The sequence below is a fragment of the Chrysemys picta genome, chromosome 6 (assembly GCF_011386835.1).
Source record: "Chrysemys picta bellii isolate R12L10 chromosome 6, ASM1138683v2, whole genome shotgun sequence".
In the NCBI taxonomy this organism is placed as follows: domain Eukaryota; kingdom Metazoa; phylum Chordata; order Testudines; family Emydidae; genus Chrysemys; species Chrysemys picta.
Window position 1 is genome coordinate 66375752 of NC_088796.1, and position 562006 is coordinate 66937757.

General features: G+C 40.7%; 1 protein-coding gene across 3 annotated transcripts; it reads right to left on the bottom strand.

The window, feature by feature from the left end:
- Window positions 1–217461: 217461 nt before the first annotated feature.
- EFNA5 (ephrin A5) lies at window positions 217462–486471 on the bottom strand. Of its 3 annotated transcripts, none has more exons than XM_005281645.5 (5): window positions 484778–486471; window positions 261950–262242; window positions 226096–226161; window positions 225609–225689; window positions 217462–219494 (listed from the first exon to the last, which is right to left on the bottom strand). In XM_005281645.5, the coding sequence occupies exons 1-5, from the start codon at window positions 484900–484902 to the stop codon at window positions 219373–219375; spliced, it is 687 nt and encodes a 228-aa protein (XP_005281702.1). In that variant the 5' UTR covers window positions 484903–486471; the 3' UTR covers window positions 217462–219372. The 3 variants fall into 3 exon arrangements, with proteins under 3 accessions (XP_005281702.1, XP_065455316.1, XP_065455317.1); XM_065599244.1 differs by lacking the exon at window positions 484778–486471 and adding an exon at window positions 406102–406181; XM_065599245.1 differs by lacking the exon at window positions 225609–225689 and having other exon boundaries at window positions 484778–485040.
- Window positions 486472–562006: the final 75535 nt, after the last annotated feature.

Consider the following 562006-nt stretch of genomic DNA (forward strand, 5'->3'; position numbering starts at 1 on the left):
GTTGTTACATATAATATAGTCAGTGGAAGGAAGTGGGGTCAGATGAGAGAGAGAGAGTATGTGCCTTTTGGATCTGGAAACCTGTTTCATTCTTCCCCCTACAAATTCCTTCATTTACTTCAATTAAGCTCTCTATGTTCACAAGCTCGAAGAACTTTGAAAAAAAGAGCCTTATTTGGATAGAATTATGCTTGGAGCATTCTTTTGAGTCTCTACAGTCCAAGTAGATTGTCAGCCATTTAAAAACAATATAAATAATAATCATGATAAGTTAAAAAGAAAAGTGGGGAGAAAATGCTGAGCAGGTAGGTTTTTCTATGTCCCCAAATTCAGAGATCTAGGATGGGGTCATTTTACAAGCTGATGTTGGAGTTGTTAATAAAATTGACACACAAAAGAGATGAGGGTGTTTGGAAATCTACCTAGTTTTAGCTCTTTAGCAAAGAGACTGGAGGTGAAGTCAGTGGCTAAACTCCCATTGACTTCAATGGAGCCAGAATTTCACCCTGTTTCCTCGTGTGTTTGATACAGCACCTAGCACAATGGGGTCTCAGTCCTGATTATGTGCTCTGTGCACTACCATAAATAATAAATTAGTAATACTAATAATATGGTGGACTGCCTCATTCAGGGCTCAGTTTTGACAGAGCCACCATAGTTGGGGCAGGGGTAAAGGGAAATGGTAGGGGGCACAGAACTGCACTGCCCCAGCCGGAACTCCAGGCCTGAAGCCATCACAGTACCCCACAGAGTTCTAGAGAGCCAATAAAGAGAATAGATGTTCTACCATCATTGGAAAAATATCCCAGCAGCAGCGCTTGCCCTATGTAGTCCATGTTCTTAGCTGATGAATGGGGGAAAGGAGAAGTAGACATGCTTAGATGGAAATCCTGTCCCTATTTAAGAAAATGACAAAATTCCCATTAACTTCAACAGAACTAGGATTTTCAGCCCTTGTGTCTTCTCCCTGCCTCAGACATTCATGTAGGTGATGGGCACATCCTGGATTAATGTTCTTACTGTCAAATACTTACAATTCAGTATTTAGTTCTTTAGTATTAAAAGCAAGGAGGAGCTCTGCATTCTGCTATGCTGTTGAACAATATGGCCTAGAAAAATGGAGGAGAGGGTAATAGATAGGTAATAGAAACTACTGGAACCAACCAAAAAGTTAGGAGAGAAAAAACAGAGATCCTTTTGAGACAAGAGAGTTAGCAGCAGGAAAAAGCAAATAAGGGAAACCTGGAGGTTTAGTAGTTAAGGATTATGGAAAATGGTAATCAGGGATTAAGGAATACAATTTAAAAATCAAGAGCATTAAAGAAAGAATGACATATTTAATGGGTCCACTCAGCTCTTCAGAATGCCTTGTAGTTCACTACTCCTTCACTAAACTAACCTGTCAAATACTAATGCAGCCCTGAACAGAGGATTTTATGAGCTTGCTTACTTCTTCCATTTTCACTTCAGGGTGAAATAGTATATTAACCAGACACATGATGCATACTTTTGACAGTAACACGGGGCCTTATGTGAAAGTTACACATTCAGTCACAGTATCCTTTAAATCACCCTACTTACAAATGATAATCACAATGTAAAAGCTCAGGAGGTTAGTTAAATATGCCTATTATTTTTATTTTAGTTTCAGTGATATTTAGTTCGAGATCACTATCAACCATTTTCGGTTACATCTGATAAAGAAGTGTACCACAGACACCAGACTAGACTATCTCAGTACAACTCCTTAGAATCAAAATGCAGACTGTGCTCAGAATAGAATTTTTAATCAGTAATGCACATTTTTATATGACCTCTGACACAACAGATACAGAAACAAAAGGATTCTAGGCAACGGTTAATTAGCTACATGTCTCATTAATTATAACAAGAATTCAGTTTGCAATAGATTCCTTGGAGGAAGACTTTTATATTTAACTAAAGATTTCTGAAAGCCTGCTGTTTCTTTTTAAAGATATTTTTGCTGAATTTACCTGGATTTTATTAAGAATGTGGTGGCTAGTTTTCTCTCAATTTCAAAATTAAATTTAGATTTTAGTTAAGAGCTGGTCTTACTGACACATATTTTGTTTTACTTGGAGTTGCAGATTTTTCACTGAGTTTACTTCTTCAGTTCCAGAACTGATTTTGCACAGTTGCACAAAACATCAGCATGCTATAATGTATCATTTATCAATTTGTTTCCTTTTTATAAAAATAAGAAATAACACAAACCATGTACATTAATATTTTAGTAAACACTCGACTGCTAATGTTCATTTGACTGCACTCAGTCTTCAAGACTGCAGAATAAATCTCTGTGAAAAAATAAAATACAGTAGAACATCAAAGATACAAACACCAGAGTTACGGATTTACCGATCAACCGCACACCATATGGAACTGGAAGTAATCAATCAGGCAGCAGTGGAGACCAAAAAAGAGCAACAGCAAATACTGTACTGCCTCAAGGCTTTAGCCCTGAGGCTCAGGGCTTCAGCCACAGGGGGTTGGAGGTGCAGCCACAGGGAGGGGTAGGGAGGGGGCTCAGGGCTTCTGACCCTCAAGAGCGCCAAGGCTCAGGGCTTTAGACCTGAGGGGAGGGCCTTCAGGGCTCAGGGCTTCTGCCCTGTGGGAGCACCAGGACTCAGGGCTTTAGACCTGGTGTGTGCACTGGGGCTTGGGGCTTCAGCCCCGTGGCTCCATCCACACCTTCAGCCCCGCATGGGGCACTGGGGCTTGGCGCTTCAGCCCTGTGGCTCCATTCCCAACTTCAGCCCCCCAGGGGTGCCAGGGCTTGGGTCTTTATCTACAAGGGGCACACCAGTTTCAACCCCACTGCTCCCCACCCCCCCCTCCATAGCTAAAGCCCCAAGCTTCAGTGCTCCCCATGAGGCTGAAACCAGGAGAGGAACTGCAGAGCTAAAGCCCAAGTCTCAGCACTCCCCCCAAGTCTAAAGCCCTGAGCCCCGAGGGTCAGAAGTCCTCTCCCCCGCCCCATCCAGAGCTGTGACTGCTTCCCTACCCTGCAGCTCCAGGCCCCCCATGGCTGAAGACCATACTGTCTTGTTCAAAGTTATGCAACCTCCATTCCCGAGGTGTCCGTAACTCTGAGGTTCTACTGTATCATTCACATGAAGGCACATAGAGCCTGATCCTCATTTTGCAATGGTGTAATTCAGGAGAAACTCTGTTGAAAACAGTGCAGTAACACCAGCCTAAAGCCAGTGTTCCATAAGGGATATAAGGCCCACTGTGAAGAAAACCTGAAGCCAAACCAGGGCTGCTTGCTCAGCTGCATCTCCAACAGTTACCTGGCATGGTTTACCACCTACTCCATACCTGCCCCTTTTGCAGCGAGAGGGAGACCCTGGTGCACATCTACATCAAATGTGTCAGGTTGCAGCCCCTCTTCCAGCTCCTCCAAATCCTTCTCATTAAGTTATGGCTGCACTTTTCCCCACAGCTCCTGATCTATGCACACGCCATCCGTGGCCCCACAAAGTTATGAGAGCTTTGCCTCTGTCTCCTGACCCGCTCGGATTCTGACGACCCAGCTTCAACCTTTGGCCTGTATCTTGTCTCTGACTATGGCACTGATTTGGCTTGTCCCTGGACTCTGACCACCCAGCTTTTACCTCCAGCTTGCACCTGGCCTCCAGCTACAGTACTGACTTTGACTTGTCTACAAACTCTGGCCTTGGTTTTAACTCTGGCCTGCCCCCAGATCTTGGTTCCAGAGCTACCCTCAGCCCAGTCCTGACCCTACATCTGGCTTTGACCTCCGCTACAACCACTATCACGGGGTAATGAGTGACAGCCACTACTCTTCCCAACTCTGTTACATAATTATAAATAGTCATATAATAAACGTCATAGGCAATATTAAGTTTTCCTCTCACCAACCTCATTCACAAAATTTCAATGTTATGTTCACATACATTCATAGTCTTTAAGGCCGGATGGGACCATTAGGGGCACCTAATCTGATCTACTACATAACACAGGCCATAGAACTTCCTCAAAATAATTCCTAGAACATATCTTTTAGAAAAATGTCCTATCTTGATTTTAAAATTGTCAGTGATGGAGAATTCACCACAACCGTTGCTAAATTGTTCCAATGGTTAATTATTCTCACTGTAAAAAATGTACATCTTATTTCTAGTCTGAGTTTGTCTAACTTCAACTTCCAACCACTGAATCATGTTATACCTTTCTCTCCTACATTGAATAGCCCATTATTAAATATTTATTCCCCATTATTTATTTGGCATATGCAATCTGGTCAAACCAAGCTAACAGCATTCTCATCAACAATGTTCAAGGCACGAAGACCTCCATAAAGTTGAGTCATTTTTCAGTCCTCAATAATGTGTGCCATAGTTTGTGATTGCCCACACTGACATAGTGACTGTCTCTAAAATGCCACCAAAATTCTACTGCAGCACAAATTCCAGGTTCAGTATGACACTGGTTGAGAAGTCTCCATTGCCTTTGCGGTAAATCAAAACCAAGCTGATGCTGAGTGGGGTACAAGATAAGATAATTATTTGTCACTTTTTCTGTGAATCATGAAGCTCTACTCTAAATCCTCACCTGGTAAACTTATCCACAATGGGTGCTGTGAGGGCAGATGACCATATGGTGTATTAAACAAGTATTTAATTAATGGTAGATATGGCATATAACACAAGTTTGTCATGAGCTTTGCTACACTTTTCTCTCTGTGAACATTGCAGAGACCTGGTAATCATGGTAGAGGAGTAGATTTAAGTATGCATGAAATAATACGCATGGTGGAATTAAGTTGTAAATCAATCATCCTTGCATAGGTGCCAACTTTCCATTTGCCCAGTGGGTGCTCAACACACCCCCCCCCCAGCCCCTGTCCCGCCTCTTCCCACCCCTGCACCACCCTCGTCCCACCTCCATTCCACCCCTTCCCCCAAGTCCCCACCTCTTCTCCACCTCCTCCCCTGACATGCCATGTCCCCGCGCCTCTCCCACCCTCCCAGAAAGTCCTAAGCACCGCCAAACAGCTGTTAAGCAGGGGGGGCGGGAAGCGCTGGGAGGAAGGTGGAGGAGCGGGGACGCGACACGCTGGGGAGGGATAAGGAGGTGAGGAGGGGGGAGCTTGGCTGCCGGTGGGTGCGGAGCACCTCCTAATTTTTCTCCATGGGTGCTCCAGCCCCGGAGCACTCACAGAATCGGCGCCTATGCATCCTTGTGTGAGATGAACGAGTCCATACTGAACCACAGTACTCCGCTACTGAGTAACGAAGTGCCAAGGCTGAAGTGCATAACATTTGGGCATTAGCACCCCATGTCATTCCGGCCAGTTTTCCAAGAAGGTTGTTGCGTGTTTTAATCTTAGTCGCTGTCTTTGTAAGATGGTCACAATACATGAACGTTCTATCCAACGTGACACCTAAATAGATCGGTCTGAATCATGCTTTACTCGCTGACCATTGAGAACTATATTCAACTCTCTGCCCGCTTGTGCATGATGTCAGTGGAAGACACTTGACACAGTCTTATTTCCATTTGGTATCAGGCACCACCGACGACAATAATCAGCTATAGCTGCATTCAAAACACTCTCAAGTATGTCAAAAGAGTGTGACTGAGTGCCAGGGCATACATCATCTACATAAACAAACTTGAGAGATCCGATATATGGTATATCATTCAAATATAAATTGAACAACATTGGAGATAATACTGATCCTTGCAGGCTGCTGTTCTCTCTGATGACTCCAAACACTTGTTCTGTCAGCAATATGCACACAGAAATGGCAATTTCCCCAAAACAGAGCCATTGCACATACAAACCAACTTAGCATAGTTCTAGACAATTTCACCAAAAGGCCCGTATCCCAAACCGTATCGTATGCCACAGGTCAGGTCACAAACAACTGAACCAATTTTCAGCTTATCTTGGAATCCATTTTTGAAAGTGCCAGCACTTGATCACATGTACTACATGCTCTGGTGCCAGCATGCCTTCCAACGATGATGAATTTCTTTGTGAAATCAGACGTTCAAGCTCCTTAAAGCAGATGCTTAGAAGAGAAATTGGTCTGTAGCTTGAAGGTAAGTTTGGATTTTTCCCAGATTTCAGCAAGGCAATGACGTTCACTTGGCACCAGATTCTAGGCAGTCTGGATTCCCACAGAACTCTGCTGAAAAACCAAACAAGACATTCCCGAGCACGAGGACCCAGTTGGTTCATGAATTCAGGTGCAAGTCTATCCGATCCGGGAGCTGTACCATTTTAAAATCATTCAGCACTTTATCCATTTCCAGACTAATGCATGGCTCCATCATACTGTCAGCTGAATTACTCCTTAGGAAACACTGCCACTCATGTACCTGTCATTTGACAACTCTGACAAAAGAAGCTTTGGCGACCTTCAACAGATGACTGACCATCTGATTTAGGTAGTGATATACTCTTAACCTTCTCTTTACTAAGCTAAATAGATTGTGCTCCTCGAATCTAGCACTGTAAGGCATGTGTTCTTATCTTTTAATCATTGTCATGGCTCTTCTCTGAACCCTGTCCAATTTATCAACATCCTTTCTGAATTGTGGGCACCAGAACTGGACACAGTATTACAACAGCAGCCACACCAGTGTCAAATACAGTGATAAAATAACCTCTTTACTCCTATTCTAGATTCCCCTGTGTAGGCAACCCAGGATTATATTAGCTCTGTTGGCCACAGCATCACACTGGGAGTCCATGGTTAGCTGATTATCCACCATGACCCCCAAATATTTTTCAGAGTCACTACTTCTCAGAATAGAGTCCCCCGTCAAGTAAGCATGACCTACATTCTTTGTTCCTAGAGGTATACATTTACATTTAGCCATATTAAAAACACACATTGTTTGTTAGCATCCAGTTTACCAAGCAATCCAGATTTTGCTTCATTATTTATATAATATACAAACTTTATCAGTGATGATTTTATGTTTTCTTCCAGGTCATTGATAAACATTTTAAATAGCATGGGACCAAGAACCCCTTCCTGTGGGACACCAGTGGAAACAAACCCACTTAATGACAATTCCCAGTTTACAGTTACATTTTGAGAACTATCAGGTAGCCACTTTTTAATCCATTTAATGTGTGCCATGTAATTTTATATAATTCTAGCTTTTTAATCAAAATTTCATGCGGTACCAAGTCAAATGCCTTAGAAAAATCTACGTATATTACATCAACGCTCTTACCTTTATCAATGAAACCTATAATCTCATTAAAAAAAAAGATATCATGTTAGTTTGACAGGACCTATTTTCCTGTGAGACTTCCATGTGTGTGCGTAACAAAATAAAGGGTTTACAATAAAGCCCAAAAGAAAATGTCTCCTCACAAAGCTGTATCAGCATCTCCTTAGTGTGGATAATGAAGGAAAAGCTCACTCAAATCAAGGATTTAAATTGAGTGATTGCAATACAATAAATGTCGGCTTGTTGCACAACCATTCTACATGACCTAGGACCAGTATTTCTTAATCCTCTCTAAATTGTAAATTCTCTGGGAAGATTAGGTTAAAAAACAAGTCATATTTAAAGCCAAAAGGAAAAATTGTGCCTTGCGTTGTACCCATGAAAATCCTTGAATTCTATGTGCCATTACAAACTTCTAGATTATTATCTATTTTATGTGCTGCAACAAGATAGAAAACCCCTTAAGTGAAATCCTGGCACCGATGGAAGTTTTGCCATGGACTTCTTTGGAGCTCGGATTACAGTGTGTACTTTCAGGGCTACAGCTAAATGTTATATACTTCTCCAGTGTGCTAGCAGAAAATGTATAAAGATATACAGTTCATTTTTATAAACCATTGCTTTTACATGCCTTTTACAGGTATCTTCAGGCTGTAGGCTGGGCATTACAACAGCCCCAAATTTTCCTTTTCCCCCATAAAAAGGTGTTGTTTAGCCCACTTCTAAAATTGTAAAATATTTATATTATGTATGAAAGTCATGAACAAGGTATTCATTTATTATTATTCATGATAAACAAATTAATCCCACCTGATTCAAAGATCCAAGCACTGTTATTCTTCTTGTGTTCCCTATTTTGTGCCTTTGTCCCTTATTTTGTCCTGCTAGAGTAATTAGATATGTATCTGCCACAAAATCTTTCTACCCATAAGAAAAGTTTAAGTTCTGCTCAAGACTTTTCCGTCACATAATGTCTCTGCAGATTCAGAACCAGATGCACATGTATGTCTGACTGTATTTTTCACTTCAAATACTTTGAAGACAGCAGAACCAGTAAAGAAAATATAATGTGAAGGCGGGACAGATACACAAAACATATCCCCTGAAATGTATTTAGGTTTTTACAAAACATTTCCAGATTTTTTCAGGCCAAGTTCTAGGTTGTTAGTCATACTTAGCTACATGAATTATTCATTAAAATGAGAGCTGTCCAAATGAATTGCTTTAAAATTTTATTCTTATAAAACACAACAAAAACACGTACAATCTCATTTAGGCTTAAGCAGTGCTATTTATTCTTTCTGTTAGAGATTAGTAATGAAGATACCCATACGTGTTCTTCCAAAACCATTGTTTTTTGGCAAGATTGATTCCTGTTTATATAGCTTCACCTAAAGAAGACCTTCTATATTTCATGCTACAAATAACACACCTGGGTTTCATCATTTTTATTTTACTGCATAATTGCTTGAGATATAAAATTTATATCTGATAGTTAACTTTGCAGGTTGTCTTTGATCAATGCAAGATCTTTTAAGCTGTAAATATGGAGTATCACTAAACATCAGATTAAAAAAAACCTGTATCTTTATTTCTATCTGTATTTCAACATTTACATCAATTCAGAATGATATTGTCTTCAGAGCTAAACAGATATAGTTTTCCTAAATGTTGGCATCTTAGAAATATTTCAGTATATACAATAAAAAGATGTGGCTTTGTGTCCTCTTCAAATTGTTTGCTATGATATATCTATTTCTATATAAAAAAGTAAGAATTAATCTCCTATCTTCTATTTGTCATATTGCAGTGGGTTTGTCCATAAAATGCACTTTATGCATGTAGGCAGGATGTACCATCTCAGTGGTATTGCAAACGCAATCCTGGACAGACCTCCACACACCGTATACTGAAAGAAACAGTGCTGAAAATTCAGTAAGGAGCATACTTCCCTTTGTGTCAATACTGACACATGGTTTGGGTGGTAACCAAGCTGCTGGATTTTTAGATGAGCTATAAAACCAAGACCCTAACCACTTGCAATAATTCAGCATGCTATGACACTTTTCACAGCCCTAGTGGCCTGGCCTAATTTCCAATTTTGGTATTTACATAACAGCTAACTAAATCCCATTTTCATTATCAATTCGATTCACCAGTTGAGATTTGCAAAGCAATGCAGGGGATTTACTGTTAATTAATGGAAGTTGTGTAGCTAAATCCCCTGCACTGATTCAAAAATCTCAATTGGTCAATTGACTTCCTGTCCAAAACTATTTTGTTTTGTCATCATGCACTACCTGCCTCCTTCCAGTCTAATAGGTCTTTGTTCCAAATATTCATTGGTAGAGGAATCATGTGTATTGTAATTGTGTGTATATAGGAAATGTTAGGTTCCCAACAGGTCTCCCCAGATATGTACATAAAATGACATTTTGTTTTAATTGGTGAAAGATATACATATCGTGTAGCATCTGTAAAAGGTTAAAAATATTGCAATAATGTAACAAAGTATAAAATAATGTAAATTCAATTGGTGTGTGTATAATTTTTTGATCAACTTTTTACTTTATCAAGGATTGGATTATTCACCACCTCCCGCTTTTTACTTTTTTCTTTACATTTGCAGCTAAATGTTGTGCTCATCACAGTGAGGAACTAACAACACTGGTTGGAGTCAAGCAGAGTGTAGACTGGTACAGTAGTAGGCTATCTTCTTCATTTAGCTCTGGCAAGGTACCCTAATTCTATCTTCCATCATACTTGTAAGGACCTTATCCAATGCCCTTTGAAGTCAATGGAAGTCCTTCAAATGATGTCAATGGGGTTTGGAATAAACCCATAGTCCCTGGTCTGTCTTGAGCAGAAACAACCAATCATGTTAAAATGTACCAAAGTGTAAAGCAGTTTTAGGAGGGAGACAAATAGTGACCAAAATGTGATTATCAGAATTATTTTCATTTATGACTCAAATCTGTGAGGAGCTCCTCTCAGTTAACCTCCTTATAGGGCCTCTCATAAATGGTATTTCCAGAGGGGAAAGGATTTGTGACAGTATTTCATTCACCAACTTTCCTTAGGTTAGTACTTGCCACCTGAGGTAGGCTTTGAACCCAGTTCTCCAGAGGTGATAGGTTTCAACACTATTTTAATTTACTGGCTAGTCTCCCTATTTTCAAGCATTTATTATCACATTTTCTTCATTAATATTTTATTTGTTTTGCATCTAATTTAGCTCCAAGGACTTCACCTCTTCCTTTTCTAGTCACATTATAGATTATCTATTATAGATAGATACAGCTGTTTTATTTTGGCATTATCGGAATATTGTATTTATTATGGATGAATATTATTATTGTATTATTGTATTTATACACAACTCTGAGCAATTCCTCTCCTGCTTCTTTGTTGATCCTGGATGGTAGTAATTTACTGCTGGCTTATATCAGTAGCAAATTACTTACCCCTCCACACATTAGCTATGCAAATTGGGTCAGTGAATAGGATGAGGCAGAGGCAAAGTTCTGTTTTCATATCAAAAGAAACAAACACATATTTAAAAAGACAACAGAAAGAGATAAGTATTTAGCCTGGCATTCAATGGGCCTCTCTTTTCTCACCTGTAAATTGTACAGGCAAATATATCGTATTTGTGGGTACAAAATTTAAACCTGAAATTTTGGCCCACAATACAAGTTTTTCACTCCTCCAGTGATGGTGAGGGACTGTGGATGGGATTCTGAATGGTTTTTCACACTAAAAGCAATACAGGTTGTTTCTTGTTTTGTAACTATTGAATTCTAATGTATTGCCTATTATCACAGCACACATGCAGTCCTAATCATTTGCCATAAAATGAGGGATGGTTGAGAGAGAGGAGTTATTTGGGATACAAAACAAGGCCTATTATACTTGACATATTTAATTACTATATTTCCATGACAGTTTGATCTTTTCACACTAAGCACCCCAGAACTTTTCCTGAAAATTGTTATTTTTTGGAACACTGTCATTATGGAGAAGGCCACATGGCTCAGAGTAAAATTTGAAAGACCGGTTGTCTACAAAAGATTTCAGCACTTGTTAAATGCCTGGGATCAGAAAGGCCATTGACTCCTGAATGTAGAAAGGACAACAGTGTTTTGCTCCTGTATATTTCAAATGACCCCATCAGCTGAAAAAGATAAACTAAGTCTGTACAAATATTTGTTTTAAAAGACCCCTCTAAGGATCTTGCTGTTCCCCTATATAATTTTAATTTCCCCATTTTTCCAAAGGGCTAACATTGAATAAATTTTGGAAAAATAATATTAATAGCAGCAGCACACAGGAAATCAATTTGCAGTCCCATAATGAACTGTGATATCGTAAACACAATCTGAGGATGAGGAAAGAAACATGATATAAGATTAAAAGGTTCAGATTCTCTCTCATGCAGACTTTTTGCATTAAAAAAAAAAAGATTCCTCTGTAAGGGAGCATTAGCTAACAAACAAAAATGTCTTAAGCTGTAGTACTTTGTACCCTATACTTATAGAAACTGGAGATGCAATTTTTAATATAGATCCTATCCTTATTTCAGCTTTCCTTTCACTAAAATGTGAAAATTGGGAAAGAGTGGCCTTTATAAAAAAAAGAAGCTTCTTAACCCCCTTATTTATTCTGCCAATTATTTTTTGTGTATTCTTGTAATTAAAGCCATTCTGGGCCTCCATGTCAACCCTGATTCTCATTGATCAATACCATAGTTTAACAAAAAAGAAGGAGAAGATCTCTGTCGTTAGATTTTGCCCGTACTTGTACAAATAAGATTAGAAGCAGCATGTATAGTGAGTTGTGAGTACATGACATTTTCCCAATAAGTGTTTTTCATTATTCTGAAGTGTGCATAAAACTCCTGCCACATTGAATCTTCCAACTTGGCACCATTTGTCATTTAGGATTTGAGTTCTACGAGTACCCGAATTATCAGAAAAGAAATGTAGCCGTTATTAGAAATTATCATTGTATCTGCATACTGACATGTTTTATTAGGCAAAATAGCAATGTTTTCAATGCATCATTCAGGGCCAAATTCTCTAGATGTACTCAGACAAAACACCCAATGACATGCAGTCATTGCCTTAGGAGTTTTGCCTAAGTCTTGAGTAAGGATCAGAGGATTTGGTCCTTAGACACTTCCCCATAACTCTTTGCCTTCCTTCCATCAACTAACAGTCAAACCATTTAAATATAGTGGACCAAATTTAGCTCCAAGCCTTGTATAGTTGGACTAAAAAGGTAAAATCCTGGCCCAGTTTACATCAACAGGAATCTTGATGCTGACTTCAACAGAGCCAGAATTTCACTCATGGTAATTAAGAGCTTGTCTAGACAGGGAAATTTACCAATCTAATTATACTGCTATAGTTTTACTGATATAACTATCCATGTGGATACTCTTATTCCATGGAGCTATACTATTATGACTTTAGCAATATAGACATATATTGGTATAATTAGGCTGGTATATTTTCCCACATAGATAAGCTCAGAGGCACCCAACCTTACAAACAAAGGGAGTGAGAAAACAAATCTCAATATTTTAAAACAATTCTCTACATATTTCTAAAATATTTCTTTCTGTGTCATATACAGCATACATAATGAGGTACCCTCAGTAGTCTGGGATGGCTCCATTTTTAAGAAATGGCACTCACTTGCACAACGTAACACTGAGGTCAGAAAAGATTCAGAAAAGGATTAGAAGTGTCTATGAAAAATGAAAAAAAAATCTATATTTACATTAGCTAGGATAAAAAAATAAAATGAATGAAAGATATACGTCTGCAGGCCTTAAGCTAACCAACATTCAGACACAAAAGAAATACATCCTGTAGAAATATTTGACCTATTGGTACCTAATTTAAAACAAGTAGCTTCTGTAATTTGTCAAATTATCTATCCACTTGGTTTTAATTGCAGACACCAGTCAATCCTTTTCATGGGGAAAGTTACCAATATATTCTGAATTTTATAACATAATTCTACAATATCTGTGAGACACAAATGTAACAAAAAATGCAGCTATTCTGCAGTTGTTATTCAGAGGATGATTGTGCTGTACCTTAAACTCACTCAGTAGTTTTCCAGGATGAAGCAACATGCTTTGCTCATATGAAGAAATGAAAAACAACTTCAAAACTATTTAGTTTGCTTTTTCTGTAAAATGGGAACTTAAAAACCCCTTCTGTTTTGCTTCATTCTCTCTTAAACTGGCAGAAGAATATAATATCACAACTTCATTTTGCAATGGACCCAGCAGTTCCTTTTTTAATAGACCTTCTTAGACTTTTGGTATCGTTATAATGACTGCAAGACATGAATGCCTTTAAAGTGGCTTCACTGTACATCATAACACACTGTTATAAGCAAGTGACAGTTCCTATACACAAGAAACTCGTGGATCACCACACTTACCATCACAGGTTCAGTAACCACCTCAAAAACACCAAGAAATCTGTTACCTATAGCCGCACACTGAGATACCACAAAATATGCTCTGAGAAGAAAATCTGGGATATACACCCTAACACACCTAAACCCACCATCACCAAACAAGGACACTCCATCAGAGAAGTAGATTGCATCATGGAACGGGTCACCCAAATACCTAAAGAGAACCTGCTTCAATACAGAAAAAAAACCACTCTCCAACCGCACACCTCTCATTGTCACCTACCAACCAACACTTGAACCCATATGGGGTATCATCAAACAGTTACAGCCCATACTAAATGGGACCGTTTACTGAAAAAGCTTTCTCAAAACACCCTCCTCTGGCTTTCAAACAATCCCCCAATCTCACCAAGCTCATTACACAGAAGCAAACTCCCTAAAGACCAGGACCAACCAATTCAAAGTGGTACCATATCCTGACATAACCACTGATGCTAAACTTGCAGACATATCTCCACTTCTGCACTAGTCCTCACAACATACCACTCAAGATCCATGGGTTCCACACATGCCTATCACAACATTTGGTGTACCTCATCCATTACATTAAATGCCCCAATAACAATTATATGGGTGAAACTAGACAATCAAGCTCTCAAATAAATTCACACAGAAAAATGATAAAAGATAAAAACACTTAATTTTAGTAAGAATAGGAAAGGAAAAACAATATCATATTATATAATCTCTGCTACATGTGTTTAGCTACAGTGGAATCTGATTTAAGAGAACCTGAGGGGAGTGAGGAGGCTCAGTCAAGTCAAGCATAAGTACTTGACCAGTAGCTATGTCTGCTAATAACACTGGTCTACAATTTTTGAGAAGTCGTCTGCTTCAGAGATAAAATGTGCTATTTATTATGTATTTTGATGTGCTGAATTCAAATATGACAATTAAAACAACTGATTGGCTACTGTTTCTAAGATATTTAAGTTTTTACATGTTATGTCTATGTATATTGTGTAGATAGTAGAGTTTTAATCGTAAATTGTAAATCTAGGTCTTTTCATGTGTTTATGGTTGCTTTATATGATAATATTTCACCTGTCCTGTTTATGTAACACTTTAAAAATCAGCAAAAGGGTTATATAAATAAAATTTATTATGAAACAAAAGGCAAAAAACTATTATGTACATAGTTTAGTCCTATTCAGTGTCTACTCGGCGCTTCTTGGCTTGTCTCTTGTATTCATTAAATGGAGCATCTCTTGTCACTGTCCAGCAATAGTCTGCAAGCATTGATGGGCTCCATTTGCCCTGATAGCGTTTCTCCATTGTTGCAATGTCCTGGTAAAATTGCTCGCCATGCTCGTCGCTCACTGCTCCGCAGTTTGGTGGAAAAAAATCTAGATGAGAGTGCAAAAAATGTATCTTTAGTGACATGTTGCAATCAAGGCTTTTGTATGACTTGAGGAGGTTTTCCACCAACAACCTGTAGTTGTCTGCCTTGTTGTTTCCGAGAAAATGTATTGCCACTAAATGGAAGGCTTTCCATGCCGTCTTTTCCTTGCCAAGCAGTGCTTGGTCAAATGCATCATCTCGAAGAAGTTCACAAATCTGAGGACCAACAAAGACACCTTCATTTATCTTAGCTTCACTTAACCTTGGAAATTTTCCATGGAGGTACTTGAAAGCTGCTTGTGTTTTGTCAATGGCCTTGACAAAGTTCTTCATCAGACCCAGCTTGATGTGTAAGGGTGGTAACAAAATCTTCCTTGATTCAACAAGTGGTGGATGCTGAACACTTTTCCTCCCAGGCTCCAATGACTGCCGGAGTGGCCAATCTTTCTTGATGTAGTGGGAATCTCTTGCACGACTATCCCATTCGCAGAGAAAACAGCAGCACTTTGTGTATCCAGTCTGCAGACCAAGCAAGAGAGCAACAACCTTCAAATCGCCACAAAGCTGCCACTGATGTTGGTCATAGTTTATGCACCTCAAAAGTTGTTTCATGTTGTCATAGGTTTCCTTCATATGGACTGCATGACCAACTGGAATTGATGGCAAAACATTGTCATTATGCAGTAAACCAGCTTTAAGACTCGTCTTCAATGAATCAATGAACAGTCTCCACTCATCTGGATCATGAACGATGTTGAGGTCTGCCATCACACCATCGATGTTGTTGCAGGCTACAAGATCACCTTCCATGAAGAAGAATGGGACAAGATCCTTTTGACGGTCACGGAACATGGAAACCCTAACATCACCTGCCAGGAGATTCCACTGCTGTAGTCTGGAGCCCAACAGCTCTGCCTTACTCTTGGGTAGTTCCAAATCCCTGACAAGGTCATTCAGTTCACCTTGTGTTATGAGGTGTGGTTCAGAGGAGGAGGATGGGAGAAAATGTGGGTCCTGTGACATTGATGGTTCAGGACCAGAAGTTTCATCCTCTTCCTCGTCTGACTCAAGTGAGAATGATTCTGGTGCATCAGGAACTGGCAGTCCTTCTCCGTGGGGTACTGGGCGTATAGCTGATGGAATGTTTGGATAATGCACAGTCCACTTTTTCTTCTTTGACACACCTTTCCCAACTGGAGGCACCATGCAGAAGTAACAATTGCTGGTATGATCTGTTGGCTCTCTCCAAATCATTGGCACTGCAAAAGGCATAGATTTCCTTTTCCTGTTCAACCACTGGTGAAGATTTGTTGCACAAGTGTTGCAGCATATGTGTGGGGCCCACCTCTTGTCCTGATCTCCAATTTTGCAGCCAAAATAAAGGTGATAGGCTTTCTTAACCATAGTGGTTATACTGCGCTTTTGTGATGCAAAAGTCACTTCACCACAAACATAGCAGAAGTTATCTGCACTGTTCACACAAGTATGAGGCATCTCTGCTCACTTTAGCTAAACAGAAATGTGTCCCTTTGCAAAATCAAACACTGACAAATAAGAGAGCATGACACTGTATGATTTCTAGAGCTGATATAGGGCAATTTGTTCAGCAGAGTGATGTAAGCTTTGTTATGATTGCATCATCCATGACTTCTAGGAATAACATGATGCAATTCATATCATGTATGATGCAATACCAGCTTCAGATTGCATCATTTATTGTTTTGCCTAAAAAGCAAATACTGTACAAACCCAGTCATAGATTTATTCATAGATCCAGTCAAAGATGTATTTTAGTCATTTCTGGTTTAAATTGAGATCCCTTCCCTTTATAACTCACTTATCCTCTGCCATTCCCAAGTCAAGTGTCATATATACTGACCCTATAGCATATCTTGAAAACTAGAGCCAATCAACAATTTTAAGCATCATTTTCGTTCTCAGTGACCCAGAATTAGTAAAGTTTGACTACATTTATTTCAGAATCATTTTGGCTGTAGAGCAGTGTAACCTTGTGAGCCAATCAGAACTCAAGGGTACTGTTCAGTAACCAGCTCACAACTGAACATTTATATCTCAACTATATAATTTCCTGCATGTTGGTTGGTTAATAATGGCCCACCACCAATCAGAACATGATGATTACTCATACCATTAATTACTACACAGTAATTATATAAATCTCTCTATGCTAAATTCTAAAATTCTTCCATTCTGACTGACTACTGCCCTCTGAACAACTTTTCCATATGTGTACAATAAACATGGCTTCCTCAATTCCTGAAACCTCAAACAATCTGTTAACCCAAATAATTATAATTTAGTTTTTAAAGGAATTAGTATTAAGGGGGCGGGAACTAATTTTTCCTAAAATGGTGACAGAGATATTGAAGAGACTCACTTAAAAAGGGATGATATGATAGAGACAGTGTCAAAAATTGAGGTAGCCATATTTTTTGTGAGCACCTTGTTAGATTGGTTTGATAGCTGAGGACAGTCACCATTCAGAGGAGAGGGCTGTACATTAGCCAAAGTAGAAGGATGTAAAAATACAGAACACAAGTACTCCCATTGACTGGAATGAAGTATAATAGAGGGATAAGCAATATTTAAAACTGCTAGAACATTTCCATCCGTACGCCTTCTTTCATACAGGCATAGTTGGTTCATACAGCATGTTTCCATCCAATTATTCACAGCTTAGGATTCATCACCAGCTACCAGTGTATTAAGCAACCCCAGGTTGCTCTATTCTATGCTGGAGCTTGCCCCAGTGTCAGTGAGTCACAGCTGGCTATATTTTGGTTCCCTTTCTCAAATGCACTCATCAGAAGTTGCAATGGTACTCTCTGGGGCCATACCTTTCAGCCTTAAAATGTCTATCTCCTCCTCCCCCTCCCCCCCGCTGCCCATGACCAACTCTTCTATTAAACATTCTTCATGAGATAATACTGTTTTTAAGGTGGTCGTTAAGATCTCTTTGAACAAGTGTAAACAGATTTCATTGGAAGTTTGGCACTGCAATAGACTTTCCAGTTTGAATCCTGCCCGAAGAACTAAGGCCCAACAGACTTCCTGTGAAACATTAACTTTAGCACCAAAGAACATATTAAGCCTTTTTGGGCTTTTGGCTTGAATCAAGTGTGGTATTCATTTAATTCCAGATTCAGCCTCTTGTCTATGAGCTAGTAGAAAAGGAACACAAATCCCTAAAGGAAACTATTGCTCGGTTTCTTATATTATAGTTCTTAACTTTTTGTATGTTTAGGGTGTGAAAGTAGAAACTCCAACTGGTTAGCTATGGCCCTGAGAACTTTTGCTTTTTACTCTGTAAATGTGTTTCTGTGAACAAGCTCCTGAGTATTTTATTGAATAATTTTACTTGTGTATCAATCACAGCATGATGGAGACATTCTGAGAAACAACTTCAAAGTAAGTTCCTCTTGAGCTAATGAGAAGCCACAGTTTCACCTTTTCAGAGAAAAATCAGTGTGAAGATGATGAGAAAAAATAATAATTGAACTGACACCGGAAAGCATGAATGAAGACATTTTGCTAATTTGTTCAGATAATGAATATTTAATGTTAAATGTTTTGCCTTGCCAATGCACAAAATGTTACCTTACCTAGATTGCTATGATTAAATGGCAGCAGATAGCATTTGAACTGGTTTCTGAAAAGCTTCATTTCCATTTTTCAGACCATTGCAGAAAGTATTAGATATGTTCTCTGACCTTTTAGATAATATATTGTAGTCCATAATGAAAATACTGCACAAGAAGCAATAACTTGCTTTTGTATTATTATATGAGCTGTTTCACATTTATTTTTCTGTTTCTGCTTTTCTCTTGACAGTTTCTTACAAGAATGAAGATGCTGAAAACAGAGTGCAGTGTAAAGAACATCCTTCTAATACAGTCCAAAATGATTCTGTCAGATATCAGTGCTCTCATATGTTCAGTATGTTGTAGTTGTGTGCTATTACTGGTGACTCAGGTGAACACAAGGAACCTACTAAATGATGGAGATACTGATTTCTGTCATAAGCTGTTTTCACAAAGTGTCTTACAGTGCGGGGTCGGGAAGGAGGTGATTTGTCAGTACAGAGTTACGGTGATTGCATATGATATTGGATCCCTGAAGCTACACAAGGAAAATTATTATATTTGTAGCTGGTACCATTTAGAGCAGGGCCGGCTCCAGGCACCAACTTGGCAAGCAGGTGCTTGGGGCGGCCATTCCGGAGAGGGGCGGCAGGTCCAGCGATTCGGCAGCAATTCGGCGGACAATCCTTCGCCACCGAATTGCCGCCGCAGATCGCGATCGCGGCTTTTTTTTTTTTTTTTTTTTGGCTGCTTGGGGCGGCCAAAACTCTGGAGCCGGCCCTGATTTAGAGACAGGAAATCAGCAAATGATCTTCCATATTAGTAGCTACCACCGGTGGGAAAAAAAAAAAAAAATATATATATATATATATGTATATATACACGCCTGTTGAAGTCAATTTTTATTTATGAAAGCAAGAGAGAACAGAGAGCACACAGGGAGACCTGTTGGCCTTGGAATGCATTTTACACATACTTCATTCACTGGAATAAACTGTTAATACAAAACAAACTTTATTGTTTGCAAATATTTTTCGTTCGCAGACTGCTGCAGTCAAATGATACCAAATGATTAGTGAACCCAAAGGCTGTGATTCAAAGCTTTGTGAGAATGTTGGCCACTAGAGCACTTAATGGCTGGCAGATGCTCAAGACTAATTATACACTCCCCGCTACAATTAAATTCTTAAAATCCTCAAAACTAAAAACGGGCACAAATTATCTTCTAATGGGTGCCAAGCACAAAAATAACTCAAATAGGTTGACAGATGCAAAATGGTTTGTATGTTCATGGTTTATAAATTTAAAACACTGTAGTCCTATTGGACTTGAGGTTGAGATTTGCATTTCTTTATTTGTTCAATCAAAATGGTTTTCATATCATCTTCCACCTGGATAGTTCTTCAATGCAGAATGTGTAAAGAATTCTCTTTTCAAAAACAAAATACAAAATCATATCAAAAAGAATGTGCGTGTGTCCAAATCATAAACAAAGATAACAACCTTTATAACCTTTTAAAAATCATTTTAAAGAGACACTTTGCACTTCTCTGCTATCACAACCAGCACAACCCATAACATGTGGTCAGGGTTGGGTTAGGAGGCCACACCACAAGGGTGACAATGCAGTATCCACTAACCAATGGCAGCGCTCCCTGGTAGAAAGGCTGGTTTTGGTCAGTCCCACTGCCTGTAAGAGGTTCCGAGATTGCACAGCAGGTGGCAAGTGTTGTCCCTAAGAAGACATATAGGGCAGAGGTAAGAAATGTCCTACTCCACCCCGTCAGGGAAAATATCCTACTTTCCATGATATTATCATGCTCAAGGGTTGTTTTTGTATATGGGGTTTTCTGTTGTGCAGCAAATGATCGTGGTGTTTTTATACAGTTTGTAAGTCTGCAGGCTTCAAAGTGCTTGTGCGGGTTGCACTGTGTGAGTGTGAACTTCTTGGCATGAGTGCAAATGTCACAGTTAAATTAATTACAGTTGGTTTCTTTCATGGGATTACAACGTTGGGCAGTGGTTGGGTTAGAATTTTCGAGTGCTGGCAGCTCTTCCAATCCTGCAGAGGTTGGGAAATAGTGAAATACCTTTTTCTGGGAAATAAGAAACAACTCATCTTCTTTGCCAAAGGTGGGTTGGGCCTACACAGTTATAAGGAGGCCTGAGCTATTATGAAAGAGTGTGGGAATTCCTCAAGCACAAGGTCACAGAGCATGACTAAACCTTGGGATTTTGTGAAGCTGTTGGTGCCTAGTGGGAACGCGGAATGCTCTTAGACAGTTAGGTTGCTTTGGACTGGAATATTGCAAGGAGGGGAAGAGTTCAAGGTGTCTGATGCCTTCCTTTTTCTAGTACTACCTGAAAAGGTTGACACTGGCGGATATTTTGTTCTATTACGTTTTAATTAATAGTTTTAGCTACTCAGCTGAATATAAATTATGGCTGTCCAGATTGGACCCTGCCAATCACAAAAATACATTACTATCTAAAATGGATTTACCTTGATCATGATGTCGCTTAGAGGTGATTTCATTTGTCCATTATATTAACGTGCTATGTAAGATAAATTCTTAATTTTGCATGTTAAAGATATTAGGGACCTGTGTCCAATTTTGAGTTTGAACATCCTACATGCACATGCTGTGCGCTACCAACCAAGGTCATTAGTTTTATGATTATTCCAAATCCCATCTCCTCCATTTTTCAGAGAGTAGTCAGAAATTCATATGACAGATTTTACATTTGAAAATCAGATGGCTATAGCAACATCTTTAATATAATTTGCTTATTCTGACCCTTTGAATCTCAATACATTCTAGATCAAGGGCGGGCAAACTTTTTGGCCTGAAGGCCGCATCAGGTTTCTGAAATTGTATGGAGGGCCGGCTAGGCGAGGCTGTGCCTCCCCAAACAGCCAGGCATGGCATGGCCCCCACCCCCTATCCGACTCCCCCTGCTTCTCGCCATCTGACAGCCCCTCCCCCACCCCCCGGGACTCCTGCCCCATCCAACATTCCCTGTTCCCTGATGGCCCCTCTGGGATTCCTGCCCCATCCAACCATCCCTTCTCCCTGTCCCCTGATCGCCCCCAGAACCCCTACCCCTGACTGCCCCCCATCACCCCATCCAACCCCCCCTCCTTCCTGGCTGCCCCCCAGAACCGCAACCCCCATTCAACTCCCCTGTTCCCCACCCACTGATCACCCCGACCCCTATTCACAACCCTGACCCCTGACCACCACCATCCCAAACTCCCCTGCCCCCTTACCACGCTGCCTGGAGCACAGCCGCGCCACCCAGAGCAGCAGGATAGGCAGCCATGCTGCCCAGCAGGAGCCAGCCATGCCACCGTGCAGCACAGAGCACCGAGTCAGACCGGGCTCTGCAGCTGCACTGCCCCAAGAACTCTCAGCCCCGCCGCCCAGAGCATTGCGCTGGCAGCGCAGTGAGCTGAGGCTGCGGGGGATGGGCCGGGGGCTAGCCTCCTGGGTCAGGAACTCAGGGGCCAGCAGGAGGGTCCTGTGGGCTGGATGTGGCCCGCGGGCCATAGTTTGCCCACCTCTGTTCTAGATTACTAAGAACTGACCTTTTTTAATGGTTAGTGGAAAGGTATTTCACCCTGCTCTGCACTCAGCTATCTGATTTAATCTATTTCTTCTCAGATCAGACCTCTGATCTCAGACAGATACAAACTTCCAAAAAGTTATTAGCTGTGCTAGATGTCACATGAAAAAAATCATGCCATGTGTCATTGGGGAGCTAATTTGTCATAGATTTGCAATAGGATCAAAGATTTCATGTGTGACCTCAATACCTAGAAAACTTGGATATTATTAATATACCCATTCCTTGAATCTGTCATAATATATAAAGTGTGATTTACTTATATATATTTTTCCTATTTTGTACAGAAACATCTATAAGAAATCCAAGTAAGAAGCATATCCACATATGTCATGTTGTTTCTATAGTAAAGAAAATGTATATCTAGAAGCAATTAAATCATGGGGCTAATGCTCATTTTTCACACATTTACCACTTTACAAAAATAGACTGCATTATGTTTCTGTGGAAACAGGATCTTTGTTTTTTTTTTTGTTTTTTTTTTTAAGAATTGAAAATCTACAATAGTGTCATAGGAGTTGTGAATGAAGCTATATACCTTAACACTAATTAAGTATATCAAAGCACAATGCTATGAAAGCAAAGAAATGTATATGTAGAAAAACCTTCCATCACTCAAACAATTGAAGGACTCAAACAATTGTCATCTGTCCAACCAAATGCAATGAATAAATGCTATATAAAATGCAAGTAGTCCAGGGTTTTTTTTGTACTATTTATAAAGAATCCTTCTGTGTCCTCTGTGATGGTACCTCCCATAAGGCTTTATGGAAATATGCTTAGAATGTGTTTTATGCTACATATGCCATGTAACATATCTCAAAGGTTATGGTCTACTGAATGTATTAATCCCATTTGTATGCATGTATCATTTTTGTATTCGAAGTTATGAATGTTATGAATGTTGGCTGTGTACTGGCTTGATTTCTAAATAACCTTAGTAGAGCATTTGGTCAGTTCCTGGAGAAAGGAATGTTGAAATTAAGTACCTAATCAAGAAACACTTAAAGGACAATGGATCTTGGAATGTTCCAATCCACATAGGAAGTCTACTTCAGGATGTTCAAGGTAGCATGTAAACAATGGATTCTACCTGTAAAAAGTGTGAGTCATGCATGGACATATGACTTGCCCAGGTGACTCCTAAACTCCATCTTGGAGCTGGACTTTGCATAGGAGTGAGGAGGGGGTCTCCACCCACAAGAGAAAGTCTATTTAAACCCCTGGGAGAGCCCTCCATTTTGTCTTCAGCTGGCTAAAGAGAGAGCCTCTCCACCCCCCAGGATACTTGAAAGAAACTGGAACAAAGGACAGTGTGCAAGGGGTGTGAGTGATTGCTGGACCCAGGCTAAAAGGAGATTAGTCTATAAAAGGGAGCATTCTGGAACTGGTGAAGATCTTATCTGTATTCAGTTTGATTAGACATAGATTTGCGCATTCTATTTTATTTTGCTTGGTGACTTACTTTGTTCTGTCTGTTACTACTTGGAACCACTTAAATCCTATTTTCTGTATGTAATAAAATCACTTTTTACTTATTAATTAACTCAGAGTATGTATTAATACCTGGGGGAGCAAGCAACTGTGCATATTTCTCTATCAGTGTTATAGAGGGCAAAAATTTATGAGTTTACCCTACATAAGCTTTATGCAGGGTAAAACAGATTTATTTGGGTTTAGACCGCATTGGGAGTTGGGTATCTGAGTGTTAAAGACAGGAACACTTCTGTTAGCTGCTTTCAGGTAAACCTGCAGCTTTGGGGCAAGTAATTCAGACCCTGGGTCTTTGTTGGAGCAGATGGGAGTGTCTGGCTCAGCAAGACAGGGTGCTGGAGACCTGAGCTGGCAGGGAAAGCAGGTGTAGAAGTAGTCTGGGCACATCAGGTGGCAGCTCCCAGGGGTTTCTGTGATCCAACCCATCACAGTCCTCAACTTTGTACAAACACACACACACACACAGAGCCCTTGTGCAGTCATATGGGACTGGTGGGGGGATGAAGACCCACAAAGAGATTCCCCCTTCCCTTGCACAGTCCAACTAAGTGTCAATTACAATAGCACATTCTGTGAATAGGTACTACTCATCCCTTGTTCCTGCTGGGGAAAAATCATCAGGAAAGTGGAGAGGAGGAGGAAGGCCCTACACAGGCCCACAGAGCAGGACCTGGATGCCAGAGAGAGCATTGTGACATCCTAATGGATAGGTTAGAGTGCATACAAGTCCATCTTTATACTGGGCTGATCAAGTAAAGATGCCTCGTTATAGTCAATCTCTCCTGGTGCTACCACAGGATGGTGTGACTCTGTGCCACTTCCTACACAGAAATGCATGAAAATTGCACAGTGCAAGATGTGCATATTACAGATGGGACAAAAAACTATTTACTGTGTACACATCACAAATGCAGCACAAATTTTGTTGTGACAAATGCAATGGATTATAATCTAAGTAACCTACAGCATATCCATTTATTTACTAAACTACATATTACACTGGATGTGTAGTGCCATCTAAATACTGTTATTTTGAAAAACACCAAAAGAAAACATGTTATTAAAGAGTATGATTAACATTAATGTGAGTGTCAAGACTTTTCTGAGAAAGCATATATAAAGTATAAACTGAAGGCTCCCAGGAATCTTATTGGATTCACATTTAAAATAATGTTCGCCAAGGCAGAACATTGTGAATTTGAATTAGTCAGGTTATTTGAATCACAGCAGTAACAGTGTGAGATCATTAAAGCACTCCAATATGGTTTGTTGAAATTCATATTTCAATAAGCCACATTAATTGAAAATATTTTTGACAGCACCATTCTGAATATGGCCTGGCCTCTTAAAACATTAACAATAAGTAAGTATTTTAAATTCTAAAATGCATGTTAGAATTTATTCAGAATATCTATGCCAAGAGAGTTGAGAACATACATTGATAAAATGAGATTTTGGATTAAACAATTTCATTACGATTTGAAATGAGAATACCTATGAATTCTGTTAAACAAAAAAAGTGCAAATGTTTGTAAAAAGCAACACCTTTTCCTTGGAGCGTGTATAAATGTAATGATTTTTTCACCCCATTAAGAGTTTTCTCCCAAGTGCTCCTTTTTCTGTTAGTGTAAATAGGCATATGAAGACAACACACACACACACCCTTTTCTTGTGTTTTTGATTTTGACAGGCTCATTTCCTATTCATCCATGAAACAAAACAGGGGGGAGCTGGCAAATAGCATTACTCTGGCCACAGGCAAAAGGTTTGTGAAACTTCAAATGTGAGCTGTTTCAAGCATTGATGCAGACTTCTAAGGACAGTCATAGATTAGCCTATGGTTTATGTGCAAATAGCAATTTGCACGTATTATTATAGCATTTAGGCCCAAGTCACAAGAGTTTCCTTTAAGAAATCAGAGCTCTGATATCAGTCTCTGTTATATAAATCCAGAAAGGCAAAGGAACACCATTTTAGTGGGAGACCCAGTGTCCTGGGGCAAGACCCACAAAGTGATTTAGGTGCCAAGGTGCCTCTTTAGGGTCCTATGTCCAAAACGTAGATCCTCAAAACCACTGTTCAGCTGCTGTCTAAACCTGCAAATGTCCAAGCTTCTGCCAATAAAATCCTGTAAGTGCCTAAAAATCTTCCAGTGGATAGGTGCACATCCACTTACATTCTGACACCTCAATACCTAACTTACTCCTAAGCCCCATAGGCTCCAACTTCTGCTGGCGCCGATGGGTGCTTGACCCCCCACTCTGCCCCCGGCCCCACCCCAATTCCACCCCTGTCCCACCCCCATTCCAACCCCTTCCCCAAAGTCCCTGCCCGAACTCCGCCCCCTCCCTGTCCCTATTGGACTCCTTCCCCAAATCCCTGCCCCAGCCCTGCCTCTTCCCCGCCTCCTCCCCTGAGCGCACTGTGTTCCCGCTCCTCCCACTCCCTCCCAGAGCTTGTTATGCTGTGAAACAACTGTTTCACGGCAGCAAGCACTGGGAGTGAGGGGAGAAGCTCAGGGGAGGAGGCAGAGGTGAGGTGAGGCGGGGGGGGAAGGGAGGGGGAGCTTGGCTGCCAGTGGGTGCAGCACCCACTAATTTTTCCCTGTGGGTGCTCCAGCCCCGGAGCACCCACAGAGTCGGCGCCTATGCTAAGCCCCAGGGGGATCCTCAAACCAGGCATTCTCCAGCTATCTCGCCTGTGAGGCTCGATCCGCATTTGGCGGGATCCAGGCTTGTGGACTCATTCACACTGCATTGTAACCCTGGGTTTATAATTCCTAGACACAGGTCTCATAGCCATGCTAACATGTCCATACTGCACTACACAGACCTTCTGACTCGGGTCTGTGGCTTGACCTACATCCACACTGCAAAATGACAGGGCTTGGACCTACCCCCTGACCCACCTCCCTAGCAGGGTCCGAGGACCTGGGTGCTGAATGCTTGCTGCCCTGAGTCACACTGATTTGTATGTGGACAGAAGGGGGGTTTCAGCTCAAACTTGATTCAGAACCCAGGTTTTGTGTGCAGCATAGACATATCCTCAGAGACCACCAGAGAGGGTAAATAGATATGCACTAGCTCTGCTTGAGCTAGTGTGCTAAAAATAGCAATGTGGCCACAGGAGGCATAGGCAGCAGCTGGGACTAGCCGCCCAAGTACATACTCAGGGGGGATGGGCAGGATTGTACTCAAACAGCTAACCCAAACTGCTGCCCATGCTGCTACATCCTCACTATCTGTCTACCCATCCTGGAAAGCACCCTCCCAGCTGCTGTGTAGATGTGCTGTAGAGTACATCAGCCAGATCAGGTCCCAAACAAAAACACAGCAACCTTAATGTTTTTTTAATTTAGTTTTCTATGTGTAATATATATTTGTCAAGTTATTAATTAAATTAGCAGCAACTGTAGAAATACATCTCAGCCTGCCTGCATCTTTTACCTACATATACCTTGTATCATATACCCTGAAAGCTCTGAGTTTCAAATAGGTACTACAAACCAGTTCTCATGAATGGATGTGATAATAATAATATGGCCATTTGTATTCAAACTCCAGCTACCTCACCTTTAGGGACCCTTTGTCTCCGAGATTTGATTCATTATTAGTCTAGCTAACAAGATTCCAGTTTCTGAATATCAGTCTACTATTTAGTTCTAATTTGTAATATCACAACCTTGCTTAACCTCAGTTGCAGAGAAGTCTTCCTGACTCTCTTCTAGACAGCAGAGTTACATTAATTCTTCAATGCTGATTTAGATAAAGAGAAGCTTGATGTTAAAAAGTCTTTTTTATCCCAGAAATTTGATAAGTTCTTAGTAGCACCATCTCAGTATCTTCCAGGGTAAGAAAAATCTTGGCTGTTCATCCAGGTAAAAGGAGGCTCATTTCTCAAGGAATTAATAGGCAGATCTATGTAATGTACCTGGGTCACCCTGATGTCTCTATCAGAAGTAAATAGATAGCTGGTCTAACTTCTTAGAAGTTATTTCAAGGCATAATGGCAGTTCATAGTCAGGGAGGTTCATACCATACAACTTGGACTATGATTTTGATAAAAAACAATATCAAAACAAAATACACCTTTCACACTAAGTCATTATGCCACAAAATCCTTAAGCTAATTATAGCCAATACAATTATTTAGTCAAAGCAAATTATGAAGGGCTATAAACTTGAGATGATACATTATTTGTAGCAGTCATTCAAGGAGGTAATATAAATACTGAGTTATTCCACTACTAGTTAAATGTCTCTAAAAAACCAGGGTAGTGCGAGGATTCCTTGCGTGCCATAAAAATCAGACAGGAGTATTGTGTAGGAGTGTTTTAGATTTGGCAGACTAGAATAGCCTAACTATATTTATGTTGCAAATGGAGAACTCTTCCAAATAATAATGTATTTTCTTAATGTTTTTCATTCTTACATTTCACATAGTGAAATTCTATATACATGCTCTATTCACAGCCACTGCAAACTGGTGGGCATAAACTGGACTGAGTGCTTTGTGAATTTGTAATCTCGGTAACAGAACACAGTGGACTGGCTCCTCTACTGGTGTAAATTAGCATAAGCTAATAACGAACTATGTAATTCATATTTGGTGAAATCCACTACATCCACATAACGTCCAAGTATTCAGGATCCTGGCTGGTAGAGTGAGGAGTGGTTGGGGAGGTAAAATCCATCCTCCAACCTAGAACCTGGGGCCAGGGCAGCTGTGCAGCTTCCTGGCACTCACCATACCAGCCTAAAGGGTGCAATAGAGGATGCAGCCTCTACACAACAGTTGTGTGGGATGCTGAGACCACTGAATAAAGGTCTAACACAGCTCTCCTGCTCTGCATCGGGCCCAGTCCCAACATAACCCTTCATGTTGACCTATAGCGCAGTGGTGTGGGGAATTTTTGCACAGCGTGTAGGGATGTACAAATTCCCTCTGTCTGGAAAATTAAGCAGTAAACTCCCAGTGCAAGTCTTATCCTGGGTATTAGTTGAGTGGTAGGCTTTGCAACTGCTCACCACACTCAGGGCAATTTCATTCATAGGCACTCAAATTCTTGACCATAGACTTCATTTTTTCATGCAGCTAGCAAATAGCACAACTATTTATACAAAGATAAACATTAGCATGATTAGTATTGAAATATATTGCAACAAATATCAATATTGTTAAAATGCCAGGAAAAACATCCACCGAAATATTGTTATGGCAAGTATCACCAGATGGCACTGTTATACATAGTCTTCCAACTTCTTTTTCATAGTGTACAAGCAACTCTTCAGACTTAGGAAGAAGTGCTGTTAGGTTTTGGCATGCAAATTTCTGTCTCAGTCTGTGATTGGAGTCAATTCTTGAGAAAGAGTTGTTGCCTGGGAACCAGGGTATTGGACTAAGGTTCCTGAAAGAAACAATTACTCTGCATGCTGTTTGACTACCTTTGTTCCTGAATATTATGAATGTGAGTGTGTGTGTGAGAGAGAGAAAATGAAACAATTTATATTTAAAATTTACACAGACTCCTATACTGGGTAGCAGACCTGCTAGGCCCCAGATATTTACTGTACTACCTTTTGACACAGGGACAGCAATATCATCCTAACCTGGCTGACTGCAGAGCAATTATCCCTTCATAAAATGCCTACGATCCACATAAGAATAATATAGCTTCCCCAAAATGATTCAGCTCCACTTTCCGCTACTGATTTAGCATACCCTTTTCTAGGGAACTTTCCAATTAGGCTACTCCAAAAAGAGGTTACAGTTGCTGAGAATTTACTGAAAAGTGAAATGGCAGTGGAGTAGCACCCACACTTCTCTTCTGCTCTTAATACGTGTAGCAACTCAGATCCAATGCAAATGTGGCTTTAAGAATGGTACCATTCTGCTGAAAGCAAAGTTAGTGTCTTTCAGTATAAAAGCATTATTTTTAGTGATAACTGTAGCTAAAGAATATTAGGTTCAGGTTGGATAAGCACCCAAAAGTGAGGATGCCGAACTCATTAAAAGTACTCAAACCTCTTGAATTTGCAAAATTGGAATGATCATCTTATTTCATTATATTTCTGGTACTTCCTGTAGTATGGAAATACAATTAAGGTAATATTTCTTCCATTATTTGGAACTTCTGGTCATGGCCGACCAGGGAAATGCAGACAGAGATAAAATTGAAGAAGGGAAAAAAGCCCTCAAAAGCTTTGTTTCAAATTTGGTAAAGTCTTGGGTGAAGATTCAAGGTTTTTATTTTATCTAAACTCTTCATCCATCCCAAATCTTTATATCATCTATCAGTACCACTGGATCTACTATAACAGTAAAAAAAAGTATCAACCACTTCTTCAATGCCTTAGGACGTCTATCTTTTTCTAATGATATGCAATTTATTTGCATCATCCATCAGACTGGAAAAAAGACATACATTTTTTAACAGTGAGAGTAATTATCCTTTGGAGTTGTGGTGGATTCTCTATCACAATTTTTAAATCAAGACTGGATGTTTTTCTAAAAGATCTGCCCTAGTTTAAACAGGAATTATTTTGGGTAAGTTCTATGGCCAGTGTTATGCAGGAGGTCAGACTGGATCATCACAATGGTTGCTTCTGGCCTTAAAATCTATGAAAACTACGCATTGTTATATACCAGATTATCTTACTTTTGTGCAAAAATCCATCTTTATTATTTCATATAATGATCACTTCATTATTTTACTGTCCATGACTTTTTGTTTAACTATTAAGGGCATATTTCTATTTTTATCAAATTTCCAGACAATTCTGTGCCACTGCTTAAAGTATGTGTCTGGGACTTACTATAGTCCATTCTAACTGATCACACTGAGTTGCAAATTATTTTTCCAGCATCTTTCTGCCTATCATTGAACCCCTGCATGAAACTCTATTTCCTATTATTTCACACTGACATGAGGTGTAAGGAAGGCAGAGAAAGATACACCTCTAACTTTTCAAAACATTGCACATGGTTAGGCATACAAATCCCATTCGGGTGAAATGGAAGGAACACAACTAAAGCCCTCAGCAATTGTGTGTGATTGTAGATGTCATTTTCCTCTTACTGAAATGAAACCCTTCTGTGTCCAGGTTTTCAAAATCCTGCCTTTGCACTATGGATATTTTCATATTTTCCAGCTTGCCTACCATGAAAGGTTAGCTTTCACCCACATCAGACTCATCAATATGTACTAATTGTTTCTATTTATTTGCCCCGTATGCCTAGGTACCTAACTGATTTGCATGGAATGTCCCAGAGTTGGATGTGAAATAAGACAATAGAATAGGTGCTGCAACCTGAACTTTCTACCTTATTAAAAGCCTACAATCCAAATTGTTCTTCCTTTGAATTTTGTGTGTAATCTGTACCTTTGCTCTATCTGTGGGAGTAACTTTCATTTACATATATCAAAGTCACATTGTTAGCAATACTCTACCACTGCCAAATCATGGCAGTAACTCTGTGTTTCTTAATATTTTTCTAGTCATAACAGGTAGTAAGGCAATACTTTGGGGCAAAAGATAGCAGGGTAGGTGCATGAATTTTCTTTAATACTGTCAATCGGAAAAAAATCTCTAGCTATTTAAATAAGCAATACTTTTATCTCCTCACAGCATTCTGGTTTTCCCATCAAGGTAACAGAACTCAGTGGTTCCCTAGATGTTTTCAAAATACCTGTGTAATGTTCTTCAAAAGAATTATAGAAAAGGGTCCTTTAATTAAAAAATAATAAGCATTTACATAATTTTCTTTTTAAACACTCCTGTTATTATAAACTGAGATATTCCAGTGAGTTCCAAGGGAACACATGCTGAAAGTTTCAATTAAAATGGTTTCATTACACATGTTCAGCCCATTAAGTTGTTCAATTTTGCATTAAAGTCATTAGTATCTTAAATGTAGCAAGGAAGATACTTGGCAAGTGGTGATGGGTGTAGATTTACATCCAGAGTAAAAATAGATACATTTTTCTTTACTTAAAATACTGATATTCTTGACTATGAGCATATATGTACATGTGTGTGTAATCGGTGTATCTTCTAGCCTTATTGTTGGTGTCACTAGGCATCACCCTAGGTAACTTTGGGGGTGGTGGAAGACCACGAAAGTCGATGAAGCCCCCCCGCTCTAGGCCAAAGTGAATCAAAGCCCCTGCATGTTAAGCTTTACTAACCTCACAGGCCAGCAGCTGGGAAGCAGTAGTGATAAGGGAAACCTACATGCTTCTAGCTGAGGGACAAGATTACTTGCAGAAAGAAACAGTGAGAACAAGCTGCACAGCCAAGGTTGTGTAATATAGCCAGAGGGAGAAAGGGGGAGAGGTAGGAAGGTGGTGGGGAGAAAGGGCGGGGGAAGAAGGGAAAGGCTTAGCTGCAAAATGTATAAAAGATAAAGGCCGCTTATGTTGGTGTGCTTGATTTGAGACGTGCCAGTCTCCTTTCACCGCTTTGGGATCCCAAATAAACTTTGATTGCTTCTCCACCCTGGTGTGTTTATTGGCGTGTTGCATACCGGGCAACAGACCCCGCTGTTGCTGTCCTCGGGCACTCTGTGCCGGCAACGTTATCTTTCTTCTTTTTTCCCCTCTTAACTTGGACAAAAATTCCATAAAGGTTTAAAGGGGTTTTTCTTAAGTATAGTCATACGAGAAAATTGTTTTATCCAATAGTTACCTATGGTTAGTTATATATAGTTAGTATGCTGTAGTACAATAAGCTTGAGCTTTGTCCCAATCGTTATGGGTTTGATTTCCAGATTAATTAAAAATTAATTATGCAAAAGACACTTAAATGGAGCATTTTATAACACTATTTTAATTTGTTTCTACCAGTCTTAATCATTGGATACAAATAGATCTAAACATGAATTACTTGAGGGTTCCCTGACATGTTAATATTATTTGTATTGCAGTACCACCTAGTCATGCAACAGGGTCTCATTGTGATACATGCAAACACAGAAACAAAAACATAGTGCCTACCCCAAAGAGCTTACTTTGTTATTAATCTTTTCAGTATATTTGAGCATCTTAAGAATATATCTTATCATAGGTGCCGACTCCATGGGACTCTTGAGGCTGGAGCAGCCACCAAAAAAAAAAAATAGTGGGTGCTCAGCACCCACAAGCAGCCCCCTGGATCAGCTGTTCCCCCTCATCCACCCCCGCACCTCCAACCCACCGCAATCAGCTGTTCAGCAGCATGCAGGAAATGCTGAGAGGGAGAGGGAGGAGCGGGGGCAGGAAGAGCCAGGGGGAAGGGGCAGAATGGGGTGGGGCGAGGGCGGGGCATGGGGCGGAGTGAGAGTCCAGCACCCCTGCAGAATTCACAAAGTCAGCACCTTTGTACCTTATACAAATAGGTGGGATTTTTTTTTCATTTGTAAAAGATTTAGAAGTATCATCAAAAAGTAAAGAAAAGAATAATCTTTATTATATATACCCAATAATAACATGCATATAATGTATATAACTGAAATACTTCATACTACTATAAAAACATCCAAAATGTGATAACTGAAATTCCATCTTACTGAAAGTTTTTGTAATAATATAGTTCATGAATCATTCTCCTGTGAACTTCCTGAACTCATTGACCAGTCAAACAACAAACAATTAAGTAGCAAGCAATTGATTTTTACATTAATTTTGTAAATCAAGACCTATACCGAATTACCAAGAAAACATTATGCGCCAGATTCTCCACTCCCTGACACCTGTTCCATGGTCTTCAGTAGAGTTATGACAAACCTAAAACTGATGTAACTGAGTAGACAATCAGGCCATAGGCACATTTTTAAGCTAATGTTGGCTGTATTATGAAAAAAATTATTTATATTATATTCCTTTAGAAATGAATGTAGAGCTTATTTCTTCAAGTAATTATTTACGCAGTCCTTCAATGCTATTTCTGCCCTCAGATATGAATACACAACTTTGACACTGGGCCCAATGCTGCACTCTTTGCTCACACAAGACTGCTCCTGTGATCAGTGGATTTTAGTCAAAGTAAGGAGTTGAGATTGGGGTCTTCAGTAGGATTTACTTTGCATGACAGCAGCATTTAGTCCTATGAGTATATGCAGGTGTGGATACAGAGTACACATTAACTCAAAATTAAAGGGACATATTTTGCAATCTTTACACAGTGCAAAACTACCACTGAAGTTGCATGAGATATTTGCCTAACTGAGGTCTGCATGATTTGATCAAAAACGTTTAACCATGGCATTAATACTGACTTTGAAATCAGTGGGGCTCTGTGAAAATGCAGGAGTGCATCCATGTGCAGAAGCAGAGCCTAACTTTGTGGACACAGCAGGCATATTTGGGGGGCAGGGGGGAACTCACCAAATTCTCTCCCACAAAGGAAAATATCCATGATTCATTAGAAAAGGTGCTATATTCCACACAGTACATCCTTCTTATCTTAAATTGTGTTTCTCAACATTCTGCTCTCTGAGCAGTAATCTAGGTAGCCCTTATTCAGAGTATTCTCCTTCTGGACTCTACCTCATTTGGGTGTACTGGAGTTTTTACTCTGTGTCTGGGTACTAGGTTGACCAAGGTTTTATCTGCAATTCAGAAGCTAAAATTATGTGTTAATTGAATTAACACCTACTTAACTGAATGTTATTTACTTCGATCTATTATCAACCAGGGACCAAATCCAAAGCTCATTGGGGTGCCTCAGGCCCTGAGCAATCTGCTCCTCTCCATGCCAGACTCCAACACAGTCCAAAGTCCCAAGTGCTAAGTCTTTCATTATCCTCTTCCACCTCTGTCATCAGTGGCCTCTCTCCACTCAAGAAATGTACGGTATGTTGGACAAGGTGCCAAAGTCTTAATTAATCTGCACAAAGAGAAGGATTCTCCCCCCCCCCACTATAGCCTACATATGCTGCTACATATATCAGCACATATGTTGTGGCTTTTAAAATGCAAGAGGAGTTGTGAGGGACAGTGCTCAGGGGGATACAAACACAGGGTGACTCACCCCTCCCACTGCTTATGCCATCCTGGCTACAATCTATTCAGGGTTAGCACAAGTGTGTCTTCTCAAGAAGGACATTATAGCCAAGCTTGAAGTGTAGACTACCGTAAGTGAACATTAAAATATTGAAGGCATGCTAGTTGAAAAAACTAGAACTTTTCCACATCAATTTTGTATTAAAAAAAAAATAACAAGAAAGCTCCCAGGTGGTAATTGGTTGGCAAGTTTGCGGTTTGGGTTTTCTGTCTGTCTGTTTTCCTTTGTTTTAAGAATCATGTATCTTAGAAGCAAGTTTAGTTTTGAGTCTTACATCACTTGCTGTAGTGTCTTTATGGCTAGCAAACCAGTGTCAAGATAAACCTGTTATGAACAGAAGCTATATACAGGAATGTGGTAATAAACTTCCTAATACTTTGTGTAGCTGCAGGGTTTCTTTGTTTCTGCTCCACAGAAGGAAGTGTGTCACAGAAAATCAGAGACTGTACAAAGAGTATACAGAAAGTGTGGCACCTCTACACTTCCTGGAGGACTTTATAGCACACTTGCCATGATAACTAAATAGTCACACACAAACTCAGAACCCATACACAAACAATGACCATAAGTTCTATATTTTGGAAGTACGTTATAAACAGGGGGCAGAATAGATATACAATATGACACTAGGCAGGCAACTAGCCAAATGACTTAGTTTTCTGCCAGTTCACTACTATACTGGCACCAGTACCTCTTTAAAACTTTTTTTAAAGATATGGTTACAAAATTGCCTTATAGTGCAAGTCTTCTGGAAAGAAATCTTCAAGCATGTCTCTAGAATAGCTAAATACTTTTCAGTTACACTATTTCCCTTGTTGAGAACAACACACCTTCCTGCAGTTTCATCGCCACTAAAGAAACAATCACATTGCTTATTTTTCACTGTCAGAAAGATTAGTTTGCAGAACTGAAAAACCAATTCTCCTATTGAGATCACTGTGATATAAAAATGCCTCTGACTTGAGTAACATTATAAATAAGAGTCATTTTGTAACAAAATGTCACCTAAGAGAGCAGAGGATAGATTGAATGGTTTTAATAGTTCTAAATTTGACTGATTTATGTTGGTTTGTATTACAGTCTGCAAGGCAGGTGCTGACGCATCCAAGGTACTCTTACACATTTACCTGCTTGAATTTTGTAAACTGTTGGCTAATTTAAAATATAGCTACTTTGTTGCTTTTATAATGAGATAGAGACATATCTCTCTGCAGTTGGGGAGGTTTAGGTTGGACATTAGGAAAAACTTTTTCACTAGGAGGGGGGTGAAGCACTGGAATGGGTTACCTAGGGAAGTGGTGGAATTTCCTTCCTTAGAGGTTTTTAAGGTCAGGCTTGACAAAGCCCTGGCTGGGATAATTTAGTTGGGAATTGGTCATGCTTTGAGCAGGGGGTTGGACTAGATGACCTCCTGAGGTCCCTTCCAACCCTGATATTCTATGATTCTATATGTAGCATTGGTGCTTCTCATATGAAATGTGTTCTAATTCTTTTCTTAGTTTTTTTTTCCAACAAATAAAGTACAGATCTTCCACTGGCTTATGCTTATGATACTTTACATGTATATGCTGCACTATGACACTTCATCTCAGAGCACTTTACAGGCTCTACATACAAGAATCATTTCAGCCAATTTACACTGCAGCCTCTGGGGTGGAATACAGTAAATGCTTTTCCCTGGCAAAACCAGACAATAGTTTTTAGAAGAAGGGTTAGTGGAGAAGAACTTACCCTGTAGAAACTACAGGTGCAATTTATATGCAAAAAGAATGTAATCACATAAACTGGAATATGGCCGGAATACCTGGATTAATATGCCATGGTGCCATGGAAACTCAGTCAGATCTTCAAGAGTGGTTCTACTCTGAAAAGCGACTATATCAAATGAGTAGCTTTTTGCACAACAAATCTGCTCCTGGTGCATATTCAGAGTCATATTTGGTTACTTTACTGAATAAAACAAGCTTTTACTACTCTTTATTCATTTAGCCCTACAAAGCCAATACAGCTGAGAGAGACTATTCTTTATGTGCATCAAGCTGAATTATTTGATCGGTTCAATCATTTCCTCCCCATCCAATCCTTATTGAGCATAGTTAAATTGTACACATGTAACTCAGGATATAATTTGGCCTGCAGAACTTTTATTTTGCATGATGTGTAAGAAGAAAAGAACTCAGCATGAGTTTCAGATCCCAGGTTGAGTTTGCTGGCTGTTAAAATTATATCTTTTTAGTGGAAATATGAGAACATTTGATATGACGATAATTGAAACAGTACATATAGAATCAGATCCTCGCTTGGTGTAAATGGATTATATTAACTTTAAGAGAGCTATGCTGATTTATGCCAACTGAGAATCTAGTTCATTATGACATATGACTCTGGTTCATGATTCCCATTATGACATTTTTACATAATCACTTATTAAAGTGGAACAATACTTTAAATTTTGCATTCAGTTCAAAAGAGGACAGCTCCAGTATCACATTGCTCTTTCTATGGAGTGCCACCAAGACCACCTGCCAATTTATCTGGGTTTTCCTACGTGGTGTTTTATCCTTAGCAACCCTTAAGTTGGTCCTTAGCTTAAAGGCTGTAGCCCAAGGGCATGACTCCAGAGGATAGTGCAGAACCATAAGGAGATAATGCCATAAAATGAAATTTGATCTTGCTCCCACCACCAAAACTGAGGAGGTAGGGCAACTAAAAGAATTGGTGAAGTCTATACTCATGTCTTTCGACCATGAAGGCTTAATATTTTGAAGTGCCCCAACATTTTCATTGTCATGGTTTCCATCATTCCAAGTATCTCTAATTATTTCCAGATTAATTTGTGGAGGTTTTAACCACAATCAGGGTAGTTTTTTAAGCCTTTTTATCTCACTGTATCATTCTTATGTCTCTCTTGTCCTAGGGGTACGAAGTGTGCACTATTATTAGCTCATTAGTCCTTCTAGCTTCTGGCTCAGGGAAGACTGATTCACTATATTTCTCAGCAGTTGACAGTTTCAATTCCTTAACCTCTAAATTTCACTTGATATATGTCTTACTCTTCTTATTTTATTTTAGCCTTCCAGAATATCCTATGGCCCCACATTCTGAAATCAGCCCCCTCAAATCAGCAATACCAAGTAGGCTATAATTTTCCTCTGTCAGACAAGCTTTAATTCCAACAATTTGTTGCTAATTTATTATAATTATACTAACAATTAATTTTATTTAATATTTCCATATCCATTATTTTAGATCTTCTCTTTCTCCACTTGACTGTGAGTTTATTCTTTCCACTCCTTTTTTAATCTTGTTTAAAAAAACAAACATCCTAATAGAATGCTAACTTTCCTACAAAGGGGAAATCTCCTCTTCTAAGTGCTTTAAGTTTCACGAAACAGAGATTGTCCTTTCTCTGCAAGCCAATTATCAACTTTGAAAATTATACCCAACCTCTGTCTATTGTAACATAGAAAGCCCTGATCCAATACGCACTGAAATCAACAGAACTCAATGGAAAAGCTCTCATTGATTATAGTGTACTTTGGATCAGGCCCCAATTCATCTTATATTTTTGCAACTGACAATATGCTTTCACAGAATTATTTAATTTTTATTCCTTTGGATGGCCTAGGCTTGAGCAATTTTGTGTGTGACCATTTGGATAGTTTGGGCCCATTGGCTTTACCCATCAAAATATATTTCTACACATTGAGACCAATTCACACAAGCCTGTTTTTGCCCATACAAATCATTATTTGCATATGCATATCAGTTAACTGCATATACAATTTGTATTTATTTGCAGACAATCATTGTCTGCTCATTTATTGAAGTACAGACAGTCCTGGTGCCCACATTTGAAAACCTAGTTCATAAAGTCTGGCTACCCTACTGAAAAAAAATCATACCGATCTTTAAAAGGCATGGAGATGCCTATGGTGGTGCAGAGGTATAATCTCAAGCAACACATTTGACAATTAAGGCCAACACTTTCTAACTGTGGTGCCTAAAGCCAGGCTTCTAAATCCAAATGGAGGCAACTAAGTAAAAGTGTTTTTAGGAGCTGAGCATTCACAACTCCCAGTGTGTTCAACGGGTGCTTTGCATGCTTAGCTATTTAAAACATCTTTATTTAGCTGCCTACATTTTGACCTAGGTGCTCAGCTTTGGTACGTCAGGTTGACAATGTTGGCCTAATTCTCTAACCATCATTTTATGCTGTGTGATTTTTATTAGAATCACCCTCTTATGGATGGTCACAGTGGCCTCTTCATTACTGTGCTTGTTTTTCTGTTTACTCAGTCTGTAATATTGTCCCAATTTGACACTTCGGGGAACTTTTACTAAATACAGTTTACCACTTTAACTAAATAATGTCATGGAAGAAAGTTTACAGGGGAGGATTTTAGACACTCTTGAGGACCTTTTAACTTAGAAAAATGTTAACTGAAATCTAGGACGCTAATAATTAAAGCAATTAAAGAAGCACTTAAGTTGCCGTGTATCCAAACAAAGTGATGTTACAGAGGGGTTGGAAAGCTTTTGATTCCAGTTAAGAGTTTTTGCTTAATCCTTTTCTGCTTCCTAATGGAAAGAATTAGGTGTTTAGGATTTGTGGAGCGCGCACGCACACAAGATCTCTCCTTGGAGGAGATTTAATGATTCTCAGCCACTCTTGAAACTTTAATTGAAAATTTACAGAAGGAAATTGTTAGTTTAGTCAAACTCTGATTTTGGAGTGGAAATGAGATAGGATCAGAAGTTAAAATAGGGAAAGTACAAGTTAAAAATTACTTAGACAAGTTATATGTCTTCAAGTCACCAGGGCTTGATGAAATACATCCTAGAATACGCAAGGAGCTGACTGAGGAGATATCTGAGCCATTAGCGATTATCTTTGAAAAGTCACGGAAGATAGGAGTGATTCCAGAGGACTTCAAAAGGGCAAATATAGTACCCAAACTACAAAAAGGGAAATAAGGATAACCCGGGGAATTACAGACCAATCAGTTTAACTTCTGTACCTGGAAAGATAATGGAGCAAATCATTAAGTAGTTTGCAAACCCCTAGATGATAATAAGGTGACAAGTAATAGCATGGATTTATCAAGAACAAATTGTGTCAAACCAACCCAATAAGCTTTCTTTGAAAGGGTAACAAACTTTGTGGATGGGAGGGGGAAGTGGTAGATGTGGTATATCTTGACTTTAGTAAGGCTTTTGATATTGTCTTGTATTACCTTCTCATAAACAACTAGGGAAATACAACCTAGATGGAGCTAGTAGGCGGGTGCCTAACAAGTTGAAAAATTATTCCCAGAGAGTAGTTATCAGTGGTTCACGGTCAAGCTGGAAGGGCATATCAAGTGGATCCCACAGGGATCAGTTCCTTGTCCGGTTCTGTTCAATATCTTCATCAATGAGTTAGTTAATGGCATAGCAAGTTTTCTGGCAGGGGTTGCAAGTGCAAAATTTAAAATGATCTGGACAACAGGGAGAAATGGTCTGAAGTAAACAGGATGAAATTCAGTAAGGACAAATGCAAAATACTCCACTTGGGAAGGAAAAATCAGTTGCACAAATATAAAATGGGAAATGTCTGCCTAGGAAGGAGTACTACATAAGGGATCTGGGGGTCAGAGTAGATCACAAGCTAAATATAAGTCAACAGTGTAAAAATGTTGCCAAAAAAAGCAAACATCACTCTGGGATGTATTAGCAGGTGTGTTGTAAGCAAGACATGAGAAGTAATTTTTCCACTGTACTCTGTACTGATACGGCCTCAGCTGGAGTATTGTGCCTAGTTTTGAGCACCACGTTTCAGGAAAGATGTGGACAAACTGGAGAAAGTCCAGAGAACAGAAACAAAATGATTAAAGGTCTAAAAAAACGTGACCTATGAGGGGAGATTGAAAATATTGGGTTTGTTTCGTTTGGAGAAGAGGAGACTGAGAGGGAACAGGATAACAGTTTTCAAGTACATAAAAGTTTGTTATAAGGAGGTGGGAGAAAAATTGTTCACCTTAACCTCTGAGTATAGGACAAGAAGCAATGGGCTTAAATTGCAGCATGGAAAGTTTAGGTTGTACATTAGGAAATGCTTCCTAACTGTCAGGGTGATTAAGCATTGGAATGAATTGCCTAGGGAGGTTGTGGAATTTGCATCATTGGATATTTTTAAGAGCAGGTTAGAAAAACAACTGTCAGGCTGTTTCCCCTCTAAGCTGCGCAGTTGTGCGGCCGCCCACGAGCGAATCAAGGGCCATACACTTCATTAGCAGAACCGCACACATCCGGCAGCATGCGTTCAGGTACCCCTCCCCATGTCGCTTTGTTCCTGCCCTCTGCCTTGAAGCCCTGTCCAGCTGCTCTCAGGACCCTCCTGCTTGCTGGGCAGATTGGAGGGGAGAGAAGGCACTGATGTCAGGGTGCCTCCCTCCCCCTGCCTAACTCCCTGTCCATGTACCCCATCTCCACAGGGGGGGGCAAGGCTCACGAGTAGGAGAGCTGCTGTGGTATGAGGTCTGAACAAGCCTTCTGGTGGTAATGAGTGCCTTAAAGAGACAGACTTCCCCATAGACTTCCCCAGCAGCCAGCACACACACAGTCTCTGTGTCACACAACACACATACACACACACACAGTCTTTCACACTCACCTCCCAGCACATACTTGTATTACTGTTGCTGTTGTTACTTCTTGGTACTTCCTGAAATGCACATATATTCTCTGTAATTTTATTCTTTCAAAGTGCTGTTATTTTGTTTTTTTGACTGATCTATGCATAATTTTTATTTCTCTCTTATGCTTAAATTTAAATGTTTGAGTAGTTTCAGAGTAGCAGCCGTGTTAGTCTGTATCCGCAAAAAGAAGAACAGGAGTACTTGTGGCACCTTAGAGACTAACAAATTTATTAGAGCATAAGCTTTCGTGGACTACAGCCCACTTCTTCGGATGCATATAGAATGGAACATATATTGAGGAGATATATATACACACATACAGAGAGCATAAACAGGTGGGAGTTGTCTTACCAACTCTGAGAGGCCAATTAATTAAGAGAAAAAAAAAAAGAAAAAAAAACTTTTGAAGTGATAATCAAGATAGCCCAGTACAGACAGTTTGATAAGAAGTGTGAGCATACTTACAAGGGGAGATAGAATCAATGTTTGTAATGGCTCAGCCATTCCCAGTCCTTATTCAAACCAGAGTTGATTGTGTCTAGTTTGCATATCAATTCTAGCTCAGCAGTCTCTCGTTGGAGTCTGTTTTTGAAGTTTTTCTGTTGTAATATAGCCACCCGCAGGTCTGTCACTGAATGACCAGACAGGTTAAAGTGTTCTCCCACTGGTTTTTGAGTATTTTGATTCCTGATGTCAGATTTGTGTACATTAATTCTTTTGCGTAGAGACTGTCCGGTTTGGCCAATGTACATGGCAGAGGGGCATTGCTGGCACATGATGGCATATATCACATTGGTAGATGTGCAGGTGAACGAGCCCCTGATGGTATGGCTGATGTGATTAGGTCCTATGATGATATCACTTGAATAGATATGTGGACAGAGTTGGCATCGGGGTTTGTTACAAGGATAGGTTCCTGGGTTAGTGGTTTTGTTCAGTGATGTGTGGTTGCTGGTGAGTATTTGCTTTAGGTTCGGGGGTTGTCTGTAAGCGAGGACAGGTCTGTCTCCCAAGATCTGTGAGAGTAAAGGATCATCTTTCAGGATAGGTTGTAGATCTCTGATGATGCGCTGGAGAGGTTTTAGTTGGGGGCTGAAGGTGACAGCTAGTGGTGTTCTGTTATTTTCTTTGTTGGGCCTGTCTTGTAGGAGGTGACTTCTGGGTACTCGTCTGGCTCTGTCAATCTGTTTTTTCACTTCAGCAGGTGGGTATTGTAGTTTTAAGAATGCTTGATAGAGATCTTGTAGGTGCTTGTCTCTATCCGAGGGATTGGAGCAAATGCGGTTATATCTTAGAGCTTGGCTGTAGACAATGGATCGTGTGGTGTGTCTTGGATGGAAGCTGGAGGCATGTAGGTAAGTGTAGCGGTCAGTAGGTTTCCGGTATAGGGTGGTATTTATGTGACCATCGCTTATTAGCACAGTAGTGTCCAGGAAATGGACCGCTTGTGTGGATTGATCTAGGCTGAGGTTGATGGTGGGATGGAAATTATTGAAATCATGGTGAAATTCCTCAAGGGCTTCTTTTCCATGGGTCCAGATGATGAAGATGTCATCAATGTAGCGCAAGTAGAGTAGGGGCATTAGGGGACGAGAGCTAAGGAAGCGTTGTTCTAAGTCAGCCATAAAAATGTTGGCATATTGTGGGGCCATGCGGGTACCCATAGCAGTGCCGCTGACTTGAAGGTATATATTGTCCCCAAATGTGAAATAGTTGTGGGTGAGGACAAAATCACAAAGTTCAGCCACCAGGTTAGCTGTGACATTATCAGGGATACTGTTCCTGATAGCTTGTTGTCCATCTTTGTGTGGAATATTGGTGTAGAGGGCTTCTACGTCCATAGTGGCCAAGATGGTGTTTTCTGGAAGATCACCGATGGATTGTAGTTTCCTCAGGAAGTCAGTGGTGTCTCGAAGATAGCTGGGAGTGCTGGTAGCGTAGGGTCTGAGGAGAGAGTCTACATAACCAGACAAGCCTGATGTTAGGGTGCCAATGCCTGAGATGATGGGGCATCCAGGATATCCAGGTTTATGGATCTTGGGTAGCAAATAGAATACCCCTGGTCGGGGTTCTAGGCATGTGTCTGTACAGATTTGTTCCTGTGCTTTGTCAGGGAGTTTTTTTAGCAGATGGTGTAGTTTCTTTAGGTAATCCTCAGTGGGATCAGAGGATAATGGCCTGTAGAATGTGGTGTTAGAGAGCTGTCTAGCAGCCTCTTGGTCATATTCCAATTTATTCATGATGACGACAGCACCTCCTTTGTCAGCCTTTTTGATTATGATGTCAGGGTTGTTTCTGAGGCTGTAGATGGCATTGTGTTCAGCATTGCTGAGGTTATGTGGCAAGTGATGTTGCTTTTCCACAATTTCAGCCTTTGCACGGTGACGGAAGCAATCTATGTAGAAATCTAGTCTGTTGTTTCGACCATCCGGAGGAGTTTGAGTAGTGAGTTCTAAAATACCTAACCTGTCCTGGCTGGAGTAATTACCTCTATGGTAACTTTTTAAAAAGATATATTATATCTAAGTTTTTTTGTTTCTACGGGTAGTGTATATCTGCACATTACCTCGATATTGTGCAGAATTAATTTTGTTATGTGCACCATGGATGGAAAAGAATAGAGGGAATATCGCTGTCAGGGATGGTCTTGATCAGTCATTCTCAATCAGGGGTACACATGCTCCTAGGGGTACGCAGACGTCTTCCCTGGGGGTACATCAACTCATCTAGATATTTGCCTAGTTTTACAACAGGCTACATAAAAAGCGCTAGCAAAGTCAGTACAAACTAAAATTTTTCATAGAGAGTGACTTGTTTATACTGTTCTATAGATTATATCAGCAGTTTTCAAACTGTGAGTTCATTTTAATGGGGTTGCCAGGGCCAATGTTAGATTCGCTGGGACCCAGGGCAGAAAGTCAAAGCCAAAGCCACACCCCACCACATGGGGCTGAAGCCAAAGCCTGAGTTTTTAATTGAGGTGAACCTTGTGGTATGCAAGACAAATCAGACTCTTGAAAGGGTACAGTAGTGTGGAAAGGTTGAAAGCCACTGGTCTAGATAATACTTAGTCCTGCCTTGAGTGCAGGGATAGCCTCTTGAGGTCCCTAAATTGTATATATATCTTTTTCCATTTAGATATGCAGGCTCATAACTTTTAAGCCAAACACAGATCATAGAACTTCAGCCAGCAATTTCTGCATCAGGGCCTTAACTTCTGGTTGTGCAACAACATATCTTACAGTTAGTTTACAGCATTAAGGCTTAACATTAAGAAAAGTAAGATTGTTTTAGCTTGTTGCATCTTGCAGCCAATGTTCAGTGCAGATAAGGATAAAAAGGAACTGCTCCCGGAGGTAAATGAGACCTAGCATGAGGATGCTGCTCCTTTTCCGTATGGGAAAAGGGGAGACATGAAGTTTTTGTGGCATGAGGGCCTCCTTAGGGAACCTCTGCCCCATCCATGCAGGAGAGGTGGAAAGGATTCAGAAGCAAGTTGAGTACTAGGGTGGACCCAGCCATACAGCCAAGCTATTGGTTATAAGGTGGGCATCTGAACACCACACTGGATGCAGTTAAATTCATGCAGTGAGAAAGGAAGGTGCATAATGTCCCTCCCTGTGTTAAATAAAGTTGCAGCTTGCCACTTGGATCCATCCCATGTGTGTCCAGATCATTGTGCCTAGGCATTTTTACCTTCCTTTTTTAGTTCATTTAAACTAGTTCTAAAACTAAATATAAAGAAGCAATTCAGTTAGTTCTGGTCACCCCTTGTCAAAAAAGATATATTAAAATTGGAAAAAGTATAGAGACGGGCAACAAAAATGTATAGGCGTATGGAACCACTTTCCTATGAGGAAAGATTAAAAAGACTGGGATTGTTCATCTTTAAAAAAAAAGAGTTGCATAAGGGGGGATATGTTAGAAGTCTATGAAATCATGAAGGGTATGGAGAAATTGAATAAGGAAGTATTATTTACCCCTTCACATAACACAGGAACCTGGGGTCACCCAATTAAATTAAAAGGCAGCAGGTTTAAAACAAACAAAAGGAGGTGTTTCACACAATACACAGTCAACCTGTGGAACTCATTGCCAGGGGATGTTGTGAAGACTAAAAGTATACCAGGGTTCAAAAAAGAATTAGGTAAGTTCCTGAAGGATAGGTCCACCAATGGCTATTAGCCAAGATGGTCAGGGATGCAACCCTATGCTCTGGGTGTCCCTAAACCTCCAACTGCCAAAAGCTGGGACTGGACGATAGGGGATGTATCACTTGATAATAAGCCTCTCCTGTTCATTCCCTCTGAAGCATGTGGTATTGGCCACTGTCAGAAGACAGGATGTTGGTCTGATCCACTATGGCTATTCTTATGACATTCTATTTTATGACTAAGTTTCAGTTTCTGGTTGCAGCACTATAAAGTGAATTTTATATGTCCAAAAACACACAGGAGACCTGTAATGGTTATATACGTAGTACATTCTGTATATTATAGTGACAACATATATCAGGATATAGTGATCTAGATATCAAAGGGAGGAGTTGAACCATTCCAACTGAGAAAAACCCAGTTCCTTGTAACACCCAGTGCAGCAAAATTGAGCATACAATTCTGATTTTTCTGTAAATTGTATAGACATGAGAAAGAGAGAGAATGTCCTCATTCTTTACTAAAACACTATGGAGTCTTTCCCAAAACAAAGATCTTTCAATATGAATATATTAGGATAGACAGACTGAAGTAAGTAACTGAAAAGATTGTGTACTGGAAAAAGTACAAAAACAATAAAGCAGGGATCAATAATTCCCCCACTCCATACAAGTCTGAATTATCTGGTGACAATGCCACACAGTATTTCAACAGATAATCTCGACATGTGAAGTCCTTGCTTTTTATTTTTAAGTACTGGGGAAGGGAGGTAAAGGAGGGTTGTTGTTTTTTTTTTTAACTTTTAGTTTTTATGCACCTTAGAGAATGGTGCTGCCAATCTCCCTGAAAGACATTGAATAACTTTTGCTGTGGCAGCTTAATAGCAAGACCAGAGTGGGTATAAAGGGAGGAGCTAGCATTCAAGCCCACTAAACAAAGAAAAGCCCAGGAAAAAAGCTTTCCTAAAACCATAGTATTGCCTTAGAGTTAGTGCTTACAGAATTGAAATGCAAGAGAATATTATCACAAAATTTTGTGAACACAGATGAACCAAGGAGGCTTTTAGCCCATTTCCTGAGTCATAAACAAAAAGCTTCATACACAGCTACTGCAGGAAATGTAAAGGGCACGGTACTATATGATCCTTATTGGATTATTCAGCAGCTTTAGCAAAGCTCCCATCAGAAGCTATATAAATCAAAGATAACTGCTTCCATAGAAAAGCAATCAACTTTTTAAAGGGAATATCTTTGTTCCTCAAAGTTGCCAAGTAAGATTTAGACGCTTCTATTAGGACTTGCTGTAGAGCATACTTAAGCAATTATTAAAATCCAGGTCATAAAATCACCTGGATAGATTCCCAGAGGAAGTGATCCAATCCTTTTTACTTTAAGTGTTTGAGACCATGTGTCATTAAGTTTATTTCCCACTCATGCTGTCTGTATCTCATTGATAATTAAAGTCTCAGAAGTCCAGCCTAGTATTTATCATACACTCTAAAGGCTGCCCAGCCTCCTTACTGCTTCAAAACACAAGCTAAAATGCTTGCAGTCAAAATACAGCTTTCCATTACATACTGTACCTTGGCTAATTAGAGCTAGCTGTTTAAGTTTGTCCTTGGGAGCCAAGAGCTCGGTTATAAAAAGATGTCTCCAAAGGAGGAATGTATTGTAGTCTTAAGAATCAACTAGAATTCAGGTCTCTTGTAGTATATGTCAATATATTTTTATATATTTGTACTCAAGTTATTTCAAAGCACTTCACAAAATATACTGTAGCAAAATGACTATACACAAATGGATAAGCCATTATGTAACCAATAATAGCCTTGAACATTAGAACCTTTTTAGTTGAGAAAGGAAATATGGGAGCATAACATCAAGGTTCTCTTATATACTTTTCAGGTGGCTGTCCCGATGGAAGATAAACATTCCTACTGTACATCATCAACTTAGGGATATTGTGAAGCTTAATTGATGCTTGCAAAGTACTTAGAGATCCTCAAATGACAAGTGCTAATAGAAGTGCAAGTGAGATTTCCATTTACACCTTATATGAAAGGCAGGAACTTTAACAATACAGCTCTACCTAGAACTATATCATCAGCCTTGGATAGGAGCCTAAATTCTGCTATAGGACTTAATCCTACAGCTTTTGAACCAGCAGGGAAATGCTACCAGCTGAATGCAAGTGTAATTATTGCTGCTGCTCAGTGCCAAACCCCTTAGATACCAGTAGCGTGTCAGGCAACACAGGGTATGTCTATACTGCAATTAAAACCTGCTGCTGGCCCATGTCTGCTGACTTTGGCTCACAGAGCTCGGGCTATGAGGCTGTTTAAATGTGTGGGGTCCTAGAGCCTGGGCTCCAGAAGGTCTATGCAGCAAACAAACAGCCCCGTAGACCTAGCTCCGCAAGCCCTAGTCAGCTGACACAGACCAGGCACGGATATTTAATTGCAGTGTAGACAACCTCAGCGGCAAGCACTATAGATGCTTCAGCAACTAGGACTTGTAGTTGCTAGCCCTGGTCCCAACAGCTGCTTCTATATATGGCTCAGTGAAAGGGTATTTTATTAGGGCTGGCAGAAAGAAGAAAGATTATAGATACTTAGGGCCCTTAATTTTCAATTTTTATTTTATTTAATTTTTCTTAAGAATTTATCAGTGTTTATTACCACAACAACAAAAACAGGTGAAAATCAGTGCAAAGAACTATTAATTTTTCTGGGTAAATATCGTGGTTTATTTATTTATTTATCATTTATTTATCGCGGGAAACGACGCGGGCCGAGGGATGTGCTGGCCGCTGCTTCCCGCAGTCCCCATTGGCCTGGGGCAGCAAACCGTGGCCAGTGGGAGCCACAATCAGCAGAACCTGCGGACACAGCAAGTAAACAAACCGGCTTACCCTGGTGGGCCGCGGGCCAAAGGTTGCCGATCCCTGGACTAATGTATTATCATAGTACATATATCTCATGCAATGTATTGTATTTTCCTAATTAAACAAGATATTTTAATATATTTGAATGATACAAAAGTAGGGTGAAAATCAGAAAAAACTGAATAATACTTTTCTTAAAACTCAGGGATTTTTCAGTAAAAAAAATCGGTTTAAACTGAAAACGAAGGGGCTTATGGATACCTTAGGTACACAGGATACCTTAGGTACACAGGCTTAAACAGTTACAGTTCATAGTGAGAAACAGTGGTTCCTGTTTGGATCTCTGGGGCAGTACAATCAAGAGTCAGGGCTCTTCAGGCCTCATGCCTGGCATGCCCTTTCCAGACTAGTCTCTGGTGAAGCAAATAGGAACTTGTGGGTTTCCAGGCCAGGCCCAGTTACTGTCTCTCATTGAGACTCCTCTGCACTGGCTTCCTGCCCAGCTGCTGCTGCTCCCCCATAAGTCTTGTACTGATCTACACCTGGCTGTAACATCTGGCAATCACAGCCTGTTCCACGTGTGGCTCTGTATACAGGTCCTGTGGGTTACTCCAGCTTCTCTGCAGCTCCTGGCTCACCCTGCAGCTGCTGCTTCCTACCCGTGCCTGGTCATTTCCTCCCAACTTGCCAGGACAAAGGGAAATGCAGTGGGGAGGGCGCTGATGGAAACAGTGTCCCTACTGAGCAAGGAGGAAAGGGAAGTGCAGGAAGTAGAAGGCCGATTGGAGCTGCAAACCCCTGCTTACCAGATTCACCACACTCCTGAATGTAACTTTGGCTTGGTCTACACTAAACCCCCAAATCGAACTAAGGTACGCAACTTCAGCTACGTGAATAACGTAGCTGAAGTTCGAAGTACCTTAGTTCGAACTTACCTCGGTCCACACGCGGCAGGCAGGCTCCCCCGTCGACTCCGCGGTACTCCTCTCGCCGAGCTGGAGTACCGCAGTCGACGGCGAGCACTTCCGGGTTCGACTTATCGCGTCCAGACAAGATGCGATAAGTCGAACCCAGAAGTTCGATTGCCAGCCGCCGAACTAGCGGCTGGGTATAGACGTACCCTTTGTAACAAACCTCTCTGAAAGCTGCTTAATAACAAGGTCTTAAAATACTAGTAAAATAAGTTTGCTATTTAAATGCTGAGAAAAAGCATTTATGGGAGAATGAAATGATGATGGCATATCTATCTCCAGCACTGGAAGAGGATTAAATAAGGAATTTAGTTGTGAATGGTTGGTTTCACATGGCAAGGAAGTTTTTGGGTTATCCCAACAACAGAAACCAGACATACTGCACCTTTGCACTGGCAAAGGATAAGGCTGATACACCCTTTATCAATCTTTTTGTTAAGTACTGAGATATTAAGGCCCCAATGCAGCACAGGACTTAAGTGCATGCTTAAAGTTAAGTTCATGCTTAAGAGCTTTCCTGAAATCAGGGTGTAAGCATATAGGCACACACCTGCATGAGTGTAGGATGCAAAGCTGCACCACACCAAAGGAGCTCCAGAGTGTTTTGTGCTGTTAGTCCTCCCAGTTGCAAAGCATGAGCACTTACACTGTTAGATCCCCTAGGGGTTGCAGTAACTATTCCCCTTCATGGCTGGCTAAATCCTCTGACTTGTCTGGGGCTTTGGCATCACCTACCTGTCCTTTTGAGGTGGCTAGCACTGTCTAGCTTGCATTCAAGGGAGCACAAAGACTAACTAGCCAGCCCCTATTTGGGAGCACAAGACAGGCTATGGCTCCTTATGTCCTCTCCCCTCCTTGCACATTTGTGCACAGGCCAGCAACAATTTTGCCCTCAAAGAGCACAAATAGAATACCTAAAGATGTCCTGCAAATGCATAAAAATATAGCATCACTTCATAGTGATGATTATTTTTTGCTTTTCATTATGAATTCATGCTATCCTTTCCTTTATTGCTTCAAGTCATATGGCATTTAGAGGAGATTTTGGCAATAGGAAAATATACACATTCAAAGTCATTACATATTTAATATTTTTAATATGTAATGACTTTGAGTGTGTATATTTTCCTATTGCCAAAATCTCCTCTAAATGTAAAAAGTCAAACAACCCCAGAATGAAGATGTGTGTGAAAGCTAAATCATTCAAATTGCAACTCCTTTCCCCTTTCCTTAATCTAGTTGTTGTCCAAATGATTTCTCCATCATAAAGCCTTACTTATATTGACTTAAATGAAAGTGCTCATGTTAGTAAAATTGCAGGAGAGAGCATTCAGATTCTAAGCTCCACGGGGCAGGGAATACGTCTTTTAAGTCTGTATATCATACAAGCCTATGGCATTATATTAAAAAAATAGTAACTTCATACAAAGACTGGGACCAAATGGAAGAGCTGGTTGTTGATAGGACAAGAAATTAAGTCTGTTATTTAAAGACCTTACTTCATCCAAGTGACCTGGAGCTTTCAGCAAGCACAGAAAGCTCTGGGTCTGGCATTTGTTCCTGAGAGAGCAGGATGATCAGCTGGACCACTGATTTATTTTTATTTGAATTAATGGACAGAAAATTGGAAATACTTTTCTGGCAGCACTCTTTAGCACCCCTACCTGGGACAAAATGAATTTTGGAAAGCTGGCTCTATGTCCCCACAGCAACCGCCAATTACATATAGAAATAGCCAGTTACATTCCAACCCTCACCTGATTAGACACCACTTGGGTTTTGTTTAAAATTGACATTTCTCAGGGACTTTCTTCAAGGTAAGCTGGTACATGCATACATCTTTTGCAGATGCACAAACAATATTTTACATCTCCAAAATGCAGTAAAACATTAAATGACAACACCCTGTAAAGTACAAATCCCTTTAATTATATTTAGTGTTTTATAGCATTTTACCTCTTCAAAGCACAACATAATCAGCGCATACAACACCCTGTGAAGTACTATACATACAATTATCCCCATTCTACCAACTGGGAAACAGAGATAAAAGCAAAGATTTCCAGAACTGCACACACATTACCATGCCTGGTTTGTGTTCATAGTTACCACAAATGAATAACAAATGTCAGCAAATACCTGCAAAAACAAGTTCAAGTTCAGCCCAGTTTTGAGAACAGTTACCATAATGGCATGAACATGTGCTGTGGTCATGCATGGTCATTTTGCTTGTGCATGCTGATGGCCTATAAGACAACTACCTACCTCTTGAAAAACTCCTATTGACTTCAAAGTGAACAGGATTACGCCCATAGCAATACCCTGTATATATATTGATTCTTAAGTACAGCTGCTATGCAAAGGGATGGATCTCATCTTCAGTGTAATTTATTTTAGGAATTGATGCTGTTATTAAATTTTTAAAAAATTAAATATTGTTTCAGAGTCTGTTACAGAAGTTTTCATCTTCATTTCATTCAGCCAGAGCAGTATGAAACTGAATAAATGGCCTGAAAACAACCAACGGGGCATTTGTTAGGAGTGTTGTTCCTTTTGCTGTCTAATTTGCAGAACTGGCATCAATGTGACAGAATGCTGTACTGATGATTTCCAAAAACCCATAAAATAACTGGAGCTGCAGCACACCCATTAGCAGAACCACAGTTTCTACAGAACAAGTCATTCAAGTATTGTTATAAAAATCCTAGCTTTATTCCTCCATTCATCCATCAAACCTGCAATTGCACTCATGGGATTATGGGAGTTATTGGAAGCCATTTCCTCCTATATACCACATCTAATGCGGTTCTTCCGATGGGTACAGCAGCAAGTGAGCTCAACAAGGTAAAGCATAAGATAGTGCCCTTCTCACTGAAAAGTGTGGCAAAATTAGGAGGCGCTCTGAAGTTCAAGAAAAAACAGCAAGGGGTCTCAAGGAACAGCTGTGGGCAGGAGACTGAAGTCAGGTAAGTATGAGGGTTAGAGGAAAATGCATAGGTTAGGGGAATGAAAGTGCTGCCACTGCAGGAAGCCAGCACTTAATGCTCAGCAGGATATCTGTGAAGACTGCTCCAAGTTGCAAAGACAGAGAAATAACTTGGTCCTGTGAGGAGACTTATAAACTTTGTGAGCTTACTAAGCTTTTTAAGGAGCAGAAAAGAAAAGACAAAGAAAAATGATCCCCTGCTGCATACATTTTCCCAAAGCACCCACATTTTTGCTCCTAACACTTCACTGAGTTTCTTTGTGGCTGAGTTTATAGAGGACTAAGAACTGGAAATGGCAAAGGGGCACACAGTCCCAATATATAATTCTCAAAATAGAAAACAGACAATACTTATTTCATTTTTCATACCCATTTGAACAGAATATTGTAAAATATCCCATGACATATGTGATAAATGAATGGGGGGAGATAGCTCCCTTTGATGGACACTCAGCCAGCCAGTTAGCTATAAAATCCCTCTTGGTAGCTGTTCTCTGCTTGCTTTACCTGTAAAGGGTTAAAAATTCCCCCGGTAAAGAAAAGGAAGTGGGCACCTGACCAAAAGAGCCAATTGGAAGGTAGAACTTTTTAAAATTGGGAAAGAAACTTTCCCTTTGTCTGTTGTCTCTCTGGGTTGCAGGCACACAGAGCAGCAATGCTGTAACCAGCTTTAAGCCAGGTATTATTATAGATTATCAATTCATACCTCGAACCTACTTATCTGGAGCCTCAGATATTTAAGTAAAAAAAGGGAATGTCTAAAAAGACACAATTAGGTTTATTTCTGTTTATTTTTTAAGGCTTGTGGACTCCTCTGTGCTAACTCCAGATGCTTCTGATTTCTTGGGGGTTAGCTTAAAGGTTACAAGCAAGCTATTTGTGGGTGCTTAATTTTTGGAATTGCTCTTTTAAAATCTAGCAAAAGCTTAAATTCAAGGTGTATTTTCTTCCTTTTTGTTTTTAATACAATTTACCTTTTTAAGAAGAGGATTGGATTTTTGGTGTCCTAAGAGGTTTGTGCATGTTGTTTGATTTGCTGGTAGCAACAGCTAATTTCCTTTGTTTTCTTTTTGAGCTCTTCCCTGGAGGGGAGGGTGGGTGAAAGGACTTGAGGGTACTCCACAGGGAGAAATTCCCAAGTGCTCCTTCCTGGGTCCAAGGGATTTTTTGGCATTTGGGTGGTGGCAGCATTTACCAAGCCAAGGTCAGAGAAAAGCTGTAACCTTGGGAGTTTAATACAAGCCTGGAGTGGCAAGTATTAATTTTTAAAATCCTTGCGGGCCCCCACGTTCTGTACTCAAAGTGACAGAGTGGGGATTCAGCCTTGACATGGTGGCAGAGCGGTGGGATAGTTTTGATCCAGAAGCACAGACCTCAGGATTTTAAAAGAACACATTTTTCCTTTTGGCTGCTTGAAAGCCAGGGAGTCCACAAGGCTTAAAAAATAAACAGAAATAAACCTAATTGTATCTTTTTAGACATTCCTTAATTTTACTTACATATCTGAGCCTTCAGATAAATAGGTTCAAGGTATGAACTGGTAATCTGTAATCATACCTGTCTTAAAGCTGCTTACAGCATTACTGCTCCAGAGAGAACAACAGACAAAGGGAAAGTTTCTTTCCCAATTTTAAAAAGTTCTACCTTCCCATTGGCTCTTTTGGTCAGGTGCCCACTTCCTTTTCTTTACCTGGGGAAAGCAGGTAAAGCAAGCAGAGAACAACTACCAAGAAGGATTTTACAGCTAAGTGGCTGGCTGGGTGTCCATCAAAGGGAACTCCCTCCCCCTCTGCCCCCCCCCCCCACACACACTTCATTCATCACAACATAGAACCAAATATCACTTGGAATTACTGATGGTCTAAAGCAGTGATGCATAGAAAAAGAGTTCAGAGATCCCGTCAATCCTTGACGGTTGGCCCACTATAAAGATGGGAGCCACTGGCAAAGTAGAGATCTAGAACCAGATCAGATTTTCAACTTCTCAATATTCATGGAATTTGAGGTTTAGGTTCAAGCATATTTCTATTTGAGCAGGCTTGTTTGTGGATAGAATGAGTGGCTTCTTTAAAAAAAAACTCAGTCTGGATTAAGGAAGAATGGTCCAGTTGAATAAATAATTGTCCTATATAGTGTGGTCAATGAAGAAATCCACCCACCATATGATTGCTTTGCAGAGCTATTTCTTTGAGCTGAAGATAAAGCTTTAAAAGGAATCATTAACAGCTCCCACACCTACAGTTGCTCTGGAGAGGAGGGTAGAAACAAATGACACACATACGGGATAGTCATGCTCACAATGGGGTGAATGGCAACCACCAACTCGCTGGATTTGGCATACCCAAAGAGATTAGAAATTACACATTTTTGCATCTGCTCTGAGTGTCCATGTTCATTTGTTCAAGTTTCCCAGTCCATCATATTCTTTTTCATATTTAGTTTTTATTGAAGATTTATTAATCTGTAGTCCAATGCAAACTGCTGTATATGGCATTCATGTTGTACCTGACCTAACTCTGGGTTCTGAATGACCTACTAATACTGTTCTGGCTGACTATTAATAAAACATATTTAAAGCACCACCAGACAGCCAACCTGTCAATTTGTAACAAATGCATTCTTTAGATATTAGGCTTTTAAAAATATTCTCAGGTCTTGTGAAAGTATCTGACATTTCTTTACAAATAATGTTTTTTTTTTTGAGAGAGAGAGAGAGAGAGAGAGAGGTGAAAGGGGGTTAAAAATAACCCTTTCATGTTTTTAATAAATAACAATCCAAAAGACTTTTTCAAAGGAATTTATACATAAAATTCTGTCTTATTGTAATATGAAGCCCTGGAGACTCAATGCAATAGCTGGAGAGGCACAAGTTTCTTTTTATTATGAAAGATGTTTATGTGAAGAACAAAATAGACAAGAGAAAGTATTGCTACAGAGTACTTGATGGGCACTTTAATCTTCTATTAATATGCAAATTTTGTTCTTTAGAACCCTGGTAAGAGACTTTTTTCCCAATCAGGCTATTTGAAAATGATCCTATTCTCCCAAAGGTCCATCTTGCATGATTCTAAGTGAAACACTGTTTTTATGCTAATTCCCAAGACACTCTTGTATGCATCATTTTCCTTTGAAATTATTTGGAGTTTATTGAACCACATTTGTAAAACATTCCACAGTTGATTTCATTCTAAAGATCTCCTTTAATAGAGCTGATTCCCCTGTTGATCTGTGTCATGTGAGAATGTTAAAGAAAATCATCTTCAACAAGAAAAGAAATGAGAAAGCATATAAGGAAGTTTGCATATGAACTTGTGACAAAAAACAGGATGATTTTATCTTCATAATCAATTTCAGTTAGATATAATTCTTACTTCTGACAAATACGCAGAAAATATTCCAACTATATTTCTTGTCATAAATGCCAAACCCAAGAGTAAAGGCAGCTATACCAAAGTATAATGTGTTTATTGGCATCCATTCAAAAAGGTATTTCCTTTCAGCAATAAACTTGTCCATAAGTACCACCCCCAGCGTAAAAAATAAAGTCAGCAGAAATTCACTTGCTGCTGTGTAAAGTGAAAATAAGAATTATTTTGTGGTTTGTTGAATATTACTAATCTTGGGAAAGCCACTCCTCTCACCCTGTTCAGCAAAGAATGCGTCAGTTATTTTCTTCTCATTAGTTCTCTGTCCATATTAAATTTACAAAGCAAAACTATGGGCCAAAGCCAGTTTGCTTATATGAGTTGTCTCCTGGGCTTCTATGGGACAACTCTTATTAAGACAGAAAGCGGGATTTGGCTCTAAGAAGCTTTTTTGCAGCTCTTGCCAACATTAATATCTAGTTTGCTGCCTTTCCCCTTTCTCTCCTTCATTTTACAGGGCATAATGATCCAATTTTTTTTCTTTGTGAGTCCTATTTGAAACTCATTCAACACACACTCCTCAAGGAATGTAATCACTGGGCATGATTCTCTTTGTACTCTGGTATAAATCAGGAATAACTGCATTAGTGTCTGTGGAGTTACACTAGTAAAAAGTGGTCAGAGGAGACAAGCCCTGGGATTCTATCAAAATTCCTCCATTATCAATATGTACAATATTATCCATTATCTTCAGTGCACAATCCTGGAAACCTAAACAGGGTTCTAGTAATATGACTTGACACTGCAAAGGAAAACAGTTTGCCCCATGACTTCAGAATATGCTCAGAGTGTGAGAGATTCACTTGTCATACCTTTTGTGTGATTTTAAAGGGGAATTGTCACATACTTTAAACTCAAAATATGATATAGATTAGAACTGTTATAATCCATATTCTGAACAGCTAGTGTGTACATTTATTAAAAATCCAGTTTGCTACCAAGTAATTATAGAATAGACAGTTTTCTAATCCGTGTCCCTCCAACATCTGTTCTTTGCTACTGCAGCAGAGGGTACACAAATAAACCATATTCCCTTAGTTGTTCTGGCATCATTGATGTCATTATTAAATATGACAGCAAACAAGGATTTAAAATAAAAAACCCACATTGGCTTTTTTCTCTGTATGAAGAGTGCCTGTTTCTACCAAATAAGATTAGTGATAATCAGGTTTTCAAGATTCTACAAATGTAGGGTAAACAAGTAAAGCAAGAATGCCAGTATAAAAGTATTAGAGGAAATTATGCATTATTTCCATGAAAACTCCACTAGTGCAGCATGGGATGTCTAAGGCCAGGGGAGAGCAACTTTCAACAGCTGCCAAAGCTCCATAGAATCCCCTCTGGCTGCCTAGTGATGTACTTGACACAGAGTGATAATATAGAAAAAGAAGGGGCAGACTTAGAGCAAAGGGTCAGAACGCAGGAAGGGTTAGTGCAGGAGTGACTGAGCTGGAAACCAGAGGAGGACTGTGACAGTAATTGTTTGGACTTGTTTTGTCTAAAGGTATGCCTGACCAATGAAATTAAAACATGGTCACAAACAAACAGTTTAGTTGGCATTAATATTATGAATCAATCTCACATGATCAGACATTAGTAAAGTCACAGTGATTGTCACTGCTTTTAGGGCAAGGCTTACATATACAGAAGAGAAGGAAATAAAGTGTGACACACTGAACCACCACAACCAGCAGGGGCTCAGTCCACCAATTTTCCATAGCCACTCACTTTTGAGCCACCATTAGTCAACACCAACACTTCTGAAGATGGCAAAGTTTTGGGTGTCTTACATCTTGTTTTCTCACTTTGGGCAGACTTTCCACCACTGGGGGCTCTGCAGCTCCATTTCTGCTGGCAAAAGCCAGGAGTAAAACTAGCCCAACATGTGTTTTTAAGACAGTTGCATAGACACTAGGGGTGAGATTCTGTGATGAGCCTTGAAGGGTTTGTCTACACAGCCCATGGCAGCAAGTCTCTCAGCCTGGGTTGGCAGACTTGGGCTAGCAGAGCTTGAACTAGCACTCTAAAAATAGATGCATAGGCAGTGTTTTTGAAATTGCAGCTCAGGGTGGAGCTCAGGTTCTGAAGCCCAGGATTCTTCAACTTCAAAGCACTGTAAACACAGCTATTTTTAAAGTGCTGATGCAAATTTTGCTAGCTCAGGTCTGTTGACCAAGGCTGGGAGGCTCACTTCCATGGGCTGTGTAGATGTACCCAAAGAGGCTTGAACTCACAGCCCATGAAGAGAGGACCTAAGATGGCTTTAAAACACCTTTGCACCTTCCAGATCTGTCCCCAGCCTACAAACAGCCCCTCAAGGTTGTCCAAGTAACAGCAGTCTGTCCGTTGTCTACCAAGATGGGCAACATGCCTCCCAGAAGCTCTGTAGTGCTGCATTCTACAGACCCAACCCTGATATACCCCTTGCACCTGCAGTCTCCCCTCCAGCCTACCCTCTATACCAGGGCTTCCTTGGAAGGTAGCCTGAGGCTGTCCTCTACAATTCTTGCACAAAAGGAAGCCTTCCCTGGACAAAATTAGAGTTTTTAGAGACTCTTTATGGAGACAGAGCAGGGATGAGGATCTCACCTCAAGGTGGTTCTGCTGTTTACAGTCTCACATTGCAATGTGGGGAGATATCAGTATGATTCTTTATCTCTACTTCCCTAAATATACCTAATCCAAATAATAGCTGAATAGCAATTGGGCAGGGCTTGTGATGAGTAGGGATATTCCAAATCTCCATAGGATGGCACAAGCGACCAGGGAGCTTTGCGAACAGGGGCTGCTAACAGGGAGTTTCACAAGGGAGTTCTCCAGGTGAAGGAGGAGCAATACAGCACCCTTTTGGGGTAAGTGACTGTCTGTAGTGTGTGTTTGTTTGTGTTTGAGGGTTACTTGCTGTGTGCTGAGCTTGTGTTTGTCAGTCTGTTTGTTTGTTTTGGTTGTTTGAAGGACCGTGTGCTGTGGCTGGCAGTTGGAAGGTTTGAAAGCTAGAAGCCTCTGGTAAGTGGCTGAGCCTTCATCAGTGGGCGGGGCATTCATACAGGCCAGGGCTTTATAAAGCAGCGCACAAGCGACCAGGGGCTGCTAACAGGGAGTTTCACAAGGGAGTTTGGAAGGGGAGCAGGAAGGGGGCGAGGGTCCCTTGCCAGTTCCATCTGTTTTCTCTTGATTCTCCTTAATACCTATAAAGCAACCACATTCATAACTTTTTGCTTAAACAACCCTTTCAGCTGACAGGGGGCTGCAGACGGGAGTTTGACAGAGGGAGGCTTACGATGGTTAGGAAGACCCGCAACACCTGTGCCAGCACTGCTACTGTCTCCTCCACCTGTGCCTGTAGCCAGACAGAGTGCCTAAGCATGGATGCCTCTACCCAGATCCTGGTGTGGTTTTGCAAAGACTGTAACTTGCCATTTCCACTTACTGATATCCAGGCTGGGGGGACCATCCAATGTGAGAGGTGCCTGCTGGTGGAATCTCTCAGGCAGCAGGTGGGAGAGCTACAGGAGGAGGTGGCTAGGTTGAGGAGCATCCGTATCCACGAGCAATTCCTCGACAGTGTCCATGTGGAAACAGCTGAGGTAGCTGTCCCAGTACACAGGACTGCTGATACACCACTGGTGGAGGAGGAGATGGCTCAGGGTGGACACTGGCAGCTGGTTACTTCTGGCAGCAGGCAGTGCTCCACCCTTGCTCCGAACCCTCCTGCCGTGGTTATAGGTAACCATTATGCTCTTCTTGATACAGGAAAGAAGGAATCACTCCCTACAGTAAAGGAGGAGAAGCCTCGTACCCCTAAGGCTGGAAAGTCTGCTGCCACCACTGCGAATAGGAAACGTAGGGTAGTGGTGGTCGGAGACTCTCTGCTGAGGGGGACGGAGGCGCCCATCTGTCGCCCTGACATTTCATCTCGGGAGGTATGCTGCCTGCCGGGGGCCCGTATCCGAGACGTTACAGAGGCATTGTCGGGGATTATCCAGCCCTCTGACTACTACCCCATGCTACTCATCCATGTGGGCACAAATGATACTGCGCGGTGTGACACTGAGCGGATCAAGAGTGACTACAGGGCTCTGGGAGTACGGGTGAAGGAGTTTGGAGCGCAGGTGGTATTCTCTTCAATTCTTCCTGTCAAAGGTAGGGGCCCGGGCAGAGACAGATGCATCATGGAGGTGAATGCCTGGCTGCGAAGATGGTGTCGCCAGGAGGGCTTTGGCTTCCTAGACCACAGGATGCTATTTGAGGAAGGACTGCTAGGCAGAGATGGCGTTCACCTTTCGAGGAGAGGAAAGACCCTATTCGGACACAGACTGGCTAACCTAGTGAGGAGGGCTTTAAACTAGGTTCGACGGGGACAGGTGAGCAAAGCCCACAGGTAAGTGGGGAACATGGAGACCGGGGAGATGGGTCGGAAACGAGAGGGAGTGTGGGCTATATTGGCAGAGAGAAAGGAGAGTCAGGACAAAACTGGGAGGAAAGATCAAACCAGTATCTTCGATGCCTATATACAAATGCGAGAAGTATGGGGAATAAGCAGGAAGAACTGGAAGTGCTAATAAATAAATACAACTATGACATTGTTGGCATCACTGAAACTTGGTGGGATAATACACATGATTGGAATGTTGGTGTGGATGGGTACAGCTTGCTCAGGAAGGATAGACAGGGGGAAAAGGGAGGAGGTGTTGCCTTATATATTAAAAATGTACACACTTGGACTGAGGTAGAGATGGACATAGGAGACGGAAGTGTTGAGAGTCTCTGGGTTAGGCTTAAAGGGGCAAAAAACAAGGGAGATGTCATGCTAGGAGTCTACTACAGGCCACCTAACCAGGTGGAAGAGGTGGATGAGGCTTTTTTCAAGCAACTAACAAAATCATCCAAAGCCCAAGATTTGGTGGTGATGGGAGACTTCAACTATCCGGATATATGTTGGGAAAATAACACAGCGGGGCACAGACTATCCAACAAATTCTTGGACTGCATTGGAGACAACTTTTTATTTCAGAAGGTTGAAAAAGCTACTAGGGGGGAAGCTGTTCTAGACTTGATTTTAACAAATAGGGAGGAACTCGTTGAGAATGTGAAAGTAGAAGACAGCCTGGGTGAAAGTGATCATGAAATCATAGAGTTTGCAATTCTAACGAAGGGTAGAAGGGAGAACAGCAAAATAGAGACAATGGATTTCAGGAAGGCAGATTTTGGGAAGCTCAGAGAGCTGATAGGTAAGGTCCCATGGGAATCAAGACTGAGGGGAAAAACAACTGAGGAGAGTTGGCAGTTTTTCAAAGGGACACTATTAAGGGCCCAAAAGCAAGCTATTCCGCTGGTTAGGAAAGATAGAAAATGTGGCAAAAGACCACCTTGGCTTAACCACGAGATCTTGCACGATCTAAAAAATAAAAAGGAGTCATATAAAAAATGGAAACTAGGACAGATTACAAAGGATGAATATAGGCAAACAACACAGGAATGCAGGGGCAAGATTAGAAAGGCAAAGGCACAAAATGAGCTCAAACTAGCTACGGGAATAAAAGGAAACAAGAAGACTTTTTATCAATACATTAGAAGCAAGAGGAAGACCAAAGACAGGGTAGGCCCACTGCTTAGTGAAGAGGGAGAAACAGTAACAGGAAACTTGGAAATGGCAGAGATGCTTAATGACTTCTTTGTTTCGGTCTTCACCGAGAAGTCTGAAGCAATGCCTAACATAGTGAATGCTAATGGGAAGGGGGTAGGTTTAGCGGATAAAATAAAAAAAGAACAAATTAAAAATCACTTAGAAAAGTTAGATGCCTGCAAGTCACCCGGGCCTGATGAAATGCATCCTAGAATACTCAAGGAGCTAATAGAGGAGGTATCTGAGCCTCTAGTTATTATCTTTGGAAAGTCATGGGAGACGGGAGGGATTCCAGAAGACTGGAAAAGGGCAAATATAGTGCCCATCTATAAAAAGGGAAATAAAAACAACCCAGGTAACTACAGACCAGTTAGTTTAACTTCTGTGCCAGGGAAGATAATGGAGCAAGTAATTAAGGAAATCATCTGCAAACACTTGGAAGGTGGTAAGGTGATAGGGAACAGCCAGCATGGATTTGTGAAGAACAAATCATGTCAAACCAATCTGATAGCTTTCTTTGATAGAATAACGAGCCTTGTGGATAAGGGTGAAGCGGTGGATGTGGTATACCTAGACTTTAGTAAGGCATTTGATACGGTCTCGCATGATATTCTTATCGATAAACTAGGCAAATACAAATTAGATGGGGCTACTATAAGGTGGGTGCATAACTGGCTGGATAACCGTACTCAGAGAGTTGTTATTAATGGTTCCCAATCCTGCTGGAAAGGCGTAACGAGTGGGGTTCCGCAGGGGTCTGTTTTGGGACCGGCTCTATTCAATATCTTCATCAACGACTTAGATATTGGCATAGAAAGTACGCTTATTAAGTTTGCGGATGATACCAAACTGGGAGGGATTGCAACTACTTTGGAGGACAGGGTCATAATTCAAAATGATCTGGACAAATTGGAGAAATGGGCTGAGTTAAACAGGATGAAGTTTAACAAAGACAAATGCAAAGTGCTCCACTTAGGAAGGAAAAATCAATTTCACACATACAGAATGGGAAAAGACTGTCTAGGAAGGAGTACGGCAGAAAGGGATCTAGGGGTTATAGTGGACCACAAGCTAAATATGAGTCAACAGTGTGATGCTGTTGCAAAAAAAGCAAACATGATTCTGGGATGCATTAACAGGTGTGTTGTGAGCAAGACACGAGAAGTCATTCTTCCACTCTACTCTGCTCTGGTTAGGCCTCAGCTGGAGTATTGTGTCCAGTTCTGGGCACCGCATTTTAAAAAAGATGTGGAGAAATTGGAAAGGGTCCAAAGAAGAGCAACAAGAATGATTAAAGGTCTTGAGAACATGACCTATGAAGGAAGGCTGAAAGAACTGGGTTTGTTTAGTTTGGAGAAGAGAAGACTGAGAGGGGACATGATAGCAGTTTTCAGGTATCTAAAAGGGTGTCATAAGGAGGAGGGAGAGAACTTGTTCACCTTAGCCTCTAAGGATAGAACCAGAAACAATGGGTTTAAACTGCAGCAAGGGAGGTCTAGGTTGGACATTAGGAAAAAGTTCCTAACTGTCAGGGTGGTTAAACACTGGAACAAATTGCCTAGGGAGGTTGTGGAATCTCCGTCTCTGGAGATATTTAAGAGTAGGTTAGATAAATGTCTATCAGGGATGGTCTAGACAGTATTTGGTCCTGCCATGCGGGCAGGGGACTGGACTCGATGACCTCTCGAGGTCCCTTCCAGTCCTATAATCTATGAATCTATGAATAGGGTAGGGTAATTTTTATTTTATGCTGAGAAGAAGGGGAAAATTGAGATTGCCTTTTTTAGCAGAAAGAGTAAGTCTGATCATGCTTAAAATATATTAATTTGATACAGATCAGCTAAACAGATAAAAATCTAAAGAGCTTTTTTCCAAGCAGCCCTCTTTGCCTAGAAACCTTTCCTGACCCAGTCTTCCATAAAAAACATTATTTTCCATGAAGTCTAGAAACATTGTCCTCTCTTCAAAGAAAAGTTGGTAAAGTCTTCATTAGGGTCATACTCAGGCAAACATTTAGGTATGTGAAAAGAACGAGGAGTACTTGTGGCACCTTAGAGATTAACAAATTTATTTGAGCATAAGCTTTTGTGGGTGCCACAAGTACTCCTCGTTCTTTTTGCTGATTCAGACTAACACAGCTACCACTCTGAAACCATTTAGGCATGTGTCTAACTTTAAGTATGTGTAGTAATACCATTCACTTCAATGGAGCAGGGCAGCCGAGAGAGGGTTCGGGCCCCGGTGAAAAAAAAATTTCGGGCCCCCCCACCAAGGGCGGACCACTTAAACAGGGCCGACAAGAGGGGTGGGAAGCCGGGCCCCGGGCCCCCTTCCGGACCGCCGGGCCCTGGTAATTTGTACCAGCTTCCCCCTCTCCCCCCCCAGTCAGCCCTGAATGGGAGTAGTCACACAATGAAAGTTAAGCATATGCTTAAATGTTTGCAGGATCAAGGCCTTATTGAGCATTTCACTTAGACAGCGGACTCAATGCAACAGCATACCAGAGGGGAAGGCTATCTAGCCCTACAGGTTAGAAAGAATTTTTGGAGCCGACAGTTCTCTACTCCATAGCACCAGGTCTTTGCCATTGTAACGCCATACTGATGAAACATTAATCAGGCCCTTTAAGTTTTAGAAATAAGAGCTTAAAAGCTGAAGAAATCAGTAAGATGTCAAGGACGACCCTAAATTTGTGTTTTGTCAGCACAAATCTGAATTACCCCTCACATTGAGTTTTATGGCACTATTACATGCGGAGGTTCTATGCAGTAGCTAAAGCAATGATGTGCAAGACAGTGTGTGTGTTTTTAAATGAAAAACAAAATGCATTATCTTTAAGGCGTAAACTGAGCTGTGGCAAAGACTGAATGACCTTCAAATTCACAAAAAGTCAGTCTTATTAAGTCAGTACCTTAAAAGCAACAAAAAATATTATACAATAAACAGTTGGCAGACACAATTAACAAGAATTTTTGAATCAGAGGTACTTGTTACAACCACCCCTTCCCCCTTTCCTGAAAAAGTTAATAGAAATCACTAACTTGATTTATACCGAATTGAAAATAATTCTGACTCCATTCCTTTCTCTCTCTGCCCCCAAGTCTGTGCGGCTAGACCAAGTAGGGAATAAACTATGAAGCAATACACTTATAATCTTCTTAACCTTTATACTTTAATAAGGACATTTCTACGAGACTTTAAAACTAGTATTTCACACACACGTGCTCTAACCAATGCAAGTAAAAATGTAAGCGCTGAGCAACAAAATAATGGAATATTTTCTCAGTTCTAAAGAGAGGACAGTAATATAATTGAAAACAGAGGTATAAACAGAAAACAAATTGCTGAAAGAGGAAGAGTCCCTTCATATTAGAGGGCATGGGCCAAATTTAGGTTTACATGGGTAAAACTCAATGGAGGGGAAAATGTGTCCCCTTTTTTATATACCTCAAAAGTGTGCTAGGTGCCTCCCCATAAAAATATGAAGATATTGTCCTTGCCTCACAGAAGTTACAATGCAATTTCAGAGATGACTCACAAAAGGAGGTAACCAAATAATAGGAAGATGCAGAGGGGAGTAAGCAATGAAATTACATAATTGTAATGATTTTACAAATGCTTATGCATGTACTTAACTTTAAGCAGGTGAGTAGTTCCATTAAATCAGTGGGATTACTATTCTGGTTATAACACACATTGGCCAATATGTATTCCACTTCCCTTCTGCTCCTAATACACGGATGATGCCAGCCTATCATATCCCCAGGTACAGAGCCTGAGGCTTCAGCTCAAGCTATAGAGACTCATACTTTTGAGTCTGGGGGGCTTCCATTTTAATCTCCTTGTGATCCCAAAATGGCTGTCATCACACTAAAATAGGCACAAGTGTCTGCAGGATCAAGCCTTGCTTTATTTTCTTTTGTTCTAGCAAATAAATATATTTAATTAATTTGTTGTGTCACAGCAAAAATAAGTCTTGAGGAGGGAAGTGTTGGAGGAGAGGGTATTGTTGGATTAGCATATTACCTCAGGCAGTATGTGCTATACATTGGGTACAGAAAGAAAAAAAAGCAAAGAACAGAGAATTGGGGCACAAAGAGTCATATCCCAGTTCCCCATTGTTCCTGGCAAACATAATATATGACATAATTGCAAGGTATTTCAGTTAGCCATTTAAAATTTAAAATATTTAAAAATATTAATATTAAAAATATTTAAAATTTAAAAATATTGCCTAAGGGGCTGATTCTTCATTCCCAAAGTAAGCAAAACTCCCATTTAATATCCAGGGAGTTTTGCATACTGAAGAGTTGTATGAGCAGGCCCTTATTTCACAATGTGGTATCATGTCCCACACAATGCAACATCAAAGGAAATACCTTTGTAACACCTTATAATGATAGTGTATTGTGATGGCAAATGATACTTCCACTTTAAAAAGTTCAGCTGCTTTACTATTGGTGGGGATGCTTTACGTCAAGTCATCTAATTCCTCCCTGCATGTTAAGGATGGATTCGGTTGCTGGTGTTTGTTTCACTTCCCTCCCTCCATTAATGCATGACTTTGGGGAGAGGGCTTGCCCTTCCCTCTGCTGGGGCCAGTGCTGCTAAGTTCTAATCAAGACCTGCTGAATTTGTATTACAGAAGAAGGATCCAACAGCACTTAAATCCCTCCTACCCACGCCAGTTCCTCTCTCCCAAAAAATTAAGTGACCCAGTTTGAGGACATAACTTACCCATAACTTTACTTTTCAAACATTTTAATCAAAATTATCAGACTAGAAGGAAATTTGTCTTTTCAAAATTCACATCCGATTTCTTCCCCCCACTCCACTCCCCAATACTTTTATCTTCATTGATTTGTGTGTGGATGGGGATAGATGAAAACACACATAAGGTCTGATTTACCCAGGTTTTGTACTTATATAAATATTCTGGTTAGGAATGTTATTTTTTAACTGATAGTTGTACTAGTACAAATACCAATGTAGCTTCTCCTCCCCTTCTTTTATAGGAATAAGCCATAGAGGTATAAGCATACTTATATGAGTATAACTGCATCCACATTACAGGTTGTGCCACATTAACTATGCTGATCTGATTCCAAATTTAGTTCTGCTTGGAAGTATTGACACCCAGCTCCAAGTTGAGATAAAAATTTTAGAAATGCCCCATATTCACCAAAATGAATTCACCAAATGGGCCATTTCTACTCTGTTATTTATACCCATCCATTTCAGTGACAGTTGCACCAGTGTAAATGAAAGCTGAATTTGGCCTAAGTATCTTTTAAAAAAATACTATTGTTAATACAGCAAGAACACACATATACTTAATGCTTTCCTTTTGTTTTTCATAACATATCTAAATCTAAATGAGGGTAGCACTATATACAGAATTCTAAGTGGATACAAAATCATATAGTAAGTTTAAGTCTAAGATATTTATTTTAAAGTAAATTTGATTTCCAGTCCCTGTTCCTCCTTTCCTTTCAATATGATTTAAGTTCTTCACTATGTGTGCTGAGCCTTGCTCTATAATGTTTTCTCTGATCAGGTGGAACCCTTTGTGGTCCTGCTGGGTTCAGCCACACCATCGGGAGTGCTTTTATAGCCAGTGTTAACAATAGTAACAGAGCACTTACATACATTTTTGGAATTTTAACATTTCAGTAATACCTAGGCCACATGTCCTTCTCTGTATTTGTTACTTCTGTATAAAAAAGTTTGAGTTAGTTGATAATTTATTATTTTATTTATATTGTACTATATACTACAGCATAATATATAAATATTTAATTTCTTATTTCTTTACCTCTCTGAGGCCTGCACAATTGCATCTGATTATTTCCATGCTTCAGACACAAAAACTTTTTAAAAAAATCTGTTAAATCATCCCTAATAAACTATTTTTGTGGCTCAGAAGCCTGGTGCGAAACTAGCAAAAAGTTACAGTAATAACCAGCTATGCAGAATATATATGTTTATACAACAACATTCACATGCCATTTCTACTCCTTAAATTAAATGACCAAGCTTTCAATTTTGATGTTAATGTAACCCTCAAAACAAAATGCAATGGATATTATATGCTAATATTCTTTAATTGTAAATGCAAGCTTTTATCTGAGAAGCTGGAGAGAGCGCCAGAATATATACTAGGCCAGATTCTCTGAAATCTGGCCCCTTGCAGTGCTCAGGTGGAATACGAGTCAAGAAAGCAGGATATTCCCCGCTGGGGATTCCCCCAGTATTTTCTTCTCAGTTTTCCTCACATATATCCCTCTACCCCAATACAACGCGACCTGATATAACATGAATTCGGATATAACGCGGTAAAGCAGTGCTCCAGGGGGGCGGGGCTGCGCACTCCGGTGGATCAAAGCAAGTTCGATATAACACGGTTTCACCTATAACGCAGTAAGATTTTTTGGCTCCCGAGGACAGCATTATATCAGGGTAGAGGTGTACTAATAAAATGTGCCTCTATAGACAATGTCCCAGCATGACTGCAAAAATTACTTGTATAGTCACATACAGAGTAGGATTTTCAGAAGTGCTCAGTGTTGGCCTAAATCCAATGGATGTAGATTTAGGCCTATGCTGAGCATTTCTGAAATTCTTACCCATAGTTTATGTTTGTGTGGCTGAGTGAGTGTTGTTGTCCTCTAGTGCCTGGCCCATGGAAAGGAAAAGAGATTTTCTGAAATGATCTATCGGAGTTCTTTAGTTTAAATGGCAGAGAGGCCCATGTTTTGTCTTCGAATGATCAAGGTTCTAGTGTGGCAAATCTCTCTGTGGCCTGCAGCACATGGATTTGTTACACAGATACTAAACAATAATGGCACCAGTCCTAAAAGTATTAGGAAATAACGTCTATGCCTGTGGATCAAAACAAAGTAAATGTGAAGCATCCCCTGGAAAGTAGAGGTTGTACTAACCTCAGAATGTTCCATTCTTTTTCCTATTTACTTTTTAAGAGGATGTTTTTATTTTAATGGTTCAAATTTAATAAAACCAGAAAGAAAAGAGTAGACCACAGAAATGCAGACTGAATTTTTTTGGATTCATACTGTACATTTATTTTTTCTGTATTATTATTCAAAGCTGTGTGCCCAATTCATCCCCTCTGTACTATTCGACAGTTTCTATTGCTCTTATCAAAACTGATGAAGTGACTATCAGACTACAGTGTTAAGAATGGCTCTAGACATAGCAGAGCATGGAGGGAAGTCAGCAGATACAGAAGCCAGAATAATAGAGTGTTGCATTGAGTGGAGCTGAAATGTCTTTCTTTTGACTCCACTGTGCTGCCATCGTGAAATTCCACGATGTTGGTGCTCCAGTGATCATCACCCAACTATTTGCTGCCTCAAAGTTCAGAGAAGAATGATACGCTACACTGATTATCTAAATTGTGACATTCTAAGTTTCAGTACAAACACTGTTGTGGCAGGGGAGGAAGATGAAATGTAGGTCTCCTGCACAAACTGAGTAAAAGGATTTTGAACAGGGAAAGTCACTGGTGTTCCTGATGAAACATAGTCTCCCCGCTTCTGCTCTTCTTCTTCCCTCCCTCCCCCATTCACACCACCCAATTCAGAGGTAAGGTATGAAACCCATGGACTATACTAATGAGGCACAGCACGTCACTGCCTTTGACCACAGTAGTAATCCTATGGATTCACATAGTTGGCAGCCCCACTGCTATATACACAACACCCTTTCCTGCTCTGCTTCTGCTTAGAAGACCACGACTGGAGTCCCCTTGTATAACCTATCAGCGTCAGAGTCCCTACATACACCTATACATGCAGCATAGTTTTTCCACTGCATTTTTGGCTTTCCCTGCACAGCACCTCAACTCACTGACATGGCTCTCCAATAACTTGCCTTAAGGCCTATACACCAATCCACAACAGAGCTATTCAACTACCCTTCTCCCATTTTATCTAAATATGACCACCATCTTTACAATGGTACAATGGGGTTTTTTCCTCTCAAAATGAAACTAAGTTTCAAATAAATGTGAGATCTCTTTTTGAAATCTGTCAAAAACAAGGTATTTCAAATTAAATAGATTGTTTTTCCTTTTGAATTTTTTTTTTTTTTTTTTTTTTTTTTTTTTTTGCAAAATATACTTCCCTTTCTTCAATCCCCTCTCATTACTACTGAATACTAACAAGCTGACAGGAGATGTCAAGTCTAAGGTGTATATTATTCATCAAATGTGAGGGGATTCACATGTGTAACTTCAGTTAGTGTTGATGGGAGTTACAATGAATGCCTCTCTGAATCATAGTATAAATTCATCCCTTGAAGACATAGGCCCCAAATCAAGTTCTCACTTAGGTCACAATCTTGCAATCACTTACATGTGGAACTTTACTTCCATGAATAGTCTCATTGACTGGGATGATCAATATGACTAGACTTTTGTGATGTTCAGAACGTGCATATCGCGGCCTTAGTCAAGATTCTGATTAATTTCAATGGGAGTTTTGCCTGAGTTATCACTGCAGGACTGGACCCTTAAGCAGCAGCACAAAAGCTAGACTTTTGATTTTAAGTACAACTTATTGTAAAAAGTTATGGGTCGGGATGTTTTAAATATACTGATTTTTTTTACTACTCTAATTACTAAATACTAAACATGTGGATGGAGTAGTTATTATGAGTACCCTATCACCAGTGGCAGCTCTATGTATTTTGCCGCCCCAAGCACGGCAGTCAGGCGGCTTTCAGCAGCGCACCTGTGGGAAGTCCACCGGTAACGCGGATTCAGCGGCATGCCTGCGGGAGGTCCGCCGGTCCCGCAGCTTCGGCATACCCGCTGCCGAATTGCCGCCAAAGCCCGTGGGACCGGCGGACCTCCCGCAGGCATGCCGCTGAAGGCAGTCTGACTGCCGCCCCCACAGAGACCGGCACGCCGCCGCCCCCGCGGCTTGCCACCCCAGGCACATGCTTGGTGCGCTGATGCCTGGAGCCACCCCTGTCTATCACTGGCACCTAGTACAGTACTAGAGGTGTTTAAGATAAACACACATTTCAGTGATATATTAGCTTGGGAATTTTACATCCCATGCGTCACTCTGTGACTTGAGGCAATGGCTGATAGGTGAGTTAGCAGACATTTGAACAGCAACAGGAAGAGTCCCTGAGATTCTGCCTGTGAACAAAAAAACTAGTTCCTTTCCCCCACCTCCAGCTCCTTCTTAGGGACCCAGCTTTGTGGGAGGACAGGAGAACTAGTCTCACTGCAGTTTAGAGGATGGTGACACTGAATGGTTGGAGTTGCTTAATAGCGACAGCTGGTGATGCCTGTTTCTACAGAGTCATCTAGGGAAGTGCTTTCTCGCTCACTATCAAGGAAAGCCTTGCTTCCCTGCTGGCACAATTCTCAGAAATTCAAACTCCGCCATTTCTTTTCCTTGCAGTAGCTACAGGTCCCTTTGGTTTCCTCCTTTCCCTGATCTCAATTATGGTAGGAAAGAATGATTAACTAAGGCCAGGAATACTGTAAATATCTGGGAAGGGCTGAGAAACATCCTTTAAGGACAATTTGTATGTGATTATCTTGCTCTAGCCAGGAGGCAGAGCATTTACCTGACTGGCAGTTACCCAGCCATGAGAGAATATGGATTTGCAAGAACTTTTAGGAAATGATAGTTCATCCTGTCTACACTTCCCTCCCTCCCTACCATGTAATCACGAGGAGTCCTAGAATATGACAGCATGATGGAGCCATGAATTCACCTACGGCAAGGTACACCTGTACCAGCTGGCAAAAATTTGAAATTTCCAACGAAAAATGAGCATCTAGCTTTATACATAAAGATCAAATGGCAGAACCAGACAAGTATGTTAAACAAGACATCCAGAGAGTGAAATATTCAATAATTTATGTTAATTTAGAGAATGACACTGTTCCCAGGACATGCCCAGACTAACGCAATAAATTCATTTCATAAAAGGAGAAGGGATTGCCATGGAGGCAGCATGCTCAGCCCCGAGGGAAGGGAATATCTTGTATCACTCAAGGGCAAATTAAATGTCTCAATAATGATTAGTTTGGAATTAGAGATGCTACCTATTCAGTGCCTACTAAACAAAGCCTTAGTGTGGGATGTTGCATGGGGACAGAAGGGTGTTTCAGAGAGACCAAATCAACCCCTGGGGGAAATAAGAAAACCTAAGAAATATATTTCAAATAATACAGTTACAATTTTCACTCTGGGTGTGTAAATCACTAGGAAATACATTTAAAAATCAGTAAGGTTAGCATAATATAGTCCTCCACCCACTCCTGTTCCTCCCTCCTCCCCCCCCCCCACATTTTTTTCTCCTTAAATTGACTGATTATACCTGAATAGCAATATGCAGAAATCTGTCAGTGCTATTAGCTGTGACAACTACACCACAAACCCTGAAGGTAAGTTCTATTGGTCAATGGCTCTGAACCTTTCCAGACTACTGTACCTCTTTCAGGAGACTGATTTGTCTTGCATACCCCCAAGTTTCATCTCACTTAAAAATAACTTGCTTCTAAAATCAGACATAACAATACCAAAGTGTCACATCACACTATTACTGAAAAATTGCTTACTTTCTCATTTTTACCGTATAATTATAAAATAAATCAATTTGAATATAAATATTGTACTTACATTTCAGTCTACAGTATATAGAGCAGTATAAACAAGTCATAGTCTGTATGAAATTTTAGTTTGTACTGACTTCGGTAGTGCTTTTTATGTAGCCCGTTGTAAAACTAGGCAAATATCTAGATGAGTTGATATACCCTCTGGAAGACCTCTGCATACCCCCAAGGATACGTGTACCCCAGTTGAGAACCACTGCTATAAGTCCTTCACCCAATACAGCCAGGTGGGTATCAGTATATGGTGAGTTCCCCAAGAATGTCACATATGCAAGGGACATATAATAAAAAGGAAGCTCTCTCACTCTGGCAGAGAGAAAGTAATACCAGATTAGAAGCACTGTAGGGTTGTTCAATTAAAGAAGTTACCCTAAACAGAAACAGCAAACATTATGGTACAACACAATAACTAGCTGCTCACATTTGCCCTTTTTGTCTAGTCAAGTTCTAATCTCTGTGGCCCCATACAATTTTCCAGAGAGTTCCGCCCTCTGATTATAAATCCTTCTCACATAGGGAGCCAGATACTGGGATATTCCCTTTGATTTAGGGCTCGTCTATGCTTAAAATGCTACAGCTGCACTGCTGTGCCGGTGCAGCTTCACCGCTGTAGGGCTTTGGTGTAGACACTACCTACATCAACAGGAGGGATTCTCCCATCAGTTTACGTAATCCACATCCCCGGGAGGCAGTAGCTAGGGCCACAGAAGAATTCTTCCATCAACCAAGTGCTGTCTATACAGGAACTTAGGTCACCTTAACTATGCTGCTCAGGGAGGTAGATTTTTTTTCCCCCACAGAATTATGCCAATTTACATCAGTTGGGGTTCAAGTCCAGGGATTCTAAAATCCTTACGGTTTATCTATGGTGGGCAATTGTCTCTCCAGTTTCATCTTTGCCCTTCTGGGCTTGACCTTCTGGGCAATTCAAGTTGTCCTGAAGGCTGGAATTCCAGGTCAGTGTCTGTTGCAGTCCCTGAGCTGAAGCTTTCCTCACTGGATCCATCAAGACTTCCTAAGTACTAACCTGGCTTCCTGTCTGCCTCTGGCCCTTTACTGAATTCCTCAGATTTCATTTCAGGCTGCTTATTCTGGGCACTTTCTAACCAAACCTCCTCTTTAAGTTGAGGACCATCTTGGATTCTTGCCTTACCCAAATAGGGAATAAGACACTCAGTTGTCCATCAAAACCCTTTATGCCCAGAAGTTGTAAAGAGACAGTTATGGCATTAAATGTTTATTCTTTAGTCATCTAAAACTCTAGAATAAGCTTCTCACCCTTCATAAAACAACCCACTTTACACAAGTTAAACCAGTGCATTGGTAAGTAAGAGAAGTTATCGCACTCCCTACTTTGCCTAGCCATTCGACCAGCATAATACATTTGAGATGAATTAGGTTAGTAGTGCTTCATCTACAGTAAAGCTTCTGCTCTAGTAATCATCCTTGAACTGGAAATCAGTTTTCATACTAAAGAGCAGATTTGAGTGTGTGTGTGTGTGTGTGTGTGTGTGTGTGTTTAAATTTAACAATAAGGAAATTATTCTCTAATCAGCCTGAGCTCTCTTCTTTAGAAAGCCTTGCCGCAGAGGTAGAATTAATTAGGATAAAGTTACATATCCCAGGAAACACCTCAAGGAGGTCACTGTCAAGTACACTTGAGAAATGATTGAAAACCCATCTCTGCACAGAGAATAAGCTATGTAAATCTTCCAAACAGGAAGCAGCCTCAAGGTTAGTCTTCTGAGTGTTAAAACCTACAGAATCATTATAATGTTTTGTAGGTGGCAAGAAGCTAACATCTCTTTCCTTTACTTTATTGGCCTTTTCCCAAGTAATAAGAATGACTTTTCCCAGAGATTTATATAGTAATTTCCATTTTAACAACTGAACTTTGTATGTTTGTACTACTGCCATGTGGCATAATATTCAAAGCCGCCTCCATTAAAAATTTTTGCAAACAGGATGTTTATTTAACTACAGGACAGACAACATGTTACAAATTTAAACTATAAAAAAAGGAGGGGAGGAATCAACCCCAAAGAGAGCAGGAAAGAATTTAATACTACTACTTTAAGGACTATTCAAAGCAGTTATGCAGTGTGATGGACATGAGAATCAGCCAAATTCTACTGGTCAGGCAGACTGAAATGGCAAGGTTAAACTAGCTTTTTTCCTAGCTTTCTTCTCCCTTTTCCAATCAATTCTAGCATAGCTTAACTGATTTACCCAAACTCCTTTGGGTCTGAGTGTCATCATATAGCAACATGTACCAGGAGAGCAAAAGTGTGAGCTAGAGGTGCTTCAAATGTTAGGCCTACATTGTTCCTACAATTGGTGGGTTCCACATACACACACCACATAATATTAAAGATCTTTACTGGGGCTGGCAAGAAGGGAAGGATTCAAAACAGGGATGGACAAAATTGCTGCCAGGTAACATTTTCAAGAGTGCTTAAGACTTATTAAAGGACAGTGGGATCTGGGGGAAAAACAGGGTTGGAGTGTTCTCACTAATTTTTAAGAAAAAGAAATGAGGTAAAATTTTCAGAAGTGCCAAACTGACTTAAAAGCCTAAATCTTATTGAAAGTCAGTGGGACTTAAGGGCTACATCCACCAAGAGATTTAGGCACTTAATGACACTTTAGAAGTCCAAGGCTAAAATTTACATCCTCAACCACAACCAGCTGTGGTTAAGCCTGGGGGCTTAATATTATGTGGTGTGTGTACGTGGAACCCACCAGTTGTAGGAACAATGTAGACCTACATTTCTAGCAGTGTACATGCTCGAAGCTCCTAAGTCCTGACACTGCTAAGCTGCTCAGCATCTATCTCGTGCTTAAGCACCAGTGCAATCCTCAAACTAGGTGCTAACCCAACTATCTTGCCTGTGAGGCCTGATCCAGGAGGGATACTCTGAGCATTCCTACCTCACACAAGAGGAGAAGGTAACCCCTTTGTGCCGAGTGGTTCGAGTAGAGTACGCACCCAGACTGAGAGACAAGTTCAAATCCCCACTCTGCCCAGTCCAGAGCAGGAACTGGAACCCAGGTCTTCCACTTTCCATGTGAGTGCCCTAACCACTGGGCTATAGGATATTCTGGGGTGGGCCTCTCAATCTCTCTTGTTGCAGCTCTTCCACTTTGTATACAATATTTTAATATTCATTGAAGCAGGGACTGGAATGTGGGTCTCCCAGGTGAGTGCACTAACTAGACCATAGCGTCACTCAGGAGTTATGGGCTTCAGCCTGTACTCATTTCTGTTGGGAATGACCGCTAGGGCTCCACTTCTTCCTCTTCAAAATTTTATGTCCCACGATTGCTGCCCAAGCTCACAAAAGTTTTGAAAATTCAAAAGCTGCCTGATCCCATCTAAGAACTTTTCACAACAAATATTTGGTCCAGATAAAATGCAAGTGTTTTAGGCATTGTAGCAGCAGGGACTCATCTGGTCTGGCTCCATTCCTGCCGCTGCTGGGGTGACTTCTGGCCAAGTGACAAGTTCAACCCCTTCCAGAATGGAAAGTCCACAAAGTCCAAACAAACCAAAAAAGTTTTCTGCCCCCATCCTAGGTTGGGCACTGCCCATCCTTCTCAAGGGTCTCTCCTGTTCATCAACAAACTCTTCTACCCTGCTGCTTGTTTCTGCTCTAGACTTCCTAGGATCTCATCAATGACTCACCTCTGTTTAATATCAGAGGTCACTTCTTCACCTCACTAGGTAGAGGTATAGGGGAAACCCATGTCCACCCTCTTCTATAGGTTGCCAGCCCCAGGACCCTAAAAAGTTGGGCGGTCTCCCACACACACACACTTCTCTTCCCCAAAGGCCTCTTCCTATGCAGTCAACCTCCCGCTCTTTATAGAGTGCCAACTCCCACAACCCTCCCCCTGCTGGGCTCCTGGGTCTTCCTACCTGAAGTCTCTCCCTCTCTAGAATCAGTTCTACCTTCCTATGCCCTAGCAGGCTGGTTCTTAATCACCTGACCCCTTGTCAAATGTCTTCATTCATTGCCTCCACCTGGGGAGGTGAGCTGGTTCTGTCAAAGATGCTGCTGAGCTCCAAACATCCTAAAGGGCCAGCTCACAGGCAAAAAATATTGCCGGTGTCAGGGAGAAATAAAAAAAGAATTATCTTCCCGAGCTGGTCCACAAGGCCAATACTCTCTCTCCATTCACTCCTTCGGGCCCTCACCTGCAGCAATGTATACACAAAACTGGCCAACTAACACATATTTACTCTGAACTCTTTTTTAAAAAAATATAAACTTATTTAACCTCTTATGCTTGTACCATAGATCTTAATCACATTATCGTATGGACCTTACCCCCATAGCATTCTTTCTACTGTCTAATTTAAATTGTAAGCTCCTTAGGGTTAGGATTATGTCTTTTTGTTTTGGCAGGGGCCTGGCACATCTATGTGCACTGTTAGAAATAAAAATGCTACTAAGACCTAAGGTGGCCCTTCCTTTTATTTGTATCCTTCCTTCAGGCTGGTTCTAACCGTTAAGTATGTCAAGGTTGTCTCCTTCAGGTTCATTTGTTTTGTTATCCTTACCAGCAGCGCTTATGATGCCACAGATTCATGCTAAAGTGCTTATACCTGTAGGCCAATAATTATGTTTCTCCCTTTTACTTTAAGGGCCTGTGGCCCAAACCAGGGGCCAGATACTTTCTCTGAACTCCCCATTTTATAAAGTAGAGCCCAAAACCAAGGCCAAGTTTAAACCTCCAACCTATTCTTATTGCCCAGCTGCCAGCCCCTTTTACTGTAGACATTTGCTTTTCACAGTGCTGTTTTAGATGCTGCTATCACCACATTTTGTGGTCATCTGGACTCCTTATGGGCTTCCTGCCTGCCTGATTTCTCACTCATTCTCAAGACTCTAATAACCTTGAAGGTTGCTGTGACACTCCAGCCCATATTCTTCATAGTTGTAGGACTATGATGTAATTATGACATAATTATGATGCATTTTGTACAAGATGGGTCATGTAAGGCGTCATTAGAAAAGTTATGATTTGCTGAATATAATTATCCTATTTGTATGCATGTATCATTTTTGTATCTGAAGTTATGACACTCCTGAAAACGCTGGTGGAATAAAGACTGATCCAGGGAAAGTGCTGGTCCCAGGCTAAAAGGATTTCTATCCCGTTTATGGAAACCTGTTGGACTGCTTGTATCATCAGCCAGGATGAGAAATTGCTAATTCATAGCCAATCTATCTTGTATCTTAGGCTTTGTTTGCATTTTTGCTTATTTACTGGGTAATCTGCATTGATCTGTTTGCTATCTCTTATAATCACTTAAAATCCATCGTTCTATAGTTAATAAACTTGTTTTTTGCTTTATCTAAACCAGTGTGCCTTTAAGCGAAGTGTCTGGGGAAGAATTTCAGCTTGGTTAACACAGGCTTGTTGCATATGCAACACCAACAGACCCCGGTCGTCGGGATTGAAACTGGAACCTCTGGAGCTTAGTGCATGAACCTGTACTGCATGAGATAAAAGCCATATGACTATTAGCTAAGGCTGTAAAGCAGACTCATTAATATCTCTCTCTCTCCTCTAAGTGGTCTCGGTGCCACTAGATGGGACAGAACACCACACCCAGGAGGTGTGTGGGTTACACATGGTCCTCTCCACATCGAGGGAGGGACGAAATTCATACTGGTCGGCAGTGTTCCCTCTAATTTTTCCCACTTATGTGCAGAATGAATTTTGTTAGGTGCACCAATATAGAGGTGATGTGTGACACATCACCTCCATATTGTTGCACCTAACAAAATTCATGTGGAGGGGGTGGGGCCAAGGGGTTCGGAGTGTGGGAGGGGGCTCAGGGCTGGGCATGGGGTGCAAGGGGATGAGGGCTCTGGCTGGGGGTGCGGGCTGGGGTGGGGCTGGGGATGAGGGCCTCAGGGCTGGGGCAGGAGGTTGGGGTGGCGAGGGCTCCAGCTGGGGGTGTGGACTCTGGGATGGGGATGAGGGGTTTGGGGTGCAGGCAGCCCCAAGGCTGTGATGGGGAGAAAGAACTACCCTCAGCTCTCTCTCCCTGCAGCAGCACCTGGGACAGTAAGGAGGGGCGCCGCTCCCCACCGTGGCAACTCCGGGGCTGGGACTGCAGGATAGGTGTCTCTCCCACAGCCAGGGCAGGTCTGGGCTGGGGCTGGGTTGGGGCCGGGGAAAGGACAGCTATCCCCCGGCTGCAGAAGGTCCATGCACGGGCTGGGTTGGGCCTGGGGGAGTGGCATCTCTCTCACAGCTGCGGCTAGTCCAGGCCAGGCTGGGTTGTGGCTGGGGGAAGGGGCGCGTCTCCCCCACCCATGGCAGGTCCGTGTCTGGGCTGTGTTGGGGCCGAGGCTGGGGGAGAGGAGAGGAGAGGAATCTCTCCCCACTGCACCCCTGAGCGCCTACATGGCGCTTCATAGGCTGCTGCACAGCCGTGCAGCTTAGAGGGAACTTTGCTGGTTGGGGTTTTGACCAGGGCAGAATGGTACAGCTCTGGGTCTTAGGCTGGGGATTATCTTGGCTGTAGCCTCTCTATTGTTGGTTCGTGCAGTGGTTGGTCAGACCTTGCATGTAACTGCAACTGGATGTGTCCCTACCTGTGTGAATGATGGTGGGAGTATAGGACCAGGAGCAATTTACAGCTTGTCACAGCAGCACAGTGTGAGAGGGAGTCCAGGTTGGTGAGTCAGAGGGCTCAGTAGTAACCCCCACCCCCTTCCAGTTCCAGGTAGCACACCGGGGTGACAACCTGCTGCCGTTGCTACTTATCTGCTTCTGGAAGGGATTTAGATGGAGAAAGATTCCCTATTTTATTCATTCTGCTCCCCTAGAAATCTCACCATACCTCAGACCACCCATATCTCCAGGCAGGCTCTCAGCTTTGCAGCCACTGAGCTGCTATTCCGAATCATGTCATTTTGACTTGCTTCTCCCACAAGCCTTACCCTCCATTCTACACACACTCTGCTCTCTTGGCCTGCTGCAGCTTGCCACCACCAGTTTCTGCAGCCTTAGTGGAGATTTCAGACCTTGGATAAGCTTTCTGGTATGTTAGGAGGGAAGGGGTTATCTTGCTTGTTCCCTGTCTGAGTTTCCATAGAAAGTTTTCCTCATGGGCCAGCCCTTTTAAAGGGTCTTGGCAGGAGCCCACCCAGTCACTGACCAAATTCAGGGCCTCGTTTATTCACCTCTCCTTCTCCTCGGCTTACATAATGAACCAGGTCTGCAGCTGGTGTAAATCATTATAACTCTACTGACTCTAATTGAGTTACACTGATTTACAGCAGCTGAGGATCTACCCTACATTTTTCTCAAGTTATCAGGATGGGGCAATTAATCAGATTCACTATAACAGAAATAGAAATTCCTCAGACTTGTCATTATTTTATGTGCCTCATCTCCCCCCCCCCCTCCAATGAGAATCAACAGGAGTACTATACATACTTTTTTCCCAGATTGCCAGCTCAGTATCTGCATCTACCAACACTTCAGACATACTTCAAATTTCTATCATAACTACCCAACCAATATCCACAAGCTCTAAATAAGAATATTTGTGGAGGACAGCAGGACACACTTTTTAAAATCCCAGTGACCCTGAAGAATAATGTTTGCCACAGCTAGAATTTCAGAGATTCTGCTGTGCATGGCAGTAATCATAATTCTGATTACACTGCCATTTTTCTATTTGTATTAAGCTTGCATGGTCTCCTCCAGACCCCATCAAAAACCTATCTGGCTAAATCAAAGTGTTCACAAAGAGTCACTGTAACGTTACAGATTCTCAAACTTGTAAAACAGAAAATTAGACTAAAAATGTAAGAGGTATGAAACATGTTGTATAGTCTAGAGTCACATAAAATGAAAGATATGTATTGTTGGAAAATATCATGACTGCTTGTAAGTAGAAGGGATCCTGAGAGCAGCATGGCAGATGGAAAGTGTAAACAAGATCTTAATGGCTGGAGGGGGAAGGAGACAGCTATTTTGACAGCAAGAAAGGAAAGCAGACAGGATCCAGAGAAGGTGTGAAGAGGGTAACAACAAGGTCAGAGGAAGATAATATTCTACTATACTGAGGAAAAATTAACAAGGATTTTGCATCATTTAAATTGTTGCTGTGGATCTATGATTTAGCAAAGTGTGAGAGATCGGGGGGGAGGGAGTTAAAAAGGAGTGATGCCTTGTTCTTTCTATCATACTTTTTCAACCCATGACTTCATTTCCTGGTGAGATTATTATGTCACTTTAAGAAAAAAATAACACTGGATAACAGTCCTAACAAGTTTATCTGTAGTTAAAGTGCACTTAGCAGCTAAGTGCTTACTAAATCCAAGAGATTGTGCAGGAACCATACCAACTAATAAAGAACAGAATTTCTTGCTGATAGTTACAAAAACAAAATATTTTCCTTGAAGAGTGAAGTGAACAGAGAGGAGAAGAAAAGGGAGTGTCAGATTGAAAGAATAGAAAATGTTTTTGTAGAGGAGAAAGAGAGTGTCTTTATGGGGGCGCTACTTTATAATTTTGAGCCCAATAGTTAGAGCACTCACCTGGGACAGGGGTGACCCAGGTTCAGTTCTCCCCTCACACAGAGGGGGAGAAAGACACCAGTGCAAATCCTACCTCTCAGGAAAGTGCTCTAACCACTGAGCTCTGGATATTTTGATGTGGAGTTCCCTCAATCTCTCCTTTTGAAGCTGTTCCAATTTGGATAATGGCATTGGACCAGAGAGAGAGTGAGAGAATGATTTTACAGGCTGATGGTCAGGGCACCCACTTCAGAGATCCAGGGCACAGCTTCAAGAGAAGAGATTGAGGAAGCCCAATATCAGCCTATCCCATAGTTCAGTGGTTAAGAGCACTCTTGTGAGAGGTGGGAGACTCCTGTTCTAATCTTTTCTCCCCTTCAGACAGACAGGGGAGTTGAAACTGAGTCTCTCCCATCCCAGGTGAGTGCTTAATCACTAGGCATCACCTCCTCTTCCAGACAGATTCTGGATAGGACCTGATTCAATAGGTGGCCTCCAAGCATATCAATCTACCATATCAGGCCCGATAGGTGGAGGTGTGCCTATCTTCCTCTAGTTTGTGGATTGCTCGGAGGCGTAGGTGGGAGATAAGCATTGAGATGCCTACACTGAGCAGCACTGCACTCGGCCAGAAGCAGAAACTTAGGTGCCTAGGGAACTTTTGATGTAAAAATGTAGGTGACAAGAGTGAGTTTAGGCTCATACAGAATTAGGAGGCTGCTGAGTACGAGTTTTGTAGATAGTAGTCGTGCCTAAAACTTAGGTGCCTATGGGCTTGTGTGTATGAACAGTTAGTGCGTGGCACACTGAGGGCACTAGCCTGTTAGGCACTAACTGTCCATATGGATCCTGCTGCCAAGCGTTAGAACTTCCCTACTGCACTCTGATCTACTTCTGTGTCAAAGTGGGGTAGATCAAAGCACACTAAGGATCTTCTACTGCATGGCTGCAGGATCACATGAAAAGTTTGTGTGTGACAAGCTAGTGCGAGGTATATTTACACTCTGGTTTACCACACAGTAACAGATCATATAGACAAGCTCTAAATCTGGGGTTTAGGTGCTAAAATACCTTTAGATTGGCCCAGATGCACAATCTTCAGTAAAAATAACTGGCATGAAGCATCAAATAAGGGGTCAAATCCTGCTTTCTTCACCCAATTCTAATTAAGTTCAATTAAAATCAATGGGATCACTCAGGTGGGTAAGGCAAGCAGGATTTGGCCTGAAATAAGGGACCTTACAGCAAAAGATGGCATGGAAACAGGATTAGGATGAAATACTTCCAGGGAAATTTATTTGCTGGTACAGTTCCAAGATTCAAAAAAGTCTTCTTCAGAGCCATCATCATACAATTTAAGTTACTTTGCTGAAAATATTGTCGGAACTTCAGCAGTAGCACTTTTAAAGTACAGACTGCAACAGGAAAATACAGTTGTCACCTCAGTTTTTTCTTGTGGCTGCCCTAATTGTTGTAACTGCTGATTGGCATAGCACTCAACCATCCAAAATGGAAAATATAAACTAATACAGTCTAGGAAGTGAGAAAATATCACTCAGGTCAGACACTCACAATAGTTTCCTCATGTTTGTTGCCTCTCTTCAACAACCATACGTTACTGGTACTGGGTGTAATTTAACAATCTTACTGAATGGGTGCGCAGCCTCTTCTCCACCTGTTGATACTGATCATAGCAACAGATTGCAGACTCAGTATGCTCCAGCAACAAACAAGTGGTTCTCAAAAGCAAGGGACTATATCAATATAGTCAAACTGGCTATGTGGACCCCCTTTATGTTCTCGTCACACACCCCATCAGTACCCGGCTGAAGCCGGGGACGCTAATAATTCAACCTATGGTCCAAATTCAGTGATGAATTCTGGTCACATGCTGCCTGAGGCACAGTGTGCATATGCTAAGAAGGAGTTATTTAAATTCATATATGAAATTATGAAGAAAGAATACTATTTAGTATAAGTCATTTTTTACACAACCTTGTCCCTTATTTAAAGCTCTTGTGTTTGTATCTGTAACTCTTATTTTATTCCCCACATGTAACACTGGACTTTAAAATCTGTACAATTGTTATTATTTTCTGCACTCTATCTACTTTAACAAAACTAAACACTACACACACAACTGGTGTTAATATCCATATGAGAAACTGTACAGCCAAATGATACATTTCAGAGCATGCACCTTTGACCACCTTAGCTGCCCTCTGTCCACTAATCCATTTCCCCCAGGACTTATTCTAGCATTCCAAACCTCTGAGTAGCTTAAAGCAACTGCTGTTATATGTATCATCTAATATAATCTGTCTATGGTACAGAGCTGGGGAGAGCCACAAAAGCAACTAGGGGGCCTGCTGGGGTCAGGAACCAAATGGTGGTTATAAACCTAAAAAAAGATTTAGGTTTGAACTTACCTTTTTAAAATTAATTTAGCAAATTCACAAGCAGAAAGGGGAAAAAATTGTTTACTCTGCACAATATGATAGATTTCATTCACAGTACTAGAGAAGTTCATATCATCGGATTTGACATAAGTATATATTCTATGCAACGCACGTGCTTACTACATCTCTCTCTCTCTCACACACACACACACACACCAAGTAGACACCATCCCATCCCGCTCTAAAAATGATTGGACATTATTAATTATATTCCTGGAAAATCAAATCATCTGAATCAAATACAAGCAATGAGTCTCACCCTCTTCTAGGCAAGTGCTCTGAAGCTATGCTAAAAATTAACAGCTCTGCTAGCACCAACCTGCACAGATTATGTTTTATTTGAGTCCCAGCTTATTTTGATACAAATTATGTAGTGCTAAGTTACCACTTCAAAGAAACATGAAACTAATAATAGTGTAAAATTAGTAGTTACCATAGGTACTGGCTATTTTGACATTATTCACAAGTAAAAATAATTATGTCAAGGGGCATCTCTCACTCATAAATGTATGCCTGCAAGTACTACATGTAGTTAAATAATTCCACAAAAAAGACAAATAGATCTGTATGCCGTATGTCCAGCAGCACGAATTATTCATCTGAGTTCATTTGAAGTTTTGTAATTGCAGAGAGGAATTGATATGGCTGCCCATGAATTTTGAAATGGAAGTTATATTTTACAATAAGTAAATTCAGCATACTTACTATGTCCATAAACTTACTCAGCTCTCACTATCAGGAATCCACAAGGTTAAAAAAAGGAACCTAGTATTATGTTAAAGTACTTCATTTCTTTCCCAAATTAGTTCTCCTTCTAGAAGATAATGCTGGATAGTTATGCATGTAATACTTTCATTATAACAGAATGGAGAATAACTACATTAGGCTCAAAAGAGATATGAACTGTAAAGGTCACTTTCGTGATAATAGAATTCATCCAGGAAACTGAATAGATACTGGGCAAGATTAATAAAGAACGTCTTTTTTTCCCCTCCACTTCAACAATTTTTGGGGCTAGAGAAGAAAGTCAGATTCAAAAGGGTTTTCAAATGGCAACGTGATTTTAGTCCATCACTGTACCAGGTGAATGGGCTTTTTGTATGTCTGAACAACAGAGGGTCATCAAGGCCTGAATGATAAAAAAAATCAGCAAAGAAAACTTTCCAACTCTTTTGGTCTGTATTAATATATATTCAACTGATTATTTTTACAAAACAAATGAGTTCCCCTCTTCTTCATATGAGTTCACTTTCAATTTAAACCAGGGTTATACTAATTTTTCATAATTTCATTTATTAAGCACTTTTCATCTGAGAATGTGAGGGTGCTTTAAAAAGGTGAGCATTATTTGCATTTGACACATGGCGAAATTCCTAGACAGGTTAAAAGCCAAATTCTGGAGCTCTGTAAGAGCCAAAGATCTAGATTGTTTAATTTGTACACTGACCCACTACGACGCTCATTCAGACAAGAACTATCCCCAAAGAAGCTTGCAGAGCAAGTTACAATATTTTCTTTGAACCATGATCTCTCCCAAATTGTCCTTGGTACAGGCCAATATAGTGGGAGTAATCTTAGCCCTGCCTACTTGATTTGAGGCAATGTGTACCCTAGAGGGTGAATGGAGGGAATAGTCCATGCCCTCTTCCAAACGCAGGAATTACCATCTTAATTAGCCCTTGCTCAGGATATGCAGAGGTGGTCCTTGTGCTCTCTTTCCTCCCCACTCTCCTGTAAGTATGTGCAAGGGCCAGTCAGAATCTGATTCCAAATAAACATTCACAGGCATGTATAGGAACTTATGTAAAAAATGAGAGCAGATTCCAAGGGCTGTATTTCCCTCACATAGAGAATTTCACTAGTTGATCCATGTAGGTTTGGACCCACTGGCCATGGCCTCAGATCTCCTTTAGTTGGCCCTGCTCCCAGACCCCCATCCTGTACTATGACAGAACCTGCACTCTGCAGTATGCAAGTTTACATAATCACATTGCATGGACCTCCTGTGTCATGCCCCTTCCCCATGCCACAGAACCTTGACAGGTCTCGTGCCCAAGAAAAGTGTTTATCATTTCTTAAATGACTTGCCCAAGGACACATAGCTAGTCAGTGTCATAGTTGGGGAGTAAAGCTAGCTCGCCTCACTTACTTGCACAGTGTCACAAATAAAACACAGTAACTTCTTGAAATATTTATGTTGGGGGAGAGGCCAATCTTCCAGGAAAATAAGGATGTTTCCCCATATCAGACTCTTACCTACACACACATCAATTCCAGATACTTTTATTCCAAATGGAAGCAAATGTTATAACATTTTGGTCCAAATATTCAATTAATCTTGCATGTGTGAGAGCAACAGAGCTTGTCAATGAACATAATTCTGCCATGTAGGTGTGTAAAGCAGTGTCCATTTTCAGATGTGTGGGTTTCAGCAGGCTGAAAATTAGACCAGAACTGTTCAGAGGACTGAACTGTTAACATCAGAGGCCAGCACACAGATTTTGGCTGCAGGCATAGCACTAAGATTTTGAAAAGGGGCTTCAGTGTGCCATGCAACTTATACTGCACACTTCTCTAAGCTGCACCCCAGAGTGGCATGCATCTTTTCACGAGCATTACTCGGTATGTTTGACGGAGGTGCTGGCAGTTACCAGCTGGGTACATGTGGAAAAACAGGGGGATAGATATTAGACACTTCTGATCAACCGTATACTCCAGCACTGGGAAATGTAGCAAGTACTGGAATGTGCAAGAGCTAAATAAGATGGCAGGATCTTCCTTTTAAAAATGCATATTCCCCCTCCCTGGATATTCCTCCTCCTTTCTCAAATACAGAAGAGCTTGACAGAGCCGTACCACAGGACAGGATCATCCAAATATAATAGATATTCTGTTTATCTGGCTGGCTGAATGCCACCATGCAAATCAGGTACTATTGCGTATCTACAAGTTTGAGCGCTGAGTAAGTTTAGGGGCATATGCCACCAAAAAAACCCTCCTCAGCTGGACACATTTGCCAGATTTCCAGCTGCTTTCAACCACCACAAGTGAATGGACTAAGGGCCGGGCCCATTGTGTTTATTACTGCAGTTACTGCACCCTAATGTACCATAACAAATACCTCCCAGTGCTGCTTATTTATGCTCATCCACTACTCCATTAATGCTTCCCTAATCACTGGATCTTTCAACTTCCACTACACCTACTTATACTGCAGCAAATGCTCAGCAGTCACCTTGAATTTGATCCAAAGATTCTACCTACAGAGTTATTTTGGTTTTATAGTATTTTTAAAGTCAGATATTCAAAAACCTACACACAACCTATTCAAAGGCCTACACACAATACCATGCTGCTGACTAGCTGACAACGGTTTTGCAGCTAAGTATTTCTAGTTAGCATTAACAAAGTTAAACTCTTGTAACATCCCAGTCAGAATAAAACTATTTTATTGTTATGCTTGATTACAATACAGTATTGGCACAGGATTTTCACTAATTCTTTCTTTTATTGGTACTGGGCTTGGAGGACTCACTCCAGATTAATTTCCATCTAGGTATTATTTAATACAATATTTTAATGCTTAGGTGTGTTCAGAATAGTCTTGTTACTGACATAAATCCATTTGGATTCTTCTTGAAATGGATAGTCAACTTAGTGGATTAACGGATAAGGTGATGAAAATCTTATGAATCAGGAGACTATCTAATGAATCAGAAAAGGCTTTTTGATCCATCTCTAACTCATTAAAGCTGCTGTAAATCCCACTGAATTATTCTACAGTACTCTATGTAAAGCTTTTGTGAATTAAAGAAGTTTAACAAAAGGTTCCTAGGAAGAGATATGTATCAAATGTTAATGTATAATAGTTTTTTTCCTCCCTTGAATCTCTTGTCATTTCTGTAAAAAGAGGAAACTATCTTAGTTGGACATTGCAGTGAGTCTAAATATGCCCAGTTAACATGAAAATTAATTCTTGAAAAGTCAGTATCTAAGCTTTGATTAACATATAACCCCAATACAAAAACACCTGTATTATTTGTATACAGGGAGCCTACCCCATACTTCATTAGGCCTGATCCAAGGGCCATTGAAACCAAATAAAAGACTCCCACTGAGTTCAATGGCCATTAGATCAGACCACAAACAAACAAAATTCCGACTGAAAGCAATGGGAGTTTTGCCTACATAAGGAGCCCTAGTATGTTGTGATCTTTTTTCCTCTTTCCTTTTTGTATAAATATTTTTAAACAAAACATACTCAATTTAAAACTCATTGCACACCTTTCCAGACCTGAAGAAGAGCTCTGTGTAGCAAAAGCTTGTCTCTCTCATCAATAGAAGTTGGTCCAATAAAAGATATTATCTCACCCACCTTGTCTGTCTAATATCCTGGGACCGACACAGCTACACTGAAAACAATTTATGCAACACTATCATTAGGATATACTGGTCTTAATGGCGTTTTCTTGTACCTATCTCCATGTGGCTTCAAGAGCACTGTGTAGATGGAATCTCTTTTGGGAAGCAAATGTAGCAGTTTATCTTGATACTGTCACATTATGGAAGGTATGGTGGACTAGAAATAGCTGCTAAATTTTGAAGTGTAACCAGTGTGGTAAAAGGTCAAACTTAGAAGTAAAATAAAAATGTACTGACAGGAGAAAGTAATCTTTTTTACAACATTTACAGAAATGGAATACTTTCCCTTGTTTCTATGCCACAAAAACATAAGACACTAAGCACACTATTTAGTAGAGGGGTTTTTTTTTAATTTAATTTTATTTTATTTTTGTGAATGCATTGGGAGATTTTGTTAAGTGTCATGTGTAGTCTGTCTCAGAATCAAAATGGTTAACTGGCTATATTAATTCTCAAGCCTAGCACTGCAGCCTTCCCACATCCTCTGTGCAATTAACAGCACATAAAAATAAACTGAAAAACAAAATATTTGTAACACTGAATGCAATTCTACAATCACAGGCAACTAAAATAATTGTTAACTGTATACATAAGAGAAGTCTGTTTTTTTTAAACTCTATTGCATAAGCATATGCAAGTAATTATAAAGAGAACTATAAAACTTTGCAAAGATACATTTATTAGAAGATACACCTGGATACATTTGTTCTTTACCTTAGCAGATAGCAAATGAAAAACAAAATCTAAATATTAATCTATGCTTAGCAAATTGTCATTAGCTCCTAAATTACATGGATGGGAAATATTGAGAAGTTAGTAAGAATCTTCAAAACTATGCCATTTGGAGACAGAATTCTGTGAATGGTTTGAGAATGACTTTAGGTTTCATCATAGTCCATTTGAAATAAGGGTCAGTGCCTTATACTGTAGCTTTTGGGCTATTAGGAAAAGTGTCAGAAAGGTTAATCCAATTCTGCACTACAGTATTCCCCCAGGACTCCAAAAGTAAAACTTAAAATGTATAATCTGATCTCCTGTGTCAGTTAATCCTTTGCACCACTGATTAGTTCCTGTTTAGGTTAGCAAATAAAAAAAGATTTAATGTAGGTTAAAAGTTCTCTAAGCTTGTTTCCTTTTAAAAAATAAAAAATAAAAAAAATCAATATACCAGGGAAACTTAAGAAGGCTTTTAGAGCAGCAATGGGACATCTCCTTCTCATAATGAAGAAATGTTGTGTTCCTTGGTTACATAAAATGCATTAGGCACAGTCTCAAATAAAATCAAAGTGAGCAGGTTACAAGGGTCAAACAAATTAAGCTTTTCTTTAGATTTGCATCAGCATCTGAGCCCAATAACATGCTTCTTAATTGAATATTAAGCACTGTCAGTCAACCCCAGCCAAAACAACTCTGGTTATGTAATGGCTTTCAATTGTGATTATTTCAGTCTAGCATATGGAATATTTCACATCACACTTTGCTAGTTTTGCTACTGCTGACGTCTTAATCTGAAATAGAAGCTGTATAAAGTCCTATCATCTCTCAAGTGTTCTAAAATATGAGCTATTTAAATATGTATTTACCAGCAATTAATGCCTATCAGTAACAATGACCAAATGTTCCATATACAGTCTAATTTTAAAAGCATTTCTTACTGAAGAGGTGCAAAAGGAACTGCTAATCTGTATTTCTTTCTCTTCCCTTACTTCCACTTGCAATGCTATAAATCAAGTGTAAATGAACAGCTTTTGCATTAAACACGTATTTGTTTTAAACATGTGAAGATACAGGCTAGGTCATAGAAAAAATATTAATGAAATTCAAGTTAGTCAAAACATTTTACTGAAAGGTATGGGATCCACTGAGGTAAGTGGGTAACTCTATTGCAGTCAATGGTCTCTATCAATTATGCCAGTCCCAATACACCATTTCTCTGCTTCTACAACATCTCCATGTTTTCTGTGATGCCATTCCCATGTATAGAGTGTCCTTCCTGAGCTGGTCCATAAGGCCACTATCTTCTCCAAATTCAAATGCCTCATGAGGGCCCAACACTACTGAGACACCTACAAGTAAGTATAATGGCATGCATGAAGGAAGTTTGGAACTGTCTATATGTCCCAGTCTTGGTAGATATACAAATAAAGCTATATACCTACACAGATGTATTTACATACAGATCTGGATTTAAAATGATGAGACAATTAAAATAGTGTATTAGGAGGTAGCCAATCACAGCCTTGCCCCTTTAATTGTTGGTTACTCCCCTTTCCCTCCACACCATCTATTGTTCTGTCTGTTCTGTCCTTTATTGTAAAAAAGTATGTCAGGGAACAGGAATTGTGCCTTTTTATGTTTGTACAGCACCTACAACATTGTGGGCAATACCAGAAACAAATAATATATCATGATGTGTGACAGACCAAGACCAGTGGGGTACAGGAGTCTGGTAGAGGGCAAATATACTGGTCACTGGATGAGTAGTTTTCTGTTTCCTGAGTGACCAGAGAAGTGGCTGCACTATAGTAATCAGGAACCTGCTAGAACCAGTTAAGGCAGGCAGGCTAATTAGGACACCCAGAGCCAATTAAGAAGAAGCTGCTAGAATCAATTAAGGCAGGCTAATCAGGGCACCTGGGTTTTAAAAGGAGCTCACTTTAGTTTGTGGTGTGGGTGTGTTGCTGGAGGACTGAGAAGCACAAGTGTTATCAGACACCAGGAGGAAGGTCCTGTGGTGAGAATAAGGAAGGTGTTTGGAGGAGGCCATGGAGAAGTAGCCCAGGGAGTTGCAGCTGTTACAGGAGGCACTATAGACCGCTGCAGTCCACAGGGCCCTGGGTTGGAACCCAGAGTAGAGGGTGGGCCCGGGTTCCTCCCAAACCTCCTAATTGACCTGGACTGTGGGTTCTTCCAGAGGGGAAGGTCTCTGGCCTGTTCCCCAACCAACATGGTGAATCTCTGAGGCAAGAAATTCCACCAATGAGTGCAGGACCCACCAAGATAGAGGAGGAACTTTGTCACAGATGATAGGGTTTATATAATTGACTAGAAAAGAAAACAGCAAGCCAGCAGTGTATCAGATTCTTCCCCTTGCTGGGCAGTCTAGTGTAAGAATAATTAAATACTCAAGAAAGAGAAAAGACTGCTGCCATGAGGCAAAGTCTTTTTAAATTGGTACTCTGCTATCATTTGACAAGCATCTGGAATGCTGCTGGAAACCATGCATGAAGTGGGAATTCTAAAAATGCATTTTTAATTATAAAAAAAATACATAGAGCAAAGCATTTCCCCCCTCAATAAATGATTGCTGACTAGATATTAAACAATAGCATATTTCTTTCTTAGCTTTATTGATCGACTGAAAACCCTCCTGCACTTTTTCCATGTGTTTTTGGCATATTACTGTTTTGTGACTTCCCCACCATTACACTTTCTGTCAAGGAAGCCTGCTCCCTTTGGGGTGTCTCAGGAACATGAGGTGTTCCAGTACACCTGCCTGGGTGACCATTTTTATGGTGGGGGTGCTGAAAGCCATTGAACAAAACTGTATGCATCTGTTACTATTACCACCTTTGGGCCTGGGAGGGGGCAGGTGCTTCTGCACTGCTAGTTCCAGTGCCCTGCTTGCAGGGAACAGATGAGGCCATGGGGGCTCCATGAGAATGGTACTAGTACCTTTGTATCATCTAGGGCCTGAGGTTGGACCTACAGTTAGTTCCACAGAGGAAAACAAGAATCTTCACTGATATTTCTTTCCTGGTAACTCCTCTTGTGGGTTTTCCTAAGGAAGGGGTTGTCTGTAATGGCATCAGAATCATGGACTGGACAAAAGAGAGAGATCCTACTCCTATTGAATTACACGGGCAGTATGCGAGCAATTTTAGTGGGAGCAATATTTGAGACAGATTGTGGGATGTTAATCTAGCTAAAATACTGTGGGAAAAGTGCTGTGTCCACAAGGGATAAAATCCCTCTAATCCTACTCTGGTTAAGAGGAAATAAAAGTAGTACACTACAATAATCCCAATTTGAAAGCAAAATTGTTTGCTGTACATTGTTGAAAATGCATACAAGAGCAAGGTAAGACCAAGGATTTAAAATCCACTGCTATTTTTATTTGAAGACTTTCTGCTTCAGCTATGCATAAAACATCTTTTCCTTGCTTAAACTACTAATGAAAAATAAAATGTCTTAACTGCTATCAAACACTAATGTGCAACATAACTGAGTTCTTCTTGATCTCCTGCTTGCTGAATGTGCCCAGCCTCATAATTTCTTGTTTAACACAGCGACTGTGGTACGCACGCATACAGAGTAACAGTGCAGTTAAACAAACACATTTAACTAAAACTTCTGATTAACCAAAAATCCATTATATCTCCTGGGGTTGAAAACTGAGTAGGAATACAGCTGCAGTTCTTCCATCCGTCTACCTTCAGGTGCTCCTCAGGAATCATGCTTCAGCTTCAATGAAATTTAGGCTTTTCTAGAGGGTTTTTTGTGTCCTGAGATCTTAGTAGAAGTAGGTTTCTACCATGAACCTGTGCATTTGTATGCCCATATCGATAATTTGCCAGCTTTGCAAAGTTTTTCTTGCTGTTACTTCAGCAAGTTTTCTATGATGAGTGAGTAAAATATCAGGTGGGGTTTTTGTTTTTGCATTGTTTATCACTCATAATGGACAACAAGGAGATTTTGTTCCAGGGTTAGTAAATTTAAATTATTTTGCAGGATTGGTGTTTGTTTTTCTCCTGCCACGTGCCCCCTCTCTCTCCTCTCCTCCCCCACAAAATGTATATAGGATCCTTTGGCCTGATCAAAAGTAATTCTGCAATTGCACTCATCTATCTTTTTGATATTATTTAGTTTCTTTCAGTTTAGAACAATAAAAAAGCACCTCTATACACAAACCCTGCCAATTATTTAAAATTACATGGAAATCTCAGTCAGTTCACCGCTCCTACCAACCAACAGTTCTAAAAGCAAACAGCGCAGCACATTGACTTTCAATCTCCATTGATTCTCTTCAAAGGCTCGGTGCAACAAATGGACCCGGAAGTCAACAACTTAAACTGTTTCAGACCAAGGAGGGGCTGGGCATTCTGGGACTTGGGGCAGTTATGGAGCCCTGCCAGAAAACCCATTAATTTTATTGAGTGGATCTAGCATCAGTACCTCTGGTCACTGCAACTGTTGCACCGTATAATGAGAGAGGCAATGAAAGGCAACACCTTAAAATCCAGCACGGGGAACCAACGCAAAGCCAGAGCACAGATGATAGGTGTTCTTTAAAGAATTCCCTACTTACCAAGTGGACTGCTGCCTTTTATACCACTTCCAACTTCCAAATCAATTTTTAAGATGTATCCCTGCATAGAGCTCTCAGTGCAAGCTGGCAACTACTGATTGTGTTGGGATTTCAGGAGATAAGCTAATATCTACTGGACATAAGAAATGAAGTTTGGGGTTGTTCTGGAAGGCACTTAAAGTAAGTCTCAGTACCTGAAAGTATTGCTATAATACTTATAGGTATTGCTAATAAACTTTCCTTTCTTGCAACTACACTTAGCTCCCTGTGCCTCTTGGTCCAGACTATTCAAACTATCACATATATTTTCATTTTTGGCCTAAGAAAACATTTGTACCCAGGTCTCCAGGGTGAATAAGATTTCTATACTACCTTTGGCAGTGTAAAAATAATATTATATTTTTAAAAGATCAGAGAATACCCTCCAGAGCTTTCACTTTTTCTTAAATCGCCCATTTTGTAGACATGAAGTTAACTGACAGCCTCCCACTGTTTACATAAGTTCTTATGTTATATTGTAACACCAATAAATATCTTCAAAGCCATGCGGCAGAGGGGAGCTCACATTAACAAATCCTATTCTCTGATCTGTGGGGAATACTGTGGTGTTCAATCAAAGAGGGTGACAGTTCACAACATTCACAAAACAGATGGTAGTCGACTAAGGTTTCCTTATTGCAGTGTGGCTCTACAAACCTCTCTACTGCACTCAGTCTAGAACACAGCTGGTTGAAGTCTTTTGAATTAATTTTTCACTGAAAAATTACCTTTTCTCAATCTTTTTTTTTTTTAATTGTCTGTGTTTTCACCCAAATAGGAAAGAAACTGGAAAAAAAAAACTACTTTTTCTCCATTTTTTTCTCCCCTTTCTCCTCTCCTTTATTTAATTTCCCCCATTTTTAGCAGCAAAGTAGGAAAGAAAGAACAAAAAGGAGAAAGGGAGAAGAGGATGACCATCAAAAAAAAATTCTCAGTGCAAATTTCATGGGAAAAAAAAATCTAAAACTTCTTCCCAAACTTAAATAACAAATTATTTTGAAATTTTTGAAAACATCTTTCCATTTTTCAACCAGCTCTATTCTGTAGCTTTCCTGACCTATCTGCCAGTTATACACCACCTAATGCCCTAGCAGAGAATTTCATGCATCAGTTTATTAACAATACCTATATTAGACCCAACAACATACATTGGCAGTGATAAAGCTATAGGAAAAAGGAAATCAGAAAAATTGAACAGGGGTGGATTTAATGTCTGCCAAATAGAAAATAAACATATTTATTAATGACCTGGATGGAGGTATAGGGAGCATACTGATCAAGTCTACAGATGACACAAAGCAAAGGGGGGCTGGGGCTTGCCAATTCTTTGGAGGATAGAGCTAAAATTCAGAAGGATCTTGATAAATTGGGGAACTGGGCTATAGACAACAAAATGAAATTCAACAAAGACCAATGTAAGGTGCTACCCTTAGAGAAGAAAAAACAAATGCACAAATACAGAATGAGGGAAAATTGGTTTGGCAGCAGCACTGCTGAGAAGGATCTGGTGGATCACAACCTCAACATGGCAGCAATGCGATGCAGTTGCAAAAAAAAGCACATGCAATGAGGTTGCATTAACAGAGGCAAAGCATGCAAGTCATGGGATGTGAGAGTACCACTCTACTCTGTGCTGGTTAGGCCTCATCTGGAGTACTGTGTCCAATTTTGGTCACCAATGTATAGAAAGGCTGTAGAGAAACTGAAAGAGTCTAGAGGCAAGCAACAAAGATGATGAACGGAATGGAATGCAATCTATATGAGCACAGGCTAACGGAACGGGATATGTTTATTTTGGAAAAGAGGAGATTAATGAGGGGCTTATGATAGTGGACTTCAAATACTTGAAAGGTTGTCACAAAAAAGATGGAGAAAAGTTGTTCTATTTTGCCTCAGAGGGCAGGACAAGAGGCAATGGGCTCAAACTACAGCATAGCAGATTTCAATTAAACCTCAGCAAAAACTTCCTAACTCTAAGAACAATGGAACTCACTGCCTAGGGAGGTTGTGGAAGCTTCTTCACTGGAGGTTTTCAAAAGGAGTCTGGATAGCCATCTGTCTTGGATGGTTTAGACCCAACAAATACTGCATCTTAGCAGGGAGTTAGACTAGATGACCCTTGTGGTCCCTTCTAACCCTATGATTCTATGGGTTATTTTTAAACTTCTGAGAGTGTATTAGAAATAAAAGTATAAACAATTTTTTTAATACCTACATTAAGTTCCTGAGCGTATCCTTTTAAGGGAGTATAATTTTCAGCAGTCAATGGTGGACTACCCAAAGCTATCAAAAAAGACACTATGTCAACAATTGTGCTGGAAAGCAAGTTTTATATAAAACTAGAGAGAAGGAGAAGTTACCCATGTCCTTTACTGCAAAGCAAATTAAGCCCTGCACTTTTACTTGTATAGAATTTTGATTACAGGCAAATGAGTGGATTTGATTAGTGTTTGATGTGCTTATCCTATCAAGCTCATTACCTATTGAACATCTTGATTGGAAGATTGTTTGCAATGTTGTAGCTGGGTTGGTCCCAGGATATTAGAGTGACAAGGTGGGTGAGGTAATCTCTTTTATTGGACCAAATTCTGTTGGTAAAAGAGCAAGCTTTTGAGCTACACAGAGCTCTTCAGGTCTGGCAAAGGGACACAGAGTATCATAGCTAAATACAAGGTGGAACAGATAACACATATTGTAAGAGGCCATTTAAGGTGAAGTGGCCCATTAACACCTCTTCAGTCATAGGACAAAAAGAGGGTTATTGGGTTAAAGATTGTTGTAATCAGCCATAAATCCAATATCTTTATTTTATCTTCACAGATCGGAGGGGAGACACACCAACTCAAAGCAGTACCAGATCACGCCATAACAACAGATGCAAAACCTGCAGATGTGTCTCCACTGCTATGATGATCAATATCCCTCACAACACACCTTTAAAGATCCATGGGTCCTACACATGTCTATCACAACATTTGGTATACCTCATCCAGTACAGAATCACTACATTTTTCAATGACCTAACAGAAAAATAAGACAAAAACACGATATCACCCAGGGATGAAACTTTTCACAAAACGATCAATCCATATTTGTCCTCTCAGTCCTCATCCTCAGAGGAAACCTGCACAACACCTTGAAAAGACGAGGCAGGGGAGTGTCCCAGAGACCAGGCTCCAACCCAAGTGTTTAAACAGCAATTTTTAGCCTTCCAAGCCCAAGTTACCTGACCTGGGACAACCACAGCCATGCCACAGATCTTTTATTCCAGTGTAGATGTAACCTCTGATTACCTTTCCCAGACCTAAGAAAGAGCTGTGTATAGCTTGAAAGCTTGTCTCTTTCACCAACAGAAGTTGGTCCAATAAAAGATAGTACCTCATCCACTTTGCATCTCTTGATAGAAATATTACATCTAAAATTAGGAAGAACAGGTGGGTGCAGAATTTACACATTTCATTCTTTCATTCATAAAAGAAAATAAGGTTTGTGTAATTCATAATTTTGTCATTCGCTGTCTCATAGAACTTTTCCCCTATATCCATGTCCTAGACACCTGAATAGATTTTTATCTTTCTATTCATGTTAATATGGTTCCTCTACATTTAGTTTGGTTTAGAACAGCAGGTCCCTTATGTTACAGAGGATGCCCATTATTTAAGAAAAAAATCCCTGACCATGTCTTAGTCCATTTTTTTGCAGTAATTAAAAGTATTGTTATCAGAAGTGCAGAATTGTAAAAATAAGTTTATGGGCATCTTTAATGTAACAAATCTATGGCCAACTAAGGCCTCATGGTTGTCATGATGCACCATTGTCACAATGGCCACTCAGAATTTCATGGCATTGGTGGAGATAAAACTCATCCTCCTATTCTAAAAAGCACATGCAATTATCACTGAAGTTAATGGATAATCTCCATTAGCTGTGTGCCGGTTGAATTTGACATACAGTGGAGCAACTCTGAATCCATCCAGTAGAAGGCAGTGGTGCACATACATGTGCACACAAAAGTTTTAATTACAATACTAAGAAATTACTTTCCCAATATTTTAAGATTTCTCTTTTGGGGAGGAGAGTAGAGGGTGGTGTTTTTGTCATACATTTTGAAGTTATATATCTGTGTCCCATGTCTCTCACACTATCAAAGTTAATGAGTTCATTCACTACACAATGGTATTACACAACGTGAACATCAAACTACAAGCCTCTGACAGGCACTGCACTTACACAGCCATACACAGGCAGGGACACACCTAGCTGAGTTACATGAATGATCTCCCAGCCATCGATAGAGAGAGACTAGCCAATTCCCCCCAGCTCTCCAGCCTTGCACCCCAGAAATATACCATCTTGCACTGCTCAAGGTTCCCTTGGACAGTGCAAACTCGTTAATAAATGTGGCACTTCTTCATAGAAAAGTGGACATGCACCAGCCTTTGTAATCTGAGCTGAGATTCCCCAAGCACTTCAACTAGATACACACTATTTTAGGTAAAATATAAAACAGATTTATTAACTACAGAAATATAGATTTTAAGTGATTATAAGATCCAGGCATAGAGATCAGAGTTGGTTACCTAAGAAATAAAAATAAATTTGCCGTCTAAATTCTAACTTAAACAGACTAAGCAAGATTTTAATCAAACAGTCTCTCACCCTAACAGATGGTATAGGCAACTTACAGTTCCTCAATATACAGACTAGACCCCCTTCTAGTCTGTAACTAATCTTCCTAAAGCTTTGTCTTCCAGACAATATTCCAGGTGTTGAGGGAAGGAGGAGAGAAAGGCCACGTGATGATGTCACTTGTCTTCTTCCATCTGCTAAAAAGATCTTTGCTGTGACGTGGGTTAATCCACCCCGATGGCATATGTGCCTTCTCAAAGAAGTCTCTGGGATAGTGGATTCTTTTTTTGATAGGCCATCAACACCTGTCTGGACCTCCTTTGTTGCACTTGAAAGGCTGGCTGTGGGCATTTCCCAACCTCACAGCATATTTCAGTAGCACATAGAGCAATACTTCATAATTTCACATACAGCTATTGTACATACAATCCAACAGGATACTAAAGTTCAGCAGATCAAGACTTTTAAAAGGATACCTCATAAGGCATGCATTGTACAACACATCATAATCAGATGAGAGGGGTAAATATGGAGGTTCCAGGGTGCTACTTGTGGGTACAGAGTGTCACACACATCATAATTTGTTATTCATTGTATTTTAAGAAAACCTTTTTGGAAGACACACAAGAGTTGAAAAGCAGCATGTCATTATGAAAACACAATATACTAACCATCCCTCATTACTTTCAAAGCTTTTGCACTAACCATATAATCTTTCACCGATTAATATAGGTTGAAACAATCCAGCAGTACAAGAGAAGGCTGCAGAGATATCTGGGAGGCATAGGCAGTGAGTTGTATGGGCCCGTGGTCCCTGTGCTCCACCGATATTTAGGAATGTGGCCCAGCTCCACCAATGTTTGGGCTTACTGCACTTTAGGGAGCCCCGCTCTTCAGGGGGATGTGGGGTCCAGGGCGGCCTGCGAGGTTAGTGACCCGTCTGCGGGGTTAGCGACCCACCCCCAGCCCACCCTGCATCGCTTGGGGGAGAAGGCAGAAGCCAGAAAGAGGTGGGACAGGGGCAGAGGTTTGGGGTGGAATGGGGGTGGGGAAGGGGCACAGCAGAGGCAGGCAGGGGAAGGGGCACAGCAGGGGCAGGCTGGGGCTGGGTGGCTCGCAGTTGCAGACGCCCTCCAAAGTGCAGGGCCCAGGGCGGTTGCCCCAGTCTGTCCTATGGATGGGACAGCTCTGGGTCCGGAGTGGCCCGGAGTTGCCCCCATTTAACCCCTTCCCCCAAGCCCCTGCCCAGCTTCCCCCACCTCCCCCAAGCGATACTGGGACCCAGCGGGGCAGAGCGAGTGGGCCAGGTTGCTTGCTGCTGCTGGCGCCAGGCCCCCTGCTAAAACTGCCAGGCCACCCTGGACCCCGTATCCCCCTGAAGCGCAGGGCCCCCCAAAGCACGGGGCCTGGGGCAGTTGCCCCAGTCTGTCCTATGGATGGGACAGCTCTGCCTGGACCCCATGTCCCCCTGAAGCGCAGGACCCCCAAAGCACGGGGCCTGGGGTGGTTGCCCCAGTCCATCCTATAAAGGAGATGCCTCTGCTTAGAGCTGTTCTGGGTACCACCAAAAATTATACAAACCTGGCACCCAATACAAAGGCAGATCTTTATATTTTTTGCCAGACAAATTGCAAATGTTGTTTGATGTACAGATTTGTAGTTTGTCAGTTTAGGGTTCCCTGCACCTTACTCTGAAGTACTGGTACTGGTCACTGTTGGAGACAGGATAATAGACTAGATGGATCACACGTGTGAGCTGAAAATTCCTGTGTTAAATGTGCACTCTTAAGAAGCACATGTGTTAGTATGGAGAAAGGATTCAATTCACCCCCCACAAAATGAAGAGATGTGAATTGTACCACCCCTTATCTATGCCAGTAGTGGTCACTACACCCAGTGGGGGGGCTAGCAAAGAGTGCCTCCCTCATGCCTGGGTTCAGTTGTGGAGGGCACCTTTATCATCCACAGTAACCCTAGCTAATATAAAAAATATTCAAGCAGTATCAGTCCATCATGCTTCAGGATATAAACAAACCACTAACTGCCTGGTTTTAGTAAGAAGCTTCCTCGATAGGTATGCTATTCCATAATTATCCATTACAAGAGTTTTATAGCTTCCTCTGAAGCATGTGGTACTGTGAACAACCACATACCAGACTAGATGGAACACTGGTCTGATGCAGCATGGCAAGTAGCATCTTCCTAGCTTCCTATACTACTTAATTCAGTATGGCTGTAAACTCAAAGATTTTATTCACAGATTTATATATTATGCAAATCCAGGATTTAATAGTACTGCCAACAATTATCAGCAAGTTGAAGGATTTCCCAGGTTCCAGAGTGAAAGGGTCTCCTTGCATTTTCCATGTATCATAAGATGATTAAAATGCTCCAACACAGAGAGGAAAAAGAATCAGCATACAGATAAAAATCAATTAACTCTACCCACATTCTCCTTTTGACACTACATTGTCGTATATTTATTAAAATGATGTCTTGTCAGAAATTACTACAGTCATGTATTTTATACAGTTGGGTGTGTGCATGTACATTGCTTTTGCATTTTCCCTGGGTGAGAAAAGAAGATAATGACAGCATGACAGAGATAGCCTGAAGCAATGGGTAGTTGAAACTATCAAAATAATCAGGCAAAATATTTAAAAATGTGTTTCATTCAGAGGTTCTGATATTTAATTTCTGTTGCCTCTGGCACCCAGTGGGTGTTTAAAGTAAGCAATAGTATCCCACCCATACGCACTGTCTAGTAACAATACCTAGTATACCCTAGCAAGCATGCTTTTAAAAGCATTTTAAAAATAATCTCAATATACAATTATTTTTATTGTTTTTCCCCCTGCCACAACGGTTGTTTCCTGTAAAAGCCCCTGGAGCCTGAATTAAAGGTCCTATACACCACAAAAACTTTACCAAAAATATGTATGAAAAAAATAAATGAAGCTTAAAATAAAGAAAGAATGGCTCTCTCACTGGATTTCATTTTGAAATCCACTCCATAAAGAGAATCAGCACAAGGTCTATGCACTATTTAAGTCCTTTAAATAGTCATGAAGATCACAGGGGTATCAGTAGCTGTGGTTAAGAACAGATTTGTCATTGCTTTTTTAAAAAAATACATTTGTGTTTAGTCCACAGGAGAAAAAACCAAGCATCCTTTACAACAATAGGGGATGTATGCCGTTTTCCACGTTGTGATGAAAATGAAACCTATGATATTTTGGTCAAGTATTGTACCTCTTAAATAGTGGTTTCTTTTGGGATATTACCATCTGGACATTGATTGATTTATGGAGAGTAGACCAATGGAGAGGAATCTGTATACTATGAAGAAAGCGGATATGTATGGTAACTCCTATCATTTTATTTATCACAACTACGTAGAAAAGTAGTTTCATCCTTCTTGCTATACTAGAGGCCGTAAAGACATTCATCACTTAAAGCACTCAATTGTCAGTCTTATTACACTGAAAGAAACTATAAAGATTTTGCTTAAAATACTGTTGCTCCTCTGCTGAGTGGTAATAGATGTCAGAGGCTTATAGGACAGCTTCCCAATGGAAGAGAAATCAGTGTTATGGGCTCAGGGTAGAATTTTAATGCAACTTCGATAATTATGCTATACACACACACACACACACACACACACACAAACACACACCTTTTTTTTACACATCAGTCCTTGTAAAGAGGGGGTCATACACCATGCAGGCAATCCTTCTTCGGACTCCAGTGCACAGTTCCCACAAAGCAACTCTGCCTCAGTAATTGACTCTAATTAGAGAGAGAGAGATTAAGACTTAGAATAAACTCACTTATTGCTTGTCATGCCCCACAAAAAGGAACTGAATCACAAACAAACAAAAACACTAACAGTAATGACATTTCTGCCAAGACAGAACTGTGTTCACATGCTAAGAAAAATAACGTTTAAGACACAGTATATAGTATAACTGGGGACTCCCACAAATAACAAATTTCTCCAGTCATTACTGAAGAAGGTGTATAGCAGAATTTTGAATCTTTCATTTTATTCAGTTAGAGCAGAGGTGGGCAAACGATGGCCCACGGGCCACATCCGGCCCGCGGGACCCTCCTGCTCGGCCCCTGAGCTCCTGGCCCAGGAGGCTCACCCTTGGCCCCTGCCCTGCTGCCCCCCTCCCCCGCAGCCTCAGCTTGCCCCGCCACCGGCACAATGATCTGGGTGGCAGGCTGCGAGATCCTGGGGCTCTGTGCTGCGTGGTAGCGGCGGCGTGGCTGGCTCCGACTGGGCGGCATGGCTGTAGCGCCGCCACCAACTGATACTCCAGGCAGCGCAGTAAGGGAGCAGAGAGCAGAGGGGGTTAGATAGAGGGCAGGGGAGGTGGGGGTGGTGGTCGGGGGTGTGGATAGGGGTTGGGGCGGTCAGAGGGCAGGGAACGGGGAGGTTGAATGGGGGCAGAGGTCCTGGGGGGGGCAGTCAGAAAGGAGGGGGGGTTGGATGGGGCAGCTGGGGGCAGGGGTTCTGGGGGCAGTCAGGGCAAAGGGGTGGTTGGATGGAGCAGGGGTCCTGGGGGGGCAGTCAGGAATGAGAGGAGGGGTTGGATGGGGCAGCGGTGGGTAGACAGGGATGGGGATTCCGGGGGTGGTCAGGGGACAGGGAGCAGGGAGGTGGATGGGGCAGGGGTCCCAGGGGGGCCATCAGGGAACAGGGGGTGTTGGATGGGGCAGGAGTCCCGGGGGAGGGGAGAGACACATCAGGGGGCGAGAAGCAGGGAGGGGTGGAGGGGGCAGGGGCCGGCCACAGCCTCCCCTAACCAGCCCTCCATATAATTTCTGAAACCCGATGCGGCCCTCAGGCCAAAAAGTTTGCCCGCCCCTGAGTTAGAGACTGAGCCCAAGGTACAAAATTCAAATCTACAGGAGATATGAACTTTCTTCAAATATGAGTTTGTTTCTATTTGAAGTTCTAGTCTGTTCCCATTGTGGGGATAGGCCCAAACCTGATTTTCAGATTCCACCTCAGAGGATTACAGGGTGGGGGTTCAGAATTACTTCTTGCCCTAATATAGCAGCAGGGAAGAAGATATCATAATTTCAGCTCCAATTCTAGATTGTCACAAAGACATACACATTTGACTTGCTTAAAATTAGAGCCACTCAGACATTTTCTGACAAAACAGTATTCTGCTGGAAAGTGCATATTTGACAGAATCAAAACATTGTGCAGGAAAATGTTGATTCTATCAAGACTTTCAACAGAAACCGGACAGACAAACCAACTTGACCTGACTGCCTGGTTCCTGCCAGCCCACCAACCAGCTATCGGGCAGACTGGCAGGCTGCAAACCAGGGGGGCTGGCTGGCCAGCTGGCTGGTTTGTCTACTACCCAAGCTCCCCAGCTAGCTCCCCAGCTGGCAGGAGGGCAGGTTGCCCAGCCAGCTCCTCCCTGGCAGCTCAATTCTTTGGTTGCTCAGCCAGCTTGCCACCTTGCTGGATTCCTGGGTGCCCAGCTGCCTTGCCAGCAGGAGGGTGCCAAAACAGGTTGGTCCATTTTCCTGGAAATTCCAAAATGTCATTGTGATGAGGAATTAAACAAAATGTCGACAACTCAGAATATCCCACAAAATGGAAATTCCCTTTTCTGCCAGCTCTATTTAAAATCTCTATTAATGCTTCAGAGGGAAAAGTGAGAGGGGCCAAGTTTCTTTCATTGCATTAGTAATATATCCCAAGATATCTTGCACCTTAAAGACAGATAAAATGAAGAATTATGAAATGAACATGTTAAAATATTGTTTATTTTGAAACCATGTCATACAAACTCTGAAAAGAAAATTTAAGGCCTCATTTTGATTGTCTTATCCACAGCACCAAAAGAACACTAATGCAAGAAAGAGATGATAATGGCCCCTTGCAGAGGAACTGAGGGGTTAAGTAAAACAATGATACTGAAATTAAAGGTCTTTACAGCTAAGGCCATGTACACAGTATGACAATTCTGCCCTAAATATTATTCCAGCTGTGGTTTTGGACAAGACTATTGAAAATCTTTATCTGGATTACTAAAGGCTGTACAAGTAGAACTTCTTTGCTTAATATACAGGGTAATTTTTTTTAGAATTTGTACCTATTCTTACTGGAATTATATATTGGTGAACACTACAGCCTATCATATTTACAGAAAGCAGTTGACAGTATAATCGTGAGAAAAATGTCTCCCTTCAGGCTTCCACAAATGCAGATAGAAAATCAATTTCTATATTCATGGGAGAGGATTCCACAGGACTCCCAGAGAGCAACTCTGCTGCGATGGTTTTGCATTGTACCTGTCAACCATTGTGAATGTTAAATGGATAAATTTGCTCTACAACTTTGCTCTATTTCAGTTCCTGAACCAGGCTGTTCAATAAAAGTGACAGGAACTGGACAACTAGACCCTGATCTTCATATAACTGAAAGACAATGTTTCTAGCTAATTAGGTGAGACACTGATGGTTCTGAAGGAACTCCCATCTGGTCTTCCTTGGCTGGAAGGATAGTGGCTGCAAAAATGAGGGAGGGCAAAAAAATACTAATTACTTGCATTAATAGTAAATATATATTGGTCTGTCTGTAATGGGCCAATTCTTGGTCTAATTTGTGACACCCAAGCAGCAATGCAAATTGGAGTTAAACTGTTGGGAAATGACCAATGGAGAACTCCCCCTAGGTAGGGGAGCTCTCTGCCAGTAGAAAGCTGGTGAAAGCAAATGAGCCAGTTCCTTCACCTGCTGCCTCCCCTTACCCTCACTTTAAGGAAGAGAGGGTGCATGCTGAGGGAGTGCCAGGAGCAGGGGACCACCACACCCAATTTAAGGTTACTCATTGAAGTCATTGTTTATACTAGGGCTGGATCAAGGAATTACAACCAGCTCCTCGCAGCCCTGTCTACTGCACCTGAGCTCTGCTCAGATGAGATGGAGAACTGGTCCCAATGCTTTAAAAAAAAAAAAAAAAAAGAGTCAGCTACTTATTGTTTCTCTCATTCATCAGATTACTAAACTGCACCAATTGCCCCACAAGTGTTTCACTATGGGCCAACCCAGCTTGGTAAGTGTTAAATCCTTCCAAGTTCAGCAGATCAACAAAATGCTTATACACCACTCTGGTGCCATTTTAAGGACTTAAGTAGTGAATAGGCATTTTGCTAGACTTCTGCACCAGAGCTGGGTGAAATTTTTCAGCCAAAACTTTTTCACTAAAACAAAAACAAACAAACAAACACCACCACATTCCGGTGAACGAAAACATTTTGAAAATTCATGTTTATTTCACCAAACTGTTTCAATCAGGAAAGAAACCTAAAAATGTTAAATGTTTCATTACAATGTGTTCAAAATGAAAGATTGATTTTTTGAATTTCTTTTTATTTAAAAGAATTAAACATTTTTAGAAGCTCAAAAACAAAATGAAACATTTCATTTTTAGGTTGAACTAAACACTTTATTCAACCCCTAATTATTTTTTTTCCACAACAGCCAGCAAACCAAGAACTGTTATTCACACTGTTCTAATCTGCACAGAGGTGAGGTTTTTCTCTCACTCCTTAAAAGGAAAATTAAAAAGTAGAATGATGTAATTTATACAATTTCAAAAATGCATTCTTCTTATTATTACATGCATCTATGAAGTACCAATCATCGTAAGTTCTGGATACTCTCCAGAATTTCTGGGTGATCAGTGGTTAAACATAAGTATAGTCTATTAAATATTTTGCTCTATTCTCTGGTTGTCATATTTCAAACCCAAATAATAATTTGAATTACCACATTTGCAAGCATATATCCTCAGATTCAGATAATTCTTCATTCTTGTGTAATTTACTGCAGTTTGCCTTTTCCTCTAAATATAGACTGGGTTTAATGGCAGTATTATGTAAAACACTGCCTTACAGGAATTCCTTTCTGGCTTTAGAAGGGCAGCATACTAATGTTCCACCAGATTTATCTGGACAACAAACTCATTTTGTAAGATTCCAAAAGTTCTTTCAATAACTGAAATGTTGAGCCTAACTAGAATTTATTTCTGCAGGAGACTGAAGACTTATCAGGGGAATGCAGACCAAATTTTTAGAAGGAAGACCACTGTCAACTAGAAATGTGATTTTTTTCTCCCTTTATATTAGAAAAAGTAAACAATACTAGTAGAGATAGATCCGAACTAGAGATTTCATTTCTGGATCCCGGGTCAAACTTTGCCCAAGTTCTTCAGACTTGAGGTTTTGTTTTGATCCATCTATGCACAGTATGAGAGAATATTTGGAGCACTCACCCAAAAGTCAAATATGCCCAGTTTTCAAAAGCTATGCATTGCTATAGCAGATTGTCTTAAAATGAATGAATCATGACATGATCCCGGATACTTAGCTACGACATCTGTTATGTAGTAAATTGCATTGCATGCTACATGCATAATAAAGGGGAAAGAGACTTTTTCGTTCCTAAAGCACACTTCATTATGTGATGCTACACGAATGCAGTCAGTGACATCCAGGACAGATGGGAAAAGACTGCAATGCCATAAAATGTACAAATAATGTTTTGTTGGTATCTCACAGAAAATGAATACATTGATTAGTTGTCCTGTGAAAAAACCTCTGTATAGTGTTCAATGCATTCATGTGTTGCAGACAAGAGAGACTAAGGTCTCTCTCTAAAGTTGCTTGGAGGAAATCTATTAGAAATAGCTTGACCATTCCTCATAAGGAATACTTAGAGTTGAAGAAAACTCCTATTTCAATGGCTTGCATTAAACACACACACACACACACACACACACACGATCATAATATACAAATAATTAAAACCTCAATGCAAGCCCAGGATAGTTTAAAATATGAGGCATGTTCTTCAGACGTGCAAATACTTTTCTAATATTATTCAGTCAACTAGATGAATTACCAGAGGGGTAGCCGTGTTAGTCTGAATCTGTAAAAAGCAACAGAGGGTCCTGTGGCAAATACTTGCATCTGAAGAAGTGAGGTTCTTACCCACGAAAGCTTATGCTCCCAATACTTCTGTTAGTCTTAAAGGTGCCACAGGACCCTCTGTTGCTTTTTATAGATTAATTACATACAGATTAAATCACATGTAGACATATTTTCTGGTGAAAAATATACTGATGGAATGCAAAGTATGACCTTAGAACCGTTCAGAATGCATTGTATAGCCCAATTAAATATTATACCAGTGTTATCTTCTGAATGACCTGCCAGCTAGGTTACATGAAATTAATAGTGCAATATTTTGGAAGTTCAAACTAAAATTTAGGTGCCTATGTCCACGTTTATCATTTAAATTAGCTTATTCAGGGACCTGAACATGGACCTAGATGCTTAACGTCAGGCTCCCAACTTTGAAAACTCCAACCTAAGTCATGTAATTTAAAAAAAAAAAAAAAAAAAAAAAAAAAAGTTAAAATGGTTTTCAACCAGTACCTAAGTGATCAAGTGGGAGAGCCTGCTAAGGAAATATTTTGATAAGGTTAGGAATGTTTAACTAAGCTTATTTTTATTGCTGAGCTATCAGTTTTGATCCAATAGGGCTAGGATATTTATGGTATTCCAAGAATGGAAACAAGTAAAAGGAAATTCTTAATTTAACATAGCCTGGAAAATGAAATATTGCTAGAGTTAAGCAGAAAACATAAGCCAGATTTAGGGAAGTGATTAAAACACAGCCTAATATAGACCATAATAAAAATTTGAATTATTCTCAATTCTTGTAATAAATCATTGATGTCGTGATTATTGAGAATGGAAATTTAAGGCATTTTTTTAATTTGTAATGAGAATTCCTTCTCCTTTATCCAAGCAAATGATTCCTGTATTGACAGGCATAATCTGTTAATCTTACAAAACTGTCTTCCTCCAGGACAAGGAAGAGGATTTCCCACAGTAACAGGGTTTTGTTTTTTCTTATTTTTTGGGGGGAGGGAAAGGTGGGTTTTTTGGGTGTTTTTTTTTTAAACTATGCCACTGGAAACATTTTAGAAAAATACTAATTTCCAGATCTGAAAAATGCAAACATGCTGCTAGAGCCAACTTCATTGCCCTCTTTCCTTGCTCAGTGTGATGCGTGAATGTTGTCAGTAAAGCTTCTATGAAGGAATGGAATTAAAAATTAATTACCAGGTGAATTCTATTTTGTGTACTTTGTATACTCAAGAAAAGATAGAAGGGGGATTGAAGTGGTCCTCAGCCAAACGGTCCAGTTTTCTGCCTAAGTATTACATTGGTAGGCATTTACTGCTGCTAAGTTAACTGTATTCATAAACCATTGTTTAAAACTACACAAACAAGACTTGATTCTCCCCTTACTTATGCTATGGTGAATCACTAGCATTAAAAGAGGATAGAGTCAGGTATACAGAAAGGATAACAACTGGAAGTCATCCCCAATGAAACTCAGCAGAGGGAGGGAGATTATGAGGACATAGCAGGGGAAAGATGGCATAAAGAGAGCTATGCATCTACTATTCCTGCCAGATTGGCTTCTTATGGATGTGGACAAGTAAGAGTCCCTCAGTTATAAGAGAGTAATGAAACTTGGTGGCAGCACTTAGTTTAGTGAGACCCAGAGCAAGAAAGAGACAGTGATTTACATGAAATAAGGCAGCACCTGGAAATAGAGCAAAAAGGGACCTGGGGTGGGACTCAGACAACCAGGAAAGAAAACCTTGAACAACTATGGAAGCAAATAAATAAATAAATAAAACCTCTGTATACAGGGCTGTCCATGGAGGATAAAGATGAGAAAATTAAAGTAAAGCTTTACTAGCTCATTACGGGAAAAGAACAGGAAGAATGACTAAACACTGGAACAGCTGATAAAGGTGTTTGATGGATACTGTGATCCCAGACAGAATTAGCAGTTAGAGACAGAATCATTTGAGAACATATGATTCCAGCCTACAGGACACACTGTTGAGAGGAACCTCTGACTGCCAGAAGCTGAGACTAGATGACAGGGAATAGATCAATTGCTCTGTTTTGTTCATTCCCTTGGAATCATCTGGAAGCCACTCTTGGAAGACAGGATTCTGGGCTAGATGGACCATTGTTTTGAGCCAGTAAGCTATTCTTATGTTCTTAAATAGAGCTAACCCTAGAGAAATGTCTCCAAATAGCAAGGGAAGCTTAACTGTCCAGCAAATGGATCAAAACAATGACAGCCACTAGTGCAGAACAAGTACACAGTGTCAGACTAAAAGAACCAGGAAGCAGGACAGAGACCAATCAATTTAAAAGGCAGGCATCTTGTATATATACTGTGGAAAGCAACACAAAAGGTGGAAAGAAGACGCCTACTCTATGGGCGCAAGGGATATATGAAACAGAACCACTTTATGTCCCAATGCCATAGTACCTCAAAGAAAAAAAAGCAGTAGTACATGCAGCAACTGAGGATATAGTCTGTTTTTTAGAGTTTTATTTGCTTTTCTCCTTTATTTAAAATAAAGGAAATCTAAAAAGTACATGTTTTCTTCTAGGTGTATGGAAAACAATGAGGAGCACAGATAGTGGCTTAGAAATCAAAAAGAACAATAAAGATCTAAGGAACAGCGGTAGGAGGAATGAAAATGAAACTGTCCTCACTGCCATTGATTCTGCAAGAAGACAGAGAGAATGAAGAAAAGAAACTATTAAACAATAGTTCACTCTCATGAAAATATGAGTCCAGCAATAATGCCAAAGGCAGTCTCTACAATCTGTCACATAAGCACCATGCACCAGTTAGGAATGTACAGCTGCCCAGAAGCAGCTTTAAGTTGCTCACTTGAATTTTGTTGTGGGGGAGGTGGGGAGAAGGAAGTTTTCATTCACAGATCAACATGCTTGACTTTTTTGGTGCCATAATTTTTTTCTTTCTGTCTGCTTCCCCATGCACCTTTTCATCTCATGTTCTAGAAAAAGCATCCAGCAAAGAAATAAAAGTTAGGCAACTGAAATTAAATTGAATCTGAATCCTCTAGTTTTAATGACTTAGACCATGAACTAAGATGCTTAAAGTAAATTTATAACAGCTCTGATTACCATGATCTTCAGGGTTTCAAAAAATTATGCACTGAGCAGGTGTGAAAGAATAATTTCTATCTACACCGTGTGTACACAAAGCATAAGAAAGACTTATGACAATTTTAAAAATCATACAGAATCTAGCTACCATATGTCATAATGTGGTAGCTAATAGTAAGTCATTTCAGTAAATCACCAGATGTAGTTTTGCATAAAATATCACTATATATCAAAAATCATTATATATCAAAACTGGTAAGAGTCTGATGTGATAACATATCCCTCTCTATCCAATTAAAATGAGATAAACTCTTGTACAGCAAATCAATTCTGATATACTGCATCGTGATCACTTGCTCAGTACAATAATCCAATTTAAACCAATTGATCCAAGCTGACCAGATCAGATTCAGTGTCAAGGGATCTTAATTCAGGTTTAGAACCAAAAATATTTACTGAAGTTTAGTCAGCGTTCAATACTAACCTGCTAATAACACATTTCTTCAAAGAAGAAACCATCTGCTGTAAACACTGAATTATCCAGCAGAAATCAAAGGCTTTCAGATGGTAGTCTTATAAGCAGAAAGATAAAATTGTTAATCTTAAACACTAAGAATATAGAGTGCTATCTAGGGGCATGTGACTCAGCTCAGATTCAAAATCAGCCTTGGATGAAGTTTAATCTGTGTTGATTAACTAGATTTTGATTAACTCATTTTGTCCAAACTTTTAAACCTTATTTTGATACCTGCAAATATTTGAGGCGGTTGCTGGTAGACTTTGAGGTTGAGCTATATTCACTAGGAGAGGCCACATGGGACAATGAACATGGTATTTTTTCAATGTAGCCCCTTGTCATTCACCCCCACTCTGAACTTTAGGGTACAGATGTGGGGACCTGCATGAGAACCCCTAAGCTTAATTACCAGCTTGGATCAGTATGCTGCCACCACCCAAATCGTTTAAAACAGCTGTTTATGAGTCATTTGGGAAACTGTCTTCCTTCCCAAAATCTCTCCCTCCCAAGTACTGTAACCCTTCCCTGGGTAACCTTGAGAGACTTCTCCACCAATTTCCTGGTGAACAACGATCCAAACCCCTTGGATCTTAAAACAAGGAAAAAAATTAATCAGGTTCTTAAAAAGAAGGCTTTTAATTAAAGAAAAGGGGTAAAAGAAGTACCTCTGTGAGATTAGCATACAAGCTACTCTCACAGACAACAGATTTAAAACACAGAGGATGTTCCCCTGGGCAAAAGCTTAGTTACACAAAAGAAAACTCAATTTGATTATCCCTCTAATGCACAAGACAAGTCACAAAAGAAAATAAACAAACTAATGTATTCCTTCCCTAATACTCACTACCCTGTTTGATTCCTGGGTCTTTTCACTCCAGCACAAAACTGAAACTAAATGAACACTCAGACAAAGGAAAACTTCCCTCCTTCCTCTTGAAACATCTTGTCCCCCCATTGGTTCCTCTGGTCAGGTGTCAGCTAGGCTAGGTGAACTTTTTAACCCTTTACAGGTAAAAGAGGCATTAACCCTTAACTGTCTGTTTATGACACCACTGTTTCCATATCTGGTGAAAAGTTAATTAACAGACATTTGAACACCTATGACTCCACCAAATCTGAACCTTGATGGTGGGTTCCAATAGATTCAAATTTGAAAAAACTGGGTTCATTTGAATCTGCATCTCTTTTTAACTTCAGTGGATGTGAATTAATTCTGGCACACAGAAATACAAAATGCATTTTGAGATAACTTTGGAAAGGGTTCACACTAGAGATGGGCCAGAATCAGAATTCCACACAGGGGTGCTGGAGCAATTTGTATAGTAGGGGTGCTGAGAGCCATTGAACCAAACTGTAAACCCTGTATATGATGGGAACCACTTCAAGCCAGGGGATGCAGCAGCACCCCCCAGCATCCCTAGTTCCAGCACCTATGACTCCGCATTGGATTGGGATGCGTACTTTATTTCTTTACTAGGCATAACCAAAAGCTAAATACTCTTAAACGTGGATACAGATTTTCAGACATTTTAATTTTCCAAAGTTTTGCACATTTAGATTCAGCTTATATGAGGCTGGAATTCTGAATTTGGGTACAAACTCAAATCCAGCTCCAGAGTCCAGATCTAGAATTTTTCTTATGAAACTATGACAGAACATAGCCCATCAGATTTCACATAAATATTAGATCAAACCATTGGCCTGCCAATATTGGTATCCTGCCTCCAGCAATGGCCAGAAACTGATGATTTATGAGAAGGGCAAAGCATAACAAACTAGGTTATCAGCTTTCCCCCTGAAACATGAAACTTCATTACCCTCATCGTTATCTTAATTTACACCGGTATAAATGTTATTAGTAGTCCCGAAATTATCCACCCGTTTTTGAAATCCAGCCAAAGTACCGTATTTGTTTTGATGACCTCCTGTAAAAAAAAAAGAATGCCAGTTTGAGTGCATAATGCATGTAATGCCTTTTATCAGTTCCAGCACTAAGTGAGAGCAATATACCTCAGAGCTGCAGGACTGTGGGATTTCTGTATTAACTTGTATCCTACCCTTAAACTGATGACACTTAGATGAACTTTCACACAGGGTAGAAAAGTTAATTGAAATCATGGTGAGGAGGGGAAAGCTTGGCTTAAAGGTGGTGCTCTGCTCTTTCTTGCAGTTCCTTTCAGGTGACCTGGGTTTCCTTTATAAATGGTGGCCTTGAGCGTTTGGTCTGACCAGGATGGGCTCAATGCAGGATCCAAATGGCTTCAAAGGGAAGGTGGTTTTACATCAGATTTGCAGTCCGCCAGTCCCTGAGGTTGTCATGACTGGTTTAGCCCACAGCATGAATTAGAGCAGCCTCAGAGTCAAAGGTCTATTAGCCAGCCTGGGATCACTGAAGCACAACAATGGCCCTGCTACACTTTCTCCCCTGACTAGCCCTCCAGCATTCCGACAGAGCGATACACAGCCTATATGCTAGCATCAAACCTGTGCAAATTCTTATTGGCCCAGATAAGGCAGCTTCCTCAGTTCCTTTGTCCTGCAAAGAAATGAGGCCTAGAACTGGACGTTCATATTTTAGTCCCCATGTCATCAGGGGTTATGAATACTGTAGAGGAAATATGCAACTCTTGGGCAAGAGACAGTGACTTGCATAATATGACACTATTATTTCTTATTCATATTACCATAGCACCTAGGGTCCCAAGCCATTGACCAGGATCCCATTGTTCTAGGCACGGTCCTAGACAGAACAAAACACAGAACAAAAACAAAGTCCCTGCCCCTGGAAGGTTACAACCTAAGTATAAGACAAGGAAACAACATTGATCAGCATGATAGCCTCTGCTCTCAGTTTACCAGCAGCCTGATCACAGTTACATTTTTTTGTAGTTATCACAGCAAAGGAGTCTTAAGAAGGGTTTTGGAGGAGGATAATGAGGAAGCCTTAGGGGTGTTTACAGAGAGCTCCTCCGAAGCATGATGGGCAGTGTAGAAGAAAGCATGAAGGTGTCTGTTTGAAAGTTTAACAAGTGGACAATGGAGGTTGGCATCATTTAGGGTTACCATATCTATTAAATAAAAAAAGAGGACCCTCCACGGGCCCTGGCCCCATCCTTTCCCCCCCAGCCCCGCCCCAACTCCGTCCCTTCCCCGCCCAACTCTGCCCCTTCCCCGCCCTAACTCCACCCCCTCCTCCCTCCCACTCCCAGCCACGGGGAAAGGGCTGCCCGAGCGCTACCATGAAAATGCATAAGTGTAATCTCATATTAAACTGGAAATATAAAAACAGGTAAATTTGTAACAGGGATCTGGAAAAGAAATGATTGGAAATACCAAGAAAAAAATTTCTTGTGGCTCTCCTTCCTTGTTAGCACATAAGGCACAAATAAGCTCCGAGCTTCATTACTATTCAGTATGTGTATGTAAATGCTAATTCATGGTCAGCTTTCAGACATAATTATATTAATTGCTTTAAACACTATACAATATAAATTCTTCATATGCTGTTTAGCTCATCTGTAAAACTAGCCCAATTTGGAACATTGCAATTTACAATGCAATTCAGGCAAACAAGTGTAATAATATATTTTACATATATTAAAACCAGGAGGTCATTTTTACTTCAGGTGAAATCTTTGTTTTAAAAAGGGGCAGATAATCTAATTCAACCTCACTAAAAAAAAGCTTGAACATTATGGAACCCCCACAGAGTCAATAGATGATTAGTTAATAATAGAAAAGCTACCAGCCACTGAGATGAATGATAATTAGAATTACAGTGAAGTACTATAATGGAATTCAAGTAAGTGGCACATTCTTGGCTAAAATGATAGACAGATCTCAAAAGGTTTGGAGATTTAGTTCAAATAAGAATTTTTTAAAAACTGAAGAGGTCTATCCTCCTTACCAAAATAACATGCCCTGCCAGCCATAGTCCCCACAGAACCTCTTCCTCCCTCAAAAAGGTACCACCTGCTATGGTTCCTTTGACCTCTTGTGTTGAGTTCCTGGGGATGAGGGCAGGAGGACCATCTGCGTGCTACTGTACTCCTGTTTAACATCTGGTCTCCTGCTAAGAGGGAAGCAACAAAGCCCATTTTACCTTGTCCAATACAGAATTGACTTCTGAAGGTGACCCATTTCTCTACTATCTTTGCTATAGCACAGCAGGAACCAGTAACTTTTCTGCTGCATAAAAACTCGAGTATCTATTGGAAGAAAAGTGGGCCTGCAAAAGTGTTTTGGGGGCTCCCAAGCTGTAGAACTTAAGGCACTCCCCCAAAATAGCATTTGCAGGAGCATTTTGAGTTTACCCACTATGCAAGTTCTTTTTGGGGGGTGGGGGTTTCAACAGTTTACTCTGGGTTTTAGCAGTCCCAGCTTAGTTATTCCTCTCAGTGTTTACAGAGGATAGGTGCTTCAGGCCAGACTGTCTAACCCTCCCTCCATGACTTCCCTAAGAGCAACCCCTCATATCTTTTGAGGGAATGCAGCAGCCCAGGTGCAGAAGCCATGCTCCACACAGATTCTCTCAGACCGTTTACCTGCAAAAACAAAAACCCACACATTTTGGGAAAAAAATGTAAAATATAGATAGGATGACTGTTCATGCACAGGGATTTCAAAATATACACACAGTGTATAGACAGTACCTCTTTAAACAAAATTGGAATATTTTTAGTTGGAAGTCATGCATTTAAACACTGCATGTACTGGACACTTAATATTTCAGAGGCTAATATAATGATGTTGTAAGACCATCTGGAAGAATGACAAATGTTACATCAAGCTTGAATTATAATCTTTAAGCCTTAACTCTGAATAACAGGTTCAAGCAAGTCTTTAATTCTCATTAATTTTCATTGATCTAAGAAGATTCTTTGTCTCGTCAGCACAGGCTGTCCATACAGAAAGTGGTTCATTGCCTTCCCTCCAAGAGGCCCCCATGTACTCAGACTTTAATGGCCTAGAACCCAATCTTAAACGCACAGCATGTGTGCAGTGTCATATTCCATCAGGAGCCAGTGTGCAAATAACATATTTCCATTTGAAAGATGTCACAAAGCTTTTGGCATTTACATGACTCAGACAATCACACTTACACCCTCTAATTCTCTCTGCAGCTAATTTCTTATGTTCAATATATATCCACAGCAGGAAATCAGCAATAACTATTAAAGAAAAAGCTAAAGTTCTGCAGCATAGCCATTAGTGTGTGCCAGCTACAGAAAGGGAGTATTTAAAATGACACTATTATGTAGCAAAAAATTTGAAAGTAAAAATGGAGTGCATTTAAACAGCAAACAATCTTTAGTGCCTGATCTGGAAAAAGTCAGGTATACAATTAATGCAACCTCTTATATAAATCAAGGATTTGCACCTATTTCTTTATAGAAAAATAAGAAAAGTTAAAGTATTTGGGATAGGGAAGGGAGAAACCTTAATATGATAAGAACATAGGGTAATGTTTGAAAGCCCCTTATTCCTCTTCCAGATTTTATCTAACTATCCAAATTCAGAAGAGGTATGATACAAATAGACTTTTTATATCCTCTTATAGGAAAGAAATTAGTGAAATGTGTTCAGATACCACAGTGAGTTATGCCAGGTAGTAGAGAGACTGACAGACAGACAATGCACATACCATTGCCATGCCTTGCATTCTCAAAATCAGAGTCTAGTATCCAACTACCAAGCCTCTAAAAAGGGGATGCAGAATGAGACCCTAACAGCATGAAGCCTGTCCAAGGCAAAAAGAAAGAGGGAGAATGAGCCATCACTAGTTGAAGGGAGATCTTTACCTGCATGAAAGGGATCAATTTGTGTGCTCTAATAAGAGCAAAACCTGGACTGAAACTGGTCAGTCATACTGTTTTGTTCTGAGAAAGGCAGAGAAAAGGGAAATCAAATGCTTTGCTAAGAAATGGGAAGTTGCAAATAGGGAGGAAGTTAGAGTATAGGAGAGTAAGGAAAAAATTTAACAGGATGGACTGTAGAAGGACAAGTACAGCACAGTAGCAGTTTTGCCGGCTTTTTTCACACAATGCGCCTCATCCAAAGGCAGGAGGCACAGTGCTAGAGTTCAAAGAAAGCATAGTTCAGTTTCCATTGTCATTCAGTCCTGGACTTCTTTGGTTAAATGTCCTGTATAGGTGTTAATGAATGCCTACTGTGGTGGTGTTTTCTTGTGGGTAACTGTCCAATTGGAACAGTAGGAGATGGCAAAATTCATGTTCACTTTTGGCCTAATGCATTTGAATGAATTAAGTTTGGCAGAAGAGAAAATGCTAGGTCATTAACCCACCACGCCATTTACTGCAGCTTACTAGTACTGTACCATACTCATAAATCATAATCAGCCATATCAAGTACATGTTCATTTCTATGAGCCCACACATTGGGAACCTTGACCCATATAGTGTCAAAAAAATTGTGCCATTTGAGAGATAATAGTGTTTGATTTTTCTGCTGTGGTTGCCCAAAATCTTTCTTCGGTCATATTTTTCTTGAGAAAAATAGTGTAAGATTTATAAATTATGAGACTGTTAAATGTTCTCAATGTTATGTGAGAAATTAATGAGGTTGTTTTCCCTTTAAGAGAGAAGTGGGACTGGAGAGTTTTGAGATGTTAGAGTTCAGGCTGGTTGTCTGTGAAGTCAGAGAAACTGCTAGTCTCTGTAATGGCACTGTTCAGATTGTTTGCTGTGAACAACTCTGCCTGAATTTATACAAAAGGGCCATTATTCAGGTATGCAAGAGATACAAGACAACAATTAGTACATATGCATAACTTAACTGTACAGAAGTTGACATATGTGGAGAGCAATAGAAACATCAGAACAGACTAACTTCCATTTATAAAGCTGATTTCATTTTTTAAAAAAATGTCTTTGCCAAATATGGCAGCTATACTATTTAGGCAAAGGTGAATATTCCTAAATACAAATTGGGGGGGGGGGGGGAACTTGGCTGCTGGGTATTTCTGAGAATGCCTACCACCACCACCACCACCAAAATAGAGTTAAGAGGAAGTATTTGGATATTTGATAGAAAATTCCAAGTATAAAAAAGAGCACTTGAGCCAGTAACTACTGCATTTAGATTCTTAATCATTGATTTTGTGGCAGCCATTTTGTTGTCATTCAGATGTTTTACTTTAGTCCTGGAAGTACTGTGTTATTTCATTCTCAGTCCTTTCTGAAGGGGCCCAAAAGAGAAAAAACCCTTTCCAAAATTTGATAGATTAGATAGATGAAATTTGGAACAAGAATAAGAATGTGGTGAAGGTGGTATGTTCTTGCATATTAAAGACCACTTCCTTTCTACCGACAACATTCTAACTCATTATTTTCAATAGAAAGGGGGATAGGGAGGAGTACCAGGAGAAGAGGAGGGAGGAACAGGCAGGGACACAAACTCCCTAATAGTACACATTATTTATTCATTATACGATGTAGTAAGTGTACACAGCACTTCACAAGCACAGAAGACAGATGTAAGATTTAAGGTTCAGAGTCTTTGCATTGCAGTCAATATAAGTCCTACTTCTCTTTTCTGACAGCCAGCTCAAAAAACACATTTGCTAAGAACACACTGGTCTTTGTATTACATGTATCTAATTTTTAAATGAAAGGCAATAAAAGGACTTATTTTATTTTGGCCCAGAGAGACTTACATTTTTAATTTTCATTTTACATTTTGAAAAGTTAGGTTGTATACACAAAGCACTCCAGCATGGCAACAGACAGCTAAGTCTATCAAGGTTACTGTGTGTGTGCTCTTTTGAGAGACATCTCAGCTGCTACAGCTATAGACTAAAGAGACTATCTCCAGCACCATGACATCAGGTACAGTGCAGAGACAGATCTCTCTGGATGTCTAAGAAGAGCATTATTAACAACACTGTCCCTTATACAGAGCTCACTCAAGGTCACCTTCCTCTTTGCCATCTCTCATGCAAATTAAAGTTGACTACCATACCATTTTAAAAAGAAAAAAAATTAAAACCCAGACTATACAACAGCAGATATCAGAACCTCGGTAAATAATAATGGGCTCCAGAACACTGACTTACGCTTAGAGAAAAGTACCAGCTGGACATTCACCAAAAATTAAGCCAAGGTCCCTTCGTTCAATGTTGAATCCAAATAACAGCAGGTAAAATTTTCATTGAAAGTGACCCCTCCACCGCCCAAAAAATAATATCCCTTCCCTAAATTACTTCTGAAAATAGATAATAGGGGAATTGAAAATTTTACCTAGCATCTCTAACAGTGCACTTACCCCAGTATTACAGTGTTCAGATTAGATATGCAACCAAATCATGGACTGGAACTTGAAGTAATGACTTTCTGGCCTGGGAATCTACCATCTGAAGCATACTTGCTGACATACTTGGTAGCATGGAAATGTATGAGACAGGAGGGAATAAGACATAAGAGGGAGAATGAAAATGAGAAGTGTTGTATTAAAAACTGATGCTTGTAAATTTGTGATTTCTGGTCTGTCAGGGTAGGTATTAATAAAAATAGTTTAGGTTCAAAGAGGGCATAAAATCACAGATTAAGGCAATTCAAGAAAAACAATTGTAAGGATGCTCAGGAGTGTTCACAGGACACCACAAAAAAGAGAAAAGAAAGTCTATATATAGAAGGATCCAGGTACAGTACTAGTGAAAAGTGTGTGTTTGTGAGGGAGAGGTTATATGCATTAAGAAAGTAACAACCTTCTTTCTTTACTGTATGGCATCTGTTACAGATGCTTCTACTGCACTTTTTTATTGCTAGAGCTTTGGCAGAAGTAAATTCAGAACACGCACTAGGATAAAAAGATATATAAACATTAAGTTAGTTGTGACGAGCATCAATTAAATGAATTAAACCTCGCATGCAAGTGAATGTTCTGCCAGTGAGAACAAAAGCTGAGCTGAGATTAAGTCAGACACAAAAATGAAATACTTTATCGCCAGTGACAAATGCTGGGAACTGTTTTGTTCATGTGGAATAGGAATAAGAATTTACTTATAAGTAAACTGTTACTCAAGATGCAGGATCCTGAAAGCACAGCTTCAGGACATGAAACTCTAAACTGATCAATCGCACAAAATTATTTCTAGCAAAGCCTGGTAGAGACTTAGAGTGAAATCAGTGAAATGGACCCACAATTTATAAAAGTTAAAAATCCCAGAGGTTTTCACAAGAGCGAGAACTCAAACGGCTGAATGAACAGTTACAACATCTGAATCTTTCCTATCTGCAGCTCTGACCTATGAACACTTGGGCATGTGCTTAATTTTTTGCATTTGAGTATCTGAATGCTGTAAAATGAAGCTACATGTCAAAAGCAGTGTAAAGTGAACTCCAGACTACGTAGGTCAAGAGGCAGCAGAACCTTAGGGGGCAGCCTGCCATGGAGGTTTGTGCCCATCAGAGGTTAGGTGGGACCAGCCTGAGAGATTATAGTATCTAGATGTTGCAACCCACATTACCTCAACGTTTAAATCCTCTCAGATTCCAATCCAAATTATTCAGATTCTTTACTCCAGACTGAGCTTGCTAAACTAAATAGATTCTGATCATCAATATGAGGGGACTAATACTGAGGTACCAATGATAAGGTCAAGGCCAGGGAAAAATGAATCATGAGAAAGGAAATCCACTGAGCCCTGACATGTTTGTTTGTTTTAATAGAGAACTGGGTTATACGACAGTCATGATTGACTTCAACTTTTAAGATATCCCTCAAAAACAAAAACCACCCAACCCAAAATGTATTATGTTTCTGACATTTTATATGTGGAGGGTGAGGTAATTAGCTGCACAAAATTTTTACCTAGCTCAGGTTACCAATTTCAGTTGTTGTGTGTCTCTCTCAGTTGGTCTTCCCTTTCCACATTTAGTGAGTGACAGTTTAAATTAATAGCAACTTTATATTATTATACGTAAAAGAGGGGGAAAAAAACAGACCAGGGTACTGCTAGCTAAGGAGTTTGACCACATTGTCATTCAAGAGAGAAATGCATAACCTGCATGCCCAAAGGGCCTCAAGAAATATGCCATTTCTCACTTCAAGACTGAGCAGTTATAACTCACAGCTTAAGGCAAGACACTCATAGGCTTTCACACATGATCTTTGGCACAACATCCTAACATATTGGTTTTGTCTATTTTTACCATCAACTTGCTGAAATTCTTCCTAGAGCACAAAATTTAAAGCGTGGCATTATATTTTTTGCTGTAGGTGTGACAGCTTCGGCCTCTGACAGTTGCTTTAATTTATTGTAACTACTGCAAGGGGCTACATTTTAGCATCAAGTGCTGCAAGTCAGCTCCAGACTCACAAGGCTGCCAACTCTAATTCATTGGGAAGGAGGTGAGATTTTTTTCATTTTTTGTCCCTGTGTGAAGATTCACTCTCCTTTAAAGAGAAATAACTCAAATGAAATTTTAAGAATCTGTTCTGAAGTTCAACAAAATTTGGTTGACAAGTATTCATTTAGAAGTGCATGGATAAGGGCCAGAATGAAGTAGCGCTGCTTCAGTGCCTTGAGAGCACTCCATTTTTTCCAGCAACAAGGATCAAGTCCACAAATCTAGACAGACACAGCGTGCTGTAATCAGTGTGGTAAAGGAAATTTATACTAGTGGGCCAAGAAATGGAAAGAAAATTAAATGAGGAATGCAAGTAAACAAAGTGAAATTACTTTGAACTCCATACCATGTACTTGGGCCACTGGGCAAAGACATCACTGTGTATGTCTAATTTGGGGCTAAAGTCCTGGAAAGCCCATAATATTTTTCTCTATTCATCAGGGCAACACAATGGGATGGAGAAGCTTCAGAAAAATCCATGATGCAGTTGAAGGAGACACCTTGGCTACTAGAATATTGTAAAGGGTTTGATTCTCACTCTCTCTCATTCCCTGTGCTGGCAGCCATGTTCAGCCCAGAAGGGAGGAAGAATACTTCACATCACTTAACAGTGATTTAAAAAGGACATTGCTGGGTTCTAGAGGAATTTCATTCAGTCTTTCATGGTAAGAAGGGTGTTGCCTCTAGATGAGGCCTTGGCTACACTGGCGCTGTACAACGCTGCAACTTGCTGCACTCAGGGGTGTGAAAACGCGCCCCCCCCGAGCGCAGTAAGTACAGCGCTGTAAAGCGCCAGTGTAATCAGAGCCTGCAGCGTTGCACTCTCGCTCGCAGCACTGCAAGCTATTCCCCTTGGAGAGGTGGAGTACTTACAGTGCTGCAAGAGAGCTCTCGCAGCGCTGATGGTGCGACTACACTCGCGCTTCACAGCGCTGCCGCGGCAACGCTGGGAAGTCCTGAGTGTAGCCAAGGCCTGAGGGTACAAAAGGATACTGCAAAAGCTGTTATCAGCCAAGGTAATCAATCTGGCAGTCTTCTGGTTTAAACAAGAGAAGGTAACTATCAGCATGTTCTCAGTCAGTATATTTTGACTCTGAAATGCATTTCCTTCCTTGGTCTGCTAGACCTCAGATTTTATGACAGCCAGGACATTCTGTGAGTTCTATGTTTCTTCCAAGCATTTTCTGGGAAGATCGTGGATGCTCAGTAGGGTTTATTGTGAATGTTGGGCAAAGTCGTCTTAGCTTTGCGATTTTCAGAATCTTTCTGTACTGACCTAGTCCCTAACAGTAAGGTCTCCTTTGCCATTATTACTTTGTTGTTTTACCAGTGGCTCTCTCTCAAATGTGCAATAAAATGAACAATATCAATGGGATTTCTAAAGGGGATTGACCCAGAGATCTTCAGCACTAAAACACAGGCCTCTACCACTTCAGTGAAAGAAGCAACACCATTAGCTGAGCATATTAGTAGGATTGTATCCTCTGTGGATGGACTGTCCAGTTGAGGAGAATACAACCTACTCAGCCAATAACATCCTTTTATGTTTGTTTCCATGAAAATTCTGATGAATGAGCTTATCGGTAACAATGTTCATGAAATACCTCATTTTTCAAAAGCAAATATTGGAATATATTAATAAAAAACTAAATTCAAACTTAGACATGAATATTCACACCAGCAACTTGTTTCTAAAAGTTACACTGGCCGTACAGTCTCCATCCTGGCGCAAGCATGCTTTAACATGCCCCTTAAGCCAAGGATGGGGAGGTTGGCCCATAAGTCATCTCAGCTACCTCTCCCCTTCATGGGATGGAGTCTCAAATGTGCATGTGCAGACTAGTTCTGGCCCCTTTGTGCTTCTCAGGTGGGGCAAAGGCCCAGAATCCAGACAAAGAACCTTGCCCCAAGCATTATTTGTCAACAAAATCATTCTGCAGATCAAATTATGAATAAATCTGAAAAATATAAGATGTTTGGACAATTTGCAAACAGAAAAGGCTAAATTTGTCAAAATTATTCATATAAAATATTTTCTCAGCCCTGTTTGACAGTGTGATCTGTTCTTGTAAGATTCTCCCCTCCCCCATTTTCAGACCAAATGAGTTCATATAAACTGATGTCTGGACCACACCACAGTTGAGTCTTTCAGACTTGCCCATCCTTAAATGTACATTGTATGATTCATCCAATTGCCAAATTCTTTCTTCCAGATTTTTAGAATGTCTGGATCCTGACAAATCCATATCAGACAGTACATGGAATAAATTGTGACCTCTTCTTCCTCTCATCCCCCCCCCGCCCCTTCCCATCATTTCTTAAAAAGCAAGATCTGGTGCACTTATCCTGTGTTTTCTAGACACCACAAGTTCCCCGCTGTGAATTGTGTGAATCAATGCTTAACAAAGCTGTCGTCTTAACAGGCAAAAATAATGATACATGTCTGTTCCAGTTTCAGGTGAGCAGAACCTCTGGCATCAAGACTGAAGTATTTAATTAGCAACAGGGCAACCACCTTAGGCTTTTGTCAAGGGTTCTTGTTGCGATCATAAAATTGGGTGGGAACGTTTATTTCATTTTGCCTGGCAGTTTAACAAACAGTATCTCACTCCTAAGTTTGTCCATCACAGTTTATACCTGTTATTACTACTATCCTCACTTGTAATTATTGCCCAGACTTTTGTAAATGACTCCTACTCAAAGCACATCCAGTTTATGAATCCACTTGTAATGTTTTACAAAACTGCTTTGTTGGCAGTTGACATAAAGCACTTGTGACAACCTTTTAGAAAATGAAATTTACCCAACTTCAAATAGAAGAGTGTATCAAAAGACCCATCACCAATGGAAATTCAAACCAACTTGTCATAGTCCCTCCTGTTTGATAAGTTGAAAATGTCAAAGTTTATGGACCAGATCCTTGGTTACATCTAGGAGCACACCGTGCAATTTGGATGCAGGGAATGATGCAGAGGTGAAGTACTGTAAATCTTGCCATTGCACTTCCTTGAGCTTGGGTTGCCTATTGATCAAGGGCCCCAAAGGGCTGAAATGTCAGACAGGGATCAGTAAGACATAGGAAAGGACTCATCTGGCCTGCTTTCCTGGCAGAAGAGAGAGGGCATGGCATAGGATCCTCTATGCCAGGCCTAAGCAATGGGACTGTTCCCCCGTGCTTAGGCAATCATGCTATAACTGCTGTGCCAGCTTTGGGCTAGAGTAAGACTTGACATACATGCAGGGGGAGTGTACAGGTGGACTTATAATTTTACACTTCCCTTCCACCCCTCAATTCTCAGGGTCAAACTGGCCCCCAGTGTAATCTAGAGCAGCCCTGAGGATGTTCTAGCTTGTCCCACTGCAGTGCTGCAAAGGGGACTTAGATGACTATATCCTTGTCCTCTTAAGACCAAACTATCAGGTGGCGCACTCAGAAGTGGCACTAGGGTTTTTGCTGCCCTAGTCAGCAGCGCTCCTCCTCTGAGCATTCGGTGGTGGGGGTCCTTCTGCTCCATGTCTTTGGGGCACTTCAGCGGCAGGTCCCAGAGTGAGTGAAGGACCCACTGCCGAATTTCCACTGAAGACCTGGAGCGGAAAGACCCCCGCTGCCAAATTTCCGCCGAGGGCAGCAAAATGCCACCCCCAAATCCTGCCGCCCTAGGCGACCGCCTAGGGTCGCCTAGTGGAAGCACCGGCCCTGGGAGCGCTATATAAGAGTGCTCTCTCTCCAAGAGCACAAATGCATGAACCACTGACAATGACCTACAAATGTTCAGAGGTGCTGAGCACTGAGGTCAGGAGGGGTTGTGAGTACTCATCACCTCTCAGCAAGTAGTCTATAGTTTGTTTCTATTTTTAAGACCATATTTTGAGGAAAATATGAGCTTTTATGTTCATTTATCTATTCCCCAAAAGCCTTTTCCAACCAGAATTAATGGAAAGACTCCCACTGAATTGAACTAGTATTAGATCAGTCCCCATCATGCCTTAGTCCCATTTGTGATCAGCATTTAAAGGAAACTGAAGGGTATTATGAAAAATTTAATTTAAAATGTAGTTTTCATAAGACAGAATATACAGAACTGTTTTGTAAATAAGGAATGTAAACAAATGTTGTGATTCTAATGACATGGCAACTGACACTAGCTTCACTTTCATGTTTACTTTGATATCATACAAAAAGCCATTTGATGTGTTTATTTCCCCTTAGATACCTATATAATATTCTGTGTATTATAGTGGTCTATAACTACAAAGATTTTAATATTACACAAATCTGCCCTGGCAGCACCATGAAGGCTAGTGGAAAAAACTATAGACTACTTCTATGGTGTTACATCAATACAGATATAATAATGTCATATTAATAAAAGATAGATGTTTCTGAAACCACTCAGATTACAGCATACACATGAACAAAAATAAATTGTATTTCTGATTGAACTCTGATGTCACTATCCTACTAATCACATATGCTACTCTACAACTGTCTTGAAATCAAAGTATAAAAAAGTGTTTTGATCACATCATAAAACCATCATTCACTTCGGCCTATTTGGAAGTCTCTGTTCAAGACAGGCATACACACTGAATAGCAGATGTTTCAAAGCAGGATTGAAATGCATTGCAAAGGTGAGTATAGTGCCTGTCTTGTACTATGTCTAAATCAAACCAGTTCTATTAGTCCCTCTCTTTCATGAGCATTAAATTTGTTCACAAATATAAAAAAAGGACAAATTTTTAGATTTAAAACTGTTACCACTACTGAAATGGAAGATTAAAACCAGCAGCAGCACTTTCAACACCAGACAGAAAGCAAGATATGTTTATTATACATGAAAGACAAGAGTGTATTCAAATATTGTCTGATCCAGGAAATACATAAAACAGCACAGAAAAACTGTACAATCCAGTGAGACAAAATAAAAAAAAGATTATGCAATGAATACCTGACCTCATCATGTATCACCGCTGAGTAATTTGAGCATCTACATTAGATATAATTAAACCTTGACTGATTTTTATTTTACCCATGTTGTATATAAATTGTCCAGGGATGGTGTTATCACTTAAAACATGTACATACACTGTCCCCCACCTGCCATATCACTCTATTCTTCATTTTGCAGACTTGACATTACACACAGTTTGATCATAGACCCACCAGGCAGGCAGAGGATACAGCAATGTGTTATTAAAAATAATATCTGATGAATAAAAATAACCAACCTAGTCACCAAATGAAATGATGCCCCAAGTTAGTTAAGTTGTATGGCATGATGTGACTTACATGTGTATACCTGCCCACTGCCAGGAAACAGTAACATTTTTCAGGGGCTGTTTTTTCCAAAGGTCAAATTCTAATATATAATGTATGGTTTTTCCAAGAGATGTGATCATGCAAAGGACAGCACATCTGATTATAAAATGTGTCCTATAGTGTTTGCTTACTAGAGTGATTCACATTGCCTCCATGTTAAATGTATTATCTAAACACCAGTAAGATACATACTTTGACTTCCTAGATAAGGAGTGCAAGTACTGTAAAGTATTATCCCATGGCTGTATTTAGCTTCAGTAGTAAAATGCACCCAGAATTTAAGACTTCCTGAATGGTACTTCTAGAAACAAGAAAACCCTATGAAAATTATGCACTGCTATGACTCCTATTATACTTATGCATGTGTAACCACTGAAGATCAGCATAGTGCTTCCAAAATTCAGATGAATCAGAAATGTGGTATTTGTTTAGTGTTTTGAAAACTGAGGAACAGTGACTAGTGTTGCAAAATATATTGAAATATGAAATGGTAAAAAATAAAAGCATAGTAATAATAAAGAAGCCCACCAGGGGAAATTAAGCTGTAAAAACTGCCATTAGTGTTTTGATTGGCTCTGTATGAATACTACTTCAAGTGAGTAAAACAAAAAACCCTGCAAAGCTATGTAGCTAACATAATGAAAACAGTTTAGGGCTTTTCACCCTTTTCATGCAACTAATCAGTATAAAAGGAGACCAAAGTAAGATGATTGTTATCTCAAGAGTGACAACAAAGACCATTTTTAGCATTATGTGAAAAACATGAATTAATGACTTCAAGTCCCGACTGTAAATTGCTGAATGTCATATTTCTTGTGTCTATCAGTTAAAAAGGGTTTATATAGTCATGGATATGTTAATGGGAAAAGATCTAGGAGAGGCATTTGCAGGGTGGGATCTGGGTGGACTCTTCCACATTAGAAATATCAACTGAAGTGTAGATCCCTGGATTCAGAAGTAGGACACGTTAGAAAGTCAGTTGTCTTACCACAAAAGCCTCCAACAAAGATATTCACAGATTTGGAGGCAGCTTTCCGGGTCATCCCTGACATATCACCACCACAAATGAGATCTCATCACATTAGTGATGAGAATAGTAGGCAATTTAGTTGTTTTTAAACCAGCAACATCAAGTAGGACTAAATGAATTTTTAAAAAAAAAAGCTGTACGTAGAAATTGATCAATGGTTTTCTAGAACTTGTTTTGCTGGGGAAGAGCTAGCTAATACTGGAGTCACTGTACTGAGATTAACATTAAAATATTAAGATTTTAATTTCCAGAGAGTAAACAAGAAAATCTCCTTCCTTTTCTTCAGGACCATAATCAGCTGCTGATTTTCTGTAAGTAACATAGACAGTAATGCATGTGCCACTTAGCTTAATCAATTCTGCTGCAGGGTGAAACCTCACAGAGATGATTTTTCTGACATGCACTGGTCACCTATCACTTAGTCATGCAGAGAATGCCTTTCCATCTCAGGAGATTCATAATATACACTGCTTAGGCTGGATAAAAGGTATGGATTAAGACATTAGGGCAGAGTGAGCTCTGGGATAGTTTCATTTGCATCTAGCTCATTGAATCACCAGGAAATCATCACTGCCATCCCAATGATAATGTAGTACATGGAGGTGGGGAGGAGCTGATGCTGCTGGGTGCAAAGAAGGGATTTCACACAAATAAAAGGGGGGAATTGGGCCAGAATATAATTGATAGCTGTTGGTATGTTTTAAATACCCAGGATAGCATTTAAATGCTTTGTTCATCAAGTCCTTAAGGGCCTACTAAATAAAGTACAACTGGGAACACAGCAAAAGTAATTTGTGAAGTTTTAATTATGTATTCAGTGCTCTCGGGAACACCGAGAGGTAAGAAAGGGGATTTTTTTCCCTATTTCTTTAAAAATTACTTAAGACCCCTAGAATCTGTACTGCTTGGTGAAAAGAGACGGTGCAGAACCTCTCCAGTTCAACTCTTCAGGACTTTCAAGACTATTTGGCAGACTCAGGCCTTAAGGAGTCTCTAAAAAAATGGAATAGGTCCAATGGGAGAACTTTAGTCACTGACTATTCAGCTCTATCTAAAGTCAATCTAGGTCAAATTCTCTCTCGTGCAGAGGGCCACCACAAGTCCCATCTACTCATTAAAGGGCTGAAATACAACTCAGACCAGCCCTCAACACCAGAGAGAATTGAACTCTGTATGAAAGTCGGAGGGAAACTGGAATGGAATTAAATAGCTGGTCTAAATAAACTGTAAAAAATACTTACTCCATTATTGTCCAAAAAAACTCCTCCTATGTTTTGAACTACTGTGAACATCAATAACAGCCCTTATTTATGAAAAATTCCTACAGTTGTGCCACTGACTGACCAGTTTCACAATATAACTGTGCGGCATGTAAATTATATTAACTTTGTTTTGCTAGCAGAGCAGTTGAAACAGACAGGTTAAGTGTCTTGTCATAGATCAAATATACCTTCTTCCTTCAATATTAAAAAGGACCCGCCATCTTTAAAATAAAATATTTTTTAAAAAAGCATATCTCTCTAAAGAAACATTATCTATTTTGTTACAAATAATACCTGTTAATATTGGAATTGAAAGAGATTAGAGGAAAAAAATACTTTGTTTGTTACTTTGTGCGTTTGAGCATTTTGTGTAAAGTCATTGTCACTGTCTCCCCCTAAGTAGGCAGTTTCCCCTTCCTGTGTCTCACAGCAAGTGGAGAAAGAAAAAAAAAACCATACTATTAAAAGTATATTTGTAAAACCACAAACATTCTGTGGGAGACTCAAGGGCAAGTATACTGCCTGAAACTTCTTTAACTCTCTTTTTAAAATTGACTAAATGCCAAGTTGACAGTGGTACTTCCTGGGAATTACTTAAAAGGAACATCTCTGGAAGGCACTAATTTTGGGAATTTTTTAACAAAATGAATCATTAATGAAAGATCTCTAATGCTGTGATGCCTGGGAATACCACTTTCACAACAGTACTTCTGGGAATAACAATCAGCAGAATGACATATTACCAAGCCTAAGTGTTCAAAGATCAGGAGTCATGCTCCCCTCCCAAAATCATAAGATTTACTTAAAAGTTGTGACATGTTTGTTTTTATTTGCCTATTGGTTTCTGAGCCTTTAGAGTATACTTAGATCACGTTTTCAAGCTTTTTTCCACTTAAATGAAAGTGGAGATTCTCATGAAATGGCAGGATTCCAGGAGCTAGGGTTTTAAGAAAAAATAAATATTGTGAGATTCATGATAAAATTGCAATATTTGGCAACACTAAGAATGGAAACACACTTGTTCAGAAAGCTCAGATACAGAAATACCCACAGTATCTATAGACATCTGAACATTTCCCTTGCACAGTAATCAACTTCAAGCTAAATCTATAATATATAATGTTTATTTAAAACAAAAATATAATCCAAGCAACAAATGGAGAAAAAAAAATGCAAAAAATTGTATTATAGAAAGTAAATGCATCATGTTAACTGTATCTAATCAACCACAATCTGATTGTTCCTAATCCTGGCACAACTAATAGTAGTTCTTTTTAATGCTGCATATTTAATAAAATATCCCAGATATTAAATATAAATATACTTTAACATCCCTTCTTTTTCTGATGCAATATTTTAATATATGTGATCATAGATCCAAACTTCGAAGGGCAGGATCTGGGGTTTTGGTCTGAATAGTATTTAGATGGGTCCCAACCCTTTATTATTGGATCCTAAAATTTCCCAAAATTCTGACTTGTTCAGAACTAGGATTTTTGTTTGACCTATTATAGCGATAGGTTCCAGCTTCAAAATTCAGATAAACTTTTAGGTCTGTTCAGTTTTGGGCTTTGGTCTGGATCACTCTCTACTTGGGAAAACATCTTATATTAAAGCAACCTATCTCTGCATTCATTTGCTTTTAGATAATTTCTTGATGTATTATGACAAACCACTAGTTATACACTAGAGTATTTGCAAGGTCTAGGAATTTAGCTTGCTCTATAAAATACACTTGAATTTGAATGCTTAATACAGCATATTTGAACTAAAATACTAATATAGCACTGTATGAATGTTAAAATAAATCCAGTAGTTCTTTTTACTGTAATATGTGCAACTAAGGCTACGTCTACACTACCCGCCTGAATCAGCGGGTAGAAATCGATCTCTTGGGGATCAAATTATCGCGTCTCGTCAGGACGCGACATTCAATCCCCGAATCGGCGCTTGTACTCCACCAGGGCAGGTAGGAGTAAGTGCCGTTGACGGGGGACCCGCGGAGGTCGATTCGCCGCCGTCCTCACAGCGGGGTAAATCGGCTCCAATACGTCGAATTCAGCTACGCTATTCGCATAGTTGAATTTGCATATCTTAAATCGACCCCCACCCCCACCCCCTGAAGTGAGGACGTAGCCTTAGTGCATGACATTTGCCTAGTACTATAGTAACATGCAAAACGGACTAACAGGATATCTTCACAGGACTGGATACAGACTTTCCATACTTCATTTACCATTACCAATATAAAATACATAAAGATTATTTAAAAAAGTGTTTGTACTTATATGCTGCTTAAAATATGCAAATATATGTCAAAAGTTTAAAACTATTCTATTAATACAGACTAATACTAAAGGATTCTTACAGATTTACAATATAATATAATCCTATTGGATTAAATCATAATAACCTAACAGGAAGTGTACTAGAAATGTCAAGTTTATTTTATAGGCAAGTTCTAGTAAGCTGCATTGCCAGTGAGAACCACTGTCACACTAGTTTTCTTTCCCTCATTGCCCACTTTTGTTTCTTACACCCACCTGTAGCAATGTGTCCTCTTAAACTATGTCTTCCTGTATGCTTATACAGTACAGTACCTAGGAGAATAGCATCCAGTCCTAATCTGGATTTCTTGGCATTCATGTAACAGTAAGAAAAAGACCCCAGATTTGGACATGGTAAAATTTGCTGTTCTGATCATTCTTCCCATCAGGTTTGAATAAGAAGTTCAGCTTTACAGAAATTTAGAACCAACTTCATTTAATCAATAAACATCTTATTCACTTTCTACAAGATACAAGTAAAACTGCTGGATTGTGACATTCTTTTGCTAAAACACAAGTACCTTGCTACTTGCTCAATAATTTTTTTTTCCATGGGGGGGGGGGGGGGGGAATACCTCCTTGTGTGTTCTCTCCTGTTTCTGTCACTCCTAAACTCCTACCCTTTGGCCTGGTCCACACTAACCCCCCACTTCGGGCTAAGGTACGAAAATTCAGCTACGTTAATAACGTAGCTGAATTCGATGTACCTTAGTCCGAACTTACCGCAGGTCCAGACGCGGCAGGCAGGCTCCCCCGTCGATGCCGCGTACTCCTCTCGCCGAGCTGGAGTACCGGCGTCGACGGCGAGCACTTCCGGGATCGATCCAGGATCGATTTATCGTGTCTAGACATTTATCGTGTCAATCTAAATTGATGCCAGAAGATAGATTGCCTGCCGCCGAACCAGGAAGTAAGTGTAGACCTACCCTTTCAGTTGCCTGGGGATTTAATTCCTCTTGGAGAATTCCTTCAGGGTAATATCATGATCGTTAAAGAAAACCACCACCACCACCACCACCTGTTCTCACAAACCTTAATGGACTGAAAGGGTAACAAATTTTACTATTTTAGCAAGATGGCTGCCATCAAGAATGCCCCTCTCCCTTCCCACCTTTGGCCCATTGATCCCCAGTCCCATATAGGAGCTACCACTGAGTCAAGTGAAAGTGGGCAAACAATACTGCCATGGTGGCTCATCCTATTTTCACACCCCCTAGGTGGGGAGCCAGCAAATGTTCCAAATGTTTTCTCAAACTGTGGAGATGTGCGTTTTTTCCCCCCTCAAAACTTCAAACAGCTGGACTGAGCAAAATAGGTCATTTACAAAACCACAGAAAGTACAGTATTCATACAATAAACCAACCTAAAGCCTATAAAACTCTTAATTCAAATCACTTTTTTAATACTAAGAATATGGCCATAAAATACGTCAATATATAGGGCCCAATACTTCTGTTACACTAGTGTAAATCAGGGCTAACTACATTGAAGTCAATGGAGTTACACCAGTGTAAAAATGGAGTCAAGAAGCAAACCAGCAGGATTTTTAAGCTTTTCATTAGTCTATGTAGCATTCTGCAGAATGCTTGGAATTAGATCTAGGAGTTCTTTACCACATAGCTAGGTGAACATGAAATGGCAAGGCTTTTTGGTCAAAAAGAAAATTCAGGGGATTTTGAGTTCCCATCCACCCCACAATTGCTCCAGCAGTCATAATCTTTTATTTAGCTTAGACATTAACTCACCTTTAAATAAATTTCTTGTTTTAGAGTCATATTGCTTTACATGGTGACATACCAGAGGGTGTGCATTTATTAATGACTGAGTTCACAGTCTCATTGTAATATTACAAGTCCGCAGAGACTTGCCACAGATTAGCTATCCAGCACTTGTTCACCATAGCTCTTCTGGTGCCTCGTCCATTCAGCAATGGTGGATAATAGGTTTCAGACATGATGCGTCCTCGCTGCACTTTGCAGGATTATACATGAGTGACAAATAGAGTTCTTTTAGGTTTAAAGAGAAGTAAAGTTAACACATGGCTACAGTCTAGGCTGCATAAGAGATTCTAGAAGCCAGAATAATGTACTTTAGGAATCTCACTCTACTGGTGAAAAGTGGTAATTGTAATAATGTATGTTTGCTAAAATCTTGCCCCTCTGTCACCAAGTGATTGGATGCCATCTTCTTTGCATCTGAATACAATATATACCAACTGATAGAAGTTAGGAAGAAAGTTCCATTATGGGCAGGCCATTTCCTAATTGTGTACCATAGTGATTCTTGCATCTGCCTCTCAAGTCGCTGGTGCCGGCTACTGCCAGAGACAGGATACTGGTATAGATGGATCACTAGTTTGGCAATTCTTATGTTCTTGTTTACTTCAGTAAAAGATTGAAATCCTTTAATTCATTACTTGCTCATTAAGTATATACAGTATCTTTCCTAAGAGCCTGATCGTGAAGCTTCTTACATAATCCTGATGACCTCAAAGTAGGACTACTTAGGAGTGTAAGGGCTGCAAGATGGTTTCCTTTTTTAATTTTTCTCTCTCTAACATTCCCCAAAATTGCATTAGGTTTGCAGTCTGATTTTCCTTGTTTTGAACCTCTTAGGCTCCGTCTTGGTGGTTCTTCACTGCAAGTTTAAACATATCAAGCCTCACCTTAATTCTATACCACCTTTCTTTTCATCACATTTAACTCAGCAATTTTCTTTCACAGCCTTGAATTCCTTACTTTGTATTTTCTCTTTGATGTTTAAATATTTTCATTGCTTGTTTATTGTTTTAGAGTTGGATATGGTTACTTTTAATAAAGCTGAGCTTGTGTGACCAGCATGGGAGATAACAATTAAGTGGAAGACATACTTCAATTAATTGAACACTGACAAGCTCCTTCTCCCCTTCTATCGCATGTTTTGTTCATATGATCTGAATATTCTCTGCTTTACTACAGTATTTCACAGTAAATTTACTTCAAGCTATTTGGGTCAGTAGGCTTTTATACTGAAAAGTCTTAAAGTCAAATTTGCATTTTTAAAGTTAATTTGTAAACTCCAGCAAACAAATGTTCTGCTATGGTTGTATTAGTGAAATAGTTTTTTTGACAGGAAGGATTCAGATTCTTAAAAATTAATACCTTGCCCTTCATATTGTAAATCCAACGAGTTAGAATATCAATACTACTAATGCCCTCTCTCGAAAATATTTTACTTCTTTAAAGCCCAGAACTTAAATCAGTAGAAATGAGATTAGGGAGATAAACAAAATTCTAATATGCTAGTGACTAAACCTTCAGTCTATAGCTGTCTTTCATTTGCCAGCTAGTGACATAACACTATCCTCTAGACCCCTGTTCTATTGACTCCTATTAGTCTAACCTTTTTATAATATGTTAATTGCTTGGCTGTCAAGGACATCCACTGAGAGAGGATAATCTGAAATGTACTATAGGTAGGGTATGAGATTTTACTAGGAGAGAAAAGGACAGCTTTGAGCCTTGCTTGTATCATATTGTGACTCAGAAGCATAATAAGCAGAATGTTATTTTCATTTCTGTGCATCACATAGGAAACTGCAAAAATGGTTAGATAGGCCAACTCTCTTAAATTTCTTCCATCTAGTGCTCATATTGCTGCTCACTACAATTTAAGTTGCTTAGAGCCAAAGATCATACTTGTGTAGTTTCTAAAAAAAAAAAAAAAAAAATCACAAAAACACATCACTCGTATTAAAATACAAGCAACTATGACATGTTACACAAGCTGATTTGATCTTTCGGAAATGGTTTTGTATATTAAACTCTATGCCATATATGAAGAAATAGTGCCAGCAGGATACTGAAAACCACAGAGAACTCTATAGGAAATATTAGGAACGAACAGGACAACTAAAATGAACACCCTGGGAAAATAGATACTATAAAATTGGATCCCTGCTGCATCAACCTTCTTGGATGATATTGTTGATTTTGGAAACCAGTGGATGTCAGGGATATTAGTAGCCGGGAATCATATGGAATTTTTCGAAAGTCTATTTTTGCATTGGAAACAACAGCACTTAAGTACAATAGAAATTACTGAATCTTTCTAAAAATCAGACAAAATAGTTATCTAAAATTGGATTATCCATTCAGAGACAGTAAAATAGTTTTAAAGTAAAACAGTATGTCAAGCAGTGCAGAAGCCATTTGTCAGCGAAGACAGCAGAATTAATTAGTATGCATAATTTTATTGTATTTTGCACTTAACTTGTGATAAAATACTGTAACTGCTATACTTATTTCTCTACAGAAGGAATGTAATAGGGGCGACTACACACAAAACTAAGTTAGACACTAGTAATATGGGGAAAAATAAATAGTGATTTGAGTGCTTCTATTTCTGTGTGCCTTAATGTACCCTAAAGGGGCCCAATTTTTAGAAAATCCCATCCTTTGACAATCAATTCCCTTTAGACATCTTAAACTGGGCTCCCAAAATTAGAGGCACCCAAAATCACTAGTCACTTCTGAAAACCCAAGCTTATTAGTCTTTCTGAAGAAAGTCTATGGCAAATGGACTTCTGCAAATGACAGCTCAAGCACATTTTTTACTTGGGGACGGGGGCGAAATTGCTTTCTGGCCATAAATATTTTAGCCTGTTGAGTTGCTATAGCAAGCAAAAATGAAAATTATGTATAAATACCAGCTTGCAAGGTGCACAACCTCATATACAACTCTGCTTTAAAAGTACATGATTCTTATTTGGATGTAATATTCTATTGTAAAAACCGTGTACATTGTAATCTTAATATGGTCTCTTTCTGCAGAAAACACTTAATTTTATTATGACACGTCACTCTATTGAATAGAAGGTGCCAACTAGAAATTCCTCTTGAGCACATATCCTCAATCCAAAAATGTCTAGTTGCACCTCTGTTTCTCTACAGGGACCTGAGGCCTGGCCTGGGAAGCCAATGCATCTTGGAGGATGTTGATTTCAGAATTCAGCTATACAGTGTTGATGGATTAGCACTTAAACTGAAACGTGCTGAAAAGTCATAAATCTCTGACTTTGCTGAGGCATAGATGGGACTGATCACAAGAATGTGTATCCAAGACACAAGACAGCCCTGAACCCCAACATGCACATTAAAAGAGGCATCATTTACCCAAAATGTAAACAGCTGAAACACACATACAAGACACAGAAAACTTGGGCACTAATCAACTTGGATTAATGATACACAAATGATGAATTGCCCGTAAATCAACTATGTTGTCAAAACATTGTTCCTTTAATCCCTGATAAAAGATGAGGTTTATAAAAAGCAGATTTTTGTGGATCACTGAAGATTGCTTTTCATGTAGCTTTAAACAATTTAAGTGCAAATCCACTGCCATTTAAGTAAACTACACTATCGGTCATCAGTCTTTGCTACATGAAGTTGCCTAATCATTTCATAAATCCACAGCTAGTTGGAACTAGTCTTTGTTGGAATCCAGGTTTGTATTATGTTTATAAATTTTACACTACAGTACACCATATGTAAACTCAGTCTCAGGGTCCTTCCAGTGTATCCTCTCAGCACACATTTGGTTCTAAAATAATAAAAATGATTTGCAGTTTTCTAATACTGCCCAATTCCCCTCATCCCTTTCTGAACACTGGAAGATACAAACAGCCTGTAGTGTACCCATTCCTGTATTAGGTGCTTTGTAAATGAGATTTTATTTTTATTGAAAGCTGAGTCTTACATCTGCTTTGCTTTACCAACAAAAAAATTGCAAAGATGCTGATGGTTCCAGTCCAAAATCTATTTGCAGGCTAGAAGTAAATACAGAAACTTCAGTTAATTGCTAAAGGAAAATCCATATGTGCTCGTTGCTTTTCTGGTTCTGCTGCTATTTAATTGTAAAACTTTATCAATGCTAATAGTAATTCTGTGCTAAGATGCTTTGCAAGTACCATAAATGTAATATTGGAGTATGTTTTTACATAAATATTACCATATGGCATCTCCAGGTTAGATTGACTCTTCTCTCTCTCTTCCCCCCCCTTCCCATGAATATTCCCCTCAGAAATTGAACAAAATTATTCATTACAGGCCAGACTGACACGTGTACTCAAGTTTGCCCACAAATGATCCCATTGAAGTCAATGAGATGACTTGTGGAGTAAGGCAGTACTCATTGTTAGTAAGAGTATAATAATATGGATTGTATTGAGTAAATCCTTACTTTCAGTCCTCTGAGCAAGAAAATACAATCGATCAGGGAATGGGTGTGTTTCTGCTGCACAGAGGGAACAGGATGTTTTGAAATGCTCAGGGGATCCACATAGCAGGACTGTTTCATACTGTGTTGTATAACTAGAGAAATAGTAGCTGAGAAACTGTATGCTGCCATTTCCGGACAGTTCTGTGGCAAGGACTCCCAGAAAAACATTGCCGCTCTTCCCTAAATTGTCAGCCGCCCCCACCAGTGTGAGGGAAAGTCAAGAGAAGAGAACATAGAGCGTGCAATTAGAGAAGACCACAAATCCCATAAACAACAGCTATAGCATGATGAAAGTAATGGAGTGTTAAGAAATGAAACAATTCAGTTGGGCAGCTATAGGCAGTAGCAATTTTAGATGCGAGTATAGTTTGTAACATGCAGCATCAGGGATTTTGGTCAGCCAACACCCAATGGAAAGCATTATTTGCTTCAGTAATGCTACTTAACATCTTTTCTCCTCCTGCCAATGGATCTCTGCCAATGCTGATGCGTATACATGGACAAATTAACTTTCTAAAACTTCACCAAAAATCATTATTCTTGCTGCAGTTCTGAAATGAAGAGGCTGACCTTAAAAAGTAAAGTCTTCTGGTCTTGGTTCTTTTCCCTGTCAGCACCATGGACTGCCAGCTGCTGTGCTCAGACTTCCACTGATGCTTCCATGGACAGATCAGCATCATATAATTCTATTATCGGCCAACAAATGAAAAGGAATTTATGTGAAGAGAACTACTTGCCAGCTAGTGAGAGGCTATGGTACTAGTGTGGGTAATTTGAGAATGGCAGCTGGTTGTCTCGTGCCTTTTTTTCCAGATAAAGAGAACAAGAAAAGGAAGGGGTTGTTTATTTTGTTTTGTTTTTTTTAGAATGCAGGCTTTGTCCGGTGATTTGACCAAAAGTTTTCCAGATACAGCTGCTTTGGAATCAGTTACAATAAAGCATGGGATAGGAAACACAACAATTCAAAAAGGTTCCAAGCATAAACCAGTATTCACAAGTGTCAAAGGAGTGAGCATGGCCCTTTAAAGGTTTCTACCTTTGAAAATCCCAAAATTGTTTCACTCTGATTACCCACATCTACCCTTAATTGACTAAAAGTGAAGTAACTTTCATGTGTAATTTTTTTTAAAAATATGGAAACGTAATAAAATAAATAGTTGCTTATATTTCAGACTACAGCTGCTACATATTCCCTCTGGAAAGAAAAGTTACTTTGATTCATTGATTCTGGAATCAGATAAAATATTTGGTTTCAATCATAATTTTCTATATTTTTTTCTAACTCAGGTGTAATAAATTTTTCATCTGTGTCCTTAACATCAGTATATTGACAGAGAAAAAGTGACTACACCTGTCAAAATACACATGCTTAATGGAACTGTCTAAATAGGTTTACTCTACACTTCAGCCATTAATCTTTTTAGGTCTCTCTTGCCTGTGTGAAAATGTGCATACATCTGTTTCCATATTCAAACAGTCATTTGCATGTGCAAATCTGACAATTAGATCTGCAGTTACCAGATCTGAGTATCAAGGGGTAGCTGTGTTAATCTGTATCCACAAAAACAAGGAGTCCAGTGGCACCTTAAAGACTAATAGATTTATTTTGGGCATAAGCTTTCATAAAAAAACCTCACTTCTTCAGATCTGAGTGAATACCTCAGAAAAATATCTGCACACATTAACCCAAATGAAAATAAATTAAGTCTCTGAGTTTGCACTGCCTTTGTGTTACTTACTTTCCATGACTATTCCAGCTAATGCACTTACTACCATAGATGCTTAGAAAAACAAATTTTAGAGAGAGAGTATTCAGGAATGACAGAGGAGGCAGCATCAGGTATCTGCCCCCCACCCTCCCTCCCTCGGGGCTTGGTAGTTTTACGGGTATAAATTATTTTGGTTAGGGGTGTGCTTTTTAACAAAATAGCTATAGCAGTAAAAGCCCTATTGTGGATGCAACTATATTTGTATAGTATAGTTATTCCCCTTCCTGTACACATATAGCTATGCCAGTATAAGACACCTTTAAACTGGTATAATTGTGCCTACAGTAGGACACTTGTTGTACTGCTTTAACAATACTGGTATACTTAAAGCAGTACCATTTTCTAGCATAGACAGAGTGAGTCCTACTTAAACTTCCCACTAGAAACCTAATGCTCAGATTTAGGCTGATTCTACACTATAAAAATCTTACCAGTAAAATTTCTGTTGGCATACTCCTGCCAACATTGCTATCATTTTGATGCCTTTGCCAGTACAGCATGTCCTCACAGCAACAGATGTCAGCAAAAGACATGCAGTATTATGGGTAGACATCTCAGAGTCACCTGTACCATCTTCTGGGAATATTTTACCATGCATTATGGGATACCAGTGCTCCTCTCAGGGGATTGTGAGAGTTTGGGGTCATATTTCCACCATTCCCTCAGTTTCATGCCACAATCTGCTCTGTATTGTGCCACTTCTCAATATCTCTGCCATCTTGCTTGCAGAAGCATGGTTGCTGAACAGATCAGCAGAGCTATTTCATCCATTTTAGAGACAAGATTGATTCTTCTGAACTTGAGGAATTTCAACTACCACCACAGTGCAGCAGTGAAAATGAGAAACTGAGGAGCAGTGGATGATACAAGACAGTGAATGAAAGTTGCCAGCCCCTCAGATATTCATTGACCAGCTTTCCATGAGGAGAACAGTGGTTCTGAGCCCATGAAATGAGCACTGAGTGATGGGATCAGATCATGGAGCAAATCTGGGACTATCAGCAGTGTCTGTAGAACTTTTGGATGCAGATCACCACATGCCTGGTTGTGTGTGCGCAAAGTCTGCCCCAGCACTCCAACTCAGACACTAAAATGAGAGATGCTGTGACAGTGAAGAAATGGTGGTGATCATGCTCTGAAAGCTTGCAACCCTGTGTAGTTATTGGTCAGTAGTCAATTTGGAGTTGGAAAAAAATCTATGGTGTGGGAGGTCATCATCCAGGTGTGCAAGACCAGCTACACAGGACTGTGACTCTGGGCAATGTGCAGGAAGTAAAAAAGGGCTTCAATGAAACGGTCTTCCCTAACTGAGGTGAGGTGATAGAAAGGACACATCCCAGTTCTAGCCTCTACCCCACCCCCATACCTTGCTTCCAAGGACTTTTCCATGGTTATGCAATCATTGGTAGATCATTGGGGACATTTCACTGAAATTAACATTGGGTGGGGTTGGCAGGTGCATGATGCTTACATTTTTCAGGAACACAGAACTGTTTGAAAAACTGTATGCAGGGACATTTTTCCTAGATTGGCACATTCATATTGGTGGGAACCAAAATGCCAGTTGTGATTCTCAGGGGGACAGCCTACTGTTTATAAGCCAGGGAAGCAAAGTCATACACTGGGCACCTAGACAGCAGCAAAGAAAGATTTAACTATCACCTGACCAGGAGCAGGATGACCATGGACTGTGCATTTGGCAGATTAAAGGGACAGTGGAGATGTTTTATGATTAGACTGGATCTTAGTGAGCCAAATATTCCTATGGTTATTGCTGCATTTTGTGTATCACATAATATTTCTGAGGTTGAGGGGGAAAATCTTACCAGCAACGAGAGGGAGGGGAAGCAGAAAGACTGTTGGCTGCTTTGAGCTTTGCAGCAAGTCAGACCTGTTGCAGTCAATGCCTTGGTTGTGCCTTAATACTTTGGAACATCTGTGTGCGTTGTCTGAGAAGGTGCATGATGTCTTCTTGTATCTTCTGGATGTTCCTCCTGCCTTTCCTCCACCATGCACTCCCTCCATTCCTCGGTCTCACAGGCTCTGCATTCCAGACTCTGGAACAGCTTCAAGGACATGTCCTCCCTCATCCATTCCTTTTTTCTCACCTTACCCTGGTCAGTCTTTCAGCAGATGTAGAAGTGCCTCAAAGATACCCCAGCCGAGGTCACCAATAAACAACCAGCCAGTTAGAATCAAAAGGCTAACAGACATCAAAAGGTCAACTCCCTAACATTTTTCCCATATAGATCTGCATAAAAATATGGACAGGGTCACTCTCCATCACTTGTTTTAGGGCTGTGCAACAGCACACACTATGGTGAACATATGGCACTATTTTTTACACCTTCTAGCCATGAAGGGTTGATGGGGTCTTGGATAAGTGAAGGAATGGTCTAGTACACACTGCTAAACTTACTGCCAGCAGTGCTGATCCTGGTGAATATATAGCTCATGAAGGTGTCAAAGGCCCAGAGGAAGCAGCTGCTCAAGACAGCTTGAGGTTGCCCAGGACTATATGCTGCCAGCCTCTTCAGAGTGTTGGTACCCCTCAGAGCTCATTGGGCAATGGCATAGGAAGGTGTCCTACCACAGTGGGGGAAACAAGGCAACCATTCCTAGAAATATGTGGGCAAAGATCAAACAATACTTGCTTGAAAATTTCAGCACAGTTGTACCAGAGGATGAAAAGGATGTCTGGGCCAAGAAAAAGGAGAGGCTCTGAAAGCAGAGTACAGTTGTGGTCACCGGCTATTACTATGAGCCAGCAACAGTTTCTACTTCTTTACTGACTAAGCACAGCATGCAAGTAATTTGTTTTGTACATGGATTTGAAAACCAAAATATTGTGTTTCTGACTAGAAAACCGCATCCAATAAGTTTATAACTAGGTCTGCAAAATCATGTTATCTGAATGCCAGGCATTCTTTTATATTTTTGATGTATTTCGTTTGAACGCTCAGGTATCGGTTAGTATGTATTGCCTTTTTGGTTCTTAATGCATTTACTTATATTGGCACGGTTTTTATTTTGCAGGCATAAAATAAGGAAGAGTTTAAAGTATGTATGTCAGAATGCTTTTTGGTTGCTTAAGGTATTTAATTATTTGTTGCCTATTAGTATCAGTGCATGCTCTTAAAATAAACTGGCTGCTTTAAAAGAGAAGTCCTTTGTTCTCTGACCATGCACAATCAGCCACCATTTTGAAAGGGAGAGACACTGTTTGCAACTGCCTGCATGAGCGTGGGCTAGGGGAGGAGGGAAGAGTGTCAGAGGCCATGAAGAATTTGTTCCCAAAAGATGAGCATTAATAGCAAGTTACATCTACTTGAGTCCACTTCCCCTCTCTCTGTGGGTTTTCTCTCTGGATTAGGTTGAGTTTCAAAGAGCTCTTGGCTGTTCATGGGCTCTGCATTCTCCACATCCCTCTCCAAAATAAACTCTTTATCCCTGTACAGCCCAATGATGCCTTCTTCCAGAGATCACAAGGTGTCCATTGTCACTCACTGATCCCCACACAGTACAACATCTATCTCCACAGAGTAGTGGCACCTTTTGGGGCAGAACATGGGCCTCACCAGATGTTTTATTGGCCTCCTTTGTCCTCTGGCAGGACTGCCACAGTTCCTTCTTTGCCTGGCGTTGGAACTCATCCCAGCTTCTTCATCATCTTCTTGCAATGTCTAAGTAAACATTTTTATTCCTAAAGAAATTCTGCAGCTGTGCTTGCACTGCCTCATCTCCCCACACTGAGGAAATCTTTCCTGGACCAGGCAGCAGCACAAGATTTAGTTGTAACTTTATGTGGGGCCATACCTAAATGCTAAGATAGCAAAGATGGACTTGCTAAGGTGGGCTACTAGGAAGAGAGATTTCCAAAACACACCAGAGATTTTAAAGGCAGGAGTACAGGCCAACGTGTGACCCCTGGGAAGCAGCATTCAAAAATTTGACCTTAACGATCACTGCTATGGGGACAAATTCATTTTGGGATTGTTGCTGGGAATATACTGGTACAGATAACGTAGCAACCATGCAGGCATTGTGTAGTGTAGAATTTTATGTTTGTATTAATATAATTTAGAATGAAGGATAAAGAATAATAACATAGCATGTATTAAATGTATTGGTGTATGATTTGATCATATCCTGCTAGCCACCCTTTTTGAACAACAGAAAGGAATGGCCTAACAGGCCATTGGTAGAGATACATCAGCCAGAATCTCTGTCTGGACTGATTTCAAGGCAGTGACAGACCTTTGAGGGTCACCAATTTGTTGTAGGTTTAGCATTTTAAAATAAGTAAAAGAATGCAATGATTGTTTTTCTTTTGCATTGCAATCTGATGTTCCTGTTCAAAATGTTGTGTAGATTAATTCTGTTTTGTGTGTAAATGAGGAATGTACATGTTAAGAGATAAGTATGAAGGCCATCACTGAACCAGATGTATGAGGGGGGAACCAGAGACCGACACAAGGAGACTGCAACAGGCCCCTATTGAAATGTCAGAGGAGGGCAGATTGACGACTCTAAAGATGAGACAGGCACCTATCAATGGGGATGAGATAGCTGTGATAAAGAATGAGAAGGACAATTTAAGAAAACAAGCACTCAAACAATTGATTACAGCATGACGGAGCAAAACTCATTGGTCCCAATGAAGAAAAATCACTATATAAACAGACTGCCTTGCCATGAAACTTTGGGTTTGTCCTGCCAAGACTTCCCTGGAGTATCGTGTCATGACTGACGGAACCCGGCTCCTACCTACCGGTGATAAACCTAGCTGGCCGCTAGGTTGATCCAGACAGGTAACTATAATATCAACTGGCGGGACAGAGAGAGAGACTGAAAAGCATATGCTAATTGTTGTATCTTAAATAAATGTGGCATGTTGCCTTCTCCCCTATAAAAGAATCGTGTGCTTTGTATAAGCATTACATTTTTGTTGGAGAATTGCAAAAGGGGGAAGAATACGTGCTGTAATTGTTGACAATACTGCTAAGAAGGTATACCATATACTTAAAGGTGATCGATTATAACCGGTTATAGAGATACCGGACAGTAAAGAGGGAACCAGTTGTGATTAATATTTATTCGCTGTTGGTATTTTATGAATTGAGAATTTTGATGGTTAAAAAGGTACACACCCTCGGTCGTAGCAGGGCTGAGAAATAGGAGAAAGGTTTAGCATTCCTCTCCACCCCGGACTGCTGAAGGAAAAAATAATTGAAAGTGGGTATATCCCCACTTGTAGAAGTGCCGGGCCATAAGGGGGAGGGTTAGTGTCCTCGCTCCTACCCGTCTGTCAGGGAAAAATCTCAGTCATAGCAGGATCGAGCCCAAAAGGTAGGGGGCTTAGCGTTTCCCCCTCCTGCTCTGTCAGGCAGAGTTCTTTTTAGTGAGTATAGACTTTTGTGTTTTGGGGCATGGGAGAGTTATAAAGGTAAAAGAGATTCATAAAGAAATATGTTCAGGCAGTATTTTCTATGTGAGACCCAACTCTGAAGGATATAGGAGTGTGGGCAAATAGGGGTAGCACCTGTGCAAGAAATGTTTAAAAGGAAGCAATCCAAAGATGATACTTTGTTCAAGAGATTACTCCTTTTAAACAGATCTTGCTCTATTAAACCAAACTCTGAAGGATATAGGAGTTGGTCAGTGTAGTATTTTTTGTAAGTGATATTGTGGTGATTTCACAATTCTGAAAGAAATGTTTAAGGAAAGGGCCCAGGAGGGGTGGAGGCTAGTTGAGGAGCCCACCCTCCTTGCTAAATTGGTAGTGGAACAAAGCCTGTGTCCATGAAAAGGGATGGTTCAGTGAGGAAAGCAGGATCGGGCCCAGACAAGCAGGCAGGCAACAGATAAAAAAAAATTGGAAAACAGGTTGGAAGCCCTGAGGGCATAGTAGCAGGAGTAAGGGAAGCAGTAAGTACAGGCACGGGGAATTCAGATCCCTGGAACAATAATTAGAATGGTGAAATCTGAGTTGATTAAGGTGTCATGTTGGGAGATAAGCAAGTGATTTAAGGAAAAAGAGTGAAAAGTTAACTCTGCAGAGGTTGGAGGGAAGTAAGCAGTTAAACTTTGTGAAAATGTTGAAAAGGAAAAGTGTTACAGAAAAAGAATTCTTGGTTTCTTTGCAGCTATTCTGAAGGAAAAATGGGCCCTTTTCCAAAGGAATTGTAAATAAGCCAGGCAAAAAGAGACAATTGATTTAAATAATTTGACTATGGACAATGTAGTCAAATTTGCTAAAAGAACATAAGGGGTTTCTATTGGAACTTAACTGCCCCAAATGTAATCTATGTACAGCTGTGTAAAAATTAAAGCAGTGTAAGGGGTGTTAAGAAAAAAGAATGTGTGTGTATAAATATATTGTGTAAATATGTGGAGTGTTTAGGACCTAAAGCAACACTCCTGGTTTGTAAAACTCTTGTTTTGTAGGTTTAAGATGAATTGGTTTTGTTTTTAAATAATACCACTAAAATCCATTTGAATCTCTCATTCAAAGTTGCAAAACCGAGAAATGTTTTTTTGCCAGACATGGGTAACTAGAATGTTGTTTGGCTTTGGTATTTAGCATTTAATCCTTCAGGTATCTTAATGCTTTATAAGTTCAATATCTTTTAAAAAGGCCAAAGTCATGGCTGCAGCAGGGCAGTCAAAACCAGGAGAATGGGAAAAGATTCTGGATTTATTTTTTGGTAACAAAACAGCAAATAAGAGCTATAAGAAAAGAGAAAGACAGTGCCCCACACTGAGCCTTAACGTGGCTCTGTGTAATCAAACTGTCACTTTGATAAGGGTACATAAAAACTCTTAGCACAAAAGAAACAGTTACACCTTATGTAAAAATTGATATGGCTAATGTTATAGAAATTAAACTATGAAAGGAATGTGCATTTTCCCCAGAACATGTAGTGTATATTGTAGAAGGGGTAAAAAATGCGAGAACATACCATACTACTTAATTAAAATCCTATTAGGGCTCCAAAGAGCCACAATAGGTTGTGTTGTCTTTTTCAGATCGCTGTGTTTTGGAAGCAGGAGTTAAAAGTGGAAAGTAATCAAAACTCTGGTGGAAGTCGATTTTAAGACAGAGTCTGAGCTGCTGATGGCTTTGGATCCAAAAGCAAGTGAGAAAGCATCTGTGTTAATGCAAACTACCTAACTGATAAAGGAAGAAAAGAACTGCCCATAAATGGCAGCACAAAGGAGTCAAACCAAAGGACAAGAAGGTAGACAGGTAGATCAGGGGAAGGTAAGGGCACTAGTAGAAATGCCAGCCCCTACCGACGCCCACTTTTTAAGAGTACTGGTAGGAGGATTCAATTTTCTTAGACCACACATTTATAAATATGCTGAAATAACTCACCCATTGTGGAAATTGCCAAAGAAAAAGACAAAATGGGAATGGGGAAAAGAGCAGGACTCAACTTTAACCCTGCTAAAACAAAAGTCTCTCACAGCCCCAGCCCTGCATTTCCCTGATGAATCACAGCCTTTTGTTATTCATTTGGCGGCTAATAACATGGCCTTGGCTGCCACATTACAAAATATTGAAAAAGGGAACCGACATGAATGTCCAGAGGTCACTCTGGAATAAAGAATTGCCTTGGTAGAGGCACCCCCACTGGAAGAATTAGATACCATGGGTCAAGAAAAGCACGTCTGCTTTACTGATGGGAGTGTATGAAAGATTTTGTTAAAACATGGGTGCGAAATTGTGTGCGGTGCACTCAGGACAAGGCTCGTCCTCCGCACTGGCAACCCATGATGCACCAACGAAGGCTTGGGCCGTGGCATAGGGTTCAAATTGATTTTATTGATAAATTGCCAAGGAGTAAGGAAGGATTCCAGTATTTATTGGTGATAATTGATTCCTTTTCAGGATGGGTGAAGGCATTTCCTACTAAAGATAATAGCACCAGGGTAGTGGCCAAAAAGTTTTTTAACAAGGTAGTACGTAGATATGACACCCCCGAAATAATAGATTCTGATATGGGGAGCCTTTGTAGAAGAAATCTTAACAACAATGATACAAGCCTTGGGAATTAAACAAAAGCTCCATATACCATACCGGCCTCAGTCCTCAGGCCAAGTAGAGTGGATGAATTGCACTATTAAGGAAGTGCTCTGGAAGGTAGTAAATCACACAGGGAAAGACTGGCCAGATAAACTGCCTCTGAGGTGCGCTACTAGGAAGAGAGGCATTCCAACACACACCAAAGATTTTAAAAACAGGAGTGCAGCCAAGGTGTGACCCCTGGGAAGCAGCATTCAAAAATTTTACCTTAACGGTCACTGCTATGGGGACAGAAATTCATTTTGGGATTGTTGCTGGGGACCATTCTGGTACAGGTAGCATAGCAACCATTCAGGCAATGTACTGGTGGAAGAGTGTCAGTAGAGGACTTATATTGTGCAGTGAGCTGATTAACTTGATCAGCTGAGGTTCAAGGGTTTGTCATCAAGACACAACATTGAGTGTTGACGCATCTGAGGTTGTTCAGAACGCAAGTTTTACCAGTAAAACTTCGTAGTGTAAACCAGGCCTTACACTCATCTAACCCGAGAGCAGAAACAATATTATGCTAAGTGTCCAATTAACACTAACCAGCCTATGTCCAGTTCACTCAACTCTAGTAATTACCCAATTTGCACTCATAAATCTTTAAAAAAAAAAAAACAGAAGTGTAGGACTGGAAGGACCTCAATAAGTCATCTAATCAAGTCCCTTTTATTGAGGCAGGACTAAGTATTATCTAGATCTTTCTTGACAGGCATTTGTTTAACCTGTTCTTAAAAATCTCTGAAGGTAGAGATTCCACAACCTCCCCAGTAATGCAGTTTGTGAAAATGTATTCAGGCAAATTTTGTGCATACAAAAATGGTGGCCCTTTAAGTATTTGGTACTACATACTTTAACCTCAAATATAGTCACTTGCCATCTTTTTGCCTTTTTCACCTTCCCTCGCTTGCCAAAAGACACATCTCCTTTCTCTTTTCACAGCCTGAGTCAGGAAGGGCAGCTTTTGAGGGGACAAATTAGCACAGCACTTTTCTGGCAAAGTCAGCAGCAGCATCTCCAGTGATTTAAATTCACTTTTTAAAATAAGTCATATTTCAAGCCGCTAACATAACCAGAAGGTCAAATCCTTTGATTTAAAAATGCACTATCCTATTCTGTGGGTCAAAGCTTAAGTGATCATAAACATGCATGACTAAAATGCAGAAGGGAGTTTGGAATTCTGCAGGCAGGTTCACTTCACTTGTTTTTGTAACCTATGGGAGAGGTATCTACAGCCTCACATAGTCAGCCCTTCTGTTTTATGCATAAAACAAATAGAATAGGCAATTCCTAATTCCTCCTATAGTGTTAATATATACATTTCACAATGATATCAATCACCGGTGTGTCATTAGCTTTCAAAAGAGATGTCACTCTATACCCTTTTTGTTTATTTTTACAGTAATACTGTATACAATCATTTGATTCAGGTGCTTGACACTTGAGGTTCAGCTGCTTCCCCCTCTCCCTCCCCCCCCCCCCATCTTTATAAGCCAGTAAACCTTTGAAATGGATTCTTTTGAAAAATAAAACACAGATCTGTCTTCTCTCTCCTGCTGGTTGTAGACACCATGCCTTCTACACTTGTTAGGGTGAGGCTTGCCTCCAAGCCTTGTTAGCTTGATGGGTCTGTTTACTGCTTATATGTAAATCGAGGTAAACACACATTCTTTTGTTTAGGAGAGACCTGTTTAACAACTTCCCCGTCATACCTCAGTTACACAGACACACTTTAGTCATAATTCCAGACTATATTCATAACTCAAGACCATCATGCAATGATACTAATGATTGGTGAGTTGTTAGTTTTCAAATGATAACTCTCAAGGCTTATTTTGTACAAAGATTATTGTAATAATGTGTAGGGTGTGAACACAGGGGTGCTTAGTGTCACAGAAATTCAGTCAAAAAAAGTCAGAGTTTCACCAGATTTCAGTTAGAGAAGGACCCAAACATCAGTGGACCCCAGTACTCCAACTTTGGAAGGGCTCTGAACTAAGCTCCAGCTCTGAAATTTGTTGTGGATCCCTGACTGTACAAAATGACAAACCAAAACCCTGGATTTGAACACACCTGAACTTTAGAAAGTTTAGTACAGTATCTAGATTTGCTTGCAGCTCAGGACTATCTCTAATTGCAATGCAAAACTGCAAATTAGTCAAGATTTGCTCTATCAGGTTGCATACCTTAGTGAGCCTTTGTAAGGAGCTGGCCCAAATTTGTAACAAAACTGCAACCTGGATGCGTTTCATATGATTTCTGGGCATTATGATGAACATTTCACATAGCTCTAGTTAACTTTAAGCGGTTTGTATAGAACCCATGTAGAAGAGTTTACATTTATCTAACCTGGCCTCTGGTGTGGGGCTTTGTCTTCATAAGCAGCCCTGTCCCATACTCCAGACTGATAAAAGCCTTACTGAACTGCAGTGAATTTTAAATGTTTAGTAATAAAAATAAACTCTCTCAGGAAAAGGATTGGGGCATCTTTTGGCAGTACTCAAAAATAAGCAAGCATGCATTCCCATAGCATTATCATTTTGTTTGCATTACCATCATGTCTACCAGTTCTAGTCTAAATAAAGAGCTAAGATTTCACTTTTGTTTTTTGTTTCTGCTAATTCATTGAAGGAAAGAAAAAAACAAATAAATGTAAAGGAACAATATAGATGGAGCAAACAATGTCAGAGTCAAGTTACTTAAAAAAAAAAAACACAACATGTTTACATTTTTAAATAGAGATGGACCCAAACCAAAACATTAGATTGGAACAACGCCAAGCATTTGGGTGCTTGAAATCATATCCAAATGCTGCATGGCTCAGTTCCATCTCTGAGCCAGATGCTCAGCTGCTGTAAATTACCATACCGCCATTGGAATTAACAGAGCTATGCTAGTTTACACCAGCTAAGGATCTGACCCTCTGGGTTTAAAGGAATCCAACATTTATCCTCGCAGCAAAAACTATGAAAGCAGCATTTTTGACACAAGATCTTGAGATATAAAGCCCTGCATGGTTAGTTTGCCCTTGAACCTCACAGAATCATTTAAAAAAGTTTTCCTCCTGAGTGGATGAAATTACATTACAATAATTAGAAAGGGGCTATATACAGTTCTGAAAATTACAGTGAGTTTACAGACAGTTTAATTCGTTTTTATTTTAAAGTTGAAAAGACGCATCAAGGACACTTATTTTCTTTCTTTCAAATTAAAAAAAAATTTTTTGCATTGAAAAACTCCACAAGTTGACCATTTACATAGGAGTTCCACTAGATGAGCAAACTGATAACATTTGATGCATTTCTAAATGAAGAGGAATCTTTAAATCTATGCTACAAGTGTCTAGGCAACAGCAGGACTCAAGTCTGTAATATAGTCTTGATCTCAGCACATGTTGTAAATGTGTCCAAATTCAGTCCCTTCAAAGCCTCAAGTATCCTCTGAATAAAGAGGATAATATTTATTACAACAGTCAGAAAAACGGCTGTGTAATACCTAGTCCTGTTTCTGCTCTCACTTATGCTGGTGAAAGTCAGGAGTAAAACCAGTCACTAACATTTTAAGGGCTGAATTGTGTATTTTCAGTCAGGATTCCAGAACTGTGCACAAACCCAGTAGTTCAGTGCACAATGACACACATTAGGTGCCCTTTCCTATATATTGTACATATGTATAAAGAAAGGACACTCAATTAGGTAAGATATTATAGGTATAAGCAGATATTCCTGATGCATAAAGTTCAACTTGTACATCAAGCTAATAAAAGGTCTTATGCAGCATTGCCAGCTCTCACTGTTAGTTCTATTAATATGTTAACTAATGCTAAAAAGGTAACTTTGAGAGTGCCCTCTGTATTTGATCATTTGCACACACATTTTGTGCCTGTGCATATGCATTCACAGTAACTGTGCATAAAAGTTAGGGAAACAATTTTGTGTTTGCTTACACACCTTGAAAAAAATCTAGTCCACAATCTGAATTTTGCTTTAGCAGCAACAAGATTGTCTATGTGGGAACCTCAGGATTGGATACTTAGGGGAACATTTTATTTTAATGTCCATTTAAAGTTAGGATTTGACTCTAACTAATAGTGCTTGAAGTCCACAATGTGACATCATAGAATCATAGGACTGGAAGGGACCTTGAGAGGTCATCTAGTCCAGTCCCCTGCACTCATGGCAGGACTAAGTATTATCTAGTATTATCCTCCGATTCTGTAGCCAAGGACAGCTACCAGTAAGATTCCTGGCAGGACATCTGCCCGCTAGAGACAGTTTGTGTTAAAAGCTTTATAACCATTTCACCAACCACTCACCCAGGCACAAATACTTGACTGCATGCCTCAGACTACCATATATGGCAGTAATAGTGCTGAGGACGACATCTGAGAAAGCAGTGGCTTCCTAACGCAAGGAAAAGGCAAGTTCCTCCATGGATTGACTGACTTGTTAGAGAGACTAAATAAATCACCATTTGCTCCCTAAGAGAAAAAAAGTGATGTGGTGTGTAAATCACATTTACTGTTGCAGTCTGACAATTTTCATATCTACATTTGTATTAATAAAGGGCATGTGTTAGCTATGGTAGTTTCATTCTAATGTCTGGATATGATGTCAGGGTTCCCTCCCCACTCTGAACTCTGGGGTACAGATGTCCAGACCTGCATGAAAGACCCCCTAAGCTTATTTCTACCAGCTTAGGTTAAAAACTTCCAAGGAAAAAATCCTTCCTCGTCCTTGGATGGATACTGCTACCACCACCAAGCGAGTTAGACAAAGATTCAGGAAAAGGACCACTTGGGGGAATATTTTAGGGAAACAGGAACTCCAAGCCCCTTTACCCCCCTTCCTGGGGAGGCTTGAGCACAGACCAGACCCTTGGGTTTTTAGGACACTAAAAACCAATCAGATTCTTAAAAACAGAACTTTATAATAAAGAAAAAAGTAAAAGAAGCACCTCTGTAAAATCAGGATGGAAAGTAATTTTACAGGGTAATAAGATTCAAAACACAAAGGATTCCCCTCTAGGCAAATCTTTAAAGTTACAAAAAAACAGGAATAAACCTCCCTCTTAGCATAGGGACAATTCACAAGCTAAAACAAAAGATAATCTAACACATTTCCTTCCTATTACTTACAATTTGTAATTTTAGGTGCTTAGTTCAGGTATGACTTTGGAAGATGCATTTTCCCTGCCTTGATTCCTTGCTGACCTGGAGAGAAAACACACACACACACACACACACACACACAAAGACAAAACAAAAACCTTCCCCCACAGATTTGTATCTTCTCCTCTTATTGGTCCTTTTGGTCAGGTGCCAACCAGGTTATTTGAGCTTCTTATTTGAGCTTCTTAACCTTTACAAGTAAAGGAGGGATTTTATGCTACCCTTAGTTGTATGTTCATGACATATGATGTGATGTTTTTGTGGTGGATTTTACTGTATGCACTTGTATGTAAACAAAGAAATAGAAGGAAAGACTAAATGCCTGCCAAATTGAAAAGGAAATAAACACTCAGGAAATTAAATGGCTTTCAGACTTCTAAGAAATTATTAGAAGTAAGGCAAGGCCTACACTATAAACTTACATCGGTATAGCTACGTCGCTTGGGGGCGGGGTGTGTGAAAAATCCACACCCGAGCGACGCAGTTATACTGACCTAAGCCACGGTGTAGACAGAGCTGTGTCCCATCAATGGAGGTAGATTAATGACACTGATGGGAGAAGCTCTCCCATTCGCATAGTAGCATCTTCACAGAAGCACTATGGTGGCACTACATTTTGGGGTTTAAGGGAAGGTCTATGCTCATGTTTTGAGCATAGACCTTCCCTTAAACCCCAAAACATGAAAGCATTCAACAATGTCTAAGGCTCCTTGGGACATGATCACATTAGACAATCTGTTCAGGTGTACCCAACTTTTGTGAATTATGGTTAATCCATAGGTATTTTAAGGTCAAAAAAGATCATGACTATCTAGTATGGCCTTCCAGATAACACAGGCTATAGAACCTCACCCAATTATTTCTATATCAAGCCATAAGATCTGGCTGAGCTGGAGCACATTTCTTAGTCTTGATTTACAGACTTCAAGTGATGGAAAGTCCATCACATTCCTAGATAAGCTGTCACAATGGACACCTGCTAATGCATATTTACACCCAACACCACATCTTGCACATAATGGGTTAAATTCACTCCTGTGCAGAAGGCTGAAACAGGACTTGTGTCTAAAGTAGGACTTCAGTGGTGAACAGGTTTTGGTTTTGGTCAAGCTCTCTTGAGCAGGTGAACTTTACCCTGTGTGAGTGTTTGTTCACAATGCAGGGGCATGATGTAGAGCCACCTAGGGAAGTCAGTGACTTTCAGTGGGTTTGGAAGGGGACCTAAATGTATACCCTGGCAAGAAGGGCAATATTGTCCATCGAGGGGGGGGTTAGTCACATCTGCTATTCTGTGGACCAGATACTCCATCCAGTCCTTATTCAGCATCCCTCTTTTTCACATTCAGGAGATTTGAGCAGCTAGTTAACTTTCTCCCTGCTGGTGCTGAACTGTGCTGCAATGTGTATGCTATACATATGCATATGATTAAATCATAAGTATATAAAAAAAATCCTTATGAGAAGTAGTGATGGGCAAACCTCAGACTTGGAATTTGACTTCGTTTGGATAAACAATAAGCCTCAACATTTCAGTTCTTTATTTGAACACTAGAACCCTTCTTGCTGGGCATTAGAACTTCTTTAACCTGCCCTAATGCTGTCAACCATTGCAGATTAACAATTTAGCAAGTATGAGGAAAAACCCAATTAAAACCAAAGCCAGATGTATTAGGATGCACGATAAAAAGCTCAGATTGTGCAATAACTCAGGGCAAGCTCAGGCCTGGTTGATATCATTGTGGACTACTGAATGGACTGGAATAGAAATTTAGTTAATGGACTGGGATATCAGCTGAGCCCAGAATGCCACACAACTGATATATAGAGGCAGCAACTGCTATTGCAGCCTATAGGATTGAATAGCATCTGTGGGGGCTACACAGCACCCCTCATCCAGGCTTTGGTTTGATGGTAAGACTTCTACCTTTCCCAGACACTCCACCCACATAGATCCTAATGGCTCTCTTTGTGGAATGGGTTTCACCTGGCAGGAATGACCCTTCTATGACTTGTCTTTCTACACAATATTATAATCCCATTTTCTCTCTCAACTGAGGACAGATATTATATTTGCCCATTGTGTTTCGAAGCAGAATGACAGAGAAAAAAAGAATCAAAGAGTGACAAGAAGCCACAATGATTTTCAGCTAAATTGTGAAGGTTATTCCATCATCTTTGCAAATAGGCTACATTTTTTGCTAGCCTACTGTTCAGCGCTCAGTATTCTGCATGTATCACACCAGGATTTTAAATACCCAGTACTATGTTTTTGAAATGTTTTGAATTATATGAACACTTTCACTGGAAAGCTTGTCTACGAACTGAATTGCTACTATTCTAACCTTGAAGCTCAGCATGGAAAGACTTCAAAAGGCTTTTTTTTTTTCTTTTTTAAGAAATAACACACACCCACCAAATCCAGGCCCCTAAATGACTTTGTTAGAGAGGTTTTTTTATGGGTTTTTTTTTGTTTTATTTTTTTCTTTTCCTTCAGTGTTTAGAAGTTTCTTCCGATATTTTCTAGAAAACACTTATTTTAATTTCTCAGCCATAAAAGCTTATCGGGAATGCACCAAATTCAGTGTAATAGAGGCTAAGAATATGAAATAAAAATCCTTTCCCCTACTCACTCTCCCCTCCCCCCCCCCAAAATAATTTTTTGCTATAAAACTAAAGCAACTTTTTCCTATTAAAAATATCAAGGGGTTTAAATAATGCTTGCCTTACCTTGCTGGGGCATGATGAGAATTAAAGCATGTGCATAAGGTGCTTTGAGATCTTTGGATGAAAGGTGTTACTGGATATGAGTGCAAAATATTTTTATGCTTTATTGAAGTAAATTGGAGGCAGAGCACATAGTAAAATTTTCCTTGTGGGTAAAGTAAGAGCTTGGTAGCTTGTACCTAAGGTATAACCTTTAAAGCACCAACATCATAGAGGTCTCTTACAATGCAGTGCTAAAGTTCCCATGCACCTCACAACTATTATAAATATACCTCTGTTTTGAGAGGCAAATCCCAGTTGTCCAGGGGGTTTAATAGAACAAATAAAGGGCTTTTATTCCCCCCTTTTTTTTTATAATGAATGGGGACAAATCACAATTAAGTACCAAAATTAGCACTTATTTTTAGTCTCTTTTTAAAAGGCCTACTATTGCACAGCAACATCTCAGCAGCTCCAGTGGGAGCCTCCTAATTTTAAGGCCCTTGTTTCCAAAGGCCTTTTTAAATATGCTGAGTATCTGTGCCTGCAGAAATCTTGCTATGGCCTGAAAGTTTTTGGCACTGAAGGGGGGTGGTTTAGAGTTGGTCTGGGTTTGTCTTTGTTATCATCGTCTTAGGGTACATCTACATAGCCGTGGCAGGGAGCCTCTGAGCCCAGGTTGACAGACTCTGGCTCGCAGGGCTCACACCACCACATTAAATAATGATGTAGATGTTGCAGCTCGGGCTGGAGCTCAGGTTCTAAAGCCTAGGGAGAGGGGTGGGCTTCAGAGTCTGAGCTTCAGCCTGAGCCACAACTTCAAAGTGCAGCTGAGCCAGGCACGAAAACTCACTGATGTTGACCACCACTGCCCATATAGACAGTGCTTTACTGTGCTGGTTAAGGCCCTAGAGACAGACATCCTTCATTTATTCTCCAAACAAATGCAGCATGAGCAAAATCAGAGCATACTACCCGCAGTGCTTTGCCAAACTGTCAGTAGAGTCTTCCTGCAAGGGGGCTAAGAGAAGAATTCAATTAATGATATTGCCCTTTCTGAAGTCAGTGTATCCTTTTGTATATACAGATGAAAACAGTAAAATATGTATTAACCTATAATATTAGTATAAGACACATAGCACAATGGACCCCAACCTCCCTACTGGCATTTAGGTGCGATACAATATAAATAAATTCTGCTTAGAGAGACCAACCAAGACTGAGACAAGGAGAGACTACAGCCCATTAGAGAAAATCAAAGCAGGCTAAGAACCAAAAGGAAAATAGAACATACACATAAGCTATGAAGTTTTACATTTTCAGTTTTGACAGAGTAGGTCTACACTGCATCTGGGACTGTGCTTCCCAGCACATCTAGACAGACACATGTGGTCTCTGCTCAAGCTAGTGCACTAAAAATAGCAGTGTGGCAGGGAGAAGTAGGGTGGCTAGCCACCCAAGTACATAAGCAGGGGGTCAGGCAGAATTGTACTCCGGTGACTAGCTTTAGCCACTGCCAAGCTACCCCCAGACACGTTGCTATATTTAGCAGGCCAACTGGAGTAGTACTAGCATGTGTCTGTCTACCCACATTGGGAAACACAGTCTCAGCTGCAGTGTATATATACCCTCTTGTCATAAGTGGAGAGAGAGAGAGAGAGGGATGTTTAATATTTCAATAACTTTATACATTAATGTAAAAGCTTTTAAAATGTATGTGAAGAGCACTATAAAAGTGCATTTTGTATTATTCGCTTAAGGGTTATTTAGGAAAGTACATCATCTTAGACAAAATTGTGTATTCTCCAGTGAACACCTGTGAACTGTTGAGTTTAATTGGGCAACAGCTGGTCCGATTGTGGGTTTTCTTGCTGTATCTCGTTACTATTTTCCCTGGTCTTTCCTGATTTGGTGTTGCTAGTGTGTATGGTTCAAAAGGCCCTAACAAAAGATTGGCAAGAATAATTATTGAAGTCATTTCTGTATATACCTGTGTACTGCTGAGTTTACTCAGACTACAGCTGATTGGAGTGTAATTGTGAGGTGGCAGTGGTCCATGAGTATTAGCCATTGACTGCTGTCTTTCACTGGCATTCTTGGTTTAGATTTCAAGTATTTTTGTAGAGGTTATGATCAACTGCGGATTGCAGCTGTTTAGGGACGGAAATACAAAGAAATCTGGTCATTTCTGGGTTGTGCTAGATGTTTCCTGTGTTGAAAATATATGGAGAAATATTTGGGTATGTACTACCCAAGGTAGCTGTGCTACCTTGCTAAGCATTCTCAGAGCAAGACTGCTGATACAAAGAGTCAAATTACCATCCTTAACAACATTCAGGAGAATTAAGAGAAGATATTTTGAGTGCTGACCTTGCCAAGGGAAGAAGAGCTTGGTGTTCATAGTGTAAGAGAATAAATGGTATATGAAAACTGAGTTATTGTAGAGAAGGGGAAGGGGAAGGAAGGAAAGGTCATGCAGTGAAATTATCAAATAGATGCTTACTATCAAATAATGCTGAGAAAGTCTGCATATGATAAAGGAAGCATAGCAATAAAGAGGTGTTTGATAATGAAGAGGAAAGGAGAATGCTGCATTGGGAAAGGTAATTACTGTTGATTTCAGTTAGGCCAACACTGTGCACTTTGAAAAATCCAACCCCTAGTACAGCATGCTAGAGTGACCATACTTCTCATTTGCTTTAGAGTTTCTATCACAAGTAAGAAAACTCCAATGACAATAAAGAAGCGCTTGTAGTCTGCATGGGAGATGCATGAAGGCCTGTCTACACTAGGATAAAAGATGCATTCTTAGAACATGTAAAACGATTTTCTAACATATCAGTTAGAACACTGTCTAGCGTAGATAATCAGTTTAGCACATGTTAAAGCAGAGTAAGGCCTAAGAGGGAGCCTAGGCTTTAACTCGACCAACCTAACATGCGTTCAACCCTACACTGCCTTGTCTACACTAGTATTTTTAGTTAGAACATTTTTAGCTAACACATTCTAACTTTCCCCTTTTAGTCTTATTGTAGACAAGACCAAAATAAGCAGAGAACTAAACTGATTTTATTTGTATTTAAGGCTAAAACCTGACTGAGCAAACAGGTGAGCAGAGAAGTAACTATTTCAATAGAATGAAAAGTAGAGAGGTCGAAGTTAATGATCAAAATAAAGTAAAATGTATATGCCCTAAATATCACAAAACTGAGTAAAGCGACCCATGGTAAAGGTCTATAATACTTAAAACAAAAACCAACCAAACAAAAAAAAAAATCCTTGTGAATGGTGTTTAACAGTTGTAACCCTCCCCTTTCACCCTCCCCCACAGGTTTGAATATATATCAGTTACATTTATTAATTTGATTTTCACAAACAGGAGGACTTAAGTGGTGGAGCAAGGTATTATTCTTATTGGTTTGGATATAGAGGTAATGTACATATATCTCCAATATCATCACAGGAACCAATTAGATATTTTGTTTTTCTAACACCATTTTGTTTGGCAGTCTCTTCATGGTTTAACTTTTACCTGTTTAATAAGAAAATCCTACAAAATAGGAAACATGAGAAATGTAGGTACCAGATAAACTCACATTAATACTGTGTGCAGCAAGTAAAAAAGTTAACACAGTAATGACACAGAAATAATCTCTCAACTACAAGGCACAAATACTTTGGAGTATATTCTCCAATTCATCAGCAATGGGAGTGACATGACTTAATCCTTACACATTGAGTAGATTTAATATCCCCCTTTGTGACATACATATAATAGGATTTATTCTAAACTTACACATATTTTATATTTAAGTGTGTTCTGAAAGTATTTATAAATATGAGAATGGAAGGCAATCATGAACATTTATAAACCTGAATTGCAAAGAGTTGGCGTTGCATTAATTTGCATTATTGTTGATAGAGTTGTGCTTTGGATTTACTTATTAGTGTTCTTATAAATCTCATTAATAGATGTAATAGAGGTCCCCTTAGCAATGTGCCCTTACTAATTCTACAACCATAGCAATAGAAAGAATTAAAGTGTCTTAAGACAATTTTCATTTCGCTGTCGGTGACTACCAAGATATATTAATTGCAACATTTTATTTTTTGTCTTTATCTTTATTAGTGCAGTATTAGCAATGGTATTGGCCTCAGAAGGGAATTACTATGCCCAGAGAATGCCTAAATAGTGAAGAAAATAAGAACATGTAAATAAATTCTAAGGTAAGAAGCATATTTGTAATGACTTGACAGAATAAACATAAATCATGATCTTGAGTTGAATTAGGTAAACATTAATGTCAAGATTACAGTGTCATGTTTCTGCTGACTCCAGAATTTGTACCTAATTTAGATGAAAATATTCTGTTATTAGAATTTAAATAGTCTATTTGGCCATTTGAATTTTAATCACAGCATGAAGTGGCACTTAGACTCTGTGTGAAGAAAGCAAGAATTCTGAGAAATTCAGAAGAACACGAATCCAAGAAAACCCACGTAGATATCAGTTTTATCTCTGCCAGAGGCACCCACTCAAAGTCAGACAATGACAGATCTAGAAGAACTTCTTTTTGGTCTATGCCAGGTTTTGCCAACTGGATTTCTAAACAGAAAATATAAAAGAGGTATAGTGAATGGTATGTCTGATTCACCAAGAGAATCAAAAGGTCACTGGGGTTAGAGTGGAGGTGGAAAGAACAGTCAATTGTCAGAAATGTTTTTTTTTGTTTTTTGATTTTTTTTTTAAAGGAGTAGGTGTGCAATTTCAGGAGCACATAGCAAGAAAAGAGGTATCCAGATATTGCACCTTTTGAATTTCAAACACAATGAAATTAGTATATTTTTGTTCTTGGTTAGGACTAAAAAAAAAAAAAAAAACCACACACAAGACTAAAAAACAGAAAAAACCCACCCTCTTCCAAATAGAGGATAGCAATGCTAAACAAAATCAGGTTATGGCAAGAATACTCAAGTTTCATCGTATATTACTGTGACATAAATTAGAACTTCCATATTTCAGAAGGTTATAGATATTTACATCAAAGCCTGGGTTTTGGCAGAAACTAACCATTTAAAGGAATAATGCCACAAACACAGAAACACTCTTTAATCTTCTCCAGAGAAACAAAAGTGACAGCTGAAATTGCAAAAATCTTGACAAACTCCGCCATTCCATAAGATTTCTAATAGTCAGCCTTGTTTGCATGTTTCTGGCATGATGTTTCTAGCCATGATGTGAAATGTTTTCTTCAGATCTTTGACATGTTACAGCCATCAGAAAATTCAATCTTACACTGTTCATGTAGACCTAGGCCAAGCAAGGACTATGGGCCAAATTCCAATGTTGAACATGTTAATTCAACGGGAGCCCTTTGCATGCATCTGCAATCAAAATTTGATCCTAATTTTAGTGAAAACTGTAACAGGCAGGTTAACTCAGAAATGTGACATCTTTTTATTTTCAAGAAGGGATAAGAGAATAGTACAGAGGCACAAGCCAAGATTGAGAAGTTACTCTTAGACCTAATTAGTTGCTCTTGTGATTGCACATAGAGATGGTCCACAGGGATAGGTTATAATAGGTGAAGAAAGAAGAGTTGTGTTAATTAAGCAAGAGCAGAGTTCAGACTGGGCAGCGAGTCTGCACAGGGACTCCAAATGCAGAGATGGGAAAATGGGATACCAAGAAAGAAGACTAACAGGAGAATAAGTTTGTATGGGTGTTTGCATGATTGTAAGAGGGGTCTATGCTGGAAGGCAAGCAAGTAGTGAAAGGTGAAAAAAATGAAAGTGATAACACAGTTAAGGTAGGTGGGTAGATTTATGTGAAGATGCTTTAATGTATGAGTGTATGCTGCGTATGCAGTACTGTAGGTTACCAGTTCAACAAACTTGACTGAAAGACAGATAGTTGAGCCATAGGTCTTCATGGGAGACCAGTAGAAAGTTAGGGTTTTGGCAATAATATTATATGGTATAAGGAGGCAGAGCAACACACACACACGCACACACACACACTCCCCCGCCCCTTCTTTTTGGCTGTTTTTGACGGTACCTATTGAAAAGTTAAGTTGAAGTAGTAAGTTGTAGGCTTTGTTCTGAAAGCAGCAAAATTTGTGGTCATTCTTATCTCCTCTAGTAATAAGTTCCAAAGCCTTTGCCTTGTTGTCAAGCAAGCCCTATCTCCTGCTTTCATCAGCTTCACCCTTGAGGTTGACAAGCTCTCAATTTCTGAGGAACATGGCTGTCAATGGAGGTCATCATCACAAAGACAGAGGCACTCTGAGCAATTTTGGGCCATTTCCTCAGGGTCTTGAAAATTAAGATGGGGACCTTGAATTTGATCCAGTATATTTATAAGTGGAAACTTGTAAATGGGAGATGTACAGTTAAAGAAGAAAAATAACCAAAGTCTGGGGTGGCCAAGCATAGAAAATGCCGATTCCAGAGCTGGTGATTAATGTGTGCCTTCTCTTAAACCAGGACATATCTTTGCCAACATCTTTCTTTTTAACTGATGGCATCACCATAAAGAAAGATGTAAAAATCTCTGGACATATCTGTCAAATGTCACAAAGCAGAATGGAAACAAGCACAGAAAAGCAGTGCTTTTCATACCTATGCGGAGAGAAGTTCCATTTTTGAGCTCAGAAATAGCAGATCATTTAGTCTCTACAAAAATCATGTTCTTTTCCCTCAGACAAGGTTTTATATAGCTCAACTACTTTGAGTGCTCCAGCCTCCAACATCTGTAGGAGTTTCCATTCCTTAAAAAATTGCCAACATCTGCTTTAAACATTGATATCTTGACAATCACATGGAGATTTAGCTTAATCTTTCTATCATTTTAAAGCCCAGATTCTGAACTTTCAGCTGCTGTACCAAGCAGATGTAGAAATCTTGCACTGGCATTTAAACAGCTGTCATTTTCATCAATTTCTATTGTGGCAGACATCTTGGATTTTCAACCCGCTGTTAGATTAGAATCTTTCTAAAGAACAGTTTTATCAACAAATCAAAAAAAAGGGGGGGATAGAAAATAAGACTGAGAATATATTATTGCCCTAATATAAATCGATGGTATGCCCTCATCTCAAATACTGCATACAGATGTGGTCTCCTCATCTCAAAAAAGATATACTGGCACGAGAGAAGGTTCAGAAAAGGGCAACTAAAATGATTAAGGGTTTGGAACGGGTCCCATATGAGGAGAGATTAAAGAGGCTAGGACTCTTCAGCTTGGAAAAGAGGAGACTAAGGGGGGATAGGATAGAGGTATATAAAATCATGAGTGATGTGGAGAAAGTGGATAAGGAAAAGTTATGTACTTATTCCCATAATACAAGAACTAGGGGTCATCAAATGAAATTAATAGGCAGCAGGTTTAAAACAAATAAAAGAAAGTTCTTCTTCATGCAGCGCACAGTCAACTTGTGGAACTCCTTACCTGAGGAGGTTGTGAAAGCTAGAACTATAACAGAGTTTAAAAGAGAACTGGATAAATTCATGGTGGTTAAGTCCATTAATGGCTATTAGCCAGGATGGGTAAGGAATGTTGTCCCTAGCCTCTGTCTGTCAGAGGGTGGAGATGGATGGCAGGAGAGAGATCACTTGATCATTGCCTGTTAGGTTCACTCCCTCTGGGGCACCTGGCATTGGCCACTGTCGGTAGACAGGATACTGGGCTAGATGGACCTTTGGTCTGACCCGGTACGGCCTTCTTATGTTATGTATATAAATTTGATTCATTATTTTAGTTTTGTTTATGACAAATCAAACAGGAATGTTCACTCAGTTTAGTCCTTTGATTGATGAAACTAACATTTTCCACTGGAAAAGAGAAGGCTACACATTATTAAGTGATATGATAAAAGATTTTGTTCCATCATTTTCTTATAAGGTAGGGGTGGGGATGTCACATTAAAAGGGGTTGGAGATTTTTTTTCCCCTTTTTCCAATTTATGCTTTTATTATTCTGCTGCACTGTCATCTCTCAGCTGTATGGCCAACATAGCACCCTCCCCTTCAAACTAACATATAAAGTCATTTTTAAATGCCTTTCATCTCCTAATCTTTGGAACCCTCCTCACATAAGGGGCCTGATCTAAGTCACATGAAAGTTAACAGAAAAGCTCCCGTTGTCTTCAGTGGCTGTTGGGTACAGGATGGTTTGGTTACCAGAAAACATATTCAGGGCTTCTCCGAGAGCTAGCAATGGTGTAGATTAGTGTAGTGGCAGTCTTTACTCCCTGTCTAAAAAACATTGGCAGGCATTCCAAGATCTAGCAGAAGGCAAGATGACAGACTGTGTGGGTGTTACTTACACGCTTGCTGGTGTCAGTCTCAGGATTTCTTTTAACTCACCCATTTCCTTCCTGCGAAGCTGTCGACATTGTGATTTCTTTGCTATTTGGCAGCTTTTATGTTTTTAGTCTTATGAAGCCAACAAGTTAATGACTCCAAAAAGTAAAACGTCACCTGATGATCGAGTTGGTACAGGCTTTTGTTGAGGTATCAACTCTTACTATTAGGCTGCCTGGCAATGCCGCAAGGACAGATTCAGAACTGATGTATAAAGTAGTATTGGTGACTCTAGGGGAGTCTAAGCTGGTGAAAAACAAGCAATTTCTCTAGCCTCTCCAAGCTACATCATGCCCCACAATCCATGTGTGGGGGATGCCCTCTATAGCTGAACTTCTCCCCCATAGAAGGGATGACACCCCTTCCCCACCTCCATTCCCCCAAACCTTTTAAAGGCACTCGCAATCCAGGAATCTGAGTGGAGGTTGGAGGAGGCAGTGGAGACTGAGAGAGCAGTTGGCACTTCACTAGGTGGCAGTGGGGCCAGGTGGATGCGCCTTATCCCCTTGCCCTACAGTGATTTGAGAAAGCTAATATAATACAGCACCTGAATGTCTTTTCTATAGAGCCCTGTCAGACAAAAACAGAGTTCTCACTCACTGGTTGGCTGCAGCAAAGTCAGATACTTTATTCTTAAGCAATTGCATAGAGGGAGAGAGTGCACTAGGACACAGGGTTTCCCCCTCCTAGGCAGGTCTCTCCCCAGGTAAACAATTACAGCAGGCATTTATACCTTTTGTTACATACAATAATGAGCAATAGCTGCATTTTGTTTATATATAGGTCATCCTGATATCTTATTTTTCACATCTATTTAGACTCTAGTCTACATTCCATACTTATCTACACAAGTCGCAACAACTTCTCACAGTTCTTTCCCATTCGCTTCACACAATCCTCGCTTCTACAAATCTCATGTTATTAGGCTAACAGCTAGCCTGACTCTTGCTCACAGAAGAGACTGTTTGCATTGAAATCCCCTTCAAATCCCTGTCAGTTCTTGCTCTACTTCCACAGCCCATATACAGGACAAAACCACATTTAAGGGAGGGTTTGGGGACAAAGAAAATCACTGGGAATTCCACTGAAGCTTCTGTCAAGGACCCAGAAATCCAGAGCCTAACATGGACTGATTCTGCAGGAATACAGACTCCCTTCTCCAACAGAATGATCAGTGAAAAACCCTTACAAAAGGTTTCCAGGTAGAGATTTCTTTTCTGTTAACCCCCAAATGTAGGTTTTACTGAAGGAAGGGGTTATCAGCCTTCAGTAAGTTACAACCAAGTAGACTTTCTAAAGTCATTTACTGACATACAGCTACACCCTTACACGTTAGCTCTTAATCTGAGCCACAGGCTCGGTGCTCCTCCTAGAACAAATAGCTCAGCCATCAATCTCATGCTCATTGTTTATCACCAATATTGTACTTAGAAAGATCTAATGGACCTGGGAGTTCATCTAATGTAAGTGAAGGGGCAGCTCACCTGCCAATTTTATGTAAATCAGCACTGAAGATGGAGAAAACATTCTTAAAAAATAGACAGATTAAAGGATTTATTTGATAAAATGGCCCCTGAGGTTGAATTTATAGAAAAATCAATAACTGGACATGGGGAGATTGTTGAATCTCCTATTATAGGAAGTAAATATTGACAAGCAGTTGCACACACAACTAAGAACATCCCCAAGCAGGAAAAAATTTAGGCTATGTCTACACTGCAGTCTATGTCGGCATAACTTATGTTGCTCAGGGTGTGAATAAATCACTCCCCCAAGTGACATAAGTGCTCATGTTCACAGCGCTATGTCAGCAGGAGAGCGTCTCCTATCAACATAGCTTCTGCCATTTGTGGAGGTGGTTTTATTACACTGATGGGAGAGCTCTCCCGTCAGCATACAGCATCTTCACCAGAAGAACTGCAGCTACATCAGTACAGCTGCACCGCTACACAGTGGTACGTGTAGACATGCCCCTTAGACAAGGTTTTAAAATACATATGCTTATAAAAAACTCTCTATGTGTCAGGTGAACAGTCTCAGGACATCTTCGGTAAACAATTGGAAGCAATACTGGGAATCACTGATAGTAATATGTTCCTCCTCTAGAAAAGGTTTATTTTCTACCCTTTAACCAATATATGGATTTTGATATACAGACATGGGAGTCAAATATAATTAGGGTTCCTGACTTGGAGGAGATCTTCCGCTGCTGTCCTCTGAGGAATCCTATTGTTTACTTGTTGCCCCTAACACACTTCCAGGGTTTCAGGCTACATGTGTGGAAAACCAGGACTATCCTTCAATAGAAGCGGTGATTATTGCAAAACATATTTCAGGTACTGAAGCTTGTGAGATTAACAGAAACAAGGTAAGTTAAGCTTTAGCAGGAAATTGATGCCCACACCTATGAAAACCAGAGTGAGGGGGCACACTACTCACTGCTAGACATCACCTCCTCCTGGCAGTTCTGGAGATTAGTTCTGTGAGACCAGCACCCCTTCCTGCTGTTACACTCTGGCTCTCTCTCTCTCTCTGCTGCAGCCCCTCTCTTGCTCCAAGAACTGCTGCTGCCTCTTCATGACTTAGCCCTCTGACCAGGTCGCTCAGTGGTTTTCTCTTCCACAGTGGTCTTTCAAAGTCTCTCTCCACAAGCAGCATCAGGCAGTCCTCACAGTGCCCTGACTAGGTCACTCTCACAATGATTTCAGCAGACTTCATATCAATGGCCCTTAGCCCTACCACTCTGCAGGCCCACCCTCTACTCTGGGTTCCAGCCTAGGGCCCTGTAGTAGATGCAGACCATGACTGTTCACACCACTACCTGACTCCTTCCTACTCTGTCTCTTCTCTCCTTCCTTCACCTCAGAGACAAGAACTGCAGACTTCCTCCCTGCACTATTTCTAGCCTCCTGGCTTTATAAAAGCCCTACCTGTTCCCTCATAGGCAAGCGTCTTTCTAATCAAAACTCTCCACACAATCTAAATCTCCCCCATTTGCAGCCTAATTGGCTGATTGGGCCCACCTGGCCTAATTCAGCTCTGGCAGAGCCAGTGCAGGGCTTATACCCCATCACAACCAACAACAGGTTCTGTATATTATTTCCATTTCCCTCCTTAATTATTCCCAATAAGCAAACAAAAAGATTCTTTGTAAAGCCAAGAATGAGTTATTAATGTGATGGCCTCTCATTGTTGTCTGAAATCAGATCTGGGAGACATGCAGGCAAACAAGATACTGTAAGAGTTAGCTGTAGGCATACATCCCTTTGGCAGGGGTATATGATGAAGATGAGCCTAGGCTGGGCTGCATGGGACCAGCACAAATTACATATTTAACAAGCATCACAGTGGTATACCTGTGGCACTATTCAGCTTCTGATTGGCAAGGTCAGAAGAATTCATTAATTTATAGAAATTGCTGAACACTACAGAGAAGAAGCCACAAAAAGCAGAGATTTTGAGTTTTCATCTGATTTTTTAAGAGAAGAGCTTATTAATAATCCTTTCATATCGCCACATTGGTCCACAACATAAGACGAGAATGTTAAAACAATATTTTGTAGGTAGGTTAGGACATGTCTACACTACAGAGACTATATGGCATAGCTATATTATCATAGCTATGCTGGCATAACCCCATAGACAGCCTACACTGACAGCAGGGGTTTTTCTGTAGGTGTAAGAACACCCTCCCCAAACAAAGGGCCTGTCTACACTTGAAATGCTACAGTGGCACAGCTGCAGCTCTAGTGCTTCAGTGTAGACAGTACAGTACCTACGCTGACAGGAAGAGTTCTCCCATTGGTGTAGGTAATTCACCTCCCCGAGAGGCAGTAGCTAGGGCAACAAAATTCTTCTGTTGACCGAGTGCTGTCTGCCTTGGGGATTAGATTAGTTTAACTGTGCTGCTCAGAGATGTGGATTTTTCACACCCCTGACATAGCTGTGTCAACCTAACTTTTTAGTGTAGGCCAGGCCCAAGTTAGCTATATGGACTTGAAGCACTCTTCCATTAACATAATCCCCAGTGTAGACACAACTATACTGACATAGCTACATCAGTCAGGGGTGATTTTTTTCATGTAGCTATGCCAACATAAGGTAAACAGGCCTTAGCTGGAAAGGATGTGTCCCCCTTTCATAAAAGGGATATAGCCCAGACTCAGGCCATGTCCATATTACAGCAGCACAGCTATGGCTCTGCAGCTATGGCATTGTAGCAGAGACACTTCCTACGTTGACCAAAAAGGTTTTTCTGTTGATGTAGGTAATCCAGCTGTTCTTCCAGTTCTTCCAACAGCATCTACAGTGGGGGCTAAATTGACCTAAGTACATTACACTGGTGTGAAATTTTTCACAGCTCTGAGCGATGTAGCTAGGTTAATTTTTAGGTGTAGACCAGGCCTCCACCATTAGGAACAAGCGGCAAGGTATATTCACCTGGTAAGACGGAGATGACACTGGAGCCCTCAGGCAAGTCTCACATATCCTCGGAAAGGTTATAAGACTGACATATGTCAGAATTGAGATACATTAGGACTGGCCACACACCTAACTGTACTGGGCTTTTTCATAAGCACTACAGTCACCTTCAATTTAAAAAATTATGATTTCTATTCCAATAAGACAATTTGGAATCTATAACACATTTTTTCTCCAAAGTTCACAAAGTTCATTTAGAATGATAGAAGGAGGATGGAAAACCAGGACAAAAAGGTTAAACAATTTACCTAACATCATGCAGGAAGTGAGGGCTGGAAAAAGAACAAAAGTCTGATTGTTATTGGTGCTATTGCTAGACAAGTAATCAAGGGTCAGAGCCCCACGGTGTATAAACATTTAGCAAAACGATGGGCCTTGCCCTAAAGAGTTTACAGTTTGAATATTGGATAAGAGGCAACTCACAGATGCAACAACCAGATGGAGATAACAGTTATGAGGTGTATTAAGCAACAGTCATAGCACACCTGCCACCTTGTGATACACTATTCCAACCTCTACCTACTGCCTGCTTTCCCTGACACTTTAATAGTGATATATCCAGTATGATTTTCTCCAAATTCACAAGGACAGTATTACAGCCCTAGCTATATCTGTACATATAGCTTCTCCAGAAATGTAATATAATATTTGAGTGAATGAAAATATTCTGTGGAACTAAAAAGACTTTTTAAAGCTTTTTAAAGCCATTGGGGGGAGTCTGTTAAAATGAGACTTGCAATTAAAGGGCACATGAGAATGGTTTGGAAGGAAATTTAATTTTGCAAGTTGCTGTCTTGTAGTAGTAATCAAAATGACACCACTGCTGAGATTTCTTTATTTCATGCAGACTGGTTAATTTGTCACTATAGTAGCAATATACTTTTTAAACCCTCAATAAAGCAGTAGTTATGGTTTTTTTCTCCTTGAATCTGCTAAATTAACATGGCAGGGATTTCCCCTCCCCTTAAAACACCCCCACAAATCTTCATTCTCTAACCAACTGCCCTATGCAATTAAATTTCAGTGACTCAAGCTGAGTGTGTGTGTTATAGCCATTGATTAATAGTGTTCACATTTAAATGGTCACAGCTAGGCTTTGAAGTCATTAACACCCCATTAAGATGAATAGAATAACTTCACACCTTTTATTTCAGTCTGCTTGGCAGTAGAACCAACAAAGCCAGAGTATTGATTTACAGAGTGAAAAAATTAAGAGAGAGATCTCCTAGAACTGGAAGGGACCTCTTGAAAGGTCATTGAGTCCAGCCCCCCTGCTGTCACTAGCAGGACCAAGTACTGATTTTGCCCCAGACCCCTAAATTACACCCTCAAGGATTGAACTCACAACCCTAGGTTTAGCGGGCCTGTGCTCAAACCACTGAGCTATCCCTCCCCTAGCTTTGCAACCAATCCAGAAAAATATGGAAGCTTAAACAGGGAGGCCACTGCAAAATTTGTTGAACAACCTGACTAATCCACGTCCTGAAGTTTCAGCAACTGAAGATTACCTTATTACTCAGGTAACAATGAATTACATTTACAGCACTAATCAGTCTAGAATGTCCACTCTGATGCAGCTAATTGTCAATGTGAAATTTTCCATTTAACAGCTTTTTAGAGCAAATAGGTAAGTAATGTGATGGGACACACCCCATCCCACTGGTGGAAAGGCTAATGAGCATTACTGCACTTAGGCAGTGCCAATTAGGTGCACCTGTAGAACATGTGTCAACTGAAGAAGTGGAGCTTAAAGGGGGAGGGGAGGAGAGGAGAGATTGTTTACCAGTATCAGGGAAGCTATCAGGAGACTGCTAGTGAGCATTGGTAGCAAGGAGCGCTCAGTGAGAAGCACTTGCTAACCTTTTTCTTCAATCCTCTGTTTGGAGCAGATTGACACTACAAGCTTGATATGACAGGGCCACCTCTAACCCATGACCTGTGGTAGTTAATGGGAAGGGCTGCCAGGGACTAGAGATAAGGGGGCTGTACTGAAGAGAACCTGGGAAAAAGCTTAACTCTTGCCAGGAACAGTAAGATTTGCCACTGGGTCCCCTACTTCTGGGCAGATACTACAGATGAGCTCAAGCCAAGGGTCAGTCAACAACAATATATGCAGCATTTAACTTCTCCTTAAGGAAAACATCTGCTATCTGTTTATTCTTTTAAATAAAATAATCTAATCCCTATCTCCATCTCCTTCTTCAGAGTGCAGTCATGACAGGAAATTCTAATTTCAATTAAATGTTTTCTTCATGAGTATTATAAATGAAAATATATTGGGTGGGATCCATGAAGGGAATTAAGCATTGCAATCCTGAGTAACAGTGCTGAACTTTTAGGTACCTATCTCTGTTTAGTGAGATTATATCTCTGTTTAATGACCCTCAACGGGAACCAGCCACTTGGAGTCAGGTGACTTGTGTGCCTAACTCATTCCTGCAAGAAATGCCTTGAGTGCTAGCCTTACTCCATACAAAGGGTATGTGCACACTTGGAACTGAGGAGGGTGATTTCCAGGTTGCATAGACATATTTGTGTTTGTTCTTTTTGAGTAAGTGCACGAAGAATAGTGGTGTAGCTGGGGTGATATGAGCTAGCCAGGCTGAGTACATCTGCACAGAGCTTAGATGGGTTTGTACTCAGCACAGCTACACTATTTTTAGCATGCTAGCTCAATGAAAGCTAGTGCAAATAGGTCTAGGCAAGCAAGGAATCCTAGCCCTAGCTTGAAGTATGGACAAAGTCAAAATGGCTAAGGTGGAGGAGTGGTGGGCACCTGCCTTGCTCCACACTAAGTGGCTGGATGAGATTGTGGGTGCCTTTCTCACTCTAGGGGGAGGGAAGGTGATGGTGCCACCATCCACCTTAAGTTTTCACTCCCAGGAGGAGGGAGGCAGGATTTGAATGGGGCATCTCTCACCTCCTAGGACAGTGCTCTAAGCACAGAGATATGAGATATTCAAATGTGGGGTTCCCTCAATCTCTCCTATTGAAGGTGTTCCACTATGGACAAATAGTGAAAAAGAGTGATAGGAACAGGGGGACTGAACCCTGGGTCTCCCCCATCCCAGGTGAGTGCTCTAACCACTGCTAAATGGGCTAAAAAAAAAAAGTGGTGGTGCTCCCACTCACCTTATATCTCCTCCTTTGGCCAGATCCAAAGGGGACCTATCAGGGCTGTATCCCCACTTTGAACTTTAGGGTACAAATGTAGGGGCCTGCATGAAAACTTCTAAGCTTAACTACCAGCTTAGCTCTGGTCCGCTGCCACCATCCCAGTGGATTCCCTCCCTGGGAAGCCTTGAGAGACCTTCACCAATTCCCTGGTGAATACAGATCCAAACCCCTTGGATCTTAAAACAAGGAAAAATCAATCAGGTTCTTAAAAAGAAGGTTTTTAATTAAAGAAAAAGGTAAAAATCATCTCTGTAAAATCAGTATGGAAAATAACTTTACAGGGTAATCAAACTTAAAGAGCTCAGATGACTCCCTTCTAGTCTTAGGTTCAAAGTACAGCAAACAAAGATAAACACTCTAGTAAAAGGTACATTTACAAGTTGAGAAAACAAAGTAAAACTAAGACGCCTTGCCTGGCTTTTTACTTACAAGTTTGAAATATGAGAGACTTGTTTAGAAAGATGGGGAGAACCTGGATTGATGTCTGGTCCCTCTCAGTCCCAAGAGCGAACGAACTCCCAAACAAAAAGCACAAACAAAAGCCTGCCTCCCCTCCCCCAAGATTTGAAAGTATCTTGTCCCCTTATTGGTCCTTTGGTCAGATGCCAGCCAGGTTACTTGAGCTTCTTAACCCTTTACAGGGAAAAGGATTTTGGAGTCTCTGGCCAGGAGGGATTTTATAGTACTGTACACAGGATAGCTGTTACTCTTCCCTTTATAGTTATGACAGGACCCTATCCAGCACATGTGTTCAGAGGCCACCTACTGGATCAGGCCCTGCACATGACTAAGGACCTAACATGTATCTTCTGCCTAAGCACATCAGAAACTGGGAGGAGATAGGCATCCAGATGTCTAGAGTAAGGCAGCAGTGTGCATGCCCAAAGGTAAAAACATAAGTTCCTAGAGAACTTATGCTCTGAAAACTGGGTTTGGCAGGAATTTTGTGCATCTCTGGAGCAAAAACTGAAACTTGGGTGCCTAAACGGATGTGCCAGCACTGGCACGCAACCACAGTGCCAGTGCTGGCAGAGAGCTTTATACACAAAGGGCGGAATCAACAAATTCTCAATTCTCAAGCTCTTACAGCGCTCCTGGTAATCCACCTCCACAAGCACTCGGAGCCCGTCTACACTAGCACTTTAAAGCGCTCAGACTTGCTGCGCTCAGGGGGGGTGATTTTTCTGCGCTATAAAATGTAAGTGTAGATAAGTCCTTAATGTGGCTTGTGTAGTCGTGGCAGAGCACTGGGAGAGAACTCTGAGTGCTCTTAAAAAAACCACCTCCACGAGGGCAGGGTGTAGCTACCACCGCTGAGAGTGCAGCTCCCAGCACTGGTGCACTGTCTACACTGGTGCTTTACCGCTCTGAAACTTGCTGTGCTCGGGGTTTTTCTTCCACACCCCTGAGCGAGAAAGTTGTAGCACTGTAAAGTGCCAGTGTAGACAAGCCCTCAGTCTGGAGAGGCCATAAAGATAGGAAACACCTACCTCCAAAAAGATGGAGTTACTTCTCTCCACATATCCACAGGGCTGCAAACCTGCCCTCCTTGAAAGGGTGCTCTAAAGGAATGTCATAGGGTTGTCTTGTTTTCTGTCCCCCTCCCATGGTGTTCTCACAGAAGGAAACATTCTTGCCCTATAATGCAAACACCTTTCCTGCATTCTCAAATAAATTTATAATATCCCAGGCAAAAGAAGTCATGTAAGCTCTGTCACGGTGTCTGGAGTGACTCACAACTGTGAGCACCTACCTCAGGGCAGACTGTCAAACAGGGCAGATACCCCAAGCTGGTGATGGTGCTATAATTAGATTTCACCCTGCCAGTAACAAATGTGAACTCCTAGATCACTATGCTAATCTTATCATGGAGTCACAGACAGTGCCTTTAGATGCTCCAATCTTGTCTTGCCATCCAGACAAACCAAACTTTGTAAGTTTGGAGGTAGGTGAAGAGAGTTATTGAGAGGTTAAAGCAGGTAATATATATGTACAGGTGAGTCACAGTTTGTAACTACAAATAGTGGCAGTCATGTAATAAACTGACCATTTCCCAAAATGGTTTTAGGGTACCCAGATTGTCTCTGGGGATCTCTGCTTTGCATTTCGTACACTTTCCTGCAAGAGTCCGAACAGTTTAGAGATGAAGGATCTTTGGCTCCATTCTTATATCTTCTTCTCACAGAAGACAAGCTTACAGTCTCTCTGCCCACATGATGAGTGAGAAACACACATAGTATTTTGACCTCTGACCATCATACATAATGGCCACTTGCTTTGAAATTAGCATTTTCCTTAAGCCCTTCATTAGCATTTCACAAGATTTCTTTGATGGGTTATTTAGTTACAGGGGTATATACAATGTAACTGTTTGCTATTACATTATAACAGGATCAGATAAGTGAAAACAATGCAAATAACCTCCCATTAGTTTTCATGGAATTTAAACATCCAATACACTTTGATCTATACTAATACACAAGTGAATTGACCTGAATACACTCTAGCATGACCTGGTCCGCCCACATCACCACCTCTTCCTCCAACTCTGCATGATGCACTCAGATACAACTCTCCTATAAACTACTATAATGCATTACTCCAGCATTGTAGTATGTATTGAAGTAGAGTAATGGTTTGGGACCATTAGTATTGTAAGAAATACTCAGTTTGAGTGAAGATAGAAGATTAAGACACTACTTAACCAATCTTTTCAACTTCGCAGTGTTAAGCAGGTAGGTATTATCTCCATTTTAGAGACAGGGAAATGGAAGCAGAAGGTGAGGATACACAAGACTATGTATGCAGCAAGTCAGTGGCAAAACTGGAATTAGAACTGAAGACTTCCTGATTCCCCGTCCTTAAAACCACACTGCCTCATGCAAACTTTTTCTTTAATTAGTTTGTTCCATATATTGGTCTTGCTCCCAGTCCCTCTTGTGTTGAGTGTTTTCTCTCAGCTGCAAAAACCCAGATCACATTTATCAGAGAATGAGGAATTTAAAATGCAATGGAATTAAGGGTAGTTACCTGGTTAAAGAGAACCTCAATTTTACTTTTAATAAGAATGATTTCACTTCTTCTACAATATTGACAACAGAACAGCTGCTCTGATTTTCTCAGTATTAAGCGAGTTCCCTTGCTTAAATGAACTGTTCTGCTATAGACTGGTAGTTAATCCATTTGGGAATTGGATTATTCCCTTGTAAAGCAGAGGATTCCTCCTATTATCCCTTAAATACCATAACAGTATTTCACTGTAAATCAGTAAATAAACCCTCCCCTCCCAATGCCACACACCACACTCTGTGGTGAAAGGATCATCACAGAGAATTTATAATTATTAATGAAATGTTCTGAAAATGTCATTCAGAGAAAGATGTCTGTCTGAACTGGTTTGGAGTTTGCTGCACTGGGGTTTTGTTCTTCTGGCCAGTATTAATTTATTATAGCTGGTTTCAGACAAATGTTTTTATTGTTCTTTTTAATTTTTTTTATTTAAGCTACTAGTCATACAGAGGGGAGAAATACCATCAGATGTCAATTTCAGGAGAGCAAGGATTTTAATGTATTTACCTACTATTGATTTTATATTTAAATGGAAATGATGCTAAACCAAGACTCCCCTTTTCTTCCAATTTTTTAACTTTTCTTTCTATAGAAAAGCATCTGGGGAATCAATATTTCACAGCAAGGCTATATGCAAAATGCAAAAGGTTAGCAGGCATGTGAATTATCGTTACATATGGTCTGGGATTTTGGCATTATTTAGACTTAGAAATTTGTAGTTTTTCATCTTGATTATAAAACCCCAAGGAATGCTCCGGGTGTCTCACCACATGGTAGAAAAGACGGGAGAAACTGGCAAAAGTTCTCTTTTCCTACCCAGTTTAACTGATTCAGACAGGGCAATTTTGTTGGAAGAGTCTGCTGGCAATCAATATGTCTCAGCTTGCTCCTATATGCCTTGCTGAGAGAGAAAGGGCTGTTGGAAAAGAATCAAGACATGAAACTTTTTCTACTCTAGTTTAAAGCTTATGAAAGCAAATGATCTCCAGGGCACTAATCCTTTCACCTTGGTAAACATGCAACAAATCTAAATGAGACACACATGGAAGGGCTTCTCCTACAGCAGCACAGATACCTACAGGCTTTAGACAGATACATGTCTGATGAGTCTCTGTTAGAGGTGTCCTATAAAACTCAAAGGCGAGTTTACAAAAGGAGAGAGATGAATTTCCCATAAAGAAAGCTGAACTCTGTTTTCAGAAGAAACTCATTGGTTCTTTCCCCCCCTGCAACAGAAGTACAGCCTAACAAGGATGGATCAGGTCTGCCAGACACCTTGTTACGTTTACTGAAACAGGGCACATGCTTTACTACTGCTGCCCATTTTTACTAGCACCAACTCTAGGACTATGTACAACAAATTGACTTTGAAAAGCAAACCACAGTACATTCCAGTCATTTCTGAAGAGCTATTTAGCATTGTTAAATTATTGACTGAATATTATTTGCACATATTAAAAGTAAACCCTGTTAATTGAGGCTCATAAGGTATTACACAGTCATATTTTTGCTTGAGTCAGGCACTTATTTAATAATGTTATTAACTGTCAGTAAATTTAGTGAAAGTCAGCTACTCAGATGAAAGCTTTCATCTCTGGAAATCTACTATCAGGTCAAACAAGAAAAAAATTAATTCCCTTAAGCAACAAGTGGTAGCAAAAAAAAAAAGTATTTGATGTATAGTCTAAGGTTAAAAGTGATGCAAACTAGCAATGAATTTTACAAAAGCTCCAACTAAACATGTTATACCTGGACTTAATCCACAATATTGTACCTTCCTCCACCAGGGGCGGATCAGTTAGTGAACTGTCCCAGCATGTTTAGGAAACACTTTTCCAAGGAACAGGGCACTGGCAGCTCACTCTGCCCTGCCCATCTAACCCAGGCTGATTGCTTTTGGAAACGGAATTCAGCATGGGTCTAGCCAACTAGAGGGGGTAGATTTAAGGGCTAGTGTTAATCAGCATAGCTCCACTAAAGTCAATGGAGACATGCTGATTTACAGTAGCTGAGGATGAGGCCCAAAAATCAGTGTATCCTATTTTGTCATGAGTGGAGAATGAAGGGTAAGAAGTGAGATTTTGATTGAAAGGAGAGAACGAGTTATTGTCCTACACTCTATGTGGAAACTGAACTTTAAAGTCTTCCTATTTTGTCTTCTAGTGTTGGTCAGTGCTATGCCGCTGATCCTTGTGGTTTAGGATGAATCTGTTTGGTCGAGCCTTATCTCTCCCATATTCCCTAAAGAATTGCAGAGGGTTTCTCATTAGGAGTGGTTATTCAGTGAGGAAAAGAGTGGAAAAACCTGCTGTATGGGACAGTGATTACTTATCACTGTCTGACTTATGGGACATGGTGTTTCTTTCAATTTGTTTGCTTTGTCAGTTTCTCTGGCAGCTGCTCTATATTGAACAGTGTGCATGGTGAAACTGATACAGAGGGCCAGCTTCAGCAAAACTGGCACAGGGTATCGGAAATTATGTAGTCCTGCACAATATTCACCCCCACAGGACAGAGTCCTTCTTGGGGTAGCTTCATTTCCCATAATTCAGTGGAAGCCTTTGTTGGGAGATGCTGAATTAGGGCACACTCCAGCTGCCCTGTCCATGTCCTCTTTCCATTTATCAATGTCTGATTGAATTTCCATAGTACCCACCACCATAGTATTTTGGGCATTAACACAAAGAATAAAATAGATTTTTTTTTTTGGGCCAGAGCCACTGACTCTTTGGGCTGTGCCAATCCCTCATAGCTTCCCCCCTAATTCAAAAGATAAATTTGAATGCATTGCACTACCACAACATGATCTCTCAGTGGAGTTTCCACCACTGGCAATTTCCTCAAAAGTTTGAATCTGCACAAGAAATCTAGTCTGAGTGAATTATGCTGTGTATAGCTACTCAGAGTGAAATTCACTTGATGTGAAGAGTTGGTAGAAAGTCCTCCATACCACTTAAGACATGCAATGGAGAAAAAAGGTCATAGGGAAAGTGACAATAAAATGGGGTTTCTACCCTTGCCTGCTTGGTTCTGAATAGGCCAACATGGAAGGGAATTTGCATATGAGCTAGGAGGCAGGGCTTTTGGATCCAAAACAATGCAGATTCAGTGGCTAAGAATCCCCATTTAGAGGCCACTAAATAGTTGGAGGTCCTATTGCAGGTCCATGGACTGCTCCCCTCTTCATCTCCCCTAAGACCCATGCAGCAAAGCCATGTAAAACACTCTATTCTGAAATTATTCCCTCATCGTTGTTACCTATAACAAACATGCTCAAGAAAACAAACTCAATAGCTTGAGCTGGTAAAGTATGTTTGTGGGTGAAACAATAAAAACAAGCCATACACCCTTTTTCAACAGATGTCAAACATTTTCTTTGCAATTCAGAGGCATGAAACCATAACAAAAGTACTTATGTAACCCCATTCCACCTGTACACACACATACACAAGTCTGAAACAGTCCCCGTAGCCTGCAGTTTTGGAATCATGCTTGATATATCTTACATGCTGCAATACCAAGGCATGATGAGGCAAGTGAAGAATGCCAATTAGGAATGGCAAAATTTCCTTGCTTTCTTGAGTTGTCAAACACTTCATACAAATTTAACACTAACCTTTGTTCAATTGCAAAATAGGTAAACAAGAAAGCAAATCTGACATGGGCTTGCTATAGAAAAGCTGACTAGTTCCACAAGCCACTCGTACATGCCACTTATCTAATCTACTTTCTTTACTATATACTCAAAGAATCAAATCTGAAAAAACACAGAGAAATTTGGCTATATTTTCATCATATGACTGGTAGAGCTTTCATCTTTGTTACTATTCTTAATTATTTGCATTACACTAGCACTTAGACAAGAGAGATCAGGGCTGCATTGAACTAGTCCCTGGACAAAGACAGAGACAGTGCTTACAGTCTAATGGTAATTTGTTTTAACTATTTATTGGAAAATGGGTTTTATGTAACAGTATTTTTCCACATCTTTGTATTAAGAATGACAAAGATGATTTGGGAGGGGGTAGGGGGGTTGAGAAAAAATGCTGTTCAAAGAAGTGTATGAAAAAAGTTGATAAACAAATGCTTCTTTTGTGGAGATTATGGTTTACCATATAATCCAATTTTAGCTACAAAAGCTACAGTCGGATTGTTCAGTGTTTAGACAATCCAGTTTTCACCCAGTTTGCAAAAGGAAAATAGGATTTACCAGGCTGGATCAGCTCTTTGATCCAGCTAGTCCCATATCTTGTCTCTGAAAGTGGCCAGCATCAGATGCTGGATACCCTGAATTAGGCACATGTAGGATTATCTTCCCCCCATGAAAGCCGCATCCTAATCCCTAATATCAGATTTAAAATATTTCTTAGCAATAACTATCTCTGGATATTTTTGATATCCATATAAAATGTCCCACCTCTCTTTGAATCTTGCTAAATTCTGGGCCTCAATGTCTTCCTGTGGCAATGAGTTCCACAGTCTAACCACACATTTGGAAAATTCATCACATAAAAGGAAACACTTTTCATACACTTTCTATTTCACTGAATAACCCCTCATTCTTGTGTTTTCACTAGATCTGTCAAGATCTCTTGATTGATTGGGGAGCCAGGAATTTACCCAGGAATAATTGCTGTACACAGCTATATATCACTGCCACCTACTGGGCAGGAACAAAAACCACAATAAATAAGAGGGATCGTTGTGGGACTCCTAAAGGAAGTCACACATATAAACTCAGTAATAATACAGTGTCCCTAATACTTGAACAACAGAATAATCCTAATTTCCCTGACAAGCAGCACAAATTGCCATCCAGTCTCAGTCTTAGGCCTTGGCTACACTCGAGACTTCACAGCACTGCTGCGGCAGTGCTGTGAATCGCAAGTGTAGTCTCGCAGCGCTGTATGTACTCCACCTCTCCGAGGGGAATAGTGTGCAGCGCTGCGAGCGAGCGTTCATGCAGTGCTGCAGGCTCTGATTACACTAGTGCTTAACAGCGCTGTACTCGCTGCGCTCAGGAGGGTGTTTTTTCACACCCCTGAGTGCAGCAAGTTGCAGCGCTGTACACCGCCAGTGTAGCCAAGGCCTTAGCATCTCAACAGGGCACCTCCTGCCTCTGGTAGTGATCACCAATGCTTGGGTGCAGTATGAGCTCAGTATGCGGAGTCCTAGTCCTCAGTGTCCCTGGATGTTTCTTCCTGCATTCACCTTGCCAGTCCAAGCTTCCTCTGCTGAGTCTTCAGCTTGGCTGCAGCTTTGCACCTGGACTCAGCCCTGGGTTCATATGTTCTCTGCCCAAGACATGCACTTTCTCCCAGCACTGTTTCTCTTGCAACTAATTAGCCCAGGAGGCCTGCAAACAGTCCAGGCCCCACTTGGGCAGGTTAAACTCCCACTCGAACAGCATTCACCTCCTCTAATGGGCAGTAGGCTGGTGGGGACAGGAAGTCAGCAGTGGGATTTCCTCTCTCTCCTCTAACCTGTCAGGGCCCTCCCCTCTATTCAGAGCACATAGGGATCAGTGGTGGCTCTTTCCTTTTGCTGACATGTGGTATAGGAGTTCTACAAGAAATAAGATTTTCATAAATGGGTGATCAAAATTAGGCATCAAACTGGGATTTTCAGTGGGACTTGTGCTCCTAAATTACTTTAGGCTAGATTTTTTTTTAAGTTGTTTAGGCGCCTAAAGATGCAGATGCCATCCAGTGAAATTCACAGCCCTGAGTGGGGTGCCCAGGTTCCCTGTACAGTGAATGGGGAAAAATCAAACACCTAAGAAATGGGATTCACAAAAGCCAGCATGCAGAGCAGGGAGCTGCCTAAGCTAGCCAATAGGAAATGCTGAGGAGTGTGACCTAAATGCCATCCATCAGAGTAAGTTAGGTGTTTAAATGCAGCCCAGAGGGAGGCACCTAATGGCAAATGAAACAGGGGGAATAGAAGCTGGGTCTCCAACCTCTCAGGTGACTACTCTAACCAGCATCTTACAAAGTCATTCTCCCCCTACAGTCAAAATGCATAGTTAAATCATTTAAACACAGTGGAACAGCTTCAAAAGCTGAGACTGAGACACACCCATCCCAGAATATCTGATAGCCCAATGGTTAGGACACTCTCCTGGAAGCTGTGAGACCTAAAGTTAAATCCCTCCTCCACATCAGGCAAAGGGGAAGAGTGAAGCTAGGTCTTGTAGCTCCTGGGTCAGTCTCCTAACCATTGAGCTAAAGTTTATAAGGCTGTGCCTCTTCTAGATGTGTGTAGGGTTGCCAACTTTCTAATCTCAGAAAACCGAACACCCTTGCCCTGCCCCATCCCTTCCCCAGGGCCATGCCCCTGCCCTGCCCCTTCTCCGGGGCCTCACCCCCACTCACTCCATTCCCCTCCCTCCATCGCTCCCACTCACTTATTTTCACCAGGCAGCGGGTTGTGGTGTAAGAGGGGGTGAGGGCTCCAGCTGGGGATGATGGGTTTGGGGTGCAGGAGGGGGCTCCAGGCTGGGGTCAAGGGGTTTGTAATGTGGGGGGTGAGGGCTCCGACTGGGGATGTGGGCTCTGGGGATGAAGGATTTGGGATGCAGGTGAGGGTTCTGGGCTGGGGCAGGGAGTTGGGGTGCAGGAGGGGGTGAGGGCTCTGGCTGGGGGTAAAAGAGGGGCTCTGGGCTGGGACCAAGGGGTTCAGAGTGGGGGAGCTGAGGGCTCCAGCTGGGGGTGCAGGCTCTGGGGTTGGTCCAGGGATGAGGGATTTGGGGTGTAGGAGGGGGTGAGGCTGAGGGGTTTGGAGTGTGGGAGGGGACTCCATGTTGAGGCAAGGGGTTGGGGTACAGGAGGGGGATGAGTACTCCAGCTGGGGGTGCAGGCTCTGGGTTGGGCCCAGGGATGAGGGATTTGGGGTACAGGAGCGGGCTCCAGGCTGGGGCAGAGGGTTAGAGTGCAGGAGGGAGTGTGGGGTGAAGGCTCTGAGCAGCTCTTACCTCAGGTGGCTCCTGGGAAGTGACCAACATGTCACTCTGGCTTCTAGGTGTAGGGGCAGCCAAGAGGCTCTGCATGCTGCCCCTGCCCACAGGCCCAGCCCCCACAGCTCCTGTTAGCCACAGCTCCCTGGGGAAGTCCTCCAGCCACCTCTATGCCTAGGAGCAGCCGGCATGTCCCTCCAGCTCCTGGGAACCACGTGGAGCCGGGTAGGGAGCCTGTCAGCCCTGTGCCAACTGGACTTTTAACAATCCAGGCAGGGTCCCTTTTTGACTGGACACCCGGCAACCCTGGCAACGTGCTCTGACCATGCCTACCAGATCAGGCCCCAAAGGCAAGATAGGCAGGGGAATGCCTAGTTTATTAATCCCACTGGGTTTTAAACATTAATTAGGCACCAAGCTGGCAGGCAGTGTCAGACTGAGGTGGTTATGCACATGTACAGGCACAGTTGCCAATATTTAGGCACATTGAAAACTTTAACTGCAGAAACATAGGCACATAGGATGCTTAAGTGCCTTCAGGATTCGGTGGCAGCTGAGGGGGAAGGGGGTTCTGAATGCCAATGGTACTTTAATGTTAGACTTAGGCACCTAAGGTCCTTTCACCCATGTACGAGTGAAATCCTAGCCTTATTGAATCAATGACAAAGATCTCATTGACTCCAGTAGGGCCAGGATTCTACCTTAAGTCCATTCTTAGGCGCTGAAATAAAAAAAAAAAAAAAAAATCAAGCTTCTTAATACTAATGAGCACCTAGCATCTCCCATTCACTTCGGGTCACTTATATAAGTGTCAAAATATAAACATAGAAGTCTAACTTTAGGTAACCATTTTGGAGACTCTTGACTTCAGTGTACACATACAGAAAATATTCTACTGCTATCTTAGCCATTTAAAAAGAGTGTCTAAGAGAGATGTGCAAAACTGCATATATTTTATACATACATACCCACCTATTAATTTGGATATTTCAAGCATAAAGGTGAGTAAGGGATACAGTGAAACTATTTCTAAAGATGTTTTTGCATCTCATTTTAGGGCCTCGAGTGAAAATGAGCTGGGTGTACAGTGTATTGGGAAGAAAAATCACAGGACTGCTTGTGTGTGTGTGTGTGTGTGTGTGTGTATATATATATATATATAAATATAAATATATAAAAATAAAGAGACCCATAATTGGAATGGCCAAGGTGTTGCAAGTCAGACTTACAGTGCATTGACAGTCTTGTCTATGGAAACTTGGACAACACTTGTCTTTCCTTTTCCTGGCTCTTGTTCCCCACTTCTACAGGATCTTAATATACTCCCAAAATTTAAATGAATAAAAGAAAACATTTAAAACAGTTCAACCTCACTATTAAATGGTTGACTTTTTTCAGTGGTTGAATTTTTTTAAAATAATTAGTTTTAAAAAGTGCTCTTGGACTGAGGCCTTTGTACATGTTTCTATCCAAATCAATTTTTACTGCTGAAATGGCCCCTGAAATACAGAGTGTATAAGGGGAACACTGACAGACCCTAAACAGTCAGGTTAGAAGGCAGCACAATAAAATAAAAAAAACCACCCTAGGATTACAGCATTTTTCTTTGCTTGTCCCCAGTAGTGTGTTTGTGTGGGTGTATGTACACACATGCCCCTAAAAATAAATGTAACCCAGTTGCTCTCTTCCTGCAGAGCATTAGTAAGTTTTAGAAATGAAATTGTTTTATTAATTTGATTAAGTCAAAGAAAAATCCATGGATCCCATGAATAATTCTGATTCCCATCATATCCTCGAAAGTCATATGTAAAACATTGTTATACCTCAAAGGTCCCTTACAGTCTAACGTACATTTAATTTTCAATAATGTTGATTTATAGTTTTATAAAGCAAAATAATATAATAAATTGCCCCTATATTTCCTGATCTCAGTCACAATAAAATAACTGCTGTAGTTTTATATTTCCAGTGTGAAATATTAAATGCATAAATCACAACAAGATTATTTTTCATCTTAGATGGAGACTGGTTCCTGAGACTGACAAATTCGTTTTAGTTAAAATGAATGTTTTAAGAAAGATCTCTACTGAGTCCCTACCAGCTTTAAGAAAAATAGGATTTTTGCATTCCAATATCCTGCCTTTGTTGGCTTCTCTATGACAGGTATTTTGTGTTTCACATGAACAGTTTAAAGGAATCCCAAAACTTAACGGGAGTGAAAGTACATGTTTCTACATTTTCCTATTCCATTTTTCTTGTTCTTTACTTTTAATTTTCTTGTTCTTTCTTTTAATCTTCATCACCCACCCAAAGATAGCTTTTGCTACAATATACAGCTGCAGTCCCACCAGGCTGGCATTCTTATTACTTGAATTCATTGTAGTTGTGGGGTTTGGGTATTTTTACATCCATAAAAATAATTGTACACTGAGAAGAACATTATGGAATAATAAGAACAATTCAAGAGAGATGCAGAGTTTCTAATGGGCACAAGCAGATTCATTTATTGTTACATATCCTCTGTCTCAGCCAGAAGCTTCATTGGGAGCAAGAAACACTATTTTGCATACTTGATTAAAAAGAGTAAATCTAATTATAAGGATTCATTACACCATTTAAATACCTTTCGGCTCTCAAAGTGCTTAAACATTCAACCACAAGCAGCTTTCAGAAAGAGTGATGATGGCTGAATACTAAAGAATTTCAGGACATGAAGGAATGGATAGTACCACACTAATGACCTGGAAAGAAAAATAGAATCCACTGAAGTTCGTGATATTGGAAATCTGAACCAAATCATCAGTTAAGGGCTCTCTCCATGGTTTTGCTTAAAACCTGGGAAAGATTAAATTTTGGCAGCTTTTTTTGCATGGAATTTTGTACATGGCTCTATGCACATAGCTTTTGATTTTTAAACATTCACATTTTAGTACAGTCATGTGGTCACATATAGCAGACTTTGCTAATGCAACTGCGGACCAGTGTGTGAAAGCAGCCAGTCTATCAATTAACGTGAAGGCTTCAGCCTGCTTAGCATTCAAAAAACAAAGTGGCAGATGCTGAATCTCCATCCGATTTTGGAAAGGTTGAGGACGTCTCTTCTTCCCCCCGAGTCATTTAAAAAAAATTAAAAAAAAAAAAAGGGACAGAAAAACGTTAAAGCGATCGACAAACTGCTGTGATCACCCTTGCCCCTCCCACATGGTGAGATCAGCAGTGACTATAACACCAACCGGCCAATTACTGACTGATTTTAAAGGTTGGCAAATTGATGCTTTACCCAGAGATGCAAAGAGGTGCCTCCCAATTGGCAGGCACGTGACCCTATAAATAACAGGGCAGCAGCTCAAGGGCCCATTTTGCTGTCTCACATTACTCTGGCTAAGAATTTTTTACACACTAATCCATGTGTTGGAGTGAAGGAATTGTGGGGAAATAAGAGAATTTGTTATGAAGATTGTTAGTTTTGAAGCATCTATGTATGCACTGGTATGGTCACTTGCACCAAACTTTTTATGTTTTCTTTCTTTGCAGTGACATTGGTTTTGTTATTGTTATGTACTTCCTTAGTTGTTGCTTTGCAGTGACATTTTAATGGTTTTACTCCTGACTATATTCAGATTCTCAGTTCTGTGTTCCTTTTTGCAATTGTGAACACATCTTACTGAGAACTGAATTTATATATACAGCCTTTTGGTGATGGGGAGGTGATTAATCTCCAGTCTGAGTCTGTGGGAGAGATCTGAAATGAGATTCCTTAATGGTAACTGTGACATTCCCCTCTGGTGTTATCCGGACTGGTGATCTGCTAGGCCACTCCAATCTTTGACTCTGGGAGCCAACCTTATCCTGCACTGCTGTGAGAACCCCCACTCCTGGGTTGTTCACGCACAGCCTCTGGCATGTAAGCTGCTCCCAGCTACTTGCAAGCGAATGACACTAGCAAATATCTCTGGTCCCCGGCACAATCCTAGGAACCTCTGTCTTACAGTGTCCAGTTATGCCTGCTGGATGCTGCAAGCTTATATGAATTAGTCAATTTAACAAAGAAATTGATATGTACCAGGCTTGCCATTCCAAGGGGAGTCTCTGACAGGCTTCAAAACAAACACACTGCTTCAGGTAGAACAAACAAACAGATTTATTAGCTATAGAGAGAGATTTTAAGTGATTATAAGTCAAAGCATAACAAGTCAGATTTGGTCAAATAAAATAAAAGCAAAATGCATTCTAAGCTGACCTTAACACTTTCACTGTCCTTACAAGCTTAGATGCTTCTAACCACAGGCTGGCTGCTCTTCAGCCAGGCTCTTCCCTTCAGTCGCTTAGTGGTGGTGCAAAAAGCAACAAATAGTCCTGTGGCACCTTATAGGCTAACAGATGTATTGGAGCATAAGCTTTTGTGTGTGAATACCCACTTCGTCTGACACATGTGGTGGCGGTGGTGTCTGTAGATGTAGGTGGAAGAGAGAGCATGGCAAAATGTGTCTTTTTATCATGTCCTCTTTCCTCTTGGCTTTGCTCCCCACCCACTTTGGAGTCAGGTTAGCATTACCTCATCCCAGTTCCAAACTGACCAAAGGAAGGGGGTGACTCCCTCGTGGGTCTAACAGATTCTTTTGTTACTGCCTAAGCCAGTGTGCATTGTTCCTGTGAGGCTGGGCTTGTCCCATCCATGCCCTGGCAAGGTGTGAACTGCCACTGTTCTTAGAGAGTTTTTGCTTGTTTTAAGCCATGAGGGTACATTTTCAGCCTCAACTATATACACATGAGATTATAACCTACAGCCTTACTATAACATTACTGTAACAAGTACTATAACAACCATGCTCAGTGCATTATGAGCCTTCTGAAGACACCCAACATGACATATCACACAATCATTTTATAAAGATGAACACGGGGGTATTCCCCCGAGGTACAGAGTGTCACAGTAACTAACTCTCTTTGCTGACTCAGAGTCAAATCTTTATTTGGTCCTTATTAAGGCAAAACTCCACTAATGTTAATAGGCCTTGTTCAGGCAAAATTCCTAAGGAAGAGATTCAGGATCTGTCTCACTGTGGTCCCAGTTAGATTGCCTATCCAGACTACCCAGGTCTGGATAGGCAATGAAGTCTTGAGATCTTTGGAGTCTACCCAATTTAGTTTGATTGAACCCAAAAGGTGGCCTAAAATCTGGCCTAGAATGCAGACATGCATGTTTATTCTGGTTTCTGTTAAGTCTTTGTTCATTTTAAATTTTTTTGTCCTTCTTGACAGCCAAGTTCACCGAAGAGATGAACAGTGTGTTTTTAGGAAATATTAAATGTGTAAATGAAAAAAAATTGCCAAAAATGGATGCTAGCCATTGAGTCTGGAAAACCCATCTTAAATTAACGATACTAGAAGCAGCCATTAACTTCCATTATTGCAGTCTTAGAATCCTGTCAGCTACCTCAAGGGAACCAATAGCATCACAATGAATGAGTCAGTCAAGGGTCGTTCCTGGTTGTGAAATGTAGGCAAAGACACAGCATGTAGATGCCAAAGAGCTACCATATTTGGACCTACTTTCCCCAGAAATCTTTGTTCTTCCTATATCCAGCAGGCAAAGTTCCCTGCTAATCCCACACCACTGACCCCAACTTGCAGAGGAAACAGACAGCCAGACTTAATGAGAACAGAACCCAGGGGCTATTCAGAGAAAGTCGTTTATGTATAAAAAGAGACTTCATCCTAGATTCCTAGATTCCTAGATTATAGGACTGGAAGGGACCTCGAGAGGTCATCGAGTCCAGTCCCCTGCCTGCATGGCAGGACCAAATACTGTCTAGACCATCCCTGATAGACATTTATCTAACCTACTCTTAAATATCTCCAGAGACGGAGATTCCACAACCTCTCTAGGCAATTTGTTCCAGTGTTTAACCACCCTGACAGTTAGGAACTTTTTCCTAATGTCCAACCTAGACCTCCCTTGCTGCAGTTTAAACCCATTGTTTCTGGTTCTATCCTTAGAGGCTAAGGTGAACAAGTTTTCTCCTTCCTCCTTATGACACCCTTTTAGATACCTGAAAACTGCTATCATGTCCCCTCTCAGTCTTCTCTTTTCCAAACTAAACAAACCCAATTCTTTCAGCCTTCCTTCATAGGTCATGTTCTCAAGACCTTTAATCATTCTTGTTGCTCTTCTTTGGACCCTTTCCAATTTCTCCACATCTTTTTTAAAATGCGGTGCCCAGAACTGGACACAATACTCCAGCTGAGGCCTAACCAGAGCAGAGTAGAGTGGAAGAATGACTTCTCGTGTCTTGCTCACAACACACCTGTTAATACATCCCAGAATCATGTTTGCTTTTTTTGCAACAGCATCACACTGTTGACTCATATTTAGCTTGTGGTCCACTATAACCCCTAGATCCCTTTCTGCCGTACTCCTTCCTAGACAGTCTTTTCCCATTCTGTATGTGTGAAATTGATTTTTCCTTCCTAAGTGGAGCACTTTGCATTTGTCTTTGTTAAACTTCATCCTGTTTAACTCAGACCATTTCTCCAATTTGTCCAGATCATTTTGAATTATGACCCTGTCCTCCAAAGTAGTTGCAACCCCTCCCAGTTTGGTATCATCCGCAAACTTAATAAGCGTACTTTCTATGCCAATATCTAAGTCGTTGATGAAGATATTGAACAGAGCTGGTCCCAAAACAGACCCCTGCGGTACCCCACTCGTTACGCCTTTCCAGCAGGATTGGGAACCATTAACAACAACTCTCTGAGTACGGTTATCCAGCCAGTTATGCACCCACCTTATAGTAGCCCCATCTAAATTGTATTTGCCTAGTTTATCGATAAGCATATCATGCGAGACCATATCAAATGCCTTACTAAAGTCTAGGTATACCACATCCACCGCTTCACCCTTATCCACAAGGCTCGTTATCCTATCAAAGAAAGCTATCAGATTGGTTTGACATGATTTGTTCTTCACAAATCCATGCTGGTTGTTCCCTATCACCTTACCACCTTCCAAGTGTTTGCAGATGATTTCCTTAATTACTTGCTCCATTATCTTCCCTGGCACAGAAGTTAAACTAACTGGTCTGTAGTTTCCTGGGTTGTTTTTATTTCCCTTTTTATAGATGGGCACTATATTTGCCCTTTTCCAGTCTTCTGGAATCTCTCCCGTCTCCCATGACTTTCCAAAGATAATAGCTAGAGGCTCAGATACCTCCTCTATTAGAAGAGATGAGCAGTGTGTTTTTAGGAAATATTAAATGTGTAAATGAAAAAAAATTGCCAAAAATGGATGCTAACCATTGACTCTGGAAAACCCATCTTAAATTAACGATACTAGAAGCAGCCATTAACTGCTTCACCATTGGTGTGTCTCTCTCTCTCTCTCTCTCACACACACACACACACCATTTATTCACAAATAGACAGATTTGTAATAGCTTTAGCATCCCAAAACAAGTTATGTGGCACTTTAGCTGGTAACTTTCACTGGAACTTTAATCCCATGCATCCTTTTAAATATTTCCTAAATTAACATTTTTACTTTTACTATAAAGAGTGCAACAAACAAAATAATTGATATATATTGCTGAGAAATAGCTATAAAATGTTGACCTCAGACCAATTACTGTTTAATATTTTATGATTGTGTAATGAATACTGTATCTGTTTGTAAATATATGCATATATTACATATAGGTACAGAAGCTGATAGTAAGCAGACATAAGAAATATACAACTGCAACATCTGTTCCCTCATCCAGCATTCTGAGTAGCCCTAAGTAGTTCTCCATCTCCTTTTAATTTATTTATTTATTTAGCTTTCAACTAATATCTTCTGCTGACTCTAACAGAAAGAAATAAGAGCAGAAAACTGAAAGCAGATTCTTTTCTATATATCTACTTACCAGCTGTTTAGGCATTAGCCCAGCCATACATGTTTATTTTTATCACTTATGTTTGAATTGCTTTTCTTTTACATAAGACTATTATACTGTACTTCAAAGCATTTTCCCACAAATTATTATTCTTTTCCCCCTCTTTACAACTGCTGCTTCATAGATTTAAAGGCATTGGGTTTCCAGCAAGACACACAATTAATATTTGAGATTTAATGTCCTCCTGTCATTTAGGAAAAGTACATTAAAAGTAGAAGGAAACTGTAATAGAAAAAAACTCAAAGAAAAATATTAACTGTGATGTGAACAGGGAATCTTTTTTGATGTTATACAAATCAAAGTCGGATTCAGTCTCTCAAGCACAGGGAACTCAAAATGCTGTTAGAATGTGGTCTACAAAAAGGAGAGGGAAACTAGAAGAAATTTAGAAAGCCTGGAAAAGTTAGCCAGATTCATATGCTGAAATGTTGGGAATGCAGTAGGGCTACAATATTTTCTCTACTACTGTGTGTCTGTACTCAAGTACTCATGGTGAGGAAGAGGGTAATGCATTGTACTGAAGAGAACAGTTATGATAAATTAAATGTGGGGGATGGAATGAAGATGAGAACAATGGGCTCGGAGTATTACATTAGAAATGATAATTAAATGCTGATCTTTTATCTGGACAAATAGAAGTGAAAACTTGAACGGACTCCACAGAATAGTTCCACTGGGGGGGGGGGGGGGGGAGGGGAGGAGGAGAAAACCAGATGGAACAACTCCAGAAGATGTAAAGCTGTCCAGATGGGATGACTGCCAAAGTAGGCCATTTTGCAGCCTTAACCCTTCCAACCACAGCATTCAGAGCCTCTCGTGTTTCTTCAACAATCATATTGTATAAATAGTAATGTTAGTCACAAAGCGAATCCCCTCTTCTAAACTGGCAGGGATCAAATATAACTGACATACATAACCACTTTACACCAGAAGAAAAACTTCCCAGAAGTCTCATTTGTGCATTTAAGGTAATGCAAGTTACTCTTCAGTAACATAGTTAACCTTATAGTAAATCTTTGTGGGGATTCTGTCCATATGCATGGCTCAGCTAGTGAATAACCTGCTCTAATCACAAATCCACAATTCCATCCTTGTAATTTTGACACCACCACAACAGGTTCTGCTAGATCATTCAGTGGCAGGATATGCTCTGTACACAGACTCCCATCATTCAAGTATACCCATTTTTATTTCAAGAATTACTGGCTATGCAATGCACTTTGTGCACTCTGGAAGCATCACAAAGTATTCTTAGAATGAAGTAAAGAAAGCAAAGTGATCATAACTAAACCATAAAGTGAGTTTATAAGTAAGGGCCCAACCCTGAACCCCTAAATCATTTGTCAGAATCCAAGGGGAGTTTTGACTGTACAAAGGCTCCAGGAAATTACTCTAAATAGTCAACTTTACTCATCCAATCTGGGAGATGTAGCCTCCATGAGCCTAATGGAAACACATCAAATTAGCTTTTAAGGATTGAGAAAAACAGTAACATTCTGTGTCAAGGCAGAGAAATAAAACATAAAAGTCAGTAAAGGAGGAGTCAGTCCCAACAGAAAACCAAATATACTCAAAATCAATGAAATAAGCAGAACTAAAAGTGAAAAATAAATAAATACACACAAAAATTACTGCATCTGCATCCCAGTTTGAATTAGAGTTAAAATGGATTTAGAGTATTTACCAGTGCATCATCTGATCCAAGACATGTCTTTGCAGTCCAGGTCAATACAATTTGATCATGACAAATATTCTATTATATTTTGGTTCTTATACCATGCCCAGCAGATAAGATCTTTTTGATAGACTGAACAACTACCATAATAGTAAACAGGTCATAGACGCACAGGTGTTAGCAATTAGAAGAACATAGTAGAATGGTCATCCAATCTATTTCCACCAATCAGCCCTGGGAGAACCATGAAAGAAAGCCTACAGGACTAGATGACTATAAAGCAGAGTGAGTCATTTCCCTTGTAGAATATGTGTAACATCTTTTTCTAATCTTCCTGGCACAGCAAGAACCATTTTGTTCACCCAGGGTGACTGAACCACCACAGTGGTGCTCACAACTACAGTGAGAGGCCCAGATCCTTAATGAATTGGAGCACTTCGGGCTCTAAAAGAGGTGGTTCTAAAAGGCTGTGAAGATTTTAAAATAGTAAGTGAGACTCATACTGGTCTAAGCCACATAATGAGTCATAGTGAATCACATGGAGAAGGCTGCAACTAAACTTCAAAGATAAAATAGAGTCACTAGTGTTTTGGAAACTTGGGTGGAGGTAACTATAAAAGGATAAACATCAGCTGTTGTATATAAGAAACTCATTAAAAGTCTCACCATGAGACTACACCCAAGATCTCACAATTCAAATCTACAGGCTCTTCCTATAGCAAATAGGGTTTTTTCTACCACATTACCGTTTTTCCATGCCTGCCTCACTTTAACTTCAAAGGTAAAGATTTTATGGCATTAGGCAAGAGATTATCTCTCTACAATTCCCACCTTTTCCTTCCCTATTCACCTCATTCTCTGAGGTCTCTCAGCAGCTTTCTGAAACTTTCTGTTTCTCCAGCATCCTGCAGCAGGTATTTTCACAAGGGGTTCATTGAAGTACAGACTCTCAAATCACATTACTGGCCTTCTCTGGAGTCTGCCTCTCCCACCACTCTTGATCAATGCTCACTGCACTCCAATGTCTGGAATTCTGTGATCCTTCCAGCAGCAGTCAAAACACCAGGGGCCTAAGTCTTTTCTCAGTCACACATGTATAAATTGTAAGTAATTGAACTGAAGTCAATGGAGTCACTGTAATACCCAGGAATCAGGCAGGTCACAGGGCAGACAGTGGTCAGAGTTCACACAAAGGGTCCAATCACCAGGAGATCCAATCCCAGGGGAAGGTTCAAGGCAGCTGGTGGGGTCAGGTAGGGCAGGAAAAGGGGGGGGGGGGGGGGGAGAAGGGATAAAAGGCAGGGTCAGGTTGCTGTAATGACATGTTGCCCTAACAAGACCAGAATGGAAGCAGGAAGTTTATATATAGTCATCAGCCAATCAGAGTCAAGATCATATGGCCAATCAGGAAGTGGGACACAGAACCCTGGAAGTTGGCCCACCCGAGTCTGTGAATTTGCTAATAATCTTGTGTGTTCACAATCAAGGCTGCCTCATGAAAGGTCTGTGTTGGAGACCAGAGTCCTAAGAGTTACTTAGCATAGAATTGGTATGAGTGAGTAACTTCCTGTAAAATGCCCTAGAACATGAATCCCTCCTTCTCCTGCAATCCTACTTTTTGTATTTAATAAAATCACTTTTAACTTATTAATTAACTCGGGGGGGGACAGCTGTGCACTGACACTCTATCAGTGTTATAAAGGGTGAACAATTTAGAGTTTACCCTGTATACGCTTTATACAGGGTAAAACGGATGTATTTGGGGTTTGGACCCCATTGGGAGCTGGGTATCTGAGTGTTGGAGACAGGAACACTTCTTAAGCCTGCAGCTTTTGGGGGACATAGTTCAGATCTGGGTCTGTGTTTGTAGCAGGCTAGCATGTCTGGCTCAAACAAGGCAGGGTTCTGGAGTCCCAAACTGGTAGGAAAAATGAGCTCAGAGGTAATCTCAGCACATCAGGTGGCAGTTCCGAAGGGGGGTTCTGTGATCCAACCCATCACACCCTGCTCCAACACCAAGCTAGAAAACTGTAAAGCCACCCAGGATGTATGTACATAATAGTTTTTTGCCTTTTGTTTCATAATAAATTTTATTTATATAACCCTTTTGCTGATTTTTAAAGTGTTACATAAACAGGACAGGTGAAATATTATCATGTAAAGCAACCATAAACATATGAAAAGACCTAGGTTTACAATTTATGATTAAAACTCTACTATCTACACAATATATATAGACATAAAATGTAAAAACTTAAATATCTTAGAAACAGTAGCCAATCAGTTGTTTTAATTGTCATATTTGAATTCAGCACATCAAAATACATAATAAATAGCACATTTTATCTCTGAAGCAGACGACTTCTCAAAAATTGTAGACCAGTGATATCAAAGAAACCCAGATTCTTATTCATGCTCCCGTTTTCCCCAGCATGCTGGCAGTGCAAAAGAGTCATAAAGTGAATGTAAATGACAGGTACAATCACTTTGCAATGCCAAAGTGATGTAAAGCAGTGGTTTTCAAAGCCGGTCCGCCGCTTGTTCAGGGAAAGCCCCTGGCAGGCCGAGCCAGTTTGTTTACGTGCCGCGTCTGCAGGTTCAGCCAATCACGGCTCCCACTGGCCACGGTTCGCCACTCCAGGCCAATGGGGGCTGCGGGAAGGGCAGCCAGCACATCCCTCAGCCCGCGCCGCTTCCCGCAGCCCCCATTGGCCTGAATCGGTGAACCGTGGCCAGTGGGAGCCGCGATCAGCCGAACCTGCAGACGCGGCAGGTAAACAAACTGGCCCGGCCTGCCAGGGGCTTTCCCTGCACAAGCGGCAGACCAGCTTTGAAAACTACTGATGTAAAGGAGCCTCACTGTAATTAGGAATCAGGCCCACGATGTCTCAATCTTGTACAACTCAGCTAAACACATAGCTGCAAAAAGTAAGATTCAATTAAAAGTGAAACTGGACTAAGAAGAAGATAGCTAACCTCTTAAAACCAGTTTAACAAATGGAGCCTACAATAAATCAATTTGCCCACAAGTTGCCCAAAAGGCTGAGGGCTGCACAGCCCACAAAGGAGAAACAGCCAAACTACTGCCATCCTCCCTCCAGGGAATAAAGGGGGACATCTGTGAGGAATCCTCCCCTCCATTTCTACCGCCCTTAAAAAAGACATTAATTACAGTCTGTTCTTTGTACCTGAAAAAAATCAGTATATGAAGGATAAATATAACTGAGAAAAACACCTACCTTTGGGATCTGATTTCATGCTTAAGAGAGAGGAAAGCTTTTTTTATTTCTTGATAAATATAACCATCCTTTTGCCATAAAAGAGCTTCTAAATCCCTAAATGTATGTAAGTGGGAAACAAGCTGTAGATCTATATTCCACATGGTAGTGAGAAATAAATCAGAGAGACCCCCATTATCCTTTCCTATCTCTTGATACCCCACGGATATGAAGAACACACACAAACTCCTCACAGCCTCAATGTATTCTCTAGCTATCACTTCCCCCACCACAGAAATTTATAGCTCCCATGGTCAGCCCTTCTGTCCTGGCCAAATTCTAAGCTGGGTTATTATATCTCACATATGTTGAGAGCCTTGTGTTGTAGTTTCAATTGACAATGATTTATACTCTTCACTTCCTGTCTCAAACAATTTTGTTGTGTTGGTGTGCACAGTTAAGCAGCTGACACCTCAAGGTAGCTGAACTTCAAGTGATGGGTGAAGTGATTCATATAAATTGTGTGTATAAAAACACTTTGGGTTTCTACAGGATGAAAGACACATTTATAAATGCAAGTCATCATTATAATCAATAAACTAGATGTTGGACACACAATAACTGAATTCAGAGGCATGAATATTTTTGTGTTTCATTTCTATCTAAAAGTATGGGAGAGCTATGCCACAGAACTCATGAAATTCTTTTAACTGATTTTAATAACAGCCATTATGTTAAAAAATTAAACCTCTCCTGGTGACAAAGATGAACTGGGAAGAAACAAAGGAAAAGAGGTAACTAGTGCAGCACCCCTGTGCCCTTCCAGAATTGCAGCTCATCATTCTTTCTTTCAGCTGTTAGCTTGCTCCTTTTGTGCAAAAGGTACCACCGTCTAATGAAACAATTAAGGCTTGACAGTTTAAATATGCTATTCTGTTCTTTTCAGGCATAAGTGCCAGCCATCAAGACAAACTATACCCACTGCTTCACTATCAGCAGAGTCATTGTTATCCCAGATAGAGTGCCCTAAAAATAAAAGCCATTCAGTATGTGCAGCTTCATCAAGTCAGGTCATGTCAGCCCCGCTGGGCAGATTGAACTGTACTAATTTTATTATGCTATTTTTAAACATGGCCTCCTTAGATCCTTAGTGTGTCCTACATAACAATACAGAATCGACAGTCTGTCCTCAAGATTTTAATCCTAACCACCCCCAACTCCTAAATATCCCAACCAGTCTGGAAGTCCTATCCACAGTAAGAACATAAGAACAGCCATACTGGGTCAGATCAATGGGGCATCTAGCCCAGGATCCTGTTTCTGACAGTGGCCAATGCTAGGTGTTTCAGCGGGAATGAACAGAACAGGGCAATTTCAAGTGATCTATCCCTGGTCATTCAGTCACAGCTTTCTGTCAGTTGGAGGTGTAGGGACACCCAGAGCGTGGGAATGTATCCCCGACCACTTTGGCTAATAGCCATTGATGGACCTATCCAACATGAATGTATCTATTTCTTTTTTGAACCCATTTATAATTTTGGCCTTCACAACATACCATGGCAACAACTTCTATAGGTTGACTATACATTGTGTGAAGAAGTACTTCCTTTTGTTTGTTTTAAACCAGCTACCTATTAATTTATTTGGGTGACCTCTTGTGTTATGTGAAGGGGTAAATAACACTTCCCTGTCCTTTTTTTAAATACCACTCATGATTTTGTAGATTTCTATCATATCCCCCCTTAGTCAACTCTTTTCTAAACTGAACAGTCCCAGTCTTTCTAATTTCTCCTCATATGGAAGCTGTTCCATATGCCTAATCATTTTTGTAGGCCTTCTCTATATCTTTTCCAATTCTAATATATTTTTATGAGATGGAGTACCAGAACTGCATGCAATACTCAAGGTGTGGGCATACCATGGATTAATATAGTGGCATTATGATATTTTCTGCCTTTTTATCTATCCTGTTGCTAACATTCTGTTAGCTTTTTTGACTTCTGCTGCACATTGAGCATAGCCTTATGTAAAATTGTCATTACATTAGCTACCCTCCAGTCATCCTCTACAGAGGCTGATTTAAGTGCTGGGTTAGTAGTTCTGCAATTTCATATTTGATTTCCTTCTGAACACTTAGTGAATACCATCTGGTACTGGTGACTTATTACTGTTTAATTTATCAATTTGTTCTGAAACCTCCTCTATTGATGCCTCAATCTGAGACAGTTACTCCACATTTGTCACCTAAAAAGAATGGCTAAGTCGTGGAGTTCTCCCCCATATTCTCTGCAGTGAAGACAGATGCAAAATATTCATTTAGCTTCTCCACGATGGCCCTCTCTTCCTTGAGTGCTCCTTTATCACCTCTCATGGTGACAGGTTTCAGAGTGGTAGCCATGTTAGTCTGTATCAGCAAAAAGAACGAGGAGTACTTGTGGCACCTTAGATACTAACAAATTTATTTAAGCATAAGCTTTCGTGGGCTAAAACCCACTTCATTGGATGCATGCAGTGGAAAATACAGTAGGAAGATATATATACACACACAGAGAACATGAAAAAATGGGTGTTGCCATACCAACTATAACAAGAGTAATCAGTTAAGGTGGACTATTGTCAGCAGGAGAAAAAAAGCTTTTGTAGTGATAATCAGGATGGCCCCTTTCCAACAATTGTCAAGAAGGTGTGAGTAACAGAAGGGAAATAGTTCTACTTTGTGTAATGACCCATCCACATGCTGGCCATCATGTGCCAGCAATGCCCCTCTGCCATGTACATTGGACAAACCAGATAGTCTCTACGCAAAAGAATAAATGGACACAAATCAGACATCAAGAATTATAACATTCAAAAACCAGTCAGAGAACACTTCAATCTCCCTGGTCACTCAATTACAGACCTAAAAGTGGCAATAATACAACAAAAAGACTTCAAAAAAAGACTCCAACAAGAAATTTGGGGGAGGGATAGCTCAGTGGTTTGAGCATTGGCCTACTAAACCTAGGGTTGTGAGTTCAATCCTTGAGGGGGCCACTTAGGGATCTGGGGCAAAATCAGTACTTGGTCCTGCTAGTGAAGGCAGGGGGCTGGACTCAATGACCTTTCAAGGTCCATTCCAGTTCTAGGAGATAGGACTATCTCCATTAAAAAAACAAAACAAAAAAAAACCCTGCTGAATTGGCATTAATTTGCAAACTAGACACCATTAAATTAGGCTTGAATAAAGACTGGGAGTGGATGGGTCATTACACAAAGTAGAACTATTTCCCCTACTGTTACTCACACCTTCTTGACAATTGTTGGAAAGGGGCCATCCTGATTATCACTACAAAAGCTTTTTTTCTCTTGCTGACAATAGTCCACCTTAACTGATTACTCTTGTTATAGTTGGTATGGCAACACCCATTTTTTCATGTTCTCTGTGTGTATATATATATCTTCCTACTGTATTTTCCACTGCACGCATCCGATGAATTGGGTTTTAGCCCACGAAAGCTTATGCTTAAATAAATGTGTTAGTCCCTATGGTGCCACAAGTACTCCTCGTTCTTTTATCACCTCGATCGTCCAGTGACCCCACTGACTGGCAGATTTCCTGCTTTTGATATACCTTAAAAAAATGCTGTTATTTTTGTGTCCTTAGCTAGTTGCTTTTCAAATTATGTCTGGGCCTGCCTTATTTTACTTTCACACTTGTCTGGCTAGAGTTTATTCTATTTTCTATTTTCCTCGGTAGGATTTGACTTCCAATTTTTAAAGGATGCCTTTTGCCTCTAACCGCTTCTTTTACTCTGCTGTTTAGCCATCATGGCATATTTTGGTCCTCTTAACGTTTGTTTTTATTTTTTATTTGGGGTATACATTTAGTTTGAGCCTGTATGATAGTGTTTTTAAATAGTGTCCATGCAGTTTATAGGCATTTCACCCCATGACTGTTTCTTTTAATTTCTATTTAACTAGTTTCCTTATTTTTGTGTAGTTCCTCTTTTTGACATTAAATGCTACTGTAGTGGGTTTTTGGCATTTTCTTTGGCATTTTCCCCCTACTAGAGTGTTAAATTTAATTACATTATTGTTGCTATTACTGAGCAATTCAACTATATTCACGTCTTGGACCAGATCCTGTGCTCCACTTAGGACTAAATCAAGAATTGCCTCTCCCCTTGTGGGTTCCAGGACAAGATGCTCCAAGAAGCAGTCATTTATGGTGTCTGGAAATTTTATTCTATATCCCTTCCTACCTAATCAATATGAGGATAGTTGAAATCAACCCTTATTATTGCCCAGTTTTCTACCTTTGTAGCCTCTCCAAGCTCTTGAGCATTTCACAATCACCATCACCATCCTGGTCACATGGTCAGTAATATATTCCTACTGTTTGCTCTTCAAGCATAAAATTTCCATCCACAGGATTCTATGGTGATTTTTACTATATTTAACTCTATGCTTTCTTTCACATATAGTGCTAAGTGTAATCATAGAATCATAGAATATCAGGGCTGGAAGGGACCTCAGGAGGTCATCTAGTCCAACCCCCTGCTCAAAGCAGGACCAATTCCCAACTAAATCATCCCAGCCAGGGCTTTGTCAAGCCTGACCTTAAAAACCTCTAAGGAAGGAGATTCCACCACCTCCCTAGGTAATCCATTCCAGTGCTTCACCACCCTCCTAGTGAAAAAGTTTTTCCTAATTTTGGCAGGGCTCAGGTAAAACCCCTTGAATGCCCTGCCAAAATGCTGGCCAAGCCCTGCGTTCTGGTAGGGAAGCCACATGCAGGGGCCTAGGTAGCCAGCAAAGAGCTCAGCTGCAGGCTCTAATGAGGGCCGGCTCATAGCAATGACTTGAGCTAAGTAGCAACAGCTGGGCTGAGGACAGGCGGGGCTATAAAAGACTGAGGAAAGCTCAGTCAGGAGGCTAGCCTGGGAGGGGATAAGAGGATTACATGTCTATCTCCTCACCAAAGGTAGGGAGCCTCATGGTGGTTAGACCCTGGGAAGGGTCTGAATGGGGAGAGCTTTTGGGGGAATAAGGGAGACTACACGGTTGCACTGTAAATAAAGACACAATGGTGAAGCACCAAGAAGGCATGGAGACTCTTTATTTAACCAGCCAACACGGCACAGGCTCAAGAGGGCGGAGACCTGTATGGACCCTGTGACACTAATATCCAACCTAAACCTCCCCCACTGCACCTTGAGATGGAGTGGTCACACCTGGCTTGATGTCACCGCTTGTGCATTGCTTAAGGATCACAAGATCAAATCAGAATTAGTATCTATAAGATCAGTGTTAACATTTTTATAACTTTAGGCAATATTTCACTGATAGAAAGCCACCTCCAAAAACTGAATTGAGCTAGTTTTACAAGCTCTTGAACAGAGTGTCAGTGGGAGGATTTTCATTCAGAATTACTTCAGTTGCACTAATGGCTAGGAGTCACTGTAGCTGGTCTCTCAGCTAGGAGACGTAAATCCTCATATCATCTTGGTATCTTTGAGGAATTTTGACTCTAAGCATTAGATCACTGCATTCCAATTGTGAATCACATTTTACAAGAGGTCATCAAAGTTGCTCAGATAAAATTAAAATGCTAGGCAGGAAGTACACCATATATGTGAGCTGAGTCATTCATATTCTCCTCCATTGGTGTAAATCAGTGTAGCTCCAGTGGCTTCAGCTGAGGTACAGAGATTTACACCAGCAAATGTCTTTTAGTTTGTATGCTAATATGTGAATCTGTTCTGACCAGCAAAAAGAACAGGAGTACTTGTGGCACCTTAGAGACTAACAAATTTATTTGAGCATAAGCTTTCGTGCATCCGATGAAGTGGGCTGGAATCCACGAAAGTTTATGCTCAAATAAATTTGTTAGTCTCTAAGATGCCACAAGTTCTTTTTGCTGATACAGACTAAGGCTGGGTCTACACTACCCGCCTGAATCGGCGGGTAGAAATCGACCTCTCGGGGATCGATTTATCGCATCCCGTCGAGACGCGACAATCGATCCCCGAATTGACACTCTTACTCCACCAGCGGAGGTGGGAGTAAGCGCCGTCGACGGGAAGCCGCAGAGGTCGATTTTGCCGCTGTCCTCACAGCGGGGTAAGTCGGCTGCGATACATCGAATTCAGCTACGCTATTCACGTAGCTGAATTTGCGTATCTTAAATCGACTCCCCCCTGTAGTGTAGATGTAACCTAACATTGCTGCTACTCTGAAACCTGTTCTGACCAGGTCTTACCTTCAATTCTTTGGGTAGCTACTAAATGTAGAAGTTCCTAAAGGATATAACATCCAAAATGCTGCTACTTGGATCCATTCTTGACAAGAGATTTGAACTTCAATCCAGATGAAAGATGCAGTGATTGGTGCCATGGATCTTGTAAATGCTTCTGCATATGAGACACAGTTATTAAAGAAATAAGAAATGGTCAGTACTTGGCATGGACTTGTGAAGAAATTACAGATCTCTGCATGGTGTGCCATAGACAATTAAAGGGGATTAGGGTTGTTTTTATTATTATTTATTATTATTGTTTTTATTGGATGAAAACGTTTCTTGGATTTTAATTCTTTATGTTTAAATTTATGTTTTCATTTCTTCATATGATTACTACAGCCATATGGATTGACATGGTGAGTTTCTTGAGCACTTTGGCCTGAAATCTCAGGGTGCTCAGCAGCTTTCATGGGGTGTTCAACATCTTGCAGCAACAGACCCTAAGACGGTCATACTTTCCCCATGTCATCCTACATGCTAAGATTAAAATCTTCTGAGCAGGTTTTGCAGGGGATGGTGATGTCACGTGGATACTGGCCTCTAGAGGGGATCTGGAGATTGTTTTGTTATAGTCTTATTATATTTTGTTAGACTATCCTCAGCTAGACTTTTTCTAGAATGGAAGATCAGTAATAAGACCTGTTCACTGTCCTTGATGATTAGTATGTGCACTGATACTCGTAACTTTTTGTTGTTTTACTTGCCTGAGTTCTGGCCTCTATTGTGATGTTGTTCCACTATTTTTATTGTAAATTACTAATTCTAGTTATTACTTAATCTAACCTTTCCCCACACACCCCACAGAATTGGGACCTAGACACCTACCTCAGATGTAGGACATCATCTCTGTCCCTGGTTGATCATATATGTTTTAATTAAAAACACAATACCATACCTGTCTGTCTACACATGATGATGATGATCCCCAAGTGGGGAGATACAATAGGTTTCCTAGTGGTAAGAGTCACTCAAAGATTTTCTGCTGCCATAAAACCAATAGGGCAGTTCCAGATATTATACAATCAAGGCTGTCAACTAAAGAGGAAAACAAAATATCAGTGTTAATAAGTCAAATAGATCCTGAAATACTGTTCTGCTCAGAAGCCATGGAAACTCATAGTTGCCAAAAACTCTCTATTCCAATTTTCTATCACCAACTTTTTTTTCCTGTTTCCATTCTATCCATTTACAAATCAAGGTGATGATGAATGAGAGATCACTAGAAAGACCAGGCTTTGCTATGAGATATAGTCCAAAGACTTTTCTTTTTACTAAATAATACTACTACCTATGTAGGAAGAAACCCCAGTGCATGCTATATGTGACATGTTGGATCAATCTGCTACTTTAACAGATATATTATTAAAAAATTCTCCTCCAAACTCCACTTTTCCAGAGTACATGTATACAATAAGTGGGACACCATGAACTTTTTAGAAGTGCGAGTACCATCTCTCCTTAAAGACATCATCCAAATAGCCAGAGCAGCAATGCAGAAGAACAACATGTCACTGACGTGGTAGTAATTCATTGATGTGAAACATATATAAAAATCTATGTTAGTGATGAGCACACAGGATCAGTGAATGTTTGGCACCAGCTGATCCAGTTAAAAGTTGTTTAAACCTCACTCACCAGGAGGGATAGTAGGAATGCATGCTTCTGTGTAATGCAGTGATAAGATGAGACAGCTCCATGGGATTGTTTATGCAATATGAAGCCTCCACAACCTCTGAGAATTTTGTTCAGGCAATCTCCAATCCAGCACAGTCTCAGCTGATATAAGATTCAAACCTGTTGCTAAGTAGCAATTCCACTGTAAGGCAAAGACGTATCTGGGCCATTAGAGCTTAAAGCACTGAAAAATACAATGTGCAATAAAATGACCTTTTATCTAGTTTGCTCCATTGGTGCAGTCTCCTAATGCGGTGATTTTCAGACCTGGTGACTGACTGTTTTTGCAGGATATTAGCATTTGGTTTCTAGTTCGTTTTGATGAACATGGAAACGTCAAAGAGTATTGTGTTGTTTTAACTGATCTGTAGGTGGTCTTAATTCAAAGATGTGATGTGTGCATATTTTGTTCCTATCAATCATTGCAAAAGGTTTTACTTTGTTTAGTTAAGTGGCGAAAACAAGAGCATTGGTAAGTGAAGCAACTTCTAATTCAAGAAGGCTGGAATTATATCATACGGTGTTTTAAACACATGACATTACAATGTCTCTTCATCTAGCGTGCTCTTCTGGAACAAAAAATATATGACTTAGCCACAGTTTTCATACAAATCACATACCACAGTGAAAAACAAGCTTAATTGTTATGAAATGACTATAAATCCAGGCAGTGAATTATAACAGTAAAATATGTTATGTAAATTATAGCTAATTTTAAAATAGCCCAAGCTGACTGCTTGCAGTGCAGGGGAAGTAGCATCGTTCAAATGTTCTGCTTATTTTTCCCTCCATCAAATGAGTCTCATTTCTTGTGACTTTTTAGGTTTAGCAAGCACTGAAAAAAGATTTACATTATCACATTCAAAAAATGGGCAGCTCTGTGAAGCATTGTGTGTTAGAGAATTTATCTAATTAACATTTCTTATTTGCCCTAGCTGGCTAGGTAACGAATGCCTCTCTTCATACACAGAGAGTTTCTGGTTAGTTTACCATATTAGAAGGAAAAATTTACAAAGATGCAGTTTGGCAGAATATTTTAAAGAGATTTGTTTTAAGATGAGTGTTTCTTGAGTGCGAGGCATCACAAGTGGTTTTCGCCTCCCAGCTGTGTTCCACAGTAGATGGAATTGGCAATGGCTACATGTGATGTGACAGCACAGAATTAAGTTTGAAACAACACTTAAAGAAAAGGTTTGAAGAAGAAAATAAGGTCACTATCCATCTGATAGAAATCACATTGGATAAATATTTTTAGTGAGAGGTCAATGAATTCTACTTAAAAAAAAACCCCAAACCCAAACATTTGGACTGGCAAGAGAAAGTGCCTGGAAGCCATTTAAAGAGAATATTCTACTTTCCGCTGTCCTTTTCTTGCTGAGTCTGTCCTCCACACTGTGCAACATGTTCTTATAAGGAGAGTTGTCAGAGCTGGGGGAATAATCCGTCTGCCAGAAAAAAAGGTTCATTTCCTCCTACCCCCACAACTCCTCCCTCCTTTAGAAAAAAAAAAGGTAGCCAAGTTTGAGAGCCAAGAGAGTGTTAAATTATAATAAATGGTGTGTTTTAAAGAAGACGATGATGGGGTGGGAGGTGGGGGAAGAAGAACAAAGACATTGAAATTGTATATTAAAACCCCTTTGAAAAACAGCTAGAAGTTACTCCAATCTCTGATCTGAAAGCTGGTATCCATTAGTCAGAGGGATCTTATTGGCCCTTTGTTTCTCTTAGGGGAGGGATGTCAGATAAGGTGCATCTGGGAAGGGATGGGGCATCGAAAGAAAAAAGTGCCAGCTCAGCAGTTCTCACCACCACACACACACTAAAACTGGGAGGTCAGGGCTCTTTTTTTTAATTTATGGGTAGGGTTGCGGTTGGGATGGCCTAGGGTAGTAGAGTAATATTCACTTATGCTCCACACCTATATCTCCCGCAGAGAGAGAGAGAGAGAGAGAGGGTTTATGTTGATTCAGGATGATTGATGAATGCAAGATCCATCCAGCCAAGGGATAGCAGGGTCAGAGTGGCATCATTGCCTTCGTGGGACTGGACCTTCTTCTGCCTGTGGATATGAAGTGGTCTGGGGGGTTGAAAGTCTGCAGTCCCTGCCTCTCCCACTTCTGAGCAGACCTCTCCTCCCCCTTGGGAGAAGACTAGTCAGAAACTTCCAATAAACATAATGGAATTTTCTGGGCCCTCTGACCCTGTCCTACAAGCATTTTCATGGGAGAGTACAATATGACCTTTGAGATTAGGTGTGAATGCACCCTTCATTTAAAATAACCGTAAGAAACACTTAAGGCCTACTAAAACGGGGCCTAATAGGATATATCTACACAGCAAAGAAAAACCCACGGCTGGTCCATGCCAGCTGATTCGGGCTCAGGCTGTGCGGCTGTTTCACGGCTATGTAATCTTCTGGGCTCAAGCTGGAGCCCAAGCTCTGGGACCCTCCCACCCTGCAGGGTCCTAAAGCTCAGGCTCCAGCCTAAGCCTGGAAGTCTACACAGCAATGAAACAGTCCTGCAGCCTGAGCCCTCCAAGCCCTAGTCAGCTGGCACAGGCCAGCTGCAGTTTTTTCTTTCCTGTGTAGACGTACCCATGGAGTATGCCCAGAAATTAGCAACTTAGGACAGAGACAGGCAAAAAGTAAGAAAGGCAAGCAGCAACCTGTGAGCATGGTGTCTAACACTGAAAAAGCTAGAGAGAGAGCTTTCAGGTTTGGTGTTGGCTAAAGAAGCTTAGGAATCTAAGCTAAGAAACAACTCCATTTGTTCTTGGTTCCTCCTGCGTTCGGAGAAGGTGGACTTTGTACATTCTTTGTAAATAAACAAGTCTGCATCAAAGAAATACCAGACTTCATCAATTTCTACTTTCAACTGGAGCATCTCCAGGGCCCAAAAGTTTTGATTAGCCACTCGGGTCTAAAAGGGGCAATAGTATTGAGGCAAGTTACTGGAGGGCCATGTTTGTTATTGAACTCAGTGAAGTATAATTATCTATTTAGAACATTCTTAGTCACTAGAGACCTGGCCCACGTTAAATCTTTTAACTGTGAATTTGTAACTGAGGAGCGTCATGGTCACCTGAGCCTGTTACATATAACATGGTGATGGTTCAATTTGTGTCTACTCAGCAGTTTTTCTGCCACCACAGGAGTTTTTGTGCATCCACCTAGCAAGCTGCCTAAACATTTTTGTACCAGTGCATGCACTCTAAGCACCCACCCCATAGTATTAAAGTACACTAGTGGCACTGATGGAGGATCTCCTCCTGTCAATGGATAGACATTACTCTCATTCTCCTGGACATCTCTGCAGCATTCAACACTGTTTACCATGAGATACTGTTGTCTCACCTGAAAGAGTGGCAGGGATCCATGGTAATGCACGAAAATGGTTTGAGTCCTTCCTGGAGAGATGCACCCAAAAAATAGTGATAGGAAACTCTACCACTACCCCCCTCACTTGTCCCACAAGGAGCAGTTCTCTCTCCCGTCCTTTTCAACAGCTACATGCACCACTTTTTGAATAGGTCAGATGAAATGGATTCAAGTGCCAGCTTTATGCAGATGATTCACAGTTCTGCCTATCCTTCACTACATACAACCACACCACTACCACCAAGCTGGCCCAGTGCTTAGATGAGATCAGTTCATGGCTGAAGAACTAGCTCAAGTTGAATCCACTCAAGACAGAAGTGATGCTGGTAGGTGGAAGAAAGCCTTTTGAAGAGTTCACAGCCATGCTGCAGCCTTTTTTGGTTGAAGATGCATATCCACAACTGCTCAATTCAGTCCATAGTCTAGGAGAACTCTTGCATTCCTCGCTGATGCTAAGTACTCATATAGCAGCAGTCACGAGTAATGCTTTCTAGCATCTGTGTTTAGCTAGAAGATTCTGTTCCAGCCAGGCAGATGGTGACCTGGCCTCACTTATACACAGTTTCATCACCTGTCATCTGGACTACAGCAATGTGATATGCCTTGGCATTAAGCCTTCAGCAGTTAGGAAACATCACCTAGTCCAGAACACTGCAGAGTATCTCTTCAGCAACACAGGCTGCCTTGAGCACATCAAACCGGTCATCCATCTCCACAGTGGCTTCCCATATCCAGTTCAAGCCCTCATCTTTAGAGCACTCCATGACCTAAGCCCAGGGTATCTAAAAGACCCAGGGTATCTAGAACTCCAGGATGAAAATCACCGTTGTCAATTCTTCTCTTTAGGCACAATGAAACTCATTATAATAAAGTTCATCTGGGCCAGAGACAGATCCTTCTCAGGCAGCAGGCTGAGACAGTGGAATGAACCATCACAAGCCTCATATCTTTCCACACCAAGTGCAAGGCATGTTTCTTTGATCTTGCCTACACAAATACATAGCAACACATATATTAAACAAACAACCCCTGCCCAAAAACCCCCAGAAATAATAATTAAAAAACCCTCCCCAAACAACACACTCCACTGCACATACTTCTCACCCTGGGGAGATGATGAAAGAATAAACAACACCAGACAGTTATTTGTCACATTGCTTAATGCATGACTGGAAGGTGATCAGAAACGATGGTGATGGTAAATAGAAATGTTTTAAAGTCTAATTCTTTGAAAATGACTAACTAAGGTCTCAGACAAAGCACATTCAACACCACTGCAGGAAGCAGAATGGAGTGAGGAAACAGGACCCAAGAAGTAGCAATAAAAGAGGAGTAAGAGGAATCAAAATATTTTTCTTAATTGTACTATAGATTTGCTCATGACTTCTACTTCAAATCCACCGAACATAGTTAGCCTATAACTAATCTATCTGCCTAGGATTTTATGCCACACTCATCATGCTAGTATTTGAACAGCTGTTTGAAAATAACCAAGAGGTGGACAAATTTTACAGCTATTTATAGATAGATTGGCTATATGGCACAGTGGCATTTGACTATGTTTGTTAGTAATGCAGCCAGTTGAAGCTGGACTAAAAGCATAGCTCATATCATAAAAAAAGATGTTGTTTAATTCATAACAGAATTGCAATGCACTTTAGGGTTTCTTTCTAGGCCTGGGCCACTAGTATTATCATCATAGGAGTTCTCAAACTGGGGGTCATGACCCCTCAGGGAGTCATGAGGTTATTACATGGGGCTGATCATTGGCAGGCAGGAGGTGCTGGGGTGGGGGTGGGGGTGAGGGGAAGGTGCTGGATCGGCAGGGCTGCCAGTGGGTGCTGAGCATCCACTATTTTTTTTTCCATGGGTGCTCCAGCCCCAGAGCACCCACGAGGCAGCACCTATGACACAGGAGGGTCATGAGCTGTCAGCCTCCACCTCCAAACCCAGCTTCACCTCTATCATTTATACTAGTGATAAATATAAAAAAGGTGTTTTTAATTTATAGGGGGGGGTTGCACTCAAAGACTTGATGTATAAAAGGGGTCACCAATACAAAAGTTTGAGAACCACTGATTTATCACTTGTCTTTTCAGATTGACTGGGAGGTGGGGATATATTTTGCATGTATTTATTGGTCACCATGGTTTCCAGGCTTCCCATAGCTCACTAGATACATGCCACAAATAGCCTTGGCTAGAGCTATTCTGTTGATATGCACAACGCCCAAGTGTTGCATGTTAATGGCTTTCTGGTTATTTTTTCCATCAGGTGGAAGCTTCCCATCCACTTGGGTGACAATATCATTAACCTGTTTTTGCTCTCTCCTTCAGATGATTTCTTTTGATTGCTATCACTCCCTTCTGGTCTTAAATGTGCATAGCTTTGTTTTCATCAGGAGCACTTTTCTCTTCTTTTCCCTTTTATTTGTTTTTACTTCTTTGCAAGATCAAGTATATATCATTTCTTCTCCTCTGCTGCTAGCATCAGTTTTGCCTTAATCTCAGATTTAGCATTTGGGGTATAAATTCTGTGGCCAAAATCTGAGCCGCATCTGTCTCTGTTGTTGCAGTGTGTTTCACATGGCTGTCGTATATGCTTTAGTTCTTATCTCCTCAGCAGCAACTCTTAGGCCTTCACATTTTATTCAGTAGAGAAAGAGGAAAGGGTAGTATCGTTTCATACTATAACTAGTTTTCTATAGCAAAGACAGTGGGCTGTAAGTATTACCCTTCACAAAAATGCTTTGCTATTCTTCAGTGTTCTTAAACTAGTCAGCTTTCCCAATAACACTTAGACATTTCCATGCCTTGCTAACTTAGCTCTCCTGGTGGCTGTACAGTCTGGGAGAGCAGGACCTAGGCCAGTGGTATGTCTATTAATTAACTCATTATGTCTGAGCTTGAGACCATGTAGCCTTTAACAGTGGGTTGAGGAGTCAACTTTGCTCCAAAAGACAGAAAAAGAAAATGTGAGCAAAATGACAGCGACAAGGTTGTCTTGAGCATTTGTGATGGAGTTAAAGGGCATCCCTGCATAAGGCACATATATAACAGAGACAGAGCTTGCTATATTGTATGGGTAGCGTATGCTTTGTGAGAAAACATAGCTGCAGCAGCTCATTACCAGCCACATTTGTTTTATGCACCCAGTTTGCTACATGTTAAATCATTGGCATTTAAGCACTCCAAGCTTTTTTGCTCCCCCTTAACTGGTGTCAGGTATAATACAAAATAAACCATGTGGAGGATGGGGAAAGCAGTGACTTAAGCTCTGTGTTTCTTTATTTTAGTCCTGGGCTCCAAATCAAAAGTCTCTCTTTTTTTATTGCCCTGACTGGCCACCTGTATAAATTAAAAATCTCTTTTTTAAGAATGCACCCTGCTGTGTCCTTTTTCAATTCACTTCACGTTCACCCTTTTGTTTTACATTTTCTTCCCTGTTTTTTGGGGAGGAGGCGGGAAATGGTCTCACAGTATACCAACCTCTCCCTCAATCTTTTTGCCTTACCTGCATTGTGTCCACATGCCCCTCTGCTCTGTTATACAAAGTTCTTAACCCCAGTAATCTCATTCTAACACTACCTACAGCTCTTCTAGCACTTGCTTTGGTAGAGAGGCTGCTCTCAGCGTCAGGGGCACAATTTCAGGCCCACTCTTCATCACACGTCTAATGAGCTATGTCAGGCAGACTCATAATGAAGAGCAGAACTGAATGTCAGCTTTGAGGGAGATTTGACCAAAGGTGAAAATTCAGGCAAACAGTTTGTCATATTTCCAAGTAGAAGATTTGTGAACTGGATTGTCAACGACTAATAAATTGAGAAATAATGGTCCCAGGTCATCCCTAGTGTACCTCCACTGTCTACAAGAGAATTAACCAGGGATGAATTTGGCCTACCATAGCTCAGTAAGCTTACGAATCGTTTAAATACACTTTAAAAAGTGAGTATTTTTGGTGTTTTACTTAATGTAAAATCCATGTTGCCAACCTGCTTCCACATAATCAGGTCAGCATGACAGGCAGGATTGATACACAATCCTGATTCTAAAATGTGTCCTGAAAATAAAACGTTCCGTTTTTCCCCACAGCATATCATTAATGTGTCCTTGTGATTCTAGAGAACTCAGTCTTTTGGCAGCTGAGGCTACAGATAGTTACAGTGAGTGTTGAAGTCTTCAGGAGTATGTCTACACTGCATCCGGAAGCGAGCCTCACAGCCTGGGTTGGCTGACTTGTACTAGCGAAACTTGAGCTAGTGCATTAAAAATAGCAGTGTAGACATTGCTTTTGACATTGTGGCTTGGACTGGCTCTCAGGCTCTGATGTTGGGAGGGCTTGAGAGCCCAGGCTCCAGTCCAAGCTGCAATGTCTATACAGTTATTTTTGTGTACTAGTTTGAGCCCCACTAGTACAAGTCTGTCGACCCAGGCTCATTCCCAGCTGCAGCGTAGACATACCCTACCGTTTTCCTCATAATAAACTACAAGGCGATTTTACACAAGATTGCTTTTTTACGAGTTGTTGAACTAAGAAGGGGAACACGACCCCACCGCAGAGAAAAAGTCTAACAATCCTCTACCTATGTGCTCCTCCTTTAACATGATTTGTTTGAGAGCAGCCTTCCCCTCTGTCACCATATGACAATTGTTCTGCCTTGACTTCAGTTATGTACTACAGTACCCTTCACCCTCAGCCTCTTTTCAGTAAACACTTTTCAGTTAGTTGCTCCTAGAAAGACTGCAAAAGCAGCAGCCTCAGCCTGTACTCAAGATGTAAATGTCACCCTGAGAATATCTAGGATAAATGTGTTCAAAAGTTGAAGGTTACTTTATTGTTGAAAACCTTGAACTTCCTCAAATGAAGCATGCAGGAGCTGATGACTATGGTATAAAGAACAGATAAAGCGCCTGCTTTCTATGAAGCTATTTAAAAATCTGTGTCCCCCTTCTTAGTATTTTTTGGTTTGGGTTGGAGAGGAAGGGGGAGTGCCGAGAAGCTGAATAGCCCCTGCTGCTCTCAGTGGGGTCTCCACACGAAGAGGTTCTTGTGTTAACCACTTCACTGTTTTGTACTGATCTTATCTGTTCTTGTTAAAAATCTTTATTATTCATGGATGCAAAAATCACATCATTAAACCATCATAAATATTCATAACACTTTGCCACTGTGTGCATTTCATTTAGCCACTTGGCAAAACTTCTTTAGAGCACAAGAGTTTGGCGGAAAGCTGGCTAATGAGATCAGAGCACAGGAAATGGGTTCAGGTTTTCCTTTTTACCTGAAAACAAATGTTTTGTTTTTTTACATAATTAACCAAAAAAAACCCACCAGAGACCACATTCACTGGTGATGAAGATTCATGCCCTCGCTCGCTTACTTTTTTCTGCGTGTTATAGAGAAGCGATAACACAAAACACTTTGCACTACAAGGGTATTACGGGGACAAGGAAGCTACAAGACTAGGGACTTAACTCCAGTGCTACAAAGCCAGCTCGACATCACTACATCGGTTTACAGGAGACTGCTTCTCATTTGATGTATAATTATTGACATGATTCAAGATCAGAAAACCCCATTTTAAAGTAGAGCAGCCATCCTGTTCTTTGTAGTGTTCTTGGATGGAACTTTAGCAGTTGCCTGACTCCTTTAAGCCAGTTTATCTATGCTCTGCATTCCTGCCTCAGCACTAGGGTCTTTTATTAAACCTACTACAAAGTTTGCATTCCCTCACCCCTCATAAGGCTCTGATCCTGCAAAGATACTGAGTACACACCCAATGCCCTCAGCTCCAGGTACAGCCCAAAAGAGGTGCTCAGCTCCTTGCAGCTATTGAGAGTTAACAGCTGAGTGGTTCAGATTTTGCAGAAGGTGATCTTTTAAGCATGATGCATAGCTAGAATATATAATTCTATACTGTACCTTCCTCCACACAAATCCCTGATAAAACCTAGTGCACCAATATAATTCACAAGAAATGAATTGTCCTTTTTTAAAAAGGGGTGGAGTGAATGAAATAGCATATCGTTGAGTAACCAGTGCTTATGGTATTCCTGGCCTCTCTTTACCCCATGGCTTATTGTTTGCAACTCGCTCCCTGTGCATTGTTTCACACTAGGCTGTTAGCTCCAGTGGTAAGTCATGACTCTTCATTTGAGCTCTAAAGCACCTGGCATATTTTGGGCTCTTGTATGACTAATTAATAACTCACATTTCTAAATGCATTGAGTGGGATTTTTCAAAATTGCTCAGGGTTGGCCTAAGTCTGTTCTCAGTGACACAAATGAGAAAACATCTTTTGACTTCATAGGAATAGAGTTAGGCCAATGATGAGCAATTTCAGAAATCCCTGCCTCATGTCTTTCTGGCTTACTACTTAGATTGTTATGCATCCTCGCAATTAGAGGAGGACTTTTTTGCAGGGATAAACTTGAAAGAGAATGTTTTTACCAACAGTAATTTCCTTTGTTTGGAGTCTATCCCACCTTGCTCTTACTGAAGACATTCCTGATTGAATGAAATCTGGCTCATAATAGCCCCTCATAATCAGGGCCAGCTCCAGGCACCAGCTTCTCAAGCAGGTGCTTGGGGCGGCCGCTCCGGAGAGGGGCGGCAGGTCCAGGTATTCGGCAGCAATTCGGCGGACGGTCCCTCACTCCGTCTGGGAGTGAAGGACCTCCCGTCCGAATTGCCGCCGCAGATCGCGATCCCGGCTTTTTTGTTTGTTTGTTTGTTTGTTTGTTTGTTTTGGCTGCTTGGGGCGGCCAAAACCCTGGAGCCGGCCCTGCTCATAATAGTGGAAAAGTGGAAGATTAGGATACACGTAATGGCCCATGATGCACATCAATCCAAATTTCCCTTAGGCTTTCACACCAGGCCCAGGGCCTGATCCTGCTGACCGTTCTCAGACAAAGGATAGCAGCCAACAGTTACCGCTACTTTTATTTCCAGTCACTGTTAACATGAATGGGAACAGCTCGACAATTTCACTTCTGGCTTGCTAATCAGGGTAAAATATATTTTAATCACATATTCTTGATTTTTGGTCATTTTTCTACTGAGCCTTTTCTTTCCCATGGATGACGTGAAAGAGCAGAGATAAAGAAGCTCTTCTTTAACTGTTTGGACTAGGAGGCGGGTTATTAGCTGATCCTTCTGTGGAACCTTTAGTTAAGGTACTGCAAGTTTCAGTACATGAGACCAAAGACACTACTGGTTCTTAGCAGTAGGAGTAACAAAGGGATGCTTATATCTACAGTATGCTATTGATTTCTTTGACCTTTCCTTTTACAGATACTGTACAGACAAAAACTGAAGTTTTGCCCACAGTACTTTTATCTCTGGGGGAAGAAATGTGTTTCAATGTTAAAATCAGAACAAGTAAAGACAAATACAAGTCACTGAGGGGGCATGTGCGCTCCACAAGACAGAACTTAGAGCAGATAGAGTAAACTTTGAACATGAGAATTGAAAGGCAGAAAGAATGCTCTTAAGATTAGATTCCTTTAGTAAATTATAAAACGTATGAGTTTGTAGGAACTACTCTGGCTACCTTATCTTAAATACTATGTACAGTCCAGCCATTCCTAGCAAAACATGGAAGCATTCCATTTCTTTCCCCCAGTGTATGTATCTAGTTTGTTTCTTGTTCTTCTTTAGTTTTCTTGTCAGGATTGACAAGCATCCTTGTGTAACCAAGTGACACCAGCACTTCCTGGAAAATCCAGATATTTCGAAGTCCGTTATTGACTGTAAAAATCACCCCCTAGTCTGAATTCTTCTCAATTAACCAGGACTGACAGTGTCAGTGAGACTAGTGTTTTACCTGAAAAAAATCCATCTCTGCCTTTTATATTTCTGCAAAACTGCTGTGCTTTGGCTCACTTAACAGGGCTATATTAAACCATTTGAATTGGATTTTAAGTACCATACTGGCATTCTTTCATCTAGGAGACACTTTGTATGATTTTTGTAGGTCCCCTTGCTAGTCTAGAATAGTATTTTAATCATAGTATTACTACAGCGTGGCTTTATTCACTCTGGAAGGCCAAAATCATTTAAAAAACAAACCTACATGATGAGCTCTCTAGAACAGGAACAGTGTTCTTTTTACATGGTTGTAAACACCTAGTGTAACAGGAGCCTTATTCCAGATTGTGGCTGCTAAGTGCCACTGTAATATAATGTTTATTAGGAACTATGTTTAAACCAAGTTTCCTAACTAAAGCAAAACATAATGAAAATGGGACTAAAAAAAACGGGGCAATTTACATTATACAAAATCTGCACAAAAAAACCCTACCACCCTATTTGGTTGGCGTGTATCTACATGAAACAAAATAACCCATGTTTTGTGTAATGTACAGCAAACTGCACCACCAGTTTGCTGTATCAGAGTGATGTGAGGAGTATCAGAATACTATCAGTAATGCCCACACTGGTATTCTGGGAATAAAATTATTCTTGGGGAAAATAATGCGGAGACATCCCTTGTAAAGCAGGGCCTAGAAATGAAATCAAAGGCCATTCTCAGCAAATGCAGAGTGACTTCTGAGCCAAGACTATTAGCTGTGTCAGACATGGCTATTATGTTAAGACATACTGAACATGTGTCACTTATAATCCTGCCCTGGTTGTAAGATCACACTTCCACGGGCAAACGTCCAGTCTTTGGACTAAGCACTTGCATACACCGCTCCTCTTCCCACGAAGCTGTCATTCCTCATTTGTAAAAGAGGTTACAGTATGTTACAAATTAGTACTTGCTGCCCTGTCAACTAATTGCATGTAATAAAAAGCTTTCAATGAGTTTCATGCTAACATGGTGTAATTAAAGCTGAGTTTTGAAATGCATAGTGTGTATATTAGAGGTTTCAGTATGTATCCCCCACTTCCCACATGACCTAATTTCTCAGGTTAAGATGCTGTACCTATCATGTGGTCCCAGAATAGGTACCATGAAATCAGTTTCAGAGCTGAGTACAAATCTTAGCCAATCCAGTCTTACATATTTTTAGAGGCACTGCAAGAATGGCTGGGGGAAAGAAGCAACTCATCATTTCACTTCCCCTGCATCCTATGAGGAGGCACCACTGCTCAAACTCTCCCCACATCCCAGGAGGCTCCGACAGCTCTGACTCCTTTTTTTTTTAAATAACATTTATTTTAAAGTCGTCAATAATCCCCCCACCATCTCTTTGTAAGTCAGAGGGGCATCATGGGTAAAGGGGCGCCATGTGCAACTGCCGTTTGTACGTCCTTTGCACCTGCTCTGATCCTCTGTAAGCAGAATACTTGGCTCAGAACTTGTGACCATCTTAGCAAGGCCATAAAGAAGGCTATTAAAAAGGTCCAGCATGGGGCAAAAGCAAAAATATAAATAGGGCCCTACCAAATTCATGTCCGTGAAAAACATCTCACAGATTGTGAAATCTGGTCTTTTGTATACTATACAGATTTCACGGGGAAGACCAGCGTTTCTTGAAATGCGAGTCCTGACTCAAAAGAGGGTTCTGGGGGGTTGCAAGGTTATTGTATGGGGGTCATGATATTGCCACCTTTACATCTGTGCTGTTTTCAGAGCTGGGTGGCCAGAAAGCAGCGGCTGCTGGCCAGGCACCCAGCTCTGAAGGCAGCATCCCACCGGCAGCAGCGCAGAAGTAAGGGTGGCAATACCATACCATGCCACCCTTATTTCTGCACTGCTGCCTTCAGAGGTGGGTCAGGATCCCTATAGATACAACACTGTGAAATTTCATATTTAAATAGCTGAAATCATGAAATTTATGATTTTTAAAATCCTATGACTGTGAAATTGACCACAATGGACCATGAATTTGGTAGGGCCCTAAATATAAAGCAGGTAAGAATATTCCAGCACTTGGAGGACACAATTCGTTACTCTCCCAAGTACTCTGAACGGCTATAAACACACATTGGGGTGAAAAACCTCATGGCTGCCAGAGTTTAGTACACCAGCCAGGATGTTGGGGGGTACAGTTCCAGGCAGTTTGTCATTGCACACATGGCTTTCCTCACATTCCATAGCCTTTCCCTATTATACTCCTTGCTGCCTTCCTTTGCCCACAAATATGTAAGACGAAAGCCCCTGAAATAAAGGCATCATTCAGTGAACAAAAATGTAGCCTAAGAGAACCAATTAAAATGATGAAAATCTTTAATTTTTATTTAGGTATAATTGTACGGACACGTGTATATACAAATACAGATCTTATGGGTTTTTTTTTTAACATTTTCTTTTAAGTTCATATAATGTAAGCATTTCAAAAACAGCACTCAATGAATAAGTGCAAAGAAACTGCAAAGCAGGGCAGTACAAGCACAGGACCACACTGAGCTGGACTTTCATACCCAGATGCACACACAATGAGTGGCTTCAATGGGGTGTCAAGAGTAAGCATGGAAAGCGGATTTTGCAGACTCATGGGTAACCTCCAACATGCCAGCATCTATTAAACTGTACAGACAATGGCAGCAAGCCTATTGTAAGGAGATTTGTCTCACATCCGAGAAGCTCAGGGGCGAATGCATGGGAAAAACTCAGTGATGCCAAACCAGAAACAGATCTGCCCATTCACTGCTCCAAATTAAAAGGAGGGGGAGGGGAGTAAAGTGAGGAGTTGTAAAGTAAAACTGGTGAGCACAAATCTGAGTGGATGGATGAATGGAGGGGAAAAGTTAAATTATTTTCTGATTTTCTGAAACTGAAAGAACACTTGCTCTCTTGAGGCAATAGATAAAGTTCAGTTTCTAGGAAAAATCAACAGGTACAAATACAATCCCTTTCCTTCCATAAATATACAGGAAAGGAAATAATCCACGTTTGACCCTCCGAAGTCTGTTGCTTGTTGTTTTGGAATCAAGTCCATGCACATGTCACACATGATACTGGCAAGATCCCTCTGGGGGAAAAAAAACTATCCATGAAGGGAGAGGAAGGAAAACAGAAAACAACAAAGATAAAGAAAACAAAGGAATAGAAGAGTTGTTCAATCCCCAAAGCCTTTTAGAAACCAACATGTTAAAAAACCCAAAACAAAACAAAAAAACGAACACAAAAAACCACACGCTGTAACATCAGACCTTTAAACACTGAGGACAAAACATTGATCATCAAAAGTCATGTTGTTCCAGGTCTTGACATTGTGAAGTCTTGAGATCAGGTGAACAGTTTTCACAGATGAGTCCTGTATGATGCAGTGTCATGGCCCTTTATAACTCAGTTCTCAGCCATGATTACAGTTGATGCTTCAAAGCTCTGTCTTATAATCAATGCATGTTTTTAATATCCTGAAAGTCTATTGTTCTCACTTACAAAAGACATAAGAATCAAATTAATACTTTATTATCAAACACTATATACAACAGAGGTTGCTAAATACAGAATTTAAAGAACATAGCATTTTTTAAAGTTTTACTTGTCTTTCCTTTGCCATCCAAGAAAGTACAGTACAAAACAATATTCTAAACTAACACGAAATGTTACCTTGTCTATTAAAGGATACATAGTATCCACTAAACAGACTGATCCTTATTTCCCTGCTTCACGTTGCAAAGCCCTTGGCAACCAGGAGTGCAGGTCACAGGGGTGAACTATCTGGGCTGAGAGATGTCTGTTGCAGAATTAGTTAGTCCCTCAGACTTCACAGGGTGTTTGTGTGTGTGTGTGTGTGGGGGGGGGGGCTGCTTAAACTTGCACCAACATCCTTCAAAGCTTCCAGAGTTTTGTAACTCAGCACAACAAACACCAAAGATTCAATGGTTTGCAGCTCTTGCTTACTTGATATGACTGGGATTGCCTGATGCCATCAAGTATCCAAGCTGATGTCCGGTAAGATTGCAATTCACAGTTATATTATTCTATGTAGTGTAGTAGTCTGTCCATTAGCGGTGATAGTCTTGCTATTATTAATTTAGTTAGCGCTGGCAAAGTGGTAAAATAAAGGATTGAATTTCACTGTGGAAAACACTAGTGAAAAAAAAGTTTGTTGATAAGTGTGGGTTTTTGAGCATGGGCAATATTTGGAGGAGATGGGGGGCACTGCCCCCCCCCAAACTGCAAGCCTTGGGCAGGCATGGAATTTGTCCCTCTCCTCCCCCCATTGTCCTTACTGGCGCTGCCCCTTCCCAATATAGAAGTCAAACTACACCTATGGTTGTGAGAGCCCATTGCCATTGATAGACAAATGATAGAACACAATGAAATTCACCACTTCTAAAATAAAATTAGCACTATCAATATAAGTATGACTAAGTGCAACCAATTTGAATCCTTTTAAATATGCTTACCTAGCGATATTATCTTTTCTCTGTCTATTATAAGGTGTTTTTTATCCTTAAGCCCACCTCCCCCAAAGTTCTGTAATTCTTAGCTGAAGGAAACATCAGCATGTGCACCAACTATCCATACTGGAGAAAGAGAAATTTACCGACTATATTGTAATTAAATGGTGATTTTTTTTTTCAGTGTCTAGACTGTGGGTTTTTTTTTTAAATGGAGATATCTCCTAGAACTGGAAGGGACCCCCAAAAGTCATTGAGTCCAGCCCCCCTGCCTTCACTAGCAGGACCAACTATTGATTTTTGCCCCAGATCCCTAAGTGGCCCCCCTCAAGGATTGAGCTCACAACCCTTGGTTTAGCAGTGCTCAAACCACTGAGCTATCCCTCCCCCCATTCAGAGTGTGTGTGTGTGTGTGTGTGTGTGTGTGTGTGTGTGTGTGTGTGTGTGTGTGTGTGTTTTCCATATTAGTAGAAATTTCCTTGATTCTATCTCAAGGGCAGCTTCTGCATCAATATCCATACTGTATAGTATCAGGCAACCCCAGATTTTATTTTAACATGTGTACAACTTCCTTTCGCTTTTTTGGATCATGGACTGTTCAAAATTCTAGGAAGCAGCTCTTTTTAATTTAATTAAATTTATTATCATATTCACAAAATGCAGCCCATTACCTACCCCTATTCATTTTTAACTATCTTTTTTCTGTAAAACTAATACATAAAATTCCTTTTTTTTTTTTGTTGGAATGGGTTCCATTTTTTTCACATTCAACATAATCATAATCATCAGTTTTTGTTTGAAAGACTTTGTTTTGATATTGGCTTGACACATTTCCCTGACTATATTTCAGATTTCAAAGATCATGGCAGCCTCGCCAATAGAAACCCCAAGGCTTGCATTTCCTGGTCAATGACTTCTCAAGTCCTTTCTTGGCCATGCTCAGATTCCTTAAACAGGGTCACCCCCCAATTCCATCAAACAAAACAGTTCCCATATTCCTAATTGCATCAAGGGTTACCACTTTTCTCACGTTTAAATAAGACAAGCATATATACTCACTCTCAGCATAAAGTATATCTAAATAATGTATTTTCTATTCTAGTGGATTTTTAAAAAAATATTTTGTTAAAGTCTTTGGGAGCCCATCTGGTTTATCTCCTGCTGATAAACATGTTTCCTCTACTGTTCAAACTGTGTTGGAACGGGAAAAGATATAAAATCAACACTTCAATTTGTATTCCTTACTTTCAAACACTTTTCTTATCCCCACTTACCCCCACCAAACAATGCTGATTGGCTGTCCTGGCTTCTTCTGGCTTTTTTTATTCCCATGATGGTAGAACTTGCCGGGGAGACAAATCAAGAACACATTGGATATCCCGTGTCCAAAACATGTTTCCTCTGGCCATTGAAGTCCTCTCCTTAGAACATATTGTCACCCAGAGCTGCATACAAGGCTACCAGCTACTAAGTCAGCCCTGGGGAAGGTCACTTTAGTCACAAAAAAATGCCTCTTTGCATTTCAAGAAAAAAAAAATTGTAGCACCATGGTGATCTGTTTTGAAAGAAAATAATCTGGTGTGCACTACCCACTTAAATGGAAATAACAGAGGCACTCGCACCCCCACCTAAGTTTCCTAAATCTGACCTTGCTTGCTGTGTGCTAAATTCCTAAATATTAATATTTTTTTTTCTAAAGACAGAGCTTCTATTATGGAGCACAGGTTTTTACTGTCAATGATGTTACAAGACAGTCTTATAAGAAACAGTGTCTCTTCCTTTTAGAAGCCTGTTCATTTAGAAACTCCTAGAGAAAATAGTGTTATATCTGTTCTTAATATTTCCCCTCAAGTCCTGACATGGTGACATGATGCCTTGCATGATCATCTTACAGTACTGAACGAGAAGGCATAAATATTGTATTGGAGAGTAAAACCCTCCTGGACTTCCACTCAGGTTCCTTATCCTTCACTGACTGCATCTGCCACTATTCTTCCGTATCCATATACAGATGACACAGAGAGCTAGTGGAGGTGACTTCTTAAAGGAGAATGAAGAGGAAAGTAAGAATCACTAGTATCACTGTTATAATTTGGCATTTTCACTTTGAGTCCTTTGATTTTTGGAGGGGTCAAGGAAAGTCATGGGGAAGGTTGGGAACTGAAACTAGTTATTCCCCTCAAATTCTTGCTCATAGTTCAGGCTGAAAGAAAAACAAACCAACAAACAAACAACCCCCCCGCCCCCCCAAAAATTAACATCTGCAAAACCAATATAAAGTCCCTTTTTGGGAGGAGCAGTTAGGTGGATCTTTGATGTTCCAAGATCCTGATGTTTTCTGTGACAGGTTACTGGAATATAGTGTGCTATAATGTCAAAAGCATCGCCAGGAGGAACAGTAGGGTTGCCAAAAGCCGGCTGGATATCCTCGGTGTCTGTGCTGCATTCTCACCGCGGGATGGCTCGGCTGACTCATGTACGGTATCATCTGTTCAAACAGAAAGCATACATTCCGATGAGGTTTTGCATCCTTAATAAGCTTCCTTTCAGCAGTCTGCTGCAAGTAGATTTCAGTACCCTCTGTGAAGAAGGGCAGTGAACCTTGTACTAGCATTGACTTCCATGAGCGTGTCATAACTCATTATGTAACAAACTTGGGACCAAATCCTGCATTCCTTGCTTATTCCTTTTTCTGGCAAGACTCCCACTCAAGCCAATGGGAGCAAAAATGAGGGCCTTGGTGGTTTGCCAGGGTAAGGAATGCAGTGTTGCCCCTAAAATAAAACAGTATGGTTCACATTTGCAAGAGGTCTGACTAGATCAAGGGTGGGCAAAGTACGGCCCACTGGCCGAATCTGGCCCGCCAGCCTGTTTTAAGCTGGCCCTCAAGCTCCTGCTGGGGAGCAGGGTCTGGAGCTTACCCCACTCCGGTGCTCTGGCTCCAACCAGGGCACAGGGTCGGGGGCTGCTCCACACAGCTCCTGGAAGCAGTGGCATGGCCCCCCTCTGGCTATACGTGTAGGGGAAACCAGGGAGCTCCACTCTGCATGCTTCCCCCGCCCCAAGCACTGCCCCTGCAGGTCCCATTGGCTAGGAACCGCAGCCAATGGGAGATGTAGGGGCAGTGTCCACGGACGGGGCAGCATGCAGAGCCGCCTGGCCGCGGCTCCATGTAGGAGCTGGAGAAGAGACATGCCGCTGCTTCCAGGAGCTGCTTGAGGTAAGCGCTGCCTGGAGCATGCACCCCTGAACCTCTCCCCACACTCCAACCCCCTGCCACAGCCCTGATCCCCCTCCTGCACCCCAAACCCCTCATCTCCAGCCCCACCCCAGAGCCTGCACCCCTAGCTGGAGTCCTCACTCCCCTGCACCTCACTCCCCCGCCCCAGCCTGGCGTCCCCTCCCACACCCTGAACTCCTCATTTCTGGCCCCATCCTGGAGCCCGCACCCCCAACCAGAGCCTCCACCCTCTTCCACACCCAAACCCCAATTTTGTGAGCCTTCATGGCCCGCCATGCAATTTCTATTCCCAGATGTAGCCCTCAAGCTAAAAAGTTTGCCCACCCCTGGACTAGATGATCACAATGGTTCCTCCTGGTCTTAGAATCTGTGAAAACTTGGGTATCTAATGTTAGTCACCTAAATCCATATTTACACAGCTAAATAAGAGTGCCTGATTTTCAAAGATTCTTCAGTGGGAGTTGCAGGTGCTTAGCCATTTGAAGATCAGATCCCTTACTTAGCTACCTAAGCATAGATTTAGGAGTCTACCTTTAGACTTCTAAGTTTGGAATGTTGGCCTATGCGTCCACTCCATGTGCAAAACTTCCAGTACAGTCAACTGGAATTTGGGGTGCGCAAGGAATGTGGCAAGAGGCTCTGTAATTCCCCCTCCCCCCCCCCCCCGAAGTATGAATACAAGAAAAAATGCTAACAGGTTACAATCACTGATCTGAAAGAGAAAACATGCAAAACTTGATAACTCTTCATAAATAGTTATTTACTATCTATTGTGTATAACAGATTACTCATATCCTCTGCTAAATCTAAAACTAATGTAAATCAGCCAGCATCACTGGAAAAAAATATTGCAAAGTGCATGTATGTTAGTAGTAGAACATAATGGGCAGAACAGTTTTTCTCTGTTTATAAGCTTTTAAATTTCTGACAAAATTTCTTATTAACACAATAAGACATTTTAAAGAAACTGTACACAGATCACATTAAACTATCTTTAATATACCTGTAGTTGTGCGTCATTTTACCAATTCCATCACACAAGTATGTATCTCAGAGGTTAAGTTATTGAACTTGGATATTTTAATTTTCATCTCTCTTAAGCTGGGGATAAAAGCGGTCTAAAAATGTACTTATAACTTGAGACATTTCTTCTGATCCACCCTAACTAAAAGAATTTCACAGCAAAATTCACAGCCACTTACAACTTAGTGTAATAAACAACTGCTGCATTTTGTGCAAGATGTTTCTGCATTTCCATGGTGAGTCAAGTAATTCCTACGTATACAAATTACATTGCCAGGATTGTGTACGATGTGAGCTGCACAACTCTCCTTAGTGACACTGGTGGGGGAAGTAGTGCTAAAAATGCCACACTGTTTTGAAAGTGTACCCCTTAATGTTAGTTTAAAAGCAGTTTTAAAGAAACCCCTATTTGCATTGTAATGGCACCCAACATGCAATATTAAAATATAAAGGAAGTACAATTTTGGGTCCATAGGCTCTTCAGACGCAATCTGAAATCACTGGAATCTGTATAGTAACTTTGACTAGCAATCTATCAAAGGTTTGACTCCAGGACAAATTGCCAATGGAACAGTCTCAAGTTTATCATGACGTGTTTTCAATTTTGTTTCAAGGGATAACTATGAAAAGCAGGTACCAAGCATGCAGATTAACTGATATTCAAAGAAAAATATTCTATTATATTATTTATGTTACATTATAATGGGACAAACACAGTCTTTCATTCAAATGAAAGTCCCACTAAAGTCAATGGTAGGCATGTCAGAGTAATGACTTCAGGAGTGGACTAAACTTTCCCGTTTACACACGGGAAAAGCTCTCATTGACTTAAATGGGTTCTGAATCAGGCCCATAGTATCTTTCATCCAGTGTCTTTCATTTCAAAGCACTTTACAAATTACAGTATGTAACTGCAACAGATAGTTAAAGAACTTCACTAGTTCCAGATAACTGGGTCAGAAGGGCATATGGCCCAAAAGCAATGTCACAATTTTTACTTCTGATTTACACACTTACGTGTTTCATGCTGTTACTTTATGAATGGAAGATTTCTTAAAGGAGTCTTTCATTGAAAAAATATTCTGAAAAATTTCTGTGTAAGAATAGCATCTTCCTAATCATCATATCTGCTCCCAGTGTATATTCAGAGTCCCGATCTGCTCAATTTAGAGGAAAAGTTTACTCACTACTGTCAAACCAAAACCCCTGAGGGAATGAAATCGATTCTCTTCTATCTCACGTATCATCAATAAAATTGCAAACTAAGTTCAATTTCCTGGGCCACCTATAATTCCCTGTACAACCCTCACTCATGAAATTCTGGCCTCAGTCATACCCCTGAAACAGCACTAAAGGCAACAGGGCTGCCTTGGTGTAAATAAAGGCAGAATTTGTGAGTGGTGATTATACAAATGGCAGCTTGAGTTACAGATCCCATGGTGACTGCAGCACTGGCAATTTGGTTAAAACAAAACAAAACAAAAACCAAATCCTTTTTACTTGTAAATGAACAAATCTGGTTTGGAAATCACTGAGACCTAATAGTTGAAGGACCCTATGATGCCATTTTTGTAAAGCCGCTTTTCAAAGTAGAACTGCTTTTTTCATGTAACATTAAGGGGTATAAATTAAGGGTTTCAAAGTTGAATCTGGGCTTTTTGGCAAGGTGATCCCAAGGTCTCTTTGCACTTTTACAGTAGAGCACACTTTTTATCTTTGGTTCCTATATTGCTTTATAAATATTATTATTAATTGCATTTGTGCAGTTAAAACCTTGAACAATCTTAAATACTTAGGGGAAAGGGTTTGGCTTATTTTAACAAAAAGCAAAGTTAAACTAGGACCTCTCTAGTAAAAACTAGAATGTCACTACCATCGTAGAAGATAGGAAATGAAAATAGACCACACTTTAGTACATCTGTCTTAAATATTAATTTTCTAGATACCATCACTTTAAATTATACCCTGGGGGCCTAATTCTGGCCTGAAATGCACAGCCACAATTTCATTTGAGGGAAGAATTTATTTTAACTTTGCCTTTTTGAATTTGATACATTTCATGGCTTCTGAAGTTTTTATGGGGTTTTATGGCTACAAACCCAAATTCTGTAATTAAGAAGTAACTTTTCACTTGTCAGTTTCCTGCCATTTCCTGATTATGAACAAACACTGTTTGAAAGCAGGAAGGTCATCACATAAGTGCCCAATTTTTACAAGAATGATTTCTAGATAGAATGATTGGCAATTGTACAACGTGCCCCTGACCTGCCCCAACCCTGGTGTCCTTTGTTGACAGAATATGGTGGCGGACAATGTGAGAAGACAGAAAACAGACAAATGCATTCCAAGGACAGGTAAATTAGTACATAGTGCAGACAGCATGCCACAAGATCCACTGTCTTACATCCTAATAATAAAGAAGCACGTCAGCAATGCAGATCCAGGAATGGTTAATTATCAAATGGAGATTAGCTCAAATAATTTTGTGAATATGCAATGCTCTTGGGCGTGGGAGTTTTTTGGCAACTGATGTGTTCTAAATATAAACTTCTTATTAAGCCCATCTTTCTTCCTCGTGGCACCACTCCACTTCATCTCTGTCTGCAGGATGCCCACCATGTGGTTTAGTCTCCCCATTGCCTGATGTCTTCTAATGATTTGCTTCTGTTACTGTGCTAAGTAGGCGCTACAGAGTCAATGGGAGCTGCAGGTGCTCAGCACTTTTGAAAATGTGACCCGCTATCTTTACTGAAAGCACTTCTTTGTTATTGGTCTCACCCAGACTGAAGTCTTTGCTGCAAACCATTAACAAAGGGTGTATGCATTAATTAGCCAGTATTTACTACATTTCATATCAGAAGAAAACACATAGGGCTTCCAGATTCTTAGGTTATGAACAATTAGGGAGATATTGCCCTTATGGTCTCTTCTAGGAGTATACTAAAATAATAAAACTACTACATTTATTGTGACAAAAATACATTGCTTGGAGTCAGCATGCATTTAAATTCTCATTTGTTTAGAGAATCTAGTCAGTCCCCAAAATCAACACATTTTAGAGAGTCCTGAACATCCTCTTGAGTAAAAAATAATGAAAGACAGTGTATGTCCACAGGCATATCATTCAGACTGGTAAATTTCTTAAAGTCTTATTTATTTTGCTGCATAATAACCTAGTTCAGCTGAAAGTATCAGCAAACATATCCAGTACAAAACGGAGGAAGGAAAAATTAATTTGTTGCTTCATATCAAAGGGAAGTTCCTTTTCCAAGTAACCTAAAAAAGAAGGTTTTTGTAGTGTGCTCCCTGAATTATGCATTAAAAATTGTGTCTGTGTAATTTTTTGTATAGTGTGTTTAATTACCCATTTGCAATTAGTAGTGCATTACTATGTGTGCATGTCTCTATACAATACACATCTAGGCCCTGATTCTCCAGAGCCTTACACACATGCTTAATTTTAATCATGTGTAGTCCCATTGAAGTCAAGTGGGGTTAGTCATTTTCTTAAAGTTAAGCATGTGTCTAAATCTGTGCATGATTTGAACCATATATAAACACACATACACACACACACACACACACACACTTTCATGGCAGACATTAATTTGACTTATTGCTGACTCTGCACTTGGGTGGGAGGAGAGAAGGAGAATGCTTATATCACCAAATATTTCCTTTCTTTCTGTTTCTAAGGCTATAACACTTGGATACAAAGAGAGGCCACAAGATTTTAGAATATATTTGCTCTTGTATGTGGACCACAAGATGACATGATTACAACTCTCTTGTAAAAACTAGATGGGGGAAAATTTATAACAACACTTTCCCTAACTAAGTGTACAAATGAATTATTTAGGAAAACACTAACTTTTATCAGTTACATGCCTGTGTCATGCATTAGTATTAAATAAGCAGTACCCAATTCCTTTTAAATGTGAATACAAACGACATGAAACTAGAGTATTTACAGTTCAGACATTTGCTATCTTTCTTAAACTCTGGACCCATTTAGTAGATAGAGTGGTTTGTCAACATGCTGGGGGTGTGAGATGGAACAGAAAGTGACTTCTGGACACTTCACTGGATATTTTAAATTTGGGAACTGCATTTTATTAACCCATATGCCACAAAAAAGCAACATTTTGTCTCCCATGCACTACATAAGGATACTGGAGGTATGAGGTATACCATAAGCAATATTAGCACTGCTAGAAACGAGCTAAAGCAGAGCAATTATACCATGCAAAGCATGCAGAGAGAAAGAGAGGAAAAAAAGTACTGAAGCACCAGAGGGATAGACGCATTTGTTAAAAGAGATTCTCTAAGCATACTAACCTGCTGGTTCTAATGAATTTTCTACTTTGTCGTTAACATCGAAAACACGATCATGAACACCTATAGTTTTCATACAGCTGTCTATAACAAAAATAGAGATAACAGCCAAATATGTTAGTGAGACACCCTTAAACTCCCCTTTCCTTTTTTTTTCTATCTTTTCTCTCTATTTTTTTAAAAATATATATCTATATATATTTATATTTTAAAGTCTGCGGCTTTTGTCCAAATGCCAGTATAGTCGTCCATTTGTACAACAATTTAAGAAACAACAAGTTAGCAACTGCTAGGTAATAAAACAAAAAGCTTTATGAAGAATGATAAGAAAATATGATGAAAACTGAAACACAAATGTTGCTATACAGAACAAATACCACACAAGATTTAACAGTAAAAAAAAACAAAAAGGTTTATTGCTGTTTACCAGACCACACAGTAAAGCATGCGCTATAAAGCCACCCTCTAAAGCTTGATCTAAAAAACTTACTTGCCGGCCGCACAAAGACTTTAAGCTTTAGACAGGACCTCCTTCCATTATCTGGGATTGCAGAAGCTGTAAAAGAAGAGAAAGAGAGAAAAAATACAGTTATTCTTTATCTTAAAGGCAAATATCCCAGCTCTTCTGAGGAGAATATAGCTATTCCAAGCTCTGCCATACAAAGAAAGGAACAAAAAAGTCAAGTACCCGGGTATCCTGGCTATGCAAGTGCATGAAGAGAATTGCAGGCCAGACTATGTTAAACAAACACCTGTCAGGAATGGTCTATTTATTATTTAGTCCTGCCTTGAGTGCATGGGACTAGACTTGACGACTTACTGAGATCCTTCCTGTCCTACACTTCTATGATTCTATGTCCCTATTTAAAAAAAATGGGAGAAACAAAGCACAGGATATTTTTGAAAGTTTCAATCTCCCCAATCCTTGTTCTCAACAGCCTGTTTAACATTATTTGTACTCCAGATGCTTACCTTGGAAAATGACACACTACAATATTTTTCCCAAACTCACAATTAAATGGATCCTCCTGAGTTTACAAAAGGAAAAGCTAGTCTTGATATTGGTCGGTTTTAGGATTAGTGCCACAAAATGGGGACCAGACCAGCACAAAATGAAATGGTAGGGGATGACTTTTAAAAAATAGTTATCAGAAGAAAATTAACATAACCTGACTTTACTAAGGTAACAAGTTCCTAAACTTGTTTGCTAGTGATACACAGGATCTACTCAAAACTTCACCCCCCATCCTATACAACTAAACTAAAATAGCCACCTCCTACTTGCCATTCAAATTATGTCATTATACAGGTAATACCCAAAGAGAAAAAAATTAAATTAATAACAGGGCCATAATACTAAATTTCATACTGTGCAAAAGATAATTTGGGGAAGACAATGGTTAGTGTCTACTTGTTTCCCCATGACAAATGCAGCTCCACACATTTCTGTCATTTAAGGGACTAGTGTGTCCTTAAAATGCATGGTGAGTACTGTAAATTACACATCCACAAGAGGAGAATATAGATCCCTTGAGATAAATTTTCTACTAGTTTCAAATGATCTTTGGCACCTGCATAAATGTTTGCAACTACAAAATTGTAAGCACATCTGTATCTGTGCATGTAAACTGAGAGTCAAGTCACCTGCATTCAGCATGGAAATCCCCACTCATACAGGACATTCTTCGTGTGCAAACACTTTGGGCACTTTTTATGGCCACAAATATCAGAGGTTGTAGCTGAAAGCATAGCCCATAGAGTTGCAAAGAATTTTTATTTCAATACACAGAATCCACAGTGATTTAAAGAGCTATGTATTGGCTCATAGCAAGTGGTTCTGTGTTCCAGAAAATGACAACAATTGGGAGCTGTCTTGGTTTACAAGAAGATTTTTTTGGGAAAAAGTGATTTTGTTCTCTGTCTCTCACTCCTGTCTCGTCTGTTTTTATTAACTGTGTCCTCCTCTGTGTGACAGATAACTAAAATGATTTACCCACACAGACACAAACTCACACACTCTCTGTGAGGTAACAGTGTACTTGAAACACTCTGAACTAACTTAAAATAACCAGTCCTCACTCCTAGATTCCTTGCTTCCTGGGCTGGCATCAGTGCGAAGAACCAGCAAATTCACCATGCAAACAAAAGAAAGAAATTAAGCAGAACTGGTGCTCTGATTCTGTGCCCATTGGCAAGTGCAAGAGAGATTGTCTCCTTCTCTTAATCACAAGACAAAAATATAGAGAAATGATGCTTTCCCCCTCTTGTGCACAATGACAAGCCATTAAGAAGTGCTAACAGCTGGCTTTGCTGTAGGCTCTCACTAAATCAAACTCAGAAAAACTCCCTCTGCTGACATTTACAGTAACTGGTGTGTTATTTAGGGCACAATATTTGCACTCTGTGGTTACATCCAGGAAATTATGTCCTTCCCCATGACTGTATACATGCAACCAGTTAATACTTTGCTTAGACTACATACGTAGTCATGGATTATTTATAGAAAAAAAGCAATATCTATTCCTACATTACTAATATAGATATGGTGATACCATTCTACATATAACCATTTCCACTGCTAGCCTAAGCAAAGACCAACACATACTTGATTCACCACTTAACAGTTCTACCTTGTGTAAAAAATGATTTTAGAAATGATCCAGCAAGGTACATATACGTATTCAAAGGCAGAATGTAGCCCTTACATTTTAAGTCTGAAAACTGTTATTCAGTTTCATAAACAAGATTGCATGGATTATTGCTATTTATTAGAGCAGTTTTCTAACTGTGATGAAAGTAGTCCTGTGATAAATAGGATTAATATTTTATCTGGAAAAATAGAAAAGTGATGCTTTGAACACACCTCCAGTATTGACTATAACCTGCAATGCCACAGCTAGAAGCAAAAACCTACAGAGACAATTATTATTTGATGGTCTGTGTTCTTTGGAAGAAAAAAAAGGGGTATCCTATTTAGCCCTCCTTCCTCAGAAAAGCCTCAAAAATTGTAATATAGGTGTGGTAAACAATTTTCTATACCACCAGCTGATTGATATTTCCAAAGTACGACTACAATGTAACAGTTACATTAAATTCCCCCTCCTAGGAACAGATGCACGCTTTGATGATAGACATGAAGTAAGAGCTTCCCTCCTCTCCCCCCCAAGGAAGTCATTTATTTTGTATGCTTACAGTAAAATAAATGCATAATACTCCTCATTCCCCATACTGTTTTATTACCTCAGGAGGAAAAACATTCAGTTGAGTTATTGTCCTGCTCTCACATCTGCCTGAACTACCAAGAGTAAGGTGATTAAGGGACACAGTGTAATCTTTCTGGACTTCCTGAGAAATTAAGAATTGCCTGCCAAACTGGGCTACTGCAATCAATTTTTATTTCTTCCCTTCCTTCTCTCTTTTCATCTTAAAGAAAACAAAACCAAAAAAAACCCCCAAAACCCAATGACCAGTTAGTGTACACTTTAGATCCAGATGTATTACTCACAGGAGGGACTTAAGGTGACTCCTATTATCTGTCCTCTTTACACATACTGCGGCAGGCCTGCCAGTATCATTGCATCTTCCAAGACCTGCTTCCTTCTTCTTACTCTGAAATAGTTTGCCTGCTCATCTCATGAAACTCAATCCCAAAGATTTTCGGTATCTATCTTAATCCTTTCATTAGGGCACAGAGTCTGGGCTGAGATGGTAACATGATTGGCTGCCTCTGGATCCTCTCTTTCTGAATGGTGAATATTAGGCACAACACAGACTTTGTCTTGACTAGGAAAAACTGTCAGAGTTTTTAGGTTGAGTTTAGTTAACACTTGCTATCTATATCTGATCTAAACGTAACCTGTTTCTGAATGCAAATGCATGGTACCACCCTGAAGTTCAATGTAACTAGTTGAGTTGTTGCATAGGCTCCCATCCTGCTGTTTAAAAGTAACTTTATTGAGAGTTTTTAGCTTCACATAACCCTCAGGGCTTGGCTACACTGCAGCTGTACAGCGCTGTGAGGTAAACCTGTCTTTGTACAGCTGAGTAGGGAAAGTGCTGCAGTCTGTCCACACTGACAGCTGCCAGCGCAGTGGCGTGGCCACACTTGCAACACTGGCAGCTGTGTTGGGAGCGGTGCATTATGGGCAGCTATCCCAGCATTCATGTGACTGCAACGTGCTTTTCAAAACAGGGGTGGGGTGGGGTGGGGTGGAGTGTGACAGGGAGTGTGGGGGGAGAGAGAGTGCTTTCTGGAGCATATCAGCACTCTATTTTGCAAGTTCCGAACTCCCGGCCCCCTGCTCATTCATTCACTCACTCAAAGCAAACAGCAAACTGTTTGCTTTTTCTCTGTGGTACGAGCTTTGAAATCGGCACTTCCGCATTCCTGCAGCCGGTCACAACAATGGAGGGGACTGGCCACTTGACAAGGTGATCAGTACAGCGCTGCAGGTTGATTCCTGGTACACACTCACAGGGGAGAGTCGTAGCCACTCTGCTGTATCTCTTATGCTTCTCGGGGAGGTGGAGTACCTGCAGCGGTGTACCCAGGGAGATACAGCGCTGTACGTGCCCTGCCAGGGTAGCCGGTCAGTGAGTTACAGCGCTGTGGGCGGCTTTACAGCGCTGTAACTCGCAAGTGTAGCCAAGGCCTCAGTCCTCAGGGTGACTTAGAAGTAGGCATTGCGAATCACAGCTACAAAGAAACACTGCCAATGTGACCAAAGTCTACAGCCGAAGAGGAGAAGATGCACCACACATACTGCTGAGATTAAAGTCTAAATATGTGCTTTGTAATTCCTTACAAAGAAAACTGATAATCAGATTTTATGATAACTTTCATGGGCAAGGCAGGAGGAATAATATTTCAGCTAGGACCCCAATGAATTTAAAATTTCAGAACGCCTCAATACACCCAAGAAGTTAATCTCTGAAGCTCCAGATGGGAAGCTTTAGGCACTGGTGATCAGGATTAACCCTGTTGCACCAGGATTACTATATTTGGAAAGAGCTATTGTTTGACTTCCACACCTAACTGAGGAGAATAGGACAGCCATAGCCCTCAAAGTGCTACTGGAATGACCACTGCCTGGTCTTTGTATATTTTCCTGGCCATTTTTCCTTTCCAAGGGAAGGTGGAAAAACAGGAGGTAGACCAGGGCAAACTTCAAGGAGACTCTTGTGCTTACTCCTGGATGATCATGAAATAAGCAGAATCTGTGAACTCTGCAAAAGGAGAGAGTGAACTAGCCCCTTTATAGGAGAAACCTATTTCAGTTGGAATCTATAGCATATCTTCAGGAAAAGATGCCATTTGCCTGTTGCTAGAATCTATTGAAATTAGATACTGTATGTTGCTACAAAAAGTCTTGTGTCTGGACAGTACCTGGGGAAATACCATTCTCTTTGGCTGCAGAGAATCTAGGTCGTCTCTCAGGCCTTGCTATAGGTCTTTTCTATTTGTACTATCAGAGATGTACAAATAGAGGCCAGTCCCAAGAGCAAGAAGCCTCTGATGCGAATGGAATCTGTCCTAAGCAATGCCCCCTATTCCACCTGGCAATTCCTAGGGGGGAAAATGAAGAAAACTGTATTGCACAAGGAAAAGAATCCCTTGGGAAAGGATCTCTGACAAAGAGCAGAAGAAGTTGTATCTGCTCCTCTCCATGTAGGGTGAGAAAATGGGGAGAGTTTGGTCACTTCAGTAAATGTCAGCAAGAAGAGTTCTGATAGAAAAAATAAAATAAAAAGAAGGCACTCTTCATTGTTACCGCCTCTTGTGATTTTATTGCAAATCACACAATATTTGGTGTTTTTCTCTCAAGCGGATGCATGATAATCTGATTTCACTGAAAAAAATAATGTTTTACCTGTCATGGTTGCAGAGAAAAGCTTGAAAACAAGAAGCAAGTGTATCCTAAAGACCCCAAAGTCAGAAGGCACATAAAAAGAGCCAAAAGGTTAGTTCATTTGTTTTCTTAATTTCTGAATTTTTAAAATAATCTCATGATTGGGGCGGGGGGGACTGACTCTTGAATGCTTGAGGCTGACAGTACTAACTTTACCTCCTTTCAGCTACACTAGACAGAAATATCCATGGCAGTAGATCCAACATGGGACATGAAATTACAGCCCAGAATGACAGAATGGGTGGGAAAACCTCTCTTGTGTGTATCATTTTGGATGTCATTTTTTATGGTTTATAAGTAAAATTAAGGGAATGAGAAAAGATTCCACACTCTCAGCATCTAGAATCAAGCCACAATATACAGCACACATTTCCTGTTTGCTAGCCATACCTTCTTTTTCACGCCCAAAACAATGAAATGTTAGTCTGTTAGTTCCTTTGGCAATGACTGAAATCATTGTCTCTGAAGAAAACAGTTAAAACTACCTATGTGTGTATCTATATACGTAAATACACATGTACACCCCCCCACACACACACTCCTACACCTTTGTGTTCATACAGCCGTAAGTAGAAAAAAAAACTTCCATTCCCCAACTGAGAAATTCAATCAGATCATATTACACAATGGATACAATTTAGTGGATACAATCATGTAACAGATATAATACGACAGCTTACATCTTAGTTGGCCAAGGTAATCTTATCAGAGTTATTTTAGACCTGCAGTAAAGTCACAAAACGACAACAAATAGAACAGGCACCAAAATATTTCTTCTAATAGATTTGTGGTTGAATCAGTGCATTAAACTCCCCAAATCCCCTATGTGAGTTGCAGCAAGTCAGAGAATGGTCTTAATTAAAAGCAAAGGGAAAAGTTTTAAGAAAACAGGATTTTGAAACTTTAAAAATAACTCATAGTTACTGCCATAAGCTAAACGTATAGCAAGAGCTGGGGCTAAGCTAACTCCTTTCTTTAGACAAGTAGCAGCACTTTAGCTCCTACCTATTTGAGTTTCTGTTTCTAATTGAGCTGTACACTATTTACAACCATTTAGAAGTTTCTCTACAATTCTACCATTCAAAAGTATCTACGGACATTCATGTGTAATCAACAGTATCTGCTGTTTCCCTCACAGTTCATCACTGGCTGTCTAATTATAACATTGCAACTTTTAGAAAAATGCAAGTCAGGGAAAACCCTGATGTCAAAAAAATTCATGACTGCAGTTTAAATCTGTATTTTGCATTACAAATATATTTAATATTCAATGCACAATCCACCATGGGCCCTATTAGGCAGGCAGAGCAAAAGGATACTGAAACTGTTCAGTACACAAGCAGAGTCTCATATTTCAGTCACCTTCTTTTCAGAACAGGAGGGCAGTGACACAGAAATATTCCTTATTTAAATAGAACGACACTCCTCCAAACAGTCTTCACGACTCTGTCATACCATGCTGAGGAGGCACTAGGAACAACAAGATCTCTTACTACTCTATAAGCTTCTATTACAAATCCACTTAGAATATTCCTTGAAGGTAGATAATTATAAGCTGCTGTCTATGAAACATTGCTGGAGACAAGTCTATTTGTTCTCACTACATTTTTTAAAAACTGTTATTTCATCTCTTTTCCCCTGTATCTGAACACTTGTGTTTTGATAATATGGTCTACCTGGGCTATCTTGTTGTAGTGCGAACTTCTGTATAGTTCAATTTAGAATTCCACAGCCCAGTTCATTACGGACATCAAAAGAATAACTGCATATATGTGAAGTAAACCACAGAAACTGAACAGTGCGTCTGACCCATGAATACCTAACGGAAATATATCCTTGCTGAGAGACAGAAATCTAAACCTTGAAATATCTTGTAATTTTAAATAGAAAAGCTGTCCACAAGGCAGATGTAGCCACCCAGACATCACTAAGCCCAGTCAAATGGGTTGTTACCAGCATCTTCTGTAATCACCTTTAAAAGTACCAAGAGAGAACATGCAGCAATTATGCAGAACATGGTAAATATGAAACTCAAGGTTAGGCAATCTTTCTGCTCTCTTAGTACTGTAACTTATAGATAATCTCTTTGGGGGAAAGTATGTGTAGCTATGATTTTCCTTTAGCTCTATCAGGCACAATACCACTCCCATTAGTCAAAACCGATATCCACATAACCCTATATAACCCGCAAATCTTAATTCCCGCAGCTAGGAGCATTTAGTTTCCAATACCCTGTATCACTCCGAGAGCTTTGGCAAGTTTTATTTTTTAGGAATAGTCATCTGCTTTCTTCTTTGTAAAGAAATGAGTATGTGTGGGAGCATTAAAAATGCAGTTTTCCATTATGTTTGCCACAGGCTATATTTCTCAATTTGTGCAAGTCTAAAGAAAAGATAGCCTATTAGTTGTCAGCAGAGCTGAGCCTTTCCCCTGTAGGTTTTCATGTGATTTACCATACAACACAAATATATGTAAATTAGCCAGGTAAATGCAGAATTAGACATTAATATTCCTCTCACAATGCACACTGAAAAAAGTTTCAAATTTGCATAAACACTACTACTGAAATAGTCTGCTGAAATTTAATGAATCAGTAAAACACCGCTTTGTGTGTGTGTGTGCATGCAGAGTGGGGGCTATGTTGTAAAAAGAAGTGAGTTTTATAAATTTATTAACTAAAATAAGAGACTTCTTAAAAGAATTTACAGATTTCTCTTTTCAGGATAAACTTTACAAGCTGTAAGAAAAAATAGCTATGTTCTCTTCCTAGGGAAATCTCAGCCTCTACCAATCTCTGAGTTGATTCCTTTAAAAATATTTATGCAGATATGCTCTTTGACTCCATTTTCAATGCAAAAGTTAAATGCCAAGTTCTGCGATGATTATAAAAATCTGATTGCTCTGCTCATGGAAACTTAAAAGTTTTGTCCATTTATTGCTTGCTCATTTTTGGTACCTGATTTATCAAGCATGCATCCTGAGTAAATTGTTTTGCTACATAGCCATACGTGGTGACTAAACTTACTAGCACATTTGATCTCACTTAGCCTACTCTATCTCCATGTTAATCATTGGTAGGATCAGGTCACATACAAAAAAGTATAGCACAAGCTGACGACTCTGAAGTTTCAAAGCATCAGACAGGAGGATTCCATTTTCTTTTTCTTTAACTTTGCTGGGGGGAAGTCAAAAACCATGTCATGATGTCTTTGTGTCTTAGGAGGACCAGTGAGAAGGGAAAAAAAAAAAAAGATAAAAGAACCTCTCATATAGCCTATAGATTAGTATGAGACGAGGTACTGTGGGTACTAACTATTGTTTTCTGTTTTAAACTATTGTTTAAAAGGGTTCTTTTAATACAAAATATCAGAGGGTACCAAATTTAAACAGTGGATCAGATTCTCCATTGCATCACACCCTAGGTAGCCATTTATACCTGTGCAAAGTGCAAAATGCAACTAAAAGCGTAATTCTCCACTCACTTAAATGGGTGGTAGCAATTTGCACTCGCTTTTCACAAATATAAGTGACTACACACAGTACAAAGCAATGGAGAGAAAGGCTCATTAATCTACATGTGCAAAATGGCACAGTGGATGTAAAATGCTACTATTTGGATTTTTATACCCAGTTTGCACTCACTTTGCATTAGTGTAAGAGAGTGAATTATCAGGCTGTACATTATAAATGGCTATTTCCCCCTTATGTACTAAAAATAGTCTAGTAAATGGAAATGGCTTGCCAAACGTATGCAAAAATGAATTCTATTTTAGAGAGAGTTCTTGGAAGAAAGTAAAGGCATTTACTGTTTGTGCATTAGCACTTATTGGTGAACCAACTGTCCTATTTCCACTGCTTGGTCAGCAAGGGTATAATTTATCTTGCAGGCTCTAATCCACTGCAGCCTACAGATCTGGTTGAAAGCTGCATGGATTGAAATTAGGTTTCATATAAAAAGTTAAAGTCAAACTATCTATTGTAAGGGAGGTAAACTGTGGCTTTCCACTGTAATTAGATCATTAGCCCAATATTTTCTCTATTAGGAATTTAGTGTGGTCTAGTCCTAGATTTCACGCAAGAAGGCCTCTTATCTACAGGGTGATTTAATACCAACACTTCTCTATTGTTAGATAACTGCCCTGCCAGTGCACTTCAGTCAGAGTTGTTTTTTTGTTTTATTTTACTGCAGGACAACTTAAAAGCACACAAGAGCCCAATCCTTCAAGTTGCAGAGCACCTCCTGTCAGTGGGAGCTGAGGGCTTTCAGAAGGCACTCAGCATCAAACAGGATTGGATTATATTGCAACCTCCCCATTTCCTGCCCCAAGATACAGAGTTCACTTGAGCAGGGAAGATCCGAAATCATCCCAATGCACCAGTCTGTTGCCGTCAGACCTTCTTCGGGAGAACAATAAACTGCAAACACATATCATCTATGAAGATAACCCTATTTGAACTGTTCTCCCAGACCCAACCTTGGCTACAACAGCCCAGTTCAGCTGTGCTTTACAAGGTCTTCTTCACAAACGCAAGAGCTCTTTTTGTCTGTTTGCAGACTATGGTGAGGTCTTATTGCAGACAATGGATGCAAGTCACTAGTGTGTTCTCACTGCTTTACTTTGCCAGAGAAGCACATGCTAACCTGAATTTACCAGTGAATCTACCTTGTCTGGACAGTACTTCCCCTCATTAAAAATAAAACCCAGTCAGGATTTAAACATACCACATTCTGGACATGCTTACAACTGTAGATAGGCTCCTGTAAAAGATACCAAGGCCTGGTATAGAAGACGAAGGGGCCATCTGGATGTTTCTATAAGAAATATACACAGGCAATTCACACAAACATTGGGTTCCCCCTTCATAAACAGACATAAGCTACATGATGTGTCACAAAACAAGGACCAGCATTTCAACACTGGCACACTTTTTTATTGCATGATACAAGCATTAGTGTCAACTAGAATGAAATGAAAGCCACAAATCTCATTACTGTTTCTGACAGTATTAACAGAAACAAAGTTATTGTACAACATTTAGACTGTATTACAGTAAATTGCTAATAAAACAAGTTAATACTTTCAAACAGCACTTAGAGAAAATATATCCCCCTTCTCCTTTTCATAAGCACTTCCATATTTTGCTTTTCCCTTGGTATCACTAGAAGTAACTTGTTTTTCTCCAAGCGGGCTATCCATTTGGCTAATTTCCATTTCTAAGAAGTAGGCATAAGTACATTCTTTGAAGAGATGTTATAGTCTTGTTACTAATAACCATCTCTTTTTAATCTTTGCAGAGGTATGTTCACCAGCATGGAATGTGTGGGTACTGTATCATATTATTGTACCTCATATACATTAATGGCCTTCACATTACCCATGTCTAGCATTACCAATACTGACACTATAATTGAGCTGAGAAGGGCATGTTCATGGCTCATAACTAGCTTTAAAATATTTCAGAAAAAAATTTCTAGCAAACTATGCCGTGCTTGTAAATTTTGCTAGTTTATAAAAATAAACATTATACATTTTGTACCGAGTGTGTGACAAGTGCTTTGATTCTGGATAAAGATACAGTATTATTTCTACTGATTCATGCAACCAGATAGTGTTATTAGGTACAAAATCCAACATTTAAGTCCCTATCTAGGGGAGAAAAGAACCAGTCAGGGACAGAGGATCCTGCAGGGAGAAGCCATAGGAAAAAGGGAAACTCAGGAGAAAACTTAGGCTAAGGTTTGTATTCTGTTGTTACTTAAGTTAAGAATTAAGGCAGACCCTGGGAATGGGGTGAGTTTTTAACTCTAATGTGTGTGCGCAAATGCAGTGTGCTGAGAGAATAGCATTGCTCACAAAGTATTGGTAAATGATTTCCATAAGTGAAAGTCTAAGAATAGTTCAGTATATTTCATCCAAAATAATGCTTTTTTGCATAAAGATTATTTAACCACACTCAAACAAGAGGTTCCAAGGGTTTGCAGGATCAAGCCCTAAAATTAGGTTGAAACACAAAAGATAAACATATACCTGTCTAAAATCATGTGATAGGTTCTCTCTTATCCCCAATCTCTGTCACTGAAAACAAGGGACAGAGACTGTCTGTTTGTTCTATGTTTCTACAGTACCTAGTACAATGGGGTTGTGGTCTATGACTGGTGCTCCTATGTGTTACTGCAATATAAATAATCAATTAAGTAAATCAATAATACCCCCCAGCAGCCAAATTCCCAGTTTGCTATTCACTCCTGGGGAGGGGCCAGCTGAGCCTTTAATCTAAATTTAATCTGTATTGAGCCCTTCATTCTATTCGCCAGATGAGCCAGGGACTTTGCTTCCATTCCGTGTCAAGGATTCTCCCCCACTCCCAACTCCTTTAGCCAACTTGTCTTCCCTTTCTTGAAAACTATCTAACTACACATCTAAGGGCTAGTCTACACTGGCAACGTTAAAGCACTGCCGCGGCAGCACTTTTATGTGGCTTGTGTAGTCGCAGCAGAGCTCTCCCAGCACTCTAAAAAACCCACCTCCATGAGGGGCATAGCTGGGAGCATGGCTCCCAGTGCTGGTGCACTGTTTACACTGGCACTTTACAGAGCTGAAACTTGCTGCGCTCTGGGGGGTGTTTTTTCACCCTCCTCCCCCGAGTGAGAAAGTTGCAGCGCTGTAAAGTGCCAGTGTAGACAAATCCTAACTCCTAACTAATTCCTTTGAAATTCAGCAAGTGTAACATTCTTTGGCACCTTCTTTCTGGCAGCATTCTAGGCTACCTACAAGTCATGCTGTATATTTAAGAAAAAAGCTAATCTGCATGGGTGTTAATTATACTATTGCAGTCTCTTCAAGAATTGCTGCACCACAGTAGTCTCATTCATACAGTTTAATCCAAAAAGAGACTGTGGATTGTCACAACTACAATTGTGAGAGAGTTTGGAATGCCTCCACTATAGCAAGGCTTTCTCATGTGAAACAAATAATTTCCCTCAGTGCTAAGTTTTTAGTAACATGCACCCTGGGATATTCATCCCTCTTCAAAATGATTGGTCTTAGCATAACTCAAAGTTAGATGCATTTGTGTGCACACCACTCAAAAGCATGGGTGACTTTGCCAATCATTTCTTAAAGGCAATGAAAAACACTGATCACACTCTTGAGAGATACAAGTTATTCTGGCAAGATAAGGGCTGCAATGCTACCATAATGGCTCAGAAAACAGTAATATTTCTTCATTATCTCCCCAGAAAAGTCCTTCTTTGATACTTTGTTGTGGAAGTGGCCCAAACTCTAACAACCTCCCTTTTTAGCAGACTCTGATTCTATTATCCCACTCCCCAAACTCCAACCTCAGTAAAGGAATCCCCCAATGCCTAGATAGCACTTTTTGGCCCTACCTGTTATATCTGTTGTAGTAGCCTTGTAATTAGAGTTTTTATACAGTCCAGGTAGTCCTCCCATGTCTGGTTGATGATTGTTATATTAACTATACAGGAGACTATAAAAATCACTTAGCCTTGACAATACTTTTTTGACCATTCTTTAAAATTTGACTGATGCATTTTTCATTTCAAAGGAGAGCACAAAAAAAATCTGTCCATGGAATTAATCTTTATCTATGTATCTTATACAGCACCCATCACTGTTATATCTGAATGCCTCTGACTTGATGTGTGGTCTTTTTAAGCTCCCTTGGATAAAAGATCAAAGTCTGATCAGGAGACTTCCATTCAGATTCAGGATCCCTACCTTCATATTAAATGGTAATGAAAATCCTCTAGAGGGACCAATTTTAATATCTGGCAACAGTAGATGTTATAGAAGTTGACCTATATAAATTGTATGCCCAATAATATGGTTCTATTGGCTGCAGGGTGAGGCATTCCAGGTAAATATGAGAGTTTTTCCTTCATTTCCCAGGCAAATTCCGAGCAGATTTAGGGTTCTGTGCTTCCCATATAAGTGAGTGGATCAACCTCCAACTATGTTAGTCATGCAGGGAGAGCTGTATGAAATGGTTGTGCTTTCATCAGCTGTTGCAGCACATACTTAGAATGCCAAACTCTCGAGCTGGCAAATGGATTTTAAAATATTTTGTTTTAAAAATCAATTGATGTGTAATTTTAAAATACTGTATGATTTGGGTTCTTAAACATTTTATTTAATTTTTAAAACTTTGCATACTTAAAGTTCACCTTCAAGGGTCACTGTATAATCTGTGCTCTGGCCAAGAAGGAGCATTTGCTGTACACTCCCACATTTTTGGAAAGTTTTTCTCTGTTTTTCCCTTTGCAAAATGTCCTGAGAAGCCAAAAATATTTTGTCTTGGGCCAAGCTGAATATTTTTTTCTGTACGGCCATAAGGTGTGTAGTCAAAGTTGGCTTTGGATCATCTTAATTATAAGACCCAGCAAGGAACTTATGAACAAATTTTGCATACCTCAGATTTGCAGTTCACAAAGTCAGGATATTTAACATCTTTAAAAAGCTCAAAAATGGGATCTAAAGCGGTAATATTTATACCAGTTTTCATTTCTGTCTTTAGTATTGAGATCATATGAAAGAGGAAGCCCCCTCCCCAGTCTGTGACTCCCCCTTTTGTTTCGGAAATAACAACATCCTGAACTTCCCCGCAGCAAGATTGCTACATAGAGAATACAGGGGGTTTATTCTAAATATGTCAGAAAAGGGTTTGTGCTAAAACTGAGCTGGAGGAAAAATAGCAGGTCTGAAGTGCTATCAGTGCTCACTGCTTTCTGCAGAGTTGAAGTGACCGCGTTCAGATCCTTTCATTCTGTGGTGAAAAGATCATTACCATGCTACTCCAGGGAAGTCAGCCCTCCTGTAAGTGAGCTCCTTTGTTATGAATATGGAACAGATGGAGCCAAATCTATCTGCTCTGTAGGAACAAAAACACTTACAACCTAGCTCTCTCTATTAAAGACTGTACTTAGCTCCTTTATACCACTGGCTTTCTGTGCACTGCTGGGAGGTTTTGACTTTATAGAAAAAGGCACTTCATAAAAGCAATAGTTCTTACTCTTAAACCAAAGTGGCCTAAGAACTACAGAAGATGAATGCAGAGTTCAACCCGCATGGCTCCTTGGAGATATGCAAATATTCAATTACTATTTTTTTCAAAGCTAGAAAAAGGATTTTTTTAAAGGACGAGAAATATCCATAAGTTGTATAGACTTTGTACCAACAGTAGTAAAACATGTGGGTGATAACATGCTACTCAAATTAATAAAGACTGAATCTGACTATGTTCTTGCAAGAAGGAACAGGCATTTCATTTGTGTATATGTCTGTGTGTATCAAGATGACAGTCCTGCACAGAAATCTATGTCAGACTCAAAAAAATATATAGAAGAGAAAAATGTAATTAGATACCTATCATGAAAACAAAGACCTAATGTACTGATTCATTTCCAAGTACTGCAATTTGCAGTGCCTATCTGTAGAAATTACACTCAGTATTGCACCAATTAATGTTACAAATTGAAAATATGCATATACTGTAGCTGAAACCAATAGATGTGCTTATTGACTGTTCATCTACTGTGCTCATTTACAGTGGAGTGAGTACATGCAGCATATCTATCAAAGTATTTTAAAATGTGCATTTCTATATGTACACATTTATAACTACACAGACACACATTGTACATGTCTATTTCTCACAAACGCCCAAACAACAAAAACCAGTGGCCTCCTTTACTCACTACATTTATTAGGTTGATACATTTACCGTCTGGCTGCCTTTTCAGAGGTAATGGAAAAAGGATTTCTGTGGCAGGATGCTTTGATTCTGACTAAATCAAGTCTTCAGGCAAATTTCCCCCTGCCAGCGAAGGCACAGCTTGCCTGAAGTCGTAACCTTTGCTGGCGGAAGGGAACTGGCCTTGAAACAGATCATGAAGCAGATGTTTTATGCCAAATCAGAGTCTAGGGATACAAGGGCTACCGCAAATAAAACTCTTGTCCTATCTGTTCAATCATTTCAATTCCCTGCAGTGTGAAATATGAACTCGCCAACAAATGGCCAGTGTGCTATGCAGCACAGCAGGGAGAGTGAGTGCCACCGCTGTGCCAAGGACCAGAAAACATCAGAAATTCCCAACATTTTTATTAGGTCTCCTTTACAGTCTGGACTCGAGCAATGACACACTGCAGTAGCCATCTCTATGGATAGTGATGGGGTTTATAAAGCAAGCTTCATTCATCTGATTGGTAGTAAACATTTAGAAAAAAGTATGGACCTGTATCCATCCACTCTATGATTACATTCATTAGTAGCCAATGAGAGGTACTACAAATACAAAGACAAAAAATAACTTTGCCCATCCTCTAAAGAGGCTGAAAATAACATATCTACCTATTAAATTGCAAAGAATCACACTAGCTTAGTTTCATGGATATGTAATGACATATGAAAACACCACCAAGAAAATAAAGAAAAAGTACATATTATTAGTGCAGTGCAGCTGTGGTAGACTGGCTTGACAGACAGAATGGGGCACAATGCCTGCTTTTATCACCTGACAAGAAACATGGAATAATACTTGCAGTGATAGAACAACAGGACAATCTGATGCTCCCACTCCTCCCACCATTAGTTTTTGCCATCTACTAGATTGTTTTTTCTCTCATTGAAGCATTAACTAACTGGAGCCACAAATCTGCTTTTTAAGAGAACTGTTCAAAACACCATTTAAATGTAGGTAAAACTCGTATTTTGAAGTCAATTTCAGTTCACTGAGCTGAAATGGCACACTGGGCTAGATTAAAAAAACCACAGGCATGTCATTTTAGCAGATCTGCATAACACATCCGTAGAATTTCTATTACATCAATGATATACTAACCCTTTTATATATTTCTGAACTTCCTGTTGAACCTATGTACAACAAGGAAAACAAATACAGTGATCAAGTATCAGGGGGTAGCCGTGTTAGTCTGTGTCTACAAAAACAACAAGGAATCTGGTGGCACCTTAAAGACTAACAGATTTATTTGGGCATAAGCTTTCGTGGGTAAAAACCTCACTTCTTCGGATGCATCTGAAGAAGTGAGGTTTTTACCCACCTAAGCTTATGCCCAAATAAATAGAATGATGCTATCATTATGCACAGCATCTCTGGACTAAACTTAGCTCTTACACTGTGGCAGGGTTTGGTCTAGAGACGCTAAGCTAAAGGTAACTATTGTATTTGCTCTTCTTTTTACAAGTATGTTCAACAGCAAGTCAGCTATGATATTTGCAAGAGACAGAGCCACAATTTCAAAACAACTCCAGGACAAACTTTAGCACAATTTGGGCCTAATTTTCAGAAGACCGCCACACTCAATGTGAATTTTGGATATCTGTAGTTCTTTGGATGCCTAAATTAGAGCTGCATACTTCTGAAAATCGGGCTTTAATTGTGGGTACTGAGCACTTTTGAAAATCTGGCCCATAATGAAAGACCCATCTACATTACCAAGCATTTTAGAAGGGAAAGTGGGGAAGCTTGAAGAAGCACTCACATGGGTCTGAGATGGGATTATTTTGATAGGTGAATAGATTAATAGAATGTAATAGTCAATTTTTTGTTTTAGTCTTCTTTGTTTTCTAAGAAAAAATGAATATGCTCTACAGGCTTGATCCAATGCTCACTGAAGTCAATGTGAGTTGCACCTACTTATACCAGGGCTGAATTTAGCCATCTTTGTTAATACTAGTTTTAGTAAACCAGTCACTAAAAAGGTTTCAAATCACATCATGTTCATAATTAAATACACATACAAGGTTTCTGTACATTCATCTTCCCAAATCTTCATACAGAAGCCCAAACTGGACTTTCTTGTATGGTTATATAAAATACCCTGTTCCTCTGTGAAGAATGGAAAACAATTACATATATCTAATTATGTTTGCTCTCACAGGATATTGCCTTCTGTTCCTTTTAAGAGTCCTCCTTCTACTTCACACTACTGGAGTCACTTTACAAGCTAAAACAAGTTTAAAAGCATTTCAATTGTAATATATTCATTTTATGAAAGCTTTCATTGCTGAGTTTTACGTTTGAACTTACATAAAAATATCTGTTGCTTCACACATTTTTAATGGAGGGGGGCGCATTTCCAGAAATTGTGCAGGTGTGCATCTGGTTTGGAAATATCATATCCTACACTTGGACAATTTATGGTTGGGAATGGCACACAACTTTGTGGAAATCTGTGCCCCTGTATTAAAATGCAATTTAACTCCAAGTTTTAAAAATATTCATCCTGTTGTTTATAGTCCATATAGTTCAGAATACTTTCTCTTCTTTTTTTCCTGAATTCTTAAGTACAACAGTATGTTCCAGCGAACATTTCTTTTTGGCTTACATTATTTGTGACTCAGGATAATTTTAATAATCCTGGCTAGCATCTTTTTGGGACAGCATAGAGTGTTCGGAAAGTTTCCCTCCAGTCATTAGTTTATGTGGACCTCATTGACCTCAGTACAGTTACTCTGAATTTACACCAGTGTAACCAAGTCTGGGCCCCCTCAACTCCCATTTTACAGGAAGTGCTCAGCACCTCACAGGACTGGGTCCTAAATCAACTGAAAAGCTGCTCTAAGAGGTAATTTTATATATTACGTATTAGAGATGGTTAGAAAAAATGTATTTTTCTCCCATGAATAATTTTTCACTAAAAACAAAAAAATTGCATTCATGAGAAAAATTAAAATCTGAACTACTTTGGTGGAAAAACTGAAATATTTCAATTATGCCTTACGGAAGTTAAAGCTCAAGTGTCACACTTGGTCAGACTCCCTGATGAGACTATATCTCCCACAATGTACCATGGTGTCCCCTCTCAGTGAGGGGAGGTAATACATGATGGTATTTGCATAGCTGGGATGGAGAAGAAGCCCAACTGGGGAGCCCAGCCCAGCCCAGCCCAAAGAGAAGAATGGGCACCTGAACTACATCTCCCATGAGGCACCAAGGTGGCATTTCAGAATCAAAGTAATTCAATTTTCAACTGAAAAACTAAAATATATATATATATATATATATATATTGTTTGCGGGGGAAGGTTGGGTTTTCACTTTTTCAATAAAAAATGAAATTTCACAGAAAGCAGACTCTTTTCACACCAAAAAAAAAATGTTTTGTCAAAAACTAATTTTCTGTCAAACACAGTTTTGACTGAACATTTACACACACATTTATAGACACAATTTGATGGAATGATATATACAAAGTCCTCAAAATTAAAGGTTACAAATATTTTGTAGTTTCTAAAAATGATACCATAGCTTTTAAATTAAAATCTTTCACTTAACATCCATCTTGAGACGTCACGTTTAAAAATAAATCCCTCAATGAAGATTTCACTTATATTTATGTTAGTCGGTCCAACAGATCTGCTCAAACTGTCACACCTCACCATCACTAAATTCATCAACTGTCCAATACCAATCAAGAGAGGTTGCTAAACCTCTTACCACTAGAGTTTCAATTCTCTATGAAACAGAAGCCTTTCTACTCAGGCGTCTAAATTTTTTGCTGAATAGGAGCCTCCTCTTTTACAGTTCTAATATCAGACATAGTAGGTTTCTCTAGGGAATAACACCACCACTGCTGATTTTATCATGCCCTTTTCTTGTGAAATATTTCACTGAAAATAATTGGAACTTAATGATGCTTCAGAGGAGTTCCTAACCGAGAAAAAGAAATAATAGGAAGGAATGTTATGTTTGAGACTATACTTTCATATTGCAGGGTCCTTAGATGTCCGATGGGAACTGTCAGAGCCACCAATCAATTAATTTTCTAATCTCTTTATAATGAGCTTCTTTCCCCCTCACAGTTGTTTGTCTCTTTTGTAGCAAGCAGTTGATTTTGTGTGTGTTTGTTTTGGTTTCCTTCCTTTTCTACTGTCTTAAAACACAAGAGCATGGGGGAAAAGGGAAGTTAACCCTAACAGAATAAGATACTGTATGTCTGTTCTTTAATTTGTTGGAACATGATAAGCCTCAAAAAGTAGTATGCTAGGAAATTGATTTTGCCTGTACAAGATACATAAAGTGTGAAGGTCATATTGACAGTCTGCCCCGCACTGCTCTTAGACTGTGCAGGATTCGTTCTACCCTCTTTCTTATCATTCTGGTCAGATCCACATATTCTGTACCATTATTCATGGATAGTTCCTACAGTATTCTACAGAATTACTTGCAAATGTTTGGAATATTAAATAGCCTCAGATGTTTTTTTCCTGGAGCCATAAATTTGGTATCTGAAGCATTCGTGAGAAAAGAAGCCGGAGGGGAAGGGGGAAGAGGAGGGAAGAAAACGCATAAGCATGAAGAGGAAATGATCCAGCAATTGCTAAAACAGCAGCTAGATAGACATCTTGCTTCTCTTATCTGAATACTAGACTTGCCAAAAATTAAGAAATGTGGGTCTGGTTTGATTTTAGCTTTAGACTGCTTTATTGATTAACCTGTTTCTGTTCTTAAAATGAATTACACCATCTTGTCTCTCCACTGTATAATTTTATCAAAGAACCGTCAAATAATGCCAGCAGTGATGCCCTGCACTGAAGGGGAATGTATAGTAAAACACGGTTTTCCACAAATGAATTGCTGAAACCGTTAATCTTTATCTAAGAGACCATAATAACTGGTTTGTTCTCAGTGGCAGGGGGAAAAATGTCTTCCAGAAAGCACTTTGGCAGCCAATCTGCTTGTTAATAAAACTTGGAGAAACATTTGTGATTAATATAAATTGCTAATTCCACTTTTAATGCCTAAATGTGACAGAGACTAATTTATACAGTTTTGCTTGAGCTACCACTGAGTATTTCAAAGTGGGACCGTGCACAATGTGCTATCATATTGCTGCATGTTTCTGAGGAACAGTGCTATGTAATACAGGTACAGTGCTATTTATGAGGAATCTTATCAAGGGCAATACTTTCAAACCACATCTTCAATGGTTTATCACTCTGCTTTGGCAGGAGCAGAAGGTCGACATCCAAAACCACCTACTAACTTCTCACTGATAACACGTTGGCATACGTTGCACATGCACAGGAGTCATTTAAAAGTACACCCGGGGTCAGCGAGGGTGCTGCTGATGCTTCCTCTGCAGCATCTTTTTAATTCTGTGACTGTCATATCAATCGAGACATCCATAGGCAACAGTTAAAACAAGGAGAAAATGGGGTGTTCTCCAAGTCAAGCGGGGGACACACATCACTGTTGGAAAAAGACAGGTGATAGTTGTTTAAAATTTGGGAGTGGAATGGAATGTGTACATTCCACAGGATGATACCATATAGTTGACAAATAGTTGCTTAACTTGCCAATTAAAGTTAGAATACAAAGGCGATCTAGTTTATTCCATTAGTCCCTAGCACTGGGTAAAAAGTGGATATCACCAGGGCTCAAATAACACTGGTCTACAATTTTTGAGAAGTCGTCTGCTTCAGAGATAAAATGTGCTATTTATTATGTATTTTGATGTGCTGAATTCAAATATGACAATTAAAATAACTGATTGGCTACTGTTTCTAAGATATTTAAGTTCTTACATTTTATGTCTATGTATATTGTGTAGATAGTAGAGTTTTAATCATAAATTGTAAACCTAGGTCTTTTCATGTGTTTATGGTTGCTTTACATGATAATATTTCACCTGTCCTGTTTATGTAACACTTTAAAAATCAGCAAAAGGGTTATATAAATAAAATTTATTATGAAACAAAAGGCAAAAAACTATTCTGTACATAGTTTAGTCCTATTCAGTGTCTACTCGGCACTTCTTGGCTTGTCTTCTGTATTCATTAAATGGAGCATCTCTTGTCACTGTCCAGCAATAGTCTGCAAGCATTGATGGGCTCCATTTGCCCTGATAGCGTTTCTCCATTGTTGCAATGTCCTGGTGAAATCGCTCACCATGCTCGTCGCTCACTGCTCCGCAGTTGGGTGGAAAAAATCTAGATGAGAGTGCAAAAAATGTATCTTTAGTGACATGTTGCAACCAAGGCTTTTGTATGCCTTGAGGAGGTTTTCCACCAACAACCTGTAGTTGTCTGCCTTGTTGTTTCCGAGAAAATTTATTGCCACTAACTGGAAGGCTTTCCATGCCGTCTTTTCCTTGCCACACAGTGCATGGTCAAATGCATCATCTCGAAGAAGTTCATGAATCTGAGGACCAACAAAGACACCTTCCTTTATCTTAGTTTGACTTAACCTTTTCCATGGAGGTACTTGAAAGCTGCTTGTGTTTTGTCAATGGTCTTGACAAAGTTCTTCATCAGACCCAGCTTGATGTGTAAGGGTGGTAACAAAATCTTCCTTGAGTCAACAAGTGGTGGATGCTGAACACTTTTCCTCCCAGGCTCCAATGACTGTCAGAGTGACCAATCTTTCTTGATGTAGTGGGAATCTCTTGCACAACTATCCCATTCGCAGAGAAAACAGCAGTACTTTGTGTATCCAGTCTGCAGATCAAGCAAGAGAGCAACAACCTTCAAATCACCATAAAGCTGCCACTGATGTTGGTCATAGTTTATGCACCTCAAAAGTTGTTTCATGTTGTCATAGGTTTCCTTCATATGGACTGCATGACCAACTGGAATTGATGGCAAAACATTGCCATTATGCAGTAAAACAGCTTTAAGACTCGTCTTCGATGAATCAATGAACAGTCTCCACTCATCTGGATCGTGAACGATGTTGAGGGCTGCCATCACACCATCGTTGTTGTTGCAGGCTACAAGATCACCTTCCATGAAGAAGAATGGGACAAGATCCTTTTGACGGTCAAGGAACATGGAAACCCTAACATCACCTGCCAGGAGATTCCACTGCTGTAGTCTGGAGCCCAACAGCTCTGCCTTACTCTTGGGTAGTTCCAAATCCCTGACAAGATCATTCAGTTCACCTTGTGTTATGAGGTGTGGTTCAGAGGAGGAGGATGGGAGAAAATGTGGGTCCTGTGACATTGATGGTTGAAGACCAGAAGTTTCATCCTCTTCCTCTTCCTTGTCTGACTCAAGTGAGAATGATTCTGGTGCATCAGAAACCAGCAGTCCTTCTCCGTGGGGTACTGGGCGTATAGCTGATGGAATGTTTGGATAATGCACAGTCCACTTTTTCTTCTTTGACACACCTTTCCCAACTGGAGGCACCATGCAGAAGTAACAATTGCTGGTATGATCTGTTGGCTCTCTTCAAATCATTGGCACTGCAAAAGGCATAGATTTCCTTTTCCTGTTCAATCACTGGCAAAGATTTGTTGCACAAGTGTTGCAGCATATGTGTGGGGCCCACCTCTTGTCCTGATCTCCAATTTTGCAGCCAAAAGAAAGGTGATAGGCTTTCTTAACCATAGTGGTTATACTGCGCTTTTGGGATGCAAAAGTCACTTCACCACAAACATAGCAGAAGTTATCTGCACTGTTCACACAAGTACGAGGCATCTCTGCTCACTTTGGCTAAACAGAAATATGTCCCTTTGCAAAATCAAATACTGACAAATAAGGGAGCACGACACTGTATGATTTCTAGAGGTGATATAGGGCAATTTGTTCAGCAGAGTGATGTAAGCTTCATTATGATTGCATAATCCATGACTTCTAGGAATAACATGATGCAATTCATATCATGTATGACGCAATACCAGCTTCAGATTGCATCATTCATTGTTTTGCCTAAAAAGCAAGTACTGTCCAAACCCAGTCATAGATTTATTCAGAGATCCAGTCAAAAATGTATTTTAGTCATTTCTGGTTTAAATTGAGATCCCTTCCCTTTATAACTCACTTATCCTCCACCATTCCCATGTCAAGGGTCGTATATACTGACCCAATAGCATATCTTGAAAACTAGAGCCAATCAACAATTTTAAGCATCGTTTTCGTTCTCAGTGACGCAGAATTAGTAAAGTTTGACTACATTTATTTCAGAAGCATTTTGGCTGTAGAGCAGTGTAATAAATAATAATTAATATCCATGTCTCCAGAGATCAATGCAGACATCAAAGTTCAATACCTAATTGTTGCTCTACCATAAATGAACTTTAAAAGTATTCTTAAATAAACATGATTGATCTTAAGTTTTAACAGAATTATTTTTTCACGTACGTATTTTCCAATACGGTCCACTGTTAAAAGAAAGCAAGCAAGGAAGAACTGACAATTTTTATACCTTTTATGACTTTTCATAACTAAGAGATTTATTGCATCAACATCCACCTATGTCAGGTCTTCACGCCTCAGCCACAATTTACTGTCATCTTCCTCCTTAGAAGTTAGTTTCATTTCTCTCTAAATATACTTTTCTGTTTGCATTTTTACTTTCTCAAGTCTTAAGGAAACTGACCTGTCAGTCTGCTGCCATTTTTCTGCCTGGAATATGCTCCTATGGACTTTTGGCTAAGGCATTCCTTCCTTTTATTTTGTTATATTATCAGAGGAGCCTAACAAAGTTAAGCCCCCAACTCCCAGTGACTTTCAATAGGAATTGGGCACCCACCTCCTTCAGAAAACTGCAGCCCCTGTCCCAGGGGCGGTTCTATGTATTTTGCAATCCCAAGCACGGCAGTCAGGCAGCTTTTGGCGGCATGCCTGCGGGAGGTCCGCCGGTCCCCCACCTTCGGCGTACCCGCCGCTGAATTGCTGCCAAAACTGCAGGACCGGCAGACCTCCCGCAGGCATGCCGCCGAAGGCAGCCTGACTGCCGCCCTCACGGCGACCGGCAGGTCACCCCCTGTGGCTTGCCGCCCCAGGCACATGCTTGGTGCGCTGGTGCCTGGAGCCGCCCCTGCCCTGTCCATATACATTATTTTTTGCCTACTCTGTGTACAGGAGATCAGGCTGGGCCCAGCCAACGCATATGCATGCAAGGGAAGGATAGTGCAGAGGAAGCTTTTCTTCCCATTGCTCCCATGTGCAGGGGCCAGGCACCCTGTGCTCAAGGAATGCAAAGAACTCCAGAGGGCTACCATTGCTAGGCGCCCCAAGAGAGATGTGGGAGAAGGACAGGGAGCCACGTCATGGTTTTACTCTCTTGTGTACTTAACTGCAACACTGGCCAGTTGCAGAGAGAAGTAAATATGCAGCCTTTCCAAGGATGCAGCAGTGGTCACATTCCTTCCATGCTCTCCAGGAGGCATTCTGTCTTGAGACACAGTATCTCCTCTAGCTCTTATTGGGGCAGTTCACCTCAATAGTACTGCCAAAATGGGGCTGTGGTTATATGCCATAATCCAGCCTGCTCTTTAGTAGTCCCTTTCACTATCTACTTGCCAGTGTAAATAAAATGTTTCATAGAAAGAAAGCATATGCACCATTTTAATTCCACCCAGTGGTGGATTAGCCACTAGGTCAACCGTGCCCATGCCCAGGGGTCCCGGACAATTGGGGGGCCCTGAGCCACATAAATGAGTGCTCCTGAGCCCCGACCTGCTCTGCCCGGCACTCCTTCTGGGGAGAGGGGTCGGGCCCCAGGGGCTTGCCCCACTCCGCCCGGCACTCCTGCTGGGAGCAGGGGGAGACCCCACGCCCTGACCCCATTTCCTCAGCAGGAGCACAGGGGATGGGAGTGGTGAAGGATAGGGAGGTCTGCAGGCAGAAGAGGTGGGGAGGGTCCCCCACTTACTCTGGCCCAGGGCCCCACAAAAACTTAATCCATCTCTGATTCCACCAAACCTGTAGGGAGAGTCATCTTAAGTCATCAGGTTAAACAAGGAGGAGGAGGGGTGGGAGCTACCACAAATGAAACAGACAAATAAAAAAAAATATGTAAAAATACTATATGTTGACTTCCACAGGATGTGCCCCTATAAATCTGTCCAAAGTGTTGCAAGGTAAGCAGTTTCCCAACCTTTCCCCAAATAGATTGATGGAAATATCACAATCCTGGATCGTGTATATAGGCCAGGGTAATACTTATGCTAAGATAACTGAGATTGGCCTAGTCTTTGCTTGATATGAGTGTTGTCGTGTGGACTTGCTTAAATAATGCTTATAGCTATGTAGGATAAAAGTAATGTTTTGTACTGTATTGAAGGACAGACTTGTCTATCATGAGGATCTTACAATGTGCTTTAAAGAATGAGAATGGTATTCCAAGCATTTTTCCCCACTGATGCATAGATCCACATAGAATGACCATGTAACTCTTGTGTGAGTATTGTAGCCAGGTTGGTCCCAGAGAGACTAGGTGGGTGAGGAAATATTTTTAATTGGACCAGCTTCTGTTGGTGAGAGAGAGAGACAAGCTTTCAAGCCACACACAGCTCTTCTTCAGGTCTGGAAAAGGTACTCCTAGTGTCACAACACTTTCAAAAGACGAGCCTGGGAGCTTAAATTTGTAGCTCTGCAAGACATTAAAAATCAGGGACTGAACAGACACACTGGATTTATGGCTTATTACAGTGGTTCTCAACCTATTTACCATAGTGGGCCACATCCAATGCCACCTATATCGCCCTGAGGATGTCACATGGGCCACAGCTGTGTGCTGACTGTGCCACAGGTTGAGAAGCTTGTCCAGTAAAAGATATTACCTCACACCTAGTCTATCTGGGACTAACCTTGCCACAATACTCACACAAGAGTTACATGGTCATTCTATGCAGTTCTATGCATTAATGGGAAAAAATGGCTGGAATACCATTCTCATTCTTTAATATCACATTGTAATATCATCATGATAGACAAGTTTGGCTCAGTTTAAACCACTTATATCTCCAAATCAAAGAAATCTATATGTTCATATTTTTTAAAAAGTCCAGCAGCTAATTGTTCAGAACACAGAAATATCTGTTTATTGTTTGGAGGTTATTTTGTTTTGGTCCTTCAATTGTAGTCATGCATATATTATGTCTAACATGACACACCAACAATATCAACCTAAAATAAGCTGCCTCAATAAGTTAGTCTGAGGAACTAGGAGACTAACATGCTGATGACATGGAGGTAATGGAATATAAACACTGTTATTCCAAACATCACTGGTGTGTTATTTCCATTTCTCCTGGCATCTTTTCTGTGTTACAAAATACAAACATGCAATACAGAAGCTCATTAAACTGACTTCAGTTAGCTTAGAAATCAAATTACTACAGCGATACAGGTTTATAAATCACAGCTTCTTTGAGGTAATAATAAATAATACTCTCCGCTTTTACGATTCCTTTCATCCAAGGACTGTAAGTGTTTTACATACTTCATTAATCTCCTTACATCTCTGAGAAGTAAGTAACAGACAAAATATCACTACAAAATAACTTTACCCATGACTGAAATGCAGCCACCTCTGAAGTGAAAAGAGGTAGCTGTTTAAGACCACACAGCAGCACCAAAACCTTTTTATGCCAGGAAGTGATCAAATCAAAATAAAACTGCAGGAAGAATTTAGGTAGACCATATAATCACTCAAGTGTTGAACTGGTCAGGACACCAATGTGACACTACACCCCCATATTATTATGATTGTAATATAACTAAGATTTATTTTATGCAAGATGGGTCATGTGAAGTATCATTGGAAAGGTTATGATTTACTGAATGTGATTATCCTATTTGTAGACATGTATCATTTTTGTATCTAAATGTAGGAATATTGACTATACAGCTGTACTACAAAAGTGTTTGCACCTGGAGAACACCCACCAGACAGAATGCAATCAGTCTGGCTGGCTAGCTGGGAACACATCAATGGACCTTAGGGAGAACAATAAGTTTTTGAAAATGCTAATCTCCCACCTTCCTAAGAAGCTTTCCTGGGATGCTACAAACCATCTCTGACTCCGAGCTGCTTTGACACTGCAGGGTCATGTGTTCAAGTCAACTGATACAGGACTCCATGACAGAACTCCCCTCTATTCGGCACTGGTGAGGCCACATCTGGAGTACTGTGTCCAGATTTGGGCCCCCACTACAGAAAGGATGTGGACAAATTGGAGAGAGTCCAGTGGAGGGCAACGAAAATGATCAGGGGACTGGGGCACATGACTTACGAGGCGGGCAGAGGGAACTGGGCTGGTTTAGTTTGCAGAAGAGAAGAGTGAGGGGGGATTTGATAGCAGCCTTTAACTACCTGAAGGGGGGTTCCAAAGAGGATGGAGCTCGGCTGTTCTCAGTGGTGGCAGATGACCGAAAAGAAGCAATGGTCTCAAGTTGCAGTGGGGGAAGTCTAGGTTGGATATTAGGAAATACTGTTTCACTAAGAGGGTGGTGAAGCACTGGAATGGATTACGTAGGGAGGTGGTGGAATCTCCATCCTTAGAGGTTTTTAAGACCCGGCTTGACAAAGCCCTGGCTGGGATGATTTAGTGTGTGTTGGTCCTGCTTTGAGCAGGGGGTTGGACTAGATGACCTCCTGAGGTCTCTTCCAACCCTAATCTTCTATTATTCTATTCTTCCACTGGGGGAGGGGGAAGCCACTGTGGAAACCCAAAGGATTCCCGCCATATGTAAAACCTAATTAAGGCAGGGGAGTGACATAATCAGTGTTGGTTCTTCACTGAATCCCTGCCCAGGATGACTGCTGTGAACATCTGAAACAAAGAAACAAAGACAAAAGGGGTTGGGGTGGAGGAAGGACTGAGCCCAGGCTGGGAAGGTATCTGGCCTGTGAAAGAAATACCTGGAATTTTAAGCTGCAAGCAAGAGCAGCTTGCCTTCAAGAACCTCTGCAACCTGCCTAAAACAACATTTAGGGTGAGAAATTACTACTTGTAACCAGTTTATTTAGTATCTTAAGCTTATATTGTGTTTTTGCTTTATTTGCTGGGTAATCTGTTTTGATCAGTGTGATATCCTTTATAAGCACTTAAAATATATCTTTTGTAGTTAATAAACTTGTTTTTGTTTTCTCTAAAACCAGTCTGTGGAATTCATAACTGGGAGGAAGGGCAAAAAGCTGTGCATATCTTCCTCCACATTGGGGGAGGGAGGTTGAATTTCAATCGGCTTACACTGTACAGATCTCTGTGCAGCGCAAGATGGTACTATTACACTCCAAAGGGGGTATGTACTTGAGTGCTGGGCAATTCTCTGACTGAAGCCTTCCCATGCAGTACAGATTTCAGTGTCTATGTCTTTCTGCAGCTGGGTGTGTCCCTACCTGTGTGTGTGCTGGAGGAGGCTTGAGGGCTTGGCTCAGCAGGACAGTGTAAGGGAGCCCAGGCTGGTGGAACAGGCAGGCTCAGTGGTATCCCAGTATATCCGATGGGATCTTTAATTACCATAAATACTAAGAACCCCAGTTTTACATATCTAAATGACATTACCCTTCAGAGCTATAGTGTTCCCTAACTCTATGTTGAGACATTGGCTCAGTATTTTCATTCAGGCAAGAATGTCACCTACTGAATCACCAAGCACCTAAATGCTCCTCGGAGGTCTTTTATCCAAGTACTAATCAGTCCATCCCTTGTTAAGTTATGGGATTTGATGGAATCACAGATATAACAAAATTCAACATGTGCTTTTTTCCCCTTGTGAGACAGGTTGGCTTTCTTCCAACATTAGATGAAAAGAAAGAAAAAAGCTCCCCCTATGCTCTCTTTTAATGTCCAATATCAATGAAGCATATAACAGTGGAACGCAACATAATTCATTCATCCTCCTAGAGGGGTCAAGACCTTCTACAACATGCTCATGAAATGTTTTCAAAGTTGCAGATGTGTTGTGTATCCTCCCCCTCTTAAGTGTCTTAATAGCACTTGAATTTTTGAAGCATATGAATGCACATCATCTTCTTTCAACTTATCTGAAACACATTCTCTTTGAAAAACTCAAACAATAGGGACCAATACATCTGTGGGTTCTCTCTTAATTTTCTTATATGGATTTCTTCTGAGTACCAAATTATTCAACAGTTTCTAACACTCCCTTTGAGGATTTTAAGAACACTACCAACATCAAAATCTGTTAGTCTCTGGTGACTGTTCCAGCTTGGTTTTGGTTTTTTAAACAGACTCAGCACTTAATTCTTCTGATGCTTTCTAATAGCCACTAGTCTTTTAATCTACACACCAAGCTAAGCATGAATTCCCTTTTAAAGGTCACCTTGCTCGTCTGTCTAATATTATCAGACCAAAATAAAAAAATAATGTATTTTTTTAACGTACACATTTATCAAACCCTTCCAATTGCTTTGATTTCACACAGAACATCTCAAGCAATTTGGGTGAACCAGCTATCAAAGAAAAGACTCCTACTCGTGTGGCATGTCTGAGCCCACTGCTGTCAAAGTAGCATCAGTGTTTATGCTGATCAGATCTTGATTGAAAGGTTAATAGGGCACCTAGTAATAAACAAATGTTTCCTCAAAAGAAAAGTACTATTAACACATTTAAAATGTTTTAAATTCCCTTGGTATCCCTTCCTAATGTTCTTTAGTTAACCTTAATTTCTTAGCTTTTGGAATACATTCATAATTCTCTAAAAGATGCCTGGGGAGAAATCTTCTGACCTGACAGCTTTAAAAAGAAATTTAAAAACTCAAACAAGTGTAGTCTTCCTGACTTAACTGTAGAACCTTTAAAATGAAGGAAATGAAGCCAACACCTTTTATTATAAAACTCCCATTGAACCACCAGACTAGTCTTCATTTTCAAAGTGAAGTAACTGTTTTTTCAGGCTATAAATTTTCAACCTGAATTTTACCAGATTTTAATGACTAATGAGCTCAGAAAAGAAATTACAGAAAAAAGTCCTTTTAGATCTGTACAATACACAGAATGTACTGGTATTCGTACAGAAAGGTTAATAGTTTTTGTATAATACCCTCTCATGACAGTTGTATTTTCTCGTCAGTGGAGAAAGAAAGACAGTCCATCCTCATGTATGGACGCTGTTGGAGGCATAAATATGAATGTGATTCACTAGGGAGTACTGATGTGAAACATTACAAACTAACATCTCAAGAAAGAATGAGCACCTACAGAGGTCACAATGAAACTAAACAGCCTTTCAATTAATTTCTTACACATCACACTTCAAGACAAGGGAAACAATAGGTACTGAAAAAAAAATTTAATTAACCAAAATTATCAGTGTCTTGCTGGATTTTGCGAGTGCCTGTGTTTTCCAAGGTTTCGGTGCTGCTACTTCAGACAGGTGGGTTCTGAATATCAAGACTTAGAAAGAGAAAGACAATCATCAAAATGTGAATATCCCCCACACGGGTATGCACAGATCTCCACGGGTAGACTTTCACTTTGCCATATTTTATCCTTCTTTCTGCTGCGTAAGCACCACTCTTCACAAGTGGAAAAGCCAGCCCTGATGGAGTGAATCCAGATTCCATTGGGAGTAACAGCCCCTTAAATCTTCCGCCTGCTCTGACATAAGACTTTAGTCATTTGGCAAGGATGACAAGGCCATAAACTTAATGCTTCTTCGAGGGGACTTCAAAAGGAAAGCCACTAGTGTGGAAGATTTGTTACTTAACAAAATAAAAAGGAATGGCTCTGTCGACATTAAGATAATGTTAAAAAGTCTTTATAATATGGAAGAATTATAACAAACACTGGTGAAATTAATTTACCACCTAATGCTGTATTTGGACTCTAATTTGAGAAGTAGTGCCAGAAAACTGCAAAGTACCAGTTTTCCTCATGAAAAGCCACACAGAAATTGTTGAACGATAGAGTAGCCAATTTTTAACAAGGTGATAGCTCCAGGACAGTTTAATGGAGAAATAGAGCCCAGTCATTCAAATGGAGGTTTATATTTTTTCTCAACAATGTTAAGGCTTCAGAGAAGAATTAATCAGTATCTTACCTGATTTCTAACGTTGGTCGAATCTGTGAACATCAAGGGCCCAATTCTCATTTACACTTAAGCTATTTTACACCATTCTGGAAGTGCAAAAGGGCCTTAAAGTGGATGCAAATTTAATTTATACCCACTACTAGGCCCTTTGCATTGCCAGAGTGATGTAAAATGGCCTTAGTGTAAATGAGAATTGGGTCCCAAGAGACCTAACTTTATAGGAATGAGAGATTATAGAGAAACCACGTTTTCTAAGGGCACTAAATATAAAAAAAATGTACTCCACCGATATTATTAGTTAGCTATTGCTGTGCCACTACTGCAAGAATTTGAGAATATCTATCCACTGATTTCCTAAAAAGGCCTCATTATCTCTGCATTATGAAAAGATAGTGACTAATCTACAGGAAGCCTGGGTTGACTTCCAATATTCTCCAAGGTGCAACAGAGTAGTCACACTAGCTTCTCTTTAGTATCTCACTTTCCAACAGGAACTTGCTCATACAATTCAAGCTGGGAGCTAGAGCAATTCTGGGCTGATATTGCCACACAGTGCTTCACAGACAGCAGATTTACATGTAGTGGTATCAATAGTTGTCCTGGTGACTTTCAAACTAGCTCTGGAATCCTGGGATGTATCAGGGCAAAAATGATAACTCTGATTTGACCTGTCTTGATTGTTTTTACTAACTTGATTTCCCGGATTGAAAGGACAGTGTGTTCTCATGGAGTGCCACATCTTTTAGTTTTAAATATTCTCCAAATAATCTCTGAAAGGACAAGATTGCAGTCCCTAATCCTCCCTTCTTGTCCCCTCATCACACAAATCCAACCCTGTTGCAGAGCAAGAGGAGGTCCCCATTACAATAAAATAATCCTATTTCATTAAATCCTGTGCCTCATTATACAGAACATTTGCTCAGATACACTTTTAGTCTGTGCAGTGCATCTGTGAAAGTAGGGAGCTCTATGATCCTTCTAATATAGCTCTTAAAATTAATATACAATAGAATAGACTCAGAGGCCCAACTAATATGCTGTAGGTTATGTGGTTTCCCATCCAGTAAATTTCTCTAGCATAGCTTTACAGGCCAATATACCACCTTGCCTCTCCACCCCTTCTAAAGGATCAAAAAACTCCTGCAATAGCTAAAACAATCCTAAGGGAAAATGGCCATGCTGGCAATTTGTGAAGCTTTGCCAGGTTTTTAGTCATGGAAAATTAGTTTGCTCTTTGTGACTTAACTTTCCATGAGAACAGGGCAATGCCCTTCTTGTTCTATTTGTTGGTCTGTGTTTGGACATACCGAGCTCTGGTAACAAGCAGATCAGACTGTTAGACTCTCCTGGACATTTCTAATGCCAACCTCATTCAGAGATTTGAGGATGCTTCTCGCCATGAAGGATAAATCTTTTCCGATTTTGTATTTGTGACACTTAGGGACTGAATTCTTGGCATGGTAGCTTCAAGGTCTAATTCCGTATTTGCATACTCTACAGCCTTCACTGGAGTTACACCCACTTACACTAGGACTGAATTTGGGAATCTATCTTCCTGTTACATCTTTCACAACAATAATACCTTGAATATCACTATCACATAATGCTGTTTTTGGTCTATCCTGCATCCCAGAGAAAACATATTAATTGCTAACATTTCCTAAAAAGTCTAATTGATTTAGGAGCCTAGGTACCATTTTCAAGTCACTTGGGAACCCTAATCCCACTAACTTTCAATGAGACTTTAGACTTCTAAGTGCCTAAGTAATTTTTGACAATGAGTCTAAGGAGTTTTTGAAAATTTTGCCCTACAAACCTAACTTCACAGAGACATGGTTGTATTAATCTCTTTTACCTTAGGACAGAAAATAGACTGGCAATCCAAAGAGGTATGTACAAGCCAGTGGGAATCAAGCTATTAATATCATGCTAGGTAACTGACTATTTTTACCTAAGTTGGAATACCCATCAGTACAAACTAGCACACCTTTATCCCGATATTATGCGACCTGATATAACATGAATTTGGATATAACACGGTAAAGCAGCGCTCCGGCAATAGCTCAATTTCCCCTTTCTTTCCAGCCTATCTAGTCACTGGACAATTTGGATCCAGTTTCACAGAATACACCAAGCTGAAAAAGATACTAGCTTTCTGTCCTTGGACAGCATGTTTATAAAGGTCAAAATTTTTGGATCTGAGGAATAGATGAAATATCCCCCTGCACAGCAATGAGCATATTAACCATTCAGATAGTAAGGTAGCAATGCTTGTTTCTGTGGCCTGCACTGGAGTGCATGCTGATAACTTCACGAAAGGAACAAGAAACTGTTTTACCACCTTGTTCATTCAGCACACATTTGAAGAAAAAAATGTCATGATGGAAAACCGTTCCTTGAGAATCTTCATGTTTAATTGTTACCACAGTATATGATGCTTCTCTAGGATCACTGTATTAGCTACTCTGTGCTACTGCCCACAATGATGAAAGAATGAAGAGGAAGAAATATTTCAACTATAGCAAAGGAGAGAGAATGCTTTTGTGTCTCTGAAACATGGCTGAACATCTAATTTCACTGAATACCAGGCCAATATACTACTGGTAAATGGACATCTCTTAGCTGCTAATTTTGTGCTATTTTACCTTTCATTAAAAAAAAGTAATTCCAGCTAAACTTAGTTGAACAGCATAAAACTCTTGATATTTTAAAGCTCTTTGAAACAATTACTTTGATGGGAACCCTTGACAGTTAAATGACTTCATTAAATGAATGTTATAGAAGATACATAATGATTTTTAGTGAAATATTGAATTTAACCACAAATGAGGAAAACCAGTCATAAGCACCGTGGGTGCATTTGAATAATAATGTCTTGCTTATAAAGCACAATGGATTTTGTATTTTCTGATAATCAGGCTATTAGCTATTTAGACCAAGTTGAGATTTCTCGACATTCTTGTTTGGTTTTCACTTTTATTACTGTTTTTTAATCTAGAAAGCAAATAAGGAGGTTTGAACAATTTGTGTGGTATGGTACTTGTACAGCATTTTATTGCAAAGCAATCACATGATGCAAATTAGAATTCATTCCTCATCTTATATATCCCTACTTGTTTTCTCAACGGGATTTTTAAGAAGGAAAAAATTCACCCAAAAGACAAACCTGATGCTTACACGGGGCCTGATTTTGTAATCTTTAGTGACAGAAAACTCCTTCAGAAGTTAATGGGCGGTTTTCATGAGTAAAGTGACTCAAACAATGTGTATTATTTATTCTACAACATTCTCCACATAGCTATGATTCCCTTTTTTATTCACTTACAAGATGTGAAATGGCATCAGGCTTTACATGTTTTCTCATGACTATCTCAGGGAATCAGTACTGAAATGATAAAACTGTTAGTTCTTTTTTTTTATTGCACTACAGCAAGAGAGAGAGAACAAGGCAGTATTCTTGTGATGCTAAAATCCCTCTTATTATAAAACTTTATTTGATGGGGAGGAAAGGAAGCTGAAAACAATTCACTACGAGTACACTTCCCTGTAGGTTTAAAAAGGAAAATGCTGAAGAAATGAGGCTGAAAAATAGGAATGCTATGTATTCAGTTTCTCTGGTGAAATGAGGTGGAATGACTATTTCACAGTAGAAAGGCCATCTACAGACATGAAGGCAATATTTATTGAGAACTACAGCCCTGTTTAAAGCTTTTAATTCCCTTGTCTGACACTGAAAGCATGGGAAAATATTGCAGTTGTAATACTGGAAGCTTGTTAGGAAACGGGAGACTTCAGGTACATAACCAATTGATGAAATGAGATCTTTGTTGGAGTATTAGCCAAACAAGCTAGCTGAAGGAGTGTCAGCTCTCCAGACTGGTTTATGAGATCATGAAATCCCAGTTAGCTCAACTTTCCAGTTTTAGCCTCCTGATATTTTTATTCCTTTATCCCCAGCAGTTATCCTGCCTCTCCTCTAGGTTTCCCCCCTTCCTCATCTCTCTCATGCCTAAAGCAGTATTGGTGCAGTCTCCTTGGAACACAGATTGCAGCACACAGCATTCGCCATCACTTTTTACTGATGCAGGTGTTTATTCATGCTAATTTTCTTGGAACCTGCTTCCACTGCATTCAATATCCCCCACAATTAAAGAAACAGCTGCTCTGAATAAAATTCTCTTTGGCTTGGTGCAAGAAGTATTCACCCTGAGACATTATTACTTTACAATGTTGGCATGTGCAGCTATAGCATATTCAGGGTATACAGCATTTCCCCTCTGATGATGACGATGATGATGGCAGGGGTATTTCAATCACACAAATAAGAACAGTTAGGGACTTATGCATACAAAGTTAATTATTTTCCCCTGACAATTTTTAGAATGTTTGAAAAACTATACTAGTATCTCTAGATTTAAATGTCAGCAAAGATTCATTGAACAGGCTGACATGCTATTTCATGTGGGGAAAAGAAACTGCTTTTAATCTCATTTTTACTCTAGATTCCCAGCTAATGAATCTGTGGATCCTGAAGTCTGCATTTACTAAGAGACATCTGCCGCACCTATAGGCTGTCCTTTGCAGCTCCATAAAACATAGGTGAAAAAGTTAGCCTGGTGTCTTACATCTGTTGTGCAACAATGACAAATCTCCATATACTCACAGATGTAGAAATATTCCCGGCCTGGCCTGAACTCAAATCCTAGTGAGAAGGGAGTGAAGAGCTGGAATTTTTCTGAGAACTTCAATGGTCCATTCGGGGAATGAGGCCGATTGCATTCCCACCTCTTGAATCCTTTGGAGGTGTGATCGCAGGAGCTATAGCCATCGAAGTTCACCATGTAAAGAATGTAGCGTTCAGTCTTATCTTCTGGCACTGAATCTTCATAGTGAGGGCAGAACACATCCAAATAATCATTGATGCAGACATCAATGTGGTAGTCACCCCTTTGGAATCTAAAATTAAATGAAACATGAAGACAAAAGACAGAGTTAACTCAGGATACTTAGTTACAGATTTCTCTTTCTAGGATGATAATGTCATTACTTCCACTTCATTTCAGTTCAGCCACATCATTCACTTTTCAAAATAATCATGGCCAAATTCACTCCTGGTGTAAATGGATGCTACTCTGTTGACATCAGCAGAGTAGCACCTGTTTATGCAGTACCATGATCATTTACACGTTTATTCCTTCAGCCTGTAGAATTATCTTCTTGCTAATGTACACTAAGTTAAAGTATATTTTCACCTGTGGTCTTCTGAAGGTTTTTTTTATTTATTTAAAATTAAGCAAAAAGAGGAAAAGAAAGAGAAAATGCACTAGGTTCACCAAATCAGTCTCACTATACATATCAACACAGACACAGACGCACACAAAATCACCAATCCTCACCAAATCCAGCAGTAATCACTTCTGTGCTACAAGATGATTTGGCTAAAAGTACTTAAATTGACTACAGCAGCACAACTACGTTTACTTTTTCTTCATTACTGGCAACACTTTGTCAAGATGGAAGAAAAGCCTGGATTGCTTTTTAAAGGTATTTGAAAAGCAGTGTAACTCCTCTGCCAAAGTACACAGAGGAGATATTGCTATGTTCAGATAAAAGGATTCTGGGATATGAATTATCAGCACTCAGCCTAACCTGACAGTTCTGAATGAGAGCCAGATGAGAAATGTAGTGCAAGGCAGTGGCCCAGATGCACTCCTTTATATGATTATTACTAAAGATTCTTTAGACATTCAAAGGAGGAGGTTTAGCACGTGTCACTTACTTTGCCTTTCTAATGCCTGGCATGATTTGTGGAAGAAACTATGAGAAGAAATTCAACACCTCCACGTGAGCCCACCCTAATACATTTAAAGATTCCACAAACCAACATCTGTAAGTCTGTCAATGGATGTGAACTTCCCCTAGGGCAACTAGTACAACCAAACACTGACCCATTCCACTTCAGGCTGACCGCTCATCACTACTTGTGGCGTCTTTCTTTGACTGCTACAGTTGTCAAGTGCACCACAGAATGATAAAGGGATAATGAAAGGTTTAACTATAATGCTTCTTTTCAGCTGAAGGGCATATTTTAAATACCTGACGAGCTTGAAATCTGCCACCTGGGTCCTTCTATCTAATTTCAGAGAGAAGCAATGATCTGCTGGTCCTCCAAGGAAATATTCAGAGCAAACTATACTTTTTCATATCCCTACAATAATTTTGCTTCAATACCATAGATTTTTAAAGGAAAAAGCCTGAAATGGCTGTATAATTCTAGTTAAAACACAGCCTCATGGTTTCCTCCTGTAATACGGAAAAGTCTTTTTGAACTACAGTCAATTCAAACAAAATCTCATTTATCTAAATCATTAGTTGTATCCTAGAGGTTACGAACAGCGATATCTTGTGAGTTATGTATACAGAAGCCCAATTTTCCCAACAATCTCCTTATTTATTTTTTTCTACAATTCTTTTTTTTAATGAAAAAAGAAGAGTAAGAATGTGCCCTACCTGGCTTTAACCATTGTGCATGTGTAACGCTAATGTCAGCGGGTGGGATTGAACCAGGGACTTCTGGAACTTAGTGCTTGAGCCGCTACAGCATGCGCTGAAAGCCAACTGGCTATGAGCTAAGCCTGTAGAGCAGACTCATTTAACTCTCTCTCTAAGTGGTCTCGGTGCCACTACATTGGACAGAACACCATACCCAGAAGGTATGTGGGTTACATACTTCCCCTAGCTGAGGAAGCACATCCCGTGCTTCAGTGTCTTCCCAGTTGAAATCCCAGACGAGCCCCGCCCCGTAACACCGGCAGACCCTGGTCGTCAGTGGGCGGGATCGAACTGTGGACCTCTGGATCTTAGTGCATGAGCCTCTACCACATGAGCTAAAAGCTGTTAGCTAAGGCTGTAGAGCAGACTCATTTTATCTCTCTCTAAGTGGTCTCAGTGCCACTAGATGGGACAGAACACCATACCCAGGTGGTGTGTGGGTTACACATGTAGACACTGCAAACATGCAGTCACTGCAAGCTTTCCTGCACTGTTATTCACCAGGTTCCTTGGTACTAGACCTCTCCCAAATAGAGAGGGACAATTATGGTTTAAGGATGGGAGCTTAAGAACCAAGGCTATGGTAAATGGGTATGATATAAATAAGAGATAGATTAATAAAAAAATCTGTGATCTAAACTTCATCTCTACTAGGAATGAAAGAGCTGCTCCACCTAATATTTTAAATGTTGAAATTGTCTAATCCCTTTCTACTGGTGTCCTTCCATTTTATTCCTTTAAACAAAAAACCCCCATGACCTAACTTTTCCCCTCGACCATTACTTTTTAACAGAGATGACATCAGTGCTTAATTTGTAATGAAAGAGGTGCTGGGGCTCAAGCTGGGTGGCCGAAGAGCGGTGTCCAGCTCAGAAGGTAGCGCAGCCACCAGCAGCAGTGCAGAAGGGTGGCATGGTATGGTGTATTGCCACCCTTACTTTTGTGCTGCCTTCAGAGCTGGGTGGCTGGAGAGCAGCGGTTGCTGGCCGGGAGCCCAGAGGTGCCAGGACCATGAACTGCCAAGCCTGAAGGAGTCCAGGCTCAGCCCCGGCACAAATTAAGCACTGGCTGAACTTCCTTCTGTCTCTACAAGTCATGGACCATATGGTCTTCTTCAAGCTCTTCAGTTTACTCCCATGTCACTAATATGGACAGCTGGAAATGGAAAACCTTGAAGGAAACACTAACTGCAAAGCAGATTTGCAGCTGAAGTGCACAGCTAAGTCATTTTTTTCTCTTGGTATTTTTTTCATAACTTTTCCCTACAGTGTCTGTACTTTCATTCCATAATCGTTTGCTATCGCCAAAAAGCATTCACATTTAAATGTCTGAAAAAGGAAGAAGATGGCACATATTTAAAGTGGTGTAAATTGGTCTTTAGCTGATATTGCTGGCACAGCAGTGAACCTGCTTCAGGGAAAACATATACCAGATATTTTATCAAGCAACTGAGTGAAGTCTCTTCCCTCCATAAATATAGTAACAGCAATACTGAAAGGAGACAGAATGGATACTAGAGAGGAAGGAAGCAGACAGGACATTTATTCCCTCTCCTGTAATGTTCTGTGGGATTCAGTAACCAAGGTAATGTGAGTCCAAGCTAAGTGGAACAGAGGCTCACTGGATTTTCAAAACTTATTTTATTTTACCAATGAGGTTAATTTCCAACGAGGCTATCAGAGTATATTAAGACCACATTCTTCCTTCAATTGCCATATTATGCTCAGAAAGGGAAAACAAAGAAAGAAAGGACACTTCTTGTATTAAAAAGTTAAATATGCTGATTAGTAACTGGCTAATCTATCATCTCAGAAGCCTCAAAACTAGAAGATAAAACAGCCTATCAAGAACCCTAAACTGAATCCAAAGGGAATATATTTGACATTTACCAGCTACAAACCTAATATTATTAGTGTGAAACCAAATATTAGAGTGAGACAAAGCTTTGGCTTTAAATAAAAGCATATATCAGCTCCTGTTAGCCAACTGCATGTAGAACGCGGCAACACAGAGAGGGGAGGTGGAATTAGTTTACAAATATGTTTTGAGAAATGATGAGAAAACAGCAGTCTGTGTTTATGTCATAACAAGCATCTTCCTCTTCCCCCCACTTCTGTTGTTCCTTTCAGCTCAGAATGTGAACCTTATGCTCTCCCCTACTGTCTCTCCCAAAGCCAGAGATGTTCCTTTACTTTTCCTCACGTCAGCCCTGATCCTGCATTGGGATCCACTCACGTGGACCCCATACCCAATTAGAGCCATAGGGGAGGGGTGCATGTTCACAGACCCAAACCAGGATCAGGAGCTAGATTAAGGAGAAAGCAGCCATGGCTACTTTGTCTCAAAATTGAATATGGGAGTGGGGGGTAGGGGCGGCAGGAGACAACCCTGCAGCCAGGAGGGTTCTGCAAATATTCCTTTTGTCAATAATGTCAATTTTCTTTTTATGCTTTCTACACACAGCAAAACATGTCCATCCTTCAAACAATTAACCTTTATTTTCTATCACGTGACATTCATTCAGTGCCATGGAAACTTACATACTACTGAGCTAGCTAATAGGCTGTAAGGTGGTAAGAGGCATTAGAAACACAAAAACAGATAGCTAAGTACCTTCTAACCCAAAATTTTTCCACAGCCTACACATACATGTTCATTACACAAAACTTACACTGATACCACTATAGAATAGTTGGGAAAAACAACAGACATAAGGATATTTAATTTCTCAGATGCCTCCTGTGTTTTTTTTTTAATCCTCGGCACCAGAAATTCAGGACATGGTGAAAAAGCTGCATGACAATTTAAATGACAGAAACATGATGCTGACAAAAATGTTTTGAACCTAATTCTGGTGCTCTGCTTATCCATTAAGACAAATTCAAGCACACAGTCTGTGCACATGCATTTTTTCACAATTATAAATTCTGAAGCATATGCAAGCCTCATTTTGAATTTAATAACTTTGTTGGCTACTGAAATAAGAAATTATTTAACTAGATATTTAGACTGAAATAGTATTTTGCATGCTGCTCTATGTCACTTTCTTTCCTTCTTTAAATAAACAATACAAAAACCTGGTTTAAAAAATAGCACAACTGACATTAATTGCCTATTATCATATAGATGGATAAAAAACTGCATTAGCTTCTGCTTGTTGCTTCTCCCATACAAATCATATTAGTTATATCCTTTCTTAAGTACATATTTTACTAGCAGCTCCTCTATTTCAAACTGAGTGCCCAGGAAACACTTCCTTCTGTACCGTCATCCCTTCCCTCGCTCAGAGTTTGTTCTCTCAAATGGATGAAAGGTCTTTAATTTTAACAGGAATTTAGTTCAAGTAAGTGTTGTAACTATGAATGCTGAAATTCTAGTCTTGATTATAGCTCCAGGAGTAGTCAACTGCAGATGGTGGCCCTGATTCTCTGTTGCCTTGCATCTTGCATAGCTGTTAATAGCTATGCAAAGTGGATGCTACCAAATCAGAACATTAAACACCCATTTGTCCTAATGTTACTGACTACACAAAGTGCAGGGCAACAGTGAATCAGTGATCCAACAAATTCTCAACATAAATTTAACAGGAGAGTGGGAAAGAAAGAACAAACGAATGAACTAGCTGGGCTTCGGCAGAAACAGCACAGTAGAAGGTTTTTGTTTTGAGGGTTGAATGTATTTGGGTATTTGTGCATGAAATGTTTTCACCCCAGAGCTCAAAGAGCCGTAATACAGTACAATCTTATACAAAATTAAATCCTTCTTGGAGAGATATTGATGTTATTATGACAACATTTTGATGTCCCTTCAGATGTATTTGATGTATGTATCTACCCAAAGCAGCACTGATCCCTTTTATAGGTGTGCTGTGTTACTTATAATGACATAATCAACACATTACACTGGTCTACAATTTTTGAGAAGTCATCTGCTTCAGAGATAAAATGTGCTATTTATTATGTATTTTGATGTGCTGAATTCAAATATGACAATTAAAACAACTGATTGGCTACTGTTTCTAAGATATTTAAGTTCTTACATTTTATGTCTATGTATATTGTGTAGATAGTAGAGTTTTAATCATAAATTGTAAACCTAGGTCTTTTCATGTGTTTATGGTTGCTTTACATGATAATATTTCACCTGTCCTGTTTATGTAACACTTTAAAAATCAGCAAAAGGGTTATATAAATAAAATTTATTATGAAACAAAAGGCAAAAAACTATTCTGTACATAGTTTAGTCCTATTAAGTGTCTACTCTGCGCTTCTTGGCTTGTCTTCTGTATTCATTAAATGGAGCATCTCTTGTCACTGTCCAGCAATAGTCTGCAAGCATTGATGGGCTCCATTTGCCCTGATAGCGTTTCTCCATTGTTGCAATGTCCTGGTGAAATCGCTCGCCGTGCTCGTCGCTCACTGCTCCGCAGTTCGGTGGAAAAAAATCTAGATGAGAGTGCAAAAAATGTATCTTTAGTGACATGTTGCAACCAAGGCTTTTGTATGCCTTGAGGAGGTTTTCCACCAACAACCTGTAGTTGTCTGCCTTGTTGTTTCCGAGAAAATTTATTGCCACTAACTGGAAGGCTTTCCATGCCGTCTTTTCCTTGCCACACAGTGCATGGTCAAATGCATCATCTCGAAGAAGTTCACGAATCTGATGACCAACAAAGACACCTTCCTTTATTTTAGCTTCACTTAATCTTGGAAATTTTCCACGGAGGTACTTGAAAACTGCTTGTGTTTTGTCAATGGCCTTGACAAAGTTCTTCATCAGACCCAGCTTGATGTGTAAGGGTGATAACAAAATCTTCCTTGCTTCAACAAGTGGTGGATGCTGAACACTTTTCCTCCCAGGCTCCAATGACTGTCAGAGTGGCCAATCTTTCTTGATGTAGTGGGAATCTCTTGCACAACTATCCCATTAGCAGAGAAAACAGCAGTACTTTGTGTATCCACTCTGCAGACCAAGCAAGAGAGCAACAACCTTCAAATCGCCACAAAGCTGCCACTGATGTTGGTCATAGTTTATGCACCTCAAAAGTTGTTTCATGTTGTCATAGGTTTCCTTCATATGGACTGCATGACCAACTAGAACTGATGGCAAAGCATTGCCATTATGCAGTAAAACAGCTTTAAGACTCGTCTTCGATGAATCAATGAACAGTCTCCACTCATCTGGATCGTGAACGATGTTGAGGGCTGCCATCACACCATCGATGTTGTTGCAGGCTGGATCACCTTCCATGAAGAAGAATGGGACAAGATCCTTTTGACGGTCAAGGAACATGGAAACCGTAACATCACCTGCAAGGAGATTCCACTGCTGTAGCCTGGAGCCCAACAGCTCCGCCTTACTCTTGGGTAGTTCCAAATCCCTGACAAGGTCATTCAGTTCACCTTGTGTTATGAGGTGTGGTTCAGAGGAGGAGGATGGGAGAAAATGTGGGTCCTGTGACATTGATGGTTCAGGACCAGAAGTTTCATCCTCTTCCTCTTCCTTGTCTGACTCAAGTGAGAATGATTCTGGTGCATCAGAAACCGGCAGTCCTTCTCCGTGGGGTACTGGGCGTATAGCTGATGGAATGTTTGGATAATACACAGTCCACTTTTTCTTCTTTGACACACCTTTCCCAACTGGAGGCACCATGCAGAAGTAACAATTGCTGGTATGATCTGTTGGCTCTCTCCAAATCATTGGCACTGCAAAAGGCAGAGATTTCCTTTTCCTGTTCAACCACTGGCCAAGATTTGTTGCACAAGTGTTGCAGCATATGTGTGGGGCCCACCTCTTGTCCTGATCTCCAGTTTTGCAGCCAAAATAAAGGTGATAGGCTTTCTTAACCATAGTGGTTATACTGCGCTTTTGTGATGCAAAAGTCACTTCACCACAAAGTTATCTGCACTGTTCACACAAGTACGAGACATCTCTGCTCACTTTGGCTAAACAGAAATGTGTCCCTTTGCCAAATCAAACACTGACAAATAAGAGAGCACGACACTGCATGATTTCTAGAGGTGATATAGGGCAATTTGTTCAGCAGAGTGATGTAAGCTTTGTTATGATTGCATCATCCATGACTTCTAGGAATAACATGATGCAATTCATATCATGTGTGACGCACTACCAGCTTCACACTCTCTCCTGCACTCTAACCCTCTGCCCCAGCCTGGAGCCTGCTCCTGTACCCCAAATCCCTCATCCCTGGGCTCAACCCAGAGCCCACACCCCCAGCTGGAGTACTCATCCCCCTCTGTACCCCAACCCCTTGCCCCAACATGGAGCCCCCTCCCACACTCCAAACCCCTCAGCCTCACCCCCTCCTGCACCCCAAATCCCTCATCCCTGGACCAACCTCAGAGCCTGCACCCCCAGCTGGAGCCCTCAGCTCCCCCACTCTGCACCCCTTGGTCCCAGCCCAGAGCCCCTCTTTCACTCCCAGCCAGAGCCCTCATCCCCTCCTGCACCCCAACTCCCTGCCCCAGCCCAGAACCCTCACCTGCATCCCAAATCCTTCATCCCCGGCCCTACCCCAGAGCCCACATTCCCAGTCGGAGCCCTCACCCCCCACATTACAAACCCCTTGACCCCAGCCTGGAGCCCCCTCCTGCACCCCAAACCCATCATCCCCAGCTGGAGCCCTCACCTCCTCTTACACCACAACCCCCTGCCTGGTGAAAATAAGTGAGTGGGAGAGAGTGAGCGATGGAGGGAGGGGAATGGAGTGAGTGGGGGTGGGGCCCCGGAGAAGGGGCAGGGCCTCGGGGAAGGGATGGGGAAGGGCAAGGGTGTTCGGTTTTCTGAGATTAGAAAGTTGGCAACCCTACACACAACATCTAGAAGAGGCGCAGCCTTATAAACTTTAGCTCAATGGTTAGGAGACTGACCCAGGAGCTACAAGACCTAGATTCAGTCTTCCCCTTTGCCTGATGTGGAGAAGGGATTTAACTTTAGGTCTCTCAGCTTCCAGGAAAGTGTCCTAACCACTGGGCTATCAGATATTCTGGGATGGGTGTGTCTCAGTCTCAGCTTTTGAAGCTGTTCCACTGTGTTTAAATAATTTAACTATGCATTTTGCCTGTGAGAGAGAATGACTTTGTAACATGCTGGTTAGAGTAGTCACCTGAGAGGTTGGAGACACAGCTTCTATTCCCCCTGCTCCATGTGGCGTTAGGTGCCTCCCTCTGGGCTGCATTTAAACACCTAACTTACTCTGATGGATGGCATTTAGGTCACACTCCTCCTCAGCATTTCCTATTGGCTAGCTTAGGCAGCTCCCTGCTCTGCATGCTGGCTTTTGTGAATCCCATTTTTTAGGTGTCTTAGAGCCAATCAACAATTTTAAGCATCATTTTCATTCTCAGTGACCCAGAATTAGTAAAGTTTGACTATATTTATTTCAGAAGCATTTTGGCTGTAGAGCAGTGTTATCGGTGGCTTAATCAACTCCTAAGAAACAGATTTATTCAAAACCTTTCAACATCCAAAGTTAAACTCATACTTCCATTGAATCCTGATGGAAGCATGGTAGCTCATAACAGGAAAACCTATGTCTATTTATTCTTTTTTCTTTTAAACAGTCCCCCCAGGACTCATATTTGATCTACCTTAAAATTTCTATAATGTGATGGGGACAGTTTCATGCTTACTAATTACCTCGGGGGCTGTGGGGTTAAGTACATAATTTTATTGCTGTTAATTTATTTTCCGGCTGTTATTTTTGTGGCACCCATTAATGCTTTTCTGCTCCCTTTACTGGCTTTGTCACAACATTTAATAAACTTTGTTCATATAGCTGTGCTGACATCATCACTAATTCTGATGCACAAACAATGAAGTAATCAAAGAGCTATTTTAATTTCAGCTCCATTCAAATCAGAAGAATATTCAGCATTTTCCAGATGCCAAGAAAATCATATAATGAAATAAATGACATTTTAAGGCACCTAAAAATGTATTACCAACCTCAGAAAGCAAGCAAACAAAAATGAAAGTAATAAAGAAGATTTGACCATGACCTTTTGGGTGATAAAGTAAGAGAGTGATATGTTACAATTTCACAAGTTAGGAGAAATTCAAATATTATAAGAAAACAATATTAGGAGACAAAATAATGACTGATAGAACAAATAGGGAAAATGATAATCAAGACTGTTCTTCAAGCAATGCCGCAAAATCATGCCTAGGCAAAGAGGCAACTTAAGTACATGAAGCAGAGTGAAAGTTATTCTCTTGTCACTAAGTCTTCTATTAAATTATCATTTATCGGGGGTAATTAAACACTGGGAAAGGATGCCAGACTAATTGTTAGATTATGATAATTACATGTCTTTGCTATGATACAGCTGATCAAAATAAGACATGGTCACATACATTCAGCTAAAGCTGCTCTGCAATTGTCAGGCTTCCATGAGAGGACAGGCACCCAAAAGATTTGTGCCCAAGCCTGTGCTCTGATTGGCCCACTTCCATCACAGTTACACAGCTGAGCAGAATCCAGTCCCTGAATTTGAGAGTTCATCAGACTTCAAATTACTGTTTTACAACAGACTGCAACAACCTATCGTCCTGGGATCCCTGCAACGAGCGTGTGCTGCGGACCTGTGGGATCGGTCGACGCTATGCACAGCTCATGCGGCGCCTCATGGTCTCAGATGCCATCCTATGGTCCAGGGACATCTACATCGAGCACATCACCGGTCATCGACAGTACCAGGAGGCGTGAGCCAGAGTGACATCGTTCTCCCACTACGAGAAAGGGACCAAGTGACCTTCTCCGTTGGATTATATGAACTGGAACCAGAAACTCCCTGAACATTAAATCTCACCAAATGAGGGTCAATCCATCCTCATCATCATATCCACTCATTATACTCCGCACCCGAACATAGCCACTCTATGAACTTCATACCTTCATATCGCAATGCCTGTACTTTGACCCATCAACCTTTTACCCCCAATCGGGGATATTGCAGATTATGTATTCCTTATGCCACCTGATTTTAAACCAAACTTTGCACCCTCGATAATCTGTACATTATTCCCTGATAACCAGAAACTTCTATGCTCAAACTCTGTTCACTTTTTTTTTAAACATCATCTTAATAAAATTTTTAAAGCTGAGATGGTCTTCCTGCCTTTTCACTTTGTACAAATGTGCCAGGGACCTAACTTCACCTCTTATTCCTGCTGCCTTCCCGCACTGGCAACAAAATATGGCATACTCCTTGGAATGAAGAGGGAATCAAAAACAAGACAGCACAGTGGCATGGTACAGAACGGAATGGCATTACGCTGGGCTTCAAGAGCACAGGGCCAGTTTATATAGTTTGCCTTCCCTTTGGAATTCATCCTTTTCCCCCCTGGTTATCAATCGTTCTGTTCATTGTAGACATTTTATTTTTTGTTAAACAACAAGTTTACCCTTCTGATAAACTGCCAACATATATGGCACATCATGCTACATGCTAAAACCGACAGACAACTTATTTAAAGAGAGGGGGAGTGGGAAGAAAGAGGCGAGCAAAGCTAACTTGACCTTTGGTTTTTAATCAAAGGAACACATTTAGAACTGAGCAGTCCTGAGGGTTGAAACTGACCCTCCACACTGAGAAAACTATAGTCAGCAGGGCGAGGTTTATTTTGGTGGCATTACATCAGAGACTCCACCAAATAAAAGAGAAAGGGGTGGATTTGAGCAGAAAAATAATATAGCCTATTTTGTTTTCTCTTGTGTATAAGTCTAATGTCTTCAGATAGCACATTCTATGCAAATTCCATTAAAAGCACTAGGCCCTCAAAAAACTTTCCCAGTCTCAGTGCTGCATATGAAACTATGGCTACATTAAAGCAACTACCAATGGCACCAGATTTAAAAATATGGAGGGCTTCTTTTTAAAAGCTGTTTATTAACAATGCAAAAATGTGTCTGTTCTATTTACTATTAATATAGCCTCCTCACACTCATAACGACGTTTATTTGTACAGCTGGGTCCTATATTGTCTTTTTATAGCCAGCACTCCAGAAAGATATATATGCAATGATAATGCATCATAAAAATAGAAACTAATTGCTCTTTCCTGAGAAAACATAAGAAGGAGGGGGAAACAAAGAAATCAACGTTTATTTCCCACCTATAAATCTGAGTGCTCTAGGGATGCTCAAGTACTGCAACACCTTTACCCACTTAATTTCACAGCCTTTCCATACTGCCTATTGATGATGTGGACATTTTTCATTCCTTTTAATAACACCGTCCTTTCTCAAAATCTGCATTTGAAAAAGAACTTCGGTTCAAAGTAAACACACATGCCCCTCCTCTTCATCTCGAAGAATCTTTGTTCTGTTACAGCCTGTGAAGTGAAGCACTTGTCTGGTCTGTGGGCCTCAGTGGCACAGTCATGCCAAGACACGAGGACGATAAAGTAAGAGAGTGATAAGGGACACCCTCACGCTGTGCGGCATGTTAAAATGGATCCCAAAGAGGTAAGACTCCCATCCTCAGCTTCTCCCAGCTCTGATAGCTTTAATCCTTGCAACTGCAGCCTCTACCTGTTTATTGATTTTTTCATTGCTGCGGGCATTTAACTTACTGAGGCAGATGGAGTGGGAAGGAGGAAGGGAGGGTAGAGGAGTAGTTATTATTCTGTCAAAGGCATTACTTAGACTTACACACTAAACTTCAGTACTGATGACCTGAGTCACACAAACTGCAGGGCACCACACCCAAGCAGACACTCAAGTCAGTCTGGGTTTCCACACAGACTCTTTACCCAGATTGTGGAATCATAATGCCTGAGACAATGCCAGCCTCTTTGCTACATTGATTTTGGACATGTGCTCATGTGGATTTCCCAATTACTTTTGTTTATATTAGTTCTATCCAGTAGCGGTACTCATGGCCTGGCTCTCAAAATTTATTCCAGTTATCTGATGTGGAATGTGAATCTGATCATTAACATTGACATATTTCTATACACTGCCATCAAAATACGTACCACTCACAATATCCCCACAGTCACACTCACTCCCCTGCAGATATTCACAGAAACTCTCAAGATATTCTTTTTATATTATGTGTAATACAAACTTACTTGTAAACACAAAATCCACATCAATATTCATGCCCCAGCCTAGGACATCTCAACAAACTTATTTATTAACTGGCAGATATTTTTTTTTAAATGAACAGCATGGTCTGCTTTTCAGATTTCAGGCACACTAGCACGCATGCTTTAGGATCAGCAGAGATTAGGGGGCAGAATTCCCCCATTCAAAGTTAAAACTGAGGTTTTTAAAAATTAAACTGGGCAAATACAGGGCACTAAATAATTATAAGTTAGTGCTAAACAGTCCAGATTTGCACTGCATAACAACATATGTTGACCATGTGTCTAACCTAGAAGCCGCAGTCTATCAGGCTTGATGGAATGTGATTCCATGATTGGTATTTATTAATCCTGCCTGAGGCATGCACTGACATCTATTAATGGATACGGAGAACAATGCCCCATTTGCTGAAAGGTCTTGTTTTTCACACTCAAAGCCAAAGAAAGAACACTTGCACGACAGGCGTGTTGACCTACAGTGTGATTGATATAGATAAAGTGGAGTCAATTTCCACCTTGAGGAGTACAGAATAAATAGTTCACTGACACTAATGCAGGTCATCTTTGCAAACAAATTTTTCCACTAATATATTAAAGTCAGACTAAAGAATTAGAGCCAGCTGGTGTAAATCGGCATAGCTCCACTGACTTCAATACTCTATGGGAAAACAGCTATGTCCATTTATACCAGCTGAAGACTTGGACAGTAAATGACAGTGAATTTATATTTAAGCAAATATAGTTACCAGGTGTATAATATGTTCCAACTGTTTATACACCTGCTTATAATTAATCTCTGAAGTGATTAATCAACTTTTATTTTAAGTGTTTAGTGATCAATTTAGAATTAAAAAAACAGCTACTGGGATTGCTAAAAGTTAGCTGGATTACATTAATCCAGATAATTTCATTATCGGCGAACACAAAAATTATACATTGTTCACAAAAAAAATTCCCTTATTTTCATGTTTAACAAACTTCATATGTACTGCCATAATTTCACAACTTTTCACCTAAATGTCGTCAGTGCCACATCCTATAACACAGTGCAGTAAGATGAAAAACCACTTTTTAATAGCAACATCTAACACCACAAATGATCCAACCTGGTTCCATTCAAGCAACGTGAACACCCAAAAAGCAATGTATAATATAAGCTCTCTTCCTTAGTCTATCATTTAGAGTCTATGGGAGGGTGCTGCAAAAATACAGAATACTTATGTCACCTTTTCTAGGAAAGTTAAGTATATTGTTAATTTCCAACTCAGTTATGAAGTATCAGAGGGGTAGCCATGTTAGTCTGTATCCACAAATACAACGAGGAGTCCGGTGGCACCATAAAGACTAACAGATTTATTTGGGCATAAGCTTTCGTGGATAAAACCCCCACTTCTTCAGATGCATTACCCACGAAAGCTTATGCCCAAATAAATCTTTTAGTCTTTAAGGTGCCACCGGGCAACTCAGTTATGGACAGTTTCCTTGTATTTTGTTAATCTTGGGTACACTACTTTCACTTCTGTGATTAAACAGTTTTTGTAACATACTGAAAATATTGTTACTGTGCAGAAAAAACAGTTATTTCAAGAACTATGTATCTTAAAATACAATATGGGTAGCTCTCTCACAATTATTTGCAAAATATTCTGTAGGATCTCAGCAACTGAATAGTAGCATGACCCTTCTTTAAAGTAGTTTTCAATGGGCTTTATTTAACAAGTGCTTAAAGTTCATGCAAATGATGAAGTGCTGTCCTGAACACAGATGGTTTTGTGAGTCAGGATCTATAAAAGTAAGAGGATCAAATCAGAGAATGTAAGCTATACAATGCGACAGGGAACTAACTACTAAATCAAGGAAATCCTAATATCTAATACTCAAAGAGGTACTTGCTATGAACAGGTCATGAATAATCCATAAGTTCAAATACATTTGTCAAATCTATTTGAACCATTAAGAATAATTAACAAATGCGTAAAAAGTTATTATCTATTCACAGACTATTTGATATCAGAAAAATGGGCCACAATCAATGAATAAATTGTTTGTAACAAATAGTTCACCATGTTTAGTTATGAGATCATGAGGGGGAAAAAAATTGACCTTAATGACATCTAACAAACAATTTTAGAGAGGGTTCCAGAGGAACATTTAATAATTGAAACTTCTCTCTTTTTAACTTTCTATATTCCACTCCGCTTTTTAAAAAGACACTCTTGCATTCCAGGCACACTGAAATTTAAAGAAAAAAAATACAGTTCTGTATTAGAGATTACAGCAGCAGCAAGTAAAGCTATTATTGTTAGAAATATTATTCTAATACTGTTATTTTTTTATAAAGACTTACAGTACAACTAGTCTATTAAATTTGCCATCAGACTGAATGTTGGTACACATAGTCTCAGAACAAATGCACTTAAAACATTTTTTCCAGAGAAATGTGCCTCTGTAAATTATCCAATTCAAACAAAATAGAAAGATACTGATTCAAGGGAGGGTTTTATGCTTACAAATATGATTCAAATAGCTCTGCTTTGCTTTTTAAAATGGCAATTAGTCTGTAATACAATCTGTGTTTTGGTATCTGGCATAAGAGAACGTGCTGACAGGGCCGGCTCTAGGAACCAGCACTCCAAACATGTGCTTGGGGCAGCATTTAACAAGGGGCAGCACTCCATCTCCTTTTTATTTTTTTCCTTGGAGCGCAAAAAGCCGGGAGCAGGCCCTGAGCGGAGATGAGCTGCAGCTGCGGGATGTGCAGGGAGGGCCGCAGGAAGTAACCCTGGCGGTGGGGGGCAGAGGAACCGCTCCCCCCCAGCTCACCTCCGCTCCATTGCCGCATGCTCCCCTGAGCGCGCCGCCGCCGCTCCGCTTCTCCCCCCTCCCTCCCAGGCTTGCCGCACGAATCAGCTGTTTTGTGGCAAGCCTGGGAGGGAGGGGGGAGAAGCGGAGCAGTGGCAGTGCGCTCAGGGGAGCAGGCAGAGCGGAGGTGAGCTGCGGCGGTGGGGGGCATGTGGAGGGCCACAGGAAGTAACCCTAGGGGGGCCAGAGGAACCACTCCCCCCCCCGCTCCACTGCCACCTGCTTCCCTGAGTCCGCCGCCATTCCGCTTCTCCCCCCTCCCTCCCTCCCTCCCTCCCAGGCTTGCCTGGGATGGGAGGGAGGGGTAGGAGGGGAAATGTGGCGTGCCGAGGGGAGGAGGTGGGGCCAGGGATTTGAGGAAGGGGTTGGAATGGGGCGGGGAAAGGGCGAGTTGCGGCGGGGAGGTGTGGGACAATTTTTTTTGCTTGGGGTGGCAAAAAACTTGGAGCTGGCCCTGCGTGCTGAGATATTGTATGCAGTGTTGTAGCCATGTTGGTCCCAGGATATTAGAGAGATATGGTTGGTGAGCTAATATTTTTATTGGACCAAGCTTTCGAGCTTACACAGAACTCTTCTTCAGGTCTCGGAAACATACTCAGAGTGTCACAGTTAAATACAAGGTGGAAGAGTGTTTATCATAAGTAGTTAACACATATTTCAAGCCTTATAAAGCAGATTGTAATCTTTGTAATATTTTGTCTGTTGGACAATTACAATTTTTTTTAACTAAATGAGGTTTAGTAAATGATATATGGTAATTCTATACAGTGGGCACACACAGAACTTTTATCATTTTGAAAATTTTTACTGTTTCTAATTATATTCCCATTATGGGGTTTACTTGATTCTGCATCTCTTATTCGCATTAAATAGCACTTAACCCTCAAATGTATCCTTTCTATATGTATGACTTCCACTCAACACGAGTAAGGGATGCAACATGAGTAAGAATCTGACCATTATATTTTGAGAGAAAAAAAGAGACACTTTGAAAGCATAACTTTCAAAATGCACCCTCAATCTCTTCACAGTACCTTTCATCCCAAAGGGCTTCAGCAAAGTATGTACATTCTCATCTTCAGCCTGTACAGAAATCACTTCTCCCACAGCTGAATCATGGCCACCTTTTTGGTAGGACACCACAACTGTTTTAAGAGCAGCGAATGCTACACTACAGTTTATGATAAGAAGTAGAGAATACTATAGACAAATTAAATTCAGGGGTTTGCTTGCTTTCCTTATCTCTACTGTCAGTGTAACAGCAATAAGGCTCTCCCAATCATGCACCCATAAGGCCGTATTTTCTATAAATACATTACCTATTTATTATAGGCTGCAATGATTGTTTACACTATTTTATAGATATTTATACATGAACAGTTTCTCCTTTTAAAAAGAATGATTACTAAACTAATACTTAAAAAGACAAACAAACAAGGAAACATAAAAATTATATTAAGGAGTGAAGCAGTTTGATAAAATAAGTACTGGCCTTATTGAAACACTTCTTCAGGTACAGAAAATCCTATTCCATTGTCACCCGACCCCCGCTGCTCCAGTTTCTCTCCTGGCTTTTCTGATCTGAAATGAAACCCAAACCAAAACCCAACTCTTCACTCCTTGTTCCATCTATTTCTTCTGGTTTTCTTACACACTGTAATCTCTTGTTCTTCAACCCCCCACCAGATCCAATATTAATCCAATGCCCTTCCTGTTACCATGGGAAATATGGTAGGCTCTCTCTTCTTGCCCTTAGTCTGCTAATCATTTAAAAGATCCTGTTACTCTGAGCCTTCTCCCAGACTGTACCTCATAAGAAGTCTCTCTGAAATCCTAGATCAGAAGAATGAAATTTGTTGAGCTTGTATACATACTCTGGGATTACAACGATGCCACAAATATCCTAGGACTCAACCCTAGGAGAATCCCAAAAGTACCAGGATGTTTGAAATGTCCAGCAACAATAGCTAGATACATTATTGCTATATGGGTTTTCAAAGCTAAGAATAGAGGAAAGAACCTGTAACTTTTGTTGAGACAGTTATAGGAAAGGAAAGATTTGGGGGTGTGATGGGGAATCACAAGGAAGGGAGATAACACCTGCTTGGAATACAGGTCAGGTCACTAGATGTCTCCACTCAAGTGTTGTGCTGGGTCAAAAGGTTTGATGAACACCTGAATGGAACCTCCGAACCTCCCAAGGTTTCCCCATCACTAATTAAAACCTACCCAGAGTTAAGGATAAAACTTGATCTCTAATCAGTCCCAGGATAATGTGATTTTGCAGCACACCTGGTATGTAAAATTATTTACTGTCGGGAGGAATATACATTAGATTTAGATTTGAGTTGCTGTATTATCTCTGAATTTCCCAGTTTGTGACATTTTAAGCCAGATACTTCATAATTTAAATGAGTTTAGAACACTGGGTCCAATGAAAGTCACTGGTTTTCAAAGGATGTTTTCATATTTTCATAAAATGAGCTGAGGCAAATGGGGGATTCCAGGTTTTCCTTATTTTTGACCAAATTCTCTAATCCAAACTCATTCAAACTCCCACTGGCTACAATGGGAGTTTGGCCAAAGCAAGGACTGAGTAAAAACAGAGTGAGTACTTTAGTTTACCTTTATTTGTAAGAAGTTAATGCACTTCATGGATAATGGAGATTATTATTCTATTATTCTCTTTATATAATGCCCATACATGTGCATACCTTACAATCAATCAGACAAACATGTTGGATTAATAGCATAATCCTCTTATGCTCAATTCTGCAGATTCTCTCAATTTCTAAGGTTCTTGGGAGGTTATCTATGCCCCATAACACCTGTTGTGGGAATTTTTATGGTGCAGCAAACATAATCAAACCTGTTTTACACCTGCTCCCCACTACAAAACAATGACAGCAAGAAACGTCTGTAGAGCACTCCTTTGAATGATAAATCTCCTCCTATTCCAAAGGCTTTAGGAAGGAAATTATGCCATCCAGGCTCCCAAAAGCAAATGGTAATTTAAGGCTTTGGCCCTCACCAAATATGCAGACAATATGCTGAACAGATGGAGGTCATTTTCTTTATTTCCCTAACTTTTCATTTCTTCTGTAAAGGGAAATATACTGAAAACCTCTTTGTTATTATGCACACTAGATGTCCCAGCAGTGAGGCAAACAATTTACTTTAAATGATTAATTATTTCACCAGTAAATTTGGGTTTATTATGATGAAAATTTAAGAAGAATTTTATATATGACTTAGTTTTTATGTCAAGGGCACAACATTGGTTACAATTAAAAAAAAATCTGTTCCATTTTGATTCCATCATTCTATACTACTCCTGGGCATCTAGATTTTCTGATCCATTCCAGAGCAGAAAAACAGCTTCTTCTAAATCCTAAAAAAACAATTCACAGAAACACAGACAAATCTGCCAAATGGAAAATTGTTGCCATTAGTTAGAGCAGGGATCAGCAGCCTTTGGTATGTGGCTCACCAGGGTAAGCCCCCTGGCGGGCCGGGCCAGTTTGTTTACCTGCTGCGTCCGCAGGTTCGGCCGAACGAGGCTCCCACTGGCCGCGGTTCGCCACTCCAGGCCAATGGGGCCGTCGGGAAGCAGCACGGGCTGAGGGATGTGCTGGCCACCGCTTCCCACCGCCTCCATTGACCTGGAGTGGCGAACTGCAGCCAGTGGGAGCCACGATCGGCCGAACCTGCGGACGCGGCAGGTAAACAAACCGGCCCGGCCCACCAGGGTGCTTACCCTGGCGAGCCGCGTGCCAAAGGTTGCCGATCCCTGAGTTAGAGCAATGTATTGTTTTCACTGAGCTATGGGAACTGAGTTGTTCCAACACCATACCACAGGCTATTTTGTTTCTGTTTCCAAACTATTTATTCATTTATTAATAAACACCTTTTGCTCTTTAGTTTTGGTATTTTCACACTTATTCACATCTTAACATGTTCCAATACATGTTCTGATGTACTTTGAAGCAATTTATAGGACATTGTTACTAGACAGAAGAATGATCTTGCTAACCCTGGAATGAAATAGATTTCTATTTAAATTATAATTAGAACTAATAAAGCCTGACACATTGGTTCTAAGCTGTGGAGGCTACAACTAACCACAGTTTTTAAAGAGGGCTAAACGTTAAAGCTATATATCTATTTAGCTATTAAGGCCCCAATTCTGGAAAGTAGCCCTATGCAGGACTGCCCTTATGCTTGGGACTTAAGTAAATGGGACTTAAGTACATGTTTAAAGAGACAGGGAGTGAGGGGGAGGGAAGGTAATATGTTTTATTCTTTTAAGCTTACAGCAGCTCTTCTTCAGGTCTGGGAAAGGTACTCAGAGTGTCACAGGTAAATACAAGGGTGGAACAGATAAGGAGTTAACACATGTTGCAAGGGACTATTCAAGGTGAAGTGGGCAGTTAACATCTCTACAGCTGTAGAACAAAGGCGGGTTAGTGTCTTAAAGACTGTTGTAACGACCCCTAAAGCCAATGTCTTTATTAAGTCCATGATTTTTGGTGTCTAGCAGAGTTAGACCTTCTGAAGCTGTTGTGCAGGTTTCCTTTGAGGACAAGTCCAGAGAGTTCAGACATAGAATAATAACTTTGTGAAAAGTGTTCTCCCATGAATGATATTGTGTTTTTGTCTTTATCATTTCCCTGCGTGAGTTCATTCGAGAGCATAGTGATTATCTCGTTTCACAAACATAGCTGTTATTGAGGCAGTTAGTGCACTTTGGGCTTATCTACCCTCAAAATGCTGCAATTGCACAGCTGTGATGCTGCAGCACTTCAATAAAGACACTACCTATGTCAACGGTAGGGCTTCTCCCATCAGTTTAAATGCTCCAACTCCCTGAGAGGCAGTAGTTAGGTCAACAGGAGAATTCTCCCATCGCCCTAGTGCTATCTACGCTGGGGGTTAGGTCGATTTAACTGCATTGATGAGGGGTGTGGATTGTTCACAACCTTGAGTGATGTAGTTATACTGACCTAATTTGCTAATGTAGACCGGGACCGAATGATGTACATGCCATGTTGTGATAGGCATGTGTAGGACCCATGGATCTTGAAATGCATGTTATGGGGGGTATTGATCATTGTAGCAGGGGATATGGCTGCAAGTTTTGCATCTGTTATGGCAGGGACTGGGTTGGGCTTTGTTTAACAGCCAGAAAAGGGGGGTTGGGAAAGATTTATTTCAGGATGTGATCCCCATCAAATATGGATTGTAATGGTTTACTGACACCCCATATGGGTTCCAGAGTGGGACAATAGGTAACAATTAGGGGTGTGCAGTCAGAGGCTCTCCGCTCCCCATATTGAAGCAAGTTCTCTAGGGATATTTGCGTGGCCTCTTCCACAATGCAATCTACTTCTCTGGTGTCTTGTCCTGGTTTGGTGAAGGCAGTTGTAAGTGTGTCAAGGTGATATCCTGGACCTTCACTGTGGAGCATATTCTGTGGTATCTGAGTGCCTCGGTTTAGATAACAGATTTCTTGGTGTATTTGGGGTGGTTACTAGATCTCTTAAGGTAAATGTGGTGATTTATGGGTTTCTTGTATATACATATACAAGATTATATACCTCACCCACCTTGTCTCTCTAATATCCTGGGACCAATATGGTTACAACACCACTAAATGTTTAAATGTTTTCCTGAATTGGGACCTAACCGTCCAGGTAACAGTTCAACAAATTATCCCTCTATTTCCACAGGTACCAAATATTGAATTGCTTATTTTTCAGCCTGTATGCAATGTTGACATCAGACGAAAACCACACAAGTGAGTGAATACAGCATTTTATGAGATGTAACATCATAACAAATAACTTTATAGTAAGAATCATCAATATTCTGATGTAATTTGTCTTATGACTTTTTTTTTTAATTTTTCCATCTCAAGGAAACTAAGCTATGGAGGTCATAGCATTCAAGACTTGACTCTTAGTCCCCAAAGGGGGAGGGTTAAAAGCTTTTACTTTAATGAGCAGACACTTACTCTGCAGCACAAGGTAAAAGAGATAAAAGTTCTTGCCAGGATTAACATTTTAAATATGGTTATTTGGCCCATTAAAATAGGGCTACCATATGTCCGGATTTCCCCGGACATGTCTGGCTTTTCGGTCTATAAATAGCCATCTGGGGGGGATTTCTAAAAATCTAAAAATGTCCGGGATTTCCCCCCAGTCGGCTATTTATAGACAGAAAAGCGGCGGCCAAGCGCCGCTCAGCAGCCAAAGCCCCTTCCCGGCTCCCCACATCCCCTGCAGTCTTACCACGCCGTCCAGCCCTGCAGCTGTCTTCCTCCTCCTTCCCTCCCCTGAACGCTCCGCCCCCTACTCCTCCCCCTCCCCTGCTTCCCGCGAATCAGATCTTCGCAGAAAGTCTGAAAAGAAGTGGGGCAGGCGGGTGGCAGCAGCAGGTAAGCTGGGGAGGGGGGGGGGAGGAGAGCTCCGGGGAGGCGCAGCCCTGGCTGAGCGGCTCCCTCCTGGCCCGGGCCGAGTGGCGCCCGGCGGCCCCAGTGGCTCGGGCCCTGGGGCACTGGCCCCAGTTCCGACCAAGCGCGCCAGCCCAGCCCCAGCGGCTCCGGCCCGGCTCGGGCCCCGGGGCGGCGGCCCCAGTTCCGGACAAGCGTGCCAGCCCGGCCCCAGACGAGCGGTGCCGGCCGAGGATCCCCAGCCCCAGCCGCTCCGGCCCGTCTCGGGCCCCAAGGCGGTGGCCCCAGTTCCGGCCGAGCGCACCAGACCGGCCCCGGACGAGCACCCCCGGCCCCAGCTGCTCGGGTGCGGCCCAGCCCGGGCTCCAGGGCGGCGGCCCCGGTTCCGGCCGAGCGTGCCAGCCCAAGCCCGGCTGAGCACCTCCGGCCTGGCCTCAAGCCGCGGCCAGAGCTCCGGCTGGAGCGCAGCCCAATTCCTGGGCTCTTTAAAGCCGGCCCTGGTCAGGGGACAGGGAGCGGGGGGGTTGGGGGTTCTGAGGGGGGCAGTCAGGGGGTGGGAAGTGGGAGGGAGTGGATGGGGGTGGGGCAGGGGTGGGGCTAGAGCGGGGCTCCTCCCCCCCCCCCAAGTGTCCTCTTTTTTGCTTGTGGAACTATGGTAACCATAATTAAAAGTTCACAACATCATCACCACCAATCCTCACACTGGGCAAGATAAAACAAAAAAGACCCCAAAGCTTCATCAATGTAACTCCACTGATCTCTACAGGAATCTGAATGTAGACAGTTGCGCACAATACCTATGAGTATCAAAGATTCATTTACCTCACCCATGTAATTTGCTCACTTTTTCTTGTTGAGACAATACTCTTAGTTCAATTATCCATACAGCAAGAGACTAAATCAACTTTACTGGCTAATATCAAATTTTGTGTCTGTGTGTTGCATGAAAACACACAATCTGTTCAAGTTTGTACACTCATAATGCATAGGTTCTGGAACCACTTATTTCCTTTAATCCATTGCAGATGGCTAGACTTACATTTAGGCTAATTGAAACTTGCTCTTCCTTTCATGAAAAATCAATTATTTTAAACTTCTCAACCTGAAACTTGCAGATCACATATACATACAATCATCATAACATACAAGACAAGTTCTTGCTATTTTGGGCCTTATTGACCAATATTGTTTCACTCATTTTTATATTTTTAAAATTAGATTTTTTTCTCTATTGAACTGAAGATACGGACATTGTTATTTTTAAGTTAAAAAGTAACTAAACCCTTCATCCTGACATTGTTACTTAGCATTATAAAATGATACAGACCCAGATCCTGTTCCCAAGACTTCCATTGATTTTAACACATGCAGGATCAGGACTACTTTAGCTAAAAAGTTGTGGAAGCAGAGAAAGAATGGACAGGAAGGGGATTGCAATGCATGACAGTTTGTTAGCAAGAGTTAGGCTAACTGTAACCCATATAATGCGAGATTTGTAGAAGCGATGATTGTGTGAGGTGAGTGGGAAAGAACTGTGTGAGAAGTTGTTGCGACCTTGTGTAGATAATGTGTAGATAATATGGAATATAGACTAGCGTCTAAATAAGTGAGAAAAATAAGATATCAGGATGACCTATGTATAAACAAAATGCAGCTGTCGCTTATTATTGTCTGTAATAAAAAGTATAAATGCTTGCTGTAATTGTTTACCTGGAGAGAGACCTGCCTAGGAGGGGGAGACCCTGTGTCCTAGTGCACTCTCTCCCTCTACGCAATTGCTTGAGAAAATAAAGTATCTGGACTTTGCTGCACCCAACCAAAAGAGTGAGAACTCTGTTTTTCTCCAACAAAGTCCACCATCCTGACTAGCTTAGTCAATTCACCTACTAGTGAGAAAAAGGGAACATACTGACAGAGTGAATTGTTTCATCTAAATACTGGATAATCTGAAAGTTTGGCAAATACATTGTATTTAATGTGAAGGCAATTCCAACATACAGTATTAATTGGACCAGTTTCTACTATTGAACAAGTTCAAAACATATTCAAACTTTAGTGCAAATGTTAATGTTGGAGACATACAATGGAGTTTACACTGATAATACCAAAAAACCCCAAAACATTGCAGCCTCTAAAAAAAAAAAATATGTTACAGATCTTATTACTTGGTGCAATTGTCTGCCACTTCCTGCTTTTTCTTTCAAATACCTTAGCTACAGGGCTAATGCCCATTTTTTAAAATCTATATGTGGTTCATCTGTTTTCTCTTGTAACTGGTGGCTTTATTAAGGGATTTACTGAATTAAACTTAGAGCTGGTTGAATAGTTTAAAGCCGGTTTACAAACAGTTTGACATATCAGAATGGATTTCTGTTTATCCTTCTTTTATTATTCACCATTTGCAAATATTAAAAGTTTGTTTACATGAATATTTGCAGAATTCTGGGCCCATGTAAGAGTTTGCTTAATCAGGAAGTGAAATTGCTTTCATGTCAAAATAAAATTCATTTCAGACAGAAAAAGTTTATAAAGCTTAGGTTATTCACTAAGCAAAGAGAATACTGTGTGACTTAAGTGACCAGTCAAACAGCTCCAGTAGCAAATTCCAGATACTGGATACCTGACTGGATAGTTGCGTGAACAATTCACTCACAATTTGTAGCCCAAATACATTTATTGAAAAACATTAAATAATGGAAAAATCCGTAAAATCCATATTGTATTCACAATTTGTGAATATGAGAGCTAAATTTATTGAATAGATTGTTTTCATCGAGTAGCTCAACCAGATACTCTTAAGTAGCAGTTGTCACACAAAACTATATATTGCAAAAATCTCCAGTATACTTTATACCTAAACTTTTGTGCACTATAAAAAGGTAAGCTCGTGCAAGTGAGTGAAGACAGAAATATCACTGAGTCATCAAGGGTTTTGATGTAGCTCATCTCAAACGTACTGGCAGAGAAGACTATCCCAACAGATACTGGACCAAATTCTGGGGTCCGTTATACCAGTGTAATTCTGGAGTAGCGCTCACATTTCAGTGCAGTTACTCCATATTTACACTGGTGTAACTGAGAGCAGAATCACTCCCATTATCTAATATTTGATTCATTCAGATATCAAGAAGGTCACTGGGGATGACAAATCCTACTAAGCAGAACAGAATCTGCTGTATGAAAAAATACTAATGGAAAACCAGAACCCCTGATAGAAGGCAAATGCTGGGAGAAGGAGCATGTTGTAATGCAAAAATCACTTACTAAAACACACAGGTTCACTGCATGTATGACGCATCCATGCTGTTTATTTGATTACATATTTGTCTATTCTAAATATATATTTACTTTATGAACTAAAATGTATCTGTTATGGCAGAAATTCAGGGTTAGACACAAATACACACACTATCTCAATATCATGTAGTACAGTTTTATGCTACAGACTAGATACTTAAACTCTCCATTTGCTGGCAAGTTTTCTCCTTTGAAAGATGGCAATACCTTGCAGCCTTGATTTACTATAAATAAGTATGCCCAAAATCCAGCACTTCAAGGGATGAAAAGAGGGTCCTAATGACAGCAGGTGGAGCAGAACAGGTATTACAGAAATACTTGTTGATATGATTCAAGAATGTTCAAAGCCAGCTGATGCTAAGGGCCACAGAGAAATCAGCAGAGACATAACCTACCTAATTGTCTCCCCTGATTATGATGGTTCTGATTAGAAGAATAATCAGCTCTCAGCAGCCTGTAGGCAAAAATGCCAACCGAGGGCTTTTTTTATGGAGGAGGAGGAGGAGGATGATGATGATGATGATGATGCACTGCAGAATGAATGCCAGATCACATCATTTACCCACTCATCGAACATAAAGGGGTTCCTCCTATATGAACAAAGCCAATAATTCCCTTCATAATTAGTTTGGACATGTTCCTTCTGTGACTTTGACATTGCTGTCATATAGACTAAAGCAAACGCTGATCTCCAGCCTTTCTTGCCAGTGGGGATCGAATCATACTGCGACACTGAAAAACAAGAGCTACAAAATCCCTGAACCTCTGCTGAATGATATATGTCATTAAGAATTAACTGCATAAAACAGAAATTACTTTCAAGATTTTTTAAGTAGACAGTATTTTTCTCGAGTTTTATCTAAATGAAAACCCTACAAAACAGAATTATATATTTTTATTTTTTACACTTGACACAATGCTCATTTCTCCAGAGCTTCTTGTACAACTGTGTTTCACCGAAAACATGGAATTAATATTATTTATCATTAGGAAAACCTGCAATATTTAAAATAAACAGATTTTGTGTCATGCCGTCTCTACTGCTATGCTATATTCTACCATTTTTACTTTCTGACTACAGTATAATGAATACATCTTTCCATTAGTAGTTGTCTTCTGGAGAAAATGATGAGTATTTCTTTGAATGAGCAGTAATATGCAATGACAAATTCTATTTCTATGCTGATAATTTCAAAAAGCACATCGTGTCAAGCAGTGTGGTAGAATTCGTTTATTTAATATCTTCAAAAACTGTGACGTTGATCATACAAAAAACTGAGAAGTAAAAGGACTGAGGAGCTAAAAACAGACCTTTTCTTTCATAATCCATATTTCATACATGTAGAGAAGGTTCTTTAAATGCAACTTTTGGTGCTTTAGTTACATGAAATGTGTAAAGAAGGTCTGTATTTCCTTTCACCTGGCTGACTGAACATGACATGTTTTTGATTAATGCCTTTTAAATAAGTTATCAAAAGGGTAATGCCAATAATCCCACACTGTAGCAGGCCTTCGAGCCAATATCCCCGGTTGTATATGTTATTATCAGGTTAGAGAAATTAAACACTTTGCACTGCCAAATACTTCAATCTACATGTCCAAATTGCAACGGAAATCAAAGGGATTTCCACCAAGTTTGCTTGTTGCTTGCAAATAGCTGCATTAATTAGATAAAATATTGGTTCCTAAGACTGAAGACATTCCCCCTTCCTCTGCTTTTGAGCATATTTATTTTGCAGACAATTCATTGAAAGAATGTGTCAAACTGTCTTTTAGAAGGACAATCAAAATACGCATTAAACACATCCATATTTTAGCCTCTGACCCGCTAAAGCTGGCACATTTTTTAAATTCTTCTTTTCAGGATAAGTAAAAGCCAGCTAACCATGTTTGTCTGTGCCCAGATCCTTTCATGATCCTAATTGGCGTGTCCAGAAGGAGATCGGGGAACCCCCTGGCATTCAAAGGTTTCAAGTGTGTTGCCAGAAACCTTTTAACTAAGAAAGAATGAGTAAATGTGTGGGTGAGAAAGATTATTTAGCAGACCTGCTACATAGGCCTGTACCTGTCAGGAGACACACATGCCTTTGCCAAATGAGGATTTTAAAAGAAGGATTGCCCTCTTGCTTCAAAAATCTGTTTAGGTATTCGAATGGGGAAAAGCCTGCTCTTTGCTATCCACCCACTCCACACAGTCATCTATGGATTTAAGAAAATGAGTGGTGCCTCTCCATCTATGCAGTCAGAACTCATAGCAATTTGGCAATGGAGAATTTTCTTCACTTGACTCAATACAAATTTCTCTTTTTCACAAGACTCTCAATGAACTGTAAAACCAACACTTTGGTCCAGTTACTATCAGCATCCATTCAGAAGCCCTAGAATAGATAACCATGCTGATTTAGTGAAGCAGAACCTCCAATCCAGAAAGTTTTCAGCATACAAATTTCATCTACTAACAGAAAATAATGATTGAGTATCTGTATGTATATTGCACGCTACTATTTGATTTTATGTATACTCATTTATACACATTGATGCACATGTATATATTCCTTATGTAGGTATATTTATATTGCAAGAGTTTATTCTTTCAACATGAAATGTAATACTGCACCCATAGCACAGTAACTAGAATCAGGATCCAATTCAAACAGATTCTGATCATACTGGCTCACATTTCACTTGTTAATTTTGTTGATGCATGTTGGTTTGCACTTGTATGATTGCTAGGGGTAGCCAAGGAGACTCTCCTGTAAAAGATGCTTATAAATGGAGTCTGAATCAGCTCAACATCTGCTGATTAGTTTTTGTTTCTATTCTGGGGATGCTCACTGTGATAGATACGTTGGTGGGATCCTCACAGAGAAACCACCTGTAGCCCTTTCCTGACATACTAAAGTTTCCTTCTGGGCTAAAGTATTTTAAAAAAATGTATTGACTGTTTGGGTAACATCAGGAACCAGCTGTTCACACACTGTAATCTAGCCAAGCAGGGCTTGTTTGAACATGCAAAGCAGGAGGATACAGTGTTTTGAGCATAGGTAAAGGTAAAGGTTGTATCATGCAATGCCTGCTTCAGTCAGCAAACATATTCCAAATCCTTCACATTTGTTAAACCTCCAGAGAGCTCACACATCCCTTTTGGAGAATGAATATTGCAAATCAAAATGCAAACCAAGCAAAGCAGTGTTGTGCCCATGTTTTGTGTTTATCTGGATGTCATCAATGGTTTGTTGAGCAGGCTCATACCAGGTCAGTAAATGGGAGCTGCCCTCATCACTGATTTACTGTAACCAAAAGAACATTTTGATCTACGCCACTGATTTGGGTTGTTCAGCACCACATGTAGTGTTTTTGTTTGGCGTGTGCGTTGCGGGGGTGTGTGTGGCTTCCGTCATTTACAAAATTTTCATTAGATTTTGAGTCCATTCTAAGTATACTCTAGGTCAGCTCAAAGCACTGCAATGGGCACTCCTATTTCATGTTCCTTTTGCAGGCAGGGGGCTGTTCAAATGCTAACGCCTAATGCTGTAATGGAAACATAACTTTCACACATTTCTCTGTTTTGATCTTAAGCTTTGACATCAGAAGCTTTCTGTCCTGATTGCATCCTCCAGAGCACAGCTCATTTGGTTCAGAATACAAGCTCTGTGTGTTGGGAGAAAAGAACGATGGGATACAGATTTAAAGACCCAACTCCTTGAACCAACTGACAAAATCTAAGGACATGCCAACAGCCCCCCCTTCCCCCGCACGTGAATTACAGATCTCTTATCAAGGTACTGAATGCATTAAGGAATGCAACTCCCAGCTACTTATCATCTGATTAAGCAACATTACTCTGAGTTCCATCTGCTGATGAACTGTGGGAATGTCACAGCATAATTACTAAGAGGAAAAAACGTAAGATTGTGTCATAAGATTTCTTTGTTACTCTGCTTTTGTACTTACAAAGAAGAGATTTGCTGCACAATATAATCATGGTGAAAGTATAGTATAAAAAAGCTTTGAGATACTGGGATAGTAGGATACAGTTAGAGGCCTAATATGAATCTCTTCATTGTTCCAGTTTATCGCCCTTATATTACTCGGTTTTTCTTTCTGTCATGTATACTATTTCCACAATAGTATAAAGTACAATAGGGTAGAAAGATGGTCTAGGGCACAGAACAGTGGACAGAGACACACGAGTTCTGGTTCAATTCCCAGCTCAGTGACAGATTTCCTATATGACCTTAAGCACACAGACCTGTTTCTCAGTTCCCCATCTGAAAAAAATGGGGATAGTATTTCCCCACTCTCTTGGTGTTGTGAGGAAATAAGCCATTAATAACTGTGAGGCACTTGGATACTACAGTAATGAGGGACATGTATGTACCTAGAGAGATGTATGTCAAGGAAGATCAATTCAGAGAACTTTGTCCTGCCATTTAAGACCCAGCTTTTCTTTCTTTGGGTGTATTCTGATCAGTTATCCAAAACTGAGTTCTACATACACCCATGTTAGCTACAGATGAGGCCAGTCCATATAGAAGCCCAAGGAGATAAAAATTCATGCTGAGAAACAATTACTGCATGTTTTCCATCTTCATCTAGTTCTTTATGTGTATCAGGGGAAAGGGAGGATTTCATAGGACTATAGCTCTGCTGTTGCAGGAAAGAAAAGTAGGGAAATTCAGTCTAGATGAAATTAATATAAACTGGTTGGTAGACTATACACTCAGAGTAGTTATCAGTGGTTTGCTGTCAAACTGGGAGAGCATATGACATTCAATAAAGACAAGTGCAAAGCACAGGCACCGACTCCCAGGGTGCTCCAGGGCTGGAGCACCCTGGGAGTGCTTCACCCACTGGCAGCCAAGCTCCCCGTAGCACTTCCCCCCCAGCTCATCTCTGCCTCCTCCCCTGAGTGCACCGCATCCCCACTTCTCCTCCCAGTGCCTGCCGCCGCGAAACAGCGTAAAACTGGGGGGGGGGGAAGGAGCGGGAATGCGGCGTGCTCGGGGGAGGAGGTGTGGAAGAGGTGGGGCCGGGGCAGGGATTTGGGGAAGGAGACCAATGGGACAGGGAGGGAGTGGAGTTGGGGCTGGGACTTTGGGGAAAGGGTTGGAATGGGGGCAGAGCAGGGGTGGGAGGGGGCGGGGCAGGGGTGGAGTCGGGGTGGGGCCGCGGGGGATGCGAGCACCCACCGGCACCAGGAGAAGTTGGTGCCTATGGTGCAAAGTACTTCACTTAGGAAGGAAAAATCGAATGCACAACTACAAAATGGGGAACACTGGCTAGGTGTTAGAACTGCTGAAAAGGACCTGGAGGTTACAGTAGATAACAAAGTTAATGTAAGTCAACAGTGTGAAGCCATTGTGAAAAAGGCTAATATCATTCTGAGGTGTATTAACAGAATTATGTATGTAAGACACAGGAGATAACTATCCCACTCTACTCAGCATTGGTGAGGCCTCAGTTGGTGTGCTGTGTCCAATTCTGGGTGCCACACTTCAGGAAAGAGGTGACTAAATTGGAGACTCTCCAGACAAGAGCAACAAAAATGATAAAAGATTTTAAAAAGCTGGGCATGTTTAGTCTTGAGAAAATAAGACTTGGGGGGGGGGGGGGGGGAACGACTGATAACAGTCTTCAGATATGTTAAATACTGTTAGATCACTTGTTCTCCATGTCCACTGAAGGTAGGAGAAGAAGTAATGGGTTTAATCTGCAGCAAGGGAGATTTAGCCTAGATATTAGGAAAAACTTTTTAACTATAAAGGTATAAAGGAATCCCCACCATTGGAGGTTTTTAAGAACAGGCTGGACAAACACCTGTCGGGGTGGTCTAGGTTTACTTGGTCATGCCTCAGCACAGGCAATTAACAGGACTTGATGACTTCTTGAAGTTCCTTCCAGGCCTACATCTCTATGATTCTATGAATCAGTCGGCAGGAGGTGTTTGGACAACAAGGAGTGGGTAAACATGCAAACAACTTATTTACCCTCCTTTCCCCATCAAGTCCAAACAGCCAAGAGTAAGACAATCTACTTTTGTTCTCAAACCTGGATCTCCCAGATCACACCATGCTGTTTCCATGCCATCTTGTGGGCCAGCACAGTTTTGAAAGCACCTATCTCTTGATTTTACTCTTGCACTAGAAAGAGATTCCCTCCCACTCACCCAGTTGAAAGGGAAGATGGAGCTCAGCATGAAGTTGTCTTTTATGGGCATGAGAAGTCTTGGAATTCCCTCTTGAAATGGGAAGGGTTTCCCTCACACAGAGAGGAGAGAAAGAATTTAGTCCATTATAGGAATGGAGATGTTCAGGCCAGTAGAGAATAAGAGGAGTCAGTGGAAGCTGAGAGGTGCAAGTTAGCAGGGGGTTAGGAGGCAATAGGGACTCAGTTGAGCCAGGGCTAGAGATAAGGGATTTGTTGGGAGGATAGGCAATTGGGCAGACAGAAGAGATGGTGAAGAGTCTGGAGCAATACTGGGTCCTCACCTTATGATCACTACTAGCTGCTCCCCACTGCCATCACCTCCTCCTTTTGTATTTCCTCTGCACCTGCTGCACAGCCTCCTCACCCTCCCCGGCAATACCAGTGCCATCTTCTCCCCAGTACTCTCCCTGATTGTTACCTATGCCTCTTCCACCCCACCGCTCTGTGTGTCTGCTCAACTCCCTCCTCTCCTCTCCCCAGCTGATACTTCTCCATTATGGTGGCTGGGATCCAGCAGAAAGAATGGAGCCACCTAAGAGTGGAAGCTGAAAGACAGGAGGGTTATCTTCTCCATAAGAACCTCTGTGGTCCCTGATAGGAAGGATGAATCCTTGCAAGGGTAATTCCTGCTGTCTCCCTGCAGATCTGGATACATGACAACCCATCAGGGCTATGCAATGGGGCTGCCAAATGCGTGTCATAAGAGATGCATGACACATGGCAGTGGTGCTGTGCATTCTAGCTATGCACCCCTTTAAAGCTGCTTTTCATTGTATTTTGACTGACTGATTTTTTTTTAATACTAACATTCTGGTTTTTTTAGACGCTTTACAGCCCTGTTGAGGAAAAGTGGGGCTCAAGTGTGCACAATGATGAAATGCCCCAGGGAGCTAGTTTGTGGAGCCTGAGGACATGTGAGATTTATAATTTTAATTCCCAGTACACTTAGCACGATTGAGAATTAAAGATACCATCAAAGCAAGCTTCAGGGAGTGAGTTTCGTCAGGCAGTGAAATGATGGTGGAGAAGAAGAGGAAGGAAAGACTTTTTGTCATTTTTCTAGTGACAGAGAGAGTGGAGCCTACTCCTGTGGAGGAATGCACCACCTGCAAGATGACATATCAACATGCTGGATGACATATCAAGGTACTGGACGACTCTACTAGAATTCACTTCCAGTAGTTACATTTATGTCATCACCTGCCAAAAACCAGTAGGCACTACTGTTATATACTAAAGCAAAAGCACACTAGGAATAAAATGGCGAGGGATTATAATTGGAACATTTTGAATTCCTATTGTTGTTTTCAAGTCTGTCATCTTCGATTTCACATACTGTCCTGTTTGTCATCTCTATTTCATTTTATTAAGCAGCATTTCTCAGATAGGCAAAGGAACAAGGCTAGATAAGAAGAATGTGGCTGGATAGGAGAAACATGATAATATGTAAGATCACAGTGTATATTATTCTTAAACACTAACATAGATGTTGATATATATGATATATTCTTCTCCAGAAAATAATTGTCTTTTTACTTATTTATCAAGTGAAATTTGTAAGAACAGATAGTTCATACCTGCTGTGCACAGTACTACAGCAACAAAAATGACGCTCTCAGCTAGCCTTTTGGTTTATACCAGCCTAAGCACTGGCAAGACTGGTGTGCCAGTGTCTTTTAACAGAATTACATCGAATAAGCAATTACATGCAGGCATGGCCCTCTTCTGTCAATCAGACAATACGGAGACCTTTCTCTACCCTCATTTAACTCTCTGCCTGTTACAATGTAAAAGGATTGATTTGTAAAGAGCTAGAGTGTATCTGCTTTTTGACTTAGCTGCTGCTTTGTACATATTGATGAGGCAAGAAAAAAAAAGACACTGAAAGTGGATGAAAGAAAGACCTAGTGCCACAGAGCAAAGGATTGTGGGCTCCATCCATTTCTGCTCCATGTCTCCCATTATTGCCTGCTGACTATTTCTGATCATAAGGGAGCGTGAACTATCCATGAGTACAAAATGGATACAGCACAAATTGATTCAGTAACATCACACAGACATGTATGAATAATGAGGTTCAGTAGCAGCCTGTCACATTGCAAGCATATCAGTGCAACTGATTTATTGAAAACTTGACTGAGTAAAATCTAATTCATCAAAGAGAAAATATATAAAAAAAAAATCTGCTCTTGATATCTCTTTTCCCTTACAATTTTAAACTTGTTTGCTGGAAGAAAAATAATTTAAAGGAAAATGTAGGCCCCATTTCATTTACAAATAACTCTGGCAACTTCAGAAAAGGAAAGCTGAGATAATCTTGCCCATTTCCTCTGCTAAATACTTCTCCTCCCATCCTATATTCCCAGATCCCACTAAATAGCATGACCACCCATTTATGGTACAGATTGGTTTCAGACACTTTTGGGAAAGTAGCAGCTCCCTAAAAGTCATCATCTCCATTGGAAGACACCCTGCCAGCGATTCCAGACATCTAGATTTGCCACATTTTTTTTTTAAAGTTCCATCTGGACAACCAGTGATCATAGGATGGGTCATAATGTGGTGAAAGGAAAAAGACAAATGCAGATTCCTTCTCCACTTTCCCCACTCCTGACCAATAAAAGACCATCAGCCGTGGAGAGCATTTTACTCTTAGTCACCTCAGCCCAGATCCTCAAAAGGGTTCCTAACTCCCACTTCAATTGTTCAAGTCAGAACTACAGGCACCAGTGAGATCCTCAAAACCCCTAAACTTGGAGTTGGCCTAAAAATCTCTCACTGCCTAAATTTTCATAATAAAAGGCCCTGAGCTCATAAGAGCCTTGCTGGGGGCACCCGCACTACTGTCTCAGTCCTGTCAGCCTGCACGTATCTCATGTCTAAGGCCCAACAGGATCCATGAACCAAGTGATCCTCAAATCATGTGAAATCCGTACCCTAACCAATGGGCTATAGGATATTCTGATACAAGTGACTCTCAGTCTCTCCTATTGAAGCTGTTCCACAATATAAATAATTAAATAGGCATTGGGCCAGCAAGAGAGTGAGAATGACTCTACTGACCAATAGTTAGGACGCTGACTTGAGAGGTGGGAACCCTTGTTAAAATTGCTTCTCTGGGTCAAGCACAGGGAGGAACTGAAAAAGGCTTTCTCACAACCTGAATAAGTCCCCTAATCACTGGGCTAATGGTTATAGCGGAAGCCTTCTCCTCTCCCACCATATTCTGTGTGGAGTTTCTTGAAAGAAACTTCTTAGATGCCTGACTCCAGGAGAACAGGTCTTGGCTAGGGATCCCAAGCAACAATAGGTATCTCCCTCCGACCCGGACTTAGGCACCAAACTCCCGAGATGGGTGGGACTTGGCACACACCTCTCTCCTGGGGATTTGTTCTTGGCTAGCTTACATGGCACCCTGAGCAGCATGCTGGCTTTTGTAGATCCCATTCTCAGGCACGTATCTCTCCCAATGCACTATACAGGGAACCTGGGCATCTAACTCAGGGTTTGTGGATGCCACTTTGTGGCTATGCACCTCAAAGATGCGATGCTTAAGTCTCTTTATGGATTTGGACCCTCTAGCATTCAAACATATAGTTATTTGTTTTTAAAAGTAGGCTGATTTCAAATGTAGACCAGATACAGAGCTAAAGCCAAAAGCACCACTTGCATGATCAAAGTAATGGAACTACTCAGGTGATTATAGAAGAGTCAAAGAGTCACTTTAAATACAGGAATAATAGTCTCACTGACTGCAGTGGGGCTATGTGAGTGAGTAAGAGATGTGGGATTTGATGTAACGCTGATACAATTTTGAGGGGAAAAAGAAAATATTTTAACAACAACAAAGGAATGTTGAAATTGTGCATCTCCTACTATACCTGCCTTCCTGCTTGGAGTTCTCACATTAAGCAATTGCTTTGTGTAAGAAGGTAAATGTAAAAGAAAAGAAGACTGGTATAAGATTTAAGTAAGGTTTAAAGATTTGAACAAATGGGATCAAGAACATTTGATAATAAGATCCAACTTCACAGTTATCACTTTAACTGATCTGTGAGTGCAGTACCATTCCAGTAGAGGCAGATAGAAGCAGGATTGCCTCCTTAAACAGTAAACCAAAATTAGAAATGCACGAAATAAGTTAAGCAAATGCAGCAATAAGTTGATTAACCTATTTAATCATGTTAGTTTGCAAATTGCAATTATTTAATATAGGCAATACCTAAATTAGATGGGGGGAAATGCATCTGTAATTTATTCACTGGCCCCTGGGATATCTTCAGAATCAAAGGCAGCTTAACAGAGTTCTGAAGTTCTCACCAAATACTTGTAGATGTTTTCAAAAAGGAACCTCCTACTGCAGGGTACATATTAACTATATTCCAATGTGCTCTATATGCAGTAACCTTTTGATCAATTATTTCCTGCAACTTCTCAAAAAAAAATTAGATTTGCCTGAATAGGTCTTGTGATGTACAAAAATTGTACTTCATCATACTGAAAACCTTACTGCATGCAATTATCTTTTGACAGAGGGAGCGACACAGTTATATTTTACATGCACATAGTTAGCTGTGGCCTAAATACCAGGCTTTGTATTGAAAAATGTAGCAAACAAACAGAAAATTAAACATCTGCTTCACTGTAGACGTGGTGTTAGTATTTTTCAATTCAATGGCAAACTTTGTTCCAAGCAAACCACCCACACTGCTGAATAACTTAATGATAAGACTCCAAGCACAATGTGCTTGTTGGCCAGAAATAAGAAGTCAGCACCTGTGTGGCTGGAATTCTCATTCATGTTTCTTATGTGCCTTTGAGAGCTCTCTTTCTTGTATGCTGAAACTCAAGAGTGGCCTCTAGTCCTACTCGGTTAAATGGAAAAAAAAAAAAACCAAAACCTGTTTCCACTTAACTGACTTTAAACAACTTATTCAAAACGTTTGAATGTTGTGTTACATTTTGCTTCCAAAACACACCATTTTTTCAACAGATATGAGGAAATGCATACGCTGAACATGTTCCCCTGAGAAATGTTCTTCTCTTTCTATATTTATGGAGATCGATTGTTGCTTTTAATTATACTATCACAGCCTTCTTCTGAACAGTCAGAGTAGCCTTCTCCTAGCCAAAACCAAGAGTAACATATTAAATGGTTATTCGATCATCATGTAGCAAGAAAATAAGTTAAGCAAAAACACACACAAAAACAACCTACTTTTCCTGGAAAAGACCTAATCGTTGAATACTACAGCTAGATTTGTTTCCCTGCACAAAGTGTAAATATATGCAGAGAGAGAGAGAGAGAGATCCCACATGTTATCTTCTCTTTCTTCTTCTTGAGAGCAGAAAAGGACTCTTCCATCCTACATAGCCCTGGTTTTACATGACTCATGATCAGCTTTAAAGATAGAAGGATGCAATTACTGAGCCATATATCTGGGACTGAAATGCCTAGCTGGCAGACCTCCCCTAAGCACAGCAGTAATTTTCTTGCACAGTGTCCACTTTCAGAAAGTCTGGAAACAGAATAGGTTTTAAGTGTGGAGGAAAGTTATTCAAAGCAACAGATAAAATTTAAAAGAGCATTTAAGAACCTTAAATATCAAACGCTTTTAAGATACAGTAGAAGTAATTACTTGCTGATACAGCATCAGTGGGAAATTTATTGCACACAATTTCACTAAAATATAAATACCAGGCACTCTTCCTCTGGATCCAGTTACCACAGAGTATTCTGGCCCCAGAACTCTCATTCTATATGGCACACAGTTCCATCTCCTGACTGAGACAATTTCAATGAGCTATCATAACTCAGCTCCCTGCAACACTGACAGCTTTATTGAACCCACAGAGAAAGATTCAGCAAATATCATCCCTTACCATAAATGGAGTCACTCATAGGCTGAAACTCTGTACCCAGCCCCAAGTCCCCAACCTTCAACTTAGTACAGTGAGAACTTTGAATAAAATATTGCACGATAGAAATTAATCACACACACAAGGTGGGGGGAGCAGGGTTTTCAGGTAATCAGAGGGAAAATAAACACCCGGAAAATGGTTTACTGCTTCCAGTTCCAAGCCCCATAGTGTAATAGAGATGACAATATTTTATAGCATCATTTTAGAAACAGCTTTTTAATTGTGCCACTATTGCAAATGCCTCAAGAAAAACCTCTCTCTGAAACATACCCTTCAACATTACCATCCTATACCTACTTCACATCACCACTTTAATCTAACCCCTCTTTTTCTCCAGGTAGTTAATGGATCCTCCTTCACCCTCAGAGTTTAAGCCAACTAGGGTGACCATATGTCCCTGAAATCTAAGAATGTCCTTGTCAGAGTGACTGTTGATTTTGCTAAAAATGTGATTTCTGCTGTTGTTTTTAACCCTTTACGGATCCCACAGTCAAATCTACAGAGTTCCTGGTTGGCTGAAAAAAGATAAAAGGCAGAAATGAGCATCTTTTTCCTCTCTCTCAACTCCCTCCTCCGTCATGGTAAAAACCCTCTTGTGCATCATTTCATCCTTCTGCACCATACACTTTACAAAGAGTCTAAGGATTTATTACATTCTATTGAAGAATCTCTGGCCTGGCCATTAAAAGGTTTAGAACAGGGGTCGGCAACGTTTGGCACGCGGCTCGCCAGGGTAAGCACCGTGGCGAGAAGCCACGCTCAGCACATCGCTCGCCCGCGCCGCTTCCCACCGCCCCCATTGGCCCGGGACGGCAAACCGCAGCCAGTGGGGGCCGCGATCGGCCGAACCTGCTGCATCAGCAGGTAAATAAAACTGGCCCGGCCCACCAGGGTGCTTACCCTGGCGAGCCGCGTGCCGAACGTTGCCGACCCCTGGTTTAGAATAAAGGGGCTCTGGAAAAGGAAAACTTCCTCTTCAAGGCAGATCAAGAAAATTACATTTATCAATGTGTTCTGCATCATAAATGTGGCTCATCTGGATTGCTAAGCATCCTGTCATTGCAATTTAGCATATGAAAAGTTTAGTCCAGCTTAACTGAAAGCCAAGGAAACAGGTAGCCAAAATAATTACTAGGCATTATTTCTAACCATATCCACCACAGGAGCCACAAGAAACACGTCCTACAAATTTACAAATATCCAGTTTCTCCTCCCATCCCACCTCTATTTTTCTAACAAAATGAGTTTGTCCAAGAGGGTCAGACTAATGGTTTTGGGATAGTAAATTATGGTGGAAACAAAAACAGGTAGAGGTCGAGAAGGTCATGGGGAAATGGAAGGGAATGCATAGCATTGTTCTCTGAACTCCTTACCTCCTCTCCACCAGACACTTACAGAAAATTCACAGTCTTGAGGAGACTTCATTACATGTCTCTTGGCTATAAGGCTTGTGCCCATGATGAAGTTGTGACTAAAGCATGGGGTCTGTTTGTTAATAATAATAATACAGGAAACTGGGCAGCTCAAATAGAAGAGTAGATGGGAGAGTTTATGTCTTAAGTGCAACACTCTCTCTCTCTCTCTCTCTCTCTCTCTCTCTCTCTCACACACACACACACACACACACACACACACACACACACACACACACACACACACAATCCCATGGCACATATCATAGGTAGGCATAGCAAAAGGAAGATAGACATAGCAAGAGCAAATCCCAACATCCAATTTGGATCCAGTGATACAAATATATGAAGTCAAAAATGTGATTTGAGTTTGGGAAGGAAGGGTATTTTTTTTGTTTGGAGTAAGAAGGGGGGTTGGTATTTTTGGACATATCCCCCCCACCCCCCAAAAAATTGTTTCATGAAGGTGGAGTGACTGGCTGTGATAATAATCTGCACAATTATGAACTTCCTATAAAGCATAATAACACAGTGTTCTGACTGTCGGCATCATACTGCACAAAACAAAGAAAATTAGAGGAAGGGAAATAAACTTTTGCAGTGGTTCTTCCCTGAAATCAGCTTTAGAATTCTTCAAACTGCATCCAAATGACTAGAATAGGTTAGAGTGCTCAAGCATTTGAACTTGAAAGCCTAGGGGGTCTCTTACAATGCATGTGACTAACGTGGCATATCTCACACAGATAGTATCTACTATTTTATTTTGTTTCTTTTGTCAGTGTTTTGGGAGGATTTATTGTGTTTGTTTGTTTTTGGCCTCTGTAGAACTCCAGTACCATGTCTTGCTTGAAATAGGAAGGCAGTATGCAGGTCAGGTGCACAGCTAGTATGCCTTGGATGTAACAAGCATATCTACATAAAATCTGTCTTGAATTATATGGAAAGCAGTGGTAAATCACAGATGCTTTTATTTTTTTTTAAATCTAAAACAGAGAACTATTGAAAGTCTTATGTTTTCCCAGAGCTTGGAAGGCTGAAAACAAGTTTATCACCAAATAAAAAGGAATTATACCACAGCTTTAAACAGGCAGGACTCATATCTTCAAAAATGAACATACATGGTTTGGAATAGTCTCCTAAGGCAGAAAAGACAAAATTGCTTCTAATGACAGAATTTTTTAGCTTCCACTTAGAAGGCAGAAGGAGGAGGGAGAGGAAGGCATTTATGAGAAATAAAACTAATGAGTCACAGAGCAGAAGAAAATGAATCTTGTAGTTCCTCACCTGTCAGCACACAACTTGATAAGAAATCAACTCTCACGAGGAGCAATCCTTCTACAGCCATTCCTGAACCATAATTGTGCCAGTTGGCCTTATTTAGAGGAGGGGGCCTCACTTTTTAGAGGTGTTTTTGAAATATTCCAGTATTAAGCTATCACACTCCTACAAAATAAGGAGCTCCCCAGGGTATTCCAATGGTACATTAAAACCTCTCTCACACACACACACTTTTTAAAAAAAAAACAGCCCACTTTTGAATCAGCAGCCCTGACAGTTCTTTTGTGATAAAAGTCTATGTTAAAATAAGTATGACTAAGAAGATTAACCATTTGAATGCCAGCAAAAGGGAACATCGCTGCAGTTAATCTAGCTGGTCAATTAAAGTTGATCTAAAGGGAACCTGTTGAGATGTAACTGCAGGCTACTCTAACTGTTTGTATATGTATAAGAGGTATATATGTACAACCAGCTGGAGAGCTGTATATGTACAACCAGCAGTCACAAAGTTTTTTGATTAAATGAAACATCACTCTGTGATACCTAACACATCTCCACTTGACAATGGCGGAAAACTAATCCACAAATGGCAGCAAGTGGTGGTGAAAATAATGGGTAGCACAATTTTTATTCCTTTGTGCTCTCCCTTCACCTTCCCCTGTCTTTGAGGAGTGCCGCTTTACTTGTGCTCCTCCCCATCATTCTTGGCTTGTTAGGTGAGAACTCACCAGCAGGAAGAATTTAAAGAACGAGCAGGAGGAGGAGGTGTCTGGCTGAGGAGTTTCTGTGGCTCTGATCCTTTCCCACCACTTGGTGGAGAAGCAGATTCACCTGGTGGGGAAAGAGGAAGAGTTCCAGCCAAGAATCTCCTATTCACCTACTTCCCTCTCACACTGGAGTGGGGAAGAGCGAGAATCATCCCACTGCATCTCCTCTTCATTCCACATCACCGCCAGTTCCCCGTGCTGCCTCTGACTTTCTTCGGAGGGAATGATGGATAACAGATCCTTTATACAATTTCTTTGAAATGTCTTAACAGTTGGTAAAATGTAAGAAATTTGGGAGGGATTCCCCCATTTTTATTTGTTTTTGATCATTACAGATTCTCCAATCTGGTAAACTCTAAATGAACTGGCCCAGGAGCCTCAGGAATGTGCTCCGCCACACCCGCAAGCCCTTGTACACACACACACTTTCCCATTGCGGATAAGGGACCTGTTTCGGATAGTGTATTCCCTTTGGATACATTTAATCAATTGTTCCCATTCTTTTCTTTTTGCAGTGTCCCATCACCACAAGATCGACACAAAACTGCATCACCACAAATGTCAAGACTCGTGACGACAGCCACCAAAACTGGTGAGCTCCCCCTATTATACCGAACTGCTTTAATCACTGGAGGTATCAAGCCACTAATGCCTTAACAAGGTTAAATATTTGCTCATTATGATAAATCGAGGCAATGCAATGACCATTTCCTATGTTTCACCTAGAAATTTTACTGTACAAGTATCTGACAGTGCTGCTAAGTGGACAGTCTAGTCAGGGCCAGTGCAACCACTAGGCGAACTAGGCGGTCGCCTAGGGCGTCAAGTGGTTGGGGGCACCAAAAAGCTCCCTCCGTATTTCCCTTTTCGTCTTTAAATAGCTGTCCAGGAGGAATTGGTAGAAAGGTCTGGGATTTTTCCCCCTCCCACCCATGCAGAGTGCGGCACAGCTGATTGGGCACCTGGGCCTGACTGAGCCGCTCCCATTGGCCTCCAGCAGCCTGAGTCCCTCTCCCGCTCCCACTGCCTCAGCGCCGCAATGCCAGCACTCTATGGGGGAGGGGCTGTGCGCTCGGCAGCCTGTTTGGTTTGGCTCCACGTGGAGCTGGCAGCTCGAGTGGCATGGTGGTAAGGGGAGTCCCGGGGGGGCAGTCGGGGAGGGGGGGTTGGATGGATCGGGAGTTCTGGGTGGGCTGTCAGGGGGCAGGGATGTGGAGAGGGATCGGAGCAGTCAGGGGACAGGGAACGGGGGGTTGGATGGGTCGGGAGTTCTGGGGGAGCTGTCAGGGGGCAGGGGGAGGATTGGATGGGTTGGGAGTTCTGGGGGGGCTGTTGGGGGTGGGGAGTGGATAAGGGTTCAGGCAGCCAGGGGATAGGTAGGGGGTAGGGTTCTAGGGGTGCAGTTAGGGGCAGGGGTCTCAGGAGGGGGCAGTCAGAGGACAAGGAGCAGGGGAGGGTTGGAGGTTTTGAGGGGGGCAGTCGGGGGCGGGAAGTGGGAGAGAGTGGATGGGGGCAGGGCTCGGGCGGGCTCTCCCCACGTCCTCTTTTTTGATTGTTGAAATATGGTAACCCTAAAAAAGCTGTGCCCTGGCTTGGCAGGGAAGAGCCGCCTTCTGGAGGCACCGGAGAGCCAGAGCATCCCGCTTGCAGGGGTGGTGAGCCCCAGCCATGGAGGAGCCGGTGCAGCACAGGGGGGCAGTAGCCCTGCAAAGGCGGTGGCGCCGCTAGCGGGGAGCAGCTGTGCCCCTCCAGCCCTCCTGCCCTGGGCCCCGCTGCCCTTCCTGGAGCAGGCTCAGGGCCCCGTGCCCTGGCAGGCTGGCACCCGCATGCATCCACTGCAGCCTGCAGGAGCCCCCGGGGGGGCGCTGGGCCGCAGCCTGGGCAGGAGGGGCGGGGGGCACGGCTGCTCCCCACTAGCGGCGCCGCCGCCTTTGCAGGGCTGCTGCCCCTCTGTGCCGCCGCCGCCACCACAAGCAGGACGCTCTGGCTCTCCGGTGCCTCCAGAAGGCGGCTCCTCCCTGCCGAGCTGCTGCAGCAGCCCAAGCCCAGCAAAGCCAGTGAGTGGACTCGAGGCAGGGGCCACCGGGGTGGGGTGGGGAGGGCTTGCAGGGGAGTACAGGGGGCGGGGGAGTTCAGGGGGCGGGGCGGGAAGGGGGGAACCTAGTCTGGGGAGGCTGCCCCCAGGGGTCTATAAAGGCTCGTTGGGATTTGCCCTCAATGAACCGATGTGTGTGTGTGGGGGGAGGGGGGCAAGGTGGAAGTTTCACCCAGGGCGCAAAATATCCTTGCACCGGCCCTGAGTCTAATCCATGACTAATGGCTGTTTCCATAAAGAACTTCATTCAGGTGTAAAGGAATGAGTTACAGTCATCTGGATGTGGAAACTTGTAGACCACTATCGTCTGGCTGACCTTGCCACAGTGGCGTCTTTCTGTTCTTGCTAATGTATCTTTCAGCACTTGAACAGGATGTCAGCCATGAGAAAGTTACTGCCCTTTTCCTACAATGAACACAAGCATAGTTTTCATGCCACACAGGAATCCCTGTTTCTCTCTGATGAATGATTGCTCAGTCTAGTTTAACCTCTGAGAGGAAGCAGATGTAGAGTACCTTAAAGGACACGAGAAACATCTCTCAGGAAAATAGAGATATATATCTGAATTCTGTCTCCCAAGCCAATGATATATCAGCTGCACTTTCCCCCTTATTCAGTGGATTCAAATTCTCTTCTTTCAATTCACAGCCTTTTCTGGCAAGGAAATATGAAGAAGTGATGATTTCCTCCAAATTAGGAGGACATTAACAATTAAGTGTTAATGTGAACACTGTTACAGTAATGCAATTATAATTATATTCCACAAAGGGCAATAGGAAATAATTACTCTGATTCTCAAGTGATAGCTCTAAGAGAATGAGATTCTCAATCTTAAATTCATTAAGTGGGTTCTGGAACTCTGACTGCAAGCCTAACTCTGTAACTGGTCGTTCGTTGTGGGAATTGTATCTCCAGCCCCCTGACATTGAAGTGTGTGTCTCTTTCCTCACTTGGTCTGGTAATGGCTGATGGCCAGCCCAGATAAAATATGAGGATATTCCCTCCTTTCTGGGGACTGCCATGATACCCTCGCTCTCACACACACTTTTCCCAGACACCCCAAAATGCAAAGTTCATTCAGGACAAAGCCAGGCACTGTGGACACCCCTAAAGCTCAGGACATTCTTCTGTAGTGCAAGTACTCTCCATAACAAGCTATCCTACTTAGGTGGATGAAAAGCATCAACATTGTGCAGTACAATCAGTTTAATATCGTGACATAGAACTTTGACCCGCTACCACACACACTCCTGTGCTGCGCCACCAATGACGTTTCAAGTAATGTTTAGCCTACAATAAAGTGAACACCAGAGCATAGCCCTTCAAGTAGATTAATGGAGTTTAAATAAATTAGTAGATACATCTCATTTAAAGAGACAAGGTGGGTGAGGTAATATCTTTTATTGGATCAACTTCTGTTGGTGAAAGAGAAGATTTCAAGCTACACGGATGTTTGAGAATGAACTGAAGAAGAGCACTGTGTAGCTTGAAAGCTTATCTCTTTCACCAACAGAAGTTGGTCCAATAAAAGGTAGCTTCTCTTGTCTCTCTAATATCCTGGGGTCAACATGGATATAGCAACACTGCAAACATCTCATGTAAGACCTTAAGAATAAAATGAACCTAAACACTGGTTTTTGGTGTAATATACGAACAGAACTCTGTCAGATCTGAAAGTAGACCTGGTGGCATCTTTTATATCTATAACCAAAAGTAGTTACTGGAATTTTTTTCAAGCCCTGCATTCTTTGCTGACCCTTAAAACTATCACTCCACACTCCCCATATTAAACACACAGGTACTTGATGGGTGAAATCACTAAGAAAGCTTGCCAAAAGGATGTTAGCATGAGGAAAGCATCAAGTGACAGGGTAGTGCCTCCAAAGACACTGGCACCTGTCAACCTCTGTAACTGTATACTGTTGGCCTGTCACAGTAAAGTTAATTAGAGACATCTGTAGCATAGAGCTAAGGGGGTGGGGGGAAGTGGCAGCTTATTTGCACTAGAAAGGTACAACTCATGTAGGAGGTAAAGGAGGTAGATACAAAAACAAACAGATACAGATCAGTACATGAGGCTGATCAGTTATCTAAACCATACTCACTTCTGAAATAAAGCTATTTGATAAAGTAAAGCAAATGTAAAGCTGATGAAAATAGTGAAATATAATGTTAGAAAACTCATTGATATTCTGAAATCTTAACACTGTTAGAGTCTTGAACCATCTGCCAATGCTCTTTTATCTACCTAAAAGTTGTTATCTAGGCTGCTCTACGCCTTTCTAAGAACTGAAACATGTTCTCCTTCCTACTAAATATTTTACTAAGCGTCTTGAACCACCTAAATATGCTAAACTTGCTTAATCATATCTTATTAAAATGTACACATCTCTTACTACAGCCATTTATAGTGGAGAGAATGTCTATCAAATTGATGTAAAAACAAGAAGCTGATATTTTGAGATTGCTTCCTATTAAGAGTAATAATTATATGTTGCATTAAAACTGTAAGGCTTATGGTTAAGGAGTGTACAGTTATTGTAATCACCTTTACCGAATCCATGTGCTGCAAAAACCATATACAGTTACTCGAAAAATCTCCAATACATTAGTAGACCTGGAACTGGAATTTTTATTTCTCCAGTTCCATTACCAAAGGCTTCTTCCACTAGAGCTAATGGAGCTCTTTCCTAATTGGTCACGGTAGTAGTACAGTGGCTCCCTTATCCTACCAGATATCTGTGCGCCAGCCACATGAATGTGATATCACAAACACAGAAACATTAAGTCATATGCACATATATGATTCAGCCATCCATTAACGGCTGATGACTATGAATGCAAGCTAACTCACGGATGCCATCTGGAATAATAGGCCTGGGTCCTATTAAAGTTCACAGGGCATCATCACCTCTATCTCTTGGGTCCTGGATTGGCAGTTGATAAACACCTACCAAGATCTTCGTTTAAAGCAGTGCCTTCCAGCCTGTCCAGTAACAGAGTTCCACTTTTTGGGTAAGCCACATGATTTAATACTATATAATAAATAGAATTATACTCAAATTTAACAACGTTTAAGGAAAAAGAAATCACAGAAAGGGGACAGATGTGGATAAAAACAAACCAACAATATTTAAAGATTTCTACATTCATACCATACAACTGTTTTTCAATCATCCTATTACATCCCTATTAGAATTTAAGGATCACCAGTGAATTAGCATGACGCAGCTGTTACAACTAAGCTAATGCTTCTTTTTGTTCAAACAATACAGAATGTCTGCAAGCATGGGCCTTCCAAGCACTAATCTATCTCCAGGGGAAAAGGAGGTAATGAACAATTATATGTCTTGCAGAAGAGACACAATAATGCAAAAGATACAAAATTAATTGTTCTTGACATGATCATGAAGAGTTCCATTTGTGCAAAATACATGTCCCTAACTAACTTGTTGCAGAGACATCCTCTGGAATATTCATTCTCTTTAATTGTAATTGGGTATAATACAGCCATTTCTCCAACAGGATTTCATGCAGAACTCACTCTTAGTATTTTTCATCGCTTGGGTCAGGGGTCCACCACATCCAAGCTTCTGCACCAAGGCTCAATGCAACTGCAATTCTTGTTCTCCTCATTTTATACGCCTGAGGGCATTCTGCGCCAAAAAATTCTTTGCCAAAAAATAAAAATTATGCACACAATATTTTAAAATTCTGCAAATTTTATTTGTCAAATAAATGTGGAGGCTCAAGCATGGCATTGGGAAATGATTGGGCAGTTTTGCCTCCTCCCCTCCCCAGGACACGGACTCAGCAGTTAGGCTGCACCCAACCCTGACACAGCGCAATGATCGGGGCTGCCCAGAAACACCCCAGGGTCCTGCCCCGCCATGCCAGGTCCACCAGATGTGGCCAGGCAGGTTCAACAAAGGCAGGATCCAACTGTGGAGGGGCTTAGTTTGGGGGATCCAGATGTGAGTTGAGGGGGTTTTGGGTGGGGCAATCTGGGTACAGGCAGCTCAGGGAGGGATCCAGGTGCACAGGGGCTTGTTGGGGGGTTCTGGGTGCAACAGTAATGGAACTCTGCAGGGGAGTCCAGGTGAAGGTGGTTGGGGCTCAGCAGGGGGGGGGGGGCTGGGCCTGAGGGGGACAGAGCTCAGCAGGGGGGTCTGGGTATGGGGAGCTCATTGGGGGGTCCAGAGCTGGAAAAGTGGGGCTCTGTGGGGTGGGGATTCAGGTGCAGCTGGTTGGGGCTCGGTGGTGTGGGGATCCGGGTGCAGGTGGCTCGTTGGGATGTTCCAGGTGCAGGGAGAGTTGGGCTCATCGGGGCGGGGGAGGTTCTGAGTGCAGGGGGGCGGGGTAAGGCTCAACAGGAGGGTGTCCGTATGAGGAAGTCTGGATGCCTGGGATTGGGTAAATGGTTTAGGAGCTCCCTTTACCGGGATCCCTCCCCCTGCAGCTGAGGAGCGATGGGTGCAGGAAGTGGGTGGGAGTGGTGTTTGCAGAGCTTCTTGCAGCTGGGGGTGGGTCTGATCCAGCCCTGGATGCCATGCAGGGGAAGAGGAAGTCCCGTTCTCCTCAGCCCAGCTGGGAGCAGCTGAGCCCGGCACAGGGTAAGAGCCACCAGCTGGGTCTTCCCCAGTCCTACAGGACTGGGGAAGACCCAGCTGGTGATTTACCTCTCTGCCAGCTGCCCTGGGCACCTGAAACATACTGTTGGGGAGGGCTGAATGACCACTCTTGTGGATTCTCTTTGCTTCCCTGTCAGAAAGTCATTTTTCTGTGTGGAAGCATAGAAATCTGCAGGGGACATAAATTCTGCGCAAGGACAGTGGCACAGAATTCCCCCAGAAGTATTCTATTTATCAGATAACGTCCTTTCAATCAACTGACCTCTTCCATTGTCAGAAGAAAGCATGAGTTATTCATCCATCTTGATCCAACTATGTCCTATCTCTGTAATTCTATCACTCAGAAATATAACCAGGATTATATTACCAGATTAATAGGAAGTACTCAGATATTTTAAAGATATAATTTTTAAAAAAATTATCTTAACTGAAAGAACAACTCTTAACAGAATAAAGAGAGAAGTAGATGAAATAAGAAGTGAAGGTGGCTTCATTAGTTATTGAGTAGTGAATTAGTGACAAAGAACAGAGGTCTGCATACTCTTGGTACTGAAAACTACTTTAAAACTGTGAATTAGCATCTCACTCTTAAATACTGAATTCATTTTCTAGTTTAGTATAGAGAGAAGTGGCCAAAGTGGCCCGTTGACCAATTGTGGCTCACAGAATTTTACAATATGGCCTGCAGCAACACTCATCTTTAACATGGAGGGCAGCCTGCTAAGATCCTGGCATTCAGTGCTCCATTTTGATCCAAGCAATTACATTTGTAGCCTGCACAGATAAAAGTGGATGAAATCTGGTCAGTTTTATGGCAAATTATGAGGCGTGGCCCTCAAATTCCTGGCTGTCAGTCAGTGCGGACGTTAGCATTTGGGCACTGTTGGTATAATACATGATATCCACTATATACTCGGAACACATCAAATAACTTTGTGCTGAAATGAAAAAAAAGCTTATTTTCACAAATCTGGAATGTCTACATAAAATTCCAGTGCCGAGCACAGAAACCAGCAACTGTATCAGTATGTTACATAATAAGGTACCCATAACAGAGCCTAATAGGGAGATAGACTACTGACAACAATGCTATGTGAGAGCAGGGACAGACTTACAGATCTTTTGCTCTCTTTAGGACTAGATTACAGTCCCCCGTATGGGACCAACGTGTTTTGTTTCAAATGCTTCCAAGGCCAAGTGCCTGCATCAACGTGTAAGACAATTTGTTAGTCAGTCTATTTTTTTCATATGAGGCATTAAAATTATGCATGTATGCAGGGGATTTTAAAAACACATGGGATACAGGATATGTTCTTGACTGAAAGAGGAAAGAAAAAAGCCTCCGCGTCTTCAATTACACAGATTTCTACTTATGAGAAGATTAGCTAGATATAGCCTTATTGCCTAACCCTTGCAAATCAATACTCCTTGTGTCAAGTTATGGCTGTGTCTGCACGCTGTAAGTTGAGTTCCCCATAGTTTCCTAACTCAGTTTAACAAGCCATCAATCAAAGACAGATATTTAGAGGAAGCAAAACTGATTGGTTGCAGTGGGATTTCTGGACATTTTAACTGATACCCGCTGAAAATAGACAAGTAGGATTTCAACCTCTGAAAAAATTGCCTGACAAAAGCTCTGACAGATATATAATGCCATGATAGAAACACTACTCATTATGTCATATCTAATAACCCACTTGTGCCACATTACACAGCTCTTTTTGTTACAGAGTGGTGCCAAATACAGTTCTCTTTCTCTAAATTAACGAAGAGCAAAATTACACAAGCAGCACTGTGGACCAGGTCTATGCAGGACACAAGTCTTGACCAAAAGTCACAACAGTAGGGGAAGTAAATCTCCTTAAAATTACACGGGAATTTTTAGTCACTTGCCCAAACTCATTAAGAAACGGCCTGATTCCCACAGGTTTACCCTAAGTAATTAGCAGCAACAAACACTGGTAGAGATTTCAATGGGCAGCTCAGCCTATGGGATTACTTACAAAGGTTTTGTAAATTTCAGAAGATATCTACACAGATGTCTGGAAAAAAATATAGGCCATATAACGGATGCAGCCAGAACCATTAAGTAGTTTAGGATTTGAGAGACTCAGCCAGCCAATAAATTTTATGGGAAAAGTCATAAAAGTCAGATGGAAAAAAATATATAGCATAAAAGTTGCAAACTTCTAGACAGCTTGTAAAAAAAAAATAGTAATGCAGGAGGGAAATGGTAAACACACTAACAAGAGTTCATCAGTCTTAATAAATAGGACAGGGTCACTGGGGCTTACTTCTGGAACCTATAAAGGTCCCTTAGTATCTAATTATTTTTGAAAAAAAGGACTGAGGTTTTTTCCTCCATTTACTTTTGTCAGTAGATTGGCTCATTTTTCATTAGTCAGCATTTTAAAATGAAGTTCACCCATTAAGAAGGCTAAAGGTTTCTTCTTATTGACATGATACAATAGTATATACACCATATGTCCTTCCAGGGGTATATAACTAAGTGATATTAAGCATTACATTTTAATGTAACTAATGCAAATCTGTCAATCAGATGGAGTATTTAACAAAGTTAGTAATGGCAATGGGCCACACATTTCCATCAGATTTTAAACAGAACAACCACTGAAATCAATAGCTGCCGTGCCTACATTTCTACTTTAATATGAGCTGCAAAGGTGTATTTTGTCATTATTATTATTTTTTAAAGGGAGCGGAGAAGCGACAATTACCGTTTACCAGGAGGCAATCATCCTACCCAATAGGCACTGATTTTTGTAGTTCATTGGGATCTGACGTAAAATTGACAAGTGCTGCTGTTCATGTCTTTGTGAATAGTGACTTAAAAAGTATTGCTCACGTTGGTACCTCTCAAATCAGAAGTAAAAAGCGCTACCTTTGTGGCCAACAAAAATAATGAATAAAACCTCTGTAACCTCAGGGTACATATGTAAGCAAATACATTATAATGGATAATAAAAATAGCACTAGTAGTTCTGATTGTGGTGCTAATTAGAATCTGATTTGCCTATTTAAAAGTAATAATTGAGTAGTGCCCAGGATACAATGATTTCCAGGCTGGATTCACTTTTTCGGCACAAATGCACTGACCTCAATAAAAATAAAAATCCAGGTGGGGAAAAAAGTTAAAAAAAAAAAACTTTAAAATGTACAGCTGCACTCAGTTACTTAGGCCAAAATATGATTTGTGGTCATTAAAGAGCTTTGATGTCAAGGATGCTACTGTAGAATGTTGGGTAGTTACTGTTGCTGATGAAACGGGACATTACTGGAGTGCTCTAGGATACAGGAAGTGACAATTTAATTCGCTCTGAAAGATAATGTCTTCTTTTCTCCTCGCCCCATTCCCCCCCTCCCCTTTCAACAACTGGTTTGTTTCTTTGAACTACAATACTCTACTGTATACCAGCATATTTCAATAACGCAAACACAGGCACAGATTACCTCTTAAAATATAAAGTTTGTAAAAGATTATATATTTATTTAATATATATTAATATATATATTCACTAATAATGATACAACTAGTAACTTGCAGATTCTGTACATGGTACATAAAATATAGTGTTGCGTGTCTCAACATAAGGCAAAAAATTATTAGAAAACCTAGAGGGAAAATCTTAACTCTTTTTTTCCTCCGCACAGAGCAACTAAATGTATACCATGTCCTTTCTACTATTTCTCATTTGTATTTTCAGTGCCCGCAGATATTACTTGAAAACCTATGGGCTGTTATTTAAATTGAAAATGTTCACTATATTAATATTTCAACACTATTAAGCAATGCACCCTAAAGTCAAAATTGGATTTTCCCTCCTCATTTCTTTCAAACCAAAACTATTATTGTACTTGTGCACACACTCTTCCCACTCCGCCACATTGTGTATACATGTCTCGATATAAGCTATTATATTGTATACACATTTACAAAGAAACGTGCAGAGAGAGAAGGGGAAAGAATATAATTATAAGGTTTTTGTTTGTTTGTTTTTAAGTTTATTGATGCAATCCTGCCTCCATTGACGTCAACAGGAGCTTTGTCATTTACTTCTCTGGGACCCTACAAATATGACAACCCCATAATCATCTGATAAAACAGGGATCGGCAGCCTTTCAGAAGTAGTGTGCCGAGTCTTCATTTATTCACTCTAATTTAAGGTTTCACGTGCCAGTTTTTAGAAAGTCTCTTTCTATAAGTCTGTAATATATAACTAAACTATTGTTGTATGTAAAGTAAATAAGGTTTTTAAAATGTTTAAGAAACTTCACTTAAAATTAAATTAAAATGCAGAGCCCCCCCGGACCGGTGGCCAGTGTGAGTGCCACGGCACACGCGTCATAGGTTGCCTACCCCTGTGATAAAAGTTCGGAGATCTGACAGCAGATGCAAACCCAAATCTGGAAAGTGCCTTGAATCTGTGCATTGGTTGGCATGTTATCTGATAAATGTGTCAACGTAGGGGAAGGAAAAAAATAAACAAAACAAAAAAAAGATGCCAAACACCTGTCCCCACTCCATTGCCATTGCCCTTCTGACTCTCCTCCTCCTCTAGAACATCCTGATACTAGGCAAACTTACTAATGATGTGTCAGCTCACTTGTGCTTAGCTTAGCTTGGAGCTGCCAAAGTGGCTCTGAGCAACAAGAGGAATTCCTTTGGGCCTTGTCATGACATCATTTGTGCAATGTAGCCTGTGATGGTAGAAAATGAAGCTGGTATTTATACAAGGATATCAGAAAAAGGCTCTCCTGCATCAGGCTTAAGATGACAAAATGTCAGCTTCAATCATCTGACAGGCATTGGTCTCCCTCCGTAACCTCTTTCTTTTTGGCTGCTCTTTTTTTTAATATACATATGACACTAACAGAAAAATAAATTGAAAAGAGCACTGAGGCAGAGTGTATTTCACGCACTGGTGCCAATGTTTCATATCTCATGAACCTCGGGAAAACAATTCGTCGAACTAATTAGTTTACAGTGTTTAAGCAGCTTGTTTCCCGTCTTTAATCTTCTTTATGTAATACTGTGAACAAAGCCATATTATCTTCAGATTTTTTTATACAGTTTAACAAATATAATTCTCTTCTTTCTGGAGATTACTTCATATAGACATCAAACTGCACCCCTCCCTTTTTTTCCTCTTTCTCTGGGAGGGGGATATAAACAGGTTGGCATCAACTCACATGTGTTTTAATGGCCTCCCATATCAACCAATCCCTAATCTCTTATTGTTAAAGAATGCACCTCGTTAAATTTAATTTACATTTCCAGTTTTCAACCAGCCTATTAGCATACAACGATATATACCTTCCTAGGGAAACATGAACAAGAAGAGTATTTTTCCCTCTGACAATCCGAGTAATCTCAGAGCATTCCTCCCTTCACAAATTTTTTAAAGAAACCTTCTTTTAAGTTGAAGCTACTTGGAAAACCAAATAGCCGGCTAATATAAACTGAACACAAACAAACAAAAAAACCCAAGGTGCACCTGTAATTACTAAGTTGAATTAGGAAACCTTGTTTTTTGGGGAACCAGGGTTCCCTTTTTAATGAGTATCTTCTCACAATGTAAAATCCTCCCTAGCACTCATTTCTCCCCTCCTCCCAGGTCATTTGTAACTTTACCCTTCTTGTGCTGCTCTTAACCACTAATCAGGAATTATCATTGGCTCTCATGATGTTTACTACAGTCATTCTCAGAAGAGATTGTTAGGACCAATACTTTACTGAAGCCTTGTGAAGCGCAGACTAGACAAATCTATATGGTTGCAAGAATTTTTGACAGTGTCTCTACCTGATACAAGCTTCAGTTCTGCAATGGTGACTTAGTACAGTTTAGACATTTATTAATGCACTGCAATTTACATCATTAAAAAAAGTCCATGCTGTCAGCAGTATTTTCTTTGCCGGCTCTTTACTTGCTTTAGAACTGTTTACTGTCCCACAGTGCCTATCTATATTAAAGTTCATTCTGTCCTTAATTGTCAAACAGATTCATAGTAACTCTTAATTAGCAAAGAACAGGTAACACAACTGTGACTTTGTGACCCCAAAACACCTACAGGAGCCATATCCTGCTGTGCTCAAGGGACTACTCCATTCTTCCACAAGGCTAATGTCTATAACTCCTGTGAGAGCTAGCGAGCAGCAGGCTACTTAAATGAAGATACCCAAAATCACACAGCTACTAAGGGATTTAGTAGATTGCAGACAGCTTGCATAGTTCTGAACGCATGAAAGGTTACAGGAACAATTTTGTAAGTGAGTGAAAAGCGTGAAAAATATGGCTACAGTATTAACTTTCATTAACCTTCAATGTACATGTTAAACTGTTAGCTTTAAAATTCTGTATAGTACATAGATTGAAGTTATGCTTAAAAACAGGTCCATTGTTCAAGAATACTTCATATATACTTTAACCAGTCCCAAAGTTGCCTAACAGTGAACACACACATTTTTCTGATCAACAAACACTGTTAATAGTTTATAATTTGGGGGGAAAGGTTAAAGAAAATAACTTGTTTTTTTTAAACAGAAGATTCATTAATTATATTCCTACGGAAAGTACAGTTCATTTTAACTGAAATCAGAAAACGACAAAACAGAACTATATTAACATTTCTTTAATCCGTTATCCACACGAGTATTTGACTACTTTGCATGCCTTTACCTACCTTCCTGTCATCACTTCATAGTCCAGGATTTGGGGGAGTCCTTCACTCCCCTCTCCCACCCTCTCTCCTCTCCATCATGAAGGACAGAAAGTACTAATAAATTTGTTTAAATAGCCACATACATTTTCCAAATACAGTGTACCAGATGTAGCTTCTTGAACACAATCCCTTGAGGTATGTCCACATATTACACAATGTTTCAACTTTCTTAGATGACAGATAAACAGAAAAATCCATTTAAAAGCATTTAAATTTGTAGTGCACAAAATGTTCGTAATGGGATCAGTACTCAAGAAAAAGTAGACAAGATAGATAACATGCTATCTTTTACTGGACCTCTTTGCTAGTCCAGTAAAAGGTATCACAGTGTCTACTTTTCTATCTTTGGAATGTCACAATTCTCAGAGTTACAGTTATTCATTATTCCCTCTCCATGCAATGGCAGGATGGCCAGCATCCTTTGTTGCTTATCTAAGATCAGCCTTAAGAACACAAGAATCAGTGGTCAAACAGGAGTTGATGAAATGTGTATGGTTTGGGGATCTGCAGTGCATTTTCAGATAATGAATTTGGGTTTAGATCAGTCTGTTTCTTTTCCTGATCACACGAAGAATTCATTTTACAGTGCTGAAGAAAGGAAACTCTGCACATGCTTATATTCAGAGTTGAATTTTAAATGGGTTTGTTTTTCACTAAACTTCACTAGTCTTTTTTTTTTTTTTTTAAGGGAGACTGACCTAAGATTGGGAAAATGTCACATTTAATAAAATCTAAAATATTTCTGAGTAGCACTGGTCAAATAATATTAATTAAGGGTCAGTTTCCATCACCTTTACTCAAGCTGAGTAGCACTTTAGTCTGCAAATAGTCCCTATCATGTCAATGGGACTATTTGTGGGGTAAGATACTACTGGGAAATTTGATTTAATAGGACTACTTGCAAAATAATGGTGCTACTCAGTACTCAGTGTGAATAATAAATATGTGACCCCAACTAACTGAATCATTTTGTAATATGTTGAAATAAAATACTACTCTTTTAAACATTATTTGTTCATCTTAGCTGGGACTATAAGAGTATTCACAAATATATAAAAATTAAATACTCTGAATAAAATATTTGTATTCCTCTGCTCTGTTTTTTTTACCCATTTATATTCCTGATCAGTGTCCTGTTAAAGGTAAAAGAGCTGCGTAATTTATATTAGGCAGGAAACATATATGAGGAATATATGGATGAAATATAGTTTGCCAAAGAGATTTCCCACAGAAAACAAATTCCACTGAAGATCCAAATTAAATTTCACTTTGTTGGTGCAAAATGGCTTTCAAGTTAAATTACATATAAATCCTGAAATCCTTAATGATACATAAACCTGTATGAGAAAACATTCTCTCTCTTCTCTTCACACAGACCACTTCTAGTCCAACAACTAGACTTCTGACTAAACTGTCACATGAGGGAACCCATTGAACCTGTGCTCCAGCTAAATGCAAATATGTAACTCTTAATCTACCTACTTCATTTGCATCCTAAAACCTCCGTCAATATCTGGCTTACTTCCATGCTTTTTTCACACCAGCCAAAGCCTGGCTAGATTGTTTGTGTATGTGTGATTTCTCTGTCTTCTCTTGTTTTTGACACTGTCTGTTTTTTCGAAGCACAAATTTTACAACCAGTGACAGTTTGCGACAGGCTGCATCCATGCACCACAAATGGAGTTCTCCCAGGTCAGCATACATTTTACAAGACCAATGGTCAATCGTGACTCACACTTCCCTTCCTGATGGACAGTGGTCTGCTCAAGCTTCTAGATTTCAATTAGCATTACTGACTGGAGAATTTATGCAACCCAAACCCATAAATTACCCTTTAAAGACAAAGGTTCCTATAGGAGAAGAATCCACTCCCATCTCATTTTATTTACTACTATTATCCATGTCAATAACTATCTGTGATAGTGGGGAACATAACATAATTCAGCCCTGAGATACACTTGCAAAAGTCAGCACATCCCTCGGGCAGCCTTCACACAGAGCCCCAGAAAGTGTGTAAAGTTGCCCTTCCCCAGTGGAATCCATATACACACAAGGAGGGAGATGGTGGTACAAACATTGCTTGCCCTGCCCTAGAGAACGCCCCTTTCCCCAAGGCACAGCAGGATCATTCCATCCTGGTCACATAAATACCACCCTATACCGGAAACCTACTGACCGCTACACTTACCTACATGCCTCCAGCTTCCATCCAGGACACACCACATGATCCATTGTCTACAGCCAAGCTCTAAGATATAACCGCATTTGCTCCAATCCCTCGGATAGAGACAAGCACCTACAAGATCTCTATCAAGCATTCTTAAAACTACAATACCCACCTGCTGAAGTGAAAAAACAGATTGACAGAGCCAGACGAGTACCCAGAAGTCACCTCCTACAAGACAGGCCCAACAAAGAAAATAACAGAACACCACTAGCTGTCACCTTCAGCCCCCAACTAAAACCTCTCCAGCGCATCATCAGAGATCTACAACCTATCCTGAAAGATGATCCCTTACTCTCACAGATCTTGGGAGACAGACCTGTCCTCGCTTACAGACAACCCCCCAACCTAAAGCAAATACTCACCAGCAACCACACATCACTGAACAAAACCACTAACCCAGGAACCTATCCTTGTAACAAACCCCGATGTCAACTCTGTCCACATATCTATTCCAGTGACATCATCATAGGACCTAATCACATCAGCCATACCATCAGGGGCTCGTTCACCTGCACATCTACCAATGTGATATATGCCATCATGTGCCAGCAATGCCCCTCTGCCATGTACATTGGCCAAACCGGACAGTCTCTACGCAAAAGAATTAATGGACACAAATCTGACATCAGGAATCAAAATACTCAAAAACCAGTGGGAGAACACTTTAACCTGTCTGGTCATTCAGTGACAGACCTGCGGGTGGCTATATTACAACAGAAAAACTTCAAAAACAGACTCCAACGAGAAACTGCTGAGCTAGAATTGATATGCAAACTAGACACAATCAACTCCGGTTTGAATAAGGACTGGGAATGGCTGAGCCATTACAGACATTGAATCTGTCTCCCCTTGTTAGTATTCTCACACTTGTTATCTAACTGTCTGTCTGTACTAGGCTAGCTTGATTATCACTTCAAAAGTTTTTTTTCTCTTAATTAATTGGCCTCTCAGAGGTGGTAAGACAACTCCCACCTGTTTATGCTCTCTGTATGTGTGTATATATATCTCCTCAATATATGTTCCATTCTATATGCATCCGAAGAAGTGGGCTGTAGTCCACGAAAGCTTATGCTCTAATAAATTTGTTAGTCTCTAAGGTGCCACAAGTCCTCCTGTTCTTCTTTCAGCAGGAGACACTAAGGCTTCACACTTTTGTTTTGAATAGTTCCTTTTTAAACTGAGGTTATATACACATGTCAAATAGTCTCCCAGTCATGCAGATAACTTAACCTGACAGACCCTCAGGTAAGCTGTAAAGTAAGTTAATTATGAGAGATTGCAAGGAGCTGTAACATGTGCTCTCCTGCTGAAGCTTTATCTCAAAGCAATGCCACTGGGTTTTGCATTCTTCATATTTATTGGCATCAAAACGTTAATTACTAATCAAGTTGGTTCACAACACAGATGAGAGTTCAACCAACACCTTCGACTAAAAAGAAACTCAAGTCTATTGCAGCTTTACCCAAAGGAAAAAACAAATATGCACAGCACACAATTTTCACCAAGTATTAAGGAGAAGGAAAAAACGTTGCAAGAACTTTCAAATTAAAAAGAAATGTAAACTTTAACTTTGTCTCCGCTGTTGTTTTCTTCCACCAGCACAGTCTTAATTCAGCTTTTTCTTATTTTATGACTGAAAACTATTGGTTCTGTATTAGCAGAAGTATGACATTTCCACATTAAGGCAGCTCTCTTCTCAAGTATATTTTGATCTTTAAAAACACTTTAAAACCAATCCCACCGACACTTCTAATAAAATATTTCGTTCTCTTTGCCACAGAGACCCATAAGCTTTAAAATCATCATCATTATCGTGAAAAAAATGCAAGATTTTATACATGAGGATTTTTTTTAAAATGCTCAGAGCCCACAAGCTAATGAATTAGGCTTATTATATTAGGACAAATCATTGTTCTGGCTAAAATGATACTGTTAAATTTAGCTAGTCCACCTTATAAGAAATGGCTGGTCTTCCTCATGTCTCCGTAGGTGGAAGGACTGTGAATTCACCTTGTCTATTAATATAGGGCTAATGTGTGTACCTGATCAGTAGCTATTACTGTAGCTGGGAAGATGCTGTATATTCCTTTTGTTCATGAGATCTAATCTAAAGTGAGTAAAGAGGCATAATGAAGGATTAAAAAAAAAATCTAAAGCAGGTTTCCTCAGATGTTTACTTACATGAATAAGAGCATGCCCTGAAAATCTTTAATCTCAGTGTGAAGAAAACAATAAGAGTAAATTATGGTTTTCTTTACTTAAAAGCACTAAAATATGTAAGGCGACCAATCAGTAACCATATGTTACTGGAAAAAATGTTGCTATAATCCCTTATTTTTTTTGTAAACAAATCACATGGACATCCGTATGCCTGCCTGCTAACTGTATCAATTCATATATTAGATGTGGCTTTGGTAAAAAATACCCCTGATCTGGCAAGGACATCTAAAAAAATCCATTAACTATGAGTCAAAACTCATATTGATGCAGTAAATGCTTATAAACAGATCAACCTTTTGAATTTTGTTTTAAATAATCTCTCCCTCCACCATCAAATACTCATGAGTAAATAAATTCAATAAATTGGGCAGGCAAGGACATTATGAACAGACACGTATGAGCAGACCTACCAGGTGAAAATGACGGAGTTGCCAATTCAGTGTAAAAATATTTGAGTAGAAAAACTGTTGGCTAATAATTTCAGGAAATTAAGATTTGATGAAGGTCTGTAATTCAAAATGGTAAACTCTTTAATTATTTCCTTGTTATCTTGAGCACAACTGGAAAAAGAATAACTATCTTGCGGTATGCAAGGGTTTCTACTTATTCTGCATTAAGTAGCTCCCTGGTTTTGTGGGATTTAGTGGGTACTATGTTTCCATTTTGAAACTAATTTTCCCTCTTCTTTATGTCATAAAGTGAATTGTGGTGTGATGTAGTTCTGCTCCAATATGCTGTTTTTCCTCTAGGATGCTGTGAAAATCAATATGAGCCATATCTTATCTATATGAATGGAAAGGTGAAAGAATTTTCTTTAAAACAAACAAATGTTCTACTTGGACAGGTTCACTTCAAAATTGCACTTCCAATTGCCTAGAGCAGTTCCCTCAAAGAAATGCTAAAGACATAAACTTAAAATTCCTTTTTTAGGTCGGGGAAGTGTGCTTTAAAAAGTGACTGTAAAAATGATCTTATGAAGTTCTAAGATTTAGTGCATTTCAATGACTTCTACAGCAAATCTGCATAGTTTATATGCAAAAAGGGTGGCTTTTCTAACTGCTAGCCCTGCAACTCAATCTGGAACTTGGAACTCAAGATATGTTCTTTCCAACTAAGGCATCATCACCAGTAATAAAAGACTCTATAAATGAAATTTTGTCCACAGTTACACCTGTGCCAACTCATTGTCATTAGTGGCATTGCACAGGTGCGAATGGCAGCAGAATTTGACTCAGAAATTTAATGAACAATTCTGTCAATGATGAGTGAATCAGAGTTCAGCTCTCTCTATTCTTGGGTTGCGTATGCAGAATTGGGGAGAGGTAAAAACTTCAATTACTTTAGTAAGCTAAAATGGCCCAGAGTACACATAGGGAACAAATCTGTTGAGTAAAAGTGTATTCATTACACTTTTCCATAGTGTATTTTTTAAAACTACAACTGCACTTTAAACTTCCTGAAAAGCAGAACTTATTACTATGGCATGACTTTCAAAGGGAAGAGGTGGCAGTCCATCATTTGGTGGGACAAAAAACTAGAACACAACATACAAAAGAAACCTTCACATGTAAGAAGTTGGACTATGTGGCCAAACAGGTCTCCTTGCTGCTAAAAATCTGTAAGGTCTTTGTAAAATGTACTGTGGTAAATTAATAAATTACCTAACTGCATGTTAATTACATCCTTCCACCACTCATCATCCCAAGTACCCCGATACTTTTATAAGTATCATCTCATGGTGCGAAAAAGGAAGATTACATGATCACTATAATCATTATTTTCTAACAACAGCAGAAAAAAAAACTTGGTAAGTACTCTTATTTGAAGCTATCAACGTGCAGAGAATTGTAATTAATGTACATGTAGCACTGCAGGTTTTCCTTATCTATGATAAAGATCATCATAACCTCAGGTCCAAAACAGGAACCTCTTGGCTTCATTTAATGACTCTCTCATATGCTCCTCTCCCAAGACAAGACTTCAGTCTCAGAGGAAAGACATGAACAAAATGAAATGAATACAAATTAGAATGAAAGCAGGTCACGTCCCCCTGACTTGCTGTGAAAGGAAAAAGGGGGTTAACTGTAATTAGCATGTTCAGTGGACATACTGAAAATGAAGACAATCATGGAGACAAGAAGAAAAAAAATTGGAGGCTCCCAGGGATCAGGAAAAGGCAAATATATTCTAGTCATTATTTGTCCTGGCTTATAATTGTTACTTTTATTCATTTACTTTTTGTTACAGATAGAATAATATTGTTTTAATCTTTTACAACCAAACCCCTCTTTAGTAAACGGATAAAGGCCAATAAAACCTCTGTTTTCTCCCTTTTCCTTGAAGGCCTACTTTATCTACAGGGTTGTTATCTGAAGTGAATTACTGATAAGAAAAATTAAAGAGCTGAACAGCAGAACATGTGAGGTAATTGGAGCCCAGATTCCCACACCTCCTTCTTTGTTCCTACGGAACCAACCCACTGTGAATATCAATCGTACTCCAGACCAGCATCCACAGTTTTACAGAACAAGGTTGCAGGAGTATGATTTCTACAGCTCTCAAGCATAAAGTCCTTCACTAGCAACTTTAATAAAACTTAATGAAACACAATAATCCCCTGCAAAGCTCAGGTTATACTTGTCATATTGTATATACTATTTTGGATCGACTCAAGTGTGAGTGTTTGAGAATAACCTCTACAGTGGAGATCACAGAGCCATGACAGAACTTGGTATCTTTATCCAGGGTGGTTATTACACTAAGGAAATTAAGTGGCAAAAGTATGCCAATCTAATTATGCCACAGCAGTTCTACTGGCATAACTACCCATGTGGACACACTAATTCCAGAATAAAAGGCCTTTTCCAATACAGTTTAAACTGTTTCCAAAGCAATATAAGCTAAACCAGAAAAATTACTCTTATTCTGGAACAAGAGTGCCCACCCAGGGAGTTACACCAGTAGAACTACAGCAGCATAAACTCACACTGACCTTATGCCAGAATAACTTTCCATGTAGACAAGCCCTAAATGTACTGATCAGGAATAACAGAACGTTTTTTCTAATTCACAATCGCCATACTGATACGCGTTGTGAATAGGTTATGCCTCTGTCCAAACTGACCACTATTATGAACTCTGAACCCTTCAACCCTTATGAACACTCCAAAACAGACCAAAAATGTTAAGGGGAGGGGGGTTAATTGTATTGCCTCTTAAAGAATCTATTGATATGGAAAAGCAAGAAATAAAAAATGGTTCCAAATTAGGACAGTTAATATTTTAAGATTTACACCTGATAGACTGCACATTTTCTTAATAACTAAAATTAGTTTCAATAATGTTGAACATTTCTGTATGTGCCTCTAATTAGAGACTTCCAACCCCTTTGAAAATCTTAATACAATTGTTTGAGAGAGAATGCTCCTGGATCCTTTTGCTTCTGGTTAGTGCCACCGCCTTTGTCCACCGCATATTGTTAAATGGAAAGGGGTTTGGGAACCACTAGTTTGGTGCTCACAACCAGCATTAATTCAAATGCTTATGCTTGGAACCTGTGAGTTCTCATACTTGGATCAATGGATCAATACTTATAAAGTGTCTGTCCTGGACAAAGAATCCCGCACTCACATTTATGGATTCATAGATTTCTAGGCCAAAAGGGGCCATTGTGATGATCTAGTCTGACCTCCTGGCCTTAGAACCATAGAACTTCCCCAAAATAATTCCTAGAACATATTTTTTTAGAAAAACATCCAATCATGATTTTAAAATCATCTATGATAGAGAATCTACCACAACCCTTGGTAAATTGTTGCAATGATTAACTACCCTCATTGTTAAAAATGTACACCTTATTTCCAATCTGAATTTGTCTAGCTTCAACTTCCAGCCATTGGATAGTGTCATATCTTTCTCTGCTACATTGAAGAGACCATTATTAAATATTTGTTCCCCATGTAGATACTTACAGACTGTGATCAAGTCACCTCTTAATCTTTTCTTTGTTAAGCTAAATAGATTGAACTCTTGAGTTTATCTCTATAAAGTAAATTTTCTAATCCTTTAATCATTCTTCTTGCTCTTTTCTGAACCCTCTCCAATTATCAACATCCTTCCCTAATTGTGGGCACCAGAACTGAACATAGCATTACAGCAGAAGTCGCACCAGTACCAAATATAAACATAAAATAACCTCTCTACTCCTACTCAACATTCACCCATTTATGCCTTGCAGGAGCACATGAGCTGTTTTGGCCACAGCATCACATTGACGGCTCATATTCAGCCGTTTATCCATCACGACTCCCAAAACATTTTCAGAGTCACTGCTTCCCAGAATAGGAGTTCCCCATCTGGTAAGTGCAGCCAACATTCTTTGTTCCTCAATGTATACATTTACATTTAGTTGTACTGAAATGCATATTATTTACAAGCAATCCAGATCACTGTGAATCAGTGACATGTCATCTTCACTATTTGCCACTCCCCTAATGTGTGTGTCATCTGCAAACTTTATTCAGGATGATTTTATGTTTTCTTCTAGATCATTGATAAATATTAAGTAGCTTAGGGCCAAGAACTGATCCCTGTGAGATTCCCTGGAAATACACCCACTCAATGACAATTCCCCATTTCAATTACATTTGGAGACCTAACAGTTAGCCAGTTTTTAATCAATTTAATGTGTGCCATGTTAATTTTATACTGTTCTAGTTTTTTAATTAAAATGTTATATTTTTATCAAAATATCTTCCTATTTGCATAGATAAACCAAGCAGCTACTTCTATCTACCTAGGGCTTGTCTACATGAGGAAGTTATTCCATAATAAGGGAGGATGTGAACTTAAAGAACAACAGATGATCCAGAATAAGTGTCCACATGCAGAGCAACTCCAGAATACCTACTGCAGACCAGTTTAGTCCACAATAGCCATTCTGGGCAATTTTCCTGTGTAGACAAGTCCTCAGTTGAAGATGTGTGGGTGCTAAAATGTTCGTCACTGAAGGTTCGTCACTCACCAGCATGCCTAGAATAATGAACTGTTATATCTGAAAGTATCAATTCCAGTGGATACTTCCAGATGTGCACCAACCAAGCAGGGACAGACACCAAAATGTAGTTTCCCAGTGCTCAGTTTATGATCACATGATAGATTTAGAAATACTGTCCATACACACCAAGAAACATGACATTGATCTACTAGGCTAATTGTTGGGAGCAAATTCTTTCAGTAATACCCTCTTGTTAACAAGTAGCTTAGTGTTTTGTCTAGAGTTTTTACAGGTGTGTTGTACCTATACTTCTACTAGAAAAGGTCAGATCTAAGACTCAGTCTTCTCAGTTTCTCCACAGAAAATATCATGACTACTATGACCCTAAGAGCCACTCAATACCAACTCAGTACAGAAACTCCTATCAGCCTGACCAACTCACTAAATCTAACACATTACTTTCATAGTCTTTAGCCATGTAAAATCTTTAATGAAAACCAGGATCATGCTGGTCATCAATATCATTGTGTAATGTATGGACTGGTGATATTTTAAAATTTATCTCCATAGACTGGAAATAAGTCTTTATAGTTTGTATTAAAGTGTTACTCCTCAGGAGAGGTGAAAACCTTGTTTCCAGCCAGACCAGACACTGTGAGCCTAAGAGCCCCTCAATGCCAACTGGCAAAGGGTTTATCCATCTATCTGATGAAATGTAAATTGAGTATTGTCTCATCACAATCATCAGTCTGTGCTAAATGCAGATGAAGGATTGTAAGATTTAATAGGAAGAGAAGAAGCGCAGGGGGGAAAGAGCTTTGTTGGCAGGGGCACCTCAAAGATGTATTGGACTATAACTGGGGGACTGGGACAGCAACCAGTCATCCATCCCTGAGGGTACAAAAAGGACACTGCTTTTTGCATCCATGAACAATGGATCCCACCATGTGGGTTGGTGACAATGGGAGATTGCTTTATGTGAGAAACTACCTTAGAAAAAAGAACAGGAGTACTTGTGGCACCTTAGAGACTAACAAATTTATTAGAGCATAAGCTTTCGTAGTCCACGAAAGCTTATGCTCTAATAAATTTGTTAGTCTCTAAGATGCCACAAGTACTCCTGCTCTTTTTGCGGATACAGACTAACACGGCTGCTACTCTGAAACCTACCTTAGAAAAGGATTTTTGCCTGCTAAGGTTAAGTTTAGACTCTAGAAAGCATGTTTTACTTTTGTTTTATAATAGCCATTTCTGTTCCCACTGTTATTGTTATTCACTATCTCTCAAATCTTAGCCTTTGATAAAAAAAACCCTTATGAATGTTTCACTATAAATATAGCTCCAGGTTGTGATGTTATGAAGGGACCTGATCCTGAGTTGTACCAGTCAAACTGTGTACATACTGTTACACTGGGAACAGCAAACCAGATAATTACTGCGAGTGTCCAGTGGCAGGGGCTGGATACCAGAGGGAATGCTTTCAGTTGGGATTGGGGTGCACCTTGTGTTAACCTGCAAAAGCAAAAGAAGGGCAGGCAAAGCTCTGAGGAGATTGTTTAGTTGGCTAACCGACAGGTGGTGTCAGGGAGCTGACACCCATATAAGCAAGAGCATGTCTCTCGCTTTCCCTGGAAGCAGAGGGGGTAGCAGGGTGATTCTCAGTCCTGGGCACCCAGAGATAGCATCACAGACACCACCTCCAGCTGTTTAACCTTTTACCCAGCACGTTCTTCAGCCTATGGATCCTTCAATAACAATCTGAAGATCAAATTCAATAATAAATAAATAAATAAATAAATTTACAGGTTATACGTAAGAGTCTTTGCTGAACTGAAGTAGCACACAAACAGCCATTACTCTAGATCCCATAGCAAATCACTTGGGGAACTAAAGAGCTGGGTTCTTCACCCATCAACTGCCATTTACTTGCAGGGTTGATGAAGCTGTCCAGTTGAACTTGTTAAAAAACAAACAAACAAAACATTTCATACCTCTTTAGCCAACAGCTGGAATTTGGCAAGCATATTTAAGCCACCGTAATTACTTAATATCTATCAGTTCTCATTCGTACTTCTCTTATTCAGAATCATTTTCTCCACATGTGCACAACACCCTTGCTTTTGCCACTTGTGACACACAAATCTGAATATATTTTCAACCTAAGCTGTGATAGCTTTTTTTTAAATTCACAGATAGTGAATGAAAAATCATAAAAAAATCATAAACCCCAACACTGATGCCAAGGCTGGACTAGATTTATTCTGGCAAAAGCCTTAGCCCAGATCAGTGGTTCCCAAACTTGATCCACCGCTTGTGCAGGAAAAGCCCCTGGTGGGCCAGGCTGGGTTGTTTACCTGCCGCGTCCGCAGGTTCGGCCGATCGCGGCTCCCAGTGGCTGTGGTTCGCTGCTCCAGGACAATGGGAGCTGCTGGAAGCGGCGCGGGCCGAGGGACGTACTGGGTGCCGCTTCCAGCAGCTCCCATTGGCCTGGAGCAGCGAACCGCAACCACATGAACCTGCGAACGCGGCAGGTAAACAACCCGGCCTGGCCCGCCAGGGGCTTTCCCTGCACAAGCGGCGGAACAAGTTTGGGAACCATTGGCCCAGATGTATAATGAAGATCCAGGTATCAACTAATGACTAAACAGGAATAAAACATTTTTGTTGTTTTTCATTAAAGCTGCCATAACTGGGAGTTTTATTTCTTCCATACTCTTTTCCTTCCAGTAAAAGCCTTTTTTATTGTAATGCTTTATTGCAACAGCGAGAAAACAAGATCTGAATGCCTTATGGTGGAAATATTACCCACATAGATGCATCAATCTTCCACGCAGAGAATGACAAACACATCACAAAGCAGGTAAACCAAACAGAATATTTGGGGGGAGGTTAAATAAACAAAACACGGTCAGTGTCTCAATTCTGTTGTGCTTTGCAGTTATCCTGGTAGGAATAATTTGCCTGGTGAAATCACACTGGTCAATAGCTTGAAGGCAGCTGTGACTTGGCACTCTGACAGTCTCTTGACTAAAGCCTCATTTTTTATCCAAATGCCATACTTTTGCAGCCTGACCCCTGCTGAAGGGCCCCATCAGCAGATGCTGATTACTTCCTTCCTATTGTATCAGCTCATCACAAACAAGTATTCTGCTATTTAAGCTCTATTTTGGTTTGGGATCTTTGAAAAATGGCCACATAGTGGGAAAGAAATAAAAAGAGAGGCAGAAAGAAAAAGAGATTCTCATTTACAACATGTAGAGAAAGGATGTTGATGCCTGTATAATCTTTTCCATTGTGATAAAAAAAAACCCAGTATTTATTATTAGTTTGCATTTTCTTGCTGGACCAAGTGCCCCACGATCCTGTCTTTGCATTATAATGTGCAACATCAGAAAAGCCTAAAAACAACCTTTTAAAAATGTTTTTTCTTTTCTATTTTTGTATCATTTAAAAGGGACACTGTCAGTTGTAAAGCCTAAAGCCAATACACTTCACCTACACCTGTGCCTGAGGTCACAGACAGGAAACAGTAACACAAGAACTGTTTGTTTACAATAGGTTGAACAGTTAAGCACTTTAAGAGAACTTCTGCATGGCAACTATGATCTTTGAATATGTCAAGATAAGGTGCTTTGTTGTGCTCTACAACCTTGACATTAGAATATCAAAAATAAGACTGAAAACGGTTCCTCATGCATCACCAAACCAGATACACAGGAATGCAGTCCTTGTGAAGCTCCCCTATAAACAGCCAGCAGTCATGACCTGGAAAGACCAATTTCTTCAGATGCTGTTCAAGCACTATCTCCTGTACAAAGTTATTCAGATGGTTTTATCATGTAGATTATTGTCTACTAAAGTCTGCGTAAATATTGCCCAGCATCATTCCATGAGGATCATTACCTTAGTTTGAACTTAAACCTGAGAATTAAACACACAATGGGCACAATCCTGCTCCTCCTGAACTGGGTGTGATTTTTTTTTTTTAACAGTGTGACAATTGGGCCCAGCACATATGGGAGGGAACCAGACCATCACTCTCACATACCCAGTTTTTGTTTTGTGATTAGTTGGTAGCAGTCCAATGAAAATCTAGTGCATTCAGTGAATAAAGGAAAAGCTATATCCCTGGGATTTGGATTACATGCTTGTTTTTCCAAGGGGCAGTCTGGCAGGCAAACAGCATGATCCAGGCCGCTAGACTGGGAGTCAGGAGATGCTGATTCTAGTCCTAGCTCAGCCACAGACATGCTGTGTGGCCTTGGGCAAACCACTTCACCTCCTGTATCTCTGTTTTCTCTCTCATCTTTTGCCTGTCTTGTTTATTCAAATTAGAAACACTTCATGGCAAGCACTGTTTCTTACTATGTGGTTTGTACAGTGATGGCCACAGTGCAACCTCAATCCTGCTTTGGGCCTTCTGTTACTGTTATACAAATAATACAAAATAATCCTATTGAAGACCAGAGTTTATTTTCTAAATCACTGGCTACCAGACGCTAACAAATGACCAGCTCTAATCCATAAAGTAAACCCCCTTCCCAGCATCACCTGCAGTATGCCCCTACATATACGGTTTTGTATGGAATTATAGTTTTCCCTGATCAGCTACTATGCTGCACTATCAGAGCTCACATACAATACATTTACTGCATTGATAGGTTAGTGCAAATATTATGGCAGATTAAATCAACCTCATATTCATTAAAATGCTTTGCAATAAAAATCAGACTGCCCTGGGTTGGTCAGAAATTTCCAGTATTTTTGTTTTCCTTTTTCTTAAAGAATTAACACAGCTCAGTAATCTTAATTCCATTGCCACATTCTAGCACTTTGTATCTAATATGCAATCATTATATTTTGTTATAAAACTAAATTGAATACACGATTAACCTAATCATGTGCTGAAATTACTACATCAAGATTCTCATAATCTCATAGCAGCACAAACTGTCACTTTTGTGATTTATTACCTTATGTTTCTCTGAACCAGGATACATGGACCTTTGGATAAATTTAAGTGGTGGGTGCGCAACGTGAAATTTTGATGGACACACAATTTTCTGCCTATCTATCTTCCACACCTTTCCTGGCTCATTGAAGATGAGAACTAATGAAAGTGCCTATGCAAATTGTATGGTTGCCCAACCGAAACCATAGTTCCAGTGAGGACTCCACAACAAACCCGTAATCTGAGTAGATTGACACTATCTGCATGGGTAAATTCTGTTTCCATACTAGCAGAGTGAGGAGCAAACCTTAAGTGAGGCCTGTAACTGTACCATCTGGCATGCTGCTCGTTGTGTCAAGTGGGCTATTGTATACCATAAAAAATAACCAGTCATTTTACTTCACTGATCTTATTCAGTTTTTAGGTTCACAGAGTTAAACGGACAACTCGTTACCCAATCCATCACGTTATCTGTCCTTCTCTCTCTTCCATTTGTTTCAAAACACAGGATGAAGCTGTTCATGCTATTTCACAAATGCTGTCTTCTGAGTCTGCCTGAAACAGGAAGCTGCTGCCTATGGTGAACTGAAAATATAGTACCAACCTAGTCATGATTTAATAGCTATAATATAAAAAGCAATCAGTTAGATATTCTCCAACATGCCAAGGTCAGACTCAAAAATGCTCCCCTAAGATAGTGTACTGGCCTAGCATCTTTTGATTTGATTTGATAAACTGGCAGTAGTGGTAACAAAATTAAAAATAATCCAGTCCTGGCACTTTGGGATTTACTCACTACATTACAAAAAGCAGCTGTATCCTGTTGTTTCTAATACCAAATCTTTTAACAGTTAACTGTTGAAAAACATGCATATGTGTTCATGTATAAGACAGGGAAGAGCAAATTAAAATCAGACCATGTTTTCTGTTCATGTATTAAACTATGCATTCATAATTCCTGTCCATCAAACACCAGTAGAAATACTTGATGAATGGGCCCTAAGAGAGTACTTCTCATTGCCTTAGGACAGAATAGCTTGTAGGCATACAACACTCCATCAATACAAGGACCTGGCAGATTGAAAGGTGGGAAGGATGCTCTATGATCGCATGCATCTGCTTACTAATAGCATTGGTGCTCCAATACTTTTCCCATTCATTGCCTGTAGAAACTACTTCACGGAGAGATGCACGGTCAACAGATGGTCCCCAGCTAAGGTGTAATCAGGAACAGCTTGATAAATTTTCCCAAAACAAATAGAATTACTGGCTTTTGCCTGAATCTAAACTGAATTGGGAACCTGGGTAGTAGATAAGAGGTGCTAACTCAAAGTGCACCACAGGATGGCTGTTCATAAGGTTGTCATGTAAAATCGTATCTGCATTGAAGTTTCTTATTTATACTTATGTTGCTTATTGCCTAAGTGTTCAAGATACATACTTCTATTAAGTGAATTTTAAGCCACATGCCAATTAAGGCTCTTACCTCCTACTGGTGTTTTTCCCTCTCAGGAAATACCCTGCATAATATATGATATGCGCTTTTTAATCATCTTTACCTCAAGACTGTTTCAGAGTGCCAGTATTCTACACCACTGAGAATATAAAAAATCCCATTAAAATTGAATAGACCTTTACAAGCATAGTAACACATATTTACAGTAGTGGATTGGAGGCTCTATAGGTCTTGAAAGCATCATTACCTTGAAGTTATGTCTGTTTTGTTGAAAGCAACATTTAAGTTTGGAATTGTGCCCTGCTACCATTTGCTAATAGCAATGTTAAGCAGAAGGCAGTAGAAGCAAAGAAGCAAAAACAGTCAAGTTTCCAGGCAAAACAAGCTTTTCCCTAGTCAAGCCATATCCTTAATATTAATAGAACTTGGGTAAAAATGGCACCTTCTTGGCTGTCGTATCTGTTTTCTGTGTGCATTCAGTCATATCTGTGGACTTTAGTGACAAAAATTAGCTTTTACTGCTTTTTACTCCTGTTAGCCCTGCAGAGCCAAAACAGATGAGAAAAGCAATGAAAAGAAGATTCCATTTAATCATTTGCATCCATAGGAGTGTTTAGTAAATTGTACCTGGTTAGAAGGGCAGGTGTGGAGTGAGCTGAGGTGGACTTGCACAGATATACTAGGCATAATAAGAAGGCAATTGGATTCCAAGAGTGTTAACTGTGGGCCTAATTTGGCCTGCAGAACCTTTATTGCTACAAAGAATGACTCCATTAATCCTTTAATCCCTGTTCGATTCTCAGTGGATCAAGCAGAGTTTGCAAGGAAAATAGTTACCAAACCAAACCAACCCAACACAACCATGTTTTTTGACTTGTAAACTGAACATATTTGATGTGGAAGTCACTGAGAGATAATAAAGATGGAACCCCACCAAAGCCATTGTTACAGTCACTTCTCAAGGTAGAGCTGCATGGTACTACTGCAAAGTGACACTAAATTAGGCATTATTATTAGGTATTATTACCACACCTGTGCAATCCTACAACCTTCAGATTATGCTATTAGTGACACCTTTGAAAGCCCACTGAAAGCTAATTCTTTTAGACTGTCTTAACAAAAACCCTGTGTGATATGTATCTAGTTCCATTTATCATATAAAGTACTTTATTTCACTGGATGCCAATGGGTCCTCAAGACATCTCAGGAAGTGCTCAGTACCTTTCAGGATTGGGTCCAAAGTGATTAAAGACATTATTTCCTTTGGAGTTAGCATGCTCATTTGAGAAATCCCTTATTTAAGCACGAGTGCTTGCCTTCCACAATTCCTTCAGGCTGGTTATTGTTTCGGTCATGTAAATATTTAGGTCAAAGATTACTGCCCTGATGGACCGTGAATGCTCCTTTGGAGTAATTACAATCTATTAAGTCAGTTTGGTACCCATGCATGTGCACTAAGCCTGCCTAATGCAAATAACTGAAGCTTTGGATTTAAAAATAAATAAATGTACACACAGATGGTTTTAAACTCTTTGAATCACTGCTGGGTTTTTCTGTTTGTTTTTTCTTGTTATATACCAAACGTGATAACACATTAGTTCTGAGCAAAACATTTGTCAACATATACATTCCCCCTTTTAACTGCTTCACTACTCTTTCTGTTTTCAATTCTGATGGTGGTTCTGCCCCGTAAACTGCCCTGTTCATCTAGCACTGTCGTGGGTAACCTGCAGCCCGCATGTGGCCCATCAGAGTAATCTGATTGAGGGCCGCAAGACATTTTGCTGACATTGACCGTCTGCAGGCACGCCCCGCCCCCCAGCTCCCAGGACGTCCCTGCTGTAATATTGTATGTATGTATATATACAATATATATATATTACAGTATTATCCTATGGTCAAGAAGCAGCTGCATTATATAGAACAGACATCAGAAGGCTGGAGGAAGTAGAGATGAGATTTCTTTGAAAGATGGCAGGTTTAAATGTTAAGACAAAGAAGGAGAGTAGGATGTGAAATCAGGGTATGGGATTGTCTAGTCCAGGGATCGGCAACCTTTCAGAAGTGCTGTGCCAAGTCTTCACTTATTCACTCTAATTTAAGGTTTCACGTGCCAGTAAAACATTTTAATGTTTTTAGAAGGTCTCTTTCTATAAGTCTATAATATATAACTAAACTATTGTTGTATGTAAAGTAAATAAGGTTTTTAAAAAGGTGTTTAAAAAAGATTTAAGGTGTTTAAGAAGCTTCATTTAAAATTAAATTAAAATGCAGAGCCCCCCCGGACTGGTGGCCAAGACCCGGGGAGTGTGAGTGGCACTTAAAATCAGCTTGCATGCCGCCTTCGGCACGCATGCCATAGGTTGCCTACCCCTGGTCTAGTCAAAAAGAGTACAATGCCAGGGACACTGCAGAAAACAAACAGATGACAGGATATCAAAGAAAATAATACAAACACAACCAAGGTCAGTCTGACCTAGAGGCCAACCACCAACAGATGGTGCGAGTTCGTACATGGGGACATGACCAAGCTGGGCTTAATGGAGGAACAAGCAGGAATAAATGGTGACGCTGTATTGCTCCCCATGCCAGTAAAAACAATTTGGAATGAAAAGAAGAAAAAGAATATAGATTTTTAAATAAAAGAAAAAAGAAAAAACCCAAACGTACAATACTTTCCCCCCTCCATTTTAAACAAAATGTCAGGAGTAAAAAAAAAACTAAAAAAACCTAAAAAATCCAGCCACATCTTTTTTTTAATCATAATAAAAGAAACTGCTCTTATTACCAAGAACAAGTTTTTATGATAGAGTTAACAGAAGGAAGTAAAAATGAGAGACCAAGATGGAAGTCCTATTATTTTCATAAAACAACAAAAAAAGTGTTAAAATATTTAAGTCGAGTTTCAAGATATGTATATTCCAAATCCCAAGATATATTGTGCCTAAATTGCAAATCATATGAAAAATTTATTTAGAAATGTTAATATTGTTAGGAAAACCCCAAACCTATCTATCCATCCAAGTGATCACAGTATCTAGATGGTAAAGTTATTTTCAACTTAAATCCTAGAGTATTCCATAACATGCTGTTTTACCAGTCCCTAAGTCAAAAAGGGACCCGAAATGTACCTTTCAACATTCACCAAGTTTTGCTTTGAGTAATCTCACCTGCCTTCTATCTTTATAAATCTGCAAGGTTAGCAAGCTTATGTCACCTACATGGAAGCCAAAAAGATGAAACCAGATAACCCAAAAGCCTTCTATTCTCCTGTTCAGGGCTTAGCCATCCTAGATACAGATCACCAACCTGAAATTTCTCAATTATGTTCTTGCAAATAAGACACAAAGTCTATTAATCTGAAGTTTCTTATTAGGAGAATACCAATGAAATGTAATCATATTTATGACATGTGGATCTACCAACAAGGCTATTAGGGCCTCTGGCTATTCAGAAGGATCCCCAGTATGGGCCTACTGGTTTTTCCTCTGCCAAACTAAGTCTCAGATAACTAGGTATTTAAAGGGGACACATCCTTTTTCTTGAGGAGACTGAAATCTCCTTTTCCTTAGCTGTGGAATCAGTCAGACATTTCTTAGTGCTGTAGATCTCTCCCTACTTTGTTCAGTAGAGAATCCTTATTGTAACTGGACCCATAGTAAAGTGTGTTGGAAGAGGCAGAGTTTGCTCCTGGGAGGAGGAGTGGGAGGAGCAGGGTGGAGACAGTGGTTTTGCTTGGTGGTGTGGGCTCTGCCTAAGAGTCAAAGGCACTATTTGTCCTGCCCCATCCCCTGTTTAAAGATAGAGCTGATTAGGCTCCACTGAGAGTTTTTTGTTTTGTTAAGTGACCACTACAGCTGAAATCTCTGATAGTCAGGTCTAAGTGCTTAGATCTGCTGTGCGACAGCTTTTCTGTGCAAGACCCTGCCCAGCCTGCACTAGCAGTGAGGTTCCACCACTGAGAACTGAAATCACTGAGAGCTGGGTTGAACCTCAAGAGACCGACTCACAGAGGTCACAGTGGCAGGTGGCAGCAGAATGTGACGGCACTGGGCCATCAGTGATGGAGTGGTGGAGTAAATGGTGACATGACAAACAGCAACCAGAGCGAGCCGCCGGAACAAGTGGTGAGTGGCTGGACGAACGAGCAAAGTGCCTCCTCCTCCCCCCAGGGTGGGAGGTGAACTCACTCAAAAGCACCTCTGAACTCTGGGTCTCCACTGACCAAGGACAACAACTATGAGTGGGGTGCAATATAAAGTTTTTGACATGGGGCGACCAGAACTGCACGCAGTAGTCAAGATGTGGGCATGCCATGGATTTATATAGTAAAAACTGGAGCAGCTTGGTTTGCCAGACTGATCAGCAAAGCCAATACTGACAAACTACATGAAAAGGCTGCACCAAGCCTCTGGACTGCATCGACATACAGAAAGCCTTATAAGCCAGTCACTATAAAAGCCAATATTAGAAGTTCTCAGTGAGGCTGTTAAGAATGCTGGGGACACAACATAATTTATGCGAACAAACATGGCTGTCGTATCACACTTTCTATTTAAGCAAGAGATACCACAGACTACAAACTGGAGGCCAATGTTAAATGTATTGTGACTTGTTAATCCTGAAGTTGGATACTGGTTCCAACCAATATTGGCAAACGCTTACTATATTTCTGCAAGAAAGTTAACTGACTGGTTAGAAGCACGCGGTGCAACAGTGAAAGACTCAGCAGTTGAAAAAAAGTGAAGAATTCTCTCACCACATTCAGAAAATGTGCATATATGGCCGATAATACTTGACCCCCATTTGCATCGTTGTATCTAAGTCATTGCATATGTTATCTTGATGTCAGTGATAGTACAATAGATGCATTACTAGATGTTCAGGTTATAGAAGACACACTGACTACATCTGTGATAATCCACAGAGAGAAATGCTTGTAAATTGAACCTCAGAGATGGCTGTTTGTGCATTTGATGGAGTTGCAAACTTCTCTGGAAAACATAGTGGAGTACAAGCTTTGCTCAGAGAAAAGTATAACCCTAATCTCTTCTATACACACTGCAGAGGCCATCTAGTCCAACTAGCACTAGTATGAGCTTCAGAATCTTCAAAAGACATTAAAAAAGCCATACATTTAATGTCTTTGTAATACTCTTTTTTTCAGCAAGAGTCCAAAAGGACTGAACATCTTGCAAAAAATAGAAGATACACTGGGACTGAAGTTCAAATGAATCCAACCTAGGAAAACATGCTGGGTTTCTCGTGAGCAATCCTTGGCTGTTGTCTTAAAATTACTGCAACCGTTATTACTGGCTTTGGAAAGTATCTACCACGATGGGACAGATCTATATACTGAGGCTGGTGGATTACTTTTGCTACTAAGTTCAGAGAAGACTATTGCTATTCTCTCTCTTGTAAGCAGGGCCGGCTCCACGCACCAGCTTAACAAGCAGGTGCTTGGGGCGGCCAAGGGAGAGGGGCGGCACCTGCGGCAATTCGGGGGCAGCAGGTCCCTCACTACCTCTAGGAGCAAAGGACCTGCCACTGAACTGCCGCCGCCGATCGCGGCTTTTTTTTTTTTTTTTTTCCAATTGCCACGGCAGAAATGCTGGAGCCAGCCCTGCTTGTAAGTCTACTGTTGAAACCACTTGGGTCATTAAACAATGCCATCCAGGCATCTGCTACAACAGTAGTAGATTTCTGTCCAGCAATACAAGTTACACTTGGATCAATCAGAGAAATATCCATTGAAAACATAGTGGAAGAAGCAAAGACTTCAGTTCAGAAGTTGACTAATTAAGGCACTTATATTGACTCTTTAAGTGAAGAGGACAAGAAGTGTTCGTTAAGTCAGCTGAAAAAGTACACAGATGTGATTCTTACAAATCTACAACAGCAACTTCTGGATTCTACTCAACCTCTATGTAGTTTTTACAGTCTGTCTGTCTTATAACACATTGACAGTTGAGTGGAGTGAGGCACTACCAGCAATGAGGCTGCTATATTATCCGGACAGAATAGAGAATTTGAAACCAGAGTGGAATATCATACAATAAATGAATGAAGATTTGACTTTAACTTCTTCTTTATCATCACTAGTGGTTCAACCCAATCTTTGTGCTATGGTTTCCTGGTATGAAAGAAGTAGGAATTCATCTCTTGCTACTCCCAGTCAGAACAGCTACTGTTGAGCGTTTTTTTCCCTCATTGAATAGAATTTTGTGTTCTGAAAGCAGTCGCCTTCTGCCTAATTATGAACATATCATGAAGGACTGGATGTACCAGACAAATGAGAAGACACCAAAGATGAACACAATGCATTCAATAAATTCATTAACAGAGTTGTGCAAAATTACAAGAAGAAACCAAGAAGGTTGTAGATGTAGCGCTTCATAGTAGGCTTAAATAGGCAACTTTAATTTGTGTGATGATTTTAAAACACAAGTTAAATCTAATAAAATGGTTGTGAAACATTTTTAAGTTTTTACTACTGTGCCTTACAGCCCACTTTCGCCCTCTTGGTGTCACCCCTCATCAGCTGACACCCTCCCTGTATATTTGAATACCCCCCGACCCCTACACACACACACACACACACAGTTCCTGACTCTTTTGTTGTGCAGCCTGACAGCAATTCCTTTGTAAGGGGAGAAAGGAGCTACTGCCCAGTAGGAGGAGTAAGAGTGGGGCCTAGAAGAAGGAGATGTGCCCTATGCCAGAGTGTGTGATAGCTTCTGTAGCGGAAAAGGAGTGGATAACAGCCTGCTGCTGCTGCCATTAACATTCCCAGCTACACAGAACTATGCAGCAGCCGTTTGTTCTCACACCTGCTTGTAGCCTGGCACAAAGCAAGTCACATATACAGCATACTAAGTCTTCAAGTCTTTACTTTTGTTATTTCGTGGTTTCTGTCCTGACTAATTTAAAATATAGGTAATTTAGATTAAGCATATGTTTTGATCTGTATATATGAATAAACACAAGAAGAAAGAAGCAGCAGTGTGGCTTTGGGAAGAAACAATGGCACTGTGACAGAGGACGGCCATTCTATAGGCTGCCTAACATGGTCTTGTTAGCTAGAAGCACTGGCACCTCTAAGACCCCAGGCGCAAGGTGCCTAGAGAAAGAATGGGAAGCTCTTTAGCAATCACTTTCTACCTGGGCCCCATTGGATCTTTGTAAAAGGTGGTTAATCTTACAATTTCCCCCTCCAGCCGCTCAGTATTCTACCCACTCCCTGGTGGAGATGGGGGGAAGAATCTACTATGGGGATCTTCTATGTGAAAGACAGGCACTTGCTGGCTCTGAGAATTCAGGTCTTGAAGATTATAGGAACCTCACTTGGGTGCTGCGGAGGCAACTGCACATTAGTGCGTGACCAGAAATACTAGTAGGCCTCTGAGGTCTATTCATTTTCTTCTTTGTTCTTGCCTCTCCCCTAAATTCACAAATGCACTGATGTGTTATCTGGTGGCAACAGAAACAAATGAATGTTGGGAGCCAGCAAGCAGGAGATGACATTACCCAAGAAGAGTCTCAATGTACTGTTCCTTCTCCATCTTCTGGCAGGTGGAGAACTATATCCTAAGCATCTGGACTGGCTCAGAGAATCAAAGAGAGAATGATAATAATCTCCCCTGTGATTAAAATATGTATGACAAGTTTCAGCCTGAAGCAAAATTTTTATATCCAAGTTATAAATCCCTCAAACAGGGTTTCATAATGAAAATGTGAACACTATTTTAATAGATGGCACCTTAACCTGATAAAAATCTGGTCTCTGTTGCTCTTCCAGAACAGCCCGGAGACACAGAAATAAGTGTTCACCCTCTCACTTGTTGGAAGGGAGTGCCTGACGAACAGTTAAAAGGAGAGAGGGAAGAGGAATAAACTGCAAATTGAGCTGTGCAACAGAATAAAAGCAGGATGTGGCAAGGTAGACCTGGGTCAGTGTTGCACAGGTGCAGGGTTTGGAATTAGTTTCCTGAACATCTGCAGTAAACATAAAAACAACAGCTAATACCAAAGGGGGGGGGATACAAATCTCTCATTACATAAACCAAGCCAAATAAAAAAATAAAACAAAAGTCAAAAGAGTTATTTCTGTGACTGTCACACTCACTGGCTGTTCTGTTCCCAATTTCCTGGTTTTAGCTGTGTGTTTTGCCACATCATTAAAAACCACAATAATTCATCTTCCTTCTTTTTCTGGCACTGAGTTTGGAAACATCCCCCTGTTGAGGCCTAAACTGAGCTGGTTCTCTAGACCTAAATAAAACAGTGCCAAAGTACATGGCTCCTGTCAGGAGATTTTTTTCCCCCTCAAGTACTTTAGACTAAATACAGATTGTGAATTCCCAGGTGGAAATCCCAAAGATCCATCTTAACGGAATGTCTAAATACACGATAGGAAAGGAATCAGTTGTGTGTTTTTCTTTGCCTATGAGAATGTGTGGAAGAAAAGGTTACTGTTTTGTCTGTAATTATTTCTCCTCCTTCTTTCACCTTTCCTATCCCCATGGGACGCAGACAAAATATCACACCACCGCCCCATATTGTACTCATTTACAGAGCTCTATTTTTTCACTTACCTGTGTACAATACAAAAGTCGTGTTGAATGTCCAATCACTTGTGAAGAATTAGATTTGTCTGCCTGAGTAGGTGGACACTTCCAGTGTGGTCCTTGCAAAAACAGCTCACATAATGGAGATTTGTTTACCTTCACTTATGTGGCAAAAATAAGTTGTATAGGGGAAAAAACCCAAAACCTGCACATGCTAAAAACTCTGAAAAGCGATTAAGGAACTTGATGTTTTCCAAGTACTTTATTGCTCTTTAATTATCAGAGTTTGTTTGAACTATTTGGGTTTAAAACCCAATTATTTTTCTATCATGTAAGTGCTATTGCCTTCCTCAGGAGTCTGTGGTGAATGCGATATTTCACCTCAACAGGAAACATTGAATGTGGCTGGGGACCTTGTATCTCCTCCCAGCTCCTGACCTGCAAGACTCCAATGAACTATGCTGACAAGGACATCCATTTTTAAAGGGGATCTAAGAGAGAGTAAGGGGTTTGTGGGGCATGCACACAAAAGTTAAAGAAACCTGCTACATTAATTTTCAGTAGATATCTCGCAGGGCTTAGCAGTGTGCATTTTCCCAGCAGTGCCCCATATCACCCAGGCCCTTCTGCTTCTAATGCGTGGATCTCTGGACCTGCAGAAGGCTTTCTGTGGTGCCAAGGAGATACTGACACCTGACATGTGGCACAGATTCTGGGAGAACAATCACCCCCTGCATGACTGATTACACAAAATTTTAGTGTTTCCTAAAGTGTATGAAATGTTCTTTTAGTGGACACTGAGAATGTCGCCCTGCCAGAGGAGAGGAGGTCGGGAGGGGCACACAACCTATTACCACCTGTGATGTGTTTATCTGTCTACACGAAGGGCAAAGTCATAGATGGCATGATGTTATCTAACATGATGTCAACCTCAACACCTTTACTCAATCTACACCAGGCCAGAGAATGTTTTCTCTCTCTCTCTCTCTCTCCACCCAACTGAAAAGTGGAAAAAGGGAAACACAACTATGGCATGTGCACTCTCAGGGAAGCAGCTAAGGGTATGGCTAGTGGCACAGACGCAAACATCAGCTAACAACACAAGCACCGGCAGACTTGCATAGCCCATGCCTACCACGTCTTCAAGCCTATTTTTAGCTGTGCTAGCGAGATGAAAGCTACCTATACTACAACACCTCCGACTTCAGCATAGACATAGCTTAAGGGCCAGGGCTTGCAATGTATGTGGATTTTCTGGGAGATAGGCCTGATTTGTGACATCTCCTTCTCACTCTGCTGCAACTGACGCAGCCTGCTTGGGCTGCAGCATGAGAACATGCCCTAGTCAGTGGAGCCAGGTATTGATGGGAAAGACAAAAGAAAATAGGAAAGAAGGCTTTTGAGTCTGTGAAGGCTGCATTCCTTCTATACATTTAAGCCTCAACTCAATCCTGTTTCTTATTCCTCATATATTTCTTAGTCTCCTTCCCTTGATTTCTTTTAGTTTCCTTCCTCTCTGCTGATGATCTTCCATTGGTAGAACAACAACAATGCAGGAGAAGGCTCTGTTAATTTGGTTGTTCCAGCAGAGAGGCAGCACACAGATTGTTGGAACTGGGTGGAGATTATCTTTACACAAGTTTGGATGACTAAGAAATCTTCTGTCTCCTGCATCTTGGCAGGTGAAGCCAGGACAGTATTGTACCAAATACAAGCATGGCAAGAGTTATCTACAGTGCAGTTTTGTCTTCTCTTTAGGTTTTTTGTCTTGTTATAGTTTAGAAGGACAGGACATATAAGGGTGTTTTTAATAAAATGTAAATAGCTGGAATGCCGAAAATATGTACAACACAGATAAAGGGCTTTTTAATGAAGGCCCTGTAGAACGACATTTTTCTTCTGCTTTAGAATACTGCAAATAGCAAATTAGCATAGCTCAGAGACTGGAATTTCTGCTACAGGAATGATGAAAGGTTAACTGTCTAAAGAGTGAAGAATATGTTTGACGTCTATTTAAAAGAGAAAGAGTTTCCTAATAAAAGCAGAGGCCCCACTTGATGCTCCTAATGCTCCTTCAGTGTTTGCATACACTTCCAAATAATTAGAGAACCCCACTCCAAAAAACCTGATTGAAAAATAAAAAGCCATTTCAAACCTCAGTGCCTTGTTTGCTGGGCTTGTTAGAGGCCCTTGGAGGTCACGGTGATTGACAAGCCTTTGGTTCCTGTATAAGGGTTGATAATGCATACACATCTCTGGAGAGGCAAGCTCTGAGTACTGACCATGCTTAATAGGGGAAGGGCAGTCAGTAGGCTGAACAATGAAGCAGGCAAAGCCTGGAGAGCTAGGGGGTGTCTCAAACATTGCAAATTATATTCTTAGTCAATTAGTACAACTAGAAGGCAGGAGGGTTCATCCTGCAAACAAAACAAACAAAATCCCTCCACTCTGAGATTGTCTTTCATAAGAGTACCTTTGTAACCACTTTTTAGCATGCACCTTTCTGCTGTGTACTTATGCCTGGGCTCCCATGAGAAAATGCATCATACGTGTTACTATAGCAGTAAAGTTGTTTAGAAAACTCATTTTAGCCAGGGTGCACAGGCTTCAGTTTCTATAACCTACAATAACCTAAATTTTAGGATTGGGATTTCATGAAGTGTGACAGAGACAGGAAACCACAGCCTCAAATCAGATGAAGACCTACTCAACAGAAACTCCATGCTGAGTGCTCACTACAGCCCTAGTGTGAAGTCTTTTCAGTACATCACAGAACTGCAAGAAATTCTTAACATTTTTGCTACTTGGATTCTGGTCTTTGTTTCTGCAGTTGAGATAACCTTAACTAGAAGGTACACCATCTATACATCAGAGTAGCATGAGATTTCCCTTTCTTTCATCTTTACAAACCAGTTTTCTTTGTTGGTTAATGTAGAGCAAATTGCTTTCATTGGCATGTTAATAGACTGGTTTACGATGTAACTGCACATGGGTAACTTTTCTTTCTTCCATGTACTATCCATCTATTTTGGCTGTTACTTCCAGTCTTCTCCAGCTACTGCTCTGAAGACCTACTTGTGAAATCGTATCTCAAGTAGTATCTATCTCCAACTAGTGTTTTAGAAAACAATCACGTCTTTATATCAAGGGGAAAAAGCAACTCTATTCAGTGTTTAAATGTATATCTTCAGTGAACAGAATTATTGACAAATTATTGATTACACTTTTCATGCTTTACTGTATTTCTTCACATAGGCTACAGGAGTAACATTTGATTCTATAAGTTGTGATTAAAATTTCAACAACGAGTGGTTATTAAAACTCTATTCTTTTGGTCTTACTGAAGCCATATTGTGCACCATCCTGTTAATAAATAATACCACCACCTAGCAATGATGATACATATTGCTTTTCATTGTTTCATCGCTTTACAAAGGAGGTCACTATCATGAGACCCATTTTACAGATAAACCGTTAATGTATAAGAAGCCGATGCTAATTTCTTTGCTCATGCATCTCTTGCAAGTATGATGGTAAATATGTAAACATTTCCCCATCTGATACAAGCCATTCTGTCTTGGCATGAGAACTCCAAATATTTTCATGGAGCTCCTCCTGCTCCCATTGAAAAAGTCCCACTAACGTCAATGAGAGCAGGCCCTTATATTGGTCTGTGCGGAAAACATTTGAGGCATAATCCAGTTTGTACTGTAGCCATTGGGAATTTTGCTGGTTGTTTTCCATGGGAACAGAATTAAGGCCTTGATCTATTTAATTCACCCTATTGTTCTGACAGCCTGACACAGAATTCTAGTATGATATGGAAACAATAAGAAAAATATAGCAGCAAAATTCTGAGGAAAAACAATATGCTCTAAAATACAAGAAAATTGATGTCGAAGAGCACCTTCAAAGTCTAGTCTTTCAAAATAAAATATCTTCTGAAAGTTTGTCTGGATGACTATTTTTGGCAAAGCAGACATTCCTTAAAAATCTTGCAACACACAGAAGCATAAAATATTGGTATATTTCTTAAGAGTGAAAATAAAATCTTAAACAAGTGCTATAGTTATTTCGCAAACTTCCATACAGCATTCAGGGTGAAAGAAAAAACAGTACCACTTAAAACAGCTTCATTTAGGTATTTTCTTAAAATAAAATAAAAAATAAGGACACACTTTGGAAATATTTTAAGTTCGAAAGCCCTGGAACTGAGACAAAATGATACCAGAGCAGGACCTGGTTTTTCCCTTTGAACTGAGAGTACTGTTCAGCTTATGTCAGGTGTGATAAAGTGAGTGTAACTGTGACAAAGCACAGTGACTCACTTTCCCATTCTTTCCTGATTCCTCATTCATTAGCTTTGTTTCCCCTGTGTAGAAAGAAAAAAGGGGCCCTCCATTCATTTTCAGCAGGGCCACAGAACTATTTCAGGAGCCTAGAGGGACACTGTGTCACCAGGACAACAGAAGTAAGCACAAAAGACAGATGTAAAGAACAGATTTCTTCAAAGGAAACCTGGTTTGACACTTCATAAATCATGGTGTCACTCTGGTATAACAATAACTGTTCTCCTGTACTGTACTCTACGTTATCCCTCTTTATACAGGCGAGTTGATATAGTTAGCAAATAACACAGCTGGCTTGTCACTAAATTCTATAAATGGAGTAAACCACTATAAGCTGGAAGAAAAGCATTCTTCAGTTCTAGATATGCCATTATGTTGCATTACAAGGAACCACCTTCCCCCCCCACACACAGTTATATTAAAATCCCAGCCTGTCAGCTTCAAGATACAAGCCCAAACCACCAGTGTATCACTAGCTTCATAGCTTTGTCTCCACAAGATTCTCTTTCCAACACCATGTCAACCATCAGAGAAGTAGTCAATTGAGCTACAATTATTAGCACACTAACAACAGTATGTATATGTTTGTGCATTTTCCAATAGTTTTACTAGACGATTTACTTCTACCTAATCTGGCCTAGATTGATAGTGATGTCTGATGGGCAGGATATTTTTGCTATTTCTTGCTATAAATTAACTTTTATTGCAATACCATAGAGTGATTAGAGTAGTCAACGATTATCAACACTGAGCTATTTATGCAGTCAAACAATGTATCATGTAAAACAATGAATCCCTCCCTCTTCCCTGACCTTCCAAGTTTCTAGTCTCAAAGCAACACTTGTACATAAAAACATACGGCCAATCCAGTGAGCAAACTGCAGTCCACAGGGAAATTTCAGCTATCCATATATTGAGAAGGCAAAAGGAATCTTCTCCAAAATACCTGCCATACAATAACATGAGGCAATATAGCCATTTGAGGATGTGTGGATCTATTATTGCTATTAATTATTTGTATTCTGATAATGCCTATGTGTCCTTGTCACGGACCAGGACCCTTCTGTGAAGGAAATCCACTTATCTGTGGAAATCTCACTTCAACCACATGTCCAACAAGTCTGTTTTGGCTGTTCAGCACTCCCCCCACACACACACGTGGTGGTCATGTCCACATGATAAATTGTATTTGTCATGCCCTTTTGACCAGCTCTCTTTAGGCCTGCCCATTAATCCCTCTCCCCTAGGACTTCCCCCTACTTTCAAAATTTCTGAACAGCTTTAAACCACCAATATATACATTTTTCAACCTCCTCCTCCTCATTCCCAAATTACTCTGGTGTGGAGCCCAGCATTCAGATAATATCCCATCCTGGACAAGTGACAGATTTAAAGGTCTGATTTCTTGTAACCCTTCACAACTAGAAGCAGAAGTTCTATAGCATGAGAATTTCTCAGGTTTCTAATATGATAAACAGCCCTTATTTCTATGCTTAGGAATTCCAGACAAACTGAACTTGAAAACTGTGCCTTTAGTAACAATGATTCCAACTGTATAGAACTTAGAAGGAGACATAAAAACTTCTAAAAATGATTTATTTTCGATATCTAAAAGTCATGACTTTAAACTCAATTACCCCCATCCAGGGCTAGAATTCTCTTTAGTCCAACTGGGAACCATCTCCACTTTCCAGTAGGATAGAGTTCCACTTCCTAGACTTGCAGGGGCATGATTTTAAATTCATGACTTATGTTTGGAAGAAATTTTACTGGCTAAGAACTAAATCTTGACATCTAGGGCTTCCAGCAAGGTACCAGAGATTATAAACATTTTTCTGGGAGATTGATTTTTTTAAATAGTAGCAGTTTGAAATTTTAAAATAAGTCACAGGAAGATGCATTAGAGGGCAGGTGAGGCAATCAAACAGATGATAAATGAATGTTTCACATTCCCCTACAATTATGAAAAGGCTATCATCCTCAATATATGGTATACTCAAATACAGTTAAATTCATATTATATATACACACTCTATTTTATCATATGTTATAAAACGTTGATAATCAGAAATAGGATACAAATACATCACCTTTAAAAGGTGATTGGGCATTACTCTTTAGAAAAATAAAGCTCTGTCAGATCACGTAATCCTTTAAATTAACCTGCTCAAATCACCTTACAAGATGTTGGGCAACGAAACTATTTTTAAAAACCCTCCATTTTGCCATCTTCTTAACCATTCAGATTACAGAAATACACATACACAGAACAGTGTAAATAAAAATATCTATTCCAACAAAATAAATGAACAAACAATTAAAACTCTTTGGGATATCTATCAGGCTTGCAAAAGAGGTGTTTTGTGTTTTTAAACATCTTCTTTGTAAGTCATAGAGATAAACCAATTCTTCATTTGCTCAGTTCTTTGTGCTGAATAGCTCCTCAATCTCTTTCACAAATAAGCTATATGTATACAAATATGTATGTATGTCAGTAAAAGTACCTTCAGTATGCCCTTGAACTTGATTGCAAAGTCACATGACTTTTTAAAGCGTGGGTTGAATCATATAATAGCGTGGAATTAATCATGTAGCCAAAGTCAGGCATAATGGGGTTTGAAGTTGTCTACACATTGGGGTAATGTGCTCTAAAGCACACTAACATGTTGCACTGAAATTTGTCCATGTAGACCAGGGATGGGCAAAGTTTTTGGGCCGAGGGCCACATCTGGGTGGGGAAATTGTATGCAGGGCCGGGGCAGGGGGGATGGAGTGCAGGAGGGAATGTGGGATGTGGAGGAAGGGGCTTAGGGCGAGGGATTGGGGCAGAGGAGGGGTACAGGGTGTCTGAGGGGGCTCAGGGAAGGGGGTTGGGGTGCAGGAGGGGTGCAGGGTACAGCAGGGAGCTCAGGGCAGGGAGTTGGGGTGCACGGGGGTGCAGGAAGGGGCTCAGGGCAGAGAGTTGGGGTGCAGGAGGGGTACGAGATGCAGGCAGGAAGCTTAGGGCAGGGAGTTGGGGGGCGGGGTGCAGGAGGGGTTTGAGCTCTGGCCCGGCACCGCTTACCTAAAGTGGCTCTGGGGTGGCAGCGGAGCACACCGGGGCCAGGGCAGGCTCCCTGAATGCCTACCCTGTCCTCACCCCGCTCCAGGAAGCACTGAGGCCCCTGGGGGGAAGGGTGGGCAGAGGGCTCTGTATGCCCACCCTTCCCCCCAGGGGCCTTGCCCTTGCCGCGCCTCTAGGTACCTCTCCCGAAGCTCCCATTGGCTGCTGTTCCCCATTCCTGGTCAATGGGAGCTGCGGGGGGAGGTGCCTGGAGGCAAGGGCACCGCACACAGAGCCCTCTGCCCCCCCCCCACCCAGGGGGGGCGCTTCTGAGAGTGGCGCCGGACCCGCAGCACCACCGGGGGCAATCCCGCGGGCCGGATCCAAAGCCCTGAGGGGCCGGATCTGGCCCGCGGGCCATAGTTTGCCCATCCCTGATGTAGACACTGCTGGTGCTCATTAAAAGTTCTCTTGTGCTTTAACATAGCATATACTACCAAGTGCACTAGGGAACTTTTAGTGCACACCAACAGATTCTACATGGACTAATAAGCGCACAAAACGTCAATGTGCTTTAGAAACCACACTTCTGTAGTGCGCATTACCCAATTGTGTAGACATGCCTCAGTTCTGATATTCCACCTCTGGACTGCACTTGAGAATTGACCCAAATGTTTCTCCATCTAGTAATGTTCTCATTCTGTCACCTGTTTCAGGAAAAAAGATCAGGAGGCAGCATTTCTCCAGGTCTCACTGGGCTTTCTAGAGTTGAGTGAGCCTTGGGTAGCCCTCTTGAACCACCATTATTCAGGAGTACTGTCTTTCCACTCAGAAGATGGCACCATTTTGCAGATGCAAAATGTTAAAGCTGTGACACTCTAACAGACACAGCAATTGTTCATCCTTTACCAGCTCTGCTGGCTATTGCAGGAGGTAGGCCAAAAGCAAGCACAGGCCCTTTCGGGGGGTGGTCTACTCATCTTGGTGGTGCTGTGTTTTCCTTGTCTTTGCAATGAACAAGGACTAGAATTATTGGTGACTCCTGGGCAGTGTGTGCAGTGCCAAGGAGTCTACAGAAAGGCTCCCCATCCCCTTTCCTCCCTATCTGCACAAGTTGCAGTAGGTATCCTTTTCTGCCAAGGGCAATGAAACTCTAACTATGTGCTTAGACCAGGCCCATCACTGTTTGACAACAGAGTGAGAAGTGGTGGGAAGGTAAGTAACCCTATTTGTTTTCATGAAGAATCAACAACAACACTTTTGAACAAGATACATGTAAGCACATACTCTTGCCAAAGATGATCTCTGCATCACCCCACACTGAGAAACAATGTATAAGATCCCAGAAGACCCTGCCACCCTACATGCACACACGTATGCTTAGGTATAAGAAAATACACAGAGACAAACACACACACATACACACGTCACAAGGAATAACTTGCTCTTGCTTTCAGAACCAAGCAGGGGAAAATCTCAGAAGTGTACCTGCACATCCATATTTCTGCAAGGATTGATGCCTTCAGAGCAGCATAAAGAGAGATTACAGTCCAGGCCACAACATTATTTTCTCTACAAGGTTCTATCATTAAGGAAGAATGCAAAGTTTATAATGTTTGGTGCCCACATTCTACAAGTTTGACGTAACATCGAAGGGTTTAAGTGTGCTTATCTGTCATTCCTCTGCTTTATTTCTTTATTTAAATAAACCTAATGAGAGTTTCCTACTTGTCCTGTATACAGATGAGGAGGGACATGGCTGCTTTTATATTTGCTTGGCAAAGGACAAATCAATTCAGATAGATGGAGCTGTTTGGGGATTATGGCATGCAATTAGCAAAAGTAGACCTCTTTTTTCCCCCCCCAAGTGCTTTAACCATTCTTAATGGTCATAAAGTAATTCAAATGCATAGCAATTTAAAGCAACAATTTTCTAAGCATCTTTCCGGTGATTGTAATCTTACAATCGGAAGAGTTAATTTTTAAGCTAGTGGTTTTAAATCACCTTGTAGAATCTTGACATTTTCTGGTTATTTATACACAGTCAAATACAGCATTTCTTCCTTGGGCGTTACCCAGACATCAAAGTAAATACAGGACAGTCCCATGACTCATCAGTTTAGAAATGCTTAAAAAAAAAAATTGTGAGTGGGAATACAGATGCTTACTTACAGGTAGCCAAAGAAAATAAGATCAAAAGTTTATTCTAGGTAACAAAAGCACAAGAAATGATTTCCCAGAACTATTTACATATTTACCAGCCAGCGATTTATAAATTCTGTGTCATTTGGTACACACACACACACACACACACACACACAGAATTAGAAATATGTACATATATACAGCTACAATTCTTTTAAAACATTTAGAAAAACTATGGATCAACCTGAGGTTTTGTTTTTCAAGGGAAGAGAGATATTGACTAGAGTCTGTGAAATATGTCATGTGGGGCTTGAAGTCAGTGGGAACATTCAAATGAGTAAAGATGATAAAGAGTTAGTCCCAAAATGCTGCATTCTCCACTATAAAGCAAGTCACCCAAGTTTCCCTTATAATTTAAAAAAACCCTTGTGTTTTACACACCAACACCTAAAAATTAGTAATTCAAAGCTGCACATGGTCCATAAAAGGTCACAATAAAATTATCTGTAATATACAGTAACTACTAAGAAAAACAAATGCCCTTAAATTGTCTAGTGATACATGGTTCTAGCTCTCCCTATTTCAAAAAAACATTGGAAAAATGTTTACAATTAATCACAAAGAACCTGACCTTGGGACACGTTCCCCTCATATAATTCATATTGAAGCTCATGAGAGTTATGTGTGAGAAACATTTCTCAGTCATGCCAAAAGAATTTTTTTTTTAATTCTTCGGGATTTTGTAAGTTGACCAAAACAATATATTTAGCCTACAGAATTTGAAGACAAACCATTTTTGGCACTTTATTCCACCCATTTCCTTTAAGATTTCTTTGGGGTTTATTTGTTAAATGGTGTTTGTGTAATGTTGCAACATGGCATTCTTCGTTAGTTCTCAGAGTTTACTAGTGGATTTTTTAGTGCACTTAGTGCAGCTCCCAGTGCAAAATCCACTGGAAAAGGAAACAAGACACAGCTAGGAGATTTCAAGTGAAGCAAACATTTTTTAGTGGGTATTTTTGTTTTATGTTAGGAATGAAAAGTAGTTTAGTGTCCATGTCCAATTAGTCTTCCTTACTTCTAGGAAGGTTGTCAATTAGTGGCTTTTATGATTATGGAGACTGTGATATGAACTAGGAACTGACCAGTTCCAATTGGGGAGGAATTGAATAGGGTGGGTGACGAATTTTTGACATAAACCACTATTTAACAATATGCCTGCACATACTAATTGTGCATATCAGTGTACACCAAAATTCACAGTTATGAGTCTGTAAAAAATAAACCAGATAATGGAGTCTTAAGATGCTCTTCTATGTTTTCTACGGTAATCCTGAAACTAAAACAGATTCCTTTCTTAAAAATCACAGAGCATTTTTACAGTTGATTAGCTTTTCAAAGTGTAAGGTAATTGGTTTTGCTATCCTAATTTAAGAAACCTGAGTAATTCAGTTTTATAAACAGATAAGTTACAATGTCATATAAAATCTTAGCAACACAGATTTTCTGGCACAAGCCCAGCAGAAAGGCTGTACTGACAGCATATATTCCTTTGTATTTACTTGACCATCTGTAAGAGCTCTAAGGGAACTGTTAGGGATTTTCAAGTAAAAGCCAAAGTAAATAACAGCCAATTTAAAAGTTCTTGATTATGCATTTTAAATTCTTATCACTTCACTGTATGTGACAATAACCACCAAAACTACTTTTTTTTAAACGTTAGCATGATACATACAGCAAAGTTTAACCATATTTTTAAAAATGTACATTTTATGTAACATTAAAGGCCTGATTTAATTCTACAAAGAGAAGAGAATGAACAAGTAAGGTTGAAAAAGTAGATTTACTTTCCTGAATGATTTAAGACTTAGCTACACTGGCACTTTATACCACAATAAAGCCACCCAGAGCACTCTACCTTACTCCACGTCCACACTGGCAAGGCACGTAGAGCGCTCTGACTCCCTGGCTAGACAGCTCCTGGTACTCCACCTCCACGAGAGGAATAACGGCTGTTGCATATTGGCTGAGATGCCCCAGGGCCAGTGTGAACAAGGAGTTATATTACAGGGTTCTGATTGACCCCCGGAAACGTCCCATAATCCCCTTAAGTCAAGAGGCCTCTCTTCTCTTTGTTGTGAAATCAGCTGAGGAATGTGGAAGTGCCTTTTCAGAGCTCCGTTTCAGACCGTGGCTGCTTATCTGCAATGGGGCAAAGCAAACATTTACTGAGTGAGTGAGTGAGGGGGGGGGGGAGGCTAGGGGGATCTGAACTTACAACGTAGCGTGCTGACACACTCTCAGCACTCCAAAAACACACTCTCCCCCCCCACACACATACAAACAACACACTCCACCACCACCTCTCATTTGAAAAGCACGTTGCAGCCACTTGAACGCTGGGATAACTGCCCATAATCCACTACTCCCAATGCTGCAAATGTGGCCATGCCAATGTGCTTGCAGCTGTCAGTGTGGACAGACTGCAGCGCTCTCCCTAGTGAGCTCTCCGAAGGCTGGTTTAACCCAAAGCGCTCTACATCTGCAAGTGTAGCCAATGCCTTTTTAACTTGTTACAATAATGGGAGATAGAGGGCTTAATTGAAGGCTGTTATGTCAGACTGGATTTTCAGTTTTAACTGTGAATTTCCTTCCTTTTGTGAGTTTAAGTCAGAATATTACCATTACTTAAGTGTAATTTTTAGTAGTGGCTAGAGTAAACTCTGCACATCTGCTTCCTAGAGCTGGATGCATTAAGATGTATCCTGCCATATGGTATGTCCTCCATTCTGTACATCTGTGATTTGCAAACCTTCATCCCAATCAATCAGATTTGCATCTTCTTGGTTTAAATATTTGCACTTGTAGAGTCAGATTGATCTGTTTGAATAGAGAGTCCAAAAAAGTATTTGGAGTACACCATGACCATTTCCCCTTATGAGCAACATAAAAGATGAGGAAAAAACATTAATACATCATAACCACACAACATCTACCCCACCCTCCAATTCTTCCACAACATTAAAAAAAAAATTCTAGCTCAATTAACATCATAAAGAAGTTTCTGGGGCCTGATTCTGCATTCTTGATGCCCATCAGAACTTTGAGAGTGCAAGGAATGCAGAATCATGCTCCTAACATATCTATATACATATAAAAAGAATAACGACATGCACCATTTTCAATATCTTTTTCATCACTGTTCAGATATACTGGTTTGCAGTAAAACTAAGTAGATCTCTAAAGACTTACTACCACGAAATTCCTACCCATCTTCACAAATACAAAATACTACTCCTTGACCTATAAGTTTATCTCCTTGAAAATATAAATAAGTACTCTAGAGGCTAAAATCACAACACATCTGCTTCAAGAATTAATTTTGCCTGTTACTCATAACAGACACTGAGCTTTGCATCTTTTTGAATAACTCGTTCAACTGTTCAGTCCTTGCAGTCCGCAGGGTGATAACTACCGGAGAAAAGCAGATTGCAGTGAATCACCTCAATTACAATCTTATAGTGCACAGATTTAGTAGCATGTATGAGAATTGTATTCATTGTCTTTAATCAAACTCAGATTGTTCGCATTGTAAGAATTCATGTGTTTATACAGCAGGTGAATTACGCCACCAAATTGTGCTTGTAACTATTAGTGTAGGAGTTACAGACAGATACTTTTTATATTAAAATGTGCATTTCTAAAGGTATTAGACAGTTATTTTGTGGACTAGAAACATCTAATTAGAATGTGATGATATTTCTGATGGTTTGGGACTGTCCTAGCTTTTTTTTTTTTTTTTTTTTTTTTTTTTTTTAATAAAGAGTTTAGAAGTGTAAGCAATCAAGCTCCTATTGACTTATAAAACATATGTAAGCTATTTGTGACCCCATTGCTTAAGGTTTGTTAGGATCACGCTGAAGATCCTAACAAACCTTAAGCAATGGGGTCACAAATAGCTTATATATGTTCTATAATATGACTCAGTCCACTTCTCTTGAAGGAAAGGTGGGGGGTGGAAAACTTGGTCAGTGGACTTCGCAAGATGAACCCAGGGCTGGGTTAAAGTGATCCAGGGCCTTACATACATTATGACACAGGTCCTTCTCTCCGTGGATGCAGCAAAAAGCTACTGCTGAGGGAATTCTGAGCCAAAAAATTAAAAATTCTCTGCACAATATTTTAAAATTCTGCAAAATTCTGCATACTTTATTTGTCAAAATAACACAATGTAATCCCACCAGTTTCAATTATTTTGGTAATTTATTTCTGTCAGAAATAATGTCTGTAACAATACAGACAACAAAAAGTTTCCCCCAGGAGTAGAGAGTTAAAGAAACCCCTACGACAACTCAGTTCCTGTTTCTCTTTTATGCTTTGTTGGGCGTATCAGTCTGGGTGTGTCACATGTGCCAGCTTGGCAATCTTGGGGGGAAACTCTGCCCATTCCAGTCTCAGACACTTCACCCCTCCCCCCCAGAGCCCAGCCACGGGGTGCCCCCAGCCCAGATACCCATATCCCCCCTCCCCCACCAGAGTCTAGCTGCGGGGCACCCCACAGCCCAGATACCCATACCCCTCCCAGATCCCAGCCAAGGGATGCCCCCCAGCCCAGACACCTGCACACTCTACCCCCCAGAGACCAGCTGCAGGGTCCGGGGTTCCCCTCCCAGCCCACACCCCCTTGCTCCAGGGCCCAGCCATGGGGCACTGCCCAGCCCATAAACCCGTACCCTCTAGCGCCCACAGTCCAGGGATCCAGAGAGAGAAACAGCCTGATGCTGGATCCTGCGCCTGTATGGCATTTCCTGCATGCTGCCTCCTTCCTTCTGGACAGGCTGGGAACTGTAGCTGCTGGAATCCTCCAGCTTCCCTCCACCTCAACAGTGTCCTCTATTTGTGAGCTGGAAAGGCAGGCTCTGCTGGGGTCCAGCAGCCCCTAGTGACAGCCAGCAGCTCTACAGCATCAATTCTGCAGGGAAAAATGAAATTATGCAGAATTCCCCCAGGAGTGAAAAGGGACAGCAGGGGTAGCAACAAGACAGCCCCTCGTACTTACCCCAGCATCTGTTTGGGTAAATAGACTGGGTTCTCTACACTCTTCTCCGCCCATCCACAGTAGACGATCATTAAGATGAATGGGGCAGTTCATACCTCTGAGGGTACATCTACACTACAGCGGGGAGTCGATTTAAGATACGCAAATTCAGCTACGTGAATAGCATAGCTGAATTCGACGTATTGCAGCCGACTTACCCCGTTGTGAGGACGGCGGCAAAATCGACTTCTGCCGCTTTTTGTCGGCGGCGCTTACTACCACCTCCGCTGGTGGAGTTAGAGCGCCGATTCGGGGATCGATTGTCGCGTCCCGACGGGACGCGATAAATCGATCCCCGAGAGGTCGATTTCTACCCGCCGATTCAGGCGGGTAGTATAGACCAGACCTGAGTGATTGTTTTGGCTCCTCTGCAGATGTGGCCACATCTACACTGCAGACTTCTGGCAGCATAGCTATGTTGATAATGGATGTGAAAAGATGGGATCGCAGACCGACATAGTAGTTCCAACAGAAGCCCCTAGAGTAGATACACCAGCAAAACTGCACATTCACCAGTATAGCTTGTTTTGTTTCTGGAAGGAGGTTTATTATACTGGTATAAAGATCAGTTTTGCCGATATAGCTGTATCTTGATCAGGAGAGCTTTGCTGGTATAGTACACCAGTATTCCTATACCAATACAGTGTAATGTAGACATGGCCCTAGGCAGAGATCACTGCAATAATTAACTTTTTCAAGCTTTTCCTCACAAATGTGAAAATAGAAATTTTCTTTTAAAAATGAAAATTTAGATTCTGATGTAATCACATAACTCCAGAAACTGGAGTACTAGGTGCCCCCAGGGTCGATAAATGTCCCTACGCCTTAATCCAGCCCACAATAAACCTCATGAAGTTAACACAACGTACTTCTCAAAAAAGAGATTTTACAGCCACACTGGAAGAGCAGGCTCTAATCCCCCACAGATCCTGAGGCACTGGAGGGAAGAGCCAGACCCTCTGCACTGGGAGAACCACAGACCTTCTGGAGCCTCAATATCTATTTGCATGTTTTGATGTATCTGTGCCCTGAGAGAGCTGTAGAAGGCGGAGAGTGAAAAATGCTCTGAGAATCACAGCAGAGAGGATCGGCAGGCCCATGGCATAAAACAGCAACACTCAAGAACTGTGACAAGGAAAGAGTGGATCACACATGTTAATCTGGAGTTTCTAGGAATAACATTTGGAAAAGTCATTAATCATTAGGATTGTCCTATGCATAGCAGATATATGCTTGTCAGATTCTGAAGGGAACCGCTGTTTGTCTCCATCAGCATGGATATCATCTTTCCTAGAAGAGAGCCTCTCTCTCTGAGATGAGTGACCTCAAGTATATTATTCCAAACAGCCTAGACTTCCTGGTTACTAATGTCAATCACTTTTCCAACTCTAGATGTTAAGACTGACAGGAGTTCTACCATACTTATTGCTGTTCAAGTTTTCCATGTTTTTCTTTTTGCTTTCTCCTCAAAATTATTTCATACACTGCCAATGTTTCTGTATTCTTAGTAGAATGTTTTAAACAATAAAACTTCTAGTTAAAAATCTAAACATGTAAAGTAGAGCAATGTTCCTTATCAGGAGAGCAGATATACACTGAAAAAAAATTTATGTGGAATGAAAAGACTTGAATCAAAATGAAGATTTGTTCAATATTTATAGGAGGATGCTAATTTGCAAGAAGCACGACTGGCACTATTTTTTTCTATCTGAAAAAAAAATATATAAATAAATTAAACCATTCCAATGGGCAAGCAGAGCTGCCAAAACATAAAAAAAATACAGGCCCCTATAACTGTCACATCACTATTGCAAGATGACTGGTCTGAATGAGGAGTGCACAAGGTCTTTCTGAGGATAGCTCTACATTTAAAAAAGAGTCTTCCCTTGTTGTTGGCTTTCCCAACTTCAAATATTACCTGTCAAAAAGTACAGACAAACACACACACACACACACACAAAGAGAGTTACAGCATGTTATAAATTACAGCAACTATGTGCAGGAAGGAAAGGCAAAAATATTCAATAATTTTTATCTTACACACTATACAAAGCAAGCAATAGCGTGCTCTGCAAAAGCCATTTTTATTTACTCTGCAGTCAGAAGAACATAAGAATGCCCATTCTGGGTCAGACCAATGGTCCATCTAGCCCAGTATCCTATCTTCTGATAGTGGCCAGTGCTAGATGCTTTAGGTGGAATGAACAGAACAGGGCAATTATCAACTGATCCATCCCTTGTTATCAGGGCCGGCTCCAGGGTTTTGGCCGCCCCAAGCAGACAAAACAAACAAACAAACAAAAAGTCGGGATCGCGATCTAAAAAAAGCCGGGATCGCGATCCTGCTTGTTATCCAGTCCCAGCTTCCGGCAGTTGAACGTTTAGGGACACCCAGAGCATGGGATTGTGCCCTGACCATCTTGGCTACAGACATGGATGGACCTATCTTCCATGAATTTATCTCATTCTTTTTTGAAGCCAGTTATAATTTTGGCCTTCCGAACATCCCATGAAACTTGATACAGCAGAATGTCCCTTCCGAATTCTGCTGTCAAATGGGATATGATAAGGCTGATGACAGCTAAGAGTTACATCATCCATTTTTACAGTTTTTCAACTTATTTAGTAAACAAGAAAACAAGAGTGAAGGTGGTGGCAACAGTAAATTGGGTGAGGGATGCCTCTCCAGACTTCCTGGAACTGGTGACCACACCTCTCAACCCGTCAAAGCCATGTGTTACAAAGACACAAAATGAAAGACACAAAATTTGATTCATGCTGGAAACTTCAAATCCTAAGGTATTCATTCCTTTAGCATAATTCTTTAACTTTATTTTTGTAATTCTTTGTTTCTGATGTAAATTATTTTTAAACATGAAACTGAGGGGATACTAAGTTTGTACAGGCAACTTTGGGACTAATGTGAGTGATGCCTCTCAGTGAGAAATATACTGGTGGTAACTTGGTAGCCTTGGTTGAAAAAGCAAATATGTATATCAATTAGTTGCATGACAAGGAGGTTAATGGAGTATGGGGATAGTTTTGTTTTATGGGGCCTGCTGAAGATGGAGAAGTGTGGAGATGGATACAAGGAATTATATCTAATCTAGATGAAGGTAAGGGTAAAAGATGAAACAATGGAATGTGAACACTGCAGGAGACAATTATTAGTCAAGAGTGAGTAGCCTACTGGGATACACAAGACATCTGATAGGTAAAGTCAGATTTGTCCCATAGGCCATGACCTCATTAATAGTTAAACAGCAGCGCTGAAAATTAGTGACCCACATCTGACCACCCAGTGAAACTCTACTCCTCATAACAATGTTCACATTCAGGAGTGAATCTGGTGGGTACCAGTAACTGGAGATCATTTGAGGCCAGCTAATTAAACAGAAAGTATTAACACAGATGAAGTAATGAAGATTATATCCTGTATATTCCATGATATATAGGCAGAAGACGATGGAGTCTAGGGGTGGAGAGTGAAATCTAAATATTTCCTCAATCTAAATATTTCAATGCAATATGTAGGGAAATAATATTCAATGCCTCAGGTACACTGGCCTATTGCACCTAAACTGTAAAGCAAAACTCCCTACATTTTGCAGCATATCAATGCTGAATTTTACCACAAACCAGACATTCTGCATCAAAATGAGAGGCCTAGAAAAAACATTAAGAAAATGAGAGGGATTTTCTAAATTATATATAACAGTATTGACTATGCTATGAAACTATTTCAGCCAGAGTGCAGGGATATTTGACAGTTACTGACCCATGACAAAACATTTTTGTAGATATGAAATTCCCTTCATTTTGGTGGGCTGCTGTTGTCTGCAATGCACACTCACCATACAGTTATTTCTCAATAACCATACTGTAAATGCACACAGCTCTGTATTCTGATTCACTCTACACTTCTTCAGCTCCATTTGACTGCTCTACCCAGAACATCCAAAAGGCTGTTGGCCAAAAAGATCCCATCTTAGTTTCTCACTACCTTCAGCTGAAGCAGATAAATGGCTGTGAATGAAGAAAAACTAAATACAAATAAGTAAAGAAATTGAGTTTGTGGAACTACTGAAACAGAAATAGTTTAAAGATAAAACAACTGAACTGCTTCAAACTGCAACTTTATCCCATTGCCACTGACTACTACAGGAGTAGGATCAGTCCTTCCTCTTGTCATGCTTCCCTCTCTACAGGTCAGAAGGGCTTGTCTTCATAATAATTTGCATGTCTTTGTTTGACTACATTGCCTGCTTTGTGTGTGTGCGGTCTCTCCCTCTCGGGTCAGTTCTGACACAAAACGTAAATAAAGATACACTGCAACCTGGGGAGAAGGGTTAACTTGTAGGATGAGGAGGAGCGATAAGAGAGAGGCAAGAAAGATGAAAATAAGACGAGATGACAGGAAGAGAAAAGGAAGGACGAGCTGAAGGACATTTTAACTTTAAAAAAAGCTTACCATTCAGTGGTTTCACAGCCCATTTTGTGTGCCCCTCTTTCACTTAACACATTTAAACATTTCCATATACAGTACCAACAATTTGAGAGGCTAACCTATTAACTCATTAATAACCTCTTCCTAGATTAATAAATTCTTGGGCTTTTGGCTTGAGAGCTTATTTTATCTGTAGCTCAGAGTTTAATCAGCCCAGGAAACAGTTATTACCTCTAATAAAAAGCCCCTTCAAAAGTGCTCAGCATTACCCTAACTCTGCTCCCACTGAAGTTTATGATAAAATCATTTTTTGTTTAAATTCATTTCATTTTTTAAAAACTATTTCCTCTGCATTTTAGGCTGATTTGTAATTTCTACAGAACCCTCTACATTCTAATATACCACAGGATCCACTATCAACAGATCTCCCTGCTTTCTGTAGCTTTGCTGCTGAATTTAGGGTCAGTGAACCACATCCAGTTCTACTATTTACTATTTGGGAGTTTCCACCACCTGTTCTGCTTGCTGACAAAAAAAGAGAATAGGTGGGAGGATATTTCTACTTCACTCCTCCCAATTACTGGGATGGGAAACAGCTATGAGAGAGACGGTGCTGGAATACACCAACTCTGGATTTGAGAGACGAGTGAAATGTGGTAGCACAATGGGTTTGATGGAAAGGGGTCCAGGCATGTGAAAGAGGATGATGGATGGAACACAAAGGAAAGAAAGCAATGGCTTTAAGAAAGAAAGGATGTAGCACTGAAGGAGGAAAGGGCAGGGAGAGGCAGCAAGTGGATGTGATGAGAACTCTGAAGGTCTGGGACAAGAAGGGAAGTATGTACCAGGTAGCAGTGTGTGGAAGGGACTTGGTATTCAGGGCCGGCTCGAGGCACCAGCATAGGAAGCTGGAGGCAGCCAATTCAAAGGGGTGGCACTCCGTCCGGTATCAGGGTGGCATGTCCTGGTCTTTGGCAGGAAGTCCCTCATTCCCTCTCTTCCTCTTTGAGCTGCCGCCGAATTGCCGCCGAAGAGGAAGAGAGGGAGGACCCGCCGCCGAAGAAGCAGCGCGATTGAGCTGCCGCCGAAGTGCCACCACTCATCTTTTTTTTTGGCCGCTTGGGGTGGCAGAAGAGCTGGAGCCGGCCCTGTTGGTACTCAAAGGTGGGACAGGAAGGAAGTGAGAGGAAGCAGTAGGCAAAGGGTGTATAAAAAGGCACTCATGTGGTGGTGAAGTGAAGAGAGGCAAAGAGTAACATTTAATATTTTACCCTCTGAGGGTGAGGAAGCCACTAGCCTTCAGTATCCTGGTCAGAGAAGGCTCCCCGGGTCGTCCCTCTCCTCCATGGTCCTCAGACTTAGCAACTGCCAGTAACAGGCGCATGTGCATTGAGAACAGTTCCCTTTCAGGAGAAGAAATATAGCTAGATGTTAAGGCAGAAGGTATCATGATAAGCATACGTCCAGAAAATCTGGCCATCTATTGCTGGGGGAGGATTTATGTGATGATACCCACTTCAAAAGATAAATTATGAGGCCAACAACCCAGTTGCAGAATCACGTATTTTACAAGGACAACTGTGATAACTGAACTGGCAATGCTGATTACCCTCTGGGTAGAATAAGAAACCTGCGTACTGGTTAGAGTCTCTCTTACGCAATGCCCCAGATATATGCCATTAGTTCAAAAGTATTCATCAGCAATCTTCTTGACTCTAGGAATGCTAGTGGTTTTCTACCACTAAGGAGAAAGGAGGAATGATTGAAGGGGATAACCATAATTTCTGATAAAAAAAATGTGCCCAAAGTTCTCCATACCCTGTACAATAAATATGTGGTCTTTTTCTAAGAAATAAAAACACATTTTCTTTTTGGCTATATGTAAAGGACTGTTTAAATAAATACCTAATATATTTAGTGAATGAGTGCTTCACTAAATGAGTTCCTGAGATTTACCTTTTATGTTAGGGGTACATGGTAACACTTCTTGTCTTGGACGGGTTATACTTCGTAGACCTTTGGGGACCCATCTCAGCTAATTTTTAACAGCTGATATGATAGTGATGTCTATTACTCAAATGGACAGCACTCTCTATCGATCAGCGTTCCACTTAGCAACTCCATTTGTCATCCTACTGGTCTCTACTCTCATCTAGGGGGGAAATTAATCAGGTGCTACAATAGTTAATCTACACACTAGGTGCAACTGAGCAATTAAAAGGTGTAATGAGCAGAACACTTAGTGCTTCTACCACAAAATGCACATACTGGGTTTCTTTATATTTCCACTATAATGGCCAGATAGGGTCAAGAAACAATTCACTCCCAAAGGGGCCAGAAACACACTATAATAGCCTTTGAACTCTAGCTATGTCAGGTACCCGCCACTGCTGCTTTGAGACATGCTTCTTTTTTCTGACATCAAGGAATACAGCAGGAAGAAAGTCAAGCACCCAACAAAACAGAAAGGATACCTAATCAGCCCTGTAAATCACTTGCGGAGTCCATAAGAAAAGCAATATTGAAACATTTAACATTCTCCCCCATAGTACATGGAAGCATCCATGTCATGGAGACAGAAGCTTTTTATTCCTTCACCAAATGCAATAACAGAAATAATTAAACATCTTTCAGAGCTGAACTGCAGAGTCATTAGCCAATAGTCAATGATTAGAAGTGCCACTGAGCTTGAACTGCACTTTACCCAGGCTTTTCTAACCATTTCCATTCGGAAAGCCTTCCATAACCAGATTTCCCCTGAGAACAGTTTTATGATGCTATAAAGACTCAACCAGAGATGGGAGCTCCTTGGCACCTGAGCCGCAGACAGAACTATCAAATAACATTTAATTGCTGGATGATACTGTGTGGCTGGGCTTGAATTCTGATCTCCAAATATTAACCATGCAACTGTCTGTGGAGATAAGGCTGTCATGATAGCAGTAGATAAAACCAATTAAACCTGGGAACAGTGAACACTTCAAAATCTTGACTTTCACCATAAATACAGTTTAAGGATGTGTAAACAGGGAGAGGTCTGATACTATCTCTACTACATCAAGAATATGTCCCAGGACCTAGCTCCTGCTCTACATGGGTGAAGGAAGAGGGTATGCATATGTGCGTGAGAGTTTTAGAAAGAGTGAGCATGCTACATACACAGAGAAATACAAGAGCTGTTAATTACTTTTGAAAGAACTGCTGGATTGCAAATGCTGATAATTGAAAAACCGGTTTATTTTTAAAAGAAAGATGTTATTTATGGTTTAACTGTCAAGCACGAATATTTCATCATAAATACACTACACACATTTTTCTTTCACCTTTTTACATCTTAGTGTCTCTTCCACCTTATGAAATTCCACTAGCATCTCTGTCTGGTGGTGTTCATACTCTAATCTACTTCATGATAAATTTCTCAGTGCTACTGCCAAAACCCTGAGATGAGACTCCAAACTAAGTCCTGAGCTGCCCTTCTTTCCCCTGCCCACCGCCCCCGCAAACTTACAGCTAAGGAATACTATGGAGATGCGAAACATAAAAATGACAGTGAACATAAATTTCCCAGAATGCTCATGGAAATTTCAACACCATGCTTCGTGGGACTCTTTGCTTAAAAGCTTTCCATGTCACCTGAGTTGTTCAGGAAACAAATTCTAAAACCTAACACAGAATTTTTACTCTTACCAATCTCTGTAGTATCTGACATCTTCTGCATAAAAACAGACTGACAATAGCAGAGTGGAACACATGGTGTCTCTGGCTCTACTTCCTATTCACCCCTTCTTTTTATATTTCATTGCAACACTTGTAAAATGCGATTCTCCTCTGAAAAATGATTCTGTAAAAATGGCATTATGTGTTTCAATTTATATTTTGTTTTAATCAATTTCAGATCACGTTTGCTCAGATTAGAGGTAAAATAATGTCTTTTCTAACTGCCATCCTTGTAAACTCAACCTAGTATTCGAAAGTCAAGTTGTGTTCTGTCTGTATTGTGTATATCAACCTCACTAATATTAAAAGGTTCTGCATGCCAAATTCTGCCCTCACTTACACTTGTGGGACCCTTCAAATCTTTGTGAAACATCTTCAAATTCTGCCCCCCCCCCTCTCTGAAAGGAGAGAGGGGGGGAAACTGTCAGTTTAGTTCTAAGAAACCAATAGTGATCGAGAGTATGTTAGTCTTGAGCTTTTTTTTTTTTTTTTAATTAAACAAAAAGGGGACATTGTCTTTGGAATCAGATAGTATTACTTAGAGATGAGATCCTACTCGTGACCTCTTCAAATCAAATCTCTGCCATCTCGTCTAGTAACGGCTTTACAAAGCCTTAGAGGAGCTTGGAGCACAAAAGTCCTTCATTCATATCATTCACTGAGCACAAAAAATGATTGATGCACAAATGACGAACTGCACATTTCCTTTAAACCCAAAAAGCTATTTAATCATCTATTCTGTTATTTTTCTCATAAACACTAAATCCAGGTAACCTCTATAAACACAGTAAGCTATCACACTCCTGTTTCAATAGAGTTAAGAATGATGTTTTCATGCAATCTTTATTCATTCCTAAAACTTTGTTCTTCCTTATGAACCTCCTATTTGACTTAGTGACTATCCCCATCCAAGCATTAGTGTGTTTCCCCAGGTATCGTCATGTCTTGCATATTTTTAGTCTGTCTTGGCAATGTCTTCCCACCTGGTTTGTCTGACTCTTACAACTATGGGGTCACTATTGGGTCATCAGTGTGATGTCCCAGGAGAAAGACTGATGGCCTACTCCTCCACAAAGGATTAAAATTAAGTCTTTTTATTACAAAATATGTGTATGGTGCATATTGGAGCAACGCCCCTGGTACCAGATGCATATGGTGCAATGTGGGGCAACATCCCTCCCCCATCCTAATGCCCTCAGCATTCAAGCAGTAGTTCTGTATCTTAATGCCTTTACTCTTCTTCCTCTTCAGAGCCCTTTAAATATTTCCTTCACAGAAAGATGTGTTTTAGAAATAGGGGAAGATTGGTTTTTACTATTTCCATATCATTCTCTCAGAGGAAAAAACCCCAATCCTTCTGTACAGCATTTTACTCTCTGTGAACATATTTGTTTGGGTTTTTTGCACCTTTTTATTTACTGTTCACTTTGAAGTTTCCAGGCTTTTCTCCCCTCTTATGTTCTCACTTGTTTTGATATGGTTTGCACATTTCCTGCTATTACAATTAACAATCCACACACAGGAACAATAGCCACTGTCACAACATTCTCAGCTTCAAAGCTAGCTCCAACTTGCAAGGCATAATACACAGAGAGGACGCTAATGAAAAGGCTGAATTTAAAATCCCATTTATCCTGAAAAGGTCATGCCACATTGAGATGTCCTTGGCAGATTGCTGGGAGACACTGGGCTCTTTGAATGTTGTCGTGATCATTTTCTCGGCAAGATAACTATGCTTTACATGTCTGGACTGTTTAAGGGTGCAACATGTGCTAATTTAATTTATGTTTATAAGGGAGCTGAACCTTTTACAGAGGAAATGCAAAAGGCTACAACTTACACAAGGGATTTCACCCTCCTTTGAAGGGCTATAGGCAGAGCATGTAGACAGCACCGACAACTTGGTCAGTTTCCTGATAGTGTATTTAATGCAGAAATGCTGCTTTACAAAGAAACTACTACCAGATAAGAATGAAATTTAAGAAAAAAAAATCCTTTTGGATATTATAAAGATTTTGAAACGATTTCAGACCATTTATACTCTAATTACCCAAAATCATACAGAATAGTGGTAGACTCCTGAAGGCAGTGGGTACACTACTGATGTTTTGTTATTTGAAGAGCGTCCTGCCACAGAATAGCCTGTGGCATCTAGTTTCTAACTATATTTTCAGAAGATACCAACCACAGCTACTACTCAGTATTTCACACTAAAATGCTCATCAGCTTTCTTAGCACCATGGACAATTTTTCCCAGACTATTTTAGGAGCACGAGGGAACTCTATGCACTCAGACAGATGACCTGCATAATACACTAAAAGAAAGAGGAAACAATGGGGTGGGGATGTTTCAAAGAACTGAAAGTAAAAACCAATCTCAACCCCTTCTTAGGGCATGTGCTATTATAGATGCTATTTACATGTGCACATAGATAGAATTATAACATCATAACATCAGTCAATTGGTCTTTTAAATTACATCCCCCCTTGGTTCACAGGTGCAGTGAGTACTTAAGTATAATAATTCTTTTCAAACTGCAACTTTGCAGAAAAGCTTTCTTCTGGGGGCTGGAGGATTTTCTTGCACTCTTGTTTGTTTATCTATTTGCCTTAGCTACTTGTAACTTTAAAGCAAATTATTGGTTTTTCAGCAAAGTGAAATTTAAAAAATAATACAGATAAGTAGAATATTCACCCCACATCTAAAAAGATCAGGCTCTGAGGAGTCAAAATGAAGGGCATAAAACATTCAACATCTAAGTAACATACAATGTCCCCTTCTCTACTTTCTTATATATTTACTGTACAAATCTTATATGATCTATCTAAAGCTACCTCCTCCTCTTTGGCATACCTAACACCTTTCTATTAGCTTCCCTCCAGTACATGCAAAACATAGCTGCTCAAGTCATCTTTCCCATTGGTCATTCACAACCACGTCAACATACCCCTTTAAATCCTTCATTTTCTACCAGTTAAATACAGATTTCTTGTCTTCACCCTCACGGCCATTTATACCTCTGCACATCCTTATCTCTACTTAACTGCCCTTGTCTCTTATTGCATCATGCCCCCTTGCCCTGTCCCTCCGTTCTACTACAGCAGCAGCTCATCATACCGTGGTCTTTGTGCTTTCCTTTATATCCCCCTCCATGCATGGAACACCCTCTCTGAAATAGTCTGTGACACCATTACCCTCTCCTCCTTCAAAACCTTCTTCAAGGCCCACTTGTACCTGACACCTACAAGAAATTAACCAACTAGTAGTGGCTAGAGAGACAGTTCTATTTAAAATAATCTGTAATGTGTTTATTCTCTCTCCCTTCACCTGTTGTTGTCTAAGAATCCAATTCTGCAACCATATATGAGTTGTGAGTTTGCGGTCTTTAGGATGTCTGCTTGTAGGTACTATGTCTACTCATAATAAGAAAAGTATTTGTATTTAATGCAAAAGCATCGTGGGAAACAGCTTGTAGGAAGTTACACAGATTAAAGTTGTATTTTAAATGTATTTTGAGGGACAGAAATTTCATATCTGCATTTTTCTATCTGCCTGGCACCCCTTCCTATGTTGGAGAAGATTTATTCCATCTTGGTTTTTAATGTCTTGCAAGACCTTGTGGGAATGCAATGAGAAAACAGTGACAAAGGCCTCCAGAAAAAAAAAAAAAAAAAAAACCCTGACAGAAAAGTGCATTGGCATGGGTGAAGAAAGAGGCATATAAAACATTCTTTTTTATCTGGTCCTATAGGTACAGTGAGAGCCTGCTGTGCAGAGGACAAGAAGTCTCCATGCCAAAGGGGAGGGAAAGAAGGAGGTGCAGATTCCAGAAGCTGGTCCAGTGAAGAAGGGAATGATGAACTCTAGTATCTGTGAGAAACCTGAAAGCTGAGCTGCTCATGCACCATCCACCATTAGGGGAGATACATACTTCTTCTGCCAGCAAACAGACCTAATGTGTGCTCCAGTAAGGTAAAGACCCAAGACACAGCATTTGCCTGGTTACCAGATAATTTAATTCAAAAACGTTTGACATTTTAACACAACAAAGATTCAGACACTTTGGATGCTGTCGTGGTAAATATCCTCCATACTGCATTTCAGAATCAGTATGTAATTAATGTTTATTTTGATCCACTCCATAATACTCTCTTGAAGATTCCTATTGACTTCTATGGGGCACCTTACAAAAAGAAAGCCATGCATGTGCAGAAGTATTTGCAGGATTAAGGCTATAGGCACCCACAGGTGATAAAACTGGTGGACAAATACTAGTTCCCATAAAAGCACCACACTATTTGCCCCAAGCCAACACAATGCAGCTGACAGTCTCTGCTCAGGGATTGCTCAGGATTAAAACAGCAAAGGTGCTGCAGATCAGGACTGGAATGCACTGGCAGGGGTGTCTCACACGGATGTTCTCCGTCACCCGCTTCCCTGAGCATTACATTAACTTACACATTTAAAAATAGAAGCAAGAGAAAAAGATTGTCCTCAGAAACAGAAATGATTTTAACAGTTGTGTCAGCAACTTCAGAATTTATTTTAAGCTGGCATTTGAATTTAAGTGGCAATGCTGATCTTTTTCTGTTTAAAAATATGCTTCCCACCCTCACATCTAAAAAAAAAAAAAAAAATTTTAAATTGGGGAAAAATGTTTAAACACAGTTATATAAAAGATTTTATTTGGAAGATTTAAAAAAAAGTCTTCAGATGTACTAAGTTCTACTGTTTTTTCCCCCTGTTTTTCTTTTAAGTTTAGGGACATATTCTCCTATCTAATGCATGCTGCAAAGGAAGATGATGTTGGTAAATTACTACTAAAAGTGTCTACAAAGTGCCTACCAGTGAAACGGTATGTGGTATATTGCCCAAACAGCCACAGCAACAAGATCTACAGTAGTCACACAGGAGGAAATTCAAGGAATTTTACTACTAGACACTTGGGTTCCAAATATCACAGAAATTATAATTAAAAATTAATACAACTGTGTTAATTGATGCTACCCTAAACTGCATTAAGATGCAAAGTGATGAAAAATGCCAGAAGTGGGGTCAGAGCACTTGAAGTCATCACGGGTGATGTACAACTTTCAGGGCAGTGAAACCAGCCTCTATGCTGGGAAGAAGGGAGGGTGAAAACAATAAGAGAGGCCATGGAATGGTGTCTTTTATGAAATTGCTATGTGGGATTTTCTCTATGTATCTGCAATTCACAAGGGATTTCCTGAACACATTCATGGCCCAGTACAACAATTCTGGTACTGGGATGGAGCACCATGATGTAGAGCAAATTGTGTTACTGTTACCCCACATTTTTCAGCAGAAACTCTTTATATTACTGGTGGAGCTATTATTGGTTGCCCGACACAGCCCAATAGAAGACCCTGTTGTCGGTTACTTATAACTTTGCCAAATTCTAACCACTGGGGCTGAAATCTTCCATGCTGGTGTCTACCTCAGGATGATTTTTTCTGGAAAATTTCAGCCAGAGTCTCAGCCAAAATGGTTCAGACATTTCAGTACTCTGGAGCAGAAGCTTGAAATTGGCAGGGAGTACCTTTATGTCTGGGATGTGTCTTTTACCATCCCCATGAAAATCCACAAAATTTGGCCAAACCTTTGAAAAAAAAATCACAATTTGCACATGTTCAGTAGAGATTTCTTAGATTTTAACAGTCAGATTCCTCAAAAATTCCAGCATACTCCAATCCAGGGCTGAACAGAACTTTCCCTGCAATTGCTGCTCTGGGCTGGTATAGGCTACGCTGAGGCCAGGTACTGCCGCCCAGTAGTCAGGCCTAGTGGTTGGAGCAGAGGCCAAAGCCAGATGCCGGGTGGCACTGGAATCGAGATCTGGGCACAGGCTAGGGTCAGAACTGAGATCAGAGTTCATAGACAAGCCCAGTGGCACTGGAACATTTTTAATAGTGGGGGTGCTGAAAGCCAGGCCCCTTACCCCCATCCCCCCATCCCCCCAAGACCCCAGATGCGGAGCCGGCAGCATGGGGTTGCTGCAGCACCCCCCACATCCCTAGTTCCCACACCTATGGACAAACCAGAATTAGTACTGTAGCCAGAGTCCAGGTACAAGCCAGGGTTTAAAGCCTGGTGGTCAGAGCCCAGGGACAAGCCAAGCCAAGTCAGTATCACAGCTGGGGTCCAGATACAGGCCATAGGTTGAAGCACGGTAGTCAGAGTTTGAGGGTCCAGGGAGGGGCAGGAAGTGGAGGCAAGGCTGGAGCAAGGTTAGAGTAGGGCAGGGACAGGAGTGGAACAGGGCTTGGGCAAGGCTGAGGAACAAACAGGAACAGGATCAAAAGTGGGCTGGGAGTCTCGAGACTCTGATACACTGTGAGACTCCCAGCCTGCTCCCACTTTTCAAACTCTAAATACAGAATTATTCATTTCCTCATGGGTTTTTCTATGGCTCTCATCACTATAGTATCTCAACAGTTCACAAATATTAATTTATTTATTTTCACAATACTCATATGTGGCAAGAGGGTGGTATTATCCCCAATTTTACAGACCAATTTTTATAATCTGACTTGCCAAGGCCACATAGTGAATCAGCAGCAGAGCTGGGCCTGGGGTCCATTCAAAACAGAATACTTCACTCTTTACGTTTAACATCATTACAGTTAGGAAAAGACAGCCAACTGTTGAAGAAAGCTTTAGAATGGAGCCTCTGTATTAAGCAACTAAGATCATTTAGGAAACAAAGGAAGAAGAGATTATAGAGAACAGAAGAATGCTAACTAGTATTCAATCAGCACAGTTCAGACAATGCAGATGAAATTTGGTATTTGCTGAATAAGAAAACAGGGGAAGGGAAGAACTATCGTGCTTATATTTACAAGAGGCCTTTTTATCTCCTACAAAAGCATCACTAAGCAGTACACAGACCCTGGAATCTAGTGTCCACAGCAACCCTGAGCACCTGACAAGGATGAGCTTTTCCTTGTGACTTCTGTAGGTACCAAATCAAATCTACCCCTCACTGACTGTGAAACAAGTTTGCTCCTGAGAAACAGGCGCTCTCTTGTGTATACTTGCAAAGCTCTAGGTTTTAAAGTACATAAGAGCAGCAAATATTGGATCCTTGTAAATTCTGAAAATTGTTTGTTAATCCTCATGAAAACTGGATGATAGAAAAAAACAGGATGAAAAATCCTTTTGAGAAAAAAAACCCCAACCTACAACTCTTGCTGACATTATACCCATTTTCCAGTTCCTAATATTGACAATCTCCTCCTTTAATTTTTAAATTAACTGAATCTTAGATATCCTACTAATTATATTTACACATTTCCACCTCTGCAGCAATGAGCCTTTAAAAATGACTAGTATAACTGACAGCATGCAGTGGCTACAAGTTGAATGACAGGTTTGAACCATATGTTCTTCTCTGCCTTCTAAAAGCCCTACTTCAATCCCCACTAAATGGAAAATAAAAGCTACATGTTGCACCTCTCACTTTCCTTAATGCAGCAAAATCACATCTTTCACAAACATTACCTGCCTGTCAAGATATCAGATCCTGGCAAGCAAAATACTAAGTTGATTTTGTGATCTTGGCTGCCAGCTATATGTACTTAATCCATCAGCTGCAATTTCAAAAGGCCTTGTATTTATATGATCTTAAGCATAAAATAAAGTATGCTAACTGTTGTGCATTTACTTAATTAAAAAAACATTATGAAATAATATACCCAATAGAAAAAGTTCCACTCATAAGCAATAATATTGCGTATAGAGCCTGCTATCTAATGAAAAAGAACTCCAGCTCCAATTAGGCATCTTGATTACATCAAATGTCTATCCATCTGTGCAGATTTGTACAGCACCTACCATGAAAGGTTAACCAGCAGGACTAGGGCCTTTGAGTGCTACCACAATGCAAAGGGTGAAAAAAATAAATCCCATCCCCAAACTGCATGAGGGATATCTTTCCTTGTCCCCTGCATCTAAACCAGAAAGAATGTGTGTTTTCAAACCTTCCCGTTTACTGAAGAAGGGCAGGTATTTATTCTTAATTATTCTTGTAGAGCATTGCATCGTTCCAGAGACTGTTGTTAATTACTTAAGGCTGGGGTCAGGAACCTGTGGTTTGAAAGCACATGTAGCTCTTCAGCAACATGTGTTTAGCTCTTCAATCCTCTGGCATCAGACCACAATTTTCAACAGTACACAAGTGCAAAGGAGGTTTTTTTTTTGGCAAGAAAGGCCTTTGATGGCTGTGTAATCAACCCAGCTCCAGCAGTCTTTCCTGCACTAGCTAAAAGCAAATCAAACTTTTAAAAGTCAATCAGTTTTGTCAAATATCATGTGCTCTCTCACCTCCCATCACCTTCCCTCAAACCAGGATTTGTATGGAAGACAGACAACAATTAAAATAACTGATCATGGTAACACAGTAAGTAATACTTGTGATCTTTTTAAACTGACATGTGGCACTAAATGATTCCTTCCTGATGGCATTAAAGAGTGGTTTGCAGCAAAGTGATTTCACTCTGGGTGCAGTCTTTGTCTGCCTTGTCCGTCTCGTTCACTGTACTGAAGTGCCTGTCTCCAAACAAAACAAAAAAAGCATTCTCTCCTTCCTCTCCTTGCAACTTGGAGGACAGCTAATGGAAAATTGCCTATGAAAAAGGGGAAAAAATAGGAAGGTAATACAATTTGTAAGAGCTGCCCTCCCAACACTGATGCTGCTGTTCTGTTCATCCTCACTGATCAATTTGGTTGTCTCCAGCACATCTGCTCATGAGCTAACAAATGATAAATTCCATCTCTGAATCCATAAGCAGAAAAACGGCAGGCTGATAAACAGCTAAGAGAGGAAAATATATGCACCTTTCATAAGCAAGACAAATCACTCATTCTCACCGAATGCTTCCAACAGGAACACTAATTCTGTATTTATTTGCAGAGCATATGTACTGTGTCCAAAGTAGTGCATTAAAAAAGATCTCAGGCAGCCAATTGCTTTGATTACATTTATTCTTCCCACAGCTACAAAGGCTCAGAGTTACTACTCTGAAATAAGAAACCGTGCAGACAGAAAACAGTTTATTAATGGTTTCGGGGGTGGGGAGCATGCTTATTATTTTGAACAATCCTCTCTGAGAAACAAGGAGGGAAAGGAATCTTTCCACAAAATATTGAGGTCATATAACAAAAGCTTTTATGTGCTTTCCTTTCAACACCACAGTTATTTTAATTAATAACTCAGAGAACATATTGTGGGATTCCTTTTGTTTTTAGATCCAGTCATGTGACTTTCCTGACACCAGGGAACACTGGGTAAGCTGTAATGTTCTACCAGGCCAATGAATGGTCTCTTTTAAAGCTAGTAGGGTGATGAATTGTTGTTTGCCAAGGCCTACGCAAGTATTCTTCCTTCTGTGATCCCTGGAATGATGGATGGAAGAATGAGGCAAGAAAGAAGACAGAGACGAGCCCAAACTGACAACCAAGCAGCTCCAAGCAGTATTGCTTTAACCAAGCCTCAAGAGAAGTGGCTTTTTGTATTATTACTGTAGACTCATTCCCTTATTGCAAACATAGACCATGGATATACTGCACCATGTTGCCCTATCTGAAAACTACAGTATAATGAAACTAACAAAGAGAAGAACCCTCCCCAGGACTCCAGGGAAAGGGTTTTTTTTTAAGAAAGATAGCTTCATATAAATTCTGACATATGAGATGCACATCTCATCATGACCCCAGTGCTGAGACAGAATAATACCAAGGCACTCCTCAAATGCACTTAATATACTAGTGCAAAGTAATTTCTGCCTTTTTGAGCAGTTGAATTATCTATGCACTAGCACTGAGATCTTAAACTCCATATAGTCCACATTTTTGTTCAAATGGCCAGGCAATAAGCAACAACATACACTTAAACTAGATATATTCATATGCAGTACACTTGGATTTCTTTTTAAAATCAACATAACCTATGAATTGCACACGCACACAAAGCGTTTACTTACAATTAATGGAGGCCAAGGCACAAAAGAGGGCAGTTACCAGTTATACAAGGTTACATGAATGTAATGGGTACTTGTTACAAGAACCAATTAACTGTTTCCTAGGAGATTTATTCCATTGTCCACTAACACTATGCACCATTGTAACCCAGCAGGGACTGGGACCACTGAGGCAGAAATACCTTCAGCAGCCCATGCTAGCAGACAGGAATGTAGAGAGAGAACCACTACTGAGCACCATGTAGAGGCGGGTTAGAGTAGCAGTGTCTTAAGGAAGGCGGTCAGCCCTCTTTGGTGTAGGTCCTAGGATTTGTGCTGCAATGCAGCTGCTGCACAGATGATGCCTAAAATGATGGCCCAGAAAGAAGGTGTGCTACTTCCTGACTCAGCCTGGCTCCATATGCTAAGTCAAGGATCCACTTAGCATTTCTTAGGCTAGGGTTAGAGGAGTATAGTAAACTTCTGCTATAATTCAAAGTCCCCTCCACCCTACATTCTCCCTAACACATACACATGCAGCCTGGGTATGGGGAGAAGATGCTGCAAGTTTGTGTTGTTAAACACTTGATAAAAAAAGAGAAAATTAACTTCTTTACACAACTTAAGCCTTATCATTGCAATACAGTAATGGAATGATCTTCAGTGCATGCTGCAAGCCCTAGCTGTATTGTCAGGCTTTTCCAAGGAAGGAGGTGGATACTGAGTGAGGTTTTAGAGCAACCTGAGCCTGAGAAGGAGCAAGAATTTACCGATGTACATTGCCAAAGAGTGACGGTAATACGTCAGCAGCCCCCCCCCCATCAGCTCCTCACTCCCCCGCTCCCAGCGCCTCCCGCCCACTGGCAGCCCCGCCGATCAGTACCTCCCTTCCCTCCCTACACCTCCTGGTCAGCTGTTTCGTGCATGCAGGAGGCTCGGGGGCGGGAGGGGGAAGGAGCGAGGGCACTGCAGGCTCAGTGAGGGGGCAGGAAGGGGTGGAGTGGGAGCAGGGCCTATGGCAGAGCCAGGGGTTGAGCAGTTAGCACCCCCGGCACATTGGAAAGTTGGCACCTGCAACTCCAGCCCCGAGTTGGTGCCTATAGAAGGAGCCGCATATTAACTTCTGAAGAGCTGTATGTGGCTCCGGAGCCACAGATTGGCCACCCCTGTTTTAGAGCTAGCTATTAAGAAAGTCCTTTGTTGGCACTGAGCTAGTTTTCAAATGTTTTTAATTACTGGTTTAAGTTTTGTACATGCACTGAGACTTGTGATTAGCACATTTTAAAAGTCTAAACACATTAGATAACATTCTTAGATAACTATGTCTTGTTCCCAAAAAGAGAAGAAATGTACAATACAGAAACACAGTTAAGAAGGGACTAGATGTTCACAGGTAGAAGTCTTTCAACTCCAGGTAACTGATCTACATGCAGACCAGGTACCTAGTTAGTAACCAAATGATATTAACCTCCAAATACTCTTTTGTGGTCTATGTGAAATTGATTGGTGGTTTCAGTCATGTAACCAGTTTACAAGTGACTGACCATACTACAAAGAAAACCAAAACAAACAAGTGGTATTTGGCATCTGAGGAAGCAGTCTCAGCAAAGGAAGAGACTGAACAACCTTCACTGGGAGGACAATGGGACAACTCGCCCTTCCACAGATCACTCTGGCAGGTACAGGCTTTGTCATGCGACACCGCTGCTGCACAGATGGCCCACAAGTGAGGTAGGGCAGTGGGTCAGTTTGCCCATCACTCCCTATTGTGTACCCATTTCATGACTAAACAAAGCACTTCAGTCTCCATGATCATCAATCCAGGACCATTCCCAAGTACTGAATTCACATGAAAACACATCAGAAAGAGCAAAAAAATAAAAGTTGATGGATTTTTCCTGCGAAGGTTCTTCATAGATACACCAGAACATAATATTGGTAAAACCTGTGATTGCGAAAACACTCTTCCCAGAATAATGTACCTAGATATTTTATGAAAATTACATGCTGCACAGACATTTCCTGAAATGTGGAACTATAGTGAGACAAACATCGGTGCTTTACTACAGTAAATGTACTGACACCATATTACATGTCTGTGAATAAGCTCTTTGTGCATAGTGACAAAATATGCAAAAAGCATTGCTATCGGACAGATGCTTGGTGACTATTTGAAATGAGTTGGTGGTCTTCATCCAGTTCCTGCTGGACAGCTCTCCATGTCTCAGAAACGACTGTCATATTTTGTAATAACTGTAACCCTTCCTGTCAGATAAGCCCAGGAATGAAGGAGCCATAGAGATTTAACTAACCTCTACCCCATTAGGTCAGAACTGAGGCAAATGGATGGGTAATATGCAGAAGTCTGCACCACTGTTGTTGTGCCCTACCTATTCTGTGGATAAAAAGAGGAAGTTAGTGTCCTGGCATTTCAATCCAGTCCTTTAACAGTCACTATAATAAGAGGTTTCAGAGTAACAGCCGTGTTAGTCTGTATCCGCAAAAAGAAGAACAGGAGTACTTGTAGTCCACGAAAGCTTATGCTCTAATAAATTTGTTAGTCTCTAAGGTGCCACAAGTACTCCTGTTCTTCTTTTTACTATAATAAGAGTATAAATGTACGCCAAATATTAAAACACACAATTATCATTGTTCACACAATCTGGGTAACTACACATGCAAATGGCCAGTTAGCGTAGCACGCCATCTGCTCCTGTAACAATATAAATTGTGGGTACAAATTGAATACACAATTGCACAGAGTCCATTTTCAAAATCAGATCCTAACTGAGCACTGGCATTAGATAGCAAAGCAGTTACTTCACCTCTTTCAGTATTATTATGAATCATCTTTAATACAGCAGGACCAGCCAAGATCAGATCCCATCATGTTAGGCACTGAACAGTCACAGAATAGCAGATCATCCCTGCCCCAAAAAGCTTACAATGAGAAAAAAGACATGGGATGGGAGAGAGAGGTATAACAACAAGCAGAGCAATCAATGTGATGGCAGCAAACATCATGTTAGTTCCATGTTTACTATTTTCAGGTGGATTTAGTTAAGAGGGGATAAGCTAAATAGACAGAAAAGTGAGGGGACAGGAGACAGTGAAGGAAAAGTGGGTGAAGGGGACATGGCAAGAGAGACGAGGGTAAGAGAGGCAACAGCCCAGTGCACAAAGAGATCATGTAATTCTTTATACAGTCTACCTGTATATTTTAACTTTGATCAATGCCAGTTTAAGGTTATTAAAACAGATCTATATTACAGTGCAAAAGTATACCTATATCTCCAATGACAAGTAGCATTTCCAGTGTATGGGTAATGTTTTAATAAGTTTACAATAGAACTTGCTATATTCTCTCCCTCCATGATGGAATGCTATCTATTAGACTCTGAATATAAACTGTTTAGATTTCCCTGAATGAGAATATGAATTATCTTCAGAAATTTCCCTTAAGACATGCAAATTCCTCAAAGTCTAGGAACTGTGGGGGAGAGGGGAATAATATACTCACTAAGCAAGTCGATAAAAAATTCCTGTGAGGCTCTACAGAATAACATCACCCACCCTGCCACCCTTGTTTAAAATCCTCAAAAGTAGGCTATTTGGAGTTTTATTTAACACACACGTATGGGATTTTTTTTTAAATAAAAGAGCTGATTCTCACAATTATGCTATGTATGTGTATGAAACAAACATTTTTAAAAATTATTTTGTTTTGATTCTGGACTGATCTTTGCTATTTTTTGTTAGTGCATTTCAGCATGGTAGTCCCTGCACCACACAGGTGCCTGAAAGTATTACTCATTCTGTTAAGCATGGGGAACAAAGGTGAAAACTTTTTCACTCTACAGCCTCATACTGTTTGGGGGGGAGGGCAATACGTGGTCCAAGTGTATAAAGGGGATTAAGTGTAAAATGTCCTCATTATAAAGTTTGAGACTGAAAGGTATAGATGTACTTTGATTCTGAACATCAGGTAAACTTGTCAGTTGCATTTTGCTTAGCCCACTCTGCAGCTTTTTCACACACTGAATTCCCATTGTCTCCATAGGGAAGTGATGTATGAGGAGCGGCTACAGGGTAAGGCTATACGTTCCAAGAGCCAAATCTTGCTTGTCTTACTGAGGGAAATAGGCCCATTGACTTCAGCAGAATTATTCACGTGAGCAAGGCTAAAATAATTTGAATTTAAGATACCAATTCAGGAAAAGAGCAGAATTCACAGAATATGAGACTTCCCCTTTTACCATCCAAACATACATTAAAGTTAAAAGAAACACTCTAGAGAAACACAGTGCCTGCATTTTAGATAAAAATTTCACTCATTGGAGAGAGACACATCCTTTCTCCTTTGGCTTAAGGGCAGGTCACTGGGCTGGGAGCCAGGAGTTCTGGTGTTATCTCTTCCACTAAGGCCTGGTCTACACTACGGGTTTAGGTCGACTTTAGCAGCGTTAAATCGAATTAAGCCTGGACACGTCCACACAACGAAGCCCTTTCTTTCGACTTAAAGGGCCCTTTAAACCGGTTTCTTTACACCACCTTCGACGAGGGGATTAGCGATAAAATCGGCCTTTGCGGGTCGGAATTGGGGTAGTGTGGACGGAATTCGACGTTATTGGCCTCCGGGAGCTATCCCACAGTGCTTCATTGTGACCGCTCTGGACAGCACTCTCAACTCAGATGCACTGACCAGGTAGACAGGAAAAGACCCGCGAACGTTTGAATTTCATTTCCTGTTTGCCCAACGTGGAGAGCACAGGTGACCACGCAGAGCTCATCAGCACAGGTAACCGTGATGGAGTCCCAGGATCGCAAAAGAGCTCCAGCATGGACCGAACGGGAGGTACGGGATCTGCTCGCCATATGGGGAGATGAATCAGTGCTAGCTGAACTCCGTAGCAGTAAAAGAAATGGCAAAGTATTAGAAAAGGTCTCCAAGGCCATGAAGGACCGGGGCCATAACAGGGACACACAGCAGTGCCGCGTGAAAATTAAGGAGCTACGGCAAGCCTACCACAAAGCCAGAGAAGCAAATGGAAGGTCCGGGGCAGAGCCGCAAACTTGCCGCTTCTACGCGGAGCTGCATGCCATTCTAGGGGGTGCAGCCACCACTACCCCAACTGTGTGCTATGACTCAGTCAATGGAGAAACACACAGGGAAGACGGTTCGGGGAACGAGGAAGATGAGGATGGAGGTACTGTAGGTAGCTCACAGCAGCAAGGAAGCAGAGAAACCGGTTTCCCCAACAGCCAGGATATGTTTGTCACCCTGGACCTGGAACCAGTAACCCCCGAACTCACCCAAGACCCTCAGGGCACACAGGAGACCTCTGGTGAGTGTACCTTTGTAAATATTACACATGGTTTAAAAGCAAGCGTGTTTAATGATTAATGATTAATTTGCCCTGGCAATCGCGGCCAGTACATCTACTGGAAAAGTCTGTTAACGTGTATGGGGATGGAGCGGAAATCCTCCAGGGACATCTCCAGAAAGCTCTCCTTCATGTACTCCCAAAGTCTTTGCAAAAGGTTTCTGGGGAGGGCTGCCTTATCCCGTCCGCCATGGTAGGACACTTTACCACGCCAGGCCAGTAGCACGTATTCTGGAATCATTGCATAACAAAGAATGGCAGCGTATGGTCCCGGTGTTTGCTGGCATGCAGACAATATCCATTCCTTATCTCTCTTTGTTATCCTCAGGAGAGTGATATCATTCACGGTCACCTGGTTGAAATGGGGTGATTTTATTAAGGGGACATTCAGAGGTGCCCGTTCCTGCTCTTCTGAACAGAAATGTTCCCCGCTGTTAACCACACGGTGGGGGGAGGGGTGAAGTGATCATCCCAGAGAATCGTGTGTGTGTGGGGGGTGGTTTACTTGGGTTTGTGCCGCATGTTAACCCGGAAACCGCAGCCCCTCCTTTTACATTGAAAACCCATTTTAAATGGCCAACCCAATTCATCCTTGATATGGGAAATGCGCTGCTGTTTGAAACCTTTCCCGCATGTTAAGAAGGTTAAAAAAGCCAAAAGACTGTGGCTTACCATGGCTGCCTGCAAGCCGAAATATGTTGCCTGGGGCACTGCGTGAGTGATCTCTCATACCAAACCGCCAGGCAGAGGAAAAATGCGACCTTGTAATGAAAGAGTGTACCTATTGTTCTCTAAAATGTGTCTTTTTTAACCACCTCTCCCTTCTCCTCCACCAGCTGCAAATGTTTCTCCTTCGCAGAGGCTAGTGAACATTAGAAAGAGAAAACTGAGGACGCGGGACGATATGTTCACGGAGCTCCAGATGTCCTCCCACGCTGATAGAGCACAGCAGAATGCGTGGAGGCAGTCAATGTCAGACATGAGAAAAGCACAATATGAACGAGAGGAGAGGTGGCGGGCTGAATGGCGGGATGAAAAGAGCAAGTGGCGGGCTGAAGATGATAGGTGGCGTCAGCTTGCAGACAGACGGCAAGAGTCAATGCTCAGTCTGCTGGAGCATCAAACTGATATGCTCGAGCGTATGGTTGAGCTGCAGGAAAGGCAGCAGGAGCAGAGACCGCCACTACAGCCCCTGTTTAACCAACAGCCCTCCTCCCCAAGTTCCATAGCCTCCTCACCCAGACGCCCAAGAACACGGTGGGGGGGGGCCTCCGGCCACCCAGTCACTCCACCCCAGATGATCGCCCAAGCATCAGAAGGCTGGCCTTCAATAAGAGTTAAAATTTTAAAATGCAGTGTGTCCTTTTCCATCCCTCCTCCCCCACCCATCCCAGGCTACCTTGGCAATTATCCCCCTACTTGTGTGAGGAATTAATAAAGAATGCATGAATGTGAAAAAACAATGACTTTATTGCCTCTGCAAGCGGTGCTCGAAGTGGGGAGGGGAGGATGGGGTGGTTGGTTTACAGGGAAGTAGAGTGAACCGGGTCGGGGGGGGGGGGGTGGAGGGTTCATCAAGGAGAAACAAACAGAAGTTTCACACAGTAGCCTGGCCAGTCACAAAACTCGTTTTCAAAGCTTCTCTGATGCGCACCATGCCCTGCTGTGCTCCTCTAACCGCCCTGGTGTCTGGCTGCGCGTAATCAGCGGCCAGGCGAGTTGCCTCAACCTCCCACCCCGCCATAAATGTCTCCCCCTTACTCTCACAGATATTGTGGAGCGCACAGCAAGCAGCAATAACAATGGGGATATTCTTTTCGCTGAGGTCTGAGCGAGTCAGTAAGCTGCGCCAGCGCGCTTTAAAACATCCAAATGCACATTCCACCACCATTCGGCACTTGCTCAGCCTATAGTTGAACAGGTCCTGACTCCTGTCCAGGCTGCCTGTGTACGGCTTCATGAGCCATGGCATTAAGGGGTAGGCTGGGTCCCCAAGGATCACGATAGGCATTTCAACATCCCCAATGGTTACTTTCTGGTCCGTGAAGAAAGTCCCTTCCTCCAGCTTTCGAAACAGACCAGAGTGCCTGAAGACGCGAGCATCATGTACCTTTCCCGGCCATCCCACATTGATGTTGGTGAAACGTCCCTTGTGATCCACCAGGGCTTGCAGCAGCATTGAAAACTTGCGGTTTACGTACTCGGTGGCTTGGTGCTCCGGTGCCAAGATAGGGATATGGGTTCCGTCTATGGCCCCACCACAGTTTGGGAATCCCATTTCAGCAAAACCATCCACTATTGCCTGCACGTTGCCCAGAGTCACTACCCTTGATATCACCAGGTCTTTCATTGCCCTGGCAACTTGGATCACAGCAGCCCCCACCGTAGATTTGCCCACTCCAAATTGATTCCCGACTGACCGGTAGCTGTCTGGCGTTGCAAGCTTCCACAGGGCTATCGCCACTCGCTTCTCAACTGTGAGGGCTGCTCTCATCTTGGTATTCTGGCGTTTCAGGGCAGGGGAAAGCAAGTCACAAAGTTCCATGAAAGTGCCCTTACGCATGCAAAAGTTTCGCAGCCACTGGGAATCGTCCCACACCTGCAGCATGATGCGGTCCCACCAGTCTGTGCTTGTTTCCCGGGCCCAGCATTGGCATTCCACGCCATGAACCTGCCCCAGTGACACCATGATTTCCACATTGCTGGGGCCTGTGCCTTGTGAGAGGTCTATGTCCATGTCAATTTCCTCATCACTCTCTTCGCCGCGCTGCAATCGCCTCCTCGGCTGGTCCGGGTTTCGCCTTGGCATGTCCTGGCTCTGCATATACTCCAGGACAATGCGCGTGGTATTCATAGTGCTCATAATTGCCGCGGTGATCTGAGCGGGCTCCATGATCCCAGTGCTAGCTATGGCGCCTGGTCTGAAAAAAGGCGCGAAACTAGTATCTGACGGACCAGGAGAAGGAGGGAGGGCGGGAGGGAGGGAGGGCCGAGTGACGACATGGCGTACAGGTACAGGGAATTAAAATCAAGAAAGGTGGCTGTGCATCAGGGAGAAACACAAACAACTGTCACACAGAATGGTCCCCCCAAAGATTAAACTGAAAAGCCTGGGTTTAGCAGGCCGTTGATTTCACGGAGGGAAGGGAAGCAAATGAATACAGAACAAATCTATTTTTTACATCTTAAGCTGGCAGCCGACGGTGCAGCATGACTGATAGCCTCTGCAGTATGATGACGATGGATACCAGTCGTAATATACCATCTTCTACCAAAAGGCAAGGGGCTGCTGCTGTGTAGCAATGCAGCCCCACGTCTGCCAGCCCCACGTCTGCCAGCACCCAGATCACCCTCAGCCTCTTCTGGGTGCTTAGCAGACAATACTGGGCAATTGGCAGAAAATAGTATACTACGACTGATAGCCATCATCATCGAGACAGTAGCATGTCTGCCCAGGTGCCCATGATTGACAGCCACTGCAGTATGACGACGACGGATACCAGTCATAATATACCATCTTCTACCAAAAGGCAAGGGGCTGGTGCAATGCAGCCCTACGGCTGCCAGCCCCACGGCTATTAGTCATGCTACACCGTCTACCGCCAAAAGGCAGTTAGCAGCTGCTGCTGTGTAGCAATGCAGTCCCACGTCTGCCGGCACCCAGAGGACATATGGTGACGGTGAGCTCAGCTGAGCTGAGCGGGCTCCATGCTTGCCGTGGTATGTTGTCTGCACAGGTAACCCAGGTAAAAAGGCGCGAACCTATTGTCTGCCGTTGCTGTGACGGAGGGGGAGGGGCCTGACGACATGTACCCAGAACCTCCCGCGACACTGTTTTGCATCATCCGGGCATTGGGATCTCAACCCAGAATTCCAATGGGCGGCGGAGACTGCGGGAACTGTGGGATAGCTGTGGGATAGCTACCCATAGTGCAATGCTCCGGAAGTCGACGCTAGCCTCGGTACTGTGGACGCGGTCCGCCGACTAGAGCACTTAGAGCATTTTTTGTGGGGACACACACAATCGGCTGTATACAACCGATTTCTATAAAACCGGCTTCTATAAATTCGAACTAATTTCGTAGTGTAGACATACCCTAAGAGATGTTAATATTGCTGTAGTTACCCTTATTACTAATGAAGGTTTCGCTCTCACATCCCAAAAGGCAAGCAATTAACTTTTCCTCCTTTTTACAAATAAGGATATTAATAGTTTGCACAAGTTCACTTCAGGAAGAGCTGAAAATATGGAACCCAGTTTCTAATATGATAGATTTGGCATCTGCCACCTGAAGGTGACTGTGGCTGAGACTTGGTTCTATCTGCATGCCTGTGCTCTAACTCTGCTCACAAATAGTCACGAAACGTACTGGCAAAGTGTATTTCATGTCCCTTCTAGAGGTTGCCCCACACAGAAGATAACTTACCTTTCTCACTGGTTACTCCTTTAGTTCAAGTAGTCTGCTAGGTCCTGGGTGATGATTCTGATTAAATGATTTTACACTGCAAGATATTGCATTTAGAAGAGAATTTGACATCAATATTTGTTTTATTGCTGTTTGGATTAATGATGGCTGTCTCAAAAAAAACAGGTGGGGCACTAGATTGTAAAATGTATTTGCCAGAAAATAATAGTGAAGTGTAGATGATTTTGTTTGTGTATACATAAAGTGGAAGATCCTGCCTTTGTGGGCGCCAAAAAGGTCAGAGCTTGGTTTAATAAATTTATCTGTCAAGAAAGCAAGCCTCATTCTCCAAGGTTTAACATTAGCACTTGTTGGGTGGCTGGATGCCTTGGGGCATTGCTAATGAGTTACACAGACTTTCTCCTATAGGTCACTAGTTTGAATCCAGCCCAGCTGAGCAGGAATTAAAAGCTGTTTCTATTATATGGAAATATACCTATCTCATAGAGCTGGAAGGGACCCCAAAAAGGTCATTTTCATTGAGGCCAGCCCCCTAGCAGGACCAAGTACTGATTTTGCCCCAAATCCCTAAGTTGCCCCCTCAAGGATTGAACTCACAACTGTGGATTTAGCAAGCCAATGCTGAAACCACTGAGCTATCCCTCCCCCCTGTGTAATGAATGTTCAGCAGCCCCTCTATGAGGTGAATTTCCATTCCAGCTGCTGCATTACATATTCACTACCACAGTTTGCAGGCTCAGAGACCAAGAACTGTATGTGTCGTGGATAGGTGACTGAACTAGCCCTGTTACCCCTACAGGAAGCCTCCTCCCTGCTCCCAGATCAGCAGGCAGGCAGGGTGTGTGGGAAGCTTACTCTGCTGCAGCCCTGAAGATAAACAGAGGACTTCATTCACAGGGCTCTCAAGCATTCATCAGCACTAAATCCATACAGTCTTTTAAGCTGACATTTGTGGTTATATCCAAGTTATTTGGAAATATACAATTTGGATCATTTAATAACTAGCATAAAATAGCACATGGTGCTGCACAAAACCTTGCAGCAACATAAAGATTGTATTAAAAAAAAATCTCTTTTCTGTTGTGAAACTGGTCACAGTTTTTGAACCACTGACAGGTGACTTGTACTGGGCTGACACTGAAAGTCCCTACAGCACCCCACATCTTCCTAAGTAGGCATCTCTATGTTACAAATTGTGTGAGATAGCCCTTTTGGGTTGATGAGAATGGGGCTCTTGGCTCCCACTCTCCTAGTCCCTTTAGTATTGTCTCAGATCTCCTAACCCTGAAAAGGGTAGAGGATAGCAGCACCAACTGCCTAACTGGCTTGCTTTGGGGCTTGCCGAACTTATCCGACCCGGCCAGTATGCCAGGGTCATTGTCTCTTTGTAGTCACGGGGTGCTGATAAATGGCCTTCCTGATGGCAGTTCCCCTGAAGGTTTCCAGGAGTGAAGCTGTAGAGCCGTGGTCTGTTCTCTCCAGAGTCGCCCAACAACTAATGGGAACTTCCTGTTCGAAGCTCCAAAAAACTGTTTCACTTTCTTGTTGTTTTGCCCTAGAACAAAGCTGCAATATTTGGATTGTAAACAGTATAGGTGAATGTATACCTGTTTGGGGGGAGAATAGTACGAAGATACATGAATTTATGAAAGCATTTCTACTGACCATGGGTCATCTGACCAGCTTGTTTTTAGACCGAACTTTGACAAAGGCAATTTTTAGATTGAAATTCATGAAACAGTGTCTTACGAGACAGTAAAGTACCTAAGAAAGCCCCCAATTTTGCGAACACTTAAGCATGTACATAATTTCATACATATGTATAGTCTTACTAACTTCCCTCAGTAAGACTAATTATGGGAGTAAAGTTATACGCTTGCTTAAGTGTTTGCAAAACTGGGCCAAAATTGTGCAATTCTAAAACTGCCTGTCAAAAATAATAATGTATAGCTATAGTACTGAATGTGAATTAAAGAGAAAAATGAACATTTTAAAAATGTTCAAACTGGAAAAAAGTCATTTTACAAATACAGTAGAAATAAATAATATAATTGTAGCACCAGCATAATACTTTCCACCTTCAGAATGTTATACTAACTTTAAACAATTCATCCTCAGAACATTTCTGTAAGGTAGGTAAATATTATTAAACCCATTTTACAGGGCAAACTGAAAATTGTTCTGTGCAGATTAAAGTTAATGGAGTTTCTGGCTCATAGTCATGTGCTTAAACTATTCATGCATCTCCCCTCTCCCTCATGCCCCTTTTCCTGGTTCCCCAACCCATCCAAAAAAATCCTCTTTTTTTTCTTTAACTTATGACCTAGCAATTTGTATATAGTGCTTTATTTAACCACATGTATATGGAGGACTGAAAATAATGCAGACTAAAGCTTTTTTAAAAAGTGTATTATTGCTGTGACCATTTATTGTAAATAATATTTCAGTTCCTGTCATCGTCATGACTCATCCAAAAAGGAAATAAAAACAGCCAAGTTACGCTTTTCCTATGGGACATGGTTGCTCGCTGTGATGTGTGTATTCTGTCATCACGATGCTGATGCACTGTTATGACGAGTGCAAGACTTATTCTGAGGCCTTTTTATAGTCCTTTATGTCCTACAAGCTAGGCTTACAACAGCCTTTGAGATGTTTAACATGACAGAGTCCCTTTCAACTTGTACTCCCTCTGTCGGTTAGCTTGCTCTTCAGTACCTGAGAAAAACATATAGTAGATACCTACATAAATAGGTCTGGGAGATGGGAGTATTTTTGTTGGGGATATGAAAGGGAATTCATTTCCTAAGCAACAAAATATGAATTAAAAAAACAGAGAGAAATTAACTGCTCTCACAGTTCTGTGCCTGTAGTGAATTACAGACACATCTGGAAGCACTAAAAGTCATCTAACTACCAGACTTGTACTGACAAACAACAAGATAGTACTATCAGTTGCACTTGAACACAAAAATGTACACATAATTATTGGTGGGTACAAAACTTTGTCTGCAAAACTAAAATCTTGAAAAATACACCTCTACCCTGATATAACCCTGTCCTTGGGAGCCAAAAAATCTTACCGCGTTATAGGTGAAGCTGCGTTATATCGAACTTGCTTTGATCCGCCGGAGTGCACAGCCCCGCCTCCCCGGAGCACTGGTTTACAGCGTTATATCAGAATTCGTGTTATATCGGGTCACGTTATACCGGGGTAGAGGTATAGTTTGAGCCCAAACTATTTTATAGGATCCAAAAAATACAATATTAGTATACTGGATCAGTAATTGTAGTAATTGTTATTTAAATTTCAAACTCAAACAACAAAAAGCATCTTTATCCAAGATCGATATTTTTATATACAGTACCAAGTAAATAGTTATTAAAGTCATCTAGCAGTTTGGTTTAATAACACGAAGCAAGCAGTCTCATTGCAATGATATTATATAAAATCACAGCATGCTGACATTGCTCATAATATTGCATCCAATTTTTAGGGGGATCATTAACTTCTATAGATTTAAAAAAAATAATATTAATGTAACTCGGTAACACTAGTAAAGCTTTTATGGTAAGAATACAAAAAAAAATCCCACTACCTTATACTGAACCCTCAAGCTGCCACGTTCGGAACCATACAGAGCTCTGAAGCGGGGAAGAGAATAAAATAGGCATTGACAACAATGTAAACAGAGCACTCCTGCAAGGCCCCAAGTTGTTAAACAAAAACATATTAGGTAATGACAAGGCTTAGCAAGCCACTGACTTATTAGTCAACACACCAGTTCATAGCTGACTGGAAGTCTCAAAGCAGATTGTCTGTCAGACAGTCAGTTCCATTACCTTGTTCTGATAAAAACTCCAAAACCCTAAGACAGCTATCCTCCCCCATCATCTAGTAGAACATCCAGCAAACAAATCTGTGTGGTCTCTGTGTGGAGCTGAGATTTATTTTCTATTAGCTTTCTAGCTGTTGTTATTGTGGCTTGTTTCTTTATTCATCTCCCACCACTACCCAATAAACTATACCTTAGTTTGTATGGCTACTAGAGTTTGCCTCCTTGCCTTGTAAATAAAGTTGCAATTTGCAGTATCATTGTGATGTTTTATTTAAAGCAAGTTTCAACATTAACAGGAGTAGTCACCTTAAACTATTCTGACTGCAAAGTACTTAGTCAATTCTAATGGAAACTGGCCATAGCTTTTGTTTAGTTAGCTTGCCACAGAAGTGGTGTGTACAAAGAACTGCCAATAGCAGAGGTTAGATGTAAAATATATATAAAATATTCAATATATTTCATATTTTCCCTTGACAATGGAGAATACTGTTCTTTACATTACAGATGTAATGTCCTTAGAGCCCAGCCAAAGAAAATGTTTAGTAAAACTCATCTTTATGCTATAATCTGCTGAGAAAGAGCTCATGCCCTTGAAGCTAAAAAGGTTAATACATTTTACATGCCTGATTTTTTTCTTTTTTTTCTTTTTAAGCACCATCAACTGAATTACATCCTGATTATTTTCAGGTTTATATGAGCATGTTGCCACCTGCTGTAGCATCTACAGAGGGGAGAGCTACATCACTTTAGCTTGGGAAGTGCTGTTGAGGTTCCAGGCAGTGAGGGGATGCTGAACTTCAGACAGACAGTTACGCTGAGAGCCCTGAATAACCCCAGATCGGGAGGCCACACTGGTTAGCTTTAAACTACCTTAACCCCAAGCTTCCCTGGGCTGAGAGTTCTCACCCTTGATTATTATTATTATTTATATGACCATAGCACCCAGAGTCCCAAGCATGATTAGGCTCCCTCCCATGCTAGGTGCTGTGCAAACACCAATGTAGACCTGGGTCCCTTCCCCAAAAGAGTGCACAACCATTACAAACCAGGATTCAACCCTTAGTTTGGAACGATGGCTGTTTTTGAGGAGACAAGCTCCAAATAAATTAATGTGTAAATACTGAGAATTATAAAGTAACTTCAAATCTGGCAAGCAATACTACACGCAGTATCACACCTCTGCATTCAGATAGTATTTAACCTTGCTAAGTTTCATCTTTATTAAATTCTTATTAAAATGATGTCTTAAATTATTTGGAAAGGGGGTTAAGAGAAAGTGAAAGCATCGGGTGCATAGTGATCTAATTTTTTTGGTACTAGAGATCATCTTGTTGTATATAGGTTTAACAACAAATCAATTTCAAGAGATTTCTGAAACCAGGTATGGGTAAATATTTATCTTCCTCTCCATCCATTGCTTACAGACTCACACAATATGCACTGAAAAACAAAAGGCAGAAATGGGAATGTTTCAGGGGGAGAGGAAAAGGACAGCATTTCTGATGGCATTTGTCATTTGTGGAGATTTGGTTCAGTGAATTCCCTTATTTTGAAAACCAACTTAAAATAATTTGTGGTACTGCTGATCCATCTATCTCTAACTGCAGAGTGACCCTCTTTCAAGGTTTATGTCAGCATATTCACTGAGTTAAGCAATATCGAGAGGAAAAAGAATATTTTTTCTCAAGAGGAAAAATCAATTCTTGTAAGAAGTTCTTAAAACAACACTCTGTGCCTCACTTGGAGAGGAAATTTCAGTAGTCATCTCTGCAGTATAATGAGTGGAATTATAGAGAGCATGGTACGTTCATCATTATGCAAAGACAAATAAAGGTATTCATTGATTCCTCTGGAAAGACAATGTACATGCTGACATTTAGAAATGTTTAGAAAGAATGTTATTTAAAATAAACTTATTTTGGATTTTTTTCAAATTTGAAAATATAAATATGCTTTGAAAATGGGGTGTTTATAGCTATTGTTTACCTCTCTATATATTTTGAAATTGACTAGATAAACAGACTAGCTATAGCTATATGGTATTCATATTGGTTCTAGTCACTAATTCATTATTGTGAGATATGAAGAATATGAAAGTTGCTCTATAAAATTAGAGTTCCTCTAAATCGCTCAGATTCTTTACACTGAAGAGTGATTTTCTTGTTATTTACATTTGTTTTAAAACAAATGTTTTTGACATTCATTCCATGGAATAAAATTACAATACAAACTCATTTATCAAAAATGTTGCATAGGCATCACAAATATTTGCAGGTGTGCAGGGCTGGATAATCAGGCCACAAGTTTGCAATCCTGCAATGGGACTACAAAGTAGATGCTTTTATAAATGCACAAAGTCCCATTGACTTCAAGGATATGTCAAGTGAAGACCTGAATCCTACCTCAAGATCTAAGTGAGCCAACTGCAGAGTTTGTTTAAATTAACTTTTGTAAGAGCATAGATACTATCAATAGGTATCAATAGGTAAAATATAAATCAACAAACCAACCAACCAGCTTGCATTTTGGTAAGAGGGAATTTCAGATTGAAGCAGACTTTCAAAACTATAAGGGGCCAGAGTTAGGGTGAGAACTTTAGGGATGGGGTTGGAATGGGGGCGGGGCCGGGGTGGGGATGGGGTGGAGTCGGGGCGGGGCCAGGAGCGGGGAAAGGGGCGGAGGGGCGCGGACACCCACGAGCGCCGGAGAAAGTTGGCGCCTACGATGTAATGAAATAATTGGAAGTTTCTTTTGATCTGGTCAACAATTTTATTTGGCATTTTGACCTATCAGATTTTTTAAGTCGTTTCACCTCCTATGGTCAAGTTTTAATAAACTGGCGCAAGTAGGTTGCCTGTTTTCTGGATTTGTCTCCTAGTTTACTATTTTAAAATCATCTGGATTGGCATATATCAATGTACAAATAATTATTTCATACTTTTGGGGAAGTAGCAGGGTTCTGCCTTTTTCTGGATATTGGGATTTCTCAACAGGAACTTCTATGTATGTACAATAATGATGAGTTTGGGATTTGGGTGGGCCACAACCAAATCTGAATACAAAGCAAGTTTTAGCTGTTCCTAAACTCTGAAGATGATTGCAGCTGAGCTTGCTCTGGTGACTTTAAGTGTCTGATGGTAGTTATAACTTTACTGTCCAACTCCATCCCAGTCTGCAACTAGAGCCAGACAATTCAAGGGACTTGACAGGAAATGAAGTGTGGGGAAGGAACTAAAGTGTTCCCTTCTCTATGGATGTTTTATTTTAACTTGGATGAAAGTACTGCGGCTGCCAGCAGAGACCTGGGGGCTGACCTAGTCTCAAAAGTTGAAGTGTTTCGTTTTCCTCAAAATCATCAGAAAGGCAGCTTTTCACTCTAAGAACTGCTTCTCTAATTTCTATTCAAATTTGACTCATAATTAAGAGTCTTCACTATGAATCTGAGGTGTACTCATAATCTTTTGACACAGAAATGAAGCACAACAGACCTACTTAGTTACTTACATTTGAGTTTCCCAAAATTCTCTTTGGATGCAGATAAGTGGAGTATCTAGCCAAAGTTTCTAAATAATGTGTATGAATAATGATCTGCTGAGTCCCTACAAAATCCTCCTATCTGTTCACTCCCCTGCCCCAACTTCCTGAAGAGTCTTTCGTGGATACTGAGTTATAAATCTGATAGCGACAAAGAGTAATGTGAGCCAGCCATTTGTTTAACATAGCTATCCTCAAGCCGTTAGTGCTTTTACAAGCTGTTAAGCTTTATCAATATATTAGAGCTTTGCAGAGGCCAAGCTGAGGAGGGTCATCTCTTTGAGAAACGGTACACCCTTACTTTGTTTTTTACCCTCTGAGGTTAGTTGTAGTGTGACCTTTGGCATGACTTGGGGCTGGAGGTTGGAAAAGTGTAGCTGCTCCAGCAGATTTGAAGGCCAATAATGATGCTATAGTATTTCCAAGAGAAAGCCACAAAGAAAGTCCATGCTGGAACTAATTGGCACTGCACAGGAAGTGTGATACAAAGATCTTTTTTCCACAGAAAGATCTATGCAGTTTCCGTATGAGGAACAGAAGAATGGAGAAAAGTAAACATGACGTGGAATACAAACCACAGAAAGAATAAAAAAATCCTACAGCCATAGGACCAAAAGCAGTATGTTAGGACCAACTTTCAATTTAATCAGGATGTGTTCAGGAATTTTAAAAAAAATGTACACACATTTGATGGTTTTGTATTTATTATAATTATACAAATGCCAAGATTTTATTTAGTATCTTTAGTAATGTGATTTCTAGTCTTCCACAGTGCTGCTTATATTTGTTAAAAAGTACAGTTTTTCTGCTGCGTAAGATTTTGAACATCTCAAGGTAAATATTTAAGCACAAGGCTAGGGAATGTGACATATAATTCCAGTTATTATTTTATGGGAGTTGACCACCACATTTTTAGTGAATCATTCCAAAAGTTTACCTTTAGGTGCAGTTTTATTTCAGTTTCATTTACACTATCATACTTTTAAACATAACCGAGAAAGAGAGGAGAGGCTTGAGTGTTTAATGCAGGGTATTTATAGATGATTTTAAGGAACACTCAAGTGCAAATGGGTGGGGGGGGGGAACGGTTAATTATAAGTGACACTGTATAATTTCCACCCAAGAGAATCCTGAGGTTTGCAAAAGGAAAGGTTAGTCTGAAGTCTATGCTGGAATGTTCCTTTCTTATGTATAGAAGGGTGCTGCTATTGTTCTATGGCAGGCCAGGCAACTGGCACTACACTTTGACCTCCAACCCTGCCTCAGCAAGGAGCTCGTTTATGACCTCAGTAGCATCAATCAATCAAAGAAAATCATTTAGAAGAAAACCTCACAGACTGGTAGTCTTCCCACCCTGTACCTCCACCCCCCACCCCCACATGGTGGCATGCAGGTCCAGTCAAGCTGCACAATTCCCTGGCCTTCATAAACTCACCATTTTTCATGTACATTTGATAGGTTCTTTCCCTCCAACTCAAAGCTGTTTTCACAAACATGTAAGTGGGTGAGAGCTTTCTATTCTTGCCTTAGTTTTGATTAATTTTGGGCATTCATGTGTCTAGTTCTGCACACACAATGGGAATGGACTGGCTCAGACTCCATCTACAAGCAATTCATGCCAGAGAAGTTCAAACCTAGAGGAAAAAAAGGCTTTTGACAGTAGCAACGGTTTCCAGATTGTTAAGGGTGGCACTGAGTGAACTGCAATCAAATACATCTGTGAAAAGAAGATAGAACTATTACCATTACCACCAATTATTATTAAAACACAAAGACAGAGTGTTTTTTCTCATTGTCATATGGATCACAAAAGCACAAACTGCGATTCTTGTGTTTTCTTTGGTAGTCCAGCAATCAATTCAGACTAAGGGAGTGGAATGCAAAAAACCCTAATAGAAACATCTGTTGTAACTCAGACTCAGCTCTCCCTCCTGTACTTACAATTACAGTTTCAAAAGAGTAAAGTTAATAGCAGAAGGAATATTTATTGAACTCCCTTCTCTCAATATATTCTTCTGGATATGGCCCTGAACGACAGTCCTGCATAATTCTGTAATCAATCTTAGCACATCTTTGATGGACCACGGTAGTAAAAACTCTAAAGTATCAGCAATCATCTCCCCTGTGGAATACCAGCACTTTCTTCATTCCAGTTTCCTTTCTGTCACTGCAGTTAAGTGTTAGTTGATGATCACTAGCAATCTTGCCATTTTCCAGAGAAAGACCACTTTTACAATTTACATTATATATATATATATACACACACACGTGTGAATGTCTATGCATGCTTATGTGTATATAATTATATACATATACACACGGGTTTGTGTGTTTACAGACAATTATATACAACATATATGATAATGCATATTATACACAAAGTGATTAAACTGTACTGAACAATAGCTTAGGTTAAGGGGCTCTTCTATCAGAGTGTTTAACAAAAGTAGATCACACTCCACATCCTCCATATCACATGATGCCCCTCACTAGCTGAAGTTTGTTTCCAAAATAAACGAACAAAAAACACTTTGGTAGAGTTTGAGAAAATACAGAAGTATGGAATCTGAAAAATAGGAAATTTAAGTTATGCCTATCTAATTGCAGATTGACATGTGGTTATAACTAACCAGACAGAGCTGTAAAGAAATAACCAATGCACTGTGTTGCTATTCTGAGATGTGATGTCTGTAAATAGAAGGTCCTCTAATTTCTAGTAATTACCCCAGTACCTTTAAAGTCAGTAATTACATAGAGAAGCATGCCCTGCACTGGCCTTGAGTTTGTTTCATAGCCAGTGCGTATAATTAGTCTTGATTAATATCCTACATTGCAAATCAGCAGTAATAGCAAACCAAAATGATCTACATTCCTGCTGCCATAGGGAGCCTTAGTGGTTTGAGCTATCGATGCCTTTATCAAAACACACTGCTCAAATGGGACCGAGAGCTGGTTTGGCACCCACTCCGGGTGACTTATTAAGAAAGAAACTGCATTGCCTTCCATGTAACAATCTTAATCCCTTGTATCAACTAATTGATATACAGAGAAAGTTTTTACTTGTAGGTGAGCAATTATAACAAGCTCCTGGTTGGTGTCCAAATGGATTCATGACATTAATTAGTGAACAATGAAGCTCTCTGTAACAGGGAGCTTCAACAGGTGACTTCACAACTAAATGAAAATGCGTATACAATGTGTAAACACAATAGGGACCAACAGGTGTTAACCCTAAATCGGAGCTATGACAGACATGGTGGTATTTAAAAGACTATTCCTAATGGGAAATAATTCAATCAAATAAATAGACCTATTTAAGTAAAAGAACACCCATAAACTGATAAATTCTTGATACAGCAGAAAACCTATAAAAAGAACTAATGACTTTCTGCTTATTCATTTCAAATGATGTGTATACACATTTTCTTCTTGGAGAAGATTTGTCTGTAAGTGAAAATGAGTAACTAACAGTAGAATTGGCAGCAGCTGTTATTGGGTACCATTTGCAGCTAAAGGTAAAATGGCCAATGCTCAAACCTTCATCAAAAGCTATGCAACATGCTGCATGGCTTCTGTTCTTTTAGTTTTGCCTGGGAAGCACTCCAGTATCAGGGATGCACTTAATCCAACACGGGGCATAGTGCATGGGAACCCACGGGGTCAGTCATTCAAGCCAAAGAACTCAGTGATAAAGCACCACCTTGTGATTACAATCTCTGACAATACAACCAGTGAACTTTTTTCATTGTGCAGATGGCTCGCTGTCTGGGTACACCATAACAGGTCTAAATCCAGTAAAAAATAAGTGTCATCTGTACTTCATTAAAAACATTACTCACATTACACTTGGATGATGTTACACTGGGCTATGCATCTGAAGAATGATAAGGAAAGACATTATTGTTCATTAGAAATATCTAGTTGTGTCATTATCTGAATGAACTACCATGGCACCCAGTATCCAGATTTCATCCTCCAGGCTACAAGAGCCAGAAATCACTCAATGGAATTTTCCTAATCAAACTTCTAACACTTTCCCTAACTTCAAATCCACAGAAAGACAGTCAGCAGTACCAGTAATGACAAGGGAACACACAGCTCTCCACCTAGATAGCAAAATAGGTTTCCCTTATTCCAGAAAGATTTGACATTCTTTAGCAACTACATAATGTAATTTGGGAATATTACTGTCTGAAAATTTGCTCCTGTTCCCTAAAGATGATGTTTGCCCCCTTTACTGTCTCCTTAACTCTGTGTGAGAGCCTGACATAGAACTTTCCCTCTGAAAGATATTTTAAAGAGACAAGAAGGACTAGGTGTTATAAAGAATGCCCAATTCCCATGTTGCAGCTACATTGACTACAGCACCACCACAAAGGTGCATCCGAAGAAGTGGTCTTTAGCCCACGAAAGCTTATGCTCTAATAAATTTGTTAGTCTCTAAGGTGCCACAAGTACTCCTGTTCTTTTTAAAGGTGAAACAGTACAGCTACATCTTTTTTTGTGGGGGGGGGGGGCAGGAGACAAGCTGGGGGAAGAAATGAAGGGTATGAAATTGCTTTAGTGCTAGCTATTCAACCTAACAAAAGGGATGGAAGGCAGATTCAAATTGACTGCCTGAACTTCCCTCCCCCCCATGGTACTGTAGTCTTCAATGTCTGCCTTTAACCGGCAAGGGCACCCCCTGCTGGCCCCTGCTCAGAACTTGCACAGTCTGTTGCTCTAGACATCAGATGTATTCAGCTAAACTCTGACCAAGAGTCACAAAACAATGAGAGTTCAAGTCCCTACTAAAGGGCAGGGAAAGAAAATGGGTGTGTAAAGCAACAGTCCCCAAAGCACGATATATTTGCAATCTAGTTCTCTTGAGTCTGATTAATTCCAAGAGGGCAACAATGACTACTAACCTAGGGTTACCATTCGTTCCGGATTCCCCCGGACATGTCCGGCTTTTTAAGCTAAAAATAGCGTCCGGGGGGAATTTGTAAATGTCCAGACTTCCCCCCCATGCAGAGCACGCGCGGCTAACAGTGCTGCTGGCCGGCCGGTGTCACTTACATGGGGCTCCGACACTCAGCCAGAGAGGGCTCCTCCTCCTCCCCGCCCCGCCCCCCGCAGCAGAAATCACTCCCTCCCTCTCTGCATCGCAGATCGGCTCCGGCAGTCTGGAGCTCCTCCCCTGCTGCTGCCCAGCGGCTCAGGCAGTTCCTGAGCAAGTTCACCGAGACATTAGGTGAAGAAAGGCCGACAACAAGGGGGCCAGGGGGTCTGAGAAGGGGCAGGGAGGTTTTGGAGGGGGCAGTCAAGAGACGGGGGGGTCGGGAGTTCAGGGGGGCTTTCTGGGGGTGTGGATAAGGTTTTGGGCAGTCAGGGTACAGGGAGGGGGTAGGGTCCTGGGGGGCATTTGGGGGGGGTCTTAGGAGGGGGCAGTTAGGGGACAAGGAACAGGGAGGCTTAGGTAGGGGGTGGGGTTCTGGAGGGCAGTTAGGAGCAGGGGTCCCAGGAGGAGGCAGTCAGGGGACAAGGGGGGGGTTGGGAGTTCTGGGGGGCGGCTGTCAGGGGGCAGGAGTGGGGAGAGGGATCGGAGCAGTCAAGGGATAGGGAGCAGAGGGGTTTAGATGGGTTGGGAGTTCTGGGGGGGGAGGGCTGTCAGGGGGTGGGGAGTGGTTGGATGGGGCGTGGGAGTCCCAGGGGTCTGTCTGCGGGTGGGGGTGTGGATAAGGGTTGGGGCAGTCAGGGTACAGGTAGGGGGTAGAGTCTTAGGGGGCCAGTTAGGATGGGGGGAGGGTCTCAGGAGGGGGCAGTCAGGGGACAAGAGGCAGGGAGGATTAGGTAGGGGGTGGAGTCCTGGGGGGCAGTTAGGGGCAGGGGTCCCAGGAGGGGGCAGTCAGGGGACAAGGAGTGGGGGGAGGGTTGGGGGTTCTGAGGGGGGAAGTGGGAGGGGCAGGGGCGGGGCTGGGCAGGATGGGGAGGGGCTAGGGCAGGACAGGGGCGGGGCTCCTCCCGTCCTCTTTTTTGCTTGCTGGATTATGGTAACCCTATACTAACCTGACTGCTGATCTGCAAGCGAGAGACTTAGGAAGAAAGAGAACAGTACTCGTCAACCACAAAAATACCTTTTGTCACTGGAGACTGAGAAGGCAAGCTCATTTTGCAACAATTTTAATAAGCAAGCATTTATCACGAGAAGCTTTCATACAATAATTTTAAATCCCTAGTGTCCAATACTAGGGCACAGCACTGAAAATTATTTTAACACTAGAGCAGGATCTTTGTATAGCCCCTGAAAAGATATAACAGTAAGATCAGTTTTGTATTCTTGTTTTTCTGTCATGCTATACTTCATTCCATTCTCTCACTTAATTCAGACCTCCCTTTTTGCTGTTTTTTTCTATTGCTATTTCACAATATTACACTCACATTTTGTAGCAAGTTTTCCCTACCACATCACCACTACTGTAGTATCTCAGGGTTTTGACAGAAAATCCTGTGTAACACAGGCAGTGAGCTTGTCTGCAAGCACATTCCCACCATCATCAATTGGAAACGCTTACTTAAGAAAAACTGCCAGTATGTTCCACTCAGCTCCATACACTCAGATGACAAAGACCCTGTTTACAGTACACATTACATAACCTGAGGACAAAGCCTTTGATCGTGCCTCCACAAGTATCCTCTCTCTTTCTCCCCACTGCCGGATATCCCAACCCAAAGCTTCCTCAGCAAATTCCCTCCCTTTAGTCACACTGGGGAGAACAAACTGCCCAGGCTGAACTGACTTTCCCTGGGACCTCAATCTTCTGCTTGTTCCCATCTCTCTACTTCAAACACAGGGAACAGAGGAGGAATCTAAGAGCGAGCAGAGAAATATAATGGATAGAACAAACAACAGTCAGACCCTTTGGTTATCTGGCCTCATTTTAGTGTTCTGGTTTAGACAGGACACCAACAGAAAAGAGGGGAAAAAGACACATATTGATCCCTAGAGGAGGGGTTTCTGGTCATCAAATAATAATGATTTTATAATATGAAAACACCAATCTTTATACTTTAATTCTAGTCACTTTAATCCTAATGACCTTAGTAAGACTTGTGCAATAAAAGGACAGCTAGGGATGAAGTAAAGGGAAACAAACTACTGTGCAAGTCACTACCAATCACAGTTTACATTTTGGCAACGTATTCTGAGTATGCAGTATTTGGCAGGAAAACAATATGGTGTTGTTTTATTGGCCATTATTTCCAGCATGTAACATTGAAGGCTGTCTGCTAGAACAAGAAGACATAGCGCATTTCCTTGGTGTAGTTTACGTTGTTCAACCCTTAGATATCAAAAGGTCTAAAACCAAGTTCATGGTTTCTCTTTTATTTGGGGAAAGGGAAGAGGAATGAAAAGTTTCAGAAAAGAGAAAAAAAATCAATACACACCAACTTTGATAGCAGCTGTTGACAAGTGTTTCTTCTTCTTTGAATAAAGCTGTCAATATGTCCAAAAGCTATTTGGCCCAATTTCCACTGGAGGCTACATTTCTAGCACTACAGAATTAATGAATTTAAACAATCAATGTTCTGTTTTGCTCCTTTTTTTGGAAGGGGGAAGGTTTTCTGAGATTATTGACAGTGCCAAAATGCCAGCATTCTATTACAAAGAAGATATCTGTATGACAGTATAACCTCTTCCCCCCACCCAAATTCTCTGTTTAAAAAAAAAAAGAAAACCCCATTACCACAAGGCATAAGTCCTCCAAGGAAAACAACATCTTAATTGGATTGAATTTACTTAAGGTTCCATCAAGTCTCATCCCCAGATAGTTTCCACATTGGATGCTAGCACTTCTCCAGTAGTCTACAGTGCCAGGATTAAATATGGTGGCATGTGACAGGTGATCTCATTGCACTAAGCAGTTGTCTCTAGCTTCCTTTCAAGTTAATTAGCTGCAAAACTCGTTGGAGTCTGTTTTTGAAGTTTTTCTGTTGTAATATAGCCACCCGCAGGTCTGACATTGAATGGCCAGACAGGTTAAAGTGTTCTCCCACTGTTTTTTGAGTATTATGATTCCTGATGTCAGATTTGTGTCCATTAATTCTTTTGCGTAGAGACTGTCCGGTTTGGCCAATGTACATGGCAGAGGGGCATTGGCCAGAAAAACTTCAAAAACAGACTCCAACGAGAGACTGCTGAGCTGGAATTGATATGCAAACTAGATACAATCAACTCAGGATTGAATAAGGACTGGGAATGGCTGAGCCATTACAAACATTGAATCTATCGCCCCTTGTAAGTATTCTCACACTTCTTATCAAACTGTCTGTACTGGGCTATCTTGATTATCACTTCAAAAGTTTTTTTTCTCTTACTTAATTGGCCTCTCAGAGTTGGTAAGACAACTCCCATCTGTTTATGCTCTCTGTATGTGTGTATATATATCTCCTCAATATTTATTCCACTCTATATGCATCCGAAGAAGTGGGCTGTAGTCCACGAAAGCTTATGCTCTAATACATTTGTTAGTCTCTAAGGTGCCACAAGTACTCCTGTTCTTTTTGCGGATATAGACTAACATGGCTGCTACTCTGAAACGTATCCAAAAATAGGCAACAAATCTCTATCAATGATATTAAACTTTAATAGAAAACTATCAAAATATAAATCAATAAATTAGCTGTGGCTGATACAAACCTCATGGGTTTAACTCAATATGCCATTAATATGAAAAGAATTTGACAGTTTACATAAGGGATGTGACCCGATGCCAACAACCTCTGGCTTCTCCATTTTCCAGACGGCAAGAGATTAGCCTACAGCCTTTATTCTCATAAGAAGATTTTTCCCCCCATGGAAAAAGTATAAAGGACAATTCTGTTCCAAACTTCAAGTCTCCTTCACAAACGTCTACTTAATTCTGGGCCCTAACTAATGCCTATTAAAAGATGCCCTTGGGCTTGAAGCTGTGAAGAAGAAAAAAAGACTAAGGCAAACTTAACTCTATTGCCTGCCTTTAAATGATCTATTGACAAAAGCAGTGGGGAGAGTTTGGACCAATGTTAACAAAGAAAAAGGTTGGTGCATTTCAATTGTGGATGTGAACGCTGCTTGAGTCTGATCTTGATGGGATTAAGACAGGAAAAGAAGTTAAGCCTACTTATATATTAAAAAATGCAGTAATGTTAAATTTACTATGTATCCTTTTTCTTACTTTGATTTATACCCATCATTGACAAAGACTTAGAAGGACATTCCTTTGTAATATGGTAAAGAGCCACAGCAGAGGGCACTAGCTGTGCTTTTGCAAACATTAGTATGAAAAATTGTCCCTTGAGAAAGCATGACAATATTTCCCATTAATCCCTGAAATACAGCAAAGAGGGAAACTGGAGTCTTTCATTGCTTCCCATCCGGACATGGGTGGTTAATCAAAGTGGATCATAAGGGAAAATACACCATGTGAAATGTATCTCTCACAGACTGAACTTTGTAACTGATTAATCAGATTAAACATAAATAAAAAAATCAAAACGTTCTTTAGCATCCAAGTTATCAAGAATAGCCATCTCCCAGAGTCGTTCATTTCACTTTTCAGCGACCACAACCTATTACCTCATTTCTTGCTTTACTGGCATCACCATGGTAACATTTCCCCAAGAAAAAATATCCCCTAGAGGCCACTCCCTTTAGGCACATGCCTTCAACACCTCATGTGCTGTGCTACATAAATCAACTTGTCTCTAAAGACTCTTAGTAAATTCAGCCATTTATTACACAACGGACTTCAGTCATTAAAGGATCATCTTCAAACGCAAGCCTAACAAGTGCTCTAAACCCAACTGATTTTAATGTGGCCAACATTTTGGCTGTCTGGTGTGTAATAAAATGGAGCAATTGTTAATTTGATATCCTCTTAATTTTTTCCTCCCTTCAGCACAACCACTGAGGTGATTTTTCATTCCCAAATGTATAAACTGAAAAAGATATGTTTACACTAAGTCCCTACAAAGTAAATGTACTTTCCTAAAACCCAGTAACTGGCACAATTATTACAATCAGGTAACAGGTTTAGAAAACTGTTTAAGGAAATGAGCTAGTAGTAGTACATCATTGTACCAGATATTTGTTGATTTCTACACTTTGTATTACACTGTGCTTTATCAACTAATCGTTTTCCAGGCTATTTAAAGGGATGAAATCTGCAGCTTTATTCATAAAATTAAGTTGGGGGTCTGCCAAATACCAGCAGAAGTTGTGATCGGGAATTTGAAAACAGTATTTACTATAAAACATACTCTCATGGCAGAAAGAATCTTTTGTACCAATGAATTATCCTAGTGTGACCTAATATAGGAGTTTCCCTTTATGTCTGTTAAGCAAGAGAAACTATGGGTTTGACACAGTCCTAATTTATATGTTTCTTTTCTGTTTCACCACTGGTTAGGACTCTACAGCTATTTTGTTTACATCCAGCAGATGGACACAGTGAATTTTTTCCAAGATCCTCCTCTACCTGTTCTTCCCTCTTAAATCACTTAACCACCGTAGGCACCACTGTTCACTGCATACTCTAAGGGTTAGATTCACAAAGGGACTTAGGAATGGCAACACTGAGCAATGCCTAACTTTCAGGCCTCTAGCCACCTACTGGAAACCACACAAGCTGACTTAGGTGCCCAGGCTCTCTATACAATGCATACAAAGAGTTAGGCATGTAGGAATGGTTTCAGAGGGGTAGCCATGTTAGTTTGTATCAGCAAAAACAAAGAGGAGTCCTTGTGGCACCTTAGAGATGAACACATTTATTTGGGCACAAGCTTTCGTGGGCTATATCCCACTTCTTCAGATGCATGGAGTGGAAAATACAGTAGGCAGGCAGAACTACACAGCACATGAAAAGATAGGAGTTGCCTTAGCCAGACAACTAAGCAGGAAGCCACCTAAACCAGATAACAGGAAATTCTGACAGGGGTATGACCTACACCTCACCCCTATCAGGGAGTCTGTCACCTAAATTCAGGCTGGAGAGAGGTGCCTAATGCCAACTGAGGCCAGGTCTACACTAACCCCCTAATTCGAACTAAGGTACGGAACTTCAGCTACGTGAATAACGTAGCTGAAGTTCGAAGTACCTTAGTTTGAACTTACCTTGGTCCACACTCGGCAGGCCGGCTCCCCCGTCGACTCCGCGGTACTCCTCTCGCCGAGCTGGAGTACCGCAGTCGACGGCGAGCACTTCCGGGTTCGACTTATCGCGTCCAGACTAGATGCGATAAGTCGAACCCAGAAGTTCGATCGCTCGCCGCCGAACTACCGGGTAAGTGTAGCCAAGGCCTAGGATTCACAGATGGGAGCTCTCTCCTGGATTTAGGAGCCTGGGCACCTCAGCCGTTTCTTACAAGAAAGGTAAATGCCTAACTCCACACAAAATGGGAGGGGGGGGAAAGAGGGTTGCAGCCATGAGAAAAGGAGGAGAGACCTTTAGACTAGTAATTAGGGGACTCACACAGGGTGTGGGAGATCCCAGTTCAGTTTCCCCCGCTCTGCCTGATAATGGAGAAGGGATTTAACATGGGTCCCCCCTCATCTCAAGTGAGTGCCCTAACCACCGGACTATGGGATATTCTGGTGTGGGTTTCTCTCACTATCCCCTGTTGAACCTGTTCCATTGTATATGAAATACTTAAATAATTAAATATGCACTTAACCAGAGCACAAGGATGGTTTATAGCCCAGTGGTTAGATGAGCAACATTCAAGGATGGAAGGAAGCCCATGTGCTATAGGTCTATCTGCCTTTTAATGAATATATTTGTATTTGCAGCTCCTTTTTCTGCTTGAGGCAATTTGTCATCAATCTATAGTGTTAATTATCCTTAGGGTAGAGAATTTTTTCCTAAACACCATTCATACGTGGTCCTAGATTAGCTTCAGTTAATGCTGTTTGTTTGAGTTTCTCCCCATCAAATATTTGTACCATCAACTTCCCATATATCCCTCAATTTCTACATATCAGTTATGTCCCTTTTCAGTCACCTTTTTTCTAGACAAGAAAAATCTAATTCATTCTAATTCCTCTACAAACTACAACCTTCCCAGACCCCTTACCTTTATAGGCTATCACCAGTTGCCTTTTTTATATAATTTTTATTTCCATAGCATCCACAACATGATAGATGTTTTCCAAGCAGTAAAGGCACAATATCTGCCCCCAAAGGACTGACAATCTAAAAACCAAACAGATTAAGAGGAAGGAACATATACTCTAAACTAGTGGTGCTCAAACTTTTCCTGTTGTGCTCCCTCCTTACCAGTATTAGAATCTGTCCGCAACACCCTCCCTTCATTTCTACACAGCCAAGGCTTCCTCAGCAGAGGAGCTTGGGCTGAAGGCGGAGCTGGGGGCCAAATTGAGGATGGGGGAAGGAGCTGGGGCTAGAGACGGAGCTTGCTGGGGGCAGAGAGGGAACAGAGCAGGGGGCGGAGTGGAGCTGCAGCTAGGGCCAGAGCTGGGCTGGGGGTAGAGCAGGGAGCAGAGTGGAGTTGCGCCTGGGGCTGTGGCTGGAGGTATGTGAGAGGTGGTGAAGTGGAGCTGCAGTTGTGTTTTGGAGCTGGATGGAAGGCACTGTGGGGCTGGGCAGCGCTCCCTCTCTTCCCCTTCTGGGGATTAGCCTGGGCTCTGCCATGCACCCCCCAAACATTCCTCCATGCCTCCTTAGGGAGGCATGCACCACAGTTTGGGGACTACTGCTCTAAACCATAATCTTTTATTAGCTTCCCTTTCAATATGACATATAAGACTATGTACAGTACTGCAGGGATGGTCTGCAATTTCTTCAAATAAGGCATTTTACCATAAACATTGACTAACATTGATGTTTGGTTCTTGCTAGTGGGCAGTCTCTGGCTGCCCAGCTTTCATTGGCAGAAACAAATTGCTCTTGAAGGAATGTTTCATTGTCAGTCTGGAGTTGGGGATTTTAAGAAGAGTTTCATCTTTGAATAAAAGATGCTTCTTCATCTATGAAAGTTCATATGCCTGGATCTCTCTTCTGGGCTTGGTATGCCACTGCCTCCACCAACTCTTCCCTTAAAACGTATTTCTTTCATGAAGTCTCACATACCCAGTCACCTCAACAAAAAAAGTGTTGTTATTCTTATTTAGAAAAAGAAAACAAATGCTATGATACTCTTCAACCCTCTGACTATGCAATCCAATCACTGTATCTGTCAGGATCACACTACAGAGGAAAGATGTGGGACTCGGATACTTCTCATGATAGACAATCTTGACAATTAAATTATCATTAGGTTATAGAGTCAATGTTCAATTAAGATGACTGGGGCAGTTCACAACACTCACCTATAACTTCATTTTGTCTTTCAGTTACAAGAAACTAGCATGCATTAGGGTTAGAAGGTTTAAAAGTTTTTTTTTTTCCAATCAGGAAGACTAGAAACTTAATTTAAAAAAAAAAAAGTTTAAATTGTACAGAACGTGATGGTGCCACAACAGAAATTTTGGTATGGCACATTCTCACAAAGCAACTCAGCCTGACAGATTATAGATGTCTCAAGGTCAGGATCTACATCTCCTCTTTATTCTGTACAGCACCAAGCACACCATCGCCACCCAATAAATAATAAAATAACAGCAATGCTTGATGTTTTTTTACCTAGTTTACAGAGTTCTAATAAATAACTTCATATGACTCCAAAACAAATAACTACTTTATATATATATATATATAAAGTTCTCAGAAGAAATAGGGCCCTGCCGAATTCATGGTCTATTTCGGTCAATTTCATGGTCAGAGGAGTTTAAAAATCATTACTTTAATGATTTCAGCTATTTAAATCTGAAATTTCATAATGTTGTAATGTAGGGGTCCTGACCCATGAAGGAGTTGTGGGGAGGTCGCAAGGTTATTGTAGGGGGGATTGTGGTACTGCTACCCTTACCTCTGCGCTGCTGTTGGCAGCAGTGCTACCTTCAGAGCTGGGCAGCTGGAGATCAGCAGCTGCTGACCAGGAGCCCAGCTCTAAGGCAGAACCATCACCAGCAGCAGCACAGAAGTAAGGATGGCATGGTATTGCCGACCTTATTTCTGCGCTGCTGCCTGCAGAGCTGGGCCCTCAGTCAGCAGCCACCACTCTCCAGCCGCCCAACTCTGAAGGCAGCAGCGCAGAAGTAAGGGGGTATGGTACGGTATTGCTACCGTTACCTCTGCACTGCTGTTGGTGGGGCGCTGCCTTCAGAGCTGTGTGCCCAGCTAACAGCCACCACTCTCTGGCTGCCCAGCTTTGAAGGCAGCAGCGCAGAAGTAAGGGTGGCAATACCACAACCCCCCTCCCCAAAATAACCTTCAGGACCACCAATTTGAGAAACGCTGGTCTCCTTCATGAATGTATAGTATAGGCTAAAAGCAGACCAAAGACCAGATTTCATGGTCTGTGATGCGTTTTTCATCACCGTGAATTTGGTAGGGCCCTAATTATAGAAGGAGAATGGTGTAATGTTTCCTGATCTTCAGCGGTCAAAATGGTTGCACACTGAACCTTGGAGGTGTGAAATTTCAGGCCCTTCTCCAGTCCAGACAGAAGAAACTCAAGAACAACAAAAATGGAAGTGTACTTGAGCAGCCATCTGATCCATCAATGAAAAACATTCCCCCCAACAATACACTAAACTGTGGTCACAGATCAAAAAGACGATAGGCCAATCAAACCGGTTTTCAGCCTTCACTGCCAGAACTTCTTTTCAGTGCAAAATGTAAGCCAAAACCTCTTCACCTCCCAAAGAATCAAACAGCATTAGTTCCACTTTCTCAGGTTCTCTGGGGTCCTTCTGAAGCCATTACTCATCCTTGGTTTATTGTCATCGTGAACAAGTGAATCCTGGATATACACAACCTACACCTCTGGCATAAGGGTGGGCTTTTTAGTTTATTTTCTCCCCAGATACTGCTTGTATAAAAGTGTTTTCAATACATGCCTTTTTGTCTGTAGACATAGTGACCTATGAAAACCATAGGGGCTGTTGCTGCCAGAATCCGAAGTACAATATGTCTGAGGGGATTTGGAAATGAGAACAGCGCTTTGCCATACTGGGGCTTTTTATTACGTACCTACTATTCCAGATGGATAATGTCCAAGACTCACCTGTCCAAAACAAAATTAGAAAAAATGTCATTATAAAAAGGATAAGGTTGCTCTCTCCCTGCTTAGAAGAGAGTTGGCTTAGTGTTTTGCCAAGGTTTGCCATCCAAAAACTGAGAAAAATCGCCGTGACCTGCTGGAGCTCAAAAGGACCGTAGGTCTCCTTCCCAAACCCCTGGATTATGCAGTTGGCATTTGGCTGGAGAGGAGAGTGGGCTTTATTCTGACAGTAGACTTCACAAACAATAAGTGTTTTCTTTATTCTCAGAAGTTGAATTTTAAAAGAATAAAAGCTTCTAGCTACTCAAAATTCTACACTTTTAAGTACCTAGTATGCTAACTCTGTAGTTAGGGTATTAAAGAGGTCAGGCTCCTATAGGGTCTTTACAGAGAACGGCAAGCTAGTTCAGCCAAAATAATATCCAGAACAAACTTTCAATTATTCCCAAAGCAAAATGTTCTGTCCAAAATCAGCTAATTTCAGCCCTCTCCTTCTTTAATGAGTCAACAGCTCCTCTTCTATGCCTACCTTTAAAGACCCCTGGGGTGAGGAGCAGAAGTCCTCCCAATCTCACTGACATACTGGATATCCACAATGCTGGAAAAGTGAAATAGAGAAAAGGTAGGGCTCTGCAGGCTGTTTGACCCCGCAACTCAATATTAGCTGCCTGCTATCTGTTTAATTGAAAGATGTACACAATTGTGTGAAAGATTGTATTAAACTATACTTCTCTGACTTCCACACTGTTCGGTAATTTCAGTTGTCAGTCATTCGCATTCCTCCCTATTTATAGCACCTGTAACACGAGGAACGGGTGGAATGTCTAATCAGTTAAAAACACAGAATATTTACTGTCAGAGTCTTTGTTAATAAATCTGTTACAAATATATAAAAGCCCATTGATTATATAAGACATAAAAAAGTGATTTAATGTGCCTTGGACAAAAATTGTAACAATAATGCAGTCCCTTCGTAAAGACATTATATTAGCCAGCTATGTAATTACACTCTTGAAGTTGCTAGGGGAGCCTATTTAACTACATACAATTAAAATGTAACATGTTGCAGTTACACAGCAGCCAGAGTGCAAATGATGCTGGTTCCAATTCAAGTTAAAGGCCCCCTCTGATGGCTCATGAAAAACTTTGGGAGGTATTCTTGTTAGAGATTATTTTGCTTATGCAGTCTATCATATACACTCTGTATTTTTGTTCCTCTGTTTTTGTTAATTGTGAAATATACATTAAACCAGGGTTTTCACTTTAACTTATTAATCTGCTTCTTCGGTTTCTTCCCCACTTGAAGACAGACCCCTCTGTTAGTGGTACAATAGAACCTCAAGAGTTACAAACAGCTTGGGAATGGAGGTTGTTCATAACTCTGAAATGTTGGTAACTCTGAACAAAATGTTATGGTGGTTATTTCAAAAGTTTACAACTGAACATTGATTCAATACAGCTTTGAAACTTTACTACACAGAAGAAAAATGCTGATTTTAATAATCTTAATTTAAATGAAACAAGCACAGAAACAGTTTCCTTACCTTGTCAACAATTTTTTAAAACTTTTCTTATTTTTTTTTCAGTAGTTTACGTTTAACACAGTATTGTATTTGTCTTTTGGGGGGGGGGGGGGTCCTGTCTCTGCTGCTGCCTAATAGTGTAATTCCAGTTCCAAATGAGGTGTGTGATTGACCAGTCAGTTCATAACTCTGAGGTTCTACTGTATTATAATTGTTTCCTTCAGAAGCGATAGTGACATCATTGAGACTGATGATCCAAACAAAAACAAAAATCCTGTCTCCATTCAAATGTTCCTTGAAATAAAAAAACTAAAATAAAAAGGAAGAAAAATATGATTAATAGTTTCAAATACTATACCACTTTTCATCCATAGATTTTTAAGTGATTTGGCAAAATGGAAAAAAAAATCCTTTGCCCCATTTTATAGATAGGAAAACTGAGGCATAAAGAGGCACAAATGATTTACAAAAGGTCATGTGCGGGGGGGAAGGGTCAGTGGTACATAAGGGAATAAAATCCAATTCTTCTGATTCCCAGCTAAATGCTCAAACCAAAGAAGCATGAACCTCAAAAAGTTCAAAGTTTTGGTAACTCCCTATAATTTGGATCCTAATCCAACCAATTATCCTACCTATTAGGTTTTCAAATCAATCTGAAAATTCAAATTAACAAAATTAAGGCTATTACACGATTTCTGGTATTTTAAAATACCACAAGAATACACTCAAGCAATATTTCCACATGGGGATAAAAGCAGAGAAAAAAACTGTAACAAAGTTAAACTGCATCAAGCATCAGTTTTAAGTGGCAACTGAGTCAGTTATCCAAACTAACTAATTTGTCCATCCCAAATACAAGCATGAACTGGTTCTCAGTAGAATATTCAATAGCATTTCTGTCATAGTCAATAACAGCTCCTTAACCTCTCTTCTTTTTTTGTTGTTGCTGTAAATTTACAAAATTCCACAGAAGGAGGAGTGAGAGCCGCAATACCAGGTGTACAGAGCAAAATTAGCAACAGAACACTAAGAACGCAACTGTTACAAATTTCTCCTATCACTGATTAACTTGAAGAAAAATATGCTCCTTTGAGCTCCTGCCAGACACCACAGTGATATCCGGAAACTTAACACACAGTACTGCTGAGTACTTAAATGGAAACTTGCTCCCTGGCTCACTTCATCAGAGAAATTATTTACTAGTGAATTGGAATTTTTATTGTATGTGGTGCACAGGCTTAGTTCTCAAACATGCATGGCAAATAAAGAATGACACCAGGCATGAGTCGTAGAAAGCTGCACCTCTGAAAGCATATTTTCTATAATACTCTCTTTTTTCTTCATATTACTAGAGAGAATTACTTTCCAGTCAGCCTAGTGTGTAAAAAAAACAAAAACCCCTCATTCCATTTCAAACAACAGATGAAGAGAACTTTGACTTTTTGAGGAAACAGCTGTAAATCACTGTAATCTAGTTATCTGGATTCCTTTATGGTTTGAAAGGTTATGACAATAGGGGCCCCAAATTTCCACAATTTAAGCCTCCATCTACCCCCCAGAAGGAAACTACATGGTATCTCCTAACGTGCAAAATAATCTCTTTCATATTAAAAAAAACAAAGCAAGCAAGCATTCAAGGGTAGGTGGGGAGAAATTTGTCATGCTTAAAGCTTTACATTATTTTGGTAAATATTTCTAAAAAATGTAAGGGGAACAGCATCTAAATCATAACCTCTCAGTTTACCAAGGTCTGAATGTGGGACAGAAGCTTAAAAAAAGGGGGGGGGCAATATTACACAACGAGAATAAAGTTGGAAGCTCAATGATGGCTAATTATTTCAGCATAAACCTCCATTTCATGATTTGATTCAAGTTTTCTGACAGAAATGAGAACATCACGTTCTGTGGGACAGGGGAAATTTAAGTCTAAAATGAGGGACAAAATGAACGTTAAGACTTTTCTTGTTTAAATTAACTCAGGTCTTTGACCGAAAGTCTGTCTGAGTGGGTACAATGTGATGGATCTGATTACAAAATGCTCCCAATTAATGGAAGAGTGACACCTCAGAGAAAATTAGCACTTTTCTGAAGAGAAAAAAGTTTCATCCCAAGAGAAAAAGTTGCTATCATCACCACAACTGAGCCTTAAAGGGATCCTTTCCTCAAATTAGCAAGAAATGTGACATGGAAACACAACTCTTTGGAAGTGAAGTTATCTAACAGCTTTTGTTAGGTAATAAATCAATACAAGATACCATATGGTATGAAATGGAATTACAATATTCTGAATGGGTTTTGGGCAGGTTGATTCATTGGTATATTTTATACTCTCTAATAATAGACTAAGTTAAATTGCTGCAAGGTGGGACTACCAAATAAAACAGATCGACCAAAGTGTAAATATCAGATGGGCTTCAAAACTCCTGACAGATCTGCCACCTACCTATTTATGTTTCTGAGCATGCCCAACCTCAGCCATTACTTTGAACAATGAATTCACAATGTGTGTATTTTCTCTTCTTCGTTATTTGAGATGTATGAATCTTCAGCTTTTAACAGCTTCACGTTCAGCCAATTTTAACAGGCTGATTTACTATTTAAAACATTCACATCCTGAGCCAAAAGACCTACCGAAAGAAACATTGAACAATGAACATACTGTACATATGACACGTGACACTCATAGTAAATTGCAATTTTAACCTGTTTGTCTGATCACAATAATTTAAAAGGGAGTAAAATATTCAGATATATTGGAATTATTTGCATCAAAGGAAAAAGGGCTCTGTTGAAACAATATCAAATTCCAAGTCCCAAGGGAAACCTACTTAATCACACAATGCATTCTGTGCTGTAATGATGAGAGAGTACAAAGGGGATGGTCTCACTTCTGGCAAAGCATCCAAGAGTGTCAATTTGTCAATGTCAGCCCTAGGTTCCTCAACCAACTCCACAGGACCAGACTTGCAGGGATACATCCAACTCCCCATCCACTAATGACTGGGTCCTTCAGCCTCTTTATATCCACCTTAACCTTTTGGTTTTTTGCTGCCTTCCTGCCTCTACCAGCCTCTACCTCTTCATCGGGCTGTGGTAAACACACACTTAACACACCTTGTTTATGAGACTCTATGGCTTCTCAGGACATTCTTACATGAACTGGGAAGCCAGGAGGTGGAACTGAAGTGTGACTTTCCAAGTAGACACTGGGGTAATAGTGTAGAGCAATTAGGGAATAGCATCTTCATCTTCTGTGACCTACTGTCACCAGAGCCAAAGAGGTTCACAGACAGAGTAATCAAGAAAGGTGGATTCAATGGTGGGTCACATGTATAGTGTGAGGTCTGAGAAAGCAGAGCCTTACACCAGTGCTTCTCAAAGCCGGTCCGCCGCTTGTTCAGGGAACTGGCCGCATTCGCCACTCCAGGCCAATGGGGGCTGCGGGAAGGGCGGCCAGCACATCCCTCGGCCCGCGCCGCTTCCCTCAGCCCCCATTGGCCTGGAGTGGCAAACTGCAGCCACTGGGAGCCACGATTGACCGAACCTGCGGACGCAGCAGGTAAACAAACCGGCCCGGACCGCCAGGGGCTTTCCCTGAACAAGCAGCAGCCCACTTTGAGAAGCACTGCCTTACACAGTTGCACAGATGGCCCAGATTTAAGACACCACTGCCATTTAGATGTCTAAGACTCACCTTCAAGTAGAGCAGTATGTCCACAAGAAACTGCAGGCCTTTCATTTAGCCTTGAAATACAGTGGTGGTAGAATCCTGGCAACACTACCGTTGAGCTGAAAGCTACAGCTGATTAGTTAGTGATAGCTCTCCGCCACCAATGTTGTTCTACTGCTCTCTGTGTTTGGGGTTTATTTGGGGGTTGGGGTGTTTGTTTTGTTTTATGCTGCCTGCAGTTTTGAAAAGTGACAAGTAGTCTCCCTCCTCTCTGTGGCTGGCCATCCTGCTGGCTAGGAAAATAAACAAGGCAGCGAAGGAAGCTAAGGGAGAAATGGGTCGGCTCCCAGAGTCTAAACTAGCAGGAACAGGCCTCATGAAGCCAGTCACCAGCAGGCAAACCACTGAGCACAAGAAAAGTTAATCAAATCCAGACAAACTGAGAGGCCTAAACAATTTAGCATGTGTGAAGATGAAGCTGAAAACTCATAGTGACCCACTACTTTGGCTTGGGAACAGACTCATTAAAAAGTATAGTTTGGTAAGAAATTAGACAAGCAAACCAAAGCGTGGTCTGGGACGAATGTTAGGAAAATGTTTGCTGCTTACATGGGTCTGTGGTAACATTGAACAGGCCAAGGTAATCTGCAGACTGGAATCATGAACTGCCAGAATGTATGGAAGAACCTTACCCTGCCACACATTGCTCTAGGCTTAAGGCATGGAAGAATCGAGAGGCAGGACATAATGTAGTCAACCAAAAATATTTTTGCGTCATAAATAAATAAATAAATAAAAGTGATCTCATGCAGATTTTTTGCTCTTCAACTGATGTTCCTGTTATCCTTATATTCATACTTTCCTTATCCTGTTTTCATTGCACAGACACTAATCTGCCTTGAAATTGGCTGATTCTGCTCAAGCCATGTTTACAGGGAAGCAAGTTTCATCTGGTTGTCCTCGTTCTGAGACCAGTTTATGCTCTATGGCAGGAAAGATTATTAAAAACTATATATTACGCGCACATGCTTTAAAGTGACTCATCTTGGAAAGATAACTGTATTATATCTGCTTTCCATTCCTAAGTCGCAGAAAGGAAGAGGCAGCAGTTAAAATCTCAGATGGAAATTGCTTCCTAAATATATTATCCTCCATAAAAACCATTTAGCAACTGTTAGTACCCACAAGACAAAGGAAAAGGGTAAAAAGTATGTGTGATGGAATAGGACAGGGAGGGGGAGTTGAGAACTCATTTACATTATCATGCTGAGCATTAACCACAAGGAGAGAAAAACAAATGTTCCCTGTTTTGCACAAACATCAATTACATCTAGTAATTTAGCTGATTCCTCTCACAGAGCAGGTGCTTTGGCTCTAGTGCAAAGTGGGAATGTGTACACCATTCTGGCTTCTAAGGCACAGGCAGCATTTGACCAACCTGCTCTGCATCAGTATTTCTCCCCCTGTTCAGGGGAAACAAAAAACAAAAATCACTTCCCCCTTTATTCCTACAACACAGCTAAATAAGTGGCAAGAAATAGGGCCCTCAGGCCATACACTACTCTTAAAATTGCAGCACTAAAGTTGAAAAATAATTCCAAATTATGTCATAGCATAGACAGATAAAGATATATTGATATAGGCAGCCTTACACATCCCCACCTCATCCCCAACCCCGTCCCTATCAATTATGATACCTATGCAGCCTGAGCACCTGCCACCTACCACCCCCGGCAGAGGGTCTGGGCTGCGCACGAGGCCTGCAGGGCCGCGGAGGCAGGAGCTGTGGGGGTCCACTGTGGGGAGCCCCACAGGCCCATAGCAGCCCAGGGGATCAGTGGAGGGCCTGACGCCAGCAGCAGGAAGTGGAACGACCCGGCCCCAGTCGTGTCGCTCGAGGGAGGGGACTTGGGGGAAAGGGTCTCCTCCCACCCCCACACTCACTGGCGGCGGGAAGAGGAGCGACACAGCGGGGAGCCAGCAGAGTGAAGCAGTGAGTGTGGGAGTAGGCCTGACCCCTGCTGCCAGCGCCAGTCCCCCCGCTAATCCCCTGGGCCGTGTCCGTCGCTGGGGGAGGGGGCTTGGGAGAAGAGGTGGGAAATGGGGGGGTGAGGGCGGGAAGAGGCGGGGCAAGGGCAGAGGGAGTTGTCCCAGGCCCCACACCCTTCTATGAATGTTTCTGCCCCTTGCAGTGGGTGCACCCCACAGGGGGTCCAGCTGGGTGATAGGGTTGGCCGCCAGCGCTGTCGCATACGAAGCACACAGCTATGTATTCTGCGTATGCCTAAGGATGGCCCTGCTCATCCCTTTACCACACACACACTTATGACCAATCTTGCGGTGCAGAAATCTTTTCCATCGTCCATTTCTTCAGCCCCCATAAGAGACCTCAGGCAGTGGGAGGGAGGGTCATTTCCTTCACTCCTTTCCATTTCATTTATAGGCTTTTCCCTCCCCCCCCGCCCTCCCGTTTTACCACCATCGTTCTAAAAAGGTTCAAACAAGACCAGCCCTTAACTCCTCATTTACTCTCTGCTTCAGCTACTCCTGTGAATCCCGGAAGAAGAGAACAAAATTTTACTCTGAATGCCATTGCCTTAGACAGTAAAGCATATTTGCTTTGGACCTTTCCCCCTTTAAGTAAACCAAAAATTATATTATTTTCTCCAAAACTGCTAATTCCTAAATTTCTAGTTCCTTGCGCTATGACAGAAAAAGATCCTTATTGACTTACTTCCCCTTCTTTCTCCTTACACGCAAAATAAAAGTGGTCATGCTGAACTACTGCAAGAGAGTACTAATCTAAGCTGTCTCATACACAGAGGGTTGATTTTTTTTTTCTTTAAATGAGGCTAGGATGACCAGACAGCAAGTGTGAAAAAACGGGACAGGGGATGGGGGGTAATAGGAGCCTATATAAGAAAAAGCCCCTAATATCAGGACTGTCCCTATTAGGGTTACCATATCTAACCAATAAAAAAAGAGGACCCTCCACAGGCCCTGGCCCCGCCCATTTCCCCACCCCCAGCCCCACCCCAACTCCGCCCCTTCCCTGCCCTAACTCCGCCCCCTCCTCCCTCCCACTCCCAGCCACGCGAAAAGGGCTGCCCGAGCGCTACCCGCTTCACGGTTTGCCGGGCAGCCCCCAGACCCTGTGCCCCCGGCCGGCGCTTCCCCAGCGCAGCTGGAGCCCGGGAGGGGAAGCGCCCAGCCGGGGGCGCAGGGTCTGGAGGCTGCCCGGCAAACCGTGAAGCCGGTAGCACTTGGGCTTCGGGCAGCCCCTATGCCTCCGGACCCTGCGCCCCCGGCCGGGCACTTCCCCTCCCGGGCTCCGGCGGCGCAGGGTCCGGAGGTATGGGGGCTGCCCAAAGCCCGTAGCGCTCGGCTCTTAAGCAGAGCTGAAGAGTCGGGGAGGAGCAGAGCCGCTGTGGCTGGAGGCTCTGCTCCTCCCCTGACTCTTCGGCTCTGTTTAAGAGCCGAGCTGCCCCAGCGATACCGGCTTCGGGCAGCCCCCATGCCTCCGGACCCTGCGCCGCCGGAGCCCGGGAGGGGAAGTGCCCGGCCGGCGGCTGGGGTCCGGAGGCAAGGGGGCTTCCTGAAGCCCATAGCGCTCGGGCAGCTCGGCTCTTAAACAGAGCCGAAGAGTCAGGGGAGGAGCAGAGCCGCCATTTTCCCGGACATGTTCGGCTTTTTGGCAATTCCCCCCGGACAGGGGTTTGAGTGCCGAAAAGCCGTACATGTCCGGGAAAAAGAGGACATATGGTAACCCTAGTCCCTGTAAAAATCGGGACATCTGGTCACCCTAAATGAGGCCTACCTTCTCTAGCATGACCGAGAAAGAAACAGAATCCAAACGAAAACATGATCCACTTCTTAGTTTCCTCACTCCCTCAAATCAAGCAAATAATTCCGACCCAAAATGTTAGACCAAATACACCAATATATATGAGTCACTGGAAAGAAATCCCAAAAAGCAAAAAGCTAGATTGTTACACAAGCCTGCACCAACCCATTATACTAACAGGCTAGCCCACTTCAAGGAAATGCACAAGTAGATTCTCACCAAATAGGAACTGTTACCATAAACTACTGGTGGAAATTGAGCAGCACAGAGCACAGTCTAAATCCAGAGAAAAGCAACTGTGCAATCAATGCAACAGAGGACAGTGTGAAGCAGAGAGGCACTTTCTACTCCAATACCCAAACACGAGGGAGATATTTCCTCAAAATGATTATGAATCATAAAAGACTTCTTAAGAGCCATGAAGCAAAACTGTGCCTAATCCTAGGAGAAAAGTGGTGAAGATGGTGGCACTGTATGTAGCAACCTGCCACCAAGTCAGCATTGAACACTGTTGACTAATAGACTCAGGGGATCAGACTCCAAACATAATGTCCCTATGGTAGGCAGATCTCACCTAACCCTGACAGATACCTGAGAGGCCAGTCTTTAAAACATATTTTAGCAACACTCACATAGTTTGTCAAGCTAAAAAAGTCACACTGAATTGAACTGTATTGTGCTATCAATGCCTAAATACATGTTTCAGCTTAATAACCTAAACAGAGTTTTGACCTCTGTCCTGGGATGTATTTCTTTCCCTAAATCCTGAACTCTCCTAAGGGCAGCACTGAGAAGGATGGAATTCTTGAAATGCCTGAGAATACATGTAAAGGTCTGGTGAGGAAAGAATTTATAGCCTGTGTCAAATATCCCTGTCACAAAGCTCTAGTCACAAGTGTGATGTTATCTTGACTACAGTTTATACTATGCAAACAAATCTATTGAAGAGACACCCACATCACCTTTACCATGAGCAACACACACTGAAATCTGTTACCAATAGCTAAAATTAAAAAGCAAACTCTTTTTAATCTCCCATAAAGATATAGCTACTCACAGAGTCCTTGTGAAATAGGCTTCTATATGCAAATTACACTGGCCGCTCATCCTCCCTCAGTCATAGCAAGAGTTAATTAAATAGTAACTGCTAAGACCACTTCTCTGCACTGATGCCTTATTCTTGAATTGATTGTTACTCCTGGTGTCCAAACTGGCTCAGACAGTGCACCAGACAGACAACACACTTTGTTTTTCTGTGTGTGATAACAATTACATGTGTGTTTTAGTCAGTCTTTGTCAGCAACATGGTAGACTCTACAATGGGACAGCTAACTCAAAGTTAAAGACAATGATACATTTAGGATAATTAATTTGCAAATGTTTCACAATAGTTGTAAAACTAATAATTAACATTTACATAGCACCTTTCATTCCAACAGATCCTCAAGCAACTCTCAAACTATACACACACAGCACTGGCAAACAAGAGCATAGTGCACTGCGCAACAGCATGGGGTGTGGAAGGAGAGGGAATGTGGGGTAAGAACACTGAGGGAACCCTCTCCTCCTTTCAGGAAGTGCCGTGGGATAATCGATGCCATGACAGGGCCTCTGTTTTTAAAGATTACATGCAATATCACAGTGAAGGTGTTCTGTCATCAATGAGACAATCAGGCACTTCTTAAAGTTATAATAAAGAGCAATCCAAAGGTGTCTTTAATTTCTCCCCCCTCCTGCACAGATTACCTTTACTCAGACAAAGCAAGTCCAGACTACGAGATAAAAGGTAAATTAGCACTCCATGTGCCTAATAAGCCCTGAACTAGGACAAGGGGGGGAAAAAACTGGGAAGAGGGAAGTGAGTGCAGTTGGGTGTACATGTTGGGTGAGACAGGAAATTATCCCTGCACTAAATGCTGCAATTTCAATACTTTCCTGTAGCCTTGTCTTACTCCTAAGGTAACGTGCATTAGATCAGTTTCCCAGCAACACCTAATCAAACTTCAAACATTATTCAACCTGGTCATCAAGTTTCATTTTAGATTTTTTTATATACAAAACCAAGGCTGTCTCCCCTCTTGTTTCCTTCATATCTTGACCCACAGGTGCTGGAATTAGGGGTGTTGGTGGTGCTGCCGCACCTGTTGTCTTGAAGTGATTTCCATTATATATAGGGTTTACAGTTTGGTTCAGTGGCTCTCAGAAGCCCCACTATAAAAATTGTTTCAACACCACTGTCTTGATCCAACTCCATCCTTGAATGAAAACCTGCTTACTCGTGTGTGTGTGTGTGTGTGTGTGTGTGTGTGTGTAGATTTTCATCCAAGAGCAACTCAACTACGCACATTTCCTCTTTATTTATTTTATGTACAATGCCCTAGTTTATATGATGTGTACTGGACTACAGAAATATTTCTCTTTGCAGTGTGGCATGTTTTTAAGACCAGGCAATGGAGAGAGAATATGTAGAACCCTGTCCTGTATGATCCACTCCCCTACCATTAACTTCAGACAGTACACTGGATAAAGCATAATGGAGAATCTTGGCTTTAAAATTGTTGTTAAAGTTCTCTTACACAGTTGGGCGGTTTTATGAATATGGTAATAACTATAACCTTTAGAATTCAAGACACGAACAGCAGATGGAACCTAATTAAGAGGGAAAAATTAATAATTTGTCTTCATAAGGAGTGGGAAAGGCAGTGGCACTTTGCAAAGGGAGGTCCTTTGTGTCACTTCATAAATGCAGAACCAGCAAACTAGGCTACAAGGGGCTCATTAAGAAATAGATACATCTAACATAGAAGATGAGGATTTACAAGTTGTGGCTCTAGAAATCAAATGTTCAGAGTTCCAGAAGCAAAGATAACAACAGAAAACAGAGGCTTTCTTTTTAAAAAATGATACATAAAATAAGACTCAAGTTGTCCCCACAGCCCCTAAACGAAAAGGGGAGAGAATCCCCGGATGGGGGAAATGGTAATTCTTCAGCATCATTCACACCCTGCTCCTTACTTGAATTCCATAGAGAGGAGGAAATGCATCATTTCAGCCCTCTCCCCAAATCCGGCAGAACATCAGACAATCAGTATTAACTTTTGCACATAGCTGCTGCACATTCTGCACATCATCCCCTCTTATGGAAACTCCAGAGGAAATATTAGCTACAGAGTCCCCAGCAGCTTGGCAAAGGGATACAGCAGAGGCAGTACAGAGGCAAATGGCTTCCACACAGATGGCCCTGTCCTTGGTTGTTGGGGTCTTTTCTGTTTGTTTGTTTTTGTGGTTAGTGGCACAAACATCCTCCTTCAATGAAAATATCGAGGGGAAAATGAGGGGGACCTTGTCAAGGATAAGTCTACACTGCAGCTGTGAGCAAGCCTCCCAGCCCAGGTAGACAGACTCGTGCTAGCTCAGCTCGAGTTAGTGCGCTAGAGTAGCAGTGTGGGTGTTGCAGTACCAGCACAGGCTCAGGCTAACCACCCACGCTTGGACTGAGGGGGTCTGGTAGGCTTTATAGCCTGAACTGCCACCCAAGCCTCAGTGTCCACACTGCTATTTTTAGCACACTATCTCAAGCCAAGCTAATGTGAATCTGACCACCCAAGCTAGGAGGTTTACTTCCAATTGCAGTATAGACATTAGCTAGGTGCCTTGTGCCCATTATAGGTCTCTCCCACATTAGGGATGGCATATGCCCTAGGATTTATTTATAAAAATGTTAAGATAGTTCAAGAAGATGATCACAAAGAGGAACATCTCATTCCGAACAGCGCCTCTATGTTTATCATCCTGAAAGTCTGTCTTCAAAATCTGTACCCACTCTCTCTTTCCCTTGCTTTAGATTTAATTAGCAAACCTCCATAGAGCCACAGGAGCTTGGTGCATCTCCTCTCTCACCTGAGCAGCACTGAATTTGGTTTTAGGACAACCTGCCAATCAACTCCTGCCCTCTCTTGCAGAGAATGTAATGATGCACCTGAAGTAAGAGCATGTAAAAATAGGTCAGAGATTACAGCTCATACACATGACCTCCCCTCTCTCTAAACTTCCAGGAGAAAGTATTAACTTTCTTCTAATTGCTATTTCACAAGAATGAAAGGAGGGGCTGACTACAATGAACAGTGAACCTAAAGATATACACTCAATATCCACTCAGCTTCTGTTTCTGTTTATGCATTTTTCAAACCAATTAACAAACATTCCCTACAACTCCAACTTGTTAATTGAAGCTAATGTTTTCCAATGTTTGTGATTTGCAAGAGACTGGCTTCCGTTACTAATACACCATACGGCAAACTTAGTCCCAACTACATCAGCAGTAAAACTCCCATAGTCTATCTTGTCGATATTTACTTCACACACACTCCTATAATGGTATACATACACATGTGTGTGTGTATACACTTTTGTTTGTGTGTGTGTGTGATGTAAATATCGATAATATAAAATACACAATCTCTCTCAAAGGACTGTGGGAGTGTGTGTGCTTTGCTGTTCTCTCTGTGTTTCTGGTGGGAAATGGGGTTTTGGTTTTTTGTGTTTGTTTACTTTTGTGGTGGTTATGGGTTTAATTTCAGGATTTCTTTTGTTTTCACAAGCTTTGTCTGCCCACTGGCTCAGTTTCTTGTGGATCATGAGGGTTTAACCTGTTGCCATGGGTTGCGGATTTTGCCTCCAGACTCTGCTCCTGTGGAGGAGCATGTTCTAAGTGTGCGGAAGGTGACGGAGTTTAAAAATGAGGTATGCATCCCACATGAGCAAAGCTGTTGTGTTTGTTGGCACACTGAGCAAACGGTTGTGGAGGAGATTGTTGTGCGGGATGTTTTTGTCCCTGTAGTGCCCCTCTCAACATCTGCTGTCACGATCTTTAAGGCTCTTCCTTTTTTTAGGAAATGAGTAACTGGCTAGAGACCTGGCGAGTTATGGTAAGATCACTAGCACTATTAGGTGGATTCCTTTGGGTTGTAATATCCCAGAGGTTTGGCATGTGTTGTCCTTTTGTAGGCAGATTTATATATTTAAACAATGCTTCCGAAGTTTAAAAGTTTCCCGGGGCACGTGGAGGTTTCTGAGAGTAAAGCACAGGGGTGCTGGGTGGCTAGGACAGATACTGGGTCCCAACCGGCTCCAGTATCTCTGGGGATGTTGGATGAGGGGAAGGTGGGGTAGTGCCCCCTTTATAACCTGAGAGAGACGGTATTACTGGTTCTGCAACTCCTGACTCATTGGTCTGAGTCTGACTGCAAAATGGAGGCTGAACCTGTTGCTATGGAATCTGCAGCCTTGGCTGAGGAATCTGGCTTGCTGGCAAAGCCCCAAGGCAAAAACGTCTGTTGAAGGAGGCAGGGGATCCATTTTTGGAGGGTGCTGCAAAGCGGGCTTGTTTGGTCAGTGCCGTTGGGATGCCCACTGCTGAGGGTAGTTCTTGGGGGCATAGAGAATTCTCAGGTATCAGTTTTGATCCCCACCCCAGTCCCAGCAGCCCCTCTCCCTCCGGTCTCTGAGGTTCCCCTCCTTGAGGTCAGTCATGACTCTGAGTCAGAATATGGGGGATGACAAACTCTGAGAGGGGATTATACCCGGATGCTATTGGTAGGTTTCTGGATGAGACTACAGGGAAACGTGGAGTAGAAGTAGCAGATGGGTTTCCTGACCTTAATCTGTTGTTGCTGTCTGCTCAGAATACTGTGAGTCACGTCTGAATTGGACAAACAGAAGTTACACAGATTGACAAAATTGATGACAAAGTGCTTGTCTCCTTGACCAATGGAAATGTGGAGATTAATGGATACAGAAAATTTGGTGGTTTTGTTTAGGGGTGGGGTTTCTAGGTCTATTTCTTATTTTTTCTGATAAGTATTGGTCTGAGGGATAATTTTGAAAGTGGCTCTCTGAATGTGATCGGGTACAGGGAAATTAAAAAATGCATGGCTCTTTTTGAGCACCTATCACAAAAAAATGTGGTCATTTCATTTTTGCAAGAGACAAACAGATGCAGACAACCAAACTGGCTGGCTTGCTGATTGGAGAGAGAAAGATTTTCTGAATCACAGTACCACTGTAAGTGCAGGGGTTGCCATTTTCTTTGTGGACAGGTCACAAGCCTGAGTCAATGGTTGAACAGAAGTTGTTCCAAGCTATTTATTGACAGTTCAAGCTACTTTTGAGCAGTATCTCTCTTTGCTTATTGTCTATGCTCCTACCGAAGGGAAAGACAGGGTGTGTGTTTTTCAGTGCTTGGGTGCTCTTTTGACAAATTGTTTGACAAGTGATATTTTAATTTTGCAAGATAATTTTAATTGTACTCTTAATGAGAGATTGGATAGGAATCATTTGGAATGGCATCCACTTTCTGCTCAGTGACTTGCAACTCTTTTGCAGGCTTCTGACCTGACAGATGTGTAGTGACATTTTCAACCTTATGTGCAGCATTACATTTGATTGAGTGCTAGTGCCATCTCTTTCTCTATGGCCCATTTGGGCTGTTTTCACTCTTTTGTCTCATTTGCTTTCTAGCTATACTGTCCCTACTGGGATTTCAGATCATGGTCTGGGGGCTTATTTGTCTTGTCTCTCCCTTCTATTCAAGACACCCATACTGGCATTTTAACACTCACCTTTTACAAGATGTTCATTTTTGGGGAGTCTGGGTTGCCTCAAAGGATGTTTTCCCCTCCTTGAGACAATGATGGGAGATGAGTAAAATTAATATTAAATGCTTTGTCAGCAATACATGCAGCAGAAAACCCTAGGCCTTTCCTGGAGTATGGAGAAATCAGAGTTGGGGATTGTAGAACTTGAAGTCTTTCATGGCAGTAATGATGCTGGATTGTATAAGGGCTTGAAATATATATGTATATTTCAAGCCGTCATACAAATCTATACAACATATATAAATAAACAGTTCTGTTGGATAGCAAAGTTCAGGGTACATGGCCTTTCTCAAAAGGATGACCTACTCACTTTTAATTCAGCCTGGAGAAGAAACAGAAGATGACTGGCCGCTTCAAGAAATCATCAGGCCAAGTGTTTTCAGATCATGAAAGGATTAGGAAATTTGCAGTAATTTTTTTCCTCAGACCTGTATGCTGCAGAGCCAGTGTCTCCATCTGAGACTTAGCAGCAATTTGAGGATCTTCCTAGGATCTCAATGATGGATGTAGACAGACTTGAACAGGATCTGAAACACAGAGAATTGACTTCTACCCTAAAAGACTTTGCTCCAGTGAAGGCACGTGGTATTGATGGTTTGCCTATTGAGTTTTATAAGGCCATTGACCCTTCTTGGGCTCAATTGTTCCAGATTTTTCAGGAGAGCAGAGAGAAGATATCACCATTTGGTTGTTGTCAAATGTTCTTATCCTGCTGTCTAAGAAGGGGGATCTTGGGGAGGTGAAGAATTGCTCCAACTAGAAAAACTATTTTCAAAGGCCAGGGGAAAAAACAGACTGATTGGTTTGGTCGTGCACCCTGACTGGACCCATTATCTCCCCAACTGGTCCATTTTCTTATTGCAGGATGTAATTTTAGCCTCAGAAATGTGTGTGTATACACTTTTGTTTGTGTGTGTGTGTGATGTAAATATCGATAATATATAGTATACACACTACTTTCAGTGACTGTATAACAATACTTACGGTGAACAGTGGTTTAAGAGTCCCCTTTCAAGTCTGCAGGGGACTCAGATAGGGTTGTTTCCTCTCTGGGTTAATGTAGGTTCTTTCTATCAAGCCTCTGTTATGCATGTTTCAAAAGAGCCTTCCGGCCTTTCTCTCCCTGTTCCAGCTTGTACTCTGGTGAAAGTTTCTGCATCTGCTGACGATGTGACTGTGTTACTCATGATTGTGATGGCCAGGTTTTGACAGACTGTCAGCATTCTTTTATGAAGGCTTGCTCAGCTCATATAAATTGGGAGAAGAGTGGCACACTCTTATTGGAGGCTTGGGTGATCTCCCGCCCCCGACTTTGCTAGAGGGGGCTATTGTGGAGCTGAAATGACTTTAAGGCACTCAGAATTATGCTGGGACCAGATGATATTTTGGGTCAGAGTTGGGAGGGGGTTATGGAAAAGTTGGAGGGGAGATTGCAAAGGTGGAAGTAGTGTTTGCCTCGACTCTCCTTCCGAGAGCGGGTGTTAGTCATTAATCATTTAATTGGCTTTATGTTTTGGCATAATTCTATTATTTTGGATCCCCCTTCACACTTTAGAAAGAGTTCAGAAAGTTCTTTTGGACTTTTTCAGGGAAGGCCATTGTGACAGTGGCAGACCAGGTGACTGCTCAGGCCAAGGCCCCAAGACCTCAACTGAACACAGACAAATGCACAGCCATAACCAGTCTGGCTCACCTGTGTGTTAGTGTTGTTAAAACAAGTATTAGAGTTATAAAAACGTGCTTAGTGTTTAGACTTTATGAAATGCATGTAGGATGTTGCATGTATTCATCTTACTTACAACATCTGTACCCCATGTTATAAGGTGATAGTGAGTGTTTGCATTGTAATCCTCTGTAATTGTGTAAGTCAAACGAACAGGAAAGCAGCATTAATTCATGTAGAAATGTTGGCTTTCTACAGAAGGCGTTAGGTCCTGTCCACCAAGGCAGCCCATGGAAACCAAATGAGCCTTTGTGAAACATCAAAGAAGAAAGACTTTATTAAATGCATTCCTCTCCCTTCCCCCCCATGAAGAGGAGATATGGCCATGAACTCATTTCATCTGCTTGAACTCTGGAGGGAAGGGAATACAAATCCCTAACAAGAAAAATGGTATCTCTATGCTGCTTGGACTTTGGGATGGCACGATTTCTATGCATAAGCAAGGGATCCCCAGCTGTTTAGCCTGGGTTAGCCCTAAAAGACATAGAGAGTTTGCACAATACAGCAGCTTCTATCACCTTTTGAAACCTAAGACTGTAACTCATGTGTATGTGTGTGTGCGCGCGCATGTTTATCTGCTTTAACTTTGTAAATAAATCTCATTTATTTTTCTTAGTTAATAAATCTTTTGTTAATTTATTATAAGATTATCTTTGATGTAATACCTAAAGTGTAATTGACCTGGGGTAAGTGACCAGTCCTTTGGAATTGGGAGTAATCTGAATATTATTGTGATTTTTTTGGTGTAAGGGACTATCTACCCTAAAGGTAAGCTTGCCCAGGTGACAAGATAGAGGTACACAAGAGGACTATATGTGACCGGCTGTTATAGTGCCTCAGGAGTTTATACTTGATACTTGGTGGTTGAAATCTAACTATAGAACTCAAAACCAATTTGGGTCTTCCCCAAGGTTCGTACTAATGCATTTGAGCCAGTCCAAAAAGCTTGACAGCCATCACTGGGAAGGCAGAGTATTTTGTGTGCAGATGGGGGTCAAGGTCTCATTGACTTTCTGAGCAGAGTCACTACTTTTCAGTTACAGTCTCTGCAGCAGCTGCTGTTTGGGGATAAGATTCCTCCTTGGAAGCAACTGGCCTTTGCTTTTTATAGGCAAGTGGGGGAGGGTGGCTGGGGTTTGATTCTGAATTTTTGTTGGAGCCTGAGTGCCTCAATTTTGGGGTGTTATCTGATTTTTAATCAAAGCCTTTTTAATGCTTGGAGATTGTAAGCCACAGAATAGAGGGCTGGAGTTCCCAGGGCTGCTTGCTGTACTCCTTCTTAATGGCCCTGCCATGAGGATTTCAAGTCTTTGTTTCTAGGAGTCCTGTCTCTTCCCTTAATGCAGCAGGTGTAACGAAACAGGTTAATTTAATTGATTTTACTAATTTTACACGCGTCTCTCAGTGGCTATCTTGGCTGTCAAGCTTTCCATGCACTGGGTTTCTCAGATTTTAATCAGGAGGAGGAATCTGCCCTTCCTAGAGGCAGTATTGCCAGTCTGGATAGTTGCCTCCTTGAGCAAGCCATTCCTGATTATACTAAATGTTTCTATTCTTTTGCCTGGTATTCCTGCTGTGGACTGGGATGCTGACAAGCCTGGCAGCTTGCTTACCTTCAGTGCATCTTCTGAATTTACTTTTAACTTCTTAGCCTACAAATCATTGTATGTGCTTGTTGTAAAGATTCATCATTTCTGAATGCTTGTTGATTATCACAATACAATATGGAGAAGACAGTTTCTGGTGACAGACTCCACCCATCCACCCTGGTGAACTGTATACAAGCCTCCAATTGCAAAGAGGATGGGTGATCTCCAATAGAGAATTCTTCATGGGAGTATTGCCATGAATGTGTTTGTGCATAGTTTAACTCCAAAGGGGTCTGTGTCATGTCCTTTTTGTGACATGGAGGAGACAGTTTTTCATATGATTTTTTACTTGTTCCATGTTACAGCCACTATGTGTTTTACTTCAGGGTATTTGTTAGTTATTGTCCTTTGATTGTTTTTCCTACTATTTTTACTGTTAAATATAGGTTCGTACATAGATCTGTGGTATGCTTTGCAAACTTTACTTTGTGTCAAGCAAAGATGGCCACTTTAAAAAAATAAATGACGTAAATTATTTGGTACTGGGGTTGCCAATGTTCTTTGCATTTGCAGTTTAGATATTATATTCTTATAAGCAACTTAGATCAATTGATTCAGTGGTGGTTTATTGGAAGTGTAGTTTGTACTGTTAGGGGTAGGCACTTATTTTTGAGTTTATAATTTATTTTCTTGTTTTTACTGTGTTTTTGTACTTCATTTATTAAAAACACTTTAAAAATCAATCTCTCTCTCTCATGCGTGCGCACATACACACACACACACACACACACTTTTCCTCTGGCTTCTCTTGTTCAGCATCTACAGGCAAAACTAATAAACACCTTATGGCCAAAAGTTGCCTGTCTCTACAAAGATATTTCCTTCCATTGGTATTGATACTTTCTAATTTCTTTAGTGAGCAGCTGAACAAGTAGCTGGCCTGGGTGCAATGGTACTTATTGAAACAACTTATTGAAACCATCTTATATTTCACAAAAAGCTTGTAAAATATTTTTTGAAAATGAATTTTTTTTTGGCAAAACAAGAAGGGAAAACAAGATAGTAACACCTCTAAGTAATAGTGGTACAGCAAAGGAATGGAAACAAAAGCCAGGCTGAGCAAATCTGAGCCTCATGCTCTGTTGTTGCTCCCGCAAGATGAATATCAGATGTAACAAGCTTCACTTCAACAGATGCTTAACCAGAGATTTTTCTATGGGATAAGGGGAAACCGATATATGGATTCCATTTTTACAAGTACTGAGTGAGCAGAAAAGTGGAGCTTCCTCAGTTGCTGATAAGGTGCTGATGGAGTGCATGCCTCGATGGAATTTTTAATGAAATGCCTTCAAAAAAGCAAAGTAGTACACATGTAGACACACAATCTTCTCCAATACATAATTGCACTGCAATTTATTTTTCTTTTTCTTTTAAATTATAATTTTGGAGAGAGAAAAGGACCCAACATATATATAATTCTGTATTATTAAAAGTCACTACTGAGATGCTTACAAAAAAGGGGCACTTGGAGAAGAATATAAAGTTTCTTTCTTGTGAGAAAATCTTTACAAAGGATGCCAGGCTAAAAACCTGGGAAAAATACTCTCATGACAAAGGCTATGTGGTAAATTATATTAGCCCTTCTGGCTGTACTGACAGGAAAATAAAAACCTAAAACACACCTCTCATACTGCAAAAATTCTGTACAGTGATAGTGAGCATTGTGTGTACAGCATAAACTTTACTTGGAGGGCACTTTCTCAAAAATGAGTATACAAAATGCCTCAGCTGCACCCACTCCTAAAGATGTTGGTGTGCATTCTCAAACTGAGCCACTTGCTGCATTTCTTACAATATTCTTCACATCCAAGATCTGTAGGTTTCTCTGCCATTTCACCAGACAGCCCTGCAATATCATAAGAAGCTACATGCAAGACACTTTATGCTATCTGCAAGCTCTACTATTCCCTTTCCTTGAAACTCAGCATCCAGTTAAGTTTTCCTCCTTACTTCTGCCTGAGCTCACTTCTCCCATTCAGGTCAACTCCCCTCCTAAAATTTCCCCCAGTCTTTTCCTATTCCCAGCTCCCCTCCACTTAGGGTGACCAGATGTCCCGATTTTGGGGTCTTTCTTATATAGGCTCCTATTACCCCTCCACCTCTGTCCCGATTTTTCACATTTGCTGTCTGGTCACCCTACCTCCACTCTCCCCTGTTCTCCTACAACCCCCTGCCTGCTCCCGTAGAGTCTTTTTCTGCCTTTCAGACTTTTCAGAGTTTCCCTGATTTCTCCCTGCTTCCAGTGAAGCGAACCTTCTGCCTGCCAAATTCCCAGATCTTCTCCAACTGGCTCCTCTTCAGCTCCTAACCCTTATAATATACCCAGAAATTGACTCTACTTCAGCATTCAGGAGCCTGAGCCTAAATTAGAATCCCATCCTGCAAACCCTCCCATAAATATTCCCATTGGAGCGAACTGAACTACTTGCCTGAGAAAGAATTACAAGTTCAGAGGCAATGTTATTTGTTATGAGAAGACTTGCTTGTTACCTGTTTCAGCATTCCTGAAATGTAAGTGAAGTTAAGAATTACTGCTCTATTTTCTTAATGGATTATTTTTTGAGAAGCAGAAGAATACTCAGACGATGCAAGTCTTAGCACTGGGTAAATCACATTACAAATGCAACACTACTAGGACTACCTCACAACCGCAAGACCCACCCTTCGGCAAAATCCTTCCCATACAAACTGGGTGAAAAACAGGTTTACCTAAAAAGCTCCCAAACCTGGGAGAGAAAAGGAGTATAGTCCACTTGGCAATATCTATGCAAAATTTCAGCACAGTTGACACTTAGTTAATATAGTGCAGGAGTCAGCAACCTTCGGCACATGGCCCATCAGGGTAATCCGCAGCTCCCATTGGCCAGGAACGGTGAACCGCGGCCACTGGGAGCTGCAGAGGGCTGTGCCTGTAGACAGTCAATGTAAACAAAATGTTTCGCAGACCATCAGCGGATTACCCTGATGAGCCACATGCCGAAGGTTGCCAACACCTGATATAGTGATAGGCTTAGATAGCCCGCTAGGTAGATGGGGTTTGTTGTAATATTGTACAGCAGAGCCAGTAATGACCTACAGAAAGTAGCCACAATGTTGTTTATTTTGCAAAACATAATAGCAAGTACATTATTCTTGTTTTTTGAGGAAATGTCACAAAAATCCTTCCGATCCTTCTTTCACACAGACTACAGGAGTTTTCAAGTGACGTGATAAATTGCTTTCTTGAGTTTCACAGGTTTGATAAGCAATTTATCCTTAGCAGAGATTAACAGGACTGGACTACAGTAGAACACTAGTCTCACCACTCTAGATATGTCTGATCTTAAAGCGAAGGTGTTTGTTTCCTCCTGCTAGCTATTTTCATACTGAACAGGCAAGAGACATTTGTATCTTATAAAAAAAAGCTCATCTTAAACACCAGCAAATAAATGTGCAACTGCCACTACATTTAGCAGCAGGGGTGTTTGCATGTCTATTCCTGTCTCTGGGAAATGAGCCTGCAAATCTCATGAATTACCAGAAATGCACTGGGAAATGTTTTCTGTTCAAGAGTAGCCTCTTCATCATATACCACATATGTATTTTTAATTTCTCGGCATCCTACTATGAAAGGGTACAACTTGCATTAACAAAAGGAAACCAGCAGGCCTGAAATTTCTCTCCAGGACAAACTGTGACCTCCATTGTCTTAAGCAGACTTGACCTGGAGATTCTTTTCAGAACTACAAAAGCATCAGGTTTCAGTCCCGATTTCCCTCCTTGCCCCCAAAATAATGTGCCCTCTTCTTCCTGTCCATGACACCTGAAAGCTGACGTCCCATTGACAGCTGCCTGAATTGGTTTATTCTTCATTAACTGTTTGCTTTGGATCAAATGAAAGCAGTGAGGAAACGGACAAGAGCCCCTTTGGGAGAAGAGTCATGTGGGACAAATTAGGAGCTGCTGTAAGATTTAAGAGCCGGGGGAAAAACAGGGCTAACTGGAGGCAGCTGTCAGGATGTGGTTTTTGTGTTTATATTCCTCTCCTTCCCTCCCTTAAACCCCTTATGGATATTATGAGAGAAAGTGTGTGTGTGACCCATAAGGGGATCAATTCCCTCCGTCATACAGAAGGCATGAGAACATAACCTAACCTATATGAAACTAATGCCTAACCAGAAGCATAGGGGCAAGAGGAAGAGGCATTTATTTAACAAAACCTGCACCCTCTTCTTATCTAAATACCATAATTGGCATTAAATTGTAGTTTTAGCAGATATCAGTAATGATAACTGAGTGAGCCTCCATCGGAGCAACAAAGTCAAGAGAACTGGAGATCTGAGGCTTAGTTGTTGTTTTTTTTCTGTGAATGGCAGATTCTGTTTCTGAGTTGACCTTCCACCACCTCTATCATGCTTCAAACTCTCAAAACACAACATTTTAACATGGCACGCTGCCAGCACCTTTTTCTTTTTGGGTGAGGAAGAGGTTTTGTTTATTCACATATATTCCAAATGGTTTAAAGTTTCAGCTTTAATTTAGAAGAGATGTTGCAAACAATTTAAAATAAAAACTAGAGTGAACATTTTTCTTGTGAGAGGTTTCTTTCTGCTTGCATTTCCCTCTGAATTCCCACACTCATGCACTCACCAACATGGGCTCTCCCTCTTCGTAGGGCTCCCAGAGGAACAACTTTGGTACTGTTCTTCTTTTCTATTATAATGGAGGAAGTCCACTCCCTTGGGGATGCCAGTCCCAACCCTTTTCATCACAGCCCTCAACTCATGTAATATCAATTCAAGTAATTTTGGAGCAGGAAGGATATCAAAGACACGGATAATAAAAAAGGAGACAACATGGATGAATGAGACACAGCACAGTCTGCTTGTTCCAATTCACTGAATATCTGATACCCTCCCATTCCAAGTCTCCCCATAAGAAAGTCTTCCCCCCTCCCCCCACCTCTACCCAAGACGCCAACTAAACATCTGGATTTGCTGACTCCCTGGACAATGCCGTGCAGATCAGAGATGCAAGGAAATCGGATTGTTCCAGAGCCAAGAAGGTTCCCTTAACTCTAACTGGCTCTCTGAAGAATTAGCATGGAAAATACATGAAGATGCATCGGGGGGCTAATTTTATTCCATAGCTGACCATCTTGCTTAGTAGCACGAGAACATGAAAAGTAAAGTAAAAACAAATCCTAATGGCTTAACCAAAGCTAAAGGATCCAATCAAGAGTGTTTTTACTTTAACAGTTCAAACAGTTTGGCTTTCCCTGCCAAGTGAATGAGTACCTGAATCGAAGATGCTTAGCAGCAGGCATGTGCTTTACACAGTTCCCTATAAAGGAGAAGTTCTGCTCTGCAACTATTTTCTATAGCCTTACTTTCTAACTGTACTACCGCGTCTCCTTCACCCCCTCTAGCAAAGCCAATACAATAAAAATCCCAGCTCTCAGTGCTGTAACAGTCATTTAAAAACAGACCCCTTACCTCCTGGCAATAGATTCTTTTGAGACATATCAAAAAGATATTTTGGCCTTTGCTGTCCCAGTGACAGGCCCTTTGCTATCCATAAGCCTAAGATCTGCCGTTACTGACTTTTTTAATATGCTTGTTTATTAATTAAAAAATCATCTTATATTTAAACAAAACATTCTCATTCACTTTTAGTTCAGTCCTCATCTCTAAAAATAATATTCAAAGGACAGAAAGGTAGAAGACTATCTAATTAGTCTTAGTCTTCGGCAGCACAATGAAAGGTTCTGTTGCAACTTCATAATTACAGTAAAAGCTTTGTTATCCGGCATGTTGGGGAAATGAGGGGTGCTGGTATGTCAAAAATTCCAGTTAACTAAGATGGAGGGAGTTTGGGTGCAGGAAGGGGCCCAGGGCTGGGGGTTGGGGCGCAAGAGGGGGTGTGGGGCATGGGCTCTGAGAGGGAGTTTGTGTGTGGGAGGGAGCTTAGGGCAGGGGCTTGGGGCAGGAGGGGTTTCGAAGTGCTGGATCTGGGTGGCGCTCACCTCGGGCAGCTCCCTGCAAGCAGCGACATCTCCCTGCTGCTCCTAGGTGGAGGCACGGCCAGGCAACTCTGCACGCTGCCTCCACCCACAGGTGCCACCCCTACAGCTCCCATTGACTGCAGTTCCCGTGGCTGTTCCTCCACCTAGGAGCAACAGGGACATGTCGCCGCTTCCGGGGAGATATGCGAAGCAAGGTAAAGAGCCTGCCAGCCCCACAGCAACCTGACTTTTAATGGCCCAGTCAGCGGTGGATCCCTTTTCGACAGAACTTTCCCGTTGAAAACCAGATACCTGGCAACCCTACTGAAGATCAGAAATGCTGGTTTATAGAGCTTTCGAGTTGATAATACAGCTTTTACTGTAATATTAAATTGGTGCAAAATAAGTAGAAAGGAGAAGACTTTCAAAAGCTTCACTTTACATTGTGCTCCTAAATCCCTTGAATGTTCTTGAAAATCTCCCCCAAAACTAATGTGCACATTTTCTTCTCCTAACTTCCCTTTTGGGAGGATTAATTAAACCCATGATCCTATTATTGTTCCCTTCAGGGAACTGCGTGGGAAATGCATGTTCTTAGCATGAAGAAATATGTAATATAAAAGAGTGTTTCCGCACCAAATTAAGGGCTTCATTTTTGCTACCCTGCATATCGTTACTCCCATGAAGCAAGAGGAATTTTACAAGATCTGGGCCTAATGTGTTTTTGAATCAACAGTCTAAAATCAAGGACATTTTTCAGCTCTGTGCCTTATAAAGAGAAGGGAGAACTCTGGGGAAAATGTTCACGTAAATATGCGCGGGGGGGGGGGAGGGGGGGAATCAGCAGTCCCACCTATCAAAACTAGGTATTTATATGGTGCCAATCACCATAGCATCTAGGTTTTACAAAGCACTTCGCCATGCATTTAATTAAATACTGGATTGACTGAAGGGAGACAACAAGAGCTGCCTACTGAGCTACGCTGCAATTTCACAAAATCTTAGTGGTTTGCGGATAACATCTATGCCATATTTATTTACTCACCCAAACGTTCATGGGGGAGCAGGGATCCTAGAGATCAACGCCTGCAAAAAACATGTCTCAAGGCAAACTGAATTTGTATTTTTTCCAGCCAATAATGCCTATTTCTTTTTAAAAGACCAATAATTACTTCACCATGTAAAATGTAAAAAGAGAATTTGAGTTTGCCAGCTTATATTACCAAAACTGGAAATTTGGGAGAGTGGAGTAGGGGAAAGAAGGGGAGAAAGAGAAAAGGACAAATAAATCTTGTGTGTTAAATGGGATGCCATCTTTACACTAAAATGAACAGTTTTCACCTGAGAGCAACCTAGAGCAGGCTACCGTGTTACATCTGGCCTGCCAAAAAAAAAAAAAAAAGAAAGAAAAGACAAAAGCAGGTTAATTGTCAGGCCTGGCAGTCCCAGTGATCCATCTTCCTCAGACTTTTAAGCTGCATTGTTTTTTGGGGGGGAGAGACTTTATTTAAATAAAATGCGGCACAAGAAGAAACAGAGCATCAGTGAGCCAAAACCGATCCCGCTACTATTCTTAAGTCAACAAAGCAACCAACACATGTATCACTGCTGCTGCTACTTTGTAGGGTGTAAGGTAAGGTACATGCAGGCACTCAGCAGTGAAACAGACTCTTAAAACTGAATTACTAACAATCAGGCTTTATTACACATGTGTAATTCACTAAATCTGTCTGGCTCATTACCGAAAACTAATTTGGCAGGGATCCAAGGCTCAAGAAGTAAAGATGGCTCGCTTCATATAGATCTGGTCAGAGCACTCGCTCTCTCACTTATGAACACAGAACCATAGAATCGAAGGGTTAGAAGGGACCACAAGGGTCATCTAGTCTAACCCCTTGTCAAGATGCAGGATTTGTTGTGTCTAAGCCATCCAAGACAGATGGTTATCCAGCCTCCTTTTTAAAACCTCCAGGGAAAGAGCTTCCACAAGCTCTCTAGGCAGTCTGTTCCATTGTCCTACTGTTCTTACAGTTAGGAAGTTTTTCCTAAGATTTAATCTAAATCTACTTTCCTTTCAGAAGAGATTTCAGAGCCATTACTGAATTCGTGGTGTGCCGGACAATGCCAGATTCTCATCCTTTGGCCTCCAATTGCTATATGAAGTGTTGCCTCAAAAATGTGCTTCTCAAAACCTGGAACTTTTCCTATCTCATCCAGGCACACTTTCAAATGTTGTGGTGCATACAGTCTGGTCTCATCTGCCTGGTTAATAATGTGTTTTTATCAAAATGAATTTCTCTTGTATTGATTTACCATGGTACAAGGGCAGGGGGCCTGGTTTGGGGGAAGAGCGCAACTTATCGATTCCCGATCCAGATGTGAAATTGAATCTTGGGGCTCTGTTCACTAGCTGCTTATTTTTAGCAGGCAAAAACACAAATCCAGGTTGTGATTGGAATACAGCTGCATCGTTTTGCTTTACTACCATGCTGTGAAAAATGAAGTAAAGCTTCCAAAGTTTGGCTTCTTTCTCCACAGTGTGGCAGTAAAGCAAAGCAGCACAATTATATTCAACTTCTAACCAACATCAAGGGCTCACAATAACTGGAGAATGTGGTCTTGTTTTATAGCTCTGTGGAGAAGACATTTTTAGTTTTAAAGGGAACTAACTGTGTCCCCTTGACATTTACTGAAAGTGAGGAAGGATGAGATCTGTCTGCACTGCTAGAAACAGGCACTGGCTCTCTTATTCTTCCATGGGCACAGCTTTGCTCTGTCTCTTTGTGTTCTTAGCTCCTTCTCTTTGCATTTGGCTCTGATCAGATAGTTCCCTCCATCCAGAGTGTGGTTCTTACTCTATCAACTATAACAATAAAGATAGTTCCTAATGAAAATGATGACTTTCATTATCTTTAATCAAAACACTGACTAATTGTGAAGAAGAAAAAAAAGAAAATTATTGTCAGCTACAATTATATGTGCTGATACACCCAGCATGGCTTCCTATTCAAAATTTCTTAAGACATGTTCCATACGTTACAGGTTGAACCATCTTATAAGCAATTCCGTAGACCCAATCCCACAATGCTTACTACTGAGAATTGTGTACTAGCGTAAGTCTTCTTATTGACTTGGATGAGAAGGCTATCAGTAGTAAAACCACATTCATAAGTATTTTCAGGATTGGGTTCTAAGTCTGAATACAATCTAAAACAGAAATTTTGTTAAAAACAGAAATAATTCAACATTGAGAATATTTGCTTATTTAAAGCGATAACTAAAATTTTCCATTATTAAAGCTGCATCATAAAAGAACCTAATAATTAAAACTAATTGTCTTTTATGCCAACTAGAGCTACTCTACTTCCCACTTCCTAAGACTTTGTCTCCTTTGATCTGTCAGTATGTGTTAATAACATGAGCTGCAGGAGTGGCAGGTTCAAGCTGAAATGAGGTAAATAATTCCTGAGTGGAAAGAAGCTGAACCGAGCAAGCAGCGAGAGTCGCCAAGTCATCCCCCCAAAAAACCAACCACACATACCAAAATATTCCCAACACGGAGTGTGACTGAGTGCGCTGGGCTGAATCACTGGAGGAACAGCTATCTGTCAGCATGTAGGCGACTGCAGCTAACCTTGAGCAGTAACAAGTATCATTTTGAATATTTTTTGATCACATTTCTTCTTTGCCCAGCACTTTACTCAAGGCTATGAGAGACTTACAAGTATGAAGCCTGTCTACATTCCACCTTTTTTTCATTCCTCCATCTACTGGTTGATTAACAGATGACTGAATTGAACACCTTGAAAGGTCATGATAACAAACCCAATTTATTATTTAACAAAAGGACAAAACCAAAAAGGTGGAAGAATCTGAATAAGTAAAAAATTGTATTAGCATTTGATTTTATTCATCAACAAGATCACCTCTCATTTAAGGAGCAAGGATAGATAATACCCAACAAGATGGGGAAAATAAAATAAATAAATAAATAAATAAATAATAGTCTGAGCTTCAAAATATAATCCCAAGTTAAATTCTGTTCTATTATGTACAGCTTTAATACAGACTGATAGCTAAGTGTTCCGATCACCACAAAGCACAATGGTATTATTTATAAAAGGATATGACACTGTTTGGGTGAGCTCCTCTCATGGAAATCACACCACTTTGTGCATCTATAAAGACATCAGATTTTTCTGTTTTACTAACAATACTGTTACTATATTCTACTGTTTTCAGTCACATCAAGAGAACACGATTTATTGTGAATGTCTGCTGATCGTAGTACCTTTGGGTGGTGCTTCCTTTCCTCCCCATGATGATCCTAGAGTGCAACAGTTAATTTAGAGACGCTAATAAATGTGTTACATCATCCATGCCATGCCACGGTATTTTAAAGCTAGCTATTTGGGCTAGTCCCTTAAGTTGTGGGGCTACTGAAGTTACCTTGCCTGTCTTACCTGAGAGATGTACAATGCTTCCCTTTCCGATTACTTTGTGGGTGAGTTTTTTCCTGGTATAATTTTTTTTTTTAGGGCTGGTTTAGGGCACTGGGAAAAATATGAGCCATTATCCAGTAGTTAGATTCATATTGAAAACTTAAAAAAAAAAAAAAAACACACCCCCCCCCCACACACACACAACCCTATCATTTTCAAGGCAACACACACAGCATTTTATACAAAATCCAAGACCATTAAGAGCAAAACACAATTAACACAATTACATGACCAACTGTTTGTGTTATTCCCATTTTATTGCTGTACTGCCTGGCACTTCTACAGCAATCCTGCCACTTCTAAATTGATGGGGGAATTTTGGAAACAAAGTCTGGGAGCTGTTTGAGGAGCAAGGAATTTTCTGGAAGTGCAGATTTTGATCCGTGCTCTCTCAATCTCATCCCCTCTGTGCATTGCGTGCCAAGAATACCAGAGGAGTTCTACAGAGACACTCATGATGATGCAATGCACGGTCACAAGACCTGGGCACTTATCCATTCGCCCACTCTAACAATATTCTGTCTCAAATCATTTCCATACTCAAAGAAGCATGAAAGAGGGGCAGTGACAGACACGAAACCTAGCACGAAATACCAAGGAAGAACTCCTGTCTTGTATTCACCGGAAATTAACTCTTTACCGACTTGATCGACTTCTAGACAAAGCAAAATGGGGGGAGGGGGAGGAAAGATTGGTATAAACAATAAATCAAACCTGAAAACCCTTTGGTATTGAAGTCAGGGGGTGGGAACTAATATTGGCATGCACAAAAATATGAGAAAGTTATCTTGCTCTATTGATTTGACACGGAAATGAAATTATCTCCACTTGATGTCTCACTCCTCCAGAGCCAAGACGTTGTGCAGGATTCCATCTTGTTTCCAGGAAAGTAACAAAGGACACAACAACAATAAATTCATATCGCAAAACTTTCTGATATATCAGTAAGTGCTATTTTTCTTAATTAAAGCAAAAACCCTCATTCAATTTTTCCCTTTCACTTAGCATCTGCTTTCAATTCTTGGTATGATGAAGGGCAGGGCACAATCAAAATGAGGGCATTCTGGAAGACTGCAAATTACTCTCGGTAAATGTTTCTGCCATCTTTTATCCCCTGAATTAAATCTAGAAGTGTAACTTTTATTTTTTTAAATAGTGAAAAATTAGACGCAATATGAATTCAAGTTTAATTTTTTATTTACTAGTCTGTTAACAGAAAATAAAGGTAACTCCGTATTGCAGCAGGCTTTATATTATGTTCAAATTACTAATTATACAGCAGTAAAAGAGGAGAAAAAATGACCAAGAGACTGGAAAATCCTCACATGAACTTAGTCACAAAAGTCACCAAAAGCTTTTCTTTTTTTTTCTCATCCCTATGAAACATTTAGTGGATTTTCATATCATTCAAATACTTAGCTGCATATGTGCATTTTTATATCATATCAGAAACTCAATTGGGCCTTATTACACTGACTTCTGCACCGTTCATGTTCATTAACTTATTCATCTTTTTCATCACGTCTGATATTTACTCAGAGCTAAGTGTCACATAGTTGTACTAAGAATCAATTAATGAATGCAAATTACAACGTAACTTGGAACTGAAAAAAATTCCACTTGGAATAATGCAATATATCCAACGGCAAAATAAGGGGATTACATTGCATCAATACCTGAGGTACAACATGTGAGTTACGGCTGAACAGCTATTAGACAGTCTTTCCAAATTATTTGGTCTATTCCCAAACTGTTTGTTGAGATTAGGAGAAGGTTTCTTGTTATTAGAAAGTGCACATTACAGGGCAATGGTCCAAATAAATAGAAGGAAGGAAGGCATATGGTAAGGCAAAGTAAACCTTTGTTAGATAAATGATCTACGTTATTTTAAAAATCTGTTTCAGTGTTTCCGCCTGGCAAGGACCTTTCACCTCCTCAGCATAGTCAAGTCTGAACAAATCTCCTCTGCAAGGATAGGTATTTGAGGGGGGGAGATCAGCGATGAAAAGAGAAGGAGACTTGTTTAAAAAACTGTGCAGCTGCACAGGACAAAAGTAAACCAACAGCATGGCAAAGTGAAGCGGTGCAGAGAAGGAGTGAATAGACACCTTATGTGAAGGCACAACTTCTGATGTTCCTATCAGTCACTGTATTAATACACTGAAACCTACTTAATGAATAGCTGCTAAAAAAGGAACAGAGCTGCTAAAAGAATACATTTTCTGTTTACCAGACTGTAAAATCTGCACTAAGATCCCAGAATCCTCTTAGAGGAATAACTGCTAAAGGATTGAACCTTCAAGCACACACCAAGAGGCAACATGCAATGATGAACCCAACAGTTACCCGTCCAAAACCACTAAAAAACACATTTCCTTGTTCACAAGCTGCAAAACAAGACTCATTTTCTTCAACTACTCATAAAGGAACATAAAATAGGAAACAGAATTTTTCATAATGCCTTAGACTATATAAACCTAACAATTTTCTTCTGCAATAAAAAAAATTAAATAGTAATAATGGAAAACCTTGGGAAATGTTGAGATTTTATTAGTTTTATTAACTCAACAATATAAACTTGAATTATCTCAGTTTATTTGCTAACTACTCATTTAAAAGTGCCTCTCAGTGCTAATGAAAATAAAATCTCAAGTGCTTTATAAAAGCAATGGGGCTGGCTGAAATGACTAGAGATTTTTATTTTTATTTATGTTAAAATGTTTTTTTCCCATTTAGTAACTAAGTTGTTAATTTAGGATGCCGTAGTTAAATTTTTATATCTCCAGTATTAGTAATGAGATCTGTATAATCAAAGCCACAAACAAATAAACAAAAATATTATTTGGGCTATTACTTATTATGTATTATCATTGGATATTTATTAATACAAATGTGCTAGAAAGGGGGGGAATGAACCTTCCCCCTGTTATGTTTTGTGGCTGCACGGCACAATGTGATATATTTTATACTTAGTCTCTTTTTTCCTGGCAGTTTGTGCTCCCAGCCTGAACTAAAATAAAAAACTATTTTCTACCAATTCAGCACTATTTAAACTTATTATTCCTTCAAGGATATTTTTATTTGAAGCACTTCAGGAGTTAAATTGCTAAATTATAATCAAAGTAATGACCCCAAGCAGATATACTGAGTTATGAAGTAAATTCATATAAATAAAACTGGAATGAAAGGCATTTCTCAGTGAATGATACCATCTTGATTAAATTTTGTTTTGGCACTAAGAATGCCTTGTGGTTTTATCAGCCCACCACTTGCATTAAGAGTATCACAAAGAGAATGATTACCAAACAAATCCAATCAGAACTTTGCCCTCGGAGCTGTGAAAGCCTCCGATTTCTTAAGATTTCCAGACGACTTGACCGACTGTCTCATAAAACATAAGGATAATTAAACTGACATGAAACAACTGCCCTGTTTAAATTCTAGGGGCAGTTTGTCTAACCTTCTGATCCCTGGAGACCCGACAGCCGTTCCAACACCTGTCCATGGTCACTATCAGATAACCATCATAAAAAGATTAACTCAAATCTCAGATTAACTCAGTACTGTGTACTACACAATCTACATGCGGACACAAACACATTCCATATTTCCCTCTCTTTTTAAAACTCTACCATGGCACAAACTTTATCCAAATGCTCACATGTAAAAAGCTGTAAATGCTCTATGAGTATTCCTAATGTCACTCAAGCAAGAGAAAAACCACATATTTGTTTTTAACATGTAGAAATGCTTTAATTTATCTAGACAGAAATCATCCTAATCTCAAATTCACAAAGGAAATTAAAATTGCCTACTCTTTACAATTTTCCCATGTCTGTTTTTCCTTCACATACGCTGAAGAGAACATTTAAACATGTCTGGCACTCTTATGTATTTATTAGAAATGTTTGACTATCTTTGTTTTCAAAAGGGTCAAAATCATTGCAGTCAATGGCAATTTTGTCATTGACTTAAATGGGACTATGATTTGGCCCTAAAATAACCAAAACAAATGACATGCTTAGATTTATTATCTGCAATGACTGCCATCTTCTTTCCTTTCTTAAAAATAAAAAGACTTTATAGTTATACCTTGTAGATATTAGTCACTTTGCCAGCTCCACTTTTATGTGAAATTAACAATTCCATATTAGGATTTCATGTGTTCAAACATGCTATTTGATTTCCCTTTGTTGTTTTGGATGTCCACACAAACCACACACAATAATGTCAAGACTAGAAGTACTTAATCATAAAATTTGTAGGAAAATTAAGAAAAGGGCTACTGTAAAACTACAAAGAGCTCTCTGTATTAAAAACCTCAGTATATGAATGTATTATGTGTATTAAAAGGCAAGGGGAAGTGACAAGTCAGATGTCTGAACCACAGGAAAAGAAAATTTTGAAATGCCTGTGGAAAGGATATCTGCAGGTAGCATCTCTCTTCTGTTTCTTTTAAAAGATTCTTCCTTCTCTTGATTTATTTTTTTTATTATACCAAAACCAAATTAAATTAGCTTTTCAGTTACCGCAACGATTCTGCAAGCAATTGGAATACATGATCATAAGAAATTTGGGACTGATCCCACATGCTCATTTTCATAAGTCTCTTATTGAGAACTGGATTATTCCTTTGAGTAAGAACTATTTATATGAGAAATGGTTTGGCCAAATTGGGCCCCATGTTTACTCCCAACATAAATAATATCCCCAAGTAGCCACATTTTGTTGTAATCAGCAATTCCCTAATAAAAATTTTTTTTGAAACCTCAAAATGACACCATAATCATAGCGAGGAGTTTTAAGGGGCACCTGACTCTCCAGTCAGAGTAAAGTGGCCTGTTAACTATATATAGCATGGCATCAAAGAGCTCAGTTTTATCATTCCGATATACCCTACTGAATTTCATTTTCTTCCTCAGAGCTTAATTATGGTCTGTTGTGCTCTGTTCTTGCCCAAGGACAGCACTGTTTACTTTCTTTTTCTTTTCTTTTTTAACAATATATTCAGTGGGGGTGTCAAGAACTGATTGAGAACACATTCCATGATGATCCTTATTTTCAGTTAAAATATATACTTGCAGTTTTAGATTTAACACCCTGCCTTTTCAGTCCGAGTCATTTAGCTGGAGCCAATCAAGCGTGTGATTAGAAATAATAACTCACAAGCAATGAATTCAAAAAGATTAGATCTTCGCTGAACTGCACAAGTCTACATCTTTTCCTCTCAAATTTCTAAAGGAGGGATAACCTCCCTCCCTCCCACACCAACTCCCCAGTTCTTGGACTTTAAATGCTGTTCTTACATGAAATCTTACTAAATACTCTCCCAGCCCATCATTCAAAACCTCACTTTCCTTGAGATGCAATCAACAAAAGTGCACTATGCGGTTTATCTTTGCTGCATTATTCCTAGCTGTGGCAGTAGCTGCAAGTTCCACTAGACTAAGTCAAAAACAAAAAACAAAAACAAAAACCAAAAAAAAGGGTGGGGGAGTATTTGTTTGGGGGTTTTTTAAGGTAAACTGTCCACTGTTTTGCCACCATTGAAAACAAATTGCTATTCGTTTTCAAACAATCTACCACACTTGCTCAGAAATTTAATTTAATAAAGCTGATGAGAGCTTAATCATCACAGCAACTTTTTCACAAAAAGGTCAGTTATCAAGTAGAGTTGCTGAAAATCATGGGCCAAATTTGACACAGCAATCTTCTGGGATGTATGTTGCAGATTTCAGGAGAAAGGTTGATACCAGGCGATCTTGTTTACATTAGCAGTCTCCAGAGATCATTCAGATTTGGCCACAATCTACTCTACTCAACTGAATCTGGATTTCAATTTTCACCATCCCCACCCACATTAGTGACTCAGGGCACAAAGACAGTCATGAAGACATGAGGGATGGGGAGCTGGTGGTTAGGAAATAAAAGTAAAGATGCTCCATAATGTACATATTCAGTTACACACACATTTTGGAGACAGCAAATTTATAACTGTTTTTGGAATAACTTGTCTTCACTAGTCTCTGCTGACAGATACTTGATAGGTGTACCTGTATGTGTGTATCTGAGAGAAAGTATCCATTTATTTTAAAAATGTTTACTAAATGTATTATGTTTATTGGCCTATTTTAATTTAGTCCTACAGAAAGTATCACTTAATCATTTTTATCTGTAGGTCTCACAGCAATTTACAAAGGTGGCTGTTTTTAATCCCAGTTTTAAATGGGGATGGGGTCACAGACAAAGAGACGTTGAAGTTACTTGCACAACAGCATACAGAAAGTTACTTGGTAGAGCAGAAATTGAGGCTTCCCTCACAGTACAATAATTTTCTTAGTCAGTTAAAAGTTCTAATATGTGAACCTAGACGTGAACCTTTTAAATATCAGCCAGTAAAATATTAATTACTGCTACTACTTGTCCTACCATAGGATCTAAGCACCCTAGTTTCATCTTGCACATACTCAGCAGTCTTTCTCAGTTTCTACAATGCTAACACATCGTTAGCATAAAACTTTCTGAATATATTGGTGTTTTCACATCTGTCCTGCTCCTTAAAAAATAATTGTACCCATTTTCCTTAGACCAACAGTATGACAAAAGAAAAGAAAAGAACAGGAGTACTTGTGGCACCTTAGAGACTAACAAATTTATTTACTCCTGTTCTTTTTGCTGATACAGACTAACACAGCTGCTACTCTGAAAGAAAAGAAGTAACTCTCAGTTTGAGTAAACTATGAAACATATCTGAAAGTGCATTTGGCATCATTTTCTGAAGTGTCAAATTTTGGGGGAAGACTAATCTGTATACAATATTCTTGTTAAGACTTTAGAACGTACAGCTCATCATAAACAATTACTATTTTTTCAATCAGAAAGAAGGGGTTGCTGCATTTTGCAACATGTACCATATACCAATAAAGTGAAAGGCATGTCACACAGCTGTTTCAACAGTGGCATACCATCTAACCTGTGCTGTTCCTTAATTTAGCAGTGGTATTACACAGCATAGGTAGCATAAAACACACAGAAGCATGTATGTGACATATCCGTCACATAATTAACATACATACTAGCAATTACAACATTCCTAAACCTTTTTTTTTTTTTGCTTCAAACTTATTCTGAAGACAGTAAATTTGACTTACTAGAGGGCACAGAAACAGGAGGGATATATTGTGTGTGTATTTTGTGATACACAAAAACTCTGAAAAATATTACCTGGGACAAGAACCAGAGAGCATTTTCATTTCAATGGGACTATAAATATAGTATAGTGCAAATCAGTAATTATAGTATTTTACCCATTAACTCCTGCTCTGCATCCTCTACTAACATTATTTGATAAATAATTATCAGGAATAAATTTACCTGCGATATATCCTATTTCCAAAAGGTTACATCGTGTCTGTGATTCCATATCAGCTGTCCTGGGAAGTACATACAGGGTCATGGAAGTAAATAGAGGGTCATGGCTGTAGGTATTAGTCCAACAGCTCTGATGTACATCAGAGCTAAGAAACGAAAATGAAGTTAAAAACTATTCACACATTTTAAATCTACTTCCATATGTTGCATAGGTGATGGGAAGGGGGGTGGGAGAGAATAGCAATTGGTGCAACATTATCAATATGCAAAAGAAGAGTTTCAAAATGGTATTCTTGGATCTCTGAAAAGGAAAAGTTCATCCCAAAAGCATCTCATTGTGGTAAATTTCAGAAGAAATGGTCATCTTTATTTTTACATTTAAAACCACAGCACTCTTCTTCAGAGTAAGCTGATTTTGCAAATCTCTCTACAGTTAAATACCACAGTGGTTTCACTGGTTTTGACTTGTAAACCTATAGCAATAAAGAAATCGTTGTCACCAGGTGGTCTTTGTTAAGGGGCTTATTTTTTTAAACTTTTACTTTCCTGGTTCTTTTTGCATGAACAGAGAGCAACAATACCCGAAGTCCAAAGGTGCAAACAATTTTATGTTTATTGGGGTGAACTTCCAGAAAGCATGATCCCAGTTTCCTTTCTCACTGTCCTCCTTCCCAGCTCTGTAGCCACAGAGCCTTGCCTGTGTCCCTGTTCCCATTCCCTGTTTCCATACCCCACCCCTTAGTGAAACAGGATTCCAATTCCCCCAACCCTATTCCCTGTTCCCATTCCCCCCTTACTTCCTGATTGACTGCAAACTATATAGTAAAACTTGAGTTCTGCTTAGCTATACCTTAACCAATTATTTTACTGAAATTTAACTAACCAATCCTAACATATTGTAACATGATTATTTAACCAATTATATTCCACCACCTTAATTGGTTTACGCCCAACAAAATTAATTATACAGCAGACAGAAACAATTACCAAACCAGACAGAAATTATACAGACAAACAATAGGAAAGTAGAAACTACAGTAATAGAATACAGAAATAAGGATTTTACACCCCAGCTATTGATAAGTAAGTTCTTGCCAGACAGAATGTTATTAAACTAAGTTTTCTTTAAATCTTTTAGGCTCTTGCTTTTCTCTGGAGGTGATAGATCGAATCACCTTTCTAACAGCCCCAGATTGCCTTATTTCAGTGTGACTAGTTTGAAATGTAAGGATGTGACCGTTTAGTTTCCAGCTTATGGCTGCCTCTGCTGCTTAGCCAAAGGCCTGCCTTAGCCTAAGAACAGAGCCTTACACCGGCAGACAGTGAGAAAAGGCCCTTACACCGCAGACAGTGATTTTGATTCTTTCTTTTATACCTCTATAACTAGCTAAGTGATAAAAATACATCTAAATTCTTAAAGTATAGGCCTTTGCAGACAGGCCTGAATATCTATATCCTAACAGTCTTCAGTTATCGTCTGACATAAATACAGGAGCATACTCTTGCTACTCCTTAATTAAGTTGCCCATACGCACTTTTCATTCAGTACAAATTTGGTAGCAATCAATTTTCCAAAATTTTGTGCAGTTATTAAAACAAGTGGAAAGGAAAGAGGCTTTTGCAAGGTGAGTGGGGAGAACAAGAACAATGGAGGTGGTAAAAATATCTATGTGATTAAGGAGATATTTTGCAGGATTGAGCTCTTAGTTTGTGTTGGTTAATACCGTTATTTATTTAGGAGAAACAGTAAATAACTACTGAGAATAACAGTCATTGCCTCTTTTTCTGCCTGTGATAAAAGTTATTCTTATCTACTCTTAACATTGGGTACAGGGGTAGTAGTCTATTTTTGTCAAGGTCCACATTTCTTGGTCAAGGTACAGTAAAGGTCCAGACTCCAGAGAAGATAATAAAAAAAACAACAATCATGATATTAAGTAAATAAAAAAAGATTTTGGGGCCTGTTCAAAAGCATCTGGTGCTCTGGATTTGACCCGCGGCCTGCCTATAGACTACCCCGATTGGGTAGTACTATTAATTATAGAAATGATAGTTACTCTAATTTTCTTGTTTGTAACAATTTCAATAATTTTTTTAAATGCTTCCTCAGAAAAATCCCCCCAAATAAAGAGACTCATGCCAAAATTCACCAAAAAAGGGTGAAGTTATGTTCTAACATATAAACAGGAGTCACCACAGATGGTTGATAAATCCTCTCTCTTCATTTGTGGATTTCCAGTTCTGGGACAAGAACCTTCCAGTTAAGTAAATCAGTGAAATATATGGCAATGCACTCTGTCTCTTTCTGCTAATCTTTAATGGTAATTTATAGCTGCAGGACATTTGTAAATTTAACAGCCCATCAAAGCGTTTGAGAGCACTCGGTCCTAAGTACTCATTAAGTGACATTAAACATAACTTTCCATAAAGTACTATGCAGTGGGCAACCCAGTGAGCAATGACCACTATAATAATTTATAGTTTGTAATCCTGCCTTATTACTTCCAAAAACATAAAAAAGAGCACTTGGCAGCTATGAAAAATACTTAGTCAATGCTATAAATTACTCTGGCAGAAAAATCCTTTGTGCCCCTGAAGGATGCACTAATTCTTCCTTCTCCACCAGAAAAAGATAAGCTAAATACTGGAAAGTACCACCTCCCTGAATCTGCTTTGTAGTGTTCCGCAGATAATGATGATATATATTTATATTATGTATATTTCGGTGTCCAGCTATTTCTGTTCCTTTTCAATGGCACAACATTCATAAAATAAAACCAGTAAGGATTCAGGAAAACGTAATGAAGTTTTTCTGAACATGCAGATGTCCAATTTCCTAAAAATCATCTGCATGGCTGCCACTTTTTTAAGCTATCCTCTCTTTCTCCATAAGACACCTTCACCTAGACAGAATTATGAACAGAACTATACAGTTGAACACAAAGGACAAGTGTGTAGGGACAAAAAAATAGGTCAAGTAAACACATGTAATGTGATAAATATGTCCTGTTATCTGTGCAAATACATTTCTGAGGTATCAGCTTTTACAATGCTTTTATGATATACATGGCAGAGTAAATATAAAGGCAACAAAGCAGGTGGCTGGCAATTTGTTTATATATTCAAACCTAGACCTAGAAACATCCTTCCCTAACTTTTTTGTTTTAAAAATGAAACATCTTTAGCTATCTGGACATTTATGGCATTGTGTACATAATAACTAGTATTTACACTGAAACACCTAATAGGTGATTAAATCAAACAGTACAGCAGATCGTATTTAGTAAAAATTTAAGACCGGATACAACTCTGAAGATGAAAAGAAAATAACAAATTATTGAACAAAATGAAGTGAACCATCATTCTTGAAATCTCCCATCTCCTGTTCTATGAGCTGGCTCATTTCGGCATCGGTAATGCCGGGTTAAATTTTTTTCCATACCAGCAATGCTCTCTCTCTGCTCTGATAGCATACAGAGGGCAGGAAAGATTTGATGCTCGAGTGAGTCAGAAGAGTTGAATGGCAACTGGGAGATGGAGATACCATCTCAGAAATATAGGTAAGTGCCTTCTAATTCGTTATGATAGATGAGTGGTTTGAGCTTCCTGTCGCAGGCCCATCTGGGCACGGCACCACAAGGTCTCGTGTACTTGACAGTCATCCTTTAGACAGTATATTCATTAGCCTCCTACCAATGTCTCCAGAGCTTCCTCTTTTTAAAAAATTAAAAAAAACAAAATCTCTCCCAACACATGCCTCCAGCGCAAGCTCTTCTGCAGAGCAAGAGGTTTTGATACAAAGATGGTAGATTTCACAATGTTGACTCACATTAAGGCCTTTCACATTCAGTCATGAAACATTAAATACAACAAACGTCATGATTTTGGGTCAATTAAATATCTAGTTCTAGAAAAAATCCACTGTAATTGAGCATTAATTAACACTTAGCTACTGCAAAGTATTACAGGATTATTGCTGTCCTTCCATATGCAAAACTGCCATTGAAACGAGCAATATATGAATGGAAGAGCTTCCAAAATGGAGCTTTAAATTAGCATCAATACTCCTGCTCTTTATTGAGCAATAGCTTTAATTTCAAAGATTAATTATGACCATGTAGCTTAACTATGAGAAATATATAGCAAAAAAGGAGACACTCATCTTATTTCGTAACATTTGGTTTCCTTTAATCAACATATTTTGAAAATTATGGTTACAGTGAATGCATAATACTATTCCATGGGCATCACTTGCAATAATCTTTGTTTTAACGTGAGTGAAAGATCATGCCAAGCACACTTCAGTATTGATACATCCTGACTGAGATCCCTTTTTTCCCTTCATTAATTATAAATCAATAATACTTTACACTTCTATGTAGCAACTTCCATCTGCCTATCTCAAAGCACTTTATAAACATTAGTGAATTAAGACTCAGCACCCTCGTGAGTTAGGCAAGTCATATTATCTCCATTTTATAAAAAAAGGAAACAGTCACAACAGGGCCGGCTCTATGTTTTTTGCCGCCCCAAGCAAAAAACATTTTTGGCTGCCCCCCACCCCAGCCCTCGGCTCTCTCTTCCCTCCCCCCCGCACTCCCTGCTGCCCCAGCCCTGGGCTCCCCCCCACCAGTGATGACTCTTCCCACTCCCCCCCCTCACCTCCAGCTCGTCCGGCGCTGGTAGGGTCAGGGTAAGCAGCGGAGCTCCCGGGCCGTGCCTCAGCCCAGGGTCCCTCCATCCAGGGCTCCCACCTTCAGGACCGGCCAGGACCCGGGAGGGCAGAGCCGGGGGACCACCCCGGCAGAGGGCTGAGGAGCCAGGGCAGGGTAGCCCCAGAGGCAGCAGAGCCCCAGAGAAACAAGTCTGTGACATAACTAGGAATAGGAGCTTGATTTCTGAACTTTCTATCCTATGCTTTAGCCATTAAACATGGCCTCCTTCTTTAACATAAGAATGGCAGATTTTGACACAACAGGCATAATATGTATATAATTTCTTCTGGTTTTAATACATAAAGTTAAGAGGTCTGACTTTAAATCCCACAAAAGCAAGGAAAAATTCAGAGTTCAGGTCAAAAACTCAATTCCTTTCTCACCCTCTTGAAGTACCGCAACACAAATAAAATAATTTCCTGCCTGTAGAGGATTGCAAAAATTAAGCACAGTGAAACAAGCGTCAGATGAAGTTTTGGGCTGTTTTTGTAGATTTCAGTCAAACTCTACACAGGTTTCTGTGGTTCAACTTAAATGATTTTTTCATATGTCTATAACTGGAAGAATAAAAAGTTACTGTTCAGATAAAATTCATATTTCCAAAAGGAAGGGCCCCACATTCTTATGCATGCAATACTGCCATTGAACTTCATGGGATTTTTACCTGGACAAAGACTGCAGAATCAGAAGCAAAATTTTGTTAGCTTGGGGCTTCTTAAGCAGGAATCCACCTTTCAACCAAGTATCTCAAAGCAGTTTACAAACACTCCTGTTGTACTGGTAGGTTAACCATGCCACAGAGAAACTGAGGGCTGGTCTAAACTGGGAGCTAACATTGTTATAGATAGGTCTCTCAGGAGTGTGAAAAATCCACACTTCTGAGATTTAGCTATGCCAACCTAACCCCCTGCGTAGACAGAGACAGAATTCTTCTCTCTTCCTAACTACGGCCTCTCAGGGAGGTAGATTACCTACGCCAATGGAAGAACCGCTCCTGTTGACGTACATAGTGTCTACACTGAAGCACTAGAGCAAAGCAGTTGCAGCACTGCAGCTGTGCTGCTGTAGCGGTTTAAATGCAGACATACCCTGAATAACTTGCCTAAGGTTACCTGGTGAAGAAGTGTCAGGAAAGGGAAAAGAACTAAGACGTCCTGAAGTCTTCTGCTCTAACCCACACACTAAAACCTTGCACACACACAAACCAGAAATTAATACCTTAGTAGGTAATATCTGAAAGTGTTACAGCATAAATCACAGAACCCTATTTTCACAATTCTTCATTATATACAGATCTGTACTAATATTATGGCATTCCATATATTATAATTCAATAAGATACAGTACATAATGCACTGTAACAGCACTGAGTCAGTATTTATTTGGATAAATAACACCTAAATAGCAAAACCTCCCTGAAGCAAGTTTTAAAGCTAAAACTGACATTGCATTCTCTGCTGCCTTAAACCTTGAGTCATTTACACCTGTGCAAAGTGAGTATAAAATGATATCAAAATAGTTTGTATTTTTTTTAAATGTTTTGCAACAGAATTTGACAAGGTGCAAGAGAGTGGAGAATTAGGCCCCTGCTCATAATTCACAACAGTGAGCCTTTAGTCCTCTTTTTTGTGCAACATCCTGAGTGAAGTCTCAGCCTAATCATTGAAATTCCCAGGTTTCCTCTGTTTGTATGGCAAGACAATATGTAAAATATACATTTTGTTTTTAAGTTTTTTAAATGATGGGTCCTCATTTTAAAAGACAGAAATAGGAAAAATAAAAATAAATAAGTAAAAATAATTAAAAGTGTAGTTTTTTAAAAAAAAATAAGGCCTTCATAAATATATTTTAACAGCACTTATTCTTAACAGCACTTCCATAGAGAGCTTGATAGCTGTAGCACTGTGAAAAAGCTGTTTGAGGTTTTCTTCCTTTCACTGTCTACTTTCCTCTCTGTTTTTGTCTTCTTAACGTTGTGGCATGTGACTTTGCAACAGTCATTATTTTCAACAGAATGTAGGCTCCTTTCTTTATAGCTTATTAGGATATTTTATAGTACCAGCACCAAAGAAGTGGTAAGGATTTGTGTTGCTTCATTAAACATTACGAGACTGCCTTTTCCTCTATGAGATATCATTTCATACCTTTTTTGTCATTTTTATTGTCATAATAATCTTTGTATGATTTCCTTTATTTCTTTTTTCTTTTCTTATTTGTTTGTTTCTTTCATTGGCAGAATTAATATAGGAAATGTTAATGAGGTAGGGTTATTAAAGCATGGGTATGAATTGATTTGGGACCTCTGTACTATTTTTCCCAATGAATAGGAATGAAACATTCATTTTCTCTGCATAGAAATAATAATAAAAGTTATTAGCCACTTTATCACTAAAGAATTATCACAGAGGGAGTGTTTAGCATGCAAATGCCTGTATTTAGCACTACCTCTGTATGAAGGTAATACAAGCAGAGGTTTAGTTAACTAGAGTGTGGTCATTTACAACACTGCGTGTTTGTTAGATTAAGAATACATATTTAGTTAAAGTGCATTAAACCATTGTGTTTGGGTCCAAACACCCCAATTCATAGAAATTAATCTGTTTCTACTAGAAACAAAAAATAAACATGGAATGTTTCATTACTTCCATTGTGTGTCCCACATTACAGTATCTCCATTTCAATTACATCAGTAGTGTTTATACAAGCTTCAACACTTGTTTTCACAAGAGTTGCGAAAGTCCAATTCATTAGCACTATTCACTGTCAATTATGAAGGAGTTTTACCTTCAGCTACTGTACATAGCTAAACACTCATTTGTTTTAAGGACAAATATTGCTACTGAAGAAAGAATTCCAGTGCTAAAAACCTGGGGACTGAAAATAATCATCCTCATCACATTTCCTCAACTGCCTGCCCTATCCTCCTGTTATCGTCTCTGGCAGCTCTAAAGGAACAAGGAGAAAAAAAATTAGACACGCAAGACTGTTTCATCCCTACATTTTCCCCAGGATCTCAACCTGCCCACAAGCACTGCTATTTTCTGCCCTTTAGGACGTTGATGCATAAGAACTGGAAGCAAAGAGCCTGTTCCTGCACCCACTGAAGTTAGTGCAAAACTTCTAATGACGTCAATAGATGCAAGTCTGGCCCAAAATGACAACCATTTATTTATTTAAGGAAAAGCCTATTTCAGTTCTTATTAGGGAAAGCAACCTTATTTTATAAATAGGCACCATCAGGATGCAAGGTGCATCATCATACAAGACTCACATACAACCTATATAAAGTAGGCAGCAAAATAAAATTGCTGATTCTTTCTTATAAATAAATAAAATAAAATTTAAAATGACTTCTATCCATCTAAATGGGATGCATTCTTTAGGAACGATTCCCAGGTTAATTTCCAAACAGGGCATTACAAGTATTTTATTTATGCACAAAAGTGACATCTTCTGAACTCCATGCATGCAAGCTCTTTCTAAATACTACTTCATGTAATAATTCCAGCTAACTTAATTACTCTTTGATGTGTTCTATACTGTATTTTCATCCAAGACGGCAAAAATGTTACAAAGGATGATCCTAAAATTTGAAGTATTTGGATTTTATTATGACAAAATTCTTGTGTAACATAAAATGGTCAAAACTTTTAACAGTTTTTAGCCCTGTTTCCAAGTCTCTTTATAAAATGTTCCTGTTATTGGATTCCCAGTAGCAAAAGTAGTAGGGGATTAAAGTCCCTTTTGCCATAAAGTGCATTTGTACCAGTCATCAATCCATCCAAAAAGCTTGCTAAGTCTCACTATAAACTGGCCTTGTCTGGGAATACTGATCTCCAATTCCTTTGAAAGCTCCATGAAGGTGTTTTGTGACAAACCTTTACAACTTTTTAGCTCTATGTTAGTCACGTGAGTTGGCTGAAGAAATCTGAAGTGCTGACTCCTTTCCCCACTCAACTCCTAAATAAAACTTCTGACAACATGCCAAGTCAAGACTGGTTACTTCTGATGTCTTCTCCTTGGTGGGCGTGTGCACGCCATCCTGTTCTGCCTCAGACTGCTCAGTCCCGATAGGCTGTGCCAGCTGGAGCTGCCTCACTGCACTTTCGCATCACATTACTTCCGCTTTTCTAACTTTTCCACTTCTGAGCACCATCAATTATGCACTAGAATAACAGAGGCTGGCTCAGCCATGTAACATAAAGGCCTATTATGAGTGTAAATAATTTAAACACCTGCGTGCCATGTTCCTTTTACTAGTGATATGAGGCTGGCAAAATGTAACGTACTGCTAGAGAAGGCTCAGCTTCTTAATGTACTGACAACTCCCCAGTTTGCTGATGGGGAGGGCTGCTGCATAATGTAGCCTTTAAGGCTCTTGCCATTGCACAACTTGAGAAAATATGAAGAGGGGAGGGAAAGGAGAGCTGTAAAAAATATATTTTTAATTAGAAAAAAATATATTAGCATCACTAATGCTGGAATAGTTTGCGAGTTTGAAAGATCTATACATGAGAGAAGTTGGAAGACTCTGCTTAACTCTAAGCTTCTTAGGCTCCCTCCTCTACTGCTTACTCAAAACAAAGGGAAAAAGAGGTCTTCAGACAGAAAATTAGATGTTAACGTTTTAAAAAATAGCCACAAAAAGCATTCTCTGGCTACTTAATGGGGGACAGAAACTTCTTTAAAGAACAATATACTGGAAAATATTATTTGGTACTTTAATGAAAGTAAGTTCATTTCCTTCCTCTCCACTCCAGTACATGTCTGCTGCCATTTAGACATGATGTAAAATGTGACATTTTCCAATCTCTGCTCCAAACAGCTTTCATTTTGGTTTTAATATGCGATTCAAAACAAGCTAACAACCTGCCAAGGATCAAATGTGCAACACCAACCTTTCAAATGCATGACAAAGACTTAAAATGAGGGCTTTGCTCAGACAAAAACAGCAGAAGAACAAGTTCAAAACAGCACTGGATTAGTTTAAGTATACACACAGTTTTCTCTAACATCAGTTTCATGATTCAGCATTTCTAACACCAGCAGTTTATAGTTTTTTGTTTTTTTTTTAAAGCGTGATAGGTCCAGCTCACAGTGACCTAAAAGGAGAGGATCTTCAAAATGAAGTGTAGTAGACATGAATGGATCTAAATTACATTTTTTGTTTGCTTTGAAAATTCACTAATAATTTGACACAGCAATAGAGGACACATGGAATGTTTCCACTTGCTAGTCCACACTTCAGAAAATTAGTTTTGAACAAGCAGCACACAATTCAAGTCAATACTGTTTCTAGCTGAGATGCGATTGCAACACACAGAAATACTCCAAAATATTAGAGGGGGACAGGATTAAGAAATAAGGAAACATTGCATTCATAAATGTCATTTTTTCAAGTTTGAAAATATTAATGTGTTGGGATTTAGCCATGTCAAATTATAGAGGATGTAGAGAAGATGGGGAAGTAGTTGCTCAAAACAGCATACCTACTTAATAGCATCCATATGACTCAGCAAATCAATGTGGCCAAAGTCAATAACTAATCACTCAGTTATTTTCTGGAATGATTTCATTATTTGCTTTGAGCTAACCATTTGTAATTGAGTAAAAGCGTTTTTGTATTTCTTCACATTAGGTGCATCTTTGCTAAGTTCCCTTCAAATAAAAGGGGAATTTGCAGCTTTATTGTTATATGAACACTTCAAAGCAACTTCTTTGGCATTGATTACTAGGTTCTTACTTTGTATTTTTCCAGTATTGATCTACTGAGAACAGCCTCGCTTAATCCCTTGTGAACAGTGCTACCCCAGAGCCATAGCTTTTATTGTAGTGGGGCCTACAGGCCTCTATGAGTGTCACTTTGCCCTCCATTAGTGCCTTGCTGATGAACAGCACATGCTTTAAGTCACTACCAGACCAAAGCCAGAGAATTTGGAGATATCTTTTACTGAATGATGCGCAAATGAAACAAAGTGTAATGCTTTTTTCTATTTTTTAAACCCAGGAGTTTTATTTTATGCTGACTGGCGCACTGCAACCATCTCCACAAAGCGGTTCTCTGAAGCCAAGCATTTTATGTGCTGTAATGAGGGGCATTTTATAGACATGGTAATTATCATGGATTTTAAGCCTTAGGTAACTGACAGCCTCATAGTGAGAGGATTCACTACACTTAAGACAAAGTTTCTCATTAAGTAATATAGATGCATTTCCATTCAGTTCCACATAGACAGACTGACAGATAAGGCCAAACTTGTAAAACCAGCCATCCATGGGATGAAAGTTCTCAGCAGTGAGCCAATGCGCAAGGTAATTTTAATCAAGAAGGATTGCACTGGACAAAATCTCTACAGGACAATTACCACTTCTGTATTATTATATAATATTAGAAGGATTAGCCAATGCTGCAAAAATCTTCCTCTCCCCATCATCCTTTATATGAGATTTTATGTACGTTTATTATACTTTATGCACACTTTCCTGTAAACTAGATCCTGTTATTCACAGAATTTATTATAGTCTTCTGAAGACTGAAGGGTTCAGGAGCTGCGGTAAATCAGAGGCTTAACAAATGTAGGTGGCCTAAGTACATTTAAAATAATAATGTAAAACATGCGCCGTTGGTGTTAATCACTTCCTTTCCTTTCAAAAGCATATAGGAGGGAAATATTACCACCAAACATGAACAAATTGCCTATGCATGTCTTGTTGCCTATAGTTGTCTCGACCTCGTTTCCCTCCTCCCCCCCCGACTCATGTGCGTGCGAAAGTTTGCCTGCCCTAGTCATCTGTGAGATCGCAAACTGCCTTTAATATTTCATTCAGCCCAAAGCACAGAGCGTGCTCAAATTTAATACAAGGAAATGCTTTATCTTTTCCTTCACAGACTAATAATCCGTCAAAACCAGAAGCGCCAGGGAGTCATGGCAAGTTTTTAGGAAATGACGAGCAGATGCTTTCGAATGCTTTTATTGGTGTTTACTGACTGGGACACAGAGTAAATAAAACACTGATTAAGAGTCAACTGATCATTCATGCAGAGAGAGAGGTGTAGTCTGGCACCATGAGCTGGGAATGGGTACAGGGAATTGTCTTCCAGTAAAGCCTCTGACCCAATCTAGCTCTGTGGCCCTGTACATGTCATTTAAAACTCTATGCGTCAGTTTCTCAACTCATAACACTTACTGAACAGTACCTAATCCTCACAGCTTTCCTATTTGTAGAGGGCTTTGAACGCAAGTCCAGTTTAATTGCTATACTGTTATGCATTTATCATTATTTTTATGGATTTCCATATTTACAGAGGCTGACATGTCAGCCCATTTCATTGAAAGTCATCCTCGTAAGCCTGACATCAGTGAATTTCCAGGGGATCACATGCTGTATGATCCTATGGTGATGAGCCTGGAGGGAGGATGGACAAACAGAGAGATAGGTAGATAGCAGCAACATGCTACTGTGTTAGAAGAAGGCTAAACACGTAAGCCTAGTAAAAATTGTCTCAAATGGGAAATAAAAATATTTTTGAAGTTCTGAAGCAAGTCTCTAAAATTAAACAGCTCTAATATTATTTTAGCACCTATACAATATAATACTACAATTAGTAGAGCATTAGTTGAAGGAATTACATGTTTCTAACATAAATTATCTTTGAATACAAGACCATTAGTTCCACTAGAGCAGATTCAAAAATTGCTGGTTCAGTTTTATAAGTATGTTCTACTAAATGCCACCTACGAATTACAGTAATATCTGCGTGCCACTTTATATTTTTTTTTATTTTACCTAGCTGACCTTAAAACTATTGCAAATTTTCCAAGGCTGATTTATGCAACCATGTAATAGTGCAGACTGTTTAGGTTTTTGTTAACAATCCAACTATAGCAAATGAGCTCATCATTTTCTCCTCTCCGCCCTACCACCGCAACATTTGTAACCAACAATGTATAAAGTAAATAATGAAAACCATTAGTAGTAACTAGGAAACTGTAAGTATTGTAGCTTGAGACTATAGCTTTAAAAAAAAAAGTAAGAGTCTAATCAGGTTACAGAAGTCCTCTCAATTCAAGACATCTAGAATGACAAGCACTGTAGTGCTGTTCCATGACTCCATCAGCCTTCTAGCATCTGGCAGTCGTACGCAGCATCAGGCAAATCACAGCTCATACTCAATTCACTGACGCAGAAATGAAAAAAATGTGAACAGACTAAAATCAGATACATCCTGTTGGGGGAAAATAAGGAATAAAAACTCCAGAGCCATACATTTAAAACAGTGATTTTAAACAGGTTAACATCCAAGATCATGGTCTATTTCTCAGGTCTCACTTATTAATGAAGAATGCTACAGGCTCAGATAGGGACTAAGAATTCTTGGCAGAGGACAATGCGGGGAAGGATTGGGTGTGTTAAGTCAATGTAGTTAAAATTATATTTCCCTTAGAAGTGGATGGGAACTGGGGGAAAATCCCTTCAGAATGTGGCAAGACCTGGAACGTTGGGGCATGGTCTCTCTTTGTAACTTAAACCACAGATGCCACTTAGGGCTAAAGGCTCCTGAGAGAATAAAGGTTGTGATACTGGGCTCAAGTTCTCCTCTCTGATATGCACTATAATCTCTTTTGTGCACCCCTTCTTTAGCAGCAATTAGATACCGCAGAGGTGCTCACCAATCATGGTGATCCACATGGTATAAATATCTACAGAAATAGAGCAGAAATCTCCTTGAAAAGGCACCATCCTTAACATAAATTAGAATCCTTCACAAGTATGGGAAAGCAGAATCATCCTGAAGAGATCCATCATGGTGATCAGAAAGAAGAACTACCCCATCACAAACAGATACATAATTACACACACACACACACACACACACACACACACACACACACACACACACAGTAACATCATGTTTATTTTATATAATTCTACATATGCTCTACAAACACTGGCCTGATTCACCACTTTACTACATTAGCTGAGTTTTATGTTAGCGTAACTCTACTGAAATTAATGGACTTCATGGGTGGAGAACTGTTACATATAATGAAAACTATACATAACATTAAATGTATATACACTTCTATCTTGATATAACGCTGTCCTCGGGAGCCCAAAAATCTTACCGCGTTATATCGAACTTGCTTTGATCCGCCGGAGTGCGCAGCGGGCCCCCCCGGAGCACTGCTTTACCGCATTATATCAGAATTTGTGTTATATCGGGTCACGTTATATCAGGGTAGAGGTGTACTTACTACATTTTTGTGGTATTCTCAATTCAATTGTGAAAACAGACAAGAATTAAGTTTCCATATTTTATAAAATTATTCTATTTTAAAATATTAAATCTCCCGAGAGTTGAACTTGGAGAATGGAGAGAAAAGATAAGCTGTAAGGAGATACTGTTTCTATACAGTGAGCCAAATGCCACTCACCTTATTCACATAAATCATCCCACTGACTTTAGCAAGTCAACTCATACAAGCAAGGATTTCGCCCAATATCGGCATTCATTTAGAAACTGCCGCAAGATTTACATTGCCTGCCCACTTTACAATTCATACCAAGGTCAGCAAAACATCAACAACTGATACCCACTAGTGGGTTGGGTCCTTCCTGATTTATGAGATTTATTTATCTGTTTATTAACTTATTTCCCTAATAAAGCCAAAGGGGCAGGATTCTTACGGGAAATGACCTGTGAAAGCAATGCAGAAGAAAAACAAACCTGATCTTTCAGCTTCACAAGAGGAGCATATTCAAGCAGCCAAGCCTGTCAGTTTGAAAGAGGCTACTGAAACATTAGCTGCAGGTGAATTGACTGTCTTGCTGTCTTGTTCATATTACAAATGATTTCTTAACCTTATAAGTATCCTCAGTACAGGTAGTTTAAGAGAGATGAAGGGCCAGGGGGTATTGAATACAGAGGGCCTATCCTCACAATTTAACTTCTCCACACCTTCAGGAGTCAGGGAGGGGAAAGTGGTACCATTTTTGCCTTCCTGTATCCATTTTTAAAAATAACCACTTGTGAAGTATAGCCATTTAAACATGCCTCATTTGCTCTGTCACCAATTTTTTACTTATTTCCCACGACACTAGTCAAATAAAAAATGATATTTTTAAAAAAAAAAATTGTATTTGATAGTTCTAACAGTTCAACAAATTAGCTTGCCCCAACTAACTGGGCGGAGGAGGGGAGCGGCGGCAGACAGGACAAAAGCCTCTAAATCAATACCTACAGAATTATTCTCATCCATCTATACCAGAGGTTGTCAAACTGTGGTCCGCACACAAGAGAATGAAGGGCCACCCACCTAATTAGTGGAGCACACCACTAATTAGGTGCCTGGACCCTGGAGAAGAAGCACATGTGAGGTGAGGTGCTGGCCTTGGGAGGAATAGGGGGTAAGTGGGAGGGTGCAGTGGGGTGAAAAGGGGGGGGGGAATTTGGGATGTGCAGGGCTGCAGCGGCCAAAAAAAGAAGCGACTTTCTCTAGCTCCAAGGCTGCGGCTGCCTGGGAGAGACGGCCCTCCTTCCCCGCCTCAGCTCTGTAGCTGCCGTGGCCAGGGAGAGAGGGCACATCCATCACATTAGAAAGATAAGACTACTGATATTAAAATGAGTTGTGTGCTTTTATTTGTAGAACAAAAAAACTTAATTATTATTACTTTTTTTTAATATAGCGCTTTTATCCAAAGCGCTAACGGTACAAACAACATTTGGAAAGATCATTGAGTGTCCCTCTGAGACGCTCAGCAATTTTCAAGTGGTCCGTGAAAAAAAAAAGTTTGAGAGCCACTGATCTAGACTATTCAACCATGAGGCTTAGTCCAGCTGTACACTTTTTATTAAGGCAAGTTCACTTGCTCTGTCATGATGTAATAACGCATTGTATTTATTTTATTTATTTTTATAATTAAGTTTGATATACAAGAATAAAGGATACATTGTAAAAATCAAACGCAAGTGGCCAGCAAATGGTATATCTGAACTCAGTACCGCCAATATTAACCTTAATCTAAAGAGCCCCAAATGGATTTTTCTGCTACCAGGGGATCCAAGGATTAAAAAATTAATGTCTGTCCACACAGATGGAGAACAGCTGTTCAGCTAGTAAGCCACTCCTCCCCACCCATTGTATGGAACAGTAAGACCAAACTGATTTGATTGTAGCAAAGTCACCACTGAAGCCCTTTCATTGCTCAAATCAGAGGGGCTTGATAGCCCAAACAAATTCCAAACTTTCTACCACCCCCCATATTTATTTCATATCAGTCCAGGGGCTAAAAATAGATTCTCTCTGGGAAATCCCTGCATGACAGGACTCTGAGATAGCAAACCACTTCTCTCCCATGGGCTCTGAATTATCCTTTGGAAGCCATGCAGTACATTAGGTAAAGGCAGATTGAAACAGTCAGTTCTTCCTGACTGGAAATTTGCCCTATGTGGAAAAACTGCATTTTCCAGTCTTTCCCCTCCAAACACTCATAGCTAAAAATCTGTTATCGCCACAACTTTTGCCACCCACTCTCAGTATTTAAGTATTAAGGGTAGCCACCCTTATATGGTTCTAACAAAAGGAATACTTAGCTATGCTTCTTTATCATCAGAAGTACTGTACCTTTAAACTACGAAGCGCAGCTGCCTTACAGTTTACAGTGCCCTGTGCAAGTCAATCGTAGGACTGTGTAACCTAAAATTGATGCTCTTAAGAGGTTACAGCTTTAAATCCAGTTATGTACAGGATGAGTAAACTCTGCTCTGATTAGCTGTAAGGTGAGCAAACCCCCTTATTCCCATCTCTTCCTCCCTCTCCCACTCCCCATTTCAACCAACAACAACAAAACCCTCTTTGCTCCAGTGATCTGTTGTTCTTGGAACGCTATCTCCCTGTGCACAGAACCCTGGCCATCTGGGCCACTGAAGGGTCCTCAATCCCCATCCTGAATGGTAATTGTCTCAGAGAGCACCCTTACAGGCATTTCAGGCATTGGGGCTTATTAAAATCCTGAAGGGCAGTAATCCCTGAATGCCACTAAAAAGACCTCCAGCTGCTACCGTTTATGAAGTGGGCTTGACAAGAGAGAGAAAAGGAGAGGGAGGAGGGGGTGCAGAAAGGGAGACGAAGAATTTAGAAGAGGGCAAGTTATCCAAACAGGGCCCCCCATCAGAAAAGAGTCACGTTTTATCAGCTTAGGCTTTCTTGCCTCAGTTCCCAAAGGTATTTCCGCCCATTCTTCCCTCCCCCCACTAAGTCTTCCTTTTAGTTGTCTTAAAAAAAAAAAACACAACCACTCAACATATGGTTACAGAAAGTCTAAAATTAGGTGAAAGAAAGAGGGAGAGAAAGGCCAGATGAAAGAGTCAGAAGCAGAACTGAAACTTGTCTTCCCCCAGCCTCTATGAAGAAAACTCCTAGATGTTGTTTATGTAAAAGCATTCGAAAACAGTTTTCTGTATGTATGTCTCTCACCATTCTTCTGAAAAGGTCTTTTCATCTCATTAGTTTAAGCTGGTTAATAAAAATTCAGCAGTTTGCCCATGGCTCCTTCAGAAGTGGTGAAGCAAGTTGAAAGATGCAGGCGGAAGGTTTTTGTGTTGGAGACAATAAGTGGGATGACTTCTTAAATCCTTCGTTGTCATCCTCCATTAGAGATAAATAGACACCTTGGCTCAAATTCCTCAGACTAACACTACATTGCTACACTTCTTTATTTTCTATTAACCTTCATGAAAAGCTTTAACCCTTCCAAAGTGCAAGGATTTTTGTGTGTGTGTTTTATAATTCACCAAGTAAGTGAATGCTTTCTCTCATTTCAACAATTATTTAGACAAGCTGTTGAAAAGGCACTACTGGACACCTATCAGGAGAGAAGAGGCTGAAGTAACCAAAGACTTTCAGCTATGAAATGTCATGTTTCAGTACAGTTCAACAAAACATATCCTAAAAATTGAAACTAAACATATCGTCATAATAATTTGTTCAATACCTTAAAATATTTCATACACTGGTATATAAAAAATGTTTTCTAGGCATAAAGAGATGTCAATAATTCTTCAGTAATAAAATCAGAAACAATGACACTATACTTTTTTAAAGTTAAGAGGCTTTCACTGCTTCAAAGATAAACCCACTTATGTTAATTGGACCCTTAACCTTAATTAGGTCCTAAAAGTCTACCTCTGGATAACATGATGCATACCAGTCTGGATCTAAGGTCTTAATTTTTGTCATAATCTTTAAATAATCTTTAAAAGTATTCTAAGCATGTGCATAGTAATCTCTTAACTAACATACATAAAACCAGTCAAACTCTCTCCTTTTCAGGCTTTGTAAAATATTACTCATTCACACATACTCTCGCTCTAGTATTTGTGTATGAGTGTGTGTGTGTGTGTATATATATATATATATATAAGTGTGTGTTTGAGTAGAGAGAGAGGGGTATATAGGCTAATGCAATTATTAGATGTACTCAAAACAATTTTATGAACAGGAATAGGTTCACTTTTTTGGCCAATAATAGTAACACCCATATATGGAGAACACTGTCCCCCTCCCCCCGCTCATATATATAAATAATCCTGATCCTCCAATCAAATCCATTAAGGCAGACTCCTATGCCTGAGCAGAACCCCACTGCTTTTAGCTACTTTGACTTATACCGCGAACTGTACAGGTAGAAGTGCTTACCCACATGGATCTAAGGCGCTGGTAAGGCGGCGGTACCGCCCGCCCCGCCGCCGCTGCTGCTGCTTCCTGCCCCCCTCCCGCCGGGCTCCGCTTTCGTGCTGCCTTCTGCCCCCCTCCCGCTCGGCCCGTCCCCCGACGGGCCCCAGCCGCCCTGACGGCACCCCTCCCCCGTCTCTGCTTCCCTCCCCGCTGCGCCAGCCTCCCTCAGGCTCCCCCCTTCCCCAGCCAAAAGTGGGCCAGGCCCAGGGTCAGAAATCCCCCCTCCCCCAGAAGCGTCCTGTCGAAGTTAGATATTGTTGCTGCTTTCATTCACCTCCCTCCCTCCAGTCGGGGGGGGGGGGGCAGGTGCGGGGGGGAGAAGAATGAGGGGGGGATTTGATAGCTGCTTTCAGCTACCTGAAGGGGGGTTCCAAAGAGGATGGATCTAGACTGTTCTCAGTGGTGGCAGATGACAGAAGATGGAGCAATGGTTTCAAGTTGCTGGGGGGGGGGGTTTAGGATGGGTATTAGGAAAAAACTTCTTCACTGGAATGGGTTACTTAGGGAGGTGGTGGAATCTCCTTCCTTAAAGGTTTTTAAGGCCCTGCTTGACATCCTGCTGGGGTGATTTAGTTGGTGTTGGCCCTGCTTTGAGCAGGGGGTTGGACTAGATGACCTCCTGAGGTCCCTTCCAACCCTGATATTGTCTGTGTTCCAACAGCTATACAGCGTGCCCAGGCACCAAGGTGATGGGTGCCTTGGAGCTATCGTTGGCAGTCCCCGTGTTGTGCTAATTTTAGGATTTTGCCTGATATTTGGTACAGCAAGAGACAGAGCTGAAACAGAGTTTACTGATTTAATGTCAGATGATAGACTGCTGTGCACTTAGGGCAACTATTTTGCTTTTTAGCACTCAGTTGGACCTCTCATTATAAAGGGTTCCATAAAATCCGTTGACTTCAACAGGACTTCTCACATTCTGATTGCAAGCACTCCATAATTTATGAAGTTCAGTATCTGTAGTTCATCCCCACTACTACATTCTATAATAGATCCTTCTGAACCAACATAATCTACTGGGTTAAACCCCCATCAATTAGAGGCACCAGAAGAATATACATGGACATAATTCATCAAAAGATATGCATGATAAGGGTTCCACAGCACAGATAGAATATATATTAATAGCTTCAAAGGAAATCTTATAATGCATCAAGTGAAAGATCCATGACCAGGTGCTTTAAAGTACTGTAGAATTACAAAAAATGTGTGAAATTATATAACATATTCACTGCAACACATAAGCATAATGGGTTGACTTAAGAACACTTTCGTAAGCACTGCTTTGTTTTTTGTTGGTGGGCATCACAACCACCTTTCTAAAAAATTTAACATGTTCACACATACACATTTTCTATGTGCTCACAGACTTGTACCGAGTGTAGTACAAATTCTAGTAATCCTAACCAAGAATCAATTAAACACAAATTAAACACACATTCTGGGATTTAAAATTGTATTACACAGCTATGTATTCTATTCCACTTCCTATTCCTAGATCACGAATTATCCGTTCTTTAAAACTGAATAATAATAAATAAATAATAATAATAATGTTTTATCATTTGCACTAATGTATAAAATCCATCCTTGGTCATTCAAAATACAAAATCACCTATCTTTATGTTTGTATTTAAAAAACTAGAAAGCACATAAAGAAGAAACAAATGCCACTGGAAAACTAAAGCAGGGTCAGAGAGTGAGTCACTAAACTATTAGATAACATGGAAATGAGAAACAGGAAAAGGTATAAAAACGTGTTCAACAAATTTCTGAATGCAAACACACAGGCAAACATGAATATATTCATCTGTTTGCAATGGCTAGGCTGGTGTGTGTGTTTCCTGATCAATCTACTTGAAGCAATGGCTGGTTGAGAATAAGCCCTAACTTCTAGGAGAACCATTCTTCATTGTGCTCTGTGATTTCAATCAGTTCATTAAAAACCCACAGTGCCACAGGAAATGTGTTGAATCAGTTTCAATCAACCAGGAAACTGATTAAGTTGAATCTGAATTGGGAACAGCTAAGGGAAATGGGGTTTGGGGTCAGTAAATAAATGAGATTTTTCCCCCTTCCTCCTTAAGCAGGTCTATTTCAATGTGAAGCATGAGTAGATGGTTAACAGGTGCATTAGGCTATGTAACTCAACACTATCGTAACCTGCCTCTGCATACATTAGCACAATCTTCATGCAAACATGTTTAATAGGTGCTTAGATTATTTCATTTCTTTCCTTTGTTGACTCTCAGTCTATAAAGCTTAATTTAAAACAAAAGTTTTCTTTGATAGGTTCAGCTCATCTAACTTTTCAGTTCTTGTGAAATTCTTTCAAACTACAATGAATCCTGTAAAATAAGGAATCACTGAAAATTTTTTCTAAGTTTATGGTAAACCCATTCAACTTTGGGATACTACTTACTTATAAATTTCTATTATTTAAAAGGTGAGGAAAAATAAATAATGTTGACAACAAGGTGGGTGACAGCATCTAAGAAAAAACAAATATCAATTATACACAAACAAACTTTAAATTTATATTGCACCTTCTAGAAAAAAATACTAATTTAGGATCAAATAAAGTTAAGTACTTGCATAAGTGTTTGCAGGACTGGGACATTAGAGTGGAAACTGAACAAAACATATATTACAGTGTAATGTGGTAACAACAGACATCTGTTTTCTAAATTGGTATCTTTTTAAAAATGGGAAGCTGGAGAGGCTGATAAGAATATAACTTGTGCAGCAAAGGAGAAGGCTGTATTAAGAATCTGTCAGACAAACAAATGTAATAGAACTGGAGACATTTTCATTACAGAGCCATTTTTTCAAGCACATACAAACTATCTAAGGAAGTTACTTATTACACTGAAATTTCTCAGTCAGAGGAGTGTGATTTTTTGTGGTAGTTGTGTTTTTAAGGTGGGGCTCGGGTGGTAGGCCAGGTGTAATAATTTATTACAATTCCATTTGCTCATTTCTGAGTGACCCAACTGTCAGAAAGATGCACTTATGCTTTAAGGTATTTCTCAAACAGTTTTTTTTTTTTAATAGAAGAGAGTTGATCAACTCGAAAATAGTTTTATTTTGAATATTCAAATTTGACAAGTATGTAGTCCTCAGTTAGGAATGTGCCTTAGTTTGAATAGTAGATGAGAATTAAAAAAATTAATATATAAGTGAAAACACCACATTATGTATGTCAATATATTGGGGGGGGGGTTCCCGCCCAGTTTGAGGGCCCAATCCTGCTCCTATCCATTCAGCAACAGGTGCACAATTTACTTTATTTGGATCATGATGGGCCCTTATGTATGCATCAAGATTCTGCTCTTACTGAAATTAGTGTCAAAGATCCCATTGATTTCCATGGTGCAGGATAAGGCTACAAGTGTTGTTATTCCAATATTAACATGGGTGTGCATATACCAGTAAATAAATATCTGCTCAATGAAATAAAGCTCCATTTATTTCAAGGGTTACATATATAAAGAGAAGAGTATGTTTTCACATGTGATGGCATGTGGATACGAGAATGTTGAAATAAATGTGTCACAATCACTATTTTTAATCAAGGAATTCCTGCCTCCCCTTCCCCGCCAAAAAAAAAATTACAAACTATTCCAGTAGAAAAATTATGTTTGAGATTTTACCGACAAGAGTCAGGACATTCTAATTTTTGGATTTCATAGCAGCGTTCACTTGGCTCCACTTGCATACTGCACATTAGGAAGAAAAATTACCCCCAATACACACACATTATATGAAAACAGAAAATATTACTTATAGTATTTTCAAGAGGGCCGAATACCGGTTGCTATGATAATAATAACTCTGAATTTTTTTACTTTTCTGCATATAAAATATCAACCATAACATTGTAGTCATTGTATCCAGCAAGAAGCCAGGAGGTTGGGCATTCAGACTAAGTAAGACTGATGATAAAAATTAAAAAAAAAAAAAAATGGTCTGGGTCCAATCCAATTATTTGGTTTCCTTATACTGTATTTATTGAAAGTCACTTTGCATCTGAAGCATATGAGAAATTATTCTAAGGATGTTTACTTTTATAAGTCAATATATGCGGTTTTCACTAAAACATAAACATTTCCAGCTGTTGGTAAAAATACAAGTGATAGTTACTATTTATGGCACACTCAAAAAATGTGATTATAGATTATTGGTTTAAAGGAAAAAATATACATTATGGAAAAAACAAATCTGCCCCTTTTTTGTCTCATTTCTAATTCTACATAGGCCTTGATTATTCTACTATTTGTGAACATAGAATAGCTAATGATACTTGACATAAATCTTCAGCATAGTGGTTGAGTATTCTTTCACTATTGCAGTCACTGATATGAGTTTTGCATGAATCTCTCTGCTTGCTAGGATAAAAATTTATCTGAAAACCATCATATTCCATTTTTTTTTAAAAGTCATTAATCAATATTCTATACTGAATTACTTTACAATTCTGTTTAGCCAGCCTCTGATTAACTGACACTCCTGGTTTAACAGAAGGTTGGCCAAGTACCCCCACAGCAATGCACACCATGTGTTATTTCCACACTTATCTAAAAACCATGTATTCAATATATTCCGGAAAATACTATATTGCACAACATGGATTTAGAAAACTGTTTTCATCAGCTATAACCAACTCTGCATATTCACTGCACTTATGAGTGCATAACATTGAACACTTGCAGATCATTAGACAATTTTCACAGGATACAGTAAAGGCTTACTCCCATTCATCATACATACACTTCCGAAAGATTAGGATTCCACTTGCCATAGTCCTGTAGGAGACAACTAAAGTACACTACAAACTCATTTTTAGGAGCAGGCAATGTCATGCACTGTCCCTTCCTAAGGAAAGGGCCAATGCAGTTATAAGTTTAGACAACAGCTCTCTCAGAACAGAAATAAAAAGAATTGTTTTTATACAGTGCCTTTCATATTTATACTTTTTTTTCATACTTTTCAATATGTTTTACAGTAAGGAGATAGACACCTCTTGGACACTAGTAAACATGGGAGCAGTTGAGCACTCACAAATAGTTAACACACTGCATTTGTTATCAGAACCAGAGAAAGACTGTTAGCCAAGAATCCAGGCTCATTACCTAGTTGTTTCAAAATGTATTAGGGAATCTTTAACTACAACATGGGCAGCCACCAGAGACTGACAGAAGAGACCAGTTTTAGGATTTCACTTAAGAGCCTTACCTAATCCTAGCCACATATTGTTAACTAACTGTTAGCCAAGGCAAGCAGCTACATGTATCTAACTTCTCTTACAGAGAGAGGGCAGCCAATGTTTGGCACTTCATTTCTTCAAAGTTTTCTATAACCCAGAGTAAGCTCTTGCCCTCTTTGTTGTAGGTTTCCCGTTCCTCCACATTGAGCAGTTAGGAGATCAGCAGCGTTCCCTGTTTAATTTCCCCCCACTGCCTTTCTTCTTTTTTTAACACATGCATACTTTAGCCTTGGCTATGGAGTGCTGACTAAGAAGCAACAATAGGAGCTTTTCAAGTCATCAGAGCAGGCTTTGAGAAGGGCTCAGCTCAGAGACCCAGTCAATATTTACTGCAGTTTGGAACCACTGTTTTACAGTTCCTTCCAAGCAGAACTCACCAGTGGGGAACCCTAAGAGGTTGCTGGATTTTATTTTAACACGGAAGAAACGAGGAGGTAAACAGATCACAACCAAAACCACTTTTTCATGAAAATAATCACGGTGAGAGAAGGAACAAAGAGAAAAGGAGAAGGAGGAAGACCATAAAGTTGCAGAAGATTCTAAACAATGAAACAATTTAGGTTTCAAGACTAATTAGCAATTTAGAATTAGGAAAATCATCTTCCCCCTAAAGCTGATTAGAAGAGTTTGAAAATCACATATCAGACAGCTACAGTATTCAAATCCACTTAAAGTGACCCTAGTAAACCACATATGTAAGGACACTGACCTTGTCAGCTATCTAAAGACCTTGCTTCTTTTTATGCAATGGCAACACCTAGGCTATAGCATGACTAAAGATAAATTATCATGAATGTACCATTTTCTTTTAGCCTAACTAAACATATTGTTTGATGATGTTTTGAAATTATAATTAAAAATACACCTGAAATTTGCTAGCAGAACAGAACTAGAAAAAGGACACAGAATATTTTTCCCCGCTATGACATTAAGGACCTAGGTTGTGTGCACAGAAGTAATTGTCACTGCAAACACATAAGTGACTTGTTTTACATGGGCAAGAAGTAGGCAGTTACACATTTTCAACCTTTAGGTAAGCATTTTCCACATACACATATTTCGTAGTTACAACTTAGGGACCAATTTTTAAAAAAATTTACACTAAAATGATTTCTTAGTACAGTACCTTAGGGAACAGCAATCATTAAAATAAAAACCAAATAAAATACGACTGTCTTCTACTGAACTAAAAAGAATTATGAAGGTTAGGTATAACCAGAGCCATAATGATCACCATTTACCTATTCAAACTGATAGGTAGCTGTATTTTTTAAAATGCTTAGAGACTTGTCCAAACGTAGCTTTCACATTTTCCCAGTTTACATATACTTTTCAACCAAAGACTCTGACAAGCCATATTTTAGAATAGGAAAAATCACAGCTTAAACTTCAGATGTGTCAAGACATATTAAAAATTATAGTTTATGACAGCCCTGGGGTTAAAGGGCATGCAACAGCAGTTCACTACTATTTTTTTTAAATGATGGGAAGTTTGTTTTGTTTTTTAGATTCCCCCTCTTCCTGCTTCACTTTTATGATATTTTTTTAAAATGGAGAATAGAAAGGATTCTAAGCTGCTTTCCTTTTTTCCATTTTACAGGTAAAACAGAAATGCTTATAAGGACAAAATAAAAGCAACAAAGGATTAGTGCAATCAGTTTACAGACTAAAGACAAGCATGGCTATGACAGAGAGAGATTCCAGAGTGAATGAAAGATGCTGTGAGTGTACTGCTTTTGCAAAGCAGAGTCTGAACGGAACCAGACTAGATGTTTTCAAGAAAGAAACCTGGAGTCATTTATCCAGGAATCACTTCACGGACAGTTTCTCTTCTCCCACCCTTTCATATTGTACTCTCCCGTTTCTGAATCTAAACAGCATTTTAAGGAAGAGTTACATCATTCTTAAAACAATTCCCACAGGTCAAAGTTAGGAAGAAAATAGTTTTAAAAAGGAATAAAAACATGCAGTGAAAACCAATGGAATAGGAAAATAAAATGGACTTAAAACACCAGAACTGAAATATTAAGCATAAGAGTGGTGCATGGGAAATCTCTTTAAGGAACTCTTTCAATCATGCCCTAACTCCTGAAATACTTTGACACTACTAAAATTAGTTGAACTACTAGCTAGACACTATTTCACTGTATTTAGAGTTGAACTTTTATAAATAAAAATCAAGTCCTTCTGTGTTTAATTCTCACTGGTAGGATGTATGCAATGGGAATTGTATGCAAATAGCTGTAGCATCTTGTCAGCACATCTGTGAGTATGCAACCTGTTCAGACTTTCACAATAGGTTCTTCAGATAAATATTACTATTACGTACTTACAGTATATACCAAATGTTGATTTTATTAGCATCTCCACAACACTTAAATATGGATTAATACTCCCAGGGCACAGTAAGGTTCATCTTCATTTCCCCATGTTACTGTCATGATTATGGATCCCTCATGCCACTCAGGTGCCTTTTGAATTGGCAGGATATATTTTCCCCACATTTGTCCCTCACTGAGGAATATTTAATAATATCTGGCACAATTGTGATGTGGACCATATAAGTGCTTAGAGCAGAAAACGTCCTCTTTTAAATTAGTAATTTTGATTATTAACCTACATGTTTTTCAAAATTAGATAGCCTGCTTGTACAGCCCAAGAACCTGATCCCAATTTTGATCTTTTGTCCCCTGACTGCTAACATGAAAACATTGCTCATGCAGACACATTTAAGTGCAATGTCATTACGAGTAGTAACCATGAGGAAAAATATGAATCTCTAGCATCTTTATCAGATATTAATTCCATTTTAAAATTTTCATCCGGATACACTGCCTTGATCTAGGTGTGTTAAGGCTTGAGACCCTCCCAAACCTAGCTTTGTCCTTGGGCATTTTGATTAACATGTGGAATGTAGAGGACATTTTTGTCTTAAGGGCGTAACTTTTCTGATATGCAAGAAAACACACAGTTCAAAGACCTTAACCTACCTCATACTGATTCTAATCTAAAAATCAACAATCTTGTAGGCACCTAGAGCACCTGCTTTATAGGAAACACATACACAGAGCAGATTCAGACTTTCTTCCTTTCTATACGAGAACAGAAGTCCTAATTGGGTACTGTCTCAATGTCACTGCTAAGGAGCACAATGGTCTGATTTACCCAGAGAAGTTACGCTATAGTCAACAGGCAAACACATTTGATCAATAAAATTATATTAGCTCCAAACCCAGCACCTAAAATAAAGTGCTTATGAAACTCTTCCAAACGTTTTGTTCTAAAGAAGGCCATTATATCAGCAGTAAATCAAGATGGCTAATATGAAAATGAAAGGCTAGAATTCCATTTTATATTGAACTATAAAATACAGTTCACTCAGTGACAGGGTCTGCTAAAGTAAAATAGAAAAGAGACTGTAAAACACAAAACCATTAAAAAAAACTAACCTGCGTGGGACTAGAAACTAGGGCAGAGAATCTATCCTTAAGCGTTTTTGGCAAATAAATTTTGTAAGTTTCAGGCAGAGAGAGTTTGCTGATGGCCATGAAATAGTAACAGGGAAGAAAAGAACAAATCTCCCACTCTAGTTATTTTCCTTCCCTTTACCCCAATACCACTCATTACCTGCTATGTGAATATACATAAAATGACACTCCAGGATACGTATGGATTTCCTATCACCTGGATTATACTAAGAATATTTAGCATAATGCCACTATTTTATTTAATAAAGATTCTCGTTATGGTTCTCAAACAAATGCTCAATCTGCCTCTGGTACATTTGCTAATGAAAGCAAAGACACTATTTGCAAGACAACTTCTGGGCCAAGTTAATAAGAGACTGTCTGATTTATGCTTCATGGATTTAAATGAGAATTATGCTATTAAATGTGTTACAAAATGATGCTCTGTGCAAGAAATGTTCCTGATATTTTTGTTTGGAGATGGCTTCAGAAATTAACTTCTTAATAAATCTATAATAGGATCCTTTTAAAAGGGAGCCTGTGAAGTGATCAGAATAATGCCACTGAAAATCCATGGAATATTTTGCCAAATTCAAAGAAATTCACCTGAAAAACCAAGTTATGCACACATTTTTCAAAAACATGTTGGATTCTTTAAGACAAATATGTATAAGTATGAATACATATGAAAACATTATTTGGGCCCTGAGCCTACAATGGGATCTGCTAACTTGGACCCCTTGACCCACTGAAGTAAATGGGACTCCACATAACTGAAGGGCTGAATCAATTTACAAGATCGAAGCTTAGTTTTCAAATTATTTTATCTTACTGAGTAGTTAGAAGTAAAATGGGTTTATTTCACCAAGTCTTGTCTTTTAAAATTATATTAACACCCCAACTTCTTGAGATTTCAATCTCCCCTACATTTTACCCCATTACATCACACCTCACAAGGGATCTTCCAGTCCACCTAAATTCAACAAAACAAATACATGACAGTATATTAAATGACAGTCTCTAAAATTTGCACCCTCCTACCCCCCTCAGCCCTAATTTAGTTAAACTTACAGTGCAGTGTTTGAGATTCTAGGCAATGGAAGAGAGATGACTGAATCATCTAATACAGAGCTCATACTGCAAGGAGAGTTGATGGCTAGAGCTATACTGCAGAAGTAGAAACCCATTTCTCAAAGGAATACAACAAGCTGGTCACAAAGTTAGGACACCACATAATCTTATTCACACAAGTAAGTGTTCACGAGTTCCAGGTGGTCTTGAAAGAGTAACCTATCATGTGATACAGCATGATTTTGAGGAGATTTCATCTGCTTTTACACTCCTATATCTGATTAATTATGGTCTTACCTTTTTCAACTTCTGACTTAATTCACCATACTTATTATGCACTAAACTGGTCTGTATTGTGTAAGGCGGTGGTTCTCAACCAGGGGTACACATACCCCTGGGGGTACACAGAGGTCTTCCAGGGGGTACATCAACTCATCTAGATATTTGCCTAGTTTTATAACAGGCTGCATAAAAAGCACTAGACAAGTCAGTACAAACTAAAATTTCATACAGACAATGATTTGTTTATACAGGTCTATATACCGTTCACTGAAATGTAGGCATAATATTTACATTCCAATTGATTTACTTTATATTATATGGTAAAAATGAAAAAGTAAGAGCCTAACTTTATTCAACCATTTTTGAATTCTTGAGCTTAGTCAGTCAGTAAAGCATAGTCTACATTTTGGTGGCTATGCAAGGAATAGTAATAATAAAAAAGCGGCATGATGTGCTGTCTCTCTCTTTGACTTTATTTACTGCTTGAAATGTTGATAAAATTTGAATTCTATCCTCATTTGTGTTTATATCCTTATATTTGAAAACAGACTTTATATTAAACAGAATTGGGCAAATGTTTGACAAAACCAGTGTTAGACATCCCAAAGCCCTATAGCCTGTAGATTTCCATTGCAGATAGCTAAAATCTTTCGCTTTTTACCAAAAGATTCCTGGGTTTTACAAAACTATTGTTTGGGGTTTTACCGATTTTCAACCAAATTTTGGACCATTCGAGTATATGAAAAAACAGATTATGTGAAGAAAATCCAATACATTACATTTATAGTATGTATTTATGTTAATAAACAGTCAGTGTAAACATGAAGTTATCTGTTAAAGCAAGGCAATGCGTGTGCATGTGTATACATACTGTTAATGAACAGTTCATTAAATAAACCACAGCACTAAACTGCTTTTACGTTCAACACTCTTACTATTCTCTATTTGTTGCTTTTTTCTGTACTTCCATTCCTCCAAAAATAACCCTACCCAGAAAACTGTGAAGTTAATTTTTTGCCCTAATTTTTACCTATTCTTTTAACATTGTAATAACCACCAATAAATTCCTGGAAATTTTTAAAACAAAATAAAAACAGAAAACAAAGGGCCCTGCACATGGCCCATATCCCCATATTGTAAGCAGAAAAAAAAAACTGACTATATAGAGTAATTTGAAAATAACTGGCTGCATTCATTCAAACTCTTGATCAAGTTTACTATCCAGCCTGAAATCTAAAATTTACAATAGGACACATGACTTGCACCCTTTCAATAAATGCAAATACAGCACTGATCCCTGCAATTTTATTGGAAAGCTCAGTTCACAGAAAGCATGTGCAACAGACAGAAAGGGAAAAGTGGGTGAACTGCAAGAGGAATCTATATTATATATATATATATATACAAACACACACACCCCTCAACCCCGATATAACACGACCCGATATAACATGAATTCGGCTATAACGCAGTAAAGCAGCGCTCCAGGGGGGCGGGGCTGCGTGCTCCGGCAGATCAAAGCAAGTTCGATATAACGCGGTTTCACCTATAATACGGTAAGATTTTTTGGCTCCCGAGGACAGCATTATATCAGGGTAGAGGTGTATATAAAAAAAAAATGAATGACTTGGCCAAAATTGGATGGGGAGAAATACTCCAAGAATTCAAGTCTTTTGAAAGCAGAAATTATGAACATACATGTAAATGGCACTTCAATATAACTGAGTTTCCAATAGTGTTAATATGTGGGCACTAAATATATAACGCATGTGTTTATATATGTAAATATAGACACATACACTCACAATAGAACTGAGTTTCCCCAATGGTGTCAGTATGTGTTATGCACACAGAAATATATACACACACACTTACGCTATTGTGGAAACTCAGGTATATTGATAAATATAATTGTGTATATCTGTACACACAATTATTTATATATAAATACACTGTAACAATTGGGTAAACTCAGTTATATTGACAAGTGTGTATATCTATACACACACACACGTACATATATGCACATGCATTATATATTATTAGACACACACTTTCCATGTTCTTTCCCCCTAAAAGCAGCACTGACAATGGTGACACTAGAGTGTGTAATTAGTTTTTATTGTTCCCCTGACAGTCATAGCTCTGCAAGGACCCCTTGCCTTTTCCATTGTAAATGTTATGGAAAAAATACTCTAATGGCAGGCGTTTAATTATAGGCACAGCAACTATGATGGGAGCTGTGCCAGAAGTGATTGGCAGCTTTGGATAGCAGATATTCACAAAAATAGGTCTTTCTTCCCTATTCTATTGCCCAAATTACTGAAAATGTTGGCTTTTAAAATATATTTTCCCTGTGACTGTTTACTGACAATTTAAACTAATATTATACTGTATTCCACATACTCTAGTGCTACACAGCTTCAAATGACCCCCACCTTAAAATTACTGGGGAATGCTCAATAGGGAAAACAGTATGTGTTCATTCAAAAAAGTGATGTGCTATTTAAAAAGCTCAAGCTATTGACAACATCAGGAACAACAACAACAAAATTTCCCACCAACTCAAATTTGTAGTTCACATTTTAAAAATTGTTTTTAAGAAAATAATATATATATTGTGATAGCCATTAAAGGGGCAACACATCCCCTTCCTTTTTTAAAAAAATAGCTTTATTCAATATTTACAGGACATTGTCCCAATGCCAACTATGACAGTTTCTCTAGTTCTGTCACTGAGAGGTGTGGGGTTTTTTTTTTTTTTTTTTGGCCTGATTAATTAGCAATTGGGAGACACTTTTTGGCAGCTTTCGTATCCTTAGTATTTCCTCTGATTTGGCACAAAAACTCTGATGGGAGCATCGCTATTTGTACTGTACTCCTCTTAGTGATGGATCACTAATTTTTAATAAACTAAGCCCTAAGAGAACTATAAAAAGATGTTAAGTGTTTTGAGGCAATAACAGTAAACAAATACAAAAGGGAAAAAGGGCAGCATGTAAAATATTAGGTCTTTTCTAGACTATGTATCCAGGAGATCACATGTAATCTGAAGAGGGGGGCCTGAATTGGTTCTAAGCTACCTGTTCCAAATCTCTGCCTGCATCTTTAAAAAAGGCTCTAGTGACTAAATAACATGAATGAGGGTTTTCCTTGCAGAAGAATGTTGATATGAACCTCCCTTCATTGTTTCTCATCCCTCCCCACCACCAGATGAACAAAATTACTTTGTGAAGCGGATCTCTATGAAGAATGACCACAGAATTCTGGACCAAATGGTAGTAAGTTTATGTAACAGTCACAAATCCCTGGCTAAACTGAACAAAGCAACATTATTCCTAAATGGTAAGTTTTGGAATTTAAAAGTGAAAGTATCTTGCAATAAAATGGGAATTTGCAAATAGCTGTGGAGTCAATTGCGGAGTCGCCATCCCCCATTCAGCTGGCTCTCAGATCAGTGACTTCAAAAAACAGTTTGCCATTCTGGTAGCTTAAGGCACTTTCTGTGCCAGTGCAATGACCATGCTGTGTGAGAGTGTCAGAAGGTCACTACTTTGAAATTCCAGCATCTCTCTTTATTCCCTTCTTTCCTGAAACACTAGGAGGGAAAGTAGAATTGAAAGCTCTTACTTTGTCCACACCTACTTGCTAAACATAGGAGAATACATTTCCTCTTTCTATGAACATATTTACTGTTCTTTTAAGTTGAATTATTGTTGTTTGTTTTTGTTCAACAGCAACTTTACAGTACAACTCAAAGAAAACCTCACTGATACCAATAAAACTGCAGGGAAAGACAAACTTCTAATGCTATCAAGGGCGGCAAAAAATAAATGTCCAAATTACCCAACCCACTAACTCATCAACTGAACTAACTAAAACACTACACGTTTCTGTTGTCATAAGGAAAAAATGCTTTTTATTTACTTTCTCTTCCTGTTGTATTTTTGTACAAGAGGCAGAACAGTAGCTGCAATTACAGGTTTAACAAACTGTAATAACTTGGAGGAAAGTAAAAAATTGAAACCTCAAAAGCTTGGAACAGCAAATAAACTACATAAAGATTTTTTGTGTGTTTACCACATAACTAATCAGAGGAAAAATATTTCGGCAACACTGCTGTTTCGAGGCCTTTGTTGGGGTCGGTTAAGGAACGAGTTATCTGTTCGTTGTTAAAGCTTGTCATTTCTCCATTCCTTCTCCCTCCCCACTATTATAGGGCATATTTACTATTATAAAACATCTGTCACAAACCTGCAGAGTGAATAAAATATGTTTATTTAATTAATTAAAATGTCTATTTAATTTTAAAGTTCTTTGGAGCCATTTTATTAATTCAAAGAAAGACAATGGCAGAGCTGGTAAAGCTGTTGGCAGCCCGTATCCAATCGCTAACCAATATTGCCAGTCCAATACAGTGGATTGACACAGCAAAGATTATACCATATCAACAGATAGCTAAGATGATGCCAATTTTAAAATTTATTCTAACAAAAATCTACATGTTTGGTTACACAGCACCACAACTATTTCATGAGAAATAGAACAGCTTTGTTTTTATTAAGTGGTTTAGAATTTACTGAACCCCAATGCCACGGTAAAGATAAGAACTTGATATCTGGAGAAACATACTCAGCAGGGAAATTACACTTTAAGCAAAACAAAATACAAACCAAAACCACGCAGTATAATAAATGTGCATTATCAAAAAAGCATTATATCCCTTAATAGTTCCCTATGAGATTATATAATGGGACTGTGGGGGCTGAGGAGTATGCATGTATGGTTCTTCATAACAAAGAATCTGAATATGTGGATTACTACTTTAAAATGCACAAAAAGCAAAAATGCAACATTTCCTTACTAGCCCCTAGGGAAGTGCTAAGGTACACAGCACAGCTTGTGTTGGTGGACCACTCGAGTGCAATGTGGATTTGCCAGTGGCTGGCAAGCATTCACCCAACAGCAAAGAAATGGAAAAAAAACGTTGAGGAGAAAAGAGAATATTTTCTTCTAATGAACAACGAATGTCTGTGCTACAAAGTAAAGATTGATTCTGGCACAGTGAGTGAGTTTTATACAAAAGCACGTGACGCAGAAATTTTAATGTTGAAAAGAAAAAAGGCCAGATATTTGCTAGAAAAGAGAACACAGCATTTAGCAACATTTTAGCAAATTGAAGGGAGACAAAAGTAGAAACCTCACGCTTCTCCCAGTCCAGCTTTTATCTCATCAAATGACTCTCAAATGGTTTAGTCCTTCTCTACTCTCCATTTCCATTTCACTGCTCTCCTCAAGAGCTGAATAGGCTCAACTCAACCAAAAATGGCTCTTTGGAAAGTACTTGATGTAACTGAAATAAAAGTAAAAAGTTAGCCAAGCAACCTACCAATAATAATGTAGCAAAGTGTTTTTTGTTGCACAATTGTATCCCAGACAAATATATTCACTTAATGATCGAAAAGGAAATTTTTAAAAGTAAAAAAAAAAAAAACACTTCTACTGTAAATACTATTTTTATAGATTTCACCTTATTGAAAGTTTTTGACATTCCAGAATCATTGCCAATTCATACTAACAGATTACAAAAGAGTTGCAATAGAAACTAAAAAACAAACAGGCTTGAAGATTATAAATGAAAACTGACGACCATGAAGAACTTGCTATCAAACATTGGTATTGGCAACTCAAGTATATAGAGTTAGTCAGTTAGTAGAACGTTCACACATTTAGCTACTAGATGATCTCTCACTGGAATGCATTTTATTGCTCCTTCATTTAACTAGAACAAATCATGGAAAAGCTCTAGAATACCAAATAGCCGAACATGGGTATCAATTACAAATATTTCCTCTACATTTTGCAGCAAGTATTGAAGAAAAATAAATTAGTCAAACCCATTTTTATTCTCAACTTAAATGAAAAATAAGGATTGACAGTTCATTTTCATCTACCTATCAAATGTCAAATATATAAGGGATATTCCTTAAGACAAAGGTTTGTTTTATTTTATTGGAAACTATAGAACTCTACCTGAGTGAAATCCAATCTCATGATCACTGTAAAATAGTGTATACTCTCTTTTCTTTTCAAATGTTTGATTTTAATATAGATTCTTAATGTTTTTTAAATTGTGCCAATATCGGAATATATGGTTTCACTATTTTGCAATCGATCTTAGGATCCTTAAAGACCTGGGTTTCAACTATATAGAGGCCTGCACACTAAAGAATACTATTCCATTTTAAATGAGCTCAACTATTGTAATCTATCCTGTAGAGAGTACAATTAACAGAAATAATGCAAAAGGATCAGGAAGAATTCTGAGACATGAAGATTTTTATTTTTATATTCAACTATGCTGAAGTATGTTACAGTAGGGTTTACTCACAATAGCTATAATAATCACCAGAAAGCGGTTTCAATAATATGTCTGTTTTAAACTAAACATGTCCATTTAATTATGTTAGGCTGCTGCTGACTGACTACATCTTTAAGCAGAAGTGTTAAGAAAATTTAAACAAAACAGAATTCTCTCTTCTCAATAATGAATACATCATTCAGAAACAGTAGAAGATTAGATTAATCATGAGACCAAAGACATTTTTTCAAAGCAATGCTTAGTACTTGAGAGAGGGACATGGAGTGATTAGAAAAAGAAAAAAAATTCTTGAGCTTCTCTGCATTTCAATTTTAAGACATTTCTTCTTACATAAAATCCTTAACCTGTCAACCAAAACAAAAGGACACATATTGCTAACCAAGGAGGAATTACACTCAACACATAGTTTCTCAAATGGCAAGAGTGGTTTCTTCTCAATATTGTTTTCTCCAACGTGAACTATTGCTTCATAGCAACATGAACTCCCACAACCCTCCCACTCTATGTGCTCTTTTAATTAAAGCTTAATATTTAAGCAGTACAGCGTACTTCCTAATGTGGGATTATTTCAGGAAAAAAGCAGTAGCACTGTATTTTAATAAGTGCGGAGAATTCTGAGTGGTTTGTTTTCTGAAGCAGAGGCCTGTAATTTCATGTGTTTCGTATTACATTTGTTTATATATATTGCTACTAAGGGAATACCAATGCGTGAAAGAAGAAGGGTAGTGGGGGAGGCCAAGAACTAAAAAACACACCTTACAAATATTTTTTTATTTTTAATCAAATAAGAAATTGTAATTTTTTTTATTGGAAGAGGATGGCTGGGAAACCATTTGTACAACAAACTGTTCATCCTGTGAGTTTAGCCATCTTTATTAATTAAAAAAAACTTTCATATTTCCTTTCTTTTCTTGGTTGTTGTTACATTTATGCTATTCTCCCCAGCACCACCCCCTTTTAAAGACACTTCTGTGTGTTTATGTTCATGTATGTGTATATATGTATGCCCCTCCCTAAGACTGTAAAGGCCAGGACTCCTGAAGGACTAATTGTATTCATTCATTTTCCCAGCCCAGCATGGCACTGGTAGATTGCTGGGTTCATAGCAACACGGGAGAAAAAGAAAGGCTCATCTTTATCTATCCTTCTCCAACAGGAAATAGGGCCATGGGCAGAATGCAATGAAATGCCTTCACTATGGGCATTTGCAAAAGATTAAATGGGAAGAATTTCAGGAGAGAAATTTACCCCTTAACTAAATTTCCTTCCTGCAGAGGTGAAGGCCTGTAAAACTATTGTCCACTGTGCAGGTTTTACAGAAGGACGCCATGACTGATTCAACCAAAAGGTATTTTTTCAGAGTCACAAGGGGTACAGTAACATTATTAAAATCTGCTAAACTAGGTGAAATGAACTACTGAAGTCTCTACTGGTGCATGTTTAATCATAAGAAATGTATTGGGCCAGAAATCTTTTTGTCTTTCAGATTTGAGCTGCCAGATAAAACTATTCCTCCAAATACAAGACATATCATACCCAAAGAAGGAAATACTTCTGGAACCTAAACTTCAAAAAGGGCTTATTGCTTTAACAAATTCTGAATTATCAATATCAAACACCCTGGTTCTCCCCACTTTGCTCCCAACACTGATTCAAACTGATCAGTTGAACACTGTACTCTCTGAGCTCCAACCCTTTCCATATAATTTCCCTCATTTCTGCAGGAATATTTCATGATTTTAAAAAATAAACCCATCCATACGACTTGTGCATTTGTAATCAACATATTATGACCAAATTTTCAAATGCAGGTGCATAAAGATGCTGAGGTATTTTTGAGAAGTCAACAGAAGCTGTGGTGCTCATAAACTCTGAAAACGAATCTGAAAAATCAGTCCACTTCTTTCAGACTCTGATACAGGAAAACACTTAAGTGCACGTTTATCTGTTAGCATATACTTAAGTCCTGTGTATTACAATGGGATTTAAACAGGTACGTAAGTGTTTTTGTGAACACAGATACCTCCTGAATCAAGGACTAAGTGCCTAACTATGGATTCAGCTTCCTAACTTTACACACCTGCGTTTGGAAATTTTGATCTAGTCATGGAATTTACAGGAACACACTCATTTTCCACTCTGTACTTGAGACCTCAAGCAACTATCCTAATGAGAACTCTAATATTGATGAGTCCAATTATGGCATCACTTATAATTATTATAACCATACAGTTAGAGATTAAAATTACTTTGAGTATATAATTTCCAGTAGACCCACATATGTATACATACATACACACACACATACATATCTATATCTAGAGCGATCAGTCCATGAATACAAATAATTACATTGAATTTTTAATTACATATATTTTTATTTATTACGGCCAACAGCATACACCCTTCTCATCCAAACACCACTAATTTCAACAAAATTAGTTTCCTGAGTAAGACAAGCAAGATTTGGCCCTTTGTATTAGTGATAAAAGATTTGACCTGACTAGAAACACAAACTATTTAAAATTCTTTGAAACCACCATCAATTTATAAATTCTATACAATATGCAACTCTTGAAATAACTTATATAGTTAGACAGAAATTGCAGTCTTGAAATGCAATCCCGTAAAAAGTACAGCACGTAGCACTTACTACTGCAAGTAGTCCAATTTGACTTAAGTAATACTACTCCCAATGGCAAGTGCTCAGTAGCTAGCAACTGAAGGATCAGGCCCTAAAAAGGGAGAAATGTCGGTGACTGAATCATCATCATTATCATCATGGTACTGATGAGTCAGATGAAATAAATATGTTGCATTCTGAATGAACTCTCAAAATTATGTTAAACATTGCACACAGGAACGTGGCTGTGACAAGATCCTTACTATTTCTCTACGGTGAAGTGGTACTTCTGCAGTCATAGATGTAAGACTAAAGTGTTTTAAGAGTAGATCAGAATTCACAAGCACTTTAACATCTACAAAATCACATATAAAGAGCACTTGCATAAATTTTCAAGAATACATATTGTAAAATATTCTATCCACAAGTTTTTACACACAGTTTCACATGTAATAAAGCAACCTTATTTTAATCACATTTTAGAAAGCCTCGTGTTTAACAGAAGAGGAACACATGTTTTTATTTGGAATCAGCGTATGGTATTTATGAGGAGACATATATTTTGTTAATTAAAGTGACATAGTAGGAAGCAAGCAAAATGATACTTCTAAGTGATTTTTCTGAAAATATATTTGGGTGATTTAAAAATAAATTACTATGTTATATTACTCTTTCATATATTAACAGTATAACAGAAGACATTTTTAACTATTCTACCAGGATTTTGGCATCTATTCAAAAAATATCCAATACAAACCTTTATAATATACTTACTCATGGTGTTTTATTTAAGGAAGTGTGTTTCATACTGGAGGCACTAATCTATTTGCACCACTCATCAGATTGTTAATATGACTTTTTAATAATAATAGAAATTATTTCTGTTTTCATAAGTTGTTTAGTTAGGTTAGCAACTATAAAACCAAGATATAGCTGTCAGAAGTACATGAAAAATCTCTTCACTCAAAAGGTTTGAAGAAACTGTATTGTAGAGCATATTTCTATTTTCTTGCGCTTGAACTTAAATCTGAATTTTTAACTGACTATTAGTTCACAGTGGATTGGTAACTTTGGATAAACATTATAAAAAAGTAAGGTAAACTACTATGGCTATATTAAAGGTAAAAGAAATAAAACATTATTTCACCTGCCAATTCAGATTGTTATCATCCAATTAGGTATTGTTTTTGATTGCCACATGTTAGTAAAAACAAAATGCAGTCAATCCTCTGACATAGAAAGAAAAATTACTGACAAGTTATTACTATTGAACAACTGACTAATTTTAAAATTTTGATAACCAGACTGAATTTTACCTTCTGAACTTAGATCCTGACAGAGGCAATACAAAATACAAAGCAATTTTTCCTCCCATCCTCTTATGTTTATCCAAACAGATGTTTGCCTGTTTTTATAGCACAAGATCGAGGAACTTGATAGGCATGGACAAAATTCAGATTTTTACTGCCACTACTCTGTAAAACAGAAGAGTAGCATATTTGAGCTCGTTATAACTTTACCATATTTTTAACTCTTGAGCAAATATGTCATATAGAAACAGATACTTAAAAAAAAGGCTGCTTCCTATTTTAAGATATCAAGAAAGTGTTTTTTGTTTATTTTGCTTTGCTTTTTAAGAAGAGATGGCTTAAAATAATTTGTAATGAACTCATGCTCCTCGTGTGTTTGGAAGCTTAACAAAACAAAACAAAATTTTCTTTGCAGATGTTGAAAATTTAAGTTAGAAAAGGTTTTCGTTTTACAATGATGTAATATTACAAAGTTTAATAAAAGCATTACAAACAGACCCATTAAATACATACTACTTATTGTCACATTAAATATTATTTCTACTTTCAAGTATCTTCTCCATGCATAATAACCACACAGAGAGAAGCAGAAAAGTTAAAATTGTAAACTTTGTTTAAAAAAAAAAAAAAAACAATCTCCATACTAGCAACACGTGCCTTTCATTTGGTCAAATTTACTCCCTCAAATATTTATCTCTCTTTACAGCAGAGTAGATGAACATTGTTTGTTTGAGGGTTGTTTTTTTAAAATGATTTTACTGTGTTTCATTTCAACTTTATTTTAAGAAAACTTTGTTAGATGAGACATACAATTTTTTAAAGAGGCATATGCTTTAAAATATATCTAAGTGTGATGGGAGGTAGGACCTTCCTTAATTCTACTCTTAATAGTACTTTAATGTTATGCCTGTGGCGACAGCTTTAAAAAAAAAAAAAAAAAAAGTATAGTTACTCATCACAACTAAAAAGTTATCCAGATAAATCATTATTTTCTGTCACCCTTCTTTTACATCAGTTTAACTTAACTGAAAAGCTGCCACCACAAGCATAACATTAAAGAACTAAGCTAACTAGCAAACTCCGGGCACTTGAAAATTCTGCCGGTTAACTTTGGTATCACCTATTTTGAAGCCAATGATATACAGAATACAACAGTATTCTGCAAGCAATGCAGATGTATTAAAAAACATGACATGTAACAAAAATCAATGTGCTAATCTCAAACCAAACAGCAGTATCAGAAACATAAAACAGAGATAACCTAAAGTAAAATGTCCTCAAATTTACTTTGACTAGCTTGACAGGTTAAAATAAATAAATAAATTATATATATAATCTGCTCACATTTACTTTAACAAAGACAAAAATACAACAGGTGACTTTTTACTGAAACATATGGATACCATTTGGAACAGGACTGAAATATCATTATACTGAAGTAAAGGGGAAATAACAGGAACACTGCTAGATCCTAAATAAAACCTCTTATTTCAAAGAAGGTTCATTTACCTTTATGAATAGAAAGTTTTTAAATAAAAAATTATCTTTCATTTATAGCGACACTATTCAAAAACATGCAAAGGTACAAAAAAATCTTTTAGCACATGGAAAGCTTGGGCTCTATTTGTCTTGTCAACTATAATTCAAGAACAGTTTGATTCTCACTAAGTGGCTCAGTGAACAACTGGTCCCCCATCCCCACCACCACCCGCCAACGTTTATAAATGTAGTTCTAAACCATCAGATGCCCCTTTTATTGTGAGTGCATCACTAACTATTACACTTTAATTTGATATAACAACTTGAGCAAGAGAAGCTGCCCTTTTCCATGGGAAACGTTCAATCCTGGACTCTTCTACAAGTGCTGAAGTTTTAGAAGTTGGAAGCTTCTTTGCTCCGTTAATGTGACTTAACCAGCTTACATAAATTCACTGAGAGGAAAGCTGCTCCTTTACTCCATCTCTGAAGCCCTGACATGGAACATCTGCCACATGAACAAGCCAGTTCCAGGCTCCTCTACAATCTCAATCCAGGCAAAACATTTCCCTTCTCTCCATAGTGAAACCCTCTTACATAAAAGTCATTCCTCCACCCCCAACATCAACACACACACAGAGAGAGAGAGAGAGAGAGAGAGAACAAATCCACTAGAAACAGGTTCAGTGCACTGCCGTCTAGGTTATAGTGAAACAGTGCAGGACTTTCATTTCACATAATTATAAAGAGTTTTCCTGCAGCAGAGGTCAGTATAAATGGGTTCCACTACCTATCTATAATAGGGAATTAGATTTAAAAATGTTTATAAACGGATATGCTTACACGTATGCCTATATATGTACAGACACATATACCCAGAGTTTATTAACTGTAGATGCTGCACCTACACTTTGATACAAAAGTATCACTATTTGGCACTCTAAGGAAATCAGAGTGCCAAGCACTGGGGGGCAGTTAGCCTGATGCAATATTGTTTGCTATGGCTAACCGGGAAGATCCAAACTAAAAGTTCCCCCTCCTGCTGCACTTAACGCAGCCGGAAGAAGAAAGTTTTCGCCCCTCTTGCAAACAAGTAGGTTTCCAGGCACTGGTCGGGAGCCTCATACTCCAGCCCCGGAGAGTGCTGCCGAGAAGCCCCTCTCTGTCAGCTACACGAAGTGGGGGGCCAGCCCCTTCCTCTCCTTCGTAGCCCTTGCCCCCTCTGCTCTGAGCACGTGTACAGCCTGACGAGCGGTCCGATCTCCCCCTGCCTGTAGTGCTGCTCACTCTGATGCCTGCTGGGCAGCAGCCCCGCGTCTCACCCCCTCCGTGGGAGAAGAACCCAGCACAGTGGGTGCTAGGGGGTCGGCTCCCAGCCCCGCTCCCTTCTTACCTGGGGTTGGTGCTGTTCCAGTAGACTGCATAGCGATCGGCCACCGCCTTGGAGCCGGGATCCTGGCCGAACACACACATCCAGAGCACCAGAAACACCAGCATCAACATCTCCACGTGCAACATCACTGAGTCCCGGCCCACACCGCCGCCGGGGGATCAGTCAGTCAGTCAATCAAGTCGCAGACAGACACACACAGAGGGCAGGGAGGGGACCACAAGGAGGCTGCACTGACTAGCCGCAGCGAGACGCCCCCCCAATAGGGTGTGCCGGGGGGGGGGGGGGTCCTTGGGTCCCTTCAGGAGCCGCTGGAGCTTAGTCACCCCGGCAGGGGGAGGTGGGATCCGAGCCGGGCGGCGGCAGCAGCGGGCGGCGGGCGGGGAACATTCACCGGGAGTCCAGTGCGGAGCCCACGGGGAGACATACACCGGCGCCGGGAGGCTGCTAGCTCTAGGCTGGAGGTGGGGGGGGGGCTCCTCTCAAGACACCGCTCTCCGGCCTTTTGCAAAGTTACTTGGTGGCTGGTGGCACATGCGGGGAGGGGGTTCAATGTCCGTCCTTCCTTCGCAGCCTTCCGGCTCTGGAGGCAGCTGCAACCGGTTCAGGTAAGCGCGCGAGGATGGAGGGGAAGCAGCAGCTACAAATCTTCACCCTGGCGCCCTCCCCCCCGGGGTCCTGGGAATGTGTCCAGGCAGCTGGGCCGGGCGGGAGGCAAATCCGTGCAGCAAGAACAAAGTTTGCCGCTCTGCCCCCCCACGCTGCAGAAGGGCAGCAAGCGAGCCCCGAAGAGTCCGGCTGCTGCGCGGATGGAGTTGGGGAGCCTGCTCTGCAGCAGAGTGTGTGTCTTGGTTGGAGGAGACTTCGTGGGGTGGGTTTTTGTCCTTCCTGTTCCTGGGCGCTGGATGCACTACGGACCGAGCCACAGCAAAGGCACAAAAAGCGGCCAATCCAAGCAGTACTGCGGCGCGGGACCCGAGCAGATGGAAATCAGGGTGTTTTAGGACAGGCTGTAAAACCAGCCGAACCTCGCAGAAGGGGAAACTGAAAGCCCACAAACTCCTCTGGTGATGCTGGTGTCAAGCCGCCTCCTCTGCACAGGGAACGAGCTGGAGCCGCAGGACAAGCAGCAGAAATCTCCTCCTTCGGCTTCCCCAAGTGTCTGTGTTAGAATAAAGCAGGGTCCATCCCTGAACCATCGACTTGGGAAGAAGGACGAAACAGTTTGAAAGAGCGAGAGAAGGGGGAGGAAAGCAAGCACCCCTCAGAGGACTACATCAGAAAACAAATCAAACCTTCGTCTTGGTCTTGCCCGGCAGCTTTTCCCTCTGAAGAAAAAATATTCCGCCCTAGCAAGCAAATAAACTTGAATGCAGCGGCGGGGGGTGGGGGCAAAAGTCAGTTTCGCAAAAAAAAATGTTTTATGGGGGGATATTTAAACTGTCACGCCCCCTTTTGCAATGCTGGTCCCTTCACTGCCTGTAAATCCGACATCAGCAGCCTAGGAAAATCTGGGAGTCTAGAGCTCTGGGTGTCTGTGTGCGTGTGCAACAGACAGCTGCATAGATATATACACGGTATATAGAGACACACACATACATACACATGCGTGTGCGTCAGAAGAGAGATCTGGAAGCTGGTGTGTGCGAGGAGTAGATGCACGGAGGAGGCGCAGACAGCTAGCTCGGAGCACAGGCGCTGCTGGTTGATCATGTGGGATTTTTGCATGCAGTTTACTTGGGCAAGGGAGGGGGGATGTGGCGGCGCAGCCAGTCAGGGCACAGCCTGCTGTTTGCTTACAGACTGCTTTTTCCCTTTTTTTACTCCACCCGGATTGGTTTACAACGCGAGAAAGGGGGCGTTTCCTTATTCTCCCCTACTCCATGCCAAAATATTATCCAGCCCCACCTCCTGAAACCTGACTAATTGAATTACAAGGAGATCCCAGTGGTCCCTGTATGGTCTTGCTGCTAAATGTAACCATTTCAACACAGGCTCTGTCTAGGGGTCCTCTCACATACACGACCATAAACTCATCCTTAAGAGTGGACAGCTGTCACTGAAAGGAGTGTAGAAAATAATTCAATCGTGCAATAAAGCTCCTTCATCACTTAGTTTAGATTTAAATATATGATTTATACGCCACCGGGGATCTGACATCAGCTGTTACTGGATGAGATGTGACAGGACCAATTGAATTGGTTTGCAAATTGCAACTCTAATCTTAAATATTACATAATCAAATTAAAATCGTGCGGTTGTTTAGCAGTCTGGAAAACAGATTCTCCTCTGCTTTGTTTTGCCTTTAATCTTCTTCCAACAATTGTATTTTGGCTTGCTAAACGGTTGTGTGTCTCTTTAAAGTAGTTTATTCAAGCTAGAGTTTATAATAGGGCGTGTCCTGCAAATATCTCATGGGACAATGATCAGACACAAATGTAACCCCGCATCGGTGGAGCTGGTGTTAATGCGGCAAAATGAACCGCCAAAAAACACTGCAAGTTCTACGTGTAAACTATGAGGATGAGCTAATAATAATGGAACTACTCAGCTCTATTTCACTAACATCTCTCAAAGGGCAGAAATGCCATCACTATGCACCAGCTGTATGTGCTATGCTGCACCGGCAGGGAGATAGATCAGGTGAGCTTTTCCATCCCTAATTTAAAGGGGTGTGTTGTGTCTATACAGACACACATCCTCTTACCTTCCACTAACCCCCCAAGCTACAAACACCTTTAGCTCCGAAGTTTGCAAAAGCCTCTAGAAGATGTTGGCTGAATGAGACAACAGTTGTGGACGAGGGCTTTGCTCTCTTTCTATAGACAGAGGTGGCATCGACTGCGAAGGGTCACAGTACTACAGTTACCAAAGAGAATCCCCTTGCCAGGTCCCTCTCATGTATTCCTGTTTCTTCTGAACCAAGCACCTTTAGTTCTGGACTGAAATCGTGCCTGCCCCAGTGTATTTTCTGCTGCTTCAATAAAAATCTCTCTCACCATGTCCTTCTCTCCCGTGCCCACTCAGTCTCCCGGTGTGGCTCGCCGTTTTCCCGGTGCTTTTGAGCTGTTTGAAAGCGCCCAGACTCCCTCCAGTGGTAGATTATCATGCCGCACTTCATGTTGGTATTTCTTAAACAGACTAGAAAACTGAGCCCCATAAAAGTCCACACACTGAATTAGTCTATGGGTCTAAACTAGTCTGAAATACCAAATAAAAAGAATAGGTCAAACGCCACTTAAATTTCTCTGTTTTGTTGTGTGTTTCCCTTTAAACGAGTAAAAATCCCTCATATAAATAGTATTCACAGCTGCTCTAGATTTAGCCTTTGATCTTACACATTTTTCTCTATGTCTAAAGTATATTTAGATTAATATTTTCTATTTGTATACACTCTATTACGTAAAAATATTTTGAAGCTGTGAATGGATATTAAATGCCACATTTTAAAAAGTATGTATTTCAATTACAAGACAAGGACTAATAGCATTTGAACTATTTAAAAAAATCTATCTAAACAAAAGTTACAACTTTAGTGGTTGTTTGTTTGTTTTTACTTCATTATCCCTGATTTAAAAAGATTTACCTAACTGTCACTTACCAGGGTTACCTTCAGCCTTCTACTCTAACATGCTGCAGTCCATGAAATATTCCTGGGGTGCGGGAACTGTCAAAGACTCTAGAAGTAACAAATACCCCCCCAAAAGCTAAGTACTTCTTATTTTATAAAAAAAATAGCATTTCTAATTTTCTGACCTTTATTATTTTTGTCACTCTTGTAGGCTTCCCAAATTTTGATAGCTTGGGCTGAGTTCTTTGTGCGTGAATGGATACATCTTATGTTATATTTCCTTTAACTATTTTGATAATAGGAATATTATACACAGAAATCATTGCATTGTCTGGGCAAGAAATCTTATTATAGACCCTTTCAAGGGATCTCCTTAACTACAGCTAAAAAGAAAAGTGGTTGGCTTTTGCTCCTTTAATTTATTTTTCCCTTGCTGTCTTATAAGAAATATTGTAGGAAAAAGCTGACTTTTTAGTTAAGCCATTTTTGATAGATAGTCTATTATATTTCCTCTGAGGTTCAATCCTGCACATCCAATACTCTGCAAGGTATACAGGAGCAGACCCTTTGTATACTAACAGCAATAGAGAGGTGCAGAACACAAATAAAGTGAGTAAAATTAATACTGTCTGTAACTGTAAAAAAGTGAGAATATCTGGCTGTAGCAGAAAGACATAGCTGTCATGGTACTGTCTCCCTCTCCCCACCTGCTTTTGTTTAATAAACTGTAGATGGCTATATTTTATTAGTTTATAGACAATGCAGAGAATTAGAGAAACAAGCACTTTGAACCAAAACAAAACAAAAACAGCCTCTTAAAAAATAATTCTTTAGTGACTGAAAGGTCTACTTCTCTTTGCAGATGTCACAACATGAGCAATTTATGTGCGCATACTGAATATCTAACATCCAACAAGATGTCATCCACTGTCTAATGCCCCCTTTTGTAGTTGCATGATTAAGCAATTATTGACGTCAAAGATGTAAACTACTACTGCATTCCAATAAGCACCTCGGCCTTGTATTTACTGGAATCATAAGGATTTTTAACAGGGAACTGTTCAGTGTTAAGTTCAGTTAAACTATTTTGAATAAAGTATTTCCAAGTTTATAAGCAATAGATCTGAATTGGCTGATGAATGGCTTCCATAGCCACCACCTTATCCCCGGCTTGACAATCTTAACAAATGTTTAAATATGAATTTTGTAATATGTGTTTTCTGGCAGTTACATAGCATTTTAACTGCCTTGGTTATACTGTGCTGCTGTTAAGCATTAGGCTAACTGATTAGGTATCTTGAAATAATGTAAAGTACATAAGTAAGACTAGCTTTAGATTTACACTTACAATGGGTTTTCCTTTAATATACCTGAGAAAGCTGCAGAGAAATACTTGGCTTTTCATGGACTTTTAAGTAACTACACAGTATTTTAATTGTTTTGAACCATTAATCAAGAGCAATAGTTGTACATTTAAACAGGTATGAATTACATACTGAGCCAAATCCTGCCTGTCTGATTTATGCAAGTAGTTCTGTTAAAATAATTTGTATATTTCATAAGTGCCAGATGTTAGGTGTTACTAAATGCACAAATATAAACAATAAGACAGAGCACCTTAAAACTTTTCCTATAGCATATGTGTAGCATTTTTGGTTTGCAGTGTTGATTTTTGAGGTATAAATTTTGTATCCTATTTTAAGAGTAAACAACTGGGGCCCAATCCTGCTCCTACCTAAGCTGATGACTTCACTGGGGAAAGGACTGACCACTAGAATTTTATCTATAATTAAAAATGGACGAGAGTGCAGAGAAATGCTTTAAGAAATACTGACCCCCTGCAGAATCAGTTTAAAACTGCAAACAGTGTAACTTTCAAGAATTTTCTGTGTATGTTCTGTAGAAAGGGAGGGGGATTTTTTCATTACATTTTTGTTTAAGTGGAATTTTATTGGGTTTAACCTAAAACAAGATCCTATTTATATAGCTGACTCTCCTAGTGGACTCTCTGTAACTTATCTTATGTTCTTTATGAAGAACAATATATATTAAAAGTCCAGCTTTTGTTTATCTATTGCAAACATTGAAATGTCTGTTTCAGAACTTCCAAACATCACATTTTCTTACATTTTTTAAATCCCTTCCTGATCCCATAAAACTGCTACTGAAGTATGACTTTCAAAACTTGTAGTTGAGACTGTTTTTAAAATTAATAAGTGAACAAAATGATTAATAATTATAAATCCTCCCCTATTTTACTGCAACTCCTGACGCTGTAGGCTGTCAAAGAGTAATACAGAACAAACTCTTGAACATACTTTTCATACAACGTTGAGTAGTATCACAGGCATACATAATAATGTTAGAGAGAATAATTCAGGTCTTTACAGGGAAGTGTATTCATTATTTGATTCCAGCATAGGCAAATATTCATGAGCCAGATAAAAGCCTTCCTTGCTGGGTGATTTTCTAACTTAAGGATTTGTTTTCTTTTTTTCTTTCCCCTCTTAGAGATGCATTTACCTAAGTGAGAAAGCATGTGTGTAACGTATACATGGATTTTTTATTTCATTTTTTTTTTAGTGTGTGTAATTTTGTGGAAAAGTAGAGAATCCAATGATCATAGATAAACCTGCCTCAAATATTTAATTACATTTTCTACTAGTTAGAACAGAGGATGAACTGAAGACTCTATTTGCAATTCTTTCAATGACACTGTGTGGCCTTGGCCATGTACTTAACCCCTCAGCCTCTGTATCCCCATGTATTAAAAGATGCTAATATAGATACACCTATTTCACTAGAATGTGCTGATATTCAATTAATTAATGGTTGTAGATTTTCCGATGAATTACTTTGAGATCCTCAATTGAAAGGAGCTGCATAAATGAAAATTATCATAATAATATTTTTGCAAATTTTCATTTGTGTTTTCACCAGGTACTTTCTCAACAGCTGTCTGACACCCCCAGAAACCCTGCCTATTCTTTTGCCAAATTATTCTTGGAATTTATTTATACCTTTAATGAAAGTTATCAATAACCATCCACACTGTTTCTATTTCAACTTGTCACTACAAAATCTGTGTATCTGTCTGAGCACCCGGAAGCACTTGAACTCACCAATTAGAAAAAGAGAACAGAGTGGTTGATAGACATCTTCTGCACATGTCTATTTGCCAGCTAGACTGGAAACATTAGAGTTTAAATATATCAAGAAAGACCTTTGAGAAGAAAGCAGAGCATTTCCCTGAACTTTAAGCTGGCATCTTAAACATTTTTTTCAATGAAACTTGATATACAAAGCATTACGGGGGAGATTTTCAAAGCCATTAATGGGAGTTAAGCACCTGATTACTCTTTGGAAAATCTTTCCATATGAAATCATATCATCACAGAATATATGTAAAATTGGAAATAGCTGTCAAATGAAAAGTGTAATTGCTTTCAATATCATGTGGGTTTTACTGATAAATTACAATATTCTGTATCCTACCACGCTGAAAATATTAAACTAACAGTTTGCTTCTCTATCCAGTCTAAATTTTCAGTTTAGTCTCTCTGGCCACCCAAGGAAGTCATGTTCAGCTGTCTTGATCTGTCATTAATGATGAATCAATGAGAATAAATGTATGGTAAAACAAACCAGCTGATGCAGTTCAGGTTGTTGTGGCTAAGCGACAGAAGCCATAGTTTTTAGACAGTCCTCTAACTTCCTTTTGCCCATACGTTCTACTTCTCCCCATATGCACTCTTTTTAAATAAAAAAGGATTAAAAATTAAAGAGTACCTTCTTTGTAGGATTAATTGATTATGGCTCACTACATGTAAGACTACATTTAATGAACAGTTCTTACATTAAAGACCTCTTAGTCTTAAGAAAGACTATGTTAAACTGAATTGTCTGGGTGGTAAAATAGATATGTGAAAATAAAGTTAGACATTGGGAAACTTTTAGACAGCTTGTTGTATATAGCCCTGATCCAGCAGGCAGGCCAAGGAATGAAGCACCATTGAAGGTCTGAGATTATGGGTCTGTAAAGGCAGCCCCATGATGAAAACTCCGTTGAAGTTAGGAAGCTGTGAGCAGGTGTGGAGTCATTTCAGGATCAAGGCTCACCAACCAGATAAACAAGCAGGTAAATAGTCAGAGATGCTGTTTGACCAAGTGATGTTTTTAAGGGACATCTTGTGTTCCATATCCTCCGAGGGCCCACACAGGGAATCTGTTCCTTCAGAATTTACGAAGTAAGGAGAATTAGCTTTTCAGGGTACATTTTAAGCAGTCAGTGGCTGGAGATGGTCCAGGCCACTTTCAGAGGTATGTACAAAACCCACCCAGTGAGACAAAATGTAAAGCAATGGAAGAAAAGCAGGAGAGAGGCTTAACGCAGACTAAGCATTAATATTGTGCCCCGTTCATCCATGCAGCTTCAGAGGTCACCAGCTGCTGCTGGGAACATTTAGTTAAAGGAAACAACATGCAAAGAATTCATTTTTTTTCAGGTGTTTTCACCAAACTCAGGGAGAAATGCTTATGCTTATGTACACTGATCAGTGACTTGTTCACGAACAGCATGGTCACGTTTCTTCCCATTTTTGTTCTTATTTTCATTGTCAGAACATGTAATAGTCCTTTTCCCTCTTCGTTCTAACAAATTACTTTTGTAACAAGGGAGAAAATAGCTAGCAGTAAAAGCTCATGAAGCCTAAAAATTATTAGGAAATTAAAAATATTATCAAGATACCCTTTAATTCTCCATACATTTTAATAGTTAGAGATGAAGAAACCCTACCAATTCAGTTTGCAAAACTTCCTCAAGTTTTCCTGTTGACCTTGTTCACCTATGAATTACAATCCAACACCGCATAAATAGTTTGTATTTACTGCAAAATCCTGTGCTTGCTCATGCCTCACTTGAGTGCATAGCAAAATAATAGGCTTTAGCACCATTCTCTCCTCATGCTGCACCACCAGCATTACTCACATTAGCGATGATGAGACAACGGGGGTGGGGGGGACGACACAGCAGGTGAAACAATGCAGGTTACTATGGATCATGCAGCTGCTTCTGCAGCTCCGCTTTCTTGTCAGTGGAGGCACTTGCCCTGCTACAGAACATTGGGAACAAGTGGATTCTCTTCCCACGGGTAGGTTTTACAGACTACAGGCACATAGTTAGGCAGCTCCACCTTCAGAGTTGTTGCCTATCTGAGAGGTAGCTAATGCTAAGAAAGTTACATGATCCCTTTGGGTCTGGTCTCTTTTGTACATTGGCACCAAGACATTTGTTCAATCTGATTCTAGGGCGAAGCATGTTCATGTTACGGAGAAGGTCTGTCTGATTATGAACATGATATGAATTAAATATAAAATCAGTGACAAGGCAAATTCTAAAAATACTATGTGGTGTTGTACTTCAGAAAAAAAATCAGAATGTGATGCTCTAGGGCAAAAACACATTAAAAATAAGAACATTTTTCAATGCAGTTAAGTTACTTAAGGTTTGACCAGTTCAATATTTCTCTAACATATTAGAATATAGTGTCCAAACCAGTCTTTGGATAGGCTGTAATCTTGATGAGACTGAAATGTTTTCATTAATTCATTTTCCAGGATATCTCCAATGGTATGCATGCCATGGTCTGCTTGCACCAATTCCAAATTAATATTGCTCCCCTGACCATCTATAGTGGCATAAGCTACAAAGTGCTATAATTTAAGAGATCCAAATGCATTAAATGTGAGAATTTTATCTTATATTTTACTAATCCCACTACTACAAGGCGGATAGGGTCACTAAATTGTGTATGTCCTTGGGGTAATACAGGAGGTACTTCCTTTTGAAAAGTTAGCTCACAATTTCTCTTTCAAATGTTTCATCATGAATTATTCTATACATGTTAGACCCTAATTTAGCTTCTACACACACAAATCTAGTATAATCTCATTGTTTGTTTACTGTAAATTGACATAAGAAAATGCTGGTTCTTGAAAACAAAGTTATAGAAATCTTCATACATATTTAATAAATTAATCCCACACCTTTTCAAGGTTTATTTTTATGTTTGTTTTGCAGTCCTTCATTTTGGATCTTTGTCACAAATATGTGAAAGGCACATGTCATCTATTTGAATTTTGAAAGGTGTTCTTGGAATCAAAATATATCAGACTTCAATTTCAAAGTGACGAAGTCACCAAAGATTATAGAATTTAGCTATAGATTAATAAAGGATAGATGTGAAATATATTAATATTTTACAATTGAAGGGAAGATCACAGAAGTCAAGAATTGAGTAATTAATGATAAGTCATAAAAGAGAAGAATAGTGATCGTGAAGAGAATTCCAAAATAAGATCTTTTAATGAAAGGCTATTATTAATATCTAACAAAATCTACTGTGCATTCTATTTGTATAACAGCATTTAGCATTTTTGCATAAACAAAAGAAAAGAAACTAATTATTTTACACTTCTAAAATCCTATGTCAACTGGGATACGGAGGAGGCACTTAGAGTAGAAAATCATGTCACTGTAGAGGTTGCTGATGAAATCAGCTTTCTTTTATGACAGTATAAAGGTTTTCATTTTGAGTGACAACCGATGTTATCTATTGTGCAAACATTGCCACTTTTTCCCTGAGCAATGAAACAGGATTATAACAATTCATTTTCCCCTATTACTAGACACTACTTCAGAAAAAAATCAGAATGTGATGCTCTAGGGCAAAAACACATTAAAAATAAGAACATTTTTCAATGCAGTTAAGGTTTGACCAGTTCAATATTTCTCTAACATATTAGAATATGATTTGTAGTTGAGTTTCATCAGAAGAGATTTACATGGTATATTATCATCATCATCATCTCTTCACACATGGCATATTCACATACTTGTTATATGATGCAGGTTAAATTCTCCCCATGTCTATACAGGTTCACAAGCAGAAAAATGGGTGTACAATTTTTTATATTTATATTTTATTGACTTCTCCCCCCCCCAAAAAAAATAAAGGGAGGAGACGGGGGGAAGACATAATGATCAATAAAGTAAAGGAATGGCACTGGAGGGAAAGGAAAGGAAGAGCGGTCAGGAGAGGGTAAAAGAGATAGAAAGCTCAGTTTCCATCTGATAGGAATTAATCAAAAGTTTCTAAAATGTTAGACCAGATCTTTCCAATTTGTCTGAGGTTCCTCTTCTCTGACAATGTTACCTGCTCTTTAGTGGCCAGGTCAGTGAAGCTTCTGTGCCAAGCTCCTATCCCTGGAGGCAGTCAGCTCTTCCATCTAACCAATATAAGTCATTTGGCTACAAGCACTGGTCTAAAGAACCAAGCTTTTTGCGAGTTGGAGAGTTCCCAAGATGATGGGAAATATCCTTAAACACAGTTCTGGGAAGTAATTTTTAAGGAAATATCCATTATCATATTAATTCTCCTTCCTAAATTAATGTACTTTATCCAAATATAGTGTACAAGCAGCATTTCACATAATGTTGAGGTAAATATGATATTCTACCGCAACATACAACAGTGTGTGGTTAAACACAAATTGCCTGATTCTGTAAGATGCTGAATGTGTCCAGTAAGGTGGACACTAAGATGGAAAACTAGAAAAGTGTATGTGCAACCATGATATAACTGTGCAAGATGCCAACAAAGCAGCATGTAAGTCATTCATGACAGAGGCCATGGCAACAGCAACAAGGTAGCAAATAGAGCCAGACCAGCAAGTGTCATGATAGCCTGCCACAGCAGGATTTCTCTTGCTATGCACGTACCTCATAATATATGGTCATTTGCTGCTGCACAGGCTTTAGGGCTTACTGCTAAAGATGGTGTTACTGTATATGTGTTGTAAATTTACACGTTATCGAGAAATAATTATTGATTAAAAGCACAATAAATGGCCATTAACAATGTAAAGGGCTATGTGAAAAATCAAATGTTGCCTGTAAAATTATACTTGCCAACAGACATTTTATATGTTATAAATCAAGAGAATATAGTTCATAATAGTTTAATGTAACTGGGCAGAAGAGCAAAGGATACTATCATAACACAATAGATAGCCTTACAATACAAAGCCTGATAGGAATGTTTACTGGTAGGATAAATATGGAACTCTGAAACCTTTTCACAGTAAAGCCTCTTTTTTATATCTGGAAGAAAACATATTTTTCCTGAAAAACTTAAAAGGTTATAATAGTGGTTTAAAATAAGTAACTCTCAATTTTTCCTTTGTGGTCATCAATTCCACTTCTCCAAAGAACCTCAAACACAATAGGCACAATGCCAGAACAAAAATTAAATGCTTGTGTGATCCCCAAGGGAAGACATACTTTAACTATGAAGTATTCTCACTAGAAACCTTGCAAACCTTACATGAAAGTGAATGATCTAGAGTTTGTGGCATTCACGTTTGCTGTTTTGACAGCACTGTTTATCAAAATAACTACAATTTTCAAAAAAAGACTACTTAATTTTGACTATATTGCTTTTCTGTCTGGTAGCAACTGTAAATAATAAGTCCAGTAGGTTCTTGGTTTAGTTGCAGTTGATTTAGTTTGTTCCGCAGCAGTCAGTTAATCCCTTCAAAGTATCATCACTATTCAGTTCATTATTTTCTCTAAACATAGTTGGTTGGATGGAATATATTAAAGCTATTTGTAAGTATTTAAAAAAAAAAAGTTAGAACATAATAGGACCCCTGCAGACAAGTCTTTTAGAGAATCTAAAGACAGATGTCTTATATTGTTTTCCCAAGAACCTTCCACTACCCTTTCTCGCTTTCCTCGTCTCCTGTATTTATCCTTGTTACTTATACTCATTTAAGTAACTGCACTAATAGCAAGTCAGGTTACACATGAGAGATATTGTGATCCTTCTTAGCTTCTTTTTGATATTATCACTAATTTATAATAAAGGCTGCCTGGCTGTAATTTGGTAGCATGTGTTCAAAAAGAGCAGCAGCTTAACCAGGGCTGGTGCTACCATTAAGGCAAACTAGGCGGTTGCCTAGGGTGCCAAGATTTGGGGGCGCCAAAAAGTGGTGCCCCCAATTTTTTTTAACAGCATTCCTGGGCTGGGCTGCCAACGGCGCAGTGACACGTGCAGCTCAGATTCCCTCTCCCAGCGCAGCGGCCACTCCACTTCTTCCACCTCCCAGGCTTACGGCGCCAATCAGCTGTTTGGCGCCGCGAGCCTGGGAGGGGAGGAGAATTAGAGCGGGGGCGGCGTGCTCGGGGAGGAGGCAGAGCAGAGGTGAGCTGGGATGGGGAGCTGCCGCAGGGCTCCCTGGGCAGGGGGGGTGGGGAGCTACCACGGGGGGGGGGGTGCCTCACGGCCGGGGGGAGGGGAGCTGCCGCAGAGCTCACCACCCCAGCTCACCTCTGCTACGCCCCCTCCCTGAGCACGCCATCACTGCTCCACTTCTCCCGCCTGTTTGGTGCCGCAAGACTGGGAGGGGAGGAGAATTAGAGCGGGGGCGGTTTGCTCGGGGAGGAGGCGGAGCAGAGGTGAGCTGGGGTGGGGAGTTGCCGCAGGGCTCCCTGGGCTAGAGGGGTGGGGAGCTGCCACGGGGGGGGGGGGCTCCTCAGGGAGAGGGGGGGTGGGGAGCTGCCGCAGGGCTGCGGGGGGGGTGCAAGGTGGAAATTTCGCCTAGCGCGCGAAACTTCCTTGCACCAGTCCTGAGCTTAACTTCAAAAGATACAGAAGTAGTAAAAATCACAGCATTGCACAAAGTTTCTACATACACGTTATGCTGTTTGTGCTGCATCTGCGGAAGTGTTGTTTTAAAGTGTTTAGTCCTGGTTACCAATATGTCCTCTGTCATGTTTATGAGCCTAAACTCTTCATCTGAAGTATTTGATTTGGTCTGAAAAGATGAAATTATAGCCCCATTAAAGTCAATGGCAAAAGTCGCATTGACTCCAGTGGGCCGGGATTTCACCAAGAGTGATTAACTGTTCTCTGTTGATATTGTACATCCTATTTAAAGTGTTAACAAGTATTCTAGTAGCTTGAAAGAGAATATTTAAAATGTACATCTAAATAGCATTAAAACCTTAGTATTAAAATCCAGGATTGCGCTCGCCAAAGTAAACATGTTTTATTTGCAACAAACTCACACACAAAAATATTTTTAATGGATTTAAGGAGTCTGCAAATTTTAAAAGAAAGTTCTATGATTTACTGAATGTGGTATGAATAGATCCTGGTTAGTCAGGATGCATAGTGCAGAATATATGAAAAATATAGTTGGTCATGGACAAGAGAGAGAACAGATGCTGCTGATAGTGAGTTGGAATGCAGTAGTGCATTATATTCAAAGTCTTTTATACTATCAATTTTGTTTGACATTATATGCAAATATGAGATGATTCCAACAGGCAAAGAAGTCTATAACAATATAGAGGCAATAAACTGGGCACAAGCAAACAATGTGTGTTTTAGTACAGCTAACAGTAAATGTATATACATCTAGAAACAAAGAATGTGGGTCATACTTACAGGATCGGGGACTCTATATTAGGAAGCAGTGACTCTGAAAAAGATTTGAAGGTGCGAGTGTAAAATAGCTGAACACAAACTCCCAGTGTGACGCTGTAGCCAAAAGAGCTAATGAGATCCTGGGATGCATAAATAGGGGAATCTCAAGTTGGAGTAGAGAGGTTATTTTACCTTCTTATTTGGCACTGGAGCGACTACTGCTGGGACCACTGCTGGAATACAGTGTCCTGTTCTGATGCCCACAATTCAAGAAAGATATTGATAAATTGGAGAAAGTTCAGAGAAGAGCCAAAAGAATCATAAAAGGATTAGAAAACATGCCTTATAGTGATACACTCACAAAGTTCAATCGATTTAGCTTAAGAAAGAAAAGGTTAAGGGGTGACTTGATTGCTGTCTAAGTACCTACATGGGGAACAAATATTTAATAATGGACTTTTCAGTCTAGCAGAGAAAAGCTAGAAGTTGAAGCTAGACAAATTCAGAATGGAAATGAGGTCTACATTTTTGATGGTGAGAGAAATTTATTAGAACAATTTGCCAAGCATTATGGTGGATTCTTAAGCCAAGATTGGATTTTTTCTAAAAGATATGCTCTGGGAATTATTTTGGAGTTCTATGGCCTTTATGATACAGGAGATCATTCTAAATCGGGGTAGGCAACCTATGGCATGCGTGCCAAATGCGGCACATGAGCTGATTTTCAGTGGCACTCACATTGCCCGGGTCCTGGCCACCGATCCGGAGGGCTCTGCATTTTAATTTAATTTTAAATGAAGCTTCTTAAACATTTTTAAAACCTTATTTACTTTACATACAATAGTTTAGTTATATATTATAGACTTATAGAAAGAGACCTTTTAAAAACGTTAAAATGTATTACTGTCACGCGAAACCTTAAATTAGAGTGAATAAATGAAGACTCGGCACACCACTTCTGAGAGTTTGCCGACCCCTGTTCTAAATGATCACAATGGTCCCCTCTGACCTTGGAATCTATGACCTAGTTCATGGTTAGTCAATCAGTAATGAGAAGCAATTGGACATTGATGATGCACCCTGAGCCATGGTGTCAGATTTTAGATACCCAAAGATTTTAAATACATTTTAAAAACTAAAGATCATGAAGAGTGTTTTCTTTTCCTGATGGGTAGAAGCAAATCTGAGCTCATTTTGGATTTGGTAATTTCTCTACTCAAAGTAGCCTTTGCTCCATGTTATCCCACAGCTATGTCTCCTTTGTAGCTCCATGGAGTTTGGAGATGGGAATAAAGATGGGGCACTGTCCTCTGTATCCCATGAGGTTTCTGCACAGAAATTGAGCTTGTCATTAATACAGCTCAGAAATGGACTATTTCCTTCTGCATCAACTTCTCAGCTGCTATTGGTCAGCAAGAGGAGGACTCAGCCAATAGTAGGAGCCATCACACCAGGAAACAGGTGCCATTGAGTAGTGCAGCACCATGTTTCTTCTCCACAGATTCCCGGGATCTCCTTCTGCTGCAAACTCTACAGGGTCCAAACCCCTCTCTTTGGTAGATATGCTTAGCAGGAAACATCACAAGGGGAAAATGACAGAGTTTTCCTCCTGCTGTCACAGGTTTCTCCATGGGAATATAAACCTAAGTATTAGAAGAGAGCCTTTGGGGAAAAGCACACAGGGAAAAATAAAACTTGATAAACTGGGAAAACAACGGTCTGGACTGAGACTTTAGACTCATACCACAAAATAAAAAAAAATGAAATGCTGAAGTCAAAAAGAGTCACTGATTTCAATGAAGTAAGGATTTCACCCAAATATTCCAAATGTAGCATAAGCCATGACTGTATAATCCAGGCCAGGATTTATGGAGACCTTGAGTGGTGATATTAGACTGCCTGAAGCTGCATTTACTTAGGCTGGGATCTGGAGAGCCAGAGAGATCTTGTCAGTCTACATCCTTGTCAATAAATAATCCCCTCTATATTCATTACAAATGAGTCCTATCTCTTCTCTACTGTAAGAAACATGGCACCCCTCACACTAACAATATTAATACTCTGAACTGTATTATTAAATGCACTTCCTGTCATTGCTGAAATGCTTTATGAGTCTCTGTCCTTCATGAATAATATTTCATCTCTCAATTTCTGAAGATAATTCAGGATTGATGTCTTGGAAACATTCATGTCCTTCACCATTGTGAATACCTTCCAATTTCTGTCATTGTTCCGCCAAGAAATGAAAGGGTGAAAGTTGTTCTACATAAGAAGTGTTGTCAGCCATTGTAGCTATAACAGGGCACTAGGAAACAGAACTTCCACCTATTCTATTACTAGTTCTGCTACTCACATGCTAAAAGCAACTAACAGTCTTAAAGGTGCCACAGGACCCTCTGTTGCTTTTTACAGATTCAGACTAACACGGCTACCCCTCTGATACTCACATGCTGTGACACCTTGGACAATTCATTTAACTTCTCTGAGCTGCAGTTTATATCTCTGTAAAGTAGGTTTAGCAATTATTTACTTTGCATGGGCATTGAGGGGATTAATTAATGTCTGTTAAGCACTTGAGAACTTTTGGATGAAGGGCATTATATTAGAGCAAAGTGTTACTATTAGAGTCATACATTTTAAGGCCAGAAATGACTATTATAATCATCTAGTCTGACCTCCTGCATAATACAGGCCATAGAACTTCACCCAGCAATTCCCGCACCAAGCCAAATAATGTGTGGCTGAACTAGAGTATATCTTTCAAATTACATCCAGTCTTAATTTAAAGATTTCAAGTGATGGAGAATGCACCTCTTGATAAGTTGTGCCAATGGTTAATTATTCCTACTGTTGAAAATATGAACTTCATTTCCAGTTTAAATTTGTAAAATTTCAACTTCCATCCAGTCAATTTTTGTTACACCTTTTTCAGCTAGATTAAAGAGCCCTTCTCAGCTGTCAGAAACCCATTCCCCATGTAGGTATTTTAGACAGTGATCTATAGACCCACTTTACCTACTCTTCAATAATCAAAATAGATTGAGCTCCCTAACGTAAAGCATGTTTTCCAGTCCTCCAATCAATCCTGTTGCTCTTCTCTGTAGTCTTTCCAATTTTTCAACATTCTTTTTGATGTGTCTGGTATAGGCATCAGAACTGAACACAAATGGCTCAACTGTGCTGTATAGAGAGGTGATATAACCTCCCTGCTTCCATGTGATATGCCCCATTTTTTAATTCAAGGACTACATTATCCCTTTTGGTCACAGCATTGCATTGGGAGCTCTTATTCATTTGGTTGTCCACTGTGGCCTCCAAGTCCTTGAGAGTCACTGCTTTCCAGCCTACAGCCCCCAGTCTTTGTTCCTAGACATTGCATTTGGCCAAACTAAAGCACATGTTTTACTACTAATAATAATTAATAATCACTAGGAAAGAGTGAACTCTTTTGCTTAAATTTCTAATCTATCCAAATACCATGGGTTTAAAATTAGACTCTAAAAACAAAATCTTAAACCTGCATTCTGCAGGAGTTACCCTGGAACAGCAGCATACAGGGGGTCCCGGTATACATCTTCCCCTTATCGGTTGTTTCGGATATCCATGGCTCATCAATAGGGGAACATGTTCTGATTTATGTTGATCCTAATCTGCATATCCGTCATTTGCACGGATCAGGATTGACGTGAATTGGAGCACGTTCCCCTATTGTACAGTACTGTACTTGCGTCTGCCAGCCATGTTCAAGGCTTATTACTTACAGAGGATGTTCTCCATGCTGATTAAGGAGACGGCAGGTGAAGGAAAGCCCAGTATAAAGGAGTTTTGGAAGTCCTACAACATCTTGAATGGTGTGGAAAACATTGATGTGTCGTGGGAAGAGGTCACTTCGCAATGTATGAATGGCGTTTGGCGCCATGCATGGTCAGATGCTGTCCACAGCTTCATGGGATTTGATGCCGTTCCTGCTCTTGAGCAAGAAATTGTCAGATGTCGGCTTCGGGAAGGATGATGTGCAGGAGTTGTTGGAGTCTCACGCTGAATACCTAACAAATGAAGAACTGATTGAGCTGGACCAACAACGGATATCCGAAGAAAGCAAGGCCAATGACGATGACGACATGGGACAGGAAGCCAGGAGTCTGACGGCAAAGAATATCTCCCATTTCTTTTGATTTCTGGATGAAATGATGGAAATCATACAGAGATGTGATCCTTTTCGTGAATGGTCTGCCAAAGTCTCAAGGGCTCTCAATGGTGCAGTGGCTTGCTACAGGGAGATCTATCATTCAAAGATTCATGCAGGAGAACAGACATCAATAAAATCCTTTTTAAGACTTCTGCAACCAAAAAGCCAGCCCCAGAAAAGCCAGCCCAAGAAAACCCAGCCGTCACCTCTACCTAAGTTTAGCGTAATTGACACCGTTTTAAACTGTATTACTGTACTGTATTTACTGAATTTACTGTATTAAAATGTTCTGTGTGTTTGAATGGTGTTAGTAGGGTTCTACATTATTTTATTCAATGTTTTATGTGTAAAATGTGTACTGTATAACCTGTCATTGTAAAAACAAACACTGTTTAGGCAAAAAGAGCACTATCATAGGCAAGTGTGGTGAAGTTGTGAATGCATCCCCCCCCCCCCCCCATTCCATTATTTCTTATGGGGACAAACTCCCCAGTATACGTCATTTCTGTATCCATCGCCCTTTTCAAGAACACAACCCCAATGTATACAGGGGACCCCCATATTTAAATCTTCTTTCGAATGAATGGCTTTAGAATGGAGGGGAAAATCAGAGATGATCCTTGAGTCTCCCACCCATCCCGCCCTGCTCCCTGCCAGAAAAAATCTGACTTTATATGTTTAAATTAAAATTGCCTGCTTTAGGATATTGAGAACCCCAAGCCAGATTAGTTTTGAGAGCCTCCATCCCACTAGAATCCCCATCATATTACTCCCTTTCCCCTACACATTCTCATTTCTCTCTCTCCCCCTCTTCTCCTTCTTCCCACCATGCACCCCCTTCAATTCTCCCAGAACCACCATACCTTCCACTTCTATCTCCTCTCCTAAGGACACTGTCTCTTTTTCTCTCATTCTCCCCCTTACTCTAGGACCTCCCTCTCCACACTTACCCAAACAATGAGTAAACGCTGCTTTGTCTGCCTATTTATTTTTATTCACTGTTCTCAATGCTGCATTAGTTAGATCTCTGTAGCCTGATCTTCCAACTGGAAAAAGATTCTAGTAAAAAAAGACTAATGAAATGCATATTTGCAGCTAAGCTTTGACTTGTTTTTAAGATAATGGTAATAATGGTATCAGTGACAGTGAAATAACAGAATCTTACAGTGAGAAAGCAGCAAATACAATAGCTTTAAAATGAATTGCACAGAATCACATAAAACGGAGGTGGACATGCTCCCTACAGTATATTCTCCAGTGATTTGGACAGTGGAGTTTTAAATGCCTCAAATGATGAATCTTTCATTTCTCTGGGGGGAATAGTCTGCAGTCTTACAGATTTAACCATAAAGATTTTTATTCTGATATCTGAGCTACATTTTTCTTTGCTTTAATCTCATCCCACTCCTGCTAGTTATAGCCCTAAACAATTCTTCTTCCTCCATGGTGTTTACATGCTTGTATTTGAATTTAATTAGAAGATGTTCCAAAGCAGAACCATCAAAACCAGTTTTGACTCTGTCTTATTGGACTAAGCTGATGTGACCTGACCTTTTGCGATTATGCAGTTATTCCCATAGTGAAAGGAGAAACAATTATGTTAAGATCCAGGCACTTCAGCTAATGCACTGGTGAGGTCATCAACAAAGAAAACAGTATAAATGACATAGGCAGTTACATCTATCTCACACCACACTTAAGAATCGAATAGCATAATGAAAATACATTTGATATATGCATAGGGCCCAGTCCTTCTAATATTGAACTCAGCGAACATTTTCTGATCAACTTCAGTAGGAACAGGATTGGGCCCATTAATTGGAATAAAGGAAGAAGATTTCAGCATCTTTTTAAAAGAATAAGGAGTCTGGTGGCACCTTAAAGACTAACAGATTTATTTGGGCATAAGCTTTCATGGGTAAAAACCTCACTTCTTCAGATGCATCCGAAGAAGTGAGGTTTTTACCCACGAAAGTTTATGCCCAAATAAATCTGTTAGTCTTTAATGTGCCACCAGACTCCTTGTTGTTTTTGTAGATACAGACTAACACGGCTACTCCCTGATACTTTTAAAAGAATGATATTCGTAAAAGGATTATGGACCCCTTCCTTTAATCATCATAAATAGAGCTCGGTAAAACAGGTTGGATATGCTTAAGGGCCTGCTAAGATCTGATATAGCTCCTCTCATCCAAGGATCCCAAAGCACTTTTACAAATACTAATTAGCTATCTGAACATCCCTGGGAAATACTATTGGTTCTGTAAGTGTTGTTCTAATCATTTTACAAATACAGCAATTGGTTACATAAATTACTTTAAGCCACTATGCCATATTAACATGATTGTTGATGACATAGTGCATTAGTTCACAGAGGCCCATCAGGAGTGGTGCCCTATTGCACTGGATGTTTGTAACAGGGTTCACAACCCACCCCTCTACCTGGGGCCCTTGCTGCCCCAATAAGGCTCAGAGAGGCTTCAGGGTTGTGTAACACCCGTGTCTTTATTTACCTACAGTTATCCCACCACCAGTGTCTTTCTATTTACAAGCTTTACAGGATTATTCAATCTCTTTTACAGGCAAAGTTAGCCTTCAGCTAGGAGGCCTCCAGTTCCCACCCTGACTGACTGACTTCTATTTGACTAACACAGCCACCCACCCCACTTTCTGGCTCCCTCCCAGCCTTCATAGCCCTTCGCTTGTCAGGCCAGCAGGTGTTACCAATCCTCAGGCCAGCATCAGGCCTTTTCCATCATTCCCAATCTGCTTCCCTTGATTGGAGCTGACTGGGCAGGGACTAATTAGGTGCTTTTGTACCAGCACCCTGCTACATACCTCCCCCTTAAGCCGATGCCGGGCCTGAGCTTCCTCGGCCCTGCTTTCCTCAGCCTGGGGTTTTACTCTGGGGGTGGCCTCCTTGCCCAGCCCAGGCTCAACCCTGTGGGGTTTTGGCATGCCCCACCCACAGAAGGTGCATTAGGTAGGAGGTGGGCCACCCCACAAGTCCATCTCTGCCCAGAGGTCATCACACCAGTTGCAACCTTGGGCAGGTCACCTTGGATGTTCTCTTTCCTTCCCTGGTGGGAGAGATGGATCAGAGCCAACTGCCCCAAGGCTACCCCCTGTCTCCGGTTGAGGCCCTCTGCCTCTTGGAGTTTGGGCCTCCCCCTTTTGGGTTTCTACCTTCTGATCTTTCTTTAGCGTCTCTGCCTCTATCACTAGGATTCCCTCCCCTGGGTAGTCCTGTTCTGGGACCTCCGTTCCCTCATCGGTCCCTCCCATAGGGTCCCTATCCTGGCTGTGTTATCTAGGGTTTGTATCTTTCTCCCCTTGAGGTTGTGGGGACTCCTCAAGGTCCACCCCCATAGGGGCCTGGCCCCCTCTCTCCAGGGTTCTCTCTCTCGCTTTCTCTGTTGGTCTCCTCCCCGTGCCCTCTTTCCCTTTTGGGGAAGGGTTCCAGTCCAACCCCAGGACCACAAGGTAGGGCAACCCCTCTATTACTCCTACCTGCTTCCAGACAAACCTTCCCTGCACCTCCAGGGGTACCTGGGCCATGGGACAATACTCCCCATCCCCGTGGATTCATTCTACCAGCATCCTTTCTCCAGGGATACGCCAATGGTGGCTTCACCAAGCGCCGCGGTATGAGGGAGCTGGCTGAGGCTGTATCCACTAGACCCCTCTGGGGCTTTCTCCCCACCCACACGGGGATGGTGACTATTCCATGCCTCTTATTCTGCCCCCTGACCTTCGTCCACCCACAGAATTCAGCAACCCCACAGTCCATCACTGGGCAGTCACAGCTCTTATGCCCCGGCTGTCCACAGCACCAGCACTCAAGCTACCCTGGGCAGCTCATGGGGTTTCTTGTCTCCCTCTGCATCTCGCAAGGTCCAATGCTCCCTCAGGGGGGAAGTCTGCCTCTGCATATTCCTCCATGCTTTTGACGGCGGCTTCTACGGTGGTAGTCTGATGTTGCCGCACCTAGATCCGCATGCTGTCTGGGAGGCACTGTATAAACTGTTCGAGAATCGCTTGATCCATGACCTGCCCCACAGTTTGGGTGTCAGGCCTCAACCACCGCCATTGCCCAGTCCATCAATCTCTGGGTGAAGGCCCGGGGCCGCACGCCCCACGGGCTGCCTGAAACTTTTGGCAGTATTTCTCTGATGAAAGCCACAGCTGATCCAAGATGGCTGCCTTCACTGTGACATAGTCCCTAGCCTGGGCATCCATCAGGGCCATATACACCGCTTGTGCCTCCCCAGCAAGATATGGGGCTAGCCGCAGGGCCCAGGTTGTCTTGCCCCATCCCATGCCCAGGGCCACCCACTCAAAGGTGCCCAAAAAGGCGTCAGGATCATCCGCTGGGGCCATCCTATAGAGGTTAAGGCCCAGGAGCCGGGTGCCATCTCCCCCTGCCGGACTCACCAGTCTCTGCAGGAGCTGCTGCTGCTGCACCATTGCCTGTTCCTTGTTAAAGACTAGGCAGGGGTTAGTTAGGTACTTTTGCACCAGCATCCTGCTACAATGTTATACAAACACAGAGATAGGCACAATTCCTGCCTCAAAGCAATAACAATCTTGTAACGAGAAGACATACGTATGGGTGAGAATAAAATTGTCTTATCTTATACACAGAATGAATGAGAGTGGATTGAACTCACAGAAGTTAGAAGGTTCCCTACAAAGAAAGAGCACCCACAGGAAGCCCACTCTCTACAATGTTTCATTCTACCTGCATATAGAGGTGTGACAAAGCACAAGTATGCTGTAATGGAGTCTCCCATTCAGTCTTCCTGACAGCTACTGGATCAGTTGCATTTAGGAGCACTAACAGATTTATTTGGGCATAAGATAAGATGCATCTGAAGAAGTGAGGTTTTTTTACTCATGAAAGCTTATGCCCAAATAAATCTGTTAATCTTTAAGGTGCCACTGGACTCCTTGTTGTTTTTGTGGATACAGACTTACATGGCTACCCCCCTGATACTTAGGAGCACTGAAATTCCTCACACATAGATCCCATTGAGAAGCTGGTTTACTGGTTGCTGCAAGAGTGCTGAAGTAATTGAATGTTAAACTGATTATCTGGGGCCCAGTCGGGGCCAGATTAATGCCCAGGCACTAAAGGCCCATGTCTAGAACCTAGATCCTGGAGTCACATAATAAGGACAAAATCACATGGGGGAAGGTTATTTTATTTTATTTTTCTAGATCCTAAGGATTCAGAGAAAAGCTTGAAAACATGACCTAAGTATAACTGGTGCCTACCTGAGTTTGCAAACAGCCTGAAACAATAACTCTCAGGGGTGTGAACTGCCCCATTCATTGTAGTTCTGAAATGTGCTGCTGCTCGGTGAAGAGGTGTAGCCATGTCACAAGGGTGAGGCCTTGTGTTGGGAGTGAGAGGGGTGCCTATAGACTCAAGAGTGGCATCACTGAAGGTGGTAGAGAGCCACATTGGTGAGCAGTAATTAGCAGACAGGGCCCATCTACTCCTAACTTGTTTCCGAAATCCTGTGCTGAAGGCTTCTGAGTTATTATCCATGAGGGAAGGAAGGGGAGAGAAGGGTCAATATACAGAAAAAGAGAGGGGAATATGTTCAGATCACACTGATCCAAATCCCTTCTAAGGAAAAAGCTTAGTTATGTTCCAAGAAGAGCAGAGAGAATAAGCAAACTGTCTTCACTGCAAGAGAAGCAAAATACTGGGGAAATACTGCAGTCTCAGCTCTCTCTATAGAGAGATCTTTGATTCCAGAAGTTTCTAACAGAGCTACCTCCATATGTTGCTGTGGGCATGGCCAACCCAGCAAATGTCAAGTCTTCTTCAGATTAATAGATTCTGCCCATGGGAATAGATTATTCAACAAATATTATTCTACCACCTCTACAAGCAAGGCTGGAGAGGATGAAAGGGGGAAAATAGTGAAAAGAAGAAAAGAAATGCATGTGCAATTCTGTACCATGATTAACCATTCCATATACAATTACGTAAGCTGTTTGTACAATCAAGGTGCACATGCAGATTATGCCTGCAGTTGCACAGACACATTGTGAGCCTATCTATTTTTAAAAGCAAGCTTTTTTAAATAACTGCTGGCCAGTAGGGGAGCAGGCAGCAGATTCATTCCATCTGTACACCTTGCTGATTACACCCTGAAGTGATTACATGCTGTCTGAAGATGACTGTAAATCTAGTTTATGGAGATAGAGTCCTCCAGGAAATAGCACAAATTTGCCTGATATCCAAGGGTGATTTTGGATTTGGATTTTTGGTTTAGCTGAAAGACGTAAAAAATACCTATTCCTCAGATAAGGAGAGAGCTCCATATTACCTACATATCTGAAAAGCAAGGTTTATTGCTTATGCCTCTCAGGTCAGGTCCCAAGGTCTGAAAGAAATCACACTGTCACAATAAGTGGATTTCCACTACCCTTAATTCCAATGGTAGCACATGAGTTTACATATTCTGCTAAATCTACCTCTTTTTAGCCAAACCACAGCCTTTTGGGGAATCTGCCATCACAAATGTGGAAAGTCCTGCTTTTTGGATGACAGCCACAGACTAGCAGATCAACAGTCTAGCAAAGAAGCTGCTGGCAGCTCCTCTGACAGATAAATTACTCCAAATTTCAGAGAGCTCCAGTGTGCATCTGCCAGTAGGACTGGGCACTACATAAACTAAAACTTTGCAATAAATTTTGAGGAGACTAAGGAATAAACCAGAACCAGAAAACTATCCCAACACTGCATGGCAGATTGCCATGATGCTCCCAAATGGTTAAAAATGGAACCAAGAAGAAAGAGAGCCATCATTGCTGAGTAATGTGAACAGCCAGAGGAAAAGAATTAAAGGCAAAGTATTTCAAGGTTATGGAAGAAATCAGATTAGGTTATGATTAACTAAGGGACAAATCCAGGCAATGTAGCCACTGGGTGCGAAGGCTTTTGCAAATCATGGACACCCCATGATTACACCCTGAAGCAATCCTCTCCAGGGTGGCCAGATAGCTCCTAAGTGTCCCCATATATGGCAACCAGACAGCAGGAGATATTATTTCCTCCTTAATGTTCAAATGGGGGTGGACATGCTACTCTGCACTTGATTGCCAGGGAGAATAAATTGCTCATCAGAGCCCAGAGCTAGGAGTCCTAGCTGACAGTCCTGAAATAGAACCATTGGCTGAGAGAGAACAGGCAGATAGGGTGAGTAATGAGAGAACAGACAACCCTGGCAACCCTCAGACTTATAATGGTTTGAGGTCGTTTGGTTAATCCCTTTTAGGGACCTGGGATTCTGATCTTTCTCTCTCCTACTGCAGCAGGTCTATGGGAGTTACTGCTGCCTTGAGGTGAAAAACAAAACCTCCGTAGGTCCAATCAGGGTAGGGTAATCAGGATCTGTCAAGTGTCACTCGAGGGGTAGTGACTTTATTTATGAGGTCCCTGTCTCTTATGTAGCATCTCACCCCACAGTCATGGAACAGGTTCAAGTCCCCTTTTCATTATTGGCCTAACCACTCTCAGGATTGGTTGGGCTGGTGAGGAGCTGGATCTAAGTGATGCAGGAGTAAAGGACTAACCTGCTCCTTACTCCCTTGTTATCATATTACCCTAGGTCAGGCATAGAAATTATGAGGAAAGTGAGGTTTGGCTAATGGCAGTCTGGCAGCTGTAAATTTAATTAGGAGTGATGGCAGAATATCTAATATTAAGAATTGGCCAGGCTGATAGCGCTGGAACAACAGAAGGACTAGCAGGAATCACAAACATTTTTATGATGGATCTAAAACTGGAAACAAATTCTATTAATGAATAATATGGTCCAGTGACAGATTACAATCTGAGCTTCAGAAACCATGGGACTAAAACCAGAGCAGTGATGCAAACCACACACATGATCATTTTGTTTCATAACACAACTTCAAACAAATGACCAATCAGCAAGGCTGACAAAGGCACTTCTTGAGCCAGGAGATGGTAGCATTAGGTCAACATGGAAAATCCCTGGCTCTCAGACAAAACAGAATGATGATCAATAAATGTAGTTGCTATGTGTAACGGGATGAGAATGATAAGAACCCTTGCAGAAATACTCAGCAACAGATCATTAGTAATGCTAAGAAGTATATAAAATAAAATAACCAGTAAAAAAAACATAATAAACACTGGGATTTATCTGAAGTTTTCCCCATTAAGGAACTGGCTAGTATATGCAGTGCTTTTCCCTTTTGCACAAGTGAGAAAGTCGATCCAGTGCTCCAGGCATTGCTACATTAAATATTGATGGGGATTCACTGTACAGTAGATTTTCTTTCCAAGGAATTGATAAATAGTTAATGAGAAGTTGGGAGGCAGAGTCCACCCTGAATGGGCAATTCCTTCAGTAACAACAGTTTGCTTGCCCCTGAGGGCTTTTATTTTTTATTTTTTTACTTCGGTTAATAAAATATAATTTAACTTGAGTTATAACTGGAAGTATATATGCATTGATTGCTGGGTTCTGAACACCTTTGGAAATCTTTCATTTCGCATAAATAAACAATGAATGGGTATCTAGTCAGCATCTGTCTGATGAATTACTGTGTTTGAAGCACCGCAGTCAGTGTCATCTAGTCAATAACAGACAGCAGCAAAGTAGCAGCCTACCATGCATTAAATGAGCTTCTCTCTAACTTTTACTGGTTCCTGCCCACCCAATGTGAACAAATAATCTCTCTAAAACATTCTAAACCAATGCTATTACCTCTCTGTGGTAAGAATCTCAATAGTGTGATCCAGCTGTTTGCCCACCATGTATTTATCTGCTATGAATTGGCTAAGGACGCTCGGCAGATGCTTCTTTGTTTAAGAAAATGTATTTTCTTTCATGAGGATTTAGTGCTCAAGAAGGTGCCAGCTGGAGACTGAAGTCTGCTCTTTATCCACAAAAGAAGAGAGAAGTAGTTCAAGCTTCCTCCACATCACCCTACCAATGTACCTCAATGCTGACTGGGAAATAGGGAGGTGAGAGTGACTTTCCAGAGAGAACCTAGCACGTGGGTTGAGCCATCCTCAGGGAGAAATGCAAGGAACAGCCAAGTCTGGGAGAAGAAATATGTTGTTTGACTTTGAGTTCCTCTTGTGAACAAAGCCAAACCCCAGGTAAGTTTTGACCCAGTGCAACTAATGCAGGGTGGAGAAGCCATCTGTCAACAAACATGGGGGTTCAAATCTAGTTCATGTTCGTGTCAGTTCTGATGGCTGCTCAGTGATACATGTGAAGTGAGTTTAATGGTCCAGTTCCTAGTGGACAGCTGTTGAAATGAGAGGAACAAGGACTATATGACATGGAGACTGCATGGCCCTGCTGGTCCCTCTGAATAGAATTGTGACAAGTGGGGCAGTATAATCAGGATGCATAAGGTGTATCAGTTCAGGGCACATTGTCCAGAGCTCCTAATCCAGCACTTTTTAAAACCCACTGAACCTTTTTACAGATATTTTAAGTAAAGCGTACCAAGGCATTTTAAGATTTATGGCTTGTTTGTATTTTGGCAAAATTAAAGAAACCATTGTAACAGGGTGCTGGCTAGGAGAAACAAGCTAGGCCCCTGTTAGCCCTGTTCCAGAGGAAGAAGGGTATTAGTTGGGCTGGCTGAGGGGCCACGCCCTAATTACCAGAGTGGATCCACCTGCAGGCCTGGGTAGCCAGCCTGCCCTATAAAGCTGGCTAAGAGACAGGAAGCAGGGGGAGACAGGAAAGGGAGGAGTGTGGGCTCTAGAGCCCTGCTGGCTGGGAAGCTAGTAGTCTCCCAGAGTGTTGGTCTCTGTTAATAATAGGTGGTGGGAACGGAAACAAACGGGTGCTGCACTTCAGTTGGTCTCTGACTGCGTCTGTGGAGGGGCCGGGAGCAGGCGCTTCTACATATATAAACACAGAAAACAACAGTATATCTGATAATGCAATGAGGATACCAAAGGATGATGAGATACCCCAATATATAGATATATTTAACACTGCTCAAAAAGGCCAACCCTGAACCCAGTGCAAAGCTTGAGTAACTAGGCTTTTCAATGGGGAGATCCCACGGCACTAAAGAAGGGATGAATCTTTCCAGCCCCATGTCATAACCTTTTTGTAAAGCAAGAAATTAGAATGAAATTAAATGAGGATCTCACGGATTCAGAGCAACTTATCATGTTTTTTTACAAATAGTCTTCTATTATGTACAATATATTTAGGTACCCAATATATTTGGGTACTAGAAAAATCACTCATTTGAGTACCTTTTATCTGATCAATTATCCACAGAACCTTAGGGCCACTAGAAAGATAAAGAGAGACCATTTCACCACAGCTGGCACAGGCAAATATAAAATAAATCTTCCTATGACAGACTGGCCCTGTTCCCTCCAGGGGAGGTTACTCTGATTGAGGGTAACCGGGGATAAGTGTTAGCTTGTAGACAGCATTCCATAAGAATTCTGCTAGTGGAGCTAGCTAAAAGGACTCGCTGCTCTGTCAGTCACCCCGATCATGCCCCTTTCCTAGCAAGCACTAATTTTCATGATGTGCTGGCCTCCACCAGAGCTCCCAGTGGAAGAAAATGGTTGCAATTTTCTGCAATTCCTTCCCTATCCTTTGCTCTGGGCCGCTTTCCTCTCACTGAGGCCTACTACTGGGGAGAATGCCATCTTTAAATGGCAGAGATCCTGTGGTAAATCTGGCCTATAGTGCATGGAAATAAAATATATTTTGCTATAGCACCTCATAAAACAACAAAATTATAGAGAGAGTTGCTTGTGGTTAGCCCCAGGTTCACAACATTCTTCTGGCACAGGAGGTTGCAAGCAGCTACCCACAGCAAGAGAGAATAGCGGTTTCTAGGACCCAGTACTGTGACATAAAGCTGCTTTGTTGAGTGACCCTAAGGCCAAATACTGGAAGTGCACAAAGAAGCAGTATAATTACTGCTAAGTCATGATGGTGGGCTGATCTTATTAGGATATAAGAGAGATTGGAGCCTCCCTGGGAGGACAGAGTAGGGACTGCTGGAAAAATCAAGAAAAAGCGAAGCTGGACGGGAGGGGAAACATAAAAGGAGACTTAGTTGAGTTACCACTAAGGCAATTTACCCTAACAAAAGGGTAAGATTGAACTGTATATGATGCATAGAGCTTTTATTCAATATAAGGTGAGAATGTCACCGATTTACACCTTGCTGCAATTTAGGAAGGAGCGGCAAAAGCTCCAGGAACGGCAGCAACCCAATAGCAATAATGGCAACAGTTCCATGAGCAACTGCTTCCGGGACTTGGCAAACTTAGATTTACTGGCAGGGGGGTGCTTACCTTTCTCATTCAAGTTGGACCCGATGATGACTATCTGGTCACTTTTGAGTGGGTATGTATTGCAGCTTAGTGGGAAGGATCGTGAACTGTTAACTTTGTTTCAGAACAGGGGGGCTCAAGTAGAGATCAAGGCCCTGAATAAAGATGCAACTGCAGAAAGCAAGGCTGTGAAGTGGCTATTTTAACCTGTTTGGTGAGGAGGAGGAGAAATACTGAGGTTGTGTTCTTTTCAGGGCCGGCTCCAGGCACCAGCTTGCCATGCAGGTGCTTGGGGCGGCCACTCTGGAGAGGGGCGGCACCTGCGGCAATTTGGCGGACGGTCCCTCACTCCTGCTCGGAGCGAAGGACCTCCCGCCGAATTGCCGCCGCAGATAGCAATCGCAACTTTTTTTTTTTTTTTTTTTTTGCCACTTGAGGCGGCAAAAACCCTGGAGCCGGCCCTGGTTCTTTTACCAGGTTCTTAGTGGGCTGGGTGACTTGTTGGCTCCAGCCTGAGATGTGGATGATAGAGGAACTAATAAACATAATAAAAATGGAGAAAATCTTAGAAAGTCTGTCTGGGAGAGTGCAGACTAGCATGCATCAGCACTGGCTGTCCAACCTGACAGAGATTGTGCAGCAATGGAGGGCAAGCTGGAGGCTGACCCACAGAGAGAACGCCATGGCCATGACTAAACACTAGAACTAAGCACCTGTCACTAGAGCAGGCAGCAAAAATGTCATGGAGAAAAACAAAGTGACTTTGATGGAATTTGGAGACTGTGGCCTTGACAGAGAAGAACTAAAATATCATACTGATGGGCATGTCAGACAGGAGAATGATAGGAAGGAACTGAAACAATTCAAGTACAGTAAATTACTAGGCTCAAATAAGACTTGTCCAAGAGTTCTAAAGGAAATAATGTGTGAAATAGCCAGCACACCACTGAGGATCTGTAATATAAAGGCCAGTAAGCTTAGTTTTTTCCTTTCATTTGCTCTGTTTCACACAATGTGTAGTTAACCTATAAAGTTCACTGTCACAGGGGGCAGGTTTCAGAGTGGTAGCCATGTTAGTCTGTATTTTCCACTGCATGCATCCGATGAAGTGGGTTTTAGCCCATGAAAGCTTATGTCCAAATAAATTTGTTAGTCTCTAAGTTGCCACAAGTACTCCTTGTTCTTGTCACACGGGGGTTATTGAATTAAGTATTGTTGCAAGATAAAAAGGGCTGATTAATTTTGTGACCACTGATAACACTTATGGTTACTCAAGCCGTTGGTAATGTGGTCTCCTGCTTCAGGAGCAGAATTGGGCACAAGAGTGGAGAGAAGAAATAAAGCCCACCCATCCCTCAGTTATGGATAATATTGCACAATTGCTTAGGCGCATTATGGGGATTTGACTTCCACTTAAGACTGGCCACTGCCAGAGACAGGTAAACATTTTTGATAGACCAGGTCAGTCTGGTGTAACAGATTCTCTGTCCTTTTATAATGTATTACTCTAACAACAGCCACTAGTCCTTGGTCAGCTTCTTGAATAATTATCTTCCACAGTTGTACTGCAAACTGCATGTCTTTGTGAGATGGGCTCCATTGGCCAATGAATTAGTACTACCTCAAGGTCAGATAGATGATGGACTATGCTGTCTTTTGTCCTTTTAGACACTATAATCTTTTGATTCCCACTGAATAAAAATGGGTTTGTGGGCTCTTATGTTTAAGATTAAGTTCAGTAATTAATTACTCTTCAGCTTGTTTTTTTACACATACTCTGTTTAAAAAGGAAAGAATGTTTCTCCAGAGACGAGCGACAAATGTTTGAGGGAGAGCTATATTTTTTAACCTGACCAAAAACCCTCACCCCAGGAGGAGACCTATTTTCATACTAGTTTGTCCCACTTCACCTCTGCCATGAGAACAGTGTACATTTTGCTGTACAGTGTTGCTTCATTTGAGAGGATAGCCTTGAGTTAGTAGCATCAGTGAAGGTCAGGAGATTAGAGAGGCAATCTAATTGTATGCTGTACACAAACCAAATACACTTCATTCTGCACCAAGGATTTTACCAACCCTTGCTTTATCAGAAATCAATCCATTCCTGCACAGTTTATTTGTTCATGGGGTAAAAAATTAGAGTTTGCAATGGTAAATATGGAAAACAAAATAAGCATCATTCATCCCATTTTGTTTTATTACTGATAAATCTGCATTATTCATAACAGAAGCCCATCTATTTCTCATTTTAACCAGAGAATGTGACATTTATTTCTATGCAGCATTCATATAGAGCTGAGTATACGGTCATACCCCAAGTGACTTCCAAGAACGGGTGCATTCAACAGAATTTGCTGATCAATCATACATGGCAGGTCATGGCTGATCCTGCTCTAGTTAAGAAACAAATCTTAAACTAGCCACAAGTGTTTTCCTTTTTAGGGTTTATAGCTCAGCCAGCTTTACTGCTATATTCTGTCTGAATCCACACAGCTTCCTTTGCCTTCAGTAGGAAGTTCACACATATAGAAAAAAAAAATAGAGTCTGTAGTTAACAGTCTTTGGTTTACTACTTTAGCCATTTTAGCTTAAACTGGGGGTGGGGGATGAGGTGGCAGGAGAGGGAAGGTGTGATGAATAACAAAAAGAGGATTCATACCTTCCTCATTCATCCATACTCCACGGGAGGGCTTTTCAGGAGATGATTATTTATGTATACAGTGTCAAAGGGCATGCATGGTGTTCCAGAGACATGGAAAAAAGGCAAGTCCCTGCTTTGAGGATCTTACAAATTAAAGGGAAAGAATACAATAAAAAGAATAAGTGAGGCATGAGTATGCAGTCAACCAGCAATGGAAGTCTAGGTAGGTTTCAGAAGAGATTTGAGGCACAGGCACTGGGAGGCTTTTCCATGTGTAGGAGCCATTGTACAAATAGGCATAGAATTCAGAGTGAGAGAAAGTGACAAAGGTAGCACTGAAAAGATGGTGCTGGCCAACGTATGCAGTCAAAGATAGGGTGCACAAGCAAATGACAGCTGAGAGGTGGGCAGTGAGAGAACTATGCAGGGCCTTAAAGCGTGAGGTTAAGGAGCTCCTAGAGACTTAAAGCCAAATTTTACTCTAGGGTACACTCCATGCAATCCCTGTGATTTCATTAGGGAAGCATGGGGTGTAAGTCAAGACAGTGTCTCTTTCTTTAGACATAGGGAGCCTGGCTGTCCACTCAGTCTAATAACATAATGAAGTAGAACCAGTGTACTGGAGTGGAGATTCAGGCCCAGGGTTTGTATTTCTCTCTTATTTCTAGGAGAAATCTCCTAAGGATTTATTCTGTTGCAGTCTCCGTCAAAGACCCCTTCTCCACCCCTCTTGCAGACCACCTGGGTGAGGGCAAGAGCAATTCTACCTGTTCCAGGAAAAGCCCAACTCCTTCCCAACCTCTAGACATTGCCTTGCTCTCTAGCCTTTAGCAGTAAGGAGCCAATCAGAGAAAGGATGTCGAAGAGCACAGAATGGACGAAAGAAGGGAAGAGCAACCTGTCCTGTGGAAAGGGGGGCAGTGATGTGAGACAGAGGACTTCTAACCAGAGGCTGATGAGAGAAGGGGGATCTTTTGTATAGGGAATAAAACTGAGGCTCAGAGTGGGGAGAAAGAAGGGGGAAGCCATTCTCCACATGGCTGAAGATGAACCAGCGGAGAATGAACAAAGGAATAAGAGTAAGAATAATGAGGGGATAACACAAGAACAAAACAGAGAACACTGAAAAATGAGGGGCACAGAAGGAAACGAACAAAAGGTGGGAAAAGAGGAAGGACAGAGAGAAGGACAAAGATTAAAGAGCCAAATTCTTGGTTGGTCAAGATCTGCTCAGCAGAGGGGAGCAAGGTAAACGCATCTGGAAGCTACTTGCAGCTACCTAATTTTTGTGGACTAGTTTGGTCCAAGTCTGAGTTCACTCTAACATTCCAGCTGGGTATAATCTCTTATGGAACCATACACCTAATGGGATTCAGCAAAGAGGGAACCCTACCAGTTCCCCATTCCTCCCTGCCCACCACATGCCATGGGTGGGTGTAAAGGAGGTAGGGGTTGGCACAGGAGCCAGCTCCACTGTCTTTATGCAAGCTGAGAGCTCCACTTTCCCATGATGGGAATTCCCAGTTTAATAGCTATGGCCAGATTCAGCTGAGATGCAGAGTATGAAATACTCTGAAATAACTGAAGTTACTGAAATAACGCACCATCAGAGTCGTGGTGCATGGTGCAAGCGATGGTTTTGCTGTGTTTAGTGTTTGTTACAGAATGGGGAGAGGAGAGAATGTCTCTGACTATCCCTGCTTTTCTGTTATTCATATTTTCCTCTGTCTGTTGTCTCCTACTGCTTTTTCTGATGCTTCTTTCTGTCTCATTTGACTCCTGCATCTTTTTTCCTTCTGCCTTTATTTTTCCCTTTTTCTTTGGAGGTGATTAAAAGTGGCCCTTTCTTTCAGCCTCTTTGGCCTGGAGGGACAAACCAGGCTTGCTTACCCAATTCAGATGTTGCCAGCCTTCTCTGGACCCTGTGCAACATGATTAGGTTCCACCTAGTAGCTCTCACCTTAGAAACATTTCTCAGCAATTTGTCTCTGTCTCTCAGGGAGTACTGCATTTATTCCTGTTATAATCCTCTTTCTAAGGGCCTTTGCCCCTTACAGTGATAACTTATTAATAAATGGCTTAAGGGCTTTAAATAATTATTATTTGGGTATGGTTTTAGCAGGGGGAAAAATAAGCCCTAATTTTGTCAATGTGTTGCATGTGATAGAATTAGTATATATTTGCAAACCAGTAAAGCACATATGATACCTTGCCTTCTGTCTCCTGCTTGCTGTCCGTGTCTTTTGACAACAACACACTGATAATGCTGGGGCTGCTAATTCTTTACTTGTTGTGCTTAATGTTCTTGCCAGTGCACTCATTACTAGAGAGAGACTGAAGATCAAACTCGTCCCTGGAGTAATCTACTGCATTTCTCACTGAAGTCAATAAGAGTTGTGCTTGCCAATAATATCAGGACTGTATTTCTCCCAGACACTGTCTCCAACCCATGGATGCCTGTTCTGTTTATTTTGTCCCACCATATTCTGTACTATCAGGAGACAAAGAGTCAAGAAAAGTTTACACTGTTGTTTTAACATGTGCCGATAACAAGGCTGAAATTCACAGCATCTCAAGCCAGTCAGTTTCAGAGAAGTGCTAAGCAGCTGCACAAAGCACTCCATCTTAACATTACATCCAAATATGCATTATAAGAGATCTTCAGCATACTCTGCCGTGTTGTATTAGGGAAATTAGTGATATGACGCTCGCCTTATTTGCTGACTGGCTGAAAAAAGCAAATTACATACATTTCACATACAGCTATTTTGTGGAATTTTTCCACACCATTAAATAACATGTAGTATCTCTTGTTTATTGGCATTTCCCAAGAGAAAACATTTCTTAACTTAAGCAAACTGAGCTGCAAGAGGCATTCCGCTTGTATATACCATCTATTTTTTCCAATACACATAATTTTACTCCCATTGTGCCAAAAACTTATCAAAGGTAGAAAATTGTGGGCCTCTTCTCTCAACAGTGTAAATCAGAAGTAATTCCATTGTAGTCAATGAAGTTAGATCATCATAAGTGCAGGGAGACTCAGGGTATGTGTACACTACGAAATTAAGTCAAATTTATAGAAGCCGGTTTTATAGAAATCGGTTTTATACAGTTGATTTTGTGTGTCCCCACATAAAATACTCTAAGTGCATTAAGTCGGCGGACTGCGTCCACAGTACCGAGGCTAGCGTCGACTTCCAGACAAAAAGAAGAACAGGAGTACTTGTGGCACCTTAGAGACTAACAAATTTATTAGAGCATAAGCTTTCGTGGACTACAGCCCACTTCTTCGGATGCATATAGAATGGAACATATATTGAGGAGATATATATACACACATACAGAAGCGTCGACTTCCGGACAGTTGCACTGTGGGTAGCTATCCCACAGTTCCCGCAGTCTCCATCACCCATTGGAATTCTGGGTTGAGATCCCAATGCCTGATGATGTAAAAACAGTGTCTCGGGCGGTTCTGGGTACATGTCGTCAGGCCCCTCCCCCTCCGTCAGCGCAACGGCAGACAATCGATTTGAGCCTTTTTACCTGGGTTACCTGTGCAGACAACATACCACAGCAAGCATGGAGTCCGCTCAGCTCAGCGTCACCATATGTCATCTGGGTGCTGGCAGACATGGGGCTGCATTGCTATACAACAGCAGCTCCTTGCCTTTTGGCAGTAGATGCTGTATTACGACTGGTATCCATCGTCATCGTATTCCTCAGTGAGTTCGGTCAGAGGCACCTGGGCAGACATGTTTTGTCTCCTGGAGACTCAGGCCTGCCGGCAGTCCTATTGAACCATCTTGATGATGATGGCTAGCAGTCATAGTACAGCATCTTCTGCCAAGCACCCAGAAGATGCCGATGGCTATCAGTCATGCTGCACCGTCTGCTGCCAGCTTAAGATGTAAAAAATAGATGGACCAGATTTGTTCTGTATTCATTTGCTTTCCCCTCTCTCCCTGAAATCAATGGCCTGCTAAACCTAGGGTTTTGAGTTCAATCTTTGGGGGGGCCATTCTGTGTGACAGTTGTTTGTGTTTCTCCCTGATGCACAGCCACCTTTGTTGATTTTAATTCCCTGTAAGCCATGTCATCACTCGCCCCTCCCTCCCTCCGTCAGACAATAGTTTTGCACCTTTTTTCAGCCCAGACGCCATAGCACTGGGATCATGGAGCCCGCTCAGATCACCGCGGCAATTATGAGCACTATGAACACCACGCGCATTGTCCTGGAGTATATGCAGAGCCAGAACATGCCAAAGCAAAACCAGGCGATTGCAGCGCGGTGACGAGAGTGATGAGAAAATTGACATGGACATAGACCTCTCACAAAGTACAGGCCCCAGCAATGTGCAAATCATGGTGTTACTGGGGCAGGTTCATGGCGTGGAACACCGATTCTGGGCCCGGGAAACAAGCACAGACTGGTGGGACCGCATCGTGTTGCAGGTGTGGGACAATTCCCAGTGCCTGCAAAACTTTCGCATGCGTAAGGGCACTTTCATGGAACTTTGTGACTTGCTTTCCCCTGCCCTGAAGCGCCAGAATACCAGGATGAGAGTAGCCTCATAGTTGAGAAGCGAGTGGCAATAGCCCTGTGGAAGCTTGCAATGCCAGACAGCTACCGGTCAGTCGGGAATCAATTTGGAGTGGGCAAATCTACTGTTGGGGCTGCTGTGATCCAAGTAGCCAATGCAATCAAAGACCTGCTGATATCAAGGGTAGTGACTCTGGGAAACGTGCAGGTCATAATGGATGGCTTTGCTGCAATGGTATTCCCAAACTGTGGTGGGGCGATAGACGGAACCCATATCCCTATCTTGTCACCGAAGCATCAAGCCACCGAGTACATAAACCGCAAGGGGTACTTTTCAATGCTGCTGCAAGCCCTGGTGGATCACAAGGGACGTTTCACTAACATCAAAGTGGGATGGCCGGGAAAGGTACATGATGCTCGCGTCTTCAGGCACTCTGGTCTGTTTCAAAAGCTGGAGGAAGGGACTTTCTTCCCGGACCAGAAAATAACCGTTGGGGATGTTGAAATGCCTATTGTTATCCTTGGGGACCCAGCCTACCTCTTAATGCCATGGCTCATGAAGCCGTACACAGGCAGCCTGGACAGTAGTCAGGACCTGTTCAACTATAGGCTGAGCAAGTGCCGAATGGTGGTGGAATGTGCATTTGGATGTTTAAAAGCGCGCTGGCGCAGTTTACTGACTCGAATAGACCTCAGCGAAGTCAACATTCCAATTGTTATTGCTGCTTGCTGTGCGCTCCACAATATATGTGAGAGTAAGAGGGAGACATTTATGGCAGGGTGGGAGGTTGAGGCAAATTGCCTGGCTGCTGATTACACACAGCCAGACACCAGGGCGGTTAGAAGAGTACAGCAGGGCACGCTGCGCATCAGAGAAGCTTTGAAAATGAGTTTTGTGACTGGCCAGGCTACGGTGTGAAACTTTTGTTTGTTTCTCCTTGATGAACCCTCCGCTCCCCCCCACCCCGGTTCACTCTACTTCCCTGTAAACTAACCACCCTCCCCTCCCCCCTTCGAGCACCACCTGCAGAGGCAATAAAGTCATTGTTACTTCACATTCATGCATTCTTTATTAATTCATCACACAACTAGGGGGATTACTGCCAAGGTAGCTCAGGAGGGGTGGGGGAGGAGGGAAGGAAAAGGACACACGGCAGTTTAAAACTTTAACACTTATTGAAGGCCAGCCTTCTGATGCTTGGGCAATCATCTGGGGTGGGATGACTGGGTGGCCGGAGGCCTCCCCACCGCGTTCTTGGGTGTCTGGGTGAGGAGGCTATGGAACTTGGGGAGGAGGGCTGTTGGTTACACAGGGGCTGTAGTGGCGGTCTCTGCTCCTGTTGCCTTTCCTGCAGCTCAACCATATGCTGAAGCATATCAGTTTGATGCTCCAGCAGCCAGAGCATCGACTCTTGCCTTCTGTCAGCAAGCTGACTCCACCTATCCTCTTCAGCCCGCCACTTGCTCTCTTCAGCCCGCCACCTCTCCTCTCGTTCATATTGTGCTTTTTTGCACTCTGACATTGACTGCCTCCATGCATTCTGCTGTGCTCTGTCAGTGTGGGAGGACATCTGGAGCTCCAAGAACATATCATCCCGAGTCCACCGTTTTCTCCTTCTAATCTTCACTAGCCTCTGTGAAGGAGAAACATTTGCAGCTGGTGGAGGAGAAGGGAAAGGTGGTTAAAAAAAAGATACATTTTAGAGAACAATGGGTACACTCTTTCATGTTAAATTTTGCTGTTCACATTACACAGCACATGTGCTTTCATTACAAGGTTGCATTTTTCCTCTTATATTGAGGGCCTGCCAGTTTGGTGTGAGAGATCACTCACGCAGTGCCAGGCAACAGATTTCGGCTTGCAGGCAGCCATGGTAAGCCACAGTCTTTTGGCTTTTTTAACCTTCTTAACATGTGGGAATGGTTTCAAACAGTAGTGCCCTCATTTCCCATACCAAGCACCCATTGGGTTGGCCATTTAAAATGGGTTTGCAATGTAAAAGGAGGGGCTGCGGTTTCTGGGTTAACATGCAGCACAAACCCAACTACCCCCCCCCACACACACACACCCCCAATTCTCTGGGATGATCACTTTACCCCTCCCCCCCACCGCATGGCTAACAGCGGGGAACATTTCTGTTCAGCTGAGCAGGAACGGGCACCTCTGAATGTCCCCTTAATAAAATCACCCCATTTCAACCAGGTGACCGTGAATGATATCACTCTCCTGAGGATAACAAAGAGAGATAAGGAATGGATGTTGTCTGCATGCCAGCAAACACTGGGCCCATACGCTGCCATGCTTTGTTATGCAATGATTCCAGACTACGTGCTACTGGCCTGGCGTGGTAAAGTGTCCTACCATGGCAGATGGGATAAGGCAGCCCTCACCAGAAACCTTTTGCAAAGGCTTTGGGAGTACATGAAGGAGCGCTTTCTGGAGATGTCCCTGGAGGATTTCCGCTCCATCCCCATACACGTTTTCCAGTAGCTGTACTGGCTGTGATTGCCAGGGCAGATTAACCATTAATCATTAAACACGCTTGCTTTTAAACCATGTGTAATATTTACAAAGGTACACTCACCAGAGATCCCTTGTGTGCCCTCAGGGTCTGGGAGCACGCTTTGGGTGAGTTCGGGGGTTACTGGTTCCAGGTCCAGGGTAATAAACATATCCTGGCTGTTGGGGAAACCGGTTTCTCCGCTTCCTTGCTGTGAGCTATCTTCATTGTCTTCATCATCATCTTCCTTGTACCCTGAACCTGCTTCCCTGTTGCGTGATTCTCCATTGATGGAGTCAAAGCACACGGTTGGGGTAGTGGTGGCTGCACCCCCTAGCCTGGCATGCAGCTCCGCGTAGAAGCGGCATTTTGCGGCTCTGCCCCGGACCTTTCGTTTGCCTCTCTGGCTTTGTGGTAGGCTTGCCTTAGCTTCTTAATTTTCAGGCGGCACTGCTGTGCGTCCCTGTTATGGCCTCTGTCCTTCATGGCCTTTAAGACTTTTTCTAATATTTTGCCATTTCGATTACTGCTACGAGTTCAGCTAGCACTGATTCGTCTCCCCATATGGTGAGCAGATCCCGTACCTCCCGTTCTGTCCATGCTGGAGCTCTTTTGTGATCCTGGGATTCCATCATGGTTACCTGTGCTGATGAGCTCTGTGTGGTCACCTGTGCTCTCCACGCTGGGCAAACAGGAAATGAAATTCAAAAGTTCGCGGGGCTTTTCCTGTCTACCTGGTCAGTGCATCTGAGTTGAGAGTGCTGTCCAGAGCGGTCACAATGAAGCACTGTGGGATAGCTCCAGGAGGCCAATTCCATCCACACTACCCCAAATCCGACCCACAAAGGCCGATTTTAGCGCTAATCCCCTCGTCGGAGGTGAAGTAAAGAAACCGGTTTAAATGGCCCTTTAAGTCGAAAAAAAGGGCTTAGTTGTGTGGACATGTCCAGGCTTAATTCGATTTAACGCTGCTAAATTCGACCTAAACTCATAGTGTAGACCAGGCCTCAGGTCCTTTCTGACTAGCCCTTTACAAAACAAACCACAAATTTTTATTTTGAACACGAGAGTCATGGAAAGGGACTTTTTTAAAACCTCTGCACATTTAGAGGGTGAGAGGATGGAACACACAATCTGATTAATAAAATTTCAGGAATAATTAAGAAAAATGACTGCATGTGTCACGCATCTTTTGCAAGCAACATCCCCAGAAAGAAGTCTTTGAAACAATAGAGGTTTTTTTGTTTATGTAGTATGCACACACAAGCATGTCTATTGCATAACCCTGGTTAGTGGTTTAGACTCATTTACAATCCAGCCTTTTGTCACCTATTAAACTAACACATGTAGATCCAAAGCTTGATGAATAACTACCAGCTTCAAAGATACTTGATCATGTACAGAGCTTAGAGTGTCACGCAATGTTTGGGATTTTTTTTCCATTGGCATTATCCACATGAGATATACTTTGCAAGGCACTATCTCTCTTGGCCTTTTTGTCTCAGTCAGAAATTTTCTTTTAAAAATAAAAAATGAGTCTAATAGGAAGATTCCAAACATCCATCATTTAATCTCTGAGGCCCTTCAGACAATTTGAAAGTCAACATCATGAGAGGTAATTTTTGTTTGTGTTTGTTTCAGTCTGATCTCCAACAGTTGTTTAAATCAGACCAACAAATTAGAGTTTTAAACTAAATGAAAAATGAAATAAAGCTGCTGCATATTGGTTTTAAAAAGTTGGCATGGAAGAAGTGTGGGATGTAAAAAAAGAAATAAATAAAATGCTATAGAATAGATTATAGGAGGGTGCTCTTACCACACAATAATGTACAATACAGTATACAGCAGACATATACATAACTATAATGTCTCCAACCCATGGATGCCTGTTCTGTTTATTTTGTCCCATCATATTCTGTACTATCAGGAGACAAAGAGACAAGAAAAGTTTACACCGGTGTTTTAACATGTGCCAATAACAAGGCTGAAATTCACAGACTCTCAAGCCAATCAGTTTCAGAGAAGTGCTAAGCAGCTGTACAAAGCACTCCATCTTAGCATGACATCCAAATATGCATTATAAGAGATCTTCAGCATACTCTGCCGTGTTGTATTAGGGAAATTAGTGATATGCAGCTTGACTTATTTGTTCTGGTTTCCTTCCTCCACAAGTCCAAATCTCAGATATTTTAGAGGTTGCTAACCTGTTCTTTGTGAAAAAGACACTTTTGCTTTTTGTGCCACCAAAAAAGAGATGCAGATACTTTATGCTTATGCACACAATACAAACACACACACACACACAGCTGTACATGTCATAGGAGCACAAGGAGGGTCTTGTGACTGATAATCCAGTCAGAAAAATGATATGAAATATTTTTGTAGGCCTGGCGCTTAACCCACCCCCTGGACTAAATTAGCCTGGACCAGTGTTGGGTGGAACTCAGGGACTTCACCACTTAATTTAAAAAAAAAAAAAGAATGCTCTGCTGCTAATAAAGCACCCTCCCCTCAAAAACAACAAAAGTTATAATCACCAAGAGTTGTAAAGTAAAGACACACAGGCACTGAGAAGTTTTATAAAGAATACAACAAAACTCAAAAAGAAATGGTAGTAAATAAAATAAGCTCTGACCAGCAAGTTTATGCTGACCATCTGCACAAACAAAAAAGATCATAAATAAGTTACAATTTGGGCAAAAAAATAAAAATGTAAAAAACTTTGGGAAAAAGAAAAACACATAGGTGCCAGTGCGTAATTTGTTAACTAGGTGTGTTGAACAATATAATAGGATTAAAAGGTTTGCCTATATAATGTACATAAAAAACAAAGATTTTTTGGAAATTAGCTCTGGACTGCAGTGCAAAAACAAGCTGCAAAACATCATACCCCCTGCACAACCGTGATGTAAGGGCACTGGAACCCCCCTACAAGTGGAACCTGACTGTCCATTGGATAAAATAAGACTGTTTTAAAAGTGGTAAGCATAATAGCTTTGCTGAGCATATGTATTCAGTGTGTGTTGCTAATAAATAAATGTTTAAAGCTTTAGAGTGTAAGGCACTTTCACTGAAAAAAGGTCCTGTGGCCCCATAGAGCCCTGAGCCCCAAGGAAATGGGGTAAGGGTGGGTACTTAAATTGACCAGCTTCGCTCTGAGCCCCAGACAAGAAAGGATGGGTGCCTCACATCCCAAGCCCACAAAAGAAAAAGGGCAGGGGTGCCTAAATTAACTGGGTCACACCTGGAGCTCTCCATAGGGTAATGGTGGGGTGCCCTAGAGTGTGTGAGTAACATGTTCTTGATAAGCCTGGATCAAATCACTGCTCTGCTGACTAAGTTACTACTATTTTGTCCCAGTTCTGAAAGCCAAGCATTAACCTGTGACTGTAGTATAATCTTCTTCACAGTTCCCCTTCGGTTACAAAAAGTACCAATCTGCTGAATGAAGAGTGTGCTGTTATAGGATCAGCATTATTCCTTCTGTTCATCACAAAGAGAGGGGCCTTGGGGAAGGATTTTTAGTATTTGGGGAGAGAAAGTGGTCAGGGGAAATCATTGGCTTTATTAGTGAACCCAGTGAAACACCTCCAATGAGTCAGCATTAAATAGTGCACCAGAAAAAAATCCACTAGCTCAATGCAGCTGCCATTCAGTTGGGGTCTGACAAAGCAAACCCCCCAGATACTTAGCTTTTCATTTAGCTTAGGGTAAAGTTAACCTAAAAATGCTTCGTCCATTTTAAAATATCCAGATCTACCGGATTTGCATTCCTTTAGCGAACTGCAGGAGAACTACTTTCAGTACAGAACTTAGGACTGACTCCATAGTGCAAGGTTATGTCACTGCTACAAAATTTTACCATGACTCAACCATAGAATTAGCTGCCATGATACTGACAATGACTTAGTACATGACGTGCACTACCTCCATTGTTCACAACTGTGTTCAAACCTGCTAAAAAGTGTTGTACTGTGGATCAGGCTCAAGTAGCTAGCACATAAAGGAGATGCTGATTCAGTCCTCCGGCTACAGGGTGTTAGGAGTGTTTCTGAGGGTACATCTACACTACAGGGGGGAGTCGATTTAAGATACGCAAATTCAGCTACGTGAATAGTGTAGCTGAATTCGACGTATCGCAGCCGACTTACCCCGCTGTGAGGACAGCGGCAAAATCGACTTCTGCGGCTTCCTGTCGACGGCGCTTACTCCCACCTCCGCTGGTGGAGTAAGAGCGTCGATTCGGGGATCGATTGTCGCGTCCCAACGGGACGCGATAAATCGATCCCCGAGAGGTCGATTTCTACCCGCCGATTCAGGCGGGTAGTGTAGACCTAGCCTGAGATGGGGTGAGGATTTGTGTGTGGTGCTCTTGGGTGGCTGCCCTAACAGACACAAAAGATCGCCCTAAAACCCAGTGAAACCAAAGGGTAATATCAGACTGTTATTATGATGGAGGAAATGGTAACATGGAATAAAAAGATGGATGAAATTGTTTAAAAATTCCAACAGAGCAATGTTCATGGTATGTCTAGAGAGTTAGATTAGTGTGCAGAATGGCTATAGTTATGCCTCTGGCTTCAAGAGAAGGGTAGCTGGGCATTTTCCCCGGTGCAGAAACACGGCCTATTCTGAAGGCCTACGTTCAATTTAAGTAGTGCTTAGGCCCCATGCACAGGGTTGGATTCCACCGCTACAAAACTACAGTCCATCAAGCATTTAGCCTCTCAGTTTACTTGGTGGATAAACTGAGGTTTTCAGGTTCCAGGCTGCATAGAAATTGGAAAGCAACAGCTTTGACAAACCACTGGGAGGGCAGGGAGGAAGTTATATCAGGGTTCCCTGAATTTTATTATCACATTCTTCCCCTAAAGGCAGAAAAAATATTCATGCCTAACATTTTGAAAACTGGGATGAGGACATGTGTGGAGGAAAGAGGGCCGGGAAAGCAGAGTCTTTGATGTTAAAAATATGGTGTATCTGGAAATTCTATTTTAAACAGTTGGAATGAGACAGAACAGCCTTTCAATTTTTCTCTTCTGCTGGATCATTTCCATTTTCAACAGGGAAAATTAGGAGTTATCTACTGAGTATTAAATATTCATTTCTGAATGTTCAATTTTGGCCATTTGTTTTTTGTCAAGTCCTCAGGAAAAGAAAGAAAATAGAAAAAGTATTTCTTTCCCACGGCTTCTTGAGTCTTCTGGCAAAGGTCTATGCCTTCACAGAGAACTCAGTCCTATAGTCTAAGAAATGGTGAGTGAGGGGCTAGGTTTTGCGCTGGACACTTGTTTCCTTGGAGCTGTTGTGAAGACAGATCATTTGAAATTTTAGGAGAGGAAGCTCAGAGACAAGGTAGGTGAGGTAACATCTTCTATTGGACCAACTTCTGCTGGTGGAAGGGACAAGCTTTTGAGTTTCACAGAGCTCATCTTCAGGTCTGGGGAAGGTAACCAGAGTGTCCAGGTAACCAGACTAAAAGGATCCTCAGCAAGGAGACAATGAGGTGACCAATCAAGGACTAGATTAAGTCAGGAGATTACAGCAGACTATGCTAGTTCTTGTTGTCCCATCAGTTTCTGCAGACTTTAAGCTTTTATTTAATAAGATGAAGTTTCTATCCCTTATGGCTGCAAAGAAATGCCTCTGAATGTGACCTGATGTAGAGCGAAGGCTGCAGAATCGGCAGTTCATAGTCATAACAAGTCAAATTCTGCTCCAGTTCAAATGCTCTCTCAACCTGAATCATATATGTAGCAAACAAACAAGTACCTATGAAAGCAGGAAAGAGAAAGACAGTGGAGAACTGTCAATACACTTGTAAGGTGCTCAGATGTCATGCTGATAGCTGTGGGGTAAAAATTTCTATTGATTGGCCATGGGAGGCCTTAAACACAGACAGTTTGGGGTGTTGCGGGATTCTTTCCCTTCATTTACTCATGTTCTGCAGTCAGAGGGCAAGATCTCAAACCTAATGATGAAAATTTAAATGGCAACGCTGTTAACTATTTCAGCAGTCAGTACTTCAGCACAATCATTCATCTACTCTGGGGATTGAAGGCAAAGCCTTAGTAGAGTATCAATCCTTTTTATCCCCAACCTAACCTCCTGGCAGTGGAGGTTAGTGTTGTGGGTTTCATTTCCTGGAGTCTGAGTGCTAGTCAAATTTTGGGCCTAAACTACTGTTTTTGGCAATATGCCTTTAAAACAAAATCCCCTCCCCCAAGCAACAAAAACCCAACAAACCAGCACTGTAACATTCTCTTCTTCTTACAGTTTTGTCTGATCGCATCACTTTGATTCAATTAATGCTGTAAGGAGGGAGAAAATCACATTCCAAACTCCTCTGCAGTAGAGTTTACTGTAGCATTGTCTGTGGGGGCTTTTTTGTTTTTCTTGTTGTTTTTTAACTGTCTGTTTCATTTGGCAGACATGGTTTAATGGGGACTGAAACTAGGGGGAAAATCTAGCAATTGGGAGCACATAATTCATGACTTTTCACAACTCAACAGCAGCAATGTAGCTGATATGCACCTTCTTTGCACCAGACAGACATGCCTTTTTAATTAAAAAAAAAATGAAATACCATGGCTCGAAAAAGAGCAGTCATGTTAGAGAGCTCCTTATCTTCACATTCTGAAGTGGGAGCTGCAAAAAGATCAAGACTGGTAGGGCTCTAGAAGGCAACAGTTTAAGGACAAAAGGCATTAAATGGAAGCAGAACACTCCAGACACCGTGATAGAAATCAGCAGTGGAAGAAGAAGCCTTTTAGGAAAATAATTTCATATTTGTTAAATAATCTGTAAGACTTAATAAAATAGTCCTTAGTCCACTTCAGACCCAGACCACTCAGCTAGTGGTGAGTATAGAAAGTGTTGTCCTGACTGGAGACTCCAAATTATACACTGATCATTAGGTCACTTTATCTCCCCTCCAGCTTTGTATCAGAACAAGTGCAAGCTGAGATTTTGGTACCTAAATCTAATCCATAGAGAACATAACAAATTTCTAATTAATTTATATTGCTTCTGTGGTGCTCTGCTCTTTCGTGTAACATCGAGGGAGCACAGTAGAGGGAAAACTATTATTTTGCTAAGTGAGATTTCCCCAAAATAGAGCCCAATGATGCAGACTCTTGGAACTTTGTTTTTATATATAGAGACAAATTTTCAAAGATCAGTGCACTGGACACTCCTGTAAAATGGCCATGCAAAAAACTTGCAGTCATTATCAAAGTGGGTGATTGTGACTGTAAATAAAATAGATGCACAATAGTTTAATTTGCATGCACAAGTATGAGCATACTATGCATGCTTGAATTTTTGCTGGTGCACCCATTAGGCTCTCCTTTGAAAATATAACCTGCAGGGTTACAGATGAGCAATTATGTACCAAATTTTTGTACATAGTGACTGCAAGTACTTTTACAAACTAGCAGAGGTGAAAGTAAGCCGGTACGCCCCAGTACGGCGTACCGGCAAGAGCTGGTGCACCGTGCTGGGGTGGCCCGGCTTCCCCAGCGAGCAATTTAAAGGGCCTGAGGCTCCCAGCAGGAGCTGGAGCCCCAGGTTCTTTAAATTGTGACCAGAGCCCCACTGCTGGAGCCAGGGCTGGCTCCAGGCACCAGCTGAGCAAGCTGGTGCTTGGGGCGGCAGATTGTTCGAGGCGGCCCTCTGCCCAATCCTGGAGCGGCATGGCAGCTTTTTTTGTTGTTGTTGTTCCGCTCCGGCCGCCCTGTGGCAGCACCCCTTCTGTAGCCCTGGCCGCCCCCTTCTCTCTCTCTCCCGCCCGCTCTCTCCCCCTACCATCCCCCAGCCGGTCCCCCTGCACCCGCGCTCCAGCCATGCCACAGGGTTTTTTATTATTATTATTATTTATTTATTTATTGCTTGCTTGGGGCGGCCAAAAAGCCAGAGCCGGCCCTGGCTGGAGCCCTGGGGTAGGGCTGCAGGGCTCTGGCTGCTATTTAAAAAGTCCAGGGCTCCCACTGCTTCTACCGCCCTGGCCCTTTAAATAGCCACTGGAGCTCCACCACTACTCCAGGGCTCTGGATGCTATTTAAAGGTCCGGGACGGTACAAGCAGGGGAGCCCTGAGCCCTTTAAATAGCCCCCAGAGCCCTGGGATAGCGGGGGGGCTCCAGCAGCTATTTAAAGAACCGGGGCGGTAGAAGTAGGGGAGCCCCGGGCCCTTTAAATAGCCCCGGAGCCTCGGGCTGCTGCTGCTAACCCAGTCGGGGAGAGGGGGAAGAGGAGGAAAAGGAGGAGGTGGCACTTACCTTACAGGGTGGGCTGGCTCCGACCCCCTCAGCCCACCCCTTCTGCCCACCACCTTTTCCGGGGGCCAGAGCTGGCCCCAGCGTACCAGTAAGTCACTAGACTTACTTTCATCCCTGCAAACTAGGTACTTGCACAGACTATTGGCTAATTACAGATACCTTTGGGCACAGTTATTCCATTTATGTGTGCAGTTACATGATTAACTTTTGTAAGAATTAGGCCCTTAACATTTATTAAGGCTGCAGAACAAATGGCTCATGGAAGCTGTCATACTACAACTCCTTCCTAACTAGATCCTTGTGTGTAGCAGGATAATTGAAGACATTCCATTAGCCAACAAGGTGACCAGCTAGCCATCGGGGACCAGCAACAAAGTAGCACCCTGCGGCATCAGAACATCAGGACCCAGACACGTTATTTTTAAAAGTTCTGTTCACTCTTGGGATTGGTATAGTGTTTCCTTATACGAAAAAAAAAGGCAGTTCTCACGTATGGATGTTGCTTTTTTAGTACAGAAAAATGTGGAGACAAAATGTAGAAGTGTAGCATCCAAAGCAAAATGTACACTACCTTCAGTCTGCTGTGATGATTGAAATTATTTTAAAATGTAAATGAAATGGTGGATCTCCTTACCAAAGGCACTGTTAGCTATAGAAGATTTCTGTAGAGGCTGGAGATAACTAACCACTCCACCCTCACACTCCCTTTAGTTGACTGGCATGTGGGAATGCTGGCAGTTTTAACCTATAAACACTTTGTGGCAGGAAGCTGTTGATCTGTTTGAATAAAATCAGCAACCGTACAGCTCAATGTACTCCTAAACTGATCCATTAAGAAAAAAGTCAGTGATGTGAACTATGATAATTAATGGAAAGCACATTCAAATGAAATATATTTGGGCAGTGTGATAGTAGATATATAGTGTTTTTGATGCAGGAATTGTTGAAGTAGTATTTTTAAAACTGGCTGTTTGAAACATGAGGGATGCAAAACATTCAGAAGTGATTATCTCTAATTATGTGAGAAGTTTGCCTTTCAGACATGCGAAAGACCAAAGAGCACTAAGAACAACTCTGATCTGTTGTACCATGCCAAGATATTCAGTGTTGTGGGTTAAAGGTCAGGCTCTATCCAGATTATTTCCCATTGTTGCTTAAAAATGGAAGAGTTCTCTGAATACTAGGAAACCACTTTAAAGCCTTGATTTAGCAACATAGGATTTGCTATACTGCATCAGACAATTGGTTCCACAGAACCCAGTTTCCTGCCTCATGCAACAGCCAACACCAGATGCTTCAGAGAAAGGCAGGGGATGTAAAGGAGCAACACACAGAGACAAAAGATTCAGTCCTGACCCACCAAAACATTATGATTGTCACTATCCTAATTTGCAAAGCTATACATATTATAAGTCATCATAAAATTATCCAGAGTATTTAACTCAATAACCTTCTATAGTAGAGATTTCACCAATGAAATCTCAGAGGAAAGCAATCTTTCTTTAGTTTTGTTCTGAATGTACTGCTTTTTAATTTCACTCCATACTTTCATACTATAGGACAGACTAGAAAGGGATCAATTTTTATTGCACCTCGTATTTGTACGTTGCAATTATTTGAATATTTCCTTCAAGTTCTGTCTACTTTTTCTTCTTGCCCTGTTAAACAGTCCTACTCTATGCAATCGTCTGTCACACCCCACACCTCTAAATATCTTTGTTGCCCTTCTCTAGATCTTTTTAATTTCTGCTATATCTTTATAAGGGCTTGATCCTCCCTCAGCAGCTGGGGGGCTAGATTCACCCATGAATCTAAGTAGCACCAGCAAAGGATGCCTTTCTGCCAGGAGCAAAATCAGCTCTGCTGGCTCTGTGGACTCTATTCAGAAGCTTCCAGCTCAGGGAGCATGTCAATGGCAGACCAGTGTTGAGCCAAAAGCAAGAGGAGGTATAACCAGGGCAGCCCTGAACCTTGACAATTCTCAGCTGCCACAAGCGGTAGCAGTAGCGGATGCAAGCTTGGAAAACCCATATGGTTACCTTAGTCTCTGGAATTGGTTTAGCTGTTTGGAGCACCTAAACAGGGCTGGCTCAAACTGCCTGCTCTTGGTCTCTACATTAGCCCTAATTCCAGCAGGCATATAAATACTTTCTGATTAGACCTCAACTGGAGTAGTGTGTGTACTTCTGGGTGCCACATTTCAGGAAAGATGTTGACAAATTGGAGAAAGTCCAGAGAAAAGCAACAAAAATGATTAAAGGTCTAGAAAACATGACCTATGAGGGAAGATTGAAAAAACTGGGTTTGTTTAGTCTGGAGAATAGAAGACTGATAGGGGACATGATAACAGTTTTCAAGTACATAAAAGTTTGTTACAAGGAGGAGGGAGAAAAATTGTTCTCCTTAACTTTGGAGAATAGGACAGGAAGCAATGGGCTTAAATTGAAGCAAGGGAGGTTTAGGTTGGACATTAGGAAAATCTTCCTAACGGTCAGGGTGGTTAAGCACTGGAATAAATTGCCTAGGGAGGTTGTGGAATCTCCATCATTGGAGATTTTTAAGAGCAGGTTAGACAAACACCTGTCAGAGGTGGTCTAGATTATATTTAGTCCTGCCATGAGTGCAGGGAACTGGACTAGATGACCTCTCATGGTCCCTTCCAGTCTTATGATTCTGGGAGTCTTGCCTAAGTAAGTAAGATAGGATTGTTCTCCAAAACTGGGTACGATACTCTAGATGACAGAGTACCCTTTTTTGAAATAATGTCATTATACTTTTTTCGTATTATTTTCTATCCCTTTTAAATGCAGGAGTCTCTTGATTTTTAACTGCTGCCATTGAGTGGGCAAACAGCTGTAATGACTTAGCAACAATGACTCAAAGTCCTTTTTTGTGTATGATCCTGCAAATGTAGAAGTAATCAGCACATATCTCTGGTGCAGGCTACTTTCACCAATATGTTTTATCTTAGTGCTCAATTCTGCTGTCATTGAAATCAAGGGAAGTTTTGCCCCATTGACATCCGTGGAAGCAGGATCAGGTCCACTGCTTTTATTCAAGTTAATTTTCCTCAGCTATTGTGCTTCCTTATCTCTTTGGTGCACCCCACTATTAACTGCTGTCTACTCTCAGGTGCAGAGAGTCACTATGAATCTGTGTCATTCACAGTTTAATCCTTAATCAGGTTTTTCTTTACATCTGGTTATCAATTTTCCAATGAACAAATTTGAAAATGTAATGTAACAAAGTTATTTAAATAATGAGCACCTGTGACACGAAACTGACCAAAGCCAGGAAAATGAAAGTAAAGAGTGTCATTCTGTCTGTCCTGAAAGTATACTGTTGGTGCCTTTTCTGTAACTGTGAGCTCACAAAGACAGCATGCCAGTCTGCACTTTGATTTTCCTGGCTTTTGAACCTTTGCATCAAACTCTTAAACCTTATTTAGATGTCCACATTTAGAGATATTTTTGTTTTAATTTAAAGAAAAGAAGAAAAGAAAATACTTAAAGAGTTATATTTATCCGAGAGATCAGATCCAGTAAATACCTATCACATGTTTTATTAATTTAAATATTAAACCATATTTATGATATTTTAAAAATACATTTACCTAATAAATTGAGAGAGCTCCTTGCAGGTTTTCCAGTCTGTGGAATATATATTTGTTTTAATATAGGTAATGTTTGTGCAGTAATTAATAGGATTCTTAAGAAGAATATATTACTTAATACATCACACTTAAATCACACTTTTCCTCTTTAAAAGCACTTTACCATGATTAATTAATTATTTACAGCATGTGTCTAAAGATTGCAGCAATCCATGGCTCAATGACTCCCTTGGTATTCTTCTGAAAACTCAGAGCTGTGGCATTTGACATTTCTATTTTCAGTGTACAGGGCATCCCTATGGTCTTGTATAAAAGCCTCTTCTTCATATAAGGCCTGATCCAACTTCCGCAGAAGTCCATGAGAGTTGGAGTGGGTCATAATATTCACTGTGGCTGAAGGCAAACAAGGGATTAATGAATATGTGTAGGAATAGAGAAAGAATTTGGGAGACAATTTGACCTTACATGAACTGGCTTGTGGGAATCTATTGAACCAAATCCATACCATTTGGGGTACTGTTTGAGAGACAATTGTGTCTGAGTGTTGCTTATGTCACCAGCACATACACATCACGTCAAAGCAGCAACCCAGAAGAGCTGATGCTCCAAGAGTCCATCCCCAGAATTCAAGAAGGAGGAGAGATTCAGCTGGTGCCCCTTTCTCATGCCACCAGCCCTACTCTGCTATCTATAATACTAGGGTGGTTTCCCACCGGAGTGCAGGCTCTTTTGGGCTGGCACCACACCATGATTAGATTGTGTACAAATTAGACTGTAAACTCTTCAGGGCCTCCTCTTACTATGTATTTGTACACTTGCTAACATAATGGGACTCAATCCTGATCAGTGTTTCTGGCTGCTATACAGATAATTAACAATAATGATACCCTAATTGTGACACAAACATTATTTGTCGCAGTGGGATTTGGGATACCTATACAAACCAGACCTAAATTTCTTCGTCTGCCTTCACTTATGGAGTGGGGGGGGGGGGGGAGGGAGAGGAGGAAGAGAAGGCTGTAAAATTTTCAGGAGATAATATTAAAATAATAATAATGCTCTCTTCCAACCCAAGTTCTCAAAACATTTATGAATTCAGCCTCAGAACCACTCTTATGAGGTAGGTAATAACATTTTACTGGTGGGGAAACTGAGGCAGACAGCGAGCTCAGGTGATGTACACAGGGTCACACAGTAAGTCAATGGGAGTTCTGGGAATAAAATCCAGAACATGCAGTGTTTTACTCTATGTATCATAATTCACCCATCTTGACATACTGGAGAATCTCTACTTTTTCTTCATGCCCACTGTTCTACAAAAACAACCTTCTTACACTCCATAATAATTATTTTTTAAACTTCACTTATACTGTGACTTGTGTAAATTTTTATACTACTGTACCTTGTTTACACTCACTACCTGATCTATGGAAGCTAAAAAGTGTAGTAACATTTCTAGTAACAAGCTTTCAGTTTTTCAGACCTTCCTCCCTTGTCTTCTGTATTAAGATCACTCTCATGATAACAATTAATAGAAGGAAGGATTTTTATGACAGTGCCTAAGATCAAGTTTTTGGCTTTTAAAATTCTCACTATATGCTTACAGATCATATTACCTCTGGGAAAGCTCTTATTAATCTCAGTGTCAGAGCTGTTTCAACAAATCTACTGTAATAATGAAAAGTCATCTTATCACATTTTGCTCTCAGTGAATTTACTATTCTTTGATAAGGTTGCAAATAACTGGGAAGTAATTGATCTGTAATTAGTGTGACAACTGCACAAGACAGACTGAACTGGGATTTCATCATTTCTGCCCAGTACTGAGCGTCTTGGTCTATAATATTAAATTATTTAGCTTCTCTTTCAAACACAAATGGTATCATGCACCCTCCATTATTTTAGCAACTCTCTGAAGATGAGAGTAACATTTAAACTTCTAATTATCTGTCACCAGTAGAATTTTTCACACATGACTCACCATGTACTTATTTAGCATGCCACTGCCTGCCCATGTCTATGAATGGAGAGGAAGAGAGGCCCTTTCATCTGCACCCAACTTACCCCATTTATCACTTGGCTGCACTAAGCCTCTTGGTAAATGTCATTTCTACAGCTGAATTCTTCAAAAACCAGACTGACTAAGGAGCATAAGTTTAATTCAGTGGAGTATACCATCCTCATGGTTTCCACAAGTCTGTCAGACACACTCTACAAGAATAGGCTGCACATCACAGTATACACTCATAGCAAAAAGACTGGCCTGCTGAGCTAGGCTTGGATTCACAAAGGTACTTCGGCATCTTGGGTGGGATCTCCAAAGGTACTTAGTTAGGCAACATTGCAATCTACAGAACTCCCACTCAGCTGCTCCGTAAGCCTGTAGGCAACTAAACTCACTTTGTACCTAAGTTTTTTCCTCTGGGCATGCACACTGCAGCCTCACTTTAGGCACTTGGGCACCTGTCTCCTGCCTGAACATGTGCACTACTGCCTCAGGATAGACATGCAGACACCTGTTTCCCACCTAAGCCTGAGAGCAATTCACAACCCACGAAAGATAGGGGTTTGGCTGCCCAAGGCACATGCAGGGGCATGATCTGGTAGGCAGCCTCTGAGCACACCTACAGGATTAGAACCTCAGGCAAGTTCACATGCAGCAGCAGCACCACCACCACTTTTATAATCTTTAGCCTATTGGATGGGGTAGTCACCCAAGATGTGGGAGACCCCTGGCTCATGTTGCCTCATTCCTGAGGGGGAGAAGGGATTTGAAGAGGGATCTCCTACCTTGCAGGTGAGTGCTCTAACCACTAGGCTACAGCATCATTCTAACTTTTGCTCTCCCCCAAGTAATATTAAAGTATTCCAGTGTTTAATTAAAGTGGAATAGCTTAAGTAGGGGAGATTGAGGGAGCCCCACATCAGAATATTCAATAGCCTAATCTAACTCAGGTTTGTGGATCGCGGTGTGTTCCTGTGACTTTCTAGGCACCTAAAAGACAGGTGCCAGGACACTCAGCATTGCAACATCTAAGGGTACGTCTATACCCAGCTGCTAGTTCGGCGGCTGGCAATCGAACTTCTGGGTTCGACTTATCGCGTCTTGTCTGGACGCGATAAGTCGAACCCGGAAGTGCTCGCCGTCAACTGTGGTACTCCAGCTCGGCGAGAGGAGTACCACGGAGTCGACGGGGGAGCCTGCCTGCCGCGTGTGGACCGAGGTAAGATCGAACTAAGGTACTTCGAACTTCAGCTACGTTATTCACGTAGCTGAAGTTGCGTACCTTAGTTCGATTTGGGGGGTTAGTGTAGACCAAGCCTTAGTCCTTTCATGGATCCCACTTCCAGCTCCCAGATTTAGGCACCTAAGTCCCATTTTTAGGCACCACTGTGATCCACAAAACCCCAGCTCAGCTGCCAACTAACCCGGTAGGCACCTAACCTTACTAGGCACTTGAGTTTCTGCAGTAAAAGTTCCCTAGGCACCTATGTTTCTGTCTCTAGGCATGCACACTGCTGCCTCACTCTAGGCAGCTGGACACCTATCTCTCACCAACGCCGCAGAATGATTTGAAAACTGGGGGGAAGATAGGTGCTCCTCCACCTAAATTTGCATGCGGAGCCTGGTCCAGTAGATGTGCTCAAGGCCATTTAACTCCACACAAAAGGGAAAACCTCTATCCCAGCAATTCTAGCATTCATGGAGGATGTGGAATCCTCTTCCTGCTGAGAAGGGATCTGTCACCTGTCAGGTGAGTGCTCTAACTACTGGGTTATAAAGTCATTCGCACTCTTTCGCCAAGCCAATTCATATTTAATTAAAGTGGAACAAGTTCAATAGGTCAAGATTGAGAGTGACTCACATCAGAATATCCCATAGCCCAGTGGTTAGAGCACTCACCTAAGAGGTGGCAGAACCCTGTTCAAATCTCTTTGGAGCTGGTGGTCTCCCAAAAGTTTATAAGGGAGGTAATCCTCTCCCTCTAACAGTGGTGTTTTGTGTGGAGTTAGGCAGCCTCTGAGCATGCCTATCAGATCAGGCCCTGTAAGCAACTTAGGCAGAGGAGCATCTATATTCCTCCAGTTCATGGATCACAAGCAGAGATAGACACCTTCCTGTAGCCCAGACTTGGTGCTTATCTCTGTGAAGGGGTGGGGCTTAGGACACAGTACTTTCATCAGCATTTCCTAGCTTAGGTGGCTCCCACCTAGCATGGTGCCTCTCCTCCCATTCATTGTATAGAAGCCTATATATCACTATTTCAGAATTTTTGGATCACATTGTTATTCCTGTGATTTTCTAGACACCTAAAAGTTAGGTGTTGTAATGCTCAGCATCACAATGCCTAAGTCCCTTTTGTGGAGCTTAGCTTTTCCAACATCACTTCTTATTACCAGACCAGTTGGCCACATGGCCTCCATCATTCAGTACTGCGGGCAACTCCCTGACTACTGCGATGGAGATTTAAAAGTTGACAGCAATGTTAGTACCTTTGGTGTAATCCAAAGGGATTCTGGTGTCTGTTTTCCATAGTCAATTATACATTGCCTACAACCAATGAGGAAGACAAAGAGCATTTTATCTTTGTGACATTCATTTCCATTTTGTTTTAATTATTAGTACACGGGTACATGTGATAAATTAGGAAGCAAGTTCACTGTGAAGACTAAGAAGAATCAACCACCTTTAATGGATCTTACATGAAAAGATCGCAGAAATTCAGCTCAATACTCTTTCTCTTTAGACCATGCCCAATCTATTAATCCCTTTTAATTTCTGCTGTAGCTTTTTTGATAGAGGAGTGACCAGAACTGAACTCAGCAGGGTGCACCATCAGTTTATGTAATGGCTTCATTATGTATACAAAATTATTTTCCATCCCATTCTTTATACATCCTGACAGTAGGCTGTTTTGACAACAGCAATACATAAAGCAGAATTTTTCACTGAGCTGTCCAGAATGATGTGCAGGCCTTTCTTCCTGAGTAGCTGCAGTTAATTTAGACCCTAACAATTGCCATCAATACATTTCATTTGGTCTAGTGCTGCCCATTGTCCTAGCTTTGATAGGTCTCTCTGAATTTCTTCAGAGTCTTCTCTGCTTGTCTAACCTAAATCATTTTATGTTGCCAGGTCATGGCTTACCCCTTTTATCAGATAATTAATAAATGTAATAAACAAACCCAGACAAACCACAGAATCTTAAAACTGACCATTTATCCCTACTCTATTTCCTGCCTTTAATCGGGTTTTAACACATGACTATTTTACCTCTCACCCTATGAGTACTTAGTTTTCTTTTAGTTACCTGTGAAGGACTTTGTCAAAAACATCCTTAACTTCTCTTTGATATTTTCCTCCATTTTTATAATGTATTTGGGGGAGAGTCCAGGCAGCCATCTGTGTGCACCAGTAATGGGTCTTGGGTCAATCTGTCCTTTGCAGACTTTGACTGGTAGCAGATGTTACAACACTTCCCAGATATTCCTACAGCTTGTTTTTTGGTAGTGAAACCTGAATTTACCATGTAATAAAGAGCATTTACACCGACTACCTCCAGATCTCTTCAGGACAGAGATTCCCAGAAGGCAATTAGCTTGGTGGCAGATTCTCAGTAAATGTGCATGTATAAGCGGGTTTTTGAGTGCAAAGGGACTGTAAAATACTAGTCTAAACATAATATCCTGCAGTGTTAAAATACATTCCCCAGGGGTTTAAACCAGCTGAGGGTCTGTTCCAAAGTATTTTAAAAGTACATTGTACTTTGTTCAATAGCAAACATATTTTCAGCAAGCTGGAATGCTTAAAGATCCAAGAACAAGCACTCCAGCTTGCTGAAAATATGTTTACTGTCTAACAACATAAAATGCCCTTTTAAAATACTTTGGAACAGACCCTCAGCTGGTGTAAGTCTCTGGAGCTCCATTGATTTCAATGGAGTTATGCCAATTTATATAAGCTGGGAATGGCACTTTTTAAGACCCATACTCCCACATTTGTCACTATATACATGATCCTGAAAGACTGACTAAATACATAAAATAATAAAAACAATAAAAGAGCCAGAGAAGGGCTGAGTCAGTAAAAAACATCGGTGGCCTTCCATGTTGTGAAGAGCCCTTTGAGATCATGGAGCCTTGCTCTGCAGGAATCCAGCCTATCCAGAAACAACTAATTTTAAACAAAAAAAAATCAATCTTTTGTGTGTCATTTAAAATGGGGGCAAAGATTCCCAGGTAGGAGAAAGTTCATGTTGCCCACACTACAGAATTCTTTTGAAAATGTAAAGTGCACTTCTACTCTGAAAAGTGACTCAGTAAAACTGAATCATGGTTCATTGTGTCTTATGATTTACCCTCAGCTGCATTCCATTTACAAATAAAAGATTTTTTTCTATCTGCCAGCTCTGCCTACTCAACCTAGGACCTGAAAGTCAAGATTCTGCAGTTGGACCTTATTTCATATTTCTGTGGATGATACACACATAGTAATGAAATCCAGCTCACTCTCTGAGTCGTTTGAGTTTAAAAGAATTTTGATATTGATACACTGGGCCCATACTAAATTAAATAAAATCCAAATCTAAATTCTGTTATGCTTTTTTCTGCATTTTTTACCCTCTGTAATATTTATTTTCTCTTTCTGTAATACCTACAAATCTCTCCCTCACTGATCCTAATCCTCCTCTTCCTTTTTAATCTTACAGTTAAGCAGGAAATTCACTAGTTGTGAATTCATACAGTGGCTTGTTCACTTGCACTCTGATATAAAACAAGAAGTTTCTTAAGTTGCAAAGTTTCCTCTTTAGGAACTAACAAAAAAGGGTAAGAATTGTAGCTCTTTTACTAGGATGAATCACATTTCCCAAGATTTAGTCTTCAAAGTCACCAGTACATTATTGAACCGTGCCCTACTTATTTGCTCTGTCTTTTCGACAACATATTGAGGAGACACGCGCCAAAGTCCAGTTGAGTCACACTTCTCTGCAGGCTTTGGAGTTTCAGAATTAGTGAGATTTAAATTAAACTACATCAGTAAGAGAGACAGAGAAAAAAAGGAAATGAAAAGAAGCTCTAATGACATCTGCTGTACATCTATTCCTGGGACCAAGATGCTTAGAATGTGGAATTAGAAACAAAGGGAGGAAAGCTTTTGGGTCTGAGCAGTTCAAGCTGTTTTGCCGTTTGCTGGTCCCTCTAGGTTTTGTGGAGATCAGCACAGTCATACTTCAAATCAGGTTACACAGAATATCAGCCTTTATGTAAGAATTCATTGTAAAAATGAAACCATAATTGAACCTCACTGATCTACACTGATGGGGGGAATAGCAAGGAACCCCCATGTGGACTGTCAAATACCAGGGGTGAGGCCCACCGGAGAACACTCCATGCAAGCAATAGGAGAGCTGTGAACTTCCGGCTCCGCGATGAGATTTCTTCACTAACTATAGGTGTTCCCTATTTCTACTCTTAGCCTGAGGGATAATAGGACCCAACTCTTACTGCTACAGTGGATGTTTTTTTTAAGCCACTATGCAAGTGACATGGTCAATGGCATCAAGTACTGCAGGAAGATAATCAGAAAATCTGTTGTTACTAACCTGCTTTCCTTGTCTTCAACAGGCACTCTTCAGAGATTTATTTCCTTCTTTGTGCTATGTATATTGAACACAGCTGCAAGCGAACAGACTATTTGCCTGCAATGGAACTCCAAATGTAGTTAGTAGGAGCTGCTGATGCCAATTACCTCTGATAATCAGGCCACTTCTATTTAGGTGCTTCATTTTAGGAACCCAAGTTTGAAAATGTTTGCCCATGTCAACAAGTGCATTTCTAACTTTCAGGGCATGATTCTTGGGCTCAAGAGATGGGTGGTGGTCCAGGAAAGAAGTGTACAGTTAATGTGTTAGAAATATTAATGCATGTGAGTAAGGTAAATTAGGTACATAATTATATAAGCAAGACTGGCTGGCTCAGGAGACTAATAATGAGGTTTGGAGTCTTTCATCTCTATCTTGCTGATTTAAATCCAGCCTAGATTAGTAGTGACCAAAAGTTATTACCCTATGATGACTACTTGGCACTTGCGTGAAATGAGTTTGGTACTCTCAGGCCAGGGCACAGCAGTCAGGTGCCTCTATCACAAAAATCACCACCTTGTTGCTTGGAAATCTCAGCAGGAAGGCTGAGGACTACTTAAGCATGGAGACTGGGTAAGGGATGCCCTACAGGTGTATAGAGGAAGCTTGAATAGCCCTTCCTGGGCCATACCTGTTGTGTGAACAGAGACAGGATTTCAGTTTCCAGGACTGTCAATCCATAACCTTTCACTACCAGTGAATTTGATGAAAGAGTAAAAAGATAGATAAAAGTTATTTCCATGCACAAAAGAGTGGAAGTTTATTAAGCTGTATTAGAAGGGCTGCGTCTTCCTCTAAGGCTTTTTTGTATACGCTTAATCCCAACGGAGCCACACAATGGTTATGTAATAGAAATTAAATAAATAAAAGCTCACCAGCTATAGAGAGAGAGTCTGCAAAACCAAGAAGGGATCACAGAAAAAAGAAGGAAACATATGGACAAGTTTTTAGTGAGAGAGAAATGAAGCCAAGTTCACAGACTTATTTTAATTTTCTTTAGTTCTCAGCCTTGTGAGGAGCCCAGGAAATGGAATGTACTAAGCCCAGCTGGCTACAGTCTCTGAGAAAGGTGCAAAATCTCCCCAAATTACAGAAAATAGAATGCAGCCAGAATTGTGTTTAATTTTCCCTACACCTCCCCTTCCAAATAAAGCTCTCCTGTTGCTCTGTCAGGGGCCACCAAAAGAGTTGACAAGGAACTGGCAATGCAGCAAAGATCTTGTTTTTTAAATATATAAATACAGCTCACAGAAGAGATGAGATCCATCAATTGAGATTTTATTTGAAACACTGGGGGATACTTTTTAATATAACAAAGAGGAGCTTTTTATTTATTTATTTTTCTCTATTGCAAGCTCTGTGGTTTATTCTCACATCCTTCAATATCACCCAGCAAAGCAACAGGGGATTATTATTCAGAAATACACGGGATGGGGGATTTAACAGAGTCCTGGCAGAACTCTGCTTATTTTTTATTTTTAGAGGTTTTCATCTTGTTGCTGATTAACATGAACATGGAAGGATGCACTCTAAAAATGGTCACATGACTATTACTACTTCACATTTATATAGATCTGAGGATCTCAAAGCACTTTGCATAAATTAATCCTCACGCATACTTTGTCTATTTATTGCACAACATAAAAATGATTAAAAAAAATACTGCAAGCACTCAAGGGTTTGCATATTTTTAGCATGCAAAGTAACCTTTTTCTTTCCATAATATTATCAGCTGCATGGAAACTGAAAGCAAGGTAACAAACTGAGAAATACAGGCTTCACTGAGCAAAATAAGAGGTTGGGTTTTTTGTGTGTTTGTTTTTTAAAAACACAGAGCTGGTTGATGTTTTTGACCTAAAATTTTTCTTGCCAAAAAGTTGGGTTTAATCAAAAATGATTTTTTTATGTCATTTGATGACATTTTCCAATTTTCATATGGGTAATTTCAGAACAAAATGAGGGTTTTTTTCATTTTTAGTTTCAATTTGAAATTTTTGCGCTTTTATAGTTTTCACAAATCAATTCTTTTAGAATTTAAAATTTTAATTTTTCTCCATTTTCCCCCAGAGAGTAGAAAAAAATGAAAAATGTTCAGAGGCTGAGTTCTTCACTTTTCTCTTCTTTGTTTTTTTTCCTTTTGCTGCATTGTAACTTTTCAAAAGTTATCAAACTGTAACTTTGTCACTCTGCAACTTTTCCACAAGGTTTCATTTTTCCTTTTGCCACGCTGTAAGTTTCAAAATTGGAGACATTTTGAAAAGTTAGAGTGGGGGGGAAAAAGGGAGATTTTAAAAAAAAGGAAAAAAGGGAAAATAAAACCCCTAGACAGAATTCCTTCTATTGCATTAAGTTATTAAAAAAGGGAAAAGCAGGAGAAAGAGGAAAGCAATAATAACAAAAACAAACCAACAAAAACCCCTTAATTTTGAAATTTCAAGTTTCCTTCAGTTTTTGAAAATGGAATTGATTGATTTGATTGATTGATTTTGATACTTTGCCACACACAAAAAGATGGGGTAGCATTTGACTAACTATGTTAAAAAAACAATCTTCTCTCTTTCGTATTGTCTGCATTATCGTGGTACCGAGGAGCCCTAGTCATGGGCCAAGACCCCATTGTGCTATGTACTGTACAAACACAGAACAAAAAGAGTTTATGAAACATATATTCCAAAGTACAGCATATTGTATCATTGTCTAATATTCTGTAGCTGCCTTTTTGCCATTTCTGTTACAAATCTCTCTCTTCACCATCTGTCTTCTTGGTATCTAAGTGCTGTGCAAATCCATTACAATTTGAGACATCTAAACAATTTTGAATAATTAAGAACTATCATGACCCCACCTTGAACTTCTGCCCTAACTCAAAGTTGTTCAAAATAGAAACCTCTTTAAAATTTTTATGAATTTTGATAGGTACAGGACAGAAGAAAATAATGATAAGGACCTGCAACTTTGCAAGGAAGAAAATAGCAAATAATAATTTCAGAACCTTACACTTTGTGTTCCAACAGTCCAGCAACAAATTACCTTGCTATATCCCAAGGGAGGAGGAAATGGAATTGGGAAAGGGTGAGGAACTAGAAAAAAAATGTACTTTTTCGAGATATATTTCTAAGACACAAAGGGCTAAACTTTCAAATGGTTTCCTTTTGGTGTATGCTCACTCTCAGCCCCTTGCACATGCATATTAGCCCCTTACACATAAAATAACCACATGTGCAAAACTGCACACCTATCTGATCTGCACTCAGAAATGAGGCAATTTCACACACTAATGGGTGTTTGATTCCACAAACAGAGGCCATTTTAAAATGTGACTGGAAAGAGTCAGGTGTTTCCCTACCCACAGAGCAAACTACGTTTATCCATTTTAATATCTCCACAAACCTTTTGCATTAAGATAATCATGTTCATGTTTTCTTTGTTTAAGACCGAAAGAACACAAAGATATCATACGAATTGCCTTGTTGGGGCTGACACATAGTTACACACAACAGCATTTACTACAACTACTGAAGCTTTAAACATCAAAGAGGAAAAGCAAATTTGAACAAGAACCCAAGGATGTGTGTGTGTCAGGGTTTAATAATTATCCTGGCTAAAAGACAGGCAAAGTTCTAGGCATGGACCACAGGTCTAACAAGGTCTCATTCTAAATCTATATTTTTTCCTGTTATTTAACTCCGGGTTCTCAACCTTTTTCTTTCTGAGGCCTCCCCAACATGCTGGGGAAACTCCACAGCCCACCCGTGCCACAGTAACTGGTTTTCTGCAAATAAAAGTCAGTTTTCTGCCACAGGGGCCCCCACAAAGCCACATTGCTCAGGCTTCAGCTTCAGTCTGGGTTGCAGGGCTCAGGACCCTGGGCTTCAGCCCCATGCAATGGGGCACTGGCTTTCTTCTCTGAGCCCCATTGAATCTAGGGTTACCATATCTAATAAATAAAAAAAGAGGACCCTCCACGGGCCCTGGCCCCGCCCATTTCCCCACCCTAGCCCCGCCCCAACTCCGCCCCTTCCCGCCCTAACTCCGCCCCCTCCTCCCTCCCACTCCCAGCCACGGGGAAAGGGCTGCCCCAGCGCTACCGGCTTCATGGTTTGCCGGGCAGCCCCGGGAGGGGAAGCGCCCAGCCGGGGGCGCAGGGTCTGGAGGCTGCCCGGCAAACCGTGAAGCCGGTAGCGCTCGGGCTTTGGGCAGCCCCTATGCCTCCGGACCCTGCGCCCACAGCCGGGCACTTCCCCTCCCAGGCTCCGGTGGCGCAGGGTCCGGAGGCACGGGGGCTGCCCGAAGCCGGTAGCGCTCGGGCAGCCCGGCTCTTAAACAGAGCCGAAGAGGAGCAGAGCCTCCAGCTGCAGTGGCTCTGCTCCTCCCCGACTCTTCGGCGCTGTTTAAGAGCCGGGCTGCCCGAGCGCTACTGGCTTCGGGCAGCCCCCGTGCCTCTGGACCCTGCGCCGCCGGAGCCCGGGCGGGGAAGTGCCCGCCCGGCAGCTGGGGTCCGGAGGCAAGGGGGCTGCCTGAAGCCCATAGCGCTCGGGCAGCTCGGCTCTTAAACAGAGCCGAAGAGTCAGGGGAGGAGCAGAGCCGCCATTTTCCCGGACATGTTCGGCTTTTTGGCAATTCCCCCCGGACGGGGGTTTGACTGCCGAAAAGCCGGACATGTCCGGGAAAAAGAGGACGTATGGTAACCCTAAGTGAATCTAATGCTGGCCCTGCTTGGCAGCCCCTCTGAAACCTACTTGCAGCCCTGCAGGGGGCCTCAGACTCCTGATTGAGAACCACTGATTTAACTGTTCCAAAATAGGTTGAGTCAGTTTTAGGATTGCCAACCCTCCAGGATTGTCCTGTAGTCTCCAGGAATTAAAGATTAATCTTAATTAAAGATCATGTCATGTGATGAAATCTCCAGGAATTCATCCAACCAAAGTTGGCAACCCTAGTCAGAGTTCCAAAATAGGTTAGTCCTCCTTAGTTTTTTACCCTTCAGATGTCTCCATTTGCTTATCCAGAATTATCTCCCTGAGCAGGAGAAAAAAAATGTTGGTTTTTTTTTGCATAAGTCTGAAAACTTGTGTTGTAGAAACTCAAAATCCTCTTAGTATAGGAACATTCTCTCTATTTTCGATCAGGGTCTCACTCCTGGTTTTATCAGGGAAATTCATCAACCACACAGCTGCTTTCTGTCCACTCAGATTTGGGGGTGATGTCTCCTGTTGTTTTGCAAGCTTTCCAGGTGAATTCACTCTTGTGCAGTGGAAGCCAGCAAAAGGCCTAAGCACCACTTAAGTCCCACCTCAGAATAGGACATAAGTGTCCAGAGGCCTTGGGCTGACCTTCTGTACAGGGGTGAATTTACCTTTCTGTGTGCAAGGAGTCATCCTCTGTGCTGATCCCAATCCATTAGCAGTTATTTGTTCAGAGTTGTGACACATTTCCTCCCCCAACTAGTCCCTCTGGGTCTGATATTTGTGAATATTCTGAGACTTGATTTGTTTTTTCAAGCAATTCATCTCTCAAACCTACTATTTTATGATGTCTCATTAATGAGTTTTACAGCTCAGATGTTTGCTTAACCTTCTCCTCACATGCTGTTAAATCCATGCTGTTTTAATAGCTTTGAGCGCACAACATCAAACCTCAACTCAAGAATATTTATCTGTGTGGTAAGATTATCCAGTTTGCCAACAACCGAGGTTACAGTACCTTGTAAGTCATTCACTCTGATGTTTATTTCCTCTGGAATTGCTCCCAGGAGGTAGATCCTCTTTTTTTGTCATCAGGCTTTGCCTGCCCTCTCCACCAGCTGTTCCACCTTCCATCTCCATCGGTGAAGGTTTCCTGGCCTGAAATAAATCTAATTGTCCTGGGTTTTTTAATTATGATTATTTCCACCAGTGTCAACAGGATCAGAGTCTAGCCCATTATTTTAAGTGAATGGGATTGGAGAAAGGGGAGGAATGATGGGAGGGAAGGACAGAATTGGAGCAATTTAATTTGCCTGTTTCCCCACTTCAGCTTTTCACACTATGCGTTAGCAGCCTCATATATTTGTGGGGAACCGGGGGTTTCTGTTGTGGGATTCCCATCACCTTGTTGGTCTGAACCTGAGTCAGATTATTCAGTGTAAAACTCCATGGAAGAGTTACAGGGTTTTCAATAGCACCCTGTTATTCTAGCAGCGTGTATTCTTTGTCCTTCCCCTTCTCTCTCTTCTGAGCTGGCCATTTCTTTTTTGAGTAGTGACTCATGATGCTTCCAGGCTCCAATGGGGTAGGTGACAGGATTTCTAAATTTTCTCCAAAGCTCAGGTTCCTTTAGGATTGAGCAAAGCACCACTATCTGAGTCACTGGTAGATGCCATGTATCTGTTACCTAAGTTGACCTGGCTACTTGTACTGCTGATGCATGGGTCTCTTGGGTCCTCTATCTACTCTGGACCAAATCCTGAGAGCCTAATTCAGTCCTTACTCAGGCAAAGCACTCAAAGTTAATGTGTGACTAAGTAAGGATGTCAGGAGCTGGCCCTTTTGCAGTTTGAGTGCTGCTGCATTAAATTCTGAGACCTCAGCTACCGTGTCTTTGTACAGCTCTCTTTTTCTTTAGGGCCTTCTTCTGCTAATGAAAACAGAAGTTGCAAAGCATGCATGTCTTGATAACTTAATAGGTTTTCAATTCTACTGGGACACCCTAGAATCTTGAAAGTTTAAAGTTGATATACAATGTAACAGTAAAAATTTAATTATTATTAAGGGTTAACCAAGGACCTGAGTGGTAGAAACCAATCCAGCTGTGTATAATTAGACAGTAGCTACCTTGTAATATTGAGGCTGTAAATAGCCCCAGAGGGGGCACTGACAGAAGGCTGAGGTGTTTACAAGGCACAAGAGATGTTTGCACCAAGTACATAATTCCTGTTGCCATAACTATTGCTGTTATAATGGATGTGTTCATTAAAACCAGAAAATTATTTGTTTATCCATCTTTTTGCTATCACGAGCAGTTCCTGGGAAGAGGCAGGCAGTATGCTTTAAATATAGGTTTATTTGTGCTCCATTATTTTGCCAGGTCAGAGGAAAATTGAAAGGTAGATTTATAAATTGTTAACCAGATATCTGTTCTCAATTGGGAAAACCCACTCCTCAGAACTGCATCCAAGCAACTAACAACACAGCATAGGCCAACAGGGAGGGAAATACACATGGTACATTCACTTCTCAGATGCCTATTTGGTCCATGTATGCTGAGCTGACTCCTGTAAAATCTAGGCACAGTAGCGTGGTTCTATTGCATTGTTTTCCTGCGTACTCATACTGCTGTCTGTCTGTCACATTATGTTCTCAGGTGGTCTGGGAGATCAGGCAGCATATAAAATGTGTGCCTTGGTAATGCAAATTGGCATTAGATTGGAGATAAGAAAGATGCTCAGACAATGGAAGCAATTTTTACATTTTCTAAAGTCTCTTTATTAAGCTAGTATTTTACAGTGTTATAGCATTTGAATAAAAAGTCAGCAGTGATCTTGGTAGAAATAGAGCAGGAGCCAAGAGGCAATGGAACAGCTAGAAGGAATATAACCCAAACAGAGACATAACCCACCCAAAAAAATACAGGAGCACATTTGTGGGGAAACCAATATCACCCACACAGAATAAATAGCTTTGTACAAGAGATCTATGGATCTATCCCCCATCGAACTTGCTAAGCTCTGATGCAGCCACTCCACAGCCTACTATGTTTCCCCTCTGTGAGCTTTTTAGCCAGGGGACCCACTACCCACAGCCCTACTCTGCCCCTGACCTGCCCACAGTCCTTTCCTCTGCATTGCTCCATGGCAAGTAAGCAGTGACCTATAGCCTGACAATGGCCAAGCATGTGATGAGCTGTGATTACTACTAGTGACTGGCTAAGCATTGTGCATATCCTATTCTTTTTCCTACCCTATCTCCCCATCCGACCCTGATCCATAGGTTTGTCTGATTCACCTGTTATGCCTTGTTTTTTAGATTGTACGCATGGAGGGCAGGGACTGCTGTTTATTTATTGTATGTCTGTACAGCTCCCATTAGTATGGGTTCCAGCTTAGTGGAAGCCTTTAGGTGCTACCACACGTGTTGAATAATAATAATAATAATCTTTTGGAGGAAAGCTTCTGATGACACAAACAATGACTTAAACGTTGTCAGCAGCAGCATCCAGAGACATCAAGCGGTCCATCCACTATCAAGATAATAAAGCCGGCAGTCCACAGCCAGATGGCATGCTGTTTGTTCCTGAGCTCCACAGGGGCAGGATGGAGAGCTCAGGAAGCCCCAATGGTACAGATGTGAGTTAAACCACTTGTGAGCACAACATATCCTGCTGGTTCATATGCTTGTACTGAGGGGCATGCGAGAGCAGATCTGAGTTGTCAGGAAATGTGCCATTGATTCAAAATGTAATCCCACACCACCTGTTGCCGCTGCTCCTTAGACAAGTCATGCTGACTGTACCATCTGAAAGGCTCAACTATTTCAGAAAAGGGGACATCTTGTCTTTATCCGGCATTTCTGATGTGGCATTGAGAGGGAATAGCGAAGTAAGCTGTCTTGATGTGTGCAGTAATGTGGCTGGGGCCCTGCCTTCACACCTAATTGCCAGGGGAGCAATGCCAGCCAGGCCTGGAAGGTTGGACACTGGACTTATCTGGGGCACAGTGATGAGACGAAGGGCAGAGTTGATATCCAGCTTGCCACACTGATGACTGGAGCCCCAAGCTGCCACACAGTATTCAGCAGGTGAAATAAGTAGGGCACTGGGAGATGTCCAGAAGGCACCTGGCCTGAGTTGCCAGCAAGCCTGCAGAGAAGTGTGACTCTCAACTAGACTTTGGCGTGTGTCTTCTCAATATGTTGTCAAAAGGACAGAGGGCATAGTTCAATAAGTAGGGCATGGTTCAATAATGATTGGCTGATTGTTCAGAAGGATCTGCAGCTGTCGGTGAGCTAACCAGCAGGCGAAATGGAAACAAGACGATTCTGTCTTTAGGGCATTTAGCTTAAGTCACCACTTTGAAAAGTACTTGGCAAAGGTGTCAAGGTCAGATGGTAGGCAGGACTCCAGCTCCTCAAAGATCCATCTGGCTTTTGCCAGGCGGATGTCATCAACATACACAAACTTGTTTGCCAAGGTGGGCAGCAGGACAGCTGTATATATTTAAGAGCATCAGACTGAGTACAGATCACTGGGGAAGGCCATTGTTATAATGATAATAAATGATGCAAAAGACGTGGAGTATTCTTGCAGAGCTTCTCCATGGTTTGTCCCAACTTGTGCAACGGAACCACAGTTGTTCTGCTGTATTTTATGTGTCAACCACAGTTGGTTCTGCTGTATTTTATGTGTCCATAAAAGGGATGCAGGATTTCTCCTATGCTGTGTAAGTTTATAGACACTGAACAGGGATCAACTGGGGTCTGAGATGGAGTTAGAGGGAGTAACTACCATGCACGGTAGGCAGGGCCAGCTCCAGCATGTGCGCCGCCCCAAGCAAAAAAAAAAAAAGCCGCGATCGCGACCGGCGTGGCAATTAAAAAAAAAAAAAACAAGCCGCGATTGGCGCAGCAGTTCAGCGGCAGGTCCTTCGCTCCTAGAGGGAGTGAGGGACCTGCTGCCCCCGAATTGCCGCAGGTGCCGCCCCTCTCCCTTGGCCGCCCCAAGCACATGCTTGTTAAGCTGGTGCCTGGAGCCGGCCCTGACGTAGGACAGTGATGTGCTTCTGTGCAGACAGAGAAGGGTTGTGCCAAGTGGAAGATCAATGTCCATTTCTTATTGTACATGTCAGAAAAGGATGAGGTGTTGGAAGTTTCTGTTTCGATCACAGAGGAGAACCCCAGCACCAGGCAGTGTGCTTGGCCTTGGTACAGGAGGTCAGGATTTAACCTTCTGCATGTAGTTTCTATAGTTTAGTTGCAAGGCATCTTGCTCCATGCTTTCCAGTATGGCATCAATGACGCGCTTTTATTTCTCATATGGTATCCCAGCATCCAACTCTTCCTTGTCACCACCCTTAAGCTTTCCTAGTTTACACACATTTAGCAAATATTTTATTGCATTTACATTATAGGGAGGCTTAAAGTTTTGCATAAAGAAACCTTTAAACCTGTCATTTAAGGTTTTAGGATGCAAGGCTGTTTGGCTGTTATGTTTGTTGCTAGTTGACTATGCCTAAATGTTTCATCACTGCTGTTTGTAACATGGAAACCAGTAAATGCGGTGTTTTCATAATACTGATAGTCTGCTTGACGTGTTTGCAGATGGGTGAGCTGCTTCTCCTAATCTTTTTTCATTAATTTCTTGTGAGTTGCAATAATCTGGGCTTGGATTAAAAACATATTGTGCCTCTACGCTAAATGATGCTGCGCCAGGGTATCAGTGCCTTCCTGCTGAGTCTGCTGTTGCTGGCTGTGTGATCACTTGTCTATTTTTGAAGTAGGAATTGAGAACAACTTTGGCTGTCTGTAGGTAGAGTGTAATCAAAAAACTGAGTGAACTGCACATACATTATGAGAGAGAGAATCCGAATTCTCCACTCCACTGTGATTTATACCGAAAACTGGCCATCCATGAGCTCCAGCTATGAAACAGTAAGTCCCCAACAGACATCCATAAAAATCTTGCTTAAATTGCCTGGTATCAGAATTCCATCTAGAACTTTATCTGAGAAAAGATTAATTCAGTAAAGGATCTGTCTTCACTACTGTCTTGCCGATAAGGGAGTAAGAGTGTTTTTCCAGACAATAGATTCTGTGATGTAGTTTAAATCTTTCGCTTATCACTGCAGATATCCTCACCTGCATGCTTTATTACTCCATACTTCACATACCACTCCTGTCCTGGTATAGGCCTTTTATCCCCTTATACACACACATCTATCTTAATCTAATCTTATTTTATGTGTGGGATTTTCAAGGTGCCTACTATATTCGTGCCTAAGCTGGAACAAAATTGTGACAAAGGGTACACAGGAACTCTCTCTTCTCCCCTGTGAAATAAGAGCTTACCTTCCCCACCACCCATAATTATAGACTTGGTCAGGGAAACCCCTGCTCCAATATGAAATGCTGTGTGTTATGGAGTACAAAACTACAGAAATCCTGAACTTAAGTGAGATAGACACCATTACACTCAAAGGTAGCTGCATAGCTCACAGATGTCTTGGGGTTTGAATGGGAAGAAATAGAAAATCTTGGACATACTTTAGGGGACAAGGAATTCTTTACTCTGCAGATTTTACTAAAACACATGAAGGGAAAATGGATCACATACTTTGGATGATAAGTTGATAAGACAATGTTTAGATGAAAATTAGCTCTCCATGGTCTTGAACAGTATGAAGCACAAAAGTAAATCTACTGACCAAGGGACTCAAAGGTCTAGTCAACATTGTGGAAATTCTAACCAGTTTTAAATTGATTCAGCTGAACATATTGCAAACAGGATGGAGATGTAGCATAGACCAGACTCCCAGTGGCCTAATCTGCTTTTACTGAATATTTTAACAGATACTGTACATAGACTTTAAGTGAGATGGGACCATTAAGAACATTTAGTCTGACCTTCTTCAAAATGCAGGCCAGTTATTCCTGTGTCTAGCCCAACAACTTGTGACTGAATAAAGCATATCTATAGAAAGACTGCCAAACTTGATTCCAAAACTGCAAATAATGAAGAATTTATCAATCCCTTGGTAATCTGTTCTAATGCTTCATTACCGTGTCTTTAAAATGTGTGACAAAGTTCCTCCTCTATTTTGGTGGGTCCTGCGCTTATTGGCGGATTTTCTTGCCTCAGAGATTCACCATGTGGGTTGGGGAACAGCCCAGAGGCCTTCCCCTCTGGAAGAACCCACAGTCCAGGTCAATTGGGAGGTTTGGGGGGAACCTGGGCCCACCCTCTACTTCGGATTCCAGCCCAGGGCCCTGTGGACTGCAGCTGTCTATAGTGCCTCCTGTAACAGCTGCATGACAGCTACAACTCCCTGGGCTACTTCCCCATGGCCTCCTCCAAACACCTTCCTTATTCTCACCACAGGACCGTCCTCCTGGTGTCTGATAACACTTGTGCTCCTCAGTCCTCCAGCAGCACACCCACACCCTCTCAGCTCCTTGCACCTCTTGCTCCCAGCTCCTCACACTCACACCACAAACTGAAGTGAGGTCCTTTTTAAAGCCCAGGTGCCCTGATTAGCCTGCCTTAATTGATTCTAGCAGCTTCTTATTAATTGGCTCCAGGTGTCCTAATTAGCCTGCCTGTCTTAACTGGTTCTAGCAGGTTCCTGATTACTCTAGTGCAGCCCCTGCTCTGGTCACTCAGGGAACAGAAAACTACTCATCCAGTGACCAGTATATTTGCCCTCTACCAGACTCCTGTACCCCACTGGTCTGGGTCTGTCACAAATATTTACGTTATTTCCTGTTTGAACTTGACTTCCTTCAAATTCCAGCCATTGTATCCTTTTATATCTTTGCGAGGTCCAAGAGGATGAAAAATTCTCCCTCTTCTGGGAGGATAAATTTTAATGAATTTATTTTTTCAGTACAAGAAAGCACTTCACAAACAATGTTTCTTAAACAAGTATTTAGATAAAGAATTTAGCAAACAAACATCATCCACTGGATTGCATTCCCACCATTACATTACTGAGTCATCCAGTTACTTAGAAGGACATTAAGCCTAGTGGGAGCCTTTTATCCTTCAAAGGCAAGAATAGGCCTGTTCTCCCCTGAGCCTAGACATAGAATCTGAAAAAACCTGGAGGAGAAAAGTCTAGCCCTGTGAGGTGCTGAGCTCCCTGAATTCCCACTGGCTTTAAAGGGAGGATTAAAAAAGGTAGACAGTCCTCCCTTTTGCCCCGTCTCTTCATTAGTTAAGAAGGGTCTGCCTGTTTCCTGAAAAGACAAGGCTTGATGGGCTATGACTTGACTCCAATAGCTTGGAGCTCCAAAACCTTAGGCCCCATGTCTTGGAGTGCTTTACTCACCGCTGGAGCGCCTCCTTCTGGCTGTGTCTGGGGATTAGCTCTGCCAGGACGACGCCCTTCCTGTAGTTGCACTCTATCAGTCTCCTTGTCTTGTTCTCTTCGGACTCAACTGCTCCCACTTGGTTTGGCCCTTCGCCCAAGTCACTGTAATCTTCCCCTTCCAGAGTATCAAAGTCTCTCAGGACCCACTGTCCCAGTCTTTCCATTCACTGCCCCTAAATAATGCCACTTCCCCAGTGGCTGGTAGGGGAACCCAGCCCAGGGACCCTACAACAAGCAATGTCTGCACAGTCCTAAACCTTACTGCTGTATCCCTGGGCTACTTCCTACTGGCATTCTTTCCCTGACAGTGACTGCATGTTTCTCTCTCTGCAACCCCTCGTTGCTCTCAGTTACTGAGCTTTATACAGGCCCCTCCTGATCCTCCTCCCTAATTAGTCCCCACTCCCAGGCTTCTCCTCCAGATGCAGCCTATGCAGTTAATTGGCCCACCTGCCACCTTAACCCCTGGCCTTGTGTGGGCTGAACTCCCCATCACATACCCTCCTGCTCAATCCTGTAACTCTGAGGGGTAGGGATGCCTCCTGCCCTGCACTTGTCTGATTTGGGCTCGCAGGTCATCCCTTTCCTGTTCCAGGTCCCCCACCATGAGGAGCAGTCAGCCTTTCTCCTCCATGGAGTCCCAGTATTCTCTTCGCTGCAATTATAGGTCCCCGCAGCTTCTTGCAAGACCTGCTTGGCTGCTACTAATTTCTCCTGTAGCTCCTTTACTTGCCCCACAGGATCCCCCATCCCCCTTTCACTCAGGGTCTGAATGCTAACAGGAGCCAGCTCTGCTTCTGTGCTTGTCTGGGCCCTCTCTTTCCCAATCATTTTATCTGCTATCTTCTTACAACCCACAACTGGCACATGGGTTGGCCACCTGCCAGGTCCATGTCATCACCACCACGTCTACCCTGACAGTCTCCAGCACAGTCTGGTCCCCAGACACCCCCCTCTCTTTTTTCTATCTCTGTGGTGTCCATGGCTTTCCTTTTGCTACCCCACAATTTCTTAAGAGAAATTTTATTTTATATGGCCAGCCTCACAGAACCCAAAACAAACCCTTGTCCTTGACTTGTTGGTAGGCCGTATTCCAGCCTTCTGTTGTCTATCCTGCTCTCCTGGGAGAGCCTTCCCCTAACAGTTCATGGGCATCTCCTTCTTAGGTACCTGTCCTGAGCACAGGCAAAACATGCCCCTCCCTTTCCTGTTCTCCCCACAGGTTGGACTCGTTTGGGCTTTCTTGTTTTCCTGCCTTCTGAGTAAGGCTTCTTTCCTCCATACAGATAGGAGCACTCTCTTTTCTAAGTGTCCCCTTCACCCACAGGTATAAAACATCTTTGGCCAGGCCCCAATACCTCCTTTCCAATTTCGCCATCTGCAGCCTCTGTTAATTTCTTCCAGCATGAGTTTAAATAAATACAGCTTCTCTTCAGCCAGCTGTGTCAAATAGCTTTCCAGGTACAAATGTGCCTCCCACTATCTCAGCAGGTTCTCTAGCATCTACCTCAGCAGAGCCCGGATCCATCCCTGCTGTTTGTCAGCCCCTTTCCACAAGGGCAGTGACTCTGGCGTCCAACTTGGGAGGATAAGTGCCCTCAGCAAAAAAGGCATCTGCATTCTGCGGCTCCATTGCTTCTTTCCCTTTTTTCTCTGCTATGGCCTTTCACAGTCCCCTTGTATCTGGGTCAGTGTCTGCCACCGTCTCTTACACTCCCCTTGTATCCAGGGCAACCATCATACACAGTCTTTCAACCCTCCCCTTGTATCGGGGTAACTGCCTGCACACATTCTCCACCAAGTTGTCCTGGGGTTCTCTCCTCACCAATGGAGTGCCTCATTCTGGCCATGTCTTGGGATTAGCTTTGCCAGGCTGATGCCCCTTCCTGCAGTTGCACTCCATCACTCTCTCATTCTACAGTGAAGGTAAATAGGTTAAGCATGAACTTCTCAGATTAAAATACTGTTTAGGCAATTACTAGTTAAAGTCAAATACCAACAAAACTCTTAAAGCATAAAAAAATTCACGTTATCCCAATATAAAGAGGGTCTGAAATCTGGGAAAGTTTAGTATATTTTTATGTGATAAAGATATAGCACAGTTACTCTTGGTGCTGGCCAACTCTCCTGTAATATTTTTTTAAAGGTGGTAGCAATAGGACACAAATCTTGATGAAACCCACCATGGGATACATTTTCTAAGATCATTTTGGAGGTTTAGCTGCCACAACTCTTGTTAATTTTAATAGGAGTTGTGGTACTGAAACCTAGCACAACACTGTCAATTTCAACCCCTAAGCCCACATTACAAATTGACCAAAAAACTCATTAAAGCTCCATTACATTTGCACTGCTACCGTAATCAGTAACCTACATCAGAAACTCGTTTATAAATCATCCAGTAAAAATCTGTTGCAGCCAGAAACTTGTAACACAACAGTTCAGCCTGAGAGTGAAATTAAAAAACAAATTGAATTGGGCCATTTTGCATAGTATTTTTTCCATAGAAAATATATGAATACCTGGCTATAATAATGATTATGCAATTTTATAGAATTCTACATCTATTAATAAATCATAAGCAGGGCCGGCTCCAGGCACCAGTTTAACAAGCAGGTGCTTGGGGCGGCCAAGGGAGAGGGGCGGCACCTGCGGCAATTCGGGGGCGGCAGGTCCCTCACTCCCTCTAGGAGTGAAGGACCTGCTGCTGAACTGCCGCCGCCGGGCTTTTTTTTTTTTTCAATTGCCACCGCCGGTCGCGATCGCAGCTTTTTTGCTTGGGGCGACAGAAATGCTGGAGCCAGCCCTGATCATAAGTAAATTCTGTGTGGTTGGAAAACATTGTAATCCCTGTTTTTCAGAATGGGAAAGAGGCACCAATAGGGTAAGTGACTTGCTCATGGTCACCCAGTGTATCCGTGACAGTCAGGAAAAGAACCCAGTTCTCAGCACTCCGAGTTCTCTGCTTCAACTTGACCATGAAAAAGGCTATCTGCCCATATCTAATCACCGATATGATATTGGTCAGACAGGTATGTCAAGCTAATAATCGAGTTAAACAAGTAAGAAAAAGGGGACAAGAGCAGAAAAAGGAGCAACAGTTTAGTCATTTTGTATGTTTTAAGTGCATACGACAAAAGGAAGAGTTTATAAGTTTAGGCCATTTTTTTTATGCTCAACTCCTTCAAAAACATGTTGCAACTAAAAAATTAAATGTGACAAGAACTTAATCCATATTGTGATCTAATTAGTCTTGGAATTATGGGGAAAATGTAAGATGTCTGAGATATTTAACTATGAGAAGTGTCTATTAAACTAACTTTGCCATGACTACTTCTCATAAGAATTTTAAATACACCAATATACATGCTTAACATGCCTAAATATCAGTGAAATTGTGCCTTTGCCTGTGTGGGTGCCCGAACAGCCTGGGGCAAGCCGTTAGACACCTTCCCCTCTTCTTGTGACCCTGCCCAGGAGCTTGCCACAATCACTACTCCTAGCTAGCATTGCCAGCAGGGCTGCCTTTTGAAAGGGAATGGTAAGGTGGAGTGTGGGAGGGCAGGATTGTAGTGTCTACCTTACTCCACCTCCAGTGGTCAGCATAGCTGGTCTTGTGTGTGTGTGGGGAGGAGGGAATGGACGGGGAAGAGGGGACATGTTGCATTATATTTAAGTGTGGTTGAGCGACCACTCCCCAAAATGTCAGGTATTTCTTCTGCAGCTGCCATTGCAGTATGGCTCCTTTCTATCCCTGACTCAATGGAGGTTGTGACTTAGAAGCAACAACCTGACCCTATATGTTTCCACAGTAAATGAAACCATTACTGTCTATCATCTCAATAAAGTGCATTTTAAAGCTCACTAGTTATGTATTCCCCATGACAGAGCATGGTCAGAGTCATCGTTATGGCTTGTCACATCCATGATCTAGACTTTAAAAAACTGTAAATACATAGGTACATTACCCTCTATTTAAATAGTGTGCAACTGTGTATTTACATGCTAAGTCATTACAGTCAAACAAGTCAGTTCAATGTGTGACCCATTCAGAAAGAAGCAAATGAAAAGCACTCACCAGTTAATATGCAGAGGTGACATTAAGATTGTGACACAAAGGGTTTGTGGACACTTCAAGGTGGGGATGTAGTTCCTAGCTCGAATAAATATACTCAAGCTAGCGCTCATCTAGCTAGTGCACTAAAAATAGAATACAGCTGTGACAGTGTGAGCTGTGGGATGCCTAGTCGCTCCAGATGCATACTTAGGGTTTTGGATGGCTATGAGTGCCTGGCTGATACTCTGTGTAGCATACCGACCCAAGATGGGACTTTGGGAAATGCTGACTGCCCCAAACACAGTGGCAGTTTTTTCTCCAATTCATTTTGCATTCCCAGTGGCTTTAGTTTGGTGATTCCAAAAAAGAAGGGGAAGAAAGGTCAGTTTAGAAAAAAGTTTCCATTCAATGTCCCTCTCGCCTGCTGTTATTTGCTACATTCAGCACATGGTCCTCCGGGAATAACTTGTTAAAAAAACCAACCCACCCACCCACACCCTTCTACATCAAATTTAACATATTACATCATAGTCTGATACTGTGCAGGTCAGAAACTATAACGAGGAATATTTGAAACATATCTTTACTCTTAGGAAAGTGCCCTGTAATTTTTAATGTCCCCATAGAATTAAAAAAACTAAAACTAAAACTTCTCCAAATTTATAAAACAAAATTAAGCTCATTCCATGTCCTGATGGAGCTTAATGGGTTTGTCTTGATTTTCAGGCTCTAGCAACGCTTTTAACAAAATACAAAGTCACGTGAAAGTTAGACAGTAAGTCCATGACTTAAGACAACTTGCAAGGTACTAGAGGACAATTTCCATAGTATTGATGGCATCCTTGTAACCAATCGCAAAATTCCCTTTCCTTTTGAACTGTAATTTCCTCACTTGTGGTAATGGCAGTGTGCATTGTAACTAATAGGATTTTGGTTGCAAAAGCTTCACTCTAAGTGAAATCAAAAAGTTTTACAGAAAACATTTTTTAAAATATGGAAAATACTGCAAAAATAAGATAATGATAATCAAACTGTTTTGTAACATTTCACATCCTTATTTTATTTTATTAAATTAGACTCAAGCATATCAAATTCCAGAATGGGCCTGATTCTCATTGACACTCAGGCCATTGTACACCGCTCTGGCAATCTAAAGGAGCCCTAAAGAGGTCATAGCAATGCCCCTTTCCATTGCCAGCGCAGTGTAAACTGGGTTAGTGTAAATAAGAATCAAGCCCATTGGCCTGGACCGTGTGTAGACATTTACATCAGTGAGAAGTGCATGTAAAATGCTCCCATTATGATTTGGTGGCGTTTTATATC

Coding starts and splice junctions, on each gene's coding strand:
- EFNA5 (XM_005281645.5), bottom strand. CDS start 484,902: ATGTTGCACGTGGAGATGTTGATGCTGGTGTTTCTGGTGCTCTGGATG. Junction 262,243..484,777: donor TGGAACAGCACCAACCCCAG/GTAAGAAGGGAG, acceptor ATTTAATTTTAG/ATTCCAAAGGGGTGACTACC. Junction 225,690..226,095: donor AGTCTTTGTGCGGCCGGCAA/GTAAGTTTTTTA, acceptor TTTTTGTTATAG/ACAGCTGTATGAAAACTATA.